The sequence below is a fragment of the Sceloporus occidentalis genome, unplaced genomic scaffold, assembly GCF_023333645.1.
Source record: "Sceloporus occidentalis isolate IW3139 unplaced genomic scaffold, rSceOcc1.0.p SCAF_44, whole genome shotgun sequence".
In the NCBI taxonomy this organism is placed as follows: Eukaryota; Metazoa; Chordata; class Lepidosauria; order Squamata; family Phrynosomatidae; genus Sceloporus; species Sceloporus occidentalis.
This window is the reverse complement of record NW_028317024.1, coordinates 1,207,176-1,783,891: the sequence shown is the minus strand read 5'-3', so window position 1 is coordinate 1,783,891 and position 576,716 is coordinate 1,207,176. Positions and strand designations below refer to the sequence as shown.

General features: G+C 39.3%; 4 protein-coding genes across 4 annotated transcripts; 1 reads left to right on the top strand and 3 right to left on the bottom strand.

The window, feature by feature from the left end:
• Nucleotides 1-160,123: 160,123 nt before the first annotated feature.
• Nucleotides 160,124-488,347, bottom strand: LOC149289572 (threonylcarbamoyladenosine tRNA methylthiotransferase). The gene is made up of 14 exons (XM_089490398.1): nucleotides 488,187-488,347; nucleotides 481,772-481,884; nucleotides 448,976-449,060; nucleotides 406,072-406,168; nucleotides 393,977-394,025; nucleotides 381,909-382,029; nucleotides 340,381-340,484; nucleotides 276,675-276,841; nucleotides 262,808-262,953; nucleotides 228,669-228,849; nucleotides 217,813-217,875; nucleotides 161,533-161,616; nucleotides 160,269-160,433; nucleotides 160,124-160,168 (listed from the first exon to the last, which is right to left on the bottom strand). Exons 1-14 carry the CDS (start codon nucleotides 488,345-488,347, stop codon nucleotides 160,124-160,126), a joined length of 1,581 nt encoding a protein of 526 aa, XP_089346524.1.
• A 4,072-nt stretch (nucleotides 488,348-492,419) lies between these two features.
• LOC149289571 (protein kinase C delta type-like) lies at nucleotides 492,420-493,652 on the bottom strand. The gene has a single exon (XM_089490397.1). The coding sequence runs from the start codon at nucleotides 493,650-493,652 to the stop codon at nucleotides 492,420-492,422; it is 1,233 nt and encodes a 410-aa protein (XP_089346523.1).
• A 14,875-nt stretch (nucleotides 493,653-508,527) lies between these two features.
• On the bottom strand, nucleotides 508,528-518,053 carry LOC149289570 (transcription factor E2F3-like). The gene is made up of 7 exons (XM_089490456.1): nucleotides 517,751-518,053; nucleotides 514,891-515,002; nucleotides 511,551-511,770; nucleotides 511,118-511,276; nucleotides 509,823-509,937; nucleotides 509,449-509,584; nucleotides 508,528-508,784 (listed from the first exon to the last, which is right to left on the bottom strand). The coding sequence occupies exons 1-7, from the start codon at nucleotides 518,051-518,053 to the stop codon at nucleotides 508,528-508,530; spliced, it is 1,302 nt and encodes a 433-aa protein (XP_089346582.1).
• Nucleotides 518,054-542,620: 24,567 nt separating this feature from the next.
• On the top strand, nucleotides 542,621-568,833 carry LOC149289569 (membrane-bound glycerophospholipid O-acyltransferase 1-like). The gene is made up of 13 exons (XM_089490396.1): nucleotides 542,621-542,710; nucleotides 556,353-556,498; nucleotides 557,149-557,226; nucleotides 558,195-558,290; nucleotides 559,366-559,421; nucleotides 559,888-559,942; nucleotides 560,650-560,833; nucleotides 561,575-561,767; nucleotides 564,832-564,935; nucleotides 565,691-565,755; nucleotides 565,886-566,018; nucleotides 567,890-568,041; nucleotides 568,689-568,833. The coding sequence occupies exons 1-13, from the start codon at nucleotides 542,621-542,623 to the stop codon at nucleotides 568,831-568,833; spliced, it is 1,497 nt and encodes a 498-aa protein (XP_089346522.1).
• Nucleotides 568,834-576,716: the final 7,883 nt, after the last annotated feature.

The window sequence follows — 576,716 nt, the reverse complement described above, 5'->3', positions numbered from 1 at the left end:
TTATTGGTGGGAGCAGTGATCTCTGCCTCCTAGTCATACAATTTGCATAATTATTCTTGGTTGGCAGACTTTGCAAGTGGACTGAGGAGAAATTAAGGAACTTTAATTAAATTAAAATTAAAAAAACGTTATGTTGTTTTTTCACTCTTTATCGCTATGCTCTGCTTCACTGAGAATACTTAAATGAGGTATTTCCAAAACAATTACACAAAAATGAAAGACAAAAATCTATCGGTTTGTCTTAGTCTGTCAGTTCTCGTCTTATCAGACCCCTTGAATATATGTATTGTAAGAAGCACTGCGTAAATTGTTGATGCTATATAAATAAAAGATAATAAGAAGAATCTTTAACCTATTGAGCAGTCCCATTTTGGATTGCTTTTTTATTGCAATTTGTAGTTAACTATTATTATTATTTAATTATTATTTAATTATTACAAATAAATGTATATTTTTACACTTCACTTATAAGCACTGCTATCATATCCAGAATCAAAGTGTAAAACATCAGATTCAATATTTCTTTTGAGAAAATATAGAAAAATGGCGTTATGACATGCATAAACTAAACATTTGTCTTATATTTTAGAAACTTAATCCAAATTAGTATTCACAGCCACAGATAGTTTGTACTTATAATGACATTACAGTAGCTGCATGAATCAGTGAGAAATTTAATAATTAGCAATTAGAAAATAGCCTGCTGAACTCGTTTCTTTGGATTTGTTCATAAACCATTAACCTATGATAGCTGTTTTGCCTTATCTATCTAATAATTTTATTTTCCAGATATTTCACCCAATTATTCTTAGGAATGCATTAATTAGAGCTACATTCACTGTTTAGATATAATACAGAAGAATGATCAAAAATAGCATTTTTTTTCTAGATTGTGTGAGACAGACAAACATACTTTTCATGTGCACTACACATGCTCCATTTTTAGGAAAAGGTACTCTGTAAACTTCCTGCGAGGGATTTAATTAGTATTTAATTGGCTCCCATGTGAAAAATGTTTAGATGGGATCCATGTGCCTTCCGGTCCACAGATACCAGTGAGAGACGAGGGTAAACGTACGCAGCTTCAAAGCACACAGAGGTCTTTAACCCCTTAAGGACCAGGCTGTGTTTTACCTTTTGTACCATTGGGACCGAGGCTGTTTTAACACTTTTGCGGTGTTTGTGTTTAGATGTAATTTTCTCTTCACTCATTTAGTGAACCCACACAAATTATATGTTGTTTTTTTCAGGACAAGAAGGGCTTTCTTCAGATACCATTGTTTTAATCATATTATCTAATTTCCCATAAAAAAAATAATAAAATATGATGAAAAATGAAAAAAAAACCACATTTTCTGACTTTTACCCCAAAAATCTTTTACTCATCCAAAAAAGCTAATGAAAAACCTACTAAATATATTCTACTATTTGTCCTGAGTTTAGAAATACCCAATGTTTTTATGTTTTTTTGCTTTTTTCTGCACGTTATGGAGCATTAAGTACAAGTAGCGTTTTGCTATTTCAAAACCATTTTTTCCAAATCTGGTAATTCTTCCCCCCATGTGCCATTTCGGGTATCTTTGAAGCCGGCCAATGCAATTTACCCCAATCAAATCATATATTTTTGAAAACTAGACACCCCAAGGTATTTCAAATGCTAGAATTTTAACTCTTTCCACGCACTAATTCTACCACCAGTCTTTGTCAAACTTTGTGGTAGTAATTTATTTTGTGTTTTTTTATCGCTAAAATTGCTCTTCAGGTATGGATTTACAGCTCCTGGTATACATCACTTTCAAACAACACCCCAATATGTGTTCAGCAACATCTCCCGAGTACAGTCATATCCCCCATGCATGGGTTTGTCGGGTTGTTTGGGAGGTAAAACGCCACATTTAGGAAGTGCACATTTTTTAACTTGGAACTTTTACATCTGGTCATTCTGCCCCCATGTCCTAATAGGACCATCTTTGAAGCCGGCTAATTCAATTTACCCCATCAAACCATATATTTTTGAAAACTAGACACCCCAAGGTATTTCAAATGCTAGTATGTTAACCCTTTCCATGCATGAGATTCTACCACCAGCCTTTGCCACACTTTGTGTTAGTATTTTTTTGGTATTTTTTTTTACACAAATTGTACTTTGGGTATACATTTATAGCTCCAGGTATACGTCACTATCAAACAACACCCTAATATGTGTTCAACAACATCTCTCGAGTACAGTGATACCACCCATGCATGGGTTTGACTGCTGTTTGGGGTTAAAAGGCCACATTTGGGAAGTGCGCTTTTTTCCCCTATTTTGGTCAGTCTGTGCCTATGCCCTATCTTTGAGCCTGGCCACTACAATTTACCTCATAAAACCATATATTTTTGAAAACTAGACACCCCAAGGTACTTAAAATGGTAGTATTTAACCCTTTCCATGCATCAGATTCTACCACCAGCCTTTGCCACACTTTGTGGTAGTATTTTTTTATTTTATTTTTTCACACAAATTGTACTTTGGGTATAAATGTATAGCTCCAGGTATACGTCACTATCAAACAACACCCTAATATGTGTTAAGGAACATCTCCGAGTTCAGTCATACCCCACATGTATGGGTTTGTCTGGTGTTTGGGGTTAAAATGCCACATTTTGGAAGTGCGCTTTTTTTTTCCCGATTTCGGTCAGTCTGTGCCTATGCCCTATCTTTGAGCCCGGCCACTCCAATTTACCCCATCAAACCATTCATTTTTTTAAATTAGACACCCCTTGGGTATTTGAAATGCTTTTATTTAAATTTTTCCACGTCAGGATTTTTGGGAAGATACAGCACTAATTTTAGCACTTGCTCATAATAATAAACTTTATTTTTTTATTTTATTTATTTTACTCTTTTTGGACTTTTTGTTTTACATTTTGCTGGAACAGGATAGTTCCTCTAAAGCATAATAATTTTTAAATGTTACCATGTTTTTTTTTAAGCTTTTTCTTTTTTTCCTTTTTTCCTTTTTTTTTTAATTTTTTTTTAAATATTTTACTAATCACATAGTGATTAGAAAGCTGGGCTCCATTGACTTGTATGGTTGAATGCGGTACCTGTATTCAACCTGCAAGTGGAGCCAGAGTTCTCTAGAGGGTCTGGAGACCGTCTAGCGAACTTTTTCAACTTTATTATTTTTTTTCCCGGGCCGCCGCCATCTTGCTGATGGCGAAGACTGCTTGCAGCTGCAGCTGTGACCGCTCTCCGGAGCGGTCAAAGCCCGCCCTGGGGTAAGTATTTGGTGTCGCTGGATGCCTCCTGATCGAGGCATTCCAGCGACACCATTGAAGTTTAGGAGGTGATCGTTGATCGCCTCCTAAACGCTTTTAAAACGGGCGTCCGCCGCCATACAATGTATGGCGGATGTTGACGCCCCGGGGAGGGGCCAGACATGGCCCGTCATGCCGGTCTCCGTGTTGCTGAATGCCTCGACATCGAGGCATTACAGCAACACCGTTTAAGCTTAGAAAGTGATCGTTGATCACTTTCTAAGCTTGTTTAAGTCTGATGACGTGTCAGGCACGTCATAGGTCGTTAAGTGACCGTTTTGCATGACGTGCCTGACCCGGCAATGGACGTTTAGGGGTTAAATTCAAGGGCAATTTTATATTATGCATTCTACCAATAGTGAAAAACAGAAACAAGGAACATTGTTTATGGTGTACTACAACAGGGTATAGTGTCATTTATAAAAATGTTTCACGAAGAAAGCACTAACTTTAATGCAAGTATACATTTTCTATAAGTGACTCCACTTAAAGCGGATGGTGCAGAACAGACACAGAATAGTAATTGTGTGGAATTTACTTAGCGAAGAGGTAGTGTCTACCAGAGGGTTGATCTTATACCAAAGGGCAGAAAAAGCATCTACAAAGCACAAAGCTTATTTCCCCAAGCTGGTTTCATATGTTGTTAATTAGTGCTAGATAGAGTGTAACTGTGTCCAAAGTGCCCATCAGTCTCTTCTGTTTTAGTCACTCGCTTTTTAAGACAATTAGATGAGTTTCATCAGTAAATGGGTAACGTAAGAGAGAAGAAACGGTTCACGATGCATTGTGAGGGGCCAATCCAAGCAGGTCTTACATACAAAAAGGGCCAAGTTGGCCCTGCATCCCTTTCTTTCTAAACTAGGTGACTTTGGGAATGCTCATACATTAATCCTTTAAGCAACCATCACAAATATCTTAGTGTAGTAATTTTCTAACAGCGGCAGACAAATGGCTCTAATAACTGTCCTTATGAAATTATCAATAGACAAAGACAGGCTAAATTGGGTTAACTGTATTCAATCAGGTATTTCAGCTTTGATGTACTGGTGAGAAAATCAGTGTAAACATCACCTTTAAATTGCCTTGCAGGTTCACTGGCAAAATTCTAGAAGGCAAGTGGCCCATCATCAAGCTCCTGTCCACAGACACTTTTGATCTAACCGTCATCCACTTTATCTCGTCGGTGCTTCCTTAGAAGCTCAGGTACAGTGGCGGATCTACCGGGGTCGCAGGGGTCGCGACTGCGACCGGGCCCCGGCGGCAGGGGGGCCCAAGCCAAGGGGCCGCCCGAAATCTTTTTTACGTTTTTTTTTGGTTTTTTTTTAAATAAGGCAGGGGCGTCCAACATGCGGCCCGCGGGCCAAATGCGGCCCGCGTAAGATCGGCAGCCAGGGCAACCGATCTTACACGAGCCGCACCTCAAGCCCTGCTACTTACTTGTGGGAGGGTCTTCTGGACAGCACAGAGGAAGCGGAGTTCACGTGACTTCCTACTTCCTCTGTGCTTTAGCAGAGAAGGCAGAGGGAAGCCGCGCCCCCTGCTGAAGTCTGTGAGCGGCATCGAGGGAGCTGCAGTACAGGTAAGGGGTTGGGGAGGGTGTTTGAATGAGTGTGTGTGATTGAGGGAATGAATCTGTGAATTAATGATTATATGAATAAATGTGTGTGTGTGTGTGTGTGTTAGCATGGATGTGTAAGTGCTGGAACCTAGGCATGATGGGACTGTGATTGCTGTTAGCAATCACACTCCTATCATGCCAAGTCAGCCAGTACATGCTGAAACCTGGCCAGCTGCCCCCCTTGTGTAGTGATAATGCCAGCAGTATGGGGTCTGCACTTCACTTACAGCCACCCTGTACCAGCATGTACTGGCTGACTTGGCATGATAGGAGTGTGATTGCTAACAGCAATCACAGCGAGCACAGTCCCATCATGCCTAGGTACCAGCATTTACTGGTTGCCTGGGTATGATAGGAGTGTGATTGCTGTTAGCAATCACACTCCTATCATGCCAAGTCATATTGCTAATTTTGTCCAATTGTGTGTTACCTACTTTTATTAAACATGTGAGTTTTTATTATTATTTTTAAAGGTGGGGGTCATTTTCGGTTTTGGTTAAGTGAACCCTGAATGTTTTGGTCCAGAATTTTCATTTTAGTTCATCCCTAGAATAAATCTAGGGAATCCTGAATTTGTAGTCGCAAAACTTTCAAGGCCCAGAAATCAGTGAGAGGAAGAGTAAAGGTTTTGTGTCATTTTACTTTATTTTAATCTGCATATTTTATTAAAGGCCATATTTTTTGTCACAGTGAAAAATGAGTGCGGCCCGCGCACGTATACAATTCTGATGAAGTGGCCCACTGCAGAAAAAACTTGGACACCCCTGGATTATGCCCTTTGTACATGCGCCCCTTTTTCTTTGATTATGATTCAATATGTAAATTGAATTTGTTGAATTAGTTGAAAAAAAATTGTTGGGTAAAAATCATGTTTTTTTGGGAGGGGGTGGGGGGGCCCTTAACAGATTCTCGCACCCGGGCCCTGAGGCGTCTAGTTACGCCCCTGCTCAGGTAGCTCCTTAGTCGTACCCTTTGCTCTCACTATGTGACCTTTGGGATGATTTGCATTAACATGCTATAAACTCTCCAGTATAATACACACTTATTCAATACTCATAACTACATTTGCAGGAAAAATGTGTCTAGCACACAACACACACACTTCTTAAAATAAAGAAGACGTGTATAATACCTAGGGATTTACAGGAGTTCTGTACATCCTAAAGTAGGTATGTGATGTACGTCTAACATTCACAAAAAGTAAAGACAAAACCTTAGCTGTTTAAAGTAAATGTAAAAATGACTACAACGACCATTGATAACCAGTTCTATAGTAAAACAATTTAGCAAAAATCAGTGCAACTTTCAGGTTGCTCCGTGACTTCACGATTAGGACATTAAACCAGATTTCAAAACAAATCTAACCAACTGTACATCTTAACGAACAAACTATATGTTTGTGCAGACTAATTAAAACATATTTAATTCCAGCGTCTCCCTAGAAGTGAGACGTTTAAAGCACTTAATCAATAAATCACTTGTATGTTGGATAATTGAAGTACCTGACGATGTAGCATGTTGTTAATTTCTTTAAAAAATTACTTTTGGCTTTATTTAGCTTAATTACTGAAGCCTCTTTCTAACTTTATACTCTCACTAAACTTCTACCTGTTAATATAAACCACTGTGGATATAAAACAGTTATATTAGATCCCATATTTGCCAAAATAAGAGCTTTATTTTCATAGGACAAAGGGGCAATAATAGTATTGAAAATTCCTCTCTGTATTTCTAAAAGTATTATTGGGTTTGTTACTGCAAATAGCGCATTCATTCTCTCTGGATCATTCATGCTTCTTTTATATCAACATGCAGCTGTTTTTTGAATGCTGTTTCCTTGTCTCTTTTTACATGTTTTCCACACCCCATCTTGATCCTACAGCTAAATATGTCCTTGAAAATGGTACAGAAAACATCTGCATCCTATTGCACGTGATTTTCTTCAGTTCTGCTGCCATCTGTTTTAAATAAAGGTTCTTAAATTGCCAAGTTTTTTCACACTTTCCACATGATAATCAGATGTAATATGAAGCAGGAATACAACATGTTTAGGTTTTTCAGGTTATCTACACAAAAACATGTATTTATGCCCATGAAATCTAGCTGAAAAATAGCTGAATTAATTTGTCTATGCTATTATTTTTTTATACATGTTTCCTTTATTTAGGGTATTTATAACGAGCAGGGTAGCAGTGAAAGGTATAATATTCTAGTTGTAGGCAGTATTGAAACTTCCTCCAACCAGTAGATTTATTGGATTCCATAAAGGGGAACTTTCAGCTCTGTGCAATTTGGCAGACCTCTCCTGAGGAAAATGTTACTCTAAATAAAGGATGAACATCCAGGAAAAAGGAACATGTTTACAAGTAAGAAATATGGGATAATATTGTGTAGGATCACCTATCCCCCCCCCCCCCTTAAATAATAGTTTGCCACATTGGGTCTGGCTCATGTAAACTTAACATTAGAAAGGCCCTGTTAGCTTTTTATGATCAGTCTAAATATCACATACTTATAGAAGTTTTTGGGTAGGGTATGGTTATTATTTTAAAAGTTCCATACCCCTTGCTCAAGACCTCAGATAGAACATTAAGAAATGTGCTCCAGGTACTGTATTTGCTTGATTATATGATGACCCCCACACTTTGGATCTTATTGAAAGAAAAACGAAAAGGCCTGCTGACCTTCTCCGACAACCATCTTCTTTCTTCTGTCTTGTTTCTTCCTCCGCTTTTCCCAGCTTTCAGCTCAGTTATCGGGTACTTTCGCAAAAGAGAGGAGCCTTCGCACACACACCCTCTCCTCTGATTGGAGAACCGGGGAGAGGCGTTTCTAGTGGCTCTTTTGCAGAAATACTCCGAGAAGGCGGAATATTGCAGACGGCTTCGCGGATAAACAGAACCATTTCTGCACCTCTCTTTCTCTGCAAATCTGCATTGGTCTGGCCTCTCATAGCAAAAGGGCAGAGCTACAAGCACAGTCAGGGCAGAGAGTGTGCCCCTGAAAGAGAGAGCGTGAGAGTGCGAAAGAGCATATGTGTGAGAGTAAGTGACAGATCTGAGGTCCGAGTAAAAGACGACCTTGGTGGTTCCTAGAGATATTTTTTTCTGGTAACCAAGCAAATACAATAACTTTATAAGATATATAAGAAAAAATCTTAATAAAATGATAAAAAGATCCACATAATGAATCATAAAGTGAAGAAGAGTTGAAACCACGACTCTCCTGGAAAAAATTTCTTTCATGAATAAACCCCATTGACCCACAGGCTCAAAGATCAGCTCTGATACCATGCCTCTAAGTCTCGCACTCACTCATTAAGCCACTGGGAGTTTTATTCATCCATCAGCCTCCAATTCTAGAGTATTATATCTTGCATAAAGCTGTTTTTCTTATTATGTATTAGCTTGATACTTTCAGGTTCTTGTTTTGGACTCCATATATTCCATATTTCTTGTATCACATCTTAGCATCACTGATCAGTGCCCTTATACTACATATCAATCTGACCTATGTCCTGACTACAATTTAATCCATTCCCTTCTTACCTTGTATGATGCTGTTATTTGCTACAGACTTCTGTTTTAAGAGACCTAGCACTACTAGTGCTGCTACTAGCATGTCTCATGAGAAGAACTCCAGGGAACTTACAGGTGGCTACTCAATGTTAGAGTCTCAAGCCTTGGAGACAGTAAGTTGCCAAGGGTCTTGACGGTCAACCTATCCTTGCAATGCAATTCCAGCAACCCCAACCCGACGACCACGGCTTACAGAGTGAACATTAATTATGACCTAGCCTTTATTACCTAAAAGAAAACCGATGGTTATACCCATCTGAGCATGTGAAACGCATCACAAGGGATCAATGCTGTTTGGGAGAACTTATTTTTATGCTAATTTTACTAATTTTTTTTTTGATGTTCATCTAAATGATAAGCATGCAGGCATGTTGACAAGCATCATTTTTAATATACTAATAGTTCTAGGTACTGGGTGTTACGTACAGTATTATATTTAGCTTATAGATTAGCATTATTTTTTGCTTGCTTACAACTTGCATGCAATATTATAACAATAGTATCTAGAATAATTTATATATACTGTATATACCATGTAGATAACATTAAGTAATTTAGACTTTCTTGCTACATTGCTTACATTTTTGCTAGAGATATAACCAATATTTATGCTGCTCAAACTAATGTGGCATCCATACAACTAACCATCCTCATAATTATTTATAGATGAAGGTTAGCAAAACCCCAAAGGTTACTTCTTCAAGTTCCCTCGGCTAGTAATTTATCTATGTAATTGCATTTCACAGACCCCTGCTTCTAGTATTGGATCAGCAGCTATAGTCAGACTAGTTGTCTTCCCTTGTGGTTTAGCTTGTTAAAACAGATTGTGCTTACAATCTTCAGTCCTTAAGTAACCCAAGACTGTGCTATTAAAGAGACAGTATACTATAAAAATTAAAACCCCTTATATGAAATATAATATGTTGGAAACCAATCCTTAAATTATCTTTTGGGCAGAAGCTGGGCAGAAGCTAAGAAGTATTAAGCTTGTTATTATCCAATAAGGTTGGTTATTAGTGGCCTTATTCCCCACTCAGATATGATAACAGAGCAACCAATGAGTTTGCAATACACATAAGCAATATAGCAAATGTTTTCTGAATCTTTTGCTCTATGCAGTCTATAGCATTTGAATGTTAGCACCTTTAAAAATCCTAGGCCTGGATATCTTACAGGATGCACAAGACTTCTTAGAATGTTGGATATGTTGTTGGATAATAATCTATTGCCACTGCTTTATAAATTAACATAAAGAACAGCAACAGAAATTGCATTGCTATATTTGGAAGGAAGTTAAGGCTGCCATATTTGAAATAAAATTTACAACACGCGTACCTTTTGATTAAGTGATAAAATATGTTTTCATATACATTTATAAAACACATATCTTTAACATGACATTATCCACTGTGAGCCTTCTTTTTAAATCATTTACACAATGGTATACATCAAGGGTGTTAAACAGCAATCGTTCAAAACTACAGAACAGGATTTCAAGATAATACCTGCCACATTGCTGGGTTATAAACAATTATAATTGTTTGATTACATGTTATTTAGATCCGCAACTGGTGAATGGTAGAGACATAAACATGAAAGAGCATATTGTAGGACGAGAAGAAAAGTAAAGAATACATTCTCGTATTACTAAATGTAGCCAAACTTCCAAATAACACAGCAAAAATAACTTTAGACAGCATATAGAACAATAAGTTTAAAAACAATTTAAGCTATAAAATTATCTCTTGAGCTTCTGAGAATCTAAAGTGCCGTATTCCCAAAGTATAGGACGCTCCCTTGTATAAGATGCACCCCTATTTTGGGGGGCCAAAATTGAAAAAAATAAATAAAAAAATAATCACACTCCTATCATGCTCAGGCAGCCAGTACATGCACATCACTTTCAGCCTCCCTGTTCCCCCTCCCTGTGCCCCCTAATGCTAACATACATACATTTACTCCCCAACCTTACCTGAACTGCAGATTTTCTGATGCCACTCGGCGACTTCCGTGGGGGGCGTTGTTTCCCCTCTGCCTTGCTCGACGCGGCTGCACAGGAACAGGAACTGAGTGGAGTCATGTGATGCGATGTGCATTCACGTGACTCCACTGGGTTCCTTTGCAGTAGTGGCGGATGAAGGTAAGCAGCAGTTAGTTAAAAAAAAATTTAAAAAAATCTACTACCACTGTATAAGACCCCATTTTTTTCTTAAAAAGGTGCGTCTTATACATGGGGAAATAGTCTAACTATACATATTGGCCATGGACTAGCACCCATATAGAACCTGTTTGTCCATAATGCCACACTGCATGGCTACATAGAACACCAGTAATTAGGGATAACTTATTAAATGAATACAAGGACTTTTTTATGGAGCTAGGTTGAAACTGAAACCATAGCCCAACTCTAGATCCAAGAACCTCTGTACTACCCTTGAGAGAATCGGTCAGAGTGTCTTGAAAACATTGGCAACCTGGTAGAATATCAACTATGTAGACTTATATGTTCATACTAGAAATATAGCTAGATACAGCTCAACAACATGTAGATTCAAAATAACTGTTGGTAAATTTTGTGTCTGACAGATAGTTTTCTTTGTAGGCAACTCAGACTGCAGATGAGTTCTTGAATGTGGATGCATCATACACAGTATGCATGTTAAATCTTGACCCTCAGTTTATCTGGGCAGCTGTGTTCACAACTCTGATACAGATGTGACTTGACGCAACTTCAAACACACTGCGGAGAATCTGTTATGAGTAAGAGGCCTCCAAATCATGCCACTGGAAGCTCCACCCAAAATCCAATGTGTGTTTTTATCAGGAACACAAGAGGCTAATTAGCTTATCACCTTTCTCATCTACTAATTTCTAAATACATTAGCATATGTCTTTACTTAAAGAGCAGTTATGAAACAAATTAGCATATCTCTAATAAAAGCAGTAAGGAAGCTAATTAACATATCTCTTAAGTGGAAAAGTAATCCATCTAGTAGATAAGTGTTTGTTGTAACTATAGCTCATCTGCATATCAAGTAAAAGATCTGTCAGGCTATCTAGTAAATACGTGTTATTTTCCAGCATTAAGTAGAATTACACATTAAGCACCAGATGTATAAATTTTCAGTGATGTTATATTAAGTGTAGTCTGAGAAGTGTCTTTTTTTTAAGAAGACTAATCTGGTAACCTCTAGTAGCTACTACCCGATTAACCTGACACTCAACCATGAGTTTAGAATACATCAAACAATACTTTCTATAATAACAGATACACAGGCTATACAAGTTCTGTTAAGAAAAGAAAACAGATGTAATTCTTATTGCTTAGTCCAAAAAAGAAGTTGGCCAACAAGGCATTAGTATAATATTTATTTTGTAAAGATTCTACTGCAGTAAAAGATTGCTCATGTAAAGTAATACATGGCAATAAAATTATATTAGAATCTTGGAGGCAGAGAGGATTTTGTTAGATTCTTAGAGAATATCATTGTTTTTCTTTAATTTGTCAAAAATGTCTTGCAATCTTAAATTTTAGCAATCCGCACCAGGGGGCGGCCGAGCAGCACTGGGGTCATGCTGATCTCTATGGTTCCTAATAGAGCCCTGCGTGGGACTGCTTTTTAATCCCAGTCCCACTGATTTTTTTTCCAATCCCGCCCGCTCCTGCAGTCTCACAGCCTTTCTTCTCTTGCTCCGCGCATGAACACAGCGGAGTCACAGGAAGTGACATCACCACCCGCAATACCAGCAAGACCACCCGCACCAGCAAGACCACCCGCGCCCGCAAGTTTTTTGGCGGGTCCCGCATCCCAATGTTCCTACTTCCCCTGGGCAAGAAAAGAAAGTTTCTTCACACAGGGCTAAGCTGTGGGCCAGCGTTAGGCCGCATAGACATCAGCACGGCCCCCAGAATAGAGTAATCTGCATGTGAGGTAAGGGGTGTGATGGGTTCACACCTTTCTTACCTTGTAATGTCTTAAGAAGAGGTTATTCTCTGCCCTAAGTGATAAATTGCGAAATCTCAATTTTATACATGTGGATAGGTCTCACATTCAATAAATGAAGTTGTGAGCACAATTGTAAGAAAGTACTGAGAATTCAATTATGGTTATTTATTTATTATAGATCACAAAAATAGACATAAATCCAAAATTAAGCATATGTGATATAGAATGCCTATTAAAGCCTATATGCATAAAATAAACATACCAGTCATTCTCGATATGAAGTCTAGCTTTAGTCTTTCGGTCTGCCCCACCGTTTTAAACAAAAATCCCCATATATATATATATATATATATAAAGTATTATAACTTGACCTGTGTATTACTACCTCAAAAATGGTTGTTAACGGTCAGAAAAAAGTAAGGAGAGGAAACTTACAGCCAATTTAGCTAAACTGCTAAATTGTTTTTTTCAGAATAACTAAAAAACATTTAAATCTTATGCCATGAACAAACAAAATCATCTCATAAGGACTTTTCCACTTAAATTATTTTTCAGACGTTTACCCTTTATCCATCATTCACACCAATGCATGCAAATAACATATAGTTAAAAAAAAACTTCTGGAAAAAACGTGTATATTTTTAATAAATAAACTGCTATTGCAATTATTTTCACATAGATGATAACAATATGGACCATGTTTAAACATTTTAGGCTGTCCACATGGACTGTCACTCAATGCAAAGCAGCTATGTGCAGTTTCATATGACAATTTTTTTTGCCAATATGGAGTTTATGTGACCCATGAGGATTAAATTAGAATATGTTAAAATCACCTTTTAATTAAGGCATGCACATTTTTAGTTCTATGAATAGTTGTACATGCCTCAAATCGTATGATTAATTACTGCAGCTACTGTGGACAAGACAAGCAGATTGATATCAACCTGATGAGCTACTTATTTTAGTCCTGATTGCTGACTGGTTCTGCTCTCATTTGCTGCATGGCAACAATTTTAAATGGATACCCGCATATTTACATATAGTGTCCTCAACATACTACACATTAAGTAGGAGAGCACATCAATTTAGATTTAAACTTGTGTTTCTTGCCACTGCTGTTGGTGAGTCGATTTATCCCTGCATGCAGCTGACATCCCAGTTCCAAAAAATCTTTATATATTGTATTTGCACAGGGGGTAATCTAGGGTTAGTGGCAACTGGGTGCAATATTTCTCCCCCCTATAACTAACACACATGCCTACTAACATGCAAATTCACTATAACGCAATACACACACATACATACACACACTTCTTTCTCCCATTCTTCCCCTCCCTCTCTCAAGGGCCACTAATTCTAGGATCACCCCTGACACTCTAATACCATAATCTGACACACACCCACACTATACACCTATCCACACACTTTTGGTAACACTGAATACTAACACACAAGCATGCTAAGACCATACAGTAACATACACACACACATGCTAGCACCATATGCTGACCAATATGAATGATAACACTATTCAAGACACATTCTAACACCATATGCTTACACATACATACGCCATATAGTAACACACACTACATCATATGTTCACACATAATTCTTCATGTATACGCATACTGAATCTATACATACACACACACACTACTCTTTATTCCCTCTATCAGTGCAGCTCACACTGCTGTCCTTCCTTCCCTCTCCTTCTTATCTCACACAGAACTTTGCTCTCACTCTACATGTGAGCAGCCATGCAGCTGCCACACAACTACCCTGAGGTAGTGCACCAATGGCACCTGCCTTAGTGCACCCAGGCATTTACAACATATTTTATGAAGGTGCAAAACATAAAAAATAAGAGGTTTAGATTAATGAATGCCTGGATTGCCCAAAGTCTCAAAATAGTTGGCGTGATAATATTCTAGGCAGGTTTGAAAATGTTCTAGTGATTGTTGTCAAACACTTTAGAGGTCAACACAAAATTATTTATATTGTTATTGTTATTATTATTATTATTATTATTAAAGCAAGCGAGCAACCATTTGGCAACCATTATATTGCATTATAATTTCATGCATGGAAGTTTTTATGTTGTTAGATGCTCTCACAGCTTCTAATTACCAGTTACAAATATTTTTTTCCTTTTTCCTACAAAATCACTTAAAAGGGGTATATAAATTATAACATTCACGCAACATTTGTCACATTTAGCCTGCTTCTCCATGTATGTTTTTCCTTATTTTTGCTTATCGTTTTCAGGATATGCAGTGGCGTGTGAATTTACATTTACACTGAATTCCTTGATAAAAGTGCTGCTAGCAAAGGCATAATGAATAGTTTTGCGCTTGCTGTCACCACTTTATCAGTTCTTATGGAGAAAGTACATTGCAGCACAGCAAAAATCATGTGATTTTTTTTTCTCTCGGCTTATCATGATTCATTCTATCACTAAAATGGAACTGCTATTAGTTATCACTCGTAGATAATGATGGGCCCTATACCCAACTGACTGTACTCATGTAATCCAACAGTCTTGTTTTTTTTTTCTTCTTACAAGAATCCCAACGGCATATGGCTGCTAAAATATAATTAACCTAACTACTCATGCAAACAAGCAATCTTGAGTACCTCCTTCCTGTGAATGCAATTGTTAACCAGTTTGTAACATAGTTTGAGGGGAAAACACATATGTAATGTTGCTGCTTCGGATGTCAAAGTAACAGTTGAGTAAAACACATGACATCTCTTTTATTGTGTCCACTGCTTCCCTGCACCGTCTTTACCAAGGACATGTGTAACCTTTCTAGAAAAGGTGCCCATTATACTATGTTTTGTGACAAACATTTGACTGAATGCGTCATAGGTACCAATTACTTCTTTAACCCCTTCAGGACCGGCATTTAAAAAAAAAAAAATTAATTCCGTGCTCGTGATTCGCTTCAAAGCGATCACGTGCACGGGATTGAGGGGGAGTGGCTGCTACGGATCGCTGGAGACACCTCCCGATCCTAGCGTTCATAGCAACGCTGGATTGCGCATCATCGATGACGTACCTGGTACGTCCCGGTCTTGAAGGGGTTAAGTCATAGACATATGGACAGCAGAAAAAAAACAAACAGGCAGACTAGTTCAAATTTGAAGGTCTCCATCGTTCTACAAACAGTGTGTGTCTGCTTGTTGGGCTTGTTGGGCTCTGGGCAACCTATTTTTGCATTGCCTGATAAATTAACTAAAAAATATTTAGTGCTTTATATTATATATCCCTTGGACCCAATCCATTGTGTGTCCATAACATTTAATTGAGTTTTCGTGCCTGCAAAGAAATACCTTGGAATATTTGAATGAATCTGTACTTCACGATTTTACTGGCTCACTATACAAGAAGATTAGCTTCCAGCTGTATTTTTGCTAGTTTGATGATACTGCCTGTTCTTTAAACTAAATCTTTTATTTTAATTGGATTCTGAAAGGGTTTTTAAAACATTAATAAAAACATTGTAAAACTGAGTAGCACATTTAGCTAAATTCAGAACCAGTTGTTTTTTCTCCTGCCACCTTAAAATAATGTTTATCTTCAAATGTATCTGTGTTTTTATAGTAATTACAGAAAGTATATATGTTGACCAATGAAAAGAGTTAAGAGGATATGTGAAAAATCTACAGCCTTTTAAAAAGAAAGCTGTATCCCTTTATTTGTGGCAAGGCCCAGACACACTCACTGGAGTGCCAGATCAGGGGTTGCAACAAGCGGCTAGCGCCATACCTGGGAACTTCTTAGCTCAAGGACCTGGAGGTCCTGTGACATTTGTGGGCGTGCCCCGCTGACATCATTGGGCGCGCCCCACTGACATCATTGGGCGCGCCCCACCGACATCATTGGGCGCGCCCCACCGACATCATTGGGCGCGCCCTGTTGATGTCGGTGGGCGTTCCCGCTGACTTCACAGGAAACACCCCCATTTAAAGCGGAAATAGGCGAAGAGCAGGACGTGTGAAGACCCCACGACCCGGAGGATTCGAATGTTGACCAGAGAACCCGGAGAAGCGGTGCTTCACCCAGAGGTCTCTGAGTAAGACCCGGAGAATTCCCAGGTATGGCTAGCGGCTGGAAATGCCAGACCACACACTACATGTAGCTTATGGCCGCACATATATTGCCATCAGCCACCGTTACGTAATCAGGTGCATTTTCAAGTGGAAAATGTCTCGTCAGTGTCATCATATACAGGTCCACTGTTTAATGGAAGAATCCCAGCCCTTGGTCTTTCTACAATGCATGGTGACATTTTATGTGTGCTCCTTGGACCCTTAGTAAAGACAGCAACAACCCATAACTATTTATGCCAAGGGACACATTTTCCCCACATGCACTATAAAATATTCCATCTTTAGACAGTGATAATATTCATATATGAGTAAATGCCATCAAATTACTAAACCGATTTCCAGTGTTATTCTACAGTTTGACAGCTGTTCCACATAAATAATTACAGTCATTATATTAACTCATTCAGTGGCCTTAAAACTGACCCTTGTACTGTTTTAATTCTGTTATCTGACTATTGTGAAGTTACCACTGATGAAAAACATCATTATGGAATGCACATCATTCAGTTTCAAAGACATACGGGTGATGCAAGTGGGTGCAGACAACACGGGTCACTGGAAATGAAGTGGAACTCTGATTAAATAAGCTCAAGCAATAACATCTCTCTGCAAACGTACCCACATACTTTGCTTTGCACATTAATTATATTGCTTTTAATGTTATCAGTTGAGACAGCAGTCTCTTTCACTAAACATGCTTCAGTTTAGTCAAAACTTTAATGGCAGTCCTGAGATGTAAATGGGATAGAATTGTCGGCATAACTGGCTTAAAGGCATGCAGGAATCCTTTGCTTTCAGCTTGAAACAACAGCTTAAGAAAACATGCCAATATTAGCCAAAAGATTTAAGGAGGAGGCTCACACTGATATGGAGCAGGGAGGGAGATATGTTGACTATTCTCCGCATAAGGGACCTGGTTTAATGACCCGTCTAGTTTCTGCACTATTGCAGTGGTAAAGTCTTACAAAAGGAGTCAGTGATTCAGCACCAAGGACACGAATGTGTATATACAACAAACTTAATATTTTCAACTTAATTTCTCTGTGTATGTAAGGGGATCAAAGCAAACCTTTGGGCTATCAACTGACATCAAATTAATTTAACAATTAGTTGAATTAAGTTAGATCCAGGCAGTTATTACCAATGTATGAATAATAATCATTATTATTGTTATGATTGTTAGCAGTGGTAATTATTAAATGATATTTAGGCCAAGGGTGGCAGGTCTAGAGGGGTAATAGCCCCCTTTCTGAAAAACAGGGGGGCAGATGGCCTTCTCTGTTTTCCCCAAATGGGCTATTAACACTATGGAAGACAGTGCCAAGGCAGCACATCCTCCATAGGATGTGTTAATCAATTAAGAGACAGAACGCCGGTATATGACAAATATATATACCGGTGTTACTCAGTAAGGACAATTGCTGCAGACGTGGGAGCTGTGGGACCTGCCCTGGGTTAGTCATACAGTATTGCCTGAGGTTAGCATGCCACTGTATACACATATGCACTACATAAACTATACTATTCTCAATTGAATTGCAATGCTCGTGTTAAATTTCATCTGGCAATAAAATTAATGTGTCAGTGTTAAAGTGTTTTATACTCCACTGTTGAGTGCATTAATTGAATGTAGACCTCTCTAGAAGTTTCTAGGCATGATTTTTTATATTTTAACCACATTATTTTTGTATGGGCCCTTTTGAATCTTTTCAGTGCAGACATTTCAATGATCTTTCATTGTAGCAATTTTTAGTGGTAGTTGTCTAGATTCCCATGAAATTTGATTTTACAATAGTTAGTTGAATCACAAAATTTACCATCATGTAATTATTAACACATACTTTGAGCAATCAAATATTTTTTTTTAAAATGTGGTTAATAAAGAAATAAATGAAATGTTGTCTCCCAACCGTAACACATTCTAAATCAAGTATTAAAAGTAAATTTTACAAATTTAGGGATTTTATGCATAAGACAGGTACAAAAAGTAAAAATACACTATAGGCTATATCAGTGCTTAGAGTGTATTTTTTTGAAATATGGTAGTTATGTGGAATGGAATTCCAGAGATATGGGACAACACAAGAAACACTTATTACCTTGGGCTAAACTCATGCCCTTATGTGTCTATATTTTATATATATAAAATAACCCCAATAAGCTGTCCTTCTATGTGAATACTATCTACCCAGGCCATTGCAAGTATCTACTCACCATGACTTCATGTTGTGTCTTTTTGAGCTTTGAAGACACAATACCTGTAAGCAGACTTGCTGGGCAAGAACAACAAATGAATGAAAATGCATTTGTACATCTGTATGTTGGCATTGGTAAGGTTACTATAAATGCACAATTACACTACTACCCTTGTAAAGAAGCACATATATTCCTAGTCCGTTCCACACAATCATGGATGAAGTGTCACTTTAATAATAATAATAGCATAAAAGAGAAAGATCTGGTTTTAAAAAACTGAACTCTTCCTTGGAATTAAGAATAACCTAAAATCAATAAAATAGCACAACTGGCATTCTGTGTTTCTGCTGACATTAGCATACTGTGCTGAGAAATAGTTTTATGCTACTTCTTGCTAAAAATGCTAACTTTATAACAAGCAATGCAGTGCGACAAACAGTTTAAACACTCAAGAAGGGGGGGGATAATACAGTCATGAGTTGAACACATGCAGAAATGTGAGAATGTTAAAATTCACAGTATGCAAAAAAAAGAATCATTGGAAAGCATAGGATTGCCTTTAATAATTTCAGGTGCCTGTTAACTTGATTGAAAACATGTAAATTGCAAATGTCCCACACAGGGCTATGGAAATTCTCACAACAACCCAAAATCTCTAATTGCATTAACTGCAGTCTTGCCAAGTTGTCCCTATGAAGGACCATGCTAGCAGCTTGGCATGAAAAACAGCTCGACGAACTGCAGTCATCTACGCTTATTCCTTAATTAAGAGAATGGTATTATTGGTTGTTACCGTAATAATACCAATATTCAAACATGGCACCAGAATCACTATTCATATCTACCCCCTCTTAATGTATCCCACAAGAATACATCTAAGAATGTGCATACATAGATAGATAAATTATAGTATATACCAATGATCAATCATACAAGAAGGAAGCAATTTCAAGGGTAGGACTAGATATTATTAAGAGTGTTTATCAAACAATGATCTATGGGTTTTATACCTTTATGTGAATCACAACTAGCAAAAACAGGTTAACAGGTTCTGTGACTCTTTGGCAACAAGTCTTCAAAGAGATATTTAAATTAGCAGTGGAATCTAACCTATAATTGCCTAACTGACCAGACATTATGAGTAAAGCTGGTAAAAGGTCAATATACTTCAAGAACTGAGTTGCCAAATCTAGTAATTTCTTATCAAGATTGCATTAATTCCCTCACTGTTAGGCCTCATTGTCATAACGCACATTAAGAAGAAACCTTAGATTCCTTTCTTGGTTTATTAACAACAAGGTATTTTCCTTCCAATGGCACAAAGTTGAATTGGAGCATTGTGAAATGGTCTGTATTATTAGTTGGATACCTTATATTATACGTTAGGCATTGACATCAACATCAGATAACAGTATCTTGTGTGCTACATAATGCATACATTTTCAGTACTTTTCCTAAGTCTACATAAAAGGTTGTGATTGCTCTGTCTCTTTGCAGCCACATCATGTCAAACGAGGTAGAAATACCTGTAACTGAAAGAATGTGGAAAAATGCTAATTGTCTGCTCTGTTACTAAGCTTCCTTAAGCAATAGGCATTTAATATGGCATGAGGCTGATTTGTAACGTTTGGTTAAAACAAGCATTTCTGAATCTCCTTTTGTAAAAATAAATAAATAAATAAATTAAAAAAAAGCCAAATAGAAAACAGAAGATGTGGGGGTGATTTGTTAAAAAACATATGTTTGTAAAATATCGGTAAGCCATAAGGAAGCAAGGAGCTGATTGCCCTGATTGGGCCCAACCATCCAATTTTCACAATGGACTATGGCAAGACGGCATGACCTCCATTAAAAGACTCTGCAAGTTATGACATCATATCCTGACTTTTCGCAGTAAGGGCAGTGGCCACAGAAGGGTCGGGCAGAGGCGCTGCCCTGGGTCAAGCCTACAGTAGTGCCTGAAGTAAATATCCTGCTGACATCCTATGCATAAAATAGATAAATGTTGCTCAAACTATTGGACTTGTGCATTTGTTTTTGTACAAACTTTATTTTTAATGAAAATTGCCTTTTTCGAGCATTCCTACAAAGCAACGATATATAGATGGCCATAGTCCATGTGTCCATTCCTCGCTACATGAAGATGCCGCAATTACTAGGAGTTTTGGTGCCATTACAACCCATTTTTGCATTCACTGAAGAGGCAATGTGGGAGGGACTGTGTGTGGGAGGGTACATATCAATGATTGATAGGTAGAAGCAGCCAAAAAATGGGAGGTGGTCTCATTGACGGTTATGGCTGTGATTGATGGGTCCAACCACCTTTTTTCACGGCCCAATCAGCATTTACAAGGGGAGGGGACAAGGATTAGATATATGTGTGCTGACGCCATTTTAACTTGTCAGTAGCAGCAGTTACAGACTAATGGGAGTTGGAGTGTGAGACAGAGACAGTTAGCGTAGCAGTGGCTGACATTGATGCTCATTACTCACCTACCATACTGCAAGTTAATGGTTTACATTACTGCAGAAAATGTACCGTTGTACAGTGGATTGGAGAAGCTGTAGTGACTACGGTAGTGTATTACAGGGACTGCAGCAGACATTTTGTCCCCTGTCACTGAGTAAAGTTTAGTTGATTGACAGTTGTCTTTTTATGCTACCAGACAAAACTGTGATTATTTTTTATCTTTCTATTATATCATCTATTATTCTTCATTGATAAAAAAACTTATTTGTGACGAAACCTGGCATTATAATATACATTTTTGTGGTGGAAATTCAGTTCCACAGGGCTGCATGTGCCTATAATTTGCCAGTGTCTGCCTGCCCAGGCCCAGTGCCGTCCTGCTGCTGCTGCTGCTGCACCTCTTTCACTGTCCTTACTCTGTAAGAACTTTTTTTTTGTAAACAATTCTTTAATGAAAGGTGAGTCCAGAAGGTGTCAGGGACCTCCCCCTCTGGGAAAACCCAGATGTTGTTCCGAATCAGAAAAGACCTCCGAATTTAGTCCAAGACGAACAGGAGAAATGTTGTCAGCTAAAGGTACACAGCAGTTCCTGTAGCTCCTACCAATTATATTTGTTAAAAGATTAACACTTTCTTGTGTTCTCTATACAATAATAAAGTACTGGATATTACTCATAGTATATATTCAACCAAACATTTCCAAAACAATTATAATAATATAAGCATGGAAAAATAAAATTAGTTTGATGTTTTAGAAACCCAAATATAAACTAGAAATTCCTATCTTGATCAGTTGCAATCTTATTAAACTTAATTCGACTTAAAGCTTAGGGCGTAGTATTAAGGGCAAATGTCTGGTTTCAAAGGATGAAGAAGAGATTGAAATCATTTTATTGGAGTACATCCATGTTTTGCTGTTTTGTTTTTTTAAATGTTACATAACAAAAAATAATGTTCTTTCCTATTTACGATGTATAATAGTTGAGGAAAACATGACATAATAAGGTAGTGGAGAGAATTCATGCTCGAATAGAACATACTGTAACATGGAATAAATATCAAGAGACTGAATCTGATATACTAAGCAATTGACAAGTTGTAGCAGTCAACATGAGAAAACTAAATGCAGCTAAATAAGAATTTAGGTAGAATATGGAGACTCTTGACATTTGCAACATTGCAGAACAGTCCAAAACAGAAGTTAAAATATATGGTAGTGCCATAATTGTGCTAAGAAAAAGAAAGTGAGGACTTGCTTATGAGAAATTGGACCAGGGTCTAGCATGATTTCAGGCAATATTTCATATTGGATCTGATGTTTACCTTGAAAATGAACGGGAAGATGAGAAATGCTTTGGACTGTGCTTATGATGAGATATTCTGATTCAAGGTGCTGCATGTACAGCAATCAGAAACAATATTCAATTGTTTCCTATAGTTGTTGCTTAGAACTCATCTGGTTCTCTGTTGATTGAGTAAAGCCAAAAGTCCATTTCTTCTTATCATTTCTGCTTAATATGCATACGTTGGAGAAGTAAGTAGAGAAAGGGATTGTGATAGTAACATTTGAATACATAACTGGATTTAACATACAGTGAAGGAAAAAAATATTTGATCCCTGCTGATTTTGTACCTTTGCCCACTGACAAAGACATCCCTTTGATGTGAATTTGTCCTGTCCCCTTAGCAGAAAAATACCCCCAAAGCATAATGTTTCCACCTCTATGTTTGATGGTGGGGATGGTGTTCTTTGGGTCATAGGCAGCATTCCTCCTCCTCCAAACACAGCGAGTTGAGTTGATGCCAAATAGTTTGATTTTGGTCTCATCTGACCACAACACTCTCACCCAGTTCTCCTCTGAATCATTCAGATGTTCATTGGCAAACTTCAGACTGGTGTGTACATGTGCTTTCTTGAGCAGGCGGACCTTGCGGGCGCTGCAGGTATTTCAGTCCTTCACGGCGTAGTGTGTTACCAATTGTTTTCTTGGTGACTATGGTTCCAGCTGCCTTGAGATCATTGACAAGATCCTCCCGTGTTCTTCTCATGATCATTGAAAATCCACGAGGTGAGATTTTGCATGGAGCCCCAGACCGAGGGAGATTGACAATTATTTTGTTTTTCTACCAATTGCGAATAATCGCATCAACTGTTGTCACCTTCTCACCAAGCTGCTTGGCGATGGTCTTGTAGCCCATTCCAGCCTTGTGTAGGTCTACAATCTTGTCCCTGACATCATTGGACAGCTCGTTGGTCTTGGCCATGGTGGAGTTTGGAATCTGAATTATTGCTTCTGTGGACAGGTTTCTTTTATACAGGGAACAAGCCGAGATTAGGAGCACTCCCTTTAAAAGAGTACTCCTAATCTCAGCTCGTTACCTTTATAAAAGACACCTGGGAGCCAGACATCTTGCTGATTGATAGGGGATCAAATAATTACTTCACTGAGTAAAGTGCAAATCAATTTATAACTTATTTAAAATGCGTTATTCTGGATTCTTTGGTTGTTATTCTGTCTCTCACTGTTCAAATAAACCTACCAATAAAATTATAGACTGACCATGTCTTTGTCAGTGGGCAAACGTACAAAATCAGCAGGGGATCAAATACTTTTTTTCTTCACTGTAGTACAAGAAGGGGGTAAGTTGTAATGGAGAAATTAAGAGATGTCCCAGTCTAAAACTAGGGTAAAAGGCATAGGTGTAATGTAAGGATGTTTTATGTCACTGGGAGTGTCTTCAAGTAGAGTTGGTGGACGCTAATATAGGGAGGGAATGTAAACCTCTATAGGGCATACAGAAGACTATCCTGAATATGAGACAAGGCCTAGAACCAAATAAGGTTCAGGTGGAAAGAAACAGGTGTACTAGATGGGCCTAATTGCTGTATTCTGTCAAATTTTGTTTCTATACAAACAGTTTACCTACTGCAGCTTAATCAGCCCTTAGGATCAAAACTCTGGCCACATAAAGAAAAAAAGAAAACCTAGGACCAATGTGTAATTCTAGAGATTAATGCCCATGAGATGGAACCAGTTGGAAAAGGCACATAGAATGGAAGCCAAACCTTCAACAAATATCCTGTCAGATACATTCATTAGCCAAAGCTACCATAACTTGGCTTGAAGGAAGGCCTCTCTGAGAGCTCAGGGCAGATGTTTATGCACATGTCTAAAACCTTTAGAATCCTAAATCCTATCCAGTGCAGGCTACAATGACAATACATCCCTCTTCCCAAACATGATTGTTTGCGGCATGTAGGAACATGCTTTGAGCCTTGCATGCATATCTGGGAGTTCTCTGGCTCCGGCTACCCAAAGCTTTTCTTGCAAAATGTGGGTAGGAAGTCCTGTGTACGTCAGGGGGCGATGTTGTGGGCTGAAGTTCTTATTCAGAAAATATAATGGTGTCCAAAGGTTGGTGACAATAAGCATATGTGTAGTGGTACACTTTTTACATGTGAAGGGAGGAATCAATAACCACACATGTCAAACCCCCTTCTTATGAGATTTACCCACTTTCAATAATTTACTGTCCCATTTAGCTATGGCAAAGCCCTTTGCATTTAGTTATTCTGAGAAAGGACTAGGGCCAGTGTTGGTTTTGCCTGTCATATAAATACTGACAATGAGAAGAAAAGAGTACTTTCTGGGGCTTAGTTGCTGAAGTGGGATAAAGGCTCTGTGTAACTGAAAACATAATTGGCCAAACCACCACTCAGATCTGTATCGTTTCCACTTAAGTACATCGGTCAAAAAAACTTTGGTCTCCGTTGAATTAACAAAGAAGCACGACAGAACTATAGTGGGCATGCACAGCATATTTTGGAATTTGCCCTAGAATAAAGTATTTTTAATCTTAGCTCAATTCAGCTTTGACTGCACCTCCCAATACTGTTTTGTTTGATGTAAGGCAAGCACAAAGTCCTTTTATGTTCTGGCTCACATATCTAACATTATAATTTCAACTTTTAATTGAAAAAATATATATTTATACTGTACTGAAAAGGACATAAACAGTTATTAATAAGGGAAGGGATGTAGCATTGGTATTCTGATAAATACAAATATCAATCCAGTATACATGAACACATCTGGTCCCCATTAAAGAAAAAAAGCAGCAAAATCGTTTCACAAAAGTGTGCCAAACACGAATCATAAATACCAGAATAACAGTTTTCCAGACCAAGACAAATCAGATAATTTTTCAATATACCACCTCTGGCTGGGAATTTATAGCCCCACTTATATAAGTTGTTTAGTGTGAAAATCCAACTTAGTTTGCATATTAAGAATTTTGCAGTACATTTTAGTCTTGCATGGAATCTATTAGACAGAAGTAAATCATTCATACTCAAAATGTATGGTTAGTTAGCTGATTTGGCCAAAAATGAACCTACCACCACCTAAATCACAGCTTTACTGGAAACATAATCTATTTTCATTTTGAGTGTCCTCTTGACCATGGCTTTCCCCACAGTTCCTAGCACCCAAGAAAAACTATGTCACTAGCTTCTCTCCACCATTTTCTTCCATGGTAACATGAAAAACAATATGGCAGCAGCTACCATTTTAGTACCCACGGCAGTTGGCTAGTTTGTCTATATGGCAAGACGCCAGTTTATATCTCCCTTTGGTAGGAGCTAATCCATCCTGGCATTTCGTGAAGAAATGTGGGCATTGTGCTCAGTGTAAGTAAATGATTAATTGCTTCATATTTGACTTTAACACACAACAAGGCACAAGGCCAAGGTAAAATAGTCCCTAACTAATAATGTAGTACCTGTAAAGCTATTTTAAAAAAATTAAATAAAAACATGCACACTAGTTTAAATATTTGTAAATTATAGACAGAATGATTGACAGGCTTTTGATTGAAGAACAGACAGATTACATATACAAATTAAAAGACGCACAGGCATGGGTGTATGGAAAAACATCAGAAGGTAGGCATGTAGACAGACAGACAGACAGGCATACTGCAGAATGCCTTAAGAAGTAATAGTTACATTTTTATTTTTTTAACACGCAGAACTAGAATGTGAGATGAATTCTTTTAGTGCAAGGCATAGGAATCTGTGATTGTGCTAATATATACAGTAACAGTTCCAATGTTTTTTTTTCTAAATAACGCTTGATAGCATATGCTTCATCAGCTGTAATATTTACATGTATCCAGCTTTACATGGTTATCTTAATAAACAACTTAGCAGTTATCAGCCAGCAGCCACAAAAGCTTTTTTTTGTTTAAGGGAGAAAAAAAAAGGAAGATGCCTAATCTTACGTCAGCATGTCTGAGATTTCAGACAGTCAGCTAGCTTCATGTGGCCAGAGTTCCTGTGAGCAAAACTGTACGGGTAGCACCAGCAATGACTTTCAGGTGCAGAAGTCAGACTTCTCATCGCAATGTTCCTTACAATTTTGGGATGCCAGGTCCTTTCCTCGGTCGGGGTTTTTTGCCGAAATTGGCCTTTTTTTTTTGTAGAGGACATTGAATGATAACACTACAAGTCAGCTGACTGCTGTGTCACAGATCTCCTGCTTTCTACATTTTCACAACAGCAAGAGCTCTTTCTGCTGCAGTTTCATAGTCGCAGTGCGGCAATACAGACGCATAAAACGGATACGGGACGACGTTGAATTTTGTTTTTCTGGGGTTTTAACGTTACCACAATTTTTGGAATACAGCTGCCTTTTTTTTGGATAAGAGCAAGAAAGTAGCCTGGATTGAAACGCTGACTTCGAACTTGCAGCGTTTTTCAATTAAACACGCATTACTTGGAGACTTGAATCCAAACCGCTTCCAAAGAACAAAGAAAAAACAGCTGTTTTCTCACCTGGTATAAAAAAGAGTTCTCTGTGGCACACTACTGTACCTGCAAAGAATAGAATCCCCGAGACAAAGGATTCGGTGCATGTTAGTGTCTATATCTGGGGCCTTTATAGCCACTCTATAGCTGAAGCTTTCTTATACGTCCTTGGTTACATATAACGCTGGTGGGAAGAAAAAAAAAAGAAAAGAAAAACCAGAAGGATGCAGTTTATTTCTCACATGAGTAAGAACAAGGCTCACACAAAAAGGAGAGAGAAGCCAGACTTACTGACCTAAATCAATCCCAATCCTTTTCTGGATACAGGGCAGCCGTCTAGCAGTGACACAGCCAGCCATCAAGTGGAGAATTTCTAGGATTGCAATCTTTGTTGGTTGGAGCTACGCTAAATGAAACACATTACTCCCAAAATATTATGGTTTTGCTTTTGATCTTTGTTTATTTGCTGCTACCATCTTTTTTCTCTCCCTCTGCTGCTATTAATAGTGCTCTGTCTAAGTGCACATTCGTCTGGATTAGTCTGTCTGTAATGCAGTCCTTATCTGCTCCTGCTGGAAATCAAGGCACTAAGTCAGTCTGCTTTAACAGTTGTTTTGCGTGATGCTATGCAGCTAGGATGCCTTGGACGCTGACAACAAAGGAGAGTACACAAAAGCATCACTTTATCTTCTGGATTGATACAGGAGCATAACTCTCGTCGATATGATACCTTCCTCCTCTTTTTCCTTCATTACTCTCTTTTGTTTCTAAATCAACAAATCGAAGAACCAAACAGATATCGTCGTCATGGATGTGTGTTCTTTTTTCGTATGTGTATTCTTTCTTTTTTTTTTTTTTAAATGATTTGGGTTCGACAAAAAAATCCAGCCTGTGGAGAATGCGATTCAAGACTGCAGCACATTTTTCGGTTATTGCCAATTTCAAAATACTTGGTTTGTTGAAGCAGAGCCCTAAGGGACGAGCTCAGCAACTGAGAGAGATCGTAGATAAAGAAATAAAAATGACAAGCGTAATGGAGGTTCTGCAAAAGAGACTGTCAGAGAATCAGTTCGTGGATAGAAATTTCCCCTGTATGAGTCTGAATAATTCATACATCGAAATTACCCTGCTTTCACCTTTCTATTTAAAGCGACATGATCTGAATCTCTAATAAATTTTCAGGATAAAGTAAAATGCCAATTTGAATCTGAAGTGCTTGAAAGCAGATGCTGAATCCTGAATCTTTCGATATCTTTCAATATTATGCGGCGAGGACTCCCCTTCTTCATGAAGCTGCATTACCAAGGAAAATTACTGTGATTACAATAGCAACAATAGAATACCACGAAATCATCTCTAATTTGCCTAATTTTCAAAGACTGGCATTCCTGCTTGAATACCCCCCTGTCTTGCTACCCTGGATCGATATTGTATCGCAAGGAAATAATTATACCTTTTTCTTTCTTCTTCATATTTTGTGCAAAGTCTACAAAAACTCCCAAATAATGTAGTTTGGGGTCTGAGCGCACAGTCGATATGTTCTTAAGTATCGTTCTTGTTGATTTCTCCATGTTGATGCTTTCTTAATAGATGGGAAGGGGGCAGAGTCTTTGCTCGGTGTCCTATTGTGAGTGCTAATGTTGGTTCCTTCTTTGCTTTAACAAAATTTCTGTACAGGTGAATTGTGATTGGATGATACTGGCCCAGACAATAGTCTATGCGTTATGTCTGTGCTCTGTTGGTAGTCTGCAGGTGTGCGGTGTTCGCATTCTCAGTGTTTTCATGTGTGCAAGTGTGGACTACTTTGATTGTACTGCTGAATGATTATGTTCACCTGCGTTGACATCGATAGATATGATTTCTGTTAGGATAATTCCTTAAATTGAATTTACGTTTGAAATACGAATCACATACTCCTCCTATGGAACAGCTTATGTCCTGGATATGTAAGTATGCAAATGGAAGCTGTCAGAAATTCAGCTATTTTATGAGTTATGCAGGTTGGAGAAGAGTTTGCATGCGTATTTTTGGGGTCACATAATACTAATTATTGGCATATGAATTCTACACAATGGATTCTATTGTTCTGTGCTAGAAAAAGGAGCATATATCTATATATATATATATATGTATAATGTTTTAGGACCCCAAAAAACTTTGTTAAAGATCAATAAAAGCTATAGATACCATAAGAATGGTGTGTGTATATATAAAAATATTTATGTACGGGAGAACAAACATATTTAGAAAACGTATTCAGTTTAATTATGTACCGGAAAAAACAATACACCTTGGACATGCAAAATAGTGTGGTTGTTAATGTGTTAACCTGGTTTTACTCTTGATCCATTTTTGCAAATGAGAAATTGTTTTTGATTTGAGAATACTTACTGGAAATCTTCAAATTTTAAATTGTGTTTTCAAATCAAGAAATTTTCTTTTGGGAGGATAGTGTGCACATTGACAACTTGCAGTCTTGCCCGGATTTTACATTGATATTCATTCACAAAGTTTATTTTTATTACGTAATTGTATTTTGATAGCATATCATATACTTATTAACCTAGCATAGTCCATTCTGCGGAGAGATACACAAGTTGAAAAATTTGTGCCTACAAACAACGTGTAAAACTTCACTGCCAGAACAAAATTGCTCCTAAAAAAGTAGTCCATTACTAGCTAAAGATGCAGACAGCTGTTAGGTATACTAGGCCCTACTGATAGAAAAAAAGCTTCAACGTGCATAAAGATAAATATTATAAGACACTTAATCCCTAACTTCACAAAATGCACAAGTGATAACTATAATTAGAAAACAAAAATAGAAAACTGAAACTTAGCATTTTAGGTACATTTTATGGCTGTAAATATTTGTACATTTGAAATACAGCCATTTTTCTTTTCTTTTTTTTATCGATAAGGTGCTTTCACCCTGGTTTATCGAACAAACTAGGTATCAGATACAAAGATTATAAATACATTGGTGTTTGAATGACAACAAAAACAAAATGTTAAAACCAATGAATTATTTATGTTGACCTAGATATGGTTTGCTTTAAGTTTCACCCTGCTGGCGATTGCCACTCCTAGACTGATTCATTTGGTAATGTGAGTTTGCTTCCTATTGACTGTATTCCTATAAAACTCCGTGTTTCTGGTTCAAATGCCAAAAAGTTGGGAATTTAACACCGATTTCATACTGGAAAGAATATTGCATTTACCAGTCATGCAATAGTGACATTTTGATTAGAAGAACAAAAAGATTTGTTTTGGCCATAAATGTTGTTATTGCATTTAACCTAAGGTATAAGGCTACTATACGTTATTAAATAAAGAAAAAGAGAGAAAATGGAACAAGCTTATTTTGTCAGAATATTTTAACTGCTTACACTTTTTTCTCCTTGCCATTATGTTTTCGCCCAATGCAGATTCCCCCAGTGCTGACGCTCTGTCTAGTCATGCACAAAAAAAGAGCGAGACGGGGAGGGATTATGTATAATGCAGAATATACTGACTGATTCCTTATTAAAGAAATGGTGCTTTACTGCATTGGTTAAACTGAATTTGTTGGGTAAAGATCACCCATGTTTTAAGTTAATTTAAAACAATATAATTATTTTCTTCTGGATTCTATTAAGGAGCTTGTGTTCATAAGCTTACAGAGGGACAGACGTATAGTAACATTACCCCGTTCTTTGGGGCTCAACCTTTAACAGGAAGACACATGTCGTCTATAGGTTCTAGCAGAGATGTTGACATCCTGCAATGAATCTACTCACGCAAAACTATTTCCTTCATTGCAATGGTGTCCAACGGGCGAAGTTTTCTCATCCTTAATGTCTTACCCAGTATTTGATACTATAGACGTTACAGAGAAAACCAATAATGCAGAGGTGTTCAAAACTGGTACATCAGAAGTCATTTGCAAGCTTGCTTTTCTATCCTATAAATGTAACAATAATTCTCACCTCTCTCATGCAATGATCGGAGAACTAGCAGAACAATACCAAAAGAGATACAACTATGATATAGTGTTCTGCTTCCTTTAAAACATCCCACACAAGGTGTTTAAAGGGTAAAATAAGTTATGTTTCCTTTTGGTTGTCGGTGATGTATGGTGGCTCCGTGCCTACCGCTTGGTAGCGTACGATCCCTCATTTTAAGACCTTTCGTTATTCTATTGTACTGATCATTTTGGCCATCCTGTATAACATGGCAAATATAAAAAAACATTACCCTTTCAGCTTTCTGTTACAACAAGATAAAATATGAAACAAAAAAGACAACTAGTGTGAAATGGTCATTGTAGTTTCTAGAAACTAAACCCACTTGTTACCGATTATTCACAAAATGCGAAGTATCAGAGATGCCCCAAACAATGATATCCTCATTGGCATTGTTATTAACTCAAATTTACTTATGAGTATTATCAAACAATATTCAAAAGCCTTCTCTACATAGAATATTTGCTCTATACCTTTCTTCCATACCCATTATATAAAAGATTTTGTTTCAGTGGATTTCGAAAAACTGATTGACATGATATTATGGGGGGGGGGGAATGTGCGCTTCCAGATGAACTGCCACACAATCTCTTTGGCATGCTCTGCATCTGCGACAGATTGATGTAATGTGCCAAATTTAACAAGAATTAGAAAGCAGGTTTTTACTGTGAGGGAATCGCTAAAATACTTCTTTTGTTCTAAACATCTATGCTTTAAACGTAAAGTGGGACCTATATACGTATCCTATAACAAAAGGAAGGCAGCATATTTTGGATGGTTTCCATATTCTTGCCTCGATTAGTTCTGTGGCATATATTGTACAAAAGCTTTAGTCTCCTCTGTATTTATGCCTGTAATAATTTGCAAACCTATACCCTGCCAAGTTCTCTCTCTAGCTCGGCCACGGCCAATAACAGCACACTTGCATATTAGATTGTGTTGTCTGCTGCCCTCTTCCAGAACTGCAACAATGCACGTTATTTTAGCTATTATTGTGACTGGTACATTAATATTAGAAATGCATGTTTAGTTATTGAACTGTGTACACACTACATGGTATAATTTATTTCATGATTATTTAAAAAATGATTGACTTTCTCAATTTCCTAATCTGAAAAAGTTAATTAATAGAAAACAAGAATGATAGCTGTTGAATCAAATAAATTCAGGGCAGTTCAATTACAATTTAGCATGGGCTCGATCCAACATGATATCAATGTATTCATCAACATGCTGCATGGACACTTCATTGCGATCTACAGAAGTCTTCATTGATTTCAAGTGCGGTTTTCTGTCACATTTAGCAGCAACTTGGAGAGTTTGTATCAGTAAATACTCAAGGTAACTAGACATTTTATGCTATAGCGCAGATGTGCACAATTCCAGTCACACAGCTCACATGCCTTCTTGACACATCACATCAGGAATTCCTGGCCTGTGTGCAGCCCTTGAGGACTGGATTTGTGCACCTCTGTTAAAATCATACTTGCTGAATGTTTTGAGTCACTCTGGCATTTTCCGTTAGTTGCCTTGACACCTTATTGCGTCATCAACACTAATTGAAGCCTTGCTTCAATTGCTACACTAAATAGCCGGCTTCCTCTTTGGCTAATGTCATGCGTTGTGTGGGCCGGCTGCGCAGCTCCTAGCTGTACTGAGATTAATTAAATTTAAGACCTTGTACACAGTTCAGAGGAAGGGATATTTAAAGCAAATGCTCACATGTTCTTCCCGGAATATTACTTTTATCTTACTGTACATGATATTCCTTTAGTACCCGCTACATATTATTTTATCACTTATTAAGGTGAAGGGCACCGTGTTAGTCCAGAAGTATAAATGCAACACCAAGTATTGCAGTGTCAGTGTATGAATATGCATGTTTTTTAATGTGGGTACCTATGACTTTGATAACATGGAAGTTTGTTTTTAGTGTCTGTCTTTTGTAGGTAGCTTTGACTTTTGGCAAACTCTAGGTAGGAGTTATCTGCCATTTTCCTGTGACATGGAGAGCTCTAGAAATATACCACTTCCCAGCCCTAGTTTATTCGTAATACTGTCTTCCCGTTCTACATTCTTTTTCAGTCTGTTTTCTACTGTGGCTTTGTATCTCACCTGTTTGCCCTGCTATTTTAGTTGGATTCTTCACGAGAAGACCTTTAATTGGAACAAACTACTTCCATGGGGTTTATTCACTAAACAGTGAGTTTGTATTTTGTGATAACCAAGTGAAACAAACAGTTTACCTCAATGACTTCACTAGGCACTATGAATGCAAACCATGTTGAATCTCTTGTAATAAGGGCCAAGGTCTTCTGGGATATTACTATCCATTTGGTTGCAAAACACAAAATCCTGGGCCCTTCATGCAAGCTGTGTGGGAGGTCCTCTCCCCATGTATGAATTCTGTTATCGATGTCAATAGCTACGTCTTGGAATATGTTATAGAACAAGTGAAATCAGTGGTTACAATATGCATTTACATTATGGAGGAAATTTAATTTTGCTCAAGACAAATACCTTGGGCATACTCAGTGATAAAATATTACAGACATCATTAGCGCAAGTTTTAAAAGGCCCACTACTGCACCACAGGAGCTGCAAGGGCTTTTGTTACACCCTTAGGCCTAGCCAGCTCTGCCATTCTTGCATGAAAGGCTCATTGGTCCTTTTCTTATATCGATACCTGGGAACTCTCCCGCATGCTGCAGGGGGGGCTCCAGGTAGCCTCAGCCAGAGAGTTCCCAGGTATGGTTATGTCACTCATCTCAACTCACTGTTTAGTGAAAAAACACCTATGAGATTACCAATGAATTAAGAAGGATAGTAGATTAGAACTCTCTATTTTGTTGTGTATAACAAAACAAAATACTAAATCCTAATCCTTGTTATGATGAACAACACTTAATGAATAAAAATTTAAAAAGTAAATGCTGCTTTAACAAACATACATTTTTAAAACAAATTAAGTGATTTAAAAGAGGATTCCTTTTTTGTAGCTGATATATATTGTTATCCCAGGCCTTTTTAAGATGGCTACAGTATGCAGTGGCTATATTTAGTAATTTGGTGGTGCTTTCTAAATAATTGGTTTTAGCATAGAGATATTTTCATTCATATGTATCCCTGTATACAATAATTTATGCTCTTAAACCCTTTGTCCTCTTCCTTGTAATCAGCAGCCATTAGTCTGTATGTTTGTGTTTACATCAATGTGAATTTTAGTAATAATGGGAAAAAAAAGACAAAAAATCTTACGACGCAAGATGTCTATGCAAATGGTATGAAAGACTGTGTGCAAATGTTACCAGGAAAGGAACCATTCGCAATATGGCACTTAATTATTCATTTTTAACAATTTTTTTTTTATTAAAGCAAGCTTTTAATTAGCTAGAAAAAATAATCATATTGGGTTTGTTTGCACAGATAGTATTAAAGGAACAGTACATGGGAACTTAATTCATGAATATAAAGTATATTCAAGGTCCACTTTACAGTCAATATTTCATTAAATGACACTGGGTGATGTCTCTGAGCTCAACGGAAAGGTGACTTTTTACTTCCATCTAAATAAAGGCTATTTTGCAGCATAGTAATAATATTTGTTATTTGATACCAACATAAAATATCTCGGTCGATAAAACAAATATATTGAGGTCTGGATACTTTTAATAGCAAAATAGAACATACAGAGGAGTAACAATGTAACTACAGGAGAGTGTTGTTCCAAGTGTTCCAAGGAAAACAAGGAAAAATATACTCTTAGAGGTAATATAGGAAAATATTTCCGTAGATTTTTTCTCCTCGATCAATTAAGTACAAAACTAGAAAAAATTTACTGAAAAGCCATCTGCCTTATTTCAAGTTGTGAAACTATGCTTCCATGGAGACTTTTATGTTTCCTAAAAATTACATTTTGCACCTAATCTGCTCTTTGCCTACCTCTATTAAGCTGCCCGGGCATCCTTTTACTCTTGTAAATTAATCCAACACTTTATAAAAACCATTATTTGAAGACCTAAATGTAGTCAGTAAACCCCTTAGTCCATGTTCTTTTTAACATGTGTATTCACATTTTGGAATGCAGTAGAAATTTAAGCTATATGATGGAGAAGGGGTAACTACAAACGTAAGGTAATGCATTTTTAATTTGAGTGTTTTTATTTTTCTAAAGGAATGAATACCTTTTTTATTGTAAAATGAAATCCTGACCATGACATTTAAAACCTTAATAAAACTACTCTCTCCTTTTATATCTGTTCTTACCAAGAACTACTCAAACAATAATACAGTTGTACATGTCATTTTGACTTTTCCATCATGTTTTCCATGTGGGACAAAGCGCTTCAGAGTTAAATATACAGGCAGCACAGAGGCAGTGATAGTTTCATGTTTATGTGAGCTCCTTACAGATGGCAGTAATTGTCCTGATAAATGAAACGTGTCCTATTTCAGAGTATCTTTGCCTGTATAGGACAAGGTTTATTTTGGAAGTCTCAGTAGCAATCCTGTCTGCTCACTTTAAAAGCTTGCTGACCAAAAGATAAGATGATAAAATGTTGCATTCCAAAAGTTCCTTCTAATAAAATAGAGAGTAACTGCCTAAAGCTACTAAACTTGTTTCAAAACAGATGCATTCTGGCCTAGGAAAATTGGCCTATGGCAGCTGGTCCATGGGGAGATGGCTGCCCCCGTGCCACAAAGCTACTGAGTGATCATGCTCACTGGTGTTGCGCTGCTCAATGAGCTGGATGTAAGGACGAACTATGGGATACCCAACTGGCGCATTGATACTGTGCTGACGCAGCCTCTATATGATGCATTTGCCTTTAAGTGTATGCGCGAAGGGGTCTCCTGCATGATAAAAAACTGGGGGACCAGCAAAGGGGCAAATGAATATGGGGCTCCTACAGAACCCCCATGTAATTACAAAGGAAATACCAACGACATTTAAAGGGACCTCTCAGCTATTATATGCATTAAAGTGGATATGATGGCTGTATTGTTTATTAAACTCTTAACAATTCCAGAGGTTCCAGAAAATTCATCTCCAGAATTCTGTGTCCTTATAAACAACATTTGGGAAGACTTTTTTCCCACGTTGTCCTGCATAGTATGGTATTGGGAAGAGGTCACAAATGAAACGGTCAAGCGCGTACATTACTCTAGAAAGTAGCACATAATTCTACAATTGTATGTACACAAGCTCAGTCACAATATAGTCACAACTCCATGGTGCACATATAGTTAAATCACACTACTTAAAAGAAGAACACATCCATGTGTTTTAAATGATATGACTGCTGTGAAGGGATGCTGCTGCAGCCCCTCAGGCCTTCACATGTCAGCACTGTGCAGTCACCAAGTTGACTGTAAATGCTTTTAGTGTTCTAGTCTGGTAATGGACTGATTATCAGTAAATAGATTTCTGTAATTGTACAGTGTGCCCAGGCTTACAACACAAAGCACTTAAGGTTTAGTCTTGGACTTTATTGATATGAAACAAAATGGCCTTGATACAATTACAAGTCATTGTGACTCAATTATTCATTGCTGATCATCATTTATTGTGTGTTGTTCCTGAATTACCTCTTAAATTGTTGTTTCAGCCAGTGGTTATAGCACTAGATTGTAGGAACATAATTTAATATTATAGTTTTACAATTTAGTAAGCAAATTACGGGATGGGAATTCAAAAGGGGAACAGAATATAGAATCGTTTTTCGATAACCATTTCTCTTTTTTTCCTCAAGGTCAAAATTTAAAGATCAGTGCATGAAAAATGGTTAGTAAATTAGTAAATCAAGATTAATAGCTAATACCATATAATATATTTCAAATCTTTCTGTCCATTTTTTGGAAATCTGAGACTCTGGGGTGTTTCATTGGGAGGCTAGCTTATTAAATTGTGCTCATTAGACATTCTCGGGAAATATAGTTGATCATATACCTGGTTATTATACCATAGTCTGGTTAGCTTTTACCTTTCTTTGCTCACCATTTCTTTCCACTAGTTTTTGATCAATTTCTGTGTCTACCCACTTTGTTGCCTTATTGTATTTTTCCTACATACTTGTAACTGACAACACAAATGCAATTTAGATATGGTCTACTACTTCCTATGGTTAGCAAACCTTCGGGGAGGGTTGTAAGTCCCAAATCTAACAGACACTGGCTCTAAAACAGTTTTTTATTTTTGTGGCTTACTCGTCAGTGATGCATATGTAATTCCATCCCCAAAGATCCAGCAACATGCTAGTATATATAATATATATAATATAAATATTATGTGGCCCACACTGGCCATCTGGAACACTGGGCAAATGCCTGATGGGGCACTGGCCAACAGTACCACACACATACTTCAGCGGCAGACCATCATGAGCGCCTAGCATGTCGTCACACGTATGCAGACGGTGGATTATTAGAGAGCCGCTGGCCTTAAAGTGCCAGGGCCATGTCTTTATCGTCACTTTGGCCTTGAAACTCACCATATATGCATAATATATGATTTGCTATAATCAGCTTTTTACTTAAAATGTACCATGGAAAACATTGTTCACTAGGGCTATTTTTTCTTCAGTTTTTCTTTCTGGTTAATATGGTACAATTATTTGGGGTTTTACAATTCCACAAGATTTATGATTTTATTAGGTTATTGTGCAGTTCTGGGGTAGTTTGACATTAGGAAACAATGGATTTTGAATTAAACAAGCTCAAAGATCCTGTTTTTTCTCCTGCCATTTTGGCAAAGGTAGTCAAATATTAATTTAATGCTACAATGTAATTGGTATTGGTTAACATGTAGAATGCAGTGTTTTCAGCAAAGGCTTCTGCTTTATAGCATTACTATTAGTCGTTGATTTATATAGCACCATATTGTTCTATGAAAATGTTTGTAACATGTTCTACAGTCATTGTGTCTTTGTACAGCCAGCGAGATTTTAGCATAATGTTTTTCTAGGGACTTAAACACACTTGTAACACCTTTCAGATTAATTTATGTTTTTCCTACAATTAATAGGAGAAGAAGCCAGAGCATCTTTTAAGGCCTATATGAAACTTCTGGAAGGTAAAAAAGCACTTTGGTATAAAATTAATAATAAGTAAATGATACCCAAATAACCATAGTAGTTTTTTTCTTATCTTAATAAACTGCAACACTAGCTTCAGATCTGACTATAATACCTAGATTATCGCATATCTTACAGTACTGAAAGGCTTGTTAGAACATACTTATCCATTAGAAATAGACTTGCAGACCATGTTAACAATGCTAAAGAGCAATGAGTGACTTCCCTAGCTTGTCGATTTGACAGGAGCCTCCCAAAGGCAGAACCTTTTTACTTCATTCGCTTTTATAATTGGAATCCGTAAGTGTGTGCGTTTGTCACGCAGCAAACTCTTAGGGAAGCTCACTGTCATTATTCTCCTCTGTCTCGTATATGATGGTCTCCAGCAGGGATTGCAAGCTTCTCCCGTGTGGGTCTTGCAAAGTAACTGGAAGGAAGTTGCACATTAAACAATGAAGACAGCTTGGAAGTGGGGGATCTTAATTGGGTGTGACATGAATGTCACAGAACAGATGGCAAGATGATTCAAGCCACTAAAGGTTTGAATAAGAAATGCTGCAAATGTATAACTTTCGTTTTTTTAGTTTTAAAATCTGATTTGTCTGATGTTAAAGGCAAATTTGTGACATAGACAAGAACCACTGTCGTTAGTGACATATTGATTTATTTTTAAATGCTATTGATTATTGGTATAGATGATTTGTAAAGTACCAGAACATTCTGCAGAACAGAAGACGCTGAAATAGAAACAGAAGGCAGGCCAAATAAAACTTTGAACAAAAGTGAGAAAAACAGATGGTGTGGAGGCCAAGTATCTTAAGATGATGTGGGTGTGAATGACCTACCATTATATATCAACATTATTTGTAGGTTGGTGGGGTTAATAGAAAAAGTACATGATGCCACAGCACAGCCTCCATACTATTCAGCAAAATGCTGCTGCATAGAGCGCCAGGAGATGACCTCATATCCCGACACACAGCAGCGAGGATAGTGGTCATGGAGGGGGCAGCTGTGGTTACTGCACTGGGTCAAGCCTAGGGCACTGCTTGAGGTAAAAATAACACTAGGAGTCTGTACACTTCTTAATAACGGGAAAAAGGAAATTACACCTGTTGCCTTGAATTTATTTTTTACATTCTCTGTTTATTGAGTTTTACAAGTTTCCATAGTGGAATCCCTGCAATTCTGTCAAACAGCATTGCTCTACAATCTTAATGGTATAGTCTCATAAGTCAATACCTATGTTACATTGTCCCACAGGGATAACCTTCGTTGTTACATGTGCTAAAAAGCATCATTGGTAAACCAAAGTCAAAAAACATAAAGTAAGGAAAACATAAAACCAGAGCAAGCGTTTGTCCACAGGTGATTGTACTACATTTTATATATGGTCTAATTTGTATAAACAATCATATTAAGTTACAAACAATCAAACTATATACATAACATAAAAAGGAGTACATAAAGAAAAGAAGATAGGCCCATAGAGAGAGAGTTAAACTATTTATTGTAATCTTTTCCCTATTTATTGTAATCATTTATCATTATTATTGTATTGACGTATTGTATTAACACTTTTAGAGTTGTACATGGTAGGATAACATATTCTCCATTTATATTGTCTACCTTTATAAACTACCGGTATTTAAATGCTGAAGGTTGAATCCTATGTACCTAATTCTTCCTTTCTCCATTTTCATTTGACATATTACTTGACTTTCCCATGTCATAACTTGTTGTGTAGTATATGGACTACAGTATGATTTAAGTCTGCACATATTTCATTTTAAGACAATTCAAATGTAATAATACACAATCCGGAGAATCTTCCAACTTTTTACCTGTGAGATGTTCGATCTTTTTTCAATAATATAAGGGTCTGATGTTTACGCAGTTCAAACATATCTGGATATTTCCTGTTTGGATCTTCAGCATGTCGGTATAGACAAGGGGATATTTTATTTATCTTGCTAGGGACTAAATACTGTCTGTTGATTAACTTAAAAAAGAAATCTCATAAATTTAAGCAAAGTATGTGGCTTTTCGCCCGGATTATTGAGGAGATACTCAATTATTATACTTATTGAGATCTTTGCTCCATGAAGTCATTGCCAGAATTTTTAGTATTATTATTATTATCACCACCATTATTTTATTTTTATTGTAACCAGCCCGTAACATTCCTTAAATGGGATGTTTACATAATAGAAATTTCACTCTATTATAAAGCAGAATCTCTTGGGAACTTTTTTCTTTCTTCAAAAAGCCCTTCATTTTATATAAGAAAAAAACATCTTTATTTGGAAGGCATAATGAAGTCTGTAGTTGTTGGAATGATTTGATTTGACCGTTTGTGAATAAGTTATTAACCGTTAATATTACAATTACCATCAATAGTCCACAGCAAATAAGTTTCAGACAGGTCAGTCTTAAACCTGTACCAACCTTCCAAAATCAAATGATTATTTTGTGTGTTATGGATGTGTATTGGCATATTTAATTCCTGAAATTCGATGATATTGAATCTTGGCTTTTTTACTTCCCATACTGTACATATTGTGATATAGCAGATTGTCACTGTCACCTCTTTTTAATGTATTTCTCATGTGCTAACGATATCTAATGTCTATCCATTAAATAAGCCCCATTGATGATTACCGTAATGTTGACGGAACAGCCAGTAGCCTTTTACCATAGGATAGCATATCTGTAAACGTTAACATAATTCAAACTTTATTGCTTACAAAATAAAGGCTGGGAAAAGTTGGTATCTATTCTTAGTAAGTATATATTTTTACATAACATAGCTGTTTAAACAACTCTGTGCACAACTGAAATAACTTCATGCGTCACCGCATTTACAATCCAACACTTTACACATGAAAAAATTGTATTGCCAAAGGTCAAGCAGAGCAGGTGGACCAGTTTACTTGCAAGAGTAATTAGTATAAATATTTTAAAACGTTTTCTTCTAGTAAGACAAAATTCATGCTGGCCTAAAAGCCGTAGTTTGGCAGGTCTATTGCACCTTTAGCACAGCAAGAAAATAACGTAAGTAGGTAATGGAGGTATTCTGATTGTATGGTGTTCCTGGCTTCATGCACAGCTTGATATGAATGAATGAATAATGACTTCAAAGGTCAGGCCTAGGATCTCTTTGTTGGCGCCAGTTGTTTATCTAATAATTTCAGCCTGAACGTTGTTGAAGTGCTGTGGTAAATAAGTGACTCAGTGACCTTATGGGAAAAAAATGCTGTATTCCATAAATAAACACCAAATATATAATGAAGTATAGTTCTAGAACTCTTTCAGAATAAGTTATCATTGCTGTGTTAGTATGTAAGTTTTATGGACTGGTATTACCCTCTTTTTAATAAGAGTATTTCCAAAGTGACTTAAGATTACTAGCAATAAATCACAAGGAAGTTTATACCTTTACTTAAGCTGATTTTGCTATTTAGTCCTCTAGTTCTGAATGCTTGCCGGTATTAGCTTTTTGGTATCTATGTTGGCTACGGCTTTCACAACATACATAAAGTCCTAGATTCTATACAAAAAAATCGGCACTTCTCACCCTAATAAAGTTGGCAACAAATATATAAACATAATATAAATGAGAGGTTTTGGTTATATGAATTGGCCAAAGCATAATTAAGCTCACCCGCCACGTCAAGGCACACTCTCAATAGGGTGAGAACCTACGCTCTCCTCCTACATAGTGGACACACAAAGCAGTTTATACTGCTACCAAAACCTTATTAATGAGTTGGGGGAGGTGCAATTAAACCTCCTCCCATTTAACCCCTGGACAGCAAGCTGCAACCAGACTGATGAGGAGCCAACAACCTCAAATATGTGCAAACAGGGAAAAGAAAAAATGGCGGTGCGCTAAGCTAGTCTCAGGCTCAAATAATACAAATGTATAATACGAGGCCTACCAAACAGTGTGAGCATGCTGCAAATACAGTTTGTTGGCTGTACAATGTATACAAAAAAAACTGTCTGCACTTAATAAAGTTGTCACCCTAATAAAGTTGGCAACAAATATATAAACATAATCCAAAAAATCCACATAATCCAAAAAAGTACTCACAGAGTACTTTACTATGCATTTTCCCTTAGTTGGGCTGTACAGGACACTATACTGTCCCTTAAATGAGCTAGTTAATTCCCGAGAATGATAGCAGGTAATGTTTGTTAGAGTGATAACTGTGTCAGTAAATAATGCTAGCGATACCATTACGACACCGGCATTTGCAAATGTCATGGCCTTGTGCATTAGATGAGGTCATGTAGTTAAATATAAAATGGCTGTAAACATTACAGGTTGGTTCATTCACATATATAATGATAAACAGCTTTTCATTGCTATGAGTTATGCTGTAACACTTTCTATATTACAAGCACAGGCAATTTTGCTTTTAACAACATCCTTCTTTTTATACATAAAAGATTAGTTGAAAATGTTATGCATTTTTAAATATGGTAAGTATGATAAATTTCACACGCAACCATACATGTAGTTGTGATGCACCCATGTACAAAACAAAAATACTAATTACAGGAGCTTCTGGAATTTTGTGAACTACTATTTCACTAATCATGCTTGAACTAACTTCAGATGGCTGGATTCTGTAGAATCCTTACTGCCCCTGCACCCCAGCTATTTTACGCGCAAGAGACATGTTCGGCTGAACACATATTCCTGCGTATAATATACTCCAATTAGCTCCAGTGCTGGTTCCGCCAACATGAAGGGAGAACTTTCCTGCTACCGATTGGCTGTTCAAGCAGCAAATCAATAGCAAGAATTGTCAGACCATGGAGGAGGGCATCTGCAGAGCTATTAAGAAGGACAGTGGGGCAGCATAAAAATCGTGACTGTCAAAAACAGAGACTGTTGTGATGCAGGCCCAGACTGGCACATTGGGGAAATACCCATGGGCCTCTGACTATTGGCATCCCATGTTCACCCAATTTGCCTCTTGAGTGAGCATAAAAATGCAGAGTGCCAGGGCCACCTTTTGATCACCAGTCCTGCCCTGTTGGGAGGTATTATGTATGAAAACATACACTGTTATTTATAAAAAAAAAACAGTGGAATGTTTCTGCTGATAAGACTATTTTTAGTTACTTTGGTTAATAGACCATTTTTCAAACATACCACCATAATCGCATATTATACATAACCCCATGTGTTCTATGGCAGTCAACTGTTATCTTGAATTTCTGCTAAAACTTCCATAATAATCGTTCATAATTTACAAAGTCACATAGTACAAGCTTAAATAGTTCTGTTGTTAGTCTGTTTTTCCTGTCTTACCCGTTAATGTTCATTTTAATTCACTTCAGCTTGTTTTCTGGGTTCCCCCCACCCAACAGAATAAAGTTCCTCTCAGTTTAACAGGCGTTATCTGTTGCCTACAGATCTAATTAAGTTCAAACGTTAAAAGCATATTACTCTCTGAGGATGAGGTCATTGCTACTGGTACGATACACAGTGCTACTGTAGATGATTAAACAACCAATACCTGTTTGAGTACTTGCTAATTAAAAGCCGCAGTTTTAGCACTTAAAGGAAACCAGTATCTGGTATCATCAGTTACACAATTGTTAACATCTGAACATAATAGCTCAAATAATTATGTAAGAAAAATCATATTTTCTCAGTAACTTATGGTCATTCGGAAGTTGCTTAAAAATTGTCATGCACTAAATATAAATATTTTTGAATGTGTTATGTTTTTATGCCTAAATTTCTTGTTGGTGCATTTATTAACCCCTTTGTATCCATAGTGATGCTCAATCCTGTCATGATTTTTGGGTCGTATCATTAAGTCCATGACTAGATGGTGGATTATACCTTTAAATAAACAGGGAACCTAGATGGTGCAGGGAACTGCCTCACAACTGATACAGTAGGAACCAATATCTCTGTCCCTGGTTACATGATGGCTTAATATGCGTTAGATATGTTTTTTTATGATATGTATTTTATGATATTTTATGATATTGGAGGATAATTATTCTTAAAGGATAAAACTGGCTTTAAATAATTACTATTGTTATTGGGTCGGCAACTATGTAAGAGATCTTCCTGGAACAGCAGGCAGCTCCTCCATTTAGGAACTACGAAGTAGAGAAGTTTGAGGCTAGCAGCACAGACTGGACATGCTGTGGGTGTGAATGGAAAGAAGAAGTGGCAGATGGCAAACTGCGGAAGGAGGACAATTGATTATAAAGTACAGACTACCCCCTGCACTCCACCCAAAATTCAGAAGATCAGTCCTGCAAGCCTGGGGTGTTGCGCACAGGTCCCACACCTTTTGGGCTGGCCCTGTGTCTAGTGCTATCACTGATTCAAATTTGGTTGTATAAAATTACTAGATATTGATAAATCTAATATTTAGTTTTTCACATGTCATTATGCCCTTTAAAGGTCATCTAATCTTGAAAAATATTAAAAACACAGCGCTCGAATTCATCAATGACAATTTAAATCTTAATCCTACTCCCGGTTTTGGGATTGCTTTAATGAATGGCTCAATTGAAAGATTTAAAGAAAACCACAGTAGATTAATCACACATATCGTTTCAGCAGCCAAACAGGGCTTGGAGACTCAGTGGCTCTCATCTGACCTAAATTATTCATTACTGATCAATAAGAATGGAAAAATACAATTGACACAAAAAATAGCACTATAATGCAACCACTCACAGACTGATGCATAGGAGTATATGAGTACTGAGTGAGCTAGCTGATGGATAACTAAGCGGGTTATTATATATACAGTATTTATATAGCTACAACAACTTACACAGCGCTTTATACAATACATGTATTCAAGGGGTATGACAAAACTAGAATTGACAGACTAAGACAACCTGATAAATTAAGTAATTAGGGCCCTACTCACAAGGGTACAACCTAGAGGATATCTGTTTATATATGATACTAATTATTTGTATCTTCTAATTCTTCTTTTTGAAAGCACTAGACAAAGGAATGCTATATTACTACTTTTAAAGTATATATTTGTTTGGAGGTACCTTTAAAAACAACAAATGCTATTATAACGCTACTCTCTTCCCCCGGCATCACCTTCCCCTTCAAAGTCATCCAGTATTTTTTGTTATTTAATAGCCCAACTTATCATGCAAAGATAATAATGTTGCTAAAAGGAAATAAATGAGTCCTGTGTAGTTCCAAGAACCAACATTTCTTCAAAAAAAAAATTATATATATATAAAAAAATTATATATATATATATATATTATGTATGAATTTTAAGACTGGATATCTAGCCTTTAAATGCACAACAGGGTTTCACAGCCATCTGAGACTATTTGAATCTTTTGCCCTCAGTCTGAGTAGTCTCCTCTTCAAAGTGGACAACTTCACATTAATTTAAACTTAAACCTTATTTCTAAACCGTAATTAACCGTAGAAAGCAACCGTAAAATATAAACATATTGCTAGGCGTCTCATTAATTTACTTAAGAGCATTTAATTGTTTTAACTTAAAGAACTCCACAAGAAGGTTAGGTTACATTTGAAATGGAAGGAATGCTCTCAAAAATTAATTGGCATACTTTCTTAAGTCCAAAGGGAGCACATGGTGGTGATATGTTCAGAAGGATAAACGCAAGATATTAAAACCTTTCTAGAAAAAGAAAACGTTTAATGTTTCCATAGAAACGAAATAGTTTTATCTATAGTAACTAAATAGTTTTGAGGGTTTATGACCTTTGACTTAACCCCTTTTTGAATAAACTGTTTATCTTGGCTGCTTCTTATAGCTGATGGTATGGGATTGAAAAGTAGTAGCTTTAACTAAGAACTTTTGGTAAGGTGCTTTGTGGTCACCAAAAGTATGCTGTTTAAAATCTATACATTATCTGCTCTGTTTCTTGGCAGGACTTTTTCCTAAAAAAGTGTTAAAATGGAAAACATGAAATAGTGGTACTCACACAAATGAATGTACACCCTCATTTTCAAAGGAATTTTTCCAAAAATATCACTCAGTTTCTTTAAATGCTATTAATTTTAGCTAGTGCCATTATAACACAATATAATCTTTCATTTAAGGCTGTTATTAAATAGTGAAAATCTCCAAGATATTGACCATGATAACAACTTGTAATGTAAATTAACAATTGCTTTTTACCTTTGTGGCTAACATGTGTTGAGGAACATTTTCTCCAAAGCACTGTAAGTTTTGAACAATATATGGCCACGTTATTTGATCATATTATGTTATTGATAATTGAAAAGATATTTCAAGGCTATAAAATTAGTGGGACATAAATAAATAATAGCACGTTCTTGCCAATGGCATTTTCTGTAATCATAATATTCCTCTTTCTCAAACAGCATTCATTAGCTATTCAATACAGTGGATCAATAGCCAAATGGAAACCGGGAAAGGTGGGACATCTTTGATGGCTTTTAAAATTCAAGTAAAAACAATGTTTGGATGATTTAGGAAGTATTATAGTTGCTGTGGGCTTAGCATAAATCACCTTGAGTTAAGTATTCATTGTTTAGGAAATGTATGATCTGATGAAAGAAGCTGAAAGGCTGCATTGGCCTGAAAGATAACGACACCTCGGTGCACAGCATTGTCTGTGTGTGGTCTTCTTCAATGCAGTCTCCTAGAAGCTACCAAGGAATGCTATCTTGTTAGTAAACACTAAGAATTAATAATTAATACAATTCCATAGAAACATTATCCAAGCATTGTCTGAAAAAGACTGTGATCTCCTCTTCTTAAAGTAAACAGAAAAAATGTACAACATTTTTTACAGCATGAAAACAAAAAAGAAAGGAGTCACTGAGAAAGTAAACACTACAATCATGATATATGTTATCACAATGGACAAATATACTGAGGCATAGAAACTTAGAATTTCACAGCAGATAAGAGCCATTCAGCTCATCTAGTCTGTCCATTTTTCCTAATAGAAGACCCAGACCTTAACCAGTCCTTGGTATTAAAGATCTGTATATCTTCACACCATGGACGGAATGGATAACAAGAGAACACGTGTTATTAGTGGATGAGATGCAGTTGCAGCTTAAACATAGAAGGTCATTCTATACAAGGGTTGACAGAGATCAAAATCATCAAATCCTCAAAAAAAAAGTGTGAACTTGAAAGGGGTAACCTCTTGCCACTATATCGAATTGCTTCTGTCAAATTGAGGTTACAAATGGTTCCTATCTGTTACCATAACATATATTTTACTGTCACTGGACTAAATTCACTTTGTAACAGAATAGCTATTCTATTTAAAAAGGTTATTTGTAAATACGAATGTATAACGCATTTCAGGGGGCATTGAACTGCTAATATTCTACACAAAATTTTTATTAGGCGGTCTACCACGATAATATTAAAAGTGTCAGTAAATGTTTTGCTTCTCTTAAGAACATGGTTAAGCAAACCTTACCTATATTCAGGGAAGGGCTGGCCCGGAACACCTGCTTTAACAGATTAAATGCGGGGGAACCCCTATTCTTTATGCTCACTTGATTCCTCCTCATTTGGCAGTTAGCAAGTAAGTAAAATGTTTTCTTCCGCTTTATCATAAGTAATGTTTGCTTAATATTTTTCGTTGTCATACTATAGCCTTCATATGTGCTTCAATGCATATGATGGCTGAATGTTACTGTGTAATCGACATTTTGTTTTTCTTTCATCATCAAAATTCATAGAGGGTTTCTTCTGAATCATTTCTATACCTTTTGGATGATTCCCCTCCTCCTAGCATCTTCTGCTTAGCACTGCACACCTACGAAGTACTCAACTCCGGCCAGCCCCAACACTAATTGGCTAAGTGAAGCAGCAAACCATCTCTTTAAGAGAAGAAAAAAACTTTATTGCCCCCTAATTTAATATGCGTTTCCTTCTTTTACATGCTATGAAGATGTGAGTTTTATAATTGTGTACAGATTTTCATCTGTTCTTGACACAATATTAATCAAGCATAGGTAATATGCAGGGCCAGTCACCCCCAGTAAAAAGCCCCATTTGTCACATACACATGTACGCTATACCTTTTTGATACATTTAGAGTGTCAGTGTAGGCATTGATCTCTTGTGCACACACACCCCACACCTCATATTTTGGAGGCTTCAATCGCACCCCTGACAGGTACCAGACCAAAGTTTCTTCATTGGGGTATTTTCTAGTGTGACTTCCAGTGCCCCCCTTGTCCAGACACCCCAGGTCGCCTCCTGACTCATCTGGCACTAAGACAGCCCTGGTTATTAGTTGAATGAACTGACACTTTTTTATTCTCCAAAACTATTGTCAGTGGTTCAGGTTTAGAGATGGAACAATGATGTTCCTGAACAAAATATTAACACTGAGACATTTATTACAGGATTTTATCGTTAGTGGAGTGGTTCCAATCTAAGACAAGTCTATTGCAACAAAAAGATGGTTCCAATAAAAATTATTTGGCAAGGACATGTTTCTTGAAGATATTAGCTCGCTCTTGTGACTTATCTTTTATTTATGTATTTACAGATTTTCATGGTCGTAGCACCTAATATTGTAGCAAATTCATTTATAATTGGATCTATGTTTACTTTGATTATATCATTCCCTTTGTTCCTACATTTACAGGCTCCATACAGTGTTCAGAACTTTTGATATTCTTTTTTTCACTGGAGTTGATTAGATGAAAGAAATAAAATTCATCTTTCTGAAAATAAACAGCATGGGTTTTGTTAACATCAGTTCAAATGAATTCAAGAAGTTACATTTATATGTGTTGGCTAGAGCTTCTACTGAGACCTGATGATATTTGTTTTGGCATAAAAGAAGAATACATTTTTATTAATCTCCTATATTATCTAGTCACTGAAAAATGCTGTGCTTCTGGGTAATTTACACAATATACAGCTCATTCTTCCATTACAAAATTCTGCTTCTACGCCCAGTGCTAGGTATTTCTCACATTTACTGAGACATACTGTATTATAGTGGCACTTTTTAAGTCTATTTATGTTTTCAGAGTTTCATTGGATTCAAAGCCTCTTGCCTTGGTAAGTGTTGTTATGGATTGAAGACCTGAATATATATCATTATATATATAGCTTAAATTGTATGAATTGTATTACAGGTTTCTATATCTTCATAAATAATATTTATTATAAACCAACTTTATGTGTATACCACAGGAGAAGCAATCTTTAATTCAGTGTAATTGTGTTTAATTTTGTTCCCAAACCAATCCAGGCACTTTAGATACAATTACAAAGCACACCTGGTTTCTGGGTCTTTCTCTACTTTCTCCTGGGTAGAGGAGCAGAGTTTTACCATGCCTACTCCCAGCCTAATTTCCCTATGTTCTTTCTCCAGTAGCATACCTAAGGGGGGGGGACACCCTGCCCCAGATGCCACTCTTCAGAGGGGGGTGTCTGGTGGGCGAGCCGTGCAGATGCCGGAAAAGAGAGTTTCCTCACACAGCGTGCAGGTGCCACAGCGGTAAACTGCGGGGAGCGTGCGTTAGGGGGCCGTAGGGCCGCACAGACATCTGCACGGCCCCAGTGATGCTCCGCCAGCCCCTTATGTTTCTGAAAGCCTTGAAATACACTTGCTTACCTTAAACTTTTAAGGGATCGCCTCCAATGCTACTCTGTTTTCAGTGGAAAAATCTATATGGATACATACTAATGTCTCCTAACAATGTATGCATGTAGATAAACACCAGCTCATTTCTTAATTTTCCATGTAAATCTGTGTAGCAATGCCAAGTTAACTGCCAAAGAACAGACTCCAATCTAGAGCCCAAGTCTGCACATGGAAGGGTCACAGAACGCAAAGAGATAATTGTAGGGATCATGAAGTGCAGCCTTTGGAAGCAGCAGTTTAATCTGATTGTTTATCAATTTCTTCCATGAAGTCTTGTTTTCTTGTTTTGTAGCTCAGAGAACTGGAACATTTTGTTATTTAGATGTTCTCCCCTTGACACCAATTTAACACTAACAGTATGTCTGACAGACTTGCTAACCCCAAGACTCTATTATGAAAGCTCTCCCTGTAAAACAGAATATTTTTGCCTCAAGTAAGAAATCCCCAGATATGGAAGATATGATTATTTTCTAAATCTCATTTCCATTAATTCATTACTCTGCACTTTAAACTATGGTACATTCTTTACCAAGAAACAAACATTCAGAGTGATGGAGATGGTGTTACATGGATGAGTGATTTCACTCTATTGCAAGTTCAATAGATCCTGCTAAGAGAAACTGCTCTTTATATGACCTCCATTATATTTATGTTACTTATTTAACAATGAGTGATTGATTGTTCATATAATTATGTGCATGCTCCACATGACTGCTTTGTTTGCAGAATAAAGAACTCAAGTGATTCACCATAAAAACAAAAAATGCAACACTTTAAGCCTGCGTGTAAGGAGCTGTTACTGTACTTCAAGCGTCTACAAATTAAAGGGACAACCAGCAATCACTTTATATCATGGGCCTTCTTAGACTCTTGTATCATGATTTTTTATAAATCACACTACTGGAACAAACTGTCTTTTTCTTCCTCATCCTCTATGTTCATTGTCACATGTAATACAGTCTGCAACATACAGTGGCAAGATAAAGTACATGAACCCTATGGAATTACCTTGGTTTTCTGCATTAATTGTTCTAAGTTAAACAAACACAATGTTCTTAAGCTAATAACACACAAACAATGATAACCTTTCATGTCTATATTGATCACAGCCATTAAACATTCACAGTGCTGGAGTAATAAGTAAGTGAACCCTTGCATTTAATAAATGGTCGAACCACTTTTGGCAGGAATAACCTCAAACAAGCACTTCCGGTAGCTTCAGATCAAACCTGCACAATGTTTAAGAATTTTAGAATGTTCTTCCTTACAGAACTGCTTAAGCTCAGCCATGTTCCTAGGATGTCTGGTATGGACGGCTCTCTTGAGGTCATTCCACAGCAGCTCTAATGGGTTATGGTCTGGGCTCTTACTTGACCACTCCAAAAGCCATCCTGACGTTATTCTGTATGATACCTTGATAAACTTGGGAATGTAGTGTTCAGTCCACAAAGCATCAAAGCAACCTTAAATCATGATGCTCCCTCTACCTTTGAAATTATGTTTTCTTGTTGGTATGCGGCGCCCTTTTTACATAGCGATGTGTCTTCTTCCCGAACAATTCAACCTTAGTTTCATCGGTCCACAAAACATTTTCCCTGTAGCGCTGTGGAGCGTCAAGGTGCACGCCACAATTCTTTTTTTTGAGAGCATCGGCTTCCTCTACGGCAGTGGTTCTCAGCCTTCTTAATGTCGCGACCCTTTAATACAGTTCCTCATGTTGTGGTGACCCTCAACCATAAAATTATGTAATTATATATTGTGAAATATGTGTTTTCCGATGGTCTTAGGCGACCCCTGTGAAAGGGTTGTTTGACCCCCAAAGGGCTCGTGAGAACCGCTGCTCTATGGTGTCCTGCCATGGACTCCATGCCTGTTTTGCATATGTTAGACTCATGAACTCATGAACTTATGAGATGTTAACCAGTTTAAGTGATTCCTTCAAGCCTTTAGCTGCTACTCTGGGGTTCATTTTTACCTCATTGAGCATTCTGCATTTTGCCCTTGGAGCCATCTTGGCTTGGCACCCACTTCTAGGTAGAGTAGCTACAGTACTAAATTGTCTACATTTATAATCAATTTGTCTAACTATGGACTGGTTTATGCAAATCAACAATTCTTGATTGTAGGTCTTTTGAGGTTTCTTTTATGTGAGGTGTGGTTCATTTCAGCAGACACTTCTTGTGGAAAGCAAACTCAAAATGAGTCAACCCAGCTCTAACACACACCTCCAATCCAGTTTTATTGATTAGACTTCAGGGTTGCTAGCTCCTGACTCCAATTAACTTTTGATGAAATCATTAGCGGTTCACATACTTTTTTGAACCCACACTGTAAAGGTTTGAATAATGTATTCAATATGGATAAGAACAATACAATAATGTATGTGTTATTAGTTTTAACTAGTTTTTTCATTATTTTAACTTAGATGATGACCATAATTTAAGACTAATGTATGCATAAATGCTGGTAATTACAAAGGGTTTGCTTACTTTTCTTGACACTGTGATTACTTTGAATGGGATTAGAGGCAAAGATAATTATTGTTTTGCTTTTTTAATTTGCCAACTTGATAATCACATTATATGTATTGAGGTAATGTACTAGACTATAGTAAGTGGACAGCTGAGATATGGCATCATATGCCAGCACACCACTTCACAGGACTACAACCGTAAGGCAACTAGTGCCACTGCTAACTCTAAAATAAAATATTATAATAATACTGTTTCAGTATATATATTTTTTTCCGCCATAAAGTAGAGTACATATCATTTTCAGTTGATATAAACATATTTGTATGTAATAACAGTTTACAAAAGTATAGTGACATTGAAAAAACTCATGAAATAACACACTATTATCACAATCTTTCTGTGGTTTCATTTATCCATGAAGAACATTAAAAATTATAAAAAATAATTTAAAATGTATTTTATGAAAAAGGTGCTTAGTGAATTGCATGAAAAGGTCTTTGCAACCATACTTTCAGCATAACACCATTTCGTAATATTCATATTTCCAAATTATAGTAGCATATAAAACAAAAATATGTTTCTTAAAATATGCATTTAGAAAATAGCATTTTTTTCTTGCAAGCGTAAAAAGGCAAAATAAATAAACCAACACATACAAAAAATAAATAGAAGTCTGGAAAGTAAAACCCATGATAAGATAAAATACTATAATGAGACCTAGGACCTCAAAAGCAGGAAGCAGAATTCTAGATAAAATAAGCAAAAAGAGGAAATAGAAAAGTGAAAAACATCTTAACAATCACCAAGGTTAAAGGAAGGTTATGATAGTATGGACAGTAAAATAGTATGTTTATTTGGGCTAAGAAATCTGCCAAACATAATAACGCTAATGGTATATTTTAAGGTTGCCTACACCTTATATTTTTTTTAAATTTTTTTAAGTTGGAAAAAAAGGTTATTTGGTGGCAAAAGGTGGGCCTACACAATATTAGGCAGGTGGTTATAATGTTATGGCTGATCGGTGTAAATTCCCTCACTGTATCAACCTTTCCCAATTCAGTTGGAAGGCTCTTCACCTTATCCAACACCCTCTCCTTAAAGTAAATGGTGGGTTTAGAAGTTTGATTAAAGAAGCAAATGCAAGTGATCGTAACTAATATTGGTGATAATCTCATGGATGGGATGATGTTACATTTTTTTTATTATTATAGACACTGTAGGACACACAATGTTGAATATAGCACTCTTACAGTAAAATGTATCATTAGTTTGAGTTGGTAGTTACTGCAAATAGTGGTGAGACGCTAACTGCATTTCCCAGGAGGCCAGAAGAGCTGACGAAAGGCACAGAGAGGGGATCTGCTCATGGCAGTTTAAGTATTGCACAACAATCTTCAACTGCTTGCTGTGATGAAAAAGCCAGTTCCCCGGGGAGAAGATTAAGAGTTAAAACATTATCTTACAACTTTGCTTTTTCTTATTTCACATATAATTCCTAATGTATAACGTTAATAGGCAAAATTGTTAATTTTCTTAATGTATTTAAGACACACACAAAATGGCCTACATTATTATCACGGAAATCAGAACACATGTATTTAATAGTGCCTTTCAAGGTCATGGCTATATAACTTTTCGTGTGTCTGCTGTTTATTAATCTTAATCCTGCTTCCCCCTGCTCAAAGTTAAAATGGAAAAATCCTTAGCATTAATTTGAAACACGATATCCCATACGAAGAGGAAGCACCTGCCTTGTAGTAATTGGACTGATCTGGAAAAATCCTGGAAGACTACAGATCTGTATTAAGTCTAATATGTTTTATAGCTGACTTACATGTATTAGCAAAACTCTATGAAGACTTGTAGGGAAAATTTAAAAGTGAAATATAAAAATTGTATTATATTATCTGAGAAAGACACATATTTAATAAAATAAAATGGAATGAAAGGAGAGTAACGAAAGGAAGAGAAACCTAAGGCAGGTTTCTCATGTGCAGTTAAGACTCTTTGGAGTTTTTAATAGAACGGTATGTGTGTTTAATGTTGCCTTGTATGCTATGACTATAATTTAGGAACAAAGCAGCGTTTACTAATTAGCTAGCACAAGTCTCCGCAGCTATCCAGGATGGATTTGAAGATTACACTTAAGTTAAAACTTTATGATCCTTCCCCCGCCATTAAGCTAACCTAAACCTGGCATCCAGGACTACAACATTATGGTACTATCGTCGAAAACTGAAGCTCTGAGAAGTATAATCTGATTGGGCAAGAGGTATTAGGCAACCAAAATGACACAGAAAATAAATCATGTCAACTTATTATGTTGTTTTTGCTTTTCTACAAGAAACACAGCGTGTTTTTCTGTGTCTTTTTATATATCAACAAAAAGGACAGTGTTTGATGCACATCGTTTTTAACCCTTTCATGCCTGATGATAAGTATGCTTGTCACACAGCAAAGCTAGTACTATGGCAGACAGTGCTCACCATTTGGTGGGGATGGAGGCTACTACTGGCTGCCTTAAATCACTTGCCAACCAGAAGCAGAAAAATATCCCGCACAAATAGCTTCCACAAAAGGCCTACCTGTTTATTTACTATATATATGTATATTGTATATTTACCTGGGATCTTAGATGCTATTATGGAAAAAGAGGAAAATTACTGTTAGACAACCCGGTGAAAATGCTCTCATCCTCAAGTGTGAAAAAGAGTGTACTATGTAACTGTTATTGAAATATTTACATTGTAGTAAGGTTCATAAAAATATACAAGCCCATAAAGTTTAGTCTCTGAGAGTTCCCCTTTCTTGTTGATTCAGATAAGAAGCATGGAGTTAAAAATATATTATTTCCTTCCTGGCTCCCCTGAAAACACTTGCATCAGTCACCAGATGAAACACAGCCACAGATCCATCAGTTTAACTATTAAATGTGAATGCTTTTTAAAATGGACCTGTCACGTAACATTATAAAAGGAAGCTCTTCAGCTGTTATGGAGCTTTCTATAGACACACTACTTTTTGTAAGCATACTGGCTGTGCACCATGGGCAATGAGGTTCCAATATAACCAGGGGAGGGCTGGCAGCCTAAGGCCTGGGGGACAAGTCTAGTCAAGTGGCCCATTGCGCCACCAAAGCGGCTGCGAGCGACATTGATAGCAGTCACTCCACTGGCGCCTAATGAAATTAAAGCGGCCGGCGTGCACGCACCGCGCCGCCCAATAGCCGTGCCTCAGCTCTTTATCCCAGCCCTTTTAAGACGTGGGACGAAGAGCTGAGGAATGGCCATTGGGTCTGACTGCTGCATGATGCAGGGGCGTACCTAGAGTATTTGGCACCTGTGGCAGATCCTGTATGTGGCACCCCCCCCCCACACGCACACTTTAAAACTGCATAGTTTCTATGGTTAGGCAAACATTGACAGGGGTACAGCAAAATTGTTATCATTATATACTGAGGCACACATTGACGGTGGTACAGCATAACAATGTGTGCCTATACATTGAGCCAGACACTGACAATACTGCAGTACAACCCCTATCACTATATACTAAGCCAAACATTGATGTGGTGTAGGCCTAACACTTCAGTGACTGGCTTAGTATATAGTAGGGATGCACCGAAATCAAAATTCTGGACCTAAACTGAAAATTCAGCATAAATTTGACCAAAACCGAAAAAAAAAAAACGTTTAAAATACTTTATTAAAAGTAACACACCAAAATTAGACAAAAAAATCAATAACAATATTAATATATATATATATATAATTAACAGCAATCACAATCCTATCATGCCCAGGTTCTAGCATGTACTGGCTGACTTAGCATGATAGGCATGTGATTGCTGTTTGCAACCATATATATCTATTAATACTGTTATTGAATTATTGGACAGCCTCTCTATGCCATGCTATCCCCCACACTTCCATGTAATCTGAAACCCTCATTCACAAACATTCATCATAAACTACAGCATAACACCCATCACTCTCACACACTTACTAATATTTTCCTACCTTTCCTCTGGCACTGTCACTTTTCCTCCTCCTCTTCTTCTTCTTCCTCTTCTGTGTCCTGTCCTTCCGGTGTGCGGAAGACGGTGGGCGTGGCTTCAGTGTTGTGCGCCGGGATTTGACATGAAGTCCTGACGCACAGCCACAGTTGCCGCGCGGATCGTTTTTGGAGGCGTGCCGGCACCCCTCAGTGAGCGGCACTCCAGGCGGACCGCCCCCGCCAGGTACGCTACCGGCACGGCGGCCAGTCCCGGTGCCAGCAGCTTAGTTTTTAACTTTGCGGCTGCCATGAATGTTCGTCTGCCGGCCGCCCGGCCAGCCCGGATTCAGGGCGGCCTGGGGGGCAATTGCCCCCCTGCCCCCCGGCCCAGCCCGCCCCTGAACATAACTATAGTGATGACTATTGAGTACCCCTGCAGTAGAGTATAAATTCCCTTATACTGAAAGCACATTATATATTAAGTATTCTCTTAACAGTCTCTCAATTAGTTACTCTGTATGGTTTGAGTTTTTTGTAGATTGAATTAGGATTTTAACAAACAAGTCCAATACACTTAGAGGAATATATCATATCCACCTAATGCTTGGTTATTCTTAATTTTTAGAGAACTTTAGCCTCTGTAAGCAACCATACCAGTAAAATGTCCTTTCCTCCAACTTTATGATCACCTCCATAGGTAGTGCATTCCAGAGCATTACAGTCTGAAGGACTTTATGGTTTGAGGAGGAGCTATGGTTCCTTGTATTCCCAAAGCTATTGTGGTTCCTCTTATGCGCATTTTTAATTTCATAAAATCTTTTGCAAACTAGTGCAGTGAACTCCAACTATCAGGTGAGACTTAAAGGAACAATCACATAAGTCAGGAGGTAGGCTAACCAGCACCGTGTTATAGTTTGTTAGTTGCTTATTAGACTAATGGTCATCATGTGTATGTAGGGTACAATCCTGATCCCTGATGCTAGGACAGAATGCATTGGGACTGCATGAACACAAACGCTCAATGTCTTGGCACCCGTATGTACTAGTAGCAAAGGTAGTGGTATCAAAAAGGAGGCAACCAACATCTGCCTGGAAATTAAATGAGTGAAACGCTGCTTGTTTAGCCCTACGAAAGGCAGCCGTGAGCAAAATTAGGTTATGTTACTGATCCAGAAGACAATATCTTGGCATTAAAGTAATGCCCTTTAAAGTAATGATCATTACAGTGGTAATATGGTACTGTCTGTATATAAATTGATGTATTTAATGACTAATAAATGTTCTTTTGCCTACTAATTCATAGACCACTAAATCTATACCATTTTCCATCAAGGAATAGCAATCTCCTCCATTTCTCCAATAACCTGGCCACTATAGGCTTGAAGAGACTTTTCAAAATATATTCCCATCACTAGTATTTTTAGCCTACAAGGCAACCTCTTATCTGATGGTGAATCTCTTATTACCTAGACATGCCTACTTTTTACTTATATCTATACCATATTTCCCTGCTTTTGTTTTCCATAGTAGTTTTTTGGGGAAGCCTTTTTGGAGGATCCTAATTAAGCCTTCTTTATAATCGTATGTTCAAACAGAGGAGTACAATGGCAAAGCTTTATATAACTTTGCACTGTTCTCTTTTTATATAATTAAAACAACTGGTGAGTAGCTAGTCCAAAAGGTTATTTACTTAAAAAAACACATATTAATTATGGCTTTACACCTTTTGAAATATTACTTAATACAGTCATAGAAATCAAATGTGAATCCAGCATTAAAATATTTTGCAATGGTCCTATTAAGTTTACTTTTTTGGGCAAAACGAGAAAAATGATGTAATACATATGGTGCATGTAGTAGTATTTTATGTCATAATTGATCATGAATAATTCAGGTAGACTTGCCCAATGTTTATGGGAGGGCAGCTGAATTAACTAAGCTTTTAAAATCACAACAATAGTTGAAGATGGTGTTAATCGTGGCATCTACTGGAAAACTCCTGGGAATGGAAATATAATAACATTCATTTCCAAGAATACTTAACCCAAGCTACGTTCCTATAATTACTGAGATAATACTTTGAGTACCAATGATGGATTTTCATTTTAATATCATGTTTGATTTCCTAGTTATCTATGGGCAGCTCAATATCTCTCTGCATGAAACTTACGTCTAAAACTTTAGCCTGCGTCTGTTTGACTGAAGCATCTTATTAAATCTGCAGAGATACAAGTTAGACAGGTAAATCATTTCATCATGCCCTAAAAGGTTCACTGTCAGATTGTTTTAAAGTCATTAAAATTCATCCAAAAGTCATCTCATTTTGAAATAGCTCTAGAGACCAAATATGGAGATTATAAAAACCAAGATTTATATATGCAGAAAAGATTGCTTTTGCATGAATTCTCTCTTAAAATGTTAATATATGCATAAGAAAATTGTGTTCTTTAATCTCTGTAGAAACACTTATCACTGAGAATTTCTTAACTCCTTTTCCTGTACTTGGTTTATTAGCTTATGAAATTATGCTAATAGTTTTCATGCTAATGGTTTGTGGGCTTAAATGACCTTATTTTAATAATGAACTAATTTATGCAACACATGCAATCAGCATCTGTGAATCTCACTTTAAAGCACGTATTGATGAATGCCAATTTGGAAATTAAAGCCAGCATGGGGCAGTGTATATGTTTGTGCTCACAGAGCAGAGACATGTTTAGATCAGTGCACCTATTAGCAGCTGCTGGATTCTAAGAGCTGTGCCAGTCAAATGGGTACGCAAGCACGACGTCTAGTGCTGAATTCATTAATCTTCACGTTACAACTTCAACTCTGGCAAATAGAGAGACAATTATCGAACTCGAAGTAAAATGTCCTTTCAGATCTCGTTTTCAAGGTCGGTCATGCTGACAAAATAGTGTTATTTTATGTGTTTTATATGCTTGAATTTGCAAAACAATAACAAAAAAAATAATCTGTGGCATAATTTGAGAGATTATCCCAATGCTGATTTGAGACCAGGTCCTGGCGTGCCACCCTGTACAAATGCCTAGTGGGCCAGAAATGTAGCTTGTAGTCATGCACATCCAGCCATAGGCCACATATACTGGCTTTGAAGCGCCAGGGCCGCCACATCATCGCTTGTCTGGCCCTGTTTGAGACCCATGTTACACCTTATCCAACTTGCTCCTCCTTTGTCTGACTTCTTTTGGATGCTTGTTTCCTTAAGAGGAAAGTAAACAACACCTAAGCACATGGGCTGTGACAGATTCAATGCAGAAAATGGTGAATCATTGAAAAAACTTTATTCTTCAATAGACAGGGTCAAAAAGCATGCCCGACGCATATGTTGCAATAACACATACCAATATAAATGCTGAAACCCATTAAAATACTTAATGTAAGAGGACCTTCTCTTAAAGGGCCAGAACATGGGCAGGACTGAGTGTGCCACACAATGCTCCCCTTCACAGAGAAAGAAGAAACTGATACTGGAAGTAGGACTCGTTATTTAATCGATTTCTCTATCATTAACCCCTTAAGGACAATGGGCGGTCCCTAAACCCATTGAAAACAATGCATTTTGAGCCTGTACATGTACAGGCTTTGTCATTAAGGGGTTAAAAATGCTGCATGGACCACAAAAATCAACAATTTATCAATAGGAGAAAGATACGGTAATATGAATTAATAATCCTGCTGATCCATTGAAGAGGAAGTTAAGGTTGCTGCTCCCATGGTGTACAGATAAGGTACATTTTTTATATATAAAATGGATTTAATTTAAACACTATTACATGGGTTTATTAAGTCTCCAGATCTGTAATATTTAAGAAAGGTGGCATATCTGCTTTTCAGGTATGCTTCTCTTATGTTATTTAAAGCCACAATTCTTACTCATAAAGGGCATCAGTGATCACGTTATTTTCTAGAGTGCTATGATGTCATGTTACATAAATCAATAAACATGGAAACATAACAAAACTTGTCTAAATGAAATAGTTTCCTTCACTAATGTGACGTTTTTGTAACTGGCTTTTGTAAATAATCATTTCCAATTGCTGTTTGCCATCAGTTTATCAATGGAAAAATCCAAATCTTTTATGTTTTAAATACATTTTAGAAGCATTTACTTCTCAATTGCTTAAGTTAATATTCCAGATGTGAGACCTAAAGCAAAAATACACACATGCTAATTAAGGAAAATAAATTCACCCAGCTCTTATGCAGAGTGAATGTAGTGCTAGCACATGTAGTGAAGGAATTCAAGAGCTTAGTATGTGCATAAACCTATCCAGAAAAAATAAAAATGAATAATAATGAATAACTCATACTGCAGAGTATCTCTCTTCCTGTAGCTGGAAATCCTGACACATTAACTCTGACCCTTGGCTTTTTTTCCAAGCAGAGAGCCATGCAGCGACTACAGCAAGAGCTTATTACTGTCAGGCCCTGTAACATGACAGGAAGTAGGAAGCTGACTTTTCCATCACTGATCCCTTAAATGAGTCTGTCTGTGTCTTTGCAAATACCTCCGATGCAGGAGAGGGGCCCCTGCATCACTATAGACCTCCCACATCACAAGTACTGTATGCATGCACCGGAGTGCAGGCTAATACAGAAACTGTACTGCAGGACGGAAGCAGCAAGTAGGGGGCACTTGACACCAGGCCAAATGGCCATTTGCCCCTTTGTTAATCCGCCCCTGCTCACGGTGTCAACCTTCTTTACAGAGATTAGCGCATGCACCATGAAAACATCTAGTTAAGCCAAGAACAGAGCCAGTGGGCAGCCTCCCCTACATTACAGAATTTTTTTCTCTGTGATCACTTGTAGCAATCACTGAGAGGGAACCCTACAGTGCCACCGCACATTAAATACTATGCTAAACACATCACATGTAGTTGGCACTGAGCAGGTTAACAGCAAACCATGCACTCAACCACCATTAACACACAAGGTTTAGACGGCTCAACAAACCAAGCATCATTTTTCTTTAATTAACCATAGAGTCAGCTGCTCTCATCAGTGCCCAGTTATGAATTCCTTTGGGTTGCGTTAAAGTATTAAAACTGAGGAATACTGATAGGAGCCTTATTTATTTTCTACTGTGAAAAAGGGCTGATTTCATCCGTTTTAGTGCATATAAAACAGATTTTTTCTTTATTCTCAGGTCACTTTGTCCCATTGTAAATATGTCCCCAGCTTTTGATCTATTTGAATTGTAATATTTTGCAAAAGTTAAAATAATAATTGTAAGAGGTTTAAAAATACATATCTTTCTTCTTGATAAGAAAAAAGAGTTATGAGTTTTATTATGTTTGGCACAAAGCAACATTGCTAAGTTTACCCAGAAGACAGTATGTCAGTATGACTGAAGAACATGTTGACATTGTGGTGTTTTTAAGATTAATATGATTTGTTTGCTTTCCATTCGAGATACATAGTTGTCTTCTTAATTAAATATGCCAGCATAATAGATTCAGAAGTACAGTAGTCAAACAGACCTCAAGAACGGGGGAAAAGAGGCATGAATACATTGGGAATGGGGTCCCTGTTCCAAAGAGCTTACATTCTAAGCATAAGAAATTATGTTTAAATTATGAATACTAGAAAATTGGCAAGCTTGTGTCACCCTGTAACTCTTCATTTGTTTACTGTACAAGTGATAAGTATAAATAATATTTTCCTTAACCAGCTTTTGTGATGTCATCATAAAAAAATTATACACATTGGCATGGTAGTACATTTAGTTTATTGGACACATATCTGATATTTTAAAAAGTCACAGTAACATAAAATAGTATACTTACCCAAAAATTACTACTTATTACGATATCAGAATAAAAAAACAGTAGCAGCAGAGCTCAAGTGTTTTGGTTTATTCCTAACTGTATTTAAAGGGTTGCCCTGTAATCTGAATACTAATGAAAAAAAAAATAAAAAAAAAATAGTGAATTGGGAATTGATTGTCCCCTCGATGAAGACCAGCTGTCCAGGGCCTAAGGCAGCAAATCAGCTCTAAATCATGATGCTCCCACCACCTACTTCACCATTAGGATGATGTTTTCATGTAGGTATGTGGTGTCCTTTTTTTACAGCATACATAGTGCTGCGTGTTTTTTTCAGAACAATTAAACGTTTAGTTAAATTGGTCCACAAAACATTTTCCCAGATGTGAAGTGTCAAAGTGCTGTTTAGCAAACTTCAGGCAAACAGCAATATTAAATTGGCATACCTGGGAACTCAGAGTCAACACCTGAATCCTCCAGGTTGCGGGGGCGGGGTCTTGACACGCCCCACCCATTTCCCCTTTAAACGGGGGTGTTTCTCAAGACGTCAGCGGGGCAGTTCTGGCCGCGTCCCGCAAGGGAAGGCTCCTGGTAGCCGGAGATCAGAAGTTCCCAGGTATGTAAATTGGAGAGCAGCGGCTTCCTCTGTGGTGTCCTGCCATCAGAGGCGTATCTAGGGTATGGCACCTATGGTTCGTGCCATAGGCGCCATTTGAAAGGGGGGCGCCAGTGAGCGGCTTTTAAACGCCGTCTTTTTTTTTTTATGCGGAGGAAAGAGAGGGGCGTCTAGCAACCGCTCGGCGCTCATCATTCTCCTCCATGAGTCCTCTAGCTCCGTCCCGGTGCCGGCATTTCATGCTGAGCGCCGCAATATGACGTCATATTTCGGCATTCAGCAGTGAAGCAGCGGGCACCAGCGAGCGGCTTTTAAAGGGTGCAGGGACTAATATTTATATATACATGGGCAGCAGGGGCTAATAAATGGGTTTTAGATATTTGGACAGGGGCGCAATTTCAGTGCTTGCCATAGGCGCTATCAGTAGATACGCCTCTGCCTGCCATGGACTCCATGTCTGTCAATGTTTTGCATATGGTAAATGCATGAACATTTAACCAGTTCCTATCATTTCTTCAACCCATAGCTGCTACTCTAGGGTTCTTTTTTGCCCTGTGTTGTCATCATGGCTATGAGCAGACTTCTAAGGAGAGTAGCCACACTACTCCATTTCTAAACAATTTATACTGTGGACTGATGAATATGTAAACTCTTTGATATTACTTTGTAACCCTTTCAAGCTTTATTCAAATCAACAATTCTTGATTGCATGTCTTTTGAGATTTATTTTTTCTGAGGCATGGTTCACATCAGCAGATGCTTCTTGAGAAGAGCAAACTCAAAATGTTTAACACCAGTTAGCTTTTCTTGAAGTGATTAGCCTAGGGTTTCACATACTGATCCAAGCTACACTGTGAATGTTTGAATGATGTAATCAATATGGACACTAATACAATAATTGGTATGTTAGTTAAAACAGATTGTGTTTGTTCATTATTGTAACTTAGGTGAAGATCATATCATATTTTAAGACAAAAGTGTGTGTCAGAATCCTCAACATGTATGCCTTAGTTAGGTGTTTTTGAATGGTATTTGCTGGGTATGTGCTAAATTATTGCTTTGTTTTATAGATAGATATGCCAAATGCAGATTAAATGTATAGACTGATGTTAAACCACCAGTGTGTGTGTGTGTGTTTTTCGATTAATACAAATCTGAAAATTATACTATCGTAACCTCAAATAGTTGTATTATTTGGGGCATTGTAAAGAACACAATCAAGAAAATTGGTCCTCTCTGAAGTAGTTTCTAGACAAAAAACATTTTAGAATTCCTTTTATATAGCATGATATTTTGCAATTATTAAAAATGAATCCCAAATCCAATACAAACATTGGAATTCAAAATAAGGTTAAAAAACATATGGTGGATAAAGTAAGATTCCTTCTTGAAGCTTCCAAACCAGATTGCAAACATTTAAACATCTGGTTTTACCCCTAAGGGAGGACTACACTTTCACCTACATCCTTATTTGTCTTTCTTATCGATTTGCTTCTGTGTCTTTACATTCTTTTTGCCCTTAGGTATAGCTTTCAGTCATAAGACCATCCCTAATGAGCCCATTTTTTTAGACTTGCTTGACAACATGCTATGACAGCTGGATCACCATTGCAGTACTTTGTGAACCAGAACTCACAAGATTGTTTGCTCATATCTCCCCTTAGGCCAGTCTGTTAAACATCATTGTGATTACCGTGTCTTAAGAGCATTACATTTATGAAATCAAATAACACTACATCTCAGGACGCACCACCTAAAACACATTTACTGTTTCATTCCAAAAATTAAAGCCTATATATTCTGCATCAGAATGGACATAGCAAATCATGAAATTCTATAATCCTACCAACAATCAGGCTTCATTTGTTATGGACCTCCTATTGACAGTCATCCAAGTATTTAAAAGATATGATGTGTGCAAGAAAAGTGGAAGAAGAAATGCTTGAACTAGCATCATGCCTAAAACGTCTTACAAGAAGCTGTTTTATGGCCTGGGGTAATTGAAATATAAATTACATTTTCATCAGTCTGTTTAGGCTGCTGGTGGCTGGTCTTTTAACAGCAGAGTATATGGCAAGTACTCCTGATTCTCCGAGTTGGGATATATTTGTGTCATTAAGAAAATAGTCTGCCATGTCTGCTCTAAAATACCAAATGCTAATGTCAATGTCAGTTTTACTTCCGAGTTGCCCCTAGGCACCAATACCCTTTAATCACTATAATATGGCTGCTGGTGCTCTGAACGTTCCGATATATTGATTTAGCTACCATTGGACAACCAATTGATTTTAGTCCCTAACACCATTATTCCAAAAGCAATGATGAATGTAAAAATGGTTGAAAACAGACAGCTTCTGCCTACCGTCACACACTATATAACTTTTCCTGAAATCACACTGTTGTGACGTCAATAACGGTTCAAAGAAGCCACATTGCCTTTGATGTATGGGATGGGTTAACATGATAGTTTCCCCCTTAACACCTATTTTTAGAGATGGGATATTTTTTCACTCACTTTTAACCAGTGGGAGATATTGTCTCTATCTGAAGATACATTCAGATACGTGGTATGATTTGTCCAATGTTAGAAAGTATATTTTTAATGATTTGAGAACCCTTAAAAGATCACTGCCACTTTCAGTAGTGCAAATTTGATTCCTGTCTTTGTGGATGGGGTCAGATCTGCCTTACCTTCATCTCATCTCTTTCCCGTTGTTCCTGTTTAAATTCTTTGGAACACAGAGAAATGCTTCATTGGGAACCTTCCTATTTAAAGGAGGTTTCTTGATGGATGGCAGGGGTGCTGCTCCAAGATACAGACATGAATTAATGAATATTATTGGTGATAATATATATATTATACCCCAAATGATCATATTCCCTGAATTTCTTGAGGAAACTGGAACAGAATGATTATTAATAAAGGGAATTAAAGGCCAGACTCCCTTTCTGGTGCTCCCTTTGCAATTGATAAATATTAAAATATGTTGTAGTGTTTATGATCCCTGAACTAAAGGCTCCCTGTCATAATGACATCATCAAGTTATTTCTTTTAAAAATTTTATTTATAGAAAAACAATACTATGAATAACAACTCCGAGATCTCCTAACCATGTAGTCATTAGGAAGCAATGCTCTGTGATCAGCAGCATGGTGACCATCAGAGACCTCAGCATGGTAACATTTCGAGCCTTTACCCATAAAATGTAGCATAGAATGACAGGTAGAAACCTGCAAGAACCGCTGATCACTGATATTAATTAGTGGCTGTTTCATACATTGTTGCTCAATGGTACCCCCTTCTCATGATGCCCCCGGTGTGACTGCATCTGTCATAAAACCTAAATGGTCAGCAATGATTACATACAAGCATCTATGTCTATTAAAAATCTATAGATGTTGAACCGGATCTATGACTATTTTTTAATGCTGGCAAAAATAAAGCTACCTGGCTAAATCTCAGAGGTAGATAAACATTTAAATCTGTTTAATGTACATTTATAGTTTTATTTAGTGCAAACAATTACGTCTCCTCGATTTATGTGTACTGTGTGTGAACAAGTGCGTATGTAACATGTCATATTTATATGATGTATGTATGTTTACATTCCTTATTGTGATTAGTTCAAGCATATGCTTAAGTTAGGTGAGCAGTTTGTTTTACTTTTGATGGGAAACAGTTGGTGCACATAAGGCTTACTTGCAATATAAATTCAGTTTTTATGGTCTTTAATGATGGTAATTAATGGAAAACCATTCTAAAGAAAAGGATCTGGTAAATACCGTATTTGCCCGATTATAAGATGACCCCCCAAAATTTTAATATTAATTTTTATTACTACATAGGTGAGGGGGTGCAGTGCTCACCTAGGTTACAAAGACACCAAGGCACGAAATGCCATAAATGATTCGGATAACGCAACAGTTCTGAGTAGTGAATCTGCCATATTTATATGGTAAAAATCTCTTTCCTCTAATGCTACTATTACTTTATCCAAAATGTTTATTTTTTCTCATGAAAAATTTTCTCATTTGTTGCATGTCTATGAAAAACTATGATTACTATGTGCAAAGTATATTCTTAATACAATAAAAAAGTTTGTATAAAAACAAATTATGTAGATCAATTTAATCACATAAGCAAAGATTCAGATTATAACCATTTTCTTGATCCATCCCTTTGTAATCACGAACCACAGAATAAATCAGGACATCCGGGTAAGACAGCCACACAGAAAATTCAATTAAAAAAACTCTAAATGTTGATTTTTTTGTAAAATGTTTTTATTAAACATGTTGATTAGTTTAACAAAGCAAATAGATTGAAAAAAGAGTCCAACAACAAAAACATGTAGAATTGATTAGTTGACCGTGTGCATATTTTCAGAAATAATCCAAAAATAATCTTTCTGAGCCTGTAGGTCATTGGAAAACACATTCTGTTTTCATTTACAGATATGTCATAAATTGTTTTCTAGATAAGATTATTTTTGGTGGTGAAATGCTGGCCCATGAAATAAAATAATATCCATTTTACAACTGGGGGCCACCCCTTCAATCAAGGATATATACAAAAAGAAGAAACCCAATCTAAGACCTGTACATTTGAATTATACTCACAGATCTTTTGAATGTTTTCTAACAAGGGTCGACGCTACTATTTCTTTTTTTTTTCTTTAGCTCAAGGTGCAATGCTTCCATAGGGAGGGAAGAAAGGTGGCAAAGTGTCCATTAAGGGCCGCAATGTATCCTCTAGGTCGTCCTCCGAAGAAGAAGGGAATCACCAAAGTCTTCAGGAGCAGCCTACCTCCTCCACCAAAAAAACAGATCTTCTGGGGTCCAGCTCCTCTGTGTACTATACCAATAGTGAATAAAACATTTCAATCAGAAAAGTCTTAACAGACAACAAAACAGTGTGGCTCTGTCAAAAGGCTAATTAAAAAATGTGCCAGGAATGCTTACTGATGTGCCAAAAAAAGTGATACGTGTACCCCAAACTGAAATGGCACTGGTAAACAAGTCAGCATATAAACAAAATGTACGCCCATGTTTTCCCATTCCCTTCTTGCATTATGTTACATCGGTTGATTATTTTAATTGTTGTGAATTGTTTGGATTATCTTCAATTCATAATAGTCAGTAAAATCAAGGACTTAATGCAGTCCACACAAATTTCCTATCTTGACCTCTATTTTCTATGACTTCGCTTTATAATGAAATCAGTTTAATTGCTGAGCTTGTGAAAGAACTTAGAATCTGCATAAGAAAAAAAAAGCACCAGGTCATTTGCATGTAATTAAGAATCCTCCACTGTCGAGCATACAAAGTGCACTTGTATTTGAAAACTGACTGGAACAGTATAGAACAGTGTGCTTGATTGATGAGTTCTAATGTTATTGCCCAAAAATTCACATTTGCTGCAAGTATTTATGAATTTAATTCATTTAAAGTGATTTTTGCTTTACAAATACATACTGCATCAGACTGGATATTTGCAATGACTCGTTTAAATAAACCCATTTAAATACTACTAATGTTTAATTGATAGTGTAATAACTTTACAATTTTCTTCATCACTAACTTACCCCAACAAAAGATTTATTGCTGATCATGTTTTCCTTTTTTTTAATAGAAATATTAAATATAAAAACCTTAGTCTATAACTTTATATCCATTATCTCAACACCTATTCATATGACCATCATCTCATCTTCTCACAAAGCCCGCATAGATTTATGATTTAATATTTTATTTTGTATGATGTAAGTTCAAATAGTGTCAATCTTGTAGATCCCTATAATATGTCAGATGCATGGTTATAGAAAGAGATCTATGTTTCTGCAGAGAGTGGGGCAGTCAGAAACCCAGTTATAACCTATAGAATACTCTTTAAACCATGGATTGCCACAGCAGGTCTTATGTCACGTTGACATTTGGGTCGTGCTATGAAGGAGAATCCTTGCATTAGTCATTTTCAGGAGCAATTCCTTACATAGTCATTATGTAAATGAAAGCTCTAAAAACCCTTTTAGCTCAAAAAGAAAATTTTTGAATAAGGCTCATCTTATTAATTCACTATGCCCTTGTGAGCTTGCAAAGTTTAGATTTTTATCTAAACTACGATTCCACCATTTTAGCAAAAAAAACAAATCTGCAATGCCAAAGCAGATTTAATTACAAGTATTTCAATAAAGAATCTTTCAAAACTCTTTGAAGAGCGCAATAAAAGGTTGCCAAGTATCCATAAACATATATATGAAAACTCTCATTTCCATGGCAACATTTTTTTCTTATTGAACATATTGCAGTGTTGATATCCCCATACTGACAAGATCATTGACAGGTAAAAAAAGTGCAAATTGAATTTTTTTTTTCTCTTCTGCAAATGTTATTACCCGAAGGTAAAAAAAAAATAGCCTACAATCTCACAGTATGAGCTGCTTTCCATTTCCAGAAACAGACTGATTAAAAAAATGTGTTTTGTCCCCATTTCACTCCACAATGTATGTCTGTATGTATGTATATATATATATTTTTGTGGTACGTGAATGTATTTGTGGTTTCCTCTAATTGCTAGATATCTTAAAATACAGGTTATATGTTGGCTCTATTTTGTTCGGATGTATGTATTTATCCTTTATATTACACATTGTTTGAACATGGTTTTGTTTGTAATTGTATGCCTGTGAGACATAATAAGATACATCTGCCAAGAGAGGTAGTAAAGTAAAATAGTAACAACTTTTACACCTAGGAGCTCAGGTTCCCCTTCATGCCCTGGGTTTGACATCCAATTAGCTGGTCCCCAAGATAATTTCTTATTCATTGGATAAAGAGAATAGTGTATCGTCCCACATACTTCCTGTAGTTTCCATCATCATCTTGCCCCTTACTGCCTACCCCAATCCATGCAAGTCCTATGACTGGTGGCCCTCCTGTTGAGGATAAAGCCAAGAGGGGAAAGAGTAATGAGAGGTTTGTAATTTACTCCCCAACCATGTTCTATCTCCCTATGTCATAACATTTAACCAATTTACCAGATTGGAAATAACAATGTAATATGTAAACTTACAAAGAGATAAGTAACAATAGTATTCCAAAAATAAACTAGAATGGTGACTAACATGTGTTTTCATTTAACTTCTTATAACAAAACAACATATAACAATTTAACCCCTTAATGACAAAGCCCGTACATGGACGTGCTCAAAATGCATTGTTTTCAATGGGTTTTGGGACCGCCCATTGTCCTTAAGGGGTTAATGTCTGTTCAGTGGAGTGTCTGTAGGTTTGTAGACTAACATGAAGTGGGACATGTCATTGAAATCATCATTTAGTAGTAATTAATACATTGCAGCTTTTGTATTTACATAATAATAGCTCATTAAAATGCAACAGAGACTTGTAAGATGATCTGATCTCATAAATGAAGAGGCACAATACGAGCTAAAATGCACCACTTAGAACAAAAACATACAGACTAATTTTACACTCTGAGTCCAATCAAATGTGTATGTTTAATGAAACGGGTTATTGGGGCATGTGTATTTTTTCAGATTTTTTTCTATGCATCAGTTTTCTATACCTCACCTCATCCAATGTGATTTTTTTTTCTAATGAAGTCAATGTTGCAAGTGCTTCAGTATCAAATTGATGAATTCAGAGTTACAGTGGTTCACCAGGTCCCAAATCTTCAGCTTCTTGGACAACCACTTCCTTCCCTCTCTAGCCCAAAAATCCAGATCTTCTTGTTACTAAAGACTTCAAGGAAAGAAGGCAGCGAAAAGGCTAAACATTTCACTAATAAAATAAATTTATCACCAGGTCACAGTGGAATATATCCAGGTAGGACATCCCTTGATCTATTTTGTTCTTAGCCAAAGTGAGATTGTCATATTACAAAACATGGAACCCCCCCATTATTTTCTACAGTTCATATGTGATGGGGTTGAATAAATAATAAACTTAGTGTGAGGCTGACCCCCCACACACACTCTTTCCTGAACCCCATGTCCTATGGGGAGAAATATAGCATACCCATTATTATTTGTTCTAATCCCAGATCTCCTGCACTGTGGGGTTAAGGTGGTAAGATTTAAAAATTGTCATAGGATGTGTGGTCCATTTCATTTTTCCAACAGAAAACTTGCATAAATGGTGCTTTACACTTTATAGATGTATGTAGGTTAAATTACTCCATTGTATTTGGCGATCCCTGTAACAAAATTCCAAAACAGTCTACTTTATATCTATAGGTTTTATTTTTTCCTAATTACCATTACTAATTGGGAAATTATGTTTATATTTTAATGAGACAACCAGCACAGTAATTGTTTACGTGATAGAAAGCTATAACAATACCTAATATATACTCATTAAGAACAGGAAAAATGTATATCAACACTGATAAATATAATTTACAGACTACATTATTATGCCCTATGACAGAGATTGTATCAGTAAGCTAAACCAAGACATTAATGTATTGATTGGCTTAATTTTGTGCTTTCCGATGCACTTTTTCTTTTCTAATTAGACATCATTGAATTTGCCGCAGAATCCAAGAGTCCAATTTAGGATGTTTTCATTGTCCGTAGATAGTACTTCTGCATAGGATCCTGAAAGATTTCATGTGACATAGTCCTGTAATTAAACTTGCCATTCTGATTCAGTCCTTAAATATGTAAGTATGTTGGACAGATATCCCAGAGTGTAATTAATGTACAGTTTATTGTTTAGACTTGAGCATGACTTGGGTTTGTAGAGATTTGCCCTGAGGTCACCGTTAAAGTTCACTATACCTTATACATTAAAGTGGATCTGTCACTTTTCTAGAGTTTTAGTGAAATGTACTAAATAAACCTAAACAATGTTGTATTAATTTTTCAGCACAGACATACTGGACAAAGAACCTTTTTTACATTGCAATATACAGCTAGTTCCCAGGCTCCATCTGTGTCTCGCTCAAGAAAAATGTAGTTCCAAAAAAGTTAAGATTTGTACTCTTCTCTCTATATGCCTTGGGTTGTCTCCAGAGATCTTACAATCTAATGATTTACAAAAAGTATTTGTCTTCCTCTGAATAACACCAACTTTTAAGTGCTATTAAGTTTTACATACATTTTGATATAAAGCTCTCTGTCTGTGGTCATATAACTTATCTTTTATGTTGGCAAAATTCCACATAAAGACTTGTTCAGATTTTACAGGATGTCTCTCTGACTCACAAGATGCAACAGCCACGTAACCAAGACCTAATCTTTAATCAATCCTAAAAGACATTGTAAAGATTCAGATCAATTGTTTTTCCCCAAAAATAATTCAGCTTTTTTAATTTTACAGTTACTTTCTGAAGAAAAGCCTTTTTTAGCGGCTTCTAAGAACACAGCTCCTGAAGCTTTTATAAATGTTAAAATACTCACTGGGATGGTACAGTCATGAGTGTCTGGAGGGCAGATTTAATGATACAAAATCCTGAGTTTGAAGTTAAAAAAAAAAGAAACTCGGGGTCTTCAGAATGAAAAGGGTTCTCTTCAAACAGGAACACTTTTTGTTATAACTTTCAAGTACAGATATAGGTGACTTGATAAGTAGTTTAAATGTCTTCATTTACTTGTAAGAAATGAATTAATAGGCAATTTCATTTTGGGCCTTTGTTGTAACTATAACATTAAGCCATAAAAATGTCTCTCCAAATTCCTTTCATAACTTCCAGTACACAGGTAGTTTGGGTACATGAGTCGTACATCAGCTATCAGACATTAGATAATAATACTCACCCTGTACCATATTTTTATGGTATTTTAAGTCATGAAGCTCATATGAGATTCCTAATTACGTAACGTGGAATAATTGTTTGTGAATATGAAGTTCCAGAATAAGTGCTTTGATGGCGAGGTTGTGACCTGTTTATGATGTATAAATACACTGCTTTCTATTTCACTTAATTTTTTTATATAATACTCTACAATAATCATCTTCATGTATAATCTAAGTTGTTTATTTACAATACACAAAACTTTTGTCACGAGAATATCTGTAACAAGACCATAGCCTCAACATTTCAAGCCTCAATATCAATATCAGTATCTGTATCAGGGCAAGAGGCAATAAAGGGCGAGCCAGCACTGGAAGTGGGTGCACTGGAGTCAGAAGTGGGCTGGGTGGAGGAGTGACCATCCGTCTTACCAGAACAACCACCCTGCGGCACTCAACTTTGGGACGTGCAAGGTGGCTATGTGGGAGCAGGAACAGCACAAGTAACCATTGAGTTTACATTGAATTTGGGTAGCTACCTGAGATAGCAGAACAGTATCCATGGACTGGGACTGTCACGTGAAAATCAGGACTGTAGGGACATATACAAGACCACTGTACTTCTCAACAAGAAACAAATGAGAAAGCCAGCTAATTTTGTTTTCCTATACCAAGACAATATAGCCTATAAAAACCGCACTTAACTAATATGTACAACTTTTGCAAAGTATTAGATACATCTAGTGAGATCTTGTGCAGAACCAGTGAAAATACATTTGTTCTGAATTTAAAAAAGAATATTTTATTTCAGCATTAGCACAGACAAATTTTAAAATGTTAGGTTAGTCAAGGAAAGGGCCGGCGTAGATTATTTACCACTGCCAGAGAGATTGTTTTCACTTCCTTCAGGTTTCTATTGGGAATATTTCACACAGAATGCCACGTGAGCAGCACAGAATAATTATATTGTGTATTTCAGTAAACATTTCAGTGTACATTTATTATTGATTTGCATAATGATTTCATACTTAAGAAGAGTAAAATCAAATCCTGCATAACATTATACGTTAATAAGAGTTCAAATGAGTTCATTTAAAAAAAAAATCTTTAAAAGACAAAATAGACAAAAAACCTAATTGCAGTCAAGAAGAAGACAAAGCCCTCACCTTACCTTATATACTTATTTCTTTATGTATATTGTGTATACATTGTGGTAGGATGCCAAGACATGAATAAATGAAGGAGCACTAGGTTTTCTCAAGGCTATGTAATCACCTCAGGGCAGTACTTGTGCCAATCACTATACTCCTCCTTAAACAGGTAAATCCTCTGCGCTTCTTTGAGATTAGCGGACTCAAAAGAAGACTCAAAGATTGGAAGTGGCTCCACCTAGCTGACTGTCTAATATGAATCTAAGACAGTGTGCCCAGCTAGGACATGCACACAATGACAAGACAGTTTGCTATGAAATAAATAGCAAGTATATTTAAATGCTTTTAAGTTTTAAAATATAGTATAATAATTGCAATGCTATCATAAGTAGCAATAACAACATAAGATCTACAAAACCTCCCCAAAAAGCACCCTAGAAGAGTCCAATAGAGCCAAGCTGTCCACCATGCTTTTTGGGAGACTCTGAATAAAGTTGTCATGTTAACAACCAAGACATTGTCCATATTTTTATTTTGTAATTGTTTAAGGTAGGATGCATAAAGTAGGCAATTTTAGCAGCCAGTTGGTTCTTAATGTGTACAATGAAAAAAAATAAGGATAGCCGTAGGTAGGTCCCAACTGGCTATCTGGCTCACCAGGCAAATACTCCATATGCACCCAATTTGCTGATCCAGTGCCACCTCATTAATCCCAGTCTCTCACTGTCCATTGGTTTTGTAAGAGTGGTGGCCAAACTGCATCTCTTTCACAAATAATGGGCGCCTCATTTCTTCTCTTGCTTCTTCTTGTGCTTTTTTATTCGCTCTTCTTTCTTCATCTACTTCTCCTTCATATCAGCTCCGTTGACTAGCCTGGTCAACAGAGCACCTCTCTCTCTGTGAATCTGCCTGCATTATTCTGGCATTTTGGAGTACTTCCGCAAAATGACAAAACCACATGCACCACGTCGACAGCCTTTACCCTGTTACCCCAACCGATGGGAGAGGGTGTGGGCAGAGTGTCTGACCTTTTGAGGAAGTGTTCCAGAAGGCCTATTCAACGGAGCTAACCGTGGAGAAATGGACAAACGTAAGAAGCGGAAAGAAGACTAAAGAACAAAAAGAAGCAAGAGAAGAAGTGGAAAGGAGACATGGACATGAAAGAGGGGAGTCAGTGGTAGGGGGAGATTGAGAGTGTGAGAGAGTGAAAGAGGGCTTTGTGATTATTAAAACTAATCAATTTTAACAGTTTATATTTATTAAAATATAAAAAAACTACATTTATATATATCTATATATTTTTTTTTATTTTACAAACTTCATTTTATGATATATATGTATTTTTTAATATTTATATATAATTATGGTAACAAAAAATGCATGTCTTGCGGTTCTCAAAGACTATGTATGTATGTGGCTCTTACGTTAAGCAAGTTTGCCCACCACTGTTACATGATCTGGCTTCCCCAGAGACAATTCTGCTTTTATAAACATGATTGACAAGCAGCTACCTTCCTCACATAAAAAACAGTATTCTCACAACCTCAAAAATCAAACTATCCAGCTTATGAAAGCTCTGATCAACTTCACTCAGAGATATGTTAGTTTTCTCTTTCTGCCCATTTGGTCATTGATTGTACTGCAGCATAAAAACCCAAGATTTATTTAATCCTCAAAACAACATTGTTTGACCACATTATATTAGTTCCCAGCTCCTTATCTGTGCAGCTGTTTCACATATCCTCCATCATGTAGGCAAAACAGATTATGTTACATTAATTCTGACTTTTCTCTACTTCAAATTCAGATTATATCATCTAGTTCCAAAATGCTCTTTTTTCTCCAAACAATACTTTGCTCCTGATGTTTATAAAAACACTAATAAAGTAGCCCAGAGTGTCTTTTTTTCCTGGTATCATCCCTTTCCCATGGTCAGGTTTCTGGTAAGGTCAAAGAGGCCGCAGCCTAGTATGGCACTAGAAGGAGCATGGCATGCAGCAAGTAATTGATGGTTGCAGAGCTCCTCTGACAATACGCAGGGCTAACTTTGTGAGGAGAAGAGGGTAGAGGTCATTATTTATGTATATATGAGTAACATGCCTGAAATAGCTGTTAAAAGCAAAATAGAATTGCATAGACTAGTTTAGAGACTTTATCACTGCTTAAAAGTGTATATAAAAAAAAATATATGTTTGTTGTTTTTTTGCATTTTTTGTGTTTTACATACCTGCCTCTGCTGATTATATCACGTAAACCACAGATTTAATTAAAAAGAAGCATATGCACCACACTACCTCTCACCCTTTCTCTATGCCTTATGTTTGTCACCCCATTTCCCTCAAGATTGTAAGCTTGCAAGCAGGGCTCTCTCCACCTAATGTATCGGTTTGTCTTAGTCTGTCAATTCTTGTCTTGTCATATCCCTTGAATATATGTATTGTATTAAGAGCTGCGTAAACTGTTGGCGCTATATAAATAAAAGATAATAATATTAATAATATGCAGTTTTAAAATGGCGTGAGCTAATTTGAGCAGGGACCTCCTTACCTCTTGTTTCTGTATATCATCTTGTTATGTTATAATAATACTAATTGTTATGTCCTGTCTACCCTTTGTGCAGCTCTGCGGAATCTGATCGACTTCTTTGGCAAATTAACTACACTCTGAACCCTCACGATGCCCCGTTGTAAAGCTGTCTGTTAGTACTGCCTCTTCGATCACTACGAGAGTCACCACTTGCACAGGTATTATTATTATTATCTTTTATTTATATAGCGCCAACTATTTACGCAGCGCTTAATACAACACATATATTCAAGGGGTATGTCAAGACGAGAATTGACAGACTAAGACAAACCAATACATTAGGTGGAGAGAGCCCTGCTCACAAGGTACTGTTCATCCCATAAAATGACAATCATACAGTGGGTTTTAAGAATCAGACATGCTGTATACAATTAATGGCATATGATATTTCTGCCTTGGTGCCTTATGCTATCCGTTCATGGCATGGTGCTCTCTGATTTTATAATAGTAAAGTGGGGTATTGCTGTATATGGAATAATTCATTCTGGTATAGGTAATCAATGAGTGGGTTTAGAATAATTGGAAGCATGTAATTCCCTTAATTAATATGAGATCTGTTGGAGTGATGGTCTTTCCTTCTCTGTCAGATCACCCATTAGGATGAATCCTCCAGGTGCCATTGGCCTGTGACTTAGGAAACAGCATCTCTGTTATTTTTACACCTCTGTAGAAGCAGTCGGACCATCTACAGCAATGTATGTTGAGAATAAATCCAAAGAGTACAATTTATTTTATGAGTGGAACTCAGCCTTTGCTTCAGAAATAGTTTCTGAACCATCACATTATAATCTGCCAGGGCATTGATTTTTGGATTAGATTTGAGGTGTTTTAGTGAGGTGGAATTACAACTACATTGAAGCACAATTTCAGTAGATATTTACTTTATGTTCACATAAAGTATTAAGTAATCTGGAATAGACAGAAAGTTGCTGTTTTCATTTAGTCCTTTAAACAATGCCTTTGGCTTCGTCATTCATGTACATGTAGTGACGTTACATATTACAATGATGTTTGTAATATAGTATCTACTTACTTATTTAGGTTTTACTCATAATTTAAAATATACAGACTTGCTTCAAACATTTTTTTCACACTTCTTCCAAAACCCCATTTAGAATATAGCTGGAAAGAGGTCTTCACAGGTGAAACCTGGAGACACTTCTCATCATGCCTATTCCATCTCAGATCCCTTTTGTAACTTTTTGTATGGTATGGGAAATTTACAGCACTTCTGGTGGTCCCCCATGGCTGATTTGAACACATAATTGGACAACTATTGGGACTGAACTGAAATATTATCTTTGCTTTTCTCCATGTTACAACTCACAACAGCAAGTCTGCGTTCACAAAAGTCCAAGGAACAAAATAGCTCAGCCTGCATCCTAATTATTACCAATATTGAAGGCAAATAACAACAACATTATCTGCATACAGAAAATAGTTAAGAGTACAACCATCGTGTCCAGCACCATATTGCAGTACAATGTGAAGCACATTGTGAAGAAAGTTCTAGCAGAACAGGTGACTTTCTAGAACTCTTGTGTCTAAGTTATCTGCCTGAAATGACTGCTTAGAAGTTTTAAGATAAATAATACTCAACGTAATAAAAATGCCCCATTAATTCAATGACAGATCAAACACTATTAATTTGATTTTACAAAAAGCTATCCTTTGTAACAGAATAAATAGACTTTAAAATAGATGCCTGCATTCTCTATATTTTCATAAACATAAGTAACTCATTGTGGACACTGCATTGCTCAAAGCAGGTAATTGAGAACTAATGAATGAGGTCATAGGCTAATTGTACCCTCAGGTGAAGGGCAGCAAGAATACAAGCTGTCATCTGATACTGCCCTTCACGATGATACATCCACTAAATTCAGGTTACTATTAGCTTTTATTACCCAGATGGCTCATCTGTGTGATTAAAAAAAACTATATAGATAATAGGAAATTTTGTATTCATGTGCACCACAAAAATCTATGGTATTTATCTTGAAATGACTTATAAATGATGAATGTATCAAAATATTATAACGTTTCTGAGATACATTGATTGTATTTACCTGGTTGAAAATATGGTGGAGTTAGACAAATTAGAACATTATGCTACCCAGTAGAGTTTTAATGGTTTTTTTAATGAGTTTTATGATTGTATACTTTTTCAATTTTTGAATTAGAAGCTTCATCTTATTATAAATTGTGTTAAATCCTAAACAGTAATTGCTGTGTATAATCTTTTAAGCACTGTTTTTGTACCATTCATTTTAAACACTTGGCTGGTCACTGAAACGTATGTAGATTAACACATAGCAAACTACAGATGGCAATCACCATTTGGAGTACGAATGCATATAAACTATACCTGGTAGGTTTAATTAGGGAAGTTTCACCAATTCATAATAAATGGAGATTCATACTTCATTAATTTATTTATAAATTGAGATATCCTAAACAGTGTCACATTCACTAGCACACATCAACCTGGAGTGTTAAGCATCATTTGTAACCTTACTAGTATTTTTTATTTTCAATAGTTTCCCAATCTTGAAAATCATTGAGATTTAGCACATTCAATTCCGATATCGAAACTCTTGTCCGGCCACGATGTATTTTTTTTTGATACAGCCATTTACATTATATAATGTACCGCAGAAACGCCTTTTGTACAGAAAACATGCCAGATCATGCTTTTGCCATCATTAAACATCATTTATCAGGATTAAGTTTACACTAATGGGTATACCAAAACTCAGATGGACTTCCTAAAAACAGCTTTCTGTGGCATTATCTGTCTGAAAACACAAACTAGGAAATGAAAACAGAAAAAAACTTTTCTCGACATTCTACGTAAGTGATTATCCATTGTTATTGATAACATTTGACTTTGTTTTGGCCATAGTATCCCATTAGTTAAGAGATCCTTGGAATAATGGGTATGCTGAATAGGAATAAATTATCAACATTGATTGATGAACAACAGCTGAAACCATTCAGTTATCCTATGGAAAGATATGCCTTTAATTTTAAATACAAATCAGAGGTTAGAATAAAGTCACCAATGGAAGGGTGAGTGTAGAATTGAAATGTTATGAGTTCTCTCAATTATGAAGTGATTCAATTATGAAGTGATATGAAATAAACTTTTCAGTTTATGGAAATGTAAAGTGATAAGGAAAGAGCGCAGTACTTCACATTTTTCCATGGTTAATAAAGGAAAACTGTCTGTAACGGTATTGCAGGAAAGGACCCCGTGTAGCAGAACAGACTACGACACAAAGGACGAGGACCTGGAGACGAAGCGAGCAGGAGGCAAGGGCAAAAATCTTCAAATGAAGAAGTCAAAAGAAGTCAGGTCAGGGCCAAAAGGATACTTACAATAAGCCAAATCAGGAACCAAAATGAAGGGTCAGAACAAGATGGCTCACAACAGAAAAAATCCACCAAAATCACGCAGGAACAATATTGAGAGTCACACTAACCAAGGGCACTTGGAAAATGTAGGCCCCATGCTAATATAGACCGTGAGTGGCAACAAGGCCAACCGAGGTCATAAGCGCACAAGAGTAGCCTGCTTCACGGCTATGAGGTAGTGGGCTTGCCACAAGTACCCACTAAATCAGAAGATCTGCCCTGATGTTGTAGGATGCACGAGCAGGAGCATAAAGTGTCACCTTCACAGCTTTATATTAACCAAATTCATTTATTTCAACTACTTTCCATTTGTGCTTTTTGCTTTTCAATCAGGGTAATTGTTTTAGAGATATTTAGCTAAAATGTTAGCCTTATGGAAGATAAGACTAGCACCAGCCTGCAGCAAGACCAGCATAATGTGATCAATTTTCTCTTGTGAAATCTTTTTCTTCATCATCTTTACAAATGCTGTTTTAAACAATCAACAACTTAACAAGAGGTGAGATAGCAGACTTAAGGTGGAATAATGATAAAAACAGTAAATTAGGATGGCTGCTTTATGGACTGTGATCATGGTGAGTTATTAACACCCTAATATTGATTATACATATGTTAATTTTGTGTATAGCGAAAAACTGACAGGTCTTCTTTAAATATAATATAACAGGTATCACAATTCCAAAAATATTGTGGAAAGCTTTCCCAGAAGAGTGGAAGCTGTTATAGCTGCAAAGGGGGGGACCAAGTTTTTATTAATGTCTATGTATTTAGAATGTGATATAATAATGGTCAGGTGTCCCAATACTTTTGTCCATATAGTGTAGCTGTAGACAAGGAAATATAGAAATAGCAAAGTGCATAGCAGGGGAGATTTTGATAAATCTATCAATGCATTTGCAAGGGGGAAAACACACACAAAACAAAAATGTAACAGGCTATCATATCCATTAAAGTGTTAAAATCTATTAGAGTTTGCCTTTGTGCCAACATTGTTTCAAAAGTGTACTTTTAAATAACAACATGACAATACTTTGTAATTGCACACTTTGCTACAAGCGTGTCCATGTAAACTGCAAGTGACCTTTTAGCAATGATGATTGCCAGACAGACTGCACTAACACTATGAAGGTGGAAAGTTGAAAAGGCTTGGCTCATACCTTCCGCCACCAAACTTTACAGTAGGCACTATGCATTCTGGTAGGTAGCGTTCTCCCAGTATATGCCTAATCCAGATTCATCCATTAGACTTCCAGATGAAGTCAAGGGAAGTGTGATTCATTACTCCAGAGAACATGTTTCCACTGCTCCAGAGTCCAGTGGCTGACAGCATTGTACAGTGGCTTGTGTGCAGCTGCCAGGCCATGGAAACCCATCTTATAAAGCGCTTTCTACACACACACACACACACACACACACACACACCACACCTAGAGAGAGAGAGAGAGAGAGAGAGAAGGAGGAAAGAAGACTTTGCTCTCTTTACATGATATTAGTAATCACATTATTTTTTTGCCTACAAATGCAATTCTAGGAAAATTACAAGCAAAATGCCAAGAACGCTGGGTTGCAATCCATTAGGAGTTTAAAGGGTGCTATTACACTGTGTTTGTGAAGGTTTCTCTTAGACAGCCGTTACATTTTCTATAACCCTACCTTCACTGACATTCAGAAAAGTCGGGAAGGGGGAAATAACAGCGAGGCCCAAACATTAACTGCTATGTAATAACAGATCTGATGCTAAAACAGCCTCGGATTACCACCTTGTTCGCAATTACGCTGGTCTGAGTGACCACTGTACAAAATGCAATACTAACAAGAACCCTAATTTTCCCAAACATGTGTGTCCATTTGAAATAAAAGCATTAGACTTACAAATAGCCATTTAAAAATAAAGGCAATAATTTGTATCCAGCTGGTGCAATTGTTTAATAAAACGTCTTCTGGGTTTCTGCAAATAATATCCTTTATCTCAGACAGCAGCTGTAATTAGACTGTCTTTGGACCTTCAGGATTTGACGTACAGAAATATTTGAAACTTGATTTTCAGGGATTTGTATTTCACTAGTTTTTTGGGATGAAAATAATAAGTACGGTAATAAAGATTGCGGATGGTGGCATGAATTGGTGTCCATGCAACATAGACTCAAGCATGCTTCACAAAAAATTGGTTTTGGGAACTAGACTGTTTTTTTTAAACATTATAACATTGATCATTGTCTTATTTCTCAATTGTGAGTTAAAAGGACCCTACCTCTAGAATGTAAGCTTGGGATCAGGACACTCTTCACCTAGTGTATTGTTTGCCTTGGTCTGTCAATTGTAGTTTTGTTATACCCTATGAATTTATGTATTGTATGAAGCGCTGTGTATATTCTTAATAAAAGAAAATAATTATAATACCTTGGAAAGATAAAATGTGCTCTTTGAAGCTTTACATTTGAAAAATCATTTATATAATTTTTTTCATTTTAGTTACTACAATCAAAAAAATGTGTGAACTATTATTGAACTTTTGGTATATAAGTGAAACTGTGTATTGCATAGTGGAAAAAGGTATGATCGTTCAGTGTCAATCCAACCATTAATCACTATTAATGTTTACTTATTTTCTTCATCACATTACACTGCAGGTTAGCTGCATGCTGGAATGGTGATCAGAATGTATTTTCTCTGATCATGAGACATTATATGGAGCCCAGAACGATAAGTCACACTCCATTAGCTAAAGAGTATTTCACAGCATGGATAATGCTTATAACTGTTATCAAATTATTTGGCTTACTACCTGTAATATTCCTCCAGTATTTGCTAAAAAATGATTGTATGGCAGCCTGTCGTAATACCTTTTTTATTGAACTTTTGTTTTTGATGAGCTTTCGAAGTATCAGCCTCCCTTTATAATGAAACTAGTATTAGAAGAAACATTAGAATACATTTTCCAGTTACTTTCTTGCTAAGCACTATTAATAAAGCCTTACGTTATTGTCCATGTTTACAGGAATCTGAATATCTATGCCCTATTGGCAGTAAAATAACATTTTACATATTTAGGTGCTTATTCTTTAATAATTATTTCAAACTTTTCCTTTGCACTCTGTCTTTTACCGGTAAATCATTCAAAATGAGGCTTCCTTTAAGGACTTTATAAACTTTGTCCAACGTATGGAATGTTCATATATATGTCTTGCTCATGGGTTAGAAAAACATAGCAGATGTAATCAGATGAAGGTGTCTGATAACATAATTGGCCTCAACCAAAAGAGGTTACATATCAGCAATAAGAATAGAGAAAACATGAGATTCTGAGAGATAAAATCACAATCATAAGGAAGAACTTATTAAAGTTCTTATGGAGAAACTAAACATTTCAATGTAGTTAATTGCGCCTGACTGGAATATCAGATGATGCTGAACATTTGAGTGAACTTTCACAGGAGTCTCATGAATTCCTTCTCATTGTATATAAGATACAGATAAACACTTAATACCTTTGATGTGCATGATTCGTGCAGGACTGTAAAACTGTGCACGTTTACTTTTTTATTTTAATAGATTTTAATTTTCTGTATCCTACTGGCTGCACAGCATGGGAAAAGGCTAGACTAGACTCTGCATTAGAGCAAAGCCAGACTTGCCCTCAATCTAAGGAAAGTGTGTATAGATGCACAGAGGAACCAAAATCTTAAAGATAATGAGTTTTTTGAGCTGCCTTTGCTCCTGCTGTTATGTCTACAGAATTGTTGAGCAGGGTGAGACTAGGAGTTGATGGCTTTGTGAGGAAGCAGTGACACTTTTAGGTTACTTTAGCCAATAACAATTTAGTGTAGCGACCATATCCAATGCTGATGAAATCACCAAATGTGACTCCTTCAAGAGGTAAATAATATTTGAATGAAGTAGTAAACTTCAGTCTTATGGCATGGAAGCACTGGTATACTGATCAATTTAAAAATGAATACAAGATCTGAGAAACCTGTTATTAGAGGACCAATGCCACCAAAATAGCACTGGTGAACCCTACACCACAACATGGTCAACTTTATTTTCTTAATCTACTTTAGATATATTTTTATAACCTTTATAGAAAATAAACTTTTTTCCCCTGCTTTGTACAGCTGTGCTCAAAGTTTTGCATACCCTGGTAGAAATTGTGAAATGTTGGCATTGAAAATATGACTGATCAGTCCAAGAGAGCCAAAAAGCTCCATATGGGATGCTCTTGGACTTTCCAGCACGACAATGACCCATAGCACAAGGCCAAGTTGACCCTCCAGTGGTTACAGCAGAAAAAGGTGAAGGCTCAGGAGTGTCCATTACAGTCTCCTGACCTTAATATAATCGAATGAAAATTTCAGGATTGGAAGACATATGAGATTTCAAGGCAAGAGACAAGCAGCATCAACAAAGACAATCCAGGGTCAAAGTCCAGTAAATACACAACAAAGTGCTAAGCAGAGCAAGGATTAACTGATAGACTGCAGAAGTGCTGTTGCAAGGGCATCAGACAACTAAGCATTGACTGGAGAGTGTGGTAGGATAATATAGGGCTACAAATCATTGCCACTCACCTCTAGCATTTGTGAGACCCTCCTCAGAAGTTGGCAAACCAATAATCAATAGGTTCACCTGTTCTTTCACTTTTGCAACCTCCCGATTAGTATAGTCACACCTCACGGATGCATTGAAGAAACTCCTACTACAGACCGGTGCTGCAGCCTACCGTGTGATCACACAATGAAGCTCCGGTTAGCAGCAGTTGTGGAGGGGGCAGGCAGGAGACCTCGGCGCTGTGGCACAGAAGTACCAAGTTTCCGAAAGAGCAGAGCTCCACTGATTTTGATTACATCACAACGTTTTGGATGTTCTAGTTGATATACACTACTGTTCAGAAAGTTAGGTGTCACTTAGAAATGTCCTTGTTTTTGTCCATTAAAACAACACCGAATGTTAATGTTGCTAATGACTATTGCAGCTGGGAACAGTTGATTAGTGAAGAAGCTGTGCAAAGTGGAAGGCCGAACACTTAAGAAAAAATGGGTTAATTGATTGTAAAGAAACACCCCACTTTATTATTTTGATTCCATGAACCTCTAGATTCAATCCTTCCAGTATTGCCTTTTAAGTTGAAATTTTAAAGCACTGACAACTCGTCATGTATAATATATGATGACCGCCATCTTTATCCATATTGTTTTTGTTAAAGAAGTACAATTCGCTCACGATTTCTATTCCTACGCTTAGAACCTGTACTGCAAATAGGGATCCTGAATAAACAGATGTCACTCATGATATTATGCACATGTCTAGATTTTGTATTTGACCTGTTACATAAAGAGAGAATTCAGTAAAGTTTATGTATCCCTATGCATGTTTTACTCTTAATGACCATGGACAAAGAGATTCATTCTACCATTACATATGGCAATATGCCCTGTTAAAATGTGATTATATCAATTATATCAAAGGAAGCATTTAAAACTATTAGTGATTATCCCTCAAGAAGCGTGTAGCAGCTCTGGTATATCATACAGCAACACCTGCTTCTGCTACAGATGCGTAGGTGCACCGAGAGGCAAATTACAGTCAAATACTGGATTAAAGGGTTAATAGTTTCTGTGTTCTCTAAACAATGTGTATTTATATAGCATCATTAGTGCTAAATGCCAGGCACGTAGTTTTGAGAAAGTATTCACTATTTAATTTTAAATATTCTTTACTTAACTAAGGTTGACAGCAATCCCCTTGTGAACAGTTGTTGTCAGTTTGAACTTTAGAAACTGACAAGCCTTTATTTAATAAATCAGTTAGAATCTGGATACAACTATAAATGATTAGACTTCATTATAAAGTAAGTAATGTAGAGGCTGTTTTCTATTGCTTTCAATATAATTTTGTCGCAGTCTAGAATTTGTGACTGCTTATTTGGGTTTCGACAGGGGGGAGCTGTTTACACATATTAATATTTAGACTAGTCATTGAACTGAGCAGTAGGATATTTTGCCGTAGTGCTGTCCTAGGCCTCCTCAATGACCCAGCAGCCTGGACAATCTGCCCCCGTTTATAAGGCAGAGAGGCTGTTTCCCATAAGGGCCTAGAACAGAATATGCAAGGGTTCTGGCGGAGTGATGCTAAAACTAGTAATTAAGTTAAGGGGATGAATACAGTAATACAAAGCTGTATTATTTGAAAAAGGGTTGGCATCCTCCACATTACAGTGCACTCACTAGGGGAGTTTGCAGGTAAATTGTGGCGAATTTAACATTTTACCATTTCCCAGATTTGTAAATATACTCAACAGAGAATGCATGGTTCATAAATGGCAATTCCCAGATGGTCTCTGGACATGTATTCATGAATGTTAAAGACTTTCATGCTTTATGTGCTGCTGCTTTAATCAAATTACGTAATAAGAAATAAAACATTTAAAACATATATAGATGTTTCATGCATGAATTGTACTAATCCAAATACTTGTGATTGAGCTGCCTTCAGTAGTGTGCCATCACACAGAAAGAGGTCAAACCAACTGGTTGGTGATGTCCAAAAGGAACATCAGTCTGCAACCATTTGACAGAGGTTCTAGGGGTCACAACAGCTTACAGAAGAGAATATCCCATGGGGGAATATAATGAATTGAAGATGGAAACACTAGAATCCTTAAAATGCTAAAACTGGATAGAAACTTATAGCAACAGCAATCCAAAAGCCCTGCAAACATATTTTGTATTCTCTTTCTTTGTCATGTACTGGTTTTCTTTTCTTCTGAAGTCTTCAGCATCATCTTTTCTTAATGTAAAAGTGCACCAAAGAAAGGAAAAAGCTACCCATATGTCTGGTTAACATCAAATAGTTCAGTGGTTTTTAATGCTTTGGTAATTTGGGGCACTACACCACCTCCTGTTTACTGATTTTCAAATATTATGCTTTAGTATTTAGTATACTGATTCAGTATAGACTTTCCTCCATACACAATGTACATCATGATCCTGTTTTTTTCCTGATTTATTATGTAAACCATGTAGCTCCTTCTTAGCCCTTGTGTTGACTTTCTATAGCATGTACAACATAGCAATCACAGTAAAACCATAAGAGCAACTCCATTGGTCGCCGGCAGGTTGATGCCAGAGGAGGCCTCTACAGGTGATCAATAGAGTCGCTCGCACGGACCTTTAACTCCTTGTGCGAACGTACGGATTTTCGCTCCCGTTAACCCCTGCGACGCTGCATAAAAAGGTAGCCTAGATGGGGAAGGGACCAGGGAGATTAGTTGGAGACAGATTCTTTGATTTGTGTGTCTTTGTCTTTGTGTACGTTTTGCCGCCACCATTTTCGTTTCTTCTATATTCGGGCTGAACAACGAAAACGCGGCTGGGGAGATCAATGATCTCCCATATAATCAGCTCATTGCTTGACAGGACATTGGGGGACTTAATCAGCCCAGAAGGGCAATGTGCCCTCTGTTTCTTTGCCGGGGGACTGCCGCCCACTGGACCTTCTGTACCAGGCCTGGGTCTAGTTGGTCTAAGCTAGGATACGTCACTGACTATACAATCTTACTTTATCTGGCATATGGTTTTACTGTTGTTCAGGTCCAGAACCCAGGCGTACACCTCTGGAATCATGTATCCTCCAGGAAAACTAGTCAGATCACAATATGATGATACTTTACATTAAAAAAAAGGTTCCATATGTTTATTTCTTCTCAGTAATCTAGCAAATCATATAACCAGAATGTATTATGACATCTGACATCCTACAATGTTTTGATATGGTATTTCTTCTCAATAATCTAGTAAATTGGCCGACCATGATACATGAATCAGTTCTATCTTAAAAGGTTCCAACTTGAAAAAAAAGGGCTTATAAAAAGTCAGCAAGAATAAATTTATATACGTGACCTTTCTATTGTCATGAATGAAAAGAGGATCTTTAAAGTGCATGAGAGCTGACATATATCCCTCTGTCCTATCACTCTTCTGTCCCTTTCACTGAATAGGCCTGATTACTGTAGCCCAGAGGGAGAAAATGAATTTAAAAATTGCTTGTTCTTGTCACTGTAAATCTTTAATGCATTTAATGAAAGTTCCCTTCCATTTGAACCTATTTCCATATAGAAAAAAAGGAAAAGACAGCAAATTAGAACAGTGAGTCAAATATCTTTGAATTCATATTTAATTGGGGCAAATCCCTCCAGTGAAAAAGAAAGATGACATCTGTCTTCATTGCCAGGGTGGAACGTTAAAACCAAAGACAGGGCTGAAATGTCAAAGTAAAATAATGCTAATAATTATTCGCAATGTTACAGTCTCCTTGACCTTGGAATTTAAAAGGTCAAGATTAAGGCATTTTGTCAGAAGTTAAGAAGTCATCTGTGACACCACTGACATTTATGATTAATGTAATCTGGTTACATTAAGGAATGGTACAGGATACCATTATATTACAATGGTCACTTAATTATTTTCTTCTAAACTCTATGGTTGAGTATCATTTGCAGTAAGTATCTGCAATATTACAATGCTTGTTAATGATGGAATACATTTAAGTAATTGGAACTTGGTGTTGGTGTATATTTGTGTTGAACAAGAAACATGCAGTGCATTCCTTCCTCATCATCTGTGTTTGGTAGCTGTGTAACTTTAGGCATATGATGCTCTAAGGGATGCCAACAGCATCTTAACTGGTGGGATCCCTAGAGAACAAATAATAGAAATCACTGTAAGATACAATATACTGAATCTAAACCAGGGGAGATAAAATAACAGTGAATTGTATCCTCCAGCAAGGTGTTTGACATTTTCTCTAACTAAAACCAACTCTAAGTAACTTTATCACTACATATATGGTTAGTCTGTGTGAAGGAAGAAATATATATTTTTTAACTCCAGATCAAAAACTATTAGATGTATAGGCAAGCACACTTTGTTCCACTTTGTGATTCAAATCCTTCTGTTCCTCTTTTCCAGGAGTTCAGAATACACAGATAAAAGAGAATGTTTTAAAAGTCTTCAACCAATTAAATAACTAACTTTGTAATGGTCAAGTTACATGAAAACACTTAGTAGTGCATGGCAAACAACCATTTGCACCATAGATTCAGTAAAGATGCAGCCAGAATGGGATTTGGAAGGAAAGGTTTACTATATATATTAATCTACATCAAAGGGGATGCTGAGGGGGGGTGCATGAGGAGGATAAATGGGTAGGCTTCAAGTTCCACCCAGTCCAAAATATTAGCAGCATTCCTTTTTTTATGCTCACGCAGCATGCGGCTGGGCATATCCAACCTGCAAGAGCAGATCAGGGGAGTGTAGAGCGCTCTGGCCAGTGGCCCACCAGGCATTTAGCCAGATAGCCAGTCTGGGCCTGCTTGTACCCAACCCTTTGTTATCAGAGGGACATTTTTTGTTTAGATTTATTCTTTTTTATTTATTTTTTCTTTTAATAGGTGTGCATGAAGTATTAATTTCCAACTCACATGACGTGACTTGCAAACTTTAAACTCATATGCACTGCCATTAACTTACAAGCAAGTTGTTTTGAATTGTAGCATGTTAGTGCATGGAACTTAAATCATATCAATCAAGTTAATGCTTAACTCATCTCACTATTTTACTTTAAGTAAAAAAGTGGCCATAGAAGACATTGTTTTCCCAAATGATGCATAAAAGCACCAATTCAGATTAAGGGAACCTCCATCTGCAGTTTGCTTCTAAAAGAGGAAATTGTTCTCTACCCCTTCCTAAATGTGTGTTAGTGAGCTTGTAATCTGACATTTTGACTACTTTTCAAAAGATTCAAACAAAGATGAAACCACCAATGACATACAGTGTTTGTACAAGAACCACAAATTACATTTGATTAAACAACCTTCTCAAGTAGGAAATCATAATCATGGAAGCATATAAAAGGATTGGTCTCATCCCAGATAACTGGTGCATTCATTTGAATCCCAGCCACATTTTGAAATAGGATTCCTTTTGATCTAATTAAGATCAGACTCATTCAAGTGATCCCATAAAGACAATATGTTTCACTGAAATTAGTTTTTCCTCTGCTTCACAGTTCTTATAAACACTGAAGGAACCTTCCTACTGTCCTGCCTACCGAAAACCACCAGATGTATAAGAATGCAGGTGAGCTAATTCAGAAGCCATAGATTAAATATAGTAATCTTCTGTTATGGTTGTCCTACTGTGTTTGGCTCAGTGAAAACATATCTTAATTGTTACATGGAAACATGAAAAGTATGTCAAATCATATTGTGCAAACCATGAGCGGGTAACATACAGCAAATCAATAAACTTCACATCCATCTCATTTAAAGCTACAACCTGTCACAAAGAAAGTGGGAATGACCATGAAGTGATTATCGAACACGCCAGCTGTTCACAGTGAGAGCCACATTTCTGTACACACACACCAGCTTGTATACTCAGCCAGTGCACAATACAAGTTTACAATATCTTCACTAAGATATTTGATCTATATATGGGCCTATGAAGTAAGAAGGCTGGATCAAATGAAAACATGGATATAGTTCCAAATTTGCAATTGCTCAGGTAAGCTTTCAACCATACCTAAACCCTTGAGCCTACTTTCAGAGTGACAAATTAAGCAGTTAATTATTGATTAATAGTATTGCATTGTATATTGGCACAGTTATGACCTGAGGTTTTACTAAAATGACTTCAGAAACTTCCAAAATCTAATGAATCACTGCTCGCTATCCTTCGCCTTTCATTAATGATTTATAAAAATGTTTTTAAAAAATCCCTTCTCACCCCTATGGGTGATATGTGTCTTCCTCAACCTCGGGTCCGCTACCAGAGGCCTGGGAGTTTGAGGGTTCTGCTCAGTATCTTAGCTGTTCCTAGCACTGCACTCTTCTGGACAGAGTGTTCTGATGTTATTCCTGGAATATGTTGGAGCCAGTGGCGACTCTAGAAACAATATATAGGGGGGCACACAAGATACCACAGTCAAACTGGGGGGGCATTAATAATTTCCACCATTAAATCATACCACTGAAAAACCACACACATACATATATATATATATATATATATATATATATATATATTGCCAAAAGTAATGTGCTATGGAATGATACTTTTGTTATTGCACAATACAATACTTGATCATTCAACATGGGAAGCCTGAAGCCACAATTTAGTACGACTAATCCTTGAAATCCTTTAAACAACACAATACCTTAACTTTTCCACTAAATGATTTCAGGGCCTAATATTAGTCGCTGCTGCCGATATATATATATAAATATATATATAAATATTAGACCCTGCTGCCGATAGCAGGTATAGATCAACACATTAACACACAAACCCAGCTTTGCATGTATAGATCAATTGAAATTCACTTGTGATCTCAGCACTGAAGGTATATATCAAATCAACAGAACCAGACATACAAATCCTGTATTTGCAGGTATACAATAATAATATATGAAATGTAGCATTGCAGGTATAGATCAAATCAATACATGGAAACAGCATTGCAGGTATTAATCAACTGAACAAGACATACAAACCCTGTATTTGTAGGTATACATAAATAATGTATGGAAACATAGCATGGATCTACAGAAGAACACACAAACCAAGCTTTGCAGGTACAGATCAATTGGAATTCACATAAAAACATGGCATTAAAGGTATATTTAAAACCTAACTTACAGGGATAGATCACAGGTTGCACACCCCAACCACACTGCCCACATAGAACCTGGCCAGCACCCAGATAACACACATAAGATTTGCCATCTTTGTCCCTTATACACCCTGCCTGTGCCATCTTGGTCCCCAAGGCTCAAACATCCTGCTAGTGCCATCTTTGCCCTTCCACAATTATACATCTATGATACACACAATCACATTAACTCATGCTCTCCCTCATTCAGACAAATCATCCACATATTAACTCATGTTCTCCCTCATTCAGACAATTCATCCATTTTAAGAAACTACACCCCTTGGAGCTTCAAATGAGGGGCTACATGTATTTCTAGGCCAAAAGTTGAGTGCACAAATAATGACGGAATATGTCGCTTTGGCTTGAAAATATGTTTTTTCTAACCATAACGACATGTTCATTTGTGTCTTGCGCACTCCAGGTTTGTACTAGAAACACATGCAGCCCCTCATTTGATGCGCCAAGGGATGTCGTTTTTGCAAATGTGTACTTTTTGTGCCATAATTTAATTTTCTACGTGAGCAGTAATGCCACGTCAAGGCTTCAACCCTAATTTCTGATCATTCACACGCCTTTCATATCTCCATTCACTCGCAGAAGCACACACCATACTTTAAATACATTCGCTCACAAAAGCACACACCATTCTTTCCCCTTACAATCCCAAAGAAATGATGGTAAAGGGAGAAAAAAAAAATCACTTTTACAGCAAAAATAAGTTTTGCAGTAAAAATGCAAGGCGCTCCAGGGATGAGATGGTTACTCACGTACCGCACAGGCTAAATGGCTGATTTTAATAATATTTGCAGTTCATCAGGATTTCAAAAAGCATCAAAGGCATCATAGGATTAAAAATTAGTATCGGCCATTTTTAAAAAGGGAATGTGACTTTTTATAGCTATATGATCGCTGTGGTAACATTGGCTACCACAGTGATCATTTAGCTAGAATACTTAAACTTTTTTTTTTTTTTTAAAGTTAAACTACTTTATGTTTAAATAATTTAATTTGGGGGTCTCTAGGCAATTTTGATCTTTTTTTATCTGCCTTTAGAGACCCCCAAATCATTTATTTTTACATTTTTATTTTTTTTAACTTAATATTTGTTATTTTTTTTTTACAATCTATATATCGGAAATAGGCGATTAGCTTTCCAACGGTATATGTTGCGGGTATGTAGCTGCTTAGATGCCTGAGATACAGGCATCTAAGCAGCATGCGCCCATACCTCTTCAACTGACAATTGTCAGTTGTTAATAAAGTTGTGCGGTCATTGCGCGAGACGTCACCGGGCAGATCGGGTGGCCCCGGTGATGCCATTCAGTGTGAGGGGCAGATCGCCGGGGTAGGTGGTAAGATAGTGCTAGTGACGGCATGGTGCCGTCGTTAGCACCTGACTGGGACTGCTAGCGACGGCACCATAACCTGGGTGGTTACAAATTCGGCGGGGGGGCAACGGGGGGGCAAGGAATAACCTGTAGCCCCCCTGTAGCGACGCCACTGGTTGGAGCCACTCCCCAAGGTCATGAGTGACAGCCCCAAGTGCTCCTATCACCTTTGGGACCACTTTGGCCTTCACTCTCCACATCTTCTCTAGTTCTTCTTTCAGGCCCTGGTAGATCTCCAGCTGCTCATACTCTTTCTTCCTGATGTTGCTGTCAACACTGCTATCCCCTGGGCCTTGTCTACGATGTCGGGTTGACCAGTACCCTGCTATTCTCCACAACCTTCTGTGGAAGTGACCTCTGTTGCCATAGTAAGCTAATTAACTCTTGTTCCTTTGTGTTTTCCATGCACATTTTACTAAAATGTTCAGTTTTCCAGGATGTAGTGCCCTAGAACCAGGGTTATTATTCATAATAAGGATCTTACATCAGACTTCATATAAAATTCATAGCCTATTTTAACTAATCCTTCTGTGCTGATTTTTTAATTTTTTTATTTTTTTTTTTACTTTTTACAAAACTCTCCTCATTTGACCTGTTTTGACTTAACAGTATCAGTCACATCCAACTGTAGCACACAGAATGGCGACATCAAACACGAGATCTGAGACAAGTACGACTCTTGTCAAACCCAAATTCAACCACAGTTAATGGTACTCAGGTCATGTACATAAAGTTGAGATTAAATCAGCCACTTTAATAAACATTATATCATACTTTGGTTAAAATGATACGCTAGCTGACAAGCCATCTCAGACAGCATCAAGACTCTGATTCCTTTACGGAACTGACAGCTTGCAAGTCACATAAAGTGTATGTCCAGAAGACAAAAAAAATGCGCTACAATGAACAATATACTTGAAAAAAAAATTCTATTCAAGTTTGGCAGATGATGGGCTGCAAAGGCCTCAGGTGACAGCGATACGGCAGATTAGAGTCAGCCATTCAGATGCAGTGCAATCAATGGCACCTCTGGATTGCTTATTCAGTTTTTGATAGCATTCTTTTCAAATGCAAAGCAAAAGTGCATTAGCACACAGATAATATCTTTTTTATGTGCTTTAAACACATATTGAGCGTTTCAATGATTTCTGCTGTTAAATTGTGGTAGGTTTTCTCACAGCATAGCTTAGTGTATACAGACTGACAACTCAGAGATGAGTGAATAATAGACTCTTGTGGCAGGGCCTTATTGTGTATGAGAAGTAGACTGGCCAGTTTTCCTTCAGCAAGGAGATTAAACTTGCAGGTGTTTTTCATCTTCTTATAATAAGGCCTTTTCTTTTATGGTTGTTAGGTATGTGTCTGTGTGTATGTATATGCATATATATATATATACATATTGCATTACATTACATTTATTTATAAAGTGCCAGCAGATTCCGCAGCGCTGTTACAGTCAGAAGAACAATTTAGAAACACAATATATATATATATAATATTTCCATGCAAAACTCATCTCCAGTGCATGGCTGCATTATTGAGGTGTTTTTTTAATATGTTTCATTGGCACTGTTGTTCAAGCCCTTCTATTTTATGCCGGTTTTTATTTAATCAGCCTGTATAGCCTGTATAGCCCCCCTATAAATGTGCTCCCTATAAATGTTGGTGCACAGAAAAAAAGCCTGCGAATTCACAAGAATTTAGCAAACAATTAACATAGGATTCCTATTCAAACTAATCTCAGCCATGAAATAGGGAGTTAGTTGCACCCTACCTTGTAGATCAAATAGCTGGACATTCTAGAAAAAAGCTAGGAAATTTGTAAAGCTCTAAAACTCATAGACAGCATTAAGGCGCTTGATTATATGACTTAATTATAGTCTAGCACTGGGCTATAAAATTATAATTTTTTATTTAAATAGCAATTTGTTAATATTGTTTACTTGTTTTGGCATTCACATTTTTTACAACTATTAAATAGAAAATTTGATTTTCCGATTACTAGAATAAGACAAGTAATAGGTCATAACTGCTCTGAAACCATGTTGTGAATAAATGCGGGGAAAACATGACCACACTTTTAAAAATGATTCTAGACATTTGCCTTTAAGTGATCAATCATCAGTCGCTGTGTGTTAGTCCTCTCCCGAATTACACCTTTCAAAAGCACTGACATATAACAATGTAAAAAACTTGTCAATGGTAATTGGCTTTTAGACAGAAATTCGGGCATCTCCTTTTCATCTGCTAAAATGTTATTCTAAAATGTTTTCTATACTAATCCAATATTACCATTACAAAGATGTTTTTGTTACAAATCCAAAATTACCATATGTCTTTACCTTAGTATAACTAGAAATGGTACAAAATTTGCTGCATTTTTTTTTTGTATATTCTGGAACTCACTTCCAAAATAAACCAAAATAAATCAGACAGATAGCTCCTATATTTCACCTATTAATCACAGCATTCAAATGCCGGGTCACCTTGTCTGTAGAAACATCATGTCTTTAGCCAGTCTCCTAATGAACTCATGTTGGGAAGCTGTCGCTTACCAAGTCACAGAAAAGTAACATGACAGGGGAGAAAATAAAATGAAATAATAAAATGTTTACTCATTAGTGGCATATCTAGACTTCTGCAAAAGCTAAATAAGGAGATCATCATTATTTGAAAAGGAAGGTTGCCCTAAAACTCAGAATTTGTGGAATGCTTAGAACCTGGATTTTCCTTAATGATTGCCTTGTAATTGCAGTACAATACTGAGTGATGAGGACAGTTATTTGTCACAAGGCAGGACACAATGTATTAAAGCCCAAAGGCAAAGATAGCGGTACAGGGTGCACTATTGACTCATTGTCCTCTATTCTCCAGATAATGACCACGTGGGATTATTGCAGAACAAAGAGCAGGAAAAAGTGTTCTGTCTCCAACTAATGAAGCTCTTCTTCTTTTGTAATGTTAAATCTTTTTTTTCTTAAACTATAAAGCACCCATATATCTTTCCAATCCTCACCTTCACACCAAAGCCAGTGTCATTGTTATTTTATCCTTTGTTAATTATTACTGAATATGTGATAGCCAGCAATATATAAAAACGAATGTATTTCACTAAGCATTAAAGTTAATGCATTTCTTGATATTGTAATATGTAAGAAACAGAGGTGTACTATTAAGTACTAAATAAAGCATAGTCAACCTTCTAGAAAAACATATAAATGTAATTTATATTTGCAGTGACTAAAAGCCAAAAATGAACACCCTATCCTACTGACCGGGGGGGAAATAATTTAGACATTCAGAACTCAGCAGACACATTGGAACACACCTCAATAAATGTTTGCACTAAAGATGCCGAAGGTGTGGCAGATGAATTTACAAAACGTTAATTTGATTGTTATATATAACCTCTAAGAGTGTAGGGTGATATCTGACCAAAGAATAAGTTGACTGACATGCAAGTACTACTTTGGGAAGAGCAATACAAGCACAATGAAGAAAATAAAAACACTGGACTTCAGAACGCCTACTGCTTTGGATTTTTCTTGAAAAAAGTAGATAAATCAAAAATGTATAAGGGTTTTATGGAATAGAATGGAAGGCCCTAAAATGCAGTAGGTACTGATCTGAATGGGGATAGGCAACGCGTAGATGCTCTGGTCTGTCTCCATTGATGTTTGGACAGACAAGTCTTGTTGACCATCGTGGTAAACACTAGACTTGTGCATTCGTCTTCGGTCGAACATGAAAACGAACACGAAGAGTGCGTTTTTGTGTTCGTTCCGAAGACACACCGAAGAGAAGACGGCGGCGGTAAAACGTAGGCGAAGACGAAGACACACACCATGAAGATCTTCGTGAGTGTCTTCGTCTACCATTCTCCCCCCCCCCTTCTAACTTACCTTGTCTTCGCGGCATCGCGGCAGTTCCCGGAAGTGGAAATCCGCAGGTTCGCCGTCACGGGTTACAGGGCAGTGCGAATGAGCCTATTGGTCGCCTACAGGGACCAATAGGCTCACTCTCACGGTCTTTGTAAGTTAACCCCTGACAGCGAACCTATGGATTTCCAGTGGCATCTGCAGGGTAAGTTGCAGCATTGGGGTTTTAAAACCCCAATGCTGCAACCTACCCGGCACATCCCACGGGTCTCCCTCCCTGTTCAATTAGTTAAATGTCCGTACGAGCGACTTTATTGGTCGCTCGTACGGACATTTAACCCGGCACAGACTAACTAATTGAACAGGGAGGGAGACCAGTGGCGTCTGCAGGGTAAGTTGCAGCATTGGGGTTTTAAAACCTCAATGCTACAACTTACCCGGCACATCCCACTGGTCTCCCTCCCTGTTCAATTAGTTAAATGTCCGTACGAGCGACTTTATTGGTTGCTCGTATGGACATTTAACCCGGCACAGACTAACTAATTGAGCAGGGAGGGAGACCAGTGGGATGTGCCGGGTAAGTTGCAGCATTGATGTTTTAAAACCCCAATGCTGCAACTTACCCTGCAGATGCCACTGGTCTCCCTCCCTGTTCAATTAGTTAAAGACCAGTGGCATCTGCAGGGTAAGTTGCAGCATTGGGGTTTTAAAACCCCAATGCTGCAACTTACCCGGCACATCCCACTGGTCTCCCTCCCTGTTCAATAAAGTTGCTCGTACGGACATTTAACTAATTGAACAGGGAGGGAGACCAGTGGGATGTGCCGGGTAAGTTACGGCACCAGGAGTTTAACGGTCTGTACGAGCGACCCTATTGGTCGCCAGCAGGGGGCTTGTCTGCCATTGGTTGATGACAAACGAGCCCCCTGCTGACGACCAATAGAGTTGCTCATACGTACATTTAAACTCCTGGCGCCAGAGCTGCGTTAACCCCGTATTAACCCCTTAACCGGGAAAACGAAGAAAAACCGAACACGAAGAATGTCCACGAATATTCGCCCGAAAAGAAGACAGGAACAGGCGAATATTCGCGGAATACGAAGATTTTTTTTCCCCCGAAGACGAGCACGAAGACAAACACGAAGAGCCCCCTGGTGCCCAAGTCTAGTAAACAGTATCTGAAGTTCGGTGGTACCTATATTTAAGTGATTTTGCTCAATCAATTCTAGCTATATATATATATATATTCTCTGAATTTCCAGTAGTCTCAATCTGCTTGTGTTATCATTTCACTTAATATTGTTTTTTAATTAATATTGTTTAATATTTAAAATGGTTTATTTCTAAAGTATCCCCCTTGTCTTCCTATGATGTTGACAGAACTGATAGATAGTAAGCAAATAATAATATACATGTAGAGTGGGTCAATGTTTATATTTTTTTTAATGTTTTTTTTTTTTAAAGATAAAATGCAAGAAATATTCTCCTTGGGATCACATGGAAATATAAAAGCTTGTGGTGTGATTTCAATGATGAAAGCTGAACAAAAGACACGCAGAGCATAAAGCAAGCACTCTGTTTGGCTCTGTACTTTGACACCCTAACAACAGAGAAAAAACACCATCATTATTCTAGACAGGCTTTTTTAATAGTATTTTAAAGCTGAGAATGTCAAGACGTTACTGTCACTCACTATCTTGCATACATATGATGCATTAGTAGCTAGAGGAAAATGAGGAAACCATGGGTGGTAATTTAATGCATCCCCAAACCCCTGTATTAGCGACAAGTTAAAAGACTAAACATTAATCTCTGTCTGGCTTGTAAAACATTGATAGATAATTGTTGGCAGTAGTCCAGCTGAATGTAGCCATCTGTACCTTCAATCAAAGTGTACCTCTCCAAAGAAAATGGAAAATTGAGCAGTGTCTGCATCTGTCTAAAAGTAAAGTACATGCGCCGGCAAATATTCACTTCACCTTTTAATACAATTGAATTCAACTCACTAGTATTTCTTAACAAAGGTAATTTGGCTTTAAACACAAGTTGTAACAAGAAGTATTATTTCCTTACATTTTAGCTGAAATGCAGGGATTTTTTGCATGTACACAGATCAGTTAATGTCATCAATAATAGTGGAATTATGGAGAGCTAACTTCTTTCTTTTCTTTCTTAAGCCTCTACAACACCTGACCGGTACTTCCGCTGGGCTTCTATGACTGAGCACCGGAAGGTCACGTCACGCGCTCCATCATAGAAGCCTCGGTAGAAATGCCTAAAGCAGCGGAGGTTGTCTGCGTGCATCGCACAGACGTTCACCGGCTGCCAGAGAGGAGGATCCAGGTTCCCTGCAGCGCTGCGGGGATCTGGATCTTAGTCTTGTAGTCAGACTTCTATTTAAGGTCTGATTAGAAGACGACCTTGAATATAAGACGAGGGATATTTTTCAGAGCATTTGCATTCTAATCAACAAAATACAGTATTAGTCTTGTTAAGTATACAAAGACATTCAAGCCATTAAATAACTTTGGTTTCTCTGATAGATATATCCAGAGACGTATTTATCTCTAGTTCTGCCTCAATCCTTACTGAGGGCAGTGCCCTGAGCTGCCACCCCCATGGCTCCCATCTCACTATAGAGCACCAGGATATGACGTGATATCTGTCCACCTCATGTCTTAAAGGACACGCAATGCCTCTAAATGCGATCCATGGGGGCTTGTCAGCTCAAAACAGGCCTCCATAGGGTAGATTGGCCCTGTAACTGGCCTGTTCAGCAGCACATCGAGAGGCCTCATTATCCAAGAAGGTGATCTTCCCCCAGTTTTGCCCAGGGAACACTGCCCCCTGGACCCCTGGTCGTCACCCCATGTCACTGGATTTATCTCTTTTTTTTGCAGCTCTCGAAATGACAACTGTTGGACTGATGATATCAGCTTACGTCTCAGCCAATCAGATGAGACTGGACACCATCCAGGCAATGTTGTCTCCGAAGCTTTGAGGTAGGGTTTTGGTAAAGTATGGACACATACAAAGCAACATTATACAGTTATCATACAGCTTGGCTATACACTTAATTTACTTTCCGCTACATATTTCCTTGGATTATAGTACCCACTAACTACTCATGTCTTCTTACTTCATATCTATTGAGAGGCATGACCACAACACCTTATGAATTGTTAAATTATATGATAATCATTCTAGATTAAGAACTAATACCCATTCTTGGGGCATTGCCTCCATCTAGAGTTTTAGCTGATATGCTCTATTCACAATGTTTCACATAGGAACAAGGCACCATTTATCAAAAAAATCAATATATTACATCAAAATCACACCACTTTCTATGATTAATTCTGTCATCACTGCTTACATAGCAGTTTGTCTTTTTGAACAGGTTAAAAATGCTGATATCACTCTGACGTAATGGTGAAACATGTCTCTTAATTCCAGACTGATAAATGGATAATGAGCAGATGCGCTTTCCAGCTAATCAGGTTGAGACTCAGCAGGATAACTGCAATCTCTGTTGGCGTTCACCTCCCTTCAAAGAGTTTAATTAAAGAGCTTTTTGCTTGCTTTTGTTTCATCTGTTGCCAGAGTTTCTCTATTATGGCATCTCTTTTAGATAACTAACAATTTTCTGTGATAATCTAAGTAGAAAAACCTGCAGAGGGTAAGCTAGATGGCTTATAAATAATTTCCCAGTTTTCATTAAATAAAAGTAGAACTTGTTTTTCATGCATTCCACTAGCATTCAGGATGGTTGTGTGTGTTGTTAGTAGATATTTAAGCTTGGTATCATTTGAAACTCAAATTTTAGGAACTAAAATGTAATCAGTGCTTCTCATATTCTAGGTAGAGATGGAGACATGGATGCTGCATCCAGAGATGGGAACAGCTGAGTGGTGGTGGTGGAAGCATTTTATCCCACTGATTCTGGATTGTGTTGGCCAACTCCTGAGTCCCTTGGGTTCACCCTCCATAGTCCTAGTTTACACTGCTTTATGTAAACTAATTTTACAACTCATGTTTAAAAGCTGTTAGGCCTTAGACAAAGGCTCTTATTAATTGACCTTCCTCCACTAAAGTTGTAAGTAAAATTACCAATATTTACCAACTCCTTAGATATTATTTACCAGCTCCATCTTGTCTAGAAACATGCTTGATAGAAGGAACATCCTGTGACAGAGGGGCATAGGTAAATGCCCACATTGGCCACAGGATGAAATGCCTCTGCTTTACCATATCTGGGGAATGGCAGCATTGGACTGCTCCTGTTTTTTGTGTTTCATGGTTTTTGAAAATGGGAGTGCAACTTCCCCTTAAGAATGAAGTCCTTTGGGAGACAGATTAAAGAGGCTAGCATACAAGGTTTACTGTATCTGGTAGGAAGGAACAGTTAAGGGGATCATAAATCTCCATTTGACCAGACCATAGAAAGTGTTCCTTCTCCCTCCTGCTACATGACATCTTTCAAGTATGAACACAGAGACATGATGTCACATCCTGCACCTTAGGTTGAGCAAAGCTTAGGAAAGGAATACATGGGTCTGTGCCATTAAGAGTACAAACATCTACAGGATCAACAGGAGAGACCCCCCTCTTTTTCTGTGCTGAAACACACATCGGTGTTGGTCAAGAAAAAAAAGTATTTTTTTTAAAAAATCTGTTTCAATTCCCTCAAAAATCCCATACCCAGGCTTTATAGATAGCCAGTCAGGTGACAATGTCTTTATTATTAGATGATGTTGTATAACTATGCAGGATTCTTTGCAATACACTTCTCTTGGATAGCAATGTTAGCACTATAACAAGTGTTTGGTTGGTTAGAAGCTTTTGCCCCCCAAACACTATTGTTGCTTTACACAACACCAGTCTGACGGCTGCAACCAAAACACATGTATACAATTGTTAACCAGGCAGCTGCATGTAGTATTTTACATTCATTGCTGGGGGATCATATACACATTACCAGTATTTGGCCACTTTACTAAGCTGTAGTTTAAGTGAGTCATGTTTTAGAGGGGTGTGGGTAACGCACAGGATTTAATTATACGAAAAAATATCCAACACAACACTTTATGTTATGCTACAGTTACATTAACCATGACATTCAATAAAATGAAACATCTGGATGACGGTTTTTTTTTGAGAAACATAATCCCAGTCAGCGTATACTATGCTTTTAATTCTGTTAAATGCCTTATAGTGGTTCACTATTTCCATTCTACTCAATGTTATATTAAGCCTGGCGCACCAACCCTCCTAGAGCAGTATTTTGGCTTATGGCCATTAGAATTGTCTGCCCATTATCAAGTTATGAACTATGCATATATCCTCCACCAAGCAATTTGGAAAAGCTTGCAAGTATAGATATATTACTGATGATTTCAGCTACAATGTAAAATGTCTATAGTCATTTCTAACCTCCCATCCTAAAGTGCATCATGAAGTTTTTTTTCCTTGAAGCTGAGAACACTTATGAAAAACTGACCCTGGTAATAGAAACATGTTAGTGATAAGAGAATGAACCCTGTCTACTGATACCACTGCGACACAATAAAATATATTATTTTAAAGTATGTAAGCAATTGTTAAATAAACATAATCTCGTGTACCCTATTAAAGATTAGACAACAGGAGCTGTAATTAACTTATAAACCTGTACTCGGCATCCGGATCAAAGATAGGTTTGTCTGAGCCTACTGTACAGAACTACTTCTCGCCTTGGGGTTGGGCTGCAATCAGAGGATAGTGCTAATGTCAGTTCCAGTTTAAAGTGGTGGAGGATAAATGGGACCAATGCAGAGAATTACCAAATGCCATTTCCTTGCCTGGAGACCCTGGGAAACCCTGGCAAGTTATAAAATTCACAATGGAATGCCAGATTTGAGATCATCTTTCCTTGACTAATGGCATGTAACCACATTTCCTGTGCGCTGACATACAACCTAGGTAAAAAAAAAATTAAAAAGGCCAATTGCGATGATGGAAGTATTGGTGAAGATTCTGAAGCAGTTTATAACTGTATGGCTCTGTATATGTTTAGTTGACCATTCTTTCGGTATTGCTATTTATTAAAGCTCCGAACTGAGTGTTGCCGTTCATTCGATCCTATCTACAAATACTTTTTTTTTTCACAAAGTAATAAGAAGACCATATGTTATTTATTTATGAAGTAAGGACTGACTCACACATATGATTTGTAAAACGAATGCTACCAATTGAAACAGAATTCATGTGGGAATAATTCTGGAAACACACTTCGTCAGCCAAAGGGATATTTCCATCTTAGAATCACGGAATATGCCACAGCATATATGGTTATGTGCTCATATTAGTCTCATTTAACCGACTAGCATGCATTTGCTCTCCTTTCTCAATTATGCAGGGTTATATGAGGAATTGAGTGTTACAGAGCTTTCCAGCACAAACATCCATGTGGCATGAATTCAGCAGTCACTGATCTAAAAAAAATTAAAATCAATACATACAGGCATATGCACAACACACTGTATGGCTTTAATATAACATTGCAGTGTGGTTTCTACATTAGATTTACAGCACCTACAGTAATGAAAAAGCATGCATGTTGGCCAAAATGGATGTCAGATGAAGGACTTGATTCACTTCATGTAGTGAAAGGCAAGTTTTGCTCAGAGTTAACCCTGGGATGGGGTAAAACCTCATGGGAAAGTTGCTGTAACCGGGCCAAGAAGGAGAGGATGAAATGTATGAGGTTGGAGAAGAGAGGTTAACTCCATAAGTCTGAGCCAGAGGAAATGCTCGCAACTTTTAAATGTGGAAATGCAAGGGGACCCATTTAGAAAAAGTGAATATGAATCCACGCGGGCAAATACAGCCGGGAGTGTGAAAGAACAATCATGATCCAGGAATCTTCTCGGTCATTACACTAATATTGAAATGCCACATGTTGCTGAAATTGGAGGTAGCAGCAGATATAAGGATATCAAGGAACTCCCACCAATGACAAGGGGCCGCCCCCTGACGTCACTGGGCAGTCTTGGCCGCGTCCCGCAAGGGAAGGCTCCGGGTAGCCGGGTGGGGCAGCAGGATCCATTTGAATACCCCCTCATTTGGATGAAGTTCTTTACATTGTATGCATATGGCAGATGGGTTAATCCACTCATACACTGTATACGGTGTTGTCACAAAATACAATGTTTGGGTTTATTTACTAAACAGTTGAGTAGTCATTTAGGTTACGAGTTATATCGGCTGAGCAGATGTTAGTTCCATTTGCTAACCTACAGTTTTTTGGTGAGTGCATGCAACTTTTGTTGCAGATTTAGTCGTGTGGCAGTCCCTCTGCTACAAGCAAGCCCCCGGTGTCTCGCTGCACAATGGGCAGGTTAGGATCTCGCCTAAGGCGGCACCGAAGTTAAATACCACACTGATGCTGGTAGGGAGAAAATTGTGTTAAGTTACAAGTAGTGATTACTGGTCAGATGTTCTTCTGACACAGTGGTCAGTGGTCAATACATCCACACATGACATCCCCAGCCTTGTTATTAAGCTCAAAAGACTTAATGGCTTTGTGCATTTGTGATACATCAACCTCATGCATGATTTGGGCTCAACCTGTTGTGGCTAAAATATTAGTTCCGTAACCACAAACAAGTGGGTTTGAGCAATAATAGTCCCTTCTGCTACTTAAGTGTATACCCAATGGGCTTAATGTATAAGCCAACACAATAAAAAATAATGGGAATTGGAGAATAATTGTGCTCCAAAATAAATGAAAAGTGGCTTAATAATTACTCTAATATACAACTAAGTATCCCTGTCCCACTGCCTACACTATCCAAAGAGATTAATAAATATTCCAACTTCCTTGTAGTTGTACAATAATTAACTAATTATTTTAATTCTAACTTGAATGGGGATCACTAGGTTTTAGTGAAATAGCAATTATTTAACATGCAGGGTTTATATCATATCTTGTCTTCCCTTTTTATATTTTCTTTCACTTCAGGTTAGGACTAAAGAATGCTTACATCCCATATCACAGTGTAAAGGAGGAAGGGAATCTCCATGGCATACATTTAAATAGGAGTACAGAAGATTTATTATTATCCACCAGGCCTGGTATGTTTCTTAAACATGATTGGTGCTCAGCAGATGAATGGATTATTGAGCACTGTCTAGTATCATCTAATATGACCACCATCTGAATTTTTTTATCTATTACTGTATGTGCTTGATTATAAGACAACCCCCCAACATTTGAATATAAGACTACCTTATAGGATAGTTTTACTAGTAAATATTAATTCACATGTAAACTATTTTTTTTATTTTTAATAAAAACTATGATTGAGAAAAATGCATTTTTTGTTTTTATTTCCTTTTATTTGCCAACCTGCCCCCCAGCTAGCACATCTTCCCTCAGGCTTGCCATTCAGATATGCATTATACCCCCTTATATGCCACACTGACTACCTGATATGCCACTCTAACCCCTGATAAGCCTTATACCCCCTTATATGTCCATTGGACATCTGCGCGATGCACGTAGACAACCTCCACTTCTGCCCGGCACTTCCCTGGGGCTTCTATGCCGGCACTCCGTCATAGAAGCCCCAGCGGAAGTGCCCAGCAGCAGCGGGGGTTGTTTGCTTGCATTGCGTAGATGTTTACCGGCTGCCAGCAAGGAGAATCCAGGTCCCCTGCAGCGCTGTGGGGGATCTGGATCTTAGTCTTATACTCAGACCTCTATTTGAGGTCTGATTATAAGACAACCTCGAATATAAAATGAGGGGTATTTTTCAGAGCATTTGCTCTGAAAAAAACTCATCTTATATTCAAGCAATCAAGTCACCAACTCTAGGAACTCTGGTGGGCAGGAGCAGCATTGCGGCACACCCCACTCCCCGCCCACGTCCCCATTAAAAAAGTGTCCCCCCCCTAACATCTGCGGCATCGCCTACCTGCATCCTGCAAATGCCAGAACCAGAAAGTTCTTCAGTATGTTAGTCACTTGACAGGAGAAGCTATCCAAAGGTACATACTTGGATTGGATTGTTATGAACGCTAGCATGATCTGTTGCTCCTGTTATTAAGTGTTGTAAACTGGGCAGTAAGTGGGAGCAGCATTTCAATATAGGTAAATCATTGTTAAATTGGACTGAGCAAAGGCATACATGTGAAATTCCTGTGTGAGCTTCCTTGGAGGTCCTTCTGTAGAGTGAGCAGATATTAGGTGAAGCCAGCCAGCCAGGTAGTAGGTAGAATTGAATGCCCCACAACCCACACAGTATATGTAAAAATGTATTTTACGAGAAAGTTTTAAGAATATGTTCAGCTTTTAATTACCCTGTGTTTGGTGTCAGCTTGTGCAGTTCATAGGATGTGCTTGCCTCAAATAACAAATAAAAAACTGCCATCTAACTGTACATCACAGCTTCATGCATATTATGCATAAGTTTTCCCCTAAATTTAGCAATAGTTAGGAATAAAAGGCTGGAGAGCGTGTATAGAAATCACTGACGGTGAAAAACATTTCCTCAAACAAGGAAATAAATAACTCACTGGTGACCTGGAAAGTAATGCCAGGAAAAGGGCAAAAGACTAATCATAGCAGACATCCGGCACCAGATTAACTCATGCTTATTTAGTCCAAAGCTAATTGATAGCAGCTGCACTGAAGTTGCAGGCATGGCCAACTATTGCCCTTTTTGCTGTTGTTGGATACCAGTGCCATCAACTTTAGCTTGCCATGGGCTAATTTTACTCAAACAGTCCATCGACTTGGTTTATAGATTACTTGTGGTTATCTTCTTTGTTACTACTATAACAATAGTTTAACTTAGTAAAACAGTTTTATCCATAGAGATATAAACCCCTCCATCTCTGTTTCTATTTCATATTAGTACATTCAGAAAGGTATCTTGGTTGGGAGCTGCCCTGGGCCCGACCCAGAGCAGAATGCCAGCAACATTTACCATGCTGGTATGCAGTGCAAAGTAGGGTCATTATGGATAAGGGAGATCTCTGGAATGCCAGAACATATTACCTTCATATACAAGCCAACTGTTGATTTTCTCACTGTTTTATAGCAGTGACTACCCCCTCTTGAATGCAGATTACTTTGTTAGATTTTTAATGCATGTTGGATTCCATACTGCATGCCAATTCAAGAATGGCTGTTAAGTGATTGGATTTAGAACATGGTATTTCTGTCACATTTCCTCCTTCTCTGACTACTTCTACCGAAACCAGGAAGCCTTAGAACTTGCACATGCTTGGTAGCACTCCTGTTAAATTGCCTAAAGCAGCAGCAGCAGCAGCAAGCTGCAAGCATGTTAGCGTATTTCAATATTCAGGCAGCATACATGGGATTTGCTGCTGCTAGGCACGTTCGGCTCCTATTGACTGTAATAAGAGCTCTTTAGAGCATGTGCGGGAGGCATATTCTGGTATGCTTCTCGTTTTCAGTAGAGGCAACTGGGGAGGAGTTCATTGAGACTAATTAACTAAAATAACCAATGGATGTCTTCAACGGTAGTAAAATGCACCGCAAAGTGGATTCCAATATGTATTTAACATGAAAATATGTCTGGACTACACCTTTAATTCAAAATATATTTGCCTCTTGACAGTGATTCGAAGCATTTGACACTGTTACCAAGCCACTACAATATATTTTTGTGACTAAAGAGATATTTGAAGATTCTGTGAATCAACTCATTTATGAAGTTCTCAAGTATAGTAATATACTTGCTTATAGGACACTAATACCCAGTGTTGTATTTATACATGTCCTAGGCCCGAAAACACAAGAAAAGAAAACACACACCACTAGTGTAAATGAATAAGTAATACTTTCCCTAATTAGGCAGCAGCACCCAAATAAGCGTTCCTCCAACACTTAATGATCTATACAATTCTTCCAAATGGGGCGCACATCCACATAGGGGAAAAAAGATTTTTGAAAAAAATATAGTGTGACTCTGTATGCAAATAAGGCTTAGCAATACTGCAAGTAAGTAGTGCACTCACATTTCCAAGGACATAAATGCGCTCATCATAAAATATTCTTTAATTCTTTGTGGCTAAAAAATATAAAAACACAGCAGCAATGGCACAGTATCACTTGGTCATGTGGATAAGGTAAAATATTGCACTTACAACAGACGAAATGTACAAAAGCGTGCACAAGGTAATCAGCTTTTAAACCAGGCACAGGAAAGTCCACCGTCCAGCAGCAAGAACTTACACAATATATCCCTCTCTCTCTCTCTCTCAACGCGTTTCACCGGACAACCGGCTTCCTCAGGAGTTGAATCAGGATTTTCCTTTGCAGCTTGCCCAAAAATCTAACATAGACCACCTTCCTTATAACTCAACAAATCCAGAGTAGGCATAGGCCTGTGGATAATCAGACAGTGTGTGTGTGTCCATGTATGTATGTATGTATGTATGTATATATTAAGTGTATGGTGTTAAAGTGGAGTGTATGTACACTATATGACCAAAAGTATGAGGACACTTGACCATCACACCTATATGAGCTTGTTGGATATCTCATTTCAAAGTCATGGGAATTATTGTGGAGTTGACCCCCTTTTTGTGGCAAAAACAGCCTCCACTCTTCTAGGAAGTCTTTCCACAAAGATGTATCTGTGGGAATGTGTGCCTATTCAGCCAAAATACCATTTGTGAGGTCAAGTAACTGGTGTAGGACGAGAAGGCCTGGCTCGCAATCGGCATTCCATTTTATCCCAAAGATGATCAGTTGGGTTAAGGTCAGGGCTCTGTGCAGGCCACCCGAATTCCTCCACATTGGGCACAGGGGCACACATGCTGGACCAGGAAACTGCCTTCCCCAAAATGACAAATGAGAAAACAGCTCAAGGCTATTATCCTTCCTCCATCAAACTTTACAGTAGCACCATCCAACAAACACTGATTCATCCATCAGACTTCCAGATAGTGAAGCATAATCCATCACTCTACAGAACATGTTTCCACCACTACAGAATCCAGTGGCGGTGTGCTTTATTCTCCAACTGACACTTGACATTGCGGATAGTGATCTTCGGCTTGTGTGCGACTGTCCTGTCATGGAAACCCATTTCCTAAAGCTCCCGAAACACATTGCTTGTGCTGATGTTGCTTCCAAAGGCAATTTGTATGTACTCGCAGCCCTGCACTGTGATTGTGTGTGGTCTACCACTTTGTGGCTGAGCCATTCTTGTTCTTAGATGCTTCTACTTCACAATAATAGCACTTACAGTGATCTAGCAGGGCAGAATTTCACAAACTGACTTTTGGCAAAGATGGCCTCCAATGACTAGTGCTATGTTTAACCCCTAGAGTGTCAGCTACATATGACATCTATAGGGTCATTTTTTACCCATCCCAGACCCATAAGCGCTTCAAACTCACTGCTTTAAGGGAAGAGCTTCCATCATACAGCAGGGCAGTTTTTATCATGAAAAAAGCTGCACAATATGATAGTTAATGTGCGCCATTAACCCCACGATCACCAGTTTACTAGCGATCGCATCCCAGCAGCCATAAGCAGCTTCAGGGACAGGGTTAAGGGTTTATTTGGTCCTCATTCTTGTTTGTGGATGAGCTTTGGTTTCCCCCTGGTAAACTATCTCTCTTTGAGAGGGATTGTGCAGTGGTTACTCGTTAAAACGCTGCAAGATTAAAACATTGACAAGATTGCAACATTGAAGGGGTTAATGCTGCGTGATACCTCTCATGGAGGCTTGTGGGGACAAAGTAAAAAATCAATGCTGTGCTCCTCTGTTCTTAGCAGATTTGTGGTTGCTGTGGGCAACCTAGAAATATAAGTGGGGTGTCTTTGAACTCAAACAGCATATAGTTTTTGGAGGTTATGTTTAGGGGTAGTTATCCCCTCCCAATCACAAGATGCCCATTTTTGGTTCAAACGTGCTAAGGGGATGTAGTTTTAAAAATATATGTATTTCAACCAATTTCATGCATTAGAAGATAAAATAATAATAATAAAATAAAATTTGGTACTTATGACTTCATATGTTGTCCTATGAAGCAAAATTGATCTCAAGTCATCTACCAATGAACATCTGCTGGAAAAAACAATATATAGTTTTTCATGGGAAAAATGAAAACTTTTCCCGCGAATCGCAGTTAACCACTTGGAGAAAAGTGTTGAAAATGTCCCACTCACATCCCATGTCCACACCCACCACCATTTCTACCTCTTACCATTATCAGCACATATGGCACACACACACACTTATTAAATGTATACATATACACTCATCTTAACACACACACACACTCTCATGCTAACAAACACACTTATACATACAAACTCTATTCTGTGAGTGGGCCTCAATTTAAGAGTTATCTAGCAGTCCAGGGGGTTTATATACCCTCTCAAGACTAGGCCCAGGGCAGGCAGCCTTCCATATGCACACGTTTAATCTAGGTAAACATGCACCTTAAGATACTTCAATGCAGACGAGCAGGTGTATGCACCTAGATTGGCAGGGACAGCTTCATAACATAACTTTAATAACATATAGCCAGAAAGTGGTCCCTAATTGTTTCCTATAGCCAATAGTTTGTATAGCCATTAGTGGAATTGATCAATGTAGAAACAATTTTAAAAAGAAAAAAGCATAGATTTAGGAATCAATAAAAGAAATGAAACTAAATAACATGTTGTCTGTTGACAATAAAATGCATAACAACAAACTTTATGGGTTTGCTTCATTTCCATATTTGGTTATAGAAATGAAAGGAAATGTATGGTTTGCTGCTGGATTATCTATAAACAGAAACAGCTTTACTAAACTGAACGGGAAAATTATTATTTTTTATTGAATGCAAAATAATTTTGCAACCATAATCCTCACATATTTTAATAGCATTACCACCAAATTCTTGTGTTAACTTGTTACAGATCACAGCTCCCTTAGTAATGATCCAGGGTTTGTGGCTGACCCTCTAATGATGCTGTCCTCAACTTAGTCCCCATGGTCTACAGTTATTAAAAAAGTTGTATGATTGCTTTAATTAACATGTAGAAAACAGGGTATCTAGAATTAATCTACATAGCAGTACTATGAAAAGTTGGTTTGTCTCCAGTCCTTGAATACCTGGGCTGCACAGTCAAACTCCAAAATAATGGTTTACACCATCACTCTTTAAAGATATAGTATAGCTCACATTAAAAAAAGAGAAGGCTCCTGCCGGCGACCAATAGAGTTGCTCGTACAGACATTTAAAATCCTGGCACCCCGTGGGTACCCCCGTTATTCCCGAATTAACCCCTTCTACAAAAAATGGCAAAAAAACCCACGAAGAACGTACACACAGGAAGGGGACGAACATGAAGATGAAGACGAACACGAAGAGTTTGCGACACCCAAGTCTATTAGTAAGCATTTTACTCCACATATTGAGTGGCGTTGTCTTTTAAGGTGCCTATCAGAAATAGGTTTTGTTAGGATTTTGTTGCTATCAAATTTTTTAATATAGTTTGTTGTATATGTCTGAGACTCACCTCCACTGTGACTGTCTGTGGCTGTAGAAACATATGAGCAACTTCTGCTTCAAATGTATAATATGCCCGAAGAAGAGACCTAGATAGTATTGAGTGCTTGCAGTCCATTTTAGATTTTACAGGTATCAGCTTTACTAAATTTGCTATTTATGAGCAGATAATCTGTCTCCATGCCCTATTAAAATATACTTTGTATAGTGGTTAAAAACGTAATGCATTCAAGATAACATACAAATAAGTATTTTAGGCCAGTGCAAGAGAGCTAGGTGATGAGCCATCATAACCATAAACATGTGGCCCCTTGGTTAGAAAACAACAGTGCAACAATTTCTAATATCAACTCGGTCAAGAGAGATGAGCGTCTGCTGAGAGCTACGCTTTCCAATTACAGACTAAGATTTAATTGAAACCAACAAAAAAGGCTTATTTTTAACTTTTAAGATTCAGTGAGTCAGCATAACTGTGTGTGTTTAAATGGAGTAGTAAACATGGCCTAATAAGGCATTCAGTCTAGATTTCAAAACAAAATGCATTGTTTGGTTTATAACCACACCTTGGGAGACATTTGCTTTACAATCAATTAAAAACTGATTTTGTTAGGCCTTAGAGATCATCCTTATCCAATTAAAAGGGCCTATTTCAAGATGACAAGTTTCATTGAATAGTGTGGTAAAGATGTAACAGCATGTATAAATAAAACTGAATGCATGAGGAAAACAAGCAAATATGAGATTACTTCTTACAAACCGTTGACAGCAGAACCACATACTAAAATATTTGGTACCTTTTTAATAAAAAGAGTAATAGGTGAAATGATTGAAATGTAAGGGCTCCCTGGACTGACTGGCTGCTCAGTTTAAATCTGATTTACAACAATTTCAGCAGACAGCAATTTACAGCCAGAAAGCACTCTGGCCTGATACTGGCCTTTTGTCATAAACTTGTTTTAACATAGATAACAATGGACCGATTAAGGTCTGGTCATCTGGCACACTGGGCAAAAAAGTAGAACGCTTACATTACATCTACACCTCAGAACCTCCAACTATGGCATCTAACATTTCTCATCTGAAATAAACATCCCTCCTATACTTTGTACCCTTAATATTCTTTCATCCAAGTTATGCATATTAAGATCCCATAGTCTTTCCTCATAGTGTTTATCCTGCCATTTACCAATTTTTTAGCCCTCCTCTGAACTGGTGTCAATATCATTCTTAAGATGGCGTCTCCAGAACTATACAATACTCAAGGTGAGGCCTGACCAGAGATCTGTAATGTGGCAGAACAACCCCCCCCCCTTTCTGCTACGGATGCCTCTCGTTATACAACCCAGGACCCTGCTTGATTTTTTTGACATTTTATTGCATGGTCTGCTTACCTTAAAGTCATCAGAAACAATTACTCCTAAGTCTCTCTCATCTGTTGTCACTGACAGAAAAATTTCCCCCATGCTGTATATATAAATATATACAAATATATCGATATATATAAATACAAATACATACATATATATATATATGTAAATACATATATAAATACATATACAGTATCTCACAAAAGTGAGTATGCCCCTCACATTTTTGTAAATATTTTATTATATATTTTCATGTAACAACACTGAAGAAATGAGACTCTGCTACAATGTAAAGTAGTGAGTGTACAGCCTGTGTACATTTGCTGTCCGCTCAAAATAACTCAACACGCAGCAATTAATGTCTAAACCTTGGCAACAAAAGTTAGTACACCCCTAAGTGGAAATGTCCAAATTGGGCCCAAAGTGTCAATATTTTGTGTGGCCACCATTATTTTCCAGCACTGCCTTAACCCTCTTGGGCTTGGACTTCACCAGAGCTTCACAGGTTGCCACTGGAGTCCTCTTCCACTCCTCCATGACCATATCACGGAGCTGGTGGATGGTAGAGACTTTGCGCTCCCCCACCTTCTGCTTGAGGATGCCCCACAGATGCTCAATAGGGTTCAGGTCTGGAGACATGCTTGGCCAGTCCATCACCTTTACCCTCAGCTTCTTTAGCAAGGCAGTGGTCATCTTGGAGGTGTGTTTGAGGTCGTTATCATGTTGGAATACTGGATTGCGCCCCAGTCTCTGAAGAGAGGCGATCATGCTCTACTTCAGTATGTAACAGTACATGTTGGCATTCATGGTTCCCTCAATGAACTGTAGCTCCCCAGTGCCAGCAGCACTCATGCAGGCCCAGACCATGACACTCCCACCACCATGCTTGGCTGTTGGCAAAACACACTTGTCTTTGTACTCCTCATCTGTGGGCCCAATTTGGACATTTCCACTTAGGGGTGTACTCACTTTTGTTGCTAAGGTTTAGACATTAAGGGCTGTGTGTTGGGTTATTTTTAAGGGAAACGCAAATGTACACTGTTATACAGGCTGTACACTCACTACTTTACATTGTAGCAGAGTGTCATTTCTTCAGTGTTGTCACCCCTCCTACCCCCACTTACCTCTCACCGCTCCTGCAGCTTTCTTGGTTTCACTGAGGGAGGTCATGTGACGTTTGTCTCCTGGTGCCGGTTCAAAATAGTTTAGAAAGGGCCATTTCTATAAAATTTTGAACTGGTAAGAAGAGACAGGAATAAATGGTCGCAGGGGTTGCCCCGGGCCCCGTTGCGACCCATGTAGTTACACCACTGTGTAGTTGAGAGACCACAGACACTATTAAAATGGGGTTCTCTTTTGTTCATACAAATACCTCTCAACTGTCCATCTATTGAAAGTCAGTGAGATAGAGATCTTGCATCACTTCCCTCCCTTGATTTTCTTAATTTCCAGAAGAATGGCTGGTGGATATAAGCGTGTCATAGGTTTTTACATCCCCAAAAGTCATGATAATGTGTATAAAAAGTCTCACTTACATAAAAAGTTATCAATAAGTCACCTATCCCTATCCTCACTTGTAATTCAAAAGTATTATGTGGAATAACACAAATATTTTGGCAATTTTACAAGATGAAAGTTATGACATTTTCCTAAAAATTATTTAGTGATTTATATGGGGCCACCATAGTATGCAGTGGGTGTACGGGTAAATAGGGCATAACAAGTAGCAAATTAGATAACAATTCAGACTTACAGAAACAAGAAGTGAGGATGGCCCAGCTCAAACCAGTTTGTAATCTAGAAATTAGATTTTTGTAACGACAAAGGTGCTGGGTTTCTGAATTCATATGTCCTGATTTTCCTGTTATGTCCTATAACATTCCCATTTTCCAGTATACTGTGTATAATACTATAAGATGTCACATATACCCCCCTATTTTAGAGAATTTTGGTGCATATTATACAGGTATATTGCATATATATACACAAGGTATTCATTCCAAAATGTAATGTGTACTATGCTTGGATGTATATTATACAGATTATATGGTATAAGTTTTTCTCTGGAAGGCACGCAACATTTGTGTACATCTTCTAAAATGGAAACAGAGGAGAAATGCAATAAACATGCAATATAATAAGCAAATCTGCTAACTATGTATTAGTATTTATCCATTCTTGTAGCAGTGTTTCCTTAAAAAAAAGCAAGGTATGCTCATTGTACTATTGCTATAGTATGCTTGCCAAAATAACCATACCTGGGAGCTCTCGGAAGTCTCTTTGTTAAGTGTCACTGTGTAACTTTCCCAATGCCTCCTTTCCATTCTGCTTTCCATCAACTATCTGGGGAAAGACCTACCCCCTCACAAAGCCACTACCTCTGAAGAGAGAGAGCTCTGGGCAGCTAATTCCGAATGCTGCCAAACTCTATACTTCAATAAAAGAACCAAGGGCAGACTACCCAGAGCTCTCTCTCTTGTGGGTGAGTGGCTTGGTGGGTATGAGGATAGACATGGATAGGGTTGAGACTATCCCTGAATGGGGCAGGTTTAGCTGCGCATAAGGGCATGACTAGTTACAGACAGTAGGGAAAATAGGCAGAGTGGCCATTGCTAAATACTGTTATGCCTGCCTAGAGAAAAAGCAAACTGGCCTGGAGATCGGATATGGATTTGAGGGGAGTATCCATATTCTTCTTCAATGGAACAGACATTATAGTGTTTACTGCATGCTAAATAGCTTTCAAAAATCTGATGTGGCAGAAGTGGCATGGCAGTGGGAAGAAGCTCCAAGCTGCAGGCATCATTGTGCCTCAACTGGTAACTAACTCTCATCAGGACGTTCTTAATATTAGAGATGAGTATAGGCTTCCCTCAAGCCCCTGTCCACTTCCACAAAAATAACTGAAGGCCACGGATAGAAGTGTCCACTCTATTTTCAACTGCAAATTCAAGTAAAGCATTATTACACTGCTGGTTTATATGGACTGTCAGAACATTTGCAATATATAGCTTATAACTTATACTGCACATTATATTACTGAATTCTATGTTACCATCACACTTGTTTCCTTCGCTGCCCGTCCTCGAAATATTTTGCATTTAGAAATGTCTATGCGTAGGTGAAGTCAACTTAAATTGCCATGTATTAAATCGTTTAGCCAGTCTGGAGTTTTTAAGTTGTCAGACCTCTGTATCTGCAAAAGGAACTCTATTTGCACTCCTACAACAGTGAAAGATTAGCAGCTTGAAATCACTTTGACAGTCTCGGTTACTCTATTGCATACCACAGGGAATTTTAATTCCAACCTGTGAAATTGTAATTGCTTCTCAAGAAGGGCCGATGCTTTCTGGGTAATGGCCACAGCCAAGCTCAATGTCAGAGTTGCCAGTTGCTGCCACATCACATATTACTTGCTGTTATTCAAAAAATCACTCTCGCTTTCCTCACATGGAGCTGAACTGAGGAGTAAAACTAAATTAACACAGCCTGTCAGATGTTCAAAGATGTGCAGACGGGGGGAATGTGACAGAGGTGTGGCTCTTCAAAAGGTACATTTTCTATTCCTTATTTCATGCCATGGACATGGACATTTCCCCCCATTTAATTAAACTGTCATTTGAGGAAAGCTGTTTACAAAGTGTACTAAGAATGAATAGGGAGCACAATGGGGTCTTATTCACTAAAGAGCAGGTTGTGGTTTCAGCTTCCCCACTGAGGTTTTGGTGAAGGACTGAGCAGGCCCTGTACAACGCATATTATAATTGGTGAAAAGGCTGATGAAATCTCAGTGATTTAACAATACATTTTACATTTTAAATGTTTGCAGTAGACGCTCACTGGAGTTAGACGTTCATAATGTAATGTGAGGTCAAGGAGATGAAACAACTCTCTGTTTATTAAATAGACCCCAATGTGTCCAGCCAATTACTGTACTGAAGAGGTTCTCTGACCATCAAGTTGGGCAGACGTCTAACATATCAAATTTATGTACATAGGACATAACATCTGGCTCCTGCACATAAAGTTTACTTCAGCTTCTGTTGAAATCAGGCAATTCATTTTTTCATAAATTGAGAAATATTGGTGGTGTTCCAGGTACAAAATGAAGCAATCCAGAATGTTTATATATATATATATATATATATATATATATATATATATATATATATATACACACACAATTACAACTTACAAGAAAGTAAACATGCAGCTTCCAGATTTGAGATAGTGAACTTCGCTGATTTACTCAGAGAGAGAGATTAAGTTTATCATATTGCTAAAATATTCCACACCTATAGGGTTAACTTGACTGTAAAATGAAGCAAGAGACAGGAGCCCTGGTGTCTAATACAGACCCTATGTGTGTGGGCGAGATCCTTTTCTGTCTCTCTTTTTTTTTACGCTCTTGTTTGTCTTTCCTTAAGATACACAGTGGTTGACAGCAGATAAGAAGCACTTGGCCCACCATGTCTGTCCATTCCCCACACACTAACTCCAATACCATATATGAATAGTTTATCATTCTGTGCTCTGTTTGGGAATTATTGGCCACTTCACTGCTCATTGAATGTGCCGGTGAGGTCAGGTGTACGTGCCAATTCATTAAATGTCTCTGAAATCTAATACAGAGTAATTTTGGTCTCATCAGAATGTGCTTTCAACAAGAGTCTCTGCAAATTTCAAGCCATGTGTACAGAAGACATTCCCTTTTTTAATATTGTATCAGGATTTTGAGATATACTCATCTCTCTTTATTAAAAATGTTCAAGTACCAAAGAGTGTGGTCTCATAGGTATAATTTATTCATCAGACTACACACTATGAAATGTAAACACCCAATAAATGTGGAAAGAGACTTCATGCTGTGTGAGCAATTTAAGATCCTGTGCGTTTGTATAAAAAGGTTTAAATTAGTTCAATAACTTTTTTAGTAAATCAGTAATGTTGGGATCTCGCATAATATCAGTAAGCCAAGCCTGGAAAGTGAAAGCCTGGAAGCGAATAAGTTAACCATATGAAAAAAGTAGGCTTTAATACAGCTCAGTATATATAATAAAGTAGTACACAGGAAAATAATAATATTAATATTAATTGTAATAATCGATGCAAATATTCAGTTAAAAGACGCCGCACATTAAAAGTGAGAATGGACATCAAAATCGTGAACTCCCATATTAATAAAAAGGAAAAAAATTAAAAAAATGAATTCAAATGAACTCAAAAGCCAGCCATTGGATAAGATAGATATTTGTTGCTTGAAGAAACCATTGTCAGCAACATTTTAATAGACACTCCTAGGGGTGAAAAGAGGTCACTGGCGGATTTGTACCACTGAACCGCTTCTGCACCACAGTGTCAAGGTAATCGAATGGAGTCTTCTTGTTGCCATCTGTACCCCCAACACCTCCTGGGGTAGTAAAGTTAAACAACGTTATTGAATATGGACAAAATGCATTTAATGTATGTATATTTCAACACTCCATCAATAAAGTAAAGGGGGAGTGGGCACTCCAAATATCTCCCTTATCAATGACATACAAACAAGCAGCAAAACTAACCCTACGCGTTTTGTGGCAATCAATACTTCCTCAGGGGTTTCACCGTGGCTTTATCTATAGGCTATTTAGGCCTCTCATTTAAAGTGACAATATACCTTGAATATACTATAAATACAATTTACTAAGTATAATTAATACAACTTTAAGCTTATAAAAATACAATAAAAAACAATAAAAATCTCAGTCATAAGTTCCAAAAAATATAAAAATTTTGCTACTTTTTTTTTTTTTGTTTGTTTTTTTTTAAATAAAAACTACAACAAACCTGTTCCTTTTCTATTCCATTTTGCAGTTCAATACACTGAATAAATCCCAGTAATAGTGTTTACAGGTAAAAATAAACAAGAAGCTCTATTCTAGTTCCTATTTCCAGAATCAGTATGATTATTCCTTCCCATTACTGTCCCTGTTTGGAAGCAGCTGATTGCTTTAGCCAGCCTTTGGAAGGCTGGAGAAGGAGATTGGGAAATAATATTGTGTAGGAAATTAATATGATAATGCTGCCACCTGCAACCACAGATATTTGCCTCCATGACGCAAACAGTCCCTACCTCTAACACTTTAAGTGGCAACCATGTCTGTGATACATGGCTGGCAAAAAAAGGTCCACAGAGCAAACCACATATCTCATAAGTGGAAGCACATCAAGGACAGCCATAGGCTCATCAGTAGCATCACTAAGCATACAAATGAAGATATTATTACAAGTTTATATTGCACCATCAAATTCCGTATCGCTGTACATTGGGTATGCATAACTGTTGGTGCATTATCTACCTATTTTTTGTATCATGATTTAACCCTTTAAAAACATGTTAGGTACTGTCACCTGCATGAGTACAATATTCATGTATGTACAACCACACCTAGTAGGTAAATTTATATTTCATATGTCTAAGCTAAAAAAAAACGGAAATTTTTACTCACCGTAAATTCCTTTTTCCTTAATACAGTGGCAGTACGCTGGGTAATGTTCTTTTCTCGGGACAAGATCTAAAGACAAAACAAACAATTAAGTGCCCCGGAACCCCTCCTCCTTACCCATAAAAACCAGGGCCGAACCGGAGGAAGACAGTAAGTAACAAGACAGACACCAAATAGCTTGCCAAACATAATTTATTATATATAAGGGAGGGAAACTGGTACTGCCACTGTATTAAGGAAAAAGGAATTTACGGTGAGTAAAAATTTCCGTTTTTCCCAACATACAGTGGCAGTACGCTGGGATGTAGCAAGATCCCAGAACTGGGGGGGCCATATCAAGAGACCACCGCCTGGAGCACCTTACGCCCAAAATCCGCCGCAGAGGAGGAAAAGATGTCTAGCCGATAATGGTGCACGAAAGTGGAAAACGAGGACCAGGTAGCAGCCCTACAAATGTCCTCAGGAGAAGCCGAAGCTTTTTCAGCCCAGGAGGCCGCCATAGCCCGAGTAGAATGTGCCCTGACGGGCCATTGTAGAGCGAGATCACTAGCGTGGTAAGCCATGCGGATGGCGTCCACCAGCCAACGAGAAATAGAAGCTTTAGAAACTGCTGACCCGGCCGACCGTCCAAAGTATTTGATGAATAGCTGGTCTGAAGAACGGATGGAGGAGGTACGAGCAATATAAATTTCCAAAGCTCTCTTGACATCTAACGTGTGCCAAATCAATTCATCCGGAGAGGAAGGAAACGGAAAAAAAGTAGGAAGGACCAAGGGCTGACAAATACTGGACCGGGAAATGACCTTAGGAAGAAAAGAAGGTTTAACATGGAGAACAACTTTATCTTCATGAAAAATCGTAAACTCCGGAGAGGATGAAAGCGCCTGTATTTCCCCAACTCTCCTAGCCGATGTAATAGCCACTAAAAAAACTGTTTTCAGCGACAGAAACTTCATGGATACCTCCTCCAGAGGTTCAAAGGGAGCTGAACACAATGCTCGAAGGACAATGGCAAGATCCCACGATGGAAACAAGGACCTCCTAGGAGGACGGCGAATAGTAGCGGCCTTAAAAAAAACGTCTAATAAGCACGTGAGAGGCCAGATCTAAAAGAAAAAAATGACTAAGGGCCGAGATCTGCCCCTTAAGGGTCGAGACACTAAGGCCCAAAGTCAAACCGTCCTGTAAGAAAGAAATGACGGAATTAATGGCAGGAGGAAAAATGGGAAGGTGCCTAGTGGTGCACCATCGAAGGAACTTGGTCCATACCCGAAAATAAATCTTGGACGTCGAACTCCGGACAGAAGTTAACAGAAAGTCTGCGACGTCGTCGTCCAAACCCTGGTCACTCAAGATCAGCCTTGCAACAGCCAGGCTGTCAAACGGAACATCTGAAGAAGTTCCAGGCGAAGGTCGATGTTCTCGAGAAGATGTGGAGAAATCGGAAGCTCCCAAAAGGTGATGGTCAACTGCCGGAGGAGGACAAACCAACCCCTGTTGGGCCAGTATGGAAGGATGGCCAAGACCCTGGCTTTGTCGTGTCGGATTTTCAGCAGAACTCGAGGAATCAATGCCACTGGCGGGAAGATGTAGGCTAACCGGAAATTCCACACCATGGAAAGACCGTCCAAAAATTGCGGAAGATCCCATCGGTTGAGGGACGCGAACACCGGGACCTTGCGGTTCTTGCGAGTCGCCATCAAATCCACTTCCGGAAGACCGAAGCGTGACACCAGAGCGGAGAAGGTTTGAGGGGTCAAAGACCATTCTGTCTGTGACCATCTGGCTCTGCTTAAATCGTCCGCGATTAAATTGTAGCGACCTCTGATGTGCGTCGCCGAAATGTCCGTCAAATGAAGTTGGGCCCACTCCATAATAACTGCGCACAGGATCTGAAGACTCCGGATCCGCGTGCCGCCCTGCTTGTTGATATATGCGACGGCCGCTGCGTTGTCTGATTGGATCTTGACAGCTTGACCCTCTATCAACGATCTGAAGGCCAGGAGAGCCTGAAGAATTGCTTTTAGCTCTCGGAAATTTGAAGAGCGGACAGCATCTACTGGAGCCCAATCTCCTTTTCGAAAAAGGGAGCCCACATGGGCTCCCCATCCTCGGGCGGAGGCATCCGTGGTGATAATAATCCAATTTCTGGGACGGAAAGAGAGTCCTCTGGCGAGATGGGACGACTGCGTCCACCAATTCAACTGGGAGAGAACCTGGCCACTTATAGTGAAGGACGTTTCCAGACCTTCTTCTTGCCTGGACCAGTTCGAGAGGATCTGCCATTGCAAGGGACGAAGTTGACACCTTGCCCAAAGAACCGCCGGGATGGCAGAGGTGAGAAGACCCAGAATGCTCATAGCCTTCCTGACAGAGCAAATTGGATTTCTTTGCAGCGACGAGATCTCTTGTTTTATCTTGAGGCGCTTGGAACGCGGAAGATAAACGCAACGGGACATTGAGTCCACCAAAAAACCCAGAAAAAGAGTCCTGGAAGAGGGAATGAGGCGAGATTTTTTCTTGTTGATTAACCATCCGTGGATTTCCAGAAACTTCATAGTAACGGAAAGGTCTGACAAAAGTTTCTCCCGGGAGGCCGCCATGATCAGCCAATCGTCCAGGTAAGGAATTATCGAGATATCTTGTTCTCTGAGATGAGCTGTCAAAGGACAAAGGATCTTTGTAAAAACTCTTGGGGCTGATGCCAGACCGAAAGGAAGGGCCTTGAACTGGAAATGATGCACCCTGTGATTGACGCGCAGAGCAAACCTCAGAAACTTTCTGGACGCTTCGGCAATCGGTACATGAAGATAAGCGTCTTTTAGGTCTAAGGTGACCATCAAATCTCCCTTCTTTAGCACCTGAGTGACTGAGGTGATACTCTCCATCCGGAAATGTTGGTAGGGGATACAGCGGTTTACTGACTTCAGGTCTAGAACCGGACGAAAGGAGCCATCCGGCTTTGGTACCAGAAACAACCGGGAATACACTCCTTGAAATCTTTGGTGAACGGGAACCTTCTCTATCACCGCTTTTCCCAGAAGCTTCATGCTTTCGGCAAAGAGAGACCAATTTTTTCGTTCTAAAGGGTAGGACGAAATCAGGAAGTGGCGGACCGGAGGCCGAAAGAATTCTATCCTGTAACCCTCCGAAATAATTTGACGGACCCACGGATTTTGTGTGGTCTGTTCCCAGGATAGGCTGAAGTGACGTAGACGTCCTCCCACCTTGCAGTCAGAACTTTCTTTTATCCTGCTTTTTCGGCCGATCTTGGAATTTTTTATCTCCAAATGGCCCACGAAAATTCTGAGATCTGGAGGATTGGAAGACGGGTCTCGGGTTCCTATAAGGATATCTACGGTTCCACCTTGGCCTTCGATCCTGAGGCAAAGCTCTTTTAGTATCCGAAATCTGCTTAATAAGATCCTCCAACGGAGCACCAAACAACTTCTTACCCTCTAAAGGTAAGTCACAAAGGGCAGATTTAGAAGCTGAATCCGCCGTCCAGGACCGTAACCAAATGGCTCTGCGTGACACAGACGACAAGGCCATGTTCTTGGCTGATAGCTTAAGAGACTCTTGAGCTGAATCCACAAAAAAATCGTTGGAAAGCCTTAAATTCTTCAACAGTTTATTAATCTCTGAATCAGCATCATCCGCAAGACGATCCTGCAAAAGTTGAAGCCACATGTGCTGGGCCCTAGCCACTGCAGCACTAGACACTGCCACCTTGCATTGGGCTCCTGCCGCCTGGAACACCCGCCTGCAAGAAGTCTCTGCTCTCCTGTCCATAGGGTCTTTGAGCCCGGACACTTCACCGATGGGGAGAGTAGTCTTTTTAGAGAGCTGGGCCACCTGTACGTCCACTTTGGGGGGATCTTCCCAAGAATATTCCCCCTGAAGCCTGAACAACTGCTTAAAGCGTTTAGAAATGAAGGCTCTTTTTTCAGGGTGCTTCCATTCCCTGGCGATAAGGTCATCCACTTTAGGGAGTACAGGAAAACCTTTAACCTTCCCCACATCTCCTACTAGGAGCATACGAGTCACTTCCTTGGTGAACTTACGGAGATCCTGGGAGGGGAAAACCATCTCTTCCTCTGAACTATCACTAGAAGAACTAGAGGACCGGGAGACCTCACCCGAGGAAAGGTCTGAATGAGATGAAGACCTGGATCTCTTGCGCTTGTGCGTGGAATCCAACTTGACTCTCTCTTGAGATTGAGCTGCCGAGAATTGAAATGCCTCAAAAGTTTGCGCCAAATTTTCCTGGAACCACCCGAGGAAGGATTGAAGGTCTTTGCGCTTCTCAGCAGCAAGCTGTTCAGCAGAGCAGGTGTTGCACACCTTTTTCCTGCAGCCATCAGGCAGTGGAGTAGCACATTCCGCACAAGACAAATGCTTAGCTTTAGAAGTGGCCTTTTTGGGAGCGGAAGGAGGTCTTCTATCCTTATCCGGATTCTCTGATGGTAACGGACTAGACATCTGATGAAAAATAAAAAAAAATTAACAAAAATTTTTTTTTTTTTTTTTTTTTTTAGGTTTTAGGAGGGAAGAGGATAGGAAAGAGTCAAGATAAAGAAAATATCTTACCCTAACCTCCTCTGAACCGTGTGGGGGGCTGGTGACACGGCTGCACTGTACTGACGAAAGCTCCAGCAGTCAGACAGGCAAAGCGCTTAAATGCAATTTTTAAAATTGCCGCCCTCCGGAAGATCCGATTCGCGCATGCTCAGTAGCGCGATCGGATCTTCAGTGGAACGCAACGACACCCGGGCGTGCGTTCCACCTAAACTGCGCATGCTCCCACTTCCTTGCTCAGAAAGGAAGACGCCATTACATCCTCCGTAACGCGGACCGCTACGGAGGGAAGCCTCTCTCTGCTCACCACCCGGGGAGCAATCGGAGGCAACGAAGACCCCCAGGCAGCAACCCGTGTGCCTCACCAGCTGCCGAGATGAACTCCTGTCCGGATCGATTAAACACCCGTCCGGACCGACGAAAGACCTGTCCGTCCCTGCAAGGGACAAGAAAAGAACTGTCTTCCTCCGGTTCGGCCCTGGTTTTTATGGGTAAGGAGGAGGGGTTCCGGGGCACTTAATTGTTTGTTTTGTCTTTAGATCTTGTCCCGAGAAAAGAACATTACCCAGCGTACTGCCACTGTATGTTGGGAAAAACCATGCTATATGTAGTTTTAATAAATGGCTATATTTATGCTTAAACCTTTTCCCAATAGTCTTTTTTTATTCCTGTTCTAATAGGTGTGAGTGTATCAGTTCCTATGGTAGCGTGGTGTACACACAGACATGACTACCTCTTATGGAATCTGTCCCAAATACCCAACATTTATGTGTCCATGGGAAAACTGCTTAGCTGAAGGCATAGAGATAAAAACTACAAACATAGCCCCTGGGTGGCCTGTGAAGTGTCACAGAAGAGCACAAATGATAGAACGGATCAGCACGAGCACTCTACAGATCTTTTAATATATACAATTGCTAGGTATTTTCCCAAGCCCCGTAGACGTATACATCTGTGTCTTATCTCAGTTGCATTAAAAAGAATATGAAAAAAAGTTTAGAATAAGAGCTTTGCATTGCGATGGTTTTATACCAGCCGTAAACGGAATCTCTGTAATTTTTCCCAAATGATACATCTTAGATTCCCACTTTCAAAAATTTCCAGGTACTGGCCATCTCCACGTTTCCCATCTGATTTGCAGATAGACCCATTTTTCTTGGCTCTACCGCCTCCCATCTACAACACGGAACTAAGATTTCCCAGGCGGTGTACCTAGGAAGCCTGCATGTGTGCTCTACTATGCTATACATATAAAAGTACCTTTTTTAAACATCAGGTAAGTTAGGTGTATTTTTAATAGATAACTGAATGAACTACAACCAATTATTTGTCTATATCTTAAGGATAAAACACACAGTACTATTATATATAGTTTTATTTTACTGAGAGGGTGGTAGATAAGTGCAACTGCATCTAAATAAGGCTAGTGAAGTACCCTGGCCTATGCTAACTAGGCCTAGGGCGAGAGGTCCAATGTGGTGTTTGTTCCCCTGCTGCAAAACCGGGGGGGGATATGATTAAACTGATCAAGCCCCCAGTGTTCTGCTTCGACAGGGCCACTTACAGGTGAGATCTTTGGGACTACTGTGCTCCTTTAAGATACAGGATGCGAGGATATGACATCTTAAACTGGAGCGCTGTGTCTAAAAGGCAGGTCACGCCGCCTTATACTGCAGTGAAGATGCTGAACATGGAGGGGATGCTGCCCTAGATTGGTAAATACATCACTGTGTGACGACAAAGTACTGATAAAAGTTTGAGTCTTTATATCAGGAAAAAAGGCAGACTAGATGGGCCAAATGGTTCTTTTCTGCCGTCAAATATAAAAGAATACTGCATCTGAGTGCATACAAAGAAATGTAATAAAAACTGGTAAATATATACAGATGATGGCTCTTGATATTCTAAGTGATCAGACATAAGACAACCTCCTGGCAGATGCTTAAAAACCCTTTGTAATACTGTGACGGCCTACGAGAGGGACACTATCCATTTCTCTCCCATGGAAAAGAGTGCGCTCTACGAAGCAGAGAGCATAAATGCAGACACAGAGTTACAATATGGAAGATGTTTAATAAAGTGTCACATTCTCAGCACAGCGTAATCAAATATTCCCAGCATTACAGCAATGAGTAAAATATCTCAGAATAACTTCATGTGTTTTCAAAACACATACACGCACATTATTGGTTGCGGTCCACAGAGTTTAATTATCTAGAGGAAATAAGAGTGCACATCACTGCCTCTCGTCTAAAATGAAATGGTGCGCAATTATCCAATCACATCGCCTTGTACATGAGGCAGTGAGACTCGCTGAGGAGTAACTCATGCAGAGCCAGGGGATGCCACATTCTGATGAGGAAAAATTAATCAGCATTTGCGTTGCCACTTCAGCATGGCATGGATGCAGCACTGTTTTCCCCTCATTTGCCACTTGACTGCAAATATGTGGAAGCAAAGCTTTCCTCATTTGTTCAATCATGTGATTGTCAATTGCAAGCCGAAATATATACACTTATTTAGAACTGTTGTTTTTTTTTGTGTAGGTTGACATTGTTGGAATATGGTTGGATTTACTGAAAAAGCAACATGTGAAAGAAAAGAGAACATACTGGAAGATTAATAAGAGAATATAAAAACTTAAAAATGCTGGTGATGGTAGAACAATTTGGACTAAAAACAAAAGTTGGAAAACATATCCGCGATTGTGGTACACGCGAGGTTAAAGTGGAGCAATCATCAGGATTGTTTCATTGGTTTCAATAGCAACTGCCCTACAATTAGAACCATTCAACTAGATTTTCTCTTTGTACATGTAGCTATTAGTATACACCATTATATATTGCTTCATGTAGGATGTAATGTATAAATGTATAATAAGGTTTGAAAGGACACACAAAAAAAGTCAATAAAAGACAATAGTGTATGGATGTGTTATTCAAAAACTTCAGTCATCAAGGGCTAGTAAAGGCACTGCAGAAAAATCAACCAAAGCAATGATCTATTTGAAATACCTTAAATTAAGGCTATAGATCTTGGGGGCACCATCTCCTAGCATTTAAAAAGATAGTGGTAAAAATAATAGTGATCAGGCGCTAATAATTACTATAACAAATATTGGTAAATAAGTGAAAAATAAATAATGCTGCAAACACTAATAGGGAAACCCCAAAAGTCCTATAATAGACGAAATATAATAAAGTGTTGCTCCTGTTATTGTAATTGTGACAGTGAATTACTTATCAATATAATGTGCAATATAAATAAACGAAAGACAATATTAATTTTCCAGTCTCCATTCGTTGTGTCAAAATATGTTTCAATATATGGAAATAAAAAAGAAACAAAAAATGTAAATGTGTATAAATCAAGTGTATCTTTTGTATAGTGTTTCACTCACATGACTATTGCACAAGTGAAGACACATTTAAACAACAGGCTAATAAAATTAAAAATGACTTCTTGGAAAAAGGGTACCCACTAGATCTATTAAATAAAACTTTGATGGAAGTCTCTAAGATTGAACAAAAAGATCTATTACAATCTAAAAGAATAAAAAGAACAACTAATAGTCAAGAAGATATACCTTTAGTCCTAAACTTTAATAAATGCCATTATGATATGAAAAAAATAATTAAACAACATTGGCCTCTTTTATTGAAAGATAATGATTTACAAAAAATACTTCCAAAAAACCCTAGTGTTATATTTAGAGGGGCACCTAACTTAAGCCGGAACTTAACCTCTAGTTACACTCGACCATTAAAGAATAATCAAAACGAACACTTCTTGAATAAACACAAAGGTTTTTTTAGATGTGGTTACTGCACCACATGTAGAGATACAAATTCTAGAAATGGTGAAGTAATCACTAATTTTACATCTAGTGTTACAAATAAGCAATATAGAATTAGACACTTAATAACATGCCACACCAAGGGGGTTATATACTTATTGCAATGCCCATGTGGCTTACAATACATTGGTAGAACGATTCGCCCGTTACATAAAAGTGATAAAACACAATAGTGATCCAAAATGCCTCATGTACATGGGAATCGAAATTGTCAAAAAAGACTGGAGAGGGGGCGATTACGTGAAAAAGATAGGACAGAGATGAAATGGGTTTTTGACCTTAAAACCTTAAACCCTAAAGGTTTAAATCAAGATTTTGATTTATTTAATTTTTTAGATTAAAGCACCTGTTAAAATATAATATCTTCTGCTCTTTATAATATATATATTTTTCTTTTTTATAGGATCTATATTTATATATTTATATTTTTGTAATTATATTTATACATTTTATATCCATATTAATAAAACTCTTATGGATATATGTTATGGAGAGGAACCCATTAATTCTTATATGCTATACAGGTGTATGTTTTATATTTAATGTTTTATCATATTTATCTATATATATGTATTCTTGTATTACTTGTTGTATTTCTGTACTTTTGTATATATTTATTATATACTATAGATATTTATATGCCTATATTTAATTTTATTTCCATTGACCCTATGTATATATATATTTATATATGTATATATTATGAAACAGAGGTCTAAAGAAATTATAATATTGCACTTTATGATTAGTAAATATTTAAAATTTAAATTCAAGTAATTATCTTAATATTTAAGATGTTGGCAAATCAGAATTAATTCCACATTATATATATGTCTTTTGTATTAATATATAGATATATTTTTGATTGTTTAATTTATTATATACTGTATAAATTCACTATGTGTACTACTCTTATCTGGTCTAATTTAACCTAAAACAATGCAACAAGAGCCAAATAATACGTCATAGGGAGATAGTTAACACTTGATACAATGTAACAAGAACCAATTAACACGTCATAGAGATTAGATACAAAGTAATGAGAGACAATTAACACACCATATGTGAGATCGCGTACTTAAGGAGGGAGGAGAGAACCAACCAACACGTCACTGAAAACGCGTTTGCGTGTTGGATTGCGTTGGATTACGCTGGATTGCGTCATCGCGCTATACCTGAAAGTCGTTTGCCTTGGAAAGGAATGGGGAAATCAGACGCGCTACAGATTGCTATTTTAAATGTAAGCATGCTGCACCTTTTTAATATTAAATATACATTTATATCTCACCTCCCTGCCTTTTTTATCTCTCGTACCGACTCGACCCGCATTTTTGCTGAGTGGACGGTACAATACTCAAAGAAGTGATTCGGAGAGGGCGTCCTGAAACAACTTGTTCGGTGGGAACGGAGCTGAAACTCCTTTACTATAGAATCCAATAAGTCAGAGCAAACTTATTGCTCACCTCCATGTGAAACACTATACAAAAGATACACTTGATTTATACACATTTGCGGAAAGCACTATGATTTTTTGTTTCTTGTTTATTTCCATATATTGAAACATATTTTGACACAACGAATGGAGACTGGAAAATTAATATAAGTATTGTCTTTCGTTTATTTATATTGCACATTATATTGATAAGTAATTCACTGTCACAATTATAATAACAGGCGCAACACTATTATATTTAGCATTTAAAAAGGAATAATCAGTAGTCATGAGGTTCATATTTGCATCTATCTAGCTGGGTTTAAATTTAGAAAATGTTAAAGCATAACCATTTAAGGCCAAGGTATATTTTTTCATTAAACATTTAAGAAACAGGTAAAGTAGGAATGTATTAACAGAACTCTGGTACTTTGAAAAGGATTTTACCCAATATGAAAACAAAATGACAGACGGGACACAGTATATGGTTGACAATATCATTTTATTTAAAGTAAAATTAAAATGGGTTTAAAACAGCCTGGGGGAGCAGTCTTCCGAGTTTTAAAACCTCTCTCTTGCAATCCAAGTGATCATGAATACCAGTCTTTATGAGATGGGAATACATAACATTTATCTTAATTAAAATATACAGTATTTAACCAATTTATACACCTGGATAATCTTTTTGCAAGACAGTAGCATAGGTCTTCTTCAAAATAAAAGCAAATTTCGTTCCTAGATTTCGTACTGCTCATCGGCATCGAAACCAACAAAACATTTTCAGACAATTTTAAAAAAAATCATCCCTGAAAGAAAAAAAAAGGCTGTCTGAAAATTGTCAAACGTTTCCATTTTATGTTACCAAAAACCTCACTCGCTTTTTATCTTACAATAACTTTGCCAATAAAAAGGCAATAACTACCACCAACAATGCAATGATAAAGTGGAGCCATTTCAGGTTCTCTGTTGCGTGTCCACTTGTCTTCAGCCGTGAGGTCTTTTCATAGGTGGTAGAGATTTCAGCTGCTGAACTGGAGCTATTGTTTACTAGCGCCTTGAACTCCTGCAGAGAAAGTGAGATATAGATTACTGCTGACATACTGACACCAAAAATTGATCCAAAGCCTTTTTTTGCCTTTTTTATCCATTGCAAATAGGCCCATTCACCTGTCTCCCAATATTTCAAGGTTTATAGTGTCTAGAGGCAGGGATTTACCAAGACTTTTTTTGTGACTGTGATGTAGGTATAGCTATTTATGTAACTGAATAAGTTATTTAGAAGGAGAATGTGGTTTATTTTTACAATTAATCTCATAAACCTGTTTTCTATTGTACATATATACATTGTTTTTTGGAGCCGTAGAACACATGATGCACTCCAGCCTTGTATCCATTCTGAGATCCTAGAAAAGAGACACATTAGGGGAGGAAGCAGGGACAAAAGAGACTGTTACCCAAAAAGGGGCTCTCTCCCCTAAACTGGGATTCTTGTGAGGTAGGCATTCTCTTAATGGCACCATCTTAAAAACCATGGGTTTCCAAAAAGAGAGGAATAATCCAAGGGTGTACTAATTTGTGGAAGGAAGACGGGGGCATAGAACCTGGCTTAGTTCAATAGGTTTAGAATGCATCCATGACAAGCAAATGTAATGATCAAGAGATGTTTCTGGTCTCTTAATGCAATTAACACTAAACATATGGTAATATCATGCTTTTTCGCTTCTTGACCGGTACACATGCTCACGTATTGTTCTATCATGCTTTCCATTAGAGCCAGTGCCACAAGAGGGACGCGCTTCATTGTTATGGAACCAGCATACCACCCTGTACCTGCTGCTGCTTTTAGGTTCAAGCTTGGCCAGACATAGGCCTTGACTAGCACAACTGGTCTTGTAGTGAAAACTCGAGGTAAGCCACAGGATTTTGTTATAGATCAACAGGAAGCTCTCCAGCTCTTTTGGCTACCTGCTGGGTTTCATGCTCCCACAACATACTAAGTGCTGTATGATATCACCTCTTCCTGCCTGAATAGAAAGCAAATGAAGCTCCTCTCGTGCTAATTACACATTTCCTGCAGGTTCTGCCGACAGACATCATTCTACATGTTAAACATACACATCAAGTCATCTACTATAAGGGAAATGCAAATAGAAGGAAATAATTACAGTACACTGTATGAATATAAGTTTTAATAAACAATTATCAAGAAGTATTTTGAGGAAAACTGTGTCTCGTACAATCTTACTGATATATCACCGTAATGGTTTTATACTGAAGCTGAATACATCTCTAAAGACTAATCTACTACTGGAAATGGAAAAGGCTCATTAGCATTGTTAATTATAAGTAAATCATTTTTCAGATACTTTCAAACGTTATTAATATTTTAACGTTTATGAATGTGTCACTAGTACTTTGCTGTAGCCCTTTGGGGCTTCTCAACTTCATCACAGTGATTATACTGCAGGCATAATAATGCATGACCCTGGATGGAAACAATTATTAGAAAGACCAGGGTACAAATAAATACCATGTAGGGGTTATTAAAAGAGCAACATATAGCACACCTTAAACCCTGAGTCAATTGGCAGTCTGCCCTTGTTTATAAACGGCAAAATCACTTGGATTAGTACGGCCGGTTTCAGAACAGCCACAATACTGGATAAAAAAATTACTGCTTGATCAAATGGTTTAATCTCTGACCCAGAGAGTTCACAGTTTAATCGCCTGATTGACACAAGGAGTGAAAATGTAAGTTACCTAATATTGCAAACATTCACCAAAGTCAATTATTTAAACCCAGAATACACTCCCTAAAGGATTCCAGCTAATTGCACATCAAGAAAAAGGAAGGTCCGCACTGCCGATATGTGCTTTAGAAATATATATTAATAGGAATAGGTGCATCTCATCAAAAGTACCTTTAAATATAAATATGCCAAATCCAGAGAGACTTAACTCTCCCAAATTTAATGGGAACTTATTTACATGGTTAAAAGGCATTTGTATATTCACAATATATATATATACCGTATTTGCTCGATTATAAGACGACCCCCCCCAAATCTCAATATTAATTTAGGAAAAAAAGAAAAAGCCTGAATATAAGATGACCCTATAGGAAAAAAGTTTTACCAGTAAATGTTAATTCATGTAAACTATTTTTTTTTAATAAAAGCTATGATTGAGAAAAATATTTTGGTTTTATTTCCTTCTATTTTCCAACCTGCCCCCCAGTTATGCACATCTGCCTCAGAAATGCCTTATACCCCCTATATGCCACTGTGCCCCATGATATGCCTTTTAACCCTCTAAATGCCACTGTGCCCCATGATATGCCCTTTGACCCCCTATGTGCCACTGTGCCTCCAGAAATGCCATGTAGCCGGGGCAGTGTGTAGATCCCACGCACTTACGCTGCAGCCGAAAGGAGGCGTGGCTGGCAGCGGGGGTTGTCTGCGTCCATCGCGCAGACCTTGCCCGACTGTCAGAGATCAGAGTTCCCCGCACCGGTGCGGCACCGGCACCGGTGCGGGGAACTCTGCTCTCTGACAGCCGCGGAAGGTCTGCGCGATGGACGCAGACAACCCCCGCTGCTAGCCACACCTCCTTCCTGCTGCAGCAGACTTAGAAGTACCGGTAAGTGGGGCGGGGGGGGGGGGGGAGGAAACAGGAGGATCCAGGTCCCCTGCAGCTGCAGGGGATCTGGATCTTAGTTGTCTCATAGTCAGACCTATTTGAGGTCTGATTATAAGACGACCCCGATTATAAGACGAGGAGTATTTTTCTGAAAAAAAACTCGTCTTATAATCGAGCAAATACGGTATATATTTCCACAGGCATCGTTAAAAAGAGCATTTATTGGCTTTGTTTGATATTTTGTTATGTATGTTACTAATCAGGAAAATGGCAAAAACTGCTAAATTATAAATATGTTCAATAAACATTGATTGTCACAAGTAACCACTATTGGTAACAATCAAAATCATACACTGTTCTGAATATACAATGGCAAAACCTAAAAATATACTAAATTGCAAATAACTAACAAGTAATGTTCTGACGCTCATTTCCTCTAATAGCCTTTCTGGAGGCCGCTGAACAACGTTTAAGTATAATTTCACTCTTGTTCCCATCAAAACACAACGAACATTGGTTTCTGATTGAATCAAATGTGAAAGGAAATTAATTTGCAGCACAAAGCCAAAGCAAAGCTGTGTGTTTCTACTTAAAACAGCACGTCAGAGTCACCATACCCAAATCCACAGACGAAGGCACTCAGCACTGTCCGTTCCATCAGCGCGCACTCACACTCATACACACACACTGCTCTTTTGGGAGGTAAACAGTTTTTAGTAAGTTGAAGGAAATGAATCTCAAAAGGCAAGAAATTAACTGACTGATCTGATATTAGGAAATGCGCAGTGCAATTTAATGCTGCTGTTACGCAGCTGGTGGATTATGGAACAGATAAAACTACTCCATAAACCAAGTAAACCATAAAGAAGATTTGCACCAGCCACCTCTGTTGATGTATGCAAGAACATCATAGATTCCATCACATAAGTTATGGTGGGTGAATACTCATCTACAAACCACAGCTGTCCATTAGTGGTGATCTGGCTATTGCACCTCTTACCCGAGTTTTGTCTAAAGGCTGTCCTGTACAGCGGGCAATTACCGTATTTGCTCGATTATAAGACGAGGCTTTTTTCAGAGCAAATGCCCTGAAAAATACCCCTCGTCTTATAATCGAGGTCGTCTTCTAATCAGACCTCAAAAAAATGTCCGCTGGGACCAGGCTGCTTACCGGGCTTTAGTCGCGAGCAGCGTCTCTGCTTCTAGAAGCTAGCAGAGTGTCACATAATTCTGCCCCCCCCCTCCTTCCTCTGGGGGCGGGGCCAGAGAAGTTGCTCACACAGCCGGGGCCCCTGCAGAAATCTTCGAGTGAGAGATCTGCAGTTCAAGTAAGGGGGTGGGGGAGGGTTTTTGAGCAAGTATGTGTGATTAATGGAATGAATGAGTATTTAAATGTTTGTGAATGAGTGTGTGTGATAGCATGGATGTGTAAGGGGGGTGGTGGTGGTAGCATGGCATAGGGAGGCTGTACTCACACTCCTATCATCCCCAGGTTCCAGCATGTACTGGCTGCCCTGGCTTGATAGGAGTGTGATTGCTGTTAGCAGTATATATATATATATATATATATATATATATATATATATATATATATATATATATATATATATATATATACACACACACATACACACACACCTCCAGAAATGCATTTTAACCCTCTATATGCCACTCTGCCCCATGATATGCCTTTTAACCCCCTTTATGCCACTCTGGCATATAGGGGGTTAAAAGGCACATCATGGGGCAGAGTGGCATATAGAGGGTTAAAAGGCACATCATGGGGCAGAGTGGCAAATAGGGGTATAAGGCATTTCTGGGGGCAGAGTGGCAACCCTGGGGGCAGAGTGGCAACCCTGGGGCAGATGTGCATAACTGGGGGGGCAGGTTGGCAAATAAAAGGAAATAAAAAATATATATTTTTCTCAATCATAGCTTTTATTAAATATGAAAAAATTGTTTACATGAATTAATATTTACTAGCAAAACTTTTTTTCCTATAGAGTCGTCTTATATTCAGGCTTTTTGTTTTTTTCCTAAATTAATATTTAGATTTTGGGGAGTCGTTTTATAATCCGGGTCGTTTTATAATCGAGCAAATACGGTACTTTCAAGGGATCCATGTATAAAGTGGATATAGAGGCAAAGGTGATAATTGTTAACCTTATTTGCATGTGCCTACCCAGAATCCCTTGTGGTTGTGGCAGCACCATGAGATTTCTGAGGGAAAAACAAGCCTTCTTGTTGGTGTCTGTAGATGAGTGTTTAATAATGCTTCTACTACCCCCATAGATCTCATCCACATGATGTTTGTTAACGGCCAGAAACAAAAGCAAACATTTTATAAACATGGTTTTGCCCAACATTTCAGTAGTGTAATGTGTGTCTCTTCCTGTACCGTAATGGGGTGTGTTAGCGCTTATGAATTATGCATACATGATGTTCCACAGCCTGTAGCACAGGTAAGAGCCATGTATACAATGCCAACAACACAACAGTCAGCAGGCTTCAGTGGAAACCCACGTGAGCTTTACATCTAAAGACATCACACGGACTGTTAGATAGCATTCCGCGCCTAGGTAATTAAAAACAGATCCCAACGCGGAGGAAAAATTAATAACTAGCAACAGATACTGTATGTTCACTTCAGAAGCCAGAGTTAATTAACCTCTGGATCCAGAACTGCATAGGCTCTCTAAGTCTCACACACACTTATTTGTCCACATTGGAGAAAGGAAAAAAAAATCCCAGGAGCTAGAATTTAATCAAGTAATTTTTGAAATGTTAAAACCGCATTTTTGTTCTTTGGAGATAACACGAAGCAGGAATCTCTAACACAACAGTGAAGTATTTTAATTTAACTGGACTAATCAAAACCTGCATTGAACCACCTTCTGCAGCACAACAGAATGAAGACAAATGGGAACATTCTGTTGAGAAAAAAAAATGATTACCAGGACTCACCGATTTGTCTCTATGGACCTGCTGCTCATAAACAGAGCCCGAGTATGTCATTCTAATTATCATCATTGTGAGCCACTACCAGAGCCAACTCTACACATTTAATGAATGAAATAATGATTCAAAAATACAGTATGCCACACATTGCACAGATACATTCAATTGCAGGCTTTCTTTGAGAGGCGAAATTGTGAGTCACAATGTGTTGAGTGGAAACTGTCTGCTACTTCATCGGGATCTAAAGAAAATGTAAGACTAACCTCTTTTCTCCAGAATCCCTGTATAAAGCATTAGGGTGGGGAGTTTAAATGTTAGTATTAAGAAGTATTAAGATGCCAAGAGTATAAAATACCCCCAACATCTCAAATAGAGGAACATTTTTGTTCAAGTGGGTGTGGTCATGGGCATGGCTAGGTGTGACAGCTACCTATGTAACACAGGAAGGCAAAGGCACTGATCGGTGGGACTTTACCCTTAAGCCCCCCTCCGTGTGGCCGAAAATTCCGATGGCGACACTTTTTAACGTGTAAAGATTTTATTTACGCAATTTCTAATTTCTGTGGCGGACATCCTTGAAGGAACATTTCCCACTTACATTCATGTAACATGTTTACCAATACAATAGTTATATCTCAGAAACTACATTTGATCTCAACCAGAGAGCCAGTTGGAACCATAGTCAAAGAAGATGCATGTGGCACAGATACAAATAAGAGAATACTTAGCACTCTGGGGTTTATTCACTAAAGCTGGAGGTGACAGGAGAGTTTACAGAGGACTTGTGGTTTCAACCCCCTTACTTTGCTATTCATTAAGAAGCTCTAACATTGGCCGGTTTCTTCAGTGTGGGGTGAGTCACCCAAAATTCAATGGGTGAAGAGACTCTGGAGAAATCAATGATTTAAATTTACATTATTCAGAGATAGACAAGCTATTCCTGCAGAAGGTGGTCAATAAGTTGAGCAACTCTTCATTTAGTGAATAGAGCACTTTGCTTCCTAATGTTTATGACATAATATATAATATGCAGGTATAATATTACAGTTTTATCTGAATTAGGTGATTTACCAAGTATAAAAGCTTTGTCTAAATGTTCCCATGTACCTCTACCACAAAGACCACTACCACCCCTTGACAACATTTAAAACCACTATGGCCTCTGTACTGCACCAAAAATACAGATCCTTAAACCTCAGCCGCATAAGAGCCTAAAAGGGAATTTAGTAAATAGGAATATAAGATAACTAGAATTGGTCAAACTTTACTGTGAGGGCTGGGTTGTGCAGAAACTGGAAGAAGCAGCAAGACTTCAATAGTGATTTTGCTGGACAAAAAAAAAAAAATACACAGCTATGATGTGACACTCAAATTAGTATTTCTTGAATAGATAAAAGGGTTTGTAGTCTTTATATGCCTTCTGCAAGGGATAAAATAAACCCAAGACATTAAATGAATTAAATTGCTGAAAATAAGGGACATAAATCACATGAATGTAAAGATAAGCAGGGTAAGAATCCAAATTTAATCTGCTGAAGAATAGAAAGACGACAAGTGCGAGAGAGTGAACACCACGTTTTCTGTCTCCGTACGATGGAAGACAGACTCCTTTCATCTTGTTTTGGCAGCTGCAAAATAAACACCAGGCTTTGCTAATAAGGTATATTATAAATTATTAAACCATTCAGTCTATGATCAAATGCATTTCAGATTATTTTTCGGAATAATTCTCCCTTTCCTGGCTGCCAAAAGAGATACATTTGGTAGGCTCTTATACAGCTATTCATTGATCACCCGTCTACGTGATGCTCTCGTCTAACACTAACTGTACTGCATGAAAGAAACATACTCACATCAAAACCTCAGCTTTGGCATTTGCTGATCACATGCTATTTTTCTCTGCAAGATCGCAAGTCAACCACATTTTTATAATACTCTTTCATTGTACTATAAATTTTGCTCTTTTTTTTTTTTTAATGGCCCCAGAACATATCGTACAGTGTACATTTCTTCAGCTGCTCATTGGCATACTTATCATTAAACATTTTTAACTATAAACGCTAATACAAATATTTGCCTATGCACATTAGATTATAGATTAGATATGGTTTTTTCTACAAAAATGTCATGTAAAATGGCCTCATCAATGCAACTGAATATTTCAAGATTGTATAGGAGAAAGTGAAACGGGAGGGACCCGAGTACAAAAGAATTCATAATTCGTATAATACAACAAATTGGTTGAGGCTGAAAATAAAAATGGGTGGATGATTTTCTTGGTCAAGCAAAAACCTCATTATGAGAACAATGCGCCATAATCGCTTTTAAATAATAACAGATGCGTACAGAGCAAAATTATCTGTCTGCAGCTGAACTTTGAATTTTTTAATAAGTCAACTTTATTATCTTTTAATCCCATAAGCAATAAAATGGGGCTGTTCGTCAATTTACATGATCAGATTTTACAAGAAGACACAAAGACAAAAGTTAGTACAAGGCTGGGTGCCATAATGTGAGGAGCTGTAAACTTATGTTGCAATTACTATGAAAAAATGTAAACACAATCGATTATAATACTCTGAGGGACCAAAAAAACTTGTATATGGTGCAGATTGTATTTCTTTGTGGCAAAACTACATTTCTTCCAGTAATTCTTTTTGTCCTCAGTCCATGCGGCAGCCAAACATGGGGTCTAGTCCTGTAGCCTCTTATAGGACAGGTGCCAGACCAAAACACACCTTCTCCCGGACCTATAAATAAGCAATCCCCCTCATACCTTGTGCAGTAACAATATCTACACAAAGGGGTAGATGTAATAATAGGGAGGGAAATAAACAGCTGCTGCATGGACTAACAAAAAATATATATTCGTTAAGAAATCTTTTTTCCCTGGTTTCACATGCAGCAGTCAGCTCTAGGGATGTAGCAAGTCATCCGTGGGTTGGGTAGCCAAGAGAGTTGCTTGCAGGATACTGCAAACAAAATATGTGTCTGCTGAGGTCAGTACGTTTGGATGCTTTTGTTTCACCTTTGTTTGCACCCAGATAATTGATGTGATAGAGGTGCTCTGGTTTCCTGAAGGTCTGTGGACATCTTTCATGTCCACACAGTGTCCTTTGTCATTGGCTGGTTTGGGCCAAAATGATAAACTCTTGATTGATATAAGTAAATTATGTGCCTGAAAAAGTTTACATTGAGCATAACAACCTTATCCTTACAACAAAATAATGTATGGTTCCTTGACAGACAAGGCCTGTAGTTCCCCCACTAAGCACAGCAATGTGCACTTTTAATGTAGCTGGTTGAGGGTCCCTTAGAAAATCCCAATTGTAGGAACTTCAAGACACCTAAATACCGATAGAGGATTAAGGTTATTCCTGTGGCTGCATTGTCTGAACTGCTGCCAGATTAAAGCATAAATCCTTGAAGTGGACTTTTTCCTTGCCCTGAGCAGGATATTTATGACTTTTCTAATATCTACCAAGCAGTCAAACAAAGCCTCCTGATCCCTTTTGGAGCAAGAGATCTGGTCTGTGAGGCAGCATCCAGTAAAGGTCCCTTGGGCATTAGCAGAACCTCTGTAAACTAGGCCCTTCTGGGCCAGAATAGAGTGATTAAGATTACTCTCACTTGATCTAATTTCATCTTCCAAGAATCAAGGAGACAGGAGGGAACACACAGACCAGTTGGTAGTTCCATACTACTGACACTGCATCCAGAATCTCTGGGTCGTCTTTTTTGTTTAGAGAACATCAAGTAGATCAAACCAAATCTCATTAGCTCTGTCAGCAGTCTTGCATTGAAAAGCTGAAGCCATGCAGCCTTCGGCCTTGTTATCCATAGGATCTTTAAAGCCTGAGGGATCTTCTACAGGTATTGTAGTATGCTTACCTAGTCGGGCAATAGCTATGTCAACCTTTCTTTCAAGTGTGGGAATTTTTCTAAACAAATGGGGTTTCCATTTCTTACTCATCAGCTCTTTAAACACTCTGTGGACTGGAAAAGCCTTTTGGTTCCTAAAGTGGTTTCTATGGTAAAATGCCTTTCCATTAATAAAAAAGCAGCCCATATAGAAAGGGTAAACCCTTGTGCAAAATAGTGCAGCAGTATCAATGGACATACAAAGTATGTAGAGTATGTATCAGAGATGATTAAGCAACATAACCAATGCAGATACACAGGAGGCAAAAAGTGTCAATAGACATACATAGTATATGCCATTAACAAAGAATATATGTACCTGGTTCCTGGAACAGAACATTATGCACCCCTAATTAATGTCCAGGGTGCATGAATTAATCTGTTAATTGGGTACTAAGATTTTTTTTAATTTTTTTTTTTTAAGATACTAGCTTCACTAGTTAAACACATTATATACAACTTAAGAGCTGTTGCCACTGTATGAATGCAACCTATAGATATATCTATATGTTTTCATGCTCCTTTCATTGACAAAAGGAGCTTTTAGATGAGTGGTTTAGATGACCTTTTACTACACTAAACACCTATCAGTTTCATAGAAACACTTTATAGAGTAAGACCTTTTGTTAAAGAAGAAGTTCCATCCATCAGGTGACTGATATAAGAGCTGACTAAGGAACCTCTGACTTGAAAAAGAAATATCCATGACAACAGGACAGCTAACACACACTTACCAGCCTTAGCTACCAATGAAGCTATACAGAGGTTCTGACTTTGACTTTGGTAGAAGCAGAAGGTCATGGTTACTCACATGTCAAGTGTCTGTAGTACTTCATGTTCTATCATTCACACTATCACAACAATTTAAACACAAAATTACTACTGTCAATGAATCCTTGTAAATGGCAAACCTCTCCAGAACAGGAAATATGTACAGGAAATTTGCCAGGAGACACACAATGCACACATCACTGCATTGACCAATTATACTGGAATATCAAAAAATATAAAATTTGTTTTGCTTTTTTTTTCTGTACCCATAATAGTTCACACTGACATATTAAGCAAATAAGCTTTAGTAGATCCGTAATTTTCTTACACAAACTTTCACCTATTTACGTGGTAGCTTGAGTTTACCAGGTGCTAAATTATAGCTGCAAACTGTCCTGGATTTATCTACAGTCCAAGCTACCAACTGTCCCACCTGTGTCCCAATTATGCAATCCGATAATGTGTCTTTGTAAAAGCAGACAATCATTGGGTTCTTCTGAAGCCGCAGAATCTATTTTAGGTGAGCTATCTAGTGATATATAACATTTTAAAGAATGCATATTACAGTACTTTAATATTTATAAATATTTTTTTTTGGTGAGACTGCCTGGGGCATTAAACTGTCATTTTAAGTACTTGAATAAACAAAAATTTGTTATTTTTTTTTTACACCTGACCATAGTGAAGGCTGTGTACAATTCTAAACTTAAGAAAAAAAAATAAAAAAATAAAAAAAAAATATATATATATATATTCTTAAATGTATAATTATGACATAGAAACATGAGGCAGGTTCATTATTATTATTGATTAGTTTGTTCCTGTTTTCAAATAGGCCCTTTGCTGCTGTTTATTCTGAAAGAAAAAAGGGTGAAAAACGCATTGAAGGTTTTTCACCATCAATAAGATTTATTTCCTAGCATTGCAATGGTTATATATTTCTAGGGGTTCTTCCTTGTAGTTAGAAGACAGAAGCCTACCATTTTGCTGGTGGAACATTCATTGCTGACCTTGTGAGATTTTTTTCCCAGTATACAACAAGAGCAATCACCACTCTGAAAATGTAAGTTTTCAAAAATAATACTCAGACTTTGCCTCAATTAGTTTAAAATCTTTAAGAAGTTACTTTTCTACTCAATATTCTTGACTAGCAGACAACCAAAATGATGTGTTGTGTACACATAAAACATGGAGATAAAATACTACCACGACTCAGGAACGACAGGGAAGCTGTAAAAACATTAGCAGTGATGACAACAAAGATTTGCTCTCTTTCACTTTCATTGATAATCGATAACAGAATTACGACAGCGCAATAGCTTTATAAGGTCACCTCACAGATTATGTGTAAAAGGAACAAAAAAAAAAATCTATAAAACACACAGGGGTTTATTCACTAAAAGGAGTGTTGTCAGTAGAGTTTGCAAGAGAGTTGTGGTTTTAACCCTCTCACTTTAATATTCCTTATAAAGAGGCAACACTGGCAGGTTTCCCTAATGTAAAGGGCTGAGCTGGCCCTGCATAATACATCATTCAGTGGTGGGAGCGCTAGCCAAGCTCTTCTTGAAGCAGAAGCTAGCATCAGAATGCCCCATAAGATTTGACAGGTAGTAGACGTAGTGATGCTTAAAAAAAAAAAAAAAAGTTACGTCTAATTTGGGTCAAAAAATATTTAAGTTATTTGAAAGTATATACTTAAGAGGAAATTTCCAACCAATGTTTAATGATCAATATTTAAACTAAAATACAAGGAACTGAAAAGTCAGCCCATGCCACAACATAGAACATAGATTTGGTTGTAGCAATATCTGCTCAACCACGTTGTTCTCTGAACTGGTAATAAGCTGCAAAACTTTAACCTCTGATATGTTTTCTTGCAGCATAGCCGCGGTATGCTCCCCATGAGATAAGAACCTGGGTCAACTTTAAGTTGGTCAGTGAATTGTGACTCTACCTACAACGGGTATGTCAAATGTGGCAGAACTGCAGATCTTATGATGTGCAGCCAACTAATTGCCATAGGACCATCAAGGGAGTTGTAGTTGGAGCATTCCCTATTGGCCTGAGAACAAGTGCAGATATTCACTCAGTAACTTTGTACTATGGAAACATGAGTGCTTTATTATTCTACAATTATTATTCTAATACAACCAAGTGATTTACTTGCTCTGCTACCTGTGCAGTCTGGCACATAATGGACATAAACAACTACCAATGTAATGTTTGAAAGGTTAAAAAAAAGCTTTCAATACCTTAGCTTTTCAAAAAAAGCTTTTCAATACCGCTTATATTTCATATTAGATTTTTTTTTATTGGAAAATAGCCATTCTCAACATATTTCAGTGCTTACTTAATTGTTTACCTGTTAAAAAAAAAATATACTTAAGACCGCTACTTTTAGACTGACTAAAAGCTTCCAAATGAACATATCTGATTGTCAGTGTTAGAGTGAGTGAGTGAGTGAGTGTTAGTCTGTCTATTTAGTTCTAGTGGTGGGGAAAATACTGCATTTTACCAGGCAAATTAACATTTTTGCCACAGTGGATTCTGGAAAAATTTCTCCCATCACACAAATATTCTTTTAAAGATAAAAACAATAAAAAAAACAATAAAAAAACAATAGCAAATGGTTCTAGTTATTGGCTTTCTGGGGTTACCGCCATAGGTCTACCTCTTATCTGACCTGGGTGTCTAGCTGATCGCAACCAACAAGCATCTTGTTAGTTATAACAAAGTGCATCTAATGTTTCTCAGGCATCAACCTTGTGCCTATATGCATACCAACTACAAAGAAAGTCTTCATGGGAAGTTTCATGCATAGCTGATTCTAATGGGTATCCATTCCAAGTGTGCATGATACCAAATAGTTAATAACGCTAAAACACTTTTTAAGTGCACAGGGCAACTAAGGAGGTTATCTCCTCTTATTGTTACGGCTCCCTTCTTTTTCCATCCCTCAAGGCATTTTGGGAAGTCTCTTGCAGTCACATTCACCAGACTTCTAAGTGTTTCAGTGGGCGTCTTGAAACCCAACTCTCCTTTTTTTCATTTCACAGTCAGCCAGGTTTCACAGCAGCTAATTTGAGGGTGAAATTTAGTGAGATATTAAATGCCAGGGAGGTCGCATGCTACAGTACAAGAGAGTAATCTGTGCTTGTTAAAGATTTTGACCCCCCATAACAGTTGTCCAAAAACCCTTCCTAGAATTTATAAATGCATTTAAAAATGTCTTTTCAGGTCTGCTAGAAAATTAACCCAAAAGATGCAAGAACAACAATTGAAGAATAAAATCACTGCTGTATTTATAGGAAAGTGCCAAATCGGGACACATCACTGTATAATTGGAATGTTACCGACCAGTCAATATTCACCATGTCAGTAAAATGGTGCTACATACAGTCAGCACCTAAAATATACCTTTTCAGATCGTGTCACCAGTGTTGAGCAGTGTGATAAGCAGGCTAGGAGAGTGCTGAAAAAGGACAAGGCCAGAATGTGCTCTCCTGCCCGCCTAGCCAGAAATGCCACCTTAAAGTGCCAGCTTTGCTTCAGAGTGTTGTGAGATGGTCACATAGGAGCTGCAACAGCACATACCTCTACTCATTTTACAGCTCCTTGGGCTGGTTGGGGGGGGATCAAAGGATACCTCCAACTGGCCCATGATCCCTGCTGACCTTAAAAGAAGGATAGTGAGACAGATACCCAGGACAACAAAACCAAAAACCAGGACTATTCAATAAAAAAAGGCAATGCTGGGAGGTATGGATGAAATTACAGGCCAGCGGAAGTTAGTTTACCTAAGGTTTAGTACCCACACACATGCATATTTCTGGACAATTTGGATATCATGGTGTATGCTTTTAAATTGTGACTACAATTTAATTAAATAATTATTTCTGGAAAAAAGTGTTGAAAATTAGGTTTCTAATTCTATGTTTAGTTATAAAAGGGGTTAAATTCAGCACAGAAGGAAGAGCTACTCTTTAAGATATAAATCCACAGAGCCTAATCTATAGGTTGTACTGATTCAGACTATGAAACGGCATAATTTATATGACATGTCCCTCAGACCTCCCTACACCTTTAATGGACAAAGAGATACATTTGTTTTAGGAAGTGTTGATAGAGGCATGGCTTGAGGATGGTGCTTTACTGAGGTATCTGACTATTAAGAGGTACGTATAGAACCAAGAAAGGTACAGTGCTGTGAAAAAGGATTTGTCACATTTAAATGTTCAAATTGGTTCAACTAATTTTAATATAAGACAAAGTGAGTAAACAAACTGCAGCTTTTAGATGATCACTTAATTTTTCAAACACTTTCGGTAGTGTCTTAATCCAGCCACATTGGAGGGATTTTGACCACAAACTGATTTTTTAATGTCACAGCATCACATTCTGATTTTAGTCAGGACTTTGACTAGGCCACTCTCCAAAGCCATCATTTGGTTTCTTTTGAGCAAATTTTGAGAAAGGTGGACTTTCTCTGGAAATTGGGGAGAACAGATGGATCTGGGTCTCAAAGGGGGACCTCCCTTCTTTTAAAACGATACTTGGTCGAGTTTAGCATGGAACGTGTGAAAAAAGTGCACCCACACACAATATAAAAATAATCTGCATTTAACAAAATTTTTTACAATATGTGGCAAAAAAGAAACACCAAATCTGTCTTTAATCCCATAATGCAGATTTTTGACAATTTTTCAGTTCAGCTACATTTGCAGTTTGAAACAAAAACCAACATCCACCGAGTTCAGTTTATTCACGATATCCCTTATTCCATGGGACCAGTTAAAAAGAAAGGGTTATTAGTAAATAATAAATACAAAATGTACCCATATAAATATATATTTATTTTTTTTTAATCAAAAATCCATCTAGTATATTCCTAAAAAAAAGTTCCACATTATATCTCCATAAGTGGTGTATTCATGAGTTTTACAGCTCATATATTCCAAAATGATTTCAAAATCGGATTTTGGCACAAAACAGAGAAAGATTTGCTATAATCAGGTATTTGGCCTTTTTTCAAACTACTCTTATTACTTAAGCGTACACTTTTATGACAGAAAAGTCAATAAAATGAGGAAATGGATTTTGCTTATGCAAATAATTAGTGATCATGGGACAACACCCAGAAAAAGAGGCCACCTTAGGAAACTAAACTACCACTCCCATGTTATACGTTAAGGCTTAATGACAAATCTTGGATCAAAAATTATTAGGCAAATCACCTTTAAGACACTACCCGAACATTTTGAGGCCACAGATTTCCTTGTTCTTCTTAAGGAATGTGATCCGTAGTTAGAAACTAATGAAATAATCCACACCTTTTTAGTCTCTATTTATGGGCTTCTTAGCTTTTCACAGCATGTATCATTCAAATCTTACAGTACTGTACACCATACCCTGGGAACTCTCTAGGGTTAACTAGAGTCTCTGGGTGAAGTACTGATCCTACAGTCCCCAGGACACCTTCCTCTTTCTCAGGATAGGGGAGAGGTGTTTGGCTGTACCCACTTCCCCCTACTCCAGGCATCCTATCTTGCCCTGTCCCATTCCCTCATTAAGTCACATCTCCAGAAGACAGGGGCAGCTTTAGGTAGTCTTCATTGGGAAGTTCCAAGGTATTTACATCAACAGTATGGACTACTGCCCATTTCTGCCTAAATTGCCTCAACTAACCCACTTCTAGTATGCAGTAGGGCCAATTCTTTACTTTCTACCTCTTGCAGGAATGATGGATGTACCGCAGACCCTAGCACTGATTTTCTATAAATATGCTCTATTTTAAATTAATTGGAACCTCTATAAGAGGGGCGTCCAACATGCGGCCCGCGGGACCTCGAGGTGCGGTCCGCGTGAGATCGGCAGCCAGGATCACAAGAGCCCTGCTGCTTACTTGTGGGAGGGTCTATTCTCTGCTCCAGTCCTGCCTCCTCTGTGGGGAGAACGAGGGAGGTCGCGCCCCCTGCTGAAGTCTGTGATTGGCATTGAGAGAGCTGTAGTGCAGGTAAGGGGGTGGGGGAGTGTGTTTGAATGAGTATGCCTGATTGAGGGAAAGAACCTGTGAATGAATGTGTGTGTGATAGCATGGATGTGTAAGTGCTGGAACCTAGGCATGATGGGACTGTGATTGCTGTTAACAATCCCACTCCTATCATGCCAAGTCAGCCAGTATATTCTGAAACCTGGCTAGCTGCCCCCTTGTGTATTGATGCTGCCAGCAATATGGGGTCTGCACTTACAGCCACCCTGTACCAGCATGTACTGGCTGACTTGGGATGATGGGAGTGTGATTGCTAACAGCTAACAGCAATCACAGTCCCATCATGCCTAGGTTCCAGCATTTACTGGTTGCCTGGGTATAAAAAGAGTGTGTTTGCTGTTAGCAATCACACTCCTATCATGCCAAGTCATATTGTTGATTTTTTTGTCCAATTGTGGTGTGTTACTTTTAATAAAAGCATGGTTACACACTAAAATTGGACAAAAAATACCGGTACAATGCCCAGCCAACCAGTACATGCTGGAATCTAGGTATGCCTGAGATTGCTGTTAATCATAATATATAATTTTTTGTACAATTTTGGTGTGTGACTTACTTTTATTAAAAGTGTGTGGGGTGTCACCTTCAGTTTCGGCTAAGTGAACCCTGAATTTTCGGTTTTGGTCCAGAATTTTCATTTTAGTGCATCGCTAAAATAAATAGAACTATTTTATTTTTACTTATACAGAATCCTGCATTTGTAGTCACAAAACTTTCTAGGCCCAAAAATCAGTAAGAGGAAAAGTAAAGGTTTTGTGTCATTTAATTTATTTTAATCTGCATATTTTATTAAAGGCCATATTTTCTCAGTGAAAAATGAATGCGGCCCGCTCACGTATACAATTCTGATGAAGTGGCCCACTGCAGAAAAAACTTGGACGCCCCTGCTCTATAAGTTCCAGCATACAGAATGTATAAATGTATGATCAATTTCAAGAACTATAAATCTACCACTGAACACATGGCATATGAGATTCTTTTGGTACAGCACTGTAGGATAAGTTGGTGAAAAGTATAATTGAAATTTGGTGATTGCCCTACCTACAATTGTATTAATTGAAATTCAACCATTCCATGAACTGGTATCAATACCAGACTGACATGAGGCGGCCCTGGAACATTACATTATGGTTTTATGCTCACGTGACATTTGTCCAATGTGCCAGATGGCCAGTCCGGGGCTGGCTGTTATAAATAATGCCTGGCACACTTCTATACATAAAATCAGACCATTCATAATGAGGAGCCACACATAAAATTAAATAATCCCTATACAATAACACAATCAATTATGTTAGAAAGGCCAAATAACGCTTGCGTGGCCAGTTGTCCAAAGGTGCTACTGGACCTAAGGCTAAAGGGACAAAGAAATTTGGCAAAGCTCCAGGTACAGTCAAAGTTTATTCACAATTCGCCATTAAATAACTGAAGCTGTTAAGTGCCTCACTTATACATGTAACTCAAAGGTCCACTCCAACCTACGTTTTGTTACAGACATATGGTGTTAATTTTGCAGTTAGCTGCTCCTACTCCCACTGATTCTAATCAGAGAACGTGAGTGTTACCGAGCATGTGCAAGAAGTGTGCACACAAAAGCTTCCTACTTCCGGCAGTCTAAATTTCTAACTTCAATAAAGAATGGGTAGATCCGTTTGCATGCAGCAAAATGCATTGGGGTCCAAACATTAAATTATTGGTTGTTGTTATTTTGTTTGTTGTTTATTTGTTCCATAACGATTTGCTGCTGAGGGGGGAAAAAGGAAAGGAATAGCATAATACTCCCCTCTTTACATAATGTGAATAGTAAAATCTGATAATTAGGGAGCAAAGCGTAACAATTCTATTCTATTCTATTAGAATATAATTATACAAAATCAATCCACTGCAGACCCCGCCCATAACAGCCACAACGCACAGCCACTCCAATGCCCATATAAGGTCATGCCCATGTTACCAAGGTGGAACACAGGTGACTGTTCTCTGGCCGCTGTGATGTCATCTGCTGCGCAGCGCAATACATTCTGTGATCTTGGCTGATCTCACTCACCTGTGTTTTGATCGTTCCTGATCTCCACACAAGTCTTTACTGAGAGACAATTGATATTATTCTGTGTTGTTCGGAGTATTCGGCTACAATAAATATGGAAGCTGTAAGTTCATATTATTACCTTTTCAGCCTTAATGATTAGAATATATTATATAGAGATTCAAGGTTTCATTATCACAAAAAGTCAATGTGTTGTAGAGCTAAAGATACAAAACTATTTTAATAGAAAAATTCCCGCTGTGAAGCCGGGTTAGATTATAGATAAGAAATGCTGATTTTTTTGTTTCTTTTTTTCCTGCAGAGTTCTTCTTTTATGGGATTTTTCAGGCGATGCTTTCGCTGCAACTGGTGGGGTGCAGAGGATTCAGATGTGAATGAGGAGGCCATCCAGCTCATCCCTGACACTCCGGTGAGTGAGGAGCCTTCTGCGAGTAGCAGTATCTGCGACTTTATCGGCAGAGCTCCCAACACCAACAAGTTTGAGGCGTTCTGCAGCGAAACCGTCCTCGACACGAGCCTGAGCTCAGAACCCGACGACTATGTCAGTGATAGCAGCAGCAGCGAGTGAGGGGCTCCTCACAACTGATGGACATTTATCTTAATAAATGTATTATTATTATTTATTGTTTTATATAGTGCCATCATATTCCATAGCGCTGTACAATGGGTAAACAGGACATAAGTAGTATATAACATAATTTGACTTACAGAAACACCAGGTGGGGGGGGGCACTGCTCAAACCAGCTTACAATGTATGGACTAGACTGTTCCTTCCTTCTACTAGTAGCTGAAACACAGTTGTGAGTGTGGGTGTTTTCTGTGAAAAACTACATTACAAAAAAGAATAAGGTAAGGGATTAGTCACAGAAATGCCTGCTTGGATACACACCGTGTTCATTCAGCCACTATTTTAGGACAAGCGCTAATTAATTCAAGCAGACCATATCCCCTCTTCTTTATCTTCACTGAGACATCTGGAGCAGCAGTTTCAGGTTTCCTATTTGGGCTAGATTTATTTTTTTGGGTGGGGGGGTGTTTGACAGTTAATCCACAAACAATGAAAATAGTTGGGAAGTTGGATTAGTGATATATAAATCACAAATCAAGGTCATCAAGGCTACATGCTGAATTTCTGGTTCAGATCATGGAACCAGCCTCCTATATTGGGTAAGGAATGAAAATTCCCAGAAAAAAAAAGGAAAGTGAAATCGGCTTCTACAGAAATAGCCCTTTTCAGATAACTTTCATTTTGATTTCACTCACATCAGAAGAACACATTTTTCACTCATCTGCAAAAGATATATTTTCAAATCTACCACTGCAAGGTTTTAATCTGCAGGATCCAAATCAGTGTAAAATATGACATCTGTAATTTCAGTTTTACCCACCATAGTATTTTATTCAAAAAAAATAAAAACCCCCAAACTACCTATTTTAAGGTATTTTCAACAATGTGTTTTAACCTACCACCCATGGAACTTAAATTATTGGTTATTCCATTCTTAAGATTCCAAAACCAAGATATTCCATCTTTAGCAGATATCTCCTTAATTTAGCTGCACCACGATCCATGAGTTTAGTTTTTCACCCATTTAATAATTACTAATCAAAAGCTGTTATTTTACTTTAGTTTTACATGTGTAACTTCTTCCTAGAATCATGTTGTGTTTTTTTGCCCTTTTGAATCTGACAATGCAAAGTAATATCTTAATGCAAACTGTCTCACATCATATATTGACACACTAAAAAGAGATCAGTAGGAGGAGGGAGTTCCGAGAAGCTAGCCGTGCTAAAAACTAGTGCACAGAATATTTCAAGGACATGATTTCAATTTTGCCTGAACTACTGGATAAGGTTGGCTACAGTTTTCTTACAATGTTTCCAGGAAAAGAGAATACCATAATTAAAAGATCTTGCTACTCCCTCACCACTTAATAAGAAAAAGGGACTACACACAACCCATTACCACCCAACGCACAAAAGGAAAGAAAAAAACGTATTTGAGAAAAGCAAACAAAGAAAAATAAAATGAGTAGTCGCAAACGCTCGCATTTTCAGTGTAACTTTTTTGTTAAAGTACCAATCCATGAATCAGCAACACTGGGTTAGAGGTCATTAATGCAAGTGGTTGTAGAGTCAACTGCTCTTAGAAGAGGTCTACAGACCTGCTTGCTTCTAGAACACCATTTCTATAATAAATATTTAACATGTTTGTAATCATCTGAAGGGGAGAACACTGAACAAAGCAAAGCACTCCCCTGTACCTAGTTGTAACCCTCACTCCTCCCTTGATGTTCTGGAAGGTTTGTATATTTATGTATGACACAAAACTGTGCACAGAAAGATGCGTACGCCATATGTTCTAATATATAAAGCTTGCCATTGAATAATTATTTATTTATTACCCTTATAATAAAAGTTGTTTTTTTTCTTCAAAAGGCTTCATTTTCAAAGTCTGATGGATGTTGTTACCAGGTGTGCCCTCTTTTTCGAAAATGGTCTACTTATCTCCCAATAAGCTTCTTCTGTAGACAGAGCTTGGCTGGTAAGATATATAGTTAAACATGTGGTGTTTATTCAGTGTTCTCACCCTCTGAATTATACAGCGACAGCTCAGCCCTTCATGCTGGAGAAACGTGCCAGCGTTGGCTATTCATAATGAGTTGAAAACCATATCTCTCCAGCAAGCCCTCCCTTTAGTGAATAGAACCCTTTGAACAGTTTCCATATATTACATTTTTAAACCATAAGAATCCAAACATAAACCAAAACGGTGTGGACATTTCCATAGTTAAGATGTACCTGCATTTGGATACAGATGTAAACCCCTGGTATAATTTGCAGCCAGAACTACTGTACATACTCAAATTTGGTAAAGATGATACCTTTTGGGGCTAATTGAAGTATAATAGATAGTCTTGAAAGCATGCAATCTAAGTCTCTTCCTCAGGCATATTGTAAGTTCTTTCTCGTTCTACGGCAAACCCCATACAACTCTATCGTACCTACTCAGAAAAACAGGAAAAAAAATGAAAAGAGAACGAGTAATGAAAAATAAGTGCATGCAAAGTAACAGCGGACCATTAACTGCAATCTCTATAACCACTGATGTGATAAGGAACTTGTAATATTCTGGGCTAAAATAATAAAAATGAGCAACGATCAGTGTGGGAGAGGATAAAAAGGCAAATACAATATAAATTCCCCTTAGAAAATGTCACTGACACTGTTAAAAGCCCTTTGGGCTCTGGAGATTAAGATTCTATATGAAATAATTAGGATAGAAAAGTCATTGGGAAATTAGCAATGCAGTTAAAACAAAACTAATTATCCAACAATCAGATCGGACTAATCCCATTTTATTATGTACTTCTGTTAGTTACCATCAAAGGGCGTGTAAAATGCATCCCTCAGCGCTTTGTACTGGGGCTGATTAACTGCTTCGGAGCTGGAGAGGTCTCTGTCTGCCACAGCTTTACAATATCCTGGCACCCCGAAGGCATTACAAATGCATTCTGATCATAACCCATAAAGTATGTCAGATAGAAATAGACAAGGTAATTAAATTAAGTGAGGATTTTTCTAATTTGCTGATCCTACAAGTATGAAGATAGAAGCGTCACAGGGCAGTCAATCATATGGAAGGTCAAAAAAAGCAAGGATTTGAATTAAAAGTCTAATCTTCCAGCAGACCTTGTGTCTGTGAATCAGATTTCAAAAATGTAAAACAAATTTCTAGCCAGACCAAAAAAAAAAAAGGTTCAGAATTACATAAGGGATTGTCCATTCCTCCGCATGGCGGCTCCACACATCTGTCTTTCGGGTCACTCAGCAGACACAATTGGGCTGGGGAAAGTTTGGGCCTAAGCCAGGTGCTGAGAAAGGACATTCGATAAAGGGGTCTGTGGTGCCATGGAAACTAATAGTTTGCAAACTTGACAACAAAAGCATTCTTTAAAAAAAAAAACACAAAAAACTGTGTATATCAGGGAATATGCAGAAAAGTAGACAAATCCATCCTTTGTGCATCTTATGTGTCAACACATTGCCATGCATTTTAATAGACTTAGCTGAAAATAAGTAGGAAGAATATACATGGTCCATGAAATTAAAACCACTACAAAATGTCATATGTAGAATATGGCGTATCCTTTTTACAATGGCATTTTTAACCCCTTAATGACAAAGCCCGTACATGTACGGGCTCAAAATGCATTGTTTTCAATGGGTTTAGGGACCACCCATTGTCCTTAAAGGGTTAAAATGTTGTCTGCTGCTTAACGTAATTTATTTTTGGTTGTGGGCATGTAAAAGCTACAGACAAGTGCTAGCGCCACTTTGATAGCATCACACCGGACTGGATACCATCTCAAGTCTCAGGCATATATATAGAATATCGTTTATTTGCATAGCTGCCAATCAGTGACGAGCATAGTCAGACCTTGGAGGATGAGGGCAGCTGCTGCTGCAGAGCAACCCTATTCTGTATCCGGTAAGCGCTTTATTTGAAAAATGTTTGCTTGTTTTGAAAGAATGTATATGAAAATACTCAGACTGTCCCTTTTAATGTGGGGGGTCCTTTAACTTATACATGGCTGTTACCGTAACATGCTTTATGACTTCTATTAATACTTATAATCAAACATTCTGAGCTCCTATAAGAAAGGGGCATCAGAAGAGGAAAGTGGGACAAAAACTGAACACATGGGAGCTCCCAACTACCATGATGTAAGCGGGACAGTCCTGATTTTTGGGTACTAGCCTCTCAGTTGCCCCAGGCCCGTCTGTAGCCATGCCTTACCTACCACACCCCAACAAATAGGTTCCATTATGGACACCTGAAATGTTGGGAGGTATGGGATTCAAGTTGAACGTTTTTATTGAGGAAAAAAATAAGGTATTGATTCTTCAAAAAAGCCAAAAATGCCAAAATACATAAAACATATTATTCATCATGGTACAATTAATTTTGAAGGCAATGTTTTCTTCACTTTGATAGGACAGAGAGATTAAAGAAAAGATGCTCATATGTACAGAACAAATAAAAGCTGCTGCTTTCTACATTCACTGTATGCCCAGGTTAATAAGCCTTTCACTTCAATAGTTCGGGAAATGAAGTCACCATGCAAAGGAAAACATCGATGCGCTGGCTATTTTAAGGGTCAAAGCTTTTGAGATGACTTCATACAGCACATAAAACAGAATTTTCTGTCAACCCCTTTTGTCTTGAAGGGGCTAGCACTTTACACACTTGAAAAGTGATCAATCTTTTTTTATCATTATTTTGCCAGGCTACACAGTGTATTCCGAGTAATACAGGGGGATCAAAGGAGGACATAAAAAGGGGGAAAAAATAAACTATAGATATCAGTAGACACAAAACCAAAATGACTAAAAGAGAAAAGACCACTACAAAATAAAACAATCACAAAAGTAAAAATAAAAGCATATAAATGTGTCGGAAAATGAAATTGAATCCATAGTTACCAACCTAGCCCCTATGTATCATGTAAAATATCAGATCTTCCAAATAATAATTCCACGCTGGCACATTCTATGACTATACTGTACATCCCATACTATACTGTATTTACAGTACAAAGAGTAAATCAGAAAATTCGAAGCTACTGTACAAAAATACAATAAAAACCATTTTAGTATTATTGATATAAGAATCCTGAAGTAGTCATTTCTTCTTCTTCCAAGACAAAACTAAAGAACATTTTTCTTTATTAATACAACAAAACTACAAACAAATGATATATATTTAATAAAAAATAAGCCATTTTTGTATTGGTGTTACTATGAACAGCAGTGTAAATATTTGTACTAAATCCAACTCAGCAGTAGTTGTCATAAAGTAGGCATATTAGTAAGAAGGTCCATAGTACGACTTCAAAAGGTTAACAAGTGAGACATGTAGTCATCTAGACAGACTATGGCTACTGCAAAGGCTTACGGGATGCTAGTCTTTACAGGCTGTGTGCATGCCGAATGATTCACATACCAGAGATTGGAAATTCCTTTATATACAAATGCGGTTATTACTTACAAGAGACTGACGGGAACTAGTAAACAGTACATATATTACACAGACAAAAAAGTCGCCACTAATTTTCTGTATATCCAGACTATTAGTCACAAGCCTCACTGGGGGGCATTAACTTAGCTGGGCTTCCTAGATACACCAGTACATGCAGTATGTTGCGATATTAAATAAAACCAAAAACTAAGTACAAAACAATGTTTAGTAAGCAGATATAAAACAGACATTATTTTTACTCATAGGCTGTCTGCTGATATACAGTAATAACAACAAGTGAATAATAACGTAAGTAAAATAAATGTAAGTAAATGTTAAATTCACTAAAACCAACTAAATAGCCACCTATATTCATGTGGGACTGTATAATTTAAACATTCAATATTTTACATTGTACACCCACCAGCTTCTGCTAAAAATGGTGGATTCTTATGTTTACATCAAAGAATATTTTAGTATTAACTAGTGATTTGTATACATTGCATTAAAGAACCTAGTAATGTAGGCTGTTGAATATTACTAAAGCAAGGGTTTCACATAACAAAAAAAAAAGCGATGGAGTGTCGTACATTAACCCCTTCGAGACAAAGGCTGATTTTACTTTTTGTACCCTTTGTGACAATGGCCTTTTTAACATTTCTGCGCTGCTTGTGTTTAGCTGTAATTTTCTTCTTTCCCGTTTACTGAACCCACACACATTAGATATTGTTTTTTTCAGGACAAGAAGGGCTTTCTTTAGATGACATTGTTTTGATTGTATCATATTATTTACTATTAAAAAAAATTATAAAATATGGTGAAAAATTTTGAAAAAAATGACTGTTTCTAACTTTTAGTTGAAAAATCTTTTACTCATCTATAAAAGGTAATGAAAAAACCTGCTAAATAGATTCTACTATTTGTCCTGAGTTTAGAAATACCCAATGTTTTTATGTTTTTTTGCTTTTTTCTACCCATTATGGGGCAATAAGTACAGGTAGCGTTTTGCTATTTCAAAGCCATTTTTTCCAAATCTGGTAATTCTTCCCCCCATGTGCCATTTCGGGTATCTTTGAAGCCGGCCAATGCAATTTACCCCATCAAGTCATATATTTTTGAAAACTAGACAGCCCAGGGTATTCCAAATGCTAGTATTTTAACTCTTTCCATGCACCATATCTACCACCAGTCTTTGTCAAACTTTGTGGTAGTCATTTTTTTGCATTTGGTTTTCCACACACATTTTAATTCAGGTATGAATTAAAATGTTCTCTTATATGTCACTATCACAAAACACCCCAATATGTGTTCAGCAACATCTCCTGAGTACAGCGATACCTCACATGAATGATTTTGCCTGGCTGTTTTGGGGCAAAAGGGCCACATTTGGGGCATGCGCTTTTTTCAATGTTGAACTTTGGCATTTGGGATCCACTGCCCATGCCCTATTTGGTACATCTTTGAGCCAGGCCATTTCAGTGTGCCCAACAAAACCATATATTTTTCAAAACTAGACACCACAGGGTATTTTAAATGCTGGTATTTTAACTCTTTGCATGCACATATTTTACCACCAGCATTTTTTCAAAGTTTGCAGTAATATTTTTGTGTGTGTATTTTTCCCACACACATCTACTTTATGTATGAATTTACAGCTCCTGGTATATGCCGCTGTCACACGACACCCCATAATGTGTTCAGCAACATCTCCTGAGTGCAGTGATACCCCACATGCATGGGTGTGTCATTTTTTGGGGGAACTAAAAGGCCACATTTGGTACGTGTGCATTTTTCTAATTGGAAATTAGATGTGTGGCCATCCTTCCCCCGGTGTTAATTGGGACGTTGTTGAACCCGGCCCATTCAATTTACCCCATCAAATCATACATTTTTTAAAAGTAGACACCCCACGGGCATTTAATATGCCAGTATTTTAACTCTTTCCATGCGAGAATTGTTTTAAGCTAATATGCTAATTTTAGGACTTGCTCACAAAAATATATTTTTTATATATATATATTTTTTTTTTGTCTTTTTAAAAAAAAAATTTTAACATTTTTTTTCAACTTGGAGGTTCCCCTGATAGTGACATCAGTGGGAAATGATTTTTACATTTTACTAGTTTTTTACTATTTTTTTTCTAATTATTATAAATTTTATTTTATTTTTTAATTTATTTTTACTAATCACACTGTGATTAGAAAGCTGGCTTCCATTGACTTGCATGGTGAATGCAGTACCTGTATTCAACCTGCAAGTGGAGCCAAAGTTCTCTAGATGGTCTGGACCATCTAGCGAACTTTTAAAATTTGTGGTTCCTGTTACAGGACGGCGGCCATCTTCCTTGATGGCGAAGATTGCCGGCAGCTGCGGCTGTGACCGCTCTCCGGAGCGGTCACAGCCCATCAAAAGGTTAGTGTTTGGTGTCGCTGGATGCCTCCTGATCGAGGCATTCCAGCGACACCATTTAAGTTTAGGAGGCGATCGTCGATCGCCTCCTAAACGCTTTTAAAACGGGCGTCCGCCGCCATACAAAGTATGGCGGATGTTGACGCCCCGTGGAGGGGCCAGAGATGGCCCCTTCGTGCCGATCGCGGCGTTGCTGAATGCATCGAGGTCGAGGCATTCAGCAACGCTTTTTGGGTGCAGAAAGCGATAGTAGATCGCTTTCTGCACCCGTTTAAAGACGTGCCGGTCCTGGCACGTCAATTGTCGTAAAGCACATGCTTTGCCGTGCCGTGCCAGGACCGGCAATTGTCATTAAGGGGTTAAACCAGAGCTATCACAAAAATGGTCAGTCAGAACTACGCAAAGCCAGTTTGATAAGCAATAAAACTGAAAGATTACGACATATGGATCAAAGTAATTAGAAACAGAACCTGACAGAAGAACCATTCCGGCCCATGTAGTCTGCCTATCGATACTACAATGCATTTTGATAGAAGTGATACTATTAGGTTATTACGTTGGAAATTGTGGCTTTGATGGTATCACTCAAAATAGAAATCCAATTATAAACATTGTGTTATAAGAACTGCTTAAAATGTCTTTACAAATAAAAATAAAAGGAAATAAGTTAAATTATCAAATACATGCTATGTATGAAATTTCCTACAGTCCGGTCTTCTTTCTGACTTCACTGAAAAATACCCCCCCCCCATCCTCAGACAGTTCTTTTAGTGCAAGGTTTTAGAACGGTCTCAGATGAGGACAGGTGGAGCATTTGATATCTTTCAGAAATGTATTAACTGAAAAGCCAGCTGTGCTTTTCTTACAAGGTCCAGAATACCTGCGCTGATAGGGGTACTTAACAACAGATGCTGGGAAGCCGTCAGGGCTTTTCTACTTGTTACTATAAGCACTAGCGTACACATGGTCCACCACAAGACAAGATGCATGATTGGGGCATAAGGTTATTGTGTTCCATAGTTTTGTGCATATGCAAATACACAAAACTATGGAACACAATAACCTTATGCCCCAGTGGATCAGTTGGAAACCCCACAATGGCACACAATGGACAAAACCCCGCACATATTTTCAGCAACCTTTAGGAGGACTGATGAATGAAAATGTATATACAAAAAAAGGCAAACTTTCTATTCTGGTTAAATATATTTTGACATTTTTTGGGAAACCTTTTGCCATTTTATTGCCCCACTAGGAAATGCTCTTACTTCTCTTTGGCAGTGATTAATGACCTGAGGCTCCCATTCCGTTGGGCTTTGCACCAATCCAAGGGTTAGATTAAAAGACTGAAGGCTTTCTGTACAGCCTGGCTGACACTCCCAAACCATCTATTGCATTCTGTTGCAGTTTGAATTGAAATTCCATCAATGCTTCAACATGCTAATACATCCATTAAAAGTTGGACACAGTACTGCTCCAGGTATCTGGGGACAGCGATGTTATTGGGGTCTGGCCAGCTGAGCCAGTTCTTCACACTGTTTAATTCCAACATCCGTAACTAGATGATTTACTTTTCCCCACCTGTATGTCATGACGTCCTGTGAACCCATTCAAAAACGTAAACTGATGTAATTCCTGAGAGATAACAGTATAGTAATTCTTATAGTGGAATTAAAAGCTTTATTGGAGACCTTGAATATCATATATAACAACTTTAACCCAGAACTTCACGGTATTATCCAACGGTACAATTAGATCCTTCAGCCAACACTCAATCACTTTGCACTATTACCAAGGAAACCTGGTTCTGTTTAACTGAATCAGAACCATGAAGTGTCCTCACACTGACCTCATCCTGTAGCCCATAGCTTCTATACATCCAATGTAAAGATTCTGCATCACAAAATACCCATGGAGCACAGATTTACTAGACAATGTTTATTACATTTAAGTCTCAAAGATGTCTTTCCTTTTACTGTCTGCCACAGCCCATAAAAACACAGCAGCCGTGACATTTACAGCAATAAATGTAATGTTAGCTCCTACCACTCCAACCCCTGTTATAATTGTTAACATTTGTTTATCATGGACAATAAAAAGCAGAAAAAAGTTGAATTGTGAAATTACACGACTGAGCTATTTTTTTAATTCCATATGTTAAATACATAGCTTTAGCCTCTGCATTTTTTTTTTTAGCTGTAAGGACATAAACCGATACTTGGAAACATGATATGCAATTTCATTTCACACTTCATCAACTTTTACAACAGAGGCTCAATGAAATAGAAGACGGCACCTGGACAACCGCCATATTTACCAACCTATAAAATAATGGTCACATTACCCCTTTATTAACCAATTTTTTCCCCTTTGTATGCGTCTGGACCTGATAGCTGAGACTTATACAAATCAGAATCACGTGGCCTGCAAGGTTGTCATTTTTTTGTATAATGAATGTTTACCACTGAGCATCCTTACTGTCAATCCTGTGTTGTGTGATGTATTATGTATATACTTTCTTGGGTTTATTCTAACACAAAAACAGAGAAAAGAAGGGACATGGATAAAGCACAATCCCAAGATTTAGGACCTTGCTCAGAGAACAGCATCTGGGATGTAAGCAAAAAACTCATTTACACATTTATAAGCCCTGCTGTAAACATCTGAAGGCTTGCCCTGTCTGCTCACCTTTGGAAATTTTAAATAAAAAGCAAATCTCAATGCTATTCACACTCTCAGTATGAAAAGTAAACCAGCATTCATCCAAACTCCCAAGTGACACACAACATGCAAGCCGACCAGCAAGCCAACTTGAGGATTTCTAGATAAGGCATGTTTGTGGTTTAAAAAAATACACAAAGTATTTTAGGATATTTCATCAATTCATGCAAATTTACTTTTTTTTTTTTAAATATTGTATCCGAGAACAGAACTTATCTGTACATTTTATGTCAATGACTGAGAAATATAAATTCTGGACTGCAGCTTCCCCCATGCATAGTAAGCATTTTGGCTGACATACAAACTTAATGTGGAAAGTGAATAGGTTAGGTATTTTGAAATAATAAAGGGAGATGTGAGCCTGTAAATGTATTTACTTCTTTTGGGTCAACAGAGATTCATATTGTACACACCCTATCACGTCTCTAAAAAAAATTATCTATGCATTAAGAAGCTTATAAGTAAATGTAAAGATTAATATTTAAAATAAAATGGATATTATTGCCATGTCATTTTCCCACCAGTGTGGGTTACTTTTCCATTTGACCATTTATTTTCATATAGGTGTTGTGGTTTTGTGATAAAAGTTCAGAACAAGAAAATGTTCTCATTTTTGGCCTATACATGGGAAAAGGCAAAAAAAAAAACCCCAAACATTCTCTGCAGCTACTTGCATCCTCAAGTATTGCTGTCTTTATGAAGTCCTCTAAAGCATTGCTGTCTGTATGAAGTATGACGATACCTTGCTCTCTTTGAAAGTAAAGTAAAACTTGTCAAAACATATCAAAGAAATAAAGCATGGCACAAGCACTAAACAGAAAGGAGGCCATTCTTAACCCAGTGATTAAACGCCATCTAAAAGGAAACATAACATTCTGTATGTTTTTGGTTACATTGGCAAAATAATTTTTTTTTTTATTTTTTTGAAAGAAAAACAAACAAACGTGAACCTCACCTCTGTTAAACCAGAAACCTCTCCTTTGGCTAAAGGTTCACTGATGGATGGGGTGTAGACTATGGAATCGGATACTGGTTGCCCCTTCATAAAATGCTTGCCTGCTTCAAAAACATGCACTTCCACCATTTTCCCCATGAACTCTGGATCTTTGGGAACAAGGACCTAAAAAGCAACCATATAAAAAGTCTTTACGTACATGGTACAATATCAAACGTCACAGTTGAATTAGCATACCCTAACCTCCCCAACAATTCAAGTGTCCAAAAGAGGCCCACCTGTGTGGCTAGAGGCTTGGAAGGTACGAGTGGGCCTGGGGTGTTGCATCCCACCCACCTAACCAAAAAAAGAGCCACACTGCCAGCAAATTTGGGACAGCAGGGCAGCTATGCTCTTCCCGCGAAAAGTGCGACACTTGGAAACAATTATTAGCGCTATCAGTAAAAGCAACTCAAGTTCTAACTTTTTTCCTAATAACTGGGTAAAAAAGGTCTCCCAAATTGCCTGGACTAGAGAGCTTCGTACTGCATGCTAATCCGCGCATTACTGAAGATGGAGAATAAGATTTCTTATATGCAATATGCATTTTACATGAATCTAGTGTTGGGTTGTTACACTTGGGTCCCTTATACTGGCCATTAAACTATAAAAGCTTCTTGATGTGAACACACAATTATGATAAAAATTCTCAGCCTCGATACTTGAGATTTCTAGACCAAAAAACACCTGTAGGGTTTAGATTTAGCATTGTGTTCAGAAACTCCTGCCTCCCGAGTCGGGCTTCTAAAACACTGCTGGATACAATAGCGGCCGAGTAGAGCCGCAACTGGCTTCATAATTGCTAAGTGCTCTTGCTTTTTTTTTTTGGTAACAAATAGCCTATTCCCAACGTCAGACATCAACTTTTATTTCTTTGAAATCGGCCAGCTTTCAGCCGCAGAAATCTGGCAAAGATTCACTGTATAAAATTAGATTTGTTTGTAGGATCCACATGAGAGATTTCCGTAACACTGTTTGTATAAATGTAGCCGACAGTTTATTCTTACATTTTGATTTGTTTAGTAATAAATAATGGATTTATAAATTTGTTTACGCGCGTGATTATCATGCAAGTGAGATATGATCTAATGGGAAACACAGGTGGTAAGAAATGTGGAACTATTGAAAAAGTAATTTTGCCAGTGTTGACATGAAGCATTAATGTAAAAATGATATACATATGTATATCACAAAGAGAAATCAATCTCGTTAAGTTAGTAATTACCTGTTCATAGAAACGATTGTGAGCAACAAAATACTGGGAATCAAAGGATTCTTCTGTTACCAACACCTGCTGCTTCTGGCCGATCTGGAAAATAAAAACATGACATGTAAAACATCACAGAGCTAATGAAAAAGAATCCATATATAACAAAGATACAACACACCAAGCAACAATTTTATTAAGGAAAGAAATCCCCAGCTCCAAAAAGGGGATGCATATCCATACATTACGTTAAGACCCATTTAAACCACGTGGCAGATATTCCTGATATATCCCGAAGTATTTCAGGTAACATTATCTTGGGATTGCTTGAAGCCAGACACATTCATATAACACTCAATATATGATCATGAGGCATAAATCCAATTTAGCAACTCTTCAGGACTCCCAGTATATTTATTAATTGTGTACTCTTCCTGATACTATAACAATGTCATAGTAAAATAGGGAGGCAGGACAGTACTGTATATGTATACATCGATACTATGATATATGCATTTAATGTGGTTGTGTAGGTAATCATATTGCTCGGGTGCATATTCTTAACGTGGAACAGGTGTCAGAACATGGAATGAACCAATAAGACATACTACATGATTACTTTATGACTAGGAGTAAAGGGTCACTCATCGTGGTAAGGCAAGCTACAGACATGAGGATCCATCACATACTGAAGGTTAATTATTGTGACAATCAAGTATGTCTTACGTTGTTTAAATTCCCATGTGCTTTAAAAATTAGTGTCATCTGTGATATATAAACCTGACGCAGAAAACACATGATTGTGAACATAGATCACGTACAAATAACACCAATTAGTTAGTTCCCCGGAAAGGCACCATGCATCTTCCACTAAGTATGAGAAGGTGGTTTACAAAATGGTTGAGTGGATTCATGGGGTGAACCCTTTACTTTGCTTCATGACCTCATGTCATGTTGGGAAGGGAAACTTTTTTTTTTTTTTTTTTTTTTTTAACAAGTGAGGGAATATAATCATGTGTGGAATATGCATAAAACTATCCTGAATTTAAGAGAAGACAGAGGACTGGTTAAGGTCTTTACATCACGAAAAACTGTTCTTATCTGCCACTAAATTTTCTATTGCTTCAACATATTTATATGTATTATATACCATGTACTTAATCTATCACAAAAACCTTTTTCAGTAAGTTTTTTTATAAAATCCATCTAGGTTCACTGGCTATAACAGTCACTTTACATTTTACAGTCAAGAGTCTGGGTTTTGGCGTGAACGCCCACATGTGAAATGCGATAACCCTCCTACGAATGTGAAAGGCATGACACTCTTTAATTAAGCACTTTCGTACGTGTTCAGACGCTACATGTACAGCACATTGCTTATGGTCTCAGATCCAGAGGAGCAGGTAAAAAAAACAATCTCAAATGTCATGGTCTAGGACACACTGGTGGGTTCAACACACCTGCCAGCAATTCTAACCGTGAACTAAGGAACAGTTAATTGTATCAGTTCCACTGATCAAATATACCCTTTTGTAAAGCATTGGTTGGCATTGGTACATCTCATAACAATTTAAAGAGTTTATTCAAATATATTTGGGCAGCATTTCCACATTAATACACCAAGAGGTCTTCTATACGTTCTTCTAATCACAAGATGGAGATCAACAGCAACAAGAGCAAGAGAAGTGTGGGTTTACTAAGCCTGGAGGTTCTAGAGGAGCCATACATTTCAAATACCTTCTTAGAATAAAGGTAGATTTGCCTCCAAATTATATGTAGTTAATTTAGGAGATATCATCCCATGTACTTAACTACTAGCATGCAGGAGAAGCCTAAAGAACAGAGTGAAGCTGGCAAGCTGAAATGCTGACATCACCTGCAAAGAGTTCAGCTTTTGCTTTAAGGCAGGTCAATTACCTTTTTATGCCAAATTTATAACAGGATTAGCAATGATGCAGCTTCAACAGATATGAGCATAGTGGTATCTGTTAAAAATCCTCTTTTGGTATGGCACATTAAGTCAAGCAGGCAACATGTCAGACATAAAAACGCATGCTAAATTGGAGATGTGGCCACTATTTCAAGTTAACAGTAATGTTCAAAAAAACATATTTCAATTGTACGCTATAATGGACAGTAATTCCAATAAAGGTTCAGTCAGCACATTCTATTTGGCTTTGGTCCCAGAATCTGGACATCATCCAGGAATACATTAGTCAAGGATCTCAAATGTTAGGCTATGAAGATGACATAGGTACATATTGGTATGATCAGACCATTTGCCAGACATTTGGCCTGTTTTCTGTAACAAAACTTAAAGCAGTTATAAACTTTAAGCAAAGGTGAGCATGTTTACCAAACCAGCCAAATCATTTTTTTTTTTAAATATAGTCTCTATATAAGGACTGTAAGAAAAACTCTTGAGTGTTACTTCTCTGTCCTTCAAAGCATACCTTGGTAAGACTATGAAACAGAATATCATAGAGCTTTTCTACCTCTTAAGTCAATCTATTTGTAACCAGATCAGGGGACTTACCTGCAGTCTCCAGGTAAAACACTGCTTTCCGGGGCCCCAGGGTATTTTCAATCCCTGGCTGAGGGAGTGACATATGGTAGCACCAACACCAAATCAGGTCTTCCCTTCTACTGCCCACCAACTTCTCGCTAAAATCAAACTAGGGCCATCCCTGTCTTTTTTGTGTGGCTGCACTATATTCCAGTTTCCTATAAGGAGAAGGGGATCTCTGGGTAGACCGTAATAATTTTGTTCTTGAATTTCAAAAGCCCCTTATTTTTATTCTGAAAGGAACGGGCAGGAAACAGAACTCATTATCCAAAAACAAACCAAAAATGTTGTTTGAAACATTTTGGCCCATTTGCGCATGTCTACTACGTTTACACTTTGCTTTTTACATATTTATTACTTATTATCAACATCGAATTCACCTTTATACAAATACTTTGTTGCAAAATTGTATTGTTGCAAGTTGGTTTGACGTACTGTGTAAAATATAGGCTTAATTTCACATGTAACAATACACAGCATATTAATGATGGATAAAGTGAAAGATACAATATAGTTTTAATATCTGCATTTCACAGTATTCTAGAAATGTGAGCCATAACTAAATGACCAGTGGTGCATAGTCTACTACGTGGTCTTTCTACGTGGCCTAAATTCCCATTACGCTGTGTGCAGCCTCAAGCAAACACAAGTTGGTTACAGCTGAAAGACATCATTTTAAAAGAAACATTGTGCTATGTTGTATAAACACCCATTTTTCCTAATTTCAAACAATATTTTCCCCCTTTGTACAATTATTCAATTTATTGCACTGCAGGGTGTACACTACTTGTGTGTGATGTACTGTACATGTTATAGTCCAACATAGACATATGCACAGTACTAGTAATGTCTGTTACATCTAAAACAGGTTTAACCAGGCAACTGAGGTGGTTATGCCAAAGTTGTGAAATCTCACATCATAATGGCAACACAAACTGTATTAAAACCCTCAAGGCTTCAAAGCTTTACCTGTTGCCAGCACATGGGATATATTCCCATACTCTAAAGTTACCAGATAAACGGATGATATTCTGTAAACTAGTCGCCCAATGCTTGTACTCTCACTGGGACTTAGAACTGTGCTACAATAGAGTTTATGATTTTCATAAATAATGTTAGAGTGGGAACTTTACATGTTTTAGTGATGGAGCTCCAGGTGGATGAGACAGAGCTCCACAGCCCTAACGCACCGTCGTCCAAGTTCACTCACCCCCGTAGCGTCACCAAGTAGCCATATGTCTCACAAGCCCACCACTAGGGTACAAAGATTTTTCTCTCTCACACACGGACAAGTAAATGTGCAGTAATTGATGAAGCCTAGCTGAGATGTTCATTTATTCATTGTGCCCAAATGATCTATTCCATCTCTTAAGTATAGGATATCATGTACATAGTGTGCGCAGAATACAAAATTAATATCGATGGCATTTGTGACAATATTACGGTAAATTAACACTGTTTTATTATCAAAGAACGGAGGCTTGCGCTGGATAACTTTAGGGTCATTATTGCAGACAAAATACATACAGAGGTGGTAGTTTTTTTTTTTGTAAACCTGTGTTGTGTATGCAATTGTTTGATATCCATTAGAGCAAATTATTTGTGTGTGTTTTTTTGCACAAAATGTCAAAGGGTTGAATAATAAAGAATTATTTTTACAGCATTCATTCTTTGCTCGTTTTATTTCAAGGGACAATATTAGTGGAGGGCACCGTACATTTAAAGGAATATATGTTCAGCAGCAGTATATGTAAACTATCCAAATTATGCAGGGGCTCAGAAGAATTAAAAGTTTTGGGGGATTGTGGGGGGCTTCCACTGACTCTTGTGTGAGCAGGTCTTTAAATAGGTTCAGAATATTGGCCACCTTAGCCACTAATATAATTTGATATTTACAAACCAACGTTAATGTCTCTTTTGTATATTGTCAATTGTCAGGTTATGTACAGTATATGGTCAGAGTTGCTACAATTTTAGTGAAGATACTTAAAGGTGAAATTCTATTAATTTAGCATTTTTTTTGTATTTATTTGTTGTACAATGCATCATAATGTATATCCAATATCTATAAAAGAAAGCGTGAAGGAAAGGAGGAGAGTGAGCGAGAGAGAGAGATATATATATATATATAGTCCGTACATAACCAAAAGAGTCAGGAGGGCCATGGTTTACAAATAAACGGTGTTCTACAATTCACTTTCTAGGTAAATAAGACGTGCACAAGCTGGTTAAGGCTAAATGAAGAAACACAGTGAACAACAGACTCCTATCTCAGCAGCAAGATGTTCTCCCCTCACTCATCCAAATTAAATCTTCAATCTACCCAAGCCTCAGTACACACGCATGATGCAGGAATTAATGTTAAATCCAGGCAACAGATGTAGCCCATACAAGTTATTGTCCTTTTGCCATTTGCCGCTCTGGATTTTTTGGGCTGAGTGAGCAGGACGGATTAAGTCCAGTGCTACGAAAGTTACAGACGGGCAAGCTCAATGGTGTTGAATTAGCATAACAAAAGAAAGCGCCTCCGTCTTTGAGCAGTGGGCAATGCATCTCATTAAAGGCAACTGAATAACCATTATTTGGTCCCCTTCTGAATACTCCTGGCAGGAGAACAAGAGATAGAGAGAGTGTGTGTGTGTCTGTTTGCTTTCTTGGCCCAAGCTTTCCAAGCTTGAGGCTAAATAGCCCTCTTCTATTGCTCTGCACCTGCAACTTACTGCTTCATTTTGATTCCGGCCTCCCGCTGTGAAAATGTAGCGTCTCTGAGCATATACAAGCCCTGCCACGCAGTTCATAAGTAAATTACATTCAAGGATGTCAGTTGTGACCTAAAAATGACAAGTGGTTTTCAAACTGGTTGTTGCTAACTACTTGTTTTGCATTTCCTTTAACCAACATATCTTCGACTACCAGCGGAAAAGAGAATTAACAACATCAGAACACAATCAACGATAAGGGAACAGTCAGTAGATTGATATTTCATCCCAATGAAAATATGCTCTTTTACACCTTAAATATGATACACACAATACTTATTAAAATATATATTTAAGAACACATTTGTACTGCCAATTAAATTTAGAATTCGGAAGGTAAATGTGAAAGCAAGGTTTATAGATATATGACATTCACAGGTAGAGCACCAAACCATGTGGTATGCAAAAGAAGAAAATATATTATAAAGCATAATTCAAAACAAACGTACAAGTGATAAAGGCTTTAGTAGCAGAAATGTTGGAGGTATCTTTATTTTTTTCTTGTCTCATGTCTCATTGTGTACTAGAAATCATTTTGTTTACGTGCAGCTATTTACTTTACGCTAGAGAATGCATTTCTTCCTTACAATATAGTGTACATTTTCTTCTTTTGTGTGCTATATTGTGTACATGTAGATTATTGCGCTGAATTATAATTTACCATCAATACGTTTCTACGCTGGCAACACAGTAACTGTTCAGCAATGTATAGAATGTGCTATTTGTACAGAATTTTAACAGAAGTACAAATAAGAGAAGCAAGGCATAAAACTTCAATCTCGACTCTCCCAAAAATCCAGAGGATATAGTGTTACCAGTGATCAACTCTCTGTAATGTCTTGAAATAATATACTCTGGGATAAATTAGGGGAATATAAATTGGATACGGATATGTTACTTAATTCTAAACATGTTACTAAATAAGGGGCATAAATATAAGCAGGGTTAAAAAAAGGGAGCCATTTCCTACAAGCATTCTGTAACGTTGGTACAAACTTGTTCAGCCTCATACAATTAAAAGTGTAAACCTGTAAGATGGGCGAGTTATGCAAACTCTGTGTATAGGGAGGACAAGACACACAGAATATAGAATTATACAGCAGAGGATTTTCTCTTGGATAAAACAAGGAGAGACCTATTTTTATTATTATTATTCTCCATGAAAAGGCCGACAGATGGGAGTTTACGTGACTCGGTAATGCATTAGCTGCCACGTTTATCTGCATGTCCCAAAATAGGAGTTCTGCCCCATCGCTCTCACGTCTCTGATGAGAAGTCCTCATTTCTCTCTCCAACCCCGGACTCGATGCATTCATTCATTTTCGAGCCCAGTTGTGGTGCAAGCACAGGCTTTTCTGTGCAATACATTGCACCGCACACCCGTTTGCTATTCCAGAAATATACAGAGATCACTTTTACAGCATAACTCAACACATACAGAAAAGCATGTCTCTGGTAGAGCATTCTCTTTGCATCCTTATAGACTTAAGAGATTACAGAACTGCTACCAGCACAAAAGAACATTTTAAAGCCACTTACATATAGATTCCAAATTGGTGCAGTAAAATATAATAAAGTCAGTATAATATCACTACGAGCACACTGTTTTCACGTCTGCCACGTCCAATGCTTGCTTGCGCTAAAGAGATATAGTGAGGGGATAAACCCGCACAATCCGGTTAATATTATGTACACGTTACATAAAGCTGAAGTCTCCATGTTCTATATAAACTGATGCTATCAGACTGAGCAGACACTCATTTACATAAGTAGTGAACCAGCGCCACTTGATTTGCATTAAATCAGATCTCTGCTGCTCAGATAACAGGACCCTCCATGCAAATTGCCCAGTTCCGATTGGTCGACGGGACCCCTTTGCTTCATAATCCGACATTCCTCATAGGGTATCACTAGCCTGAGCCCTGTACTTCTCTCTCGGGGAATGACTTACATTGTTTAAATGTTATTTAAATCTAACATCCCGCTCTGATATAAAGCCCACTGACCCCGATGCAAACCGGAGTTAAGCTCATGCGTTTAACCGCTTCAGTCCTATCCAGTACCAATTAAGCCACTGTCTGAATCATCCCTAACACCTTACTTAAATCCTATTACAAACCTTTCACTTCCAGTGATCCCAAATTCATATTCCCTAATTCCTATTCTCTATATGTTTCCAATGCTGATTAAACATTAATGTATCTGTCACAATGGCAGACAGGTTATGATCTTATTAACCATTTGAAATCTCCCAGGTTTTTGTATAGTTTCAGAGAAGAATACGTTTGGTTTGTAAGCTCTATATACAAATACACTGGCTTATTTAGTACGAACAAACAGATATATATATATATATATATATATATATATCTTATCTGTTATTTGTAGAGGTAAAAGCTAGTTTAGTACTGGTGCATTTTTGCAGTTATTCTGTATAGGGTCATGCCCAATTTTTACTGTCACCGTCAATCCGTAAAAAAAAAAAAAAAAGAAAAACAGCAAATGATTTGCTGCACTACATTTTTACATCCTACGCACTAGTGTTTCTGCCGTTTTAATTAGGTAACAACATGTGGTACGCTTGCCTTTTCTCCTCTCTAGTCAATTTGGTTTCCTAGTACATAAAAAAGGAAAATATATTGTTTATAACACTTATCATACATATCTAATATAAATCTGACAATATAGTAGTTGAAGCAGTGTCCTTTACTCAAATCCCACTGGGGACTGGTTTCTAGAACAAAGTGAGCAATGTTATTTTTTGGAGGAGTATCTATCCACTGATGTCAAGGTGTTCACAAGCCTATATAGTTATATCGAATAACTAAAAGTACAGAAAGGAAGCATAATATATCTGCCCCACGCTGCCAAAACACATCAATACTCCTGGGCCAATTGGGAAATTTAGTGTTTTTGCCAATCAAACCCGTAACCTTTTGCAAGACGGCCAACAACCGGGCTGACAATTGTGATGCTTCCTTTCTTTAATGATGAGAACGCCTGTCTTACTGGGACCAGCAAATCATTTCTGAAGCCAACAATGAATAGCTGTGGCTGTAAACATCAGGAAGGATTGATGGAATCCAGTTCTATAGTTTCTGCATTGCCGCTATTATTCTTGCTAGAGTACAGGATTGATAGGTCCCAAATGAGATAAACTCTATACAGCAACACTGCAATGCCACCTTAAGGTCTACGAACACAGCCAATGAACTTTTCTAGTAACAATTATCATCCTAATTAGAATTGCATTAATTCTAAGCCAGCTGGGATCTACAGAGACCACTCTGCTGTCTCGAGCAGCACTATAGTGCAAACATAAATCCAACACAAACCGTCAAAGTCAAGGTCAAAGAGAGTTGTTGTGGATGCAGAGTAGCAAGCAATGCACAAGGCCAAGTTTAATTAGCTAATACGTGAAACCTTTGATCCTGAAATTAACATGATAATTAGCAACATTGTTTGTAGTAAGTGTATTTGAGTTTAGAGTGTAGTTCATGTAGGAAAAATACAGATGTGACTGCTCTGGAAAGCACAGAAAAGCTTATACTACTAGGAGGAGCAGTAGAAGAAGGCTCTACATTATTATTTTTAGCTTTTATTTATATTGTACCAACAATTTGCAAAGCTCCTCTTACAATACATTTATTTAAGGGGTGTAACAAAACTAAAACTGCAAGAATAAGACAAACCAATACATTAGGTAGACAGGGCCCAGCTCACAATATTTCTATCTCGGGGGAATGGTGTTAGAAGAAACATAACATAAGGTATAGAGAAAGAGGAGCCGTATGGGGGTTGGCGTTAGTTTTGATGTCCTCTGCAAATAAACCCTCACCAGCATGTAGCATCTTAAGCAAACTTATGCAAAGGCAGTGCTTGGAAGAACTTTAAAGCACACTTTAAAATCATTCTACAAAAATGTCGGTGTTAGACGACCTCTAATTATGTCTTCTCCAAAAAAAACAAGTAATCAATCGCCAGTATGAACAATTTAATATTATAAATGACACAGTTATTTCTGTTTGCTAAAAATAAAGGCTTTCAGAAAAAGGTATATCTACATCAAACCATGGAGAAGTGGAACAGTCAACAGCCATGTGCTACGTGTACCTACCGATCTCATTTCACTTCCCTAAAACATAATCCACCCATTTGGTGGCACCAATGTTCTTGAATGTCTTCTGCATACCTGCGAACTTCCAAAGGTAGGCTAGCCACACATGTAGGGACAGGACTAGCTGCACACAGGGACAGAGCTAGCCATAGACAATGTGTATTGCTTAATGGGTGGGGAGGAAGAATGCAGTTATAGGAGGGTGGTAGTAGTAGTAGTAGTATTTTGTATTGTATATTTGTGACAACCTCATACAGCATTGATAAATAAACATGTGTTAAGCATAGACTTTTTTTAAATCTTAAACCTCTTAGCTTCAAAATTATACCTGTAACACAGGGATTGTAAAACTCTCACACAACAAAGCTCTCCTTCTGTCCTTGAAAAAAAACTAGACAGAGTCAGACCGGGATTTTCTATCACTATGGCATAAATAACAGCCTATGTCAGGGGCGTCCAACGTGCGGCCCTCCAGCTGCTGCAGGACTACATCTCCTATCCTCCTCAGCCAGCCCCTTAGCTGAAAGAGCATTATGGGAGATGTAGTCCTGCAGCAGCTGGAGGGCCGCACGTTGGACACCCCTGGCCTATGTATTTAACCTCTTAAAGGCAAAGCCCGTACATGTACATGGGTTTAGGGACCGCCCATTGTCCTTAAGGGGTTAAACGGCAAAGCAACTTTTCAGGTATTCTACATTGCCAGCCCTTTGAGTTTAGATCATTTACCTCTCTCTAAAAGACTGCTTGTTCAATAGGCTGGAACGGTTGACCTGTCCCACAGATGTTTTCCATTTTAGAAAAAGTTTTAAAGTTGATGGACGCCCTAAACAAAATATTAACCGTTAACAACATTAATGAATCGGTGAGCAGTAAGTTTATACTGAGGAGAGATGCAGGTGGCCAATGTTTGCTATAACAATGATTTTGTCTTTTGTAGACTCAAAAGAAATCGAGCAAAATGAAGAACCAGTCTGCTTAAAAAAATGTTTTCATAAGTCTTCTCAAAGTGTAAGGGGTGTTAATAGTTAATCATCTTGGTATCAAAAAGGATACATTTTATTCATCTCACTCAAGTGATTTGCAGGTTGCCAACACAAATATCCATAGACGATCAGGATGCGAAGCTAAGGAAAACAGGCTAGAATTCTAGTATTTCAATTTAAAAAAAAATGAGGTGGGGGTGCTTTTTGATAAAAATACATGAAATCACACCGTTCACGTTCAATTTCTTGTTTGGGAATTAAGGAAGGCTCAAATGTAGTGTAACAGGCATAAAGAAGGTACCATCCTGCTTCTCTTCGTTTTGAATGTTCAGACTGGCCCCTAGCTTTGGGGTTCTGCTGTGGAGAACAAGCTTTATTCTTAAAAACAGAAAAACTGACTATATGAGCGTGAAACGCTTAAAATGAATGAATGATACTTAACATTCACTCGGTACCAACACAGATGTGATGGATAGTAATTATTTTCAAAGATACAGACAGAGAGATCCCGTTTTTAACCCATTAATGGCCAGGATTTTCACATCCTATAGAATAGAATTTTTCCCAGTTTTAACCATATGTCTGGTTAGCTATAATTTCAATTTTTCATGGTTCATGTAGTCACAAAAAAACTTCTTTTGAGATTCATATGAATTGAGTTTTTTTGAATGACACATGCACAATTTCTCATATGCTTTTACGACAGCATGACAAGGAGTGCATGTGTGTGAAGTTACAGGGAACAATATTTCAGACGTGTCCAGAAATGTTTATCTGCTACTATTAAGAATGTCCTTCATGACATGAATGTGCCCTGAGGATATTCTCGCTCATTACACATCAAGTCTCCAGACTCAAAGGCCATAAGGAACGACTACTCGGGTAGGTCTGCTCTGCATCTGGGAGAATGCACACTGGTCATCTGCAGTGCAACGTGTACTTCACATATCAACGGGAATGAAAGCACTTAAACAATGCTAAGTCGTAAATTAGTAGGTAGGTAAAGAATATAATCATTTGGATGTTTAATATTTTTGATTCCTGTCATTTTACAGATCACATCATGCCCTCCCCTACCATTTAGTATAGGAGACTGAGTTTAACAAGAAGCATCAGTAGATGATGGGAGACACTTTTCCTCACACCCAATCATAATGTACTCATTAGGGCCCCTTATCAGGGTCCCTTCTTCTGAACTTTAGTCTAACTCGTTCACCGACTCAATCGCTGATGCAACTGGTTATCTTCACCTAGTTTTAGTGTTTAAATAATTGTTTGGGTTTTACCTTTTAAAAACTTCCTATTTTGAGTGTTATAAAATACATAAAAACTGTGTATGTGTAGGTGTGCGTGCGCGTGTGTAGGTGTGCGTGCGCGTGTGTAGGTGTGCGTGCGCGTGTGTAGGTGTGCGTGCGCGTGTGTAGGTGTGCGTGCGCGTGTGTAGGTGTGCGTGCGCGTGTGTAGGTGTGCGTGCGCGTGTGTAGGTGCGCGTGCGCGTGTGTAGGTGCGCGTGCGCGTGTGTAGGTGCGCGTGTGTAGGTGCGCGTGCGCAGGTGCGCGTGCAGGTGTGCGTGCGTGTGCAGGTGTGCGTGCGTGCGTGTGTAGGTGTAGGTGTGCGTGCTTATATACCGTATTTCCCCATGTATAAGACGCACCTTAATTTTGGGGCCCGACATTTGGAAAAAAAAATTTATTATCATAAAATTCATACTGATCCTCATCACTCCCATCCATTAACTGCCCCTAAATTAACCCTAAAGACCCCATCAACCATAACTGCCCCTAAATTAACCCTAAACGCCCCATTAACCATAACTGCCCCTAAATTAACCCTAAACGCCCCATTAACCATAACCCCCATCTCCCCTAACTTTCAGCAGCCCAAATATTAATTTTATACTTACTGTTAGATGATTTGCTGTCTGAGCCGTGTGCATGCTACAAGGAAAGGGCCGGGCCAATCGTCAGTGAGTCTGAAAGGGGCGGGGCCAATCGGCAGTGTGACTGCAGGGAGTTACTGGGAAGTACCGTAGTAACTGCAATCTACAACCACTGTATAAGACGCACCCAGTTTTTAGGCAAAGGAAAACAGAATTTTGTTCCAAAACTGTTTAACAAAATTCCTTGTTCAAACAACAATACCTTGAAAGCTGTGGCAATCACACCACAGTTGGGTTCTTCATCTTCTACATTAAATTTCCTTTTCTCATACTTTCCTACACAATTTGTAAAGTTTTGAGGTATTGGAATATTCTTGGGGAAAAAATTAGCTTGGAACAGCAATAAAATAGAATCTGACAGCAGATCAGTTTGTTCTAATGCTTGCCCATGTTTTATAAGCAGGATAGCCTTATGCATATTCAACAAACATTGAAAACAATTATCTTGAACATATTTTCAGCACTAAAATTGGGCCAAAAAAATGACACACAAAAGCTTACTATTACTAGAAAATGTTCTATTTAAAGACATGGTTGCGTTTTATATATTCCCCTTCACCACTCTCCTCACTACCAATCTATTTTTAATTTCATCCACATTACTGACTTTTGCCAACATTATTTTTAAGACATTTTGATTGTCCTCAGGACAGCGGTTTAAAATTAAGAACTGACCCCAAATGTTCAGGACATATGCATAGCCGAAGCATACATTAATATTAGAGCAGGCTATCTGTGCATGCAACCAAATGAATCTACATTATTAGACTTTTCTCTTGCAATTAGACTTCATAATAAGCCACTGGCCCCGGTGCACCCCTTGTCCTTTTTCCTCACATATTTGAGTTTTCATCTTGTCTGGTTCTAAACGGGATCACACTCCTTAAACATAGGAGCACAGAAAGAAAGGAGGCTGCAGATTCACGGATGAGTCTACCCCTTCTGTGTCACCTACATGCTGGGAATTCTAATTACCCATTTTTTTGTCCTCACTGAGGCTTCCAGCATGCATATTATTAAACCTCCAAATGAAGCCCGTCTGTATCCAGTACAAGAAAGAAAGAAGAAGAAGAAAAAAAAAAAAGCCTCTGAAATGGTAAAAATCTAGATTTTTGTTTACAAAAACGTATTTTTCAATGTAAAAAAAAATGAAAAATATAGTAATAATCGTAAAAGCTTATTTCGTTTTTTGTTTTTTTTAATACATTAGAAAGCAGTGGTAAACCAGATGTTTAAAATAAATGTCACCATATAAATCAACAGTATAATAAACTGGTCTCCCCCTGCAGGACAGGGACAAAACAGTGGTGATGTTTTTCACTAACACCTTAGAAAGCTCAGCTAACAACTACCAATAAAATAAAAGTAGTTTAGCAGAACCCGCACAAAAAAACGCAAGGGCCTCCTCATTACCGTGCTCGGTGAAAGTCTCAGGGGCGATCTGGTATTATTCAGCATCCACAAATTTTTTTTTTTTTTAAATTAGTGCAGCGGTTACCCCCGAGATCAGTTCTAAATGCATGCTTAGTTTACAGCATGAAAGTTGGGGAAGCTATACGCTAGACTGGGTCTGCATTATTCTTTTTGCTTTAGTATTACTCACACTGCTAAATTACATAAGAGGTCTTTAAAGAATTTACATGCGGGGCTGAGCAGCATTTCATTTTTAGGCTACGCACGTAATTTGCAATAAACCATGTTGTGTGTTGCTCTGGTAGTGAAGGAGCCTTGTTCTTTCTTTCCCCCAATGGTTAAATATGTCATTAACGTAACTTTAGGGCAGTTTGGAATTTAGCAAACCAGTACCACATAACTATCAATCACATTACAGATGACAACTCACGCTATGTTCCTTTTTTAAAGGGAATAATATTAGCTTAAAAAAATATTTTGAGTACAACTTTCTTGGATTGTGAAGAAAAAAAAAAGAGACTGGAGTACGATGAATTAAAATAGTATAAAAATAGCTGTGCATGTACATGAAAGCTGCACACATGTGAGAATCGTGTGCACGGCTGTCTGGCAAGAACTGTCAATCTAGTTCTACCAACCGCTACCAGCCAAGCATAAAACTTTGCATCTTATTATTCTTATATGTTAATAATCAACGTTTTCTATGGTGCTATAAAACTTTTGTCAGCTATACGGTTAGGATCATCTGGATACCGCTACGGTCATATCGATCCACATTTCGGCTATAGGGAAAAAATGAAGAATTTGGCAGGTCTACTATATATTTAAGTCTTGTTGACTAGAGTTGCATAATATTAAAACTACATAGCAATGTTAAGGTGACCTCCAAGCCTGCTGATGTCACATTTGTTTACTGGTTACAATAATGCTTGAAGGTATATCAGCCAAAACCTTTTTCTATTTCTCTTTTTCTTTAGAAGCTTGAGGAACCATTAAGCTTCTAGGCTCTGTACAGGCTAAGCTTTATCCCCCTGGATGAGCATGGTTTAAAAAAAAACATAGCCTAAATTGTTCTGGCCCCCCAGTGAGAAGCCAGCTCTTATCTGTAAAGTCAGTTTAAGGGATTGTGACAGCTCTGTCCCAGATATTAGCTGACCCAATCATATTAAATCTCCTGCTTCAGTGCTCATCCAACTCCATGTTCAACAAGCCACAAACAAGCAGATAAAAGAGATGCAAGAATATACAGCACCAAAAGGGACGAGGGGAAAAAATGAAGTTAAAAATACAGTCTGATTAAAGGGAATTCCTGTTTCATACACGACTGCCAAGGGCTAAATGCACTCAAGCAACCAGGGCCTCAGTATGCCATCAGCGCTGCTGCTTTATGTCTTTTTTTTGCCAATAACCTGAGACACACTAGAGAGAGAACTCTGCTCTACAGAAGCAGGAGACGGCAAAAATACGGGACAAAATACTCAAATAGTGGCACTCCAAGCATTGCGGAATAATGCTCAGGTCCGCCGCTGTGTCCAAAGTAAGAAGATTACACTGGCAAAGGCAAGACAAGCATCTAAACTCATTAAATTAATCTCACAATCCCCACATAATTGGAGAAGCTAGGGGAGGAAATTCTACTGCCTGCTGAAAAATATTAAAAACACGGCAGGGCTGGAATCAGCCCATAAGATGTCTGGAACGGTATCAATGATCCTTAAAGCTGGATGCTGGGTACAACAAAGCTAAGACAGAGCCTTCCCAATCGTTAACACCAGGGGGACATGGTTAACATACAACATTTTGTATTTGCATATACAATAGTCAGACCTGACACGCTGTTGTACATCTTATGTTCTGAACATCATTTCACTAATGATTCCTACAAACGGCAATCTATGCCTGCCAGCCATACCCTTCAATCTGCAGGAACAAATCTTTGCTGAAGGATTTGCTCCTCTGTCTAGCCATATATACTAAACACTGCACATACGTTCCTCTATAGGCACTGCCAATCACAGACCAGATCTTCCTCTGACCTTTGGGGCCGTGTGTTTCACTTGAGCAAACACAGCCACGTAAGTTTGTTTCAATTAACTGATTAAGCATAGTGTATCATAAAGCACTGTCTGCTCTTCCAACTATGAGCAGCACCAACATACTGCTACGGGAAGGATCATAGGATGTTTTCTCTTTAGAAAGCAATATAATGAAGGGTTGCTAGTTGTGTGTACTATCTACAGCTTGACATGTCAGAGATGATAAACTGCAATAGAAAATGACTGTCAACATAGCTCATAGCTAAAAGGATAAACAACGTTAAGTAAACAAAACATATTTAAGGGCTGATAATATACCTTAAAAAACGTCAGTTTAGGAAAAACTCACTGAGATTTTCCAGACGAGTCTGAAAAGATGGTTGCACCCATTTTCAGACGGTCTTGTGAGCAGGACTGTCTAATCATGGAACCCTATGATTGACAAGGCCCCGGTCCAAAAAAAATCATGGCTAACCAAGTCACTGGGCCTTTTTAAAGAGCAATTTCAGGTTGTTAAATGTACATGAGTTTCCATGGTGATTGCTCCACATTTAGAACTTTAACCAGTAAGTGCTCTTTATAAACATGGAGCCATGACTCAAAGGCAACAGCTGTGAGAATTAAACTTAATATGACATAGTGCTTAATTATAGAAGCAAGGAGCTGACATTAACAGTTCAGATGTCCAAATCACATTCATTGGGGGTCAAGTATAGAGCTCAATTGGGACTACTCGCCTACCTTACCTGTCTGGCCACTTCCTGATGCTCTTCAATGCGTCACGAAGCAGCTACATGGGAGCTCTTATATGGGTCTTTGCTGCAACAGCACCATTGATTTCAAAGACCTGCGGGCTGGTCACGGAAGATCAGCGACCCAAGATACCCACAGCCTGCAAGGGCCGGACAGTAGGAAAACTCCACCAAGCTTCAGACTGTCTCATGGAAAAACTAGACAGTTGTTAGGTATGTGCACTACCTCTGAGCATGATGGGAACACCCCACCAAGACCAGTAGGTGGCCAATTGATATATGCCAGGTCATCAAATACCAACTTTTCTTTTTAGCCCCAGGCTAATAACTAGGCACACATTCTGGTTCTGCATATGACATATACAAATATATTGATTTCAGTGAAATACTTCTGTTTATAATGGACCAAAATTCTATAAACAAAAGTTCAGCTTTTTTGGTTGATACTTCGAATCAGACTGATTTTGTAAATAGATCTCACATCCTTGCAGTCACGTCTGTCAAGCTGTCAAGGGAAGCGATAATGATTCATGCTCAGCAACAACTTATTATTCAGAAACGGCGTACTGAGCTATAAAGCATGACTTTTCCTTTAATCCGTCTCTAACTGTTCCGATTATAGCCATGCAGGAGGCAAGGAGCAGAGGATTAGCTCAGGGTCTAATCTGAATCCATCGTTTCTTGTGACATTCTTGATTTGATAAGTAACTAGTTCTGTTGCAGAGAAGTTGAGGCTTTCAGGACTAAAGGGTGAGTATACACGTTTTGCACAAAACAGAAAGAATTATTATTATTTTTAACTATCGTCCACTGTCACAAAGCCATAAATGCATTCTCATTTCTAAGATAAAAAATAATTTGCAACAGATCATTAGAGAGAATCATCTTATTGCTTTAAAAGCAGGGTGACTTAGTATCAGAGTAACTGCGTGTCTTTAACAGAAAATAGAAACCATAAGAATTCTGTGCCTACCAACTCCCCACTAAAGGCATACATGAGCTCCGCCAATCCTCAAACCATGATCAGGGTACATGCTGGATGGAGAGGGGGCATAAACAGGCATGAAAATTCTGAACTCACCCTAGGCCAATTAGGTGTAGGTTGTTAGGTCAGTAGTCTTTCTGCTGCATTACCAGGGGCAGACCACCCTATTAGGGCTCACTCAATGTGCAAGTTGGGGAGTTCTGCAACACTCAGACATGTCAAGTCTCAGTGCATAGAACATAGGACACAGCATGAGGTAGGTCTGGCTGGAAGAGCGGCCCTGGGCCAGGCATAGGGCAGAGCACCCCATAAATTCACAGTTAAGTTACAGTATCTCAAATGTAAAGTAGTGAGTGAACAGCCTGCACAACTTTTGTTGCCAAGGTTTAGACATTAATGCCTGTGTGTTGAGTTAATTTGAGGGGATGGTAAATTTACACTGATATACAGGCTGTACACTCACTACTTTACATTGTAGCAGAGTGTCATTTCTTCAGTGTTGTCACATGAAAAGATATAATAAAATATTTACAAAAATGTGAGGGGTGTTCTCACTTTTGTGAGATCCTGTTTATAGCAAAGCAGATCAGTCAGTACTAAAAGTAGAGAAGTAGGATTTAAGTGGTAGGCATATAAACAGTGGGACATATTATAAGCGGGTCCTAATAAGTCTGAAACATACATCACAACAGGGATGAAATAATAATTTCAGTAGATTTTTTTTTTTTTAAACATGGTTATTTCAAAAAGCCCTCTTGAAAGTAAAAATATCCCCCTTTAAGAAGAATACGCTTGAGCACAGGAGTGGGTATAATATGTGTGCGCTCAGGCAGAGAAGCCAGTTTAATCCAGACTCTTAATGCCACCTCCATACTATGGGTTCCTGCTCTGCAATATGCAATAGTCCCACAGCTAACAGAAGGGCAGAAGTCAGACTGTATTAACCCTTAGGGACATTAATACCTTGCATTCCCTAATCAAATGATGCCAGTGTCTTTCCATTGGGATGGACATTTAAGAGCCACGTGCTGCTAAAGCAAATACTACCCTGTGAAACAAAATAAGGACATTTAATATATCTTGCCTACCCAGCAAATTCCAAACCATGTTACCAACACATAACTTTTTTTTTTTTTTGCGCGTCCGGGCCATTATATCATGCTTACTGTAACACTGACTACACCTTAAGGATTCAAGCCCTGTCTGATGAGTGTCACAATATGTCACATTGGTTGACATAACGCTCTTTCAACCTGAAAGGCAACATATACAGTCAGGTACTCGTGACCTCAGGGCTATCATCATCATGTGACGCCACAGCCGGTGACCACGAACAACATTTGAGATGGGAATAAATATGTGTACTTATCTGCGAGTGGGCAAATAGTGTGTTTAGCTTCTTATGATTCACTTTATGTATTTCTAGATTTATAGAACAATTTCATTATTCTTATACTTTCTTCTAGGTTGTATTCTTGCAATATGTAAATATGAGAATCTTGCAATACAGTAAATATGAGAGTGTCGTAACTCATACATGATGAAACGCTTCAGATGAAAATGAATTAAATCAGGCCCAAACTTCACGTAACAAACACCAACGCCAGTAAGCCACACATAATTTGTTGAAATATAGGACAGCATGAATGAAAATAGTTTATTAACCACAGTAAATCCTGTGCTATTATTTTTCCAACCAATATAAATAGGGTTTAGCATAGCTAAACTGTACACTGTGGGGGAAAAAAATATGCCTCTCTAATGACACACGGACCCAGCATAATTTAAGTACGATAGAACACATGCATTGTAAGTATGCAGCTTAATATAAAACCAATAGCGTTAATTGTTAATAAGAAATGAGATGAAAAAGTCAGGGGGGGATATCGCCCTGATTAAAATCCACCAGCGAAGCAGTATTCAAAATGGAAGTATCTATACAAGGAACACAAGTGTCAGTGACAAAGCTTGTTGAAGTCATTGGTTCCAAAGGGGGGCTTAGTCTGTTACCTCAAATTATAAGAGAATTCCATGGCAAAGTTCTAAATGTGAAATTATTGACATTACATAAGGTGCTTGTGATAAGAAAAAATTCAGCAAGGGGCAGATTATTTACGACAGTATGTTTTTAACTTATACATTTATGTGCAAAGCCATGTTTTCGTTAATATATAGCAAGTAGACATATCCTCAATGTCTGAGCCCTTTTGAGCACAATTGCATAACTGAAAGAAACATTCTGCAAACATATCTAGAGCTACTGTGACTATATACACGACTGTAATCTAAATTTAGTCCGATATAAAGTCTAGCAATTGCAGAACAAAAATTAATCAGGATCCTATTCAGCTTGTAAAGAGCACTCATAAAAGTCTGTGATTTCAAATGAATTTATGCAAAGAGAAAAGTCTCTTGTCTCGTAGAAGTATACTTGTGAGACATAAATCTAGACTGAAGCTTGAAACCATTAATGACCACTTTCACATTGAGTCTTTAAGGATATAATTGCACAAGAAAGCCTCCATTCTAAGTGAACGCTGGCAACAAAGGCCCCATGCACATCAGGTACAAACACAGCTGCCCTCAGATGGCAACAATGAAGATACATTATAGAATTGTCTAAAAGAAGAATAAAATTCCATTAACTAAATCTTAGCTGCAAAGTACCCATAGTTTGCCTTTTTACCCTTTACTATACTGACGGCAAAGGACAGCCAACAAGGCAAATAAAAACAGACGTACATTTAGGATTCACATAACGTTTGGGGAAACACGGCAGACCAGATGGGTTCCCATCAGTGTGAATGTTTAGGGGTCTTTGAATTCTGGGAAATACCACCTTATTTTTAGTGTGGGATTTAAATAAAAATTAAAAAGATCAGCTTTATAATCAGCACCTGTGAAAGGGGTGTTGAAAAAGAAACATTACAAACTACATTACATTTATTCTTAATGCCGGCAGATTAGCGTTTATTATAGGGCGACAGGGAAAATTTACAAAGATACATTTGAAAATAAGTAACACACGCTAAGACATACTTGCACAGATGGAGAAGAGGGTCCTTGATCTGGCAATCTAATTATATTTATGAAAAATGTTTAGTTTCCTAAAATAAATTTTGGGCACTTGGAAAATTCAGGAAAACACCACTTTCATATGTCACAGCAAAAGCGATTAATCGTGACATATGAGGTGAAGGGTTGAGCAATACAGATTTAAATTTTAACTACTTCTACTGCAGTGTTGTAAAGAAAAAAAACACATAGAAAAGAATTTGAATGTGTAAAGAACAGCCGACTCCTCTGCTAGCACCTGCCAAATTATGAACGGCCATCCTACGGCCACTGGGTGCAAATACGCTAACTGAACGAGTAGAATGAATGCTGCCGGCAGTACTGGATCTGTACTGCTGTGCTATATACTTTTAAAAAATATCATTGCACCTTTTTAAGCATTAGTCAAATTATCACCCACCCCCCCAATTGGCATATATATAAAAGCTTATCGCAGCTCTTCTTAACCCATAGCACGCGATCTAGGGTATGAATGGTGTTCTGTACACAGTCAGGGAACAGGCTGTCGTGTTGTGTCAGCCACAGCTGGAACAGTCTGTTGTTTAAGCCCCACACAAGGACATACATTCTCCCTGTTAAGGTACAAGATAAGGTAGAGAGACAAAGTCTCTATAGAAATAAAAGATTCAGTTGCAGGACTGATATTTACTTGTGACCTTGGTAAAATCATTATCTAGTTTTGTGTCACTTTAATAAATTCCACTTTTCTTTCCTCCTCCTCCTTAAACACGGGCCTGTAGATCAGACATCACAGTAAAACTGACATGTAAGTCTGGGCAGTCTGGGGGAAGAGCGCATAAAGCCTGTACTAAAGCCAAGAGATGGAGCAACATGTATTCTTTCCAAGATAGATGCACAAAAAATAAAATAAAACAAACCAAAACAAATAGTTTGCTTATGCCATGGCGATTATTATTAGGTATTAGATGCTGGGGGAAAATATGTCATGCTGAGTCAGATGTGTATCCCCGTTAACTAAACATCGAAATTAATACAGTTCAATTTACAGTACTTGGAAAATTTTACCTAATTCTTTAAATAACAGTAATATAAGAAAAAAAATGGGACTATAAAAAAAAAAGAAAAAATAGAAAATATCTTGTTTCCTCTTGTCTTCAGCCATGGATCATAAGTCATGGAGGTGGCATGCTCAACAGTGACCGTCCGTTGGAGTTGAAAGTTACGCTCACTACCATTTTTGAGTCCTCAAAGACCCACCCTATTTTCAAGATAACACCTTCAACAGTCCACAGTAATACACAAGACTACTGCTGGAGTAAAGGTAATTAAAGAAAATTTTAAAATCTGGCAAGAGTACAGCATTTGACTCCTCAATTTGCATACGCATTTCCTACATATTCAAAAAGGGTTATGGAAAAAAAATGCTTTGATTTTGATCAAATACATGACAGGACACTATGCCTAACACAAAAAAGCACATTTGGCTAGGGTAATTTGATGCATTGAGGTTGCTAAACATTCCCAGATGTTAGAAGCAGCCTGGGATTCCGGATTAACGTACAGAGGTTATTTTTTCACTCAATAGCGTGGAGAACCACTGGGGTCCAAGAACTAAAGAGCTTCCATATGCAAATATCAAAAATCATTTCCTGGCTTGGTTTATACGTGTACATTCATGACCACCGGCAACAGGATACTTACATTTTCCTCAAGTTTAAACGAGGATAAATCACCTAACAAAATATTTATTAAATGAACAGCCGTAAATCGTGCTATTACATAATTCATAAGGAATCCTACTAAATTATGATGTATACTCAAAAAAAATGCAGAGGGATGGAAGTCTGTTAAACATCGAGTAACTTCAAATACTTTTAAATAAATGCCTTTTTCACACCAAAATAATCAGTGAAAAGAGGCAGAAGAATAGATCAAAAATCTGGCACCATATAAGAGGCAACAACATATAAACATTTATTATTTAATATTTATTTTTAATGGATGCTGTAATCATACCACCAGTACATCACTATGTTCTACTGTTTATGGAAAGTGTATCATTGTTTTCAAAGACGCCACCTGTGACAAACTGCAGGTTTGGATACAGATTGGCACAGATTATCTCACCATACAAATATTATTTATATTGTCTCCACCATAACATTTTGAGTGTGATCCATGTACCAAACCAAGCCTCAAGCAGTAAGTCAGTAACCAACTGGTTGCTGATGAGTCTTAAGGATGAAACATCTGTCCATGAGTGGTGGTCTAGTTTCTGGACCTCTGTCCCCGACCTTGTTTAAAAGGTGTCTAGCACATGGGCTCTAAGGGATCTATGTATAAAGTGGATTTGGAGGCAGAAAGAGGCTACCAGGTGGGCTTAAATAGCACTGAAGACCACCAGGATTGGCTGCCAGAGACAGCTTGTCTAGGGAACTAGAAATCAGGGCCAACCCTGGGTATAGGTCCACTTCACTCTTATTGCCAGGTTCGGGACTGAATCCACTGGATGGAAAGGCAACGGTAGTTAAGTCAATCAATGGAAATCTCATTTTTAGGATGAGTGGCAAAAAGAAAACCTAATCAGGACTGACAGGAAATTTATTACGAGAAAGTGTGAGCAGTAATTTAAACTGTAGTACCTTGCAGGTAAACATGGATGATTACATTTTACACATAGGGCCCTGGCAAATTCGTAGGGCTGTAACTCAAATTAAGAGAAAAGTAGTAACAATGTTAAAATTGGCAAACTACAAAATTCATAATAGCATTAACACATACTGGTACAGACAGAGAGCAGAAGATCCTGTATATACATATATATATATACACATATATATATATATATATATACACACACACACACACACACAGAAACACACAACAGTATTTACAACTAATCAGAAGTGTTCATAGCAGATATCAAACAGAGCTGAAGGAAAAAAGAACCCCACAAAAAAGAAGCATCTGCAGGTGCATTTTGTTTGTGACAAATAAAATCCTAATTTCAAACTCAGAATAATGAATGATTTTACTACATTGGTGCTCTGTTATAGAATGAACACTTCCTACGGAACGTGATGTATAATGTTTCTCATGCATGGCACTGGCTTGGGCCGTCATTATGTCACATCACAGACAAGCAGGATACAGCAGTTAAAATTACTGCTGTGGACATGCCTCCTACATAGAATCAGCTTTTCCTTACACGTATACTTTGGGTTTTTTTTTTATTTTTAGAGAATTTTTTTTTTGGACAGTGTACCAATTACTCGACTTCATACTAATGAGAAAGAATGGGCTGCTCTTAAAAAAAGGTTGAAAGTATAAAACAAAAAAAATACTAGAATAAAATAGATTGTGTACCAAAACTCAAGATACTCATTCATTTGCTTGAAATTATTATTATTATTTTTTTTTTTAACAAAACAAGGAGGATTCTGTGGCATCTTTACTTGTCACAATCCAAGTTAGCATGAGATAGACTAGATGCCAGCTCCCACTGCGGCTCCTTATAAAGTGACACTAATTGGGCTGCACAGCATCAGACGCTACTATAACTTAATTACGGGGATCTTCAAAGTTTCCTATGCCTCTCCTCCTTGGCTCTACGAGGCATTAAAACAGGTGTCTGCTGCAGCCGCCATTCCCCGCCAAATCATAAACAAAACATCTTTTAGAGCTTTATAGCGAGAGCTTTATCCCCCATAACAATAATTATTGCCGTGTCCTTTCAGGCCTTAACTTTGACAAGCTGTTCAATTCCTATCCTCCTTCTGCCCAGATGTCAAGCCCCCTTGATTTTCATTTTTCCTCTTTATTTCCTTTATCCCAATATGCAGAAATCAATGTATAAATCTAAGTAATGAAAACAGTCAGACCTCTTGGAAAATGTCATATTGCTCCTAGACGGCGGTGTGCATATCATTTCTTCTCCGAGTGCTCTGTCAATCAAGGGTTCACAGCTCCGGTGACAGCGGAGAATAGCTGACATGATTAAGCTTTTTCAGTGCAGAGCTGGGGGCTCAGTGCATTGTGTAGCAGTTGCTTTGTATGCCTTGGTGGCACTGAAGAGGTTAAAGGTGGAGGTTAATATAAAAAAGAGAGAGGGGGACAAAAAAATAACCTGCCAACTGTCATATAGCTACCACGACAGCATTACAATTTACTGATTTGTCCCTTTAATCTCGTTCTGCAGAATGATACCACATGGTGCTTACTGATAAATAATTCATGAGCAGGTGAAATAAAGGGAGAGACAGAAATGACAGCCAGCATAATAATGTTAAAAAAAATAAAATAATAAAATTAACAATAATAGAAATGTGTTGTGTTCTTTGGAGTCAGGCGTAAAGCAAAGAAATGTATTAGAATACATTCATATATATCTACATGCGTTTGGAGGGGTGCAGTGAGTTTGATGTAGAAATGCCTTCTGTTCCAAAATAAGCCAGCACATACAGCCTGCGTAGACGTGACATTTAGAGAAATGTCACTGCGTATGTTCAGACGAGAGCACATGCTGCCAAGTCCCCCGCTCTAACTCTAACATGAATGCCTGGATAGCCCACAGGAGGAAGAACATACAACTCTCTCAACCTGAATAAACCCTCTACTCACGCTATAAATCTCTCAGACCTACCGTGCACCGGTGGAGGGGGGTCACTCTCAGCCGCCTGGACCTTCCATGAAAAGCAAGGCCATCCCATGGCAATATTTATTAAATGGCTCTTAGTAACCAGAAATGAGGAACCCCGTCAGATACGCAGTCCATTAAGAAAAAACTAATCTATAAGAGCTTGAAAGCAACACACACTTGTGACAAAGGCTTGTTTACTATAGCTTTACACTTATAGAACTTTATTATAATGCAATCCCTGTACTATCATTAAACATCGCAGAATGTCCATTAACCGTGCACAGTGTTCGGACATTTTATTAAATTGCACGTATTCATCTTTTTGCTGAACTCCGCCAGCGATCTGGTATTACCTGTATAATGGTGTTACTACATACCGCGTAAATCCACAAAACTCAAAAACAAACATTTAAAAGTATATTCCGACCATGTGTTTGTATCAAGCAAGTTATGTTTTCGCATCAACTTTTTTTTTCCCGATGCAAAGAATAATTCTCTGTTCTGGTAAAAACTGAAAAAAAATCAATACAGAATCTGAAAGCAGATAGGAACCATTTGGCCCATTTAGTCTGCCCATTTTTTTGTGACGCAAGAACTCAGACCTTGATCAGTCCTTGGTCTGGTCTTTGATTCAGGATAGCTTTAAGTCTATCCCATGCATGTTTAAATCCCTTGACTGTATTAGCCTCTACCACTTCCGCTGGGAGGCTGTTCTACTCGAATACCTCCTTCTCAGTAAAGAAATACTTTTACTTCTACTGTAAATTTGCTCCCTAGTGAATACCGACAAACTATCACAGGGGTCATAGGAGTGACATTACACGCTTTACCTTGAATGATGCATTTGGATTATTTCAGAGGCATAATATATTATGCAATAGTCCGTTTTTTGCTCTCTGTAATATTCCCTTTTAAATTTTTGGTACATGAGGAATACTTAAATTGCTATTACTTAGAGTATAATACATCTTCCCAGTCTTCATATACCGCAGGCTCACATTTATCTAGCGCTATGATCCTAATCATGTCTCTTTCCTATGTATATTGCAATATCACATTAATATCCCCACAAATCTAAGAGTCTAAGTTTGCCCTTGAAATGACTTGCTGTGGCTATTAGTACCTTTCGGTAATTCCCACGAGTTTAGAAAAAGAAATGTTTTCGTTTGTGTGCAAATGGGTGCAATATAAAGGCACGGACACATTAACAAGCTGTGTTTAGGTCTTCCTTAGCCAAACCACTAAACCATGCGCGGTCTTAATAATAAGGAGGGCAAAGCATAGCCTCTCTGCACTTTAAAAGGTTAATGGGTGTCTATTGTATTTTGCATACATCAGTTTAACTACGTGCGCAGAGCATAGCTCGTTTGCTATTAGGAGAAAGTTATGATTCTGGCCCAACAAAAATTGGATGATTGGCCTATAAAATAAATTAGATAAGAAATAACGGTAATGGGGTTTCATCAGAAGGAACTTTAAGAACTTGCCAAACAGGGGCGTCTTCAATTTCTTCTGTTGTAGAAGACACTTAGGAGGAAAAAGAAAAACTCCTGCAGGAGGAATGATATCCTAAACAATAAAAATCTATGTTAAAGCACTATGACCATAGCAACATGAAGTGCTACAGTTGGGCTACAAGTTCTACTTTGAATACATCTCTGCAGCTTGCATTCAAAGCCATGTGTATGGCATAAAACAATAAGGCATTTTTTACAGAGGTCATCCAAAAATAGCTGTTTTCAAGATTAACAAAAATGTATGGCTTGTCTTCTAAACTTCCAATATAGATCGGACTGCTTAAGAAAGGGTTAATGCAGAAAGATTTCGCAAACAAGTCTTAAAGTCCCTTAAGACTCTTGGGCTTGTTAGTGACAATAATGTAGATTTGATTGCAATGTCTCACACATTTGTATAATATGCAATTACTTAAAGAAAGCCTATTTTCCTTGGTTGTTTTTTTTATGTACAGGAAAAATTAGCCGAAGCTTCCAACTGTGACAGAAATTACAGTTATCTTAGAGGTACAGATGGTGTAAAAAACTCAATCTAAGAAAACATGATTAGCAGGATGAGAACATGGTAGCCCCGTTCACCTCTCTTCAATGTAGTGAAGCCTATGTATAAACAAATTATTTATCAACTGTTATTTTAATCTATACCCAAACTTGGCGGAGACGTGGAGAATTACGCAACTGACTCATTATCCACTTTATCCAGAAGACTAATACGTACTCCATTGATATCACATATAGGAGAAACAGATTCTACTACTCACTCTACTTGATGCGTAATTACTAGAACACGCTATTGAACTCTAAAATAATTTAAGCTCTTATCTAGAATTCATATTAACATTTTTGAGCGTACACAGCTGCAGTTAATAAATTAATCTACAAAAGTGTAAAAAAAAAATAGCTGAACAATGAAATAACGAAATACAAATAATACAGGCACTTCGCAAGGTATTATGTTATAACACTGGTGATAAAACGCGGGGGTATATTTGCTACAAGGATGCCAAGTTGATAATTATTAGATAAAAATCTGATTATTAAGCAGTCTTACAAGAGAAATCAACAGAACTAGCACATTCTGAACAGGGCTTTGCAGTCTATTGTTAGCTTATTTGACATTGAGGTCCATGTAGATCTTGTGAGAGTGAAAGGGTTAAGAGCAGCAACGTTCAACTATAGGCCTTAAGTGGTGCAAAATACCCCAGTTTACCGACTATTCTGGCATAAGCACGGGCAGCTGAAACAAAATTGTTGACATCGAATAATAGAAACGTTTTATGAGACAGGCCATTAGTTAGTATAACTAAGTAGGAGCCTATCAAAAATTCCTACGATGCCCACTGATTACAAGAAAACATTTATATATGAATATATTAGGAGTCATCATCGTATTGTTCTGGAAGAAGAATGTACATATCTATAGACCTTTACATTAAATATAAGAAATATAAAGTGGCGGCACCCATGGCTACCTGGCTCCAGGCTCATAGGATATTCGGAAAAAAGTACAATTTAAGTATCACAGAGACAAAAACATACTTTCCGTAGCCCAAGCCCCCTTTAGGTATTGATTCCAAGTGTCAACACATAGGGGAACGCAGAGTCATGTACCTACGTACGGTGTTAGCTTTGCCAGGACGCATTTAATGCACTACAAAGGTTTTGCCTTTAGCGTGTCACGTTAGATCTTTACAAAGCAGGACGTTGGCACAAGGGAAATCTTCGACTAAATGTTCTCTGATCTGGTCTACAGAGTACACTCTGGCCTTCATAATGGGCTATATCACCAAAAACATACCTGATTTGTTACAGGCATCATATCATTAACTCCAAACAACCTGCCATATTCCAAAGAGATTAAGAGAATCAGAACAGAAGAAGAGACGTCTGACCCCTCGCAAGTGAGGCAGAAGGATTGAAGCCTTTTTTACACCTAGATATCTGACCTCTGGGTTAATTAGGATTTCCAGACATACTACAGCTCAGTCAGATCTGTGAAAAACCTTTTTGAATGTGTTAGAATTTATAATTATGGGATTGTTCGGAGGTATTATGTTACATCACTAGTAAATTAACTTCAGTATAAAAGTCAAGCAAAAAGAATAATTACTAAAAAATGCATTTGCATCTAATCATTTAAAATATATTATATATATTCACACTCCAAGTTTTAGGTAGATCAGTTCTTCTAGGTACACTTGCACACAGTTTTTTTGTTTTGTTTTTGGCAGGTAAATTATTCCAAACACCTTGGAGATCTAACCACAGTTCTTCTATGGATTTAAGCCTCAATTGCTTTATGCTCTTCATGTAATCCCACACACAAGACTTGATGATGTTCATCAGAGATCAGGACTCTGTGGGGGGCATACCATCACTTGCAGGACTCCTTGTTGTTCCTAAAGACTTTGGCTGTATGCTTGGGAATGGAACTGCTGGGCATCTTCGGATTGCGCAGGGAAGGGTGTTACATCTCATTCGCTGCACTAAGATTCCTTGGCCGACTACTGTGTCTACAGTCCTCAACTTCTTTTTCATTTCTTTTACAAAAGAGCTTGGGATAGAATACCTAGGAACCAATACGTCTTGAAATGTCTGCCTGGGAGAGACCTTGCTGATGCAGTATAACTACCTTGTGTTTTGACATTTGGCATTAAACTGTCTTCAGAAACCTCCCCTAGTTAGTGATTTCAGCTTTTCCTCATCCAGTTGTATCCCTCCTACACAAATTTCTATTTCAGTTAATGATTGTGTTTCAACCTATATATTAAATTGATAATCATTAGCACCTGTCTGGTATCATTGTTTAATCCTACACCTAACTATATGCCTACAAAATCCCTGACTTTGTGTAAGTGTACCTAGAAGAAGTTCTGATTCAGAACTTCTATTCACTTACTTTCTACACATGCCTAAATCTTTTGTAAAGTCTAATTTTATTTTTTACACAAAAAAAAAAAAAAAGGTAAAAAATATCTTGCCCTCGTCTAAAGACTAAATTACATTCACTGGCAAGGAGTGCTGTAGCCACCTGTCAGTCACGCGAGTTGAGCGGTCAGACTGGAATATGACTCCAAACCAAAGAGTAGAACAAACAGAATTACAGCAAGTTCTGATGAGTCCTATAAATAACTGCATAATCTTGAGCTGTTTTCATTTACAGATATTTACAACATGTTCTTTGACTTCAACACTGAATAGCATAAAGCAATGAAGGAAAAAAACCCCAAACATTTGATGAGTAAAGATTTCTCATGCTTGGAACACGTACTTGTCCTTGTTTGATCTTTGTGTTATGGAACAAACAATGCTTGTGCTGTACAGAAAGGCGACAAACCTTCGACTCAGCTGAACTTTGTGTATTCATTACAGAAACGGTCATGTTATTGCAAAGAAACCACTGAGTCATAGCACCAGTTTAGTATCAAACCATTAAGCTGCAAATACAATGTATAGCATTTAAGAGGATGGTAATCATATAGCTGCAATGGTTCATGGACAGTCATGTGAGAGAATGTAACTCCTTTGGTACTGCTGTGTCTGAGTGCTTCGACAAATGACTTGTCTGATATACGCATAAAGCGGTCACAGTACCAGATTAAAAAAATAACCTGTGATGCTTGTAAGTAAGCATAATAGGAGCATCACAAAGGGCCAAGCCGGGTCAGCTTCTCCTGTGAAAAGAGGCAACACTATAATACAAAATGCCTTTATATCTAAAGGCTTGGACGCAAATATCCTTGGGGTAATCCTGACAAGCAGGACAGCCCAATATTAGAGGTGCTTATAGAAATAACACGCGGTATCCGTGGCCCATTTTCAGAATGTGCTACACTTCCAGTTCACCATAAAAAACAACTTCTGAACTCCAACTATCATTTTCCTTTTACATTTTATGTATTATTTACCATTCCCTTTTATATATAATACTCTTTGGTATCAGAACTGCTTATTATATCTATCTATCTTTCTATACATACATATACTCTCTTTTTTTGCCATACGAAGATCTCTACCTTTCTGTTACATTCATTTAGAAACTAAACAAAAAACAAAACAAATAGGAGTAGAGATGTAACATTTCCAGGAAAATGGGAAAAAATGCAAAGTGGAGTAGTTTTACAAATTGAAAATCATTTTGTTACACTGGCAACATGAAATGCAGCGTATATAAAAGTATTATGCTTGAAATAAAAGTACGGTTTATTCTGTACATAATAAGCAATTTGCTTTCTAAAATTATTTTTTTTGTTACAAAATGGAACATGCCTGTATATGTTAAAAACATTTCAACTATACATGAGAACAGGATGTTGGTCTCACCACTTGACTGAGCCATACTTATTCTATAGGCACACATTACACTGTGATGGGGGAGAACATTCATTTAGATAAAGGTTATAAGGTTAACCTACATTTTAAGACGATCTTAACCTCTTACGCATAAATTAAGACCTAACCGAGACGACAGAAGCCATCAACTTCTGTATACCAACAAGATGGAGCCCGGTCACAACCAATGTAAAGTAAAACCCTCTTCCCCTGCAGCACTCCTAGAGACAGAAATGCATATTGCTCTTTTTTGAGAACTGGATTCTCAGTATTTAAATAGCAATCCAGAATCTGCTTGTCTTCTTTACATAAAGGCTTTCATGAATAAATGTTATATAGTTTGAATATATGTCAAACATTTTTTTTTTATCATTAAAAAAAATTTCAGAAAAAAAACAAACCCTGTTTTTTCCCCCAATCCCCCCCCAGGCCTTCCCATCTCTATACGTAGGGGACAGTTGTACCTACCGTATATACCATTTTGACAATTGCAGTTGAATATAACTGCACGATTCTGTTCACGATTAAGGTTTAAATTAAAACCAAAAAGCACAGCATACTGCCCAAAGGAGCTTACAATCTTATCCTAATCTGCCCTGCTTCTTGTACCCCCTAGGCTCTTTTGATTGGTTTTGTAGAGATTTCATTACTGTAATTCACAAAATTTGGTATAAATTAGGAAAAACCAACTGTCAATTGTTATACAAAATGACTTCATAAAAAGTAATTCAATTTTTTTCTTTTCGAAACATAATAACTTTAATACACCGTGATGTTTGCCGTGCGGGTGCAGGTTGTGTTAAAGCCATTGGCAATCAGGCCCATTTTTAATAAATACCATGGCCAAAGATTGAAGTACAAATGACATGGTAATGTATCTGTTGTTGCGGTTTCTAGTTTAGTAGTTCACAAAGCATCTAATACACATTAATTTTATATATAAATATGATTAAAATTCAGTAAGCCTCTTATATGAGAAAATAATACAAGTATCAGAAGCACAGAAGCACAGTAAATGCATACAGCATATTCACGGCTGTATCTAAGAAAACGCAGTATTTTAATACTGATGCTTTGACTTTTTTATATCTCCCCCAAGGTATTTTATTGTCTAATAATTAAATATGTTTTGCCTATGTAGGGAGAATAGATGGCTGAATAAAGGAAGCCTAGACAATAGCAGTTTACCACACAGCTTTTCACCGAAAATACATCCTTCAACATATTTCTTTAAATTACAAATATATCCTAACCGTAGAAAATACAAAGAGGGAATCGTAATTGTGAAAATCAAACAGACATCAGCACAGAGGCCTGAAAACATGAAGAGGGAACGTTAAAACATTATTTACTATGGTAATAAAAAACACTATAGCAAAGATAGCGAATCCATAAACCACACGGCAAATTATCATTTTTGCTATTTGCAAGATTCTAGAATAAGCTCGTTCAGCTACCTTTTTTTGTGTGACAATTTTTCTTCTGACACAAATAATACACACACACAAAAAAGAATGTTACCCTTTCAATAGCTAGAGGAGTTTATAGGAAAAGAAAAACAAATTAGGGGCCACATCAAATCCAGCTCCTTCTACAGATAATTCTGCCTGAGGCGTGAAGTCAATGGAGCAGACGGCTCGCCATAGAAATCGCTCGTGAGCACAGCAATACACTGATGTGTCAAATGCTATTAAAGACAAATGGCTCTTTCAGCAATAACAATATCCTGTTTTCAAGATTGAATAATTACATTGCTCTGATTATGAAGTGAGGTATAATTATAAAATATCCAGTAATGAAGTTTTTACTACCCCCATTAGGTGTTTTGATGCATTTCCTTGAATTGATGCAGTACTCTTTATATAAAGACACACAGGGATACAACATTCAGGATTTTCTTTTTTTTTCTAATGATCAAATAATAATCTCAAATATGTTTGTGAAGCTTCGGCCTAACAAATTGCATTGTCAATAAGGTTGTTGAATTATCATGCATGAAAATCAGGCTATTTAGAAAACATATTACACTATACAAGTATTACCTTTCCTGTGAAAAACATTTTTGAATGTCTTAAATGGCAAAATCTAGTATAAACCCATCACACTTCTCCAGTCTTCAAGGGCTTCCAACAGGACACCATTTTTGGATACCCCAAGCATCTTCCTGGCCTGTTGGCAGACAGAGGACAGGAGCTGGGCAGACCTGGTGTAATCCACACACTGAATGCAAGGAAAACCTACAAGACACTGGCATATTTTTGAAGTCAACCCAAAATTGGCCATGATATCTTCCTAAATTTCAGACTGTATGGGTGCTTTTGTTGACTCCATATCTAGAAAGCAGTAACATACTATGTAGGTTGTCCAAAGTCCTACTTTGATTTCTAGGGGGATCCAAGACCCAGAGCTTATTCCTCACGTCTTATGAGAAGGCTCCTGAGGTTATCACAAGCTCAGCTCAGCTGCATAGCAGGCTGGGCTTGCTCATCAAGTTTTACCTAAAGTATATAGAACATACCTCAGCTCTATTTCTGTATGGGGAAAAAAAAAAAAAAGTTATATGCCCTTCACTGCAGTCAAACCAATAGACCAATTCTATATTTAGGATAAACAGAAAAAAAGTATTTGTTAATACAGTGACTCAGCCATGTAAATGTTTGTTGGAGAAGGCAGTATCAAGAAAGTACATAGTAGAGGCATTACTCAAAATTATTAGGAGGAGGTACCCCTCTCTCTTTTTGATCATCATCTGCATAGTAGCTTTTAAATATGCTAAGTACAGGGTGTTGAAGCCTCTGAGGGAGCTGTCTTAATTTGTAACTGTGTAGACAGCATCAGAATGACAATTCTTAAATAATAAAATCTTAATGCATTAGCACCTTACTTTGCACAGGGCTGGATTTACAACCCAAGAAATACCAAACATAATACTGCATTAAAATTAAAGTTAGTAAACAATGATTATGTCCTTTAGTAAAAGGACATCATCATTGTAAACCACAAAACACACAATCTACATGATCTTATGGAGAAGGATTCTAAACGAAAAGAATATCTAATTAAAAAAAAAAAAAAAAACATGTTTATGTTTTTTTCAAGCATCAGAAAAAGTAATATAAATGTTGGAAAGAACATTATTCCATTAAGCCATTTGTTATGGAAAACTAAAATCGCAAAGATTCACAGAATTATGAAGCTGCCACGACACAAAACCCCTAAATCAGCTTGTTCCATTTGCCACACGTCACTGAATACAAAGTTCAAAGACCTAAGTTACATCATACACCAGCTTTCATTGACCTAACATAGTTTTGGGTTGACTTAAGGAATCTAGTCAAAATAACTGTGGTCATGAGGCAATCCTTTTAGACCTCAAATCCATACATTTCCCACGGCTCCAAAAGTATGCCTAAACAGAAAAGTTTAGACTATGACGGTCTTATTGATCTGAGCTGCACATATCACGTAAAGGACAGCCTTTACAGACCTCTAACCTTTCCGCCATTACTTGGCTCTCGCAATCTAAATCAGCTGCATTCTACAAAGTTCTAAGGTTAAAGGGTGACAATCAAAAGAAGAGACACCTACTGAATACACACTATTATCCACAGCTACACAAATACACACAGTTTTTTTATATTTAAAGTCACCACATTAAGAGACCCCTGCAAAAAGAGACCCCTGAGCTCCTAAAAGTTATGACTCAACATCATTTTTCTAGGTTGGCTAACTAAAAATCTTTTTATGATAACCACAACGGTGCTTACCCCTCTTAACCAGGAATTTAATGATTAGTGTTTGCTTATATGTAACGTAAGGACATTTTACTTTACTGAGAGGGTGGTAGATTAGAGGAACTGCCTCTCAGTGGTGGAGGTTAATACAGTGAGGGAATGGCTATTGTGATTAATGATGTGCAGACATTTTTATGAGCAATTGTTTTAGTTTTCTCAGCTACTATATATAGCATTTAATACATTTTCTTCTCCCACAGCCTTTCTAAACGTTAGACCATATCGTGAACTAAAGTTCTGGAATTTACTTTTCTGGAGCTTTAATAGTATAGAAATATGTCGCAAAATGACCTAATAAATGTGTCGACAGAAATATCAGTATGTACACCTACTGCTTAAATAAAAATCCATACCCTTTAAATGCTGTAACTGCCTGAAACAAACACAGCTTCCGGTATAGGTGAGAGAATCACTTATACGGTATCTATATTTTTTATGAATTGGAATCTTTCTTAGCAAAAGTTAATTACTGTGACATGCCTGTGTTAATTCAACATACATCATTACTACCTACTGCTCTGGGTTTCCGCTGTCTGAAAAGATCCACAATATATTTGCAGAGATTATATGAGAGGGTCCTTTCAGTATATGAAACGTTCAATCGGCTTCATGATAGATTATGATACATCTGGAAGTTATTTAATTTCTACAGCCTTTTGGACATTCATCAGTAAGATGCTGAATCTGATCTAATGTAATGCGTTGACAGCACACTGCTTTTGTTGGTAGATCATTCAACATGCAGAGTGCGGGATTTATGTGGTTTATACAATATAGCCTTTCAAGAAAGAAAGAGGAAAAAAAAAAAAAGAGGCAAAACACAAATAACTAAAACAAAAAAAATATATATACACAATATCAGACGGACACAGCCGGGACAGATTTCTTTACAAACCTCAACAAGTCAGCATGAAAGAAAAAAAAAAGTATGGGAAGGTCAGCCAAGACGTACAAATGGTTCAAAAACTGCAAACTTCTACAGGAAAAAAAGAACTAGAGCACATGGTAAGGGATTGTGATTCACGGGCTGAGAATAGGGTCGGCGACTATAATCAGTGGTCAGTGAGACGAGAAAAAGTAATCTCGGGGTTCCTCACCTTCTCCAAACCCGATACCATATACTGGCCTTAATAAAAATTGAAAACAGTAAGTACTCTAAGCCTGATTCAAATTGATGACATTACGCGGGTACCGACGCTCCACTTGATCCCGTCGGAAATATTCCATAGGGTCTACACGCCACGCTGAGATATTCCCAAGTGGATTGCTGCACGCATTTCACCTCTACTCCCTGCTTGGCTGTAAACTTTATCTATGCCGTTTAATCAGTGACACGTCCTTATGGGTGGAATGCATTAAAAAACCCTAAAAGCGAAATCTATACCTAAAGAATCTCTTATATAACCAAAACGACAACGATTAATACAGAGCGGATCAAAATGAAAGCGTGTGTGGACCAAACGATAAATCCCTATGCATGGTTTTGATTCACTTACACAGCAGGGCTCTATAACTGCTATGGAAGGTAAAATCCTCCAAGAGACGGATTATAAAACATTCCAAGTACCTGGATTGATAGCAGTTGAAAGTACGGCAAAAGAAAAGGGATACAAATCAGCACCTCTTCAGTCACTTGTGCCCCGGCGTTTTTGCAGCTGTAACACCTTTAAAACATTTGGTCTTAATCTCCGGGCCCCGTGTGTATGCATTCCCATTAAGGGAGAGGTTTAAAACACACTGATTGTTAAATATATGAAGAGGTACAGTAAAATATGGCTCGGAAAATCTTCAAGCAAGCACATTTCATTAACATGCTGGGCATTTTGCCTCCTGTTTGCTCAGCACTGTGAACAAGGGTTATGGAAAAAGGTTCCTGGCAGTAGCGCATGCACACTGCTCCCCAGAATGAGCCTCGACAAACACATGGCTTGAGGAGGTCTGTCAGGGAATATGTAGCTTTCACATACAAACAGGAATAAAAGTGAGTTATACACAAACATGAATACAGCTGGATATAAAAATGTAACCGTATTCAAGTTTTAGGGCTTTAAAACCAGAAACTCCAGCTTGCAAGCAGCAAGTAAAGATAGCACAGGCTCACGACTCAACGGGGTACGTCCGTTAATACTGGCGGGAAACTGACCACACAGCAGTGGCGTCGCTACAGGGGGGGCAATTGCCCTCCCTAGGTTAATCCTTGCCCCCCTGCCGAATTTGGAATAAAGTCGCAATGCGACTTTAAATACCGTCTTTTTTTTTTTTTTAATGCTGAGGAGAGAGAGGGTGCGGCCCGCGTAGGATCGGCAGCCAGGGCAACCGATCTTACGCAGGCCGCACCTCGAGCCCTGCTACTTACCTGTAGGAGGGTCTTCTGTACTGCATAGAGGAAGCGGAACCTAGCAGAGTTCACGTGACATCACATGACTGCTCCAGTCCTGCTTCCTCTGTGCAGTACCAGAGAATGCAGAGGGAGGCCGCGCCCTCTCCTGAAGTCTGTGAGCGGCATCGAGGAGCTGCAGTGCAGGTAAGGGGGTGGGGAGGGTGTTTGAATGAGTATGCGTGATTGAGGGAATGAATCTGTGAATGAATGAGTATATGAATGAATGAGTGTGTATGTGATAGCATGGATGTGTAAGTGCTGGAACCTAGGCATGATGGGACTGTCATTGCTGTTAGCAATCACACTCCTATCATGCCAAGTCAGCCAGTACATGCTGAAACCTAGCTAGCTGCCCCCCTTGTGTATTGATGCTGCCAGCAGTATGGGGTCTGCACAACACTTACAGCCACCCTGTACCAGCATGTACTGGCTGACTTGGCATGATGGGAGTGTGATTGCTAACAGCAATCACAGTCCCATCATGCCTAGGTTCCAGCATTTACTGGTTGGATGTGTAAGTGCTGGAACCTAGGCATGATGGGACTGTGATTGATGTTAGCAATCACACTCCTATCATGCCAAGTCAGCCAGTACATGCTGAAACCTAGCTAGCTGCCCCCTTGTGTATTGATGCTGCCAGCAGTATGGGGTCTGCACATCACTTAAAGCCACCCTGTACCAGCATGTACTGGCTGACTTGGCATGATGGGAGTGTGATTGCTAACAGCAATCACAGTCCCATCATGCCTAGGTTCCAGCATTTACTGGTTGGATGTGTAAGTGCTGGAACCTAGGCATGATGGGACTGTGATTGATGTTAGCAATCACACTCCTATCATGCCAAGTCAGCCAGTACATGCTGAAACCTAGCTAGCTGCCCCCCTTGTGTATTGATGCTGCCAGCAGTATGGGGTCTACACAACTTACAGCCACCCTGTACCAGCATGTACTGGCTGACTTGGCATGATAGGAGTGTGATTGCAATCACAGCAAGTCCCATCATGCCTAGGTACCAGCATTTACTGGTTGCCTGGGTATGATAGGAGTGTGATTGCTGTGTGGGCAGTGTGGACGCCAGGGCTGGCTTTGGGGTGTGCAACCTGTGATCTAAGCTTGTAATTTAGGGGGTTTTAAATATACCTTTTAATGACGTGTTTTTATGTGAATTCCAATTGATCTATACCTGCAAATACAGTGTTTGTATCTCTTATTCAGTTGATTAATACCTGCAATGCTGTTTCCATGTATTTATTTGATCTATACCTGCATCTGATTCTGTTTATTTGATATTTACCTTCAGTGCTGAGACCACAAGTGAATTTCAGTTGATCTACACATGCAAAGCTTGGTTTGTGTGTTAATGTGTTGATCTATACCTGCTATCGGAAACTGGGGCTAATAATATATATGGGTAGCAGGGGGATCAATACAAAAGGGGCAAAAACACTAAGGGGGGTATAAACGACAATGCAGTGTGAAAAATCCATCCTGATGTAGACGTCTGACGTAGATTGTGTCCTGCTGTTTGTGTGTTTTTGGTTATCAGTGTAGCAGAGCCTGTCCTCGGGCGTGTGTGTATAGGTGTTAATGTGACAGAGCCTGTCCTGGTGTGTGTTTGGGTGTTGGTGTGGCAGATCCTGTCCTGGTGTGTGTTTGGGTGTTGGTGTGGCAGATCCTGTCCTGGTGTGTGTTTGGGTGTTGGTGTGGCAGATCCTGTCCTGGTGTGTGTGTTCAGTTGTCAGTGTGGCAGAGCCTGTCCTAGGGTGTGTGTTTAGGTGTCAGTGTGTCAGAGCCTGTCCTGGTGTGTGTGTGTGTTTGGATGTGGGTGTGGCAGAGCCTGTCCTGGTGTGTGTGTTCAGTTGTCAGTGTGGCAGAGCCTGTCCTAGGGTGTGTGTTTGGGTGTCAGTGTGTCAGAGCCTGTCCTGGTGTGTGTGTGTGTGTGTGTGTGTGTGTGTTTGGATGTGGGTGTGGCAGAGCCTGTCCTGATGTGTGTGTGTTTGGTTGTCGGTGTGGCAGAGCCTGTCCTGGTGTGTGTGTTCAGTTGTCAGTGTGGCAGATCCTGTCCTGGTGTGTGTTTGGGTGTTGGTGTGGCAGATCCTGTCCTGGTGTGTGTGTTCAGTTGTCAGTGTGGCAGAGCCTGTCCTAGGGTGTGTGTTTGGGTGTCGGTGTGGCAGAGCCTGTCCTGGTGTGTGTGTTCAGTTGTCAGTGTGGCAGAGCCTGTCCTAGGGTGTGTGTTTGGGTGTTGGTGTGGCAGATCCTGTCCTGGTGTGTGTGTTCAGTTGTCAGTGTGGCAGAGCCTGTCCTAGGGTGTGTGTTTGGGTGTCAGTGTGGGTGTGTGTGTGTGTGTGTGTTTGGATGTGGGTGTGGCAGAGCCTGTCCTGGTGTGTGTGTGTGTGTTTGGATGTGGGTGTGGCAGAGCCTGTCCTGGTGTGTGTGTGTTTGGTTGTCGGTGTGGCAGAGCCTGTCCTGGTGTGTGTGTTCAGTTGTCAGTGTGGCAGAGCCTGTCCTGGTGTGTGTGTGTTTGGATGTGGCAGAGCCTGTCCTGGTGTGTGTGTGTTTGGTTGTCGGTGTGGCAGAGCCTGTCCTGGGGTGTGTGTCTGGGTGTTGGTGTGACAGAGCCTGTGTTGGTGTGTGTGTTTGGTCATCTGTTTCCTGGCACTTAACTTACAGTAGGAATTATTTAATTTATACTTATCCAGAGATAAAATGCCCTCCTGAAGTTGTAGTGACTTCAGGAGACAAAACGTTCAAGGCCCTGAAATCATTTAGTGGAAAAGTTATTTATTGTGTTATAATATTTATTTCAAGGATTAGTCGCACTCAATTGTGGCTTCAGGCTTCCCATGTTGAATGATCAAGTATTATTTTAGCCCAATAACAAAAGTATAATTCCATAGCACATTACTTTTGATAATTATGAATGCCCCCCCAGTTTGACTGTGTTATCTTGTGTGCCCCCCCTATATATTGTTTCTAGAGTCGCCACTGCCACACAGGCTTACAATGCTATGGAACTAAAAGTACAAAAGTAAACTATTTCTAGACATAGCAACCATTCCTTTTTTACTCATCTGCAAAAAAACAGAAGTAATATATTTTTTAAATTATATACAGTACAAAGTTTTAGGCAGGCGTTACAAAATAGACATGTTAGTTTATGATTTGGGGGGTTGTTGTCATGCTGAAGGATACATTTGTGGAGACCACTAGTTTTGACTAAATCCCCAACTCCATTTACAGAAATGCTGCCTAAACTCGCCGTTTTCTGTCAATGCTGAGCTGATGGCACCGCTGGACATCTTCCGATTGCAAAGTGAAGTACGCGCGATGTGCCGCCTTTGTGCCTTCTATGGCCCCCAACATTGCCAATTCCTTTGCACTTCTTCAAAAGAGCTTGGGAAGAACATCTAGAAAACCCCTGCCTGGGAGAGACCTTGTTGATGCAGTATAACTAACTCATGTCTTGTTGCTGTGCTCAGTCATGGTGCATGACTTGACATCAAACTGTCTTCAGCGACCTCTTCTTTTGGCTGTTCCCCATTCCGTTTTATTCCTCCTACACTTCTGTTTCAGTTAACAATTGAGTTTCAGTCTACATATTACATTGATGATCATTAGCACCTGTTTGGTATAATTGTTTAATTATACACATAACTATATCCCTACAAAATCCCTGACTTTGTGCAACTGTACCTAGAAGAACTGGTTCTGTTTTGAAGGCAAAGGGGGTCATCCCAAATGTTGATTTGATGTAGCTTTTTCTTCTTTTCACTCACTTTGCATTTTGTTAAATGATAAAAATAAATATTAACAAGTCTATTTTTGAAAGCATTCTAATTTATAGCATTTGTTTCAAGCCTGCCTAAAACATTTGCACAGCACTGTTTATGTAACGTGTAGAAAAGAGATTATTTTAATTTTACACAGGAGTTTGAGTAACTCACGGAGACTCGCCATAGAACTTCAACGGGGCTCGCCAGCTTCTAAAGGTGTGAGTCAGCCAGTGCCTTTTAAACAGCAACATTTGCATACAGTTAACGGAGCAAAATGAGATTACTGAATTAGAGATGATAAAGGCAGGGGCACAACTCTAGTCTTCGAGGGAAACACACAAGCCATACTTTTTGCATATCTCACCGTCACCATAGGCTTCTCAATTACAGATTCATTTAACGTCTTGCTTTCAAGCATAACTATTTGTGGCTCTGGAGGACTGGAGTTCTGTAGCCTTGGCTTAAAGGAATATAAGTAGTGTACAGCAAAAGCTTCAAAATTACAATAAAATACCCCATTATCCAAACTGGTTAATAAAAGAAAATGGAAGAATGATTTAAAGTATATTAAAAATAGGTCTGAGATGAGCCTAGAAATGGAATTTTAAGATGAACTAAAGAAGAATTTAATCAGAACTACTTAACACAATGTTACATTCTCAGGTATCCAGACGGTGGCCGAGAACAGTTAAAAACTGAAACAATACAGTCTTGTGCTTCTATACTTAGATACATTTAGTAATCCTTTTGGAAACAAAAAACATCATCCTTCCAAAATGAAAAGGCACATAATATGATACAGCGCGCTGCCTTTCAAGAACACGCACCAAACCCCATTGTTGCAGGCTTTATGAATACGCTGTGTCGTGGCACTAAATAAGAATACATATTAAACATCCATGCCTAGATTTTCCTAGTCCAAGATATGATTAATGCAGCCTATCAGGAGCCAGATGGTGCAGAACCAGCAGCATCAATCAAAATGAAAAGACCACTCATTGCTATCTATAATGATGTGCTCACACATGGAAATTTGGTTTATACAGCCTAGCCCGTAATATGGAGACAGAGGCACGTAAACACAGCTACTGCATCCCAAAGGACCTCAATCCAATGCAGAGCACTTGCTTTGTTAAGCAAAGCAGTAGATTTTTTTTATTGGGGGGGGGCACCAAGAGTACATTTAAAAAAAAAAAAAGTTTTACAGGACAGATTTATATATATTTTATATTCATTTACATTAACGATTGTATCTGACAAGCAGTAATTGTTCCTTAGGAGTAGACGGCTGCCCTGCGCATTCATTTACCAAACAGCTGAATGTCTTGTAAGCGGACATCTAATGACATCTCCCACTCCCACGCGGTGAACGGTCTTTCTCACAGGACTTTAAAGACAGCTAGTTCAATATAATGACTGGACAATTACACAGTGATTAAATAAAATGCTGCATTTGGCTATTACGATGGTACATTACTTTATTCCGCACACAACCATTTTCAAAAATTAATATCCTGTGAGATTAATGCAATACGGTTTTCTTTCAACATATTGACATGGACGTGCGTTTCCCCCAGAAGTTCCAGCATGAAGTGTAAGAGACCAACAGAACTGAAACAGCAGCTGTGAAAGCTCTTATTTGGTTAATAATTAGAAATAAATGTTTCATATGCAAATTTAGAACTGGTTAGCCCATCACTATGCTACGTGACATGACCTATAGAATAGCCGCTATCTTTACTGAGAAACCTTTTTTTTTTGTTTGTTATTGTCATGATTTATATAGTGCCGTCATATTCTACAGCATTGTACAACGGGTAAACAGGACATAACAAGTAGGCCATATGAGTCTGTACCTACCCACTCCAAATTACAGCTGCAGAGAAAACTTAACTAACTCGATATTCTCAAAACCTAAAATAAAGCAGCGGGAGTTTACGGCCACCCTTTGCCTTCTTCATGACGTGCTGCCATTAAAGACCCATATTACTTGAGATCAATATTTCTAACCAGTTCAGTTCAGTTACCCAGCTCTATTTCAATTTCCCAATAGAGGTTCCACTTTGGTAGTATAAAGTCACCTTATTTCCAATAAATACCTAATAAATCATTGTAACAACATTCAGAGTATAAGTAGAATGTATGTATTATAATTCCTCCACTATTATTACAGGATGCAGCCATATTCATTATTTGTCACTGAAAGTGCGAGACCAGAATACGTTAAGTTCTACACTGGAATACGCGGGACAAATCAACATGTAGCAATAAGTAAAAAGTAACCAGATAAAAGCCACTGTGATAAAATAGCCCCTAATACTTAAATCAAGCATCCAATCCAATTATCGCAAAGGAATAATAAAAACCTGCCTCTATATGTAACTTTAGTAACATAAATTAAATCATGCGTCAATCTGTTAAGTAGACAGGTTTTGTAAAATAAGTTGCGGCTGTCAGGGCAAAAGGTGTATGGTCCACGGGACAGGCGCATCGCTGTGACAGCTGGGTGAAGCCTGCTTGTATGGCGGCATTGACATAACAGGAGGTGTAGTGCATTAGTCTGGGAAGGCTCCTTAAGGATGTGGTCTGATCTCTTCAGGATCAATACGGGAAACCAGAAGAGAAATTATTGCCATGATTTTATTGCTTTATTGGCAATCTCTCCAGCAGAAGTATATACGAGACATCAAAGCACTTACATGCCATAAAGAACATGGCTACAATTGGTGTAAAACTTAGTAACAATTTATGTGTCAACGCTTGAAGAGGAAATAAAGTGGCATTTAAGTGACTCACTTAAGATCATTAGCCTCCTCACCAAGCGATGCACTGCGGCATACAGTGTTGCAAGGTGGAAAAAAAATAGTGCAAAACAGTCAGCGAAGACCGTCTCGGAGAGTACACTGTTACCTAATGTATTAGTTTGTCTTAGTCTGTCCACTCTTGTTTCGTCAGACCCTTACAACGTGTCTATTGCAGGAAGTGATCCATGAATTGTTGGCATAATATAAATAAAAGAGAATAATAATGATGAATTTAACAGAATTGAATGGGTTAAAAATGACAGCACAACATACAGAGATATGAGCAATTTAAGGTGTACAAAGGCAAGACTAGAAGGAAAACATAAATCTGATTTCACTATGCATTCTGGAGGGCAAACACCACGGATTCTCGTGTTCACTTTACATAATGTATATAAAACATATGGGATTAGCATTACGTGGAGTAAACGGCTCTCTTCCTGCAGGATAAACTGTCTGGGATTATTTTCCATCTCAGCTCCTTCTTTGAAAATTAAGATAACACTAACAATGTAGTATTTTAGCATTAAATATATGTCCATATCATCATTTATAAATGTCCAGTGTAACGGACATGCAATCATTCTGACCAATGTCTTCCGTTGGAATATTTACCATGAATGTAGATTATGGATTAAAATCATGTCGCTAGCCATTTTCCTTAAGGAATTCTCACAGTGCACACAATGGCTTGGCAGTTTTCGGATTAGTAAAACTAATGTGTGCCATATGCGAGTGCCTGGTTTGTTTTATTATGAATGATTTAGTAATCTCGATCTCTGCTTATAAATATGTAAATTATTTTGATGAAAGCCGTGTTTCTGCCGGTTACATGTAAAAGCATTGTACCGACGCTGCCTGATGACCACTTTCAGCCAAGATCTTTTAAAGGCCTAACAATGATTGCATACTAAGCCAGGAGCTTGTATGAGTGCTGAATATTTTAGATCATTGACTTCATTGTATAGGGCCAGGCAAGAAGGCTAAGTTGGACCTGTATAATGTGTTGTTAATCAAAAGAACTTACTGAAAGTCAACTAACCAATTTAACTATTTATTATATAGAGTTGCTCAGCCCTTCTTGTGGGAGAAGCTTTCGGGGGTTGAACCTTCCAATACACTGTTATATTGGGGAATTTATTTTATTCTCCTGCAAACTCTTACACGTGTTCTTGGTTTGTGAATATAGCCTACTACTGGACATCAGTGGTCTTGGAACCACTGGCTGCTGCCATCCTCTAACCGGATGTGGCAAAGCCAGCAGCTCACAATAACCTGATTTGTCACTCAAGGATGCCTGCTCAGATACAACTCGCCTTTAGTGGGCAGAAAGATTAATACAAAGATGATATGCTTCATCATAATCCACAAAGGCATGAAACAATTACTTTTTTTTGTTTGAATGGATGCATTGTTGTGTGGGGATACATACGCATGCAAGTATTAACAGATGAGTACAGTGTAAACGAAGACATCTAAGGAAGGCACCCTGTACTTAAATCTTTGGTTGGACTAGCTGGGCTCCAAATTTGGGCCCACTAGTAGATTTTTTTTTTATTTTTTTTTTTACACACAAACACTTTCATCATCAATGGTCTGTTTGGTAAAATACTGCACATTTCAGAAGAAACACAGAAAACCCATCAAACCACCACTACACCGACTGCCTGTGCTTTGAGGACAATAAAATGAAACCTCGTATTTCGTTTTTAAACATTGTCCCTGTTTTTGTGACTTACATTTCACACATTATAGAAGTTTCTGAACTACTGTAATTCTATATTATCTTCATTAAAAAAACAAAAGAAAAAAAAGAAATAACCAGGTATATTTCTTTGCTACAAAAAAGAACACACCAAACATTGCGTTTTTTGTTTTTTTTTTTGTTTTTTTTTTTAAATCTAACGCTTTATTTTACATAAAAAACAACATACTTCCCAAAATACTTTCAATGTGGTATCCTAAAACATGACTAATATGATAATGTTTTTATTATTTATTTTACCTTCAACGTTTGGCGTATTTTCTAGATAAGCCTTAGATTATAAAATACATGATGAAGTCATTCGATTTGCCATGTTTAATAAAGAAAATAAAGTGTGGTTTACTGTAATCCTGTAAACCTTTTACAGGCTGTATGTTTGCTGTTAAAGACGTAAATTCCAGCCACAAACCTTACTCAGTGTTAAAATGCATACTTCACAAAAAAGACACTGGCTTTAACCGACGTGGTTTATTTTTTGTTAAAACACTAAACAATAATGGTGAAAAACCTGAACCGTCTCTTCACCCCAGAACCCTATGTGTCTATTTACTTTCTTCTTGTTCAACAGCAAGGGAAAAGAGCTGGCATACTGCTATTTGTCAATTATTCACCAGACTTAAATTTTGGACAATGCAGTTGACATCTCTAACAACCAGAGAACCAGACAATAGTAACAGAATGAACACACCGTCCAGCAGGAGAATGAAAAGGTTACAGCCTATGTAAATCGGGGTCTCTCTAGAAGCCCAAGAAAGATAACTCAGGCGTATGTCAAGACAGTTGTTCCAAAGGCCTTATGGATTTGAAGCCCGATTGCTACGGATGTTGCCTTTCCAACGTTAATATTCGCTTTTCATTGGAATAAAAAACTGCTTGTTGCCAGTGCCCAGGACCTCGTAAATGCACAGAAAAGACCCACAGGACTAGAGACGCCATTAATAAGCGCCATCTTTACAGGGGGAACGCCTTTTAAAATGCCTCATTACAATAATGTACCACCTCTGTAACATCTTTTGAAGAAGAATGATTTGATGCATATTATCTGTAACTTTAATTTCATACTTTTGACACCACAATAAGATTAATGGATTTTCGAATCTGAAGCTGCGTTTTCCCCTGCAATGTAGCACTCAATTATCAGGCACGATAAAGCACAGGTAATTTAATTTGAAACCGATTGAACAGAAAAGTCCTAGGTGAGAGAGACAATTTAAAATATAACACGTTATCGGTGTCTGAACAGGGTGCAGCAGAGCATGTTTTAAAATGTATGCCAAAATGTACAGATTCTTGCCGCGCAGATTTCGCAATTACATTTAAAGACATTCAGTGACATTCCATATAGTATTTACAATAACACGGGAAGAAATAAGTCATACAATAAAAATGATATTTTAAATGCCACAGACTAGTTTAAGCAGCACTTTTTTGGTAAATATATTTTATCAATTGTGGCTTGAGGTAAGATGAAACATTTAAGGCCATCCCAGTGATTATAGACACACAATAGTAACATACATAGTTGAACCCCTCAAATGGCATCTCACTGCATTAACCGTGCATCACGCAGGGCCACCTCGGCAGAAAAACCTACCTGAGCTTGGAATTTTATAATTAAAAAAATGAGTTGGTGCGTTCAGGAGTTTTGATTCATCACAAGTCACCTAAGAAAATCATCCTTCAGTAACGAGTCCCTTTGCTTAATTTTATTAAAATACCACCTTGCATTCCACACTGGAGCATAAAAAAATGGTATTTCTGTTTTCAGTGAATTTACCCAAACCTGTTAGAGTATTAAAAAGTCTGTCTAGGGTGCAAGCCTTTTCCAGTAGAAGAAAGTTCTTCTTAAAAGATACAAACTGATGGATCTTGTTGAAAAAACGTTCAGAGGTCTAAATAAACTTTGCAATCAAGGGTGAGCCGTCGGTTAGTGGCATCTGGGTGCACATAGTAACAGGCAAATCATTCTAACACATATCTATAGTAAAACACTATCTCCTCCAGTCCTCTCTCTCCCACCCCTAATCCTAGGTTTACCCGTGACACTCTAGCACGCTGACACTAACACAATACACTAACACACACAGTAACACACGTTAATGCAATACACTAACACACTATCTAATACTACACAGTAACATGTACCTACACTTGCTAACACATAACCAAAGAAGTGTGTTTTTCTCCTTAAATAATAATTTAAGGACTGTTTAATCTCCTTAACATAATTTTGTATGTGTCCTCACGTCATACAAGTCGATACATATGTCACAAGTACACAGATAATATCAACAGGCAAAGAATGATTTCTTCATGAAAGGGAGAATTCCCCGGTTTTCCGCCTGTTGGGAGTTGTGTTTCAGATACTTGACATTGTTGGATTTGATTCACTTATTATGAATGTTCCTACTCAGTGAGTGTCTACTAAAGTAAGAACTTAATTGGCCCTGTATCATTTATGGTTAAATCAGCGAAAACTCTTCAAAGTCTCCTTGCCCACAGAATTCCGCACTATCCATGGCTAGCTCAGTCCTCCTAGCTGGAGTAACCGTATACTATCGGCCCTTCATAATGAATAGCGAGAAATGGACAAAAGAGAGAGAGTTATAACTACAACTTAGTGAATAGACCACGGAGACATTGGGCTGATTTAATAAAAAGTATGCACTTATTATGAAAGCGAGCAAAGACTCTCAAGATGGATAGTTATATTTAACAGAGTAGAGCTCTGTTTCTGAAGATTTGGGCCACATGGCTGTATATCCATAATTAAGTGTTCAATCAGTTCTCCATATGAAACTGCGGATTAGACACGGCTGAGTAATTTGTAGCTATACTCAGTACTTCATGTAAACTAAGAGATATTTTGGCACTAAGCGGAGGTTAAATATCCTAGAAACATATTTAAGAAAAGCCTTGCCAAAAGGAGAAACAAACACTATTAGTTAAATCTGTACAGCACATAAGAATGATCCATCTTGAATATAACAGACGTTAAAACGAAGTATAATTTCAGAGAACAGAGCAGTTCTATGCACTATACTGCCTATCACACAGGCAAAAACACATTTACAAGGTGAAATCATATTTCATAATCCTGGTTCATATCTCTGGCCCATCAGCAATTATCGTATTGGCTCGATTACAGGCCGCACCCTTAAAGTTTAGCGGTATTTTAAAGAAAAAAAAAATATTTTTAGAGAAAAAACACGTGTGTGTATATATAATTTATAATCCCTGATATACCACTCTGCCCCCTGAGATGCTTTATAACCCCTGAGATGCCACTCTGCCCCTGATATGCATTATAACCCTGATATGCCACTCTGCCCCCCAGATATGCTTTATAACCCCAGATATGCCTTATGAGCCCTATGCCACCCTGATATGCTGCTCTGCCCGCCTCCCCCAGACTTACCAATGCATCCCCAGACTCCCTGTTGAGACTCCATGGTGACTAGTGGGGGCAGCAGGTTGGCGTCTGCGCGATGGGCAACCTCTGCTGCTTCTCGCCACTTCCCCCGGGGCTTCTATGCCGACGTTCAGTCAAAGAAACCCTTGCAGAAGTGCCGGGCAGCGGAGGTTATCTGTGCGTATCACACAGGCGTGCGCGATGCGCTGCTGCTGGCCGGTAGTGCCGCCGGGGCTCCTTTGACAGAGCACCAGAAGGTCATGTCACGGCAGCAGCAGGGGTTGTCTGCATCTTGCAGACGTCCACGGGCTGCCAGAGAGGAGGATCCAGGTCCCTTGCAGCGCTGCGGGGGATATGGATCCTAACCCTGCTGCTTGACCGCAGCAGGACTAAATGATACAGAAAAGAAAAAACACCTGCCAGGCGCCCAGAACTGCATGTCCTGGGCGATATGAATCTCAGACCAGTTAATTGTATGAAAGAAAGTACCAGTACACAAATTGCTACATAATATATCCCGCTTCCATTTTGCCAGTGATTTCCTGTGCATCTTGACAAACACTTACAACTCTCAAACTGCTGAAAAAGTTAATGCTGGTTCTGATAGAAAGGTGTCAGAAGACAGTGCATCGCAGTTCGTTGCCTCGAATGGGGATGTGAGCATAAGAACTGGACCACAAAGCAATGGAAGAAGGTGGCCTGGTCTGATGAATCATGTTTTCCATGCCTCGATGGGTCAGGGCTGTTTGGCAGCAAAAGGGAGACCTACACAATATTAGGCAAGTCAGGTGGTCATAATGGTATGGCTGATCGGTATGTGTATTATAATAATATATATATATATATATATATATATATATATATATATATATATATATATACATATGTACAAGGTGTTTGACTTTTACTGCACTTTTTTTTTATATGTTCATCTTTAACTTACTCAGAGACCAAGACCACCAGGATATCACCGGGGTACCTCCAAATAGTCTTAATTTAATTTTATTGTATTTTTCATTATGTTTTTCTTCTCACTGTTTGTGTGCTGATCATTCAGTGATCAGGAAGCTGGACATTTCCATTCTACGTTCCTCATCACACAATGTTTAAACAGAAACAGGGACAGGGGTGTTATCAGAGATCCCAGCAGGATCTCTACTGCATCAGCAGAAGCTCCTTGCCGTATCACCATTTACACCACAGGAAGGAAATACTTGAACTTCCATTTGGACCTTCAAGTATTATCAGTATAATGGGCCCTCCCAACATGCACAATTAAACTAGCTCAGGCCCAGAAACATCTGCTGACAGCCTCATCCCCCCATTAGTCAGCAGGAGCCTTCTCCTTGCCAAAGCTAAAAAAAGCAGTAAGTAATATTAATTTCTATTGTCGTTCTCATCACTTTTTTCACGAAGTAACCATTAGTCCATAGGGAAGTCAACCAGTTGAAAACTTAACACGATACACACAACACAACTTACAGCTATCAACTAGCTACAAATAAGCTGTGAGAGGGGTTTACAGATGAGCCATAATGGTTAGAACATTCTTGAATGACTTGCATTCACAAATCAAACCCAGTAGAGAAGGTTGACTCCTTTGATTAATACGTGGCTAGAGTCACCTGTAAAAGCTGGTCTAAAGTGAGATTTGCTTTTAAAATAAATTTGAGATATTCAGGCATGTAATAAGGCAACAATGGAAACCGTTTCCTTAACTGCAATAAGAAAAGATAATACTTGGCAGCTCTGTGGGTGGTTTAAACATAGGGCCAATAAATATATATATTTATTTTGAGTACCTACTGGTTTTTTTCTTAAATACAGGATTTGCAATGTTTGTCCTGCTTACCAGCTGTTGCCACTGAGGGCCCATATGTTTCTCTTTTCAGAAATAATGCATTGCTTCAGGATCCCATGGGGACCATAGCGTAAAAAAATAACAGAAAAGTTACGCTTAAGAAACGGTAAGCATGGTTCAAGAACATGCTTGGTAATGTGTGAACATCTCCGAAAGTGACACAGATCTCACGTTACCTGTTTAAACAATGTTTTGCCAATTACACATAGAGGAACGGAAAATGAGAAACATCCGTGCAATGGCAAACTCCTCTTCCATTAGCTGGGACGCAGTTGAATATTACACCAAACTGAGAAAAAATTTTTTTTTTGCTTCAATATTTACTGTTTGAAGGAACCTGGAAAAGTAATTTTCAAATACTTGGCAGGTCCTGAAGAAGGCAACTGAGAACTACATGTTAATAGCAACTGGAAGAGAAGTATGGTAAATGGACCCATTTGGCTAGCATGCCTTCCGTCCAGGAAGCCTTAAGTTTCAAACATTAATCCAGATTGCATCCTCTCTAGAATAACAGGACAATTTTAGCAGCCTAAAATTATATTACTTTACATTTAATGTTATTGTGCCTTATGTCAGGATAAGTTTGTGTCTTAAATATATTGTTTATTCCACTGAGTTCCAGGCTTCAATTATATAAATACCTTGAAACATAAAATACATTTTTACACAAAGTGCTTAAAAATATCATTAAAAATGCCTAAACACAGCAGACATAAAGCCCCTTGTTGTTATTTATTATTGATATGCCGGCCTAGGGTATGTGAGACTGCATTCTTGGGAAGTGTTGGAAGCTGCTCATCAGAAAGGCTGTCTTTAATTAACCAGGATGCAGAAACGGATGGCCCAGGGGAGTCTGTGCTGCTGCATGTGTAGTACTGCACGCTTTACACAAATATCCAGAAATCGCATGCCATATTTTTTCACTTTTTTTTTTTTGTTTGCTGCTTTCACGCTCATTCTTTCTTCCAGAACACACGTACTGAAACACCAGACGCAGCAACCTCAAACACTCTGGAAACACATCCTCCATTTCACATTGAAATTCCTCATTATCTCCAAACAATGCAACGGCTTCTATTCCCCATATGTATACCCATGCTGCAAGTAATTACATTTCCAAGTAATTAAAACAATTACTCATTTTTGTTTCCTAATCTAATAAGCATATGCTTATATATTATTTTTAAAGAGCTTTGCAGACAACATGAATACATCAATATCGTTATTAGCATAACACAATTATTATTGATATACATTTTAGCTGAAGATAAAATGCTGGGTTGACACAGCCAAAGTAGGAAATGGAAAAGTTTAGCTCACAAATATTACATAAGAAATCTTTAGACAGGGGTGACAGGTCGGACTGGTCCTTTGTGAACAATATTGGCCCGGAACGGGCAGGCAGCTTGGTCACATAACGCCAGTGAAGTAAGAGGGTTGCAAGAGGGACGAAGCGCAGCATGTGTGTGTGTTAGCATGAATGTGTGTGTGTGTGTGTGTATGTTTGTATGAATGTGTAAGTGTGTGTGTGTTAGCATGGATGTGTGTGTGCGTGTGTTAGTATGGATGTGTATGTACGTGTGTATGTATGTATGTTAGCATGGATGTGTAAGTGTGTGTTAGCATGGATGTGTAAGTGTGTGTTAGCATGGATGTGTAAGTGTGTGTGTTAGCATTAATGTGTAAGTGTGTGTGTGTGTTAGCATGAAAGTGTAAGTGTGTGTGTGTATGGTCGTGTTTGCATGGATGTGTATGGTCGTGTTTGCATGGATGTGTATGGTCGTGTTTGCATGGGTGTGTATGGTCGTGTTTGCATGGGTGTGTATGGTCGTGTTTGCATGGGTGTGTATGGTCGTGTTTGCATGGGTGTGTATGGTCGTGTTTGCATGGGTGTGTATGATCGTGTTTGCATGGGTGTGTATGGTCGTGTTTGCATGGGTGTGTATGGTCGTGTTTGCATGGGTGTGTATGGTCGTGTTTGCATGGGTGTGTATGGTCGTGTTTGCATGGGTGTGTATGGTCGTGTTTGCATGGGTGTGTATGGTCGTGTTTGCATGGGTGTGTATGGTCGTGTTTGCATGGGTGTGTAAGTGCGTGTTTGCATGGGTGTGTAAGTGCGTGTTTGCATGGGTGTGTAAGTGCGTGTTTGCATGGGTGTGTAAGTGCGTGTTTGCATGGGTGTGTAAGTGCGTGTTTGCATGGATTTGTATGTATGTTTGTTAGCATGAATGTGTGTGTTAGTCACTTTAATTATGCGAGTGTAAGTATGTGTGATCATGTGTGTTGGTATACATATCTGTGTCTGTGCTTATGTTGGGGGGCATGAGGCCACTTAGCTTTACTTTCTCTCTGGGCCAGAAGGTACCAGCCCTTCTCAGACTTTAGATGATGACCATATAACTCAGTAATCACTGGAATCACTCAGTAATTTAGTAAATTTAATCTGTAGATTAAGAGAGCCACGGAGTATAGCAGTAAAATAAACTGTAGTATTTTAGACATGTTGCAGTTGATCTGTTGATTTCAGGAATTCTACATTTTATTGTATTTTCGCATTATTCCTCTTTGGTTAAAGTACTGCTAACCTTAGGTGGAAGCTGGTTGGTTCAGGCAGCCTTTGTAAGGGTGAGGTGGGGAATAAGGAGAGGGCTTTGGAAATCTCAGTTGATTATTCTAGGTTTGCAAAACATCTCCTTTGCTAAATTGAAAAACAATAAGCAAAAGCCATGGGTAGTTCAGTTACAAACTTGTATTAACAAAATCATAGATAATCACGTTGTCACACAGGACCTGACCTCCCTTAATCTAAATAGTTTAAAGGTTCCAGTAAACTCAAGACCCATGAATGTGTATGTCTCATGGTTCATTTATCGTCTTCATTCGTGCTCTGCCCATTTCTCCAAGTCTGAATGCCATTGCATTTTAGCAGCTGGCTGTCAACTACCGTGACCTACAAATGCACTAGAACACACTTAATACGTGGCAATAGATGTTTTCCGAATATACCATCTCAGAACTATTAAGCTAATCAGCAGTTAATTAATCCTGCAATTATGAATCGACCGTTCCTTTGGTTTGACACGTACCTGGACTAGACTCACACCGCTTCTATAAATTTACACTGCTGAAATAGATCAGATCATTGTACATCATATGGATTATTAGGCGAAAACAGTAAACACAGGTTGTGCTATCATAAGCAAAATCGTATATTAAAATCCCGCACAAGATTAATTGTTTGTACCGGGATTAGAGCAAAAAAGGTAACGTTTACTCTCGAGCTGTGGAAGAAGATCCAAATTACAGGCTATCATTTTCAACACATTTATGTCCTGTTTGCACTATACTACTGTTAAAGGCAATTAACACTTAGTTAAGGCTGGAATAATGTTTAAAAGGCATTTATATGTAAGGGTTGTAACTGCAAATCCACAACAGATTTTGGGCGAGAATTGTAAATTTGAAAATGATAAAAAAAAAACAACCTGATTCTGAAATTGTATTTCGACTGTATTTTGACACTTGGTACAGACATCCTTATATCAGGTAGGGTTAGTTCCTGACTTGGAAAGAAAAAAATAAAAATAAAAATCAAGCTTACTCACACAAATAACCCAACCATCCACCAAGGGAGTGAAAGTTTAAAAAGAATTTTAAATCCTGGAAAAAAGCAATAATATCTGTCTGCATGCCCTATAGAATTGTAACATTCACCTCACGGGAATCCTTTATATCTACAGAGTATTGTTTACACGATTAGAATTCATCTTAAAAACAGCAACTGTTCATAAATAGTATCTGAACATAACCATATGCAAATACACTTTAAATGGAAAACGCTTTTGAACAAATATAGTTAAAATCATGATTATTTTTCAGGTTTTTAATTTAATCATATCATTCATTGAGCTTGCAGCAGTTCTTTTCACATCCCAATCAATTAAAGGTGCTGTTCCACATAGACTATTTTTCCTAACTTTCCTACATTCTTATATTATTTTGTAGTATATTATTATTATTAAAGGCACAGGCAAGTGATACACACAGTGCAGGTAATATAAAAAGTAATAAATGCATATTAAACTAATCATATTTGGAGTGACAGTAGATCGTCCCTTTAATACAAGTATAGCCTATGGCCAAAAATGCAGTCTACCTAGAAAAACCCCATAAATATAATTAACCTTTTATTCCCTTTTCTCGTGTTGCCAGCAAGTGTTTAGAAGCACACACCATGTGTACATTAAACAGATCAGCCGCACAACACCTTTACAAACCCAATAAGTTATAACAACTGAAAAACAAACACTGAATGATGAACACACAAATATATACACTCATTATATAGACAGAGATCGATCGAGATTGATAGATACATCTAGCGAGATATATATTATATATATATATATATATATATATATATATATATATTATACATACAGACACAAACACTTGCAGCCACTTTCAGTTCCGCACTGCCTAATGACTTATTTGTAATGCAACGCGTAAGTCTTCATAACTAAAGCCAAAAACCTTTTGAGGATACTTTGATATAATGCCACAAAGGATATGAGGAGAGGAGGCAGCATGGGAAGTAAATGGCCATGATCCATTAAAAGGGTAATAAAATAATAATGGAATTTCCTTCTGCTGTGAACAAAGGCTTATACTGTATAAGAGGCTATAGAGTAGAGACAAGTATCAAAGACATCTGCGAATACTCCTTACACCCTGACTGATCAGCCACTGCGTTGTCTCAAGTAAAAGAAATAAAATATTAGATACCTTGTAGGTTGCGTACTTAAGATAAAGATTTACTGGAATCATCAAGAGATCCGATAAGATGTATATCTTATACATCATGTATATGGTCATGTATGGCTTCCTGCATAAGTGCCTTTTCAAATTGTGTTGTGCAAAGACTTTGTTCAGAAGATCAGTTAATTCATGGCTTTGGCCTGATGCGACTTGGCTCTTAATGACTTGTTAAAGCCAGTAGTGCAACATAACGAAAGAACGCAGATTTATTACACTGGACACACAGGGAAATACCCAAGGTCATTTTTAACAAGACCGCTCAAATCTGGTCAAGACATCTCTAACGAAGCAGGTTTTTTTTTTTTTTGTTTTGTTGTTTGTTTTTTTTTAAAAAGACAACAGACTGCTAAAAATTATCAAAAGTTAGCCTTCATTCTATTGGTTTTGTATGGGCCTGATCTCCTATATTAGGCTGTTACATACACTTTGTAGCAGTCACTGGAACAGAACATCTCTGTGTAGAAATACATTGGGGTGGCATACTAGGAATTAGTGGTAGCAGAAACCCTTTCTTCAGAACACTATCAAAGAAAACTTAGCAAGATACATTAGTGTAACATATAAGAAAGATTTGTAACAACGTGCCGATTTTACTAAACATTGATTCCGAGTTTGCTTACCTTGTGATCGTAAGGGTTGTAGGAATGAAACAGTTGTGACAGTTCCTTTGTTCGTTGCTTTTTCTGGCAAATTGAAAAAAAAAATACAATTATAATAACTAAGTGTATGATAACTGATTACTTTAATATGAATTCTTCTTTAGTGAGGTATGTAAGGAACAGTGAACTGTCCCACGAGGAAGGCTATATACATATATATATATATATATATATATATATATATATATATACACACATACATACATACATACATACACACTTTTAAAGAGATTGCTTTAAACAGTTAAAATCACATCCTTTGCTCAATAAGAATAAATATGTTAGAATTCCATCGGGACTGATGTTAAGAAATAAATTATACTGTCCACCCGTTGTCATGACATCAACAATACAACCATAAATTGACACATTTAGCATTTCTGAAAATGTAACATTATTGTGCAGAATACTGCAGTTGTTTTCATTTGAGAAAAAAAAAAGACATTATTCTCATGGGTGGTAATCATTAGAGATGGAATAACTTTGCTGCTGCTTCCAGTTGCTTAAAATCATAGCTTTTTCTATTATAAAAAAAATAAATAAAAATCGGATGCAATCATTATGCAGAAGTTTCAGGTAACACTACATGATGTTAGCTAATCAGAATACTAGAGCCCAGTGTTCAAACCTCTAAATCAGTCTAAGCTGTTCTTCTGCATGGACCCCTTAATTAGACATTGTCACATAAAAAATATTGCTCTCCATCCTAATATATCAGACAGGCACTGAAAGAGGTAGCAGATTTCCTTATTAGTCTCAACAATATATCAATGATATATAGTATCAGAATAAAATTTAAGTTCTCGAAAATATTGTGCTTTTTTTTGCAAATATATTTTCAGGCAGCTGCATATCAGCCATTTCTAGGTGTTCTTGGTTTGGTCTCCTAGTCCAGTCTACTAGACAAACACCCCGACTCCTCATCGTACAGCCTGCTGTAAATAATAATGGCTCACTGTTAATCACCCAGCAGGAAGCTGACTAATAATCGTATATGTAGGAACAGAATTCATTAGCATTGCCAAAAAGAATCGGCTCAGCGGTGTTTGAAGAGTAAGTCACCTACAATATCACATGACTAAAAATGGCTGCCTCTTGGTCTGTAAACAAAGGAGTTTTATTGGAACAAAATAATGTTGGTTTTTTTAACAAAGGAATCCTCCTACATCTCTAGGAATGTGTTTTGTTTAAAAGTCCAAAACAGTTTCTTATTACTAGTACTTATATTCTATATATTTCCATAGCTGAGAACTCTCCAGGTTTGAAGAGGCATCTCCAGGTGAAGCCCTGCTCCAGTTTCTTCTTTTCAATCTCTCACCCACATTCTGCCCATTTTCACTGCTCTCCACGCTAAAGGTTCTCTGGAGCCCCTGCGTGACGTCACTAGCCCAGGAAATGAAGGGTTCTTGGCAGCCCACCATGAAAAGTTCCCAAGTATATTCTTTTCACTTATGCTGTACCTCAGCTTACTTGGATGTTAATGAACATATCACGGCCTTCTTAAGCAATACACATTCTCAATAAATGCGATAAGGTTGCACAATATATTGCTTTAGGAGACTTCCAGGTAAAGAGGTAAGACACTGAACTGTGTCAAAGGACTATAAAAGTAAAAAATGTAAAACGGCTTAATATTTGAAATGGATTACTTACATGGATTACTTAAAAACCTTTGGGTAGGGTGGTGTAACTTCCATTTAAAAAGAACAGCCATCCACTGGAAAAGAACCAGCGTGGCGAGGGTTTATCTACTCATAGAAATGAGATGCACCTCAGTGCATTAATGATGGATATGCAAGCTAACTGTGGCAAGTTTTTCTTGGAAGAGACTGCTCCGTATCAACTAACCTATAACGCACTGTGTAGCGAATAAAACCCCCTACGTGTTCACTTAAACCTAAAAGCTACAAAAAATTTTTGGAATTAGGAAGTCTGATACATTTTGGGTAAATTAGAAAAACAAATAGAGATTATGGAGGGCAATTCTGGAAAAAGTGACAGACACGGGAACCTATCAAACATTTCCCATGTACACTTTTAGCACCATAATTGCTCTTTATTCAAAATCTACAGTGTTGCTTTTTTAGCGATAATGAGAATCATCAGAATAACACCAGCATAAAGCAGAGGCGCCCCTACAATGGCTGATGAGCACTTATTAACTCGAATAATTATTTATCGTGCATTAGTAAACAAACCTATGAAGGCTTAAATATAAACGCGGCAGCGGAATAAATGTCATTTGTGTTTGTGTGATTACAGGACGTGCAGAAAATAACCTTGAACATTTCTGTAAATACAATGTAATGGTTTGCACTTAAACAATGAATAGAGAATGGCAGAGCTTTGTGCTCATACAATTTTCTATTTCACATATGAAACTCCGGCTGGGAGGTAAAAATCTCGGCAGTCCTGCCTAATGTGCATACCAGGCACCGTCAAGTTTTAGAGAAATTCTTCTTTTATTGAATGTGAGTAGGTAATTTTTAATCTTACAGCACGCAAGAGAAATAAAATAGAAGGACAACGCATTGCTTGACTCTGCTTAAGCGAAGACAATAATAGTCTCTAGTCCAACTCATTAACTCTTCAGTGGTGGTCTTCTCTGCCTGAACGTTCACCATTCAATGGAGCAGAGCTGCAATTAGCATTCACTAGAATGACAGGTTTCACTCATTATGCTGCACACTGTCCTAACTATTATGCCCTTTGTAAACTGAAAAACGTACAAGCCTTCTATCAACTGTCTGGTCTGAGAAAGCCTCTACAACTCCAACAAGGCTTTCAAGAAAGGAGAAGCAAATTGCAGCCTCCACATCACCTCATTAGACAAAAAGCACACGTTGTCCACATACTTGTCTTTATCACTTATATGGAGAGATGCAGCTGAGCGCATCCTTTATTTTTGCGAGAGCAACTGAAGCCAGACTGTTTTACAAAATTTTATTTGAAATATTGGTAAGTTCTGAATAGTTGATGGGCAACTTCTATAGTAATCCAAAATCACCAGTTGATATTACCCCTTTGTTGTGTTTGTTCATTATTCTCTTCAGGGAGATGGATGCTTCTGGCAGGGGTAATAATTAGGAATATGAATTCTGATGAACGAGGAACAAAATATTTTGGCTTTAAAGGATAATGTAGGATAATCACAGCAGCTGAAGCTACCATCTTGGAAGTTTTAGACTGTTGGAAAACCAGTGGAGATACAGTGAGCACTCTACTTTAAGTATATTTTTAAGTGCCACCAGATTTACTTAGCGCTTTATAGTCACTATGATTAAAGGGAAGGTACAATAAGTGCTGTCATAATTGATTTGGGGTACAATAGGTATGAATACATTAGATAAGCATGCTTTCGACTGTAGAAAATAGCCATTGGAAGCGGGCAGGCAAAGACAGAATTAGGGTGAGGCGATAAGTCCAGTTGACAGGTCCAGGCAAAGTCATGGTTTGCAGTAACTCTCTAGCAGGTGTCTAGAAATATAGTGAGGTCAATGAGCTTGTAGTGACAACATATCTGATCTCACTTTACTCTTCGTTTACAGCAATTTCACAATCATGCGCATGCACCTCTCTCTTAATTCCAATGTGCATTACGGCCTCTAGAATGGTACAAAGTGTATTTCATGTTTTTTCCCAGTTTGAGTTATTACGCATATGTTTTCAATAGACAAGTTGACAGGTCTGTCCTCAGTTCAGTATTAAAGACTTTGGTTGTTTGCCTTTTATAGCACATGGTGCATATAGACCTGGCGTGAATAGACTCTGGAGATAATTTATAATCAAGTCATGGCATTTCCGAAATATATGATCTGATGTACCTGACCCGACACAGGGATAAGTGCTCTAGCAGCATTTCCAATAGAAATTAAACAAAGCTAAAGGGAAACTGAAATCCATTACCGATTAAGAGTCTAAAATCGCTTTTAAGAAAAAAGACCATGTAAAATCTAGATTGCAGGAGCAGACATGAAGTTATACTTTTTTTTAGCATTTCTAAACCCCCACCATGTTTACAGCTGCAGAAAGCACCCATATGCCATGGCAGACTTTTGTTTTTTTACTCACTCTGTTATTACTTCAGGTCTCTACTTCATCGCTATTTCTTGGGCAACCAAAATGTCTCCAGCCCTGTCTGTGTCATTATGAAGTGATGTGCATTCATTTGTCAGCAATTTCAGTAATGACTGACAGGTGCATATGATGAGGCTATAGCAGCCTCTAGATCTGAAAAGGAAAAGGCCAGGAAACGCTGATTCCACCGGCTTACCAAGGCAATCTGCAGAACTGAGAAAATAACACTGTAGCTTTTAAAAAAATCGGCCCAGACAATTGACATTCTCCTCAGACATTAAATGTTAGCTTTCAAGACACATGTCAGGATGTAATGGGCAAAAAAAGTCTTCATATTTTTTTTGTCCTGCATGTCCTCACAGGCAGGTCCAATTACCAAGGTAAAAATGTTATCTGTCTGGCAGCAAGTACTTTGAGACAGTGAGTGAACCCATCATGTGTGTGTGTAGCAGCAACTTCTGCCGAGAATCATCTACTGCAAGTGGTATCATTCCTCCCATTCAAGTAAAAAAAATCCATAGGGTTTACAAAGATATTATATACAGTATATAGAGTATATACACACACAGAGACAGTGACTTGGATACTTCCCAAGCATCCTTCAGGAGGTGGAGTGTGCTCTTCTTTCCTCTTGCAGTAGCTCAAAATGTTTTATAGGCACATTTGTATCAATGTACCACAATTCAAAAATCATTATGTATTTATAAACAGTAGAGAATGTGTTTATTAAATGAAACTGTAATAACAGCACATGCTATGAACATACCTGCGAACTTTCCAGGCTTTGCCCAGAGACTCTGGGTCACTAAGGACATTCCGGGTTTGCAGCACACCCAACTCTCCGACCACTCTCGCTCCAACAATGAAGTGTGTCCCTAGACGTCAGCCAGACCTCCTACCCACATCCCAAAAGTGGGCTCCAGGTAACCGGGGACAGAAAGTTCCTTAGGTTACTGTAATCATATTTTGGAGGGGGAGACAAGGAAGTCTCACCCCTGTTGAGAAACTGCAGAATATGATGGTGCTATATATTCAAATATATATGTAATGCTTGCGAACAGGGCTCTCTTTACCTAATGTATCAGCATTCCACTTGAATATATGTAGTGTAAAAAGCGCACAGTAAATGGTTGATGCGGTATAAAGATAATATATACATACACATGTATCCATTTACTCACAGAGTCCATTGCACACCATTCCAAATATTCCAAGCCCGGTGCTAGTAACCAGCAGTTTCCATGTAAAACACTTTCAAAAAGATGGTCAGCACTCCAGGTCTTTAAATAGACAATTTCATTTTATTCAAAGTCAAGTCGACGTTTCAGTCGTTACTGACTTTCATCAGGACATGTATACACATGTATCTCTACACACGCAGCATTTTTAATGATAGTTATGCGAGAGAGTCGGCCCCGTCTAATTATTTTATTCTTTTCAGGTACACAATAAAATAACTTTTTGAAATAAAAAAATAAAGAGAACTCTTCATGGCAACTGCATCCTGTGTCTATGCATGCAATAAAACATAGCCTTGCTGATAACACAAGACACCCTGCAATAGATTTACACAGTTATGGTACACATCCCAGCATGATGGGTACGCAATTACTCTGACCTAGGACCCGGCGCTGAAGTAAAGAATCACAAAATTTAATCAGAACCAAAGAAATGACCTTGAGATATTTCCACTTCTGAAATATGAGACATAAGATTGCTTTCTGTCATCGCACAGAATGCTGTGATAAAGCACAGTTACCATGATCTCCCACAAGCACTGGGCAGAAGGTCTGGATGAAAGCTCATGTCATCGGTCACATACACTTCCTCTCGACTTAATGTGTTAATCCTTGATAATGCAGAATTCAACACGTGTATGTGTCCCTAAACATCCCACTAGAGAAAAATGCGTATTAAAGGATCAGTTTGGTCCATATGTATGATTGGGTGATCTTAGGGTCTAGCCTCACCTTATTGAGGTCAATGACCAAATACTAAAAGCTAACTAGGGTACATCAATAAGTTTTGACGTCTAGCCAACTTAAGACAACATGAAGGAATCAAAACAAAGGAACCCGAGTGTATCAAGCCAATATTTGTACGCATTACATTCACATCCACATGAAGCAGAACACAGCACAGTAAAAGATCAATTGCTTGACGCATTTCGCACTTCTGTGCTTAGGAAAAAAGCAGTGCAGTGCCACCGTTTCAGCTCCTAGGTAAGCAATATAGCCATATAAAAATAAGATAGGGCTCGTCAAAATTGGGGTTCTGTTGTTACATAGGTATATTTATGCCTCAGATTGGGGCTTTTAAATAGTATTTACTGGGTCTCCGCTGATTTCTTGCCTTTTCCTGTGTACACATTGGTCGTTTCAGCAGCATCTGTCAATCTGAATGTCTATGCCTTTGAGGGTGTGCTTCCCTTTCTGTATTTTTTTGTGCAACTTCATACGAAGGCAGCTATGAAATGGAGCACAAAAAGCCGGTTAAATCAAATTTCGAAGAGGCGACAGACCAATGTAATGCATTTATTTTTCATCTAAATTTTTGCACTGAAATCAGCCCTGACAAAGCCTAAATAGAATTAGCCAATGGGTGGCAAGATACATCTGGTATCCCATATAAATCTCTCCGCTCCTTTTGACTTGCTATTAAAATCCAAGTCCTATAGAAGTCAGAATAAAACGACTTGCTTTGTCCTGTAAATTACCGTGGCAAAAAGAGGCTATGAGTTCAAAGCGACACCACTCTAAGCCAGAGCCAATATCAATAGCGGTTCCTCCCCATAGGCCTGACTTTGCAAGGTCCAGCTGTGTGGAATTTAGCTCACTACTGAACGATCAGTGAAACTATTGTGCAGTGTACACATACTCAGACAGGAGTTACAGTATACACCAGCAGCAGATGGGATTAAAAAAATATCAGTCTTAGTGCATATCTTAATAAATCATCCTTGCGACAATATACAAAATCTCTCATTTCTAACATCTGGTTAGGCTGACCAAAGGAAAGAGCTGTATTTATACGGGCAATGCATAAAACATAAATGTAATTCCCTCTAGCTACAATATTTAAAAATATGGTTTCTAACAACACAGCAAGCTGGCGGTATTTGTGTAAATAAAGTTCTAATACCCCATCACAAAAATACCAGAAATGCAAGTTCAAGCTTATTCATGGAGGGGACTTTTTATTTCCTGAAATAAGTTGTTTTTATCTTGGGCCACCATTGCTCTGGCACTGCCCTCTCTACTTTTTATTCACCCACTGGTTAACATTTGAAGAGGGGAGACCTCTGGAGCACAACAATCATGGATTTGCATTAATGCTGATAAGTATGTGCGTTATACCAGGTCTGGATTCACCATTCAGTAGACAAGAACTTCAGCTAGATCATCATTTTTGTTAGGGGCATAGAAGTTTGTCTTTGGGTGACCACCTCTGTTTTAGGAGTCAATATCCCACATGATCCCAGTGCATGAAATGACATCGTGTCATCTGCCCAACACATTCATATTCTGTTCCTATGGACGAAGGTAGTACACATTTTAGCTATGCTTAGTTATTTACATAAATGCATTGAAACGTCCTCAGATTTTCAATAAAGTTTGGGTATGTTTCTTTTGGCTATAGGGAATGGATGCCACTTTCACAAAGTGTGTCCACACAAGAAGTGAATCTGGACATCAAAAGAACCTAGTATTGGCTGATTATCTGTGGACCATGAGCACTGATCCACACAATGGTCCTGTTGCTTTATTCATATTCAAATTTGCTTTATGCATATTACGATTTCCTCCCCTGTGCACTCTAGAAGCATCCAAGGTTAAGTAGATTCCATTTAAGTAAATTTGATCTGATTTTGCTTTCCAAATACAATTCATTATATTCCTGTCAAGTTGGGAGAATAGTAATGAAAAGAAATAGTTTAATAATGTGTGCACCGGGTGATGTCTTTGCTTAGGGAGTTGTCTGTGTAGGACCAGTAACATTCTGTACTCCTCTGTGTCAACATATGCAACTTCTATGGTTGTTTTCCCATGGGCTTTATTATGAATGGATACATAACCCTGTACCGGACTAGGTGATGTGTAGGACAGTATATTTCACCAAACTCAGGGAATATTGTGTCTCACTTGCTACACAGAATCCTAAAGCAGCTAATTTAAAATTTTTAATGGCGCTGTGAACCAGATCCTACGATCGATGAAACAAACACTGTTCAGTCGTTGGTCACATCCATTCCCACCTAGGTTCTGCCTTTTCTCATCTAGAATGCTACCCATGTACCCTCCTTTTTATTTTAACCGCACTAAGAGTGCTAGCCAGTTGGTCCGGGGGCCAGTGGAGCACCTATGTTGTGTAATTTGATGCACTTGAAGACGTAACGTAACGTGAGTCAGTCCCATGGAGGAGCAATCAGAGGAGCGCACAGAGCAGGCAGGCAAGGGCATCAGGAAAAAAAAAACTAAAAAATGAGTTGGTGGGAGTGCGGTGGATTGCAATAAAGGGGGGGTGGCTGGGTGGCATACGTACACAACATGGTGGGGGTACCAATACACAAGAGGGGGTTGGGCTGGGGCATCACAGAAATCAGGTTTAAAATAGAGGCATGATACCAGCGTGAACCACTAAAAGTTGAGTCGCTGTACAATGAGGACTGCCTGTATTTTCCCTAGGATTGGGTTACCCAATAGTGTAGATTTTCCACAGACAGTATAAATCAGGCTCGATGATACCTACAGCACTCCTGCTTCTGGATTATTATAAAATAGTCTTGCACATTACTTGGTTCAAGGATACTAAGAACTAAGTAGCAGATAAACGCCCCAAGGGACAATAGTTTCTGCCAGCCAGACCTTGTTATCTTACGAAATCCATGGAAAACAAGGAGAGTTAATAGTATACGAGAGCCTTCTAATGCTTACAGCCAACAGACATTGTTTTAATATGATAATGTTTGGATGCACCATGTGTGCAGCATTTTTAATGTTTGTGGCTTCTAGCATCTTCTGTATACCTGCTAGACACTAACAGACTTATCTCCAAGAAGACAACACTAAGCTACGCTGGTTTACCCTCAGAGACGCATAATTGTCTAAAGCTCAGGGTGAAGAAGGATGTCGTCTGTACATTTACGATACGGAGAGAGGGCTGTTTGTTCCTATCTTGAGGGGGAGTGAATATAAAATGCAGACTATTAGCATGAGCTAACAAACGCTTCAAATAGATGTTGAGGGTCGTAGTGTACGTCGACTGACAGATAAAAGAGAATGATGGATCTGACTTGGAAGCAACAAAGAGGGGATAAAAAAAGGTAAGAATTTTTAATTACAGTTTACCATTAGCCCTAGAACACAGAGAATGTACATACTTTGAAGGTCCTAATCTGCCAAAAGCAGTTAATTACAGCAAACAGAACAAAGTGAAAACACAAGATATCTGTAACAGGACGGAAACTCATATTTAAGCTTTTCGTAGACTTGGAATTTGTGTATGAAATCACAAAGTACAATGGCAAAGAAGGGTGTGGTATTTGATTAGATTTTATAAATGGCTAATCATAACCATGTACTATATTTGTAAAAGTCACATAAGTGCAATCCTATAAAGTAATTGTGTATAAATAAAAGTGTATTTTCCGTTTTATAGTCAACTGATAAATTGTATATATTGTTACCTTATATGAAAATGCTTTAATGTTATTAAATATGGAACTGCTCTCTCAAGTGCACAGGAAAATGCTGCATACAAAACAAATAACACACCGGGCAATCTGAGGAAAATACATGTCACCCAGACACTCCAGTAATCAAGGCACCCAGCAAGGTCCCATAAGCTACAGTGAAGACAGGGCTTCAAGCGAGGTAGAGCGAAGAAGAGGGAAGGACAGGAAGTGAGAACTGTGTGAGCTGCATGGATTATGGGAGTGGGAGAGTATGTGTATGTATAAGTGCATGGTGTAAGCATGCGTATGAGCTTATGGTGTTAGCGTGTGTATGAGTGTGTGGCTTTACAATCTGCATCTCTTAGTATCTTTGAGGGTGTGTGGTACTAAATAATGCTAGAGTGTGTGAGTGTATGTGTTAGCGTGTATGTGTTAGCATGCATGTATGGATGGATGGATGTCAGTATTTGGTGTAAACATTTGCGCATGGGTGTTAGTGTATGGTGCTAGAGTGTCAAGGTGAGTCTACAATTAGTGGTGCAAGGGAGAGAGACAATGTTTCTATTTATGTGTAAGTGTATTGTGCTAGAAGGAGCGAGTTTGCGTGTGTTTTAGATACGTGTGTACATCTGTACGTCTGTTTTAGCTACGTGCGTGCGTGTGAGAGAGGGAAGTACTGCACCATGACGCCACTAAACCTAGGCTCACCCCTAATCACCCCATATATAGAATTTTAATGCAGGAACACGCTATTTCATTCTGTTCAATGTCATCTCTAGCACCAAATTGTGTTAGTGCCCTAAAATGTATATTCAACAACAATATCTTTAATTATGGGGAAACAGCTTATTGATCCAAGGAGAAATCTGACTGCCATTTTGGGGTCAAGAAGGAATTTTTTCCCTGGTTAGTGCAAAATTGGAGAGAGCTAAACTTTTTCTTGCCTTCTTTTGGATGAACAGCAACAAATTAACAGATATAGGAATGGCTGAACTTGATGGACGCATGTCTTTTTTCAGCCTATTTAACTATGTAATATGGATCAAGTTGAACTGAAAGTGCTTACCACGTGGGCTGGAACTTGTGCCATTTTAGCAGCTGGAGTCCCCGGGCGTGGGTAAAACTGATTAATGAATAGACTTGGGAATCTGTATTCCTCAACTAGTTTTAACGTCTCCTTAAAATCTTCATCCGTCTCTCCAGGAAAGCCACAGATGATGTCCGTAGCGATTGTAATTCCGGGCACTCTGCAAGACAGATGGAGGAAACATGTTAAATAGTAGTCTAGGGACTTACAATTTAACCAAGTCTGCAAATTTCCCAGAGGCCAGAGATTATCACTACTTTAACTCTTTGGATCCAAAAGGACAGAAACTTAATTCACATAGCAGGAATACTACCATCCACCGAATAAATATCATGTGAATTACCACTGCAGTTTTAAGTTTTAGAATTTTCTTTTCATTCTACTTTATGGTAATCCCTATACCAATTACATAAAAATGATATTAGAGACCCAATTCGCCACAGTCATGCCTCTAAACAGTCCACCGTACAAAGATTACATAATATGATACAAGAAAATGTGAGGTTTAAGTCCATTCCTAGTAATGCCTGGGACTGGCTCCAGGAAAACTATTTCAGCCTCCTCTTTTTGTCATAAATGTGGTCAAGGATAAAAGATTCAATAGAGGGTCAGGATAGGCAACACATTATTGCAATCCACAAACCATGGTTAAATGACACCAAGATGTTAGATAGTGAGGTAAATATGACAAAGAGTACCAATTTGTGAGTTGAAACAATGAGTGTCACCTCTCATGAATTTTCAATAATATATATTTTTAACCTTCCTTGGTAAACAGGAAAAAAAGAAAAGTCCTTTAGGTTTTTGGGATCTCGGGGTCCGATCTGTACCATGATGTCCAAATATTAACAAGATTTCTAGACTGCAAAATTCTAGACTGATGAAAAAGCAATCACAGCACAGAGACACAGGGCAATCAGAGACAAGACATTCGTTGAAATGGAAGAAGGGAAAGCTTGTAATTACACATAACAATCAGACGCCCTGACATTTGTTAGCAGCTGCTCTTTCTAACATTATGTTCGCCCTTCTTCAAATAAACATGGTGTAAAACATGAAGGTTTTATATCCGAGTGACTTACATTCACAAGAGCAGTAGTCAAAGCGATGCGCAAAATCTTTCCGACACAGCTATTACCTTTCAACGAGGTCTAAATACTTCATTTTAATGTGGAGTGCAAATGAAAGAATTTCAGGGGACACAAGGGCATCTAACATTTGTTGATGAACTAAGACAGAAGGCCCATGACACTTCCGTATTGCAACTCATATGAATCTCAACCATCCCTCACACCAAAGGGCAGAAACATAGAATATGATGACAGATGGGAACTATTCGGACCATCCAATGAGTAAAGAGTCCTTGGCCTCATCTTAGATTCAGGATAGTAATATGGCTATCCCATGCATGTTTATCCCCTTCAGTCCCCTATGGACGTACCGGTACGTCAAAAAAACCGCATCCCAAGAATCCCCTATGGACGTACCGGTACGTCCTGCCCTTCTTGCAGCGGCAGGGACACATACCTGCCGCTGCACGGGAGATCAGGCTTTGACAGCCTGGACTCCCCCCTGACAGCAGAAGCCAGCATCGCCGGCTTTCTGCTGTCTGATCTGATGTAACAGCTTCCGGCATGAAAGTCAGAAAGCTGCTACATTTTTAAATGCCGATCGCCAATTGGGCAGTTTAAAATGCACCTTCCAGGTTGCATCACTGCTGATGTCACCAACGCTGCGATCTCTACGCAAGTCTGTGGGGACAGTGTGATTGGTGCAGAGGAATCGCGGGGAGGAGAGTGACAAACCATTTTTCTCACCCTCCTCACGTACTGAAAAACAAAACAGAGGGGGGGGGGAAATGGTCATTTAAAAAAAATAATAACGTGAACTAAGTGATGTCATTGTGACATCACTGGCATTAATAACATGTTGAAGAGGTCGCTAAGAGATACTAAAACCTTACATCCCATTGCCCTAGCATAACATCTACCCAGTATAACCCCCCTGCCCCCATTCAGCCATAAGCATAAAAATTCTACAAAAATTTACACCTTAGAGTGTGTTCCCTATAATGCTGGAAAAGTATGGAAAATCTATATAAATTAAGTATTTCTGAAATCAGGACACCTGAATTGATAAAACTTGGAGGGGATTTTCCATCACTTTACCTAATTTTGTGAGGATTCAGAGGGAACATTTAAAAAAAATTTGGTGTTTTTTCTAAATTTCTCATGCTAAATTTTCAGCTAATCATCCAGCTATAGTATCAAAAGAAAGCTCTATCGCTCCTTGAAAAAAACAATATATAGTTTACATGGGTACACTATTCACAGGAAAAGAGAATAATCGCTGAACCGACATAGCGCAAACTTGAGGTACAAAAAACCCCTGGGATTGAAGGGGTTAAACTCCCTCCCACTAAGAAACCTTTATAACTTATGCTAGGAGGCTGTTCCACTTACTTACCACCTTTAAGCAAAAGTAGAACTTCCTTCATGTATGACGACATACGTTGACCTTCACACTTGAACCGCTAGCTGGACTGCATGTCCTTGAAAACGGGACCAGTTTGGCAGCATGGCAACTTTAACTTTTTAAAGTGAATTGCCATATACCACGGGGTCTTGTTGTTAGGTATCTGTGTGTGTCCCCAGTTTTAACCAGCATTTTTTTTGTTTACTCTTAATTTAATAATCAATGTTATCTTAATACCACATCAAAATAACAGATCAGTGATTATAATGAATGGGAAAGAAAAATATGGATTAAAGATTTAAATTACCTATATCACATTAAGGAACACCCCCGGGTCTAAAGTAAAATAACTAGTCAGCTTGGCTTTGGAGTTATGATATAATACATCAGAATAAATATACAACCAAAGTTTGATGTCAAAGAAAATGACATTGTTCATATAAATTATGAAACGTTTTTCCCCAGTGTTATCAATTGAATAATAAAAATAATAAATATTGAGAGGGCTGAATATTGATAAAATATTAAGTCTGGTTTCTGAAAGCAACAGAAACATGGCTGGAAATTTAAAAAGAAGCAGACCAAATAAAAAAGACATTGTGCAAATTATTAGCGAGATGCATAATGTGGCATTGCTCAGAGTGATAATAAAACACTCATTAAGGGTGACAATATTGTTATTCAGTAGTTATTTAAGTTACTATTTTATAATACCATTAGCAACACAGAAAGCATTTACAACTAACTGCATGGACAGCTGAAGCCCCTTTCAGGAGTCTGTTCCCATAGCAACCATTTATAGGAGTAAGTAGCTTCAATGAAATGTATATTTGTTGCACTTAATCTTTGAAAAAAAAAAAGTGTATTTTGGAAACAGAAGGAAAAAAAAAAATACCCATTCCGAGACAAGGTTGTCTGTCTAACGGTAATAAGATTTTCAGATATTTTCTGCATTTCTACATTGAACGAGCTTAGTACACAAGTAGAAAAAATACTTACAGGCAAGCCAGTAAATCGGCTCACAACACCCTCTGTTTATTTAGAAACAAGTAAGGGACTATGTTTGAGATTTCCGTTATATAAATCCTTCCCTGGATATATGATGGGTCAAAAGCTCTAGAGATTTGTGGATGCTGGTACATAAAGTCCTTGAAGGGCATTTGTCATATTCCCCAAATCCTACATTTCAGTGCCCTACATATTCATAAAAAAGTTATGGCGGGTAAAGGCGATGGAAAACCCTTCCACCTAAAATTAAGGGGTCTGGCTTGTCTGGTCGATGTGGATGAGTGTTTAATAACACTTCTACTACCCCTGCACACATACCTCCCTATTGTCACACGTGCGGAGGGACAATACCTCCTTGTGGACATAAGACATATTTCTACAGCCTTAAAAGTCACAACAACATGTAAAGAACTTAAATGTGAATAAAATGCATTATTCTTCTTGCTTTACTCGATCATAAATTAGCAAGGTCCAATGCCTGGAGAAAGCAGAAAGTGACCTGGAGACCCAGGGATGCAGTTCTTCACTCAGTTCCCAGGTCTGTTTATGTGATGCTGTTTACAGGGCTAGGCAAGCTGAGTTTTAACAAGATGTTTTAGGTTAGACTTTTTTAAGAAAATCTGAGAACAAAAAAAAAAAAAATTGGACTGTGCCATTCAAATTCTGTTACACAGAGAAATGTGCAAAGATGACATTTCTTTCGCACACACCAGCACAGACACTGAATCTGGGACAACGACTCCTGCCACCAACTCGGTTTAAGCAGATTTCAACCAAAGTGAGCTGCAGAGCTGGGTTTGCATGCGAGAAAAGAGTCGCACGGTCAGGGTGTACACAAATTGTCACTGTGTCAGAACTCATGCACACATCAACATCTGCACATACATATGGAGTAATTAGCACTTTGCAAAAATAATCCAGAGCGACAAGGTTAGAAAAAGCAAACATGCAACCATTTTGTAATGATTGGCTTTTTATGGAGGAAGAATTTTACACCATCAGATACTAGGGGAAGAAATTCTTATTGTGTTTAAAGAAGAAAACGCAACATGGAACTCAACCCAAACACATTCTACGGACTTTTTTAAAATTTTAGGTGACTGATTGCAATGATTAGTAGTTTTTTTACACAGACATGCTGGGGGCAAGCTGTAGCATTTTAACCTTCTATAGCTCCAAAAGTTTTCGCATTTCCAATTGGAGGGACTATTAAACCTTCTGATTGGTCTCCAGCTGGTTACTATCTAACTGTAAAGGCCAACGGTCCTGTGTATAGACGCGGTACAGCAGATACTTTGGCATATCTCTCAAGGGCAACGGCATCGAGTGTGAAGTATCTACCCAGATTATGCAGTTTGCAGTTTGGTTTACACAATCCTCAAAGACTACCAAATGTTATGTATCTTCTGCCAGTTAAAGGGGCTGATTGCATGCTCGTAGGAGGAATCACAAAGACGAGGTGGGATTGCAATCATTGACGACAGAGTTGAACAGCTTACTCAATGAAAGTGAATGCATTGAAAAATGTTCTATAGACTCCAACGAGGAGGCTGACTCACCACACATCAACATTTGATGCTCTCCGGTGCTAGACTATTTGGGGTTAATAATTTGATTACTTCAATAAAAAGTTAACATATTGATTATTCTCATAAAAGTGTCTGTAAAATGTCCAATCATGCATATTTTCTTGTCTGCAGGGCTTTATTCAATACCGTACTGTAGCTAAAAATACAAATCACATGCTCTTCCCATTAAAAACGCTTACCATGTAATCACTAGAAAAGTTCAAAGTTGAAGACCCCGTGACAATTTAGAGGAAAATGATGTCTCCATCCTGCACCAATAAATGGATGCATTTAAATTACAGGGGTAGCAACTGCTTATTAAATTATGTTAAAAAATCATTACCTTTATGTTAACAAAAGTAAAACAACTTTTACCAATATCTTAATATATCTCTCACATACTTAGAAACCCCAAGTTTGTTAAGTCTTAGCTGCGAGCTTGGTTACAGCAAAAAGAGACCATTCGACAGAACAGTGTAGTAACTATGCGAAAAAGCAGGGCTGCTCGTGAAATGCGTCGGGGGTCCTACTGAAACCAACCTGCAGCATGTTGTGCCCCGTAAATTATGTGGCCCATTTTCTCTGCAGGTACTTATTTCATTCTCCCCATTTTCTCTGTTCTTTCTCACACGTAATGATTTTTCTTCCAGTACTCCAGCGAGGCTGTGTTTACATGTGAGGTGCTGTAAAGACCCAGCGGTACAGAGATGTTCTTGGGCTGCATTGTGGAAGTATTTTCAAGGAAATGACATTGTCATTGATCTCAGCTACACACTTTTATTCTATTTCTTCTGTAAGATTTCACCATATTTTTAATATTGTTGACTCCACTCATGCTCGTATGGTTTAGTTTCATATATTCTGTGTTTACCTTTTTTTTTTTACTTTTTTTTTAATCAGATTGTCACTTATTTCTAAAGTTTAATTAGCCTATTACAATCATAATTGTCCTAGCAATGCTTCAGTCCGCTCAAAGTTCTCCCACATACTCAGCTGTTTTTGGACCCTAAGTATCAGCAGGGTAACACTCATAAGAAACCAGGAAGGCAAAGGGTTAAAAGATAAAGAGCAGGTGATCAACTGTGAAATGCTTCATGGGGCAGATAAGTGAAGAGAGTGGATTTAGGAGAAAGAAAATCACCAAAAAGTGGCTTTGTCCACTACAATAGCCCACTCTGGCCACATACTCATGGAACGGCCCTAGGGGATGAATTGATGCAACGTGTAACTGCCCAGGGTACCGAAAAACAAAAGCGAAAAGACCGGGACCATTCAGCAGACGTGTGAAATCTGGCGTCGTTTTACTCGCTCTATGTAGCTCTAATTACAGCACACATTTCCTTCGGTAAACAGTTTTAACAAAATCCACATCCAATGAAGCAGCTAAATGAAGAGGCGATAGGAGGTAAAACGGAATTCATTAACACCTTCCACGACTCTTGCAGTCCCCTGGTATTACTTTGTAATATGACAATATATTCTGCTCCTATGAGCACACACTTCACATTTCATGCTGCTACTTCACTGCTAATAAATATATACTTGGAGCTTTTTGAAAGAGGCCCTGCATTAGCACTGGCTGCCATGTTAACAATAACACAAAACCTGCTTTTAGTCTCTAAGACGTTCCTGATTACAAAACCTTTGCTGCAAAGTAACAAACATATAGGCTGTAAATACATTTAATGGAACAGTTGAAATTAAATTATACCAAGACAAAAATAATTGGATAACGATATTCTTCCTAACTGGGCCCTACATACATAGCTCTTATAGCAATTATTTGGGCTGTGTGGGTTTTTTTTTTTGGTTTTTTTTTACTGCATACTTATCTGTATATAGAATGTTAAATGTGTTATTATGTTACTTCCCATCCACTGTAATGTCTATTTCCTGCTGGCCTGGAGAACTGGATCTAGTTAGTGTTTGAAATGAGGCAGGGATGAGTAGCAGCAAGAGCACAAATGTCCACAGAATGAGGAATTATACTGGCAGTGGGATCCAAACACACTCTTCTACAGCCTTTACGTCACTGAGATGGAGGATAGGCAACATATATACCGATTAGCCATAACATTATGACCTCCTGCCTAAAATTGTATAGGTCTCCTTTTGCCACCAAAACGGCCTCGTTGAGGCATGGACTAGACCTCTGAAGGTGTGCTGTGGTATTTGGCACCAAGACGTTAGCAGCAGATGCCTTAAGTTCTGTAAATTGCGGGCAGGGGCCTCCATGGATGCATCCTCGTGCCATGTGTACTCCAGGTAAGCGATGCACATGCACCTGGACATCTACATTGTCACCTGCTCATTTTTCCTGTTTCTAACAAATCAACTTTGAGGGCCAAATGTTCATGTGTGTACCTACAGTTGCATGAAAAAAGTTTGTGAACCTTTTGGAATTACCTAGATTTCTGCACATATTGATCATTAAATTTGGGCTGATGCAATGAATTCCCAAGTATATGAAGAAATTTTGCAGAGGAATTTAGGGTGATCTGTCTCTCACTTGAATCTTGAAATTGGGTGATGCAACAGGACAACGGCCCAAAGCCCAGGAGTAAATTAACAATTGTTTCAACAGCAGAAATTCTGGAATGGCCCACTCAGCGATCCGATGTCAAACTGATTGAGATACTGTAGGATGACATCAAGAGAATCCCATCATATTGCTGAATTGAAACAGTTTTGTGGTGTGTGTGTGTCTGATCCTCATCTTATTGCCGCAAAAGGACAGTCAACCAGTTACTAAATCCAAGGATTCATTTTTTCCACCCTGCACAGTGTGTTCCATAAAGATATAAAAATGTAGAATTGTGTGTTATTTGTTGAAGCAGACTGAGTTTGTCTATTGTTGCAACTTCATTGTCTTCATAAACTTGGGAATTAATTGCATCAAATATAATGACCAATATATGCAGAAATCCAAATGGTTCACATACTTTCTCCCAAGAATGTATGTCAGAGTAAAGCAGAAGGTTATTAGTATTTGGAAAAAAAAGTTAAGTTAATCTTTTATTTATATAGTGCCAACAATATACGCAGCGCTTAATACAATACATATATTCAAGGGGTATGACAAGACTAGAACTGGCAGACTAAGACAAACAGATACATTAGGTGGAGAGAGCCCTGCTCGCACGCTTACAATCTTGAGGGAATGGAGTGAGGACAAACATAAGGCACAGAGAAAGGGTGAGAGGTAGTGTGGAGGTTGTATCAGTGACAGGGAAGTGGCGGATACTAAGATGGGGCGGCTTCTCTGAAGAAGTAGGTTTTAAGATTTTTCTTGAGTATTGGGAGGAAGGGTGAAATCTGAAGGTTCAGTGGCAGTATGTTCCAGAGGTACTGTAGATGGGAAATGGAAGAAGTGAGGAGGAAATACTTAGCCCATGGGAAGATTGTAAAGATCGAGCTGGGTAGTTTTTTTTTCATGGGGGCAGAACTTTATGGAGAGGCTTATATATTTAATTCTTAAGGTAATAGAAAACCAGTGGAGGATTTCACAGAGTGGGGAAGCAGAAGAGGAGCGACGTGCAAGGAAGATAAGCCTAGCAGCTGCATTTAGGATAGATTGCAGAGGAGAGAATCGAGACGGTGGAATGCCAACCAGAAGAATGTTGCAATAGTGAAGATGGAAAACGGTTAGGGAATAAACCAGAGTTTCTGTGGATTCTTAGGTGAAGAATGGGCGGATGCAAGAGATGTAAGCAAAGTGATCCACGACTTGCTGCTGAATAATGATATATGGAAGAAAAAATTTAAAGTTCAGTTGGACTGAACATTAAAGGTGCTGTTCTGCCAACTGCTGAATCTAATGATTTTATAACTAAATGCAGCATCGGAAACATCGCTCCCAATACTGCTGAATGACCGACCCCTTTCTGGAGATAATTCATTAAAGTTTGGCCTCATTTGCACTTTTTGACAAAATTGCGAAAGTACTTCAGGACCCTCTTCCTTCAGGGCTCCCACCTCCCTCCCTCCCCCCCCTCAGTTCACTTTTTCTGCTCCACTCAGTCTCTGTTCTCTATATTCTTTTTATCCCTCTTCCTTCTCCTTTCTGAGAAGTAGGCCCCTATCCTACCTACCGTGGGGGGATTGTTGGGGTCTAAGCACATTTTAGACCCACTGGACGTTCGCTTTTGTTTGATCCCTTGCTGAGTTTGTAGGTTTGCCCACTGACAAGGACATGATCAGTCTAATTTTAATGGTAGGTTTATTTGAACAGTGAGAGACAAAACCAAAAAAATCCAGAATAAGGCATTTCAAATAAGTTATAAATTGATTTGCATTTTACTCAGTGAAATAAGTATTTCATCCCCTATCAATCACCAAGATGTCTGGCTCCCAGGTGTCTTTTACACAGGTAACGAGCTTGTTACCTGTATAATAGAAACCTGTCCACAGAAGCAATTATTCAGATTCCAAACTCTCCACCATGGCCAAGACCAAAGAGCTGCCCAAGGATGTAAGGGACAAGATTGTAGACCTACACAAGGCCGGAATGGGCTACAAGACCATCGCCAAACAGCTTGGTGAGAAGGTGACAACAGTTGGTGCGATTATTCGCAAATGGAAGAAACACAACTACACAGGAGGATCTTATAAGCTGTATTGTAAGATCATTGATAAGGCAGCTGGGGCCATAGTCCCCAAGAAAACAATTGGTAACACACTACGCCGTGATGGACTGAAATCCTGCAGAGCCTGCAAGGTCCCCCTGCTCAAGAAAGCAGATGTACAGGGCAGTCTGAAGTTTGCCAATGAACATCTGAATGATTCAGAGGAGAACTGGGTGAAAGTGTTGTGGTCAGATGAGACCAAAATCAAGCTATTTGGCATCAACTCAACTCACCGTGTTTGGAGGAGGAAACGGTGGAAACATTATGCTTTGGGGATGTTTTTCTGCTAAGGGGACAGGACAACTTCACGGCATCAAAGGGACAATAGATAGGGCCATGCACCGTCAAATCTTGGGTGAGAGCCTCCATCCCTCAGCCAGGACATTGAAAATTTGAGCATGACAATGACCCAAAACACACGGCCAAGGCAACAAAGGAGTAAAATGCAAATCAATTTATAACTTATTTGAAATGTGTTATTCTGGATTTTTTGTTATTCTATCTCTCACTGTTCAAATAAACCTTGAAATTATAGACTGATCATGTCTGTCAGTGGGCAAACGTACAAAATCAGCAGGGGATCAAATATTTTTTTCCTTTACTGTATATTCACATTTACCATTTTTTATTAGAAAAGTCAATTGAAACATACGTCCTACAGAAACAAATACGTCCTACAGAAAACAAAGCCCCAGGAAATGATGACCTAATTATGATGGATCCCAACATTTCACATAATATAGTTCTGAATAGAACTTTTGAGGAAGGATGCGGGGAACTTTCTCCCCACTAAGCAAAATTCCATTTTATTGCAATATACTTCTTTAAAGATGTCAAAATACTACTGCTCCATAGAAGTCCACTTTTTTGTGGTGGTTTACTTTATAAAACACTTTACACTTTAAGCGCGTCTATGATACTGTTAAGCAAAGCATGAGTGGTTAAACTGCTCACACTGCCTCCCTACAAACCAGCTCAGCTAACAGCCGTTTATGCTGAATTTTAAGAAATGTTCTTGCTTTAAGGTGTGGTACAGTCTTGTTGTAAATATGCGTGCCGCTAGGAAATTCAGCATTTACAAGTTTTCAGAAACAAACATGCCAATGTGAAATATCACGCAGGAAGCTATCACAAAAAGCTTTAACGTTATAATGTCTGCAAAATAGGGTGCAACATCTACCCAAACATACAAAAGATATCACTAAAACACATTGATGTGATAAATATGGATTTATTTTTTTTATCTTGTATGAAACGTAAGGAAGTTTTATTTTACTGAGAGGTGGTAAGATAAGTCGCTGGCTAGCTTCACAGACGCTACAAGTATTTATATATACGCACAGCCTATGCTGTATGGGTCTATTACCAGCGTCCCAGTCTGCCACAGGACCCCCCCTTGTCTATTGGGCTAACTTGCTCACAATACAAAAGTCAGGGCAGGATGAGTTGAGAGTTCAAGGAGCATATTCCTAACATTTATTCAGAACTAGCACTGCCAAATGTCTAACCTGAGCCAATACGAAGATACTGTGTATCTCTCGTTTTCTCTCTGAAAAGCACAGCCTGAGACAATGATTTTACTTGGTATACTGTCATGTATTAAATATACATCCCTTACAAATACTGCATACATTAAAACCCTTTCCAAATACCAAATCACATTAAGAAAAACATTTTCCAAGGTTCACCATACATGTACTGTTGTGTGCGTGGGTCATTTAAGATGCTATCAATTAAAGAAATGTCTAGTCACCCAAAAGCATTGTCCTACCAGCATCTGCGACTATTGACTGCCATGGTTGTTACCTGGATCGCTCCCCAAAACTAATCCAATGCGAAATAGATTCAGCTGATGACAACTTTGAGTTATCATAGGATGGGTCCTCAGGTCTCTGTCCTGTTCTTTAGACTCAGAAGTACACCATATGTATTGCCAGACTACTAAGGCAACAGATGCCAAGGAGAACAACAGAAAGCGGTGACAATCAGATAACCCAATAGGCTTACTACATTGTTTTTATTTTTTAAACAAAATAATAGCACAAGAGCTTGAAAGGGTGTCTGATGCGTTTGGGCAGGTTCAACTACTTTTCCTATACATCTGCAATGTCCCCTGCATTAAGGGACTACATCTTATGGACTACCCTCACTTTCCTCTGTGCACATTTTTTTTCCCAAGCTAAAGTCTCTTCCTTACCACACATAATTTTACAAATTGTGAGTTAATTTTGGAGTCTTAAGTTAAAGTTTCTTTTACTGAGCAAACAAAGAAAAGATGAATTGACTACATGTCTTAGTATCATCTCTTTACTTGAGGTCTCCCAGTTATCTGCACAGGTCAAAATGCCAATATGGCCAAACCACTGATTTTTACATCACTTTTTGTTGCATGGCGATCAATTGCATGTATTTACAATGTATTTGATAAAAATACATTTATTTTAACTAATTTTAAACCCAAAGGAAGATACCTTGCGACCACATTGTATTTTTGCCTTACTGTTATTGTTTTGCCTTACTCCGTGCTTATGTAGTATTAAAGGATTAATACTACATTTAATTGCAATGTAGAAAGCAAATCTTACATGGTAAAACGTTTCCACAAAGCCAAGGCCTACCTCAGCAGCTAGATGTTTGGCTGGGCTTCTGACACATGGATTCCCATCCAGCAGATGCCTCTCTGAGACTTTAATTACAGATTTATATGTTCTCATCATTGTTTTAGAACTCAAAAGAAGAGAGACTTAAGACAAAACACTATGCATCTTAACTTCATTTCTATTCACCCTCTAATAAATGCCATCTGGTGTATACTTTGGGGGATATAATAACCGTCAAAAATCCTGCCATGTTATTAGAACCGGCACCAAGTTGATCTGAAATACATATTTGAACAGATGTGTTGAAATTACATTGCTGACAACATAACATGAATAAATTCTGAGCAACCGTGTGTGTTGATTTAAAATGTACGTAAAGGATAGATTTGGAGGTGCAGCTAATGTAAGGAGTATATAATCACTGCCCAGGACACTCTACAACGCTCGCTCCTAAGAATTCTGTTCCATCTACTCTGGCAAATTTAACACTTTTATAACTAAATGCACCCCAAATGCTTATCATGTGACACAAAAGCAGGCAGTCTGTTGCCACAGAAACTGAAAAAGCTTCTTAAAGTTTGTATGTGATTAAACACCCATTGGAAAAATATAATGCTTAACATGCTAAAATGTTTTTTTCACCTTTGATTAAATTGAACCGCAAAATAAAATCCAGAAAAATAATAAATGGGTTATGTCATGCCTTTTAATAATAGAAAGTATTATTCAGGAAATAAGGTTGGTCCTCCCACTCATATGCGTTTACACCCCTAACCCGATAGAGCCCCTCAACAGGAACAATAACCGCAAAGGTTAAACGGACGGCGAATGATGGTTCACCCTTACGACCCAAGCTGTTGTGGAACTTACATAATTAAACAGATTTCCCTAAGAATTAACAGTGCCCCACGGAATAAGACAGCAAAGATCATATTCCATGGACTCGACTTGGGCCATTCGGAATGTTATAAACCAGGTTGTTAGAAGCGAAAAAATATCCACCAGTTACCCATAACACAAGCATAACTGTAAAATGATCTCTATTTCTACAGTATAGGATAAAGATGAGTGAAGCAGTTGGGATCATAACATATTACGGCACAATCACAAACGGTGAAATGTTACCATGTATATGAGCAATTACACTTGAATACTTGACTAAAGTATAATTTGATTAAACCATATTTATGCATCTACCTATCTAATCTAGGCACAGTAACCTAATGTTACAGCTGGGTTTGTGTTATTTGATACCCTTCCAAGTATCCTTGTTCCAGTTTACTCTGTGTATTTGCGTGTCAATAAAAACCCAAAACACAGCTCTAAAAAACCTAGTAAAACAAGGAAAAACCCACGATGCCCATTCATGATTTAATTAGCTTATTTGATGAAATAATGTCTTCAATATTGACGACACTACAGACAGTGCCCGCTGTAACATATTACATGTTCGAATACTTTCCCTTCCTGTTTGCCACTGAGTAGCAGGATATTTAAAGTTCTGCTAGGGTAGAATTTCCATTCATCTATGGGCTCAGATGTACAAAACCATGTTAAGGATTTCCTAACTCCTAGGAGTCCATTTGCATGAACAGGAAAGGCAGCATGATCTGATCAACAGAAGAGACAGCTTCATAAACACAGTTAGCCAGCAAGGAGCTCTTGTTGAGTGAAATCCTCCAGCATTTGTGATGACAGAAAAGGCTCAGATGTGTTTGGTTTATAATCAATAGCTTAATTGTAATTTCAGTAATGTGTGTGAAATACAGGCAAAGCGTGCACAGTAAAGTTATTATGAGTTTATAATTTTGCTTTATAAATATAAATCGCCTTTCTGTGATTACAAAAAAACATAATGCCTCTGTGGATGTACTGTATAACTGTCCTTCCCCAGGTGCGGTGGAATCAGTAGAAAAGGTATTTGACAGGAATTCTTCCAAGGAACACAATGAATGGACCCCTAGTGCACTGTTAAGTCTGATGATAGAAGTATTTAACATATTATGAGATTCTCAGCATGGTATATACAGGACTCTTAGATGTGTATCGACCAAAAGATCTTGATTTTTCCTCAAGAGTTTTGATGTCTGACCTGATAACTCAGGTGATACGCAATTAGCAATATTTGCAGGTACACCTTTATCATAACTGTTACCATCTATACCACTAAAAATAATAGACAGAACATTCCAACCACTTCTGAAGAACGGTGGGGCAACCTAATGGACGATCCAGGTGACTGTGGAGAACATCAGAAATGGGGAAGGAGTTTACGGGCTACTGCATGGCATACACGGGAGAACACGTCCCAACCTACTGCTAGGTTCATTTGGTACCTTTTATAGGGCCACACTGTTTTAACCAACCTCCACTGAGGCACCATACTAAGGTACAACAAAAGTGGGTTTGGAAGCAGGATAATGTCAATGGGGGACATCACCAGAAGTTAGTACAGTAATAAACAAAGATTTGTACCTATTTATAGGCTGTTGGTTTGGCAGTTTTAGTTTTTATTTTATGTATTAAGTTTATGAATAGCTGTATAAACCATCCACTCACACAGATTAAGTAAAAAAAAATATATATATTTTCTGTTAAGCATGCTTTTGCGTTACCTCTAAATTAGAAAAAAATTAAAATGTAGACAGCAAATATTAAAAAAAAATGTTTTGCGGAAATGTGAACTTTATTGAACAGACACATTTTCACTTCGAACACGTCTTCCAACGGCATCATTCTGATCATAAATAAGCAGTTAGACAGCATGTAATGCATCAAATACATTACATATGACGATCACACAGCCACTGCCCGAGCAGACATCTGTATGGATAGTGGAATGGATGGCTCTGCGATCTGCACGTCCTCTCCAGTTTCATGAGCATGTGAAGTACTAAATGCAGCTGGCATTTTTGACAAATGAAAGCGTGCGGCAAACAAGTGAAAGTGACAAAACAAGGGGATGGGTAACGAGATTGTAAAGTCGCAGGATGTCATGGTCAAGTCACTAATACTTTAGCTGGGAACCAAGTTAGCAGATGGGACAGATGACAGATAGCAGTCAGATAATTACAAGCTGCTGGCTTTCCGCATTCAAAGAACCATTATCATAATGTTACAAAAAAGCACACTTTGATCAATAATACTACTGAGGCAGGTTCCTCAGCGTACAAATCAGATATGATATTTGGATTAACAAAAAAACTGAAACGGCCAGACTCCCTTGTTAGAGATTCTGTCCTAGTGCATTACCTAGGCGGAAGAACACTGCCTGGCCTACAAGGTCGTTTTCACAGCCTGTCTGAATATTTAACAAGTTTATTTTATGACAGACTCACCATAACAAGGTTTGGCTCTCGTGGAAGCAATTGTTACATAACTCTGTACAAAATAACAGCAGCAGGGGTATATGATCCTTCTCAAACGTGATACACAAAGTACCGTATTTGCTCGATTATAAGACGAGGTTTTTTTCAGAGCAAATGCTCTGAAAAATACCCCTCGTCTTCTAATCGGGGTCGTCTTCTAATCAGACCTCAAATAGAGTCTGATTAGGAGACTAAGATCCAGATCCCCCGCACCGCTGCAGGGGACCTGGATCCTCCTGTCTCACCCCCCCCCCCCATCATACACACACTTACCGGTGCTTCCTGCTGTATTGCCGGGGCAGCGGGTTGACGTCTACGCGATCCGCGTAGACAACGTCCGCTGCAGCCGGAAGGAGGTGTGGCTAGCAGCGGGGGTTGTCTGCGTCCGTCGCGCAAACCTTCCCCGACTGTCAGAGATCAGAGTTCCCCGCACCGGTGCGGGGAACTCTGATCTCTGACAGCCGGGGAAAGTATACGCGACGGACGCAGACAAACCCCCGCTGCCAACTCCACCTCCTTCCGGCTGCAGCAGAAGGCGACGTCAACCCGCTGCCCCGGCTGGAAGCACCGGTAAGAGAGGGCTGAGAGGGGAGGGGAGGGGAGAGTGTGTGTGTGTGTGTGTGTGTGTGTTAGTTAAATGGGGGTATAGGGTGTGTGTGTGTGTGTGTGTGTGTGTGTGTGTTAAATGGGGGCATAGGGCATTTCTGGAGTGGCGTTAAGGGGGCATTTAATAGAGCACTCTGCCTCCTGAAATGCCTTATACACCTATATGCCACTCTGCCCCATAATATGCATTTTAACCCCCTAAATGCCAGAGTGGCATATAGGGGTATAAGGCATTTCTGGAGGCAGAGTGCTCTATACAATGCCTTTTAACTCCCTTAATGCCACTCTGCCTCCTGAAATGCCTTATACCTCCCTATATGCCACTCTGCCCCATAATATGCATTTTAACCCCCTAAATGCCAGAATGGGATATAGGGGTATAAGGCATTTCTGGAGGCAGAGTGGCATATAGGGGTATAAGGCATTTCTGGAGGCAGAGTGGCACATAGGGGGTCAAAAGGCATACCATGGGGCACAGTGGCATATAGAGGGTTAAAAGGCATATCATGGGCCACAGTGCCATATTGGAGTGGCAAGCCTGGGGGCAGATGTGCGTAACTGGGGGACAGGTTGGAAAATACAAGAAATAAAAACAAAAAAAATATTTTTCTCAATCATAGCTTTTATTAAAAAAAATAGTTTACATGAATTAACATTTACTGGTAAAACTTTTTTCCTTTAGGGTCGTCTTATATTCAGGCTTTTTCTTTTTTCCTAAGTTAATATTCAGATTTTGGGGGGTCGTCTTATAATCAGGGTCGTCTTATAATCGAGCAAATACGGTAGTTATACCGATTATAGGTTTATGTTTAAACTAAATGTCTCAACAGACCCATCAAGTTCTCAAATAATGTCTCACCATAAACTTTTGTTATAAACCATGGCCACTTGTGGGCTTATTAGCAACCAAACATACCGAGCACAGGCTAATGTCATAGAAATAATATCAGAAAGCAGAAAAGGTCTTGGCCAGCAGAAAAGGTCTGAGGGGGGGTTAAACGTTCTCACCCAAGTAACACCCTTTATCTTCTATTCTTCTTATGAGCTAAGAATCTTCTGCTTATACGGGACATTTGGTCATGCAGCTGGTTCATTCCATATAAAGTGAATTCAATATAGTGATGATATACATACAGCTATTTAAGCATATGAAGCTTTAATGCATAAGGACAGAATTTTCCGAAAGAAAAGACTACAGCTGCATTTAATGAGACATGTCCTCAAGGACAGAAGCTATGCTTACATAGCTTCTGTATGTTAAATAAGTATGCATAAAGAAGGAATGCATGTTTTATATGCAAAAACATGTAACTTAGGGATAACGCTAGATATTCACTGTAAACCCACTGGAATGGCATGTCAAGAGTTCTGAGAGAGTTACAAGTGGCTGTTTGATGCTGTCACGACCTATATAAAACTACTAACAAAAATACACGTTTATATACAATCAAGTTATCAATGCCTTTGCCTAACTGTTTGGTAATTTATTTTGTGGTGTTTGACACACATTTCACTTCAGGTATACGTCACTTAAAAAAATAAAATAAAAACATCTCATGCACACAGTGATTCCACCCATGCGTGGGTTTGACAGGTTAGCTGTGGGCTAAAAGATCACATTCAGTTTTGACATCTAGTATCTCGGTCCCATGTCCTATGTGGGACACATTTGAAGCTGGCCGATTCAATTTACCCAATCAAACCGTATATTTTTGAAAACTAGACTTCACTGAATCATTACATGTTACCACATTTTTTTTTAAACTATTTTTTATTTTTTAAATATATTTTTCTAATCACATTGACTTGGTCGAATATAGCCCAGAGTTCTCAAGAAGGCCTGGAGAGACGCTCTTGGAAACTTGTTTACTATTTAATGGGCACCACCATGGTGCTTGGACCACTCTCCAGGGCTGTCACAGTGAGGTTTTCCAACATTTAAGCGAAGAAAGCAACCTCTTTAATCGCTTTCTAAGTATTTAATGCCATGACAAGTCATTGGTCATTAAGCACCCCTTGAAATATTCTGAATAAGGCTACAAAGCTATTTCTCAGGAGAGTTTGGGCATTTAGCATTCCTATGAATTATACTTTTAATATTGTTATAAAAGAATATTAACAGAGCCGGTAGAAGTGAATGTTTAATTTTATGTTGCATCTCCCCTCAATTTGAGAATTACTGCATAAACCAAAGTACCCCAAAGTTCAAAACCTGAATACTATACAGTGAAACGGTCACTTCTAAGTAACTCTTACAATGCTTTACAACAAATTTCCAATTTGAATTTACAGCAGATCTTAGAGATCTTGATTTAGGTAATAAAAAGGGAAAAAAACAGAAAGTTAACAGAATGTTTATGAAAAACCAATATGTTGGAGAAAAAGTACTGAGACGACTATTGTCTAAGCATAGAGAGCGCAAATTTTCAATTACCGTATTTGCTCGATTATAAGACGACCCCTGATTATAAGACGACCCCCCAAAATCTGAATATTAACTTAGGAAAAAAAGAAAAAGCCTGAATATAAGACGACCCTAAAGGAAAAAAGTTTTACCAGTAAATGTTAATTCATGTAAACTATTTTTTTTAATAAAAGCTATGATTGAGAAAAATATTTTTTTTGTTTTTATTTCTTGTATTTTCCAACCTGTCCCCCAGTTACGCACATCTGCCCCCAGGCTTGCCACTCCAATATGGCACTGTGGCCCATGATATGCCTTTTCACCCTCTATATGCCACTGTGCCCCATGGTATGCCTTTTGACCCCCTATGTGCCACTCTGCCTCCAGAAATGCCTTATACCCCTATATGCCACTCTGCCTCCAGAAATGCCTTATACCCCTATATCCCATTCTGGCATTTAGGGGGTTAAAATGCATATTATGGGGCAGAGTGGCATATAGGGAGGTATAAGGCATTTCAGGAGGCAGAGTGGCATTAAGGGAGTTAAAAGGCATTGTATAGAGCACTCTGCCTCCAGAAATGCCTTATACCCCTATATGCCACTCTGGCATTTAGGGGGTTAAAATGCATATTATGGGGCAGAGTGGCATATAGGTGTATAAGGCATTTCAGGAGGCAGAGTGCTCTATTAAATGCCCCCTTAACGCCACTCCAGAAATGCCCTATGCCCCCATTTAACACACACACACACACACACACACACACACACACACTATACCCCCATTTAACTAACACACACACACACACACACTCTCCCCTCCCCTCCCCTCTCAGCCCTCTCTTACCGGTGCTTCCAGCCGGGGCAGCGGGTTGACGTCGCCTTCTGCTGCAGCCGGAAGGAGGTGGAGTTGGCAGCGGGGGTTTGTCTGCGTCCGTCGCGTATACTTTCCCCGGCTGTCAGAGATCAGAGTTCCCCGCACCGGTGCGGGGAACTCTGATCTCTGACAGTCGGGGAAGGTTTGCGCGACGGACGCAGACAACCCCCGCTGCTAGCCACACCTCCTTCCGGCTGCAGCGGACGTTGTCTACGCGGATCGCGTAGACGTCAACCCGCTGCCCCGGCAATACAGCAGGAAGCACCGGTAAGTGTGTGTATGATGGGGGGGGGTGAGACAGGAGGATCCAGGTCCCCTGCAGCGGTGCGGGGGATCTGGATCTTAGTCTCCTAATCAGACTCTATTTGAGGTCTGATTAGAAGACGACCCCGATTAGAAGACGAGGGGTATTTTTCAGAGCATTTGCTCTGAAAAAAACCTCGTCTTATAATCGAGCAAATACGGTACATTGTTAGTATGTCAGAACTCAGCATGCAAGAAATATGATTTTTTTTCACATCAACCTGTGGTTTTGCAGGGAGAAATTCCAGGGACTGAATATGAAGGGAAAAATAGAAATACAGTATAATGGTAACAAGATCCATGGTATAAATATAATCTGGCATTATTTCTATTGCAGACCAACAGGCCCCCCCCCACACACACACACACAAAAAAAAACTAATGTAGCAATGGGATTTATTTTATTTGTATTCAGAGTGTTAAGTTTTCTTCACATTAAAATCAATTATGGAGCAGTGGAAGTGTAAAAGTAATGATAATCAATATGTGCATTTAGTTTGGTTTTTCTTTTCCTGATGGAATTATGCACTAAAGGTAACAGTGCATGTATGTGTGTATATATATACAGATTCATAGCTGTGCTAATAATACTTTAACATACCATGAGTCATTACTTCTCTCATCTTACTGACGGTCATGATCAGGGCCAAGGTCAATACAGTGAACTATGTAGGTAGACAGATCCATGAACACTCTCTAAGATATGATTGAATGTATTCACAGATTTGAGCGCAAAGGACATAGGTAGTACAAATGACTGGGGACAGGGTCGCAAAGAACCAAATTGTGTCCACTGTGCTGGGGAAGGAAAGAATGTGGCGCTCGTTATAATGCCACATCCAACATCCAATCAATAACAACTTTAACCATGAGATGTCCTGCTATCCTGTTTGGATTAATGGCTGCTTTGAACATTAACTCCATCTCGATTTGCTCTTGTGAATAAGCCTTACACCACTGGAAGTAGAAAAGTAGTCATTTTTAAATAAAACACAATTCTGAAAAAGCTATTACAATGTTTATCATATCTTGCAAGCACATTATTGTATGTAAACATGTAATTTGATTGTATTTGTGTGTCCAATTTTAAGCAATGATATCTATATTTTTATATAGACTTTGTGAGGTGTGATAACCTTGTATAATGGAGGAAAATATATTTTGCACGGACAGTGGAGTTGCATGCCATTTACTCATCACACAACACACAAAATTAAAATTTTCAGCTTCAACCACTGGAGGAAAGTAGTCATGTATCATTCCCCAGGGAGTTTGTCACAGATTTAGAAGGCTCTGAAAAGGTACATAATAGAAGAATCACTTCTATGCCAGATATCGCATCAAAGCAGCCTTCTACTGTGAAATAACCACACTCTTGCACAGTCCCTGACGTGCTTGTGTAGTCGCATCATGCCATGAAGGTGTAAAACTTGCTGCAGTTTACGTGGCTATGTACAGAGAAGTTATACAATCTGATCGGATCAGAGTTATCAGAAAATTAGGCATCTATATTATGCCTCTGAGGCTAGCTGAGCACGACCGGCACGCATTCTGAACATATTTTTGTTGTTGTATTTCATTAAGCACCTTCAATGGAATTTATTATGCAAATAATCTGCGCAAGGGAAAACCGTGTCAGCTTTTATCTCTCTTTCGAGGAGGACACTGAAGCAGTGACCTTTCACCATCCACCTGGCTTCTGAAGGCTGGAGTAATGATCCAGCTGATAAGCAAGCAGGTGGCTCTTCAGCTACTGCTTGTAAAGGGCCATGTGTCCAAGGTGATATCTGGAAGCTAGAAGCACATGAATGGAGTACCAAATTACTATTCAAATAAGAACCATTTGCATGAAGATTCCCGTTCATCCTTGAAGAATTGCAGACACATGGGGAAAGCTCTACCTGAATCTACTCCAAATGACAAGATGGGACTTGACATCTCATGCTGGTAATAAAGGTATTCTGCAATAATTGTCACCTTCTGAGTATGTAACTAATTAATGTATATCTCTTTAAAATGACTTGTGCTCTTTAAATGGTCTCTTTGTGGCAGATGCAGCGTAATTCTACCCTAAGGGTTATTCAACTGGCAGGGAAGAACAACTAAAGTAACGCTATGTGAGGACATATTTACATATGTTTTATCCCAGAGATGCAAAAAAAAAACCAAAAAACGTTATAAGATTCTTATATTTAAAAATGGAGCAACATGCTAAATTTTTAGCCTAAGGCAGAGATAAGAAACTCAAATCTCATTCAATCTTTTCATCCCCAGAATATTGACGTAACAGGTACCAAAAGGGTGGGAGAGCCAGTAAAACGTATTTAATTCACTGGCGAAATGTTAATGATGTGTATGTGTCGGGAAAAATGAAAAATTATACATTCACAGATTTAATTACAAGTAGCACAACAACCACCAGAGCTGTGACTACCTAGATCGGACAATTTGTCCAAGATTGTTACAGGAGATCTAATCCATTCTACTTGCAGCTATAGCTATAGAGTAAGGAGTATGTCTGATATGTCAGCACATCATGCTGGGAATCAGGTAGGATGATGAAATATCCATGTATAATGGTATGTATTCAACCCCTGATATTATGCCGTTGGACACATTCTGCTACAGTCTGGGAAGCCTGCCAACTCTCACTATAAACATATTGTGACTTAATTACATTAAGGGATACTAAATAGCGGTCATTTAAAATCTTTATTAATTTCAGGTTTCCCTGCTGTATAACACGAGGCTACTCACAACATGACAAAAGTGTAATTACGGACATCGGCCCATGGCTGATTACTGATGCGTCTGCGTAGACTTCATAAACTCGCATCAATCTACACACCTACAAATGATTGCACTGATGTTACCTGGTCATTAAATATAAATTATACCACGGCATCGCAAAATCAAAAAGGTGTAGCCTGTGCAAGGATCGTGAGAGTTGTAGTTTACTGCATTAACAGGTTCACCCTACCCAAATACTTACCAAACAAACAAAATGTCTTGCAACCATATCAGCAAGGCTGATATTAATTATGTATCTCCACACTCTGACCCTTATCTTGGCCAGCAAAGATCCACGGCATACCGTTTGTCTGTCAACCTACAAACAAACTAAATAGAACGCAGTTTGGATTAGGTGATCAAACTGTGAAAAGGGGAGTTTGGGCGCAGACCCTAAACTGCAGATTAAAATGGTGAGACTACTGCTAATGTTTAATCTCAAAGGTAAAATAAAGCCTTGGGGAGAGGCTGCTGGGTGAGAAAGCAATTGAACTACCATTAAATGAAATGGAGCAGTGAAAAAAAAAGCATGAACGTTCCAGATTCCCACGAGATTGTAACCATCTCCCCTAGTCTGCACAGTGCGTGACAAGCATGAGAGGAATGAAGGAGTGGAGGTCGGACACGCTTTCTGCGAGGCATAACACAACGTTTTCAGGCTTCACAGTCCAAGAGTCCAGTCACAAGGGAGGGAAAACAACAAAGCACAAGGGCTTAGTTAGGGCTTACTAGCTGTGGTTAACTGCTCGGCTGGAGCGTTCCAGGGGCTGCCAGGATTACACACAGCGTGTGAGTCAGGTTTTCCCCTGATTTCAATCACTAGTGTGGGAGCAGAAGTCCCGCCACTGTGTACTGTTGCCGCCACAGTCTATTGTGTCGAACAATAAAATAATAAAGACAGTGCTGCACATAGCTTTGGACCAGAGCCAACCTTCAGAGACATTACAAAACACCTACTCCGAGGCAGCTCACATCAAGCAGAAATACTCTGCAAATATCAGATTTAACCATTTATGTTCCAGAGGGAAATTCCATATACTGCACCCTATTCTGGTGCTGTGAGGGTTAAAGGTCAACAAAAACGATGCAGTACCTTAATGGGACATGCTGGTTCCTCCTCTCTGGCCATAAAGTGCCTGTGACCTGAATGACACTTTCTCTGTTAAGAATCATCCCCATACTGGGGGTTACATATAAAGAACATTTCTGGTGCAAACTAGTAAGCGGTGACGTTAACATGGCAACTTGATGATTACTCCACTTTTACCACCACAGTTCTTTAGAATACATTTTTCCATTAAAAGTCAAATGGTGTGACAGAATGAGAAAGTTTACCAAGTTGCTGTAACTACAAAGCACAGATGACCTGTTCAGTTTTTATTGGAACATGTCTTCACCACACTGCAAGCTTATCCCCAAACTGGCAGGGCTCTGGGGATGCAAAATACCCCCTTGAGGCAAGTTAGACCTATATATACACAACATAGTATATATATATATATATATATATATATATATATATATATATATATATATATATATATATATATATATATATTGGTTGTTATTATTATTGTTTTTTTAACCTTGTCACCAATGGACACACCATAAAAAAATCTTTACTCTGATATAACATCTATATTTTCATCTTTACAGTTTGACATGACGCTTCCATTAGCAGTGAAAAGGCCAATCCATAATGTATACATAAAAGCCCCACATAATCATACATTCAACAAGTGCTGAAATGACATTACAGAGTTCATTGTGACAGTACTGTTTCATTATCAATATTAAAATATATACAGTTGTTAATTTCTACTGAGCTCGGCTAGGCATACTCAAAAAAAGGTATTATAGTAACTGACAATTCCTATACAGACATATCTTTGCTCCCTGCTGAGGAATAAATGACACAGATGAGCGTTACGCAGCAGCTGGTAATCACACTGTCGAGAACTAAGAACTACCCAACAGGACCCACATTCCAACACATGACAAGATGTACACATTAAATGTGAACTACACTACTTATACGTTTATTCACTCGTTTTCAAATACAATTATCATATGAGGTACTGTCATGCCCGGTACTGTCCATTCCACACTCACTCATCCGGACACTATACTCACTGACAGTCCCTGACTGGAGACATACCTGTAAGAGAAAGAGAGCCCCGGAGAAGTTCCCAGGCATATCTATCATGGAAAGCCATGCGTCAGAGTGTTTAGGAGAGAATATTAAATCCTCTACTCAACAGTAAAAGACATGTCCATACATCAGTCACACAAATTCTTGCTACCAAAGTTTATATCGGGCATTTATGTTTTCAAATTATCATCATTATAACCTCATTTTAAGTGTAGTTAAAGCTGTTGAACCCCCTTTGTGTTGTTACTGGTAGGAGTAAATGTGTTATTTCATTAGAGCCATCACAACAAAGCTGAAGTAAGGTTGATTACAAAGAAACTCAAGCAAGGAAAAGGGGAAAGAAAACAATATTTCCTTAATATAAAAAAAAAAAACCTTTTTAAAACAGAGAAAACAAAAAGATATTTCAAAGCTACAATATTAAAATTGTAAAGGACTCAGACACCCAATATATCAGGCTATGAGATCCTCTAAACCAGTTGTCACATATTCAAAATAATGTGGTTAACAAAATTCTGTACTTTTGGACAATTTTTGCTGCTCTCTAGAAAGCTTTAAAATGTAATGGAAAAATACTGACTATGCAAAATGTCCTACAGCTTTGTAGGCAATGAGTTTCCATATGACATTCCTATCAAGAACAGCAACCTCTAAACCTAAAACTATGGTCCAATTTTCTACGCGGTAAATCAGGGAAATCCATATTCATTCCTCTGCGAATTTACAGATCTGATTTGAAAGATAAGTGGCTTTAAAAACAGTTGGATCAGTCCAAGGGTAGAATTTATAACTGTCACAATTACACTCCTGCTTGTTGGCTGCCCTTGAGGAACAAAGTATTTTTCCACTTGTGTAGTGCAGGGACTTTAGCAGAATATGGTTTTGTTAGATTAAAAACAAAAAAAAGGAACAGTTTTATAGCATCACATGAAATCTAACCACAAGACATCCACTTCAGATATACCATCTCATAAGAACTCCAGAAATCTACAGCTATAGACCAATTCATGACTCTTAAAGTGACATTTTATGGAGCGGTACCAAATACATTAACAAGATGTTAGCTGTACTCAGTGCTCGGGATGTTACTGCAAGGAGATGATCAGAGACTAACCCGTTGTGTTCACAGTTCTGAAGATGTGTTACATTAACACATTTCCTCATCTTCTGTTCTTCATTATATCTGGCACATCTACATGATAGAATGTGCATGCCTGTTAACCTGCGTTAATCTACCCACTACCAAAAGGCCCTGTAGTGTCATTAGCACCATGTTCGTGTGTGGACATTTTCTTTCATATAGTATGTTGCTAGGTAATGTAGTGTCTTGTTTTTTTACAAAGTAGAACCTTAGTAGAAGTTAGAAACACACAGTAGGGATTGCAGAGGTTCGTACACTGCCGCACAGGTCTAAACTCAAACATCTGACAAAAGAGAGAAAGAGAATGCAGTACATATAGTTAAGCGTAAGGACTATATCCTAAAAATGAAAATAGTAAAAAAAATAATAAAAAAAAAAAATATTTATTTTTTTTGAATTTTATTTATATAGTGCCAGAACCCAGTCCTCGGTTTAAACCAAACAACCAAACCTCTAATTATCAGTCACCTTTTAGATCCTGAGCTAAAAGTGATCATTGTTACGGTTACTGGAGTATTAAATCAATAGTTACTGCTTAGTGGCTTAAAGGGCTTTCTGAAGAGAGCAAGATCCAAGTTTTGCTAAGGAATACGGCTTCCCACAGATCCAAGAAGGATGGATGCCACCTACAAAATTTGTGCTTATGTTCCTAGAACGTATCCGACCTGTATTGATGTTTTAGGAACGCTCCGTTGATCCACTAAAAGACCTTGAGCTACTTACAACACAATCGGCGGATCAAAAAAGAGTGATTGATTTAATTACAATATAACTATGTTTACAGATGATTTTTACAATTCCCATATGCAATATTAAATGTAATATTATAATAATGTCCCAAACTGTGTAAAAATATACATTAAAGTATCTGATAGCAGTTGACGTTTACAGTGGCCTCACTTTAACCTTCATTTTAGTGTCAAATAATTCCTGCCAAAAACACAGCAAATCTCCTCAAGGGAGAGAGACATCTGTTTTTCTGCACTTGAGAAACAGGGAATTGGATGCGTCCAATGCACATAATGTATTCTCATTTTACAATCTCACAAAAGCATTAGTTGGACACCACAGAAGGAATTAGCAGATAAGCCATTCTTGCAAATTCTTCAACATGCTACTGTCAGAAACATGTTGCTAAAAATGAAGTAGGAACTACATTAGACTGAAGCGCCGGCACACTTACAATAAGCTATTTGTAAAGCAGTTAAACAATAACCCCCCACGCACACACTTCTTTACAGCTTGTATAATTTTTCAAAGATGATAAATGCTTTAATACATTAAAATGACCAAAATCAGCAGTGCCGCTCAAAAAAACTGTAAGATGTTCCATCTACCATAAATAGAACGTATAGTGGGTTTCCACATATATGAACTCAAAAGATAATAAATTATTGCCTAGTCTCATTTACAGTAACATCAGAAAGCATAACTTAAAGCAAAAACACATTAAAACACCCAACATGAGTAATTCACAGTTTAATGCTATTTACAATGACATTCGTTTAACACGGTACCCTACTCTGGCGGATGACCTGCAGGGAAGACTGGCAACTTTTATCCGCGGTTAAGTCTAAATAAACAGTAGAAATGTAAACCTACTTGCTGGACCAAAGACAGCCCAATAAAGAATAGAGCGGGTGGTCTTAACAGGCATCTTTTAAAAAAGCACATCATTAGCCAACACATTTTGGTTAGTCTAATTACCTGGTGCATTTCGCTTTAGGTGCTCCCTCTGGATATGCTTTGAATCGCGAATTATAGAGGTCCTACTGACAACAATATAAAGTCCTTCAACATCACTCCTAACCTTTTGCCTATTTGGCTCTCAAAGGTAAAAAGAGAAAGCTTTTCTAAGAGAAACCAGGAGTGTCACACGCAAGACTTTTTTTTTTTTTTAACCAAAACTCTGTTTTGAGTTGGCTTCTTAAACTGGTGATTTTTTATTTTATTTTATTTTTTATTAGTGTCCATGTATTAAGTTGGAGAAGCTGAAATATCCTATTCCAAAGGAGTGACATCATATAGGTAAAATGTGTACACACAGTACTATAGCTCTATAATTCATACACAAATCATGTAGCCTGCATGCGTCATTTCTACATACAACCTAGGAATCAATAAGGTTTGTCTCTTGCATCCCTTTCACACCTCTACATGCACCATCATGCTGATCACACATAACAGGCCAAGGAAACCATCTGTATTTAGACGAAGGAGACTTAAACGCTTAACACCAGGGGATAGATCTGAAGGTTGTGTAGACGCCCCTGGAAGATACTCTCATGACATCTGTAAACTTAAGTGGAGACTGATATAGGCCCCTTGACACAAGATCAATGGCAATAGGCACTTGAAAAGATACTTCCCCTTAACTGAGACACACACTATCACAAATACCCTTTTTACCTTCAGACTTCACACTGGGAAATTCAGACTCATGTATAGTGTATTAACATGTCCATGCGGACAGATTATTTGATTACATGATTCTGTCTTTGCAAGAATAGATGACACAAGAAATAAAGAGTGACAGTCCCACACTATTTCTGCAGTCGTGTATTCTTCTTCTGGAATATGTGAATGATGTCATTTTTATATATATATATAAACTTTAACACTAGTTAATCACGTGTGCATTGAATCTCAAATTCATGGCCAGCACTGTCTGACACATACGTTACACACAGGTGGGTTTGCTAGCAGTTATTCATGAAAATCGGTAATGGACATCATTCATTACAGAGAAATGATTAGGCTTATGAAAAGTACTGATCACATTCATACTAATGTAATGCCAGTGATTTAATGAACACTGTTTTTTAGGATACATAATCATTACCTGACTGAAAGAATGGTTACATTTTTGATTCCATAAAGACCCAAGGCGGCAATGACATAGTGCTATCTGTAAATAGGTGATAGAATACTTTTTTTCATAGCCATGCTACATAAAAGGAGTATGACAAGACGAAGCCATAGTCCACGTGCAGTGCCAGTGATGTTAACTAAATGCTATGGGAGGGGTCACGATTTTCAGCTTGTTAAAGACGCACTTCAGCCATCATATGTACTTTTAATTATTGTGGTCTCCCCCTGACACCCCTCCCAGCTACTTTCCATTGACTTAACATATCTCCTTGCACATGATCTAGTTTCCTCTAGCCAGCTCCAGCGCTAGCTTGGCGAATTCTGTGACCCCAGTGTGCATGTGTAGAAAGCGCAGCCATTACTTTCATGCAGCCAATCAGGGGCAAGAATCACTGGATCACAGGAGGAGGAGGGAAGCTGCAGCTTTATTTTAAGTGCTTTACATCTGTTTTTGAAGAGTACCATCCTTTAGCGGTGCAGTCAGGGGACAGTAGATCGTCCCTTTAAATTTAGTATTGTGTCACAAACCTACTACCATGTATATCTACATGCCTATTATCCACATAGAAACCCTGCTTTCAGAATGCACGCGGTTATCCTAGCCATATTATTACAAGTCAAATAAGAAATAGATGATACAGAGGCTAAGACACTGCATTTATCCAGCATTATTTGGCTGGATTCTTTTATCCTGGCACTGCAAAGGTTAATTGTTATACAAAAGCCTCTTAGGCTCAGCAGCCAGAGGTGAGATAATAATCCATGCTGTGTATTACCTCTTTACAGAAGCCTAACTACAAGCCAAGGAAATTACGCATGGCTCGCTCATTTTACTCACTCGCCCTGCTAGCTGAACTCATCAGTGTCTATCTCCGCAGGCGTGAAACTGCAGCAGATGTTCCAAGGGTGTGCATGGAAAGTGTTAACAAGCACAACTATGGTGCATTTATCAAAAGGAGAAAAAAAGGGAACATTATACATTATAAACTAAGAAAAAACTGTACCGACAGGGTGTTTGTTTAAATTATTATCCATAACGTCCATTGTATAAAGATGCTCAATGTGCTGGAGTCATATCAATTAAGTTGATAAGTAATAATAATAAAACACTACTACTACTAATTACTACACAATTTAATCTACAATTAAGCAATGCTGAGCCTTCAAGCCCCAATGAGTACCATTAGATATTGAGCTGGATTCAAGGGAGCAGTATAAAAAACTCATCATGGGAAGAACACCACACAGATTTGACCACCAGGCAAACAAGGGGAGAACAATAAAGAACATTTCTGCCAATTAAGGGTTAAAATGCAGAGTCTGGAAGGACCTGGGCAGAGGTGTACTATGTTGGACTGGAGAGCCCATCAACAGAAGTACACCAATATTTGGGAATGATGTGTGGTTTCTAGGATTGAATTCATTAAACAACCTCAATGGAGTTTCTTCACTAAATAGGTTGCGGTTTTAAGTCTGTCACTTCAGAATTCAGTATGGAGGGCCCTGTATAATGCATCATTTAATGTGTAAAGAGACTTTGTAAAACCCTCAGTGGTTAAACTATGCACTATACAGGGCCAGTCAGCTCGTACTGTAGCAGCAGCTCAGTGGGGTTGACTCTTCGTAATGTATAGTGAAGGGAAAGATCTGTCACACAAACTCTCCTAAATAAACACTAATATGTATAATGTGGATGAAAGATAATAGAGAAAATCTAAATACAGGATTATATCTTATTATATTTTGACAAGAAGATTAGTGCTGGGGGAAAGATCTGTACTCTGGTAAAGCTCCATTAGTCAATGTATTGTTAATGTATTTGTTTCTGCTGTATTATCAGTTTAATGTGGCCAGTCCTCGGGCAGTATAATTTATCATTGCCAAAATGTGGCTTACACGGCAAAGCTCTTCATTTTTACACCATGTTAGGGGCACTGCACACCTTTACACGCAAACATTTGCTCCTTTGGATTAGCAGAATGTCTACCCTGTGATGTGTACATAAACCCACATGTATGCAGACAGGGAGTTCCATTAAAAGCAGATTCACTGATATACTGCATGCTGTAACAGACGCAGAGTACCATTTATTTAATGGTTGCTAAGTGGAAAAAACAACCAAATGTAATAACTCAGAGGTGAAACCTCAAATTAAACCCTACCTCACCCTCTGTAAGTGGTGATCTATCACTATAAGTATGATTTGCATGATCTAGCATATACATATTACATACATCAAGCTTTGAATACTAATCCAAGACCTCCATTAGACCTTTGAGTTAAAACTGTTTATTGACATTGTTCACAAAGAAAGAAAAACATTTGTGAACATAATATAGTGTACAATGCCTTACGTTGAAGGTATTAATGAAGGAACTATGTGTTCCAACACATTTTAACACAAACATCACAACCCTGTCACAAATCTAAGACATTTTCATATCGCCTTGGGACATCTACCAGGACAAGAGAGGTTCACTAAATCCACTGCTTCCAGATAGTGATGGGAATTTTAAACAACTACAAGCAGATGAGAACAACCTCAAGAAGTATTGTTATATTTTTCCAAGTGTGCTTTTCACGGGTTTGTGTGTTATATAACTGCTCCCCCAACCATGAAGCAATTTTTGTGTTGCTTTTATTACCTACAGATACCACTGAACAAAAATCAAGGTCTTCACATATTTATTATTACTCATAGTTATTGTAATAGCTTAGGAAAACGTGATACATTTGGCATCAAGCCTATCTGAAGAAAAAGCTTATTGAACTAGAGGATCCTGTTAGACAACATTCTGTAGAAAAAGTAGAAAAAGAACTGCGTCTTGCAAGCTTATCACAATCACCGCAATTCCTGGTGCCCAACATGTGCTGCGTCTTAAATATCCAGAAGGCTTCAACTCGAGTGCCCACTTCTGTGCTGGAGTGTTTATAAAGTGGAGAGACAACCTGCTCTGTACGGGACAGCGGCTGTATCCACCGTAACGGTACCCAGTCACGCATGTAATAATACATCTATAATAATAATAATAATAATGTCTATAGAAGAACTCATCATAGAATGAGCCCCCTAGATGCACAGCATTTGAGAACATGTCGGTTCCCTGTGGAGTCATTCCAACAGTCTCCAGCCATAGACACAGGTTACAGGCAATCCCAGTAAGGAGGAAGACTACAGGCCCAGGTTTGCTTAGCAGAGCTGGAAACAAACATGTAAAATCTACATGACAGAAAACCTTTACAGCCATATAAACATTCTCTAGGAAACATGGCTCGATATAAGTGGCAGAGTTAGGTACAGGTTACAAAATCATAAAAGCCGCAAGCCTTGGACCAAACCAATGATTTGGAGCAAGAAGAAAGAGCTGCGAGTATAATAAAGTATTGCTTTTCTAAACCAGTACTTGTGTAACACATCACGGTCACATAATACCTTGCTGAAAGTACCATATTTGCAATTTATTATAAACTGGAACAACATGTAATACACTCACATTTAATATTTTTGGGATGGATATACAGGTTGGTGCATTCCCCTGTCACAGCCAACACTGCTAGATTACCTGAGACGCAGCTGCTGTTATGATTATGGCTGCCAACTCCAAGGGGATAATGAGTCCGATGTGGTCTGATCACATACTTATACAATATAGGGAGAATTCCATGAAAACTCGGATTTTCAAGCTCAGGCTCATTACTGGTACCACATATCATGGTTACCTTATTCTATTTTTTTTATTTATTTAAATGAAATAGAAAATAAAGTAATATTTATGCTGCAGCCTGATCTTGAAATTAAGATTTTTCATTCTGATTTGTGTAGCTTGTGATGTACTCTACTGCCCATCGAGGTAGAAGAACGAGGAATATCTAGGTCACGTTCAATGCTGCAACCCAGGGGATACCTGGAAACCCTGCACCTTGTAGGCAGAATTTCCGTAGAATAATATTAAAAAGCTGTTTCTACCACAGAGCCCGCATATGTATCTATGCCGCTCTACTGCGGAGGGTATAAACGCGAGCTCATTGTTAACATTCTCCAAGCATTCACTAGCCCTTTCTTTGTTTTGGGTTTCTATGTAGAGCGACTATGGCTTTTAGTTGCTTTTCAGAATAGGGAGACTAAGTTTATATATTTATATTTAAATAGTTATGCAATCAAAGTTATTTGGAGAACTATAGCACTTTTTTATATTCAGACCTGAGGCCCTATACCAGAGCTGCACAACCTCAGACCCCAATGGCAGCAAACAGGGCCGATTTTGTTTTATAACCTAGAGTGAGCACAGGCATCACAGTGTATTAAATGATGTATTTCTTTAATATAATTCTTGGTGTGTCTACAGCCCTCCAGGCCTAGAGTTGTGTACCCTTGTGCTATACCTGCATTCCATAACAGTGGTGTAGTATTCTCACACATTATTAACTTTTATCTAGCAAAAACAATTTACGCAGAGCTTCTTACAATATACACTATACACATAAACTAGAACTAAGACAAATTGATACATTAGGTAAAGAAGGCCCTGCTTGCAAACTTACACACATCCAGCTACACTTCTAACAACGGTATTTCAACTATATGGTTTTTAGGTTTACTTAGTCTGAAAGTAATGCATGTCATCCAGAAGGTGCTAGACAAATGGGTTTATTCACTAAAACAGGAGTTTGCAGGAGAGATGAAGTTCCAACTCCCTGACCTTCCAACGTAGTACAGATGTCCAACTCTAGTAAATTCCTCCAGCAAGAAGTGCGGTCAGCGCTGCGCAAAGCATTGTTAACCCAAGGAGATTACGTTCTACAATTTAATGTTTAGTCAATGAATATCACAATGCTGAATCCTTAATTATATTTCAATTGTAGATAACTCCAAATACTGTCATCAGTTTAGCTAGCAAGGAGAGAACTCTATTCTTGGGTTAAAGCTTCAGTTACATACAATGCCAGACCATGAATTTTTACACCGGGCGTTTAGACATTAACGCTAAAGCATAGAGACACATTGAAAAATGATAAAATGCTGGAATATCATCAAATAGGAAAAACAAACAGAAAATAACTTGCTTCACAAAAAAGCCTGCATGTGGTAGTCAAACAATCGCAATTAGTTTTTTTTTAGAAAAAAATAATATTGGGTAAAATGTATGCGTCACGGGGATGAAAGTCACCCTGAAGAATGTAAAAACCACATCAATGATCCGTTCCAAGGAATTTAAGAACCTTGAAGATTTATTTTTTCTTTTCTTTGCACAAAGATAGGAATATGTTGCAGTTTTAGATGTTGTGGAAAAAAAGCCGAGCTAATCTCTCACAGCACATAAGTAAACATACCTCTCTTTCAAAAAATCCACCACCCGTTTGAAGTCTGCTATGCAGTATTCTCTCTTCATGTCCATGAGCACGCTGTCTGAGGCCGACTGCACCGGAATGTGGAGGAAGGCATACACTCGTGGATGGTTCAGGATCTTGGCCATTTCCTGGAACACAAGACAAAATGGTTTGATGTTTAATAGAACAAAATAATTACTTGAAAAGACGGTGCTTGGCCACAGTGGAAAACTGTATACATATATATACAGATCCGTTGAGAATTGTGACGCGTCAAAATGGGACAGCGAGGCAAAAAACATCCCAATGTATACGACGGGCACTAAAGAAAGTGTTATCACTTAAGTTCATGCATCTGCTTACATTCTGTAAAATTCTCTCTCCATTTAGTAAATTCTCCTGCAGCAAGCAAAAAAACTTTAGCACTGCTCCAGATTCGACTGGCGTCAAAATTTGTATTGTGGACTAAACTGGAAATGTATTTACTTCATATATATATATATACACACAATGTAACAGTAAAAGGTTTTTGGGGTTTATTTTGCAGACCAAAGAAATCAATGTAGAAAAATAAAACAATTATACAAAACATTTGTAGCATAGTAACCATACCCAAGATATATTAATACTGTAACAATGCAGGTCAGTGAAAACATGTACTGAGTTACTGCAGTGTATACATTTAATAGAGTAAAAAAAAAAAAAGAAAAAAAACCCCAACTTATTTGTGTGCTTTTTATTGGCAATGATTAAACGCTGTCATCTGGCCTGTCACTGGAAGAATGAAAGGGATATTGAAATATCATTGATTGATTTAGATAGCGCCATCACATTCTGTAACGGATAAACAGGACATACACAGGATGTAACAAGTAGCACATGACCATTTAGACGCACAAACAAAATGAAGAGAGAGGCCTGCTCAAATGAGCTTACAATCTACAATATGCACAAACATGGTTTTTCCACTAAATGTAGGGTCTTTCCTGCGTCTATTCTCTTTCCAACGCAAATAATTGTGAACCATTGTTGAGAATAAGCAACAAAGTAAAACATTGTCCAAATCACACTACGTGGGTTACGGGTTTTAAGCAGCACCCTGCCTAAGCTGATATGTAAGTGAGTTGCATTAACAGCGAGAGGTACTACGGAAGCAGACTGGTCGTAACATATTTCCGAGTTAGAATCAAATGTTGAATAAAGCAAAGCAAATCGGACCCGAGACTGTGGAATCTCTATTTTATAAATGCCTCAAAGCAGATCCTGGTTAAAAGAATTTATTCAAATGCCGTTTTCATAAAGCACTCCGAGCAAAACAGGGAAAGGCAGCCAATATTGGGCCTCACCTCTTGGCCCTAAAACTCCTTCAGTTATGAAGCATGGCTCCGGGATGATAATCTTGGCTTTAGGCGAATCTGTGCATCCGTTGACTCTGCTGTGTCCTCTTTGGGTTTTAAAAATGAATGCTTGTGTGTGCATTAGAAAAAAATGAAACGTTCACAACCAACCATAGCTATAATCTTATTAACCCCAGCTCTCAATGTAAATATTCTGTATACACATTCCATCTCTATGACATCCAGACATAGTGTTACCCACATAATAAAATAATAAATACCATGTCTTATTTATCAATGGTTATCCTTTATATACCTTGTATATGTGTTCTGAGGCACATACACAATGCAGTGAGACAAGTATAAACTATATATTTATCATAGATGTAAACCCCATGTACGCTTTTCCTTTGAAACTGTATAAGCGTGGAATATTCTTTCCAGAGAAACCAAGTTTATTACACATGCATTTCTATGAACAGGTCTATTGTTCTAACGACAGATAACAGTCGGCCCGATTCAATAGGGATGTGTGCTTTTCTTTATAAAGGCAAAATAATTGCCATCAGGTTATCCCATTTGGTTTGGAGCTCTGAAGCACTGTATTTACACCAAAAAAAATCCTTCCACTGAATTTGGAGCGCACACACTCGGAGAAGCTCGGCAGCTGGTCAGCCAAAGCTACAGCCCTACGCTCCTTAACCCCACCTGTGCCAGGCATTTACCTAAGTGCGTTAACAACTGAAGAGACCTCTCAGGTCCCAAGAGATTCTGCACCAATTATAGAACCAATAAAAGATAGATATCGTCTCTATTAGCTGAGCATTCATATTCAAAAAAACTAACTACACTTTTCTGGAACACCTATTTGTTTCACACTGAAGCACATCTACTAATGGGTGGAGAAGAATATCTCAAGTGATATTTGCATACAGGACTATTCAAATCATGAGAGATACTTTAAGGTGTGTGTGTGTGTGTGTGTGTCTAGTTAATGGTTAACTGTTCTTTTTCTTTATGTAATAGGACCACTTATACTGTTGCAAAACAAGTGAGGGTAGTTACGTCACAAAAACTACCTTTACAGTTTAGAATAGCTTTATGTTGCATAACATGTAAACAGGTCTCGTAAACCACAGAAACATCTATTGCTTATAGAGCTTATAGACACATATAGAGGGTCAAAGGGCACTCTTTAAAGACCAATGTGAAAGGTGCTGCCTTTGAACATTCACTGTTACACCAGAGTAAGAATTCTTCATAGGACACCCCTCACAGTAGTCAACTGCTACACATAACCATAATGGAGGACACTGAGATATAGGTATGAAATTAATAGCGGGGAAAAAAGGCCGTGTGGGGGCCAACTGATGGGTCTCTGATCCACCCAATCTAGGCCTGCCCTTAGCAGATGTACATGTTATCAGCCAAATCCTATGTCAAAACGTATAGGACTCCCCCTAGTGAGTGACGCCTGAGCTCATTGTAAAGCACTGATTTAACAAACTAAAATGAATCCGAACATAAACCATGCTTGGCAATTGAGTTACTTGATTATAACAGTGATACAAGTTCTTTAAAGACTGATTTAATTTTGAGGGCCACTTAAATGCGTGCAACAAGCAAAGCAATGAGCACACATGCTAACGGCATAGTGAATGTACAGACCACACAAAATCAGGGCTACATAGACTATTCTCTGTGGAGCCATACATTCTAACACCGTCTTCAGAACATTCTTGGGAAAGAAGAGCTCACTGAACTTTAACCAATTTTAGAACTTGGGTAATTCAGTTACATCAATTGTGTAATAGTTACTATTGTAAAGCTATTCTATTTTTTTATGCATTTCTGGATAAAAGGTGCATTTAATTCTAAATCTTTGTTAATTATGACTGCATGTATTTACACTTTATAAATATTATTTAATAGACTGCAAGCACACAGAATATCTGTGCAATTTTTATATTCTCCCTCATCTGCTCGCGCTCTAACAAGCAATAAGAATAGTAGCACATGAAATAAATAACTGAATTAAACATACAGAATTGGCTAACAACCCTTGGTACATATGCTGGTGTGAACACCAAGCCTTGAGGGACAGAGGATTTTGTTATTCCTGTTTGTAAACAGACATTTCAATCAAAAAGTTTGATTAAAGGACTTAAAGAGAGATACTTCAAACATGGCTAAATTGAAAAAAAAAAGGCTTGATTCCTTTAAGAATCTTCAGAAAAAATAAAAACAGGACGAGTAATTTAAGCGTCACACCGTGATCCTTTTAATTTTTTCCAGAGCCCAGCCAAACACTGATCTCCGGCATGGAACAGTTTACTGGCAGGTGTGCTCCCTCGAATGGCCTATCCATGGAGATACCACAAGTGTTACACTGCATGACACTGTCCACACAAACATGGAACAGATGTTTGGAAAGGTTTCCTCTACTGAAAACCAGACGGTAACCCGATAGGCTTGAATCCTTTGAGTCCACAGACGCTAGAGTATTAATGGAAACTATTACTTCAACATCGAACTGTAAACAGGAATCCCCCACCAGCGGTCACAACAGGCCTCACCTTTCCTGAAACGAACATTGTGCTAATCACCCATCCTAATTTAGTTCAATTACATAATCTTATCAACACGTTCTCTCTCTTTGATGCAAGAAACGTGCTTGCAAAATAAATCAGTTCAAACTCTCACTATAACCTTTCTAATCCAGACATATTTCTCGCAAAGTCTTAAATATATATTTCTCTGTGTATCGGTATATATTCTAATACATTAAGTGAATGCCATAGCATAAGCAGCAGTCATAACCTTTATATTCTGTTCACTAATCTTAACGAATCAGGCAATGTCAGCAAAATATGTACACAGGTACAGGCAACGCGCTGAGATCATCATCGCCATGTTCAGTCATTTCATAAGGCATAAACGGGGACCCGCCATTAGTGACTCTCTTAAAAGTAGCCTATGTTAGAGGGTATTGGGGTAAAAGTGCACCAATAATGTACAAAGATGTTAGTGGACTGAAAACAATGCATCTCTCCTGAAATCTCCTCTCTTGGTGACCAAACCCAAAAGAGTCCACCAGTAGATACTTCTTTCTGGGTGCCAGTTGTATAAATCTCAGCAGCCATGGACCCAAAATTCTACATCTGTACTAAATTTTTTGACCTTGTTAGTTCTATAAAAATAACTAAACTATGTTGCCATTTTTTTTCTACATAAATATCCTTAATATCTGACACACGGAGTTCATATCTTTGTCCAAACTGAGGTTTACAGTCATGTTGCTTAGTCTATTGGAAAATACTTTTCCCAGTACCCCAGGGCTAATTATATATATATATATATATATATATATATATATATATATATATATATAAATATATATATATGTGTGTGTGTGTGTGTGTGTGTGTGTGTGTGTGTGTGTGTGTGTATAAATATAGAGAGATGGGGGACAGACTGAAAGAGCTAGAAAGTAAGAACGTTAGACTTTCAGTTGACAAGCTATTTAAACAACAAAAAAAAGAAATTGCCTACAAGATAATGATGTAACTGATGACAGATTTATAATCAGTTCACGTAAATGTATGGGGAATCCTCATATCCTCCAGCATTATCCAACTTTGAGGCCTGATGCAAGCATCAAAGCTTCCGCATGACGACCAGACTGACTTCATAATCATGCCATTCTATCACACTACTGATTTAATAAGTTCCAGGCTCCCATCCTGGGGATCTTAATCAAATCATGTCCTCCCCATTCAATAAACACTGAGCACTATATGAAAGCTTTCCACAACTTGAAACCCTCTGAGCAAAAATTTGTTTGGATTTGTTAATTTGTCGCCACGTGTAGCTGCTGCCATTAGAAGCCATTTTGGTGCCAGTACAAGCCATTTTGGCACTCCTTGATGAGGCAATGTGGGAGAGACTGTGTGTAAGAAGGTACATATCAATGAATTATTGGTAGAAGTAGCCAAAAAAAGGAAGGGCGTTATTGAGTTATGGCTGAGATTGATGGGTCCAACAACCTGTGGGAGTTTTTCCTTCCTTTATCACTGGCCAATCAGCATTTACAAGGGGAGGGAACAAGGATTAGATATATAAGTGTGCTGCTGCCATTTTAACAGAGACAGTTAGCGTAGCAGTGGCTGACATTGATGCTCATTACTCACCTACCATACTGCAAGTTAATAAATAGTTTATTTTAGTGCAGAAAATGTACCGTTGTACGGTGGATTGGAGAAGCTGTAGTGACTACAGTAGTGTATTACAGGGACTACAGCAGGCATTTCTCTCCCTGTTCCTGACCATAGTTTAGTTGATTAAGACAGCTGCCTATTTATGCTGCCAGCAAAGCCTGTAATCTGTGGACAAGTTCATTTGATTTTTTTGTTATTATCTTTCTATAATATCTATTATTCTTCATTGATAAATAAATATTGGTGACAAAACCAGGCATTATAATATATAATTTGGGGGAAATTCATCTGACAGTGTGTGCCTGCCCAGTGCTCTGCTACCGCTGTTGCACTTTGTAAGAAATCATTTTTATTTGCCCACCTGACTCTGGGGGAACCTTTTTTTTTTTTTTTTTTTTTTTACATTTTTATAATATTGGTGAAATCCAGTCCTGCTCCACAGGGCTGCATGTGCCTATGATGCGCCAATGTTTGCCTACCCAGGCACAGTGCTCTACTACTATTGCTGCACCTCTTTGACTGTCCTAACTCTGGGGGATCCTTTGTTAATTTCTATAAAGGTTAGTCCAAAAGGTGTCAGGGACCTCTTCCTTTTTTGTCCGAAATGAATGGCCAGAAGACGGAATTCATTACCCGAACATGAGATGGAAGGAATGGCAAGGCTAGGAAGATGGGGCTGTCTTTACGTAACAGTTGGGAGAAGAAAACAAATTTTATAAAATTGGGCAGATCTAGACAGGGAATTCCAAACACAAAGTTCACCCAGCAACTGACCTATCCAGAAACCACAGGGAAGATGTGAAGGAAGATTAGACAGTGGTCAGCAGCGTGACCAAGCTCTGGCTGAAAGGACAACCCTTCCGTATAGTCATGTTAAAGGCATCCTGAGTCCGTTTGCTTTTGTCCATAATGCATTTTGCTGCAATATAACTTCTCTAGGCATTCATTAGAAGTAGAATGAGACTTCTGTGTCATTTAACTCCTCCCCAGCTTACTTTCCTCTAAAATCGATGTGTAAGCAGGATGTATACTTAAGTGTGCTTCCTGCACATGCTCAGTAATGCTACCATAAAAATCAATGGTGGAAGCCAATCACACATATACCAGCTGGGATTGCTACTGAGCATGCACAGAAAGGAAATGTACGTACATTTCCTGCTTACACTACGCTACCTGCAGAGTCAGGAAGGGAGAGACAATGAGAAATTCAAATTAGCAGATTTTCATGCGGCAAAATGTATCAGAGTCCATGCAAAATATGCATTCAAAATAAAACCCCTTTGTGGGCAAGGGGAGGGATAAAGTAAGAGAATGAGAGAAAGGGTAAGGGAGTGAGGCAGGCAAGTAGGGAGGGGAGTATGTATGCATGCATGTTACAGTGAATGTGTGTTAGCATGAGTGTTTGTGCGCACGTATTAGCATGGGCGTGTGTGTATTAACATGAGGCTATAAGTAAGCATGAATATGTGTAAATGTGTGTTCAAGTGTGCACGTATGTTTGTAGCAGGAATATGTGTGCCACTGCGTATGTTACTAAGGGGTAGCAAGGGGCTGATGAGGACCACTTGGATTTGCCTACTCCCTATGTCAAAAGATGCGAGACCTTCCTCGAAACTATTCCTACCTCTAATACATCCATATTACACTAGTCTATAAATAATTCTTTTTCTTTGTGTGTATTTTTTGTGTAGTAAATTCAGCTTTGAATAAAACGGCATTGTGGGTGTATATATACATACATCTACACACACAGTGTGTATATTATATATATATATATATATATATATATATATATATATATATATAGTTTTTAAATAGTTTGTTCAGCCTTTATTTTTCTTAGTGTTGTAGTTGGCGTCAAAAATATAATATTCACAGAAGTTCACAGAATTCAGTCATTTGCAGGAGTCAAACACAATAGTAAAATGTTTTTGCGTTGCTTTTATACAAGCCTAAGATGCAAGCAGCTATAAATGTAAAAAAAATCTAAACAGTAATTTAGCAGAGTCTTTAATTTCGGTAATTTTCTCTAGTGCTGGAATAATGAACATTTCTAAATACAATCAGCCTGTACCATCGACGCTCTGAACCGGCTGAAACAAGGCCACAGCACTCTTAGAATGATGTTAATATGAGAGACTGATTTCATGGGACTCTCTGACAATTCATTAAGGGTCATTTCCATTTTCTGATACGTTTAAAGAAATGATCTCAAAGATACCATTTTTTTCCTCCTTTTCTTTAACTAAGGACGCCAAGGTCTAATGAAGCACAGCAGCTTTGCTACAGATTATGTAGATGATGTAGCAAGGCACAGTGGATGTGTCAGCCCATCAATCACACAAAACAAAGGGTTCTATGCATATGGACCACGTATGAACTTCTGGAGCAGCGTGGATGGAGGCGGCTGCAGCTTTAATTACCATGAAAAGCCGAAATAACACACAAAGTGAGCTCTTATTGGGTTATTAATAAATGTGGAAATATTACTGAGTGAAAAGGGCAGACTGTTAAGTAAGATATTTCTTTTTTTCTCATCCTAAGCGGCTGCCATTATCTCCAATTCGTTCATGTAACAGTGTGCATTTTTTTTTATTATTTAAATGCATTTCTTTGTTTCTGCTGCACAGTATATATAGTGAATTTCTGCAACAAAAGCTTTAGAAACCAACGATCATAAAGCTTCCGTATAAAAAACCCTACCCTTTGCCCTAGACTTTTTATACAAATCTAAACAAAATAAATACAATAGTGCGCATTTAATGAAAATCATTTTACAGGGCAAGGTGCCATTAACAATGTTCTACATATAAAGGTTTGCAAAATTACATATTAAATAATTAAGGCCACAAAAGTTACTGCGTTTATTAGATTACCAGGTCTTTCTATTCCTTTTTCTTTCGAACTTTACTTTGGTCTGTCTGTCTCTCTCTCTATATATTTATATATTTTATTTTATTTTTTTAATGTATTTTCTCTCTCTCTTCATATGCTGTGTGCACACAGAGAGTAGCACTGCTCATTGATATTCGCTAAGCTGCGAGCGATGTGTGATTTGGGTCCATGAGGTCTGCAGATGGCTCATTGTAGAGGCTTTACTTGGTCCTGTTTTGACAGGTGACATGAGAGGCTACTTGTTTAGATTCATCAAATACTGGCAGGTGCTAAGTGCTTTATGTTTGTATAATAAAGAATCTCGTGAATGCACATTGAGGGTTTTTGAGAACTAGTTATTTACAGTAATACATTTCATAAAACATCCACATCTTTCAATTGAACAATTGTATGTATCCATTTTGGCAAAATTCAAGTTTGCCGGCTCTGTCCAAAACAAGGCATTCATGGACAGAAAGGATGTATAAGCGGTTTGGGATTTTTGAATAAACATAACGGCAGAAAGCACTACCAAAACCTTTTCTACTCGGCAAAGATATACTTATACATATATACACACACATATATATATATATATATATATACATACATACACACACACACACACACACATATAAAGCTTGAGAAGGAAATTTATTAAATTATTAAATGCGCCAAACGCACACAGAGAAGAAAATTGCCAGGTTAACAGAAACGGGTGATAAAACTATATATATGTGAAGCAAGTAATCCTAAACCAGAAATCATAAAGACTAAAGGGGGTTATATAACAGATGCTAAAGATCTAACTGACTGCTTAAAAAATACTGTTCAATTTTTAAAGGAAGGTAAAATTAGCAAAGAAACAGAGGAAGAAATTCTACAAAAAAACAAAGACAAATCCATGGAATATGATGGGATACACCCAAAGTTATTAAAAGACTTTCTAACTGTCCTAGCAAACCACTAGCAGACTAATTTAACCAGCCAATATTGGCAGGAGTATTTCCAGAAGACTAGAAGTTGGCAATTGTAGTACCACTGCAGAAAAGGGGTAGTTGGGAAGACTCGGCCAACTGCAGACCAGTAAGCCTTACATCAGCAGCTGGCAAATTAATGGAAGCCATGCTAAAGGATAGGGCTGGTAAGTGATTTGAGGTACATGGTTTCCATGACCAGAAGCAGCACAGGTTTACTACAGGAAGATCCTGTCAAAATAACTTAATTATTTTTTTTTTTTACTTTGTAACTAAGACCAGGGAGGAGATGTTGATATAGCCTATCTAGGTTTCAGGAAGGGATTTGACACTGACATTGGACATTCAACCATAGACTTAGTTTGGATATCAAAATAGTTATATGGATAAAACAGTTGAGTGACAGAAGGCAGAAGATTGTAGTTAATGGTGTTTATTCAATGGAAGCATTTGTCTTACCTCAGGGATCAGTATTGGGACCTGTACTTTTTAATATTTTTATGTTATTACAGAAGTTTTTATTGGTACAAAGGCCTGCAACATGGTGGACATTCCCAGTGGGACCAATTAGACGGCAAATGATTCAAGTAAAGCAGAAGAATGTAATGACTTAAAGGTAAGCAGACGATGCAATAAAGTGACAGAAAAAGAAAGCAGGGTCCTGGGTTGTATAACGAGAGGCATCAGTAGCAGGAAGAGGGAGGTGGTTCTGGCACTTTACAGATCTCTGGTTAGGCCTCACCTAGAGCATTGTGTACAGTTCTGGAGACGCCATCTTCAGAAGGATATTGACACATTGAAGACAGTTCAGAGGAGGGCTACTAAAATGGTAAGTGGTTTCCAGGATAAACATTTTCAGGAAAGACTAAGGGACCTTAAGCTTGGAGAGAGGGTAGATGCAATAAAAACATTTAAACACTTAAAGGGATTTAAAGTAAAGGAGCCAAGCTTTTTTAAAAAGAGGAGAAACACAAGGTCAGCCTAAAATTAGAGGGTCAGGGACTTAGATGTAATGTAAGGAAGTTCTTTTTACTAAGACACTTGCAGGTAAATTGAACGGTCACCCGGCAGAAGCAGTAGAGGCTAATATAGTGAGGGAATTTAAACTTGCACATCCGAAAAAGCGGGCAGACTAGATGGGCAATCTAGTTTTCACTTTATGTTTCTATATACCAATTAACGTTTGAAAGTAAAGTTGGAAACACTGTTAACACCACGCCAATGTATCGCTATAAATTCTATGCAGAATTTAACATGCATAAAGGTTGAGTTGGCATTCCAAGAAATACAAGCAGTATGTTTCTGACTATCTCTGACTGGGTGAAGGAAAATTTCAGTTCTTATACTAATGACATCATAATGGTGATATCTTTCTTAACTTTATTCAGTTATCTCAACCCAATTCCCTTTAGATTATAAGCTTCTTTGAGCAACACTTTTCTAAAATGTTAAACCTTTCAAAAAAAAAAAGTTAAAATTACAAATTTACCTTAGACACCAAATTTGTGTTTAAAGGTTGCAAAGCTCAGCCGGGTAGTTACTGGGACAAAGAAAGCACTTTTGTTTTCTGATACTTTTTTAGGAATAGTCTGGAATTTGATGTCACTCCTATGTAATATCCAGGCAGAACGGGTGTAGATAGGAGATTTGGTGGAAACTGTCTATGTTCCAAGATAAACATAACTCCCAATATGCTGAGGTGTGACAGCTTCCCAGGCCGGTGTCCTTACATAACTTTCCACCTCTCCCCAGTGACCTTTCAGGATGGGATGTTTCTAAAGGGAAAACATACAATTGGGTGCTGTGCGGGATGCATTAACCCCAAGAAGGTCAAGCATAATTAGAGGAAAATGGTTTCCAAAGCTTTTCCAGTTGCTAGGTTAATTACCATGTTGCTGTATGTGACCTTTTCATTATCAAACAATTCACCTCATGTCACAAATGTTAATGCCAAGTCAGTTTTGGGGAGGTAAAATTAAAATTCTGAAAGCTCAATTAGTACATTTAACTTAAATGATGCTCTTTTAAAAAGTCACTTGAAGTGTCATTTTCTTCAACTGGTAAAACCTGTTTAAAAACTTTGCGACTGATAACCATGTAAAGCAAACCGTACAGAACATAGCAGTGCGTCAGACACAGATGGGTGAGATATTTGTTAGGAATACAGTTCAATCAAAATTCTCAGCTAAAACTGATACAGTGCACACATACAAAGCAAACTTCAGAATAAAACATTTCATCCTTGAACCCGCCAACAATGACTGGTCAATGGGGTGCGACGATTGGATGACGGGATATTACAGAAGGCATGATGCGAAGAAAATCAGCAAAACCTGTGTTTAACAAAAAATTCCCCTTGTCTGTTCTTTGGCTAGTAGTGGGGACATAAATCCCAGTCACTTTCTTTTTTTTGTAAGGAACAACATAATATTCTTGCTATTCTTTCAATATTTTATAATGATTTTCTGCCATTCTTGTTCATATATTCACCAGAAGAAAGGTGAAGCACAATTATTAATTATACAAAAAATGCTTACATACACAAATTTAGGTGAAAACATTTGCCATGTAGCCCGGTTTTACTTCCTTGGGGTTTATATTATGTTAGATTTTTTGGAGTTTAGCCCGATAGCAGAAACTTTGTTTCTAGCTATTAGCCAAGATATTTGCACATCCTAGGGAGTCATGAAATTAAGGAACAGCAGAACATAGAGCAGCAAAGACACCGCAGCAGCCAACGAGTAATGAAAAGAGAATCAGAGTTCCCAGTGGCACATTTATAGCCAGCATCTCCAGACATCTAGTAACAGATTGGAAATGCAAAGTTCTTAAACCAATCTTTATCTCCACACCGTCAAGAATAATAGGTCTTACACAAAACTAGTAGGAAGCCGACACACTGACAGAAGTGAAAGTTCCATGTTTATGAAAATGTCTAGGTAATAATTCTAAACACTTCTCTATGCAATTCCAGTTTCATTTTATTTATATGTAACAAATATCAACCCACATCCCTTCCCTCAAACAGCAGTGTGTGTTTGGGTATCATGCATGTTTAACTGATACCTGGTATGCTGAACAATGCAACATACCGTATTTGCTCGATTATAAGACAACCCCCCAGCATTTGAATATAATTTTTTGGAAAAAAAGAAAAACCCGAGTATAAAACTACCCTTTGTGCCTTATACCCCCTATATGACTCTTGACCCCCTATTTGCCGCTCTTCCCCCCAGACACGCCTTTTAACCCCCTATATGTCACTCTGCCCCCAAATATGCCCTTTACACCACTATATGCCACTCTGCCTCCTTGATATTCCTTTTAACCCCCTATATGATGCCACTCTGCCTCCCCGATATTCCTTTTAACCCCCTATATGCCACTTTGCCTCCAGAAAGCCCTTATACCCCACATATGCCACTCTTACCCTCCTACGACTTACCAGTACATCCCTAGACTTGGCCCCATGCTTCAGATTCCTTGTCTAGTGGGGCAGCATGATGCGTCACTTCCTCTGGGGCTTCTATAACGGCACACAGGCATCACATGACCTTCCGGTGCTCATACATAGAAGCCCCGGCAGAAGTGCCGGCAGCAGCAGTGGAGGTTGTCTGCTTCACATCGCTCAGACCTCCACTGGCTGCCAGAGAGGATGATCCAGGTCCCCTGGAGCGCTGCAGGGGATCTGGATCTTAGTCTTGTAGTCAGAACTTTATTTGAGGTCTGATTAGAAGACGACCTCAAATATAAGACGATGGTTATTCTTCAGAGCATTTGCTCGGAAAAAAAAAACTTGTTTTATAATCGAGCAAATACGGTATATTTAAAGTCTTTTGTAACTAACTTTTGCCAGGAGCAATTGTCATGTGACAACAGAAGGCACTGATAGGCTGTTGCCATAGAAACATCTTGAAACAGATGCAAAAAATATCTGCAGTGGAAACCCGCCTCCCTGCACGAAACATGATCCAGCAACCACTTTCCTCTGCAGACTGCTATATATCTATATATACATACACCTATAGAGAAAACTTTTAAACAGATATAAACAAACTCTATAGCATTTCATCCATAACTTTGCCGTTGTCTTTACATTATCAATAACCAGTTTTACAGACATGACAAACATGTTTCTTCAAATGTCAAAAAATAAAAGTATTTCTAGATTGTAAGCTTGTTTTAGCAAGGCCCCCCTCAACTGTTTCTGTAAGGCCAAATATTTATGTGATGCACTACTTATTAAGTCCTGTTTAGCCAATGTACAGCTCTGTGGAATATGATTGTGCAATTTCAATCAATAGCAAAAATAAAACACACAGTTGCTCACAACAGGACTTTGAGGACAAAGCTTTATGGTACATAACAGCATAAGTCATGTGAGTTTTCCAAACACCTGTAACGGGAATTTTGTTTGAACATTGCATAAGGGTTACTTTCACTCAAAGATTTACAAAGTTCTTACCTCCAGGTGCTCTAATATATAAGGAGGGTTGGTCATGCCAAGCCTCAGCATAGCGCCCTCAGGGATAACCTCAACCAGCTTCCACAGCAGTGTGGGGAGGTCTGTGCCAATGTCTCTTCCATAAGCTCCAGTGTCTTCACTGGTCAGCCAGATCTCACAGACACCCTCTGTGAATAAAGCAAGCAGACAATTAGTGGATTTATTTTTTTTTATCATACAGCTGTTACATTTTAATTCAGTATTTCGCTGGGCTATTATGCAGCCACAGTGGACATTCAGCTGTGTAGATGGAAGATACAAAAAAAATAAAAAACACGTCCCTTGGGTAGCTGTAGGTTAAGTTCATTTTATGAGCACCACGGTGCTTTAACAATGCAGTAAATTACCAGCATGCTCAGAGCAGAGATTTATATTCACGGCTCATCATAAACTGCACGTTTTCAGAGCTATTAGACAGCACAGACCCTGTGTACGAAGAACTATAAACTTTCAGGGGGAAAATTTTCCTATATTATCATCCAGAAAGCATCTAATATGAGAAAAGAATAAATAAGCACCTATCTTATTTATGCAAACTAAAGAATATGTCACATGAAAAACCTCTAATCTGATGTTCTCAGAAAGCAGCGGTGTCCACCTTACAGAGATCTGAAATCTCATCTCTCAAATCTTTCTAGTTAAAGCTTACTATACAGATTTACTGTAGCCCGTGCCTTTAAACATTGTCACCCATCAGATGCATAGGAAAAAGGAGGAGCAGCTGCACAGACTATTACACTCAAGAGCTGGACCATTGGAAGAGGAAAATAAAAAATAAAAATGATGACAAGGAAATGTTAAACTCAGAGATGGCAAAGTGTTGAGATGAGGAGACCGGTAATCATTGGTCAAGTGTTATTTTTGTCAAGATAAGCTTTAAGGTAATAAGGCCACATTGCCTTAATGTTTTATGGGCTATGTGTGTTCTATAAATATTTTAATAAATCAAGAAAAATTTTGTTATCATGACAAAACACCATTTATACAAGATTTATAGACATTCATATACATTTGTTCTTATGCAAATGTTCTTTTATTGTTACTACAAACCTTAAAAAATTATCTGACAATTTCTTCTCACATTGTTGTCAGACTAAAATGACAGGACATGGTAATGTCCTACAGTAACTACATTTGATTAAGCATGCTTAACCGAAGAAGAACTCTGTACCCCCTTCCAGATGAAGCACCCCATAAATACACTACTTCCAAAGAGAACTTCTGGTTGTAGCTCAGCAAATTTCCAAAGTCATCCACCTTGCGGGTTTAACCTGCATTTTAGCCCGATTTGTGGACAGGCCTGAAATCCTGTCGAGACCCTTCTGAGAGGAAACTTTTGGCACAATTTTAATTTTCTGGGGTTCAGGGAGGTATGTCCCCAGAAATGGCAGGAAAAAAAATGTACACAAATTCTAATTTTCAGAAATCATCTCTAGGCTAATTCTTGGAAAACTGAGGTTTTACGCATTAATCTCCAATCCTAATCCAAATAGGGTGAGCTAATCTTTGCATTCTGCATTTTAACAATAAACAATTATATATTCATGTATCTCTCTCTCTTCTATTATTCTTTATGATCAGATTATCAGATGAATACCATCATAATCATCTAGACAAACTGGAGCAAGTGACTGTTCCATTATTTATCACGTAACAGCAAAAAAAGAAATCAATACTATATATTTAGCTCATTGTTTCAAAGTTAGCACTTTGATCCAGAGCTGAATTTATGAACGTACTACTAATCAGTAATGCAGTGATATAAAGCTAAGACTCGGTGGAATAAGGACCTGTTACACCGACATTATAAGAATACAATGTAGATGTTTCTGATTCATGTGCAGGACTGTACATTTCATACAGGACATGTTCCCTTGAATGGGATTTATCAATGCCTCTCTTCTCTGGTCCAGTGCACCCGGATTGAATTTTTAATTAACCTGCTCTCTTTAATGACCAGTTAATCCAACACAGAGATAATTTATTTTCACAGCAATGCACAGGATTACCACCAAAGGTAAATCACTTTAAGACATCTTAAAACAACCTTTAAGACATTACTTTTTGACTGAATAAGGCATTTTTTTCAAACTGTGCCGCTATCCTGCAGCTGAAGAAGTTTTTTTTTGTTTTTTTTTTTTTTTTTTTTTAAACGAAACGCGTCCTGCATTTTGGCACCCAGCCTGGCCAGGCATTTCTATTTCTACAGTGACTCTTATTAGATTTTTTCTTTTGTTTATTGATTATTATTGTATTATTGTATGTCTTTTTTTGCTATTTTTATGTTGATATATATTTTTAATAATTTGCTGAATGTTTGTTTACTTATTTAATAAATTATATATTTTTATACTTTGCCGGAGCGCTGTCTTCTTTTAGTTATACTATTTTTTGCAAACTGCTTAATGTTTTTTGGAATGGAAGACCGTGGGCTATTATCACAGAATTTCCTCACCATTACGCCACTCAAACAAAATCGCCCCTCTTTATATATATTGATGCTGTCTGTCAATACATGCATTCATTAGAGAAAACACCCCCCCCCCCCATAAACACACAAACCTGCCAACATCGGTCATATTTCTGATAGCTCTGCAGCTTTCCACTGCATCTGAAACATTTGAGCAATACAAGGTGAAGTGCGTTGTTTATATATTCCATTATATTTAACCATTGTCTTCTATATGATGTGCTGCACTTTTCCTTTCAAGCAAACTGATCAAATGCTAACAGCTATTTATTAACGGCATATGAATACCAGCACACAAACAACAGCTTTTCAATCCATCCCACCCCCCACACACACAAAAACTATTGGACAAACACTTGGTGTCTTAAAATGAGAAATACATGTAATTCTCCGTAATCTCTCAAATGTTAAGCCTAATGCTTTATTGACAGTTACTAGAAAAACAGCAATGGTATTATGAAAAAAATGGTATTGAGAGAAAAGTATTCTACTTTTCATTTATTAATAGTTTGAGTACTCCTAACTTGTTTTTATTGATTTAAGCAGTACCCTCATATTCTGGAGCACTGTTTACCACATAGAGTAGCTCAAATAACTTTATTAAATGGTGAAATGAAGAGAAATAGTAGAAAAACAAATCTTACACACTACAAAATCAACGCAAGATTCAGCAAGATGTTCAGCAAGACATTTAAGTCATCTAAGCCAACTATGAAATGAACATATGAACAATAGCAAAAATATTGTGATATAGATGGTGGAATCAAGAACATTGACCTTAGTGGAGTCAATGGTCTACAGATCCTTTGAGATTATATATTGATACCACCATCAGAAACCCACTGCAAACATGGTACTCTTGGCAAATTATTAAGGTGGAAACCACTGTTTTATGAGAACATGAACGTTTGTCTAAAGTCTGTGAAAGAATGCCTGCATACTCCAAGATCCCTGGTACATTTTACCGGCAGGTGGGTCACAAAATTAAACTTTTGCAAAATCATGGAATATATTATGTCTGTCAAAAAGTGAATATTGCAGTCCACATTAAAAACCTCTTACCAATAGTCAAGCAACAGAGGTAGGGTCATGGTTTGGGGATAACTTGCTATAAACGAAGGGACTGCAAATTCTGTTTTCGTCAGAACGTTTTGAAGAACAAGAAGTGTAAAGATTAGGAACGGTCAAAGTCCAGACCTAAACAGCATTGAGGTGGTATCAAAGGATCTTTGAGGAGTAGTTCATGCTCAAACACTTACAACCGTCACAGAGCCGTCCTACATGGAGGAGGCGCCCAAAATTCCTCCACAGAGCTGTGACAGACTCCAATACGTAACAGAAAGGGTGATTGATAAATAATGTAACACCTATTGCCACCATAAGGAGTTTCTTCAGTCAGATTCACTCTTTCACAGTCAAATATGCAACAATGCGGAAAATCAGACAGGGGCAAATACTTTTTCAAGCAAAAGATTAAAATATACCTCTACCTGCCCAATGTTGTACACAAACACAATGGTAGTACAGCATTATCTAGTGTTAGCGTGAATGGCTGCGCAGAAAAGGAAACATGATAAACCTCAGAGCCTTCTTTCTTTTTTTCAAGCAATGCTTCAGTTCTGTCTCAAGCATTTTCTATCACCACCATCAAGGGTTCTTTAACACAGAAGATAATCTTTCCAGTAGGGACTTACAACATTATAATGAATCTGCTTGTCAGACAATGTGGCACCTCAATGAATTAGTGTGATGGGAAGAAAACATATATCTGTGTTCTCAAAGGCAAGCAATAAACAAAAGAACAAATTTAATAAGAAATGAGTTCGATATGCTCATTGTTTAGCATAAAATGATATTTCTTATGAATTAATGAATCACCGTCCTTTCTACTGAAAGTGTGAGCAGTTTTGCCGATAATGACTGCGACATGTCACTTGAAACTTATAACCGTCATTCAGATGTTTGATCAATGTATAATTCCCCAGACTCAACAGATGCTGAGAGTAACTGTGCTGAAAATATACTAGTGCACCTAGCATACTAAACGTAGTACTATACAGCTGGAGCAGGTGTACACAACTCACAACAGAAGATACACAGAATTCCTGCCCTGTTTGGCACCCTCAAGAGTCCCGACACTAGAATTATTTTAAGCCTAACATCAAACTTGAAGCCAAGTCTATCAATAACAAGTATGAGGCAAAATGGAGACACAGCTATGTAGCTACAGCACACCACCCTTAGCACAGTCTGTTTCATGCCACTAGGGCTGCAACAACTAATCAATAAAATCTACAATAATGAAAATCTTCAATGATTTTCGTTATCAATTAGTTGAATCAATGTGTATTTTTGTCCAATGGGTTATCGGCTGCTGCTGATTACCCCTTGATGGAGTATATTTGTAAGCACAATTTATGTTTGTTTGTTTTTTATCAATTCCACTACAGACATATTTTTCTCAAGGGCCTTTGTAGAACGGTTTGCAGGACTGATCACATCAAGCAGTCACTAATAGCTGTATCCATTAAACCTGGAGTTGGCAAAAGTTCAACATTACATCTCACTGACCTCACTATGCATCATAAACCCAGCATGCATTTCCTGATGAAGGGCTGAGCTGGCCCTGCATAATGTATTAATAAGGGCAGTTTTACTAAAGCTAAAAACTCACCCAAATACCCTAAATACTAAATAGCCTAGACATATGGCATCAGGTAGTACAATGGTGCAGACAAGGGCCCGGTCTCTCCAGGGGTCTCAATATCTCAGCGTGGGTGACAAAATAAGTAGTTAAAAATACTATATAAAAATACAAAGGGAGATATTGGGCTGCATTCAGTGTAGTTACACAACAGAAACACAATGACATATTACTTACACAATCTCATTGGATACAAATTATTTTTGAAAAGGGATATTTGTTAACTTCTTAATTTGAAAGGCGTGTTCAGAGCAGATACACAAAAATCCATTTTGATTTCCTATGATGCCACCTAACAACAATGAATGAGATTAGATACTCTATCAACCAGCATCGGCAAACCTCGAACGAAAATCTTGCTTTCAAGCAAATTGTTCGCTCGTTATGATAGAAGAATATGAACATGCAGGGGCTGGCCACAAACAGCCAAGCTTAACATAACTTAACATTATTACCAAGCATTATCAATAAGCACCAGCCGTGATTAATTCTAGCCTAACACAAAAGTAGCACTATGATGGACACTGCTATTTTCCACTGTAAATCTGTACAATGCATTGAACATATATTATCTCGGGTATCTCCCGGAAGGAAACTTTTCTCTTTCTTTAATAAAATAGTTATTTTTAATGTAAGCACTCTGATTGCTTCTTTATGTGGCCTGTTTATTCTAAAGCAGTGTAAATCTCAGCAGGTTGTCTGTGCTCCAGGCCTTTAGCGGTGACCTTCTATCTGACCTCATATACTTATCAATAACTCTCTGACCTCCATCTTATTCCCTTTCCTACTGAGAATTCTTTTGGCAGCTTAAAGAACAGTGCAGATCACTGAAATACATCTCCCTCTGCAAGCTTAGAATCTCAAAGACCATCTGCCAAGGGGAGGCTTGACATAAATGTTTGTCAAAAAAAACTGCCTGCAGTCTCAAGGACAATCAGTCTAAGGCTGCCACGCCAGATCGTCACTCCTGGACTTTAGAAACCATCACCAGATGAACTTCAGGGATTTCTTCTTTTCATATTTTATAGCTGGAGCTAGACACATGAGTTCTGTGACCTGAATTCTCTTTCACTTGATCTTAATGTGGGGTCTAATATCACACTTACTTGCACCCATAATGCTGCATTCGCTTGAAAAGGCAAAATAGGAAATCTCACTATTTTATTTTTTTAAAAATGTACTTCATATTTTTAATTAAGATAATCTATATTTTGAGGGTAAAAGGATCATACGTTCCCCCCCAAAAATGTAATATTTTCTCAGTTTTTGGTTGTGTACATGTGACAACACTATTTGTTGTCATAGAAACTGAAATAAAATTGTTTGAGTATAACTTCAGAGGACAGAATAAAAATTCTGTTAACTTCATTTACTTAACATACTAGAGGGAAAATTAACAACATTAAAATTGACAATATGATAACACATACAACATAGTGGCACAGAATGAAAAGAGGGGCCTGTTCCTGAGAGTTTACAATCTATTAGGATGTTAAGAAGAAATGAGACAGAAGGTCTATTAATATAGGACATTAGTATTCATCATGTCGAGCAGGGTGTATTTTTTGTGCTATTCTAAATTCACAGCAGCACTTCTCTTATTGACCAATTACTATTAATAACAAAACAACTGATCATTAAGGTAAAAAAACACATTAGCAATGGATGTTACAATCTATTATTGTTTGTTGAAGCAAAGGCTCAGAGAGACTTTTGCTTTGCAGCTGTTCAAGATGGCTGTGTGACGGTGATTTCAGAAGCAATCACGCGTGGAATTGGCATCCACTATCCACCAGAGACAAAGTATTCAGTTCACAGTAGAAGTCATTCTGCTGCCCCCCTACTAAAGGGACTCAGGGCTCACATAGAGAAAAGGGTCATTGCCTAACTGGAGGGCACACTAAAATGGCATCTTAATGCAAAGTTGCACTGGGAACGCAAGAGGTTAACACATTTCAAATGCTATCACTGGTGCAGAAACCATATGGAGAAGTTTACCTCATTACTTGGAGAGTTTATATGAAATGTACACACTAACAATTATAGTTAGATAAAATATTTCTGTAATTTGGGAAAACCTTATGCTCACATTTCATTATGCCCTATTACTGCTCACGAGATCAATAGCAGATTCCAAGTCGCCAACAGGAAATCAGAGGATCTCCTCAACTGGCCAATAATCCACCCAATGTCCGCAAAAGCAGGACTGTGGGGCAGGTACCTGGGACGTTGGGTCCCAAGCAAAACTTCTGAATGAGACAAAATTTACATGACTGAATATTTATGGGAAGGGTTTAGCAAGATACTGCTGCCGTTTATGTCAGCCTGAAGTGACCACTTTTACTCTACTACTTAGTGTCAAGTTTGAAATGTAGTCCTATTGCAATGACAAGGGGACAGGTAAATCAGAAACCATGATAAGACTTAAACCTTTTCAAGGAAGCACTTTGCTTCCTGCTGCCTATTAATTTAGACAGAGCATACCAGGGGACTCTCCAGTTTTGGTAGCTGGGTCCTGACAGACCCAACTCATTGCTCATTACTTCTTGAAATGGAGGTGTTTCCCGCAATGTCCACTGACTGCAGCAGGAACACCCACTGACGTCAGCAGGACCGCAAGGGTAGGCTCCGGCTACCCGGAGCCCACAAGTTCTCAGGTATGCTAAAAGGGGTTTTAACTTCTGATTAGGATGTAGGCATAAAACAAATAAAAGCTTAACTATTATACAGAGAGTTATACCACTGATTACGGAGCGGTCTTTCAAATACATGTAGATGAAAATGATACAACAGAAAAGGCAAAGAAGTACTTTATGAAGCGTGCCATAACAATATCACACAATACATTTTTTTCTGGTCATAACACTATTACATATAAAGTATTTTAAAATAATTGATGACATACATCAAGAAACAGCCCATATATCTATCAAGTTGCTTGGGTATAGATTGACACAATCTAATTAAGCTAATGACCCACATCTCATTGCGTGTTTTAGATCCAACTCTTGCTCATACGTTCTTTAGAGAAGAAAAAAAATGGGGAAAAAAGGAAAAAAAAAAACTTTTTTTTTTGTCTGTCTCTTCAAACTGGTCACCAGCAGCAAAAGATCTGCCGATTCGTCATTTTGATAGATGATGTCATTAATCCTTGCTGAAAGCTTGATGCATGGGGCTTCAGCACCAGTGTATGACAAGCATGTGGAAATAAGTCTTCTGCCAAAACAGCTCCCAGAGCCTCCATGTGTTCTAATGCTTGCCTCAATCACACGTGCTATCCGCACTCATCAGCTGCATGGTGATACCTTGCTAATGCCAAGACACAGTTCCACAGCTCAATTATTTTAACACAGACTATAAACAGATACTATAAAAACTTAAGAAACCTTGCCCGATTCTACCGATAATTAAAAAAAAAAAAGTCAATCTATTACTGTCAGACAGTAGCATACCTAACAAGGGGTGCTCCGCCCTGAGTGCCACTCGTCAGGGCCCAATGGCCAGCGTGGAGCTCAGACACTGTGCGAGGAAACTTTTGTCACCCTGGTGCCTGCTTCCATTTGGCAGGGAAAGAGAGAGTTTCCTCACACAGTGTGTGAGCGCCACAGCAGTAAGCGCAGCCCCAGATGCTCGGCCGGCCCCTGGACTAGTGAAATCTGCACAGAAAGGTAAGGGGCAGCGGTGGCACAGGCAGGCTGCTTCAGGGGCTGCAGATGCAAGCTGCTTCAAGGGCAGCGGTGGCACAGGCCTACCATGTCAATTTCTAGCTTATTGTATTGTGATAGGGGTTTTGCTGAACTACCGTCAAGGTCTGGCTCAGTGTATAGTGATGAGTTACATTGTACCATCATCAATGTCTGGTTCAGTATTTAGCGATAGGAGTTATGCTGTGCCATATCTGTTCAGTAAATCTTGTTTATTTAAACCTAATTTATTAAGTTAATTTAATTGTTTCCAGTTGACAGTTTATAAATTTGTGAAAACAGCTACAAATGGATAGTATCGGGAGCTATTTGAGATTAATAGTACACTACTTGTTGAAGCTTTAAGATATGGTAAATGCTCAAAGGGTGGACAAATAAGACACATCTGCCCTATTACTTTGATTTGTGGCACTCAGGTCTGCGGAAATAAAAATGAAGTCTTACAACAGCATGTGGTTCTCATTAGAAGAATTGCACTAAAAGCACAAAATTAGTTGCCTTTGTTACCATTTGCCCTACTTGCTCCTTGAATTATTTAGCTTTGAGGTATCAGGGACCCCAATTCATGCTCCAGCTGACTGATAATGGCACATGTAGATAGGAGCTACAGATGAAGGATTAAGTGTGCAAAATCCTGGACAGGTATATCATTACATTGCATGCTGATAACCTTCGATAGTGGTTTTCTCATTCGTAGCCACCAATAAATAGCTTCAGACTTCCAAAATCCTTTGTTCTGTCAGCCTGTCCAAGGCCCAGTGGTTACTAAGATGGTAGTGGTCAAGAACCACAAATCTAATGTCTATCACAGCAGTTCAAGAAATTGTCACAGGTTAGCTTAGAATTATACGGCAATGTTTCTAAAGTTTCTATTTATGTGCAAGTAGAGCTACATTTAGAAGGTTAAGCTTCTGCCTGTGGGCACAGGACTATTCATTAGGGATTCCTCACAGATTGTGATATAAGGTAAAATGTGTCTCAAAACTCAAAGACATTGGGAATCTATTTCAAAATCCTTTTAGCACTTAGTATATTCCCAAGATGTAAACTATTTATCTCTTGAATGACTTAACGCCGCTCTGCTCACTGGCCTCTCTCTAAAAACTCTCTAGTGAGAACTTCCATCAAAGGCCGATTGTGATGTTTTTGGAACTGTAGAGTGTGAGAAATATTCTGTAAGGTGGACATGATCTAAGCCATTAAGACAGATTAATAATGGCTTGTGAGAACAGTAAGAGGAATGGGTGCTCCCTTAACCTTGCAATCCCATATACATGGTATGTTATGGCTTATAGGTTGAATTCATGTCACTGCCTATTATCACTTAACCACTTTACACAAAACCTGCAACAGATGAACAGTACAGTAGCGCATTGATACACAGACATTAGCCTTGTAATCATACAAAAGAAAAAAATGCTGATTTATTTTGATAAAACTGTTCTAATCGCCATGAAACCTTAAATGTGGTTATATTGTATATTTGTGTTGGACTATATTATGTCTATATATCTATAAGTTATAAAAGCAGCCTTAGGTGTTATGTATGGATGTAAAAAATAAACAACAGATAGTGGTCCAGGCGCTTTTATATTCTATATAATATGATGCTTGATTTACAATGACACACTTCATAAGGAAATCATCACGGCGCTAGCGTACATATCATTGTCAAACACGTAGATCTGGTTTACAGTCTGGTCAGGTGTGCCAGCAAATTTTATTCCGTAGCCTGTGTAAATCCAGCAGGGTGCTAGGACTTAATAAGGTTGCCTCCAAGACCAAGCACCAACTAAAGTCAAATAAATAAATGAACACTGCACTCCCTTTGCTTCAGATATTTAATAAAGGTGAAATTGTGCTTACAGAAACAGATTAATAAGGAGGACAGAGGTCGGATACAGCTTTACACGTTTCGCATCTGTGCTGGTGCTTAGTCAAACTCTAAATAGTTTAACAGAAGAATGTTTAGATTCCTATGAACTGAATTCTTAAATCGTCACAATTAGGGCAAGACTCAAAACAGAAAACCCTTTCCAGAGCGGAAGTGGTTTTTAGAGGTCTTCAGTGAAAAATAAAGATTAGATTGGTGTCAGGTCCTCTTGAAACATTTATAAGAACAGCCGTGAGTAAAAGTCATTGCAAACATAAGACGTCTTTTTCGTGGGGCACCTAACATTTAAGACTGGAAAAGTAATGGCCATTTCTGCATGCATTTTTGTAAGTTGAAAATGATTTTACAGGATCTTTTTATTATTTGCTTATAGAGGACAAAAATGATTAGCTGTACCCCAAAAAATAAAAAATACTTCACTTCAGATGTCAGAAGGAGGTTATTTATGATGGTTGGAGATGTTCCAAGTTGCAGAAATAAAACACATGCTAACAATAACACCTGAAACCAAAATAATACACACCAACCTATTGCTATTGGTGCTCAACCCGACAACAGATACCTTCAAGATCATTGCATTATTGCTTTTAAGGTCTGCGTGGAGAAGATCACACAAAGTAAGCTCACTTAAGCCAATACAATCTGTTTTTTCAGTATTACACTGAAACCTAAAGCAGTTTGATAGTGAGCCATTTAATAAAACATCTTGACATAATTCTAACGGATATTGGTTCTGCTCTTCTGGTCTGCTATAGATTTACTTGCTGACATACAGTGGTATCTGTGTTAATAAATGTTTAACATCCAAACCAATTTAATTATTTATGAAGATTCAGTATTTACAGCAATACTGAGTTGCTCGGAAGTAAGATTAAATACAGAACATACACAAAAGCTATGCCTAGAGTCTAACATTCATCTATACCATATGGAGCAAAATTCACGGGCGGTCCACACAGCTACAGCCGGTTAAGTTCCGGGAAAGGGTCATTTGAAATTATCAAAATAGCCTGATCTTCACCAGAAATGCATGATATCAACGTGATTATGGTGATTTTTATCAATACTCGGGTCTGATTTCCAGTTGCCTTAAGAATACAATGTTTCTTAACCAGATAAAACCCATATAGCAGACTAAAGTGTACAATGTACAGTTACCTGAAGCAGACAGTCATGGCCAATTTGAAAAGTTTACAAAGAGTCCATTCTACTGTATTTGCTCGATTATAAGACAAGTTTTTTTTCAGAACAAATGCTCTGAAAAATACCCCTCTTATATTTGAAATGGTCTTCTAATCAGACCTCAAATAGAGGTCTGACTACAAGACTAAGATCCAGATTCCCCGCAGTGAGGCTGGGAACCTGGATCCTTCTCTCTGGCAGCTGGTGGAGGTCTGTGCAATGCGCGCAGACAACTCCGCTGCTGCCGGCACGTCGGCGTCACATGACCCTCCAAGTGCTCATTCATAGAAGCACATCGTGCAGAACTCCACCAGCTGCCCCAACTACACACCAAGGAATCTGAAGCGCGTGGGACAAGTCTAGGGATGCACTGGTAAATCGGGGAAGGATAAGAGTGGCATATGGGGGGTTAAAAAGAATATTAGGGAGGCAGAGTGGCATACAGGGGGTTAAAAAGAATATCAGGGAGGCAGAGTGGCATATAGGGGGTACAAAGCATTTCGGGGGGGGCAGACGTGCATAACTGGGCATAGGTTGGCAAATTAAAGGAAGCAAAAACAAAAAAACTGAATCAGTTTTTATTAAATATAAAAAATAGTTCACATGTGAATATTTACTAGTAAAACTTTCTTATAGGGTCCTCTTATAATCGGTATTTATCAATAACTAAAAGGTGAAATTATTGCAATATAATGTAACTATGACAATGCGATGTAAACTTGAAGCTGCCGTGATTTAACATGAGATCAGGTCTAATCCCTTAAATTGATATATTCAGCTTTTGGGCCCCAGTAGTAAGTAAGCCATTAACCAATGTGGTGCTTAAAATGGAGATCAAACTTAAATAAGTATCACAGGCAAAACCAAAACTTATATTGATATATCATTGCAATGTATTTTCAAACAAATGTATTTGCTTCAGTTACAGAATCTAACAAATAGCATTTTATATTAAGCAAATATCATGGTACCAGATTAACTAAATTTAGCAGTAGCTTAATAAAGGACATACAATCAATTATTATCCATAAGTCATAACGCCAAATATCTAAATTGCTACTCAAGAGAGCGGACATGTGCTGACACTGAGGACTATGACTTACTTCAGTTTGGGTGTGGAAACATAGGCAGCCATGCTTTAAACAAAGCAAGGGCATCCAAGTCAAAATGTGTTTGACGAAAAAAGAAAAAAAAAGGAAAAAGTACTTTGATTACAAATAGCACCATGTGGTTCAGCTTAACATTCTGTTCACAATGTCTGGATTCCCCAAAACCAGTGACTCGGTGCTTTGTGCTGCTTTTGTTCTACATATTTACTGATGTTATTAAGCTGGCCAGCCTTTCACGTAACTTGGGAAACTAGCCCCAGAATGTTCAAGCTTGGCCTCTGCCTACTCTAACACCAGACACACTGCAGACACACACTGCACACAGCCATAGTTTTCTCTTTTTTTTTTCTCCAACAGCTGCCACATAACTTAAAGGGTCCTGGAAAGGCAAACGTTAATAGTGCAAACATCAAAAGGAATCATTATTTAAAAAATAAAAAGATTTAAATGTTCATTCTAAATTCCCAGTCCCAGCTGTAATCAGGACTGGGTGCACCCATTAAGCACATGCAGACAGAGGAGTAGATTCATTTGTCACACAGCTTCTATGGGTTGGACCTGGAGTCTCCGGGTAAAGAGCTTCTTTGCTGGGTCACTCATTGTGTTTAGCCACGAGCAGTCCCCCAGCCAATTCTCCTCCCACTCCCCCAGCCAATTCTCCTCCCACTCCCAACCAATGTAATGCTATCTGGGGCTTGCACTGTCCTTGCACTTTGGGTAGCCCCACCCATCCCATGGACGGCCCCACTAACCCCACCCCTCAACAAGGCACCCCCTTCAGAAGAGGGAGAGCTCCAGGTAGACTACCTTCTGATGTTCCCAAGTATGCATAAAGCAGCCCCAAAGCAGACTCCCTCAGTAGCCCTCGCCCAGCCTAATGCTGCCCGAGTGGAGGTTTCTCCAGCTACTGCGCGATTCCAGGATACCATAATAACATTCAATTGTGGCGCTCTTGAACCAGTTAGGGGCAAAAGGTGGAAAGGTGGAAGAATTAGGAGATGTCCATGCTGGCAGGTGCACAGACTTCCACCAGACTAAGGGGCATATATATGGTAACTCTTCCTTATGTGCCCTGAAGAGCCCCCAAAGATAAACTTTGATTATTAACTTCTAATAAAACTATAGCTTGGTAGATTATCTTTAGGAGTGTGTTTCCATCAAATCAGGTCACTTTTGTTAACACATTTTAATTAACAAAATGGAAAAAACAATATGAAATGCACTCGATACCTGGAAGATATGAAAATGGAAATAAAGAGTTAGTGAGAATTATGTCTACCAGTGGCTTCAGATCATTCCCTTGCCTCCAATAAAACACCTATGCATTTTGTCTATTCAAAGATCCCTGCTGCTCCTGAAAACAAATTATGAGAGGATTGAGGCACAGACTCAAATCCCAGAACTGGCACAAGCAGCTTCATCAATAGGCATTCTCGTACCACTGTACAAACTCTCTGACCTCGCTCCAGACTCCAATTCAAATAGGTTCCACAAAAGCTGCACCTGCTGTGGACATTTATTTCAAAATGGCAGTTCTAATAACACCTTTTAGATGTGTTTTGTGGCATATAAAAGCAAAAAAACAAGTTGGAAGGTAAAAGACAAAAAAAGGCTCTCCAACAAGGCTCCAAATAGAAGCCAGCTTGAAGTATTCTACTAAAATCAATGGCACAGTGCTGAGTGTGAGAGACATCAAAAGCAGAATATCTCAGAGGTGAATTATGAAGCAAAGTGGACATCAAACAAATTTGAGTCTAAACTGCTGGAAGAATTGTGGAAGCAACTAATGGATTTATAATAGCGAGTAACATGAAATCTATCAAAACCTGAAAAAGAAAGATATGTAAATAATAGCTCTATTTTATATATAAAAAAAATGATTTTCATACAATCATTTATTTCACTACATGATTCCGATGAATAAAGTTAAAATGAAAAAAGATCAGGTTGCATGAGATTGTATGTGAGGTGGAACAAACCCTTATAAATGCTTTGGTGTCTCTCGTTTTAAGGGGACAGTATTATGTCTCATACTGCCCCAGCAACAAAGAATATGTATTCTACACTATCAACAAAGAACATGTATTCTATACTATCCGCAAAACAAATTAAATCCACTCCCAAGGAACACTTCTAATATGGACTTCTGATAAAAACTCCAAATCACACTTGCAGACAGCATGCTCGATATGTATTATGCAGTCCTATTCGACACACATTTACTGAAATTGAGTGCATAGAAAACCCATAAAACCAGAAAGTATCATGAATAAAAGTACATGTCCCTTTAAATGCCCACGTGGGTGTGTAAATATATAATCAAAAAGCTTCAGGTGACAATTATGTTTCCACCCAACCCCAGGCACGTATTGGTCTGCATAAGGAGCAACACCATTGCTGCTATGTTTTATAAGCTAAAACCTTCCCTGTGCTACACTTCTGCGCCAGAGCTGGTACGTCTTGCTATCCCAAGATAACAGCACATCCAGAGCCGGCCTTAGGCGTTGTGGCGCCCTGTGCGGACTACTCCTCTGGTGCCCCCGCCCCCCTCAAACTACCCCCCCCTGCCCCTTCAAACCACTAACCCCCCCTCTGCCCCTTCAAACTACTACCCCCCTCTGCCCCTTCAAACTACTACCCCCCCTCTGCCCCTTCAAACTACTACCCCCCCTCTGCCCCTTCAAACTACTACCCCCCCTCTGCCCCTTCAAACTACTACCCCCCCTCTGCCCCTTCAAACTACTACCCCCCCTCTGCCCCTTCAAACTACTACCCCCCCTCTGCCCCTTCAAACTACTACCCCCCCTCTGCCCCTTCAAACTACTACCCCCCCCTCTGCCCCTTGAAACTACTACCCCCCCTCTGCCCCTTCAAACTACACCCCCCCACACACTTACCTTGTTGCCGGAGTCCTGCGGTGAGAGCGGGAGGCATCCGTCTTCTCAACATGATATGCCGGCACCGCGACGGAGTCACGGAGAGTAAGAGGCACTGAGCGGTAGCTGAGAACTTCACGAGCACCCGCTCAGCGCCCCTGCCCGGGACTTAGATTAAAGCATCGGGGGTTTTTTTAACTTTATTTAACATGAATGATGTTAAAGTTTAAAAAACAAAACAAAAAAAACAACGATGTTTTAAGTTAAGTCCCGGGCAGGCGCCCCTGCTACCATGGCGCCCTGTGCGGTCGCACAGGTCGCACACCCCTAAGGCCGGCCCTGACCACATCAGGGTCAGCCAGACCTGCACTTCTCCATGATTAAGGAAGTAGAAAAACCAAACCAAAACCCTACATTTTTTAATAGCTAAGTACTTAATTAAAAAAAAAAATAGCTAGAAAACCTAAACTGAACTACAGATGAGATGTTTTATAACTTGAGGTCTATGTACTAAAGTAGACATTCTCAAGAGTGTTTAACGTGGCTGTTCTCGGATATCACATGCATTATCAGGAACAAGCTTTAATGAGCTTCTCGTCCAAGAAAGGCAGAGCCGGCCCTGTTCTTAAAACTCGCCTTGCTAATTTGACTATGTATTATACAGTGCCGGCTTAGTCTTTCATGCAGGGAAGCTCATTGGGGTTTGCTCCAGACAATGCATAGTGATATTAGGGAGATATGTTCAACATCCTGCAAACGGCCACTTCACCGAATACAGCCCACTGCGGATTTTTGGCTATAGTTATGGAAATATACATCTCTGATAAGTAATCACATACTTTGAAGAACCCTTCACATTCTGCGGAGTTGAGTTCTTATATGGGTTTTTACCAGAGATAACTACATGGACAGCATGAAGTGTAGCACCTGAGCAGATCCCTGTGTTAAGTAGAGAGAGGAGGTGAAGCGCGATATTCCATCTCTGTCTCTGAAAATGATTGTGAACATTTCTGGGAGGGTGTCAGCACTTAGCCTCTAAGAGCGGAAGGTTAGGTCATCACGGACACACAGTTTGGAACCAACTCTTTGTTGCTATATCATATTTGAAATCCTGACTTTTACACAGGTAACTTCATTCAGAACAGGTTTACCTCCTGAGAAGTAATGTTTTTTCTAAAGATTGTTGTTGGCATTAGTAATCCACTATAATAGGATTTATGTGGTGATCTCTTACAGGGCCGATACTGGTCATATCTCAGCATATGCCTGCATGTAAGGTTCCCAAGTCTGATAGTCTTGCTTCATTGCTTCAAAGCCATTTGGTTCTTTCCAATTGTATAAAGACACTCCATTTCAATGTGAATTGTTTTTTTTTTCCAGTGGACTGTTTGTAAAAGCATAAACTTGCCTTCTATTTTGGAAATAATAAAGCTTATCTATTGTGAAAACTACGTTGTCCTTCCAATTAAATTCATTTTTCTCTTCTTATAAAACTCAAGGTTAAGTGTTGCTGAATAGCTTTTCACGCTCATCGTTTCACTGTATGGAATCAAATGGGAAAAAACACAGCTTTCAAAGCGTACCGGGTCCTTAGATGAAAAATAGGTTTTATTGTTAGCATTACAAAAAAGGAAAATATTTAAGCATTACGCTGTTTCATGCCACTGATTTTATTGTACTTGTTAGGAAAGAAAGTCAACTAAAATGAGTTGAAAGCACTGTACAACTGATGCAAATAGGCAATTAAAAGTATTGTCCTAAATGAAATACAAATATTGTATAATTGCTTTGAGAAAGTGCCGCTTTCTAACATAAAACAGATTAACTTATACACCAGGAAGTCTCTCAGAAATGTAGAACTAGGTCAAGGTAAGGAGATCTCTGACACACTTGTATGTGGACACCACGGACTATTGTTATCAATAAGATCGATATCTGTGATAGATGTCAATTATGTGCATAGGAAGTATTGCTATCGAGGCACTCTGCATTATGTCTGCTTCTGGGCTCCAGATACAACATTATACCCTTAGCGCTCGCCAACACAGAACGAGAAGCAAGAAAAAAAGACCTCTATCAGACAATGGTGACTGCTGGGGGGCAATGTAATGCCCCTTAGGGGAGCATGGGCTTGAGGCAGCTTTTACCCTGCTTATATCCTCAGTAGGTGCTCTACTAACAAGAATCCCAAACTGAAGCAAAAATCAAAACACCAAAACAGAAAGGTGCCACCCATTTTATATCTAACATCCTTTCGAGGCACACTATCTAAAATATTCCAAAAGTTACTAGCAAAAACACCTTTTTTTGTCTTTTCACTCACAGCTGGAAACAGATGTTTTAAAATGCAACAAAGAAGCAAGTTATTCTTTTTATACTACATTGAACAACCCAACACAATCTTGTCTCTTCATACGCATCTTTAATGAGCACCCTGGCAGGATCCAAGCTGCTTAAATTCCTAGAGTTTATTTCACCTTGTGTGTGAATATTAAAAAGGGTTAATGATCTGGGAATGCACAAGCTGAATTTACATGAGAAAACTGTTGTGGTATCTTGTATGGCTTGATAGATTTAAATGAACTGACAAGTATGATGCTTTTAATTAATTGTATAAATAAAACACTGGAATTAAAACTGATGCACAATGCCTACTTGCTTAAGTCGTAATATAATGTATATTTATATATATGACTTAAATCAACCAAACCTCATCTAATAGAACATCTTTCACCAAATTAAGGATGTGCATTTACTCTTCCATATTTCCTTTTTATTTCCTACACTGCTCAGAAATGAAGACGGCTGGTGAACTGCACTATAACAAGTCCTGGTTCAAGAGCTCAGATCTGCCCTAATTTGAGTTACCTTTGTTACTAAACCATAGGAGGTACTTATGTGACTCTGCATCTTACTGTTTGACTGTTGGTTTGATAAAAAGGTATTGCAAATATCTTTGGTCCAAATATCAGTATTCAATTTATAAACTCCTCCAATTACATAGGATCATGGCAAGTGATGTAAGTTAAAGGGACACTCCATTATATGCACTTTAACGCATGTGATCTCAGAGGTCCTTTTATAGTGTCCCCTTGAAAAGGCATGGGGTGGATTTTACAAAGTCTTCACAACTGTTTTTGTCCCTTCCCCCAAGCTATTTTCCTGTACAAGAGGGATGTTTGACTGGAGGTAAGTATTTCACATGGCAGGAGATCCATTCAGTCAGCTCAGTGAATGTCACAGGGGAGTATAACAAGATCCCCTTGTGTGCTCACACTGATTTCAGTGGAAGTGCTTTCCTGCCACTGATTGGCTTCTTCAGGATCCCAGAGAAGAGAAGCTGCAGCATTAGGAAAGTGCTTTTTTTTTCCTTTTCACAAAACTCATTGGTATGAAGGACGATAAACCTGTCCTGGTAATTAACTGCATCCATGTCTTATAACACATTAACAAGTATGGGGTTCAATTTCTGCATCCCAAAATGTTACAGAACTGATTCTAGTTTTATCACCATAGCAAACAATGTTACTTCTGGTTGGACCATTCTTATGGTTGCTGTGGTGAAAGAACCACTTTCCAAACTACACAGATAATCAATTGGTTTCTATGTTTATATATACCTGTCTGTACTTGAAGTGTCCAATAATAGGAATAAAATGAAGGGTTTATGCATTGGTCATCTGCATTGGCAAGCAATTGGGTTTTTAGTGCACTAGAAGATGAATGTGTCTGTCCTGCATCCCATGATTACATCCCTAAAAGAACCCCTGGAGGTGGTGGCCTGGGACCCCAGGCAGTCACCTGGATTACCAACATTATACCATAATTTTTAAATACGCAGATTTTAAATCCTGCGCAGTCTTTTCAAAGCTGTAACTTTCTCTGGTTTGCATTATGAATGGATATTATGCACAACAATTATTTACAATATCATGCTCATTTCTCATTGTGCTGAAACGCATTTGTTTTTTTTTTTTTAGACACCCATCAAGCCCAAATGGATCAAGTCTGCGGAGTAAGGAAAATTGGAGTCCTGTAATTACACACACTTACCTTGACAAAAAAAAAATCTGTGATTAGAACACAGTAATTAGCTACAAAATGTTTCACATGAATTTAATTACCCATCAGTCTACATGTTTCTTAATTACTTTTATCTCATTGCATCAATAAAAATTTCCGCTCGAGGCAACTGCCAGTCATGTATTTACAGGGATTGGGAGTTTTACGGTGAATAGTTTGTAGCAAGGTGAATTATTTAAAAGTTGAATGACTGCTTTTCTGATAAATCAGACACCTATTACTGCACAATTTAGCATCAGCTTATAGGATTCTGCTGCATAAGTGCTAAGCGCTAACAGAATGCAGAAATAATGCCATCAATTTGTTTCTAAGCAGAACCATTCAGTACTGTGGGTTAATACGCCATAAAGTGTTTCCCAAAACTATACTACTTCTCCATTCATACAAACAAAACCAACAGCAAAATCCACAAATCTAAGATGCGTTATTTCTGGATGACATAATAAAAGAAATCAGTACGGTTCTCTTCCAACAGAAAATAGAACAGCCTCGTCTTTCAATATTTAATTTAATATGTTTGTAATTACCGTATTGGCTCGGATATAGGCCGCCCCCGTATATAGGCCGCACCCTAAAAGTTTGGTGCTTTTTTTTTTAAAGAAAAAGTTTTTTTCTTTAAAAAAGCACCAAAAAAACATGCTGCCACTCTGTCTCCACCCCCCCGAGATATGCTGCCACTGTCCTCCTCCCCCCTCGAGATACGCTGCCACTGTCCTCCCCCCCCCGAGATATGCTGCCACTGTCCTCCCCCCCCGAGATATGCTGCCACTGTCCTCCTCCCCCCCGCCGAGATATGCTGCCACTCTGCCCCCTCCCCCGACTTACCAGAGGAGACTCCCGGGTGTCTTGCGGGGGACATCTACGCAATACGCGTACACAACTTCCGGTGCCGGCACTCAGCTGATGTGCCGGCACCGGAAGTTGTGTACGCGTATTGCGTAGATGTCCCCCGCCGGCCCCGCAAGACACCCGGGAGTCTCCTCTGGTAAGTCTTGGGGGCAGAGGTAAAGCTTAGACAACCTCCTGTGCCGGCACCCCCCGTGGAAAGTGCTGGCAGGGGAGGCTGTCTGAGCGTATCGGAGAGTAGGATGCAGGTCCCCTGCACCGCTGCGGGGGATCTGTATCCTAACCCTGCCCGGCGCCCGGGACTGCATGTCCTGGGCGTCGGGCGCTAGACCCCGAATATAGGCCGCACCCCCACTTTAAAGACTTAAAGTGGGGGGAAAAAAGCGCGGCCTATATTCGAGCCAATACGGTATAAATCCGTGAACTTTAACAATCATATACAACCTAAGTCAGAAAAACCCCAACTACGTATATTTCATTAAAAAGCACATGTATCACATATAAATATCGTTTTTTGTAAAGTTTCATTTAATGTACATCTATTTTGATAGCTTTTTATTATATATGTTGTGTTTCTGCTATTCTATCATGTATATATGGAGACCTGGGGGTGCTGGGCAGTGACATACTATCTAGGTCCGACGTAGCGGCAGCTTTGCTTGGTGCAGATAAGCCTCCTGGGTCCCAGATCCCTGCCTTTTCCTCACACAATGAACTGTTTGCCAAGTGTGATACAGCCCTAAAAGTAAAAAATCTTTAGATAAAACACCAAAGTAAAGCAGAAGACCTGCTTAACGATGAAATTATGTAAGCTCACAATAATTGTGTGAAAAAATATTACTGTACTGGTTCGTCTATAGGCCGCACCCGATAATAGTTAAAGTTTGGCGCTATTTTAAAGAAAAATTTATTTTTGAAGAAAAAATACACAAGTGGAATTGTAAAACAGTATAAACAGCACCAACTGCCCCATACGTACATTGTAGTGCAGTTGGTAGCCTTCCAATGAAATAGTAGAACCCTTAAATTTATTTTCACACATTTATACAGATAACCTTCCCAGATAGGTCCACATAGCATTTTGAATCGGAGGTTAGGGATGGGCACCTTAATTCTAGACATAAAAAATTATATTGCATATCGTGTACATTTCATATAGAATTATTGTTAGTTATTGGTTTTCAGACCATGGGCCACAAGTTGAATTATTTCGAGAGATCAATCTTAACCGTTTACTTCCAACAGAAAAGTAATTTTTTTTAATTTTTTTATTTTTTTTAAGACAGTGGTTTAGATTGATGAAGCAGCATGATAAAAAGAGGAAAGAAATCAAGATACATGTTTTCAGACTGCTATTGTGGACAGTTTAAATAAATAAACACTGCCGCATGCATCCAGAAGTACAAAGGAAAGCACAGTAATCTAAATAGTTTACAGGAACAGTGACAGGGAGAGGGACACAACCTGGCTCGCGAGGCACTTGTACTTTAAGCTTTTCATTTCAATATCTCTATGGAACATTTTTAATTTGACAATAAACACAAAGGGGGAAGAGTGTGGAAAACCAGGTGGGGTAGGGAACGACGGTAAAGAAACACCAGGACTTTGTACATACAATGATTATGCCAACACACATGCTCGTGTCGTATGTGCAAAGGGGAATCAACGCAAGCATGTGAAAAAGATGTCTGCACACATTACTTGTATGCTCTTCTCTAGTATATTCGGAAATTATTAAGATGTGCTAGGTAAGGAAGCATAAACCAGGAACTGCTAGATTTCCCATTAAGGAATCCTCTGAATTGTCATGATTTGTTCATGGAGGAGATAGGTGGCCTGATACAGCCTCATCTGCTTTTCACTACATTCTAACAAAGCCTTGTATACATAATTTATGGCTAAGAGGCCCAGTTTAAACAGAATGAATAGCTCATAAAATTAAATGTGGATGATGGATCATACTGTACAAAATTAGACAGGTAAGTAGGGCCAAGATAAAACAAAAGTCACAAAGGCTTGAAGAGACGCCAGGTGCCATACTGTGTGCTTTATCAGCAGAGTGTAGACGTTATCAGAGGAAAAGGGTACATTAAAAGAAAACAGGATTGCAAAACTGGATTTGATTTGGGTTGACGTATGTCATACATCTAGTTTTTGAAGCATTACAATATTCTTCAAACGTGATCCTTTTTTTCCCAAACCCTATGAATCTTTATGATATAAAGAGATCATGAAACTCACAAACTTACAGGCATTGCAGATCTATCAGTTACGAAAGCAAAAGAGGATCTCAAGCAACTTAGAAAGCGCTTTAAGACCTTCAACTAGCCCCTGTGTTTACAAAAAACCCTCAGGGCCCTTCCAAGTGCTACGAAACCAGAAATTGTAGCCCATATTTATATTTAGTGTCATCATGCCCCTCAGGCTAGGTTTCCACTTGGGTTTTTTTCCTGCGTTATTTTCTTGATGAAAAACGCCAAGAAAACTGGCACTGCATTTACCTGCGTTTTGGCGTTTTTTTCTGGCATTTTAGCCTTTCTGTGGAAATTGCTTTTTTGACCTTAGGCAGTTTTTCCAGCCTTTACACGTTGGAATTTTCACCCAGCTAAAAGGGATTAGGATAAATGGGAAGTATCTGCCCCCTCCTGATGTCATTTCCTTGATAGAGTTCTACTTAAACTCACCCCGGCGGACCCTTTTGTCTCTTTTCTGTGGTTTGTAAGGCATGCTTTATATCGAATGTCTGCTCCTCTAGCAAGATTGGCCCCAAATGATGGTGCAAATTGTTTGCTGTTGCTTTTGGCACGCAGGATCCAGTTGGTTTGTTTGTAATGGCATGTTTGTTCCAAATGGTGTAAAATTCAATATGAACTTTGTTTTGTGTCAAACTATTTGTTTCCAGCCTATTTCTCGTAGGACACTCAGATACTGGGTCCATCCTCTGCATTGTAACTGTGGAAAAAAACGCCAAGGCAAAACCCACATGGCTTTTTCATGGCCTTTTTTCTCCTCCATAGACTTCTATTAGAGAAAAACGCCAGAGTGTCAACATTGCGCGATTTCCTATTGAAGAACAGCTAACATCTGGCCGCAGCGTTTTTTCACGAATAAAACGCCGTGTGGCTGAATTATGGAAAAAAAAAAACCCAAGTGGAAACCTAGCCTCATACTAGATCAAAAATGGTTAGGGGCAATAAATACAATATCCATACTTTTATTTGCTTTCAGTTCAAAAGAAGCTTACAAAGATATCGTCAATCTGTCAATGAAAACTTGTTCATTACTATAAAATCTGGAAAAATAAAAACATTTCAGTTCTACCTCTGCTTCCAAAAAACTAATGTCTAATAGTGAAATTCCCCTTAAGAATACAGATCAGAGCTACTTTCCATGGGTTGTTTCAAAATCAGCCGTGAACTTGCTGGCACCCTTTCAGAGTGCTTCTTTAATTGCAGCTACAGGCTTATTCTCCCCTCTTCGAGGTGCAGATGAAGCACCATCTTTTGTGCCTGGTCTTTTCATAACTGAATAGGCCTCCAATTGTTAAACTAAGGCAGCTTGCAACATTTCAGATGGAGAGAAGAAAAAAACCAGGAGGGAGTGAGGAGGGGGTCCGAGAACATAAAATAAAAAAGGGGAAGGGAGAAAGCACAAAAAAGCTCCAATTTCCTAAAGGCACGCTGCTGCCTTTATACTGAGAGTTTCTTTAGATCCTTGTCGCCCTATAGTGACTGATCCTCTCTAACCCTTTCCATTTGTCACCTTCTGCGGTGCTGTCATGGTAACCCTAACGGCTGGAGAGTAAGCAAGGCTTGGATTTGGATGTCCCTAATTCTTCTTGGGGGTCAGTATCAGCTGAGCAATAGAACAGGCAGAGCAGATGGCGCAGCGTTGGCTGTGTGCACGAGAAGATAATTTAATCCTTTCAGTACCCCAGGGGCCCTACAACACATTACAGGGAAAGGCATACAATAGAAAGGAGGATGAAAATGCTGAGCTGTACACACACACACACACACACCTTTTACATTCAAGGAAAATATCAGACATGTAGATTTACTACGAGATGATAAACATACAAAGAAAAAGCCAGAGAACGTAACTATAGACAAACCGCCATCAACCTAGGTAATGACTACCTTAGTGACCCTCATCCATCTGACACCCCACGGGTTAAACAGGTAAAATAATAGTCATACCATTAACTTTCCATATACTATGACCTGTAGCTGCATCCATCTAAACATCTATAGGAAGCTGAAAAAGCTAATAAATTTGAGGGTGTCCCCTACTTTACATTTTTAGTTTTGTCTTTTGTTTTTTTAACTTGTTATCTACGTTATTTGTAAAGGTTTAAAATGCCGAATTGCTGCCTGTCATAACACATTATATTAATGTAAAGGTGCTATGACACTTGCTATTCTTGTCATTTGCGGATTTGCAAACATAAAAATGGATATGTGATTAAATTTAGTAATGCCGGCACAGCATCCATGGGCAACAGAATTACAGACTATTTAGCCCCTAATCAGAGGCATAGACAGTATATCGTACTATATACCTATATGTAATATTCAGAGGCATAGAAAGTGTATTGTACTATATAAATATATGTAATAATCAGAGGCATAGAAAGTGTATTGTACTATATACCTATATGTCATAATCAGAGGCATAGAAAGTGTATTGTACTATATACATGTGTATTATTTTCAGCACATATTGAAGTGTACCAGAATGTAAGTGACAAAGTCTCAAGTGAAATGGATAGTTTTTTTTCCTGCTGGATCATCCTCCATTCAACAGAAAACAACAAGACAAGACTTGACTAACTGAAATTCCAGCTTCCACCCTCTATTCCCATGGAGGAAAGGCCTAACTGATGTGTAACAGAGTGCACAGCAAAATAAACATACAAGTATAATTGTTTCTTTAACAAATGAACAGCATCAACACCAGGTGCTACCTAGTCAGCCAAGACTATAATGTTAGTAGAATACAGGATGGTGGCCATGTGTGATGAACACCCATGCAATGCAATCAAGCAACACAGTTTGCACAATTCCTTATGCTTGTTTGTATAGAGTTTACTGCAGTATGTCGGTGTTGGCAACGCCAAAGGTTGGCATATTAAGGGAACAGTAATTTCATTTTTTAAGTGACTGCTCCATTTAACATATTCTTGTACTTCCAATGTCAAACTGTATGCTCTGTAGAACATAACTCCCACGTGTCTCTTTAGGAGGGACAGTCTCTCCTCTTTTGGACCCAAATTCCCTTTGTTCCTCATTTCTCCCCCAGCATTCCTCTTTTTTAGGAACTTAAAATGTTTGCTGGGTATCAGTATATCACAACATCCTACAGCCATAAAAAATATAAACTGAAGAAAGTGTGTCATTAAATTGTGTACGCACATTACATTCTTCTACAGACCTTAGTTACATAAATAATAAAAAAGCTCCTGTAAAGCTGCATCCTAGTCACGTTTCTCACCAGGTTCCTGAGACAAAAGTGCCCATCTTTGACCACCTAAAGTGTTGGTAGGTATATGAAGAGCGTTCTTGAGTGTGTACCCTATTCCCGTAAGCCTGTGTATCACACTTACCTACCACTAGCACTTGCAAACTGAAACATGCCACTAGGGGAGAAAGCAGTATAAATGTTGGGTCTACCCAATGAAACCGTACTAGAGATTTGTTACTCCTATAGTTACTGAATACTACAATACAATTAGAAAGTAACAACTGATGTTAATGGTTAGCTTCTGCACGTTCTACAACAAAAGCATCGTTTTGCCTACTACAAATCTGTAACAGATGTCCAGGGTTAGCCTTATCTAAACCTCAGCATAGCCTGCAAAAGATTGTTGCTGCCTCTTGTAGAGTCATGTATAGGCTGATAAACAATTGATAACTATGTTTGGCTCCCTCAGCAGCTGTGTTGTACATACTACGGGATTGAACTAATGGATCTGTTCTGTAGAAGCAATCCTCCCTCCTTAGGGTGACAATGCCTGCCACCCAATACCTAGATGGCCTAAGCTTAAATTAAAATGTCATGGCTAGTTTTATCCTGGATTAATTTGTTACATGGCATAAAACAGAACCGACCACCTATCTGTCCCAAAAAGGCAAGTGTCCCACATTTCCAAAAGACCTCAAGTACTACAGAGCTGCCTAAGCACCAGAGGTTGTCTCGCATTACCAAAGTAATTACTTAATACATACGACACACCATATAAATAGTAGGTGGGCCACCCTCACTTTCCATGTGGTTATTTGCTTTCTTATTATATTCAATGTTCTTTTCTTTTTATATTCAATGTTCAATGACTGTTCAGATGTGTATAGTATAAGAAAACATTAACAATATTAATATCAAAGATTTCTGAATGTTTAAAATAGCAAAACCCTTGTTCTCTAAATTTTTAAAGAGCTAGCATTTACATCTTCAACATCAAACACTTGAAATATTGCTAGAAGCTCAGTGCCTCCAAAGAAAGGCCTGTTCCTACATAAAGCTCTTTAAGGATATTTGCCATGTTGAGGTTCAGTGAGTTCTAAATCTAAATGTATCTATATAGTTGTAGTTATAAACCGTTAGAAAAATTGCAAGTCTAAGGCTAGGTTTCCACTTGGTTTTTTTTCTCTAAAAACACCCATAATAACGCCAATTCAGCCACACAGCGTTTTTTTAGTGGAAAAACGCTGCGGCCAGATGTTAGCTGTTCTTCAATAGGAAATCGCACAATGCCATATCCACTTGGCGTTTTTCTGTTTGGTGTTTTTTCAGTCCTCTTTGGCGTTTTTCTGCTTTTTTGGGCTCTGTGGCAGTTTTTCAAAATCACAGCATGTTGACACTCTGGCGTTTTTTGCAAGGAAATCTTGGCGTTTTTCTCCAATAGAAGTCTATGGGAGAGAAAAAACGCCATGAAAAAGCCATGTGGGTTTTGCCTTGGCGTTTTTTCCACAGTTACAATGCAGAGGATGGACCCAGTTGTCACTAGCGGGCACCCGGCACTTACCTCCTCGGTCCTCCTACATCCCCGATTCCGGCGAGCCGGATCGCTATGGCACCGATGCCTCACGATGTCCAAGCACGGCGGTTCGTAACAACGAACTGCCACAGAAAGAAGGACGTGCATGGTGCTGCACGCCACGCCCCCCTTCCTCTCTCATTCCTCCATGGAGACGCCGGAACGTCCATTGGACACTGGCACTGCAGGGGGCGGGGTCTGGGGAAGCGGCACATTTAAAAGCCGAGCACTGACACTCATTCAGTGCTCGGTTGTTTTAACGGTTGAGCTCCCTGTGTTTCCTTGTCCTTGATGATTACTTACTACTTGATACCTGTTGCCGAACCTTGCTTGCTACCTGACTACGCTTACTTGATACCTGTTGCCGTACCCTGCCTGATACCTGGATACTCTGGACTTGATACCTGTTGCCAGACCTCGCTTGCTACCTGGCTGCTCTTGTTCTGGTACATGTTGTTGGACTTTGCCTACATTAGGCTATACACCTCACCCCTATCCCTGCGTACTGGTTTCCTCACCTGACCCCATCATAATACCAGTATCTGTGTTGCCTACGAGAAATAGGCTGGAAACAAACAGTTTCACACAAAACAAAGTTCATATTGAATTTTACACCATTTGGAACAAACATGCCATTACAAACAAACATACCCAACTGGATCCTGCAAAAGCAAACAATTTGCACCATCATTTGGGGCCAATCTTCCTAGAGGAGCAGACATTCGGAATAAAGCATGCCTTACAAACCACAGAAAAGAGACAAAAGGGTCCGCCGGGGCGTGTTTAAGAAAAACTGCCTAAGGTCAAAAAAGCAATTTCCACAGAAAGGCTAAAACGCCAGAAAAAACTCCAGAAAAAAAACGCAGGACAATGCAGTGGCAGTTTTCTTGGCGTTTTTCATCAAGAAAATAACGCAGGAAAAAAACCCAAGTGGAAACCTAGCCTAATGAAGCAATGTTATGTAGGCCCGGCTGGCCTATTTCTGTCTATTTGTACATTATGAAAGAAGGAAAGGGGAGTAAAAAGCTTAGAGGGACATTTGATATAATGAATGAAGGTCATCTTACCCTACACTGTCAAAAGTAGCTGTTTATTTTCACATCTTTTTACTTTTGATATCTTATGAATTAGTCGGTCTAAGACTTAAAGAATTATTCTGCATGGCTAGTGGAATTCTACTGCTAAACTGTTTGCAGAAGACAAAGCAGAAATATTAATAAAATAAAATGTAAAAAAATATTTGATATAAAAATTACTACTATATAAAAAGTCATAGTAAACAAAAATAACATATTCTAATGTTTCTGTCCCTCCGGGGAATGTTATCATATTTTGACAAAAGTCCTCAGAAGGGAATGAAACTTTTGAAGATTGTGGTTTCTGTACACTGCTGATGAATGTAGAGTTTTTACAGGTGACATGTCAAATTTAATATTTAAAGAAAAATGAAAAAAACAAAAACATGTCATTGTTCTGTTAATTCTTCAAATAGAAAGCATCTGCCACACGACTTATTTAAACAGCCTGGGGATATCTACAGATCAAAAAAAATAAGTGTTTAATCTGCCCATGTTTTGCAAGCACACAATATCTGAGGTTAGCTCTCTATTCTGCTCCACACAAAGAGCAGTGGGATCCAGCCCTGGTGACGCTTGGTTTTAAGTTGCACTCTTATGCAGTACTTTGAAAGAAAGACTATTATCTTACCTCTCCTACTCATATGCCTAAGCAGGAGTCTTAATGCCTGCTTTCCAAAAGCAGTTAATGTGGCTTTTCTTTGTCAGTCCTTCGTCATGAACAGCTATTGAAAAGTGAAGGTGCACAAAAGGCTGCATACTTGGGACTTTTCCAGACCTCAAAAGCATGGGATAAGGTAATGCTATTCTCCTACCAACAGCTGTTTATACTTCCCTGATGGGCGACAGGTGTCGGACAAAGGACCAAAATGGCCTAGCACCTGCTGCATGCAAACCTTACACAGGTACATTAGCAAAACCGACCTTTGTTTGCCTGCCAGCAGAGCAGATGTTCAATGGAGCACAGATCACAGGAACACCCTCTACTTTCGCTAGCAGCTTGCACCTTGCTTAGCAGACATGATCAGAGGGCAAACCGATCCAAGTAAGCAGATGCATGGCACAAAAATGCTGCCTTGTTATTGGGCTCAGCATTGCTTCTAGCTGGCAGTACATTAACCACTGCATGATGTACCTGAGGTATAGCACATCACCTGTTGACAAAGTTAAAAAAAAAAAAAAAAAAAAAAAAAAAAGTGTTGGCTAGTGATTTGTAGCTGTATTAGTCAATACTGATGTACTGTAAGGCATCCCTCATGCTCTATAGGAATGAAGCTTAATACTGAACTATATGCCAATAGGAACTTGCCATTTCCAATGTTAATCAATATTAACAGCACTGTTCTCTAGTGATTTAAACACTAAGTATGTGACGGAAGAAGCTAAGAAGATGTAGTAGTTAAATAAAGACCACATGATCACAACAACATATCACGAGGAGTAATAATGAATGTTCCCGGCCTCGCTGTCTGCAAAGCCGTGGTGTTTCAGACGTCTACTCTACAAATCTCTTATTTTTCAAACTTTGACCTATTCTCACTGTAGGTTAATGTTGCCCCCAGTAACGACAGTCAGAGACGGACTACAGGAAACTTATATCATAAAGTGATCTAAGAAGTAGCTTTGCAACCTTTTTTGTTTGTTTTTTTTCTTTAAAGTGACAAAATACATAACATTTAGCACAGCAACAACAAAACTGCTCTTACAACCTGAAACAAATAATTTAAAATTTTAAAAGAGCCATTTACCCCTATATTTTCTACTTTCTCTAAGACCTCTGCGTTGGGTCCTCTGCGTTGGGTCCTATGTCCTGCTATCCATCCCTCACTGTACTAACCTCTCCCACTTCATCTTCAAATCTATTCTGCTTTTCCACCATCCTATAGACAGAAACAGCGTTACTTTAGTGACTCTTATACAACCCCTACTCCCCCGATCATTACTAGTTAATCTGTAACACTGGTGTTAACGCTTATGTTAGAGAGCAGTAAGCCTGCCAGGGTTTTAAGAACTTTCGAATACGTAATTATACAATTAATGTGCAGCACACACCTTAAATAAATGCTTTACCTAAATTAATATTCCAGACTTGCATTGGATAGTTCACAATTTTCACAGAGTTGTATTTTTAAGTGCCATTCAAACTAGGGATAACAAAATTCAAATGAAATGGTTTCAGTGGTTACAATATAAAGCTTAACTCCCGATACATTGTCAGCACTACGCAGTATCAGAGATGTATTATAGCCACTGAATTTCAGCTATTATTCCGCATTACCATAGATCACAATTTCTTATCACAACCCAGCAAACTTACAGGGTTTGAACAATGTTGTTGAGTACTAGTGTTAAAACTCCGACACAAACGTAGAGCTGAAATATTAATGGCAATGCATCTGTGTCAATCATGGCAATCACACAAAGACATATCTAAATATAATATTAAAGGTATCTGGATGGATACATTTTATGGCACCCAAAGAATTAGTTATGGTTAATGTTGTAAATTAAAGTATAAATGGTCCAGTGTGCCCCCTCCCCCCAAATCCAGAGTACTCTAGATTATTCTGATACAGGACAAGGGACAGTTTCTTCTTGTGCTCTTATTTCAGTAACTTATGTTACAAGTGACAACTTTCCATGAACTTTAAATTTTACATTGGTCATCTCCATTTCCAATACAGGATGCTTATGATGGGAAACCAGTGGCAGCTGGGTGAGGAATGGCCAATGAGTGTGAACTTGTGGTTGCCCAAGTGTGTCAAATGTTTTGTTTGGACCACCGCGGTATTGGGCCTTCTCTGTGGAGCATGTTAAGCCATTTGATGACATGTGTCCGCCAAGTAGTATGTACGTTTCTTCTAAATATTCTAAATCACATTTTTCAGCCCAAAATGCAGGTGGTAGAAGCTGAAAACATAGTTGAATCATGTAAACATTCTGTTAAAATCTACTTAACCCCTTCAATCCCAGGGGTTTTTGGTACCTCAAAGCCCAGAGCAATTTTGCCATTTTTGGGGTATGTCGGTTTAGCGATGATTCTCTTTCCCTGTGAATGGTGTACCCATGTAAACTATATATTGTTTTTTCAAGGAGAGATAGAGCTTTCGTTTGATACCATAGTTGGATGATTAGCTGAAAATTTAGAATGAGAAATTTAGTAAAAACTAGCGAAGATTAGAAAAATAAACTAATTTTTTTTTACATTTTCCCTCTGAATCCTCACAAAATTAGGTAAAGTGATGGAAAATCCCCTCCAAGTTTATCAATTCAGGTGTCCTGATTTCAGAAATACCTAATTTATATAGATTTTCCAGACTTTCCCAGCACCAGGGAGCATACTATTAGGTGTACAATTTTGTATAATTTTTATGCCTATGGCTTAACGGGTTTGGGGGTTGTGAACGGGGGCAGGAGGGTTATACTGGCTAGATGTTATGCTAGGGCAATGGGATGTAAGGTTTTTTTAAGAATTTTTTTATTATCTTTTTTTATATATTTTTATTTTATTTTAATTTTTTGTAAATTTTTTGTATTTTTAAAAAAAATTTTTTTACACAGTAATGGTTAGAGGTCCTCCTAGGGACCTCCTGAACATACCAGTGATGTCACAGTGACATCACAGCTCATATTATAATTTTTTTTAGTATTATTTATATTATTATTTTAATGATTTATTTAATATTTTTAAATGACTAACCGTTTTTTTTTTTTCCAGCTTTTCTGTTACAGGCCGGGAGGGGGAGTGAGAGAGATGGTTTCTCACTCCCCTCCCCGCGATCCCCCTGCACCGATCACACTGTGATCTCTATGCAGGTCCTCACAGACCTGCATAGAGATCGCAGCATCTCTGTGCCTCATCGGAGGGCAGGATATCCCCGCAGGGGATATCCTGTCCTCCGATGACCTTCCGGGTTACGTCAGCAGTGACGTAACCCGGAAGGGAATGCCCGATCGCGCGTTTGCAACCGCGCGATCGGGCAGTTTACCGGTAACAGCTTACCGGCTTTCATGCCGGAAGCTGTTACAGGCGATCGGACAGCAGAAAGCCGGCAAAGCCGGCTTCTGCTGTCAGTGGGGAGTCCAGGCTGTCAAACGACAGCCTGGTCTCCCGTGCAGCGGCAGGGATGTGTCCCTGACGCTGCATGAAGGGCTGGACGTACCGGGACGTCCATAGGGGTTTCTTTGTGGGCGTTTTTTGGACGTCCCGGTACGTCTATAGGGGATTGAAGGGGTTAAGAAGCTTTTTCTGCAGAAATCATGCAACCTATTAACTAATGCTGTGCACAGTGCATTAAACCTCCCTCTCCTTGGCAAAGAAATCACATAAGAAAAAGTCTTAAATTGCTGGTATAATAATTACAATGAAAAAAAATGTTAATTACGAGGGATGTATAAGTTGATGACCTAAACAAACTTAGTTCTGCGAGTTTATACATACACAATTCGGCGAAGCACTTTAAAAAGGTGGTGGTCAGCAACATGTAAAAAAACAAAAATAACAAAAAAAACCTTCAACTTGCCAAAAAGTAATTCCTGCACCCCTATGTATTTTAAAAATCCAAGAGAGTGGCATATCAATTACAATATATAACACACTTTCACTTCCAAAAAATGTACCGGTATATATGATGCTCATTATTTCCACACAGAGTAAGAAAGCAAAAAAGAGGTTTCAAAACCAATTTGACCATTGAGAAGGACATCTGCTATGAGTATGTTAACCATAACATTCCCAAATTCCCACTAATGGCAATTCAACTGACTGCTAATCGCTCTATTCATAAAGTCTTTAATAAACATAAAAGTTTTGTAGCTGTTTGTTTTTTTACGTTTCATATGATAATGAAATACAGATACTAAATAAAACAATAAATGGCACACAAAAATAAATGCAATAAGTAACCCAAATAGTACTTAAATACGACGAAAAAGCACAGCAATTAGTATCAGTGTAAAGGTGTCTGAGAAAAGAACTCTAAATGTTATTAAAAAAAAACAAAAAACAGGTGCTATCATGAGCAAATCTGTATTAACTGTGTAAAGATTTGGCAGCCCACGCTTGAACCCCCTACATGCTCACGTCTGCTTTATTTCCCTCTCTAAGCTACTACCTTTCTGTGGAGCCCCAAGTGCCAAAGATATATTGCCAATTACTGTCATGTTAATCACAAACCAGTCTTGCAAGTTTCTCAATTACACACAAAACCAACTCCTAAATAAAGAAAGGGGGGAAAAAAGTAAGCTGAGGCAGCTGTGGAAACGGCCATGTTCATTACTGGCTAGAAGAGAAGACGTTAACCCCTCAAAAAAGTCCTCTGGAGGCTACGACAGGGAAGGCAAGCAAAAAGAGTCGCCTTAATTAAAAGAAAATAAATTCAGCATTGAGCCCCATTTGCATGTGTAAGTAACGTAAGCAGGAGTTCAGTAGTAGTGGTATTATGGCCTGTGATTTACAGCGCTCGTACGTATCACTAGCGAGGTTGGAGTGAAAATGGAGTGAAACCCAACCTAATGCAACAGGATAAAAATAAAAGTCCTAAACGTATCTTTCCCTCCCTGATTGTCAATCTTTTCTAGGCATGTCAAAAGAAACATAAGTTAATACTACACAAAAATTACAAGCTAACCCAAAAGTTATCCTTCTTCATAACTTTGCAAATATGCTGACCCTGACACTTCTGAAATATTAATCCCTTAATAGTCCATCACGCAGACTACAGTGACTTGTGTTAACCAAATGGCTCTAATAGCTGTGCTTGTGAAAATATACTGGTAGCAAAAGCATCAATTGGGAGTCTTCGGTATGATCACAGAGGTGTAGAATAGGATGGAGTCAACTGCAGACTGAGCAACACTGAGAACCTGCCCCTTCATCCTGAGATTGAGGAGAAAAGCCTGAGAATTCTCAGATAAGGTCATCCGTAGTATCCTTATTCCTATAAATGCAGTTCAACATGCAAACAACCTCTATGACAGCTATAGCCATAATAAATCTAACAACCCAAACAAGGAACAGCAAGAATCTATTTACTCGTAAACATCTGAAGTTTCAATCGATTAAACTGTACAAAAAAACGGCAGGAAATCGGTTTAAGTGTAAATAAAATACTAGGCCTTAATCAGTAACATAACTCAATAGGTCACAAAACCATGTCAAATTCCAGATAAAGCTCTGTCCCCTAGCCACATCACCTAAAAAGGGCCCCAGTTTAGCCATTTGAAATGTAGGGAGAACTAATGTAGGAAATATAAATTAAAAAACAGATATACTGGTATTATCTTGTACTAAATAATTAAAAGTCAAGATAAGAGCGTTATTTTAAATGTGGACTTAAACCAGAGCCAATATGGTTCTCTAAGGGATTTACCGAGAATACAGGACTAAGCTAGCACAATATATTACCAAATGCCACACCCATTTAACCCCTCAAGGGAGGAATCAAAGTAGTGTATCCCCTCCCTGTGCTCAATTATTTCTCATAAAGGGGGAGGGGGGTTTGAACTGATGAACGTGATGTTACGTGACGGGTGTGCTAGCAGCCAGAAAGCTGGGGGTGAGATAAGGAGGGAGTATGCAATTATGTTACAGTGAGAATGTATTTATAAGCATGTGTGTTAGCATGACTGTGTAAGTTTGTGTAGCTGTGTGTGTTACAGTACATGTGTGTGCCAGTGTGTATGTGAGTTATTTGGGGGCCAACTTCATTTGACCAGGCCTCCCCTGTTCAGAAATATAATATATCGTACAGGGTGCTCAAATTTGGTTATTCCACGTGCTTGCTTGGAAGAGATGCCATAACGTTTGGAATTTGTAAGGTTAATTTGAGAACCAAGTAATGTGCTGGCTATATGTTAGGGTGGAATAAGGATAAATGACTTTCAGCACACACAAACATAATAAAGCCGCAGTACCATTTTAAGCAGGATGACATCATGCAGAATGAGAGGTGAGCGATTAGGCGCAGAGGGGGAAAAAGCAGCAGACTAGAAATAAGCATGGCAGAGTTAACCCATTACACACCAAGAACTAGCCAGTGGTCAGCTACTAAATGCAAGGTTATCCATGCCGAGGCAGCAAAAAAAATCAGAAAAAAAAATCAGAAAAAAAAAAATACTCGTGCTGCCAACGTTGCCAGCGGGAGGACAGAAAAAGGACATTAAATAGCAGTTACACTTTATTTTCTGCAGCATACAGAATGAACAGTCTGCAGCTGCTAAGAGGCTTTCAAATCACATTTCCCAAAGTCTATCCAGGAAACAATATACAAAGCCATCTCACATGACTTATTGGCAGAGGATGCGAACACGAGGAAAGGATATTCCTGCAGCTTTGCTGCCCCCTAATGGATATACAAATTCCCCTCCCCCACACATGTTCACAAGAGCCGATACTAAAACATGTAACATCGCTGACAGCATGTGTTAGGAGCATGCAATGTGCAGAAGAAACCGTGTCTTCATTTTGAAATCTATCACAGCTGCCATGATAAGCACTACTTCATAGCATGACACCTTCAAGGGATTTGAATATGCATGTCTTTTAAAAGCCAAACGCTATTCTGGAGTCACAGATGGGTATACTCAATATATGGGGACTTTTCTGGCTAATTTAACATTTAACTATGATTCTACATACACTAAGCATCTCCTACAAGAAGGGCTGAACCTGCCCTATCACAGTGTATAGTCAAGATTTCCATATAATTTATGCATTATGCGGGGCAAGCTCATCCATGCAGTTAAAGCTCACCAGGTTTGGCTCTCCATAACGCATAGTGAAGACGGATTAGAAAGTTCACTGCTCCTGCAAACTCTCCGTTTAGTGAATATACCCATAAGTGTAGCTGATACAGCATGTGTATTGGCTACATAGACTTATCAGGCACATGGCCATATGTGATGGCTGTTTGTAGAGGAACAGTGATCACTTTCTGAACCCATACAATATATTCACATATGTTTTCACTACTTTCTTATTTCTCCAATCGTATGGTACTAAGCCACAACAGGAAAGCTATTCCATGTATAATTCTAGATAAATAAAAGTGTCTAGATAAACAAAAAAAAAATCAGGTTATAAGAGCAGCCACCCTTTTGTGTCATAGGTACATTTAGCATTTGGGGGAATTGAAAAAGGACCTCAAAAACATGTATGCAGAGGCCACTAATTGAGTAGCAAAGGACAGAGCCTTTAGGGAGATCTTGCCATACAGCCTGGAGGGATGGGTCCAGCCAGGCCCCCCTCCTGTAATAAAACATAACATACAGTCAGGTCCAAAAATATGTGAACAGTGACAATACTCATAATTTTGGCTCTGTATGCCACCACAATAGATTTGAAATTAAGCAACCAAGATGAGATTTAAAGTGCATACTTTCAGCTTTAAATTGAGGGTATACATCCAAACTGGGTGAATGGTTTATTAATTACAGGACTTGTTATATGTAGTTCCCTCCTTTTCAAAGAACCAAATATAATTGGAGAATTGACCGAGAAGCTGTTTCACGGCCAGGTGTGGGCTGTCTCCTCATTATTTCATTAACAATTAAGATGTTAAGAAGGTCTGGAATTGATTCTAATTGTTGATTTTTTATTCAGAAGCGGTTACTGTGAACTCTCAATATGAGGTCCAAAGAGCTTTCATTGAAAGTAAAGCTGGCCATCATTAGGATGAAAAAAAACCAAACCCATCAGTGAGAGCGCAGAAATGTTAGGGGCGGCTAAATCAACAATTTGTTGCATTCTGAAAAAAGTTACGTACTGGTGAGCTCAACCACTCAAAAGGGCCTGTAACACAACTGTAGTGGTTGGTCAGAGAATTATGTTCTTGGTAAAGAAATATCCCTTCACAACATTTAATCATGTCAAGAACATTCTCTGGGCCAAAAAGTCTAGAAACAGGAGAAGACTTCATGAAAGTAAATTTACCACAAGGTGCAAACCACTGGTAAGCCTCAAGAATATGAAGGCCAGTTCGCACAGTTCTGGAACAATATTCTTTGGACAAATTAAGCTAATATCAACCTGTACCAGAATCACAGAATAACGGGAGGAGAAGAGTATGCAGAAAGGAATTACATATTTGAAGATACAGCACCAATGGATGGTATATGGTAGCAACAGAATGATGGAACTTGAGTGTTGTACCCTCTTCTTAAAACTATGTCAGGGAGAGAGAAGAGGAGGTAGAGGTGGTCTCAGTGTCCCCTTACTAGTTTTTATACCCCTTTTCTATATGTCAGGTTCAAGGTTCTTTTACAGCAAGGTCATATCTATAGATTTGACTATTATATCATCTTCTATAGAGCCTCTTCAGTCTTGTGATAACACCACATGTTCCTGTCACTCATGTTTCACTTATACCAAATGTGAATGTTTATTTAAAATACAGCAATCATGGACCTCTTACAATATAAATGCTGACAGAACCAGCAGGATGAATTCTTAAGTGTATAGGTCTACATTATCAGTTCAGATTCAGCCAAATGCTGCAACGCTCATAGGATGACCCTGCAAAAGAAACCAAAGAGCTTTTCATAGCAAAGAGAAGGAATATTTTTCAATAGCTGAATAGAGTGAACCACCGGACCTCAACCCAACTGAACATGCATGCCATTTGCTGTAGACAAAACTGAAGGCAGAAAGACCCACAAGCAAGCACCAACTTAAGACCACATAATTAAAGGCCTGGTAAAGCATCACTAGGGAGGAAACTCAGAATACGGTGATGTCCATGGGTTCCAGACTTCAGGCAGTCAATCACTGCAAAGGATTTTCAACCGAGAATGATTATGTGGTTTATCATTATGTTAGTTTGTACAATCACTTTCGAGTCCCTGAAATGGGGTGGCTATGTATGAAAAGTGCAGTCATTTTTTATGTTTTTGTTAAATTCCCTGAATTGAAGCTGAAAAAGTCGGTACTTCAATGATATCTTGATCGCTTCATTTCAAATGTATAGTGATAACCCACAGAGCCAAAATTACTAAAAATGTGTCACTGTCCAAACATTTATGGATCTGACTGCACTAAGAAACGAAATGTGTTAAAAACCCTCAAAGTAGCACAGACAAGATCCAGATGGATGTGGAGGGGTGGGGGTTGCTAGAGCAATTGCTACTATAGAATCCCTAGTGGCTATATGTTAAACTGCAAGTCTTCATGTAATAGCCAATTTTAAATCAGAGATACTATGCATTGAAGAAGGGTGGTAACATTAAAACAGGAAAATGTGGAGGCAGAAATATAATACTTGCATGCAGAAACATGCAACAGTAAAGCCAAAGAAAATAAAATAAACATCCTCGAGATCAACCAAATTTGTTTTAACTAGCACAAAACTAAAATCAGCGATTCAAGTTGTGAAAAGATTTTTCTTCCCAGTTGCCCACACAGAGAAAATGGCAGTGTGAACGTATTACAACGCTGTAGGAAAACATGCTTGCCATAACTAATATTTACAAAAACACAGAATAGCTCATAAAATGCTCTAAAAATAATTTAATAAATACACAAATATGGGTTTTGTCTGCAACAAAGATGCGTACATACAGATGTATACAGGGGAGGGCTAGCACATTCTGGTTTGCGGGGTGGGGCAATTGAAGCCAAGTAGCCACAAAAGTTTACAAAAGTTTATCGATCTGTATGCATGGTCCAATATAAATAACTATAGTGAATGGGGACCATAGTGTGGGATGAATGATTTAGTCAATATAAACAATATAAAAAGTTGCCTCCTGCTTCTGATGTAAGAAGCACTCTCTTTGCGGCTATTTGAAAAAAAAAATATATATATGGTGCAATTCCTTTTTGCATATAGGGAGAAGACAATATTAACAGATCTGTTCGCTTAAGGATCATTTTTCTTACGGATGAACTAAATCTAACTGAAAGCAATGAAAAATAAGATCTGTGTGTTTCCGACAGATGCCTCGCTGCTTTGCACTGATTTCTGCAGACATAACTGGTTCACAGACAAAGACACAACTAATCATACAAACCAATCACTCCGTGTGTGCTACACACGACTTGTCTTCTAAAGTAACGGCCACGTGTTCAGATTAACATGGGTTTTACGGTCTGCCACGTCATGTGACGGAGTTTGTGCAGCACAGAAATGTGAAATGACTTTGGATGTGAGCAGACGAAACGCTGTTCAAAGTCAACGTGCTCGCTGGCTTTAGGGACAGAAGAATTAATGAGAAAAATGAGTGCGCGGCAGATGGTACAGCCGTACTCCTCACTGCACACGTTTCTCCTCTTGAAGCACTTTCTAAAGCATGCAAAGCTCCAGGGCCCCACCTGGTAGTGGTATAATTACCCTAAATGTGCACTTATGTTTCATTACACCTTGGCTATTACTATGCGCACTGATTACAAGTATCAATCCCTTTCACCCTGGCAGACAGACTGAGAAGAGACCGCGCTGCCTGCCTCTCCAGAGCGCAGCTCGTGCTGAGACGGGTAGCAGCCAGGAAATTATTTGTCACACTGCGGGAGTCCTATTGGGCCTGATAAGGATGACATCACCCTCCTCTTACCAATAACAATAGCGCTAACAAGAAGACACAATCAACAAAACTCCTTTTTGCTCTTGTTTGAAGCTGTGGCAGGTGTGACTCTACGAGAGACAAGCCTGACATTCGCTCCCAGCTCGTAACTGCTTCTTTTTGATCGCAAGGCAAAGCAAGAACTTGGCTCCTTCCATAAGGCTGTGCAGCTGCTACCGCTTCTTCCACTGCAGATGCTTTCATTAATTTTATCAAGGGCATGCCGAAATAAGTGCTTATTCAGCATGCCGGCTATTTGGTAGCAGCTGGAGGTACAAAACAAACTATCAGAACAAGACTGCACCAACTCATCATGTAAATTAAAAAGGTTTGCCATCTCCCGTGCGAATGAGCCAGGGACTCTATTGTTTCATTCGCAGGAAAATGCTGCTATTTGCACCTTAATAAGCTCTTGAAATGCTGCCGTTACAAAAAAAAAAAAAGCAAAAAAAAACCAAGCACCACCATATCACGTGTCCAAAGAGCAAAAAACTCACCAACAGACATTGGCCCTAACTGCCCATCAATGTGTGATAATTAACACAGTAAGGCTCATTTTATTATTGATGTTATGGGGCACTCGCATTCTGCAGAGCTCTACAAGAGATTTTAAAGTGAAACTTTTTATTGCCAGTTTCAGATTAACAAAAGTGTTCAAAATGCATGGCTTGCTTTTCTCAAACAGTTCTAGTTTTTGCATGTTTTCAGACAGTTGTATATTAGTTATTTGTATGCATTCTAGCGCTGTTATTTTAGCCCAATCTACCACACAAATCCCCAAACTATAACAAAGCTTAAGTTAAACAGAATTCCTAAAACTGTATCTTATGATACATTCCCACCCTTCTACATGTGCACACTACCACTTTTCCTCAAAACCCTTGAATCATTCCAAGCACCACTTTGGAAGGTCATTAATATCACTGGTGGTCTCCAGCCCACAGTCAATACTACACTACACATGTAACATTCTTCCATACTGACTAAAGTGCTACAAGTAGATATGTTTTATATATTGCAGCAAAAAGATCATATACACCCACCTATACATTATATACATATATATGCATACACTCACTGGCCACTATTAGGTACAGCTGTTCAAATGTTTGTTAACACAAAAAGCTAATCAGCCAATCACATGGCAGCAACTCAATACATTTAGGCATGTAGACATGGTCAAGACAACTTACTGAAGTTCAAACTGAGCTTCAGAATGGGATTTAAGTGACTTTGAACATGGCATGGTGCCAGACGGGCTTGCCGGAGTATGTCAAAAACTGGTGATCTATGGGGATTTTCACGCACAACCATCTGAAGGGTTTACAGAGAAAAGAGAAAATATGCCTTGTTAAAAGAAAAAAAAAATGCCTTGTGGATGTCAAAGGAGAATGGGCAGACTGGTTCGAGATGACAGAAAGGCAACAGTAACTCAAATAACCACGTGTTACATACAATCAAGGTATGCAGAATACCATCTCTGAATGCACAACACGCAGAACCTTGAAGCACATGGCCTACAGCAGCAGAAGACCACACCGGTTGCCACTCCTGTCAGCTAAGAACAGGAAACTGACGCTACAATTCACACAGGCTCACCAAAATTGGACAATGGAAGACTGGAAGAACGTTACCTAGTCTGATGAGTCACGATTCCTGCTGCGACATTTAGATGGCAGGGTCAGAGTTGGGCCTAAACAACATGAATGCATAGATCCATCCTGCCTTGTATCAAAGGTTCAGACTGGTGGTGGTGTAATGGGGTGGGGGGCACTTTCTTGGCACACTTTGGGCCCCTTGGTGCCAATTGACATCGTTTAAACACCTACCCGAGTATTGTTGCTGGCCATGTCCATCCTTTTATGACCAGTGTACCCATCTTCTGATGGCTACTTCTAGCAGGATAATGCACCATGTCACAAAGCTCACATCATCTCAAAGGCTCTCATGGCCTCCACACTCACCAGATCTCAATCCAATAGAGCAGCTTTGGGATGTGAACGGGAGATTCACATTTTTGCGCAGCTGACAAATCTGCAGCAACTGCGTGAAGCCATCAAGTCCATATGGACCAAAATCTCTGAGGAATGTTTCCAGCACTTTGTAGAAAGTATGCCACAAAAAATGAAGGCAGGTCTGAAGGCAAAAGGGGGTCCAATCGGTACTAGCAAGGTGTACAAAATAAAGTGGCCAGTGAGTCTATATGAGGGCCTCGTGTCATGAATGATGGAACAAGAAGAATATATTTTCTCTCATTTGTAAAGCTTAGCTAAACCCTTTTCTTTTAGAAAAGGAAAACAACGTGTAGGTGTACATGCTGTCGAAACGCTGCATTACTTATACTTTCCTGTATCTGTGTCTAGCGTAATAGTGTGGATGTCTATGACAGTGACATTAGCATATTTATAAATGTTTGCATTATAATAGCCAATTAAGCATGTTTCTGGGCTCCTTTCTAGTCTATCCCACAGACGCCTAGTTAAATTATCTGAAATGACTCACAAAGAGATCTGGCCTATATGAGATATAGACAGACACTGATAATTTAGCTCTGATCATCCCCAAAGAGTCCACGCGATGCACAACAACAAAAACCCCAAGAGGCACAAAGAGCTTTGATGACAGAACAGTTATGAAGAGTAAAAACCGTGCTAACACACATTCAGTTGACAGACAGAGCCCAATACCTGAGTGTGTTATTCACAGATACCATGGGATTACTGCTCATAAACAACTCTTCTGGACCTTTGATCATAAGCAAATTAGACTTTTCTGGCAGAGTTTGGTTAACTAAAAGATTCTTCTTGATTTACATTAAAGACCCATTTTCTGACAACTATGATATAAAAAATCATAGTATAACTACCTGTGCTAGGTACAAGTCTTTTCCCACAGACCTGCGCTGTCCACACACACAGTGACCATCAATGGTCTGGTTTCTCCTAAGATGGTGCGGTAACCCTGTAATTGCCGTTTTACAAAATCTTTTGCGTGGTGATAAGTTTAACCCCTTTGAGTAAATATCCAGGGGTACTAAGAGGCAAGATGAAAACCTAAGGCTAGAAAAGTGTATGCATATCTCACTACAAGACTGATGAATATTAGTAGGCAGGTGAGATAAATTGGCCCTGGCACATGGCTGATAAAGCACATGCACACAGCTACATACTAAAGGCTCTCTGGCTGATGAATACACTGGTATTTACAAAAAAAACCACATACCAATAGGTTTCTATGGGCAAGTATCATGACATATTTACTCACAAACATATCAGAAAAACTTCTGCAAGCACGCCCAGGATCGGACACTCAGTTGGGACATAATGCTTGCGACAACTACAATAAGTAGACAATACTGGGAGCAAATGCCTGCAGTAGCCCAATAAACGGCATTCCCCAACCTGGAAATTAGGTGGGGCACAAAGGTGCAACCTAGTGGGGTATATAAAAGATTAACTCAAGGACATTTTGTGTTGAGTTGTAGTTTTTCATCTAAAATTCGAAAAGAGAAAAGAAAAAAAGACTTGTTTTTGCTTAATTAATATAACTGCTTGCTGCAGCTTTCTAAATAATGAACTGGTTAATCTAGTACAGAATGATACTTGCTATTTTGAGCTTGGACATCGGAGATGAACCTTTTGTTACAAAGGCCATGCAATATTCCATCACCATCAGTGGTTAGTCCAGATAAAGCCAACTGAGAACACAAAATAAGAACCCTGCGGGTTCATGCAACATATTAAAATCAGGTAGCACTCACTCATAGCTCGTGAAACTGCTATGAAGCTATACTGAGAAGACCTTAACTGACGTTTAAGCTGGAAAACCCTCTTTAAATATTATTTGTAATAAAGTTTCTCTATAACGCGTTTGATTACAAGGTTTATGGGTGCCTGTGACATATTTAAGAACTCAATGCATTTGAACTAACCGAGATATTTTTAAGTGCCCAAGACATCACTAACAGTGCTTGTAAAGAGGAAGTGAGTCTGCTTTTCATCCGGCGACAGACAGCACGGAGATACCGCAGTCCTGGTGGACTAACACTGTTAATAACCCGGTCTGTAAATTTGTATTCCAGTTGAATATTCAGGTTTTAATCTCGTGTCAAATGCACAATTATGCATGCCTTGCCTTGGGATTACAATCACTAAACTTTATTTCTTCCTTTGCTGCTGGGCGAAGGTCTGCTTTTCAGCTTCAGTGTCAAAGTTCAGCTCGGGCTCCAGCTGAGAGCTAATCAGGGCATCTGACCTGGTCTGCCAATAAAACCAAGAACAAAGGGGGGCTTATTTTCCTCTTCTGTCCTTTGGGGCACTAATTCTTCGAATGAAAAGCTGCATATCGAAGGCTAGGTCAGAAATATAATTACCTTGAATTGAAAGCAGGCCCAGCCGGCAGTACTAGATAAAACTGGGCCTTGTTTTCTGCAATTTGGAAATTCTCTGGACTGTATAATCTATTTTAATCTGTTCGAGACCTGGTTTGTGTAAGTGCACGTCCAATTAAAATTTACAGCTCACTTAATGCCAGACCAAGGAATAAGGGAGACTCGTAAATCTGAGCTAGCACTGGGGTACACAGAGGGGTCTGTGTGAGGACATGTCTGCCCCTTCTACACCAGTCCACATGGATTATTCTCTATGAAGAACAAACTCTGCTTCATTTCTGATACCTCATTAGTTAAACACAAAAATATACACCACAGCCAAGAAGCCCCCCTTCCAAAAAAAGACACTTTCAGCAGAGTGTGGAATAAATGCAGTTGTCACCCCACAAAGTTATTTAAAACATGTGCCATTCCTTTTTGTTTTATAATATAATGTGTGGTCGCTTAACTAGAAATACTAATATTTTAGTGTTTCCAGCCCTAAGCTCATTTATCTACCCTTACAATGAAGGATATCAGAGCCATTCAATGTCCGTGGAAGGAGTAATCATGGAAACTCAGGGTTGCTGTCTTTGAAGGCCTGACAATGCTAATTGCCTGAACAGACATATTGGTCAATTTCATATATTGTTTTTGTAAGTATTTTAATAATGGTCCGGAACCACTTTCCTAAAGTGCTTACGTCAAAATTGCATTTAATGTCCAACAGTTGAGGAGATCACAGAATCTATCCAGACCAACATATTGTATAAACTGCACAGTAACATCAGTGGCTCGGCCAGCACAGACCTCTCTAACCATTTCCTTAGGCTTCTGTGGGACTCCAGGCAGGACGTCCTGGATATGATGTAATGTTCTGGCGTAGTGTACTTTGATGACATCACAGCAGCTCATGAAAAGCTGCTGTCTAGGAATTTTTTCTTTTTAACACTAAGTGATAGCATCTGACTGGATATACAGTCAGCTCTCTTTATAGAAGAGTGAGAAGCTGTAGTGAAATATTTGTAGATGGCTGGATTCATTAAACAGTGAACACAATTCAGAAAACGAGAGAATATCTCACACAGACTTTTTCTGTAAGTTATATTGTGGTAGTTTTCATTTATGGAAGAATTAAAGACCTCAACAGATTACCCACCCCAGGTTTGTCTGGCTCCCTAGTGCACATCCAGGGAGGGCTGTAATCGTGAAGCCCAGGGCTATTAACTTATTGTTTTATATAGGGTTAATAGCTAGCTAAAAAACTGTTACTCACTGAAATTATTGACATACGACAATGTGCTTTGCATACAAAAAATATTCATGAATCCAGAGACATATTTCATAGGGATAAATAACAGCATAAATAAACTTTTTCAACCCCTTACAAACTTTAAATAAATGACTGAAACAAAATGATTACCCCCTTGCTCAAGGTAAAACATTACTGGAAATAACGAAGCATTTTGTTGCCATTAAACACCATCTCTCTATGACCATGACAATTGTAGCTAAAAACAATGAATGGCAGCATTGTGCAGGAGATAAATACACATTTACAACATCACCCAACAGCTTAATGCAAAGGAAGATAATAGAAAAAGCTTCCAGTACACTTGGTCCAATTAGCAATTTTGCCAATGCACTTTTAGGCGCTTTGTGTCACTGTTTAACACGTGTCCCAACGCGGGGAACACAATTGTGTAGCCTGGTGCAGAACGTTGCTTCTTCAACTGTTCAAACGGCATTTGGGGAGTTCAAGGCCAGTAGCGATGGCAACGCTCTGATAAAGACTTGAAAAGGGGGGGTTTATTGAGCAAGTAGTATCAGCACAGAATAAGCTGTATACAAAGAAACACGATGGAAGTAGAGGGAGTTCAGTGTTCCCAGGTAAACATAAAACAATTCAAATGGATTCTTATAATGTATTAAAGGCAGCCAGAAAGAATATGTAACCGAAGAAACAAAGTTTGTAATTCAAGCTAAAAGGATTCATAAAGATATGCAGATATCACCTACGGTATGTAATATCAAATTATATAATAATTTCCATGCTAATAACTGAGGTTTCGTTGGGTTAGGTGACCAACCCATCCAATCATCAGCAGATAGTATAGAAATCTCAGGTTAACAGAACAATCACAGACCTTGCGTTTCTCTTAATAAAGGAAATAAATGCTGCTGGCTTTTAAAGCACAGTGGATATTGTAAAAATAATGTATCCTTTTCCTCTGAACTCTACCTTACATTACTAGTAAAATGTAATGACAGAGTGAAAAAGGTAAACAGAAATTCAGGGTTAGCAAAAAAAAAAAAGGCACTTTAGGAGTGGGGAATCTGGAAACGTAAAAAATAATGGTCATGTTATTACACGTTCTCTGCTCTTAAAAAAAAAAAAAAAAAAAAAAAAAGTATGTTCTCAGGGTTTTCTTGCAGCACGATTGCTATGCCGAGGTAAGTAAGAAGGAAGCATTAATGCACCACACAAGTCCAGAAGGCCTATAGGAGAACCCATTGTAAGAGGAAGAGAAGGTGAGATTTGAACCAATGGTGGTTTGGCGTGTCTGCTCTCTTCCCAAAGTCGTTGGCTCTAGTCTGGCCCAGCCATACCGCCTGGTACCTGAGAGCTTACCACGTTCCATGCTGTAAAAGTACGAAATATGTTTCTGGAGGATGGCATCAGGCAGCAAAGACTACCCAAATAACTAAAAGTCCTTATACCCCATAGTCATTCCCCCCATACATTCTATAAAATTACCACTGGGAAAAAAACTCCAGTGAAAATCCTCCACCACTAAAGTGAGCAAAGTTGAAAGACTTCCAACTATCTTTCTTTCTATAACACGTGCATGTTCATAACTGAGTGTACCCCTACTTTATAAACGTTAGGGAATATTGGCCCAAGGCAACAAAAATACTGCATCATAAAAAGTCAAATTCCTTTGAATAATCCACTCATACATAAACTGGTATAAAGTTAAATGCCTTGGCTCCATTATTAACTTGAGCAAATGCCAATACCTGAATAAAATAATAATAATAAATAACTGTGACAGGCAAGGCTGCTTTCTACCTCAGGGACCTCATCAATCAGGGCTGGAAGCGGCGTTCCCGTTACGGAAGTCATGGTCATTGTGACCAGATGTTGTAGGCAGCAGTTACAGTTGTAACTCAATATTAATACCAGGTACGCAGGCAGTAGCTATGAAACCTGCATCACCTGCTCCGTACATTTCAGTTAACAGCAGAGTATAAATTTCATTGAATACACAAGCTGGGGGCTGCAACATTTAATCCACAGATGTTGCTAAACGCAAAAGGTCCAATTTAGCTTCTCCAGAGTCACCTCCTGAAAGGAGTCATTATTCTCATTCAGTGCTAAGGGAAGGGCATAATCAAATTTACGCAGACTCAGACTATACTTCATGCAAGAAGCTTTGTCCACCTACAGAAACCTTTGTTAAATGTATAAATGCTCTGAAAAATACTCCTCGTCTTATAAATCGGGGTCGTCTTATAATCAGACCTGAAATATGTCTGACTATGAGACGACTAAGATCCAGATCCCCCGCAGCTGCAGGGGACCTGGATCCTCCTGTCTCCCCCCCCCGCCCCACTTACCAGTGCTTCTGAGTCCCCGGTGTGTAGCCGGGGCACCGTGTAGATGTCTATGCGATTCGCGTAGACAACTTACGCTGCAGACGGAAGGAGGTGTGGCTAGCAGCCGGGGTTGTCGAATCGCGTAGACATCTACACGCTGCCCCGGCTGCACGACAGGGGAGTCAGAAGTAAGTTGGGGGGGGGCAGGGGAGTGTTAAATGGGGGGCATAAAGCATTTCTGGAGGCAGAGTGCTCTGTGAAATGCCTTTTAACCCCCTTAATGCCACTCTGCCTCCAGAAATGCCTTTTTAACGCTCTATACGCCACTCTGCCTCCTGAAATGCCTTAAACCTCCCTATATGCCACTCTGCCCCATAATATGCCTTTTAACCCCCTTAATGCCAGAGTGGCATATAGGGGTATAAGGCATTTCTGGAGGCAGAGTGGCACATAGGGGGTCAAAAGGCATGTCATGGGGCACAGTGGGATATAGGGTTAAAAGGCATATCATGGGGCACAGTGGCATAAAGGGCGTATGAGGCATTTCTGGGGCAGATGTGCATAACTGGGGGGGGCAGGTTGGAAAATAGAAGGAAATAAAACCAAAATATTTTTCTCAATCATAGCTTTTATAAAAAAAAATAGTTTACATGAATTAACATTTACTGGTAAAACTTTTTTCCTATAGGGTCGTCTTATATTCAGGCTTTTTCTTTTTTTTCCTAAATTAATATTCAGATTTGGGGGGTCCTATAGGGTCGTCTTATAATCGAGCAGATACGGTATATCTGCAAAAAAATCTGATCTTTAATGCATATGATAGTTGAGAGGTCCATCGAAGCTGTCATGGAGTCCCCCATGAAAATGCAAGAGGGGATTCTGTAGGATCCTCCATATACCTTTGCCCTTTCTCCAGCCACCAGCTATTTTCTATTTTCTGTGCAGGAAATGTGTTAGGCTGAACACATCTCGTGCCATATGATATACTTACCCCCAGCCAGCTCAGCACTGACTCTTGACCCCATTGTGTGCATGTAAGGAAAGTGCTCCCTTTAATTTCAATCACTGGCAAGAATTTTTAAACCAAGGTGGAGGGGAGGAGCTGCAGCTATAGAGCTACATCGTCTCAGCAAGGTAAGTACCTACTTTTCATGTTAAATAGTGTGTAGTAAAGTCCTAGTCCTCTCATGTTAATTATTTTTGGTGAGGCGGTCGAGGACAGAAACTGTCCCTTTAAACCATAATCCAGGGACAGACTGGGGATTAAAGTCAGCCCAGGCACTTTAAGGCCAGCAGCCAATAAAAGTCACGAATGCTACACTTTAAATTGTGTAGCATGCAGCTAGGTGTATCCAGTCTGCAGTCCACCTCTATAAAAGCCAAAATTTTAGCAGTTTGCTGGCCTGAAGCATTCAAGTGTGTGTTAACACAACGCCAAGGAGGAAAGATATCGTCAATCATCTTAGAGAAGCAGTTGTTGCGGCTCATCAATCTGGGAAGTTACATCTCAGACTCTACAGCCCTCAGTTAGCATGTTAAACGTTAAAGTTCATAACAGTACAATTAGAAAAAGACCGAATCAGTATCATTGGTTTGGAAGGGTTGCTAGGAGAAAGCCTCTTCTCTATAAAAAGAACACGGCAGCACGCCATGAACTCCTCTGTATACCAAAGTATTCTACAATCACATGCGAGGCCATCTGTCCGACGGCTAAAGCTTTGCCGAAATTGGGTCATACAACAGGACAATGATTCCAAGCACACCAGCAAATCTACAACAGAATGGCTGAAAGAAGAGAATCAAGGTGTTGCAATGGCCCAATCAAAGTCCAGACCTCAACCCGATAAAAATGCTCCGGCCAGCTAGCTTCAATGAACTGAAGCAATGTCGTAAAGAAGAGTGGGCCAAAATTCTTCCACAACAATGAGAGGGACTGAAAGTCATAAGGAAAACAATTGCTTCGAGTTATTGTTGCTAAAGGTGGTTCTACAAGCTATTGAACCATAAGGTGTACTTAGGTTTTTCCACACATGGCTTCTCCATTTTGGCTTTATTTTTGTTGACTAAATCATGACACGGTATAAATATGTCTTGCGTTTTTGTTCATCTGAGGTTGCATTTGTTAGCATTTACCAAATTTTTAGACCTGCTAAGGAACAGATGATTGTTATTACAATCTGATATGTAAAACCATAGAATTTAAAGAGGGTGTACTCTTTTTCATACGACTATACATACATATATGAACACAAATATATACACACACAAATACAGTTAAAAGATTATAGATTAATGTTATTAATCAGCTGTAATGAATGCAGGCAGTATACCTACACCATTCTTCATAGTGTAACTTGACAAAATTATCATTCAAGGTAACATTGATATTCTTTGCCAGTGCACAGAACAGGACTTACTTTACTGCATTAAGTGACAGGCCAGCTTCCAAGTGTAAGCATCTGTGTTAAATGAGAACGTTACAATTTATGGTTTCTGGATGAAGAGTTAGAAAGGGCAAAAAGTACATTACGTGTTCACATCTATATATGATTATCAGGTTTTACACTTGACATGGAAGTACTCATTAGGATCCATCAAACACTGAAATGTAGTCATTGGGATTAGTCTGAAAAGGAACACTGGACCAGCTATAATCCATTTCATACAGATATATGCAAATGTCTCTGGATACATACTTCACTTTAAATTTTGTATTTAGATAATTCGCATTCATAACCGATTGACAGAGGTGTGACATACCACCTAACATCTTAGGTGCCAGAAGCAGGATACCTTCATTGGTAGCTGCTGTTAAGTGATTATCAACCTGCCGTATACGATGAATTGAAGCAGAATGCTGGGATATGACATCATAGTATGTCACCCGGCATCGATGTGTTGCAAAGTGCCCATGTCGAAGCAGAATCTGAGGTCTTACTATATAATTTTTATTATATAGAGTCTTTGTAGGTTCCAAAGCACAATAGTTACAAAAGGGAAAACTAACATAAATAACGACAACACACAAAACAGACAATAACGCACTTTAACCCCTTCGAGACAAAGGCTGATTTTACTTTTTGTACCCTTTGTGACAATGGCCTTTTTAACATTTCTGCGCTGCTCGTGTTTAGCTGTAATTTTCTTCTTTCCCGTTTACTGAACCCACACACATTAGATATTGTTTTTTTCAGGACAAGAAGGGCTTTCTTTAGATGACATTGTTTTGATTGTATCATATTATTTACTATTAAAAAAATTATAAAATATGGTGAAAAATTTAGAAAAAAATGACTGTTTCTAACTTTTAGTTGAAAAATCTTTTACTCATCTATAAAAGGTAATGAAAAAACCTGCTAAATAGATTCTACTATTTGTCCTGAGTTTAGAAATACCCAATGTTTTTATGTTTTTTTGCTTTTTTCTACCCATTATGGGGCAATAAGTACAGGTAGCGTTTTGCTATTTCAAAGCCATTTTTTCCAAATCTGGTAATTCTTCCCCCCATGTGCCATTTCGGGTATCTTTGAACCCGGCCAATGCAATTTACCCCATCAAGTCATATATTTTTGAAAACTAGACAGCCCAGGGTATTCCAAATGCTAGTATTTTAACTCTTTCCATGCACCATATCTACCACCAGTCTTTGTCAAACTTTATGGTAGTCATTTTTTTGCATTTGTTTTGTCATACACATTTTACTTCAGGTATGAATTAAAATGTTCTAGTTTATGTCACTATCACAAAACACCCCAATATGTGTTCAGCAACATCTCCTGAGCGCAGCGATACCCCACATGAATGATTTTGCCTGGCTGTTTGGGGGCAAAAGGGCCACATTTGGGGCATGCGCATTTTTCAATGTTGAACTTTGGCATTTGGGGATCCACTGCCCATGCCCTATTTGGTACATCTTTGAGCCGGGCCATTTCAGTGTGCCCAATAAACCCATATATTTTTGAAAACTAGACACCCCAGGGTATTTCAAATGCTAGTATTTTAACTCTTTCCATGCACCATATCTACCACCAGTCTTTGTCAAACTTTGTGGTAGTCATTTTTTTGCATTTGGTTTTCCACACACATTTTAATTCAGGTATGAATTAAAATGTTCTCGTATATGTCACTATCACAAAACACCCCAATATGTGTTCAGCAACATCTCCTGAGTACAGCGATACCTCACATGAATGATTTTGCCTGGCTGTTTTGGGGCAAAAGGGCCACATTTGGGGCATGCGCTTTTTTCAATGTTGAACTTTGGCATTTGGGATCCACTGCCCATGCCCTATTTGGTACATCTTTGAGCCGGGCCATTTCAGTGTGCCCAACAAAACCATATATTTTTCAAAACTAGACACCACAGGGTATTTTAAATGCTGGTATTTTAACTCTTTGCATGCACATATTTTACCACCAGCATTTTTTCAAAGTTTGCAGTAATATTTTTGTGTGTGTATTTTTCCCCCACACACCTACTTTATGTATGAATTTACAGCTCCTGGTATATGCCGCTGTCACACGACACCCCATAATGTGTTCAGCAACATCTCCTGAGTGCAGTGATACCCCACATGCATGGGTGTGTCATTTTTGGGGGGAACTAAAAGGCCACATTTGGTACGTGTGCATTTTTCTAATTGGAAATTAGATGTGTGGCCATCCTCCCCCCCGTGTTAATTGGGACGTTGTTGAACCTGGCCCATTCAATTTACCCCATCAAATCATACATTTTTTAAAAGTAGACACCCCACGGGCATTTAATATGCCAGTATTTTAACTCTTTCCATGCGAGAATTGTTTTAAGCTAATATGCTAATTTTAGGACTTGCTCACAAAAATATATTTTTTATATATATATATATATATATATTTTTTATTTAAAAAAAAAAAAAAATTAACATTTTTTTTCAACTTGGAGGTTCCCCTGATAGTGACATCAGTGGGAAATGATTTTTACATTTTACTGTTTTTTTACTATTTTTTTCTAATTATTATTAATTTTATTTTATTTTTTAATTTATTTTTACTAATCACACTGTGATTAGAAAGCTGGGCTCCATTGACTTGCATGGTGAATGCAGTACCTGTATTCAACCTGCAAGTGGAGCCAAAGTTCTCTAGATGGTCTGGACTATCTAGCGAACTTTTAAAATTTGTGGTTCCTGTTACAGGACGGCGGCCATCTTCCTTGATGGCGAAGATTGCCGGCAGCTGCGGCTGTGACCGCTCTCCGGAGCGGTCACAGCCCATCAAAAGGTTAGTGTTTGGTGTCGCTGGATGCCTCCTGATCGAGGCATTCCAGCGACACCATTTAAGTTTAGGAGGCGATCGTCGATCGCCTCCTAAACGCTTTTAAAACGGGCGTCCGCCGCCATACAAAGTATGGCGGATGTTGACGCCCCGTGGAGGGGCCAGAGATGGCCCCTTCGTGCCGATCGCGGCGTTGCTGAATGCCTCGAGGTCGAGGCATTCAGCAACGCTTTTTGGGTGCAGAAAGCGATAGTAGATCGCTTTCTGCACCCGTTTAAAGACGTGCCGGTCCTGGCACGTCAATTGTCGTAAAGCACATGCTTTTCCGTGCCGTGCCAGGACCGGCAATTGTCATTAAGGGGTTAAGGAATACAGGCACAGACAGAGAAGCGGGCCCCGTTCTTTAATATATTTCTATCACAGTAATTTAAATTGAATAATGAAAAGTCCATCAAGTTCAACCCTGCTGTGTTGCGGGCTTAAAATCTATGCCGCTACCCGCAGCTCTCCGTGACATTGCCTGAAAATTGGGACTATTTGAGGAAAACTGGAAACTTGGGAGGTATTGTGCAAGTAATAATTAAAAATTGTACTAATGCCCCGATAAATGTATATACAGTCCTAGGACCTCTCAGTTAAGTGGACACAGAGGTCTCGGGGTGGATTCAAGGCACAGAGACGGGGCTAATTGCACAAGGTACATAGCTAGTCCTCAATGGGATGAAAAGGGCAGACCATCTGTACAACTATGTGAGGTGGTGAGGCACGACCATTCTTCACCCATAGACACACACCAACCGATAATGCTATCACAGAAGCCCAGTATTCAGCTGTGATAACCTATATACTCCCCGGCAAATCACATGCTTACAATATAAAGAAAAGAGCAATTAAACAAAAAAAAAACAACACTACTTCTCTACACACATCTATACATAATAAAGATCAATGTTGTGTTTGATTTACTAGCATGTGATGGTTTGTCACAGTTTAAATAAAAGGGCTCCCAAAGGACTGCTATCACCACCTTAGCTAGCATGAACATTTTTTTTTAGTTTTAGAATACATTAAAGCATAGCTGGATTGGAATTGGAATGGTCTCTCCTAATGCCAAAAAGCAATAAACCCTATGCAAACAGTAAAAGGATATAAATCCAGGAGCACCGTGACCCTTTCCTTTGCTGACGGAGGGTTTAAATGTTCTTTTACTGGCAAATAACGTTGTTGGACATAAAATCTTAAATATATGAGAAAATAATTTTGCACATCATGCCTGTAGGGTCTGCAAAATATCATTGTTTGAGTAAAGATTGCAGTTGACTAGAATGACAGCTGTCACCATGTAAACTTTTACACAAAGTGCAAAGACAGTCTGCATTATTGGGGGTTTACCTGTACAAACTCACAGGGGAGATTAGTAAAGGGTCCACCTCTGCCACCTGATGTGGTAACAGCGTCAAAGCCAACGCAAAAACCAAACCACTTCATCCTTCAAAAAAGCACTTTGACGGTAATAGGACTACAAGCAGGCATGTCAAATGAGGGATCAATTACTATAAGGGTAGTGTGACGGAAGCCTCCATCACTGGGGCCACTGGAGAAGCCTGACTGCCAGCCTCCTCCCTATTGACTATGGGCCCTGGGTTTGTAAAGGCTTCTGTGGCTACCCCCAGCAGTATCATCTCATCACTGGTTGAGGGGATTATCTCCAGCAGTCTCCCCCCTATTGTATTGTTAATCCCGTTACTGCCCCTGTTGTCTCTGAGAGGCAGATTAAGGGGGCGGTTTGTGTCCCAATATCTTGTTTTATGTTAATGTGTGTTTTGCTGGATATATCCAGCTCTGTGTGTCTAAAATAAATCAGTCTTCGTTTGGTTTTACCCTACACTGAGTCTCGGCTAGTGACTGGGGAACCGGGGAAAGTGTGTTGTCCCAGGCTAAGGGAGCACAAGACAGCGGAGGTAGACAGGTAGAATTCCCAAAGTATAAATATGCCAAGCAAGATAGACATTGCATATATGAATACTAAAGAGTGCATATTAAATGCGAATAGACATACGAACATGCACCTGCAGCCCTGATTTCTATAAATGGCAGTCTACCTTGCATTTTATACACATACTAACAGAAGGCATAAAAATGTACATTTACGTGGTAGCGCTGCACACATTCTAACATATGCCCAGACTTGGGAGCACTTCGGGTTTGACCTGAATTCTCTGTCATTTTCTGCTTTCTCTGGTCAAGGGAACAGTGTGTGACCACGGGTCTTCCTACTGCCTGCCCCCTTCACCCTGTTCCAGTCAGGGATAGGCAAAGTGCCCGTACAATGACGCCAGGGTCAGTAGCAAGGTTTGTGAAGGTCCATAGATCATCATAAAATGGTTTGCTCCAGATGCCAGTAAACATCCACCATGAACAATCTTGGTGCCTATCCCTGGTTCCAGTTGACTCCAACTAAATCATGTCTAGGCTACCGCTCGCCAGAAGAGGGACAGATGTATATGTGCACCCCACCCACTTTTATTTATGCCAGGCCCCCTTCTACGTATGTGTCGCCCACCTAGAATAATTAATGTTCATGATGGACATCGCAGGCGTACTGTAACTCCAGCCCAACTTAGAGCGCATTCTTAAAAACTGGTATTATACAAGTAGCAAGTGCCAAAAGCTTTATTTTTTATCATTGCTATGAAAAGTGAATGGAAATAATTCCAGTATATTTTACAATGGTGATTTTTTTTATCCAGAGATTTTTTTGGACATCGTCTAAACACGTGACAGGTCAGCCTCAGTATACCATTTTACCTTGTTTCTCTTACAGGTTAACCTCTAATTATAGCACCAATCCCACCAAAGTCTCAGAACTGCACTTTCTAGCTGTAGCAAATAGTAGTTTAGCTTCTATAAGTTTATTTTTTTGAAAGTAAAGTTTGCTTATTCAGCAGAAGACCGCTCGGCACAAAACTGACTGTGTGAAGCCAGAACACATCTTGCAGAAGGTCAAGACAGCAAACCACCAGGTAGCAATATCAGTTTCATATCTTTTTCCTTGGCCATTAAAATTCCATTATACATAATCTACCAAAACCAATTTAGTCCACACACTTTAGCCAAAATGATCCCACAGAAACACTTGGATCTGATGCAGCATATCAAAAGAGCCTTAACTGAACTTTTGTTTCCCTGAAAAGTTACTGTGTTCACCCCTGGCAATGTTGCATGTTCTCTTATTAGTGGCACATAAATAGAAATATAAGTAGAAACATGTGTATGGAACACAGCCCACTTCTTTTAAAGCTACACTTTACTATTTACCTGACCACATCATCCTAGTCTTCAAGAAAATGTATAGTGCATATAAAAGGTGCCTGTGACCATATAAACCTAGAATTTACGGCAGATAAGAACGGCTCAGCCCATTTCTCCTGCTGTAAAAACCTCAGAACGGTATGTGGTTGGTACCTGATCTTGTCGTATATTCGGAATAGCTTTATGCCTATGCCATGTATGTTATCACTAACAGTCTCATATAATTGATTTAAAGTTATCTAATATTAGTTAAGGTCTATATCAACGGACACTGAAATTATCATTGACTTCCTGCCCTACAACAGGACATTACAAAACTGATCGTTGGACCCCAGTATTCCACGTCCCTCGTGGAGGCTTTAAATTTTAGAATGAGGGATGCCTGTATACGGCCACAAGGAGCACCATACAAAACAGCAGGGAGTGTATGTTGCACAGGGAGTTAATTTGGATTTAAAAAAAAAAAAAAAAAAAGGCAAATGCCGCCCCCCCAATACTTTGATAATACTGCCTAGAAGAAAGGATACATGGTGCAGCACAAAAGATCTTTCCTCTGCCCCATTTTCTGCTATTAATCAGCAGTTTTGGGCTAGAAGCACTGATGTCCCTATTTGTCATACCAATTACTGAACCAAGTGATGCTACCACTAACAAGTCTCAGTGCAAGCAACTCGGCTCCTAGTGCTCATAAATTAAATGTTTCTCTCCTTTTTGTAGGGTTCACAGACTTAATTACTGAATCTCACTGCTCCCCTTGTAAAGATTTTCTGAAATCTAAACGGGTCTCCTCACCATGGTTCGCAGCTCAGCGCAAGGTAAGAATTTGTATTAATGCGTATCTACTTCGAGGTCTCGACTCTAACACTAGTTAATGCCTTTCCCCGTGATAACAGCTAATACATCGCGCAGGTATCCTGACCTGGCATACATTTACGGTCTCTTAAAATCACAAACCTGCTTGTGTGATTATTTTGCTAATGCAATACAAAGCAAATCATGGGATTCACAAATATGGTAGAAGACGGTTCTTAGTCATATTTATGTGGGAGAGTGAACTGAAACAGGATATTTTCCTGTTGGGGTACTGTTAAAAAGAAATATCATCCCTCGTTCAGAGTAGCGTCTATCTTTCCCCCATTTTATAGATTGTCAGGACCACAAGGTATCCATGTATTATGGTTTATTCAAGACAGCTATTTTGTTTATCAGCATAATCGTTTTGGAGATTTTTAGGTAAAAAAAATAAATCTTAAAAGATGACAAGAAAATTATTCATTTTAGGTGCAATAAGCAAGCAGATTCAGAGAAAAAGGGTGCTCATGTTTTTATTTCTTTGGTTTTTTTTTTATACACAATACTTATATTAAAGAAACAGTCTAAGCCTCAAAATATGAAAAAGGACTCCAGTGCAATTCACTGCATGCAAATCGGCGCATGTATTCTTTAGTTCTCCTCCACAGGCTCCCTTTACTGAAATCAAGGAGGGTAAGGAAGAAGCATACTTAAGTACAATTCCTGCACACACTCAGTAGAACTCCCATTTAAATCTGCACCGCATGCAGAAGAACAGTTCCTGGTGACATTGCAGTCACTAAAGCACGCAGAAGAGGAACTTTCAACTCATCAACTTTTCCTGGCCGGCCCTTTCGAACACATTGATGGATACCTTGGGTCACTTCTCCTGTCACATTGCAAACGTGCTAGGGAGAACAATCATAAAGCATAACAAACACCACCTGCAAATCCTCCTGGGCTATCCAGTTTAGTAAATAAACCTCACAGTTCATCAAGGGAGCCACTGGTAACAGGCATCCCCATAGAAGCTCATTGCTTGGTGGGCATGTTATCCCTTTTCCAAGCAGCTTGTCTTGTAACGAATGCATGGAAATGAATCTTAGGCATAACATGTGAGAAGCACAGCAAATCGAGTTGTGTTGGAATTTTGTATTTTAAGTATTTTCACTTAATGAGATATAGACAGACAGACATGGGAGATCAACGATGTGGACATTTCCAAAACATGGCCTCTACTGGGCAATAAAGTGCTTAATGGGCAAGGCTCAGCTACCGGAGGAAAATGTTATCACTGAATTTTATCTCCAAATGTTATCTGGTATTCATTATGGGGATTTGGTGACGAGAAAACAATGATTTACCCAGGTAACAGAATCCAGACAAATGTCTTTCCGTGATAACATTTTAATTTGTTGTGTAAACAGTGAGATAAAGGGTTTTAATTAAATCTCTGTTAGTAAAACAATTCACTGCAGTGTTATCAAAACAGAGATGAGTGGTTTATTTTTCACTCGAAGGAATCACACTCAGCTCAGCACCGTGCAGCAGGAGTAGATGGATGCATTTAACGCGGGGGGAAGATATTTCTGGGTACGCAGCTTTGTGTTAAAGTATAAAGCACAGTTAAATAATACACAACAGCTGATAAAACCATGGAGAATTTCGGTTTGTTTTACATCACTCGCATGTATATAAAATAGATAGTTTCCAGCCTCTAGACGCGACTACTCGCTCCACTCTCTTCTAAATGTTCAAAATCCACTTGTTGGTTCTCCCTCAGCCAACTGAGGGGCAAAAACCCTCTACCAGGTGTGCAACCGGGCAGCCTGGAATAACTAATCCGGATTTCGTTATTTTCTACTTTTAAAGTCAGCCACTGGTTTTCATGCCTGATTTTCATTTTTTTCATGGTATTTCACACCCGTGATTGTTTTACGTTCATGTGCACGTTCCTGGATTACAGCCTTCTTGGTCTTTTTTTTTTTTTTTTTTTTTGCAACGTTCTTCAAATAACCCTATTAGGAAAAATGTGTATTCTCTATACTACGGACTCTTGGATATTTCCAAACATACTACAGGGCCTTTTTCTCAGCTTTCATCAGTAAAATACTGTGTTAATCAACTTTGTCCCTCTCCACATATGTTTGCGTACGCACACAACTGCTATGATGTATTGAGTTGGGTGGGATTTTGGGAACTAATAATGTTACGTGCCCTATGTAAAGTAAGTGTTTACAGTGAACGTTAGTTAAGCCTTAACAGCAACGTATTCCGGCCCGCAGTCCTTCTGCTACAAAACTGAGGGCCACACCGCCACCGTGTGTGTTCTTCAGAATAGACCAAGATAATACGTAAAACTGTTGGAGCATGATTTCAGATCAGCCGCTTCCCTTCACATGGCATATACTACTACTAATGTATGGTTCCCTAGGCAAGCAAGTTCATTAATAAAACGGGAATTGCCAACAAGCCCTGATCTGCAATCTGGGGACAGACTGCAAAAATGCTTATACTGCTTTCTAAGGGCAAACTGTCAAATACTAGAGACTAGATCATCCTTCTATGATACATGATAAATGCTGCCCCACAATTATTCGCCTTGAACATTAAACTACAAATGATGCTAAGTGGTTTTAAATGGCTTGCATGCGTTTATCTTTTAACTTCATATTATTAATGCATTCTTATATGCACACATTACATGGGTTTGTGTATTCAACACTATCAGGAATGTTTTTTCTACTGCTGCATTTAGTTACTATAGTGTTTAAGTTATCAAATCAGGAGGGACAGCACCTCGAATAAAAAAAAAAAACAACAAAAAAACCCAACGTTAACAATGCAATGTTATTTATTTAAACATACTGCATTGCAACTTTACGCCTTCCCATTCATTATTCCATCATTCAAGGGATTCAGTAGTAGTTATCTGAACTTTTTCATTGTCCTGTGTAAGGAAAATGTAATATTTATCCCTAAGAGTGATATTTATATCACCCACTTATGACGTTCAGTTATGTGAGAAGTTAGTTCTGAAGACATGCTGATCGGAACACAGCATCTAATGACATCACATGTGACGCAGAATGTGATGTGATGTCACAAATATTGATACACAGTGTATATCGTCTTAGAAATGATCAAACTGCGTGAAGTGTCTTGAGACCACAGTTGTTGCAAAAGTAGTGGTGGCGTGGCTTCGAGGACCCTGTGTCTCATGCCACCTCAGATTAGTGCGAAGCCTTGGTGCCCAAAGTCAGGCTAAAAACTTAAGTGCTCACAAGGCTGCATATCAATGCTTAAATAAAGTTTGGCCAGATATCATAAAATAAAAGGTCTTTATCAAGCAGCATTATATACACACACAAAAAAAAAACACTAAACAAAAAACAGCATGGATAAATCACCCAGGTTTGAAGCTGGACATGTGTAGCAATTCATCATATTGCAAATAGATGAGATGGTCCCAGAAAAGGAAACCCAGATCACCATATGTTTCCATTACAGAAAATGTTATCCTGCATAAAATTGATAAAAGCCATGCCAACTGACAATTCCATGTGGGGTTTGTTTTTTTATTTTTTTTTCTTCAAATTTACCAAGATCGCATTACATTATCTTAGATTGCAATTTTCATGCTCTAGTGTAAAATAAACCGTGCTCTCTCCAAAAATTAGAGATCCTTAAAGAGAAGAATATGCCTAAACCGTTTAGACATGTGCGAGGTGACATCTTTGTGAAGTGATCCCGTACACGCGAACTGACAAGATTAATGCTACGGGCACATATTGCCGTTAGAGAGAGAGGAAGAACAGAGAAGGTGCATGAACCACACAGGAGAGCCGAGTCTGCACACTTCCCAGAGGTTAGCATCCTTACACAAAGTACAACCAGCAAGGGTCAACACACGTTTACTGCACTTAATTCATTAATAATAATAAAATGGGAGACATTTCCACCATACGGAAATAATGCTTCTATTTATATAGCAACATCATATCCCACAGCTCTGTACTACGACATCATAATAACAATTTAGACATAGAAAAGGTTAGGAGGGCCCGATCTAGAAGGATATTATTATATCAGTAATAGCAGTTTACAGCTAAATAATTACATTGCTCAAAAGGAAAATTGTATTCATTACAAGTTTGCTGTGTTTATTTACCAAGTCTGTATTCAGTCTAATTACACACAATTCATTATACTGAAACTCCCATGAATTGCTATGAACAAGGGCGCCGGAAATGCAAGAGCTAATATGATATCGGTTATTAATGAAGTGACATACCAAGGCTCGCTAGTAATAGGGCTGCACAAACCCCTGGAGCAAGGTAACCATGATTATACCAATATTTTGTTTTGTTAGAGGGTGGGCCGTTTAAAAATAACAGAGCTGCTGACCTCATCGTTCCAAAAATACAACTACATTTCAGGTCATGACAAGTCCACGCAACATACTCGCCAAGATCCAATAGTTTCCATGTAAAATAAAGTGCACACAATGCTGGAGTGATATTCCAGGCATCGCGTGTACTTCACTGCACACAACAGCTATGTGGTCCCTTTAAATGTTGTGTTTTACAGTTTGGATGAAGACATCTCCCAGTATGTGATAAACTCACTAAGTTCGGCATTGATAAATGTATATTAAAGTACTCGCGCTACCTGGGACGCATCATTCTTTACAGGGGGTGTCAGGGAACTGTCCTTTTACATACAGAAACATAGAAACATAGAAAGTGACGGCAGATAAGAACCAGTGGGCCCATCCAGTCTGCCCGACCTCTGAGTACTTTCCTTTAGTACTTGCCCTTATCCTATATCTAGCTTGGCCTTATGCCTATCCCATGCTTGCTTAAATGCCTTAAACTGTATTAACATCTACCACTTCTGCTGGAAAAAAATACATATGAATCCTGTCGCAGGATTCCCATATGCAAGTTCTTCTCATAAAGAATGGGTTATGTAGAAGATTCTCCAAATAACTGGCAGTAATCAGCAATTTAGCAGATGATAGATATCGTAATGACATCTGAATGTAAAACCATAGACAATATATATATACATATATATACACAGACACACATACATATACATACACACACACACACACACACACATACATACATACACACACACACACATATATATGACACAAAGGAATAAGCTGCTGCAGCAATGATAAGATTCAGTAAGACCCTCATGTCACCTTCAACTACTGGATGATTGTGGCCAGTATAATCCACCAATGGCTAGAGGGCCAGAGAACAGCTACAATTAACAGGGTACTTAATGTACTTCACTGCAACAAAATGAGACTTGGACAGTTTTCCATTACTGCAATTAAACTTATAAATAAGTCAAGTGAATGGATAATACATTACATTCCCCGAAGGTGCAAGTTAATTGCAATAAGCCTACAATTAAAGAACAAATGACACAACATAAAATTATTGTCCAATTAGCATCAGAGGGAAAGCACTAATTATTCATTAAAATCTTGAAGACTAACAGGAGCGAGTAAGTATTGGTGGATCGAGTGAAATCTCCACTTGAAAAGAGCAGAAGCAGGAAAAAAGATGCCTTGGGAATGAGCTACATCTTTAAGAATGCTACATAATAGTTAGAGGGCATAAAAAGGACGTACGAATTGTATATAAAAGGAAATTACAAATACATCAGTGGCCTCCGGTATAGAGAACAACAAACGTTAGCGGTATCATCCACTAGGAAAGAAAATGGCCTGGAGGATATGGTTTCTCAAACCGCGATCAAGGAGATATATATTTTTGATCATACCTTGAAAAGACTGCTCCGCTCGGCCAACCAGCTCTTCTATGGGGTAACTTGCTAGCTCTCCCCTGGCGTGCTTGGTTTTGCAGTAAGTACACGCATTTAGGCACCTGGGTAAAGGAAGACATGGCATTTGGTTATAACCATACAGAAGCACTGATCGCACACCAGGTTAACACAAGTTTTAATCACAGTGTGTATAAATATATATATAAATATATAAACTTAGATGCCAAGCCGGTAAATTCAACCTCACATTATACAGGTAGGTATCTGGATATTCCCTAACCAAGGACTTTGCATTATGTAGTTAAATGTTTGTCACATATTCCCTCTCCTCCAAGCTAGATATATATTTATATATATAATTTTTGTAGAACTCTAGAATGTCAATATCCTTCTGGACATGGGATACTGTATCGCCGGCTAAAACAGATAAATATTACACTGGTAAAAATACTTTTTTGGTTTCTCTTTACAAAAGGACAACACAGGATTTACAAAAGTGAAGCACAAATAAATCTATTTGGAAGCGTGTAGCTCCCATAAATGTTAAATCACTCATGGGTGGATATATTAATGTCACCCCCCCAATTCTAATATAAAAATGAGTGGCCTCCAGAATTGTACATAACAGGCTGCTAGTTCACAATATGCTTAACAACTGATAAGTCGTAGTATTGAAGAATTAGTATGATTGTCAACAAAATATATGCAAGAGACAAGAGGCAGGTGAAACCAAGAAACCCATATTACAAATTTAATAGTCAATTTGTAAGAAATAAAAACAGCAGAAAAGTGGGGGGGAAAGTATTTTTTCAGGCTGGAAACTGTTTTATGATAAACATTAAATATTATAGTCACAACCTGTCTTGGACTTCTTCCACCAGTTTGCAGTGTTTTACTAGGTTCCGAAGACCATGTATGAATCTTCGAACTGTGGAGTGAATATCGTAGGGTAATATAACAGGGGGGACCCATTAAAACACTATTATTCTAACAGAAGCACAAGGAAAATGGCAAGGTAAGTGATTTTTTATTTTTTTTAAAAGAAAATTACGAAGTTGTGGCTTTAAGGTGCAATCCATTGTGTTTTTTGTTGTGGCTGTAGACATGCCCTTGCAGAACAAGGAGCAGAAGAACCATAAATCCAGCAGCCCCGTCAAAGTCTACAATGATCCATTAGAGGCTGCAAAGTAACCTGACCTGTGACCTCTGCAGCCTGAGTCAAGTGTGTGATTCATTCTTGGGTTTATGGATTAAATCCGCTCTGATTTACACCCCAGTTGTTTAGCACACTGAAAACTTCTTCACCACGTAAACCTGCGAGACCTGTCTAGGCAACAATGTCTCCGCTCCTAAGGGCCTCATGATCAATTCTGTGTTTGTGTAACGAAGTGGAAAACACACATCTTAAATCAATGGCTTTGGAAATAACTTTGAGAGGGCAGGCACAGGCTTGTTTGTAAACCTAAACTTTTAGGAGTGATGCTCATGTCCAGTATGGACCCTGTATGAGTTCACAAACTGCTCATGACAGATAAAGGCTATGAGACTCTTGTTTTTAGACTATTGGTGAAGCACCAGTCTGCTAAACAGCACAATAAAGTAGAAAAAAGTTAATATTTGAGCAATAAAAATCATAAGGATGATACACTTGTTTCATCACTAAGGACAAAAGTTTATAGCCCGAATGAATAAAATGATCTGCACATACTTTGCTTGTGCATGTTTACAAGCAAACAAAGCTGTAATTATATATACATACATACATACATACATATACACACACACAGTATCTCACAAAAGTGAGAACACCCCTCACATTTTTGTAGATATTTTACTATATCTTTTCACGTGACAACACTGAAGAAATGGCTCTCTGCTACAATGTGCCAGGGAGTGATTCTGTAGGCTGAAAACGGCAGCTTCAGGAAAGGGGGTTGACTGTTGATTGGTGTGGGGACCTGACACAACATCCCCCCTGCTGCCTCATCGCTCCATGAGAGCGACAGTGCAGCGTTAACCAGACCAGCAACAGCAAGAACGAGCCCCCACAAGCCCTTTGATGACTCAAATTTGATGTCATCAAAGAGACTCCTCCCTGCAATGGCTGGTCTATAGACCAGCAATTGCATCCCAGCTGCCAGAGGCAGCTTCAGGGACAGGGGGAGAGGGTACTTCAGTCTCCACCTTTTCACATTTATTTCAAACAAAACAATCTACTACCCAGCTTAATATGGTTTCAAATGAAAGTCCTACTTGTGCTGAAAAAAACAATATATGATTTGTGTGGGCGCACTAATTGATAAGAGAGAAATTACAGTTGAAGAAAGACATAGCAAAAAACACAAAAACAGCTCCAGTCTTTTAGCGCCACCTTAGTATCAAAATCCCGGTCCTGAAGGGGTTAATGTCTAAACCCTTGGCAACAAAAATGAGTACACCTATAAGTGGAAACGTCCAAATTGGGCCCAAAGTGTCAATATTTTGTGAGATACTGTGTATTCCTCAATCCCTTAAATTCCTTATAGTAAGAATAACCTTCTCCATTATATGTGCAGACAGCATACTTAAGTATGCTAACGCTTCAGGGCAAGAACATTTTCTAATATGTATACAGGAGGTATGGTATGTATGGTATGGTGGGAATAAATACACTAAATGTTTATTTGGAGTGTACAAAAATAGCAGGCTCACAGGCTAAGGTTGAAGGATGTGAGGATTGTCCTGTGCCCCAGACTGGACACATCCGCCGGTCAGCTCCTTCCCTCTCCCAGTAAGCGGACACGCTGTGGCTGTCCGAAGAAAGCAGTCACACACCAGCGCTTCCCTCAATCATGAGACAGGACTTCATGCTTTGAGGTTAAAACAGAACTCTCTTTATTACAAACACACAGAACTTATATACAATCTCCATTCACTGTGCACCGAACCCAACCCCCAATCCTATCAGCCACATCCCATCAGCCACATCCCATCACAAATCCCATCAGTATACAGGTGAGGAGATTAAGGGATACAATGGGTTCCCCCACCTGTGTTATCCCCCCTGTAGTCCGGGTGCCGTCTGGGCAGACAGGGCTGTGCTGGCCGATTAAGAGCCCCAGCCAGATTATAGGATCGTCTCTTTGAAGGCCGGAGCTGCAGCCACATTCAAACAGGGTACACGTAAATATAATAATAATAATAATAACAACAACAGTGAAGATCAGACATGGTTCTTCACAAAGGAGTTTTTTTTTTTTAAATGTACTTGGGGATGCAAACTTATTTAGAAGCAAGGATGATTCATACCATACTTTTTTTTAAAGTTTTAATTACATGGAAATTTGACTATTTAAAAGCAACCAATTTTAAAGCGTTAGGAGACTACTCTTAACCTCACCAAACCCTTGTGGATTCATCTAGGGCATTATGTGAAACGCTACTGGGACCCATAGCAGCACTTGTACAAAAATGTATGGTTGTGTTACCTTTGCAATACAAAATATGACATTACTTTTTATTTACTTTTTCATTACTTTTACAGTCCTCGAATCATGAATCCTTTCAGACAAAATTTCGCACCTAAAAACCTAAGGCATCCCTTGCTACTGGGATATAACAATTACACCTAATTCACAGAAATAAACATTATCTCCTTCTCACGCTGCCACTGACTGTTTGCACGTTTGTAGTTCATCCAATGTTTTAATCAAACAAGATAATTGATATAAATTCAGCTCATAATTGTGTTGGCACTGTATAGGCAAACAAAATACAGCAAAAAGGTAGTCAATCATAAAAACTGAAGTATCCAGTGCCAGTATTATTCTTATTAACGAGAACACCCCGAGGCTCCTGAATACTCAGCCACTAATGACATGGGATTCGTTTTTATTATTTTTTACCCAGTGATTATTTTCACCATGTGTTTGCGACTTGAGCCCACAATCAATCCAGGAATATTATCATCCAGCACATAAATAGGAGTCTCTGTCATGGAGAAGATACTTTTGTATCTAAAAAATATAAAAAAAAAAACCCAACACAACTTGTTTCTCTTGAAAACTGTTTTTTGCATTAAAACCTACACTGCACAGATATTTTCACATCAATGTAAAAGCTTACAGCATACAGTATTAAAGAAACACAGGGCTAGGTGTCACTAGGGCCATTTCTTTATTCCTTAATAAACCATCGTGTGCATGTGCTTCTTGCTGGTAGACATGTCAACAAGATGTTGCTTCATTCCTTCTTTCTTTCTTTAACCCCAAGAACCCAGAAGATGTATTCAGTCGTCCCCTTGTTAGTAATGCCTCAGAATGTGGCAGACGATGGAAGGATCAAGGTGCTGGATGAAGAGTAGAGCGGGTCCTGCTTAACATAAGATTACTTGACAGAAGCAAAACAGGACACTCCTAAACATACAAACATCGCCTGCAATTCAGATCAACACTTCAGCTGGAGGACTCATTTGGCATTCAAAAGGGGTGAAATAAAATTAACACTTAGTTCTCAAATGTGTGCCAAGGCACATTTTTACCTGCAAAAGGCTGAGTCAATTTTTGTAAAATGAATAGTTATATGTAGGTGACAACACGTAAGAAGTGGTTAAATTCAATAAATATAGGTAGATAATATACAAATCCATGTGTGCTATTAAAGATGCAAGACTTTTGCAAAGGGTGCAAAGTGTGTCAGCCACATATACACATTCTGGCCATCAAAGCCCATTTCGCAAGCTACACTTATGTAGCTGGCACTCTAGGGGTTAAAGAACACAATTGATATTTTTGGTATTTATTTTGTTGTAACACAAAAAAAAAAAACACTATACCAGTGCCGGAGTATATAATACACCACAGACCATTTGAGCTGTGAAGTCACGTGGCATGTTACCTTACACGGCATTACCGCCCATCTGACTTGGCTTGGGCTAAATTATTACTATGAAAGGGACATTAAAAAGACCCACGCAGAAGACTTTGATGGTCTTAGTCAAGCGGTATGCAAACAGGTTTCAACATCTGAAAAAGATCCCAAAGTGGCACATTGTCTGATGAAAGTTAAACAGATGTTGGGACTAAACTGCTCACAACTCAAACTCAAAAGAAAAATAGTCTGACCATATGAAACAGAGGCTGAGAATTGAATGCAGGCTATTCATAGAAGGGACTAATGAGTCTAATGACCTTGGCCGCCCCTATTACAGAAAAATGTATATTAAAGGACTGTGAGTACACTAATATGCATCCTTTCAAAACAAAAAACAAGTACTTAATTGACACAGAATTTTCAGACATGCTGCAAAATCTTCATTTTCTTCCATGATCCAACTTTTCTTGCCACCGATTGGCTGCTTGAAGCCATCAATCAGTAGCAGGAAAGTACTTGAATTGAAATGAAATTGGAACACTGTTCACATGGACGCAGTGTTTGGCAGAGCCAGTGAAAGGACTAGAGTTCAGTACATCACATGCTCCTCTGGCAGAGCATTTAGTGTGAAGGGTGAATTTGGGAGGATTCTGCAGAATTTCTTATGCCTTTGGAAAATGGACCACACACCCATCATATGCACTTAAGTGCATCTACAGTAGTCTGCATAAACTAATATATTATATAAAAATATATATGATGGATGGAGTATCCTAATAGATCTCAGGAGAGATGGAAACCTCAAAATACATCAAAATTCTGTCTCCTCTGTAGATGCCACAGAAAGAGCTTTTTCTGAATTTCTCTGACTAGTGAAAGGACACACCTGATGAGACGCAGTCTTTAGAAACAGCTGTCTTAACACCACAAGATCTGACATTACTCTGACAGTGAAACTTACTCATTTGGGAAACCCAGAGAAACACTGTTGAGAGATTTATGAACTGAAATAGGATTACCAAGAGCTAATAAAACACATCTTTGATTGCTAGAAAATGAATTAAGCACCAATAAATGTGTCTCGATGTTGGTTACTTTAATCACAAAAGCAAGAGAAAATTTAGGGATACATAGCCCTGCTTTCTCAATGGCTAAACTGAGTAATTTGGGTGGCATGAGCCATTTTGAGCTTTAGGTAAGGTGAAAAACTATAAAAAGACAAATACCAAAATTTAGAGATCACAAGGAACTAATCATGCAATCGGTTCCACATCTTACGGTCTCCTTATATAACGTATTTTCCGGCGTATAAGACTGGGCGTATAAGACGACCTCCAACTTTTCCAGTTAAAATATAGAGTTTGGGCTATACTCGCCGTATAAGACTACCCCTCTACCCAGTATACAACAACCAGCCAATCACGGCATACCGGTGATTGGCTGGTTGTTGTATACAAAGCTTGCTTGGATTGGGTGGGTCAGCTCTCCCTAACATATGCCTGTCCACACACACATGTATAGACATACACTGCCCTCACACACCCCTTCCTTTACACACGTATACACGTACACATCAGCTTACAAACACACACATACACTGCCCTCTACACATATTAACATACGCCTGTGCATACATACACATACACTGCCCATACACAGACATATACATACATACGCCTGTGCATACATACACATTTATACACTGCCCTCACCACACCCACATTTATTATATATATATATATATATATATATATATATATATATATACACACACACACACATATATACACATACACACACCAGCTTACAAACACACAAATACCTACACTGCTCTTACACACACCTGACCATACACACACACACACTGCACTTACACCCCTTTCTCCCCATCTCTTACCTTTCTCATCTTCTGTCTTCCATCCAGTTCTGGGAGCGTGAGGTCTGTCGTTTCAGACCTCTGCTTTACTGCTCCCTCATCACTACGCGCCGGCAATTGATGCCGAGCACCGGGATATGACGTCATCTCCGCGCTCGGCATCAATAGCCGTCGCGTAGCGATTAGGGAGCACGGAAGCCGAGGTCTGAAGTGCCAGACCTCGAGCTCCCTAATGTTGGGCTAGTTAGAGGGAGGTCGTGATCTCCTCAACCGGCCCTGCTCATCAGGCGCCCGCTGATCAGGGCTAGTTGGGGAGATCACGATCTTGCACCTACCGGCCCAGGGGAGGCGGCTTCTCCGCTCGCCCCTTCCCTAGAGATACGCTACAGGTTTAGGGGTTTCGTGATTCTCTGGCTCGGTAAGTTTCAGTACCCGGCATATAAGACGACACCCGACTTTTGAGAAGATTTTCATGGGTTAAAAAGTCATCTTATACGCCGGAAAATATGGTAAGTCTCTGTATAATTAAGTTACATTTTTTCTAATAAGAAACTAAAAGAAAAATAAAGTCATCAGGCTGGATTACTCCATATTGACAAATTGAGAAAAGGGTTGTTAAAACCTTTGGTTTTTGGAGTCAAAAGAAGTGAACAAAATGTATTTATTAAAGACATCATAAACACATTAAGGGGCTTTGAAGAACAAAACCAAAACATTTAATGTGTTATATTTTTAATTGTGTTAACTACATTTTACCTACATACCTAAGATAGATTTTGTATAAAAGGTGAATACTACCCGGCGCTAGGTTTGAAAACAGTCTTATCACCATAGTAACCAGAGGAATTAACATAGCAATGAACACAGTTCAAGCAACAGAACCATAAGAACAAAGAAAACAAAAAAAAACAAAAAACTTTGCTGTAGATTCACATAGTTGGTCTTTTACCAACAGTATAGTGAAACTGCACCTTGAAGTCAGTGATAGCCCTAAGGAAAGAATAAAACCTGGTATTCTTCTAAAATGGGGCAGCCATAAAAGCAGCCAGTGGAATGTTTATTTGGCAAGGTCCAAATTCAGAATATAATCACTTTATAAGAGTACATACAGTTTCTATAACGAAAATACCTACAGCTGTATAGCCTGTATGTCTTGGTCAGTACAACTTAAAACACAGACCACCATGAAGAACTCCACGGCGAAGACAAACAAGCCTAGTTGGAAACAGGAATGGACAAAAGTGTGTTTTAAGCAATCACAACAAGTGTATCTGCTCAGCCATGTACACTCCAAAGTGATATCTACTTATTTAATGTAAGCCTACAAGAGCAGTGACTCTCACTGTACCAGTATGTCTCAATGGTATTGTTAATCACTCTTACTGTAATAGTGCGATGGAACCCACTGGCATTCTATAAATAAAAGTAATGTAATAATTTTAATTTGGCCTTATACCAAGTAAAATTACACACATACATTGTTCAGCTTGGATAGGATTAAAAACCAAACAATGTATTTAATAAACTATTACTAAATAGCTACAAAGTGTTTAATTTGACATAGGATCTTCTTTTGTAGCTGAATATGTATACGCGCACACACACACACTTTATGGACAACACTATTGGGACACCTGACAATGACCCCAGGGACTTTTTATGACATCTCATTTTAAATGCATAAACATTAATATGTAGTTGGCCGCCCCTTTGCAGCTACAACAGCTTCCACTCTTTTGGAAAGGCTTTCCACAAGATGTTGAAGTCTATCATCTAGTAGAGCATTTGTTTATGCCGGAATGCAGAAGGACCTTCCCCAAACTCTTCCCACAAAGTTGGAAGCATAGCATTGTCCAAAATGTCTTGCTATGCTCCAAATTTGTGGGAACAGTTTGGGCAATGGATTTTTCTATTCCACCATGACTGTACCCAGTGCACAAAGCAAGGTCTATACAGACATGGTTGGATGAGTTTGGTGTGAAAGAACTTGACCGGCCAGTACAGAGCTCTGACCTCAACCTTATCGAAAACCTTTGGGATGAACTGGAACGGAGATTGCGAGCCAGGCCTTCTCGTCCAACATTAGTGCCTGACCTAACAAATGCTCTACTCAATGAATAGGCAAAAATATCAACAGAAACTCTACAAAATCTTATGGAAAGCCTTCCCAGAAGATTGGAAGCCGTTACAGCTGCAACATAGGGGGGGGCAACTACATATTAATGTCTATATTCAGAAAGTGATGTCATGTTTTTGGTCAGGTGTCCCAATACATGTATCCATATAGCGTGTGTGTGTGTGTGTGTGTATATATATATATATATATACACACACACATATACATATATACATACATATATATATATATATATACATACATATATACACATACATACATATATATATATACATACATACACATACATACATACATATATACATACACTATTCCAAGGGGAATTACCCAGCGTATCTAGCATTAAATGTAATTACATTATTTAATTTGAGGCTACAGGTACCAGTATTTATTAAAGTTAATACAGTTGTGCTTTTACATAATCTGAGTGGAAGCCATATTATATAAAATGCTAACAACAAAACGCATAGGAGAAGACTATTCATTTCCTCTGTGAGCTGTAGAACATGGCATGAACAAAGCAGTAATAAAGGCTGGACTCCATGGATGGGTTTAAGTATATTACTTATGAAGCATTCCTCGCGAGAACAATTCTCACCTTTTGTAATAACTAAATTTAGTTCTAAGTTATTGTGTAATCACATTCTCATGATTAGTTTTTTTGTTTTAAGCGAATCAAATCAAAAGGGCATATGTTCCAACTATTTGTTAAAGGTGGTCTATCAGATTTGTCAGAGGACCAGCTCCATTTCACAGAAGTCACTGGTCAATCAGTGTAAGCACTGCTACCCCTCTATGATTACGAGTGCCTTGAGTAATCTGTGCAGGAGATAAACACTCTGATGGGTTGGAATGCTTGTTTTTCTCTTTACCGATTCCTTAGTGGAACAAGTGTTTGCATTACTCATGTCCACTTGCTTACTTTCTTAGCAGCTGCATCCTCTCAGCATCTCCAAGGTAGGCAGCATCACCAGCTTCATTATGTGCCTTTCTTAGCAGCAGGGACCAGAACTAATCTAACTGGCAACCTGTCCATTAAACAGGCTGATATGCCATTAAACTAATAGGGGTAGGGGATCTTGCAGAGTGTTTCATATTAGGACAATAGGAGCAGCCAGGAGATAGATCTGTGTAAAACACACTCAATGTGAACATCTTCTCCTTCCGTTACTTTTGATAGAACTATTCAGCCAATTTGCCTGCCAACATCTAAAACGTGACATTTAAAATCGTTGTGCCATTTGAACATGTGTTCTGTATATTCACTGAAAGCCATGCAAGCTCATAAGCACAGACTTAATAGACTGTATTACCCATGGCCACGGTGCTCTCAACACAGCCTGCTATTTCCCAACTAAGCAGCACATAGCAGTAGTATATTTTACATAATTGCACAGAGGAGAACTCAGCATTTCAGCAAGCACAGCTTCCAGAAATATTGGAAATCTTTCACTTTATAAATAAAGTATGTGTTGGGAAAGGCAAACCTTGGAAGTGCCTGGCACACTTTGGAACATTTTGTGATTAGACTCTTTCATTACATTCAAGGAACAGAAGAATCTGCAGAGATTGAGTCCATTGGGAATTCACCTTGATATCGATGTATTTTTATACACACGTTTTCACCCTGCATATGGTTCTGTAGCGTTATGCCAACTAATAAATATTGCATTTAGTGGAAAAGCACGAAAGTAGTTGCAACAGGTCAGAGCAGAGACACAAAATGTGCTGTAATATTTCAGAAGGAACAGCTGTTGATGGGAACACAGGGTTTGATTAAATGCTTCTGGACTTTTTATGTTAATGCAGTACAAAAAGTTAGTTTTGTAAAAGGAATGAGGATATTGTTCTGATGTGCAAGTCTGCTAAGGTCATCTGCTGACAAATGAGAAAATGGTACAAGGACATTGCATTTCTATTCATGTAAAGTACTAACCAAACCTCTACGCATGTGTTTCTCAGTCTTTTCATAACTTAGAACCTCTGGAAACCCAAAATATGAAACGTTTAATTTGTTACCTTCCTCAACTGTAATTACGACCTACTAAATACCAGTTCAAAGATAAAAGTAGTAATATAGAGTTCCAGAGTTAATGTATACCAGTTTTGGAAACCCTCTTTTTCTATTAAACATCACAGAATGTATTAAATAAAGCCCCTGGGGTTGTAATGCCTTACAGTTGAAATACCCAGGTCAGGATAAATTCCAACAGACATCCAGCTAAGATTTTACTGGTTGCATCTACTCGTGCTGTCTGATACATCTTTTCCTTCCTCCTGAATTATATACAATTTCAGTTTCTATTTTGGGCCTATCAAAATACAAATACATCAGGTCAATCAATGTAAGGTGCAAATATAAAGCAATGCATTCACATTTTTGTTTCTAAAGAACAAAAGGAATAAAACCTATAAACACAACTATTAGACATACAGTTGTGCTCTAAAGTTTGCATATCCTGGCAGAAATTGTGAAAGTTGGTATTGATTTTGAAAATATGAGTGATCATGCCTTTTATTTAATGCTAGTGACCATATGAAGCCATTTGTGGCTCCCTTTGACTTTATAATGATTTCATACAAATGGCCCTGATCAAAAGTTTACATACCCTTGAATGTTTGGCCTTGTTACAGATTCACAAAGTGACACACATGGGTTAAAATGGCAATTAAAGGTTAATTTCCCACACATGTGGCTTTTTAAACTGCAATTAGTGTCTGTGTGTAAATAGTCAATGAGTTTGTTAGCTCTCACGTGGATGCACTGAGCAGGCTAGATACTGAACCATGGGGAGCAGAAAGGAACTGTCAAAAGACCTGCGTAACAAGGTAATGGAAAGGATATAAAAAGATATACAAATCCTTGCAAATGCCAGAAATTCAGGGATCTCTTGATACTAAACCAAGGTCAGGTAGACTAAGAAAGATTTCAGCCACAACTGGCAGAAGAATTGGAAAAACCCACAGTTATCCTCAGGAGAAATACAGGCTGCTATGGAAAAACATGGTGTGGTTGTTTCAAGGAGCATAATGCAGCAATACTTGAACAAAAACGAGCTGCATGGACGAGTTGCCAGAAAGAAGCCTTTACTGCTCCAATGCCACAAAAAAGCCCGGTTACAATATGCCCAACAATACCTTGTAATTTGGAGTGACAAGACCAAAAAAGAGCATTATGGTCACAACCATAAGTGCCATGTTTGGAGAGGGGTCAACAAGGCCTATAGCAAAAAGAATACCATACCCACTGTGAAGCATGGTGATGGCTCACTGATGTTTAGGGGGGTGTGAGCTCTAAAAGGTACCAGGAATCTTGTGAAAATTGATGGCAGGATGAATGCAGCATGTTACCAGAATATAGTGGCAGACAATTTGCATTCTTCCGCAGCAAAACTGCTCATGGGACATTCTTGGACTTTCCAGCATGACAATGACCCTAAGCACAAGGCCAAGTTGACCCTCCAGACCTTAAAATCATCGAGCCACTCTGGGGAGATCTCAAACGTGCGGTTCATGCAAGATGACCAAAGTCTTTGCATGACCTGAAAGCCTTTTGCCATGACTACCTGCAAAAATATGGGACCTCATAGACCACTATTACAAAAGACTACACGCTGTCAATGCTAAAGGTGGCAATACACAGTATTAAGAACTAAGGGTATGCAGAAAAGAAGTCATTTCATTTTTTTCTTCATTGCCATGTTTTGTTTTATGATTGTGCCATTCTGTTATAACCTACAGTTGAATATAAATCACATAAGAAATAAAATAAATGTTTTGCCTGCTCACTCGTTTTCGTTAAAAACGGTACATATATCACCAATTATCTAAGGGTATGCAAACTTGAGCACAACTGTATGCAACAGTCCAAGAATAAGTCATTTTTTAAAAAAAACAAAAACTTTCCAGGCTAGCAATCACTGGCATCCCATAGCCAATTAACGGAAAAACACCACAAAAAAAGTGTTGAGTAGTCAATGTTTTTAATATTTGTTAATGTAACATGGCTTCCATCAATTATTTGATCACAAATATCAATATGGAATAAAGAAAATAAATGCACTGTATAGCTGGACAGAGTAAAATTTTGCACAACAACAACTAAAAAAAGATTTAAGCGATGCCCAGCTGGGTGTAGTAAGCACTTCAAAAACACTGCTGCCTGCTTGGGTTTGCATATACAACATATTATTTGTGACACAATGTTCCCTTTAAAAATATTAAGCGCCTACTTCCAATAAATAAAGAAAATAAACACCACAAAGATTCATTATTTGAAATGTGGTTTTAAAAAAACTCCCCCTTAACCAAGCATGAAAACAATGCTTTTACTGACCAATAAGTATTTCAAAGCACATGTTTGCTTTTTGGTTTCCATAATTTCCCGACTGCTTGGAAAAACTACTAACACAGTAATTAATATCTACGCAAGTGCTGAAATTGTGTACTACAGAACAATCAAGAAACTTCAGAAAACCTTTCCCTAAACACATTCACTGCGGTGAGGAGATGAAAGGGCATATGACATGAGTTACGGACATTTGCGGGTGGAGTGAGTCGAAACTGGGGGTAATAGAAAATAACGCAAACACCCTTCCACTAGGCACCAGTTAGAACTTTTTTTATTGTTTTATATGCCTAATAATGTTTAACATACATACATCAATGGAACACAGCAGTCCTATTTCCATATAAAATGCATATTACAGTCACTCTTATTGCTTCAAACACGTTGTACTTCGTGTGAGACTGTGCACGCATTTTAATTTCTTATTGTCCCTCTCCTTACGGCTGCCTCTACAGAAAGCAGTAAGCATACTTCTTCCTATACCTGCTCTGCTCCTACTGAAATCACTGGGAACAGTGGAAGTCAACTGCAGCATTCAGCTAGAATACCATTTCTTAAGCCAATAACTAAGTATCAGGTGCCAATTTTGCATGCATTTTACATGAAAACACAGTATCATATTATGAATGTATCAAGTTCTGAATCGTAATGTTTCTATGGATCCCATGCCACTTAATTTAACTCCATAGCCAAGTTAAATTTTCCCATTTAAAAAAATAAATAAAAAGAAAATAAAATAAAAATAATATATATATATATATTTATTTATTTATTTTTTTAAATCATACATGAAGAGGATTTTAGGAGAAGAAAGAATTTAAAACTCAACAGTCTTGCTTTAAAGTATCTGTGCACACACAGTCAGCCAAGCAAAGTCTCAGTATTCCTAACAAATCTTGGTACAACTTAATGCATATCTTCCTTCCATTGGGAATTCTGCATGTCTTACAATGTGAAAGTGTTATTCAACTCTTGGTTACCCAGAGAAAGACTTAAATTTCCTTTCAGATGAAAAATAAACACATTTCTGCTATAGGCCAAATTCAGTTCTATTGAGCTTGAATAAATGGTTGACCATTTGGCTTTTTAAACAAACCATTCTAACCTTAAACAGGGATTATTACAAAACCTATTAACCCATTCCTTCCTGCAATGGAAACACCATACAGTTACAGACACACACTAACATGTTATGCTCACAGATACATGCTAACAGCATAAACTAACACACACCAACACTATAGGCTGCCATACTGTAAAAAAAACAACAACACTGTATATAAAATTACACACTACACTTTCACATACACACTGATACTACAGTATGCACTCACCCACAGACTATACATATACATACTCAAAGACTACATTTACACATCAACTCCAGCACTATACATATACACACAAACACACTGACTGACACTAGAGTACACACACACTCACATACACTAATCCCCCCTCTCTCCTCGTGGAGACCATCAACGCCAATCTGCCACCGTGAATCCGGCACCTTATGCTTTCCTGGGGGAAGAGAGGTGAGGCTAGTGCCGTGAGGTCACAAAGTGCATTAAGTGACCGCTGGAAGCTTCACAGAACCCGCTATACCACACCCCCAAAGGAAGGAGATGCAAGGCAGTATTGCCAACATGTTAGTCGGTTATCAGATCACAAAGATTCAAAAAGTCTCGTTAAAGATCTTTAAAAACTAATTTGTTACTTTTTTTTTTTTTTTTATATCCAACATTTGAACTCTTCATCTGAGGGACAGGGTGTATGTGTCATTGGGAGTGTGGATTGAATTAGAGGGGCACCCACCTACCCTACCTTTCTTGCTACCTCATTGCAACAGCTTCAATGCACCAAGAGGGGGCCACATAGGAGCTTTGACAGAGTCTGCGGTGTAATAGCAAGTGGGGCAGATCTGTAGGACAGTGCTCAAAAATTATAACTGTCCCACAAAAACAGATCATTGGGAGGTATGTGCACATTACGCAAGGTCAACATGGCCCCTCTTGCAGGAGAAAATAACTGTGCCTACTATAATTGCAGAGGTATTCCTCTGTCTTGGCCCCAAGGCTGGACTGGGGATGAAGTGTGATCAACGGTGGGATACGAGAGGCCGCTTGTTAGGTTTTAATGCTCACGCAGCAAGACATATCCAGAAGGTAGCCGCACACTGCAGCTGTTGGCCAGTGGCTTACCAAGTATCTACCCGGTGTGCATGACAGAAGATAGCCAAGAATTAAATATAAAAGCCTCATAACATACAAAGCCCTCCATAATACTGCTAACCCATGCATTTCTGCCCTCATAACAAAAATATTCCCTTACATGATCTTTATGTTCTTCCTGTGGGCTAAGGCAGGGCTTGACAAATTTGTTGTGAATCTAGGCACCAGGTAAAAAAGTTAGGAGCCAGGATTTTTTTAAACTAACAGTTGGTTAGGAGTGATCGGATCATCATCAGCCCACTTACTAAACTCACAGCGTTTGACCTGGAAGCACCCTGGACTTTCAGGTCAGTGCTGGTTTTTTTTATTATTATTATTTTTTTTTTTAACTCTTTCGATGCTGATGTTCCATTGGAGCACAGCATTGACCGATATTTAGTCCCCACAAGCTTGTGGGGAAAAATGTTAACCCCTGCAATGCCACGAATGTATCATACACAAGTGTGGCATTGAAGGGGTTAACGCTGCAGACAGCGGGGGGGTGTTGGGGCTGGTCTCCACACTCATGTGGAAACCAAAGAACCTTCTCCCCTGTCCCTGAAGCTGCCTCTGGCAGCTGGGACTCGATTGCTGGTCTATAGACCAGCCATTGCAGGGAGGGGAGTCTTTGATGACTGCTGTAGGCTTCCATGCCTACAGGAATCATCAAAGGGCTTGTGGGGGCTCGTTTTTGCTGTTGCTGGTCTGCCTGGGCTTCCAGGCAGACCACCAGCAGCAGAGCCCCGTACAAAACGGGAATTAACCCCTAAATGCCGGGAAAAATCTCAAAGCCCAATTCTTTACATAAGCATACCATATTTTCAACTAGAATGCTACTAATACAACATCCACATTTATCTATGACACAACCTCTCCCTCTTTATACATCCATCACCTCTAGACTGTAAGAAGGACCTCATTATAAATGTACCGTTTTGTCTGTTAAATTATAAAAAATTAGTAAAAATTGCTATATAAATACAAGAAACAAATACATAGGGAAAGTAGTAAAACTACTTCATTCTAATATACGGTCAGGTACATATAGAAAATTTCTCCTTTCTGTGTTTGTAATCATCTCGTAAACTTAAAAGTACTTCAGCTTCAGGGACTAAAGAACAGATATCAAGCCACATAAAAGGGGAGCTGCAAATCATGTACGACGCAGACTATAATTAAAGCTAACACTTAAACAAAACAGATAAGGACAGAAAATACAAATTACAAGCAAACTTGTTCTTTCAAGGCAATCGTTCAACAAATGTACCTAAATCACAATCTAGGTCATACTGTACACATGCATTATAACTAAATAAAATGCTAGGTTTCTTGCTGAGCGTGGAAAAAAACACATTTTACTTTTACTAATTCAACTGCTGAATACACAGTCTGCAAAACTTTTAAGCCATACCCAGCTGCAGACACGAACGTCAAGGAAAAATCAAAAATCTAGAGCGTGAAAAAGTTCCCTGACAATTGTGTCAGCAAAACTTTAAGCCTTCCAAAAGATCTTTTACACAATCATTTTCCTGATATGCTAGCAAATGAGACTTTTATCCCCAAATCTCAGCTTTCCACTACTCACGGGGGTTTATCTCTGCATAATGAGCGACATGCAATCTGCGAGCCTCTAACAGGCTCACTTTACAGCTCAAGAGCAGATGACTGCACTTCTGTCAGAGTATATTCCAATATATCCCATTTTAGCAGGTTTACTAGGAACATAATGTTTTACTCCAAGAAGAAAAGCAGAATAAATTAAGCAATAGTGCATGATTGTAGTTTAAAACGCAGATTTGAATTCTTTAGGATTTTGATGAGATGCTTTTTAAAGAACATAACAGAAAAATTACCAATTATTATTGTTTTGTTTGTTTTTTTTATTGCCAGTGAGTTGGTCATGCACCATTTATATCCAGAAATAATTCTAAAAAGGAACTGCTGCATCTCAAACTCAATTGAATCGAATGCTGAAAGTCATCACTTGGTATCAGTACTTTTATTTATTGTTCATCATTGTTTTCATCATAAAACAGTATGTTTATATGATGAATGTGCTGCATCTAAGAGTAAGAATAGGGATTGTTTAAAGTACCAGTAAACATTTTTTCACAATTAAAACAACAAAGCAAACTTTTCTTTTATGAATAGTAACATTTATGCAATGATCTTAAGAGTAAAAAAAAGAAATGGACAAACGCAGTATTACTGGCCATAGGCCATATAGCCAATCACTTCCCCCTGCTTGCTTTTCCTCTTCGACCAGTGGCGGATCTACCGGGGCAGGGGGGCCCAAGCCAAGGGGCCGCCCGAAATCTTTTTTACGTTTTTTTTTTTTTTTAAATAAGGCAGGGGCGTCCAACATGCGGCCCGCGGGCCAAATGCGGCCCGCGAGACCTCGAGGTGCGGCCCGCGTAAGATCGGCAGCCAGGGCAACCGATCTTACACGAGCCGCACCCCAAGCCCTGCTACTTACTTGTGGGAGGGTCTTCTGGACAGCACAGAGGAAGCAGAGTTCACGTGACTTCCTACTTCCTCTGTGCTTTAGCAGAGAAGGCAGAGGGAGGCCGCGTCCCCTGCTGAAGTCTGTGAGCGGCATCGAGGGAGCTGCAGTACAGGTAAGGGGGTGGGGAGGGTGTTTGAATGAGTGTGTGTGATTGAGGGAATGAATCTGTGAATTAATGATTATATGAATAAATGAGTGTGTGTGTGTGTGATAGCATGGATGTGTAAGTGCTGGAACCTAGGCATGATGGGACTGTGATTGCTGTTAGCAATCACACTCCTATCATGCCAAGTCAGCCAGTACATGCTGAAACCTGGCCAGCTGCCCCCCTTGTGTAGTGATAATGCCAGCAGTATGGGGTCTGCACTTACAGCCACCCTGTACCAGCATGTACTGGCTGACTTGGCATGATAGGAGTGTGATTGCTAACAGCAATCACAGTCCCATAATGCCTAGGTTCCAGCATTTACTGGATGGATGTGTAAGTGCTGGAACCTAGGCATGATGGGACTGTGACTACTGTTAGCAATCACACTCCTATCATGCCAAGTCAGCCAGTACATGCTGAAACCTAGCTAGCTGCCCCCCTTGTGTAGTGATGCTGCCAGCAGTATGGGGTCTGCACATCACTTACAGCCACCCTGTACCAGCATGTACTGGCTGACTTGGCATGATAGGAGTGTGATTGCTAACAGCAATCACAGCGAGCAGTCCCATCATGCCTAGGTACCAGCATTTACTGGTTCCCTAGGCTAACAGCAATCACACTCCTATCATGCCAAGTCATATTGCTAATTTTGTCCAATTGCGTGTTACCTACTTTTATTAAACATGTGAGTTTTTATTAGTATTTTTAAAGGTGGGGGTCATTTTCGGTTTTGGCTAAGTGAACCCTGAATGTTTTGGTCCAGAATTTTCATTTTAGTTCATCCCTAGAATAAATCTAGGGAATCCTGAATTTGTAGTCGCAAAACTTTCAAGGCCCAGAAATCAGTGAGAGGAAGAGTAAAGGTTTTGTGTCATTTTACTTTATTTTAATCTGCATATTGTATTAAAGGCCATATTTTTTGTCACAGTGAAAAATGAGTGCGGCCCGCGCACGTATACAATTCTGATGAAGTGGCCCACTGCAGAAAAAACTTGGACACCCCTGGATTATGCCCTTTGTACATGCGCCCCTTTTTCTTTGATTATGATTCAATATTTAAATTGAATTTGTTGAATTAGTTGAAAAAAAATTGGGTAAAAATCATGTTTTTTTGGGGGGGGTGAGGGGGTGGGGGGGGTGAGGGGGCCCTTAACAGATTCTCGCACCCGGGCCCTGAGGCGTCTAGTTACGCCCCTGTCTTCGACAGTACAGGTGCTGGCAGTGCCCATAATACAGACAGATCCGCACTGCGTTCATTGACAGTGCCGATACCCCTACTGGCAACGAGAGAGAAAGCAGGTGGCAGGAAGCGATTGGTGCTATGGGATAGAAATAATAACGTTTAGTGGCCTGATTGCCAAAGAATATGCAGTGACATCAACATTATATACAGAACAGCGAAGTTGAATCCCACAGAACTACAACGCAAGGCGACGCAGAGACAATATATTGGGAGGAACAAAATTCATGTTGGCTCTTGGCATGCTTCTTCACCAGCTGAGACAGATCATATCATGGAAAACAGCCCTGGGCACACTCTGATTAATAAAGAAATTAAATATGCCAAGCTTTACACTTTTAATAATGCCGTGTTTATTTACTGGAGACTTGTTTATATCTCCCAAAGACACTAATGGTATTATTACAAGTTCAACATAGCCCTGTCTCCTAGCTTACTATTACAGATCTTATACACAGTTACATGATGTGTATTATATAACCACACATGTACTGAGTAACAGAAATTAAATTAAAAAAAAAAACGCTATCACTTTGTACCCTATGGAAATGGTTATCTATATTATGCCCCATAAATACTGTTAAACGGTCTATTTTTAACCACAGAAACAAGTCTACTCCGAAAGCTTATATAACAAAAGGGTGAAATGTAAAGGGTAGTATTAAAACCATTGGAAATTTACACCTTTTTATTTGAATAAATCCTTGCTTTACTGCAAACGTGTAACATTTTAAACCTGTTTTAAAATTTAAAAACAGTAACAGGGAACCAGCGACCTTTACTGGTTCTCAAAATGTTCTAAATTCTCCATAGGAGGTAGATGTGATTGCATATTCTTACTTGGCATTCATTCCATGTATGAAATACCCCAAACATATACCAACAAACATAAGGAATGCGAGGAGTCCATTCCTTGTGGACCAAGAAGAGTCCTCAAATTTACCATGAATGCATACAGAAGTATAAGGTTTGCTGGAACCCTTAAAATGCCAGCTTTCACAAACGATCTGAGAAAGAATAATGGGGCAATGTTTCTTCGGGCATACAGGTTCACGGCGTCTTACCCCTGGATCACTAACACCTCGGTTAACCGTAGCAGCAGCTGCAGCGAGACGTACATAATACAAACTACTGGCAAAGAGAAAGCCTATTGTTTCTTTAATTGCTTTTCGGGACAGAACTATTTAGAGTGGCTAAATCTCACAGGAAACATTAGTCGGTTGTTAATTTTGCAACCTTTGACAGGTAGCACCGTCTGACTTGTTGCATAATGGAGTATTGTTGTGAGGCAGCTGAAAACATCCGGTGGTGCGGGGAAGGGATGTAGGTTTGTGCATTGTCACAGTCATGGCAACGTACTCAGACACTCTTAAGATAGCCATCAGCCTAACGAGCAGATAAGTCTTCGACTAGGGCCTGTGGGAAAGCACACTTCAATTATTGAGGTCAATAACAGCCAGTGTAACCAAAGTTTAAAAAGTATTAGAGCAACATTGATGTTAACATATATTGATGCTGCCATATCAAAGTGATGACATTATCAAAGTGATGCTCCAGACATCAAATGCACTTTCAAGCACATGAGTTCTCAGCTCTCCCTTTACACGTACCCCTGCATATGCTTGGCGCAGTTCTGTTGCATCCTCCCCCATTTGCCCCTTTCATCACGCTCAAGCGAAACAAGTATATTCCTTAAAAAACAACAACCAATGACCTCATCTGCTATGGCTGGTAATGTCATTGTTCACTTTCCGAGCAGGAAGGATGCAAAATCTCATGTCTGGACAACGGCCAGATCTAACATAGGTAAACGAAGGTCAACAACACAACAGACAAGACTCCACAAATAAGACATCACACTTAGGTCTCTGCAACCAAGGTTAACATATTACTATCAATGATGAAATTAGTTCAGGAGGACAAGATATATCAACGCAATTAAAGAAGACTTAACAGGGACCCAGATATACTGCATCTATGTCACCACGTGTACAATGTCAGACTTTTGAATACATCCCAGTTAACATTATGGTAACCCAAACAAAATGGGGGCCTAAACCATTGGTGATCCTTTCCTGCAGACATGGAAATTATAAATATCAGTGTCAAACTATACTATAATTTTAATTTCTTAGTTATGGAATGTTTTGTCTATATCTAAACCCTTACAACAAATACTACAAATTGTATTTGGAATGAAGAGCTCCAGGTAGATCTGCTTTTAAATGGCATCTTTCTGGGTTCAAAAAAGTTATGTATGCATGTGTGTATTCTAGAAGCATAATAGGAACACTGTATAGTAAGTCCACTTAGAGGAGTTTATTAAAATAAAGGCTTCCCAGTTCTGGACATTTTACTGAAACTTGTCTATTCCCGACATGAAAATGTCTCTGCTGTCATCAGGCGCAGCTGATACAAATTAGGCATTCTTGGCATCCGTCAATACATCTATACTGCATTATAAGGCAGACTAAATCTGACTACTCTGACTTTGCTTATGTTACATATGATGGGATGGAAGAACTTACTCTAAACACACTAAATGACTAAAATTGCCTGATTTAACATGTATCTTTATAGTGATGACGGAGGAAAGAAAAAACAGCTGTCACAATGAAACGCGACCTCAAGTGCCCTTGTAAACGTTTTTGAAAGTTTATTCCAATATAAAGTTTAAAGGAATAATATGCTACAGGCAATTTATAATAGCAGCACTAGCGAGATAAAGCATAATACAGCTGCACCAAATGAGTGTTTTATAAAATATAAATTGGGCCTCAAAAAGCCGCATTTAAATGTTGTTAACCTTCTATAGTTCTGGAGTTTTTTTTGGCCTGATTTTTGCAATAGATTTTACAAACTCCCCATTATGTTTTACTCAACCTGCATGCAAAAGGAGGTGATATTTTAATATATTTCCACAGATATACCTTAAGGTAGAATGTTATTTTGCAGCGATATTGCACTAAAACGCAGACAGAGCTCTGTGCAGTACGCTCCTTACCATCGAGTAAGGAAATGTAAAGGACAGCGAGATGTGTTTTAAGAGACAAACTCATATACAAACATACAAAGACACCTATTTTGTTCTTTCAAAATATAAAAAAAAAATTCTAAAAAGGAGAATGTCGTACGCACGATAATATCACTCTGCTGAATATTAGAATAGGTCAAGATTCATACTTTTCATGCAGGCATATTTATGGCCAGTGAATTGTGGTTTATGAGCAATATGACAAAACACATGACATTCAGACGCAGTCACAGAGGGGTTGGAAAGGTTAAATCTGCGCGTACACACATTCATCATCAGTGACTGAGCAGAAACATCGAATATTACTATTCTGCCATCTGCCCAAAGAATCGTTTCTAGAGATGACCCATATTATCAATCTCTTGAACTGCATGCACAAGAGTTGTAATTAATTGCGGTTAGAAAACATTCAATGACGTTATATCAAATGCTGTTTTCATTCCGTGAAAATTTTAGTGGACAACAATAGAGAGGTGGCACTTATGAATCCCGAGGCCCTGGACATGAAAAGTAATCTCCCTATACAAAATAAAACTCACAGTTCATAGTAACCAAACACTTTCATCAGCTGGGCTGGTGTAACTATAACATAGTTAAAACTATGATGCAATCTGGGCAGGACAAACCATGATGTCACCGCATTGCATATATATTGTGGGCAGAGCTGCGAGTGATCTCCCTTTCCATCAAGTGATGAAGGCACAATAATAATGAATTATTAATAGTCACCGGTAAGTAGCCACACATTGATTCTTTCTGGGCAAAGTAATTTCGGACATTTTAGTTCCTTTAGAAAGGAAAGGTACGATTCAGATGATGTAATATATTGAAAATCAATACCTATATCAATTACATAACTCGCAGGGCAGATGACAAAGGGTGCTTATTTATCAGACCATCTAATTCATTGCACAAAGTTATCAGGAAAAGAAAAAAAATACATTATAGTACGCGATCTAATGCATGTCAAGATTAGCTTGTTAACACCAAAAGGAAGCATATTCTTAAAAAAAAAAAAAAAAAGTACCCCTTTGTAAAACTAAATTCAATTTAATATTTTATAAAGTGGCAGCAATTTTCTGACACCTCAATAGATCTGTAGAAGTTGATGTAAGAGATGCTTGTTTAATGTTATTTCGGGCAATTTCTCAAATGCATGTCAGCTTCACCGTTTGAACTTTGCTCTATACGTGTTTTGATGTCTCCAATAAAATGTGTTTTGTCAAATTTTCGGCTTTTCAGTGGCAGGAGAAAAGCAGAATTCCAGAGCCAACAAGACTGACAGTTCTTCCAACAAAAGCCAAAACATAACAGGAAAGGAGGGGGAGGTTGACTAAGATGACTAATGAAACCTTTTCTGTAAATATGCTGAGAGATGCAGATTTTAAGGCTAATTCTAGCTCTGGTTGTTGAACCAAGGTTTTCAAAATAATTGAAGTTCTGAGCAAAGGACGGAGTAAAACACAAGTATGACTCACATAAAAATACAGACTGTCAACATTTATCTCTTTAACGGTAAAGTGTGCAAAAAAAGTCACAAACACACATGGTGTAAGATGGTACTGTCTTCTAAATGGGAGGGGTGTCTATTTCCACTATTACAAGTTTCTAGAAGCAGGAATGTAAGAATTTGGCATAAAACAATCTGAGAATTCTATATAGGGTTGCAACAACTAATCGATAAAATAGATTTTACCGAATATAAGATATGGTCAGACTAACACTAAAATTCAGATCCCCCGCAGCGCTGCAGGGGACCTGGATCCTCCTCTCTGGCAGCCAGGGGGCGTCTGGGCGATGCACGCAGACAACCTCCACTGCTGCCGGCACGTCCACTGGGGCTTCTATAATAGAGCGCCGGCGTCACATGAACTTCCTGTGCTCAGTCATAGATGCTCCAGCGAGAGTGTTGACAGTAGCGGAGGTTGTCTACACGCATTGTGCAGGCGTTCACCGGCTGTCCCCACTAGACACCAGGGAGTCTGGAGCAAGTCTAGGGGGGGAGTGGCAGAGTGGTGTATCAGGGGTATAAGGCATATCGGGGGTCAGAGGGGCATGTAAGGAGGGGTGGGCAAAGTGGCAAGCCTGGGGGCAGGTTGGCAAATAAATAAAGACAAGAAATTTATTTTTCTCAGTTTTTATTAAATATGAACAAATAGTTTACATGTGAATTAATATTTACTAGTAAAAGTATTAAAACCTAGTTTGTGAAATAGTGTTTGGGTTCCTTTAAAATATAGCTTTTATTATGTCAGTAAAATAGGGCGATTAGAGAAATGTCATTGTGATAGAGATAAAAGATGTTAATGTCAATTTTAAGTTTTTTATTCTGCTGGGTTTTTTTTACACTTGTTTGTTCATTAAATTATTTTAAATGAGAAATTTGCATATTGGTTTTGTATCCGATCAAAAAAAATAAAAGGCCAACTACCGTATTTGCTCGATTATAAGACGACCCCCCCCAAAATCTGAATATTAACTTATGAATAAAAGAAAAAGCCTGAATATAAGACGACTCTATAGGAAAAAAGTTTTACCAGTAAATGTTAATTCATGTAAACTATGTGAACAACTGTTTATAATAAAAGCTATGATTGAGAAAAATATTGTTTTTATTTCCTTTTTTTCAACTTGCCCCCCCCAGTTATGCACATCTGCCCCAGAAATGCCTTATACCCTCTAAATGCCACTGTGCCCCATGATATGCCTTTTGACCCCCTATGTGCCACTCTGCCTCCAGAATTGCCTTATACCCCTATATGTCACTGCGTATAGAGGGTTAAAAGGCATTTCTGGAGGCAGAGTGGCATTAAGGGGGTTAAAAGGCATTTCACAGAGGACTCTGCCTCCAGAAATGCCTTATGCCCCCCCATTTAACACTCCCTCCCCCCTCCAAACTTACCGGTGCTTCTGAGTCCCCGGTGCTTAGTCCGGGCAGCGTGTAGAGCTCTACGCGATTCGCCTAAACAACTTCCGCTTGAGCACCGGTAAGTTGGGGGTGGGGCATAACACAGGAGGATCCAAGTCCCCTGCATCGCTGCGGGGGATCTGGATCTTAGTCAGACCTATTTGATTATAAGACGAGGGGTATTTTTCAGAGCATTTGCTCTGGAAAAAAACTTCTTATAATCGAGCAAATATGGTAATTATGAAAATAGTTAGTTGCAGCCCTAATTCTATAATTAACCCAATATCAGGCGAGATGTAAGAAAGTGCATAATGGCAGCCATGCTACCAACCAGGACTGGGATTCACTGTCTATAACAGGGAGGGAAGATCAATGGCATTAATGACCACTTCACCACTTATCAACCTTTATATTTACTTCCGATGTTTAATTTAAAAAAAAAATATCTAAAGTGCACAGGAATATAAACAGTAATTGATGCCAAATACATTTTTATACTTGATAACTACGCCAAATACAATGAGACTCATGATTCACTCAGCAGCCTCTGTATATAGAGAAGTGGGGGGAAGCTAAAAAGCATATGAACAGGAAGACATCATAGCACGAGGCACATTCATATTTCTTACATAATAGAGCAGTGTGACTTTATAAAATACAGCCTGTGTTGATTCATGTCAACATCACATTTGCTAAGAAATCAATTTGCGTCTTAGTATCTGTGAAATGGTAGGGGGGCATTGCAACACAACTATAAAGGAATTATATACATTTTAATTTGTTGTTGAGCACTAAATTGACAAAAAAGTATAACATACAGCTAATGAACAAGTTGATGATAAAATTAGCTTTCAGGCAGCCGATTTCATACTCTGAAGAGTCAGTTGCGAACAACAAAGAGGGTTTTATACTCATCCGACAAAAAAGGTCAATAATGATGCCATTTTATACGTCAATGGGCAAATTTAATATTCTAATTCAACGGTGAGCTTGAAATGCTTTGGCAAAACAGCGTCTTGAGAGGTCACCGCAGTGCGTCTTATGGTTTCAAAACAATCTTGGCTAAAGTGAAAAGCAATAAAACTAGAAGTATTAAAGTATGACATAAAACACAAATATTTTGTGGTTCTTGTCATTTTTTTGTAAGTGTTTGTCCTTAAAGTGTAACTGAAATCTGAGAACTAGAGATTGATATGGTGACTCCTTGCTGCTATAACAGCTTTTGGTATTAAATACCAAACACCACACAATTTCCACCGAAATCAGGATTCATAATAATGTATTGATTTGTTTATAGTTTAGTGTTTAACCTTCTAAATGTGTTTGCAATGAAGTCCACTTTCTAATAATTTCCACAGGACACCTTGTGGACTCATATACACATCTAAGTTTAGTGCACAAGACATTTTGGTGGGCTAATCGGCATGTCTAGTATGCATACCAGGGAATTCTCCTCGTTTAACCGAGTCTCCTGGTGAAGCCCCATTTCCCAGGGTAACTCTCCTGTCTCTGAGGCAGGGAAACGGTGATTAGCCATGCCCACTCACTTTGCCCAGCTGACGCTCCACTCCCAAACCCATTTAACGCAACTCAAGGCTAGACTTGTACTTCCATTGGCTAACCCTCCTTCCATGGCTTGCCCTGCTGCCTTGCAAAGCCACTCCTAAGTATGACTGTATGGCACATCCACAGTCACTGTGGAATCGTTTGACTGCAGAAATTAATTTAGTTGCCTACACTATGTGCTCTTTTTTCTACTTATTCCTGTGAGAATCAGATGTTAGCTGGTGCTATTTTGTGTACAAAATAGCAAACACAACTAAATATGCTTTAAACAAACAGAACAAAGTACATTCACGTTAACCAATTTGGAATTGGCATAGTGTAAAACAATACGAACTATGCCAATAAGCGTATCACAGTTTTAGAGATGTCATTATTTTGTTGATATGCAAGTAGAAAGTGAAATGTGAAACATACAGTTTCAATACAAAAAACAAAGTGACAACACTCATTCCTCTAAATGTTACCATAGTAAATGTGAATGCAATGAACAAAGATGGAAAGCTGGAACAAGCTACAATGGGCTGCTAACGTAACAGATGGGTGATATAAAAACAGGTGTCTATAGATTTATGTTCTGCTATGAATTTAAAAAAAAATAAAATACCTGCCCCAATTTCAGAATTTAACCCCTTAAACAGAGGTGTAGCTTATAATCAGGACATTAGATTTTAGGATGGTGAGGGCTGTGCAGGGGAACAGAAGGGTCACAACACATCCTTACCAAAAGGAAAATGGCATGAAGTAATGCTCTGTCAGACCTGGGACTCTTGATCCCTTTCTCTGTGTTATGGACCCTCGCCAGTTACATAGGTCCCTAGAGAAATCCTTACCAAGAAGGGTTATAAGGGGAGGGAGGAGGTTCTACTGTCACAATTACATAACCCTCAAAGTGGCAGCCTATCAGAAAAATACAGCATGTTAAAAAGAAGATGAATGGGGAAAATCTGAGAAGTTACTTTGTATGTAAAAATATCTTATATTGTGTATTAGAATCTGCAGACTAAACTGAACCTGCAAGTTTAATGCAATATCTGTCCCTTCCTTTTACATTAGAAGCCAGACTTACATACGCATTAAGCAGTATTTTTCAATTTTTTTTTAATTCGAGCAACTAGCTCATAACTCGGCAAGCAAAGAGGGCCACCTTTGTCCCCTCACAGCTTGCCTGTTTCAACTGTGCCCTCCAAACAGGCTGTTGGTGCCATGTTTGCCTCCAGTTTTTTGGTTTCGAGTGCCAGGACATGACATAATATTCTGGTGCTCAGTATCAACAGATGGCACCAAGACAGAGGCCTTGCTCTCCCACCACTGCAGTCAAGGCAGCGCCGAGGCGGGTGGCCACAGGGCAGCATCACATTCATATTTTCCCAGGAAAATTTGTCATGTGACACAAGAGTGCTTCTTGTTTTCAGTGATGAAACATTCAGATAAAATAACAAAAAAACAGATATGCCAAGGCTTGTGCAATATATTATATAATACTACAACACTATTTTTGTTCCATAGCACTTGCAACTGTGCCAAGACTGTCTTTAAATCCAAATTTCATGCAGTCAAGTAACCCGATTAAGATTCTTCAGTCATACTAGAAAACCTAAAATGTTGTGAAATGCACAAGTTTGTTTTTCTTTAATGTCTAAAAAGGGCAATTGGGTCTGTTTCAGTAAGAAAATTCTCAAACATTCTCCATTTTATGATAGTAAATAATAAAATCCTGGGAAGCAGGATGCATCTCATGAAAATGTTGCAAGTTGGCAAGGCAAGTACAGATTTCAGCATGTCCTGGGGGGAACCTAAACGGAGAAACCTTTGCCAAGACCTGGATCACAAGCATGGAAGCCAGATTTATTTTTAACAAGATGTCCTTCCAAAACCAAAATGCCTCATGTAAAGTCATTCCAGATAACTAAAGGGACATGTACATCTCTTCATAATCGTGAGCTTGTGAATGAGATGGCCTTGGTGCTGCAAATAAAGCAACCTAGAATTGATAAAACAAAATATCACAGATGCTTATTTAGGACACTAATAAAAGATAATGGAATTATGCAGACATTATTGAATAAAAGGTGTTGTAATCTCTCTGGAGTAAGGCCTGCCAACAAGCGAAATTGAATAAGCCATGTTTTGATGTACATGACTAGTGATATAATGAACAATACTTGTACACCTAAAAGGGACGTTTGGCTGCTCCCCAAATCACAGTGTGATGTTACGCATGTTATATTATACTAGGTAATAGATCACCTAACACAGCTTCAGCATTCCATATGAGGGCATCTTTACTGTAAGGTCATATTGAAAGGACACTGGGATTTATACAATGAAATGGAAGTGCATGCGAGATGGCTAAAAATATGAGTTTGCATCAAAAAGTAGTTTATGGATTCAATTAACCCATGAGTTGCAAATAGGAGTTGTAACACGCAAGCGTTAAAAATTTAAAAAGGGATGGAGGGGATAGTGACTTTTGTCCGATCAGCAAACCCATCAATCCGCATACCTAGTGTAAGGAAGGACGCCACTTTAAAAAGTCCAAAGCAAACTTTAAAAATATATAAAACTTGGTAACCAGTTACCAGTAACTTTGTATAATATTAGCATTATGCTAGATAGCAAGCTCACAGGCAGGGTCCTCAAGTCCTCTTATACCTGTATGTGTAAATGTATATTTATGTGTCTGTTAACCAGATCAGGACGCCTAAACCACTAAAATGAGCAGAAATGCTGATAACAAATTTGTATAATTAAGTGTTACAAATACTGTATAGGTTATTGGAACTCTTGTCCCTCTGGCACTGTGGTCTTACCCATGTAGATCAGATTAAAATATGCTTTATCAACATTGTGCAATTTAATTTCGTAAAAAAACACTTCTAGTTTTTCCATAATATATTTTCAAACATCTGCATATTAGCCATTCATATGTACTCTATGTATCTGCCTTCTTAGCCCAATCTATTAGATAAACACTTGCATTGCCATAAAGAATCCGCTTAGTGTTTGAGCATGGAAAAGATCACAACAGACAACAAGTGCATCCTCCAAGCATGCAGATAAAGAACATTTACTGATACATTACTGTATAAAGCACTGTATTTTACGCTAAGATTGTAAGGCCATAAACATATTTCCATGTAGTAAGAGAATAAACCCATTCTCATCTAAGCTTGGCCATTCTGACACGACATGTGAAGTTTTGCTGCATATCACGTGGACCAGAGTTCCCACGCAGCCAAGCAATAATAGGGTTACTTGTTTGCGTCGTTTCAAAGTGACTTGCAAATATTACAGTTTCTTTCAAGACACTTGGTCACATGCATAAGATAATAAATCTATTATACAAAGATTGAACTACAGAAATGTATTCAGAATCCACTTGATTTGCGTATAAACTGTTCAAGGCACACTGGATTCAAACATATGTGGACGTCACTTGCTAGAGAGAAAGTGGTCTGCACAGCCCAAACGTTGTCTTTACTGGATTTATCTTTATCAGAGGAGGCCTGACACCTTCTAACCCAGGGGGAACGTAATGCCATGTGCCCCCCTCCGTATGTACGGTGCTGTGAAAAGGCGTTTGCCCCCTTCTCTGATTTCTTTTTACTTGACACATCTTGTTTCATATAATCCAACTTATTTTAATATAAACACAAAATATAGCTATTAAATGATCATTTTTGGAAGCTAAAGAGTAAATCAAAACCTATATCACCAATGTGAAAAAGTAACCACCCCCTAAACCTAATATTTGTGCCACCCTTGGTGGCAACAGCTGCAAAGTGGAGGAATTTTGTCCCTCTCTTCTCGGCAGAATCGTTTTCAGCTACATTGAAGGGTTTCCTAGCATGAACTGCCTTTGTTAAGGTCATGTCACAGCATCTCAATCGGATTCAGGCCAATTGCACTCGAGGTCACAAACTGATGTCCAGACCTTCTTCAGGATTTTCTGGCAGTGAGCAGAATTCATGGTTCGATCATTCAGCAAGTTGCCCAGCTACAAATACAGCAACGCAGCCTCTAACATCACACTACCACCGAGTTTGACTTTTGGTATGATGTTCTTATTGCGGAATGCTGTGTTAGCTTGATGTCAGATTTAACAGGACCCATGTCTTCCAAAAAGTTCCTCTTTTGCCTCATCAGTCCACAGAATATTATTCCAACATTTTCGTAGAGTCTTTCTTATTGTGGAATCGTGAACACTAACCTGTGAGGCCTGCAGTTTTTTTTTTGTGTTTTTATTTTTTAATATGTTTATCTGGGTTCTTTTGTTATCTACTGTATGAATTGTGAATGTGAATTTTTGTCGGCTGGCCACTCCTAAGATTCACTTCTGTTCCAAGTTTTCTTCATTGGTAAATAGCTCTTACTGAGGTTTCCTGGAATCCCAGAGCCTTTTTCCCTTCTATACATGAAATCATTTTAAAAGTTATTTGTCCGATATTAAAATTAGTTTGAAGATCTAAGACATTTAAATGCGACAAATTCACAAAAAATAGAAGAAATCAGGAAGAGGTAAATTCTTTTTCACAGCACTGTCTATATAAACACTGACAACTTTACCGGGAGTCTAACTTGAGCCAAGCTACTACACAACCACACTGAACCTTAGCCTCCAATAGACGGCTGATTCAAGTTGGACCAGCCTCTGGGTTGAGGGGTGAAGGGGGTGGTTGGCAATTGTGCCCTAGACCACCCCTTCCTGTGATCATAACCTTAGATACCAACATTCCCATTAGTGAGATTAGACAAACTGTAGAAGACATCTGTTGTACGTAAAGGTGGCAAAAAGCTACAATTAATCATAAAATGTGATAAGAAGCAATTACCGCTTTAAAATTGGATAAGAATCTACCACTAGACACCCTTTGCCAGATAGTACCTCTGTGTTGTAAATCACCAATGAAACGCAACAAACCCACAACCAGAGAGCACAGGGTAACTGTACGATACCCACCAGCTATAGTGTGTTACTTTAAAAACCATGCTCCAAGATGTACACGCTATAAATGCCACTACACCATTCTTATTAGCATTCTTTTACATAGCATCATCACTTTCTCTGTGCTTTACAATTACACCACCTTTAAACGTTAATAAACAAACATGTTTGCTCATCAGGAATATCTTTGTAGGCTGAATGAGTAATCCTTCAAAATTGATGCAGCGTAATGATGTTAGTATGGCCCAGTGTGAACTCTTGATTGACATCGATGCATTTACTTATATTTAGGATGAAGGGAGCTGGCAGCTACACAAGTGTCACATCACACCTTGGGGTTCAGGGTCACAGATTTCATCCATACATGATGTAAGCAGTATCTCCTGTACATTTAACGATACAAAAGCATTTTCTTGCTGCCTGTTAAGATAAGAGGTCTGTTTTTAAGAATCAACCGCCCTCTTAACCACCAAGACTACTTTGGTGACACTAAAGCTTGTACAACTGCTATAAAATATGGAAAATGGCTAAAATAGTAAAGGCATCATGAATCACTCAGAACAAATTAAAATCCAAGATCAATTTGGTGTTTTATTCTTTGCTCCTTTATAGAGCAGTTGTAATATTTGATTCTCACAAAATGTTAATACCCAAAATAGGTCTATATATACTTAGGAATAATGAACAAAGCCCTAATTATATATATATGCCATAAAATATTGCCCATGCACAATGCATAACATTGTGCTTAAGCTGTGCATATCTAAGACACACACATACCCTAAAGACTGGTAAATGTGCTCCAGATGCCCGGGAGAGAAGGGGCAAAGCCTAAAGTGGGTGGGGTCACAACATATAACCCCGCCTACTATAGGCTATGCTCCCTTTGTATCTCTGGACACCTGGAGCAAAAGTTGGCTGGAGAAGGCGTTTGGTAAGCAAAATGGTGAGTGTTAGTATTTCTTTTAAAAGAGGCAGCCCTCCTAATGGTTAAAGAAGCTGCCCCAGTATGGAAAAACAGCCTTCATGGAGCACTGCAAGTGCCAAATGAGGAGAATAAAAGTTTGTGAGCGCCGAGGCTGCACTTTTCTAGAAAACCACCATTGCAGGCTAATTTTTTTTCAGAAAAGCGCACCAAGTAGAAAGTGAGTGACTGATTCACTCATGTGATTAACACATCCTCTTAGAACCATAAGCCTGTCTGGGAAGGCCTGGGTATCAAAATGTGTGGAACCAAGCACCAAGTCATAAGCACCAAGAAATGAATGCAGCAGACGAGACATGAGTTAACCTGTATAAACTCTTGTGTAGGGCAGCAACTAACGATTATTTTAATAATCGATTAGTTGGCAGATTATTTTTTCGATTAATCGGATAAAAAATGCAATTTTTTTTAAATTTAAAATAATGTAATAAAAAATGTACAATTTACACTTTCATCTCTTTATTGCAATGGCCTCTCTCTATTCACCTTCTTATTTTACTGACATAATAAAAGCTACAAAACCCCAAACACAGTGTTTCTCAAACTAGGTTTTAATACAAAGTTATTAGTAAATATTAATTCATATGTTAACTATTTTTCATATTTAATAAAAACTGAGAAAAAAGCCTTGTTTATATTTACCAAACTGCCCCCAGTTATGCACATCTGACCCCCAGCTTGCCACTCTGCCCCATATATGCCTTATACCTCTTATATGCCAGATTCCACTGTGCCCCGATATGCCTTATACTCCTTATATGCCAGTGATATCCAACTGAGCCCCCGATATACCTTTTACCCCCAGATATGTCTTATGCCCCCCTGATATGCCTTATAACTTCCAATATGCCACTCGCCCCCATTTATGCCTTATACCTCCCTATATGCCACTGTGCACCCTGATATGCCACTCCCCAAAAATGCCCTGCACCACCCTGAAATTCTCCCTGATTCACCACTCTGCCTCCCCCAGATATGCCACTCTGAAATTAATTATCCCCCCTATACACCACTCTAACTCCCCCCAGATATGCCATTCTGCCTCCCTGAAATTCGTTATACCCCCCATACACCACTATAACTCACCCATACACCACTCTGCCTCCTCCCCCCCGTCCCATACACCACTCTGCCTCCTCCCCCCGTCCCATACACCACTCTGCCTCCTCCCCCCCGTCCCATACACCACTCTGCCTCCTCCCCCCCGTCCCATACACCACTCTGCCTCCTCCCCCCGTCCCATACACCACTCTGCCTCCTCCCCCCCGTCCCATACACCACTCTGCCTCCTCCCCCCGTCCCATACACCACTCTGCCTCCTCCTCCCCCTCCCCATACACCACTCTGCCTCCCCCCGTCCCATACTCCACTCTGCCTCCTCCTCCCCCTCCCCATACACCACTCTGCCTCCCCCCGTCCCATACTCCACTCTGCCTCCTCCTCCCCCTCCCCATACACCACTCTGCCTCCTCCTCCCCATACTCCACTCTGCCTCCTCCTCCCCCTCCCATACTCCACTCTGCCTCCTCCTCCCCCTCCCATACTCCACTCTGGCTCCTGTCAGCCACGGAGGTTCACAAGACACCAGGGAGCCGGGTAGAGAGGCAGAGTGGAGTATGGGAGGGGGGAGGAGCCAGAGTGGTGTATGGGAGGGTGGCTCCCATACACCCCTCTGATTCCTCCCCCCTCCCATACACCACTCTGCCTCTCTACCCGGCTCCCTGGTATTTTGTGAACCTCCATTGCTGACAGGCACTTACACTGCAGCTTCATAGAAGCCTCAGCATAAGTGAAGGGCAGTAACGGAGGCTGTCTGTGCGATGCAAACCCCCACCAGCTGACAGAGAGGATGATCCTCTGCGGGAGACCTCGATTCTCTGTCAGCCGGTGGGGGTCTGCACGATGTGCACAGACAGCCTCCGTTACTCACCTTCACTTACGCTGAGGCTTCTATGTAGCTGCAGTGTAAGTGCCTGTCGGCAACGGAGGCTCACAAAATACCAGGGAGTCGGGAGAGAGGCAGAGCAGTGTATGGAAGGGGGGAGAGAGACGGAAGTGAGAGACCAGCCGACAGTGAGGGGAATCCAGGTCCCCTGCAGTGTTGCGGGGGATCTGGATTCTAGTGTAATAATCCGATCTCTGTTTGAGGTCGGATTATATAAGGATAAAATCGATAAAAATCGATTCGACTAATCGATAATGAAAATAGTTGACGATTTTCATTATCGATTATTATCGATTAGTTTCAGCCCTACTCGTGTATAATCTGTTTTGGTTATAACCCTGAAAATCCATAGAATGAGAGAAGCATGGTTTTTCTCTCTCGCCTTCTAAAGACCGCTTTGTTGAGTATACAGCAATAAACCTCAAAATATTCAAATGTCGTTTTTTTTCTCCATTTAAAAAACATTTTTAATCATAATATTCAAATTAAAAAATGGATTGCCAAGGACATAAAACTAAAAAATTCTCTTAAAAAATAAAAATGTGAATTGTCTTTCCAAACCACTTGTTTTCATAATCTGTTTTCTCAGAACATTATAAATACATGGTGTCCTTGAGAGTTCTGATTTGTTACAGCCCTGGTAATAATGAGATGCTTTTTAAAACTTTGGTCAGTAAAATGTGCTTCCTGTGTCAGTGAGATACAAGTATAAAACTATGTCTCAATGCAATAGTAATAATAAAAAGCAGCATGTGGCCCTTAATATATACCGTTAAACTAGGGGATGTAAACAGATTTGTCGGCCAAGCACAGTTAAGTCTATCTACCCATGACAGCCCAGCTTAGAAGATGTGAAACAACAAAGTACTAATGAAAAATATACAGAATGTTTGTTTTTGCAGTCACATCCTGCCTAAAGAGAAAAGCCGTTTGACAGAGTCTTTTCAGTATGGCTCCATTGATCCAAAATCAGTTGCTTGAATGTCAGAGGTCTAGGTCTCTTATAGGTCCACAGCCTTCCTCTCTGGTATCTGAAGAGTAACTCTTACTGCTGAAATAAACTTGTCTACCTCATCAGTTGGGGAGAGAAAAAAAAAATGTTTCTTCTCTCAGCTGGCCTTGTGTCTCAAATGAAAAGGCCTCGAATGATTTTCAAGTAGAGAAGCAATTATTATTCTATTTTATTTATATAGTGCCAACAAGTAGACAAACAAGAATCAACTCTACCAAGAAACAGCAGCTTCTCCTATCGGTGATCATTTTTTCTTCTACATGTAAAGAGTGAATATTCACACATGTAAAAAATTAAAACATTCAAATATGATGGCACTCAAAGTATTTAACTTACCTTTAGGAGTGCATTTTTATAATGCACATAACTGTACATGCAGCCATCACATGTATGCAAACATATAGGCTTTTCCTCTTGCAGGGTCAGTTAAAACCTTGCTTAGTGAATGCCCCCGTCAGAGGCTTTTCTTTTGAGCAATTCTTGCATGTAAGCCTCTCATATGATAAAAGACTACCATTCTGAACTGAATTTTATTGATGTTTACTTTTCATTTTGGTTGCATTCTTCTTGCTCCCAGAAACCTGTAATGTGAGCTAAAGCAGACTCTGAATATTGACTAAATAGATATATATTAGATGGACGAATCCATTAGCTGAGCTGCTTTTTATTGGAAATCCAAATTTAGTTTTACATGCTGGAAATCTACATAGATAATGGAAAATACATGCCTGCTAGTTAATATAAGACTAAAAAGTTCATAACCTTAAATTGATCTCGTACATTTGTTTGTTGAAGAGACGAAAGACTGAAGTACTCTGGGTGAATTGGACGGCTAGAGATGATATGCAGTCTAGAATGCATCATTCTTATAATCCTTATATTAATAAATCGAATGTCTTCACCTTGACCTTATGTAGATTCTTTGTTTGCTTGAATCCAGGGATGGGTGCAATAGAGAAACAGAAATTAATTTAAGCTTCTGTCTAATGTTACGAATGTAAATTAAGTATATAGCTATACGGAAGGTCATTACAATGTACAGCAATCCGCTCACATTCTGCCTTGCAAACAATCTTTATCCCACAGGCTTTCCACTCTGTTGAAGGTCCCTCCGTAAAATGGTCTGATTGACCCACAGAGCATTTAAACTGCCCTACAGGGTCACTGGCTTGCACAAGGGCGCCGTCTTATCCATAACTGGGAACATCCATAGTTTGGACCAAAACGCCATTTGCTCAGTTATAAGAAAACCCTCCAAAATGATTAATTTAGGGAAAAAAAAGAAAATGCCTGAATATAAGACTACCCTACAGGAATAAAACGTTTTACTAATACCGTACTGGCCCGAATATAGGCCGCACTTCCCCCCCCCACTTTAAGTCTTTAAAGTGGGGGTGCGGCCTATATTCGGGGTCTAGCGCCCGATGCCCGAGAAATGCAGTTCCGGGCGCCGGGCAGGCAGCAGGGTTAGGATACAGATCCCCCGCAGCGGAGCAGGGGACCTGCATCCTACTCTCCGATGCACTCTGACAGCCTCCCCTGCCGGCACTTTCCACAGGGGGAGTGCCGGCACGGGAGATTGTCTAGGCGCATCGTGCAGAAGTTCACCGGCAGCAGCGATGAGCATGAACGACCTCCGCTGCGGCACGTCTGCTCGATGTGCTTTAACAGATTGTTAAAGCGCATCGTGCAGACATGCTGGCAGTGGAGGTCGTTTACGCGCATCGCCGCAGCCAGTGAACGTCTGCATGATGCGCTTAGACAATCTCCCGTGCCGGCACCGGAAGTTGTCTACGCGTATTGCGTAGGTGTCCCCTGCCGGCCCCGCAAGACACACGGGAGTCTGCTTTGGTAAGTCGCGGTGGGGGGCACATCTCGGGGGGGGGGCAATATCTATTCGTTTTTTTTTTACTGAGAAAAAATTTTCCTTAAAAAAGCACCTAACTTTAAGGGTAACTTTAAACTTGTAACTATATTCGGGTGCGGCCTATATACGAGCCAATACGGTAAATAATTTACATGTGAACTATTTTCATATTTATTAAGAACTATGATAGAGAAAAATGCATTTGTTTTTATTTCCTTTGATTTGCCAAGCTGTCCCCCAGTTATGCACATCTGCCCCAAGGCTTGCTACTCTGCCCCACCCAGACTTATCAACGCATCCCCAGACTTGGCTGCCCCCTGCGTGATGCACGTAGACAACCTCTGCTGCCACCCACCACGGATTAGAGGACGACCTTGAATATAAGACGAGGGGTATTTTTAAGAGCATTTGCTCTGGGAAAAAAACTAGTCTTATATTCGAGCAAATACTGTACACTGAAAGACCAGTTGGATGTAGTTTATATTAGTAGATACTTTATGTATGCTTACACCTGTTTGGTAGGCCTCGTATTATACATTTGTATTTGAGCCTGTGACTAGCTTAGCGCACCGACATTTTTTCTTTTCCGTTTGCACATATTTGAGGTTGTTGGCTCCTCATCAGTCTGGTTGCAGCTTGCTGTCCAGGGGTTAATAGGGAGGATGTTTAATTGCACCTCCCCCAACACATTAATAAGGTTTTGGTAGCAGTATAAACTGCTTTGTGTGCCCACTATGTAGGAGGTGAGAGTAGGTTCTCACCCTATTGAGAGTGTGCCTTGACGTGGCCGGTGAGCTTAATTATGCTTTGGCCAATTAATATAACCTCTCATTTATATTATGTTTATATATTTGTTGCCAACTTTATTAGGGTGAGAAGCGCAGACAGTTTTAGTTTTTTGTATACTTTATGTATACAAATAAAATAACAGGTAACTTAACTGATATAATTCCCTCTCTCACCCATCACATATGAATATTTTATATACATATGGCCAAAGATACAAATATAAAATGTCACTGTGCCAATGCTTACATCATCAGGCCATAGAACAATTTATTTCTGGTTTCTGGCTAGAAATCTATAAAAATGCTGGGTGGAGCAGAGTAAACATTTATCAGTTTGTCACTACAGCTACGCGCAAACATTTATTAAGTGCCGAAAGAAATATATAAAGAAATTACACTGTCTGCAAATCTCTCACCTCAAATGCGTTGCCAGGCAACCAAGAGCGCAGACGAAAATAATGAAATCAATGATTAATGAGGGGTGTTTGTTTTTAAATGCACTCTGTCAGTGACCCAGTTTGGTGTTTAAGTCAATGTGAATGATTAAATCATTTCACTTACCAACAGACTGACAAGATTACGCAGTCTGTGAGCTCACTTTAAAACGCACTTTATACAATACATACATTTGGGCTTGAAACAGACTAGTGCCAGATTACAAGCAGACTTTTTAAGAACCGGTAACACCTATTTTATATAAAAGTTTCTGGTGAATAGAAGTGTTACATGAACGTAACGGTTAGATCAGTTTTTCCATCATTACCTAGTGCTTACGAAGGTAGGAACTGTGAAATGCTCCATGTGTGATGCTCCCATCTTGACTATTGCATCACTCTTCTGGTAGGCATTTCTTTTGCCTCCACACACACTCTCTGCAATCTATCCAAAATGTTACTTCTAGGCTTATCTTCAAATACAAGGTTTTCCTCCTCACTTATCTCTTCCTTTTGCCGTTGATGAGACTTCACTCATACTGCCCCATACCTCTGGAACTCGCTTCCACCAAACTTTCAGCTCTCACCATCCCTCCCAACATTCAAGGACAATCTCAAACCCACTTCTTCAGAGAAGCATACCATCTTTGTAACTAGAACTTACCTGCCCCATGCTACCTCTCCCCTCCTTCTACAAAACTTACGTTTCTCCTCACCAAATTCCCTCTAGAGTAAGCTTGCGATCAGGGCCCTCTTTACTGTGTGTCAGTTTGTCTTTGGCGGTTCAAGTTTTGTCATTACCCTTGAATATATGTATTGTACCATGCTATTGTGTCTGAAGACAGTCAAACCACATTTTTAAAGGTGTAGTTCCACTTAGATGCAATAAATGCAATCTGTGTGCTAAGCCTTTCCTCTTAAGGATCAGAAAAAATAGAGACCTTTAAGATTTTTTGGTTTCTATGGAAACAACCTATCAGTACCTGCCTCTGTGGCACATCACAAGCGTTCCTTGTGAAAATTAAGAATGAACTATAATTTGATGTGAATAAAAAAAATATTCCTGGGAAACCTCTGAGTTTTAAACAGCACCAACTTTTCCGATGCTACATTTTCTTACAAAATTGTTAAATTTCTTTCCACGTCTCCACCAGCACGAAGGTGTGCAACATAGTTCTTCGTTTAGTTTGCACTGTGAACTACTACACAACCTTATCAAGATACATAGAGTATCAGATGTTGCAAGTCACTCCAGTAAGTAGAGGTCAAATGAGGTGCTTCAGTGATCACAACGGAAGAGTTAATGAAAACATGGCAAATTCTTAGACAAAATATGTTCATCGGCCTCCAGTAGCAGCAGGAGGCTCTCTGGTTTCAGCCTAATGGATAAAACATTGCACATGGCACATTCAGACTTCCACACCAAAACACTAGGGAACATAAGAACTTTGACTTGATTGAGAATGATGTGGGAGCCTTATGTTTCAATTTCATTGCTTTCTGGTGATAAAGCAGTATTGGTTTTGATAGCGTAGCTACCTTCATAGACACCATGTTTAACACTAAACAGGATTAACCACCAACAATAAATAACCTTTTTCTACAGTACACTGCTGCTCTACTATTCAGACACAGAATAGATCATTATGATAAAAAGTCTGTGCAAATGTTTGCAGACCAGAAAGCCCATGGGAAGTTACATGGAAGGTATGGAGTCAAGTGTAATGAACCAGGCTTGTTTTTCTGCAAAAGAGAATATGGCAGGGATAGGAAGCTCACCTAAAGAGGTGAAAAAAAAACTAATACATTATATCCAAAACTTGGAATGAATAGCAAGAATGTACCGTGTTCAGAAAGTCTGGTAGCAAAGTACCTGTCTCTGGATCTCCTTAGAAGAGTGCAAGTGGGTTGGGTAAATTTTACTTTCAGACCGCAGTGCTAATTAAAGGTAAACAAAACCTGAAACCTGCAATATTAGAGTATCTGAAGATCGATGTCTTGAGAAACACTGATTTTACTGGGAATGCGCACTTCGTAGCAGTCGGGAGGCTGCCAATATTTTCATCAGTGCATGTTCTGCTCATTAAGTGCGATTTGAATTCTATTGCTTTCCTCGTAAGCTTCTTGGGACGCAATTTCCACTTGTACTCTTCATTTTAGAAAGCGCAAAAGAAAAATGTGTTGTGTTATAAAATTCCACAGCATCAATGAGATTCCCCATCATAAATCCCATACAAGTTATGGTTTCATTACAGATTCTCTGCCGTGTAAGTAATAAAAGTTTAAAACTAAACCATTATACCAGCATGATTGGAGGAAGAAATCATTTTCTTTTCTTGTATGCAGAACAGCTCTTTTCTCCAAAGCACTACTGGCTATGAATATGGAATCTAAAGATTTATAATCCATTGTAATACAGATAAAAACTGCTGTTGCAAGAATCTTAAGCACAGTGTACAAATACATGCATTTAAACTCATACATACACATATACACACACACGTAATAGGGCATAATATTGTTAGAGTGGGGAGAAAAGGGCTGGGAGAAGTAATTAGATAGGGAGTGGGGAGGAATAATTTAGAATCCCATAGGATCTGGGAGGACTTTTGTTCCCCTTTAATAAGTAAAGCTGGAGAAGAGAGCAGTAGAGAAAGAAGAAAAAATGAAATTGAATTCTTAGGCGGCACTGAATATTTTATGAGCAAATTTGAAAGAAGCTTACCCTGTATTGATGGAAATGATTTCTATCAGTGGGTTCTTCCTAATCTTTGGTAAATCCAGTCGAGCTCCCCCCAACCGTTTTCCATTATCCTTTTTCTGACCCAGCAGTCGCACAGAGTGACCTTCAAATGAAGCACATAAATACACAAACGAAAGTCATACCAGTTCAACATAATTCATCCTGCTCTGCCAGATATATTAATGGCAGCATTTAAATATTTAAAACAGACATTAGCGCCGCGAGGATGTATAGGAAACACTAGCACCGTGATAAGCAGACCATGGAAATGTGTGGCTAAGTCACTCGACTAATGATGCAGAAAACAAGTTATGAGGTTTAGTACAGCAGAATGGGGTGGTGGGGTTTAGCCCCCCTCTGATAGGAGACAAGAACCTGCAGCTTCTTGAAAGGGTTAAACAATATGTGGCTTTGGTAGACAAAAAAAATAATAAATAATTTACATGCATGATCAACTACAAACTGCTTGATGACACATTAAACCCTTGCCTCGAGAGGGCCCATGGGCTCGGGTTAGGTGTATGAGCCTATGAAGCAAATTCAGCCATAATTCTGTTGGCAATCACAACTTTTTTTTTTTAGATTACTACACCGTTTCTTCCACAGCAGACACCACTATTTGATGATTTTATACAGCGTCTGTTTTGTCCAACCATTTTCTATTAATATATTTTCTTCTATAGAGCTTTAACTGGGACCCCATCCTCAGACAGAACTAATCTCTGCACCCTCATCCACTTTCCCATGTTATTATTTATTGTTTTATATAGCACCATCAAATTCCGTAACGCTGTACAATGGGTAAACGGGACATAATAGTATGTAACACAACAATTTGACTTAGAGAAAACAGATGAGGAGAGCCCTGCTCAAACCAGTTTACAATCTAGAGGGATTGTTAAAAGGTTGAAGTGTGAATCTTTTTAGCTGTATTTAGTAAAAACGAGCATAAAATAAAGTCGCCAAGCAAAGATATGGGCATGGTGAAAATGTACTGCAGAAAGTAAAAGCACATTTCAAATGTTGAATGTCCCAACGCCTTTGTTCCAACTATTTAGTAGAGCGCACAGATCACACAGACCGAAAATGAAACAAATGTAATTATGGTAACAAACCTATTCTACAAACCGCAATGTTTATTAATCCATCAAGGTAAATTTACGGCAGACTCCAGAATGAGAATAAGAAGCTTGTACGTTAGCTGAGCTCTCTATGTTGGAATCATCATCTATGAACTATTTTATTAGAAAAAAAACAAGATTTTGAAAATAGATGTGGATTTTTTTTTTTTTTTATTATTTTTTTTTTAGAGGAACAACTTTCCAAAGATGTGCCAGTGACTGCAAACAATAAGAGGCATGAGGTTCCATTCACTAAGGGGAGATTTGACAGGGGAGTTTGTGTGTCAGCACCATGACTTTTGCATTCTGAAGGTCCAACACTTCTCCAAAGTAACCTCACACATTGAATAATGCAGAAAACAAGGACGGCTTAGCCTTTCTGGCTCAAAAAAAACAAACTAATTTTGAAGGGGTTGTTCCACTTCAGATTGCACATGTGCTAAGCATTTCCAAGCTTCATAATAAATAGTGAAGAGGGAACAAACCACAACTCCTCTCCAAACAATCCGGACAACTGTCCATTTAGGGAATAAAGCCCAATGTTAGAGCGTACTAGTATTCATGGACGCATGGAGATCACCACCCATCTTCTTAGATATTTCATTCAGATGGGCGCAGCTTTAGGTTAGGAACAGGACAGATGGTAGGGGGGCTGGCCCTTCAGGTTCTTTGATTTGGTAAACAATGTATGGTTAACTGAAAAACGAAATCCTCTATACGTTATAAAAAACTTATTGGTATTTGAAAACATGCGGGACATTTCTTCCATTCATATCACACACTGCTTTGGAGCTTAACAAAAACCTGGAGGAAGAAAAAAAACAAAAACCACACAAGCTGTTTGGGGGTGACCGGAGAAGTGCAATGCTTGAAGGTGTCTCACCTATGGTCTATAGATGTTGAAACCGTATGTAAGCTCTGAAGAGCACACAACAGGGCCCTTATACATCACAGTATGCTCTTTAACACACGGTTGTGTTCTGCTAGAGACTAACAGGCAAGAAACATAAATGGGTGCCAGGCGTATCAAGCAGGCTGTCTAGTACGGAAAAAGGATTGCTCGAGACATTGTAGAACAAGACAGACAGACCTGCAAATCACTCATAATACCAACAGGCAGCATTCATACGGTATTAATGAAACTGGAGTTTCACTGAAGAAAAAAAACTCTTGAATTGGTTATATTTGAAAAGCTACTAATATGCTCATCCATCACGACGTTTCCTGACTAATGACTTTAAGAGGTTATTAAGCAATTTAAAGAATAAAACGGGCTATTCATGCAGTGATGCTACAAACCAAACTGGGAGTCCAGCAGCAGTTGGCTCACAAATACTGTCTGAGATAGGACACACGCTCACATAGCTCACTTAATGAAGAGGTGAGCGAAACTAGGCTGCTAATATAATGGCTGAATCCATATGATGTCATATGGCAGAGGAACACAGATTTGCCTCTACCAAATAAAACAATGGTCCCACTGTCCGTTCCGTAAAGGCTGCAGCAAAAAATTACCATTAACTTTTTCTACCTACCCTATACTGGCCATGACTGTAATGATCAACAGCTACCAATTTTATAGAGGATTAGAGGCGCACTTCCAAGATGTAGCCCACATTAAAATGGCACCATGAAAATAAAACTGTCCAGTTGTTTTGTGATTCACAGAGCTGTGTCGATTAGACAATGCTATCGCTACACAAACTATTTAATATTTAAAGTATATTATTTTAACACTGTAACCTTTTAATGTAATGCATAACAGAGTCAGACAGGACGGAGGCTATTACACATCGCTGCAAACATATTAACAGCCATTTCATTACGAATGCTATTTAAACAGGTAGTTCATACTGCAATCAATGCTGTAAGATGGCAAAAGGGTGAACTTCTGTATTTTTATGAAGTAATGAGAACATTTGATGAACATAAAGTTCAGTACAATGAGTCACTCCAAGGGAAGATTCTAGTTCATGTGCATAATTAAAGTGTAATAAACCAACAAAGGTTTTTTTTTTTTTTTTTAATTTAATGCAATGTATTATTTTTTTGGTAAAATTATCCCACTAGCCGCCATATTTACTTTTTACTCCTTTTTGTAATACATCTATTTCTCAGAGGGCCAAATAGACTTTGAAAGTAAAGTTTTGTCATGTTCTATTACCTCTAGATGCTAAATATAATTTATATAAAAGAGTACCTTACTTACCAAAAGCAATATTCCAAATGGGATTATGGATCCATGCATATACTGTTAGACTCCGGAAGAAATAGAATGACCATGTCCACAACACAAGCCTCATCTTATAGTGTCTTTATAGCGTGTTAGTGTTTATTACTGTGTCCTCCTGTCCCAAAATCAATTGTGCTCAATTCAAGTGCTGCTTATTATCATCATTATTCTTCTATATCAAACATAGTATGAAATTACAATGATGATTTTCAAAGATGTAATGCCATCTGGATAAAGGGGTCCAACTCCTGAATCTGTTTCTGTACCATGCAGATCTTCATCCCTATAAAACTTCTAAAAAGGAACAGAAGTCTAAGCACTTTTATCAAGAGTGAATTTTTTTTTTATTTTTTTTTTATTGTGTCAAGCTTTTAGTTAAGTACTGGATCTTGCTTATAAATAAAATCTATTTAATATTTGTATTGATTTAGTGCTAACCGAAGTACTTAGTCATTTACAGTGTAGCATATAAAAAAAAAAAAAAGCAGTATAGTAGACAAACATTAAAAAAGCAGGCCCCCCTCCCCACAGAGTTTACAATCCAAGGGCTGTAAATGTTTTCTTAAATTGTATCTCTTATTCATGCACACAAACAGGCACACATGCTTAAATGAAAGTTATAAGATCAGAGCCTAACCAAACTTGTTTCATCAAGAAACCATTTACCCATAAAGGCTGAAAGTTCCCAACCCGCGCCCGTGTTAATCTCACGGAATCAAATTTCCCAAATGAAAGCAAAAATGTAATTCCTCATCACCCTACTGGACCAGAGACTCAGTACTCCGTATAATTACCATACCAGCCCAGAGAGCTCTTTCAAGAGTCACGGAGAGTTCAGGAACCTACGTAGCAGTAGTCTTTAGTTCAGCAGGGTCATGTAATGCATCCTCCTGGACTGAAAAGGTTACCGCAGACAAAGCCTTATCATGGCAGGCTTAACAGTAGACTTACAGAGTTTATCAAGGGTTCACAGAGCTTTGCAAGCAGAATAAATCAGCAGTAGGAAGAGACCAATAAAAGAGCACAGCACTTGTCAAGATTAATTTGGATCTGGTTTCTTTGCTATTCAGACAGACAAAAAAAAAAAAAAAAAATCGACAGTAGGAATAGACAATATAAAGATAGAGTAACGAAGCTGCAGCTTAAAGACAGTCTTGGTAAGAAGAATGCCACTATCTGAAACTGCCCATGGACAGATTCATTGGAAGCCATTCACATTCCAGTACACAGAAGCTATTTTGCTCTGGCAACGTCAATGTTAGGAGAATCATAACAGTTTAGATGCAATCACAAAATATATTTCAGGCTTTCCTAAAGAACTCAAACCATTGAGTAGTTTGGCCAATCAAAGTAATGATGGAAGATTAAACTAAACAAGAATTTTAATGTGCTTTACAGAAAAAAGTGCTCAAATGTGATTTAAATGTTTATAAAAAGTAGAATTTGTTTCTGTACAAATGTGTTTTTGTGACGAATTTTACTATTTCATCCATTCGTCCAAATGCAACACTGGACAAAAGAAATTACAAATGTGCAATACGAAAATCTTTGTTCATTTGTTCCGTCGCCGCGGCCACCATTTTAACTGAACTAAGAGCTGGGATATTGAGTGAGCTGATCTTTGTTTGTCCAATCAGCTCACTCCTGTCACATCATGCTGAGGGCTTGTCCAATGTCGGTGCTGCATCTTTCAAAGAAAAAAAAAGCAGACTTGTAATAAAGAGCCTGAATAAGAGCAGAGCAGACAGGGGATCCGTTCATTTTCACTGCTGCATCTGAGTATTGAAATTCTTCTGCCATTTCTTAGTGTCAGACTCTCTAAAGTTTTGATTTTTAAATAATTGAATTTAACACCTATTAAAAATTAAGATAACTTAACCAGTCCAATACTATCTTAAACCTTTGACCTTCTTTCTTCCATTGGTCTCAAATTCCCTATTCAACTTCTACAAGTTTATTTCTTCATTCAGTATTATTCATTATTTTTTCATTCTTCATTCGTCATGGCAACCATACGAATGAATGTGATTTGCAAAAACAAAAACTTTGGACGAGTTGCATCGGAACCGAACACAGATGAATTTCGTACAACAAGAAGCGCCCCCCCCCCCGAAAACAAACAGATTTTCTGCCACTGCCCAAGACTAATAAAAAGTAAAAATCTATTGAGGCAAAAAAAGGTACTAGATGAGTAGAGGAGACTTGTAATGCTTAGTATAATTCATCAACATGCAGGTTATTACTCACGGAGGTACTAAGTCCTTTACTTAGTTTAATATTTTCAATTAAGGTGTGAGCTTCGGAAATGGCTCAGGTGTAAAAATAATGGGTTTTTATGTTTAGCCGACGCCATTAGAAGGCCTGGTGCATCAAACTTAGGCACACTTTTCCCAGAGCGTTATCAGATGAGGCGTAACAAGCAAAATCCCTTTTATCCAAGCTTCTGAAAGAATAGGGTTATTTATTTAATGTACGCGACACACAGTATTAATCAAGTGCCAGTTACTAGCGCAAGACCCTTCCTGGATTAAGGCCTTTGAATGGTGATTTTACATGGCCAACTTCACACATCCCAATGTGACTCCGGAGGTTAAGCACATTCCAATATGCATCCAAGCATATAATATAGTCTGTGCTCACTGCCTATAAAATAACTTCAGTTTAACCTTTATTGGGGGAGCTTTTATTAACACAAATCCCATTCTAGATACCAATACAGTATATAGGCTTAAATTCTTATTTTATTTAACACGTGTATTGATATTTTTCGTGCTTTAAATGCTTCACAGACACCAGTATGTCAATCATAATGGATTTTTAATCTAAACCTTGTAAGGTTTGTCATAGTTGCTTAGTGAAGGTCAAAGTGGTATAGGGCTCTGCTTGGTGTTAAGCTGGCATTCACTATTATATCACTATGATACTTTTCCATATTCCACCGTGAGCAATATTCACTAAAGTATTCAGCATTAGCCAACTTACAGAGGAAGTTTGCAACTACTCACTTAACTCCACAGAAAACCAAATAACATCTTTAATGTGGAACAAATGAGACAGCTCTCAAAAACTCATGTTAACCTTACAAACCCTTAGCAAATGTCCCCTGGGCCCACTCAACAGCTGAGGTGCAACCGGACATGTTTCATCTCCTACTTGCTTGACATGAGACTGTGCAAAGTAGTAAGGAGAGAGGGAAACGTGCATTGCAGTACAAATCCTCATCAAAGCAAGCTGTCAGGATGCGGGCACTAGGGAGAGTCCTGTCCAAAGCCCCATTATCCATATTTAGACAATCTTGGGCATCATATAATTTAAGACTCGCATGTGGTTAAGGTGCACAATCTAAATGTGTTGCTAACTCCAGTCCCCATGGAAGTAAAGAGTAAGCAACAAACATACCTTTATGGTACACGTGCCTTTTGGAGGACATCACCTTGGTAACACACACCACGTATATTTGTTGAAAGTGCCATGCTCAGATTCTGCAGGCATGACACCTGTGTCTCTCAACGTGTCTTACTGGGGTCATCTGTATTTGACATCCCAGGTAGTCTACCTTCAGGGGGGAGTGGCTTGGTGGGTAAGGAGCATGTCCGAACATCTCTCCGTTACGGAGAAAGAATAACCCAACAAAGAGTTTACCTACTTTATAAATTAAAAGGAACAGTCCTGAATATGATAAAAGTGGGCATGTTGTAAACTCTCTAGGAGAGTCCCTCTTACAACGGCTCTTTGTAAGTCATGTGGCAGCATTAGGATGCAATCCAAGGCATGTTCAGTGAGTGCAAGTTTTTTCCCCTCAAACTACTATTCTGACCGTATTAACATGAAGTTCATTTTAACAAAGTAACCTTTGCTCAACAAAGATGAAGAATATCTTCAATGCCTGTAACCAACATCTTTAACATTATCATATTCTACAAGTATCCTGAAAGGAAGGAATATGAACCCAGAAATGTCATAAAATTAATATAGGCAAATGGTCTTCATCATGTACTAGCCAAGTATCCTGGCATTTTGGACTATTTAGAATTCTGGTAGTTATTCTGTGCATCTTCCATTCACTGGACTGTTGGCCACAGACAAAAATAGAAGTTAAAGTAAACTATGATATTGCCACAAATGTAGCCAAATATCAGAGGGTATAAAACAGAGGTGTCAAACTCCTTTCCTTGATGGGTAGGAAACGTGTCAGGGTGAGTGGCACAAATAAGTGTATTCGGTATATTTGTGGCCCTTAAGCCCTGGCGTTCAATTTTACTATTGAAGTACCAATATGTACAACCTTCTAACACACAATAATGAGTATTTGAGACAGAAAAGAACTCTGAACTGCCATAAGAAATAGTTTAATAGTTAGATAATTCTTGCATTACCATAAAAAAAATTATATTACCCGTTTACACAATATTACATTCAAGATATCGTTTAATAAACTACACGGCCACTACAAAGCTGCTGTGGTATTATTTCATTTAGTTTATAGTCAATCTAGTTTTTCTGCCTTTTTATGAAAGGCCAAATTGTTCATGATCTTAACCCAACCTTTAAAACGTTATCTATTTTTGGTGATCAAGTCTAGTAAATAACTTATCGGCTTACATCTGACTTTGAAATAAGTTAATGTCTGATTCTAAGACATATTCAAAGCACCCGCATGTTTCTCCTTCCTTTACAGTTTACAAAATAAACTTTACTCTTTGAAAACACATCATACCCTTCTTACTAACTCGACTTCCAAAGTGTAAACCAGGCAAGGAACAGAACAAATGTACCATTCTGTTTCCAAGCAAATCATTTGAGGTGTGATTTAAAATTAAAAAAGGGTAACAAATCTTCACAAATATCCAAATTGTATTTAAGAAGTACACTTAAAATTACACAAACTGAATGAATACCCTACCAATAATTGTACAAATGACGTAGCTCAACACAATTTTTTAAATTGCAAAGTGGAATTAATAAATTGTGCTCCAATGCTTAGTCTCAACTGCTCGATTACAATAGCAGTTTGTGTTTTTTGGGACAGCACGCTCAGAAAAGATTTAAAATAAAGCAGTTTTTGTTGAGGAGCATTTACGTTAATGACATTTCTAACACCATCGATCCCTGACATATCTGTTGTATCTTGGTTTTCATGACAAATCCTCTCGCAAATGACTCCATGTATGGTTGAGTGGACACACAAAGGTTTTATTACGTTTTTGATTCATCGGTGACTGATCCCCTCCCTGATACTACATCACATTATGGACCTCATAAAGAGCTGTGGAGCAGTGTTGAGCCAGGGAGACATAAAAGGTAGCCTGGCTTTGCACTCCTATGGACAGATCATGAATTATAGACTGGAAGGGTGGAAATTCAAGTTCATCGTGAGTTCAAGGAGGTTATTTCAGTGTGACCGTCTATACAAACTAACCTGCTCTCAAATATTAGCTGCAGTTAACATTTGAAAGAACCACAACCATTACGTTTGCGTAATTGAGTTTGAAGCTAGGTGTACCCACATCCATCCATTGTTTACATGCACATAGGGTTTTGCAATGAAACAATACAGATAGATGGAGAAGATTCCAAGTGGTACACCTTGTATTGGAGTGCTCTAAATGGTTCAATAGTATTACAAATGGTACAAGCAACAGAATCCTATTGTGACCATGTGGACCTCTGCACCTCAGGACCTAAAATCCAATAACCTTAAAGGGGAGCATTTGCACCTTAGGTTTACCTCTCAAAGCCAAACATACCAAACAGGCAGCTTACGCATCTGTGTCAGGGAGCACTCCTTCTCCAACTCAGTACCGGCTACTGTGCTACTAGCACATACTACACTTAACTGCAAATGCAAATGCAGTTGGCGCAACCATTACTTGGCTCTTTTGCGGGCAACATTGTAGACACGACTGCAAGATTCTTGCACTTTAGACCGATTCCAGGCCTTGCTACCAGCAAAGAAAGAAAATGAAATTATTATATACCAAACGTGACAAGAAACCAAGAAACCTAAAACACTGTATGATACAGAGCCTACCCAACTGCAATCACATATCAAAAAATTCTCTGTTTTATATTATCCTCGGTTTATATTACCATATAAATAAACAACATAAGATTAAACATTTTTACTTGATTGGGTTTCAAAACAGTGTGAATTACACCAAATTAATCCGCATTACATATCTTTCCCCCCTTTCCATTTTATTTCTAAGTGTCATTATCACTTACTGCATATGGCTGAGAACTGTAAAAACAAGAGGGAAATCAAGCTGAAATGGATAATATGAGAAGTCCCACCTGCAGCCACCTTATCAGTGTGGAAGTTCAGCTCCACTTTCTGGGGAGTGTGCCAAAACGCTATCAATGATTCATACTTCGACAATGTGCGGTGCCAATTAAACGGTCACAAGCATGAGTTAATATGTAATCCAGAAAAGACTCGTATCTCCAGACAGGTCAGTGTGACTGAAAAGGAGGCAAATTTAAGGATGAGAGCTTCAAGTCTGAAGTAATTTCCTTTAGTGGTAATTTTTTTTCCTTCATATAAGCAATCATGAGCACTGACCCTTCATAACTCCATTTTATGAGAACATGACAGGCAGACACAACACAGAACATGTTTTCAATTCTTAAAGATACAGCCTCTCTTTTCTGTAGAAAAGGCTGTCTGGTGTTCAATAGAATCATGGTGCAATGCATTGGAAAAGAGCATCTTGGGATCAGTACAGCACTGAATGTTCCATCTTTTCTACCTTACAAAAACAAACTGGAGCATTGTCCCAAAAAACAAGGAATCTATAGGAAATATTAACTCTGACCTTACTATAGATGTGAAGGCCATACCAGTGGGCTTCTCTTGCATGGACCTATATAATAAATAGTGAGGGGAGATTCCCAGCAGCCCTTTTAGTTTCCTAAGAGAGCTAGTGTAGCTAGAGAACAGTAGAGGTACCTGAACGGAATCCTGAGGCACATGAGAGGAGAAACAAGTCCCAGAGAAGAAAAAAAAGGTTTCCAATTGTGTTCAGGTCATGATAGCCAAGAAAATTGGGGTTTTGTTAGAGTACGAACATTTTTTATTTTATTTTAAATTGTCAAGAATATATAAACAGCACAGGTCTGTATGGTTAATACACTAACCAGATGAATCACTGGTATCAAACGATTGAGGGAATCAGGGGGAGGAAGTGATCAAGAAAGTTTTACGGTCTCTAATACAAACGATCCATAGTTCTAAAATTCTATCACTGCCTCTGTCTCTCAACTAACGTTAGGCAGTGACAGGTAGGCCTGCAAGCTTCAAAAAGCAGAAGTCAAAGTGATCACAGCATTAATGTAACCAGTATTGGTCTCTTGATTGGTATTCAGATGTCTGCCTTGGTTAAAAAGCAAGCCTCTGCCCTGTCATGGGGGGGCGTAGGGTGCAACAGCGTTCACTGCAGTACGTTGTATGTCCACCTCATGATCATTAAGGTCGAGGGTTTTCAGGACAGCTTAGAACATACTTACGTACAAACTGGTTAATGAACTCATTATGCCACACCGGCAATTTTCAAGTCATCAAGCTGCTGCGCTTTGTCAAGACCATGAAGAAACGACTACATCTTGTACAGATGTATAAATACAAACATTCATTTTTAACAAAAATAAAAAAAAAACTCCGCTCTGTATCTGGAAGGCCAAATAAGCAACGCAGAGAAAGTGAAGATTTAGCGAGTGCACGGTTGAGCCGTCTCTGGAGGAATGAAAGTACATATAAGAATGGAAAAAATGTTGACAGTACCTATTGGAAATTGGATAGTTAATCATCCATTGATGCCAGAATACTACAGTCAATCACGGCTTCTCAACATGACAGCAGAGACGGCTACATGTCATATCCCGCAAGTTATAGCACATACAACTGATGCTAATCTCATAGCCAACATCACATTTAAATATTCCAGAAGTAGCTATTTACAGAAGAGCCCAGTCTGATGGCTCCCATAGAAGTATTTTGCATACAAAATCTGAATATTCAATTCCATTGTGCGGTGACCTTGAGCATTTTATGAAGGTTACAGAGAAGCTCTGAAAACATTGCTATTCTGTCTTCATTTCCAAATGTGTTTACTGCAAAGTGTAATACCGGGGCACAGGCATGAATTGTAACTAGCATAAAAACAGTATAGAATTATCTGGGTTTCTCAAAGCCAAAACCCAAGCATAAAACCACATCAAGAGTGTGACTGTATAGGGAATAAAATCAGTAAGCCAGTGTTTACGCTTTTTTAGTACAATACAAACACAGCCAAATGACAACTGACATGTGTGCCTTTATAAAGGGAAGTATTCTAAATCAAAACGTGCGTTCCACAGAACTCTTACAGACAACTCAATACTTGAGTAAATAAGGCAACTCCTTTTCTACAGAAAGGAAAACACCATAAAATAAGTCACTCTCATAACAGATCTTAAACTCTAGAAGCAAGGGAATTTGTATTTATGAATATTTTGTTATTCAGCTTATGAAAAGCAACTTTTTAGGATGTGTAGTTTCTAACTTCTAACATTAGGGCCGTAGAGTAGGATAAAGTCACTGAAACAACCTCTCCTTTCAACTGTGCCAAGTTCTTTGATTTGAATATCCCTCAAAAGATGTACATTGGCTCTCAGAATATCAGTCTAGGACTATACCTTTAGACACACAAAATACTCACCTTTAATAGTTTCTTCCACAACTTCAACCACACGATCTATCTGCTGTACCTGTGGAGACATACAAGCATTAATTGATATATACGAGCAACGACTAGGGTGCTGTACAGGTATTTAGTTATGAAGCAGCATCTTGACGTATATGCCACATATTGGATTTTTAAATAAGAGCAATACGATAGGCCTCTAACAATTAAATACAACTCATATATACAAATCAATGACTTACCTCTATATTACTGAATATACTGGGTAACAAAAAAAAAATAAGGCAACAATATGTGTGCTCACAACTGATAAAATTGGAAACTCTGCACTTCTACATGCTTCAACATTGATTTTGGAACAGAAAATATGCTACATAGTTTTGTACCAACTGCAGCAGGATGAAAGAGCTGGTTTCACAGTAAATAATAATGATAATAAAAAAAAAACCAGGATCCTAGTAATGCCATTCAGTGAACACCACTACCCCTTTCACTAGGTTCACCACTGCAGGTTAACTGATTTTAGAAACACTGGGCTTGTACAAATGTACATACACAGTGCATACTCAGTTACGGAGACTAAGCATTCATCCTCTACTCAGCACTTTGAGGCCAATGAATGGGAACCTTCCTCAACCTCTAAAGCAGGAGTTGCTGTGCTAGAAGAATCTCTCATCTTAGGAAGGATAAAGTGTTGATCAATCTTTCCAGTGGAAGACAATTTGCAGTCAAGACAACATTAAACTCGCCTGGACCCAGGTCATAAACTAAGGGTGAAGACTCTTTCCAGTGTTACTCCAGGGAATCTTTCCTGTACACAAGGCACTGGCAATTTCCATCTAGGAAGAAAGAATGCATCCAGAAACGAAGTTAAAACATATCTTAAAGAGCAAATAAACTCTTCCACTTTGATGAGGATGACTGTACCCTATGACTCCTTCCAAAGGTGGACCCTACAGTAGCTAAAGCCCCCAAAATAACACCCACACAGGTTTTGAAGCAAAGGCTTTCCCTTCATCAGTTTCCTTAAAGGCGCCCGCGGGATCTGTCATAGAAGGCCTTCCAGAATTTCCAGATGGGATTTAAACCTGGTCCTTAAAGGTTTAACAAGACCCCATTCCAAGCCTTTGCAAGATGCTTCTGCAAAGTTCATCACCCGTAAGACTAATGTCTTGCAACAAAGAGGAAACTTCATTGCCTAAGTGTAAGGAGATGTCTCCTTCCCTATATTCTGATATCTGTATCAGGGAGACTGTATACCAATTTTTGTTGCTTTCTCAGGACCATCAAGAGGAAGAAATGTGCTCAGAGCAATTATTGCCCAGCAGAGGCAGGTCTACAATTCACTCCACTAGGTTAGTGGCAACTTCTTATGTAGAATGAGCACATGCCTCTCTGGATCAGATCTACAAGGCAGCTACTTGAAAGAATGTTTACACTTTCGCTAAAAATTACTCTTCAGCAGATTGGAAAAAAAACCAAAAAGTCTTTAAACTGCTTTATTTTGACCCTCATTTTTTAAATGTATGCTAAGTAATTCCTTCTCCTTGATCTTCTCCTGGCAGCATTTGTTTCCCACCCAATAAAATGTATTTTGCATGATTCCTAGTATGTATTTTTTAATAACAGTGGGGTGGGACTGAAGGGATGGGTAATTTATAGCTACACGTTTTTTTCTTGCTCTACCTAAGCAAGGTGGAGTCTGTTAGAAGATGAGCATAGAAAAGGAAATATTGGTAAGTAGAATTCAAACTGTTGTCACTGTGTATTATACATATGTACATATACATACTATAGCAAGCTGCAAACATCCCTGACAGTGTTACAAAAAAAGCCTTATGCTTCAAGAAGGGGGGGGGGGACTGCCTGTGCTAAACACAGAAACCCTCTATATATATATATATATATATATATATATATATATATATATATATATATATATATATATATATATATATATATATATAAATATAAATAAAAGAGGAAAATGTCTATCTGATCCAACGAGAGACAGAGATCTTGTTTATATTCCGGGAAAGCTAAGTTAATGCATTTCACATACCTAGAAAATGTCTAGAGACATTAGACATCATCTTGGGACTGAGCAACCAAGAAAATAATTGTTTTATCTCTGTCCCTTGAATGGGAAACATGCCTGTTACACAGAATACCTGTGCAGCTGCTACAAGTTTATAAAATATTTAGGGCCATTTACAGACATGCCAGTTTTTAAGGTATATACCGGGATTTCACTAAAGAAAGCACTGTCTGGATTTTCACACCATATCTGTTGCAAGTCATTGTTTTGAAGGTATCAGAAAAAACTACTTCAAGCTTGTGCTTCAATTGGATATATTTATTTAGTTTATTAGAATTACCTTAAAGAATTGGACATTTCCTGTCCAGAAGTGCCCCCTCACAAAGGTCGCTTGAACCAATCAAGAGCTACTTGACAATAATCAAGAGATAAGATAATGGGGAAAAATAACGTTGCAGACCTCAACGATACCTCTACTCATGGTACACCGACAATATATGGGTTTTAAGGTTTTATTCAGTGTGTGGAACTATACATTGTTACACTCCAAAATGCTCACTGTAAAATCTCATGAAGTGCAACTTTAGGGCACTCATTGCGGCTCTCCACCAACTTGTACCAAGACACCAGGCTTTTTACTATGCGGCTCAGATTCATTGAGGCCTAACCAAAAATCTTATTGCTGGAGCCAAGACTTGGGAGACCTCTTTTTACACAAACCTTTCAATAATACACATTTTCAGAGACTTGCTGTGTTTTACTGTGCAGTTACAATACTCTACTCACATATAATGTTCTTTCTGTGATGTATAATTGAGAAGCACATTTAGTCTCACTAGGGAAAGAGCACCATGTAAGTTATTTATTACTATAGGATCCATGAGCGAGGCTGCAGACGGCCTGTTGTAAGACATCTCTTCCACAGTTTGGGTAACAAAAGATGAGTAATTACACAGCCAATTTAAATCACTAGGAACAGGTGTGCTACCTATTATAATATGTTGTACATCATAACTAATGTTTTCTCTTTTTCTTGCCAAGCTTATGTTCATTATAGAAAAAGTGCAGATCCTCTGATAGTTGGAGAACTGCTAATTCTATGATGTTGGCTAAGACCTGAAAGGTCACACTTTGGAGTTTGTTGACTAAAGAGTGTTGGCAGTAGAATTTTGATTTCAGCTCCGTTATTTTACTAGACATTAACATGAGCCAGCACTGTCAGGTGTCTCTGGCAACAAAGGCTGAGCCGTCCCTGGATAATATATTGTTTAATGGGTGAGGAGACTGAAGAAGTCCCACTGGGGTTGGCCCTACATAATGTATAGCGAAGTCAAGACGTTTAATCAACTCTGACAACTTTTCCTTTAACAAATAATCCCCTTTCACGATCCTTGTGTACAAATGTGGAGTACAGATTAAAAGTATTTAAAGGGGGAGGGTCGTGATAGTACCTATAGAGTTCTGAATTCGGTTCATTTGGCCCAGGCGACTGGTCAGAGGCTCCTCCTCCTGTCAACTGACGAGGAAAAGGCCTTTGACAGGGTCGCATGGGACTTCATGTTGCAGACCCTGCGGGTCTTCGGCTTTGGTCAATCATGGCTCCTTCGGATTGCAGCCTTGTATTCTGCCCCTTCCGCGCGTATCCGCATATGGCACTCTCACTAAGCCCTTCACCATTCACAACGGCACCCAACAGGGTTGCCCCCTATCCCCGCTCTTATTCGCTGTGACCTTGGAGCATCTTTTGCAGTCGATCCGCGACAATCGAGATATCCACAGTTTGCTTTGCTCGGGACACACATACAAGGTGTCGGCCTACGCTGACGACCTGTTATTCACGGTGACTCAACCCAGGATTTCCCTACCGGTCCTACAGGAGGAGCTGCGGCTTTATGGGTCGCTCTCCAATTTTAAAATTAATACGGATAAGTCCGAGCTTCTAGATGTCTTGTTGTCCCCTGATGAGGCGCGGTCGGTTAGGGGGTCATTCGGTTGTAAGTGGTGTCAGGGTAGCTTGCAATACTTGGGGACCTGGATTCCCAGTGACTTGAGACTGGTTTATCAGGAGAATTTCCCTAGTATCTTGGCGCAGATATGGCTTGACCTGCGAAGTTGGTCCTTCCCTCATATCTCTTGGCACGGTAGAGTCAACGTGCTCAAAATGAACGTTCTCCCACGAGTCCTCTACCTTTTTCAGTCACTCCCTGTCTCCATCCCGAGGGAGTTCTTCTCAGAAGATCCACTAATCATCAGGTATGTTTGGCAGGGAAAGAGCCCTAGAATAAGCCACTCTACACTTATTCGGCCGAAGGAGAAGGGGGGGACTTGCACTCCCGGACTTTCGGGGATATTATCGCGCTACTCACCTTCTGCGCATGCTCGAATGGCGCTTCGCTCCACCCGCTAAGCTCTGGATCTCATTGGAACAGGCCACGACGCAGGTCCCTCTGTCATCTTGTTTGGGGATCCTCCCTGGGGCTCTCCATTCCTCCAGGTCAGGGAACCCTTTTGTCCGCGCCACGTTGATGGTGTGGCGCTTGCGGCGTGTGGGTGGGACTCTCACCTCCTTCCCCTCTCCTCTGACCCCCATTGAGGGTAACCCTGACTTCCTTCCTGGCATGGAGCGGGGTTTCCTAGACTCATTGGGGTTGCCCCCGCGCACGCTCCTCTCTGCGGTGTGGGGTCAAAACGCCATCCTCCCTATCGAACGCAAAATCCCTGGCGCGGAGCTCACTCCCCTAAAACGCTTCCGATATGCCCAACTTACCCGTTATTCGTCATCTATCCCGGGCAGACACCACATCTCTAGAGCGTTGACACCCTTTGAAACGCTCGCTGGCCGCGACTCATTGCTTAGGGGTGGGATCTCCTCGCTCTACCGTATGTTGATGGCCGCAGACCTCTCCTCGCCTCCGAGGTTTGTTGGCTCCTGGGAGGCCGCCCTGGGTGAGACTCTGACCGAACCACAATGGGATGGGGTTTGCGCATTGGCACATAAATGCTCAATAGCCACCAGCATGCAGGAGACAGCCAACTGTTGGCGATGTGGTATAGGACCCTTGTGACTCTTGCTAGGCTCTTCCCCGGCAGCAATCCCTCCTGCTGGAGATGCGGCACGGAACCCGGTACTTATCTACATCTTTGGTGGGGACGCTGCAGTCTCAAACCATTCTGGCACGGCGTATTTCGAGGCTCAGGGGAAGCGGTGGGTCGGTTGATTCCGCTCTCCCCGTGCCTTGCTCTTCTCCTGCACGGTGGGCCCTCACGGACCCTGGTTAAAACTACGGTGCTACGTCATCTTCTCAATGCGGCCCACAGCTTAATTCCATTATTCTGGAAACGCACAGAGACCCCCTCCCTGCGCCTTTGGGTATCCCGCGTAGAGGAGATAAGAGTAATTGAGGAGCTCATTCATATGTCTAATAATAAAATGGAAAAGTACAAGGGTGTTTGGGCGAGCTGGCTGTCTTATCTGTCGTTCGACTCGCTACGGGCTCTTCTTGCACAGCCCTGAATGCATCCGATCGCGCATGGCTCGTTCCCACCTACCGCCCAGACTTTGTTGTCTATCCCCCATAACCTCACCTGATGTGTTTACCCTCCCTGGCCCTCCCTTTTTCCCAGCAACGTATTCCGCTGGATCTAGTCCCTTCACTTCATGAATCGCAGTGCTCCACAGAACGTTACACCCTCACTTTGAGTGTCGGGCTCATTTTGTGTCACATTGTGCCTGCATCACTCTATTAACTTGGACACTAGCGTACCATGCAGATTCGCGGCCCGCGACATCCTTATGTTATGACACTACCTGTACCTATTGATTAGTTAACATCGTGGTTGACTGTAGCGTACCAAATTGTAATGTTGTAACACCAGGCGGACCACGGTACACTGCAGAACGTCACATCCTCTTGTCATGATCACATCTATGACCTATGTTCGTGTCCAACTTCTGTCACACAATGGCTGTATGTATCATACCGTACTGTATCATGCTGCATCATCAACTCTGATGTTGCTCTCCCTCTTACCCCCTTTTCTTCCTGTACCCTTCTTTTGACATGTTAAAACAATAAAAATTGATTTACCTAAAAGTATTTAAAGGGACTCTGGACTGCTGATTCGTATACCACGTATGAGATGTGATCAGCGAACACATTACCTATACGGAAAATAGCCAGTTGGGAAAAGGAGCACATATACATAAGGAGGGATTCTGCAAACCAAATACATTTAATAGAGACCACTCAACTATCATATATGCATTAGAGTGGAATGTCTTTCATTTTGGAAAAGAAAGCCATTCACAATAAATATGCATTAAATCTCGTGCCCCAAGTGAAAAATACACTCTAAAAAGGGGCAACACATCCCTTTCTTCCAGGATATGAAATAATCAAACCTTCGGAATCAGGCTTTACAATAATAAAATGTTCTTGTAAGCCATTTTATATGTAACCATGGATTACTTTGCTGCTTATTTTTCCATCTTGCTTGTTTCAACAGCGTGCAAAAAATATTTTGAATGCAGATTTCAGTGTCTCAATCAAGTTTTCCATCAGAGGGCCTCTGATATTTGAAGTGAATCCACTTCACCCCTCTGGCGAGTTCCTCTTTGAGAGGACAGTCATGCTTTTTAAGCCAGTGACAATTAATTCAGCTGCGCTCCTTGAGATAAGTGTATGCCCTGTGTGATCCCAAAGTCCCCCACAGCTTTAAAGGAGGACCATGGCACCGAAAAGCAGCGGTCACAAATAACTCACGAGCTGAAAGCTTTCCTCTACGTTCAAATAAACAGGACTGCATTTTCTTCCATTTGGTTTTAAAGGCTGGTTTTTGCTTGTTGAAAACCTCACTTACTACAATTTTAATTAAATTGCTTACTTCTCTTGAAAGCGTGTTCATTTTCCCTCCTTGGCTTTATAAGTTTATGTCCCCAGTAGATAACAGAACCTTATTGCAGCCTATGACTGCCATGGAAACAGATGGATTAAGGAAATGATTCACAACTGCCTAAAACCATTTGCAAGGCTGACATTACAATAGGGGGGGGGGGGGCACGATTAGAAATACATTAGATAACTGTTGATATTATATGTAGTGACAATAGCAGCTGTTGTCTCTAGAGTAAAATCTTGTTTATATGTCAATAATATTCAATATAGGAATATTTTTTAAATTATTTCTTTTGGTTAAAATAAAGTTGTCAAATCGTAACTTCTTTCAATTATTCAAAGACGTCTGACTTTCTTGAGAATTCTGTTTCTGTATCCTACAGAAAACTTTCTGCTTAGTGTGAGCCACCGCACATGGATGATAAAGACTCCACAGATAGTAGGTCCATTAAGTGCTCGGAGCTTGTTCCTATCACTAAGATGACATGGGCAACCTCTGCCAAAGCCACCCCCAGGGTTTCTACAGAGCACCTGCTTACCTTTTTTTACCCACAGATGTGGTTGTCAATAGGCAGGCAACACTGGTTCCTTCCACTCTAAGCATAATGGAAGGTCACTGCTATCTCTATAGTCAATTAACACATGGTCTTTATACACTTCACAGGAACAGAACTCCTGCTTATCTTTTAGAAGAACATGCTACCTGCAAAACATTTTCTATGCTGGGTTAGCATAATTAACTACGTGTGTGTATACACACACAAACTAATGACTAAGAAGGGTTCACAGTGTGAACGGAGTGTATTAAAGAACTGTATCCTTCATACAGTTTAGCACATATTAATTTATTTAAATAACCTCTTTACCTTTACTAATTTAAACTTGGAGACCATTGATTTAAAACTAAGAGCCTATTTTACCTGGGGGGGGGGGGAGCTGTGATTTGCGGCAATAAATTAGAGATTGCTGGATTACAACAGATGAAATCATTTTTGTAGTAACCACCTAAATAACTGTTGCTTCACGTTACTTTTTGATGGGTAGGATACTCTGGGAATTAAAAATGGCCTCTAATTTCCACATGGGTATCAGAGAACAGGTTGAAATGCAGCTATCCAATAACAATTCTGGTTGCTTACCGATTATTCCTGGCTCAGATTTATTAAAGTAACGGCATGTGTGTACCCAGCTAGAGACAAGATCATGCAGAAGAGAGAACGCGTGAAAGATTAAAGTTTAAATGTATTTGCCAAACAATTCATGTCATTACTTTTGATGTACACGGCCTCTATCGAGAAATCCAATTTTATTTTTCATCCTACCCATGTCAGTAGCAGCTTCCCCAACTGACCTTGGAAACAGATTTACAGTAGTGCTACAGAGGCCCATTTTCTGGACAGAGCATTTAAAGTGAAAAATGTACTCTAATGTTTCAGTAATGTATACAATGGTTTGTGGATACAGAATTACAAAAAATGTGGAGACTACTCGGCAATGTTTTATATTTCAAACATTAATTGCATTATTATGCTATTTACTTTGTGGATTAAATTTCATTTCTTATTTATATAAACATCTGTTTAAGCTTGTGTGGGTGAAATAGTCAAGGGCCAAATCTTCTAGTAAAGACATGCAATCCTTACAAGCCTCATAAATTACTGTAAAGGGATGCAAAATTACTGTAAAGGGATGCAGAATTACACAAAACAAGCTCCTCTAGTCAGACCCACAATCTACTGCCAAAGGCACATGGAAATGGATGATAGGAGTTGTAGTACATCAACTGCAGGGGGGTCATGTCTAGTTACCTTGACCTTAGCAGGGGTTAATAACGCATTTACAAATAGATTAGCTGTGTATGACAGCAGTCATTTTTTTGCCCGTGATGCCATGTTAGATTCTCTCCTTATTGTAAGCATATCAGCCTATCATATGGAGCTCGTGTTTCTCTGATGTGCATCTCAGCATGAACAGAGTGTTGTTGTGATCACTGTAGGAGATGGTTAAAAAGAAAAAGGAATACAGTTAGGGTTTTGCCATCAGTGACACTGTCTGACTGTTCTACACCTTAATGTTCACAGAACGGCACACCGCTTCTAGCTCCTCTTCTGTAGCAAAGGTTCCGCTTCATAAAGAGCATCATTATCCCAGAGGCTGATCTATCCAAACGCGCGTAGGTCAATGTGGTTGTATCAAAGAATTTAACAGCGTCTGGTGGTAATGTATGAAGTAGTCAGTGTCAAATGTCGTATACAAACTCCTACACCTGTTTGAGAGTAGGTTTTAAGTGGTGCTCTTATATACAGAACTTGAGAGAGAAGATACTCTCACAATAAAACAAAGAGCTGCATCCGTCCAACGGATGAATGAACTTCAGCTGAAGGTACAACCTTTTATTGAGATATAGTGGTGAGGTACAGTGTGATTTTGGTTCATTTATGACTGGTGTATGCAAAATTGTGGACCTTTCAGAACTAAAAGAAAGCTCATATATCCTGACCATATAACAGCACTCTCTTTTAGAACTTAAAAAGTTGGATGCAGAAAGGCAGTAAGCCAAGATAAAATTAAAGAGGCACATTCACTTTTTGCTGTTCTTAAAGCCTATATGACGTAATGGAACATTTTGTAATGCTGTGTTTACCACAATCTGAAGTATCGTAACATCTTGCACACATGAGATTTTAGTTTGGATCCCATTCCCCAAATAGTCCAGCAATTATGGATGCGACCAAACCCCCTCATCTATACACCGACTATTCACAGCAACTCACTGCATGCAGTCATGTATATTACACAGGCGTGAGTTGGATTACCATCTATCGATCTGTTCCAAAAACATATATAGCAAAAACGTGAGTCATTCATAATACATAGTGGGTAGAAAAAGCGAACCCTTGGGAATTACCTGGTTTTCTGCATTAACTGTTCATAAAATGTGATCTGATCTACATCTACAGACAAACACAATGTGCTATTAACACACAAAATTATGACAAAAAGGTTTAAAATTTATGGAACACACTCACTTAACATTCACAGTGCTGGAGGAAAAAGTAAGTCAACTCTTGGATTTAAAAACTGGCCGAACCTCCTTTGGCAGGAATAACCTAAAACAAGCACTTCCGGTAGCTGCCGATCAAACCTGCACGATGTTTAAGAATTTTAGACTGTTCTTCCTTACAAAAAAACGCTTAAGCTCATTCATATTCCTAGGATGTCTGGTGTGAACGGCTCTCTTGAGGCCATTGCACAGAATTTCTAATGGGTTACGGTCTGGGCTCTGACTGGGACATAGCAAAAGGTGATTTTCTTTTTTTAAGCCATTCCGTAGTATATTTACCTTGATGCTTGGGGTCATTGTCCTGCTGCATTACATAACTTCTTCTGATCTTCAGCCAGCCACACTGACATTATCCTGCAAGATACCTTGATAACCTTGGGAATTCATTCTCCCTCCAGGCCCTGAGGCAGCAAAGCAGCTTTTAATCATGACACACTTTCCACCATACTTCACCATCAGAGTGATTTTTTTTTATGTGGGTATGTAGTACCCTTTTTACACCATACATGGGTGCTGCGTGTTTTTCCTGACTTTAACCATAGTTTCATCAGCCTACAAAAAACATTTCCCAGCAGCGATTTATTTATTTTTTTAAAATTATTTTTAAAGCATGGCAACACCATGGCCTTACGTATAGAAGGTGCCTGGTCTAGTAAGTGAAATAGGTTTATGATAACATGATTCGCAACATTGTATTTTCAGTGGATACTGCCAACTGAGGAACTGACCTAGTAGGTTTGCCACCGTTTCCTCAAAATATAGCGGCCATAGTTGTGGGTCGTGAGGGTGGAGACAAAAAAGAGCCACAGAGATTGTAGTAGATCATAACTGCCATCATTTTATACTGAGCAAGACATTGACGGCGTTACTGCATAACTCCCATCTCCTATAATTTCTGTTTGAATTTTGATGTTTTCACTCATCTCATGCTCCCACTCACCCATTAATGCTCTCTCTTAATGGTTGTGAGTTCACAAGAGCAGGGCCCTTTTCCCCTTTGCACCAGTTTATTATTGTACACGTTTCTAAATTGTTCTGACTGTAAAATCGCTGCAGAATCTGCTGGTGCTTTATAAATAAATGTAATGTCTTCCATGGTTCTCCGCTGGCCACTTCACATCCCTGTCTTTCTCCACACCTCTGCGACTTGTCATACCTCTTCTTCTTCTTCTGTCTTCTTAAGGGTTTCTCTCTTCTTTCTTTAGTGTTGCCATTGGCTGGGGGGCAATCTTACCAGTCATCACAGCACACTCCCACCTTCTATTTTTCTCCTTCGCTCTCCTCCTCTGTTTTTGTTCAGTATCTGCCTTTTTTGCCTTACTTCTGTCCACATCATATCTTTGCTTTTGTCTTCTTTCGTCCTCTATTGTTCTCTCCCTCATTTTCACTAACTCTCATCTCCGAACCTACACATTAGATTTCGCTCCCATCAAATTGAAGCGCATCAAAAAAAAGACACTTAGGGGAATGGCTGGGAGAACAAGAGGTGGCTATATTGATGCAGAAAAGGGAGCTCCTCCCGTCTGAGGAAGCATGTATCCTGATCCCCATCACAAAAAAAATAAATACTGGCTTTGCATTGCCAGTATTTTACTTATGTCGGCACTGGCTTTAAAGGGCTGATTACTGGCAGTCCCGGTAAAATACCAGCTGGGTGGCAACCCTACCTCCACGGATGTTATCTTCACTTTTGAGTGCAGGATTATGGCTGACACCCTTGCGGTGCTGGGTAGAGCACACTATGCATACTGTGATGGCTAGGCACACTCATACTGCAGCTAGCATAAACATGGCAATCTGCCCCTGGATTTGATGCAGAAGTCATTCTACCTGTCCCAGAGCAACCACCCAGGTACTGTGCTGGTGATTTCCTGCTCAACAGGGTCATTTATAAGAACACAAATTGCCAAATTTGCCAATGTCTAGTGTTGAACCTGTTAAATCAGAATTAGATATATTTAAGCATAACACTGAATTTAATCATTGGCAATTTTTATTCTCTTCACACTAACAATGATGATGTCTGAAGTAGAAGGAAAATTGTATTAAGGTACAGGCAAAAAAGGATAACGTTAAAGCAATAAGTTAAACACATTTGTGGCATATGTCTTACCCCAATGATGCTCAGGCCTTTCATGTACTCCTGACGCGGCTGAGCTTGAGGGACACATCCTGCCAGGACCACTTTTTTATCATGTTCTTGCGCTTTCCTACGGAAACAGATAAAACCAGTTCAAATTCGGTATGAAGCTTTTTTTCTTTCTATGTTGCACTGAAGAAAAAAGGTGTTAATAAATTGCATTATATCGGCATAGATGGGAAGGCCCCAGATTGTCTCTGGAAGTTCTGGGAATCCTAGCCACCTGCCATGTTCCAGTCCCTTTAAAATTTTCTGGAGTCTTGCCTCATCTTCTTAACCCCTAAAGCAGGAGAAGGAGCTCTCAATGCATGGACAGCCCTGGGAAATTCCCAGGTATGTATATCTGTCAATATCAAGACATCAAAATACAGAAGTTAATAGAAGTTGATTCACTAAGGGAGTTAGGAGGATAGTGCAGGTAAGGTGTGGTTTCATCTGACTTCACCTTATATTCTGAGGGACCAACCCCAGCGAGCTTCAGATTTACAAATAGCTCTGATAACCACGTATACGGCATACTTAAATCATGTACGTCCTAGCAACGTCTCCCATATTTCAGCCAAAATTACATAATGTATTAAGACAATGTTAAATGTGCCAAATCATTCATATTATGTTTAAAACTATATGTGTTAAGGACTTTAATAAGAGTTGTCTATTTAATAAAGAAATATTTTTCACAATATGCTTCAGTATAAAAATATGTCTGGATATTCTAATCTAAACCATTCTCTCCAATACCATTTTGGCTGGTATTAGAAGCTAACTTGAGCTGGAGTGGTCAATTGCTGCTCTAGTAGATAGAGGCTCTACCAGGTCACTGGCTACGAGCGGAATAAAGAAAGCCAACATTCGATGTTAGTGTTTCTACCCAATGTGATTCACTGCCCAGCAGATGCTTTTACTGAACACTCAAAACCTAATGTCTGCCAATGCCAGCTCCAAAGTTGTTTAATAGTAATTGCATGTGACAAGTTGATTTGACAGGAAAAGGGGGGATACAAACTAAAACAAAACAAGTCTTCCACAAAACACAGCTATGATTTAAATAAGTCATTTTCACCCAACATTATATGTTTTCACTCTTGAGTGATGTCAGGTAAATTTTATATGGAGTATAATTTAGGCATGAGTGCAACACAGCAAAAGCCAGAGATTATAGATATGTTACACCACCAATAAAACCCCTGATTTCTTTGGAATTTATTGAACAAATGCAGAATTTACAGTAAAGTTCGCGAGAGAGTAACCATCCGAACATTAGCTTAACTAGTCATTATGAAGGGCAAATGTCTTAATGTAAGGAATTGCATTATGTTTTATTATGCTCTCCCCCCAACAGAAGCTCATTGGTGTTGGACTCTCATAATGTAAAGTCAAGAAGTTGAAACCACAACTCTCCTGTAAACAGGGTCTGGCTGGCTTGGGACAATTGTCCTAATGCCAGTTGGGCCGGCTCATGATGAATAATTTTTGGCCCGCACAGGGAAGCAGGGTTGTGTGAGCCTCCATTAAAAGCTGCAAATTAGTTGAGGGGTGAGTAAGAGGGTATGGGAGGCAAGCAAAATGTATGTTATAGGGAGTATATGTATAAGGTTGTGAGCATTATGTATGTATGCAACAGGGACTATGTTAGCATGAGTATAAACACGCAAGCATGAGTGTAAGTTTGTATAAATGTGCACGTGAGCTACCAAGGGGAAATAATGTCATAAGATTGTTAGTAAATGGAATACACTGAGAATAGCACAGGTTGACCGTTACTACACAAAGTACAGGAATATTACTTTGATAAATGTATATCATGGCACCTGTCAGAGGGTGAGATATATTAGGCAGCAAGTGAACAATTCATCCTCAAAACTGATGTGTTATTAGCAGGGAAAACAGCAAGCGTAAGAATCTGAGCAACTTTGACAAGTCAAATAGTGATGGCTAGACAACTGAGGCAAAGCAAAGCATCTCCAAAACTGCAGCTCTTGTGGGTGTTCCCGGTCTGCAGAGGTCAGTAATTATCAAAAATGGTCCAAGGAAGGAAAAGTGATGGACGACTGGGTCATGGGCGGCCAAGGCTGGCCCGTGTGGTCAAAACCAACAGACTAGCTACTGTAGCACAAATTGCTGAAAAAGTTATTGCTGATTCTGATAGAAAGGTGTAACACACAGTGCATCATAGTTTGGTGCAGAACATCAATGCAAAAAGACATCTAGCTCTGATGGTTTGTTATTATAGTACAGGCTTACTTTTATGGTTTTATAATCACCATAATATAACTACCCATAAGTACAGATTCTACACATGCTCAGTGATGCATTCTGTAGAGCACTGTAATAAAGTCATACCTGTAGCAAGCAATCTTTAGGGCAGGCACACACACAACAGGTAGTTATCCAGTTGCTGTGAATGTACAACTCCATGCTGCTTATACAACAGTCTTAAAGAAATAAAGCAGGACGACACCTGCCTCCTATAGGTCATAGTGAACATAAAAAAATGCTACTTAGAACCATGAATCAGAACTTGTTATATCAACTCAACAGACCAAATATTGTGAAATTATGGCGACATTTAATGTACTTGAAGTGGGGCCGCTATGTGCAGTGACTGTACTGAATTTAGTCTACAAGTAGCTTCACTAACTGGTTCTTTGGAAATAGATAGAGATTTATCATTAATTCTCATCAGTCCAAAACAGGAGGGTTTTCCATCTAGTTCAGCATTTTTTGCAGCACAGAAGCCAAATCAGTAGTTTAAAACCAGACTCTGTGGGTCATAACACTTTGCAGGCCAAGTAAACTTCAATAACTTCCAATACAACAACCTCCTCACTTATTGAGCTGCACGCATTGAGAATGAAACAATAGCACACCTATAATAAAATGCTAGGTTGTATGTATGGTAAAACACCCTGAAAGGTTTCCTTCCGAGGTCCTATTTTGTCTATCCCAGAATCCCTCATTACAATGTTTGCAAATTGTCTAGTTACATCACAAGAAGGTAGAAAGAAAATGCAGATTATTGCAACCATCTATATATTTAAATAAACTGCCCTCACAAACAGTCTGTAGACAGGAGTGCATTTCAATTCCTCAAGTTATGTAAAAGATACAAAAATACATGAATTCAGGTTTCTATTTCTACTTCTGGCACCAGGGATATTAATTAGAAAAAAAGTCAGTGCGTAAGCGTCATGAGGGTCAGTAAGATTAACAAAAAGCTTTCGTGTCCATAAACAGCTATGTTGATAAATGTGTTTTGCTTGATCTACAAAACTAAAATAATAAGAGCTTTAAATGGGACTCCATCTTTAAATAGCTAACTTAAAGCGTTTAGCGTCTTCATTGCCAACTAGGTTATAGTGTATGCATCCATAAATCTAATACACAAGCTAGCCCTGTTACAACCTTGCCACCTAGTGGGGGTCTGGAACTCTTCAAGCTAAAAACGTCAACATTTTTTTATTCCCCTTGAAACCATATAGCTTGAGTTCACTCTGGGCCAGAGTAAAAATTTATTATGCATTAAAATACTGAATAAAACCAACCATTATGTTCAATGTTATTAAAAGAAAAAGTAAAAAAGGGGAGGGGGCATATGGAACAGGTCCAGGATTCTGCAAACGCAAAATACTTTCCAGATTATCACAGTTCCATGTCTGGGATCTTAGTTTCCATCTTTACAGAGAGGAGGGGGGGGTAGTGCGCAGCAAGTCTACTGAGGAGGAAATCTACAAGGAGCAAATATCCCTTGAACCAACTGCAGGGACCATGAAGCTCAGTTGGAAAATGAGCCAAGACTAGCTTTATTATGATGCTGTCCATAGAGAACTGGTTAGCGTAGGGAATACTTTTAGGAAAATATGCTTAACCAGGTCAAGTATGCCAATAATCGCTCAAAATGGATATCCAAGTAAAATGGCCAGCACATAAGGCCGAAACAGAATGTGAGGGGGAAAATAAAATTTAGTGAATTTCTAAAGATACACTAATGTGAATTTACTAAACTGCAATTTACTGTGAGATCACCAAATTTCATTATTCTAGTCATCTGGGATTCTCACAATAGCTCAGTGATCGCTTCTGACAGTTTGGCTTCTCTTCCCATAAGGGCAAAGATTAGAAACCAATAACAAATCATACTATAGGTTAGTATTTAAACTTTCACAACGTTCTAAGGAGAACCCCCTGTGCAAAGACATAGAAAAACATTGATTTCAGTGAAAATAGGACCATGGATGAAGGCGGCTGCAGCAGTAAGTGATTTCTTATTTATTTTTAAAGGTTTATGCATATTACAAAAATAGTTTAAGACTTTGTTTTGGTGGGACTGCATTGGACAGTGAACTGTCCCTTTAAATACCTTCATACAAGTAGGAATGACCTCAATCAGGACATGCGGAATTGCATGCCGCTTAGACAGGGATATTAATAGAGCAAAAAATAAATTAAAAAAATCACTATATTATTTGACAGGGCCCTCAATCCTTGCCTGTCTATCTTCTTCTGACTGGCTCCAAACTATTGGGATAAAAGCAGAGGCTACAACCACGTGGGAGTTAAATAGCCAGCTCCTAGTTGTGCCTAGGGATTTGTGGCTCTGGAAGAATGAATCTTTACATTTCACATGATCAAGCACCGACTACAAAGTGCTTATAAGAGTAAACGAAAGGCCGTGTATGCCGACAGGCAGATGGTTATGCCCACAGCACTGGTCTAATACTTGATTAAAGCAAACTTGTACAAGTGTGAAATTCACTACCACTCTGCAACAAGCACTCAGCATTTGTTTCAAAGAAAAAAACCAAATGAAAGTTCAAATTGTATCATAGGTATGATTAATATAACAGCTTGTTATTACCATTCATCACTGCCTATATGTTTGATTAGATGCAGAGCTCTGATTTTCCATTACACCACAAAGTTGTGATCTACGGCTCAACATCAGCTAGACTTCACATTTATTCGTTTTTATTTGGCAGGATTTCGGGGAGGGAAAGATGCTGAAAAACGAATAAGTCAAAAAGAAAAGAAAAAAAACCAAACATTTATCACTGAGCATCAATGAAATCAATGAAAAGGCCCTTATTTCTGGATTCCACCTCTGCACAGCACGAAAGACATTACCGGCAGGTAAAAAACAAACAAAAACACCTAACTAGAAGGACATCTACCCTAAAATAGAAATCAAGACGATTGTTAGACAAAAAAGGTATGATCATAAAACAGAGAAGCGGAAGGTCAAGCTTAATAAGCATCTCGTTTGCAAAATTAGTATAATAAACTGAATTAAAAATAAAATGGTCAAACAGCTACGGGAGTTGCTTGCGAGGACTCTCTTTAAAGTCCGGGCAGAAACAGAGATCCTACTAATGAATGTGATGGCAGCCAGAGCCAGACCCACGTTCTGTGTAGGACTCAGTTTGAAGTTCTATTGAAATTTCAAGAGTGTCTATTCTGCCACGTGTTCTGTATTATTATTACATAATGTGTAAATGAAAGCCAGCCGTAAACTATATTAGCATGTTTTTCTGTTTCTCTTTTTGGCAAGTGTTGCAAAATCACGAGTCCACAAAGCACGTGGCCGATGTAGTGTGTGAGTGGTATTAAGCCAATATTCTGAGTTTTACTACCTACAAATCCAATAATAATTAAAGTGTTTCAAATCATTCCATCAATTTTAACACAAAATACCAATTTTAAAATGATCATTTGATTTATTGAAGGTAAAGAGTTCATCAAAATCTATATCACCCATGTAAAAAAAACAAGTGCCATAAACCCAATATTTGGTTGTGCTGTCCTTGGTGGCAACAACTGCAATCAAACATTTGGAGTAACTGGCAATGAGTCTTGTATTGCTGTGGAGGATTTTTGGCACACTCTTAACAGAATTGTCTTAATTCAGCCACATTGGAGGGTTTTTGAGCATTTACTGCACCTCAATCTGATTCAAGTCAGGCCTTTGACTAGGTCACTCCAAAGCCTTCATTTGGTTACGTCTGAGACATTTACTGGTGGACTTGCTTGTGTTCTACGGATCATCGTCTTGCTGCGTAACCCATCTGCAATTAAGCTTTTGGTCACAAAACTGATGGCCAGCCATTCTCCTTCAGGATTTTCTCGTAGAGAACAGAATTCATGGTTCCATTAATTATGGCAAGTCGCCCAGGTCCTGAAGCAGCAACGCTGTCCCAAACCATCAGACTACCACCACCGAGTTTGACTGTTGGTTTGATTATTATTTTTATTTGATTTTTGCGGCATAGCGGGTTAGCTTTATGCCAGATGTTACGGGACCCATGTTTTCAAAAAAGTTCTACTTTTGAATCATCAGTCCAAAGATTATTATCCTCAAAAGATTGGGGGGGTGGGGGGTCATCAAGACATTTTGGGGGCTAATGTGAAACCTTTCCCCTTGAAACTCTCCCATAGATGTCCTTTTTTGTTATGAACTCAACTTTCTTTTGTGATCTCTTGGATGAGTCATCAATGTGCTCTCGGACTAATTTTGGTAGGACGGCTACCCCTGGGAAGATTCCCCACGCTGCCAAATGTTCTCCATTTGTAGATAATGGTAATCACCGTGGTTCTCTGGAAACGCAAAGCCTTCCAGACATTGTTTCTTACCTGTTCTTGAATTTCTTTAGATAATGTGCTGCTTTTTCGGACCTTTTAGCCTATTTCACTTTGACACAGGTTCCCTGATGTTTAAAAAAAAAAACAAAAACACAACAGTGCTGGCACTAATCAAGCCTGGGTGTGTCTAGCGCACCCAATCATCAATAAACATTAAACTGCATTTTGTGTTTACTCCATTCCAGCACTTGGAGAAGGGAAACTGATTAACTTATAATCAACTAAATTTCTCTCCGCAAACTCTGCTTGACCCTCTACAATCTGGTTTCTTTCTACAACATTCCACTGTGAGCGCACCGACTAAAATTACCAACGACATCCTCACCGCTAAAACAAAGGCCATTTCTAAATACTTTTACACTGGGACCTCTCTGCAGCCTATAATACAGTTTACAATCCTTCATGCTCATGGCATCCAGGACACAGCTACTACCTCCTACCTCTCTGTCTGTACTTTTACTACTTGTTCTTTTCCATTACCACCATCTAGTGGTGTTCCTCAGGGATTAGTTCCTGGGCCTCTACTCTTCTCCATCTACACTTGGATAGCTCATATCTTCATTTGGTTTCCAATACCACCTATATGCAGATGACACCCTGATCTATATCTCCTCTCCCGACCTTTCACCCTCTGTAATTTACCTCACTGACTGTCTTTCTGGAATTCAATATCTCCAAGAGTGACCTTATGGTAATCAAGCCATCCGCACTGTCCACAATTCCGGACATCTGTTGACCACTCCACTATCCTGCCTCTTTCACTTGAAAAACATCTCCCGAATTCGCCCATTCCTCAAAGAAGAAAACCAAAATACTAAATCCCCTCACTCGCGATATCCTGCCTGGATTATTGCAACTCCCTACAAACTGGTCTTCCTCACTTCTGCCTTCCATAGCTCCAACGCCGTACCTAGATTAATTTTTCTTCGTGAATGTTCTTCATCTGCCAATTCTATTTGCCAATCAATCCATTGGCTCCCTATACCATTCACAGTCAAATTCAAACCCCTAAACCCCTAATATCTTTGCCCAGTCCTCTTCTACCATTTCACATCTACCTCAACAGAATAGAATGTAAACTCACAAGAGCAGGAACCTCTTCTCCTTTTGTACCAGATTGTTATTTTAAATTCATCCTACCGACTGATTGTAAAGCACTACAGAATCAAAAAAAATTTAAATATGCAAGTATGCTATGAAAAGTGGATGGTTGCACATGTGAAATAACTGGTTAAGAGATAACGTTCTAACCACCCTAACAACTTGTAAAAGTAAAGTGACAAAACGTAATTTTAATAGCTATTAGAGCACATTAAGCGTTAGTTTGCTTAATTTTCTATGTTCCCAACCCCTTAATCTTGCAAGACGTTTGTATTAAACCATATAAAATTGTATAAAAACCTATGTTAAAGGTAATTTATATTACTATGTCAGACAGCATGGAAATAAAAACCCTTTTTGTCTTTGCTCAGACTGTAAATGACTGATCTAATGGCAAAGTATATTGATCATAACCTCAACAGACCTTTAACAAAAGCAAGACGATCACCTTAAGTCGAGGCACTCAGCTTTTGCAATATTTTATATGGATGTTAATATATCCCTGTCTCCTATATTTCTACGTGTCCATTCAGAAGATAACAGAGGTGCATTCTGGTCTAAGGCTAGGGAGGCAGCAGACCCTTCGCCTCAAACCTAGGGGGGCGGATTGCTCTATAAGGCGATCAGGCTTCCCCGTGCTCCATTACTCAATGGGTCGCCAGACCCCCTGCAACTGTTGCATGAGCCACTAATGGTTATGCCGTGTGTACAGGGCGGCAACAACAACATGTATTTAGCCAAGCACACAGTCGTAGCGATAATACACACTAGTATAAGATACACATGCTTAATACTTTAATACATGGTCAGGAACATTTTCCAGTGGTCACGCTATTTTGTACTAGTCTGTGATACACGGGCCCTCTCAGTTCCCTCAAGAAGGAGTATTGTATGTTATACTTACACGTATACACATTATACAAGTCATGGATATTAGATTAATAGGGACAGAACGTTGATCCAGGGATTTATTCTGATTGCCATATTTGGAGTCGGGAAGGAATTTTCCCCCTGGTATGGGGCAATTGGCATCTGCTTCATAAGGGTTTTTTGCCTTCCTCTGGATCAACACAGTAGAGACACAATAGGTATATAGGTTGAACTTGATGGACTTTGGTCTTTTTTCAACCTTATGAACTATGTTACTATGTTACTATGTATTAACAGTGTGACCTTCTTGGCAACTTCACGGTGCTCTGTCTACATCATAGGATGGAAGACTGTTTAAAATTAATGTCTTACCTGGTCACTACAGTGAGAGCACAGTCACATATACAAAGTATGTGGCCCACGATGAATAAGAGCATACTATCAACCGAGTATTATAACAAAATAATCTCAAAGGGATAAAAGGACATTTGAGACGATAACTAAAATGTACATACATACACATCAGTAAACACATCAATAATATTTAAAGAATAATCATTTTGCAAACTTTTGTTGATGAGCAAAATGATTATTCTTTGTGAATGGCGTTCACACAGGAATGGTATTAAAGCTTTTATCCTTCAAAATCATGAATGCTAATGAGAATACCTCAAGGAATCTCCAAACTGAAATAATATATTTACATCGTTCATATACTTCAATTAAATGAACTTTACCTTGAACCCCTCATTTTTAATTGCATCAGGACACATTTTCTGGAAATTTACTGCCACTTTTTTTTTTTTATTTATTTTTTTTAAAACAGAGAAATGTAATTAGGCAGCGTTCATGGGTTTTTTTTTTTTAAAAATAAAAAACTCTAAAAACAGGCATCAGATCAAAAGTAAACAGATGGGGATTTTAACTTAAGGGGACTCGTACAAAGGCACTCTCAGCAGTGCCATCTCACAGTAACAGACAGGCACAGCAATCACAGAGTCTGCAGAGCGCTTTCACAGTAGAAGAAGATAAGCCAGATCAAATGTTTTAGCATTATTAGGTTCAAATTAAAGCGTGATCAGACTGAATAATCAGCAATTTGTTGGCATTTCTGCTTAGGCCACAATAGCCATTCTCCATAGGATATTGGGCAGATACTATCAGTTGCGCATGTTTTAAGGAATTATTGCACTGAGCGGATCTGGCACGGCTGCACACTATTCCAGGGGAGGCCTGGCATTTGAACTTGTGGTGGTGGGGAGGGGGATATATCTTGTACGCTTGGTGAATTAATGCGCTGATTTAATTACAGACTTGTAGCATTAATATGATTCCCGAATGGCTGCCTGGTTCTACATATTAGGAATCTGAGACACACGCCTAATTGTTAGAAACGAAATCAAGGAATCGAAGACAGACTTAATCAGCCCCCAGCTCGTAGACATATTCAGCGCACCTGACTCTGGGACAAGCTTGGCAATTTGGAAGTGACTTAAAAATTAACCGTGTGTTTAGATGTAGACTGTGTAGCCTGGAAAGGAGATTTTTAAGTGAAAGGGAAAAAAAATACCTGGCTGGTGGGTATCATGAAGCAGCTATACCGGGAACAATAGGGATGGACAAAGGGTGGCGAGTGGCAGCTTTAGCACAAGAAAGTTAGCTTTCTTGAGGTGCAATAGTTCTTTATTTTTCAACTACATGTGGTTTGTCACTAAAGTTGGTGCCTGCAGGGTAGTGGCAAAATTAAGTCAATGTCATCCCCACTTATTATAAAGGGCCAACAATAGTGAGCATAACTTGCCCTCTAAAGTACAAAATAAATCTGATCTCATGAAAGTCACATCTCTGATTGAGCTATACATTATGCAAGGGGAGCTCTGCCCTCCCTGCGGCAAAGCTTGCCAGACATGGCTATTTGTAATCTATAAAGAAGTAAACAAGTCTCTTTTCTCAGTCAATAAACCAAAGTGTCTCCACAACAATCATGTGATGAGGACATTTCCCCTTTAAGGAATGTAGCAAAAATTAGCTATATTAAGATCAATAATCTGATATTGTTGATGACTTAGTTACATTGATGCCATCGTATTAGCGAACAAACATCGGGAAGCCAGATCCTATAAAGGTGACTCTGCAGACAGATAAAAAAATATATATATATTTTTAACCAAACTATGCAGAGTATTAAGAAATATTGCAGTATTGGGGGAAACATGTGTAGCATTAATTCATTGGCATTAGATCATATTGCAAAGTGCCATTACACACTTTGAAGTATGACTCACAAGTCCCAGCCTATAGATCTTTGGAGCCTAACTTGACATAAATTCGATGAGAACATTCTTCATCAGTCAAAACGTTGCTGTTGGGAACAATGCCAGAGCAAAAACCTTTTTAAAAAGAATAAAGCCAGCTTCCTAGCACACAAGACACTATACATTTAAGGTACATATTGTTTCAATAGTCCAATCCCATTACTGAGACACATATACTACTGGAAGGCCAAAGCCAGTACATAGCAAAAAAAGTCAAAACAAAATTGTGTTTCTACCAAAGCATAATGAAATCATTAAAGTTATTCTTTAATGCTCATCTCAGAGTATCAAATTAAAGCGGATTGTGAAGAACACAGGGGAACATGGTAGTAGGATCTATAAAAGGGTAATATGCTTTGCAAAACGTAGAACTCATCTAATGACTTGTTTACATAAGTCAGTTTCAATTTGCAAAATCAATTGCATGAGAAAACAGAGCGAGTTTGAACTGCACAGGTGTCCTGAAACAGTTTTACAGAATATTTTGTGCAAGTATCGACCTAAGCCTGTTCTATAACATATCAGTTTCCATGTGTGTGCAAAACAATATAATTCAGATCGGAGGCACTTAGGCTAAGGGGATACCCGGAAACTCTCCATGTTTTATCTCCCCACATGGAGGAGCAGAGTAAGGCCCTTTCCAGTCCTTTTAAGTTTTTATTGAGGGCTATCTCCTCTTCCACACATAGCTGGCCACACCCCACCAACTAAGCCACACCCCCAGCTCCTAAGAATAAGATCACAAGGAGACCTGCCATGGAATGCTACCGAAGTATAGGCGTTTAACTGTGTGTGTAATTCCACAAAATATTTGGGGGCTGAAGGCATATCACGTTAGGCATTGTCATTTACATATCAAAAATTTCAAATTTCTAATGATCTTCCAGTAAATAATACAATGGGGATTATTAACATGTACTTGGGCTGATAACTTCATATAGAAAGAGGCAAATCAATCTATAAGACAAAAGACTGCGAGTTCAGTTACCAGAGAATTAGATGATGTTCATACAGCCTTATACTTTAGCGTTGGACACAATTCGTATAACCGTCTCCTAGAGCACGTCTTTGATGGTAAACAGAACTTAATACGGACTCCACAGTAGTTCCTCCATAGAATTAACCCCTTCGCGACCTTTGCCGGTTCAGGACCGTCATGACATGAAGGTCACTAAATGACCTTTGACGGTCCTGAACCGTCAAAAAGTAAAATAAGCTTAGAAAGTGATCAACGATCACTTTCTTCGCTTAAACGGCGTTACTGTAATGCCTCGATGTCGAGGCATTCAGCAAGGCCGAGATCGGCATCGGGGGCCATGTCTGGCCCCTCCCGGAGGCGTCAACAGCCGCCATACATTGTATGGCGGCGGACGCCCGTTTTAAAAGCGTTTAGGAGGCGATCAACGATCGCCTCCTAAACTTAAATGGTGTCGCTGGAATGCCTCGATCAGGAGGCATCCAGCGACACCAAACACTTACCTCTGGGTGGGCTGTGACCGCTCCGGAGAGCGGTCACAGCCGCCGCTGCCGGTGATCTTCGCCATCAAGCAAGATGGCGGCGGCCCGGGAAATAAAACAATAAAGACGAAAAAGTTCGCTAGAGGGTCTCCAGACCCTCTAGAGAACTGGCTCCACTTGCTGGTTGAATACAGGTACTGCATTCAACCATGCAAGTCAATGGAGCCCAGCTTTCTAATCACTATGTGATTAGTAAAATATTAAAAAAAAATAAAAATAAATAAAAAATGGAAAAAAAAATTAAAACAAAATGTGCTAACATTTAAAAATTATTATGCAGTGATGTCACTAGATGAACCATCCAGTACCAGAAAAATGTGTAAAAAAAAATATAAAAAAAGTATTAAAAAAATAAAATTAAAAAATAAAGTTTATTATTTTGAGCAAGTGCTAAAATTTCTCAAAAATCTCAACAAAGAGTTAAAAAAAAAGCACTTCAAATACCCAAGGGGTGTCTAATATATAAAAAAATGGCTGATGGGGTAAATTGGAGTGGCCTAGCTCAAAGATAGGGCATAGGTACAGACTGACCAAAATGGAGAAAAAAAGCGCACTTCCCAAATGTGGCATTTTAAATCTGAAACAACCCGACAAACCCATGCATGTCGGGTATCACTGCACTCAGGAGATGTTCCTGAACACACATTGGGGTGTTGTTTGACAGTGGCATATACCAGGACCTGTATATCTATAACTAAAGTACAATTTGTGTGAAAAAAAAATAAAAAAAATTACTATTACAAAGTTTGACAAAGTGTAGTTGTATAATTGGTGCATGGAAAGGGTTAAAATAACAGCATTTGGAATACCCTGGGGTGTCTAGTTTTCAAAAATATATGGTTTGAATGGGTTAAATTGAGTTAACCGGCTTCAAAGATATTCCAAAGAGGAGAGGGAGGCACAATGACCAAATGACCACCTGAATTACGCATGCCCCAAAAGTAGCCTTTTACCAGCCAAACAATCTGACAAACCCATGCATGTGGGGTATCGCTGTACTCAGGAGATGTTGCTGAACACACATTGGGGTGTTGTTTGACAGTGACATATACCAGCACCTGTATATCTATAACTAAAGTACAATTTGTGTGGAAAAAAAAATAAAAAATTACTATTACAAAGTTTGACAAAGTGTAGTTGTATAATTGGTGCATGGAAAGGGTTAAAATAACAGCATTTGGAATACCCTGGGGTGTCTAGTTTTCAAAAATATATGGTTTGAATGGGTTAAATTGAGTTAACCGGCTTCAAAGATGTTCCAAAGAGGAGATGGAGGCAGACTGACCAGATTTGTTAAAAAAGATTTGGAAATCATAAAACGCTGCTTGTACTTATTGCCCTATAACTTACAAAAAACAGCAAAAAAACATAAAAACATTGGGTATTTCTAAACTCAGGACAAGTAGTAGAATCTATTTAGCTAGTTTTTTTACTTGCTTTTTTAGGTGAGTAAAAGATTTTTCAAATAAAAGTCATAAAATGTGTTTTTTTTTTCAATTTTTCACCATGTTTTTTAATTTTTTTTATAGTAAATAAGATGATACGATCAAAATAATGGTATCTGAAGAAAGCCCATCTTGTCCTGAAAAAAACAATATATAACTTATGTGGGTACACTAAATGGGTGAGGAGAAAATTACAGCTGAACACAAGCACCACAAAAGTGTCAAAACAGCCTCGGTCCCACAGGGTACAAAACGAAAAATGAGCCCGGTCCTTAAGGGGTTAATTTCAGTCTATTAACCCAAACCCAGTAGAAAAACAAAGTCCTCTTGCAAACAGTCTCCCTTCTGACAGTACAAGTTTTTTTATTTTTTTCATCTGTGAAATCAAGCGAAGTCTCATGATCTGTTTGGAAGATAACCCAAGTGTGACTCAGCTGTGGTTCATCAAAACTGGTTTTAAAAGACAAAAATACCTTCAGGCAGCTCTATGCCACAAACTGCTGCTTACGAGAATGGATCACTGTGAAGGAGGATTAATTTTCATCCCTATTGTTTAGAAAAAACAGTCGAGCCCTGTAGGCATCAACAGTACTGAGAACTTTTGAACAGAACGTCAAATTGTTCAATGTGTTTTCTGTACGTTGTTCAGACTTAAACAGAGGTCTTGAGAAGTCAGTGAAGCCTTAGCAATTGGTAGGAACATCATTCTTATTTACATAATATCCCTGTATTACTTTTATCAAAATCAAAATGTAAGCAGCAACCCACAGTTTGAATTGCTCTGCCAGTTTCACCGAGCAGGAAAAAAAAAAAAAAAAAAATCAATGAAATGATAAATAATTAGTCATATGAAAGGTCACTGGTGTGAGTCATGATTCACATATTAACCTTTTCTAAACTTCAAACCGCAGGTGGACCAAATGAAATGCAATCCTGTGCGTGTAAACTTGCCGTGAATGTATATAATTACAGAAAAATCTCAAACAAGGTACGGATTATCTCATTACTGGTGGCACTGGAGACGAAAGGTGCTTGCTAGTATAAACATCCCATAGCCTACCTTCCCTGTGCCTCTGTAGAGCTCTCTCATTACGGGGACTAATAGCCTGTCTGTTGGTGACAGAGGCATCCCAACCTGAGGACTTTAACGAGGTTTACAAGGGGCGCTGCTGGCTAACCCAAGCCTTCAGGAGAATTCACCAAGAGCATGAGTAACCAACAGTCTATGTTCATCCAGTGATCTTGTGATAGTGACATTATGATGCCTACCCACTAAACCATGAAGAACGCATGGACTATGACTTATTTCCCATTAGGCACATTTATTTTCCAAGGAAGAAAATTTTCACTCAAACTTTCAGCCAGTGCTATTACTAATGGGCATTCTGTAAGTAACTGATTATGGATACGCACTAGGTTAAGTATACCTGTCCTTAATATATCAATACTCCTCCTCATATCTGAGAACTTTGTGGATCTGCACCAAGGGCGATGGGTAAATCAGTGCAGCTTTTCATCACCATGTTGGGGAGGTAAATGTTTAGCGCCTCACCTCCTGACCCACGTCAGGAGCACTTGCAGTGGGTAAATCTCTCACATGCTCATCCGATCAGAGTGATTTTCCTACTTGAGACTAGATTTTCCTGCCCTTAAGTCATCGTGAAAGAAAATTGGAAGTGCTCAGACCATGCCTGGTTATCCCTCGCCAAGCTTTGCAGAGCTGATGGAAATGCAGCATTACTTCAATGAGTAAAGTCTTCCTTTAAGATATTAAATAATGTAGAAAATCATATCAAATGTTGGATAAAGGTAAAATTGACAGGCATAGTGTGGGTTTAATTTCAAAGTAACCGTACTGAATTTTTAACACTTTTATAACTACATACAGCACTAAGAACATGATTCCTACTACTGAATGGTCAAACTCCAGAAATAATTCTGCAATCAAGTGACACAAAAGCAATAGAAACATCTGTTTCTAGAGGTTTCTGTGTTTTTACGCGATTTAAGCACCATGAGAATAAAATGATCAACCTGCTACGATTTATTTGCTTAATATTCTATCAAGGGTAACTGATGTTTTATCTAAGTGGCACAAAACCTCTGAAAAGGGATTTTTAAGAAAAAAAAACAAAAAAAACTTAAGTATAGAGGTTTCCTAGTGGCCTTTTATTTTGCTTAGCTGCACAGCCCTGATTGGAATTCCCCGGGGCCGACAGAATACATTACCACTGCCTCTTAATTATAAGCCAGTCCTACAAGCAACCAGATTATTTTGCTTATTTCAGCAAGTGTAAGAAACAGACGTTTATGGTTTCACAGCAGTCCTAATCACCACTTACTGTTATTACATCCCACATATTCCAGTAAGTCCTGCCTTTTTAAACAGTGCCAAAAAACGCTATCAGAAGAGCGACAATTATGGGTGACAGAGTAAAAGAAATCACAAGTTGCTTATCCGAAAATATGCTTGCAAATGAGGGAAGAGGAAGAGAGCTGGCACAGGGACGTTTTCTTGCCGCACAGATGGGCAGCGCTGGCTTCCGAGTTTGCTGCGAGCTCCGCTGATAGACTGTAGTGTGAGCGGAATCTGCCTGCAAGCGAGGGGGGACTTGTTGGGCCACATCCTAGTTAGGCTTATGCCGTGAGTTGTGAATGGAATACAATGAGGACAGACACACAATTTTTTATATAATATATATATATATATATATATATATATATATATATATATATACATACACACACACACATATACATATATATACACACACACATATACATATATATACACACACACATATATATACACATACATACACTAGATGGTCATTAATAAAACTATGCAGGGGTTTCAACAGCAAAACCCGACATGCACTGAATTCAAAGTGCAAACCACAATTATAGTTCCATTTACAAAAACGTACACTTTAGAGTTAAAAGCAACTTTAAGTATGCTTACCTATGAAGATAGCAAAATAATGCTACAGTTGGGCTTCAGCCAAGTGCCAATATACCAAGAGGAAATGTGTCAAGGTTACATTTTTTTCACCTTGATAAAATGTATTTTTCCAAAATACCTTAATATGGGACTGCATAACAGCGTTTTAGGTAACCTATGAGAAGCTGCTAGGACCTTTATCTTTTCCTCCAGGCGCTCGTACCATTTGACATGTGCTTATGTGAAAAGACATGATTTAACCCTTCACAAGAGGCACATGGAAGATCTTTCCCACTGGCAGTACATTGGCTTTAGAGATGTAACCTGTGAGATCAGACAGCGCTCACAGAGACGGGAAGTGAAGCCAAAGAATGTTCTCTCACGCTTTAAAGGAGACAGCATTTATAGGTATTCAGCATACTGTTTAATAAACTTTTATCTATTACATCAGTGCTTCCCAAAGGGGGCGCTGGAAGGATCGGGGGGGAGGGGGTTGGTGATGGGTGGCATTGTATTAAAAAAATGTTTAAGCCGATTACTTTATTTTCCAAACACACAAAATGCAAGTTTTAACTATAACCCAGTGCTTCCGATGCAGGTAGATCTCCAGGGAGAGTGGAGTATTCAAAATAAGTTTGGGAGCCTCTGCATTATATAAAATCGGTAGACTCTACGTCTGTAGTAGGGATGCACCGTTACCGATACTGGTACTGGTATCGGTGCCGATACACAGCAGTTGCACTATAGGGCATTTTTGGGGGCAGAGTGGCAAGCCCGGGGGGGCAGGTTGGCACATGAAATTAAAAACAAGACAAAAATTTCTCAATCATAGCTTTAAAAAAATTTTAAAAATTGACAAAGTATCGGTACTTGTACTTGTGTCTCAGGAAATGATATCGGTGCATCCCTAGTCTGTAACATATAAACATTTTCTAGATACTCTTATTGACAGGGGGTTCTGGGGCCCATGAAAGTTCAATCTCTTAGGACTGAAGAAAAATGTTATGGTTTAATCCCATTCCCCCCCCCTCAAGAAAAATAGCTTCTTAGTGTTCTTTATACATATATATATATAAAAAAAACAGTTATGTAGGTAAGATTGATCAGCGGTTTGCTATTCCAATGGATCTATATTCTGTTTGCATGCTCGTGGTACAACAAAACTACAAATATACCGATTCCGTAAATCCCTACAAGCTACGATTCAAGGTTTTTGATTCAGCTAAAGATGTAAACGTTTTTAACCCAAGGATCAGTTTCCTGGTTCACACATTCTGTTGGGAGACACTTGAACATTATTCATACATAAGATTTTTCATCTCTGCATTTCAGATCCACAGTGGACTGTACTGAATTTTTTTTTCATCAGGTTTCTATCCACAATGAGCGCAAACCTACTTATATTACAATTTAAATGAAAAAGAATATGTAGTAACCAAGGTTTTCTAGAAATCAAACATTAAAAGGGTCAGCAATTCTTATAAACCAGTACAGACCCACTCGGGGCAGTAAAGTATTAAATGTACGCACACTTCTCTAAAACAATGCTAACATGTAAAGCCTTTAAGGCGCTCCAGGAGTGACGCATAGATGTAGCTGTGTGGCCTGATAAACATACCTGGCATGGGTTATCGCAACCGAGATCAAGCAGTTTACAGGTAGATTAAAATGATAAAGCATACAAATAAACAGAAGTTTAGTAAATTTAGCACAGATCTGTAACACTTTATACTTCATCTCTCGGCAAACTAATCAACTCATTTGGCCTCCAGTATCATCTATATGCAGATGATACCCAAACCTACCTGTCTTCTCCTGATCTCTCTCCATCTCTCATGTCCTGTATTACTAACTGCTTGTCTGCTATTTCTTCATGGATGTCACAACGCTACCTGAAACTTAATCTTTCTAAAACTGAACTCATTATCTTCCCTCCTTCAATCTCCACTCCACTACCTCAATTCTCTATCACCATTAACACGACTATCTCTTCTACTAACCAGGCCTGATGCCTTGGGGTCATCCTTGACTATAACCTTTCATTCATCCCTCACATTCAGTCCCTCGCCAGATCCTGCCACCTGCACCTAAAAATAATGTCGCATTCGCCCATTCCTCACCCAAGAATCATTCACTTATTTCCCATCTTGACTACTGCAACACTCTTCTGGTTGGCATTCCACTGTCTCAACTCTCTCCTCTACAGTCTGTCCTAAATGCTTCTCCTAGGCTTATCTTCCTTGCACGCCGCTCCTCTTCTACTTCCCCACTCTGTGAAATCCTCCACTGGCTCCCTATTACCTTTAGAATTAAATTGAAAATCCTGGTACTAACATATAAAGCCGTCCATACATTTCTGCCCGCATAAGCAAATACTCTCCTACTCAATCCTTTACGTTCTTCTCATGGGCTAAGGCTCTCCTCCTCACTTAACACTTTTTCCCCCCGTTTACAAGATTTCGCTCTGGCTGCCCCATATCTCTGGAATCTACTTCCACCGAACCTTCAATATTCACCCTCCCTCCCAACATTCAAGAAACATCTCAAAACTAACTTCTTCAGAGAAGCCGCACCATCTTAGATGCTAGAACTTTTGTCATTGATACGACCACCACACTACCTCTCACCCTTTCTCTGTGCCTTATGTTTGTCACCGCATTGCCTCAAGATTGTAAGCTTGCGAGGAGGGCTCTCTCCCCCGAATGTATCGGTTTGTCTTAGTCTGTCAACTCTCTTCCTGTCATACCCCTTGAATATATGTATTGTAAGAAGCGCTGCGTAAATTGTTGGCGCTATAAAAATGAAAGATAATGATAATAAATAATGTTACATCATAGAATGATATAATTTGACGGCAGATGAAAACCATTTGGCCCATCTTTTTCTGATGTAAATACTTAATCTCATTTTAGATTCAGGAGAGCTTCATGCCTATCCCATGCATGTTTAAATCGCTCACTGTATTAGTCTCTACCGCTTTAGATGGGAGGCTGTTCCACTTATTGACCACCCTCTGAGGCCTATGTCATTCACCGTATACCAGGAATCTTGTAGTTTGTGGAGAAACACAGCTGCAGTATAACTCATCCATGTGAAACATACATTCCTTTACACCCTACACAAGAAACAAAATAAATTGTTAAACTAAACTTGGTAAACAGACACAGCAAACTTTTAAACTGCTATGTTCCAGAGCAAACTGTTTTATCAACAGTCATGTTTGTGGACAAAACAGAAAAAAGTAATCATGTTAAATGTTTTGCATTCCCACAGCAGAACATTTTCAAACGGCAATTTATAAAATGTCTTTGTATACAAAACATGATTTGAAGCAATGTGCTTTTGCAATCGTCCGTTTTAAAGAGACATTAGGATTCAGAGATAAAAAAAAACAAAAAAAAAAAAACACGCGTGCCGCTTCAGTGCACCTGCTCACCTTCACAGGGCACCGGGGACATCTGCCGGCAAAACACAAATTACAAGCTTAAACCGACGGCACACGCACTCAAAATGTAAAAGTACAGCACCGTACAGACTACCGCTGAAAAGTGTATACGCTAGGAAATATTCCCATGCAATCTTAAGGTTACAGAAATCATTCCGTGAGCATCTAGGGACAAACTTAAAAATAAAAACAATTTTTAAAAAAACCTTTAATATGGTGAAATAGACAGAGCCTTTGCAGGCTTAACTCCGCTCCTGCCAGAAGACACGCATTGGAAGGAATGGCTGCAATGTACTTGTAGAAACACAATATGTGCTCTGCAGTCAGGGCCAGATTCCCCATACGTCACACTAAACACTAGCTTGGAGGTTTCCTGGGGGTTTTGGTGAAACCAGACACTCAAATCATGTATATATAAATATCTATATCTATATATCTATTCACTGTAAATGTGTTGCCTTAGTATTTCAGTACTGAAGACATGACAATACTGTGCAAACGTTTTAGGTAGGTGTGAAATATACCTTCAAAAATAAGCACGTTTATGGTTTATCAAAATACAAAGCGAGTTAAAAAGTATCCAATCAATATTTGGTGTGAATATATATCTCAAAACCACACCACTTCACACACTAGTATTTAGGGATGCAATGGGCTAGTGTAGTTATATAGTGTAATTCTAGCGAGAAAAACATTGTATAGTTGACAGAAATAACCAGGGCACCATGAAAACATTAATTAAACACAAGCTAGTGGGGCTAGCCCATGGGCTAGAGATGGGTAGGGAGTATCTCCTGGCATCTCTCTCAAAGGGTTAAACTGCGTCGGGGTGTATAACGCCTGAGATAGATCATGCATTGCATTCGGAAATGCCACTGTCTGTAGGAAATTGTAAAACAGATGGAAAGTGAAAGGCCCGAATAAAAATAGTTGGCTCTCACCTCAAACACATGTGCATACATCTTGCCGCGGAAAGGAACATATTTTGCCTGACTGTAATTGTACATACTCAAGAACTCAAAATCATTCTTGGGTTCATAGCCACAGCCAAGCCGTAAACTAGCCAAAAATGCATATTGTAAACAGGAATGCAATATGAAACAGGAAGTTACACAAATGCTGTCACTACATTGGCAACAATTGCGATACCATCTAGTACACTTTATTACAGTAAAGAGCAAAAACCAGCAAAATAAAAAAAATTAAAATAAAAATTAAGTTTATCTAGGCCTCTGGACAAAAGCACTACCGGCACTCTTACATATGCAAAGCAAATAAATCAGGAGGTTTAAGTACATAAACACAACAGCACTACATTACAAGTGTGTTAAAATCAGCAGAGTAGGTGGAACAGCACCTTTTATCTTGCTACACCTTTGTGCCCAAAAAGTGGCTTGTGTAGCCAGTTTTCTATAATGCACAGTCTGATAAATTAAACTTTCAAAACATTCCGACCAGTAATTTTATACATTTGGAGAAAACTTGTCAATGTAATTTTTTTATTGTCTTAAATAAAAAAAAATAGGGATGTTGGCTTTCAGCAGAGCTGTTCAACTCCTGAGGACGTGCCAAAGTCTTTATGAGTTATTTAATTTGCATGCAATTAAACAATCAACATGGTACTTTACTAAGCAAAATATTACTTTCAACCTCATAAACCGTGGCCCTTGAGGGTGTGAGGCTGTGAGCCACACGCTACCAAGTTAAGAGATGGTTTGGTTCTAGGATTAAAGGAAAAAAAACCTTTAGCTGCAAGTTTCAGAGCGAAATCAATATTTAATAATTAAAAACAAGTGACTCCATGTGTTACCCGAGTAATCTCTACCATACTTCATGACAGACTTACACATTAGACATGAAAGGGGAGAGGGGCTCCGTGGAGCTCCGAAGTCTAGGTACACTCTCAAATAGAAACCTTATGCTCAATGGCGTACAGAAAAGCCCGTGGCTGTCCGAATACCACACTGTATTAAAAGAAGGGCTTTAAGGACTTAATAATGCATATCAACAGGATTTAAAAAACGCAATAGATTTTTAATGTTGAAAATAACCAGTTGCTGGCACTTCCATTTCTTCTTGGATCCATTTATCAATCAGCAGTGCCCTGTGTGTTTCATTGGCACCAGGACAGCCACATAACAAGCCACATAAGACATCATGCTCTTACACCATACAGCAACTTTTCACCACCGGACCTAAGAATATCCACTTCATGGCAAAAGAATTTTACTTCCGTCGCCGCCATAGACTAAAAGCTGGAGAGAACGCGGGTAATCGAGGCCATGCCAACATACAGCACCACACAGAGCGTAAGCAACAAGGAGACTTCAAGATGGCCATACAACGGGCCTGATATACCAGCGTACTCTCATACTACTTCACTTATGTTAAGGGCCAGGCCATCTCAATGATCCCCAGGTTGAACATGCTAGAAAGAAACGGCATTCGATTAGAGTAAAACGAAAACATTGCAAATGTTTTTTTGGGTCAAGACTTTGAACCTCTAAATAAGGTTTAATTTAACACAAAAGCAAACTTTGTTTCATAACTCTTGGCAAGCCATATATATTGACTCAAAAGTTAAGCCCAAATATAACTGAAATCCCTAAAGGAAAACAGTTTTTCCTTCCATACATGGAATACACCCACCCTGGTTTGAATACAGCTTTGTCTAAGCTTAACTGGGAAGCTCTCTAGCTCGCAGCCATACAAGATGAGCTCTGGAGCAACTGTCAAACCTATTGAAGGAAATTAATAGAGCAGAACATTTGCCATACTGCCCAAATCTATCATTAATATTTTATTTAAAAAAGAAGAGGCAATGAAAGCAATGTATTTGTGCGAGTCCCTGGTTCAAAGCGTTCAAGAACAAAGAGATGATCTCCTAGAATCCTTGATGAAGTGTTTTGGATTTACCAAAGTTAAAGAAACTGACTCTGGATTCCCCCCCCCCCCCCGATTCTTTGTGAATTACATTTTCAAACAAAAACATAATGATTTGAATTTTTAAAGAGGTGATCGACAAACCATAAGGATATTGTGCATTACTGTCTAAAGCACCAGTGGGCAAGGATTTACATTTCCCAAACACTACATATTGGAGTTCTATACACTAGCTGCATTCATGTTCTGGCGTTTACTGACTAAGCTAGGTAATGCATATGGGATCGATAATCACTTCTTGGTGTATACCATGGGGGAAGTTAACCTTACTTAGTGTTCTTAGAATATGCATGATCACCCCTGCCCCATTAAGTTATATTTGCCCTAATTTGTAGAATGCTGGTGAGAAGGAGGGTAAAGAAAAGATTATTTCAGGCAAGAGGAGATCTAAGTCTAAATGTGGCAAAACCACCATTATCTAATCACTTTCCTGTCCTGGAGTTAACTTTCTATGTAAATATATCTCCAAAGCAATTACACCGATATGCAAAACAAGAACAAATGGTCTGTAGTTTTATTAAAGAAAAATGTAGCTATACTAAAAGCAGTGATATCAACAACACACTAATGGTAAACTCCGGTATGTTAAACAAAGTAACCTTAGCAGATCTAAGGTGGTTTATCACACAAAACTTGAGAAAATGCAGATAAACAAGGAGGGGGAAACGATGGCAAACTGTTTGTTCACGTCGACTATAGCAGTCCCAGCGTTCACACCTCAAACAGCTACTTGCAATCATCATCTGTAAAGGACTGGAAGTTCTCAGATGCATTCTTCTCCATAGCACCCAGATAGACGCGAAGCCCATGCCATTGCATGTCATATTTGCCCATAGAAAGAGGGCAGCCCAGAGACCTATGCAGCCTCCCCAAGGAAAATGCATTAGAGGGCATATGATCGCTTCAGTTTAAACACAAGATACATGCTCATGCATTTAAAGAGTTTATTTACCAGCATTGGACAGTTGTGATTGCCACTTGCCAAATTCACTGATGTATTATAAAAGGGCCCTCTACATCAAAACCAATCTCCAGGAAGCGAAAGGAAATCTCAGATGTTTCAAAACTCTTCAAAACTCCAAACAGACTCTTTTCTAACTTTCAGACCCGCTTAACAAAAGGATAGATCAGGCGTCCCTATTTATAAAATACACTTATTACTGTAAAAGGATCAAAACACAAATCCATTACCGTATTTGCTCGATTATAAGACGAGGTTTTTTTCAGAGCAAATGCTCTGAAAAATACCCCTCGTCTTCTAATCGGGGTCGTCTTCTAATCAGACCTCAAATAGAGTCTGATTAGGAGACTAAGATCCAGATCCCCCGCACCGCTGCAGGGGACCTGGATCCTCCTGTCTCACCCCCCCCCCATCATACACACACTTACCGGTGCTTCCTGCTGTATTGCCGGGGCAGCGGGTTGACGTCTACGCGATCCGCGTAGACAACGTCCGCTGCAGCCGGAAGGAGGTGTGGCTAGCAGCGGGGGTTGTCTGCGTCCGTCGCGTAGACCTTCCCCGACTGTCAGAGATCTCTGATCTCTGACAGCCGGGGAAAGTATACGCGACGGACGCATACAAACCCCCGCTGCCAACTCCACTTCCTTCCGGCTGCAGCAGAAGGCGACGTCAACCCGCTGCCCCGGCTGGAAGCACCGGTAAGAGAGGGCTGAGAGGGGAGAGAGGGGAGAGAGGAGAGAGGAGAGGGGAGGGGAGGGAGAGAGAGTGTGTGTGTGTGTTAGTTAAATGGGGGCATAGGGCATTTCTGGAGTGGCGTTAAGGGGGCATTTAATAGAGCACTCTGCCTCCTGAAATGCCTTATACCTCCCTATATGCCACTCTGCCCCATAATATGCCTTTTAACCCCCTAAATGCCAGAGTGGCATATAGGGGTATAAGGCATTTCTGGAGGCAGAGTGCTCTATACAATGCCTTTTAACTCCCTTAATGCCACTCTGCCTCCTGAAATGCCTTATACCTCCCTATATGCCACTCTGCCCCATAATATGCATTTTAAGCCCCTAAATGCCAGAATGGGATATAGGGGTATAAGGCATTTCTGGAGGCAGAGTGGCATATAGGGGGTCAAAAGGCATACCATGGGGCACAGTGGCATATAGAGGGTTAAAAGGCATATCATGGGCCACAGTGCCATATTGGTGTGGCAAGCCTGGGGGCAGATGTGCATAACTGGGGGACAGGCTGGAAAATACAAGAAATAAAAACAAAAAAAATATTTTTCTCAATCATAGCTTTTATTAAAAAAAATAGTTTACATGAATTAACATTTACTGGTAAAACTTTTTTCCTTTAGGGTCGTCTTATATTCAGGCTTTTTCTTTTTTCCTAAGTTAATATTCAGATTTTGGGGGGTCGTCTTATAATCAGGGTCGTCTTATAATCGAGCAAATACGGTATTTTACTCATTTCACAAGTTATAGACCTAACTGGATAAATGCAAAATTCGCCATTTATACCTAGACCAAGTTTGGTTTTCTAGAACAAATGGTGCCAGGCTGCCGATTTGGAGGCAGAGAACGAGAATTGTGAAAACTTAAGGCAGCCCTCCACCCAACATTTCAGGCATCCAAAGAACGGAAGTGGAAACAGGCTGGTAATGGAAGCAGATAGGAGAGAGGTGGCAAGGTCACCCACCTGCCTCGCGATGCTAGTGTCACAAAAAGGAAAAGTGACCGCTTTAATTAGTTATTTAAAAAAAAACAAGTTAAAGGATTTCCTCAGGCTGCCCATGCTACTGCCCGCTGTGACGGGTACTGTTAGAAATTTGTTAGGACAAATACCAGGACTATAGGGACGGTCTTTAATACCTAGAAAATAAATGCAGACTATGGTGCAAAGTCAACATAACTAAAGAAATAGTAATCCTACTGATTGGAGCATTCCACAATCTGCCATGGTGATAAATGTAAAACTTAGTAACTTATTTTTTCCCCTAAATAGTTCATAAAAGCTGAATTTCTATTGAAGCACTGCCGGCATTTTTAAAAGACGGACTAATTAAATCTGTTCCTAATCAATCCTTACAAAAGCCAGCAACACTTCAATTATTATTGATAATATATTTAAAAGCATTTGAACCTCCATGCAAAGTATGACAGTGCCTTTTAAAGAAATACTATTTATACACATCTGTCATCTAATAAGAGGAAAAATGAGTGATCCAATACAAACAAGTATCGGGGTCAAGTTCTTAATTTTACCCTTCCATAGAGCATATTTTCTGTGATCACTCATCACAAAGTATTTAGGGCTATTGAAAAATGCCGAAAGACTTTGTGGACAGGGCCGGTGATTCATAATGAAGACACCATGACATGCCTTGAGTACTTCTTATGTAACATTATCCCTTTGTTCTCTATTTACTTCAACAGTGTGTATAACCAAGAGGGAAGATTTATTGCACGCAGACAGTATCAGGTTGTTGCAGGTAGGGAAGGAGACACAGGCACCAAAAGCAAACAGAACACTCAACAATACTGCTCCTGGGCACGGAACGAGTCAGTCTGCTGAATCACAGCACAAGGACGACACGCAAGAGACATGTCTGCGGGAGACCGTCAATAAGGGGTTTTTAACTGGTTAACCTCATGAGTACCAGAGGCCAGCATTTTAAGGAGTTAAAAAAGTTCAGTGTAATATTCTGTTTCACTTCGGTGTCTAGGTGTTGTGATATAATGCAGAAGTTAATGAATAATAAAAGAATTCTCAATTCATTCTTGAGTACAACCAAGTTAGAAAAGGGGGGATTGACTCAATATATGTCCAATATTAGATTTGATTTACTACAGTATAAGCTGCACACTCTCACTTGATATTTTCTTTTATTGGTGATTTAAGGTTTTTATTGAACCAAGATGGATTTGCTGCACTGTTATCCACACTATTTCCTTTGTACAAATAAGCTGCAATTATCACACCCTGTAATAATTTATCATACTATTACCTCCTAACAGTTGTTCGGGCCACTTTATATAACAGTATGTCCCAATGACGTAAAGGGGTTGTGTCTCTAACCTAGAATCTTTATGACGGACTATTGTTAATATTACAATGGATCCCACCGGCACAGAGTCCTGTTAGGCTAGGCTGCTTCATTGGCATAGACATGCTACTGGGCACAAAGGAGATTTACATTTTTAACATAAAATTTGTTTCATTGATCTCTTAAATTTAAGATGTAATTATGTCAGCTTTATTGTTCTAACAATTTATTAGAGTCATCAGGCAAGAACCGCTCTAGTAGAAGTAACCTGTTGTGTTGAGCCAAGAGCAGGTGAAGGGTGAGGATCTCTCTGAAGCAAACAAGGCTAATCTCTCAGAAAGTTACTTTCCTCAATACTTATTTCTCCGTTTTAATTAAAAACATTGCCAAACAGAGGAAGTGCCATGTTCATGTTTGAACTATAAACACCCAGCAAACCTAGCTCAAAATATTTATGTATCCATTTCACCACTGGCAAATAATCTTTTGCTCCACCCAAGTTAACCTTTTTTTAAACTTATCACCAACCAAAACAGACTGGATTTCTCTGCATTGCTAGGCTGCTAGCAACTGTTGTCCCAGCTTGGGTTATTGACATAATACGCATTGTAATTAATGTACATTCATTGACATCGTTAAGTGGATTTGTGAGTGTCCTGCATAACTTTAATAACAGCAGTTCTGATGAGGAGATACACCTTCATTTTAGCATGTACACAAACGCAGGTCATGCCAGGCACGTGCCTCTGCATGTACCACGGAGAAAAACAATCATGGAGTGTATGGACACTCAGAATTCAGTCATGTTACTCTTATAAGTGTTCTGTATTGTCTACAGAAGACAATGTGATGAACAGTGGTACTTGCAGCTCATGGTTCGCAAACTGTAGCTCTACAGACCTCCTAGTAAGCAGTACAACTAACACGAGAGTATTAAGTACCCCAAAATACAAACATGGCAAACTCAACCACAGTACCAAGCGATCAAAAAAAAAAAAAAAAAAAAGCCCATCAAGAGCCCTTTACATTTTTATTGTATACATTTTTTTGAAACGCAAGGGTAATGCATTTGCTCAGGGGTTGACAAATTTGGTTTGGATCTAGGAGCCAGCCTTTTTGCTTCTTTCCCCATCGTGTTTTTATTTTCATGTATTACCCAACCTGGCGCCCAGGGTTTGTTAAGCCTTGCCATTCACTAACATACATTTACACACTAACATGCAAACGTTATCATATGCTCAAACACAAGGCAGTAACGCACACACGCGCTAACATTCTACAATCATGTACACACATGCACTAATACACACTCTCTTAACACTATATGCAGACATACAAACGTTGTAATAACATACTGTAACACCATACATGCTAGCACCACACTCTTATACACACACAGGCTAACACTATACATATATAAAACAAATGTAAACACTATGGACACATCCACACTGACTCACTATTCATATAGCACACATCCACACTGATGCGACAGTATACCACACATTCACAGACTGACTCCAGCACTATACAATTTACACACACACCCTGACTCCAGCACTATACATTTACACACACACCCTGACTCCAGCACTATACATTTACACACACACCGACTCCAGCACTATACATTTACACACACACACACCCCCGCCCACTGGGTGCCTCACAGCAGCCGGTAAACCGTGGGCACCAGGAAGTGGTTTCTAGTCACTGTGGCGACCTAGCGCCCGGAGTTTGTGGAGTCAGTGAAGGCTCGGGAACACTGCTGAAGGCAGTATTGGAGTACTTTAATCCATATTCTACTATGGCAAGGGTGTCAGGGACACTAAACCTGCATAAAAAATACCATTCTCGCTATATTCACAGAGCAACTGTGGAGCTATACATTTAAGTGTATGTTGTATTTTATTCCATGTCCCTCTGCAGCTCGTTACTTGCCGTCTATAGAATACAGGACTTCTTAGCTGTCCCAAAAGGCAAAAGTTCTATAACTTCACATTAACAATTAGATTTATATACCAGTATATCCGTTACCCATATTGAGAAACACACAATAAGAAGCATGAAAATAGGCGATAAGAAGATGGTTAGTCACATGTTGGGTAAATATATAAAGTGCGGGAACTGACTGTCACACCAGGCAGGGGTTAAAATAATTCAATCATGGTACACTTGCTGAACTAAAAGTGGTCCCGTCCCATTCAGGTTTGAGGTTCCCAGGCAGCGACTATTGATGGCGTGGTAGTGAGGACTCATTATTTGGCATTTGTAGACAAAATACAGCAGTACCGCTATCCCATAACAAGCAGCAAAATCTACGTTCATTAAGATTTGCTTCCTAATATTTCCCTTGTGTTAAAAAAACCAAACCATAATAAAAACAAAATGATGAGCCTGAAAAAGACACTCATGTCATGAAAAACTCAACTGCTGCATTGCTACTAGAAGCCATGTCTGTAACATGCACATCTGCTTTTATTTTACCCTTAATAGTAACAATATAACCACCAGGGACAAGAAATTGCAGTCTGCCAGTAATCGCAAGTCCAATGCAATTAAGAACCATGTTTGCTGCCAGAGACATAACACTACGGAACCTGGGGCCTGTTATTGTGTGCAGAATGACCAATGTCCGCAATGGGCAAAAAAATAAATAAAAAAAATTAGATATATAATATCTACACACAATCACCATTCACAAGATTTTCAGAGACGTTGCCTATTCATTCAGGCCATACTAAATACTAGCCTTTAGCCATTCGACCTAAAGATAGGCTTGATATTTTTAAACTGCTTTGTTGCCATAGCAACTACTTAAAGTTGGTATATTAATTGTTTACATGGAACCATAGTAAGTCATGAAACTGAAAATGTCAGGGTTTTTCTTTTTAGTTGCAACGTCAAAAAAACACACAGCAATGACAAGATAGGTCAGCTATCGTATGGGTTAAATTTGATCTTTCGGAAAGTTTCCACTACTAGAAGCCACATACAATCTGTTACATATGAATCATTGACAAAGCAGGTAGATTATTAACATTCATTCCGTGTAGCCATAATAAAAAAATTAAATAAAAAGTGTCTGTTAGTGCTTCTCTCAAACAGTTGTTCATGCCTCCTATTAAAAAGAGGGGAGAAAAAAACCCCACAGAAATAAGAGATTCCCTGCCAGAAAATCTGTTGGCTTAAAGAGCACCAGGTGGGTAAAGATGGAGGGAGATCATTTCTCCTGCAACAGATGGCTCTAAAACTTTGTGACATGTGCAGATGCAGGCCGTCTGAAAACAAACAAAAACTTGTGTGTATTTTCTTTACTGTAATTGTTTCTTAAAGTGCTTGCAGTCACGTATCTCCGCCAGGAGCACAGACACTGAATGAGAAGGCGGCAGGTGAGACAGCTGCAAGATAGGGAGAAGAACAGGAGGTGAGAGTTTAGGAGCTGGAGAAACAAAAAAAGCTGAGAATTACAGGAGATGACATTATCACCAAACATGGTTGGCACAGTGCCCAATCACTATACTGTCAAGGGTGTAGTCCTGGCACCCATAGCTTAGCGTTTAAGGGTTTCTGCTGTAAACTGCTGTTAACCACATTTCCTAGGAGGATCCTCCTCAACTCACAAGAATAGGAGCAGTGTTTCTGCATTGCAGTTTGGCACATGTGATAAGTTGTGAGTGGCAATGAATCTTAGAGATACAAGTTGTAGGTCCCTGATTGCTCATGACCTAGGAGTTGTGTCTCACACAACTCCTGTGTGACACAATTGAAGGAATTGAAACTATGCCCACAAGTAGCTGTGAAACAGCATGCATGTCATTTATCGGTCACTGCCCCTAAAATGTTGTTCATTTTAATAGAGAATTGTCCTTGTTATCTCTCTCATAGATATATATATCTAATATGTATATATTATTAGATATAGATACCTATCTATATCTATCACGGCCTGTTCCAGATATACATATACACATGAAAGCAGCACCCTGCATCCTATCCACACACACACAAATGGAGGACTGTGCCTGCCATTGTATCGTAGGGTCAGAAGAAGATCTGATCTCACCAAGCAGCCTACTGCCTGCATAATACCAGAACTCAATATAGAGGCAGCACTTTGTAGCGTGGCAAACCCCTGCCTCCTGTCCCTGTACGATTACTCAGGATTGCACGAGGATATCTGAAAAAAAAGTACACTTGGTAAATGGCATACATGATGGTGTCACTGTTTCGCTGGACTATTAAGGAAGGTCGTCCCCACAGAAGTTCTTCTGCCCAAACTACCGCTACTGAGAGGGGAGCAGCAGCTGGGATCTTAGATGATCCCAACAGTGGACAACCTCCCACCAGCTGGAGATAGGTTCTGAGTGGCAGCAGCCGCAGCAAGGCGCAGCACGAGACAGGAGCACAAAGCGGGTAAGTCAGCAGAGCCAGGGGTCAGATTCACGGAGCGGGTAGTCAGCCAAGCCAGTGGTCAGATGCACGGAGCGGATAGCCGGACGAGCCAGGGGTCAAAACCAGAAGTCACAAGCGAAGGTACCAAATCGTAGTGCAAGGAAGAATCAGGCAAGCCAAAGGTCAAAACAGGAAACTAGATAGCACGAGCCGTATACACAAAACTGTAAGACCAGAACAGGGTGCTAGTGAAAGGCACAGCCGGCTTTTAAAACTGGCGCCATACCACAAGCCCCTCCCGGACCAGAACCAAAACCACGCCCCCCAGCCGTCCATCACTTCTCCTGCAGCGTGCCCGGGAGGCGGACCGACGACCGGAGGACGGGTAAGTACACAAGTTCCGGGAACTGCCGTTCCTGGAGCTGAATCTCCCCCGTGTCACAATACCTCGGGCGGAGGATCGTCCGCTGCCCGGGGAGATGTTCTCCTGGACAACCCTTCGCCTGCTACTAATCCCTGTGCCGCGAGCGGAGGACTGCCCGCCGCCCCGAACGGCCGGCGTTTGAGAACCGCGGCCAGTCTTCCTCCCGGCCGCGTCCGGAGCCGGGATGGTGACAGATGGCCTGAGCGTGGGACTCACACTGAAAACAAAATGTGAGGGGTAGGGGGCTGCTAACATTATTGTACGCATTCAAATATTATAACCATGTATAAAGCACACACACCCAGACCGCTGGAGAACAAGATTCCACTTCAGTGCAATTGGTTTCAAAGGTTGGCAAACCAATACTGTTTGACATCAATAATGTTTACAGTAGTTTATTCTTGTGTGGTTTACGCAAACAGCTCTGAGTATATGGGCCAGGGATTAAGGCTCTCAAATATAGTCCAGAGTTAGAGGGATAGATGCTGGGATGAGAAACCAAAACACTGTGCCAGGCTGGGTTAGGAGGATCCACCGTACATTCACCACATAAACCAGTAGATCCACCATGCTGGTTTGTGTTTGCAATTGATAGCTACAAATGAAAAAGATTCTATGCTTAAATACATATACTGCCAAAAAAACATCACTGCCAATAATGACCTGCCCATTAAGAGTGTATGTACATAGTACCAACTCACACTGAACTTACTCTCTCACGCTATTAAATGCTACCATGTCTGCTGGGCTGTTCTGTATACCAGCCTCTAAAATTCCCATACAATTAGTGTAAGCAGCCAAGTACTCTGACAAAACAAAAAACAGGGCCAGGTACTACCACCGAGCGATCCTCCCCATGGGTCACAGGACACTGTGCTACACGTCCTTAAGAAGCGGGACATCCTCATTTACCATAGTCCAGCACAGAGAAACAAGGATGCCAGGTGTGGAAGAATGTCCAATGGGGGTGCTGGGATTAAAAAAAAAAAAATCCTTGTAAATTTCCCCAAGCGCAATGTATACATGAACAGTCATACATAGCTGACCAGGTTATACAAATGCCTGAACTATTGGAGGTATGTTTTGGGCAAAGACCCCATGACTTTAAACGTGTTTAGCAGTGCCGGCCCTAGCGGAAGCCAAAATCTCTCTCCTATAGTTACAGGAAAATAATGCCACATGTAAGAGCAATACAAAAAGGACAATGCAGTAACAGTTTAATTATTCTTTGCAAATTCCATGAGGTTTAATAAAAAGAAAATTAGCCACAGTGGTTTTGAAAGTGGAGCAAAGTGTACATTCAGAATAGTATTCTTTAAACCTTCTAATTTAAAATCAGAACATTTTGTGTCTCCAGGGCATCAAATAAATTACATGTGGTTGCTGCACAATATGATATCTGTGTGGTAAATAACAAAACTGTCAGTTTGGAATAAAAACATCAGGAAAATAAAGCATTTCATGACCACTCTAGTTCACCAGTTTTTACTTGTATTAATGATCAGCATTCAAAGTGTCCAACTTCCGACGTCAGAATTGTACAGAGAACCTTTCAACAATTGGATACTTGGTAAGCAGGTCTTGGTGAAACACTTCAGGGTGCCAATTACATCCATCTCCTTTACACTAGTTTTTATATTAAGAGTTTACGATGGTTACATTACAATCTGTTAAGCAGGTCCCGTTTACTGCTTGGTTCTATCTCAGCCTAATTAACCCAAGACTTCAAGCAAAACGGAGGAGCGCATAGTAATTCGAAGCTGATTGCAGGTTATATCATGTTACCAATTTCACCTGCTCCCCTCTACCTCCTCACACAATTCAGCACAGAACAATAGTTGCTCAGAGAGCCTCCAGCTTTCCATGAACTGAGGTTGTTGTGTTCAGTACCAAGATGTACCTGTCATGGGTCCAGCCTGCCAGCCATCTGCTCCAAACTTCTGTTGTGCTTTCTGCCCAGGCCTGTAGTAACTTACAGCTTAGCACAGTTGCCTGACAATACCTGCTATTTTTAAGGTTTGCCAGCAACATTAAGGTTTCACAGGAGAACCAAAGGGTTTTAAAACAAAGCGTACCACAGAGAACCTCTCTTGGCCCAACACTTCACAGGGAAACTGTCTTCCTGTAATGAATTTTACTTCAAATTTAATTCAAACTATAGGACGAACAAAGCAATATGTAGCAGACTGCAAAATACATTTTTGGACTGTCATTTATTATCAAATGAAAGTCCCCACAACAAGACCAGCAATGGTGAGGCTAATAATTTAACCAAAAACTTGCATTTTGCAAGAAGGACCAAGGTAAATTTAAAGGGACCTCTTAGCTACCAACTGCATTAAGTGCATACGATGGCAGGAATATTCCCTTTAATAAATGTCCTGCCTTGGAGATCTTCACACAGTTGTGTGTATTATATATAATTGCCCTCTCCCACTTTTTCCCCCATCCCCCATACATTATTGCTGGAGGTGCCACTGGGTCATTTAACCACAGAAAAGATCTTCCAAAAAAAGATGACAGCTTACAAAATGTAGGCAGCATGTGCTTCTCATCTAGAGCTAGTGTGCTTAAGCTTGGACAACAACATTTATTGTATGTTCTGTTTATTGAATATGCAGAATGTTGAAATAACCAATTTATAATCTCATTAACACTTGAGAAGGAAATGATCTTGCAACTTCTGCAATGGTTGACCTGTTCATAACATCTTTTGCTGAACTATTTTGCCACGGCATAATTAAAGTGGCAATATGTACCAGCTTCTATCATCAAGCCTCTTGGCTGTGCCCTCATCTGCAGGTGAATAGAGGGTAACTGAGCTATTACAGCCTTGTACCATCTGTCAGTGCAGGTACTTTCCAACCCAACTGAGAGAGTGAGGGTCAAAGAATAAACGAGGGGGTGGGAAAGCTACAAGCAAAGCTTCAGTGTTATGCCAGTTGGCAAGACTTCTAAGAATCATAGCGGTCAGTCTCTTTACAACTCCCAGGATCCGTAACCACACAGAGATGCTGTGTTTATCTAGCAGTGGGACCAATTGGCAATCTGGATGTTATTATAACCAGATTAGCTCATGCTTTTCATTTTTCTTCTGTTCTAAACTGGTTTAATTCCCCCCCCCCCATTTAGAATCTGCACTTTTGATATCAAAAGGCACAGCAATAGAGGTCTCCCTGACAGCAGGAGAAAAAAAAATAAAATGTATCATGATGTAATTTCACAAGTGAACACATTGTGTATATATGGAGAAAAATGGTACAAAACACCTGGATCGCTATGCAGAAAGAATAAAAAGCTAACAAGCTTGGTTCTGAGATGCATTCTTACCATATCAGGTAAAGGACTACATCTCAGAGCCCTTTGTTTCCCAGACTAAAACTGAAGAGCACTTAATCTGGGTATTTGAAAATGTGTCCTATTTTATACACGACAACTCAGAATAAAGCCATACATGTTTGCTTTAACACAGATCAGAAACTTACACATGTCTGAAAGGAAAAGGATTTGTGGCTTTCCAGGAAAGAAACTATAGCATAATTTATGCGCAGACCCATGAACATGTCTGACATAAAATGCAATAAATCCAATTCTATGACAAAGAATGAAATACTGACATGTGATTAGACTATGCCGGTACATCTATTGTAAACCAGAATGGGACCAAAATCTCCCACCAAGCCCAAAGGTTTAAAACCACCAAGAAAGTGGTTTCATTCATGCAATGCCTTGGTTCCCAGATCAGTACAAAGCCATAAGAGTCATTCCCATTAACATTACTAAGATATACAAGCATCTATATTCTTAGAGGGGTTGTTGTAGATACTAGTAATAGTCTACTGTATTTAAAATTTAAGAGTACATATGTTGTGACCCAGAGTGTTATACAACACATCCAAATATTTATTGGTTCAATCGTTAATTTCAAAAAGTTACTTTAAAAAAAAAAGCAAAAAAGCACCGAATTCCAGATGTACTTTGTTTTAATTGAATTGAAGTTTATAACATGCAACCTGGTGGTCTTGTATCTGCAGTCTTTCCGTATTATCACAGAGAATCAATGTTCAGTCACACAACAGGCCTGCAATACAAGATGGCTTTATTCACCCCTTGTTCTAAATGCACGCTCATGAAGTTGTGTGTCTGGCATGGCAGAAAAGAAGGTTCTGTTAGAATAGTGTGTGGGTAGTTAATGAGGCCTTGTTTGTCACTGTCCATCAGATGGGATTGTGCTTAGAGGGGAAATCCAGAAAGAGTGCAGGCTGAAAAAAGGAACCACCTGTCTCAAAACTTGGCTCTCTCAGATATCTAATGCTGGCAGAAGAAAGCGAGGGAAACAGATCTAGAAAAAACAAGGGACATTTCTGTTATAAAGGTTTATTTTTTTTTTTCCATTGTTTAAGAATATAAGGAAAGGAATACAATTCTGATATTACAGTAACGGGAATCTTGTAGGCGTCTCAGGTGCAAATAATTAGATTATTAAAACATGGAATTTCAAAGGAGGACGAAGTCTACAATGTTCCTCTGAGGGAGCCGCTTAACTACATTTGGAGCTTATAATGTTACACGTATTGGAAGCAGTTTTTGTTCTTTTCCCCTAACGGCATTTGGGCAGTCCCAAGAGCTAGCTGCCCATCGGCCACTTTACAAAGAGTAGATCACCCAATTGGGTGAATGCACACCCTTAGAAGGCAGCGGCTCTCGAGGGGCCACCTAAAACAGGTCCAGTTATATTGCAGTGGTCTGTGTAGACCTCCATAGTGGCATTTAAGTGTCATAAAGCAGACCTTTTGTGACCTCTTATCCCATCATTCTGCACGACAAGGTAGTGTTGGAGGGCGGGTAAGGGTAATACAAGAAGATGTACTTACATAGTAACTGATGCATGTTTAACACGTAGGCTCAGTGCTACCGCGAGAAACATTTAGATTTTACAGCACCAAGCATGTACAACTATGATTTGGGCTGTGTAAATTGTGTTACAATACAGATCCATGTATATGCCCAGAAATGTTTTGCCTTGTGAACACATTATCTAGGACTGTTTACTCAAAGTTAAACAAAAACCTCTTGATTTGAAATCAGGTTGAGTTCTGTCGTAATCCTGCTGCAGCAAGTTCCTACATGCTTTAATAGGCCTTAACCCAGGATCGACCAGAGTTGCTTGGATGGCAGCCAGGACTCTACCAAACCTGTAAAGTGCTGAATTCCAGCAACAGCTGCCTCAAAGGACTGCCTTAACCCCATTGGAAGCAGCCAGTTCACTTTTATAGTAGAAAATATTAGTTGCCAATGTTAATATGATCTTACATATTTTCCTATAAACAAATGTCACATTTTCAAACAAAACGTGTATATATATATATAAAATCCTTTTTAAATACACAACAAATTAGCTATCAATAGGTTACAAAGTCACTTCAAAGTGTCTCAAAGGTTTGTCTCCTTACAAAAAAAAAAAAAAAAAAAGTTTTGGAGAAATCGGGAAAGGACTTCGGGCACTAGTAGTACAGACTTACCTGGTGAAATGCAGCTCAGTCCACCACTGTCCACGTTTTGCGCCAATCCAATCAATGGATTGTTGTGCACACTAGCAAGAGAAACATTTTCAGGACCCCTGGAACTCTCTATCTATCTATCTATATCAAGCCAAGCCCACTTAGTGTTATATTGTTTTCTGTGTCAATTAGTGTAATTATTTTGGACACACAAACCCACACAATAGCAGTCTGAACTGAGGAACAGACAGCAAAGAAAGTCTGAGCAACATCAATACCTAACTTATGCATAAATCCCACAATTCTGTTCCAAAAATATTCAGCCATTGGGCTAGTTTAAAAAAGGTAGTAGGGGCTACTAAAAGCTGTAGGGGAAAAATGCACAAACCTTCTCTTTTGCCCAAAGCGATAGAGACGGACTTCAGCAAAAGATATAAAGATAAAGGTTTTAAGTTTTGGGTTTTTTTGGTCTGAACATTATGAAGCTTTGTCCCACTTTGAATTTTGTATTATTTCAGGAAAGTGCCTGAAACGGCCTTCAAACCCCAGCTCATACGCATCTTTCATGCTTTGGAGGGCAGCACGTTGCAGGCTAGGAATCTGAGGAGGCAAGGGGAAGACCAGATACAGTGTTCTTTTCAGAAAGCTAGCAAAAACTGCATAATGTTAACATAGATCATAAAGTAAATATCCCTACGGTTGACCTAAATGGCAATTGTTTTTGAATTGTATAAGTCAGCCACTGAGTTATAAAATGTATCAATCAATATCCCTCAAATCAATGTCATTTTTTAATTTTTTTTTATTATGTAAGTCATGTCTACGGTCCTGAAATATTAAGGCAACACAAATAATTTATATTATAAGCAAGGCCCATAAAGACATGGTTAGCTTGGTGTGGAAGAACTTGACTGGCCTGCAGAGCCCTGACCTCAACCCCATCGAACACCTTTGGGATGAACTGGAACGGAGATTGTGAGCCAGACCTTCTTGTCCAACATCAGTGCCTGACCCAACAAATGCTCTGCTGGATGAATGGGCAAAAATTCCCACAGAAACATTGCAAAATCTTGCGGAAAGCCTTCCCAAAACAAAAGGCGAGACCAACTACATATTAATGTCTATGTACTTAGAATGCAATGTCATCAAACGCCCCGCTGGTAAAATAGTCAGGTGTCCCAATACTTTTGTCCATATAGTGTGTGTATAGATATATAAAAATGTAGAAATTAATTCCTGTTACTTGGTAGCCAGGTGTATGGTATTCTGCAAATTTCTGTGGCAGCTCTGTCTATTGTTATAAGATAAAAGATGTAGCCTGGCCCTGTGTTCTAAGCTATTGTATCAGCACTAATGTACATCTCATTGCGTCTACTCTTCCAAAACCTCAACAGCTGGACACAATTTCCACAACATCAGCGAGCGCAGGAGAGTCTGGCACTTCATGTAAGCACTTGTAAACAACACAATAGCTCATATGTCTTGAAACCTTTAATAACTTTCCATTTTCTAATATTCAAAGTGAATGCTCCTGGGGTTATAGATAGTCTAAAAGAGGGGAGAGAAAGTTATATCATTGTAGGGCTTTTAAGGGTAGCTTTGTTAAAGGACCTGTGGGCCGCTGCTCTGCACAGATGTTAATGGAATGATTGAACCTTTTTCCTTTTTAAGGGAGAATGGAAAGAAAGAAAAGTAATATCCAACGATCGAAGGCAAGGACACGTTGCAATGGTCTATTAGCAGGTTCAAGGTAACAGGCCTTCTGAATCAAAGAATGAAAAAGAAGAAGTTTTATTGTTTTATTAGAAGTGGTGTAAATAAAAATTACAAAAGCAGTTATTCTCTTCTGTTGATATGAAAAGGGATAGAGCCTTGACCACAGCAGAGTTAAAATCATTTGTATTGTTTTGTTTCGTTTCATAAACTTGTGTTCAAGGTGAAATGCTGTCCAGGTATATCATTAGCTGGAATAGTTTGCTTCTATGGAAGCCTACTGGAGGAGAGGTTGTTTGAGGCTATAACTTGTAGTAAACTTGTGTGAAGGTGGTACCATATAAGAACTAAAACAAAGCTGTCCCACAAAGGTACAACATTAACCAAGTGCCCTACGATGTGAAGCAAGGATTATTAATGACGCAGCCCTCTACTCAACTGAAAATCCTTTACTAGCTACACAAGCTCTAGATAAAATGAGCAGCCAATGGGTAATTAGCATTTAGCAATAGATCCTAGTTACATTTATCATGATAAGTCTAATTAAGATCTTAAATCCTTTAAATATTTTAAAACTACTAAGTAACATCTAGAGAAAATATGCATGTTTAACAGGAGTGAACTGTGTATAATCATACAGGAGACAATATGTAACTTAGCATTGAATTTACCTGTTGGAAATTGTGCATTAGCACTCCAGATGCCAACTGGCCGCCCTCTATAATTTAGTTATTACAATAGTTGAGTAAAAGGCAACATGAGCTGCACTAAGGTTCTTCAAACCAGTTTAAGAGTTAAATGGGAACAAGGGGGAAAAAAAACAAAAACACAAAACCAAAGTGCTCTCTAGAATTTATGCAGATATTGCATTTTGGTTTCTCACAGGAGAACGCATTATAGTTCAATTACTCTGATAGATGAAAACAGAAATGAAAGGATACCAGGTACTGAATAACTAATCCGATTAATTGGTGTGTTTTTTTGGAGGCCCAGCAGATTAACCTCACCACAGAGCCGTCAACAGGAACCAGCAAGAAGCATGGGAAATGTTCGCACCTTTGGCTCGCTGACCTCATTCAAGCTCTTTGGAAAGCTTTTGGAGGCATTTCATATTCTCCCAAGCTATAATAGAGTACTTAATGCTCAATAAATAACGTTCAACAGTATATTGTTTTGTGTACATTAATACTTCAACAAAACCAGATTCAAGGCTTGGGACTGTTACACCCTACCCTCCATCACCTCGCACTGGGTGTCTTAAAGTATTCTACTTAAAGTATTTTACTAGCATAAGTACATTTTGTCAAGACGGCTAAATAACTGGTTGAGTCTGCATTACAGACATTCTCTCAGAAACTAAAAGGTTTATTCTTAAAAGAGTAAACAGAATTCTGGTTTGAGCTTTCTTACTTAACTATTAATAACATAGGTCCAGCAATAGCAAGTTTCTCCAGTATGAAGGGCTGAGTTGGCCCTGTGTAATGTATACTTCAATCAGTGAGAAGAAATCTCATTGATCTAACTACACATTATACAGGGGCAGCCAACAGAAGCTTATTGATTTGGACCTTTATAACGTATAAGAAAGTAAAGAAACTACAATTCTTCTAAAACTCTCCCTTCAGGACTAAATCAGAAATGTTCACAAACCACGTAGATATTTAGTGGTTGCCATACCTATTCTAAAGTACCAATGACCAGTCAGATGTAAGGTGCTTGGCTTTCATGTACGTAAAGGATCAAATCGCCACATCGCGCAGTTGGGTTATGCGGCAGGACAATGATCTGAAGCACACAAGCAGGTCCACATGTGAATGGCTCGAAATAAAGAAAATTAATGTTTCAGAGTGCCCTAGTCCGATTGAGATGATGTGACATGACTGACTGTTTGAAAAACCTTCAATGTGGCCGAATTAAAACAGTTCTGTTAAGGAGATGAAATTCCTCCACAGCGAAATAAAAGAATCCTTGCGAGTTATCGTAAATATTTGATTGCAGTTGTTGCTGCCAAGGGTGGTAGAACCAGTTATTAGGTTTATGGGGGCAATTCAATTTCCACAAGGGTGGTTGGTTTTTATTAACTCTATCTTCAGTAAAAGAAATGATCAATTTTGTGAAACATGTGAATGTGACAAATAAGCAATAATCGAAGAGATTGGAAAGAGGACAAATACTTTTCAACAGCACAGCCCAATGAAGACTTACCTGAAAGGTTGTTGATCTAACATGCGTCCCTCTGCTACAAACTAAAACTATAACTGGCAGGCCAAAATACCATGTGTAAGACAAAATGCCTTACTAGGTATACTCGGAGAGCAGTCAATATTGAAATAACCAGGCTATTTTGTGCGATCTTAGCACATCTTTGCTCATAAGATTTCCCTCTTGGGCTGGCTGAGCTCCTAAAAGAAATGATCATGGAGAGGTGAGAGAGGTGTAATGCTCTATGGAGACTGGCAAAGCGTTCCTCAGTATCCTCTATGATGCTTTCTGTCAGTAAAAGCAATTTCCCAACCTCTCTGCAGAAAAGGTTTCCGTTTTGTGAGCAATTGCAGCAAGAGCTGTGAGAAAATTTAAATGCAAGTAAAACATTTCAGAATAATGATCAAGGATCAAGAGTGTGAGTGTATATATATATATATATATATATATATATATATATATTTATATTTGTTTAGGAACAAATTCATTTAGTGATTAGTAACTACTTTTTGGACTTAAGGAAAGTTTTGGGATATGTGTAAATAAAATAAAGTGTGGACTGAAAAGGTGAACAAAAAGTGCAGACATGTAAACTTAAAATCAAAATAACTTCCTAATCCTCTCCAAGGAGTATTCTGGATTTTGCCAAGAAACAGAACTGATTAGTTTATTGATATAAAACTGGTAGTAAAAAAAAAATTAAAAAAATAAAAATTTGGCTGCTTTCCAAATAGAAAACAAAATATTGCAGTTTTGCAGAAAAGACAAAGAGGTCAGAACAGATCAAAGATTATTTTAAATTAAAGCCAACTTGTTTCTCTATGGAGCATTTCCCTGTATTTAAACAGTCAGTAATCCTTTCCACGATGGCTGAAAGCTATTGTAGAAACTGTATTATATCTGTATTATAGCAGGGCTGATAATCGTCTCCCAAACCAATTGGCAGCCATGAGCTGTTAACATAGGATCCAGCGACTGAAGTCAGAAAAAAAAAAAAAATGAAAAATTAAGTGTGCCGATGAGCTTTTATTGCCTATAATTACCATCATGCTAAGACAGAATGATAATGAGGGTCCGAGCCCCAAAAAGGAAATAGATAAGCTATGTCTTTGAAGCTCTTCAGCAGTGGAGGTTGCTTACGAAAGAAAGAAAAAAAAAACAAAAAAAACCCACACAAACGTTAAAAAGTATCTGCCATCGTAATAGTCATTAACAGCTACGTATCCAACAGGGTCACCATCACATATTTACATACACCATCATAAAGAAGCGAAAGCTGAAGTGAATACAGGACAATATGAGAACTCAATTTGTACCACAAGCCTACTTGGTTCTCATTTAAAACTGTAAACCTAGTCATTCTGGAGCTCCTGCAATATATTAAAGGATATCATATACATATGAATGAAAAGGTTATGACTTACTTGATGGAGTTTCTGAAGTGGTCCTCTGCTGGGCTTTTCACAGTACAACTGTTCAGTAGCCACAAATCCGCCTGCTCTGGGTTCTCTGGAGAAAAGAAAAAAAAAGGCTTGGAGATAAACATAGGACATATCTATATAAACTGACTTTATGAATCAAGACCAAAACAATGAGGTCTGAATTCCCTTACTCTTAAACCATACAGTACAGTATGTTTAGCTTTTACACGCACGGGACACTCGGGAGGGCACACAGACATGGAAAGGGTACTTTTGCATAACATAAGTGTTAAATTCATAAATGGTATTAAAATTGGTTTAAAAATTTATCCTGAAATGGGCTTCTACAGTAATGGGCAAAGTTCAGCAAAAGCCAAGCAATGTCCGGTTACTGAAACGGTCAGACACTATGAATGCAGGAAAAACAGGAAAAGATGTGGCATTCCCTGTGAGGAGGGAGTGCCATGACTTTAGGATGCTGCCAATGTACAGAGAGTGGCGCAATGTCAAGTTGTTATGAAATCCATGCCTTACTCTAGAAACATAATTCAATGGTATGCAAAGACCGTATCACATCAGGTTCATTCAGCTTTGTGATCTCGCATAACATTATATACTTTTCCCTATCTCAATTAACACAGCAGCAGAATAAGAATTAAAGGCAGAGCAAGAATTAAAGTAATGGAGGTATCAGTGTTATCCATTTGGACCTTAGTACCGTTCCTTCCAATATGTTATAATAAAACATCCCTGGTGAAGGAGTTCCCTATCATTTCTGAATCTAATACAAACAACATGGCAACACTGGCATTGTTCAGACTAATTGGTAGATACTGTTACTGAAGTGCCATGTACTGTTTTGTAAGAGACCGGTGAGAAGACAAATGTGCCTTGGGAAGGCATACTGGATGACCTCAGAGATGGATGGACACCGGTACAAAACAAAGCTTACTACATGCCAAGGCGCATGGTTTGCTTTGGAAGTATTAGCATGGTAGGGTTCATTGCTATTGCAAGATTACACTGGAGGCACATGAACAGAGCTTGGGAGCAGATAAGATATGCACAGCTTGGATTAAAGAGTGGAGAATACAAAAAAGGGACTTAAAGTAAAGGAGAAGAGTTTATTTCAAATGATTAGAAATGTTAGAATAAGATGCCATAATCAAAAACTAGAGGGTCAGGGTTTAAATGTGTTGGGTATTGGTTGTGTCTAAATATACCTTTGTGGCTAAAGATCAGACAAAACAACATCTTTCTCAACAACAATCATGTTTTTCTTATACAAGACATATACATGCAGAACCAATCAATGACGCTTGGGTGCTGCCGGCCCTAGGTTGTTCAGGAGAACGAATAGAAGCAGGGGTAGATGTGCCCTTGCCCTTCTAACCAAGAGTCTTAATATCCTTTTAAAAGCTCAGTTAGAGCGAAGCAATATCTTCGGCAGTCTCTACAAGAATTGAACTACTGATCTCATGTATCCACTACATCATAAATGAATTCCAGACAGACCATCTAGTAGTTTTGTCATGTGATTAAAACACGGCACTCACGTTTCACTCATACCTTATATAAATAAATATATATTTAAGCGGCAGATGTAAAAATATAAAACAAAGATTTCCTACAAGATATAATGTAAGGAAGTTTTACCCGGAGAATGGTGATAAATGCAACAGCCTTTCCATCAGAAGGGGTAAAGGCTAATACGGTAAGGTATATTCTATCCAGAATCTAATACAAGACCAAGAATTGATTAAAGTCAGGAAACATAGGCAGACTAGATGAGACAAAGGGCTCTTTCTTATGTGCTGTAAAATTCTAAGAGTAACACATGTAAAAAAATAAAAAAAAACAGAAAAAAAAACAACCCACATCTGATACATGCGATATGAGAAAATTGTCAAGAACAAGGAGTAAAATCCTAATGTGGATTACAGGGGATGTTTAGTAGTTAATGGAGAATAAAAAAAAATAAATCTGTATTTTGCGGGCCTAGTGGTTACAAGCAATCTTTAGCATAAAAAAAAAGCCTTTTATAGAACATGCGCCCACATGACAGAAATACAATTAAACTATTGATGTACCAATTAAAAATAAAACAGACAATTTCCCCCAACGTGGAGCTAGAATAAAGCATGTGTCACAGACGGCCTTTATCTTGGAGATGCTTGCAGTCTGCTCCCCGGCTCAGTGAAAGTATACCACTATTCAGTTTACTGCCAATCAGGAAAAGATTAGGAGAAGCCGGCATACAAATAATATGCAAAATGGGAACTGTAAGAGTAATTTGCCCAATCAAAGACAAATTGTTGCCAATGTCTTTTTTTTAATCTCTACTTCTTCTTTCGTGCAGACATTGGGGCAGCAGGCTCTCCAGTTTGAAAATCCTCCTCTGCAGGATCAAATAAATGATCTTTATCTAAATAATCTATATAAGCATTCCGAGGGCTGAACCAGCTGGACTCTTTCCAAACCAGCTCAGGCAAGCCTGTTCTCCTGAAATAACCTGACGCCAACTTGGGAATAGCGATTATTCTATATATCCACTTCTGAGCCACGAAAGCCCAGGTTTTATGGAAAGCCTCCGGACAGGGTTTAACACAATGGCATATCAATACTACATTCTCAGCAGCCCCTTTAAACATGTAGCCACAGGCAAATGCAGCAAGCCAGCGCCATTAAAAGCTGTAGTCCCTAGGTAACAAAAAGACACATTAAGCTGGCTAAATTGTTTTTTGTTTGGCTTCCACATGGTCAATGTCCTACAAAGCTAACCCTATAACCCCTGGGCTTTGATGTATTTAAAAGGCACAGCCATGCCATCTTAAATGCATTAAATAAATTGGCTCTGTCCTGAAACTATGCAAAAGTCCCTACGCGTTTCAGTGTGTTGAGGTCCCAAAACCTTGACCGATGAATTGAAACAAACTCATCCATTATATGGTCACCAATGTGCAATGGTGCAAACTCAGATGGCAGACTAGAACTGCTAATGAAGTAAGAGGGGGATAAGGCTGTTCGCCCTGCTGAAACACTGGGCCAGTGGAGGAACAAGACTTTGGTACCCTCTTACCACTGTCAGGAGGCAGCCCTGTTACAGTGGACGGGGTTACACGCGTTCCACAGCAGCGTCAAGAAGTTAATAGCTGGTTTCTGTGAAAACACAGAAATACTTTACAGTATATATCACGCGTTTATATATAACATCTCCCTCAAGGTAAAACTGTTATATGATAGTTTGGCTCCCCTAATTCAATGTAGTCATGTTCATCGGTTGCCAACTTGGCAGAAATACTCTGAGATTGGTGAAACAAACACCGGCTCTCAGGTCTGAAAATAGCACAAATACTCAGCACAACTGTCTGAAGCCTGAAAGCTGCTTGTCAGAATATGGAGCCAAAGTCTTGCTTTAATCATTAGAGAGGCATGCTGTCATCTTAATCTTTCCCTGAGCCTCAGCTTGTAAAAGGGGGACTTTAGTTCACTGTCACACTACTGAAGCACATGGGTACCCCACATCAGCCTGCATGGGCTGTCAGTCTCCATTTTAAATGAAATGTTCTATTCCCACATTTACAAGTATGTTTATTACACATTTTTAGGTAAGAAAGGTCTAGAGTAATAGCAGGTTGTTCAGTGGTTACAAAAAAAAATAGAGGCAATATAAAAAGCACCATGGCAACTGGTACATAATTCTTGGTACAAAGACCAGACTTTACGGTAAAAGCTATTCCATACTTCAAGTGTACCCTCTTTAGAACATTATTATGTTCTACAGCCTTAACACACAATAATACGACGACACAACAGAGACAGGTCTGTTGATATATCACATTATGCAAGTAATAAGTTATTCTTTTTAAAAACTCATTATAAATGGCAATCAGCGTCACAAGTCTTGGTAAGACGCGTCCCACAAACCACACCTAAAACAAAAAGGTCCTCCTTTGGTTATCTGAAATGTTAGGAAGTATGTCATCCTTATGACCTCATTACCGGACAGTGGCATGATGCGATGCCACAGATAAGCATGACATGGCATAGAACGTTGATCTTAATTAGAAAAGCATGAAAGCATCAAATAGTTACCAAAAATTACCAAATTATATTCAGAGAGTAGGCTAACAGCAGTTCTTCTTCTCTTGGGGGAGAGGCTCTGTGGATGAGCACAGCGGTGAGACCAGGTCCCTACAGCCTTTAGGGGGAGTGAAAGGAACATGAACAAGTGCTGCGCCCCTGCTTGAGACAATACTGGAGAGCTCCCTGCTATACTATTTCTTTTTAAGTTTTAGACAGTCAGCCTGGGTTGTTTACAGTGTCCCTTTTTTTTTTTAAAGAAAATATTCTAAGTTGACCACCTATTTAAACACAGAACAGGATTTTATTTATTTAGTTGGGACCAAGGAGTAAAGTTTTCTGCTGGTTGTCTAAGCTTCAGGTCCGATAATGATACGAATGAAAACATCAGGGTGGTCTCCACCTTATACATTTATCAAAATATTGTAAGATTGGAGGGGTTGCTCTTAGATTTTGCTTGTGTATGTGTGTATGTGTATAAGATGGCCAACTGTTTAAAACAAGTAGAGCTTTCACTTCACTCTTAGCACCTAAACTGGTGTTATTTATTATATCAAATACATCAAGAAATTAACAGAATATTAAGGGTAAAGGCGAATCATTGCAAATATTTTGCCAATATTAAAGGCGCTGTTCCATCTGTATTAAGATATAAACTAAATACAACGCAATACTTTTTTAAAGGACAAAATTATATTTGAATAGTTTAAAATTTTGCCTTGGTCACAAATTTTCAGAGAATGCTTATTTGTCTAGTGGCACAAAGGTAGACATTGATAGGGTGTTGCCAAATTAAAACAATTAAACTTTTAGAGGAAATAAAACTGCATTTCCTAAGGTTTATCTGGTTGTTTGAACAGTATCTATAATCCATAGTAAGGGGTATGAAGATGCGATGTCACTAGTTGGGTGACATCGCATCTTCATACCCCTTACTATGGATTATAGATTATAAAAGACAGCATGGACCCTCCCTGGAGAAATTCACATGCGATGAGACAGCTCAGTCTTTAAATCACATTAGACTAGTAATAAACAGTGCAATATTTCTCAAAAGAGCTTAAGAATAAACTATTCTTTGATTTCATAAAACTACGCCAAAATACTGCTATAATCAGCGGTGTTGTAACAAATAGGATACTGCAGCTTGGCACGGTAGAGAGGTTCGGTTAGACGAAAGTCCTCTAGTGATCTGAAATAATGTTTACCAGCTGATGGCTTGAAATATTCCAGTGTTTCTTCCATTACAACCCAGACAGAGCACAATCCAAGTCCAACTTTTTTTTATTTTTACATTTCTTTAAACAGCAGCACTGAAAGCTCTATATTACTGTCCAGTATTCAGTGCTGTAAATCAAGTGGGAAAGCCCAATACAGTCACAGCCCTGTGAACTGACTGGCCAACTGTACTCAAACAACCCCAGCCATTATCAACAAGATGATGAACTGGGGGGGGTTGACAACTCATTGTGGTACAGAACAAAACATGTCAAAGGAAACTGATTATTTAATAACCTCGTTTACCTTCTTTTCATATAATTTCTCTAGTACATTGCAAGCTTTGGCTCCCCCCATAGCTATATTTTTTTCTGTACATGTTAAAGAGAGATTTCAAGTAGCCATTATATCAAAGCCAGCTGCTCAGAATATCAGCCAGCTAAAGTGGTCATATCCAAAATAAAATATTTGTTACATTGTGTCCTTACGTGCTCCTACATGGAAGGTTGAAGGTTTATTTTCTCTAATTTGAATACTACCCAAGTGACAACTGTAGTCGCAAAGGGCCAACCAGTGCCCAAAATTAAGATTAACTTAACTCATAAGGTATATAGATTTATCCAAGATGTACTGGTCCCATACCACGAGTGAGAAACTGGATATGCAGACATGACATCTCTCTCACTGTAGGCACAAAAAGGCATAGGTGGCGATATTACAGTTAGTAGAAACTAGGTCATAAGTGATCTCAATGAAATAGAATGGCCCTCACCCAGTCAAAAAAAATAAAAATAATGTACACATCTCTACTTCTGTACTGTATTCATCTACAGATGAAGATACAAAACAGCATACACATTTCACTTGGAATTTGAGGGTGAATATTTGCCATGTAATCACAGCTCAAACCTACCCGATTTATTATAACGTAGGATATAGCACATCATTGTTTGGCTCACGTGAATTTAAACTCCTCAACAGGACTTGAGTAGCGTTAAGATATACTAAACAGAGCTACATGGTTAATAAAATGAAAGACATTGGAGGGGGCCTAAAACATCAAAGACACTGAAAAATCAATGGCTCCTAACCCACCTCTTCAATAAACATCAGATACAAAGTCCCTAAAACGTAGGCACATCTGTTAGGATGGTACCCTGCACACACCTGAGTGCGCGAGCAGACATACGGGCTTTTAGATCAGTCTACTCTATAAGCCGCTACAGGAACTAAAGTGGGTGTGCAGGGAGATTACACACTTTCCACATCAACTTCAGACACACCAGCTGCTCGACACACACCCACACTCCTTTGTCAGTTTCTGCTGAAGCTATATGCAAACTTAGTGTCCTTTTTAAGAGAGCAATCCACATGCAAAACCAGAATTACACAAAATAATCTTTATATAAAAACACAAAGCGGGCGAGTTCCTGCATATTTTCTTATAACGCAAAGGGAACTTTTCAGATTAGGTGTTTAGAAATCCAAAAAATAAGACAGGTGGGAGTAGTAATATTCTGCTTTTAACAGCATACTTTTATACATAGTTGCAAACTGGCTTAGGAGTATCCCAAGTTTAACTCAAGCTCTACGAGGATCATGTATCCTCTCGTGGGTCACGCAACGTCACTGGAGCCCTCCGAACAAAGATCTTCGCGCAACAAATTGTAAGCTTGCGAGCAGGGCTCTCTCCACCAAATGTATCGGTTTGTCTTAGTCTGTCAATTCTCGTCTTGTCATATCCCTTGAATTTATGTATTGTATTAAGCGCTGCGTAAACTGTTGGCGCTATATAAATAAAGGATAATAATAATAATAATAATAATAACAAATGCAGCGCAACTTTTTGCCAGGCCTAAAGCACTCTCTATTTCACCTCATCGCATACTCTGGGGTTTATTCACTAAAGGGAGAGTTGTGCGTTTGCAACTAAGTTTAATATTTCGCTATTAACAAAAATCCCCAGCAAGTTTCTGTTCCAGAAACACCCCCACTTAAGGGGAAATGGGAGAGGAGTATGGCGTGCCAAGAACGCTCCAGGAAAAACTCCTTGCACATTGGATAATGCAATACGCAGGGCCAGCTCAGCCCTTCTTGCTAGTGTTGCCCCTTTCATAATGCACAGCGCAATAGGGGAGCTGAATGAACCCACCGAGTTTGTCCTTTAGCAGGAGTAAATTACCGTATTTGTCCGCACTTTTTGTCATTAAAGTGAGGGTGCGGCCTATATTCGGGGTTTAGCGCAGGCATCCGAGACATGCAGTTCCGGACGCTGGGCAGGCAGCAGGGTTAGGATACAGATCCCCCACAGCGCTGCAGGGGACCTGCATCCTACTCTCCGATACGCTGAGGCAGCCCCCCCCTGCTAGCACTTCCCACAGGGGGAGTGCTGGCACGGGAGATTGTTAAAGCACATCTTGCAGACGTGCCAGCAGCGGAGGTTGTGGACGCGTATCGCGCAGATGTCCCCCGCCGGCCCCACTAGACACCAGGGAGACTGCATTGGTAAGTCTAGGGGGAGGCATATCTAAGGAGCAGAGTGGCAGCATATCTCGGGAAGGGGCAGAGCGGCAGCATATCTGGGGGAGTAGAGAGGCATATCTACAAGTAAGGTGCATTAAAATGGCTATAGGTTTTCTGTTTGTATGTAACATATCTTGAATAACTGCACAATAGATACCGAAAATGTTAAAATACAGTGTTAGAATACCGTTTTACTATTCCACTAATGTGTATTTTTTCTAAAAATCTTTTTTTTTTTTTTTAAAGAAAAATGTAAACTAACTTTTAGGGTTCGGCCTATAATCGAGCCAACACGGAATTTTGTTTTTATAAAAATGGATGTAAATGTACTGGTCAGAGAGAATATTGGCTCTTTAGTCTACAGTGAAAAAAAAAATTGATTATTTTTTTGACAGGTAAGATTTGTAGGCTGTGGAGTTAATTCACTAGTCTTCTAACATTGTTCCAGTGGATTAGTCATTTGGCACATGACACCGCTAGTCATTGTAGATTAAAGCCTCCAGGCAGTTACCTGGTTTGTGCCATTTAACAAGCCGTAGATAATGGAATGTAAAGTGAAACTCAAATGTTGACTATTACTAAGAATTTTTTTCCAATTCTAACACCCACACAAGGAGATATAATGTTAAGAATACCACAGTGACTGCTCATTAAACAGATACTTACAATACACCTTCAATATAATGTTTTTGGTTTTTTCTCCCTTACTTTTATCATTCTCGCAGTCACATGAACTAACAAAGTTTTTTGGAAGGATAGGGAATTAAAAAGCAGTATAAAAGCAGCCATCAAAAAGTATATATACACACATAAAATGTCAACATATCACAGGCACCAACTGTTTAGCTATGCATTCCAGCATGCGAAAGGTATTACGAGGCCAACTCATTTGGGAACATGACAGCTCTGACCTCACCCCTCTCTGAAATATGAGCAGATAAGACTTTTGGATAGCTGGACTATTAACAGAGAAGAACTGCTAACCTGTGTCCCTCTAACAGCACATATTTTACATTTGCAAAGAGAATTTGACTTACTGTAAACACAACAGTAGCTAGCCACATGTAAGGCAGTCTAAAACTCTAGATGTTTTGCTGCGGTGCACTGGCAGGCGTATGGCGTGCGGATATGCCTATAGGGTTTCTGCACTAGATCACAGGTCTGCAGGTGATTTGCAGTAAGCTGAATGTAAGAAAAATGTATATATATATATCCATTTGTCCAAAAGAAGTCTTTAGAAGTCCTTGGTTGCAGCTGGACATGCAATATGAAGAGCCAATCCTGAGTTAAGTATGAGATTATTATGTACAGTTTCAGCCCTTCTTGCAGAAGAAATTTAGTGAAGTTGTCCCATCATACTCAATAGTGAAGTCAGACTGCCTGGTTTGCAAACTCCAAGTTCAGTGAATTCCCATGAGAATGTAAAAAGGGAACATTAGAGGCTGCGGTTCTTTTAATCATTCGATTTGGATGCTTAGGTTTGGCCTGACAGTGTTTTTGGTTGCCTGTTCAAATTAAATGCATAGATTACAACAGAACAAAATAGGAAAAAAACAAAAAGGGAGGTTGAGGGATGTGTGTATTTATCGAATATGATATTGCTCAACATTTTTGTACATCAGACAGAGTGAAAGCTTGGAAAGCATTTCAAATGTTAGAGAATATAGAGTTCCAACATTTATCCATTCAATAAATAGACTATAGATTTTGTTGCTATTTGCACAGCCTACATACCAGGTATACACATATGCCATTTCATTGACACACATCATAAAGATAACCCCTGAACCATGCATTAACATAACACGCCGTCTTCAAGCTCCTTACATGATACCTGACCCTATTGGTGACAGCTAGCTGTTCTTAGATCTGTCCAACCCTGTAATGTATACAATGTCCAAATGGTACTAGACACAAACCCAGATTACAGCAGGGGATCCCAAACTCAAGACAGACAAAGAAAAACCACGCTCACTGAACACTATGTTGTGGTCAAATTGTTATAACATCAAAAATCCCCGTTTGCTACATATATATATAGTTTTAAATTAAAAGAAAAACACACAACACATTGACGGGACGTCATCCTTTCTAAACTGAACTACGGCAGAGGTAACCAGTAGTCATTCTTTGATTAACTGGCGTTCTTTTGCAAAACTATTTTTCCATAATGCATACGTGAGACCTCAGAATAACGATCACATCACGCAGGCAGGGTTGAAAGCAGAACGGAGGTACAAGAACATTTTATCTACTTGCTGCAAACACACGGCCAAACATAACAATGACCATTTATCTTTGGTTTGAAAACATAACATACAGTCAGAGATAGCTTTTTCTTGAGCAGATATGTGGTCAATTATTGGTTGCACAATGAAAGAAAGTTACTGCAGTTGCACAAGATAGCATGTTTTCAATCTTTCAACACTCCATGCAGGCTAACCATTTTTAATCAGTATGGCAACATGTGAATATGGGAGGTCAGGCTGACCTTGCCTCTACCAAATGATAGTTTATATATATATATATATATATATCTGAAGAGAGAAAGAAAAAAATAAGTTATGTTTCTGCCTAAATGACAAAAAGAGACAAAAAAAATACAAAGATGTCTCTCAAAGCTATTTTTAATCCTCATAGTGCCTGAGGTTTCATAGTTATTGATCACGTGTATAGATTTCAGTTACAAATATTAGTATTTCTGGTCAGTCTCTGCTTTGGGCAAAAGTCAGGAATAATTTCAGGAGGAGGAAGACACAGGTGTAAAAAGAAATGATTTTGCTTAGCATGCAGCCAAGGCTTCATGTTTGGGCAGTGGGAGGATTCAGAAGTTTTATTATTTAGCCTTAGATGCCTCGTTAAAAATCCCAAGTAAGACACCCGAGAAGCGTGTCCTTGAAGTAGCCTGAAAACATCCTAACCGATTAAGAAAAAGAAAAAAAAAGTAGATGTTGCAAAAAGCTATGACTCACTATTGCAAACTAAAACACTTGGTTTAATAATAAGAGGAAAACATGTTTGACAAGAAACTGAATTCCTTCACAAGGTACTGCTATTAGTATTTGGATGCAAATGCAGAAATGCCATCAAATGGAGACCACTGACCCATGCGACATGTGTAAATGTTCTACAACACAGAATAATCACATGTTTCATATACTCGTTAAACTGAACCATCACTATTACAAATGCACGGATGGAAAATGGATACAGCAGTATTGGCACAAGAGTAGAAAGGAGGGGAAAAAAAGATGGCGAGAAAGAAGATAGAAAACTTCCATAGGTTTCAGGAGGTATTTTCTTCACAAATGGTTACACTTTTATAAACTAAATGCATGACTAGAAACGATTGGTGTCCACACCATTCTCTAATATAATCATATTGTCATATAATCATTTGTCAATTGTCAATAAACATAATTTGTCAATTGGCATGTGTCACAAAAGTAGACAAGATGCCAAGGAAAACATTAAATTTTGCATTGTCTTTTACGAGATTACATTTTCAGAGGAAAGAAACATGATATGTCCATGTACGATCAACATGCTTGACACGTTAATTACATGCAAGCATTTGATTACCGTTTTACGTAAGTGGAAGGGCACCTCGACAGCTTTTTTCACATTTAAGAAAAATATTTATATATTTAAGGAATTGGATCCAGGAAAGTTAGAACACATGAACCGTAGGCTGCTCAGCAAACAGTTACCATTGCCCACATGGATGGGTGAAGCGCACTATCCTAAATTGATTCAATATATTATATATATATATATATATATATTTATTTTTATATTTCTGGTTGAGATAACTAGGGGGAAGGTGCAGCTGGTGAGGTGGAAGGCGTCAGGCACACAACTGTTTTATCGTAATAGTAATAAATTGTTTTGACAATGTGCTGGAATGTTTGGGGTAATATGAACAGAATCAATCCCATCAAAGAGTACAACACGGCAACCAGCATATGTTATGTCAGATATGCATTGCCTGTCTGCTTTACTGCCAAAGAATGAAACCGCAAATAAATAGATGACCTTGGGGCTTCAAAGCTCTAATATGAACTATGACCTGCACACTAATCCTGAAATCTTCACTATCACTTCTAGATGTGCTCTGCAGAAATACAACTCTATACGAGTCTCTAAATATTAGATTCTAATGTGGAATACAAAAAAGCGTTTCAAATCAATGGATATCCAGTTTAAGGCAGGAATTCCAATGTGAGCTAATTTTACTCTAAGAACTTGAATTAAAATATTCAAAAGGATGAAAGTACTTAAATGAAGATCTTCTGTTCATTTTTTTTATTTATGCAGTAAGAACAACAAAATGTTGATACCTGCTTAAATGACCAATTCTTTCTGCATACCGTAGCTGTATTATGTTGTACCCGGAAGCAAATCATTGATTTCAAAGGCCTAGCCTTGACTCATTTCTCGAGATACTCGATTCCCTGGAGAGATTGGATTTAAACTCTATCTTCCAGCCTTCAGAGATGTTAAAGTACACGGAATCCACCTGAGCCAGATATGTCCAAACACTTATTAAATTGGACCTTCTAGCATTTTATTGACTTTTTACAAAGCTCTCTGTATTTCACACAATTGTTGCCAAATCACTTTTTGGAAAGCAAAAGTGAGATAAGCTTATGGAAATGCATTTAAAGGCCTTGTAAAGAACATGAAAAAAAAAATATGCTAAAAAAGTAAACACACAGCTTTACTATAGTTTTACTTGTATTTATCAGACATGGAGTACAGTTCAGAAGGCAAATGACTGATTGCATGGAGAGAGTAATAACCACTCGATTCATATACAAGAGGCACAATAGATTAGGAGTCTATCCTCCTGAGCAATTACACAGACACTAAACTTTAATTATTCTTCAATGTCCAACTAGAACATGATGCAACGCAGAGCTCCTGAGATTCTCAGCTTTATACTGTGGTTGGTAAGAAAATAGAGAGGACAGAATAAGGATTGTATCTAAAACCCAATGTACTACTGCCAATTTAGCCACTCAACATTCTGAAAAATAACTGCTTATAAAAATCCAACTTTCGATAACCTATATCCTTGGTAGCAAAAGTGGCTAGTGCAGAGGGTTAGTCAACCTGGCTTCTCTAAAATACAGTCATCTGTGCACTCATCTCTCTGCCGTGCCAAAGAATCCTAAGAAGAACTTATTTGCCAAAGTAAAGCCAATATGGAAACAGATCTGAGTACCAAGTGTGATTGTTAAGTTATATGATGTGACCTTTGTGTGTGGGTATGTTAGTGTGTGTGTGTATTAGTTTGAGTGTCTAGTTGTATAAGTGTGTGTGTTAGTGTAAATGAATGTCAGTGTGAACAGGGTGCAGGGTGGGTGTTGGTTTGAGGGTCTAGATGTGTTATTAAGTGCCCCTTCTGTGGTCCGACTCTAAAAATCACCGGCGGATCCAAATCAATTACTTAAAAAGGCAATAGGATTGTGGGCAATTACCATTACACATTATAGGTATGTTTCCCTGCAAGGTTTTGCCTGTTACCGTGTTAGAGATCATGGGTGCAATGGAATAGAAATATTCCATACTAAGGGCACATTCCATTTTGATTATCCTATCTAAGAACACATGGTGTTAGTAAGACGACGTATTGTGTTCAGTATATCAGTATTAATAAGAGGCTAAGTAAACATACACTAAAAAAAAAAAATATGCAAAGTGTCAAGTGTGTTTACATATGAATGATGTTTTGGAAAGAATATAAAAATTCTAGCATCCTACTATGGATAGAACAGCACACTATAGTTTACTTACCAAGTTGAAAATGTCCTGTACCCATACCTTAGGCCATGATGCCACAACAAACAAGACCTTGGCTGGGAATAAGTCTAGTTGTCAAGATTGCCAGGAAAACAAATGATTTATTTTTTTTAATTTTTTTATTGTTTTTTACAGCTAAATTATGCTGTGTTACATTGTAAGAGAGCATACTACACTTTACCACCACATTATAATCTACAGCATAGCTAAAATATGGACAGCTACGGAAGAGAAGGCCACAGGATTCTCTCTTCACGACGGCGATAGAGAATAATTTGAAGTTTGTATTGGGATGCTCTTCGTTGACCCCTTTTGTACAATGGACAGGAACAGTTACCTTGAGATCAAGGAAATACAACAATGCTAGAAAAGCTACAATTCATATGAACAGACCTATATGAAATGGCAGGGAAAGAAAGAAACCGCGAGGTTAATGGGACTAAGCGGTGGGGAAGAGTCCTTTGTGCAAGTCTCTATGGAACTGCTTAAAAATCCTGGATTGTAGCAAGCCTGTACCCAGGATGAATGCTTATACATTAAAGTTGGAGAACATCAAAAGGAGTGCATTAATGGAAGACCTAATTACCTAGCAAAATGGCCAGAACGCCATTAGCATAATAGCAAAATACTACTGGAGCATATTTGTATGAAAGAATTTCATCAATATAATTTCCATTATTGGCAAATTGAGACAGAAAAGAAAAGCTTAACTGGTTATTACATAACCGGATATCTGTAAAAGCCATTTTAAAATTATTAGTTGTAGGTTTCCAAAGGATATATGCATCAACTAGATTCTAAGGTACCTTTTGTCACCCCATGCACCTCCATTAGCCAATAATGCATATATTTGAGAAGAATATTCCAGAAGACATGTCCTTGCAAAGTATTATACTTACCCCAGTTAGCTCCAGCATTGCCCCCCCCCCCAAAAAAAAAAAATTGGAGCTGGCTGGCAGAGAGTATTGGGCAAACGCACTTTAGAGAGCGGGAGATTTGTTCAGCCGAAATAGTCTCCTGGAAGTTTAGAGGCCGAAGGGAAGGAACCCCCCCATGCATTTGCAAGGGAGACCAAATAAAAATGTAAAGGCTTCGCTTTGCATAGAGGATGTGAATTAAGCGGCAAACTTAGTTAAGGTAGGAATGCCTCAGGCACTGGTCTACAAATATTGGGTTGATGGCCTTGTATTGCAAACATTCCAAACTACAGTAATGATGCCAAAAAAAAAAAAAAAAAAAAAAAGTCTAGGTTAAGTTTCATAGATCAAAACAAAAAAACAAAAAACAAAATAAAAACCATTAAATGTGAATGTAAACAAGCCAATACGTATAAACACGGCTGTAAATCAAAAACACGAAGCCATAGGGTGTTGGCACGGAAACATCAACACGTGAGGAGAGATACTGATGGATTAGAAGAGGTTGCGTGTTATTTCTTGCTACTGCGGGAAACCCCCAACTGTGTCAATCCAAATGATTACTATCTCCACGGTACCACACTGCCTTTAAAAGCATTCTCCTGATCAGACTGCATTATGTGCTCCTGGCACTACTGCCGACGATTGAGCAGGTAAAGGGAGATTTTTTGGAGGGAAAGCATCAGTGTTAAAAGAGCAGATTTTCCGTTTCCTGTTGTAATGTCACAAGGCAAATGAGTCTAGAGCCCACATTGTTCAGTTTGATTGACCAGGTGCGACAGCGCCATACAAGTGACAATGCATTGAGAGTAAGTATACAGCATGTGTTGTAGAACTTTAAAATGGTTAAAATTAAATAAATCTCGAAAAAAATGTTGCCCCACGCACAACTGCCAGGAACGGTCATGCACAGTAACACAGGAGACGCTGGTGCAGGGTAGAACAGTGTCCCCCACATGGGAAAAAGCCACCGTCTCAAAAGAGTTTTTTGCCCTCCAAGTGGTTCTCCCTTGGGTTGAACCTTTTGGGTTTGAGTGGCCGTGGGAATTTGTGATTATTTTCACACAGGAAGATCAAACGGGACTTGAGGCAGGCGAGTCTGTGACCAGGGAACCTGTAAGAAGCCGAGGTTAGGAAGCCGGTATTCAGAATAGTGGAGTAACCAGCCGAGGTTGGGGAGCCGGCATTCAGGATAGTCAAACACAGGAACAATTAAACACACTGAGATATGTTCACCACAGTGTATTCTAGGTATGACCCTCAGAGGGCAAGTAGTGGATTTCTGATGGTTTTTATAGGGAACAGAAAGAAAAAAAGGTACCAAATTCAAAACTGGCATTCAAACCAGAGTTTCACTCCATCTGCTGCTGCATCGTGGCCAGTGTAATCCAAGACTGTCAGAAAATGACCTGCTGGACATCACAGGACACCGCCCAGAGCCCTCCCAGTCAGTACGGCAGAGGGACCTTCCCAGTCAGTGGGACCTGCTGTGTGGATCTGGCTGGAGCCCTTAACCGACAGCACAGATAAGCAACAGGAACATGTCATTGTCACATAAAAGCAGGTTGCTGCCACAGACACAGAAAAGGCTTCTTCAAAGCTTGTGTGTTTTATGTGATTAAACCTCCAGGGGTAGTGTCACGAATTATGTGTTATTCTAAAACAGGCAAACCAAACTAATGTGTATAGAAAACCAGCTATCTGTGCCAAAGTTGTTATAAGGCAGGGGCGTCCAAGTTTTTTCTGCAGTGGGCCACTTCATCAGAATTGTATACGTGCGCGGGCCGCACTCATTTTTCACTGTGAGAAAATACGGCCTTTAATAAGATATGCAGATTAAAAAAAAGTAAATGACACAAAACCTTTACTTTTCCTCTCACTGATTTCTGGGCCTACAAATTCAGGATTCTGGATAAGTAAAAATAAAATAGTTCTATTTATTTTAGAGATGCACTAAAATGAAAATTCTGGACCAAAACCGAAAATTCAGGGTTCACTTAGCCAAAACTGAAAATGAACCCCCCACACACACTTAATAAAAGTAAGTCACACACCAAAATTGTACAAAAAATTATATATCATGATTGTTAACAGCAATCTCAGGCATACCCAGATTCCAGCATGTACTGGTTGGCTGGGCATTGTACCGGTATTTTTTGTCCAATTTTTGTGTGTAACCACGCTTTTATTAAAAGTAACAGACCACAACTGGACAAAAAAAAAATCAAGACTATGACTTGGCATGATAGGAGTGTGATTGCTAACAGCAAACACACTCTTTTTATACCCAGGCAACCAGTAAATGCTGGAACCTAGGCATGATGGGACTGTGATTGCTGTTAGCAGATTGCTGTTAGCAATCACACTCCTATCATCCCAAATCAGCCAGTACATGCTGGCTGTAAGTGCAGACCCCATACTGCTGGCAGCATCAATACACAAGGGGGGCAGCTAGCCAGGTTTCAGCATGTACTGGCTGACTTGGCATGATAGGAGGTGGGATTGTTAACAGCAATCACAGTCCCATCATGCCTAGGTTCCAGCACTTACACATCCATGCTATCACACACACATTCATTCACAGGTTCATTCCCTCAATCAGGCATACTCATTCAAACACACTCCCCCACCCCCTTACCTGCACTACAGCTCTCTCTCAATGCCGATCACAGACTTCAGCAGGGGGCGCGGCCTCCCTCGTTCTCCCCACAGAGGAGGCAGGACTGGAGCAGAGAATAGACCCTCCCACAAGTAAGCAGCAGGGCTCTTGTGATCCTGGCTGCCGATCTCACGCGGGCCGCACTTCGAGGTCCCGCGGGCCGCATTTGGCCCGCAGGCCGCATGTTGGACGCCCCTGTTATAAGGTGTGCTACGGTCATCATAGGCATGCCTACAATGAACTACACAATTCCTTCATCCACAAATGACTTCAAACTCCATGTCCATTATTGTTCTCAATTGGGTACTCTTAATACTATATTGTTAATATTGATTTATTAGAATAAATTATGCTACATAATGTATGCCTTTTGTGTAAATCTTTAAAACTCAGCCAGCATTAGACATATACAGTTAGGATTAATTTACTAAAGTAGCTGGAAAAAAATAGGTTAAGTCTGTACTAAAGCCACAAAGAAAAATGTACACAACGTCTCCAGCAACTTATTAAATATATCAATACCAGACGAGTTACCTGAGGACACACTGCTTCTAACATTTATAAGAGCAGAACAGGAGTCCGCCCAATGCAGTTAACAGATTTCAGACTGGGATGGAAGTAACGCTTCCACAATCCCCTCAGCTGACAGCAAAGCACTCAGGCTACTTTAACAATACCACAAAGGTTAGTTTGTTAAAAAAAAAAAATAAAAAAAAATTTACACACAGATTAGCCATAACATTATGATCACATGCCTAATTTTGTGTAGGTCCTCCTTTTGCAACTAAAAAAAGCCCTGACCGGTTGAGGCATGGACTCCACTAGACCTCTGAAGGTGTGCTGTGGTATCTACCACCAAGATGTTAGCAGCAGATCCCTGTAAGTTGCAAGGTGCGGCCTCCATGGATGCATCCTGGTGCCATGTGTTCTCCAGGTAAGCGACGCACATGGCCATCCATGTGATGTAAAAGAAAGTGTGATTCATCAGACCAGGCCACCTTTTTCCCATTGCTCCATGGCCCAGTTCCTAGACTGGTGGTTCTGTGTCTAGTTGATAATCTAATAATAATGGGTTTTTCCCATTAAGCGGTGTGCCCAAACTGGTGGAAGAGAAACATAACATGACCAGGAAGCAGTTATTTTTGTCACATGACACTGAATGCAACGGTGGGGCAACGTAGAGCAAACAATTTAAACTAAAATTGCTCTCTGAACCAGTCAACAACAATCAGCATAAGGGCAGCGATAACAATAAGTAGGAATAATGCATGTTCCAAATGCAGAAGATAGCTGGCTCCGTTGTATACTCATACACAGTGGGAAGAGTAAATATTAATTCATATGTTAACTATTTTTCATAAAAACTGAAAAAAAAGCCTTGTTTATATTTTTTTATTCACCAAACTGCCCCAGTTATGCACATCTGATCCCCAGCTTGCCACTCTTCCCCCATATATGCCTTATACTCCTTATATGAAACTGAGCCCCCTGATATACCTTTTACTCCCAGATATGTCTTATGCCCCCCTGATATGCCTAATATCGATATGCCACTCGCCCCCATTTATGCCTTATACATCCCTATATGCCACTGCGCAGCCTGATATGCCACTCCGCCCCCCCCACCCTGAAATTTATTATACTCCCTGATTCACCAACTTGGTTGTGAGATATATTGTGAGATATATTTGTGAAGCAGGAGAGAATAGCAAACTTAAAATGTATTTATTTTTTATTTTTTTTTATATATATTTAAACATATATACATATACACACACTTTATAGTTAAGGTAGCTCACACACCTCCAATCTGGACAGATAAAGGTTTATCTGGCGAACAATCTAATAGATTGTGTAGGCAGTGAAGTTCCACTCATGGCAATAAAATAATGTGCCCAATAACCCCTAAGCAATTAAAACATAAATATAAGTTAAGATTTTGTTCTACATAAACTTCACAGTCCAAGTGCGAGTGTTAGATTATACATATTCCAAATTCGTTACACCTTCATCTGGGAGCGGAAGCAGACGACAGTCTGTCAGAAAGCGAGTGTCAGGCCACTGGCACAGACTCCAGCATCTCTTCTGTCTCCTGCGAGGCGCTCCAAACAAAGCTTTCGCTTTGGCAGCCTCAACGAAAGCAGAAAATTGGTATCATTAACATTTGTTGAAAAGAACAGAACATTTTATTTTATCCTGTCGGGATTGCTTATGGTAACCAGAGTAGTAATCAAATTCTAATCCATAGGAAAAGATTGAGAAGTTCTTACTTACTCATTTTCTACATTAATATGATAACTGAATCTTTTCTTGAATGGATTTCTAAACTATGATTTTTAGAGATTGGCGATAAGCTTCTCCAAGGGCTGGACTTTCTATTGTGCCACTCAATTTCTATATATCTTTGTATGACTTGATGGCAAAGTACCTATAAACCCCACAACAGTGACTAGGATTTGCTTCTTGGCACCTTGGTTTTCATAAACTGGACACTAACCTGTTCTATATAAAGCCAGATATATGTCCAGCAGCAGGATGCATACAAAGCTGGCGTTTCCTTTTTTTAAATGTTCCAAGGAGGCAGGTGTAGCAGTAGAACTGCAGATCCGGTCCCTGCATGTGCCGTAATTTGGTATTCCCCGAAATATATCTTGGTGCTCAAAGCATTAAATAAACATAAAATAGACATGGAATAAATGAAGAAAAAGAAACATTGCTTAGGTGTACCTTGAATTCAGTTGAACAAAGAAATAAAATCTACTCGTTTAAGCCATCACGTAAAATTGATGAAATCAAACAATGAATATTACTAATGATTTACGGCTTTAACATAAAGGGATGAGATTAATGATGAATAAGATCCATTTTAAAGTTGCCTGGCACAGGTAGATTGGCTTTGATAAATTGGTCTTATAATGGATAACAGGATAGACCTCAATTAAAAGGTTAGGTTTCAATGAGTTCATAGAATAATGGACTACCCCTCATCCTGGTGTACAGGTTTCAAACAAACCTACACACAAGAGAATGCACATTCAACCTGGAGCCTAATATGCCCTTGTGAGACCCACAATGGGGTTATTTGATGTCAAGGCATTCAGCAACACAGAGATCAGCATCAGGGGCCACGTCACAATCGCCACTGCAAGTGATTTTGCCACTCACAAGATGGTGGCACATCCTTAAAAAAACCCAGATGTGGCCTTTTAGTCCTCAAACACCAGAAAAAAAAAAAATATATATACCGTATTGGCTCAGATATAGGCCGCACCCTAAAAGTGTGGTGCTTTTTTAAAGTAAAAGTTTTTTTCTTTAAAAAAGCACCAAAAAAACATGCTGCCACTGTCTATATCTATATATCTATATATCTAACTAGTGTGGGTACACTAAATGGGTGATGAGAAAATTACATCTAAACACGAGCACCGCAAAAGTGTTAAAACAGCCTCGGTCCCAAAGGGTACAAAAAGTAGAACAGCCTGGTCCTTAAGGTGTTAATACCTCGATAAGTAGCTAGAAGAGGATGACAGCATATAACAGGGGCGTCCCACGTGCGGCCCTCCAGCTGCTGCAGGACTACATCTCCCATAATGCTCTTTCAGCTAAGGGGCTGGCTGAGGAGTATGGGAGATGTAGTCCTGCAGCAGCTGGAGGGCCGCATGTTGGACGCCCCTGGCATATAACAAAAAAAAAACAAAACTGGAAATTCACAAATAGATCCCAAATGTTGGAAAATGAACATTAAGTTTAATGTATGGCTTTCATCTACATTTAAATATCTCGCACATACAATACCAAAAGAAAAAACACACCTCTTACAAACACAACCAAGCTGTAGAGAATAGCAGCGTCGCCCCGTGTAAAACAGAACAGGGCTGTGTTTAAAAAATTACAACATAGTGTTTATTTACAAAAACAAAATTATGTCAGTAATAACTTCTGATTGCCGTCAGTTTATCCAACTACACCAACGGCAGGTGAGAAACCAGTTTGGCGGGACTTGCGTAACAAAAAAGGTTAGCAGGCTTATAGCCATTATTCCCAAACGCTGTTTTCTAAATCAATTAACTTGAAAATTTTGTTACATTGTTATTTTTTTTCCCTCCATGTTTTGTAAATGCCAATCCCCACATTTTAAAACGGCTCGTAAAAAGGGACAGGCATTCTGCGTCACATAACAGTACAGCAACGTTTGTCTTCTAGTCGGACGCGCGCTGGATCGAGGCTCGGCTCTGGTTACGTGGACCATAACACTGTTACAGATTAGTTTCAATCGCCATGCGATCGCTTCCCAGCACGTGTAACTCTGCCCAAAGTAAACAGACATATTGCAGATAAAGAAAGGCTCTGCCTCAAACGCAAGGCAAATGTTATGCAAAGTCACCGTCTAACTGCCAACACAATACAGGGTTAAACTGCGGACATGCAAATGTTACGCAAATAGTTAAGAAAGGAATGAAGAATACAGAGTGCAGGCCTTTCTTGCACAATCCCATGCTTTCCATACCCTTCAATGGCATCAGTCAGCACATCACGATATTAAAGCATTACACAAATTTGACTAACAGTGAATGTTCAAAGTACATCCTCCGCTCCTTTCAATGAGCACCGTGTTTGCATAACGATATTTTAACGCACAAGGCGGTTAGACTTAGGCTGGGCAATTAAAGCAAAAATTAAACTATGCTCGTATTTCTCTTAGTTTCTTCAAATGTAGAACATTAAGCATTAGCTGCACTACAACTCAAACCAACCTCAGCCATCCAAATCTTTAACCCATAACTCCCCACCTACATATATCACAGGAGATCAATAGAAAAAAAAAAAAAAATCAACCCCCGCTAAACAGCTCAACAGATAATTTAGGATGCATTCTATACACGTAGGCACCAACATGTGTCTACAGCAGTACTTTACCAAAAGCCCTGCGGGTTTAAACACTTGTTGGGCACACTTTTGCTTCAGGGAGCCACAACACATGGCATGCATTAGAAACCAGTACCAGATACTCTTAATTCATATAAATACATTTAAGGTCTATATAAAAACAAAAAAAGTTTATCCTAAAAAGGGATAGCATCACACTTACAGAAACCGCACATGGCCACCAATTCTGCCATAACATATGACGGGACGGAAATACTTCTTTAACTCTAAATCTACAGCTAGTGAATCAATGGTTTACCAAAATGTAAGAAGTGTCCCGAACACTCATGCCAGTAACCACCACAGCAGGATCCCCAACGATGAAATGGGGATTCTACCACAACCTGTGTCTACAACGCAAATCCCAAGTTGGCAGCACCTGATATCTATAGATATCTTAGCACTGGTACCAGTTGTTTGGTGTTAATTTCTACAGGACCCTGTAAATCTCTTTATCCCTCTAGATCCTTATGCAATCAGGCCAGTTTCATTTTTTATTTTATTTTTTAAATCGACACCCCAGGCATAAAATCATAAGGAGGTTTACACAACACTGGCTACCAACCAAAAACAGCCGGCGTGAACAGTGTCCCAGAAGCAGGGCCGGACTGGCCCACCGGGATACCGGGAAATTTCCCGGTGGGCCGGAAGGTCCGTGGGCTGGGCGGCCGGCAGACTTACCATGAAGACAGCCGCTGAGCGGCTGCAAATGGCAATGAACGCCTCCCTCGGTGCCAGGGGCGGGCTGGGCAGGGGGGCAATTGCCCCCCAGGCTTCCCGAAATCTAATCAAAGCGGCCGCTGGGTGCTGATGCAGCCGGCCGGCATCAGCACCCAGCAGCCGTGTGCGATGGCCGTCTAGTGATGGGAGCAGTGTGAGGGGTGAAAGCTCCGCCCCCTCGCACTGACCTTTCACCCCTCACGCTGCTCCCATCACTATGCGGCCATCAGACTGCTGGGAATGTAATCTGAACGGCCGATGCGTGCTGATGCTGCCGGCCGGCTCTGCTTTAATACTTTTTTTTACTTTATATGGCAAGCCGATCCAGCTTACCATATAAATAAAAAAAAAAGTGTTAAAGTAGCTCCGGCCGGCGGCATCAGCACACACCGGCCGTTTAGATTACATTCCCAGCAGTCTGATGGCTGCATAGTGATGGGAGCAGCGTGAGGTGGAAGCTCCGCCCCCTCGCACTCAGACTGCTGCAGCACCGGATGTCAGGTCAGTGGCATCCTGTCAGCATAGAGGAGAACAGTGTGCAGCTACCAGGAAGTCAAGAGAAGTAGAAGGTGAGTAAAATAATGTATTTTTTGTACTGTATAATGTTTTTTGTATTTGTTAAAAACAAAAAAAAATCGGCGTGTGTGTATGTAAGTGTGTCCCCCTATATGCCACTCTGCCTCCAGAAATGCCTTATACCCCCCTATATGCCACTCTGTCCCATGATATGCCTTTTAACCCCCTATATGCCAGAGTTGCATATAGGGGTATAAGGCATTTCTGGATGCAGAGTGACATATAGGGGGTCAAAAGGCATATCTGGAGGCAGAGTGGCATAAAGGGGGTTAAAAGGTATATCATGGGGCAGAGGAGCATATAGGAGGGTATAAAGTATATCGGGGAGGCAGAGTGGCATATAGGGGGCATAAGGCTTTTCTGGAGGCAGAGTGCCCCATGATATGCCTTTTAACCCCCTTCATGCCACTCTGCCTCCAGAAATGCCTTATACCCCCTATATGCCACTCTGTCCCATGATATGCCTTTTAACCCCCTATATGGCAGAGTGGCATATAGGGGGTTAGAAGGCATATCATGGGGCAGAGTGGCATATATTATTTTTTATTTAATATGGCAAGCTGGATCGGCTTGCCATATAAAGTAAACAAAAATGTCCCATGATATGCCTTTTAACCTCCTATATGGCAGAGTGGCATATAGGGGGTTAGAAGGCATATCATGGGACAGAGTGGCATATAGGAGGGTTGAGGCATATCAGGGAGGCAGAGTAGCATATAGGGGGGTATAAGGCTTTTCTGGAGGCAGAGTGCCCCATGATATGCCTTTTAACCCCCTTTATGCCACTCTGCCTCCAGAAATGCCTTATACCCCCCTATATGCCACTCTGTCCCATGATATGCCTTTTAACCCCCTATATGCCAGAGTGGCATATAGGGGTATAAGGCATTTTTGGATGCAGAGTGACATATAGGGGGTCAACGGCATATCTGGAGGCAGAGTGGCATAAAGGGAGTTAAAAGGGATGTCATGGGGCAGAGGGGCATATAGGAGGGTATAAAGCATATTGGGGAGGCAGAGTGGCATATAGGGGGCATAAGGCTTTTCTGTAGGCAGAGTGCCCCATGATATGCCTTTTAACCCCCTATATGGCAGAGTGGCATATAGGGGGTTAGAAGGCATATCATGGGACAGAGTGGCATATAGGGGTATAAGGCATTTCTGGATGCAGAGTGAGGGTATAAAGAGAGGGTATAAAGCATATCAGGGAGGCAGAGTGGCATATAGTGGGGCATAAGGCTTTTCTGGAGGCAGAGTGCCCCATGATATGCCTTTTAACCCCCTATATGGCAGAGTGGCATATAGGGGGTTAGAAGGCATATCATGGGACAGAGTGGCATATAGGGGGTATAAGGCATTTCTGGAGGCAGAGTGGCATATAGGGGGTTAGAAGGCATATCAGGGGGGCAGAGTGGCAAGCCTGGGGGCAGAGGTGCATAACTCGGGGGTAGGTTGTCAAATGAAAGGAAATAAAAACCAAACATGTCTCAATCATAGCTTTTATTAAATATGGAAAAAATAGTCTACATGAATTAATAAAGAAATAAAAGTTTCTTACCAGAATATCATGAAGAATAATGTGATCAGTGCTTTGTTCCACTAAATAAAATGGAACTCTTTCATCTAAAAATGTTCGCAGTAGTAAATGTTTTGATCCTATTATGTGTAATGTATTTCATTTATTAGGGCCTTTTAACACTTTTGCTTTCTGGCATTTTAATACAAATAATGAGATAAAAAGAATGGCACATAGTGTGACTCGGGTGTGAATAAATGGTGCGTGTGGGTATAAGAGCTTCACCGTGAGATAAACTATATGGGGCTGGTCTCCAAATTTTTCCAGGGCTGCTTTTCAGTCCCAGTCCGGCCCTGCCCAGAAGTGTCCCTTAATAAAACTGCACTACTGTGATCCTTATTATGCATGCCCGGTTCCCAAACATGTATTAAACCATTCAGCCAATGTAGACAGCCACTCATCAGGCCTGGGGTGGGGGGGGGGGGGGAGAAAAAAAGAAAAAAAGGGGGAAAAAAAACAAAAAAAGGACGCCGAAAGAATAGTAACAATTGTGGTTTATTTCCCCAAAGGCAGCTATCACCGTACAAGCTTTACCAATCAACCCAGTCTACCTCACATTAACTGAAAAGTATCAAAGAAAGAACACCAGACTTACTTCACCTGATTGGTGGTTAATTTAATGTAGAGATAAATTTCAGACATTACAGCGAGCAGCTCTTGTGCTGAGCGGTGGAAAATAAACTAATGCCGACGCTTACCTGCTAGCTCCTGCAGACCCAATTACCTAGGATCTCACAGCATTTTCAATGTTCCAATTTGCATTTTAGATGTCATAAGGTAGTCACATAAAGTGCTTTGCTCAGACATTACAGGAACCATTTAATATCCCAAGGCAGCCTTAAAAAAATAAACCAAGAGAACCACACGGTATCGCGACAAATATCTTTTCAAATAGGCCACCAGGGTGAGACGGTGGCTGAAATTAGACACAAAATGAGACCGACCAACTTTTCCCCTGGGAACACTAGATTTGGACTCCAATCTCCAAAAATATAGAAGGTTAAATTGTCAGTCTATAAAAACAGGTTGTTGGAAAACTGATTTGGCACAGAAAAAGGGTTACGCAAACACACTTTAGATAGCAAAAGATAGCTTCCCCAGTATGCCAACAGCTTGGCTGAGGGTGATAAGTTTTAAGCCACAAAAACAGGTGCACAAGAATAGCAAAAGGCTGGCATGGGTGTTTTTTTAACTTTAATTTTATTTAGGCTTTGCAGGAGCCCTTGATTTAAATTAATGGAGCCTCATGTTAATTGAGAATGCGTTGCATCCACGCATATGGAAGAGGATTCCAGCGCGGGATGGGTTAAATAATCTGCAGCATTCTATTCCCCTGAATGGAGTCTCGCACACCTCTACTTTCCTTAGGACGTTCCATGAAGGCTTGAACAGGTTAACACGCTACTGGAGGATGAGCAGCGTCCTGTAGAACACTGGCAAGAACGCTCATGTGTTTTGACCACAAAAAAAATGTATTAGTTAACTTTGCAAGTCAGTTAAAAATTGAGAACATCAGACAGAACTTCTAGCGACATTTCCTTTGCCAGCGCTGAAGCCGAGTGGCAGCAGTATGCAACATGCCTTACGCTGCACAGAAAATACCTGAAGGGCAGGAAAAGGGAGACATTTTGCCAGGTCCCTCCATAAATTAAGACAATCCACAAGGGGTAGGCAGCACTCAGATTACATGGACTCCATTGAATATAACTCTCTCTATTCCATTAAAGGGGCGCTCCAGTCTTCATATACAGAGACACAAGTAGCCCAATGAATGCAAATCCAGACTTCTACACAACTTCCGTTAGCGGCAACATGATTTTAGTACAGGTAAAACATCTTGTATATGTTCACAATAATACAAATTACCCTGAAACAGTTAAAACTTCGCATCTTAAGGTATAACACAAATGTGTCGGTCTGTGCAGCGTTAAGTTCATATAGTATCAGTCTATCTTCGCTGTATTTGGACTTCAGAGTCCTGGCATTACTAAAAGCTTGTAGCGCAAGAACCACAGCTAATGTAATAATTTTGGCTTTGTTAATACCAGGATCCACAGAATTCATTTTTTGTCTCCTTAAAAAGTCTATTACAAAAAAAAAAAAAAAAAAAGTTACATTATATCATTGAGGGAGGGTCGAAGATTCCCCCCCCCCCTTAAATTGCAATGATATGGCAATTCCGTGACATTAGAAAGTCTGGTCCTCAATCTAGTCAAATTGAGCTTTTTTGTGTGTTACATAATACCAAAGGGCCATTTTTGTGTTGTCCCCCCCCCCCCCATGAAGCCCAAGTGGCATGTGCTTCTCAGTTTCATCATGTAGAAAACAGTGGTTGATGCTCCAAAAGTGGTATGGCCCTAGTGGAAACCAGGTCACCAGTCTCTCTCTTCTGGGACCAGTCTCCACTGGGGCGCTTTCAGTGAAACCCGCATTAAAGTGCAATACAAAAATCAATACACACGTGCGCAAATAAAATACTCAACGATAGTGGTTTAGTTTAACTGTCTACAAAACCAGCAGTCCCCATCACACCCCTCAAGATTCATGCTCACTTGACCTTAAAGCCAGAGGACCGAGTTTTCCCCCTCTCAGAGTTACTCACTTGATCTTGACCAAAAAGTAGAAGGGCCACATGGCATAAACCTCTGCTACAACATACAAAAACATAAATAGTGTACAGCCTTTTAGTAGGATTTTTTAATAAGCATCGCTCCTACACTTTCCTTGTTTCTAAAACAGGGGTTTGTGGATAGGAGAAAAAAGGAAAATAGGAGAGCCATACAATCAGACCCAATTATAACATTAAGCAAAAGATCAAATGCATAACTGGTAAGTAGAAGGTAAAAGGTATACATTTTTGCACCTGCTATCCCATCATAAAAACCATCATGTAACCATTTCTTACAAGAAAATGACCCAGTAAGACATGCAAAGTCATGTCTAGAAATAAAGCATCAAACAGCTCATAAAAACACCATCTGCTCTCATTAAGCACATGACTTTTTGCCCTGACAGATTTGCAAATAGGGCATTGACTTAGTCCTAAGCGTGCCATATTCTTTACAGCCAGGCTTGGGTTTTATCTGTGGTTTGGTGGCACCACTGTTTGCCCAGCTTATCCCTTATCACACAGGCCAGTGACAATGAGAAAGGCAGCAGATGGCCCTCAAGTCATTTCAACGGGATTTTTGCATTTTGAGCAAACAAAAGGACTAAAAAAAGAAAACGTGGCATTGATTTGCTGATATGTAAAAGTTGAAAAATCTCAATATACACAGTGGTTAAACAGTGAGAAACCCTTCACAATATAGATATGGAAACAGATCAGAAGCGCGTTAGAAAGCCTTACAGCTTTTGCTGGGACATCTGCTCACCGTCACAATGAGGGAGAAAAAATAATGAAAAAGCTCAGGCTGATTACTACTCCCAATGGTTTGAATAAATAATTGGCATCTGCTATCACTGTGCCTTACTATAGTGGGATGCTCATGAAAATGCAGGCAACCCTCAAACAGAAAGGAGGGGTGGAATACAGGGGCTAATCCGCGCAAGAAAACAAGCGACACAGCTTACAAAACTGTTAGGATAGAGGCAAGCATTTCCTTGAGGTAGATGGGGAGAGTAGATAGGACATTTTCCCTACTACATGAGAAAGATCTGTCACCCCATATTAACCATAAAGCACAAGGATTTTCCTTCTAAATGGAAGTTGGGTTTTCTTAATTAAACAAGAAAATTTGGTATCGATTATTCCTATATGTAGACTAAAACCCTGGGGCAAAAATATACTTTTGGTCACTATCTAGTCTGAATGAATAGTTAAAGGGCTATGCAACCAGGACAATTAAAAAGAAAATTGTTTATTGAGAAAACCCTAGAACACAATACAACGTAAAACGAGACCACTACACGTATTCCATTAGTGGCTACATACATACAAACATACACTAGGACCCTGCACCTCTACTAACAAGAAAAAAACCCTTGGCTTTCAGACAACTACCCAACCTAAAATACAAAAAATAAAAAACTGGTCCATAGAAAATGGTGGATTGAACACAAAAATAGCATGTTAATACAATAAAAAGTTATATCAGATTGCAGTACTTCCCCCCCCCCCCCCAATCTTGCATAGAAAGGTAAGATATTTTTATTAAAAAAAATACTGGTCTTACATTTATTATGGGATCAAACTTTCCAGTACTTAACGGCGCACCCCAAAAAAAATGCATGTATTTTAGTCACTTTCAGAAAGCGAAACTTGTTGGTTTCCAGATATACAGAGTGTATAACATGCACTCAAAATACTAATTCACTGCCCCTCACACTTTCAAATGGTTTCTGTATAACAAGGTACAAACTGCAATGCGGAACAAGCTTTTGGAGAGATCGTTTACGCCAGTCTCCGGAGGCCATGATGGTTCAGAACAGCAAGATTTTATCTTCTACGCGGACGGCAAATATATCGCTGCGCCGAGGTCACACAACATGTGCCTATTTATAAAACCATAGCTCCTAGTGAACCAAATTCTAGGAGACTGGGAATCATATAGTAGACGCTTTACGAAAACATGGAGTCTAACTGAAAAAAACAAAAACAAACAAGGACGGGATTAAGGGGAAGCCTCGGCAACTTCCCAAAACAGCAACTCTAAGAACGCATAAGCCTTCAAATGAAATACATGTCTAACCTCATATTTCATATAAAGTTATTTTAGCCGTGGCTCTTGAGGCGAGAAAAGGTTTGTCATGAAAAGTAAATAATATCCAATGTGTAGCAGCGTACGTTAATGCAATTGGGTTAGGATATTGTATAACAAACATTAGGACTAGGCCCATCTCTGCATGTCCTATATGGCTCTATTGGCAGCAACATGTTTAAGGTGAATACTGTTATAGAAACAAGTGTATGTAGCTATTCTGTTACAGAGTGTACTTAAGTATCTCTGCTTGTGATGCCCCATACATTTTACAGAGACAATATCTCCATGAGAGGCGTTCAGGTAGTCTTAAATCGTTTAATGGATCGATATAGATCCAGTGTTTGGCTCTACACAGAACAGTCTCAGAGACATGGTGACTTAATCCACCTCGTTGCCGGAGCTGGGTCTGCACATAATTCTGATGAACGGATATTCCGTTTGCAGTCGGAAAAAGGAGAAAGCAGCTCTGGCCCAGACACTGTTTATCTCAAGTATTACGGAAAGCGGGATTGCTGCTGTATTAAGAGTTGGACGCAAAACTGGAGGGATTGGATGCCCACAAACAATACACGGAGAAATGACCGATTACAGGATGCTTTCAGACAGGTCAGATGATCAAGCGGTATAGAAACCCTTTCTAATGTACTACTGCCTGGGTGAAAGCATATTTATCAAGAGGAAAAAGGAAACTTAGCACAACAACATACTACAAATCAATCTCCATTGTATACTAAACGTACAGATATTAATAGAAAAGTTTTTCTAATACTCATTTTTAGCCTACACAACAAAGGGTTAAAAGCCTACTCTCGCCCACCCAGCAGATCTAAAGCGATGAATGCACGCCGCACACACTCGTGGTTTAAAACAGATATTAGTGGCATCGTGGGTAAACAGAGGAGCTAAAACACACTTTCACACAGCTTTACAAAAGGCAACGCGTGTAAAACAAAGTAACCATTTCACTGCCAAAAGAACACGGTTCAATATTAGATAACCACAGGCTTGCTGCCTTCTCCAGGAGAGCCGACATCAAGCTTCACTCTAAATGTTACCTTTTTAAAACAGAAAAATAAATATGGTCCAGTTTAGATCAAGCTTTACATCTATGTAGAAGGGAAGACAAAACCAAAACCCTCTAAGCAGTGATATAAGGTCAGTGAACGGTTCACTTAGCACCTATTAGGAAGGAGGAAGCCAAAAGGAAAAAAAAAAAAAAAAAAAAAAAAAGGGAGTTAAATGAAAGGTGCTAAAGACCGCATGCAAACAGAAGATACACAATCTAAAAATTGCAGTGCATTTTAGGTTTGGTTTCCTAGCGGACAGAACAGAGACGACAATGCTCTGATAGGGCAGAAAGTACAGGCTGCATTGCGTGGATGACGACGCAGCACCAGTGAGCTGAATTTGGATACGATCCTTCTTATGAATGAACGGTTTTGGAAGTGGAGTACAGTGCTAGATGGCAATAGTACACACGCTGCCGCGTTTCGCTTCATGTCTGGAACAAAAACGTACCTCTGGAGAGAGGTAAACTGAAAGATAAGATTATCAAAAAATCATTTAAGCAAAGTCTGTATATGCTGTACATAGAGTTCTCTTCAACACATCCATTCTAAAAAAGCCATTTGAAATTGTAGTTTTAAATTAACACAATACAAAGCATTGTGGAGGGTATAATTCCACCCCAAGCCATTTAATAAAATAAAAAAAAAGCCAGTATTAAATTTGACAATTTACTCTTCTTTAAATAGTGCAAGTGAGATACCTGAGATATAAACTAATGAAACATAATTACATTCTTATCAGTCTGAAATTTAATATAAAATAACTGTACAGAATAAAATAACATGCAAACCGCAGTGAAACAGCGCCTCCTGCAGGCTACAAGCAAGAACATCGCTACAGCAAAAGACCAGCACGACATTTAGTATCTTAAGAGCAGGATTATATAATAAAAAAATTAATTAAAAAAAATAGAGACTTTATGAAATTATATGCGGTTAATTGTACTGCCTTGAGCACACAGAAAGTGTCCACATGATATTCTTTACTAAACCTCCGTCCTAAGAACTCAGTATAACCCAAGGAGCTCTAGACGCAAATTCTAGCAGATTTCTAAATCAAATGAAATTTACACATAACAAATTTCATGCAAAGTGGCTTTAGTTCCACTATTTTTCTTTTTTGAAACCATAACGTTCCTTATAACAAAAAATACATGTGACATATCAGTGCAGAGGTTCAGAAAAACCCAAATAGTGCAATTGGCCAAAAATAAATAAATAATGGAAATAGGACACAGCATTTACAAAACAAAATGCAACAAGTCACCTAAATACAAATATTTATAATATGTATTTAGGTTTTTATATGTATACACAAAGGGTCTGTCTCACAAAAATGGAACGTTTTATCCTCTGCTGCCACCATGTGGTCACAATCAGCAAGCGCTGGAAAGACAATTTGTACTAAAAGAGAGAATGCTTAATTTGGTATTCACATCATGTTATTAAGCTTGAGAAACCAATATTGCTTTGCAAAGAAAGTTGCTGCCCATGCCTCAGTCGCTGAAACAGATAAGGCATGAGTGCCACCATTGGTGCTTCAGCTGAAAGCATGAAGTATTTTCCTGTCCCAGCACGTTTGGATTAGGTATGGGTTAATCTAACCTCTCATGAGAGACATGAAATGCCATAATACCAAAAAGATAGATAGGTTTTAGAAATCAGTCCTTTCAGATGCAGAACGAGAGTACGCTCAAACATTATGCAACATCTACAAATTTACGCAAAACGTAAACTAACACATTTTACTTTTTTTTTTGAGCTGAAAAGTTTACAGTTGTGCCCCAGATTGCCATGATCATATATATAAAAGCAGTCAACACTCCTGTATTCCTATTAAAGACTTCCCAAAAGTAAGATCTGTTGTGCACACCTTTGACATAGTTATACATTTTTTTTGTTGTTGTTCAGGCTTAAAGTGAACCAACTCGCAATCCTAATGAGGATCCTGTATCTAATTGAACTCAAAAAGGAAAACAAAGCATTAGCAAACTGCATGAGCACATATAAAAACCAGTAATCATACCTGTAATACTGTAGCCATATGCAGCCAGCTGCCCTGCCATATATTCACCATCAGAGTTATTGTGCGAGCAGCCCCACGTGCGGACCCATATCTTCTGAGTACCTGGGATGGTGCTGTAGGAAGATTTTTAAAATAAGGATTATATACACATTATAAGCTATACGAACTCACACATCCTTGCTGTCGCAAACATCAGAATAGAGACACACCGACAATAAAACAGTTTAAACAAGTACCAAAAAAAGGTTACATACAAGCCAAGCTGATATTTCTTCCCCTCCTCTGGCAGGTTATGTCTGCAGAGAAGACGACCAAGACAGGAGATAACAGATAAAGGAAGCAGTCGGCAGAAGCAGAAGTGGTCGGCAGAGAATCTTTGGCCGACCAGAATAGGCAGATAACATTTATTGCCCGAAAATGAATGAGCCGATAATTTTGCACAAAACATTTTTGCCCATGTCTAGTCAATACGTACAATAGTTCTCATCAGTTTTGGCACATAGCCCAATCGCTACAGGTGACAAACTCTTCTATAAACACCCCATTGTGTGGCAGAGGAGAGCCACATTTACATACCAAAGAAAAGACTGCAGAATGGAAAGACTAACCCCCAAGAAATCTTAATTCCCCTTTAGCTATTGCACCCAAAAAGCAGCAAGAATGCATTTACATGGCCTTTAGCCAAAAGTTTTTCGATTCAGTATTTCCTACCTCATTGTTAAGTATACAGCTCCCCATCAACCTTTTTTCACCTCTGCCCAGTCCAGAATACAGCTCTGATGGTTAGTTTGTGAACCCATTACATAGCATAGCTTGGTGGAATGTCATGCTCTATAAACAGATTTCTATACTTCTAAACATGATCAAAATGTAGAAAACATGTTATGCTATACCAAAGTGGCTCCAACTTCTCATTATGTACCAGGAAATTAAAACTTTTGGACCACCCATTAGTAAAGGCTGCAAAATCACAAATACAATGGAAAAGTACAGAAAGGAAGCCGCTCCTATAGCTTTTAATATGGAGAAAGGCAGAATAAAAAAAGGTATGGAAACTATGCCAGCGATGCTTCTGTATCCACGGCTTCTTTATATGAAGTTATAAAACCACCACCAACAGCACAGAAGAGCTAAAGAAATCGAGTTCACAACATTTGTGGACCTCAAGAACATAGCAATTACCTTCTCAGCTCCCCACCAAACCCTTATAAACAATAATGAGCTTCCATCCCCTATATAAAAGCATTCATCAACACTCCCTAAAATTTACGTGGAAAAGCCACTAACAATCTCCCCTGGTGGGAGGCACATATTGGTTAAATTTATCGCAGACATGTTCCTGTGCGAGCAGAGCATAAAAGAAAGATTTCGTGGGAGACAACCGAGCCTGCGGATCTGTGTCCCCGATGTAATAAATTGCACGGGTATTTATTTAAGAAAGATGTACCGTTTATAGCCCTGGACTGGAATAAACTCTGCAGAAACATCTCCTGATTATAAAAACAGATCTGCTTATAAAACACTCGGCAAATCCCAGAGCTTAGTAAAAGGAAGTACGGGGTAAGATTTCAGAACATTCCAGTCTCTCTCTATTAACATCACATCCTTTAAAATACTAAATGTAAGAAAAGAAAACCAGGAGGGCTCGCTGTGGATTCAGCTTTAAAGCCGTGTATAAAAGGTAAAGAAAACACGAGGTCTACAAACGTATGTTATTTAGAGGTTATTCATCCCACGTTCATTGTATTTATTCTTCTGGACATGCTTAAAATGGAACAGGAAGCTTACGTTTAAAAAGGGACAAACTCCTGAATGTGACAGTAACACATATATATATATATATACACATACATACATACATACATACACACACAGAAACAGCCTATCCAGCGAGTAAACTGTATCGAGGTGGTTCCCACCGACATGAATCAAAGCCACAACTCTGTAGTTTCATTGGTTAAGTCTGCAGACTTCACAGGTTATGCATCTGGGGGTCACTTCCATCACAACTAATGAAATAGGTGGTCACCACGAGAGTGTCTGCACACGGAGGACACACACACATACTACAACGTTCAGACTCAATGGATCTGCAGCTACTTTGTGAGCATCGTGTTCAGAAGACACGTTAGGGGATTTTCACATGACCACGTTCCATTAATGTCACAAAAATAGTGCATCTGAGAACTTGGTCACAAAATCCTTTACAGCAGTCAACAGCCAAATTGCATTTGCACCAAGGAGCATTCTTCTATCTTCTATGTTTATAAAGAGCCGTGGCATTTCCTGGCAAGAACTTGATAAAGTCCGGATGATTCTAAAAATATTATTTGGGGTAAGAGAGAAACCCTACTCCCACCCAAACAAAAATAAATATTGCGACCATAGGCATCATGAGATAATTAAAGCAATCATTTTTAATGACATTTTTTCTGTAGGGTTGTTGTGTAATATTTGACACAACAAACAGACTCCATAGGCCCACGGTTAGGTTATACAGCATAACATGCTTTGTAAACTAACAAGATGTGGGTTGATTTGGACATTTATAGTAGTTCTGCCTCAGTCTTCATCCATTTTCTACGCGCAGACCCTTATTTACCTTAGAAACATACTTTGCAACACAAGTAAAAGAAAATGGTGAAGCATTTATTACTGACTTTATTTTCAGATCTTGAGCCAAAAATGCCATTTATTTAGTTTTTATGTTCCTGTTTAAGCACAAAGAATGTTCTGTCAAACAATGTATGCCAAGTATTTTAAATAGTGCACTGCCATCTTGTGTTTGGAAACGTTATCACAACTGGATTCCTTTCAAAATCCACAAAATAAAAGTGTAAAAAAATAAATTATGGGTAGGAAAATTCCTAGATTATAAACCTATATAGCTATCCATATGGACGATGCTCCCCTAGGTGTAAAAACTAAACACTACTTAATTTTACTATAATGGTGGCCAGTACTTTATCTCTATTCTGCTTTTCTGGTTATAGCATCCGCTTAGGGCAATGGGGCTGTATCTTCAAAACCCAACATCAAGTTGACCGATAACCATGTGATGCAAGAGGAGCCCTGACCTATAGTATTTTCTTGGCTACTATACTACTTTTATCTGACATATAAACCGAGATCCTAAACGGAACGGTCATCAATCCTGAGCATCAGCCCACTTTGTAAAGGATTACAGCTTCCCCAGACAAACGTAAAGACATTTAGATCACTCTACTATTGGTCCATCCATGTTCAACGTCATGCTATTTGAGATGTAGAAATGAGAACTTTAAGCGAAAGCTGACAGGATAATAATTCCAATTTCTTTTGGGACACTTTGGTCTTTTCTACAAGCCTAGTAAAACCAATCTCTCATATTCTCTTCAAAATTACAGAACATGGCCCATTTTCTAGATAACTGCATACAATAGGCACGTCACCTTACAAAGCTACAAGTCAATGTTTTCTTTGACAAACAAGAGAACTTATGGCTGGCATCAGCCTTTACTAGAAGTATGCATTTGATTCCTACCGGCACCGTTTTGTAACGATTTATGCGTAATTTGCAGGCATTTTGTATAAGCCTCCAAAAACAAGGAGTTATTCCGAGAGTTAGTGAGACTGTATCGCTGCCTGCTGATAAGATCTTGACCAAAACTGCCAACATATCCAGACACTATCAACTGCAGAGTCACACAGATTGAAAGTAGGTTTTGCCATAACACTGTGTGCCAGACCAGCTACAAGATCATCCACCTGTTGTAGCCATGACAGATAATGACACTGAGGAAAATGCTATGCTGGACCATAGACACAGCAGATTTGAAGGTCCTCTTCAGTGCAATCTATGATTTGTGATCCTAAAGATAAATAAATCCAGAAGGTTCCTCCACAAGTAGAGTAGTTCTTCTGGTTGCTTTGGCTACTACAGGGTCCACAAACAGGACATTAGAGGCAGCAGCGTAATCAAATGACGACATCTTTTAGCCGTTTCCATGAAACCCTTTGACTTTCTAGAATGCGTGTGGAACATGGAGCCAGACATCTTCATTCTTGTTTTATTCATGTTCAAAGGTGCCTGAAACAGACAGACTTCTCGAACAAGGAGGGGGAAAAAATAAAGAAGTAGGAATTGCACCCACTCACCCCAGTAAATCTCGACCCTGAAGACCAGGTATGTAGCCTATAAATCAGTCCTTCTAGACAACTCTTCCTTTAAATTACTTAGACCTCTCCGGGTGCCTTAAAGGGATACATCAACCCTTCGTACTAAACCAGGGGTCTACAAATTTGGTTTGCATCCAGGAGTCAGCTTTTTTTCTTCCCAAATCAGGTTTAACTTACCTTCTGTCAAAAAGCACCCAGATCCCCACCAACACATGTACAGAAGTGCTATAAATATATAATACTTCCCAGCGTCTGCGACTGCCCAAATATCACTCTTCAGAGTGCAACAATACAAATAGATCCAAAGTTGGTCTGCAGTTAAATTATGTTTATTGGGACAATCTGGCATAACACATTTACTTCAGTGCTGCACCACTTTGTACAGTATTGAAGTTAACTCCATCCTGACAAAGGGTATTTTACACCATAAAAGACTCAAGCTTTTATGTTTAACCATTATTCTTTTTTGTGTACCCGCCAAAGGTTTCATTTTTAAACCATATTCATGCCAAGACATAATTAAGGCATGTACGTGGACTATTTTTAAAAACTCTCTCATATGCTGTGCAGCCGAATACGTTAGTGCTTATAAATATCTAATCAAAGTGCCCTCCAAATATATTGGCACCCACGTAAACATGAGCAAAGAAGGCTGAGAAAATTGTCTTTATTGCTTAATCTTTAGATCTTTTCTTCACACAAAACAAAATCTATTCAGCTCTCATGGATATCTAACAATTGAAGACAAAAAAAAATTTAAAAGATGTTAAATATGTGGCACAATTATTGGCACACTTATAAATTCATATTATAAGTGTATTTGAAAGCTATTAGCATTGATATTTTACATAGGGTGACAAGAAACTGCTTAACCATCACTTTTGACACATAGGCCCAATTCGCTTAGTGATTCATCACAATGGGTAAATCCAAGGAATACACCTGTGATGGGCGGCAAAAGGTTATTAAGCTTCACAAAATGGAAAGTGGCTGTAAGAAAACAGCATTTCCACCAGGGCTATAATTAATAACTTCCGGTCACCTGGAAATGTATGGACCAACATGGAAGAGGATGCATGTATATACAGTGTCAACGCATTGTGAAGAGGATAGTTCGAGTGGCCAAATAAAATCTCTAAGGATCACAGATGAAGAATCGCAGAAGTTAGATGCATCTTGCGGTCAGAAAGTCTCTAAAAACTACAATCCGACGTCACCTACATGTTTGGCCTGGACATTTTTTATTTTATTTTATTTTATTTTTTTTTGAGTCCATGATGCCATGTATCCGATCATATATCCACAGATAATAAACACCTTCTGCCAAAAGGCTTAAAAAGGGCCGTGGTCGGATCTTCCAGCAGAGCAACGATCCAAAACATACATCAAAATTAACACAAAAATGGTCCTACTATGGCCATCCCGGTTCCCCGACTTGAACCGAAAGGCTGCGGAGTGAACTGAATAGGAGAGCCCACCAGCGTTGCCCTCGACATTTGAAGAATCTGGAGAGACTCTGTATGGAGGAACGGTCTCAGATCCCCTGCCATGTACTCTAGGAGACCACTCAGAGCTATTACCACGGCAAAGGAAGGTAGCACAAAGTATTGCCTAAAACGGTGGCAATAATTGTGGCACACATGACAATTTTTTTTTTTTTAGATAAACCCGTGTTGTGGTGGCAGTCGTTTGATATCCATGAGAGCATAGTATTTTACTCCCTACTACAGCTGTGTGACATAACATGGGCGGCTGGATGCCATGCAGCCTTAGCAAGCCCTGTATCCAAGTAGGGTAGGCAGCGTCCCTGCTTCCCGGGCGGATGGAAGCGATTTATAGTTGCTGGCACCTGGGGTTTGTCGAGCCTTGCCATACACCATAAAGTAACAGATACACTAACTTATGCTCACAAACTAAAGGAAGTAGAAAAAAAAAAGTAAAGTGTAACCCGCCTGGAGAAGCTAGTCTATCTTGTCAACACTTACTAATGGATTCTTAGGAAAATGGCTCATTTTAAACGGGATATCTTCATAGGTGTATCAGGAACCATCTCTCCTGCGTTCCAATGACACGATGTGTTCTCTGATCCAACATTTAAGTTTTAAAAGGTTAATTGATCATTAGAAAGCCTTTTTGCAAGTATGTTAACCAGCTTGAAATTCACTTGTTTTCCCATTAAAACAGCAAAGTGACTGAACATATTTTAACAGCACTATATAAAATATTCAAAATGTGACTGAAAGTAAATAGAACAAACCTGTCACTGGGGGGCTGCTCCTCTGAAACATGGTTCTTGTTCCTCTTCCGTACTCTAGGAACAATATTTTGTCTTGCAGATTGTCGATCGTGGGGCTTTGGATCATTTGCAGAGACCATGTCTTCAATGTCATCCACTAAAGATTCACATGCAGCCGGCATTTTCTGTGATGCACAAAGATGTGTTAAGCATGAAAAATAGGGATTTACTGAACCTTAAAAAAAATAAAAATAAAATAATGCAACTCACCAAGTTTTCTTTATGAGTGATTACCACGGAGCTTGTTGATTCAGAACTGGAAAAGAAAGAAAAAGCAACTAACATTACTAACTAGTACACAAAAGAGCACATCCCAACCGAAAGACATAGTCCAAAACGCCTATAGCAGTGGATTTGTACATGGTACACAACCGGGTAATCGCCAAAATTTAAGTATGTAGGACACTCAGTTACGTATCACAGAACATTTCCTAGATGTGTTATATACAACTTTACGTAGGGCTTCTAGAACACGTGTACTAAAGTCTCCATAAACGCAAAGAAAACGTTTATTTTGCTAGGTAATAGAAGTCCTCACACCTCTGCTGTATCCATGAACACAATGCTATACTGTGAAGAAATGCTATTCGGAGGTAGGTGGGTGCTAGAGTGACCTCATGGCCTGGAACTGTCATTGTCTATCATACTTCAACTTTGAAGCATTCATGGAACAAAGAGTGGCCAATATAGGCTGTACTAGTATGGGATGTCAAACAGTGGAGGATGCTTCACAGACCTCTCCAGGGCCAGTCCTTAGGTTAGGGTCAATCAACCATGAAGTAGATTGTAAGCTCACAAGAGCAGGGTCCTCTTCACCTTTTGTACCAGTTTGTTATCATGTGTGACTTTAAATTATCCCACTGATTGAAACAGATCTATAAAATCTGCTGGCACTGTGTAAATGTAATAAAATGCAATTAGTGAAGATTTTACTAACTGCGGAACTTGTTCAAGATCTCAGGAAGGAATGCAGTAGCCAAAACCGTACCAGAGCCCATGGTGAAACATACCTGGCAGAAAACATTAAGGCCAAGAATCTGAGAATCTGTCATAATGATAACCTTTTCAGGGCTGAAACAACTAACCGATAATGAAAATCATTGTCAACGATTTTCATTATCGATTAGTCGAATCGATTATATAAAGAGTTTTTTTTCCAGAGCAAATGCTCTGAAAAACTCCTCTCCTTATATAATCCGACCTCAAACAGAGATCGGATTGTAACACTAGAATCCAGATTCCCCTCACTGTCGGCCGGTCTCTCACTTCCGTCTCTCTCCCCCCTCCCATACACCCCTCTGACTCCTCCCCCCTCTCATACACTGCTCTGCCTCTCTCCCGACTCCTTGGTGCTTTGTGAACCTCCGTTGCTGACGGGCACTTTCACGGCAGCTTCATAGAAGCCTCAGCGTGAGTGGAGAATGGGAGGGGGGGGGGGAGGAGCCAGAGTGGAGAATGGGAGGGGGGGAGCCAGAGTGGAGTATGGGTGAGTTATAGTGGTGTATGGGGGGGGTATTATGAATTTCAGGGCATATAGGGGGTATAAGGCATATCGATATTAGGCATATCAGGGGGGGCATAAAACATATCTGGGGGTAAAAGGTATATCAGGGGGCTCAGTTGCATATCACTGGCATATAAGGAGTATAAGGCATATCAGGGGGCACAGTGGAATCTGGCATATAAGAGGTATAAGGCACATATGGGGGCAGAGTGGCAAGCTGGGGGTCAGATGTGCATAACTGGGGGCAGTTTGGTAAATAAAAGAAAATATAAGCAAGGCTTTTTTCTCAGTTTTTATTAAATATGAAAAATAGTTAACATATGAATTAATATTTACTAATAACTTTGTATTAAAACCTAGTTTGAGAAACAGTGTTTGGGTTCTTGTAGCTTTTATTTTTATGTCAGTAAAATAAGACGGTGAATAGAGAGGCCATTGCAATAAAGAGATGAAAGTGTAAATTGTTCGTTTATTACATTATTTTAAATAAATAAAAAAATTGTCCGATTAATCGAAAAAATAAATCGGCCAACTAATCGATTATTAAAATTGCAGCCCTAAACCTTTTCACTTCCAAGAAGAGTAAACCATCCTTTAAATTCTGCCGATTCCCTATGGCAGAAAAAAAGCTTTCCAAGGCCGAATCCAAAAGGTCCAGAGCCCCAAAAACCTGTCTTTTCGAGAGGAAGAGAGATTTAGCCACCAATAGACATCCAAGTATGTGACTGCTGTAACCCCTGGAGGTCAAGAGTAAGCCCAGAACAGTACCTTTGTAAATACACAAGGCAATGGGGCTACCCTGAATAAACCGATATTTTGGTTGAGATATCCAATTTAACCATCAGAATAAGAAGAAAGCAAAATCCCAGAGTAGACGTCACCACCAACTTATCCAGGCACTTCACATATGTACAAGCACAGATTGACTAACGCAATTTACCATTCTTCTGAAACAAAGATTCAGGAATATGTTACCTCTCTTTTCCAGGAGAAATCAAAATAAAAAAGTGTGACTAAATTTCTTGTGGCATGGAGGTCAATGCTTTTAGTCTGGTACTGGAGCATGGAACAGTGAAGAACCCAGGTCAAGGACTTGCTTAAAATTTTATATGACTCCCCTGACTTGTGAGCCACAAAACACCAGTGTCACACTCAGAGGCGTATATAGGGTATGGCAGCCATGGCACGTGCCATGGGCGCCATCTCAAGGGGGGCGCCGGTGAGCGGCTTTTAAATGCCGTTTTTTTTTTTTTTTTTGATGCGGAGGAGAGAGAGGGGCGCCTAGCAACCGCTCGGCGCCCCTCATTCTCCTCCACGAGCCCTCTACCCCCGTCCCGGTGCCAGCATTTCATGCAGAGCGCCGCTCTGCATGAATAATAAATGCAATTTATTATTTTTAAAAGCAAATATTATTTACATTTTATGTGCGTCTTTTATGGTGAGAAAACTGTTGATCTGTCATCAGCTGTTGAAAGTAATGTGTTTATATGATTTTGAGGCCGACATTTATTTTGGGGGGGGGGGGGCAACATTTCATTATTGGGTTGACGTTGGAAGTCACGTCAAAGAAAACCTGCACGTGACTTGTAGGCTCATAGCACAGCAACGGGTGTGCTTATGAATGTTTATTTTAAAACGATTATGAAAAAAACATGCATTATGTTCAAGATTTCTTTTTGAGATTTTAAGCAAGTAAAGGTCAGTGGAGCTGCAAGGTATTTGTTGGCATGTAACCCATGCTGCCGACACTGCCCTTTATTCCATAAAGTATGAGAAAAGAAGGGTTAAACATAATGTAGATTATACTTCAAATTGCTGCAGTTCTTCCTCAACAGAATTATATGTATGTGTCTACCAAGCTGTGTAGCGTATGTGTGTAAGTATGCATGTAAGTGAGTGTGAATATGTTTGTGTATTTTTGGAAGGTGAAAACAACACTGCACCACACCAGGGGTAGCCACTAACATGTAGTGCTGTCACTGAGCTCTGCAACTTGGTTTGGCCCAAAAGCATTTGCCATGATTGGTTTAATATGGTCTCTGTTGCTGTCCGCTGTAGGTATATATATATAATATATCATTACATAAGTTATGGTGGGTAAAAGGTGATGGAAACCCTTCCACTTAAATTAAAGGGGTAGTAGAAGTATTATTAAACACTCATCTACAGACACCAGACAAGCCAGAAGGCTTGCTTTTCCCTCAGAAATCTCATGATGCTTTAAATCTTTAAAGCATCATGAGATTTCTGAGGGAAAAGCAAGCCTTCTGGTGTCTGTAGATGAGTGTTTAATAATACTTCTACTACATATACATATAATATATATATACATACATACATACATACACATACACGTATGTATAATCACCAAGAAAAGATTCTATATTTGCGAGGAAGACTGTGCACAAAGATGCATGTATGTTTTGTAACATTTATCCCATCATCACGTACCATTTGAGTATTTAAAAAATGTTAAACCTTTCAAGCAATGACACAAACATTTTTGCCTTATTTCTATTTATTGATCAGATTAACATCTGAATAAAATGCTATTAGACCATAAACCCTTTCACCAGATGGAAGGCAGGGTGGTCGGTGGAACCGGATAGCAAATGAGAAACCATTGAAATAAGTCTCTGTTTTTTTCTCTGGTATTCTCTATTCTAAGAAATATCCTATAAAAGGTGTGACTAATGCAGAAAGGGAGATACTCCGCCAGCTTCCAGTTCTTTCCAGTCAATTGCTTTGAAGTAGGGGTGGCATCTGATGTTGGCAGCCGCCCTGTGCCGAACGGATGGATTTTTAGACAGAAATTGTGTTAATATATCTTGTTCGTCTGCGCTCAGCCAGAATGGGAGGTTCAGCTTATTACACACGACTGCTTTGTCTAGTGCATGAATATCATCACCGTTATCAAATGGGTGTTCTCCAACAATCATTTCGTATAATATAACACCAAAAGCCCACCAGTCGATAGCAGAGTCATAACGTCCTCCCAGGATCATCTCGGGAGCCATATATCCCTCTGTCCCAGCACGTCCAGTTATTTTCTTGTTCCCAAACATGCCTGGGACAGAAAGTCCAAAATCTGCTATTTTGACACGGCCGCCACTGTCCAGAAGGATATTTTCAGGTTTAAGGTCCCGATGCACAATGCCATGACGATGGAGATATTGTAGTCCGCAGGCAATCTCTGCTGCCGTCAAGGATGCAACGTGGCTGTCAAGAATCCGATACTCTTCAAGGAACGTCAGCAAAGTCCCTCCGCAGAAGTAATCCATAATGTAGACGAGATGGTTATGCGTCTCAAAGAAGGAATGACCGTGGACAAGAAAAGGGCTTCCTGCTGCGATTTGCAGTACTTTGCTTTCAATTAGAAAAGCTTCCTTGTCCTGTTCTTCAAGGTGTCTCTTCTTTACCATTTTAACAGCCCATTTCTGTTTGCTAACGTCTGCTGCCAACAGGACCTTTCCATAGCCTCCAGTTCCAAGTTTCTGAAGGAATTGTAGTCTCGCAAGGGAAGTTGGTGCCTCCGCTTTAACCCTAGGATAGACAGCTTGGGCCGTTTCGCTATTCTGAAACGATAAACCAGCTTCCTCGGCATCTCTCTTCCCCACTGAGACCTTTTTCTTCTTCTCACATGCCTCTTCTTTCTCCTCTGTTTTCTTAAACTTGCTGTTACGGGGTTTGCTACCCTTTTGAGACACAGTGTTCTTCCTTTTTTTCTTGCCATTTTGCTGATCAAGTCCAGATACTGGTCTCTTCTTGCCCTTTGATGTTCTAGAGTAGGCAAAACCCTTGTTCAGCTTTAGTACAAAGTGCCCGTTAGGAAGTTCAAAACAGGGTGGGAAAGGCATGGGTTCCTTTCTCTCCGTTGTCTGCACAGGAATGTCACTCTTCCTCTCACTTTTCTCCTTAGACATCTTCCAACTCAATAGTATATCAGTTATCAATGCTCACTACTCGCCAAAACAACACCAACTCAGTGATTTCTGGGTGTCACTTAGATTGTTACCCAGCAGGTGCATTATCACATCACATAATGTCATAATAGTCCCTGATGCAGGCTCCATATATGGGCAATGAGCAGTCTTCCTACTAAATGAGCTTCAAGTCAATCCTTCAGTGAATTTGATTGGATTATGAATATATGTTTGTGCTGTTAGTATTAATCCCCTTGAAATATGTGTAGAGTTTTACTGTCCACTAGTAAATTAAGGATTGCAAAAGTATCTCCATTATTATTAGCAAATAATGCTAAAAAAGAAAATCACAATTTTGTTAACCTGTATACTATTTTTGTATCTTTATTTGTATCTTTTATATATTTTACAAGTTTTTAGGACTGTTTAGTGGAACAGTCCTATTAAAATAATTTAATGAGAAATTTGTAAAAATGAAATTTTGGTTATCCATGAATTCCATAGTAGTATACGCTGTTTCTGGGGCCGGCTCTATATAATCCCTGAGTTTTCCCCTTTAGTCCGCATGCTGGCCTGCCTTACTGTTACAGTTGACACAATATGGCTGGGCTCAGTGCTGATCGCAGCATCCAAAGAATAAATCGCCAGCTGTGCGAGAAATTCATATAGTCTCATCTTGAGCATACGAGTTTGTACGGAAAGGTCTTCGCAATGATGTTAAGAGTCATGTTTGTATCCTCATCAAATTGAATGATATGGTGCTTATTGTTATTCACATGTGGTGAATTCGGCAGCACTGAACATTTTGACCACCAAATTACGTAGCATGTGAGGCAAGGTAGCCAAGTCACTATTTCCAGCAGCGAAGGTAAAATGAGCAGAGTCCTGTAGGCAGTAGCGGATGTAAGGGTTGTCATGTCCATCTTGTGTTGTACTTCTATAACTCTTTAAACCATGTAGTGACTCCTTCCAGATGCTAGAAACTCTTGAGTGTTTGATAATGTAGTTAGTCACCAATACTTTTAAGTTGAAGCACCACAGAAATGGGCAGGTTTTATGACTAAATAACAGCCCCCACTGCGGTACACATCTCACATTCCGTATCACACCAGGTCGCCTCACATGCACTTCTATCACTTCTTTTCTCTTTCTCCGAGTAACCAAAGGTAAGTGAAGGCAGCCCATCCCCACAAGTCGCAATCCCACATCTTATTGCCCTTCCTCCTCCAGCCATGCTGTTGCCAAAGCAGAGTACAACCACATTTTGATCATGCCGGAAACTGTGCATTGCATATGCGATATATGGAACAATTTGAAACCCCCGTAACATTTCTTTATTTTCGTGTATGGTAATATCAATAAAAATTGATATAAAAAAGAGAACAAACACATGCTAGCCTCCGTTCTAGTTGATGTGTGTCTACACTTCCTTAATCTCTTCCCCCTATTGCAAACCTCAACGTGTGTCTTCTACCCTTAATACCTTCCTCCGTTCTCCAGCACCTACCTCTCCGTCCAGCTTCTAACCATTTTAACAATAAGATGGCATCAGATATAAAATCCTCATGATGCTACTTACACAGTACCTTGACACCTCTCATTACCAGGAGCCACCCTCAACTTCTTTAGTCTTCATTCCATGTTAACTGTCCTCTCCCTCTCTCATCTTTCTCAGTGCCACCTCTGCTAGACTCATGTTCTTATCACTCTTCATCAGTTGCCCCACTTCCCCAGTCCCTCTGGTGATTTCCCATACATCCCAACATTTTGTGATCAGTAGACCATGATACTAAAGCATTATGGCCTAAAATGAAGTTAATGTTGTCGCGCTAGTTTTCCTGAACTATTGCCAGGTTGGCACGTTTATGGTCTTCTGCAACGGTCTGACAAGAAATATGATGAAGCAATCAAGTGTTACCGGAATGCACTAAAGCTAGACAAAGACAACCTGCAGATCCTCAAAGACCTGTCGTTATTACAGATCCAAATGAGAGATTTAGAAGGATATCGAGTAATAATGTTTCAGTTTGATCAAGCAAGTAGGGGCATGTATATGATTCAAAAGAAGTGGCTATATTTTTGTGCTTTATGAAAAGTATAAAAGACTGTCTAACATTGCACTACCATGCAAATTACTATTTGCTACGTTCAGTTTAAAGTGCAGCAGTGTAGCCCTAGTTTTATCATAACAATATAATAAAAGATTGAGTACCGTCTTTCACAAACCCTCACATTGTATGTTGTCTCCTCGTCCAGATGCGCACAGGCTGACAGACATACATAACAGTTATGACCAATGTTCCCTCTAATTTTTCTTGGGTGATGTGCAAAATTTTTCCAAGAGCCAAAATTTTGTGCGCACAATATGCTTCTACAGTCCATATGAAGTTGGTGGAGCTGAAAAAAAAATCACATTGCAAGGGGGTGGAGCTATATATTTCCAACCCTTTTGACTCCATGGTCTATTCTATGACAGGGGTACAGCATAACACCTATCACTATATACTGAGGCACACATTGACTGGGGTACAACATAACATCTATCACTATATACTGAGGCAGACATTGACTGCGGTAGAGCATAACACCTATCACTATATACTGAGGCAGACATTGACGGTGGTAGAGCATAACACCTATCACTATATACTGAGGCACAGCACAACACCTATCACTATACATTGAGCCAGACATTGCCAATAATGTAGCATAACCCCTATCACTATATACTAAGCCCAACATTGATGTGGTGTAGGCCTACTGCTTCAGTGTCTGGCTTAGTATATAGGGATGCACCGAAATGAAAATTCTGGACCGAAAATTCAGCACTTTATTAAAAATAACACACCAAAATTGGACAAAACCCCCCCAACAACAATATTTATATTATATATATATATATATATATATATATACATACATACATACATACATATATATATGTGTGTGTGTGTATATATATATATCACACACACACACACACACATATACACACACACACACACATATACATATATATACACACACACACACATATACGTATATATATATACACACATATATACTAATATACAGAGGCGTATATAGGGTATGGCAGCCATGGCACGTGCCATGGGCGCCATCTCAAGGGGGGCGCCGGTGTGCGGCTTTTAAATGCCGTTTTTTTTTGATGCGGAGGAGAGAGAGGGGTGCCTAGCAACCGCTCGGCGCCCCTCATTCTCCTCCACGAGCCCTCTACCCCCGTCCCGGTGCCGGCATTTCATGCAGAGCGCCGCAATATGCCGGCATATTGCGGCGCGCAGCATGAAATGCCGGCACCAGCAAGCGGCTTTTAAACACTGATGCGGAGGAGAGAGAGGGGCGCCTAGCGCCTAGAGGGTATATAGTGGGTAGGGGGAGGGAGAGGGGGTAAAAAGTGATAAGGGAGTGAGAGGGGGGTAGAAAGTGATAGGGGAGGGAGAGATTGGTAGAAAGTGATAGGGGAGGGAGAGGGGGTAGATATAAGTAAAGAGTGTGCATTAATGTGTGGATACATTGAGTGAATGAGAGAGAGCATGAGTTAATATGTGAATGTATTGTCTGAATGAGGGAGAGCATGAGTTAATGTGTGGATGCATTGAGAGCATGAGTTAGTGTGTAGGGCTGAAACGAATCGATAAAATCGATAATCGATAACGGAAATCGTTGTTGACGATTTCCGTTATCGATTAATCGAGTGATCGATTCGTTGTTGGAGCACTCGGCTCCTTTTACTTACCTCCGCGAGCGTTCCCCGCTTCCGCTACATGCTCTGCACTCTCCGCCTTCTTTTAGTTGCGTGACGGATGTGACGCGTTCCGGAGGTAAGTATTCTTTATGTCTGTGCGAATCGCTCTGTGCGAGTGGCTCCGTTCGCACAGAGCGGTTCGCTCTGTGCGAGTGGCTCCGTTCGCACAGAGCGGACCGCTCTGTGCGAACCGCTCTGTGCGAGTGGCTCCATTCGCACAGAGCGATTCGCGGGGGTGGGGTTTCAGGGGATGCAGGGCAGAGTGGGGGTGGGGGGGCAGGAGACTGGGTGCAGGGCAGAGTGGGGGTGGGGGTGCAGGGCAGAGTGGGAGACTGGGTGCAGGGCAGAGTGGGGGTGTGGATGCAGGGCAGTGTGGGGGCAGGGCGTGAGTGTGGGGGCAGGGCGTGAGTGTGGGGGCAGGGCGTGAGTGTGGGGGCAGGGCGTGAGTGTGGGGGCAGGGCGTGAGTGTGGGGGCAGGGCGTGAGTGTGGGGGCAGGGCGTGAGTGTGGGGGCAGGGCGTGAGTGTGGGGGCAGGGCGTGAGTGTGGGGGCAGGGCGTGAGTGTGGGGGCAGGGCGTGAGTGTGGGGGCAGGGCGTGAGTGTGGGGGCAGGGCGTGAGTGTGGGGGCAGGGCGTGAGTGGGGGGGGCAGGGCGTGAGTGGGGGGGCTGGGCGCAAAGTGCCGGGCGCAAAGTGCCGGGGGCTGGGCGCAAAGTGCCGGGGGCTGGGCGCAAAGTGCCGGGGGCTGGGCGCAAAGTGCCGGGGGCTGGGCGCAAAGTGCCGGGGGCAAAGTGCAGGGTGCTGGGTGCCGGGGGCAAAGTGCAGGGTGCTGGGTGCCGGGGGCAAAGTGCCAGGGCTGGGGGCAAAGTGCCGGGGCTGGGGGCAAAGTGCTGAGTGCTGAGTGCAAAGTGCTGGGGGCAAAGTGCCGGGGGCAAAGTGCCGGGGGCAAAGTGCTGGGTGCTGGGTGCCAGGGCAAAGTTTGTTGAACAGTAATAGTCCACCTCTTTTCAGAATGTTTGGGGTTATTTTGTTTCATAAATATTGTGTTTGGGTTTTTGTACTTTGAAAATGTTTTTTTATTACATCATAACAAAATAAGAATGTTAATGTAAATTTTAAGTTGTTTTTTAACATCCAGTTCATTAAATTATTTTAAACAAAAAATTTGCATATTTTTTTTTATCCGATTAATCGAAAAAATAATCGGCCAACTAATCGATTATTAAAATAATCGTTAGTTGCAGCCCTAAATGTGTGGATGAATTGTCTGAATGAGGGAGAGCATGAGTTAATGTGTGGATGCATTGAGTGAATGAGGGAGAGCATGAGTTAATGTGTGGATGAGTTGTCTGAACTAAAGTGTGAATTACTGAGTGACTGTAAAAGTGTTTGTGTATCAGAGTATAATTGTGGAAGGGCAAAGATGGCAGTAGCAGGAGGTTTGAGCCTTGGGGACCAAGATGGCACAGGCAGGGTGTATATGGCACAAAGATGGCACTGGCCGGACTGTTTGGGGACAAAGTTGACTTGTGCTGGGCTATTTGGGGACAAAGATTGTAAATCTTATGTGTGTAATCTGGGTGCTGGCCAGGTTCTATGTCGGCAGTGTGGACGCCAGGGCTGGCTTTGGGGTGCAACCTGTGATCTATGCCTATAATTTAGGGGGTTTTAAATATACCTTTAATGCCGTGTTTTTATGTGAATTCCAATTGATTTTTACCTGCAAAGCTGGGTTTTTGTGTTATTCTGTAGATCCATATCTGCTATGCTATGTTTCCATACATTATTTATGTGTACCTGCAAATACAGGGTTAATATGTCTTATTCAGTTGATCTACACCTGCGATGCTACGTTTCAGGACTACAGGTCCAAATACAGGACTTGTATGTCTGATTCTGTTTATTTGATATATACCTTCAGTGCTGAGATCACAAGTGAATTTCAATTGATCTGGGTTTGTGTGTTGATCTATACCCGCTATCGGCAGCAGGGACTAATATTTATATATATATGGGCAGCAGGGGCTAGTAAATGGGTTTTATATATTTGGACAGGGGCGCAATTTCAGTGCTTGCCATAGGCGCTATTTTCAGTAGATACGCCTCTGGTCACACTCGACCTTTTCACAACACAGCCAGGCACCAGGAGGCAGTGGGAAATGGTCTTACCACCACCACCCACGCATAGCTATGATCCAAACATGCCGTCAAAGAGCAAAGCTTAACCCACGAGGATTTTTAGCGGCAAGACTCCTTATGGCTTTTAAACTTATAAATAGAGATTAGACCCCTGCCATACATTTCAGCAAAACTCTAGGTTTGGACTGATGAGCTCCTTCCTTAACAAAAGGACAGCTCCAAGCTTCATCTTGGACGCACTTTCCACAGACCAGCCTCTTCGCTTGTCAACACTGCCAGGGCTTAAGAACTTGACACCATACTTAACTTCTCTAGTGTGGTCATGAGAGAAAATAAAAAGTTACATAAGCACTGCCATATTCCTACCCTCTCACTCCAAAGAGCCTGTATTTAGATCCTCCTCTAGTCACTGAATACAGCCCATCACCAAGCAGACAATACATGGTTTAAAATGCCCTAAGAAGAGCCCCTTTTCTGTCCATTAGGTGAGACAAATGAGCAGCATCCGCAAACAGAAGAACAGTCCACTTTGCCACAGAAAAGCCACCTAGCCTTCTCAAAGATACAGAGTTTTCTGTGGATGCCTCAAAACATTGGAAGGGTAATATAGGTTTATCCCAGCCATATATACGAGTCAGGAGGGCTTGTCTATAAATCACTGCCAGTGACAATGCCAGAGACAACAAGATCAGAATAAAGAAAGATGTATCAGACACCAAAGCTATTATTGGTCCTACTTCTGATACTTCTTCAGAAACTCAAAACAACGACATGTAAAGCACGATTGGTGGATTTCTCTTCATTGTTTTAATGGTCTAAGCCAGAGCCTCTACCAACAGCTGATTCAAAAGGTGTCCTGGAAAAAAAGACAGCCTTTTTTATTTTAGTGTTTACACACAATTCAGTTAAGCCAGTCTTTTCCCATCAATTAATTCCTTAAGCGTATGTATACGCAACACATTTAAGAATACCTAGCAGCGTGCACTAAGCGAGAACCGTGAATGGGGCGCATGATCCACGCACCCGAACAAGGTGATGAGCGGCCCCCGACGCACACCCCTCTACGCGGCGGGTGATTATAGACAAGCCCTCCTGACCCCCCGGTAAAGGCCACTGGCCCCTTATGAGCAGTTCTGCTCTGAGCCGTACATATCACGTACGGGGGGAGCTTTTATATTCATATCAAACGACCAGTACTGAAACCGAGCAAGGACTGTTACCCTTAAAGCCGAGGAGGTCCGGGTAACTTACTATTCCCCCCTCCCTCGCATTCACGGGCCTCCACATGACAGTAAAGATTCCCCGACACACGCTGTCAACTGGGTGGCAGCGGCGGGAAGACTCCGTACCGGGCACGGTAGCCAAAAAAAAAAAAAACACCCAAAACTAAGAGACAATAAACGGCGGCGCTGTACCGGACCCACACTTACCGGTATTACCGAAATAAACGTGTACGCTACGTTGCCGCGCTTCGCAAACAGCTGCCACCTCCAACCTAAAACTTTCCCACGAGTTCCACCATTGAAGTTTACCTTCTAGACCACGCCCCCTTAGCCACACGTGCCGTACGGGTTCCGGCTGGGGACAATCTAATGAAATATGCGGAGAAGTGATCCTTAGGTTAAATTTGGAATGCTGGTATGAACAGCATTATGCTTTGATTTCTTTCTACTTGTTTATTTGTAACTAACGCTTCCCCAATCAGACTTCTGTGAAATATGTTTCTCTCTCCCGTTGGCTGCAGAATTATACGTATATTTAAAACTCCAGATTTCTGTTTTCTCTAGCGCTTGTAAACGTAGCTTCCAACGTTCCATATAAACTGATCCTAAGACTGCCCAATATTAAGCTCTAAAGGGGAACATATGCATCTATGATAGTCAAGGGTCCCTTTAAATTAACCCCTTTAGCTTTGTGGAGATGCTTTGGTCTGCTTGCAAGCAGGTGAAAATTTAGAATTTAAGAGTATTTAGAAAATACTAATAACTGATATGATAATGAGATGATAATGAGATGTGTTGCTCCTAAACATTTCTGTAAAGTGTACCCTTAAGAATGTTAGGAGGACCAAGGCTGTAAAAACAGCACAGACCACTAGAGGGAGCAACATTATAAAGCATGGCTGCATTTCTGCAGCCTTACAATGAACCCAATGAAAGGGAAGGAAATTTATACAGTGCTAAGCAGTGAAACTCAGACATAAGTCTCAACACCCAGTGAGTAACCAGGACCGCTTAAAAATAAAACACCATTCACCGTGCATATTGATTTCAATGGTGAGTAAACACAACCTGCAGAGTTCCAGTGGGTTGTGCAATTCTCAGCAATGCTCCATGCATTTTGATGTGGCTCCTGGGTAGCAAAGTGTTGGCATTTTCTGTTTACTGTACATTATGAAAGAACAGCACTGACAAGTTCATGGAAGGGCTGAGCTGGCCCTGTAAGATGCATAATATAATTGATCCTCTAAAATGACACTGTGCACACTTCCAGATATCACTATTAAGGGTAAACTTCGAGATTCTCCTGCCGAGCCGGCCTTCTATAATGTTTAGTTAAATCAGCGAGACTCCTTCATAAAGGGACATTTTCTTAAAAGCATTATGCAAGCCATACAATGTTTTATCTTCCATATGTGTTCCAACCAATCACATAGCAGCATCCAAATGGTACGCAGTCCAAGTAATGTAGCAATCATGGAGACACTTGCAGATGTCTTCAAAGGAAACGGTTTATTCCCTGGTGAGTGTACCATACATCTAAAGCCCCAGACAACCCCAATAGTGCACCTGATGAGACGCGTCCCTCAAGCATTACGCTGCCACCAAAAAGAACTCGAGAGCATGAAGAGGCAGAATGTAATCATTAAAGTTACACAGCCTACCGATTGGGTTAACTCCATGGTCATTGCTGAAAAGCCACGTACAGACAATCCAAGAGATCCCAATTAAACGACCACATAATCTTTTACCTACTCTCAAAGATTTTACTCCCAAGCTAACAGATGCTCATTATTTTAATGTCCTATACGCTAGATCTGGCTAGTAAGCTCACTGAAGAATCTTCCAAACTCCTACTTTCAACACAGTCTTCAGGCGATAAAAGTTCAAACCTCTTCCTTTCGGGATAATACCAGCCCAAAATGAATCCCAGTGGAAAATAGAAACTTATAAAGGTTTAAATAGTGTAACAACCATAGTCAATGGCATCCTAATGGAAAACTTGCCACTATGTTACAATGTTCCAGAGAAAGGCATCTCAAGCTTAACCCAGAAAAAAGAATCATTTGTGCCACAGAAGTCAGTTTTTTGGGGCATCTCCTCACAACTGTCAGAATAAAACCTGATCCTGCTAAAATCAGTGCTGTGAGAAACATGGAGCCACCGAAAGATAAGGGTGAACTTGAGACAATACCAGGCATCAACTACCTCTCGAAATTTGCACCCAACCTTTTTGACATCACTTCACTGCAGCAACAGCTTCTAAAGGAATCAAGTGAATTTGTTTGGGTCGGCACAGCAAGTCAAAGTTTTCAACAAAATAAGAGCTGCTAACATATGAGCCAGGACCACTATTAGCATTTTTTGATCCTTGAAAATAACTAAAACTCCAGGCTGATGTTGAAGTATTGACTTGGAGCGGTATTGTTACAAGATGGAAGACCTATCGCGTATGCATCAAAATCACTCGCCGAAAGTGATATTAACTAAGCACAATTCGAAAAAGAGCTTTTTGCCATATTGTTTGGCTGTAAGGGTTTTAATTAATAAATCTATGGCCGCCATATCCTCGTGAAAAGTGACCATAAACCGGTAGAGTCCACCATGAGCAAACCATTGGCATCAAGTCCTTCAAGGCTACAAAGAATGATTCTACAGCTCCCTTTGCAGATAGGCTGTCCAAAGCTCAGACTGAAAGGGACATCTTGGTATTCTGGAATCACTGAGATGAACTCTCATGGCATCATTTTCAAAGGCAAGAAAATTGTCATTCCCCCCAAACCTTCGTCCTGAGATGCTGTCACGCATAAACGACAGCCACCAAGACATTGAAAAGTACAAAGAGTCTGTGATATTTGGTCTTGGCCTGGAATGGGAAAGGAAACTGAAGAAATTGTCAGTATGTGCTGTATATGCCTTAAATACCGTCCTTCTAACCCTAGAGAGCCTATTATCTGCCACACAGTACCAGACAGACCATGGCAAATAGTAGCTACTGACCTATTCACCTGGCACAATATAGATTATTTTAGAACTGTCGCCTATTATAGCAGATATTTCGAGCTGGATTAACTTCACAGCACAACATCCACTGCAATAATACACAAGCTAAAGGCATGGGATCCCAGACACAGTCCTCTCAGACAACGGGCCTGAGTATGTATTCAGCAAATTTAAAGCAGTTTCTCACATACCTTTAAGTCCATACTATCCGCAGAGCAATGGATTGGCTGAGGAAAAAGTACAGACAGCAAAATCCTTAAAGGGAAAGATCCACACCTCAGTATCCTGGAATATCACAAGTTATCACATATTCAAGTCACCAGCACAGCTGCTTATGACTCGCCACCTATGATCCACACTTCTAATTACCATCAACGTCTACCCAAAATCATCCATCACAAGGAAGCCAGAGCCAGAAAGAAATACATCAGCACCTTGAGAGGAACTATTACAGTTCCGCTAGACCATTATCTCAACTCTCTGAAGGACAGACTATTGGTGTATGGCAACACTTTCAGTGGGATCCAGCAGTCATCACCAAAGCAGCCAAATACGGCACTTTATCCTACCTATGTACGCACAAGTAACGGGTTAGAACATCGTCACAACAGGCACCACCTATTGGACACAAGCGTCACACAACACCTAGAATGTAGTCACAGTACCAGAGAACATTAGCCCAGGTACCACAACACATAATGCAACCGAGGACATTACACACGTACCTGACAGCGATAACCCATCCACCCTCCTCATTCACCACCACTCCTCCTACAGAACCAGATATGGACGGCAGATAAAAACCCCGTAACATCCTGGATCTGTAACTGTGCAAAGGTATACACAAACAGCTATCGTTACCTTCTAGAGATCTTTTTAAGAATTTTCCAATTGAAGCAACCCAGTTGGACGGACTCATTCCGCATTGTTTTTTTTTACGTATGTTACTTGTACATTTTTTTTTATATCTTTTAACATGTTTCCCTCACGTTACATGTATTTTATTTTTTTTTTTAAATAGATTTAATATTTGCATATGTATGTTCTAACCAATCACATAGCAGTATCCAAATGGTGTGCCGATATATACCATACCTAGGCTTAGTTGAGGCAGTTGGAATTTGGCAGTCTATGTAAGCAAGTTATTCCCCCACCACTGGCACCTGACTGTTATTGGTACATACATCTCATTACCAAATCAAAATATTACACCCCCCCCCATTACTGTTGCCTGCCTTTCTGGGACCCTCCAACCTCTGCCCTCGCAGCCTGGAAGCCATGTGATGCTCAGAACACTGCAGCCATTGTGTCGCACAATGTACTGTGTAAATGTAGTTGTTACAAATAACATCCAACATCCCATACGTGAATTGCATATTATAAAGAAAGGTTGCATTTTTGCAGCCTATTTTTTGGCAAAACACAGCTTCATATACAGGGAATCTGATGCCGGCAGCAGTTTTCAACGTCCTGTTTGGTCTGAAGCCCAGCTGGGAGAGGCGACGCTGGAGCACCGTGAAGGGGCATAACTGGGCTGTGCGCGCACAGAGAACATAGAGTATGTTTCCAAGCACAATGCTACCACTAAACACAATATTAGGTACCTTATTAATTACAGAACTAATCCACCAAAACATGGGTTTCCCATAAATTAACTAGGTAAAACCAGTGCACCTTTGTTTCATTGAGCTCGTGCGGTATATTTGTTATTTGATAATATATTTTATGGCACAGTATTACTTCAAAGCATTTCTCATATGTATGTATTTTTAAAAACATGCATCTTTAGTTAACTATAAACAGATTTTTTAGCATACTAACCATTCTACTTTTAAAATTTTTATGTATCAAATTGTTTTACTGCTGTAAATTTTAGGTTGTATGTTTATTCAAGAGTCTTAAGAGGCAGCCCTTTTAAGTAAGTAAAATGCATCAGGTTTATAAGAGCTTAATCGATTTAAGTATCTCAAAATGTATGTTTATTGCTACAAAAAATATATAATTTTATATTGTAAAGCTTATCTACTCAGATACTACCAACCCGCCATGTCCATTTAAACTTTGAGAGAATGTCCATCTATATTAATGAAGTAGAAAAACTACTTGAATTCATTAAAAGAGTCTAAGTTCTATACGTACACACAACTATTATAGAGTATCTACGAGTCGTATAGAAGTTTCCCCAATAATTGGTTACACTGCGTCAATATAACCCCACTACAGAAGTCTCCTAATAGATAAACATGAGGTTCGCATGCTGCCCAGATACACGGTAGATAACTAGTACTCAACCAGAATGGTAAATCATCTACTTAACCAATATTCAGAAGAATCCCAAAATAAAAAACCCTAATTTTGACAGTCATCTACAACAAACTTAGAAAAAATGTTTATTACTTTACAAAAATGGATTTGAAAAGGACAAATCATGTAAGTATTTACAAATTCATTTAAAAGTTGTTTTTTTCTTTTACATTATTTTACAATTTTTCCCTAGTTATCTAAATCACAAAAAAAAATGTACTCAAAATTAAGCTTATTACCAATAAATCACATCCGCAGAAAGATTCCACGTACATATTTTTGGAACGTTCATGTCTGCACAGAAAACGCTATAATATTGTCACACACACACACAAATTCCATGTCCACAAGATCAAAATATTAAATAAGATTCTTAATTTAGATGTTACCCCTATAAAAAAAAATTAGCAAACAAAGTAATGTGTTCTCCAGTCCAAAGCTTAGAGTTTACTGGAAAATGTCCATATTCACTTAACACTGTTAATGCTTGAAATACAGAATTAAGGTAAGTTAAGACTTTTTTCAATACAATTTAAAGGTCCAGGTAGCAGCAACTCAAATGATACTGAAAGATGTACACGGGGGCATGAATTGGTTAGTAAAGCTATAGTGCATTCACTCAGATGTGACCTCAAACACCACAATGTACAAAGATTGTAGCTTTCAGAAGAATATAGAAGGTGGGGGAAATGTCCCTTATAGTCCTGTCATCTGGAAAGAGAATTATATAAATAGTGCTTAAAAGGCCATAAGATCAGTTGCAGTTAAACACTAGAAATACAAAAAAAAAAGTCTCCAACATGAAATATATATATATATATATATATATATATATATATATATATATATATATATATTCATTAATATCCCTAACAATATACACATACACACACACACACAACCTCCTTAGCTGAAGCATTCTGGATAGACTTTCATGTGTGTACTATTCTTCTTTTCTCCCATAGAAGTAATTGCAAGTTCTTACTCAAAGCATTGTGGGAAAATGCTGTAAGCATTGCAGACTCTTCCCATGACGTATGTATGGAAAAGCACTGCATTAGCATGACTCTTCACCTAAAGTTTATTGGTAAATCTCCTAGCACCATCTACAGCTTACTTTTGTCACTCTAAAGAGGCAGCAAAAATCTTAAGCTTTAGTAACTTAAATCACACCAGTGTAAATGAGTACATCTTCTAGAGTTTGAATAACAAAGTTTAGCACACAATGTAGGCATCTTCAACTCACTTAAGTTGATTTAAGTTTGGTCAGGACAACATCTAATTTTAAAGCTTCAAGGGGAAAAAAAAATAAAATAGGTAATTAACCGGCAGTCCTCTTGCAAGTAATTGCAGACACATAAATTCATTCCAGTATCCAACGCACTTACATACAGGCCTGCATTCAATGCACCAGAAATAGTAAATAGTGGGTCTGTATCAACCCAGTGTAATAGATGTGCTCATGCATATTCACGTAAGTGCAACTAATCAAACGTGCGGCCTTTCCTGGTCACAGAGCATATTTTAATTAAAATTTTTATGCGTGAATGCACCAATAAAGCTCCCATTTTACACTGAAATCGTGTTTTGTCAAGAAAGCCGTTTCCAGTTTAACTTACGCAGACATTTGATATATAAACTGTGTAACAATATATTTTGTGAAAGGAAGTTATTTGATATATAAATCAGAACCTTTGAAACTGTAGAGAATATTCAAGTGGAATTTCATGAAAAATAGCAAAGTCAAATTCTCTCACTGAATCTAATTCACAGGCACTTCAAACCAGCTGAATAAAGCACAAATACTACAGGGCACAACTTTGAACACAGGAAAACGCAGTGTATTAATGCCTTTAAATAATGCTGATCCGCGAGGAAGCGAAAGTCCACCGTCCCAGTAGACCGGCCCCGACGAGCAGCTTGCGGAGTAGAAACAAAAATGCATTAGGCGCGTCAGATGGAGCCGAATGAAGTACCGATATGCCTGAAAAAACAATGCTAGAAAGAAAACAAGCGGAGAAGAATAAACACAATATAGACACATCTCCAGAGTGACAGTTCACATTTATTGTGGATCGTCTCCACAACAACTGGGGATAAAATACACAGGAAGGCAAGGCTTGATACTTCATATAATTCATAGGCCCCATCAGGCCAAGGCTCACGGATATAACCCCGGCTGTGAGGCTACAAAGTGGCAACATAGGATGCTCACTTGTGTCTTAAGCAAGCCCAGTGCATCACCTGATGGCTCTTGCATAAGGAAACATTGGATCAAGTAAACTGGAGCTCCTGCAACCGCACGCTCATCAAGGACATTGCAGACTGTTGAGCGAAACACACAACGGTGTAATGATGTGATGTCCAGAAGTCTGGTCCCATTCGTAAGTACAAAACAATGAAAATGAATCTGGTCTGTTGATAAAGTGATGAAGCATAACATGTATCAACTGCACATGAAGTCATCCAAGGATGGCAACTTTTCAAACTCATAGGCATCAAAGAGGTCACTGATTCCCTCCTCTTCACCAAGGCTGAGCAGGTAGTCTTCCTGGATGAGCGGTGGAAGCAGATTTACAAATGGACCGTCAAGACTCAAAGGTATTTGATCCTCTGTCTGTTGTAGGAGGTTTGTTGGGGACGTTAAAGGAGAAATGCCTTCCACTGAGCAATTTATAGTTCCCAAGTTAGGAGACAGTGTATCTGAAAGAAATAGACAATTATTAAAACATGCCAAGTTCGCTTCAACACTGAATAAATGCACTAAATGTACGAACATTCCATTTGGCTTCTCACGCTTCAAAACGTATGCTACTGAGCATAGTTAGGTATGTACAAGTATATATATATATATATATATATGGATACAATGCTCTTTTATAAAAGGAGATTAAGTGGGGGGTTGAGGATTGTGGTGATCATTAGAACATGAAAGATCTAAACTCTGTTCTGAGCATGCAATATAATTTACATACCAGAATAAGCTAATTCGGTATAAAGGTTTCATTTGCTCCTAGAAGGATTATCAGAGGACTGCAAGTGTACACATCAAAACACGCAGGTTTGGCAAGTTAACAAAACCCAACCGTACATATGCACATAAAAATGAAGGAATTGGCAGTACTCTGGAGTCACTGAAGCAGCAGGCATAAATAAGATGTTCTCTTAGCTTATGGTTGAGACCATAATGGCATAATAGAGAATACACTATATAGCAGTTGCACCATAAAAATGGTAGATGGGGGCACATGTAATATGATTTCATTTTTAATACAGCCTGAAAACGCAAAGAAACCAGCCCCCCCCACAAAAAATAAACCCTATGGTAGAGACTAGACTTCATACCAAATATTCCACTTCCAATTACCTTTGGAGTTTGGCTTTGAAATATTTCCATTATGGTCGGAATTGCATGGCTTCACTGGGCTGTTTGATTCATTTTCGTCCGGACACAGGTACACATCGATTGCACCTTGACTGCTGGACAAACGGATCTGCAAGCTCTGGAAAATAGAATTACATACATGACTACGTGCAGGTGCCTGTTTGCAGACCATTAGGAATTTATGAATGACTGGAAAAAAAAAAATGGCTGGTTAAATTGATAGTTGTAGCTAAAAAGCTGGTTTTCCTCTAATTTGCTCAGATTGAGAAAGTTTAGGCAAAGTCTTTACACAAAGTGTTTGTGAAGCGCACGTGCACACACACACACACACACACACACACACACACACACATTACCTCCACAGGATCAGGCACTTCAAGTCTTGTTTCTGGAGGGGCTCTCACCACAATAACAGTTTGATCCTGAAGGCCGCCGATTTTCCGTATGTCTTGGTAGGTTACATATGCCAGCGTAACCAAAGTTAAGGAAGAATGTACAGATATGTTCACATCAATTTAATAAAAAGGTACCAAAGCCAGAGCAGTTTAATGTAAAATTAAAACGCAGAGACATTAACACAGAACAACTCTTGCTTGCTGCCCCTTGAGGACTGTGTTAACGAGAGTGCTGTTATGGACACACCAAGCAGGTGGCAGGGAATTCTTGGCAGTGGGGAACTTAATCTTTTTAACACAAGCACATAAGAGAATTGTGCAAACATTACTTTTCAATTCAATTCCATTCTATTTAAAGCAAACAGCATTTGGATGCCACAAAGCAAGCTATAGGCTCATGAGATGTTTCCAGACTGTAAAAGTAAATCCATACCTTGTAAGCGCAGGCAGAAAATCATGCCCCAAGTCAGTGATTTGGGCAGAACCAAACCCAGTTTCAGCACAGAACCTGCACTATGGAATGAAATCAGTAAATCGAACACACAATCCAAGCTCATGGCGTACAGCGCCATGGGGGTCTCACAATGGTAATGCTACTTATATGTACGAGAAGAGTTTGCATATGTTCTTAGTTTATACAATCATAATAGAATGACAGATTAGAAATGATGCAGGGGCAACAGGCAAAAAACACTTAACATTTTATATTGTACTGTTTTGTATGGAATGTTTTATGGCTCGTTCAATGAAGACAGTATTTCAGAGAAGCACTGCCCCAGTAGCCATTTGCCAGTCCTGCATAGAAAGTGCCTAAAACAGCTGGTTAGCGAACTGAAGCCATTTAGATGGGCACCAGAGCCACTAAATTCAGCAAAGGGAATGCATCTGTATCTTCTGTAAGATCTATGCATGCGAGGTGTTCGTGACCGAGGAACCATTTAAGGAGGCTATGATTTTCATCACAAACCATCAGGCTATATTAGAAGAAATTACTCTACAAATTAAATTCAGACTAAAATCAGGACATTTAACAACCTCACCCAACTAAATGTGTCATCAGATGAATCACAAGAATTTACCCTCTGTACAGGCCAGATAGTTAATCCAGACGCAGTGCTAAGATCCGCAAAAGTATGATCCGTAAAGGACATCCACAGAGACTTCAGCCCGGGTTCAGTTGCAAAGGGGAAAATCTTTCTGCATGCAGCAAACCAGAAAAGGGTGGCAGGGTAAACGCGACAAAGCAGAAAGGATATCTTTGATTCTCTGTGTCTTCAGTTAAAAGTTTCAAGTCTAGAGTACAGTTCTGGATTAACTCGTCAAGTTTGTTTTCTTCCTGGGTGAGCTCTGAAAGTTCCTTAGATAGTCCTTGACATCGAACCATATTTCCACCATCGTCTGGCAAACTGCAGCCCCTGAAAAGTTTTTAAAAGCTCAGATATTTATAAAGTATTAAATGTACAAAGTTCTAACAACAAAATTTATTTGGTGCCAATATTCTATGTTTTTGACAGGGAATCCAGAAACACATTTCCAGCAATTAGCTCAGCCAGAAATCTCATGACAAGAAAAAACAAAATTAAAAAAAAATAGGGAAACAGACAGGTCTAAAACTCCTGTGTAACCTGAAGGCACACTTAAGGGCAATGCCACCGCGCTCACCAAGTCCATTATGTCTAAGACACTTACATCCATTGGATGTTGTTTTTCGATTTCTTTTTAATGAGGTGGATTCCTTCTAGCACATTTGTGATATCATAAATTCGCCTCTTCTGGACCTTGAGGACTTCAGCAGCCCTGTTCAGGTCAACAACGCCATCAGAAGACTGGCTGAGCAGCTGAATGAACTTCTTTGTCAGGAGGCCAAGCGAGGTGTCATAACGGGTCTTTTCCAATGGAGACTTTGGAGCTGGAAAATAGTGAAGTTGTTAAACTTTTCAACTGCCACAGGACTGTAAAAATCCAAAAAAAAAAAAAAGTGAAAATCTTGTAGCTAAAATCCACCTCTTCAAAATGCACAGTAAAGTCACACTCACTACTTACCTGCCTTTTATTAATAGACCCCAATCAGTTTTACAGAAACGCCATGCTTTTTTTTTTTTTTTAGCACACTGGTGTTTCACAGGTTTGTTGGTCATGCTTGCGCGAGGTTTATCCTGTTTTTGTTTTTTGTGCAACATTAGGTGTATTGTGGTTTAACCCCTGCTGCACTGTGACTAACCAACACTACAAAGAATTAAAGGGTGGGCAGGGAATAAATGTTGCATGTACCTTTAAATAATGGCTACAGACTTCTTCCTCTGTTAAAGAATAAAACAAGCAGCTTGCAGAAATTCCCATAAAGAAATTCGTCTAAACAAGACTTGAGTTGCATTTCTAATCCGACACCAACAAGGCTTACCTTGCAATTATTAACAGAAGACACAATGTGCATGAAGGCAACCGGTACACAACAAACCAACCTGACTGTTATATGAACGGCAGAGTACTTTGCCAGGTTAGCACAAACCACAGCAAGCTAAAAACTGGGTAAAAAAAAAAAAAAAAAAAAAAAAAAAAAAAAGGAAGTATTAACTGGCAGAAGTAGCTTCCATCACAGGAAGGAGCCTCTTTTGAAGAACATACCCAAGTTCTAATGTGTCAAAATTAGGGATCCATTCAACTAAAATAGACATTACCTGAAAACTACACAAAAGTTAAACACGCACCATACTTGTATTAGACCGCTAAAACACAAGATGCAACCATGTGGAATTTTAAGCCACTAGAGAATATACATCGAAACTTTTTTCATGTAAGATCTCTCCCATAGCTAACCACGGTCAAATATACTACGAAACTTTAAACACGCTTTAAGACTCCACAGTTTAGTTCCTGAACCACCTTCCCCTATGAACACACTTCAGAACAAGAGTTTGTTTTCTGTGGTTCTAGTGTTGTCTTACAATGTGTTCTTTGGAGTTCATCTGGACCGATGAACAGCCTTGAGGACACCGTGCCTTCACGCGATCCTACGCAGGTCATTTAACAAATATAATAAATAAGATCGCCAGATCTTAATTAGTACCTTGACTGTACATTGGCATACACGCAATCAGCCCAGGAAACAGATGATTATAACCAAAGCCTATTATACCAGACTTAACGTGTTAAAAGGGTTACCCCCTAAAGGCTTGCAGAAGTACTATATGAACAAACTCCTGTACAACGTACTAATAGTTTCAGTAAATCAGAAGTGAGACCACCCTATACTAAGCAGCTTCCTAGGGCCCCCTTAAAGCATGTGGAAGAGGTGAAATAGATCTATTTCATGTATCTTGTTCATTAATTGTTGTCTTGGGTATTGTCTTGGAGCAGAGGTGTGACTAAACCAGCATTGCTGGTGCCCAGCAGAAGTGGGGTCCGAGGACCATCACAGGGAGGTAAGCATATAATAAAGGTTCAGCTGGGCTGTCTGACGATGACCAATGAACACACAAAAAGCAGGTACCTCTCCAATTAGTTGCCCTTCTTCATAGTATAAAGCACTGCTCTGATGAGTCCCCTTATCCTATGTGTGTGCAAAATCTGCTTCTCTATATTTGTTAATGTGGCAATAGCTCTGCTTACTGGAATATTTGTCCAGGCGCCTAATTTAACCCTGACTGCAGCTTTCATAAAGCCAGCACTGGAGGAGTATATCACACACAAGGAGATGTTACTACACAAGCACAAAACTGAAAGCACAAAGTGGTACTAAGGTTGCACCTTATCACACTTCCATTTTTCCTCTATGTATTTTGTCCAAGCTAAAGTCTACATTGGTGTCCGTTTAAGAGGCCACATACTACTAGGAAGCACAGGCTGGACGCAGGACATTAGTTATGTCATCAGTGGCATTTTTACCTGTAAAAAATGCCTAAATCAGACCAGTAGGGCGATCGTGCTGCCCTGTTAGGTCAAAGGGATGCCTCATATGGGCCTAGCAGATGGCAGATGCTGCGGCACCCAGTAATGAACATGGGGATTACTACACTAGTACACTGTCCTATTATTCATAGGAAGTGGGCTAGTAGAATTTGGCAGGCCATGAAATGCATGTCTTGCATACTACTTATATGCCACCCCCCCCAAAACACTTTATTAAGAGCCTTGTGGGATCTGAGCTATGCATAAAGCAAAAGTAATTATTCTTCTATTAGTAAAGCAGACACTGCCACACAACAGCTTTCTGTGTTTGATGGAAGCAAACCCAACAATACTTATATGAATACTGACACAAACACCATAATAGTGACTCTTATCAATTGAATCGCACCCGATTGTTGCTTTATTTACAGGTATCTGCGATCAGATGCAAGTGGGGGGGGGGGGTCAGGGAGACAGACTTTTGTCCAATCCATATGGCTCAGTTTTTGTAAATTAAGTAGTAAAGCTAGACTTTCACAATTGGTACTGTTAATCCTAATACAGTGGTAGAGGTAGTGCAATCTAGAGCCCTGTGCAGGACTGCTTTTTTAATCCTGCTCCCGCTGATTTTTTTTGTCCAATCCCACAATATGGGTGTTCCACTCTCGCCACATTGGTGGCCAATCTAGCCCACCTCCTTACCTGAACTGCAGATTTCCCTCGCAGCCCTGCAAGGCTGCCCTCGAGTTGCTCCCTCACAGCGTCCTTCTCTTGCTCCGCCCAGGAACAAGGTGAGGGGGCAGGCAGGGGCGGACACATATGTGGCGGGGGCAGGCGGTAATGGTCACAAAATCGGGGTGGGCGGGATTAAGAAAACCAGTCCCGCGCAGGGCTCTACCCCAGGCCAATCTGTCCTTGTTAGCGAAAAGGCTTTGCACTGGTTGATATACACAGTGCTTCACTGGTAACAGAGCAACCCATACATCTTTGGAAATGGAGCATGAAGAAGGGAGCTTCTGGGTCTTTCTGGGCAAGAAATGTGTGTTTGTTATGAATACAAAACATGCGAAGAAAGGTCTTATTTTGAGTAAGAAAGCCATCAAGTACTTGCGATATTGCACCTAACCACAGAAGCACTCACTTTTTGGACTGTCGGGGCATAGCGTACTTCCTCTTCCTTTCCCCTTGGGAGTCTTAAGGCCTTCAGAGAGATACTGATGACTTCCATCACCAAGCTCCAGTCGTCTCTTTGCCTGGGGGCAAAAGGTTAACGTGTCATTTTTTATAATTGTATAATTAGCCAAGTTTATCCATTACAAGGTCTAAAATCAGGCATGAAGGATCTTCCACCTCTTTTTTGTGTTTTTTTTAATTTCCACTCAATTACATATTCTGTCACAAGATGTTTCAAATAAGCAGAAATGCCAACTAAGCTACCCTAGGAAACGGAAGGGGTACCGGCCTTTAATCATGTTTCTGGAGCACAACTGCATGGGCTAAACACTACAAAACAGAGTGTAATAAACCACTAAGAGGAGTAACTTAAGTTGTACACCTCCAAATGCAACTTTTTAGGAACTTTTGTAACTAACGGTTTCACTGGAAGTTCTTATGGATGGAGTTAGACGGAATGTTTTCAAATATCCGAGTCATATTTTTACATGGAATTCTTAAAGTGAGGTGTGACAAGATAACATTAACCGTCTGATGAGCCATGTCTCATGGCAACAAACCCTAATAAATCTGATACACAGATTTCTAGTTTCTGCTCCAAAGACCACTTATTTATGGCATCACTTTTTAGCTGCCTGATGTCTACGCATTATGAAGAGCAACACCACTGAGCTTCTCCTGCACGAAGGGCTAAGCTGGCCCTATAACACCTGGTTAAAGCCCCAAAGGTTTTAAGTAAGCTTTCAGTGTCTATACAGGGCCAATGTAGACCCCCTTGCACGAGAACCTCAGTGTTTGCCCTTATTAATGCAAAGAGATACCAAACCTACTGCAAAGCTAACAGACCCCAATGTGTCCCAGAAACGCTGATCATTTGACAAGCTATAAGAAAAAAAATAGCAGGTAATTAGAGACAGATCTTAAGGTGCACAGAAGCTCCATGTAAGTGCAGAAACGTCAGAACTCCAACATTCTAAGACCTTTAAAAAGGCACTCTGAGTTCAGTTCCTCCCAATGTTCAGATTAGTTAGCAAATACAGAAAGTAGTTTCACTCAATGATTCTGGTTTTCTTTGCCTACATGCTATTCAAGTTGTGACAAGTATGAACAGTTGGCTTGGCTAGTCTGTCTTTAAACCATCAACTTAGAGCACGCCAGTTGACATGTCATCAATCCACAGCATGAGGGATGATCAATAGAATAAACTGTTCAGGACTAGGCTCTGTTATTTGAGGGGTTTTATAGTCAATTTTATTGCAGAAGCCAAATGATAAAACACAGGACATGAATACCCTAGATCCTGAGGTGGTGGGAAGATGTCTCAAATTGGCTGTTTAATAAGAAAGAGCACAAAGCCCAAGAATGTACACATCCAATAATCACCACTGGTTTAGAGCGTTTTTATTAAAGCGTGGCCAGATTGACCACTTGGACAGGGGTGTCTGGCACCACCACTTTCTGAACCGGAAGTTGAGGCATGACTATTAAGTCTAAAACACAAGGCCTACCATTCCACTACAAAGCACGCCTCGGCTCACGACGAGCGTTACCAAGATCTCCCTAAATGGGATATTCTATAGGAATAACATACATGCAAATGTGTCATGTACAAATTAGATACCTTAAGGCATGGATTGTATAGTGTTACACTGGGGTGAAGTGATTCACGATTAATAAACTAAATCTACACATCTGATCTGCGTAAAAAAAATTGCAGATTATGGCCAGCAGCATCAAATGAAAGAATTGTTTTATAAATAGGGAGACTCCCTGCAGTGCTGGTTGCCTGATACCAGAGCACGTTCCAGGCCAATCCATTCTAGAACATTGCAAAGAAGACCCAACGGACGCAGTCCCAACAAAACCATGACTGCATGCGGCTAACATGGAGAGCAAGTTATTGTCTCCGCTGACCCCACATAGGACCTTCCTGAAGCCCACTGAAACCCACACGTTGGATACAGGTTTGTGAGGAACAGTTCACCACCTGGAATAAAGCGCACTTACCTGACAGTACACACTGCTCATTTCTTTAAATAATATATAGCCAACAAGGGGGCAATCTCAGATCCAACTACTAAAGACGCCTTTTTTCTTCATCACTGGCATTACTCTCCAGCCATTTAATTATTCTTTAAAATCCACCTTCCGGGGCATCTCTAAGCAGGCCTCGGCAACAGAAATCTCAGGCTAGAACAAGGCACTGATGTGGGGGAAGGGAAATGACCCTGGAGACCTAGAGCCCCAGACAGTGTGAGATAAAAAAAAAATGATGGGTAGGGGGGTATAAGACCACCTCAGAGTTTAAGTTTCCCTGATGCATCCAACAATGCTACTGGCCATAAGCACAGAACGGCTAGCCTTTTCAGAGTATTAAAAGAAAAGCTCAAGGGAGGCAAAATATCTACCCCCCCCTCCTTTAGAATTGCCCCTAAAAATAATGATTCTGCTTCTACGACCTGGACTTTCACTTTACACCCCGCCCCTTCCCCCATGGTGACAGATGCAAAAACTGAAAATACCCAGGTGACCTTTCCCCTTCCCCATCCGGGGCGGAAAGCTGCATGATACCTTCCTATAGACCAAGCCGATACCCCACCCGCTCCCGGCAGCCCCCCTCGAAATATCAGGGTCACCCGCGCATATAACTGCATCTGCGGGTGGCCTCCCCGCCCCCAGAACCTGAACACACGTGAATGTGTTGACACGGTACGTGGCCATGTGATATGGCTATGTATACCGCAGGGCATGCAGTTATTCATATATGTGCAGGTATACACGTGTGCATGTATGTGGCTGAGGGGGTGTCACTAGTGCCGTGCAATTACCGGAGGGCGCCCCAGTGCGGGCTGCAGCAGGCCGGCTCTACCGGCTGGTCCGTGCGGGGTGGAGTAGATGTAGCTGGCCGCCGGTGCTTGGTTCTGCTGCTCGGTTACACACAGTCCTTGCTGGTTGTGCAGCGGGCCGGGTGAGGAGAGGATCTGCAGGTATCCGCCGCCTCCTCCTGCACCGAGTATACTTGCACCGCCTCCCCCGGCAACGAACCCCCCCGATAAGCTGGACCCCTTGTCCGAGCCCTGGAACCCGGGAATTAGCAGCTTCTCATGGCCGGGGTGGATTCCTTTTCTCATCTTATTGAGCAAGCCTCCCCGGTATTCTCCTAATGCGCCGATTCTGTCCCGGGCTGCCTCGGTCTCCTCCGTCTAAACCCTTTAATCCGCACGGCCCCAGCCTCTAAATCGGAAATACTTGGGGATGTATGAAGAGGAGACCCCCTGCTTGCATGGAATGAAGCCTTCGGAGGGGTATCGACCACCGGGGGACGCAGATGGAGGCGGATTGTGTGACTAAGAGTAGTTGGGCCCCAGTTTCGACCTCCCCGCCACCGCCGCGGCTGAAAAATGGCTCCAGGAAGCTGACAATGAATGAAGGGATGCGGTTTACGCGCGAAGGTCCACCCGCGAAACTCAGATTTCCCGCCGTCTTTTTCAAACTGTATTTGCATATCCACACCCAGGCCCCCTTCCGCTTTTCTGATTGGTTGACGTGACGCTCGAATACAAGACGCTGTGCTGTAGCTTTCCCTCGACTGTGATTGGCTGTCAAGTTTCAATGCGCTCCATTGGCCTTTTGTAACGAATACAAGGTAGCGGGAGGGATTCCGAACGCAGCGACTACATGCCGTCTGTCACATGCAAGCGGAAATCCAAAAGGCCCGCGTGCAGACAATTGAGGGGGATATATAGATAGCGTTACCGTACAGCATAGCACTAACTATATATGTGCCACTGTCACGTAAATGCATTTGCAGTTTTATTAAAGCCAATTCCAGACAATCAGCTTTCTTCTTTGGATACAGGCCTTTCCTATCAGTTTATCTAATAAAGGCTCTATGATAAAGTGTTCCCTAAGTGATGCTTTCTAATAAAGCATGTAACTGCAGTGCTGTGCTTTCAGTCCCCCAAAGGGTTACTTTCCCCAACATGTCGCTCAAATTCACACAGATTCCCTAAATAAAATGCATCTGATTGAGACATGCAGTGCCTAATATATAAACGACGCAGCAATTAAATATTTGGTACTCTGGGTTATGAGCGAATACTCACAAAACAGGATTTTGCACATCATTTTTTAAATAAGGTTGACATCACTATGTAGTAGCGAGCTTTCACTACATGAAGGGCTAAGCCAGCCTCATAACTGTGTGGCAGATTTCTTGAAACTCTACTCACAAATGTACCCATGCATTATATATAATCGTTTGGATTACACCAGCAACTTGTATAGTAATAACAGAGTAAATTCTCTCTTTAGTAAATATATCCCAAAGGCAATGTTCCCTCTAATTTTTCTTGGGTGATGTGCGCCGAAAATTTCTGTTGTGCAAAATTTTTCCCAGAGCCAAAATTTTGTGCGCACAATATGCTTCTACAGTCCATATAAAGTTGGTGGAGCTGAAAAAAAAACAAACCACATTGCAAGGGGGTGGAGCTATATATTTCCAACCCTTTTGACTCCATGGTCTATTCTAAAGGTGAAATTCTCGCCGCAAAAATTAATTATGAGCGGGGGCTCCGGGCTGCATAAAGGATCAATATATATATATATAATTTATTTTTTTTATTGGGAAAAACTGCATACCAATGACAGGGGTACAGCATAACACCTATCACTATATACTGAGGCACACATTGACTGGGGTACAGCATATCACTATATACTGAGGCACACATTGACTGGGGTACAGCATAACACCTATCTTCATATACTGAGGCAGACATTGACAGTGGTACAGCATAACACCTATCACTATATACTGAGGCACAGCACAACACCTATCACTATACATTGAGCCAGACATTGCACATAATGTAGCATAACCCCTATCACTATATACTAAGCCAAACATTGATGTGGTGTAGGCCTACTGCTTCAGTGTCTGGCTTAGTATTTAGGGATGCACCGAAATGAAAATTCTGGACCGAAAATTAAGCAATCACTTTATTAAAAATAACACACCAAAATTGGTCAAAAACCCCCAACAACAATATTATATATATATATATATATATATACACACACACATATGTATATATATATACACACACACACATATATATACCGTATTGGCTCGAATATAGGCCGCACTTTTTCCCCCCACTTTGTCTTTAAAGTGGGGGTGCGGCCTATATTCGGGGTCTAGCGCCCGACGCAGGGCAGGCAGCGGGGTTAGGATACAGATCCCCCGCAGCGGTGCAGGGGACCTGCATCCTACTCCCCGTTACGCTCAGACAGCCTCCCCTGCCAGCACTTCCGGTGCCGGCACATCCGCTGAGTGCCGGCACCGGAAGTTGTATACGCGTATTGCGTAGATGTCCCCCGCCGGCCCCGCAAGACACCCGGGAGTCTGCTCCGGTAAGTCGGGGGGGGGGCAGAGGAGGACAGTGGCAGCATATTCCGGGGGGGGGGGACAGTGGCAGCATATCTCGGGGACTGCATGTCCCGGGCGTCGGGCGCTAGACCCCGAATATAGGCCGCACCCCCACTTTAAAGACTTAAAGTGGGGGAAAAAGTGCGGCCTATATTCGAGCCAATATGGTAATTAAAAGTCAGTCTTACTTCCCTGACACCATCTCTAAAGAAAAATGCACAGTAGAGTACTTTAAAATGCATTCTTCAAAAATAAAAAAGGCTTAACTGGCCTAGAAGTTTAGGCCTTCTTCAGCAGCCACCCTCCTCCATACTCGAAGCTGCCAGTGGCAGAAAGGCGCTCTCATGGAAATAAATGGGAACGCTTGCCACGCCAAAACAAGGTTTAAGAAAAAAAGGGAGATTTTACAACTACAATTCGCCCCAATCTCTTAGTAAGCTAGTCGTTATTTTGGTTGAGCTGATTTCCTGAATTCCATTGGCTCACCATTGATAAAAGGTAGGCAGAGGAGGTGAAGTTGGTAAGTAAATAAAATGCGCAAATAGTATCCTATAGGCTCTTCCATAATAAGGAGGATTGCTTCAGGAAACTACCGTATTTGCTTGATTATAAGACAAGGTTTTTTTTAAGAGCAAATGCTCTGAAAAATACCCCTTGTCATATTCAAGGTCGTCTTATAATCAGACCTCAAATAAAGGTCTGACTACAAGACTAAGATCCAGATCCCCCACAGTGCTGCAGGGGACCTAGATCCTCCTCTCTGGCAGCCGGTGGACGTCTGTGCGATGCGCGTGACATGGCCTTCCGGTGCTCAGTCATAGAAGCCCCTGCAGAAGTACCGGCCAGCAGTAGCAGAGGTCTGCGCGCATTGCACAGACCTCCACCGGCTGCCCCCACACCAGGGGCACTAGACACCAGGGAATGTGGCATATGGAGGTTAAAAGGCATATTAGGGAGGCATCGTGGCAAATAGGGCTGTATAAGGCATATCTGGGGGTCAGAGTGGCTAATAGGGGGTGAAAAAGCATATCAGGGAGGCAGAGTGGCATATAGGGGGGTTAAAAGGCATATCTGGGAGGTAGAGTGGCATATAGGGGTATAAGGCATATCGGGGGGGCAGAGTGGCATATAAGGGGGTATAATGCATATCTGGGGGGCAGAGTGGCAGTTAAAAGGAAATAAAAACAAAATTCCTATATGTCTGGTATAGGGTGACCACATGTCCCAGATTGCCAACACAGTCTTTTTTTTCCTTTCGACGCAAAGGAGAGAGAGGGGTGCCGACGGTCGCTCATGAAGTTTTCAGCAACCGTCTCTTCCGCGAAGCCTCTAGCTCGGCACAGCGGCAGAGCAGGGAGACAGAGGCCTAGCGCTCCCATCGCAGGACTTCTGGAAGGTAAGTGAACTACAAAGGGGGAGAGGGGTAGATAGTGACAAAGGAGGCAGAGGGGTTAGATAGTGACAAGGGAGGGGTAGATAGATATTGACAAGGGAGGGAGAGGGGGAAGTAAGAATATTGAAATAAAGAGTGAGAATGAGTGAGAGAGTATATTAATTAGTGTGCAGATGAATTGTGTGAATGAGTGAGTATGAATTATTGTGTGGATGAATTAGTGAGTGACTGTAAAAGTGTTTGTGTGCATCATAGATGTATAATTGATTTGTGGAAAGGCAAATATGGCACAAGCAGAGTTTTTGAGCCTTGGGGACCAAGATGGCACAGGGTGTTTATGGGACAAAGGTGAGTCATGCTGGGCTGTTTGGGGACAAAGATGGCAAGTCCTATACGCGTGGGCGTAGGAGCGAGGGGGACTGATCCCCCCCCAGTAACTCATGGGGGGACCGATAACGAAGAAATCCCCCCAGGGCCATAGGAATCCCCCCCAATAGAAACGCTACAGGAGGAGAGAGAGGGGTGCCGAGCGGTCGTTTTCAGCAACCACTCGGCATCCTGTCTCCTCTGCTCCCTGCCACCACAACGCTGCCCCGACTGCAGTGGTGGGAGCGTGAGGCGTCTGTCTCGGTGCCAGCGCATCCTTCTGACAGCCAGCGTATGACGTCATATACCGCCGCTCAGCAGTGAAGCCGCGCGTATTGCAGCAGAGCAGCTAGACAGATGCCTCACGCTCCCACCACAGGACTTCAGCACGGTAAGTGAACAACAGAGGGGGGTAGGGAGAGGGTAGATAGTGAGAAGGGGGGTAGGGAGAGGGAAGATAGTGAGAAGTGGGGTTAGGGAGAGGGTAGATAGTGAGAACGGGTACATAGTGTGAGAAGGGGATACATAGTGTGAGAAGGGGGTACATAGTGTGAGAAGGGGGAGGGGGTATATAGTTTGAGAAGGGGGGTTTAAAAGTAACAAAAGTGGGGCAGTAAGCATATTGAAATAGAGTGAGAATGAATTAATATGTGGATAAATTGTGTGAATGAGTAAGAGAATGAATTAATCCACGTGTGGATGAATTGTGTGAATGAGTGAAATAATTCATGTGTGGATGAATTGCTTTAATTATTTGTGAGCTGGGCTGTTTGGGGACAAAGTTGGCTCACGCTGGGCTGTTTGGGGACAAAGTTGGCTCACGCTGGGCTGTAATTTGTTTGTGTAATCTGAGTGCTGGTCAGGTTCTATGTGGGGAATGTGGACTCCAGGGCTGGCTTTGGGGTGTGCAACCTGTGATCTATGCCTGTAATTTAGGGGGTTTCTATCTTTAATGCTGAGTTTATATGTGAATTCCAGTTGATTTATACCTGCAAAGCTGGGTTTATGTGTTATTCTGTGGATTCGTATCTGCTATGCTTTGTTTCTATACATTATTTATATACTTGCAAATATAATCTATACATGCATGTGCTGTTTCCATGTGTTGTTTATTTGATCTATACCTGAACTACAGGGAGTAAGTAAAAGAGAGGTGTGGCTTAGTGAATGAGGGACAAAGGGACTCGGTATGATTCCGGGGGGCGGGGGGACCTCTCAATGTCACAGAGTATACACAGAAACAAAGGTTGGAATGCAGCACTCAGTTGTGAGATGGTGCACGAGCCACGGTACCACCAAGTCCTTCAATAAATCCAAAACAGAGAAGCAGAGGCTCAACACTCACATGGTAAGGTGAGTTTATTTCACACAGGCAACGTAAAAGACCTGTGTGTCGAAACGTTGCCTGTGTGAAATACTCACCTTACCATTTAAGTGCTGAGCCTCTGCTTCTCCAATTTGGATTTAATGTCACGGAGTAGTCAGAAGGAGGGAAGACTTCCCCTAATCTACGGTCAGTGTGGCACATATTTTTTTTTGGTGTGGGAGCGGAGGGAGTGATTGCATGCTAGGGAGCATGGAGTACGGCCAAAGGAAATGCTTGCCTAGGGTCCAAGTTTTTGTTACAAAGATTAGCTGTTTTTTCCTATATTTAATGTATTAAACATACATTAATTTTACCAGTGTTTCAAGTTATATATTATTGTACGTGTTTGCAAAAAAAGAGATGGGGAGAAAGTGGGGATCTGATGGGGGAAAATGCTGCCCCCCCAGATTTTTAGGGGTTCCTACGCCCATGCATGTAATTTGGGTGCTGGTCAGGATCTCTGTGTGGACGCCAGGGCTGGCTTTGGGGTGTGCAACCTGTGATCTATGCCTGTAATTTAGGGGGTTTTATCTATACCTTTAATACTGAGTTTTTATGTGAATTCCAATTGATCTATACATGCAAAGCTGGGTTTGTTTGTTATTCTGTTGATAGATATGCTATGTTTCCATACATTATTCATGTATACCTGCAAATACAGGGTTTGTGTGTCTGATTCAGTTGATCAGTACCTGCAGTGCTGTTACCATGTGTTGTTGATTTGATATATACCCTCAGTGCTGTCATTTCCAGTTGATCTATCCATGCAAAGCTAGGTTTGTGTGTGTTAATGTGTCGATCTATACCTGCTATGCTACCTGCTATGCTATGTTTCCATTATTTATGTGTACCTGCAAATACAGGGTTTGTATGTCTTATCCAGTTGATCTATACATGCAAGTGCTGTTTTATGTGTTGTTAATTTGATCTATACCCAATTTTTGGTGCTGGAGCAGAGGGAGTGTGTCACAAAGGGTTTTAGAAATACAGGTGAGGAACCCAGTATGCAGATATGGCACTGGTAACGAACACTGGAAGCTTTACGAATAGTCAGACAAGCCGGCTCAGGAGTGGAGAAGGCAGCGAACTCAGGGAAAAGCATAAATCAGCAACGGAGAGAATAGTCATACGATCTGGGTCAGGAGTGGAGAAGGCAGCAAAGTCAGGATCAAGCATAAATCAGAAATCTTCAGAAACACAATTGGAACAGGTCAGCCAGAACAATAACCGAGCACTGAATGGCAGTCAGTGCTCAGCTTTTGAATCTGCCGCCTTCCCCCAGCTCCGCCCCCAACGGATGACGTAACGTTATCCGCGTTACGTTGCCTCCAGGGAGGCGTACTATAAAAGAGGGGGGGTGGTTCGCCCGCGCTCGCACCGCCCATCACCCGCGATGGGGACACTCCAAAGGACCTGCCGCGAGTGCCAGCTGGATGCTGGCACCTCGAAGCAAGGTCCAGAGCCGGCGCGGGTACTCGGGTGAAGTGCATTGCGAACCGCGACCTGAGCTGCGTTGCGGTCCGTGACGCGAACCGTGACAGAGTGACTGCATGCTAGGGAGCGTGGAGCGGGACCCAAGGAAATGCTTGCGTAGGGTCCAATTTTTTTTTAAATAAAATGTATTGGCAGCAGGGTCTAATATTTATATCTATTGTCAGCAGGGGCTAATATTTATATATATATTGGTAACAGTGTAATATTTATATATATCGACAGCAGGGGCTAATATTTATATTATATATATACTATAATCATAGTCTTTACTTCAAAGAAATAAGTACATATTATGTAGTTGAAAATACATGTCTAACGCATATATATATGTGTGTGTGTGATCTCATGCGTTTCATAGTGTGTCCCTGAATGGCAGAAATAAAATGTGGTCAGCCTAGTCTGGTAGTAGCTTTTATAGGTGAGATTTGATTTATGAATAGTATAAATACATATAACTTTTCTGGTTCATCCATACATTATGGGTGTTTTCTAACACTATTTTGATAACTGGCATTTCTTTAAATTCAGTTTTTAAAAGGAAATTAAAATTGTTTATCCAATCAACAACCTTCCACTGATGGCTCCATGCCTACTCCTGCCCCAAAGTAAAGAGAAACAGTCTTTGAGATTAGATTTCTTCGTCATCTTTTAGCCATATTCACATAAAGAACAATCAACAGAGACTCAGCAACAGGTTAGCCCTACATATGAAGAGAACACTAATGTACATTACATCATTTTTGTACATAGTACAGTGCAATGTGAGACACCAGGTTTCTTCCAAATATGACTACTACCTGATATAAACAAGTACAAGACCATAAATTACATGAAGACATACCATCATTCCATGTGATTTAAAACACATCCTAGTCTTTATAGAACAAAGCTTAGACATATCATGCATTTACACAAAGAGGTATGTCCCATCTAGGTGGCCAATGGACCCTTCATAGACTCCTTAATAAGCAATAATAATAACAGTAACATTGTATTACTTAATTACTCGCCATTTGCTCCTTCCAATTTAGGATTTATAAACCTCTCAGCCATGTTATAGTCCATCTAACTTTTTCATTTTTAGTACCCGACCATGGAATGGGTTTTCCTGCATGTACCTCATTTTCTGAATAAACCAGTTTTCTGAACGAATGGCTTACATGCACTTTTGCTCCAACCGTTCAATTAATTTTTTGATGAAAGTCTGGGGGAATGAAGGAATGCCTGGAGTACTCCCTCTTTGGTCTAATAAACTAATAAACTCTCCTTTATTGCCACTGTTTCTCTCTACCTCCAGCACTTTTTTCAATAATGCACCAGTTCTCATGTTGAGTATCAAACCTGAAGTGCCACTTTATTTACTTTTTACTGACAAGCATTGCCATAGAAAGACTACCACTACCTTTTATACTGTGCTTCAAGACTACCAACATTAATGTAAAATTGATGTCATATTGTTTACAGGGACACGCCAGTTATCACAGACACTTCAAAGCATACTGTATAGCAAATTTCTACAGACAAGAATCATAGGACCACAAAGAAGGAGGCTCTTTTCGCCATATACAAGTGTTTATAGATACTTAACTTCCTGGCTCCTAAGTACAATATATGTGTACATCTATATAGATATATGTATAAATAAAACAAAAACCAAAACTGACTTATTCTTCAAGTAAAACATCTCAAAGATATTACTTTTCGGATACCAACTAATGTGCACTGTTAACAACAATATTATAGCTTACTGAAGTATTTACTTCAATAAATCACATAAGAGGAACATAAGGAATGAACATCTTGTACTCAGATACAGAAAAAGATCACATAACACAAGACAAAAACCAAATGTGTTTACAGTACATCCCCAGTGAGTAAGAACAAACTCATACACCACAGATGTTTCTTATGATAAAATTGAAACACTTACTGTAGTATAAAAAAATAGGTTCAGAATCCCAATATATTTTAATCAGCGTTGGCATAGTTAAAGGGAACGATCGCCAATGCACCTTTAAACATAACTAAGTTTATTTACTAACCCTTTCATGACAGAGTTTTTGTACCCAAACACCAGAGCTTTTTTCACTATTGTAAGCCATGTTTGTACTACCATGATTCCTCATTTTCTTGCTTAGTTTAGTCACACAAATTATATTTTGTTTTTCAAGACAGAACAGGTTTTTTGTATATCATTCTGAATGTATTTTGTATGAATAATATTAATATAATAAAATAGAGCAAAATTAAAAGTAAAAAGCAAATCCCAAAATACGTTGCCGTTTTTATTTGTATTTTAATTATTTCTCCCTCCTTAAGGCTAAAACTCTATACAAACTATCACCTCTACTCACCAACCAAGCTAACAGAAAAACCCAAATATTTTATAAATATAACGAGAGATGCTAATAGCGAGTGTGTGTGTGTGTGTCAAAATGTATGTTGTTAAAGTGTGTGTGCCAAATGATATAAGATATGAGGGAGTCAAAAAACAGGGGAGAAGAAAAAAAGGGACACAGAGACAGAAGAAAGAAGTCACAGAATAAAGAAAGAGTGAAAGAAGGGGAAATAGAAGAAAGTGAGGGAGAGAAAAGGGGAGGTTGAAAAAATAATGAAAGGGAGAGATAAAAGGATCAGGGAGTAAAAATAAAGGATGACATAAGAGATAAAGAAAGGAAGGGGAAAAGAGTAAAAAGATAAAGAATTGAGGGAAAAAAGTGAGAGAAAAGGGAGAATAAAAGAGAAAGACAGTAGGGGAGATGAAGGGAAGAGAGAAAAAAGAGACAGAGGTCCAACTCTCTGACCCGATGGACAGGACAGTTGAGACAGGACTTAGGTGTACCTTTGAGGCAGCACCAGCAGGTTTCAGGCCAAGGATTGTCTCTGCATCAGTGTCCAGGGCAGCGAGAGCTTGGCTGGCACAGATCGATGAAAATCTAGTGGCTAAAGTACCTAGAGAAGCACTTCTTAAGAATATGTCAGCCGTCAGGATGGCGTTTGCCTTTTTTTGTATGATGTCGCTCTGGAGAGTATTGGTATGTGTGCCAGAGCTTCTGCTTTATCTGTGGGCGCCAAAAGAGCGCTATGGCTTTGTGGTTGGAGGGCAGACACTGCTTCTAAATCATGTCTGCTAAACCTACCTTTTTCAGGTGCAGAGCTTGAGGGCCTACTTGAAATGACCACAACAAGCATTGGACTCCTTCCTTAACCCCAGTAACCAGGAATATATGTTTCTACATACCTGAGATCTCAAGAGGTGCCTATCCAGCTATCTTTCTTGGGTTGTGTCTCCTAAACTCTTCTCTACAGTTCTAAACTACCTATCGCAGGCTGGATAACTCAAGTGATTAGGACTTTCTATTTATCTCTAGAATAGTAGCAACCTGTGGGGATTAAGGCTCATTTCACCAGAGCAATGGTAGCTTCCTGGGTGGATAGATGTCTGGCTTCACCAGAGAGTTGTAGAGCGGTGACCTGGACACTATCAATTGGACAAGCTAGCTGCTTAAGACCTGTCGTTTAGTCAGAAGGTGTTGACAGCATCCACTACTGACTTACCTTTAAGAAAAGCTGCAGCTCCAGAGTTGCTTCACAGCCAATTCCCGTGAATGGGAAGCAGGAAAACCCTACTGCTAAAGTCAGTGAGAACACTTCCTGTACAAATCTCGTAAGACCACACAAACCAGAACCGTCTGGCAGCGAGTATAGCACATATGTGGACACAAGTCTTGCAAGCTTAAAAGCTGGGTAGGGGTAGTGAGGCAAATGTATATGGAGGTTCTACAAACTCTCTACAAGATTTGCAGAAGGGACCAAACAGAATTTTAAAGGAAACTCTCAGCTATAAGAAGAATTAAAGTGCATACAATAGCTGGAGTGTCTATTTAAAGGTTTCTAACTGACCAAAAGTGCAAAGATATTCATCAGCATACCTGACATACCCTACCAATTGGGACTGTCCAGATCCAAGATGTCAAGGAACCTCCAAGGTGCTACATATATATAAAATTTTATACTAAGAATGAGCTGGAATTACATTTACATATTTTAGTTTCCAGGTAATCTATATTCATTTATTGAATGCTTTTTATATTTCAATGTATGTTGTATTTAGAAAAATTCCCCTTTTTTCTAAAGATGAACTGTGTGCCCAAAAGATACTACTTAAACGTTAGAGATACACTGTGAGACAAAATATCAAGCTTCATCAAAACACATCTCATTCTAATCTTGTATTAGATAACTCAGCTCAGTTTAGTTATTCTAATACTCTTTGGTGTTCCACCTATATAACTTGCGCAACAGGATAGGCCAGTTTTCAGGGATCATGTCTGGATTCACAGAAACAAAAATACAGGATGTGGCAGGGTTCTTCTTGCTTCAAAATGGTCTAGTTATGTTTGGTTATTGACTTAACTAAGACATCTGCTTTAACCCAAAACTGCACACATATGGGCAGGTAGGTGTTAACAGGTTCTTGAGGACACAGATGAGACTGTAATGGGTGAATAAATACATATAGTTTATTACTAAATGACAACAGGCATTCATAAACATTGACTAATGAAAAATAATTGAACGGCTATTGAAAGCTATGTACTGCTTCACAGTGAAAGACTCGCCCTACTAGGCTTAGTGCAAAGATCATACCCTTGTAGCAGAGTATACCCAATTATGACATTGTGGCAGCCTGCTGGCACACAGAGCACTGTCAGTGACTAATGTTTTTCCTATGTCCCAGAGCCCTGCTGGTGCCTATGCCCAATGTTTTTTTTGAAAATGCTGATTCTTTTTTTTTTTTTTCAATTGGTTCCTCCCACAGTACCTCTGTGCCAATTGGCTAGATGTACTGCCAGGCAATTCAGTTTGTTTTCTGTTATTCCTCCAATAACACTGTTCAGACGGTTCAGGCAGGTGGCAAGGGAATACCGGGCTATCCCAGCCAGAAGAGCTCAGACTATTTGGAGGTAAAGCCGAGGCTGCTGCCATGCTACTTCATTATTCCAGGTAGGTACCGTTAGAATTTCAGGCAGCCTGAAAGAGACCACAGAACACTAACCTTGAGTGGGTATTGACTGGATGTAGCCTGCAGGAATTAGCTTCATGGCTGTCAGACAACCTTTTATCCTCTGTGGTGAACCTTGCCACTTGGTACTTAGATGTGTTAGCCCTGTTCGATCTCATAGCAAATGCTGTATTGAATGTCCTGGTAACCGTTCTTACCAGGGTTGGTTGAATATGTGATTAATATACTGATGTCATAGTGGGAGTTATGCTGCTCCACAGTCATTGTCTGGCTCAGTATATAGTGATGGGAGTTATGCTGTACCACAATCTGTGTCTGTCTTGCTTTATAATGATAAAAGATACATTGTGTCTGGATCACTATATAATCAAAGGGGTTATACTGTTGTGGTGATGAGAGTTGTGGTATACCATTGTCAGGCTCAGAACACATTGATAAGAGTTATGCTGTACCACCCTCAGTGTCAAAATATGAATAATATATGAATAAATCCTCCACATAACCTCTGTAAAAATTTAGTGGAGGGGGCACAAAGCTATGGCTTTGCCCCTATAGAAAAAGTTATTCAACGTTGGACTTCTTGGTTCTCTCATTCCTCTGCCTCAATGTATTTTATTGACCCAATGCAGAACTGGCTTTCGACCTCTGTCTGTGATAGTATAGTCCTCCTCTTGTACAAGATCATAACCACTTTATCCACTCTACAATGCAAACACGCAGCCTTAAAATGTTATTGACATATAATCAATCATACCTTGGAACTCTCTGGCTACATGGACCCCCCCTTGTGGGATACTGGTAGGAGGTCCCACTGACATCTTTGTCAGTGCCACTGACATCGCAAGACACACACCATTTTTGGAGGGAGAGTGAGGCATGCCGCAAAGCCGCTTTCACAACCTGGACTTTCCAAACAGTCACTCAGAAAACCGGTGCTTCACATGGAGTCTCTGGGCAAAACTCAGAGAGTTCCAAGGTATGATCATCAATGATGTTGCACATAAGAATCCTAACTTATTTTTTGTTGTGTTATATCTAAAACAAAATTGTGTGCACACGTTAAATAATACTTTATCATGTTACTACATGGGTGAAGGTCTCAAAAACATGACTCATTTTTCTTTATTGATTTGTGCTTCTCATAGAATTATTCCTGCTTTTGTTAGTCTTTTACAATATAGTTAGACCTTCGAGATGAAAACAGGATGTGGTCTTTATGGTTGATCAGCCGTTATCTTTTACAGTGCGACTTTACACTTAATGTGAAAGCATATACAGCCTACAATGAGCATGCAGTTTCCCTTCTCTATAAATGGAGCACATCAACATCCATCAGCTCTCTTTAATCAAACAAAATGCTGTGTAATGTTCCAAATACATATGCAATTACCAAACAGACCCAAAAAAACAACAAAAGCTTATAAAGGTAATCTTCAAATACTTTTCTCAATTCATATCTTACATATCTCTTGCATGTTTCAAACTTAAAATGCATTATTGGTTTCCACAGCAATAACAAAGATACTGTATTCAACAAGACACCACAAAAAAAACATAATTTTTGAGAAAAAATATTGGTAGTTATGAAGGCAATGTAAAACAAGAAAGAATCAGAGATAGCAGAAAGCTTTTTTCCTGCTAATTCTTGATAAAGTAAGACCTCCCATGTTTGAGGTGATTTTTTAATAGAGTTGGTGACACTATATGACAACTCTAATTTCCAAATAATTAATGGCCTATAGTCAGTCAAGAAGAGAGGGATGTGTCCTTGGACTCCAATATCCAGATATTTGTAGACCACCCACCTGATAGAGGGTGGCCTGGCAAGCGATAGCAACTACTTCAGCCCTGACAACCAGTGAGGAGAATGACAGAAAGGAGAGGTGATAGACCATTATATAGATCAATTCTTTGCCTACGTTATTATATATCTACTCCGGCTAATGAGATAAAATAATCGCAACTTTTATTTAAATCTTAATGCATACAAGTAAAATATTTCATATTTCCTATGGTCACTCCTTCCCATACATATATTTGGCAATAACTAGATGCCGGAATCCTTAAGGTGCATCTGTCTCATCAGACCTTCTTTCCCTTAATGTATCATCAGGAATCCAGAAAATTGTTCTATTTTTATAAAGCAACCCTATTTATGATCTTTACTGTTTGCTATATTTGAATTGCATATAGCAAGTAATTCCGTTAGGTTATTTTGATCCTCAGGAAGAGAAATGCATCCAAATGTATACACAGGCGCACATATATAGTAGGAATATGTATTTTATATATACACAGTATATATAACACACTGGGGCGGGCTGGGCTGGGGGGCAATTGTGTGTGTTTGGCTGTCGGTGTGGCAGAGCCTGTCTTGGTGTGTGTGTTTGGGTGTCGATGTGGCAGAGCCTGTCTTGGTGTGTGTGTTTGGGTGTCGGTGTGGCAAAGCCTGTCCTGGTGTGTATTTCGCCATCTGTTTTCTGGCACTTTACTTACTGTAGGGATAAATTGAACTATTTAATTTTTACTAAATCTAGAGATAAAACGCCCTCCTGAATTTGAAGTCACTTCAAAGGTCAAAACTTTTTAGGCTCAGAAGTAAAAGTAAAAGTAAAGGTTTTGTATTATTTAGTCTGTTTCAATCTTTTACTGAAAAGAAGTAAACATACTTCTACCTTTCATCAATAAATAGGAAGCTAACATCCCCCCCAAAGAAAGGAAAAAACAAATGAAATATGTACAAAATTAAGGTGCAATGAAAATTGATTCCCACATTACCCTTAGGTACAAACATTTTAAAGCACTATGTATATGACATAACAGTCTCTAAAGAAACAGAGCCTGTGGCTCTTTAATTAAATAATGTATTAAATTATTTAAGGTACGTGAATATAATCACACAGAAACTGGTTGAGCAAATACAGACCAATAAAAAAAGAATTTTCTGTAATTTGCCAGATTACCCACAGTAGTTTCTAAAAGTAACTGAAATAGTGTTTTATCCCAGTTTTTTTTTGTACGCTTCAAACAATCTTACATACGTGTATAATTATGCGTCTACATTCAGTGCAGGAAGTTGATGGAGATATTTTTTGTTTTACTCAGGTCTTCCTTATTCATATTTCCTTTACCAATCCCATTAACAAATTGGTTGTGCCCCTTTATTTTTTCTCACCTTCCTGTGTTGAGTGTCTTTAGTGACTACTTAATCTGCAGTATATTATTTAATATGCAGACAGGTTTAGGAGAGAATACTTGGCAAGCTACTTCAAGTTTAGAAATGCAAGGGCTTTGTTTTAGTTTGACATGCACATGACTACATAGAGAGCTAGAAATGGTATGACCACTACAACACCTCAAACAACAACCTGGCCTTTCCTAGAGTAAACACAGTGTTAACAAAAATGCATACTTTGAAATGCTGTGGTTTCTGTACAGTTTTACAAGAAGGTGTATCTCTAATCACTGAACCCATCTACACTTGCTAAGCCATACTGGAATAAACAAAGGACCCATTATTGTGGGTTTAAACCCACCCAACATAAAACAGTTAAAAGAACCAGCCATGCGAAATTACATTTTGTTCTTTACCCTTATTTTTTACAGCTCTAATACCAAACTGTTGATTTGGTTCATGTTTGTCAAACCCCAACCAAATTTGCATGGTGACTGGGAATCGGCTCCCGGCCCCACGGGTTTCACCTGTAGTAACTGGGGCACACTGAGGCTGGTGCAAACCCAAAGTGCACTTAAGAAATTTAAGTTTACCAGAAGCTTGCTGCTGATTTTAACTGTATAACAAGAGCCAAAGACACCCTTATCATTCGTAGTGGACCCATGTGAGTCCCCCATGCCCCCTTTGACAAATTCAACCATTATTAACAAATTTGATAAGAAATCTGGCAGTTAATATGGCTGTCCATTTTCATTCTGTTGCCCTAGGCATTAAATTTAGCTGCTGCTTCATACGGAGGCATCTTGTCCAATTTCAAGTGTTTAATTATGTTGAATAAAGCTGATATTTAATTTCATTCTTTGAAAAATCCTTCACTGATTTAAGGCTGTATGTGTTTGCATGTATTTAAGTCTACTATGTTTATATTTAATTGGTTATTTTATTTTTAATGGATTGTTGAAAAAATGGATATTAACATTGATGCATTTTATTGTGTCATATGCATCACTTCGATATTTATTTTATATTAATTAATTTTTATAATTTTCAATATGGTAATCTTCTTTATAGTTGTCTGCAACTTGGTTTCAAAGTGGTTGGTGGTCTTGACTGTTTACTGTCGGTAACCTCATGCATTTTACAAAGTTTTTGTGGGTAGTGAGGATTATGGAGCAAGGAGATGAAAAATATATTGACCCTATGCTCCTGCTGCACAGGCTTCCACTGCAGCTCCCATGGGGACCTTTTACAGTGCTGTGTAGCATTTTCTCATTAATTCAATTCTGTAAGTTCTCCTTTTCCTTTCCTTACCTATTTTATATAATATATATATTTTCTATTTTACCAAATATAATTATTTTTGTGATCTAATGTCTTACAATATTTGTTATTATACAGAGCCGGCCTTAAGTGTTCTGGCGCCCTGTGCGGACTACTCCTGTAGTGCCCCCCCATCCCAAAAAAAGGAAAGAAAAAAAAATCTTGTCACAAAACTCCCCTCACTATCTACCACCTCTGCTCCTTCTCACTGCCTTCCCCCCTCTGCCCCATCTCACTGCCCCTTCTCACTGCCTTCCCCTCACCCCCTTTCCCTACTTCTCATTGCGGTGGGAGCGGGAGGCATCCGTCTTCTCGCTCTGCCGCTCTTGATGTTAAATAAAGTTAAAACAACAACAAAAAAGGATTCTTTAAGTCCCGGGCAGGGGCGCCGAGCGGTTGCTCATGAAGTTTTCAGCAACCGCTCGGCGCCCCTCACTCTCCGTGACTCCGTCGTGGTGCCGGCGTATCATGCTGAGCGCCGGAATATGACATAAAAAAAAACTTTATTTAACATGGAGGATTTAAATAAAGTTAAAAAAACAAACAAACAAAAAAAAGATATTTTAATTTAAGTCCCGGACAGGCGTCCCTGTTGCCATGGCGCCCTGTGCAGCCGCACAGGTCGCACGCCCCTAAGGCCGGCCCTGTTATTATACTGACAGTGTCACCACTGATACCTGACCATGCAGCATGATCGCACTCTCCAACCTTAACCCCTTCGTGACAAAGGCTGATTTTACTTTTTGTACCCTTTGTGACAATGGCCGTTTTAACATTTCTGCACTGCTCGTGTTTAACTGTAATTTTCTTCTTTCCCGTTTACTGAACCCACACACATTAGATATTGTTTTTTTCAGGACAAGAAGGGCTTTCTTTAGATGACATTGTTTTGATTGTATCATATTATTTACTATTAAAAAAAAGTATAAAATATGGTGAAAAAATTTGAAAAAAATGACTTTTAGTTGAAAAATCTTTTACTCATCTATAAAAGGTAATGAAAAATCCTGCTAAATAGATTTTACTATTTGTCCTGATGTTTTTTTGCTTTTTTTCTACACATTATGGGGCAATTTGCTATTTCAAATTTCCAAATCTGGTAATTCTTCCCCCCATGTGCCATTTCAGGTATCTTTGAAGCCAGCCAATGCAATTTACCCCATCAAGTCATATATTTTTGAAAACTAGACAGCCCAGGGTATTCCAAATGTTAGTATTTTAACCCTTTCCAAGCACTAATTCTACCATCAGCCTTTGTCAAACTTTATGGTAGTAATTTTTTTTGGATTTGTTTTTTCACACACATTTTACTTTAGGTATGAATAAACAGGTTCTGGTATATGTCACTATCATAAAACACCCCAATATGTGTTAAGCAACATCTCCTGAGTACAGCGATACCTCACATGAATGATTTTGCCTGGCTGTTTGGGGGCAAAAGGGCCACATTTGGGGCATGCGCATTTTTCAATGTTGAACTTTGGCATCTGGGGATCCACTGCCCATGCCCTATTTGGTACATATTTGAGCCAGGCCATTTCAGAGTGCCCAACAAAACCATATATTTTTGAAAACATCCCAGGGTATTTTAAATGCTGGTATTTTAACTCTTTGCATGCACACATTTTACCACCAGAATGTTTTCAAAGTTTGCAGTAGTATTCTTTTGTGTGTATTTTTCCCTCGCACACCTATGTTATGTATGAATTTACAGCTCCTGGTATATGCCGCTGTCACACGACACCCCAATATGTGTTCAGCAACATCTCCTGAGTACAGTGATACCCCACATGCATGGGTTTGTCATTTTTTGGGGGAACTAAAAGGCCACATTTGGTACGTGTGCATTTTTGTAATTGGAAATTAGATGTGTGGCCATCCTTCCCCCCGTGTTAATTGGGACATTGTTGAACCCGGCCAATTCAATTTACCCCATCAAATCACACATTTTTTAAAAGTAGACACCCCATGGGCATTTAATATGCCAGTATTTTAACTCTTTCCATGCGAGAATTGTTTTAAGCTAATGTGCTAATTTTAGGACTTGCTCACAAAAATATATTTTTTATATATATATTTTATTTTTTTTTGCCTTTTTAAAAAAAAAAAAATTTAACACATTTTTTCAACTTGAAGGTTCCCTTGATATTGACATCAGAGGGAAATTATTTTTACATTTTACTGTTTTACTATTTTTTTTTATTACTAATTAATTTTATTTTTACTAATCACACTGTGATTAGAAAGCTGGGCTCTATTGACTTGCATGATTGAATGCAGTACCTGTATTCAACCTGCAAGTGGAGCCAGAGTTCTCTAGAGGGTCTGGAGACCTTCTATCGAACTTTTGCATCTTTATTGTTTTTTTTCCCAGGCCGCCGCCATCTTGCGGATGGTGAAGATTGCGTGCAGCTGCGGCTGTGACCGCTCTTCGGAGCAGTCACAGTCCATCCTGGGGTAAGTGTTTGGTGTCGCTGGATGCCCCCTGATCGAGGCATTCCAGCGACACCATTTAAGTTTAGGAGGTGATCGTTGATCGCCTCCTAAACGCTTTTAAAACATTTATAAATACAACGTATGGCGGATGTTGACGCCCTGGGCAGGGGCCAGAGATGGCCCCTAGTGCCGATCGTGGTGTTGCTGAATGCCTCGAGGTCGAGGCATTAGAGCAACACCGTTTGAGTGAAAAAAATAAAATAAATAAATAATAATAAAAAAAATAAAAAATAAAAACGGATCGATTTTTTTCACCCGTTTTAACAAATGACGGTCCTGGCACGTCATTTGTCATAAACGACTTGTTTTTCTGTTACGTGCCCGGACCATCAATTGTCATCAAGGGGTTAAAGAGCAGGGAGGCTGGGCCGAAGGGAAGCGATGCCCCCGTTGGCCCCTAGCACCAGCTCCCCCAGACATACTCCTGGGCACCTTGATCAATTAAGACAGAATAGTGGCATTGGAGGTATGGCTGACATTGTTCACAAAATAGCTGCATACGCAGATGACCTGATGCTTACTGTAACTAAACTAACGCATTGATCGCTAAGGAATTTTATGCCTATGTGGAGCTCTCTAATTTTAAAATTAATTTATGAATATTAATCTCTCACCATCGTAAGAGTGTTGCCTCAAATGCAAATTTCCTTTCACCTTAAAAAAGACTCTTTGAAATATCTGGGGCACAACTTCACTGGCCCCAAGAAATAAACTTTATCCGACTTTTACATTCCCTTTGAACAGAAGTCTACAAGTAGCCTTGACTTCATTTTACTTGGCTAGGGAAAGGCGGGATTATAAAAATCAATTTCCTCCTCAGAATCCTTTCTCCAGCCCTGTGCATGTTCCTTGCACCTTCTTAAACAGTGGTGATGGCTTATTAAGGCATTTATTTAGAGTCATAAGATTCGTCAATTGGGATATGTATATAATGGCAAGACTCTCCTAAAGTTAGAGGAAGTCTAAATACATTAAAAATAACAATATATATATATATATATATATATATATATACATACATACATACATACATACACACATATACATACATATATACACACACATATATACAGCGAAGGAAAAAAATATTTGATCCCCTGCTGATTTTGTACATTTGCCCTCTGACAAAGACATGGTCAGTCTATAATTTTAATGGTAGGTTTATTTGAACAGTGAGAGACAGAACAACAACAAAAAAAATCCAGAATAATGCATTTCAAAAAAGTTAGAAATTGATTTGCATTTTACTTAGTGAAATAAGTATTTGCCCCCTTTGCAAAACATGAGTTAGTACTTGGTGGCAAAACCCTTGTTGGCCATCACAGAGGTCAGACGTTTCTTGTAGCTGGCCACCAAGTTTGCACACATCTCAGGAGGTATTTTGTCCCACTCTTCTTTGCAGATCCTCTCCAAATCATTAAGGTTTCAAGGCTGACGTTTGGCAACTTGAACCTTTAGCTCCCTCCACAGATTTTCTATGGGATTAGGGTCTGGAGACTGCCTAGGCCTTTGTTCCCTTGGCCGTGTGTTTCGGCTCATTGTCATGTTTGAATACCCATCCACGACCTATTTGCAATGCCTTGGCTGAGGGAAGGAGGTTCTCACCCGAGATTTGACGGTACATGGCCCCATCCATCGTCCCTTTGATGCAGTGAACTTGTCCTGCCCCCTTAGCATAAAAACACCCCAAAGCATAATGTTTCCACCTCCATGTTTGACAGTGGGGATGGTGTTCTTGGGGTCATAGGCAGCATTCCTCCTACTCCAAACACAGCGAGTTGATGCCAAATAGCTCGATTTTGGTCTCATCTGACCACAACACTTTCACTCAGTTCTCATTCAGATGTTCATTGAAAAAACTTAAGACTGGCCTGTACATGTGCATTCTTGAGCAGGGGGACCTTGCCGGCGCTGCAGGATTTCAGTCCTTCACGGCGTAGTGGGTTACTAATTGTTTTCTTGGTGACTATGGTTCCAGCTGCCTTGAGATCATTGACAATATCCTCCTGTGTAGTTTAGGGCTGATTCCTCACCATTTTCATGATCGTTGAAACTCCACAATGGGAGATCTTGCATGGAGCCCCAGACCGAGGGAGATTGACAGTTATTTTGTGTTTCTTCGATTTGCGAATAACCACAGAAACTGTTTCCACCTTCTCAACAAGCTGCTTGTCAATGGTCTTGTAGCCTATTCTAGCCTTGTGTAGGTCTACAATCTTGTCCCTGACATCCTTGGACAGCTCTTTGGTCTTGGCCATGGTGGAGAGTTTGAAATCTGATTGGTTGCTTCTGTAGATTTGTGTCTTTTATACAGGTAACAACCTGAGATTAGGAGCACTCCCTTTAAGAGAGTGTTCCTCAGCTCAGCTCAAATACCTATGCTGCTCTTAGACCTGCTCACACACACAAAAGCTTACAAACACACACATATATAAACATACACTGTCCTAACACCTTTCTCCCCATCTCTTACCTCTTCCTCCTTCCTGTGGTGGGAGCGCGTGGTCTGTCACTTCAGACCGCTCCCTCATCACTACGTGCCAGATATTGATGCAGAGCGCGGGGGTACAACATCATATCTCTGCGCTCAGCATCATTTGCCGCCACATAGTGATTCGGGAGCAGTAAAGCGAAGTCTGAAGTGACAGACCTCGCTCTCCCTAATGTTCAGCCGACTAGAGGGAGATTGCGATCTCCCAACTAGTCCTGCAGGCTGTGCGCCCCCTCGGAACTGCGCCTCACCCTGCAAGCGGGACAGTCGGGGGCATGTACTATGTCAGCAGATGTCAACCAGCATAACAACACTCCTCATACAGAGTCCATCATCCTGGGGACTTCTTATGAGGTTCTCCTCACATCTGCTCCCCAGACTATTTCCTTCTCCAAGCTCTGGTTCACACAGCCAGAAACAAACAGGGCTGCATGAGGGGATCGTGCCGGATATGAAATGACATCATATCCGGCGCAGCCACAATACACCATGGGCGGAGGAGGCTTCAGTGGCGACCTGCCCCTAATTGGAGGATATCCATGGAGCTGCAACTAACGATTACTTTCAAAATCGATTATTCGGCTGGTTATTTTTTTCTTTAAAATAATTTAATGAACAAACTGGGTGTTAAAAACATCAGAATAAAAAACTTTTAAAGTTTACATTAACATGTGTCATTGTACTCTGCGCACAATACTTTTATTGCCTTCTTACTTTACTATGACATAATAAAAGCTATATATTACAAGAACCCAAAACACAATATTTCTCAAACTAGGTTTTAACCCCTTCAGTTCTCAAGAAACCCCTATGGACGTAACGGTACGTCCTGACCTTCTTGCAGCAGCAGGGATACATCCTTGCGGCTACACGGGAGATCATGCTGCCTGGGCTCCCCCCTGTCAGCAGAAGCCAGCGTGAGCAAGATCGGGCATTCCCTTCTAGGTTGCTGATGTCACCCGGAAGGTCATCGGAGGACAGGATATCCCCTGCAGAGTCTGTCACATACCCTGTGCGAATAAATCTAAGCAACACAGAAGTGTTGCTGAAAAAAAGCGCAGGAAATAATTTCTGCGGACACCTTTGACAGTGATTGGTGGCCAGATAGCTGCGTGAAGAGTGCCCAAATACCCCTGATATTTGGGTTGTCTGCTTTACAGAAATATATACTTTTGTGGGTATTTTTGGTTTATTTGTTTAAAATTAGAGTTGCAATCCCATCATACCTAAAGTAAAAATTCTACGGCTTCGTAAAGTAAATTTGGAGGGGATTTTCTGTCACTTTACCTAATATTGTGAGGATTCAGAGGGGAATCCTAACAAAAAAAATGTATTAGTAGATATTAATTCACATGCAAACTATTTTTTTTCAGATTTATTAAAAACTTCATTTCTTGTGTTTATTTCCCAACCTGCCCCCCAGACATGCACATCTGACCCCAGGGTTGTCACCCCCCAGATGAGCCTTATACCCCCTATATGCCCCTCTATCCCCCAGATATGCCTTATACCCCCCTGCCCCCCAGACTTACCAGTGCATCCCCAGACTCCCCCCCCCCCAGCACCTGCTGTTTCCGTACACTTCCGCAGGGGATTCTATGATGGAGCACCGGAAGGTCAGGTCACGCCAGCGCTCCTTCGTTGAAGCACCAGCGGAAGTGCCGGCAGCAGGGGGGGTTGTCTACGCGCATAGTACAGATGTTCACGGGCTGCCGGACAGGTGGACTCAGGTCCCCTGCAGCTTGTCCGCAGCAGGGCTAAATGGGGGGGGGGAGAAACACCTGCATGTCCCAGGCATCGGGTAATACACATTGCGCCTCCCTGGATTAAAAAAAAAAAAAAAAGCCTGCTAACATGCCATAACAACAAAGGGAGGGCTGGCAGGTATTTACCTATAGTAATGAAACCGCAAAAAGGACTAGACCATTCCTCTGATAACCAGATATACAGGTGAGTTTGTGGCAAAAACACAACTAGACTAGAACTACCTGCCCGTGACGTCTACATAATAGTCTTAGGAGACTTTTATTGCTCCAGTATTTGGTATGGCAAGTGTAAAGCCAAAGGAATCACGCGCATGTGAGGACGCACGGAACAGGGATTGACTTTATTTATGCTCTAACAGGGTCCAGATTTAATAGGGCTGGAGGGGAGCCAATGAAGTAGATGGCATAATCCACTATTTCAAATAGCTGACCAGGGGCCACTGTTTTAAAGAGTGGGGTTAGAGGTGTGGCTGAGGCGGGGCTTTACAAGACTTTTTATGTTACTTTGTGACATTTAATGAAACCTTTATTGGCTAGCTGACGTATAATGGATTGTAAAATTTCGAGACCATCCAGGCCTCCTCCTCCTCAGGCATATTATACATCTGAAGCAGAAATTGCTCATCCATTTATACAGCAACACACAGACAGTCACAGTGAGGTTTTGAATGGAGATTACATTAGTGATGTCAAAGGGAAATGCACGCGTGTGACTTCATGGAGTGTAAAGATGATACTTTTATTGGCTAAATTAAGTATAATAGAGTGCAAGCCTTTGAGACTACCTAGGTCTCTTCTGTGAGTTAAGTAAGGGTTTGTGTTTCCATATCTTCTCCTCAGAAGGATAGAGGTGATGTGGGGCCTATGTGGAGGTACACCTGGGGGTATGAGATAGCTCTGCCATTAACACCCCCCGTTTGTATTTAGGAAAAGCAGTCTGCAGCAGTTATCGGCTTTTAACCACTTGTGTGCTACCGAGTTTGTCACACTGTAGAGCTTTGGGCATATAGTAGGGCTAGCAGGTGCAGGTTGTCCCAGCCCGGGGGCAGAAAGCCATTCAATCCCACACTTCAGTGAACTTCCCAACCCTGCCTCACCTTCAGCAAACCAGAAGAGCCAGCTCGCCGCGCCACGGGACTCAGCGCAGGTCGGAGGGCAGGCGGGGTGTGCGTTACCCCACCCAGCAGCGCTCTGCTACTTGTGATTGGCTCTCCGGTGGAGAGGGCGTGGATGCTACCCCGCTGCCACAGATACGATGTGTTTGGTTTCCCGGGTGTGTGAGTGACGGGTGGTGCACGCGTTTAGCCGGTACCTGGTCTCCAGAGGCGGGGTGTGAGGGTAGCGTGGCTGACAAACGGATAGCCATGCGAAGGGATGGCAGCTCCTGATAGCGATGTGCTCCGGACTACGGGATCTACGCTACTGCGGCCGGTCAGCGAGCTCCTGCACATCCCTCTGTACCAGGTGAGGGCACGACCGTTCCACTTTGTATTGAGGAGGGGGGCACCGTGCCGTATAGTCCTGTGCTTCAGTCTTTAAGCAGATCCCGCTGTCATCTACCCCGCAATTAACCTTAATACCCCTCCTTGTAAGAACTCCCAGTAAGTGTTTCCCACTAATTTCCCCTCCCAGGTTATAAATGTACCCTCCAGGTAATCAAATATTAGGAAATACCTCTGATGGGCTCTGTATATCAACTATGGTTCTGGTGCCACAGAATATGCCACCAGTTTCTATGGCGACTGCTCCACATTTAGTCACTTCCCCCTAATTTGCTTTTAAAAAATATAACCTTTTTTGTATCCTTTTTTTATCGTCAGCCCGCTCCGTTCAGGGTATCGCGGCCTCGCACAGGGGTTTTATTTTGTAAATTACATCCACATCTTTTCCTCTGTGGCATTAACGCCTCTTCATTAGTAAAATAAGGCTTCATTCATTAAAAAAAACACGTTTAATGGTGTTATTTCAATAGTTACTAAAAGGTAATACGGGGCTTATTGCTGGAAAAATTCAATAAGATTCTATTATCGGCTGAAAGGTAGCATTTGCATTGAGCAAACAAATGATCTATGGTTCTCGTCATACTTTCAAACTGATAATATTCATACTTCAGACACACCTAAATACCAACGTGAAATATAACTTGGTGCAACATACTTTACCTGTCCCAACGTGGACTTTCAGTGAACAATACTAGAGGTTCGTTAAAGACGTTTAGCTCGCGGTCCCTGCGTTGCCACCACGTGATGCCCGTCTTGATGGGATCCATTATCATCTTGGGCAGAGCCGGCCTTAGGCGTTGTGGCGCCCTGTGCGGACTACTCCTCTGGCGCCCCCCCTCACTACCCCCCCTCTCTGCCCCTTCAAACTACCCGCCCTCTCTGTCCCTTCAAACTACCCCTCCCCTCTGCCCATTCAAACTACACCCCCCCTGTCCCTTCAAACTACACCCCCCCTCTGCCCCTTCAAACTACACCCCCCCTCTGCCCCTTCAAACTACACCCCCCCCTGCCCCTTCAAACTACACCTCCCCCTTCAAACTACACCCCCCCCCCACTTACTTTGTTGCCGGAGTCCTGCGGTGAGAGCGGGAGGCATCTGTCTTCTCGCTCTGCCGCGGTGCCGGCATTTCATGTTGAGAGCCGGAATAGTCCGGCGCTCAACATGAGATGCCGGCACAGCGACGGAGAGTAAGGGGCGCCGAGCGGTTGCCGAGAACTTCACGAGCAACCGCTCGGCGCCCCTGACCGGGACTTAGATTTAAGCATCGTTTTTTTTTTTTTAACTTTATTTAACATGAATGATGTTAAATAAAGTTTAAAAAAAAAACACAAAAAAAAAACGATGCTTTAATGTAAGTCCCGGTCAGGCGCCCCTGCAACCATGGCGCCCTGTGCGGTCGCACAGGTCGCACACCCCTAAGGCCGGCCCTGATCTTGGGTAAGTGGGGCGATTGGCGCGGGCGATATATACACTTTCTATCTTTGTCACCAGTCTCCAGATCAGTGTTCCTGGGAATATGGAGCACCTTATGCCAATGTGACAAGTCTCCACTGGAGATATCCCCTTAGATTACTAAAATATTGCTACCTAGTATAGTGATTTTATCCATAGTTTGAATTAATTTATTCTAGATGGTCAAGTGTGTTTATCATGTAATCATTATTTTAATGTTTGAGGTTTTTTGGCCAAAAAGACAGCAACGAGTGCCAAATGTACCTGATGCTTTGTCAGCCTTTATACGGGTAGGTGGTAGGGGCCCCGCATCTTTACAGGAAATATCAATATTTTGTTTTTTTTATATATCCATGAACAATCTTGTTTTGATACGGAGTGGTGCTATTAAGTGCTTACAACATTTTCTTGACTATAATAATCAAAATCAGATACATTTCTTCTATAATGCAGTAAAGTCTAATTAGGATTAGCTACTTGGATGTTACTTTTGTACACACTGATTATAAAGTTAATGATCATAAAATTATTTAGTAAATCCTCTTGCGGTAGCAATGTACTACATGACCAACCACATTCAATTAAAGAGACGCTGTAGCCATCATATGCACTTCAATACATGCCATTGGCAGCACATTGCTGCCGCTGATCGCTTGCTTCAAGCAGCCAAAAGTGGTGCAAAAATAGTACCACTGAAGCTGCAGCTTTTCCTAAAGGTAGGACATACTATTATGTCCTCGGAATAAGCCCTAGGTGACTGAGGATGTAATAGTACATCCTATGGCTATTGCACCTGCTGGAAAATGGGAGATCAGACTGTCAGCAGGAGCTAGTTTTCTGATCTGATGCATCTGCGCTCAGCATGAGTGCCGATTTACATCAGAATGATGGAGAATGCTGAACTTCCATTCGGGCATTCTCTGCTGGCAGTGTCATTAAATGTAAAAAGGTCCCCAGAGGGTCTGTCCAGAGCCTCCTGAGACCTCTGATGACCCCCTAAAGACTGGTCACAGGTATTGTGATCAGCAATGCAGGGCAGTAAAGCCCTGCTTACTGATTGCACTGTGATCAGCGGCAGTGGCAATCATAGTGTTTCTCCCTCTTCAAAAAAATAGTTAAAAAATTAAATAATAAAGACACCAGTGATGTCACCATGACATCTTAAGAGGGCCACCAAGTTCCAGGAGGTATTTTTAAAGACCTCAAAGGAATCCCCAGTCAAGTAATGCGTTAAGAAAATATGGGGGGGGGGAATGTAATAAGTGCCCAAACACCTTGTGCCCCTCCCACTGCAAATATACATACAAATTTTCCTTGCCTTCAATCCAAAATTCAAAAATAAGAAAAAAAGTAGTGTTGTTCTATTCGGCGACAATCTTTAATTTGATATTATGAACCATGGATGTAGATGTATATCCACAAATGTATACATTGGGGTAGAAACACTTTCCAGGTTTATTTCCTTCAAAATCTGTATCGCAGCCTAGATGGTTAGCACATGAGGGTAATTATAAATGTGCAATATGTCCCTGTGTAACCTGTAATCCGATTGAATTGGGTAACTCGTTTGTTCGCGCTGTTATTAGAAATAATATATGCGATCAGACCGTATATAATTAGTAATACCACACATGTAGTCTATTTGTTTACTTGTACTTCGTGTAAAATTCCGGGTGCGGGCAGGAGAACCAGAATATCCACAGGTCGCTTTAAAGAGCATTGTATTTGATTGCAAATCAGTTGAGACAATGTTAGCTCTTGTAAGATCCAAGGGATAGAAAGGGTTTTCTTCCATCAGGGGGAGGTCATCTTACCACTAAGTTAAAATGGTTCCAAAATTAAAAGTTTTTATTTATTTTTTTTCCCCTTAATTTTATCTAAAAACACGTAAATGATTAGGTTTTTATTTTGGACGATTGATCTGACCAGTCCTGTTTTAAGTACTCATTGGGTAATTGTTTTTATTATCTTTAGTGTGACTTTATAAGGAGGAGTTTAATTGCCATAAAAGCAAAGTGTACGTTATGTACACACGGACTCCAGGAAGGTTCCTCTTTTTATTTATGAGAATCATGACTGTTGAACAATGGATAGGAAAGGGGGTTGTGGGCTTATATGAGGAGGGGAAGTAAATCGGGGCATTGTTGGCTAAATTCTGTGCATCTGTTTATTGTTATTGTTTATTGAGTTATATGGCACCACGATGTAAAACGGGGAAATGGTACAAAACAAGCAGTGCATCCTTTATCATTTAGGACGGAAGCAAAAGGTAAGGTTCCCGAAGGAGCTTGCAATCTAACTTCTACAGTCCTGACATAATACTACAGCATAATTATGTTCAGCGGCGGGCACCTCCCACTAGTGGTAGTATCTATTTTTCCAGCAAAAACCCTCTAAAATATGTTTTCTATTAAAGTAGTATTACGCTCACTCCAATGCGGTTAATATATTACAGAAACACCCTCGGCATTCATAGTCATACTGGAGCCTGCGCTTGCAAAGAAACTTTCTGTACTCCTTGGCAGAAATCCTTCGGGAGATTATGGTTTTGAAATACATTTTTTCCCTTCTACACGTTATAAATGTAGATATACTATTGAGAAAGTGTTTAAAAGGTATTTTTTATGCTTTACAAACAGTAATGGCACCTGTAGGATGCATATCCTTAAATAGCATTTGTATATTTTTTTTTAGTAGTTTGTGTTTAAAACATTGTTCATTTGTAGGTCATTGGCGAACATAAACATAATTATCTTTCTTGCTTTGTGGTTTAATCAAATAGTTTAGTTGGTGGTTTAGAAGCATTTTACTTTTTCATTTGTTGGACTACAAATCCATGCGAAAATCGAATTTTCTCCTGAGGAAGCCAGTAGAGTACTGGCGAAACGCGTTGAGAGATATTACCCTGAGAGAGTATCCCATACAGTGGATCCGGGACTTTGGTTCACCTGCGCTTTTGCACACTATGATTTAGTTGTGCCTGTAATAACTGTAAGTGTATCCAGACCTCCCTCTCCTCAGATTAGTCAAGATATTGCACCATTTGTGGTCTTTTTTCTATTTTTATAGATTTTAGAAGATATTAAATTCTGCTACTACTGAACCTTGATGAGCCTGATTTATTCAGCAAGTTTGTGAGTGGATCTTACACCCCTTTTTTTATTTTTAATTTTGTATACATATTACACTATTGGTGTTTTCGTTTTCTCCCCATGTATATGCGCTCCTTGGTCGTCATATTGTATTGTTGAGCATCTTGAGGAAGAGTGTTTTTTGGAGGCTGCTATCTTGGGGAGTATTTATTTATTCATTCATTTATTCTTGTATTCATTTATTGTATTTATTTATTTATATTACTTTTTACACTTTACACGTGAAATTTGGATTTTGTTTTTGGTGGCATTTGCCCCTGTTCGGTATACATCTCGTAATGGACCAACTTTCACGCATATTAATTTTCATGGTGTCTTCCTTGCAAATGCACGTGCGGAAAGTGCTCCATTTAGTTCCAATAGGAGCGCTTTGCTGCCACAGTTTGGCTACTTCAAGTGAATTATGTAATGTGCAGCTGCAGAGTTAAGTAAGTAGGGTAAGTAGATTTTTATTTTTAATTTTTTTTTTACTTTGAGCAATACATATGTAAGTACTTACAAAGTACTTTTCATATAGAGCCTGCAAGGGCACACCTGAGGGCCATGTGGCCTAGGGGCAAAGGAAAACATATATTGAATTAAGGCTGGGCATCTTTTGGTGTAACAAATAAGATAAAAAAAATAAATCCTTTAAAATCCCATAATAAGTCACGAGTTCTGTATATATAAAATGTATGTTTATAGCTGAAATTATCTCTTCATGTGACAACATCCAAGTTGCCAAAACCGTTCCTATTGTGTAAGAGATGTTGAAATCATTTGCAACTTCTACAAGAATAAAATAAATTTTTTATTAAAAAAAACCCAAAAACTATGGACATGTGAATGCCACCGACATATACGAATATGTCACAGTAGAAATGTGAGGGCTGACATGGCCATTCATTGTGCGTAATTCCAGACTACCTAAACTCCAACCTGTAATGTCTCAGTTTGGTGACTAAGCCCCAAAGATTGCCCTGTTGACCCTGCATCATAACTGGAAACTTTCAAGTTTTGGCCTGGGGAACTCCAAGAGAAGCGCCCGTTTAAATGGGGGGGCTTCCCCACGATGTTGGCAGGAACGCTCACTGATGTCAGTGGGCAGTCCTGGCCGCGTCCAGCAAGGGTAGGCTCCGGGTCGCCAGAGCCCATGAGTTCCCAGCTATGCCTAGCGTGATAATACCATGTTGTGGGTAGAAAGGCCACAGTTGTATATACGTGTGGAATCTTAATGTGGACCTGCTATCCACAAACTAGTATGTTACAGGATCTACTGCAGTTAACTGTGACACTATAAACATTGTGCTAGTGAAATGGCTAAAAAATGTATCTATGCAAAATGTTTCCGCCAGCTGGTTTGTAATATGGCTGTGTCCTGTGTCCTGTGTTTGGATGCTATACAAGTGAATTGGCTAGCACAATGTATAGGTGAAATATTGCCCTCCCCACCCCACAAAGCAACTAGGGCTGCAACTAACGATTATTTTAATAATCGATTAGTTGGCCGATTATTTTTTCGATTAATCGATTAATCGGATAAAAAAAAACAATATGCAAATTTTTTGTTTATTTAAAATTTAATGAACTGGATGTTAAAAAACAACTTAAAATTTACATTAACATTCTTATTTTGTTATGATGTAATAAAAAAACAATATGTTCAAAGTACAAAAACCCAAACACAATATTTATGAAACAAAATAACCCCAAACATTCTGAAAAGAGGTGGACTATTACTGTTCAAGAAACTTTGCCCCAGCCCTGGCACTTTGCACCCAGCACTTTGCACCCGGCACTTTGCACCCGGCACTTTGCACCCAGCACTTTGCACCCAGCCTTGGCACTTTGCACCCAGCACTTTGCCCCACCCCTGGCACTTTGCACCCAGCACTTTGCACCCACCCCTGGCACTTTGCACCCAGCCCTGGCACTTTGCACCCAGCACTTTGCACCCGGCACTTTGCACCCAGCACTGGCACTTTGCACCCTGGCACTTTGCACCCTGGCACTTTGCACCCAGCCCTGGCACTTTGCACCCAGCCCTGGCACTTTGCACCCAGCACCCGGCACTTTGCACCCAGCACTTTGCCCCAGCCCTGGCACTTTGCACCCAGAACTTTGCACCCTGGCACTTTGCACCCAGCCCTGGCACTTTGCACCCAGCACTTTGCACTGTGCCCCTGCACCCAGTCTCCAACTCTGCCCTGCACCCAGCCCTGCCCCCACATTCTGCCCTGCCCCCACACTCACACCCTGCACCCACTCTGCCCTGCACCCACACTCACACCCTGCACCCACTCTGCCCTGCACCCACACTCACACCCTGCACCCACTCTGCCCTGCACCCAGTCTCCAACTCTGCCCTGCACCCAGTCTCCTGCCCTGCCCCCACACTCACACCCTGCCCTGCATCCCCACCCCCACTCTGCCCTGCACTCAGTCTCCTACCCTGGCCTGCCCCCCCACCCCCACTCTGCCCTGCATCCCCTGAAACCCCACCCCCACCCCCGTGAATCGCTCTGTGCGAATGGAGCCACTCGCACAGAGCGAACCGCTCTGTGCGAACGGAGCCACTCGCACAGAGCGAACCGCTCTGTGCAAACGGAGCCACTCGCACAGAGCGAACTGCTCTGTGCGAACGGAGCCACTCGCACAGAGCGAACCGCTCTGTGCGAACGGAGCCACACGCAACTAAAAGAAGGCGGAGAGTGCAGCGGAAGCGGGGAACGCTCGCGGAGGTAAGTAAAAGGAGCCGAGTGCTCCAACAACGAATCGATCACTCGATTAATCGATAACGGAAATCGTCGACAACGATTTCCGTTATCGATTATTATCGATTTTATCGATTCGTTGTTTCAGCCCTAAAAGCAACACCTTGTTATTTTTCAATAGCAGATGCACCTTAATATATTTAAACTCTCATTGGGCATTACTTGCTATGGTGATAAGACCACTTTTTAAACTGTGTAGTAGAATTTTTTTTTTTTTTAAATCTTATTCATCTAAATAGGAAAATTTGCCATATTCACAAAATTCTTTTTTTCTCCTTCTCTTTTTCACCACTGCTGCTTCCTTTTACTAGGCCATATGGTACCATACAAAAGTTTACTGAATTCTGTGACTCCATGACCATAACTCAGGACTAAGTTTCAGTTTTACAATACATGTTGCCACAGGTGGATTTAGTATGTAGCAGGGCTCAGCTGACCCTAGGCACTAGATCGCCATGGAAACTAGGGTTCACTTCCTGGTGCCTACGGTTACCCCTGCTGTCTGCTAACCGCTATTCATACATCCAGCAACAGAGCTTGACGTTCCTCCCTGATACGCTGCTGGGTGCAAAGCTTCTAATGAGTGCAAGTAAGTTTGTCGAGCCTTGGTATGCAGATACAAGGAGGTTGACTTTTCTCCATGTTGTCTTTTTTATTATCCGTGTTTTTCTTTTTAACCATGCATTTAACTTAACTTTTTGTGAGCAGGTCTTGACCGACTGTAATATGTGTCCCCCCTTTACTCGCTGTTCCTTGCAACATGATGACTAGGGCCACCCAACAAGGAAAGCGCCCTATGCCATTTATGTAGGAACCTGTGACAGAACCAGAGATCACATGACTCTGACTTGTGCAGTGTATTAGCCACACACACCCATGACATTAATTTCTGATATTACTTCCGGGCTGGTGGTCCAGACTCCCCAGTACTTTCTCAAAGACAGATGCTGTGTTGTATCTGGAACTAGGTAGACAACTTTGACCTCCTTTTTTTTTTTTTTTTTTTTTTTTTTTTTTTTTCTTTTTTCTGAGCTGATTGCCAGACTAGAGGAAACCTCACCCAAAATAGAAAGTCCCAAATGAGCCATTCACTCGCCTACTTAACAAGCCATTCACTCACCTACTTAACAAGCCTTTGCTTCAAGATGGGATAACATTAGAGTAGCAAACTTTACTGGTATAGCAAAAAAAGCAGAGTTTCACACAAAACATATTTTAAATTAATTTAAGAAGATTATTTGTGTTCTTTAAATGTGCTTTTTATAGAGAACCAGATAGGGGCAGTTCATTCCTCTTCCAATGGCAACACAGAAACATTTTGCTTTTCTATTGGAATCAAGTCATCCTACATGGCTCATCCAGGAGCGAGATTTCCTGTGTGTCAGTTTCCAGTCTGTACGTTGAGCCGGGTGATCGGTTACCAAGGAGTGGGTTGTGCACAATTGTACTGTAATTCTTGGAGGACAGAGCTGAGCATTGCTGCCAAGAGAGCCCACACCATGCATGAAGCGGTGATTCCTTTATAGCGTAATTACAGCTGCAAACATCGGCATCTGCCAACTTTCCAAAGGCTCTCTGAAATGTGCACTTTCCTTTTTTTATAGGATGTGATACTTCTTATTCTGGATGATGTTGGCAGTGTTTTGAGTTTTCACAAAATTGGAATCCAAAAAATCAAAATGAACAGCTGGGATGAATTCATAGTTTAATGAAAGCACTCTTTATACGTAACAAGATTCCTGGATCATAGCCTCATGGTGATTGATCGAACACCGGTTCATTGAAGCTGAAAAAATATGGCATAACCTGTTTATACGTTGTTTGGTTACCAGCGGGAGATGGTTTCCCTTGCTGAAAGGGATTGTGTGAATTTAATAAATGAATTTACAGTAACGGTATCCACTTACACTTGTCACAGATCCATAGTTGCATCAAGGGATCATTTTAGGTATTCCCATTATCCTAAGCACAGGTATATGCATGTTACATTAGTTTAGAACATCCTAACAAATCCATTGTTTGGCCTAGAGAACCACCAATGGTCATCCCCTTCATATGAATACTGTAGGTCCAGTCTCAAGGACACCTTTAGAGTTTGTGCTGTTATGTATTCAAATCTAGTATTTTAAAGCACAGTGAAAGCTGTTACATATTCTTTTTTCTACAACTATCATATTTTATTTCTATTTTGTGTTAAAATCACCAGGAAAATTGGTCCACATTAAGGCAGGATTAAAAATGTTTTTATTAATATTGCGCTGTTCTATTTTTTTTTAAGCAGTTGTTGTCAGACAGCTGCATATTGCTATGTTGTATGTATTTTAGCTCTGTTATCTTAGCCCAATTTATTAGACAAGCAACCTGTCTGTGGCCAGTGACGTAGCCTTGCCTAGGGTGGCAGGTAGGGCGATCATAACAAACCCCCCCCCCCCCCCCCCCCGGTGTGTCACTGCTCACTTTGCTGGTTACAGGGGAGAACTTTGGCACGGCTATAGAGTGCATTAGAAAGAACTGTGCACCTTTAATATACAGAGCGCCGGAATATGATGTCATAACTTAAAGGCACAGCGTGCCTTTGATTGTGGGCAGGAGGGGGGCGGCTGGGTGTGCTGCCCTAGGCATTATCACTGACAATGGCTCGTTGTTATTCACTGTGACTAATGAAAATCTATGGAGGAATGGATTTCATTAGCATTGCCAAAAAATCAGCTTGGTATTTGAGCAGAGAAAGTCACATCATTGACAACTATGACAGCCTCCAGTTTGCAGATAAAGTAGGTCTACTGTGAGAGAGAACCATTTTTTTGGCAATGATAACGAACATAATGGTATACAGCACTGTATTTTATGATCAAAGGGAAAAAATCCACGGGCCTTCCCCTTTTTAGAGTTGCTGTATGTTTCAACCAAACTACCTTTATTGTTTCCGGTCTGCATTACTTTTATTTATGCAGGTGCAATCTAAACCGATAAGTTATGCATTTCTCTGCCGTATATTTGACAAATGCAGCCCAACAGTACGTAGAATGATTACACCAATTCACTTTTCACTTATCAAAGACTGCTACAGCAAATAGAACTCAGACTAAGAAAATATTGTGTACATGAAGCATCTCTTTTGATTTGTATGAAATGTCATTTTATGTTCATTGACGCTTTTCCTACAAGCAGAATTGAAAGCGCAAGCTGCCTAAGCGGCGCGCTAATTGTCCATAGCGGGACATTAGTTATATAATAGGGGTCACTAAAAGGTCAGGAAAGTTAAGGCATAAAGTTTTGGCGGGCTAGGTTAGCCAAATCTAATTCTAGGTTGCTGTGCAGGCAGTTTATTTAGCGCAGCTGATTGGTTAATCAGCTGTGCTGCAGCACGAAGTTTGAGTGGGCATTCTGTGCGGCGGGAAAAATAAGCGCAGCTGATTGGTGCAGTCAGCTGTGTTCACAGCGTGAGGCAACTGTAAAATAAATAAATAGCTGCGCGCAGGGAGATTAAATTCACCTCAAGAGAAATCTGCAAGGAGCTGTTGCTGAGCAAGCGTCCCACCCGCCCTCCCTTTTGTGTTTAAATGTAATGTATGTAATATGTTATATTGTTGTAGTTTTATAAGGGGTAAAGGTCGCCTCTGTGTTGAGGTGGATAGAGGCTTGGTGTTACACAATCTGGCTGAGAAAGGGGCGGATTGTATTTGGTGTATTATATATAAGAAGTTATTTGGTTATTACGTTAAATGATTTGTGTTGTTAATGCCTCTTATACCCTTTTAAATAAAGCTACGGCCAATTTTATCCAATTTACAATTCTGTGTCTGTGGTTATTTTATTGATTTGTTAGGGGTTAATATGTACATGCAATGGACATTGTGCGCATGCACACAGCGCTGCCAGTTTGAGTGACACTCTACCTCCCAAGCTCCAGCCCCCACTTTGCTGGAGGTAGACATTGGGATGTATGAGTTTACAGATGCTAGCTAGGTCATCATCTACAGATTTGATGAGGGTCTGATGACAGGAGCCACACAGCACTCTGGTATATGATGGTGCTATTTAAATAATAATAATAAAGCTAGCCCGTATACTTCATACTGAAAAGGTAAAAAAGAAAACCTCAAAGGGGGGCCATGAGTTTTGAAAACACAATGCCAACTTAAAAATACTTTTGACATCTATAGAAGCAGCTTTTGTTTTTCATAACATTGACAACTTTGTCCAACATCCCTGGTGACTAATCACTGTACCTGCTCACCTGTCCCCTGATGCATGACCAGCATTTGAACCAATTCCCCTTATATAGCGTATGTGATGGATCAAACGTATAATTGAAGCAGAGCTTAAAAGATATTTTCCAGCCTCTTTACAAATGTCTTATGGTAGCACAAAGTGTACATGGGTCACAATGGTCTTTACGCTTTTCTAAATCAGCCAGGGGTGAAGGATGATGATGATGAGGATGTCTTACATACATACTCTTATGTAAAAACCCTTTTTTTAAAAAATTCATATGTGGCAGTTCTTGTTCAGCGTATGCTTATCATTCATTTTACCCGTGGGCAGAAAGTCCAGTTTCCCATGTAGTTACAGAGTTAGAGTTCTTATCTCGCCATCTAACCATAAGCTGAACGATTGTAATTAGCTATAGAGAACTCCAGTGAAACCAGTTGGTAGCGCATGCTTGTGAATGCATACCACACATTAAAAAGGGAACATGTACAGCTTTATGTGTGCCGTGGCAAGTTTGTATACAAACAACTGAGATTAGCGCTCATTTTTTCTTTTTTGTCTTACTGAGCCAGTTGGACCCCCTTTTTAATGTGCCATTTGTTCAATGGTTTCAATGATATTTGGAGAAATTCTCTATTGTTAATCAGGAAGCTTCCTGTGGGTGACTGCACTGACCTTATCTCAATTGCAATCTCTATAACTTTCTTGCCTGCTTGGAAATCTGTATGTGTGTAAATACACTCACTGGCCACTTTATTAGGGACACCTGTTCAATTGCTTGTCAACACAAATAGCTTATCAGCCAATCACATGACGGCAACTCAATACATTTAGGCATGTAGACGTAGTCGAAGCAACTTGCTGAAGTTCAAACCGAGCATCAGAATGGGGAAGAAAAGGGAATTTAGGTTACTTTGTACGTACCATGGTTCTTGGTGCCAGACGAGCTGGTCTAAGTATTTCCGAAACTGCTGATCTACTGGGATTTTCATGCACAACCATTGCTAGGGTTCGCAGAGAATGGTCCGAAAAAGAGAAAATATCCAGTGAGCGGCAGTTGTGTGGAAGAAAATGCCATTCTGATGTCAGAGCTCAGAGGAGAATGGGGAGACTGGTTTGAGATGACTGGCGTCGAGCCTTGAAGCAGATGGGCTACAGCAGCAGCAGACCACATTGGGTGCCGCTCCTGTCAGCTAAGAACCGGAAACTGAGGCTACAATTCGCACAGGCTCACCAAAATTGGACAATGGAAGACTGGAAGATGTCTTGTCTGGAAGATAGACTCGCCGAGTCTATATTCCAGCTGCAGCATTCAGATGGCAGGGTCAGCTGTTGGTGTAAACAACATGAAAGCATGGATCCATCCTGCCTTGTATCAACGGTTCAGGCTGGTGGTGGTTTAATGGTGCGAGGGACATCTTGGCACACTTTGCCCCTTAGTACCAATTGAGCATTGTTTAAACGTGACAGCCTACCTGAGTATTCTTGCTGACCATGTCCACCCCTTTATGACCGCAGTGTACCCATCTTCTGATGGCTACTTCCAGCAGGATAATGCACCATGTCACAAAGCTCACATCATCTCAAACTGGTTTCTTGAACATGACAATGAGTTCACTGTACTCCAATGACCTCCACAGTCACCAGATCTCAATCCAATAGAGCACCTTTGGGATCTGGTGGAACAGGAGATTCGCATCATGGATGTGCAGCCTACAAACCTGCAGCAGCTGTGCAATGCCATCATGTCCATATGGAAAGAAAGTATGCCATGAAGACTGAAGGCAGAAGGGGGTCCAATCCAGTACTAGCAAGGTGTACCTAATAAAGTGGCCAGTGAGTCATATATATATATATATATATATATATATATATATATATATATATATATATATATGTGTATAGATATATATATTAACTCATGTTTTCTAGACTTATTTGCAATCCATCTTTCTATGTTTATCTTCAGCGCGACATTCTATGGAGCCTATCCCCTACTGATGGTAACAATCTTGGTTGTGCTTGTTGCAGGTAAATTTTGTTGTGTGCCAACTGATTGCCCTTGTGACCGCTGCGTGGTTTAGGATTTACCTGAGTCCATGTCATGCACATACTGCTGTTCGTCATGCGTTTGCTACGCTTCTTGGTGTCTACTTCACCATATTTTGCTTTGGATGGTAAGCCATAATCATACTTTAACCTTCTTTGTAACTGTAACTTCTGTCATGGCTGTTCGGACTTCCCTGGAAACTGGATCATTTGTAATGCTTTCCTGTTGTTAAAGGTGCAGTTCCACATAGACAATCTGTGTCACCTTGCAGCATTGAGTTGAGGCTACCCAGTACAGATAGTGGGTAGTTTGGAACTCGTTTACCAGCATCTAGGCCAGGGGCGTCCAATCTGTGGCCCTCCAGCTGCTGCAGGACTAAATCTCCCTTAATGCTCTTTCAGCTAGGGGCTGGCTGAGGAGGATGGGATATGTAGTCCTGCAGCAGCTGGAGGGCCACAGGTTGGACGCCCCTGGTCTAGGCTTTATGTGTTTTAGACAAGCGCAGTTAAAAAGCAATGCTGCATGTACACAGTGTAATGCACTGTGCATAGGCAGTATTTTTATGCCAGGACAGACCCGAGTTTGACGGGTCACAGGAAATCTGGAACTGTTGGCAGGTATGGAATACATTATTATGCCCTTTAGCAATTACTTATGAGTTGTCTGTTTTATTTTTTTATATATATAAATACTACTGCAAACTTTATTAATTACATTTAGTTGTATTCAGATAAGTTAACAAAACATTTTTCCGGTATATATTTTTCTTTGTTTTAGGTACTCTTTGCATATATTCACAATGGTACTTTTGTGTTACTACATCATTTTAAAAGCAAGCGCTGAAAACGTGCACAGGTAAGAAGAGAAGCATTTTGCACAATTTCATTTAACCTCATTAGTGCCAGGGTGTTTTTCTGCTTTTCATCACGCTGCACAGGAGTACAGTAGTAGGGGTTACACGGATGCCGGATGTGTCGTAATAATTATCTGCCTATTCATCAACCACCAGTAATAGTACTTTGGCGGTTATTTCAACATTTTCACAGTTTGCGCTATTAAGACAGTACAAATCATTACCCTACATTCTTTATATTTAAAGGGACAGTCTAAAGACACCGACACCTCTACTATAAAATAAATAAACCACTCACCTGCCACACCAGTTCCAGCCATACTGAAAAATCTTTCTTCATCCTTTTTGATCTAAAATTTCTTGCAGCTGATTTTTGCTTAAACTGTCAATCAGTGGCAACAAAGTACTTCCAATAAAGTCAATGTGAAGACTTTTACACATGTACACACAACAGGTCAGATCCTAAACCACGCAGCGGTCACAAGGGCAACAAAGGGGTTACGTTTAATTTACATCTTGACGTAACCCTTAAACACAGTTCAGTTCTTAATATAAACATATCCATGTATTAAAATATATTTTTATAGAAATAAAAACATGAGTGAAATAGTACAGCACAAAATGTTCACAATAAGGATATGGGTATTTCTGTGTATTTAATAAAGAAAAATGTCTTTAAACATAAATAACTGAAATGGAAAAATAAAAATAAGTATATTGAGTACCTTTAAAAGAGATTGTTTCACAGGGCCCACACTGTTCTGCATTAACAGCCTGCTTCTAGTTATCTGCTCTGTGTAAGATCTTGCACTGGTTAGGTATAGCTGTGTCATTGTATGCTCTGGGGTCTAACAGCAGACTTTGCTTTTCTAAGTATGTGCCCCATACCTTTTTTTTTTTTTTTTAATTATATCTATATGGTTAATGTGAGATGTTGTGTCTTTTACGTTTTATATTTTGTTGTTTTTAGGTATTCTTTTGTCATTTCTATGGGCTACCTAACCCTGTGCCACATTAACAGAGTATACATATTTAGTTATGGTATTCTCTCCACGGATTTTTCAGGGTAAGTCCTCTCTTTCTTTTAGATAATATTTGCCAGTTGAGTGCATGTATCTCTTCAATTTGTTTGCCACTTGGGTTCAGAATTCTAAAATATATAATATTCTAAAATACATATGGAATGAAAAATCTGGTGACACATCGTACAGCTCTGGTGGAAATGATGGTATGGTAAGATGAGAAGTAAAAATAATTCTAAATAGGTAGTAATAATTCAAATAATGGAAAGAATTTGGAATTTTCTAATTCTGATGGTGAGTCTGTCTTAATGATGACAGTGTATCCAATGTTATAGGAACTCTTATTTACTTTCAAGAGAGACTTGAATGAATATTTCCAGTGTTGGATGGGAATGTTATAATTGTAAACAAGGAAATAATTAACTAACCCTTAACTGCATCAATCACCACGTACAGATAGGTGATTGTATGCTTTTATCATTGTTTCACTTTAAAATGTATAGGTTTACTACAGAGCCTGTTGAGTAATAATTATACAGAGCAGATGCAGCCAGCTTTGTTCCAGATGTTCAGTAGCAGAGCTGATGTGGAATCTGGAGCTTAGGCATGCAACAGGGCACCAAGCATTATGTTATTAAAGCATATTGGCACGTCATTTACTTAGCTAGCCTATGACCATTCTAAGTTAGCATCATTTAAAACAGACTCTAGACCATTTAGATGCTCCTCTGGCCAGTATGATGCCACAGCAGTAATTTCCATGTCATATGTATAACTGGATAGCATTCCAAATTACATAGTATACATGAACTTGAAATAAAGGTGGCTCTATGTAGCTATAAAACATGTATTGCATAGCGTTTATACCTTTTATTTCATGTTTGGAAAGAGAATTGAAGGATATCAATACATACGTTTTTGCCTTTGGAATGATTACCCTTAATCCAGTTAATCAAAGGCAAAGGGATAACGACATTCTCCAAGACATCTGCTTCCAAGTATTTAATAGAGGGATCACAAATGTGTTCTATATAAACAGACCTTTATACTAAAAAACAACTTACTATAAAGTATAAACATAACTCCACTTGAACAGTTTTGTGTTATTGTGGTCTGTAGGCCCTTGATGATTCTTACTCAGAAGATCACATCCCTTGCCTTCCAGTTGCATGATGGTAAGTCAATCATTTATTTTTGTTAGAATGTATTTTTGCAGGGGTTGATGTGCTGAATGGTGATTAGGTTATTGATTGTCTGTAAAACCAAGTGGAAAGGCAATGGAATGCCAGTTGACTTACAGAAATTACTACACTAAATAATGAATGAAATGCAATTTTAAGTCAGATTTTACAGATCAATATCCACCTCCAAAGAAGCTTAATGCAATGCCGATGAACAGGCAGTGTAGTTCACGGAGAACAGGCAGTGTAGTAAACACTTACTAGTTTAGAAACTTTCTAAACAGACTTGGTTTATAAAACTTTAATGGGCAATGACCTCTGTCATTTTTAATATGGAGAGCTGCATATCAGAAGCATAAAACACAGTTCTTGATTAATTTATGTTTGGAAATTGTTATTGAAGATGGTGCTATAGGAAAACCTTCTGGAGGCTTTTAACATGTCCCATGTCTCTTCCCAGGTATGGGTCGGAATTCTGATAGGCTCACCGCAGAACAGCGGAAATATTCTGTGAAGTAAGACTCTGTAAAATTTACGTACCTAATCAACTCCCCTCCTAAACCAAGTACGGGTTAGATTTTGTTTTTATGTAGGATCGATATATATTTTAGTCTTGGGTTCCCTTTAAAGGGGAGATCTGATGTATTATAACTAAAAATCTATATGAAAGATTTCACTTACCTTATTTCCAGGCGAAGCACAGTGTCTGAAACAAGTACTATTTTACCCCCTGAAGCCTTCTGAAGTTATGCCACTTCACTTGGGCATCTTCACTGCGGCTCTTTAATTGACTAACAGCAAGACAAAGAAGGCAACTTCAGAAGGCAATAAAGATCTGATTATTACCACATGGCAGGCTGCTTTAGGGGAAATTCTGTTTTCGTTCAGATACTAGGGTTCACCAGGATAAGCGTGATCAAAAAAAAAGTTTTATTGGATTTAGCATTTTTGTTGGAGGATTATTATTTTTATTATAAAAATCTTTACTTTGGACAATGTGTAGTACCACCATTAAGATAATTTAAAATAAGATTTTTATTTGGCCTACTAATTCTTATCTATTGAAACTTCACTGAAAGATTGCTGAAATTGCTTATTTTCATGAAGGTTGTACATTTCAGAACTTTTAGTTGCAATAGGCATATAAAAGGAAACTGCTGACAAAACCACAAGGCTTCCTTTTCTGTTGTTTTCAACTAGATCTAATACACTTTTTTTGTAGGAAGAAGCCAACATTTTTGGAGTATATGAGCTATCATCTCAATTTCATGAGTGTTCTTGCAGGACCATGTAGTAATTATCAGGACTACATTGCCTTCATTGAAGGGAGGCACATTTCATCAAAGCTCTTAGAAGTGAACTCAACACAAAACGGGCATCATGAGCTACCAAACCCATCTCCAAATGTGAGTTTTCAGGGATATGTGCATTATTCTTTGTCCAGGTATTAGTCATTACTACCTTGAACCTAAATTACCATCTTTTCCATGACATTGCAAAAGTTATGTTTGATGGGTTTGAATTCCATGTCATCAAGATGATGTTTTGACCTTTTCTTCATCCACACAAATGCAAGTTGGCGCACGTTGACTACACAAGCGCATGCGAGTTCATGCAGTATATTCAGATTTGAAGCAACAATGTGTATGAATTGGTCATAAACCCAACTCTCATATTTCCTACTGGGATTAAATGATACTCACAACAACTCAATTGCAGTAGAGAAGATGAAGGTTGGGGGAAAAAGACTCAGATTTCTTAACCAAGTCCCTTGGTGAGTTGGAAGATAATTTTTGGTGTTTTCTATAGAGTAGCAAACAATGGCGTTCATTGCACCTTCAGTGCTTTAAAATGCAGTAGTTGTAATATGCGTTCCAGGTAGAACCCTGCATCGCTAAGTGGCAAGTGAAAAAGATATAATGCACATTGGAATAATATTACAGAATTTTTTTCTGTATTTTCTATTCATGAACACAGATCACTATACTGTGACCATAGCATATTTTGTCCACAAAGTCTTTATGGTGCAGGAAGTATCTTGTGTTCTCTGTATACATTCTTTATGTTTTACCTATCCTAATGTGTCTACTTTGTGTTGTGTGAAAAGAGACAAAAATGTTTTTAGTGATAAACCTCTCTGTTTGTAGGAAGCTGTAGCTAACAAGCTCTGCACCTGTGTGGTGTGCCTGGGCCTCTTCTTCACGTTTACCAAGGCTTTCCCTGTTGCACATGTAGTCAGTGATGTGTTTATTAATGAAGCTCCGCTTTGGGTGAGAGTGGTGTATCTCTACATTGCAATACAGGCAAGCAAACCAAAGTACTACTTTGCATGGACTTTAGGTAAGCCGAAATGCACTAAATACTTGTGTGTGTGTGATTGCGTGTGATTGCTCAAATGACATTTTTGTAGTGCCTCCCCCAGTAAACCATTCAGTGTATAAGCTTGTCCAACAGGCTTCAGTGGCATGGACAGGGTACCGCTTGGTTCATTGCCCCTGGAAGAAAGTGCCAAATTCACACTTACCCAATAGACATGACCGAATGTTTTTGTTTTTTCACTACACTTCAGGAAACTGCTGGTGGCGCTCATTTTAGTTGGTGTGTGGTTTTCCTGAAATCAGATAATGGGTCTTGCTTCCCTTTTAAAATCTAGTGCCATGCTGTCATAAAAATGATATGGTCTGTCGCTCTGTTACGCTGCATCCATATAATAACAACAAACTTTGCAGACTTTTTTTCTGCTTGAGTGCATTTAAATGTTAAAATAGTTTTCTCGTAAGTGCTAGTTTTCAGCTATTTTAGCCCCAGGGTAAATATATTATTATGAGACAGAAAGTACCATATTTCCCCATGTATAAGACACACTTTTTTATTTTTTTTAAGAATTTGGGGTGTAAAAACAGGGTGTGTCTTATACAGTGGTTGTAGATTTTTTTGCTTACCTCTGTGTTGCTCAGCAGCGTCTCTTGTTCCGTCGAGGAGACACAGGAATCCAGTGGAGTCACGTGAATGTACATCACATCACATGACTCCTGCTCCCCTGGCCGGGACAAGAGAAGTTCACTCAGAGTTCGGGCAACGCAGAGAGAAACAAAGTCTGCAAGCGGCACCGGAAGACCTGCAGTTCAGGTAAGGGTGGGGGAGGGTGTATGAGGTGCGTGAATGAGAGAATGAATGAATATGTGTGTGTGATAGCATGGATGTGTAAGTAGGGGGGGCAGTGCACAGGGAGGCTGAAAGTGATGTGCATGTGTTGGCTGCTTGTGCATGATAGGAGTGTGATATATTAAATATACATGGTTGCTAACAGCAACAACACTCCTATCATACCCAGGCATACCCAGATTCCAGCACGCTCATCCTGGAACCTGGGCATGATGGAAGTGTAATTTTCGGGCCCCAAATTAAGGTGCGTCTTATGCATGTGATATGAAAGTAGTTTACTGAATTTCTGATGGCATTTAGAGAAAATATACTGTATTTTATGATATACATAGAACTGGTAATAAGGGAGAAGATTCAACCAGGAGTCTATTGTAAAACCAAGGGTCTGGCGTATGCCAATATAATCAATAGAATATTTTTAAGGTCAGTTATATGGGTTGTAAGTAAAATTAGGATTTTGTTGATGAAACGGCATTCATAAATGTGACCAGAAAACTCCTTTAACTGAGAAGTCTTAAAATATGGGACCCTACATAAAAACCATTGCTGTCCTGCCAGAAGCATCTTTTACAAGTGTTTTCTCTCATTGGGTTTATTTATTAAAAGGAGTACCGTATTTGCTCGATTATAAGACGAGGTTTTTTTCAGAGCAAATGCTCTGAAAAATACCCCTCGTCTTCTAATCGGGGTCGTCTTCTAATCAGACCTCAAATAGAGGTCTGATTAGGAGACTAAGATCCAGATCCCCCGCACCGCTGCAGGGGACCTGGATCCTCCTGTCTCCCCCCCCCACACACACACACACTTACCGGTGCTTCCTGCTGTATTGCCGGGGCAGCGGGTTGACGTCTACGCGATCCGCGTAGACAACGTCCGCTGCAGCCGGAAGGAGGTGTGGCTAGCAGCGGGGGTTGTCTGCGTCCGTCGCGTAGACCTTCCCCGACTGTCAGAGATCAGTGCCACACCGGTGCAGGGAACTCTGATCTCTGACAGCCGGGGAAGGTATCCGCGACGGACGCAGAAAAACCCCCGCTGCCAACTCCACCTCCTTCCGGCTGCAGCGGAAGGCGACGTCAACCTGCTGACCCGGCTGGAAGCACCGGTAAGAGAGGGCTGAGGGGAGAGAGGGGGGAGAGAGTGTGTGTGTGTGTGTGTGTTAGTTAAATGGGGGTATAGGGTGTGTGTGTGTGTGTTAAATGGGGGCATAGGGCATTTCTGGAGTGGCGTTAAGGGGGCATTTAATAGAGCACTCTGCCTCCTGAAATGCCTTATACCTCCCTATATGCCACTCTGCCCCATAATATGCCTTTTAACCCCCTAAATGCCAGAGTGGCATATAGGGGTATAAGGCATTTCTGGAGGCAGAGTGCTCTATACAATGCCTTTTAACTCCCTTAATGCCACTCTGCCTCCTGAAATGCCTTATACCTCCCTATATGCCACTCTGCCCCATAATATGCATTTTAACCCCCTAAATGCCAGAATGGGATATAGGGGTATAAGGCATTTCTGGAGGCAGAGTGGCACATAGGGGGTCAAAAGGCATACCATGGGGCACAGTGGCATATAGAGGGTTAAAAGGCATATCATGGGCCACAGTGCCATATTGGTGTGGCAAGCCTGGGGGCAGATGTGCATAACTGGGGGACAGGTTGGAAAATACAAGAAATAAAAACAAAAAAAATATTTTTCTCAATCATAGCTTTTATTAAAAAAAATAGTTTACATGAATTAACATTTACTGGTAAAACTTTTTTCCTTTGGGGTCGTCTTATATTCAGGCTTTTTCTTTTTTTCCTACGTTAATATTCAGATTTTGGGGGGTCGTCTTATAATCAGGGTCGTCTTATAATCGAGCAAATACGGTAAATACATTATGAATGGTCAATCTTTATAAGCTTCTTTTACCCGTACTTCTTGTTAGACCGTACGGGTCTAACATTTATCTTGGCTGGCCTTGTATAATGCATAATTAAATCAGTGAAGTTTCTCATCACATATTAAATTATACATTATGCACAGATGGCTCAGCCCTCCTTGCTGGAGGAACCTGCCAGTGTCACACTTCATTATGAATAGTGAAGTCAGGTAGTTGAAAACAGCCTTTATTGAATAAACTCCATTGAGGGCTTCTAGCATGCATGCAATGTTCCTAAACAGTGACCAGAAATAAGGGTAAATGTCTTGGTAACCACATAACATATTTTGTAGTTACAAATGTATTTTCTTCATTTTGCAGCCGATGCAATAAACAACGCTGCGGGTTTTGGTTTTAATGGTGTAGACGAAAAAGGAAGGTTTCAGTGGAATTTAATTTCCAGTCTCAATATCTGGAACATTGAAGTGAGTTGAGAAATTATGCCCGGTTGTTTTGTCCTAATAATGGTTAAATCATATGCCACAATTTAAATTTTTATATTATTCCCTAGTTACTGGCTGCTCTTCCTGCATCCCTTAATCTCTGCAGATTGTTTGAAATATTAAACTACCACAGAGGGTATGAATCAAAGTTACACTAATATATTACATATGGGGGGATTTAAGGTAATATTATAAGAGCATGTTACCTAAATAACTTGTGAAGAGCACAGAATATTAGTTCCTTAAAATCAGCCTTTAAACATAGGAGAAATGAGAAGCTCTGCATAGACTTCCCATACAGTTTGTATATAAACTGAGAGTTTATCTAACTTAACATCTTTTTTTCTTCTGTTGGCCCAAATAATAGCTATAAACGGCTTTTGGCAAGGGCACTCGGAATTTGTATGTAGCTTTGAGTCTGTGGAAATGTCCAGTTTACATGCGTTCTCCATTGTTCACATTCACTCCTGTTGTGTTTTCTTAAACTATTGCAGTCATGATAGTATAAAAGCTGTGGTAATTAATTAAAAAAAGGTTCAAACTGTTTCTGTCTTTTTGAGGATTTACCACCGGAGCTGGAGTGAAACAGTGTGGTATCATGGCCTCAATGCTGTTCATATGCTCTTGTAAAGATTTTAGGGTCAGATTTAACGTAAGGCTACTTATCATTAGCACTTCCTTGTATAGGACCTCAATAGTACTGGTATTAATTAATTAAAAATTGTCTTTCCTGGTAGACCTCAACGAGTTTTAAAATGTATATAGACAACTGGAACATCCAGACAGGGGCTTGGTTAAAAAGGTAAGGGTCTTTCAATTCAATGTAATTATTGCTGTTGTAAGAAAAAATATTAAAATATTACATTTTCTTTAATGCAACACAACTGAATTGTATAAATTAATAATACTTTTAATCATGAATACTGTTGCAGGGTGTGCTATGACAGAGCACCAAGATACCGTACGGGTCTAACATTTATCTTGTCAGCCATGTGGCATGGAGTATATCCAGGATATTATTTCACCTTTTTTACAGCAATTCCCACAATGCTGGCCGCAAGAGTGGTAAGTCTTAGTGGTTGTAGACTTTGGATCTGCCATGGCATCTGTCGCTTTAGCTTAAAGCCTGCAGTTAGTTATGTATAGCACAGTCTAAGTGATTATAAAAAATGCTTAAAAATAATTGTGGGGGGGTGCTTGAGGAGTCAAGCTGGCCACAAATGCCTCTTCCCTTCTGTCCAGCACACTACATAAGGGAGCCCTGATGCATGTTCTTCATATGTCCCTCGCTTACAGCTCTGGACACAATTTTAGTCACTTTCCTCACATCCAAACATCCTGTGTAGTGTAAAGTAGTAGCACTCTGAAGCTCAAACTGAGCAATAATGAAAAATTATCACGCAGATCGCTTTTCTATCTGTTAAAGTGACCGATCATCAGCTTCTCTGGTACGGAGTTAAAGTGAAGAAAAAGATCCTATCCCTTTCTTTAAGGCAGCGGCTGGGTCCATGTGCAGGCAGCCAATATGTCTGTTGCTTCCATGGTAACCAACAATGCAACAAAAATGTTAAAATGGGATCAGTTGGCTGGCATGCTAGAAAGAAAGCCTAATCCCTACTGCCACATAGGGACTGTAACATCACAAGTGCCCCCCTTATAACATTTAAAAAAAGATACAAGGATACATTTTGTTGGCTCCACCATATTTCCACTAACACATTTATATAATAAGTTTAGTAAGGGCTGTAGGAGCTTTTAGGAAAATGAAGTTTCCATTGCTTTTATTTGGTTTGGATTTATGTGTGTGGTTTGGGTGTGTCCTAAACTAGGTATCTATAGATAGCTTAACTTGTCCGCCAAGATATTAAAGATGGCTATTTTAGCGTAGCTTTATTCACCCATGATCCCCCTTTTCCATGTTTAGTGTACCCACACAAATTATATGTTGTTTTTACAGGGACAGATGGGACTTTCTCTTTATACTGTTTTTTTTATATATATATAGTATGTCATTTAGTATAAGTTTTTATTGCGTAACTGGTGCTCACACTGAGCAACATTACACCACATCGGTCAGCAGGAAGCTGACACCCTGGTCCTCCGTGTACCTGCAGGGAAACATCCCCAGTGGTGCAAAGACCAAAGGAGTGCTATTATGTCTTCTTATCTAGAGAATGCTTTAGAGCAGGCATGTCTAAACTTTTTTCGAAGAGTGCCAGATTTGATGAAGTGAACATGTGCGAGGGCCGACCATTTTGCCTGACATTCTTTGAACCATTAAAATTAAATGCAAATTAACTATTTATTGAAAACGGCATACTTTTCATTTTGTGACTTGGATGACAAATCTAAACAGGTGTTAAATCGCTCTGCCTTTAATATCAAAAAAACAGATCTATATTTGGGCAACTTATCTGGGGGGCCTTATCAGTCCGGAACGCGGGCCGCAATTGGCCCTCAGGCCGGACTTTGGACATGCCTGCTTTAGAGGATGTAATAGTATGCCTTGTGTCACAAAGGTTGTCATCTAAATGTAACCATAGCGAAAATACAAAAATGGGCCTGGCTTCCAATGGGGAAAAATGTATTCCAGCATACAAAGTATATGTACATCAGAGGCCTGTTTCCATTTAGTAAACTATGCTACATGTTAAATGTTTTGGAAACTAATTACAGTGTTTGTTAAATATATAAAAATCCGCATTCAAGGCTAGGTTAATAAAACTTTTTTAGCAGGCTGTTCATTTCCTGAGGAATGTTGGAGTACCAGTTCATATGGTTAATAACACTGGTTAATTATTGAGAGGAGGCTTTTTCCTTTATTAAAATTCCTAAGATAAGCAGATATGTGCACCGTAATCATGCATTCGGCTAGTTTGGAAAAATATGCATGCGCACAAACATGATTTAAACTGATTTATTTTACTAATTTACAGGTCAGAAAAAAATTTAGGCACCTCTTCATTACTTCAAAGTCTAGTAAAGTTCTTTATGATGTTGTCACATGGATTGTGACTCAGGTGGCCGTTTGCTATACTGTTTCCCCCTTTGTTTTACTGGGGTTTGAACCTACGATTAAACTCTACAGGTAAGTTTGCATAAGTGGCTTTTATTGTGAGATAGAAAGAAAATATACGAAGCGCTATGACCTCCACCAACTGCAATATGAATCTGAGTGACCCCTTCCTTCACACGAAAAACTAGAAATCTATGAGGAATGGACCAGAATGTGATTCTACATTAATGTGAAGGTTTTATTTTTTACATTTGTATCACCAAGCGCATAAATCACTTTTAATTATAATTGTGAGATGTTAGATAATAGGTTACAAAGAAAAATCCAAAGATTGACCAGCTCGGTTTGACAGAGAAATTGCTGTTATATACCCAGCGTTCTAGTTAGTGGTTCACCATTATTTACCCTCTGACTTGCGCTGAACCCTGTAATGCAATGTCCTTTAACTAAAGTTTATCTCGGTGAGGGAACATTTTCCATATTGTGGCCCCATTCCGATGTTTGGTTCAGATGTATATTACATTTTTTACAATTCTAAAAGCACAATGTTTATTGTTTCTCTCTATGCAGAACAGTCCAAAATGACCTTCCAAAACCATGATTTTGAACTGTGTGTCTCCTTATGTGAAACATAAAGATTCTGAAAGATTGTAAATGTTTGTCTGTTATGTTTCTAGATCAATGTATTTCTTGTAAATGTTTGTCTTTTATATTTTTAGGTCAATGTATTTCTATTTCCATATTGCAATCGTTCTTGTAATCATTTTACTACCGACAAAGCCACACAGTTCAAGTCAAAGGGAATCCAGCAAAGAAACAGAGCAAGCAGCCCAGTATACAACAAACCATGTAAAGAAGAATTAATACAAAGCAGGGCAAGTGGACTGTCAGACCAGATTCCAGGGGAGCTCCTAGGCACAGAACAGTACATACTGGAGCTTCTTCCAAATGACTGCTCGCCAGATGGGAGGTGATCAAAAAGCAACAATGAAGCTCTGAATTTTGTAGATTTGGATTTTGAAGATTTTTTTTGTATATAAAGGAATATATTTTTAACCTTTCAACACAGTGAGCATTGCACTTTTTTTTTAAGTTAAACAATATTTCAGTGTACTCAAACTACCTTACTGAACAACGTCATACACTGCGCAAGAGCATTGTGTTACGTTTTTGATTCCTCAGACAAGCATTCCGATTTACTTAATGTTTTGTTATGGAATACCACAAGCATGGATCAATCCGCTAAGATGCTCACACAATCCCTTGCCTTTCGGTTAACGGTAAAGTTGTATCACTGGCATGTAGATCTAATTTTATAGGCTAATTTTTATAAATAGGTAATCTATTCACACATCCGTGCCATAATGAATTACTTTAACGCCCCAGACATTTTGGATCATATACAGTCCCGACTGTTTTGTACTGTATTCTAAAAAAATAAAAATCTATCAAATGTGTATATATATATAAAAATTAAAATGTTACATAGGCCCGTAGCATCCCCAAACTATGCCAAACCTAAGCATGTGGGGCATAGCTGCAGAATGTTGCAGAAAGCAAATTGGTGTTTGTTTCAGCAGTTGGACATACCCTGGGTAAAAAAATCCAAATGGCATTACTAAGTTGTTTACCCACGTGAATGCACAGAATATGTCAAAGTACCCATGGTGCTACACACTGGGTTGTCTAGCGGTTTTGAGATCTGGGAACGTTATTGATGTTAGAATTTGAAAATATTACAATTTGGAAAAGAATATGTACACCTTTTTTATATTTGCCCTGTAACAGACAAAATAAATGGAAATTCTAGGCATATGAAATATATCCGAATGCTAGACTGTTACCGTGACAAAAAAGTAAGTGAACCCTTTGGCATTACCAGCATTTATGTAGAAATGTGTCTTAAAATATGATAAGATCTTCATCTAAGTTACAATGAGCAAACCCAAGCTGTTTTAACATAAAACACACAAATTATTGTATTGTTCTTGCGTTTATTGCAGCGGCGTCAAACATGTCCAACATGCAGCCCATCAGACAGGAAGGTGAGGGCTACCTGAGGACCATGCGGACGTATTTATACGTCCTGTGGTAAAATGTAGCAGGCCCTCTCGAATGCACCAGCATTTGAAAGAGTAAACAATGTCTTTAGTAGCAATGACTTGGAAGTTACACTCTGCAGTTTAAATTGCTGCAGAGCCAGTCGTCAGAGGGCTGATGATAAGATCACTTCTGACCAATAGGAGTGGTCTGATCACGGTGGCAGCCACTCAATGCGCCCTCCCATAAGTGACAGCTGAGAGGGGCATCAAAGGTAAAACAAATAAAAATCACAAATTATGAATAAAACCCCCAAGCGGTTTATTTCCTTAATACATTAATTATTGCAACCTGATTATTGGTGAGAAAAGTGTGATATATAATAATAGTGATTATTGGGAAAAGTATGTGAACCCCTAGGCTAATCACTTTATCAATTGCTAATTGGAGTCAGGAGGTAACAAACCTGGAATCCAATCAATGAAACAAGATTGGAGGTGTGTTTTAGAGCTACTTTGACATAAAAAAAAAGTTTGCTATTCTTAGAAAGCATCTGCTAATGTGAACCATGCCTTGCAAAAAAAGGAATCGCAGAAGATCTACACTAAAGAATTGTTGATTTGCCTAAAGCTGGAAAGGGGTACAAAGTAATATTAAAGAGTTTACATAATTATCAGTCCACGTTTGTGATATAAATGGAGACTGTTTATCACTGTGGCTACTCTCTTCTTCTACTCTTACTCAAAGCCAAGATGCTGCCAAGGGTACAATGCAGAATGCTTAAGGAGGTAAAAAAGAACCAATAGATTAACAGCTAAAAGCTTGGAGGAATGATAGGAACTGGTTAACATCTGTGTCCATGCATTTACCATATGAAAAACATTAAACAAGCATGAAGTCCATGGCAGGGCACCACAGAGAAAGCCGCTGCTCTCCAATTTAACATTGCTGTTAGTCTGAAGGTTTTCCAAAGAGCACCTTGACACTTCACAATGCTACTGGTTTAGTCCCCCAGCTGAAGCTCAGTAGAACTTGTGTAATGCAACAGGAAAAGGAATCTAAAAATTCAGAGCCCAGATCGTAATGCATTAGATATCCTCTGGAATGACTTTACAACAGATATTCCAGGAATATGGCTGAGCTTAAGCAGTTCTGTAAGGAGAATTTCCCCTGAATCTGAGTCTTTTAATGTGGGGCAAAAGCCTGCAGCATCGGCCGTAAAACAGCTTACGGCTGCTTGAAAACTTGCAGGCGCATGGTCTGTGCCTTAGTGAGGCTCTTCGTCCCGTCCCTTTGAAGACGTGCCGCTCAAGGGGGCGGGCTCACACGGGACAGATCCTCATGACGGCTGGAAGAACACGATGGAGGAGAGCAGTCTGCAGGGAAGGAAGCCAGCAAAAAGTATTAAAAAAATAGTTGGGGTGATAGGTGGAAGGGGACCCATATGCAAAGGGGGGGGCTGCCTTGGGACAACAAATACAAAAAGGGGGTGGCTGGGGGGTATAAGTACATAACAGGGTGGTTGGGGCATCGCATAAATCAATACACAAAGAGGGGTGGGTGGCTGGGGTCAATATGCAAGGGTACACAAAAGGGGGCATCAATACACAAGGGAGGGGGGCTGGCTGGGGACATCGCATAAATCAATACACAAGGGTGTTGGAGCATAAATGCACAAAGGGGGCTGGCTGGGGGCACAAATGCACATGGGGCAATACACAAGGGTGTGGAGGGAATACATTAAAACCAAAGGGGCATCAATACGAACAGGGATAAATACACAAAAAAACAAACCAGTGTGGAAAGCATTTTTTATGCTTTGTGTAGATTAACCCGTACTGATGCGGCAGAGCCTGTCCTGGTGTGTATTTGTTTTTTTTAAGTGTACTGATGAACTTCCAATCCCATCACATAACATTAATATGCGTTAGAAAATCAGGAAAAGATGGGCATGGATGGTGGGCTGATTCTGTGACGCAACGGGCCACTTGACTGGACTTGCCCCACAGGCCTTAGGTTGCCAGCCCTCCCCTGTTAATGAGTGTGTTCTATAAAGATATGAATAATCATCATTGTTTGTGTGGTATTAGCTGAAGCACATTGTGTTTGTCTGTACTTAGATGAAGATCAGATCACATTTCAGAAAAAATTAACGCAGAAAACCAGGTAATTACAAAGAGTTCAATTACCTTTTCTTGCCATTGTAAATTAATTTAGAATTTCTCATTTGCACTAGCTGTGTACAATTTATAACAGGTAAAACAGTCTTTTTTTAAATTGCACTTTTTAAATAATATATTTGTTATATAGATGAATATAGTTTCAAAAAAGCTCTACAAAATGTGTTTTGTGTGGGAACACTGAATGAGAGAGGAAAATGACAACTGAACAAGAACTTAGCAAATGTTAAGGATGCTGTCATCCTGAAGGAGTTAGTGAAACTCATGTTGTTCAATCTGCCCTTCAAATTTTCACGATGGGATTAATTTTGTCACTCCCAGGTAAATTGTAGCTATAGTAACATGTCATGATATATACAATTTAGTCTCAATTTCTGTTCATCCTTCCTTAAATCTCTCCTAAGCTTCTTGTACATGTACATTTTGTGGGAATATTTCAGCTAAACTCACATCTAACAAGCTGGTCCCACTTCAATGTCAAAATTGACATCACACCTTTCCCTTGGCAAAGGCTATATTTTCTTGATCATCTTCTTCTTTGTTTACTACATTCACAGTACCTGTGTGTGTTGCAAACAAGTCTACTAATCTTATTATCTTATTATAGAAAACAAACATCATAGAGGTGTGTGAATTTTAACAACCCAAAGGAATTACATGGTGAGCGAGTTGTCCCTTGAGATCTTTTGAGTTAAACATGCAAAACAACAGTTTAAGGAGAAATGACATTTGGCTGTTATAATAAATTCGTTAGCAAGCAATATTTACAAAACAGGCCCAGATGCCAGTTAGGGATTCAATGATGCCAAAAACACATTTAAAGAAGAATTGGTGCTTTACTATTCTGTATCTATGATGAATGTTCTTCAAGTCTGTTATTGCATTTGTGTTTTCTATCTGAATTAAAATACATATTTTAGGGACATCGGTGATGTCACTCTGACATCACTGGAGTCCACAAGATACTATAGAGATACTTGGGGTGCAGATAAATGGAGCAGCCTTTTATTAGAAGTGATAGCAATTAAGTGTATAGCGTGTAAAAATTGCCGTAGCATCGCTCATTACTGACTTCTAAACTGCATTTGGATGCTACATCAGCACAAACACTGTGTGGCGGTAGCTTCATGAAATGGGTTTCCATAGCCGAGCAGCTGCACACAAGCCAAAAATCACTATGCCCAATGCCAAGCATCAGCTGGAGTGGACAGCTGATGGACAAATCTGGGTTTGCTGCAGGGCATGTGAACATTACCCAGTGCCTACTGTAAAGTTTGGTGGAGGAGAGATAATGGTCCTGGCTGTTTTTCAGGGTTCGGAGCTAGGTCCCATTAAGGGTAATGTTAATGCTATAACCATACCTCGGAACTCTCCGGGTTTGACCCGGAGATTGCCGGGTGATCGCTGCTCCTCTGGTTCTCCGTGTCGAGACCGGAATCCATGTGTCTTGACACGCCCCGCTCCCCGCCCATTTTTTCCATTAAATGGGGGTGTTTCCCGCTACCGTCAGCAGGAACGCCGCCAACGTCAGAGGGAACACCCCCGACGTCAGGGGGACCACCCATCAACGTCAGCGGGACCGCCCGCTGACGTCAGTGTGCAGTCCTGGCCACTTCCCGCAAGGGAAGGCTCCGGGTAGCCGGAGCTGAGAAGTTCCCAGGTATGGCTATAACATACAAGGTTTCTGGCACCAAACATTATGACCACCTGCCTAAAATTGTATAGGTCCCCCTTTTGCTGCTGAAACAGCCATGACCCGTGGAGCCATGGACTCCACTAGACCTCTGAAGGTGTGCTGTGGTATCTGGCACAAAGATGTTGGCAGCAAAGCCCTTAAGTCCTGGAAGTTGCAAGGTGGGGCCTCCATGGATGCATCCTGGTGCCATGTGTTCTCCAGGTTAGTGATGCACCTGCACCCGGCCATTCACATTATAAACAGGACTATGCATAAGACACGTGGTCATGCGTTTAGACTGGAAGAAAGGAGATTTAGTCTAAGGCAGAGGAAAGGGTTTTTTTACAGTAAGGACATTAAGGATGTGGAATTCTCTGCCTGCAGAGTCTGTACAGACGTTTAAACAGCAACTGGATGAATACTTGGAAAAACATAATATTCAGGGATGTAATCTTTAATTATGGGGAAACATCTTATTGATCCAAGGAGAAATGTGACTGCCATTAGAAGGATTTTTTCCCTGTTTAGTGCAAAATTGGAAAGAGCCAAACTGTGTTTTTTTTTGCCTTCTTTTGGATCAACAGCAACAAATTAACAGATATAGGAAAGGCTGAACTTGATGGAAGCATGTCTTTTTTCAGCCTATGTAACTATGTAACATTATGTAAAAGAAAACATGATTCATCAGACCAGGCCACCCTTTTCCAGGCACTTTTGGCAATGGACAGGGGTCAGCATGGGCACCATAAGTACTGACCACTTCAGACTGTGAACATCCCAGAAGAGCTCCAGTTTTGTAGATGTTCAGATGTTCTAACACATCAACTTTAAGGACAAAATGTCCACTTGCTGCCTAATATATCAAACGCACTGAGAGGTGCCATGATAAGATTATCACTGTTGTTCACTTCACCTGTGAGTGCTCATAATGTTATGGCTGATCTGTGGTGTGTATATATATATATATATATATATATATATATATATGTATGTATGATGGTGTAAAAGCTTAAAAGCTTATTCCCAGACCTATATAATGGTGCAATCATTTTAAGTGAGGCCACCAGTCTTTCTTATGTCAGTAAGCTCTTCTTGTAACTCTGTCCTATTTTACATGTGATACTGACACCTAGTGGTTAAAAAACAAAAACTAAGTATCACAGTGTCATGCACAGCTCTGGCCATACTACGCGATTTGAGTATGACAGCAAGCTCCCTCCCTATCTTTGCCCTTTTTTTCATGTTTAACACCTGTGTGTATGAAATGCCCGTAACATTTGCCAGAACTAGGCTTAGCCTTATGGGTGTGTGATGTTTCCAATTTCTGAGGGTTCCATTAGGAAGGTGGTGTTGTGTGGTTACTTATTTCTGTGACCTTAAAGTAGGGGGACCACATTTTATTTCTGCCACATCATTCAGGGACACACTATGAAGCGCACGAGATTACAGACACAGGTGTATATATATATATATATATATATATATATATATATATATATAATGCGTTAGACATGCATTTTTAACTACATAATATGTACTTATCTCTTTGAAGTAAAAACCGTGATTGAAAATAGGATTTCAAAATAACAGCTGAACTGGCAGTTAGTTTTTATTCTTTTATATATATATAATATCTAAAATATATTATATATATATATATAAATATTAGACCCTGCTGACAATATATATATAAATATTAGACCCTGCTGACAATATATATATAAATCACTCCCTTTTCAGCACCAAATCCTCCACACTGAATCAGAATCATACACACAAAAGCTGTATTTGCAGGTATACAATTATAATGTATGGAAACATAGCATTGCAGGTATAGACTAACAGAACACACAAACCCAGCATTGCAGGTATACATCAACTGGAAATCACATGTAAACTCAGCACTGAGGGTATAGATCAAATAAACACATGGAAACAGCATTGCAGGAATTGATCGACTGAATAATATATAGAAACCCTGTATTTGCATGTAAACATAAATAATGTATGAAAACATAGCATAGCAGATATGGATCAACAGAATAACACACAAACCCAGCTTAGCAGGTATAGATCAATTAAAATTCACATACAAACTCAGCATTAAAGGTATAGATAAAACCACCTAAATTACAGGCACAGATCAAAGGTCGCACACCCCAAAGCGAGCCCTGGCGTTCACATTGCCCACATAGATCCTGCCCCCAAAATAGATGCATAGGACTTGCCATCTTAGTCACCAAACAGCCCAGCGTGATCAACTTTGTCCCCAAACAGCCTGGACTGCGCTATCTTGGTCCCCAAGGCTCAAAAACTCTTCTTGTGGCATCTTTGCCTTTCCACAAATCAATTATACATTTATGATACACACAAATACTTTTACAGTAACTCACTAATTTACACTTTAATTCACATTATTCATTCACACAATAATTTATTCTCTCACTCATTCACACAATTCATCCACACATTAATTTCATTTTCTCACTCATTCACACTATTCATCCACACATTCATTCTCTCACTCATTCTCACTCTTTATTTCAATATTCTTACCACCCCCTTTCTCACTATCTACCCCATCTCCCCAGTGGTGGGATTCAATTCTTTTAGTAACCACTTCCGAGATGTCGTACTAAAAAATAAAAACCTCACACACACACTCAGGCAGTCTCTCTCACACACACACTCAGGCAGTCTCTCTCTCACACACAGAGACTCAGGCAGTCTCTCTCTCACACACACACACACACACACACACACACACAGACTCAGGCAGTCTCTCTCACACACACACAGACTCAGGCAGTCTCACACACACACAGACTCAGGCAGTCTCACACACACACAGA

Coding starts and splice junctions, on each gene's coding strand:
- LOC149289572 (XM_089490398.1), bottom strand. CDS start 488,347: ATGCCGGCTGCATGTGAATCTTTAGTGGATGACATTGAAGACATGGTC. Junction 382,030..393,976: donor TGTGGAAGAAACTATTAAAG/GTGAGTATTTTG, acceptor CTTCATTTGAAG/GTCACTCTGTGCGACTGCTG. Junction 160,169..160,268: donor AGGTTTCTGGTTTAACAGAG/GTGAGGTTCACG, acceptor GTTTCCTTTTAG/ATGGCGTTTAATCACTGGGT.
- LOC149289569 (XM_089490396.1), top strand. CDS start 542,621: ATGGCAGCTCCTGATAGCGATGTGCTCCGGACTACGGGATCTACGCTA. Junction 557,227..558,194: donor AGCGCTGAAAACGTGCACAG/GTAAGAAGAGAA, acceptor TGTTGTTTTTAG/GTATTCTTTTGTCATTTCTA. Junction 564,936..565,690: donor TCAATATCTGGAACATTGAA/GTGAGTTGAGAA, acceptor CTTTCCTGGTAG/ACCTCAACGAGTTTTAAAAT.
- LOC149289570 (XM_089490456.1), bottom strand. CDS start 518,053: ATGAGAAAAGGAATCCACCCCGGCCATGAGAAGCTGCTAATTCCCGGG. Junction 509,585..509,822: donor AAGTGCCTGATCCTGTGGAG/GTAATGTGTGTG, acceptor TCTATTTTCCAG/AGCTTGCAGATCCGTTTGTC. Junction 508,785..509,448: donor TTCAAAGCCAAACTCCAAAG/GTAATTGGAAGT, acceptor TATTTCTTTCAG/ATACACTGTCTCCTAACTTG.
- LOC149289571 (XM_089490397.1), bottom strand. CDS start 493,652: ATGTCTAAGGAGAAAAGTGAGAGGAAGAGTGACATTCCTGTGCAGACA.